This window comes from Aethina tumida, chromosome 6, assembly GCF_024364675.1.
Source record: "Aethina tumida isolate Nest 87 chromosome 6, icAetTumi1.1, whole genome shotgun sequence".
In the NCBI taxonomy this organism is placed as follows: domain Eukaryota; kingdom Metazoa; phylum Arthropoda; class Insecta; order Coleoptera; family Nitidulidae; genus Aethina; species Aethina tumida.
This window is the reverse complement of record NC_065440.1, coordinates 10,223,205-10,686,938: the sequence shown is the minus strand read 5'-3', so window position 1 is coordinate 10,686,938 and position 463,734 is coordinate 10,223,205. Positions and strand designations below refer to the sequence as shown.

General features: G+C 28.0%; 25 protein-coding genes, 5 long non-coding RNA genes and 1 pseudogene across 51 annotated transcripts; 15 read left to right on the top strand and 16 right to left on the bottom strand.

Annotated features, from left to right (window-relative positions):
• Positions 1-3,366: 3,366 nt before the first annotated feature.
• Positions 3,367-84,834, top strand: LOC109605639 (calsyntenin-1). The gene is made up of 9 exons (XM_049968346.1): positions 3,367-3,577; positions 44,546-44,822; positions 70,561-70,787; positions 76,195-76,779; positions 79,534-80,206; positions 80,261-80,463; positions 80,525-80,712; positions 82,266-82,610; positions 82,667-84,834. Exons 1-9 carry the CDS (start codon positions 3,499-3,501, stop codon positions 82,880-82,882), a joined length of 2,793 nt encoding a protein of 930 aa, XP_049824303.1. The 5' UTR covers positions 3,367-3,498; the 3' UTR covers positions 82,883-84,834.
• Positions 84,835-85,161: 327 nt separating this feature from the next.
• On the top strand, positions 85,162-86,119 carry LOC109605637 (uncharacterized protein F58A4.6). The gene is made up of 3 exons (XM_020022229.2): positions 85,162-85,249; positions 85,314-85,642; positions 85,698-86,119. Exons 2-3 carry the CDS (start codon positions 85,353-85,355, stop codon positions 86,110-86,112), a joined length of 705 nt encoding a protein of 234 aa, XP_019877788.2. The 5' UTR covers positions 85,162-85,249; positions 85,314-85,352; the 3' UTR covers positions 86,113-86,119.
• A 2,664-nt stretch (positions 86,120-88,783) lies between these two features.
• LOC109605641 (bicaudal D-related protein homolog) lies at positions 88,784-148,189 on the top strand. 2 transcript variants are annotated; one of them, XM_049968493.1, is made up of 7 exons: positions 88,784-88,941; positions 95,875-96,153; positions 145,924-146,080; positions 146,140-146,529; positions 146,867-147,089; positions 147,203-147,557; positions 147,616-148,189. In XM_049968493.1, the coding sequence occupies exons 2-7, from the start codon at positions 95,926-95,928 to the stop codon at positions 147,742-147,744; spliced, it is 1,482 nt and encodes a 493-aa protein (XP_049824450.1). In that variant the 5' UTR covers positions 88,784-88,941; positions 95,875-95,925; the 3' UTR covers positions 147,745-148,189. The 2 variants fall into 2 exon arrangements, with proteins under 2 accessions (XP_049824450.1, XP_049824449.1); XM_049968492.1 differs by having other exon boundaries at positions 146,840-147,089.
• LOC109606880 (uncharacterized) lies at positions 105,152-108,099 on the bottom strand. The gene is made up of 4 exons (XM_049968494.1): positions 107,850-108,099; positions 107,565-107,793; positions 107,325-107,508; positions 105,152-105,307 (listed from the first exon to the last, which is right to left on the bottom strand). Exons 1-4 carry the CDS (start codon positions 108,055-108,057, stop codon positions 105,200-105,202), a joined length of 729 nt encoding a protein of 242 aa, XP_049824451.1. The 5' UTR covers positions 108,058-108,099; the 3' UTR covers positions 105,152-105,199.
• A 2,050-nt stretch (positions 148,190-150,239) lies between the features above and the next one.
• Positions 150,240-182,978, bottom strand: LOC109605642 (probable ATP-dependent RNA helicase spindle-E). Its single transcript, XM_049968702.1, has 18 exons — positions 182,633-182,978; positions 182,455-182,577; positions 182,058-182,279; positions 179,333-179,886; positions 179,112-179,272; positions 174,152-174,318; positions 173,482-173,815; positions 173,304-173,431; positions 173,035-173,247; positions 166,182-166,408; positions 165,964-166,125; positions 165,772-165,913; positions 165,491-165,715; positions 153,140-153,756; positions 152,812-153,082; positions 152,620-152,747; positions 151,371-151,589; positions 150,240-151,314 (listed from the first exon to the last, which is right to left on the bottom strand). Exons 1-18 carry the CDS (start codon positions 182,834-182,836, stop codon positions 151,155-151,157), a joined length of 4,257 nt encoding a protein of 1,418 aa, XP_049824659.1. The 5' UTR covers positions 182,837-182,978; the 3' UTR covers positions 150,240-151,154.
• A 1,352-nt stretch (positions 182,979-184,330) lies between these two features.
• On the bottom strand, positions 184,331-197,641 carry LOC126265840 (m7GpppN-mRNA hydrolase-like). Of its 2 annotated transcripts, none has more exons than XM_049968671.1 (4): positions 197,488-197,641; positions 197,278-197,431; positions 189,613-190,391; positions 184,331-185,232 (listed from the first exon to the last, which is right to left on the bottom strand). In XM_049968671.1, exons 1-3 carry the CDS (start codon positions 197,562-197,564, stop codon positions 189,783-189,785), a joined length of 840 nt encoding a protein of 279 aa, XP_049824628.1. In that variant the 5' UTR covers positions 197,565-197,641; the 3' UTR covers positions 184,331-185,232; positions 189,613-189,782. The 2 variants fall into 2 exon arrangements, with proteins under 2 accessions (XP_049824628.1, XP_049824627.1); XM_049968670.1 differs by lacking the exon at positions 184,331-185,232 and adding an exon at positions 188,484-189,426.
• Positions 185,226-189,007, top strand: LOC126265841 (uncharacterized). Of its 2 annotated transcripts, none has more exons than XR_007548295.1 (2): positions 185,226-185,858; positions 188,658-189,007. It is a non-coding gene; the product is annotated as an uncharacterized LOC126265841 (long non-coding RNA). The 2 variants fall into 2 exon arrangements; XR_007548294.1 differs by lacking the exon at positions 185,226-185,858 and adding an exon at positions 186,765-187,257.
• A 7,310-nt stretch (positions 197,642-204,951) lies between the features above and the next one.
• On the top strand, positions 204,952-229,070 carry LOC126265793 (uncharacterized). Its single transcript, XR_007548261.1, has 4 exons — positions 204,952-205,112; positions 207,585-207,716; positions 208,256-208,376; positions 228,322-229,070. It is a non-coding gene; the product is annotated as an uncharacterized LOC126265793 (long non-coding RNA).
• On the top strand, positions 222,006-228,171 carry LOC109605284 (uncharacterized). Of its 3 annotated transcripts, none has more exons than XR_002191949.2 (4): positions 222,006-223,756; positions 226,151-226,203; positions 227,417-227,548; positions 228,024-228,171. It is a non-coding gene; the product is annotated as an uncharacterized LOC109605284 (long non-coding RNA). The 3 variants fall into 3 exon arrangements; XR_007548260.1 differs by having other exon boundaries at positions 226,097-226,203; XR_007548259.1 differs by having other exon boundaries at positions 222,006-223,929.
• Positions 229,071-233,516: 4,446 nt separating the features above from the next.
• LOC109605282 (uncharacterized) lies at positions 233,517-241,993 on the bottom strand. The gene is made up of 5 exons (XM_049968451.1): positions 241,468-241,993; positions 241,158-241,378; positions 237,559-237,624; positions 235,061-235,123; positions 233,517-234,990 (listed from the first exon to the last, which is right to left on the bottom strand). The coding sequence occupies exons 1-5, from the start codon at positions 241,563-241,565 to the stop codon at positions 233,777-233,779; spliced, it is 1,662 nt and encodes a 553-aa protein (XP_049824408.1). The 5' UTR covers positions 241,566-241,993; the 3' UTR covers positions 233,517-233,776.
• A 5,337-nt stretch (positions 241,994-247,330) lies between these two features.
• On the top strand, positions 247,331-264,788 carry LOC109605281 (uncharacterized). Its single transcript, XM_020021850.2, has 9 exons — positions 247,331-247,343; positions 251,130-251,380; positions 254,654-254,804; positions 254,858-255,593; positions 263,269-263,386; positions 263,447-263,586; positions 263,645-263,833; positions 263,889-264,395; positions 264,536-264,788. The coding sequence occupies exons 2-9, from the start codon at positions 251,130-251,132 to the stop codon at positions 264,664-264,666; spliced, it is 2,223 nt and encodes a 740-aa protein (XP_019877409.2). The 5' UTR covers positions 247,331-247,343; the 3' UTR covers positions 264,667-264,788.
• A 5,899-nt stretch (positions 264,789-270,687) lies between these two features.
• On the top strand, positions 270,688-319,259 carry LOC109605279 (uncharacterized). Of its 11 annotated transcripts, none has more exons than XM_049968688.1 (42): positions 270,688-270,993; positions 271,053-271,319; positions 271,373-271,510; positions 271,711-271,808; positions 279,031-279,114; positions 295,870-295,920; positions 296,948-296,983; positions 297,039-297,074; positions 300,987-301,022; positions 301,077-301,121; positions 301,181-301,240; positions 301,289-301,348; positions 301,438-301,488; positions 301,540-301,581; positions 301,693-301,707; positions 301,760-301,795; positions 302,406-302,435; positions 304,180-304,197; positions 304,697-304,720; positions 305,747-305,770; positions 306,713-306,730; positions 306,790-306,813; positions 308,140-308,157; positions 308,264-308,281; positions 308,511-308,525; positions 308,602-308,622; positions 308,681-308,695; positions 308,789-308,815; positions 312,973-312,999; positions 313,120-313,164; positions 313,277-313,465; positions 313,691-313,741; positions 314,064-314,114; positions 314,438-314,497; positions 314,548-314,568; positions 314,690-314,749; positions 314,812-314,850; positions 314,945-314,968; positions 315,664-315,729; positions 315,815-315,940; positions 318,861-318,953; positions 319,049-319,259. In XM_049968688.1, exons 1-42 carry the CDS (start codon positions 270,722-270,724, stop codon positions 319,138-319,140), a joined length of 2,523 nt encoding a protein of 840 aa, XP_049824645.1. In that variant the 5' UTR covers positions 270,688-270,721; the 3' UTR covers positions 319,141-319,259. The 11 variants fall into 11 exon arrangements, 10 of the variants coding, with proteins under 10 accessions (XP_049824645.1, XP_049824641.1, XP_049824642.1 ...); XM_049968684.1 differs by having other exon boundaries at positions 301,178-301,240; XM_049968685.1 differs by having other exon boundaries at positions 301,074-301,121.
• LOC109606644 (uncharacterized) lies at positions 279,582-295,803 on the top strand. Its single transcript, XM_049968694.1, has 4 exons — positions 279,582-279,627; positions 294,912-294,941; positions 294,999-295,477; positions 295,534-295,803. The coding sequence occupies exons 3-4, from the start codon at positions 295,067-295,069 to the stop codon at positions 295,657-295,659; spliced, it is 537 nt and encodes a 178-aa protein (XP_049824651.1). The 5' UTR covers positions 279,582-279,627; positions 294,912-294,941; positions 294,999-295,066; the 3' UTR covers positions 295,660-295,803.
• Positions 319,260-319,400: 141 nt separating the features above from the next.
• On the top strand, positions 319,401-320,895 carry LOC126265842 (uncharacterized). The gene is made up of 10 exons (XM_049968695.1): positions 319,401-319,452; positions 319,512-319,578; positions 319,643-319,711; positions 319,962-320,015; positions 320,076-320,132; positions 320,193-320,240; positions 320,386-320,463; positions 320,555-320,653; positions 320,726-320,743; positions 320,803-320,895. Exons 2-9 carry the CDS (start codon positions 319,554-319,556, stop codon positions 320,740-320,742), a joined length of 447 nt encoding a protein of 148 aa, XP_049824652.1. The 5' UTR covers positions 319,401-319,452; positions 319,512-319,553; the 3' UTR covers position 320,743; positions 320,803-320,895.
• Positions 320,896-321,697: 802 nt separating this feature from the next.
• Positions 321,698-322,363, bottom strand: LOC109606663 (histone H1-II-like). Its single transcript, XM_020023194.2, has one exon. It carries the CDS (start codon positions 322,361-322,363, stop codon positions 321,698-321,700), a length of 666 nt encoding a protein of 221 aa, XP_019878753.2.
• A 9,518-nt stretch (positions 322,364-331,881) lies between these two features.
• LOC109606662 (zinc finger protein Gfi-1b-like) lies at positions 331,882-333,130 on the top strand. Its single transcript, XM_049969109.1, has 2 exons — positions 331,882-332,915; positions 332,983-333,130. Exons 1-2 carry the CDS (start codon positions 331,882-331,884, stop codon positions 333,128-333,130), a joined length of 1,182 nt encoding a protein of 393 aa, XP_049825066.1.
• Positions 333,131-337,909: 4,779 nt separating this feature from the next.
• LOC126265807 (uncharacterized) lies at positions 337,910-340,959 on the top strand. Its single transcript, XR_007548269.1, has 3 exons — positions 337,910-337,971; positions 338,779-338,863; positions 340,877-340,959. It is a non-coding gene; the product is annotated as an uncharacterized LOC126265807 (long non-coding RNA).
• Positions 340,960-344,822: 3,863 nt separating this feature from the next.
• LOC109606717 (uncharacterized) lies at positions 344,823-361,898 on the top strand. Its single transcript, XR_007548268.1, has 8 exons — positions 344,823-344,899; positions 345,154-345,390; positions 347,719-347,801; positions 354,729-354,784; positions 356,725-356,809; positions 358,819-358,905; positions 360,512-360,575; positions 361,773-361,898. It is a non-coding gene; the product is annotated as an uncharacterized LOC109606717 (long non-coding RNA).
• A 6,438-nt stretch (positions 361,899-368,336) lies between these two features.
• Positions 368,337-379,391, bottom strand: LOC126265992 (uncharacterized). Its single transcript, XM_049969108.1, has 3 exons — positions 379,268-379,391; positions 378,136-379,053; positions 368,337-368,777 (listed from the first exon to the last, which is right to left on the bottom strand). Exons 1-2 carry the CDS (start codon positions 379,389-379,391, stop codon positions 378,254-378,256), a joined length of 924 nt encoding a protein of 307 aa, XP_049825065.1. The 3' UTR covers positions 368,337-368,777; positions 378,136-378,253.
• A 3,062-nt stretch (positions 379,392-382,453) lies between these two features.
• LOC109607209 (uncharacterized) lies at positions 382,454-391,434 on the bottom strand. Of its 4 annotated transcripts, XM_049968796.1 has the most exons (6): positions 391,358-391,434; positions 390,781-391,298; positions 388,372-388,534; positions 388,157-388,315; positions 383,134-383,259; positions 382,454-383,069 (listed from the first exon to the last, which is right to left on the bottom strand). In XM_049968796.1, exons 1-6 carry the CDS (start codon positions 391,415-391,417, stop codon positions 382,560-382,562), a joined length of 1,536 nt encoding a protein of 511 aa, XP_049824753.1. In that variant the 5' UTR covers positions 391,418-391,434; the 3' UTR covers positions 382,454-382,559. The 4 variants fall into 4 exon arrangements, with proteins under 4 accessions (XP_049824753.1, XP_049824754.1, XP_049824752.1 ...); XM_049968797.1 differs by lacking the exon at positions 388,157-388,315 and having other exon boundaries at positions 383,134-383,418; XM_049968795.1 differs by lacking the exons at positions 388,157-388,315; positions 388,372-388,534 and adding an exon at positions 383,478-383,640 and having other exon boundaries at positions 383,134-383,418.
• Positions 391,435-399,309: 7,875 nt separating this feature from the next.
• Positions 399,310-404,292, bottom strand: LOC109607886 (trypsin-like). The gene is made up of 4 exons (XM_049968538.1): positions 404,176-404,292; positions 403,897-404,126; positions 403,632-403,843; positions 399,310-399,729 (listed from the first exon to the last, which is right to left on the bottom strand). The coding sequence occupies exons 1-4, from the start codon at positions 404,227-404,229 to the stop codon at positions 399,398-399,400; spliced, it is 828 nt and encodes a 275-aa protein (XP_049824495.1). The 5' UTR covers positions 404,230-404,292; the 3' UTR covers positions 399,310-399,397.
• A 4,292-nt stretch (positions 404,293-408,584) lies between these two features.
• LOC109606651 (chymotrypsin BI-like) lies at positions 408,585-410,597 on the bottom strand. The gene is made up of 2 exons (XM_049969107.1): positions 410,418-410,597; positions 408,585-408,928 (listed from the first exon to the last, which is right to left on the bottom strand). The coding sequence occupies exons 1-2, from the start codon at positions 410,593-410,595 to the stop codon at positions 408,585-408,587; spliced, it is 522 nt and encodes a 173-aa protein (XP_049825064.1). The 5' UTR covers positions 410,596-410,597.
• An 862-nt stretch (positions 410,598-411,459) lies between these two features.
• LOC109607933 (brachyurin-like) lies at positions 411,460-415,738 on the bottom strand (annotated as a pseudogene).
• Positions 415,739-418,700: 2,962 nt separating this feature from the next.
• LOC109607934 (brachyurin-like) lies at positions 418,701-420,158 on the bottom strand. 2 transcript variants are annotated; one of them, XM_020024389.2, is made up of 4 exons: positions 420,054-420,158; positions 419,529-419,749; positions 419,250-419,473; positions 418,701-419,190 (listed from the first exon to the last, which is right to left on the bottom strand). In XM_020024389.2, exons 1-4 carry the CDS (start codon positions 420,105-420,107, stop codon positions 418,871-418,873), a joined length of 819 nt encoding a protein of 272 aa, XP_019879948.2. In that variant the 5' UTR covers positions 420,108-420,158; the 3' UTR covers positions 418,701-418,870. The 2 variants fall into 2 exon arrangements, with proteins under 2 accessions (XP_019879948.2, XP_049825219.1); XM_049969262.1 differs by lacking the exon at positions 420,054-420,158 and adding an exon at positions 419,841-420,047.
• Positions 420,159-425,327: 5,169 nt separating this feature from the next.
• LOC126265991 (chymotrypsin BI-like) lies at positions 425,328-426,671 on the bottom strand. Its single transcript, XM_049969106.1, has 5 exons — positions 426,656-426,671; positions 426,371-426,545; positions 426,090-426,196; positions 425,742-426,034; positions 425,328-425,336 (listed from the first exon to the last, which is right to left on the bottom strand). The coding sequence occupies exons 1-5, from the start codon at positions 426,669-426,671 to the stop codon at positions 425,328-425,330; spliced, it is 600 nt and encodes a 199-aa protein (XP_049825063.1).
• Positions 426,672-427,136: 465 nt separating this feature from the next.
• Positions 427,137-428,413, bottom strand: LOC109608226 (brachyurin-like). The gene is made up of 4 exons (XM_049969264.1): positions 428,359-428,413; positions 427,949-428,169; positions 427,667-427,890; positions 427,137-427,607 (listed from the first exon to the last, which is right to left on the bottom strand). Exons 1-4 carry the CDS (start codon positions 428,407-428,409, stop codon positions 427,264-427,266), a joined length of 840 nt encoding a protein of 279 aa, XP_049825221.1. The 5' UTR covers positions 428,410-428,413; the 3' UTR covers positions 427,137-427,263.
• Positions 428,414-433,512: 5,099 nt separating this feature from the next.
• Positions 433,513-434,755, top strand: LOC109608090 (chymotrypsin BI-like; the record flags this gene model as incomplete). Its single annotated transcript, XM_049969105.1, has 3 exons — positions 433,513-433,709; positions 433,768-433,971; positions 434,050-434,755. Coding segments are annotated over 3 exons (741 nt in total), but the record flags the coding sequence as incomplete, so codon positions are not given.
• An 8,203-nt stretch (positions 434,756-442,958) lies between these two features.
• LOC126266016 (brachyurin-like) lies at positions 442,959-450,511 on the bottom strand. 3 transcript variants are annotated; one of them, XM_049969268.1, is made up of 4 exons: positions 450,447-450,511; positions 449,936-450,156; positions 449,671-449,882; positions 442,959-443,476 (listed from the first exon to the last, which is right to left on the bottom strand). In XM_049969268.1, exons 1-4 carry the CDS (start codon positions 450,495-450,497, stop codon positions 443,133-443,135), a joined length of 828 nt encoding a protein of 275 aa, XP_049825225.1. In that variant the 5' UTR covers positions 450,498-450,511; the 3' UTR covers positions 442,959-443,132. The 3 variants fall into 3 exon arrangements, with proteins under 3 accessions (XP_049825225.1, XP_049825224.1, XP_049825226.1); XM_049969267.1 differs by lacking the exon at positions 442,959-443,476 and adding an exon at positions 446,729-447,246; XM_049969269.1 differs by lacking the exon at positions 442,959-443,476 and adding an exon at positions 449,156-449,614.
• A 1,483-nt stretch (positions 450,512-451,994) lies between these two features.
• On the bottom strand, positions 451,995-453,173 carry LOC126266014 (brachyurin-like). Its single transcript, XM_049969265.1, has 4 exons — positions 453,036-453,173; positions 452,718-452,935; positions 452,444-452,661; positions 451,995-452,385 (listed from the first exon to the last, which is right to left on the bottom strand). Exons 1-4 carry the CDS (start codon positions 453,102-453,104, stop codon positions 452,051-452,053), a joined length of 840 nt encoding a protein of 279 aa, XP_049825222.1. The 5' UTR covers positions 453,105-453,173; the 3' UTR covers positions 451,995-452,050.
• A 1,599-nt stretch (positions 453,174-454,772) lies between these two features.
• On the top strand, positions 454,773-455,895 carry LOC126266015 (brachyurin-like). The gene is made up of 4 exons (XM_049969266.1): positions 454,773-454,856; positions 454,957-455,174; positions 455,231-455,448; positions 455,507-455,895. Exons 1-4 carry the CDS (start codon positions 454,788-454,790, stop codon positions 455,839-455,841), a joined length of 840 nt encoding a protein of 279 aa, XP_049825223.1. The 5' UTR covers positions 454,773-454,787; the 3' UTR covers positions 455,842-455,895.
• A 983-nt stretch (positions 455,896-456,878) lies between these two features.
• On the bottom strand, positions 456,879-458,038 carry LOC109606484 (brachyurin). Its single transcript, XM_020023030.2, has 4 exons — positions 457,958-458,038; positions 457,640-457,857; positions 457,366-457,583; positions 456,879-457,307 (listed from the first exon to the last, which is right to left on the bottom strand). The coding sequence occupies exons 1-4, from the start codon at positions 458,024-458,026 to the stop codon at positions 456,973-456,975; spliced, it is 840 nt and encodes a 279-aa protein (XP_019878589.2). The 5' UTR covers positions 458,027-458,038; the 3' UTR covers positions 456,879-456,972.
• Positions 458,039-463,734: the final 5,696 nt, after the last annotated feature.

The following is a 463,734-nucleotide window of genomic DNA, read 5'->3' as shown; positions in this document are numbered from 1 at the left end:
TATTATTTTTTTTAACATTTTATGAGCATATATTTTAATAATTAAATCAATTTTAAAGTAATGAGAGAATAATATAACAACTTAAATTTTTAATTTAAACTAAATAAAATTAATATCATAATTATAAATAACTACATAAAATTAATTGAATAAAAATAAGTTAATTTAAGATATAAATAATTATATAATATTTAAATTAAAATTATTAATCTGTTTTTATTATTATTTATTAATAATTATTATTATTTCTTTTTTTAACATGGTATGTCCATAATAATAATTTGATGAGAGTATACTTTAATTTAAATCAATTTTAAAGTTATTAGAGAATATTTTAATAATTTATAATTTAAACTAAATAAAATTAATATTTTATTTATAAATACCTATATAAAATTAATAGAATAAGAGTAAGTTGATTTAAGATATAAATAATATTTAAATTAAAATTATTATTAATTTCTTTTTATTAATATTTATTAATAATAATTATTATTATTATTTCTTTTTTTTAACATGGTATACATGGTAACATAATGATAATTTAATGAGAATATATTTTAATATTTAAATCAATTTTAAAGTAATTAAAGAATATTTGAACAACTTATAATTTATAATGTAAACTAAATAAAATTACTATTTTAATTACAAATAACTACATAAAATTAATAGAATAAGAATAAATTGATTTAAGATATAAATAATTATATAATATTTAAATTAAAATTAATATTAATTTGTTTTTATTATTTGTTAATAATAAACAACTAAAATAAAAAATAAATTAATGTATGTTTGTTAACTTCAAATTTTCAGTTAATTTTATACATTTTAATTAATTTTAATAATAAACGACCAATATTAATTAATAAGTTGTCCGTTTTAATTAAAAACAATTTTGAAAATATACATATAAAAAAAGAATTTTAAATGTGTGCGGTGTGGATTATGCAACTCAGTTTGCACGTATACAATGAGCAATTTATTTAATACCTATTGCTGTAATAAAACCAGTCAACATAAACAACAAAATTTATTCATATTAACATTAACAAAACAATTAATAAATTTACTTTGTATTTGCTTATATAATTATGTCATTACTATTATAATAATGTAATATTTATTTTACAATGTTGAAAAGAATATAGAAGAAAGAAATATATTTAAATTAGTATACATTTTATATAATTTGTTATTCGAAATTCTTTAAGGAATCGTCATTATAACAAAAAAAAAACCTAATAACAGTTGATTGCGTGCGTTTGAACAATATTAAAATATAAAATACTTATTTGAACATGTTAATAATAAAATAAAATATTTTTGAAATTTCGAAAATCAATAATTCTAAAAATTTAAATATAATAATTAATAAAATTTTGTATATAGGTGGGTTGCATTTGTAAAATTTAATCTTGAACAAAAATAAGGAACAAATTAACTTTTTATTACTTACATTGTACCATTTTTATTTATTAATTAGTTTGTAATAATTCAAAAAATGTTGTAGAGTATTTACGGTGATGAGTACATTTGAATTCAAATTTTAGACGGTCATTATATACAGTAGGAAAAGCGTTTGACCCGTCTGAATTTAGAAAGAGACATTATGCGTGACTGAGACAGAAGTCTGTCCAATATGGGGAGACTTTCTGTCATTATTGTTCATGTTGTCTCTTTCAGGATTCAGATGGATCAAAGTTTTTTTCGTATTGTATGTAACTTTGGTACTTATTTATGACTTAAAGGAACTATAAAGGTAAATATTATTTTTACATAAATAAATATACCGATTGGAAAGCTTTTGATCCTTTTGAATTTTAAGAGAGACATCATGTATGACGGAGACTGTCTTTAGCACAAATCTAACATTAAAACATTTCATAACATATTTCAAAGAAGAACATTATTAAAATTTTGTCCAATATTATAACATTAAAAACATTGTATGACATATTTCAAAGAAGAATATTATTAAAATTTTGTCCAGTTAGTATAATAAATATTTTATTGGTACTTTGTTATACCGAACAAAATATTAATATTTTAGTGTAAATTGTTTATATTGTTAATATTTTGATTCCATTTAATTAAAGGTGTGAATTTCCTAATTATCAATCAGCATCTTTTGAGGTTTCAGTTTAGGCAAATTATACAATATTTTATTTTTATTTAGCACTAATTAACAACATACAATTCAAATGATCAGTGCTTTTGTTATGTAAATTTAGCCTGCAAGACAGATTTTTTAAATTATAAAAGCCCCTTTTATACCAGACTTCTTCACTACCCTTTGAATATAAAAGACATGGCCAAGAAAATAATTTATTCATTACTGTGCTTTCCCTTAGCCAATTAAATTTAGTTTAGTTTGCTGTTTTTTGTCCCGAATTTGTTAAAGTATTCAAATAGGAATTTAATTCTTTAGCAACAAACATTTTGTTAAAGTAATTTAAAGAAGAAATACACATTTATTTAATTAAAAAACCACTACGTCAACGGTATTTCTTATACTTGTGTTATTACTGATTAATACCATAACATAATAAAAAATTTGGAGTTATATCATTGGCTAGAGGCACGCCTCACCTTCCTATCATTGAAACAATAGATCTACCTTAAAGCTACCAAGATTTACTTACGAAACGAATTGATTCATTGAAATTTAATGTAATATTGTTATAGCTTGATAAATGTACTTTTTACAACATATTACCCTTCTATCTCTGTTTAAATATCATGTAATAATTTATTTTAAAGAATAGAAACATAAGAAATGTATTTTTTTATATTAATGTTATATCAATAATTTATTTTCATAGGTGAGGCACTGTCTCACTTGCCTCATCTGTGTAGCTGTCACTGTTATCAATAAGTAATCTGTACTATTTCTCTTATTTTCAATATTTAAGGGAAATTTTATAATTAAGTAAGTAAATAATAATATAAAATAAATTTTAAAATGTTGCGATGCGGTATATGCAACCAAGTACGCACTGTATAGGTGTAATATACAGTGCGTATTTAGGAACCAATTTCGCATATATACAGTGCCGACTTAATAAATTATTGTCAAAAAAAAAACATTTCGAATTTAAAACTGTCAAAGTGCAAAAAATTTGACATTTCATTATCCGGCCAACAATCATCCAGAGCCTACTGTCACAACGAAACAAGTGATTTCCAAACATTAACGCCAAGAAAAACAAAATTTTTGAGATTTTATTGAAAAATATGTGGAAATAAGGGCTTTATTCCAGACTTCCATCGAAACCGTACCCGAGTCCGTCCCTGGCGCGCGGCGCCGCCCTGAACTAACCACGGACCGTCGCTCAGTTTTCCAAAAACCGCCGAGGCGTACGCACCTACGTCCGCATTATGTTTTAATCCAGATATTGTCCCCAAACAAACCGCATACAAATCGCAAGTAAAAACGCTGAAACGCCAAGTAAAAAAACGCGACGCGCATCCCGACCATCCCAACCAGGAACAATGATTAAGTGGCTGGTTTGTTGTGCCCTGCTGATCGGATACGCACGAGCCATCGACGATGGATACGACGACTTGCCTGGTGAGTTCTGGGCGCCTCCGACGCCCATTTGTCACGGACCGAAATCCACGGCCTACTTGCCCACGAAATACGGGGAAGCGGTCCGGAAAACATAACGCGTGCGAACGGTGCAGGTATATCGTTCTTGTACAGGTGCAACACACAAAATGGCGACAGTTTTTCGGGGGCCGTTTCGGCCTCTCGCTCACGTCGCGGCCGTGCTGTCGCCCCACGGTCTGGTTCAGGGGGTCCCCGATGACGGCACCGCGTCCATTTGGTACGGGTTATCGGCGGAATGGGGGGCAAAAATATCGATCGGTGGTGCTATTGATCGCCCGCCGCGATTTTTTCGACGCGTCAGGTTGATATTTTACTAGTTTGTTGTGATTGTTGTTGCTGTTTTTGTTCCCGACGTTCGGGTTTTCGTCGCGTTAATAACACCGACTTATTGTTATTTGTTGGGTGGTTTTTGAATTTTTTTACTTTGGTTTTTATTTTAACAGATCAAATTGCCATTGAAATAAAAATAAAAACGGAACAAATGAATTTCGACATTTTGTACAATGGGAATTTTGAGTTATGGTGATTTGCTTCAATTTTGACAGTTTTTTGTCATTTTTGACTTTTTAGTTAGATTTTAAATAATTCAATTATTTTGATTTTCTTTTTTCCAGATAAATTAATGCTATTACTATATTTTTATTTTATACAAAGAAATTAAATATTAATATTGTTGTACCTAAAGTAGGTCTTGGACAGTTTATTAAAGGATTTTTGACAGTTTTTGCTTCTTTTGAGGTTGTTGACTTGATTTTCTAGAAATAATTTTGTAATAATTCAAATATTTTACAAATTTCATCGCGAAGAAACACTAAACCTTCTTGTTTTTTACTTAATATTGTCCATATTTAGTAATATAAATGTATAATTTTAAACAAAGAAATTTAATTCAATTATTTTTAAGACTAAAAGAAAATTTGACAATTTTTGCTACTGAAGTATTTTTTAAATAATTAAATTAAATTAAATCTAATCACCCAGAAATTTTAAACCTCTTGTTTTTTTAAGCAGAGTTAATTTAATAGTTTATGTATCTAAGAGGACTTTTGGCAGTAATTCTAATTTTTGATGGTTTTTAGTTAGATTTTCAAGAAGTAATTTTTAAATAATTAAATTAAATTACAAATCTGATCACCAAGAAATTTTAAACCTCTTGTTTATTAAGCAGAGTTAATTTAACAATTTTTGTATCTAAGAGGACTTTTGACAGTAATTCTAATTTTTGAAGTTTTTGATTGTATTTTCAAGCAGTAACTTTTAAATAATTACATTAAATTACAAATCTGATCACCGAGGAATTTTAATCTTTCTTGTTTTTAGGTGCAATTAATATTGTCAATATTTATAAATGTATAATTTTAAACAAAGAAATTAATTTAATTGTATTTAAATCTAAAAGAATATTTGACAATTTTTGCTGCTTTTGAGAATTTTGGTTAGATTTTCAAGAAGTAATTTTTAAATAATTAAATTAAATTACAAATCTGATCACCAAGAAATTTTAAACCTCTTATTTATTAAGCAGAGTTAATTTAATAATTTTAATATCTAAGAGGACTTTTCACAGTAATTCTAATTTTTGAAGGTTTTTGGAAAGATTTTCAAGAAATAATTTTTAAATAATTAAATTACAAATCTAATCATCAAGAAATTTTAAACCTCTTATTTTATAAACAGAGTTAATTTAATAATTTTTGTATCTAAGAGAACTTTTGACAGTAATTCTAATTTTTGAAGTTTTTGATTGTATTTTCAAGCAGTAACTTTTAAATAATTACATTAAATTACAAATCTGATCACCGAGGAATTTTAATCTTTCTTGTTTTTAGGTGCAATTAATATTGTCAATATTTATAAATGTATAATTTTAAACAAAGAAATTAATTTAATTGTATTTAAATCTAAAAGAATATTTGACAATTTTTGCTGCTTTTGAGAATTTTGGTTAGATTTTCAAGAAGTAATTTTTAAATAATTAAATTAAATTACGAATCTGATCACCAAGAAATTTTAAACCTCTTATTTATTAAGCAGAGTTAATTTAATAATTTTAATATCTAAGGGGACTTTTCACAGTAATTCTAATTTTTGAAGGTTTTTGGAAAGATTTTCAAGAAATAATTTTTAAATAATTAAATTACAAATCTAATCATCAAGAAATTTTAAACCTCTTATTTTATAAACAGAGTTAATTTAATAATTTTTGTATCTAAGAGGACTTTTGACAGTAATTCTAATTTTTGAAGTTTTTGATTGTATTTTCAAGCAGTAACTTTTAAATAATTACATTAAATTACAAATCTGATCACCGAGGAATTTTAATCTTTCTTGTTTTTAAGTGCAATTAATATTGTCAGTATTTATAAATGTATAATTTTAAACAAAGAAATTATTTTAATTGCATTTAAATCTAAAAGAATATTTGACAATTTTTGCTGCTTTTGAGAATTTTGGTTAGATTTTCAAGAAGTAATTTTTAAATAATTAAATTAAATTACAAATCTGATCACCAAGAAATTTTAAACCTCTTATTTTATAAACAGAGTTTATTTAATAATTTTAGTATCTAAGAGGATTGTTGGAAGTAATTCTAATTTTTGAAGGTTTTTGGAAAGTTTTTCAAGAAATAATTTTTAAATAATTAAATTACAAATCTGATCACCAAGAAATTTTAAACCTCTTGTTTTATTAAGAAGAGTTAATTTAATAATTTTAGTATCTAAGAGGACTTTTGGCAGTAATTCTAATTTTTGAAGTTTTTGATTGTATTTTCAAGCAGTAACTTTTAAATAATTACATTAAATTACAAATCTGATCACCGAGGTTTTTGGTTAGATTTTCAAGAAAGCGAATTTGATCGCTGAGAAATTTTATTTATTTTTTGTTTTTTAGGTACAATTGATATTATCAATATTTATATAATATAAAGGTATAATTTCAAACAAAGAATATTAATATAATTAAATTAAAAATTTAAAAGAATATTTGACAATTTTTGTTGCCTTTGAGACTTTTGATTAGATTTTCTAGAAGTAATTTTTCAATAATTAAATTAAATTACAAATTTGTACTCCAAGAAATTTTAAACCTCTAGTTTTTTCAAGGTGATTTAATGTAATAGTTTTAGTATCTAAGAGGACTTTAGACAGTTTTTACTACATTTGGTGTTTTCAATTAGTAATTTTTTAATAAATAAATAAAATTACTAACGAATACCATGTTTTCCGGTCACAATTAATATGTTTGATATATTTTATAATGTCTACCTTTGAACTGATTTTGTGTCAAAAATAGTTCAATTAATAATATTTTAAACGTTTCATAATTGAGTAATCTATTTCAAGAAACATAAATGTGTGTTCTTTCCACGTATTACATTTCATGGAAAACTTAATTTTGTTTATCGTAACATAAATAAATATCCAAGCATTAATTGAGACATATTTCAAGTGTATTTTATAATAGTTTGTTGAAAATAACTGTTCAGTTAATTTTTTGATTATTATTATTAAAATAAATTAAAAAAAAGTGTATATATTGCAGACTGTACATAGAAATCTTAAATTACACTCATTAATTTTTGAGGTATATATATATATATATATATACATATATATATATATATATATATATATATTTCTCGTTTTTTCATTTCACCATCGAATACATTATATCAACTAAAGGAAAATTTAGAAATTAAATTAACTGGTTAAAATTTTCTAATATTTAATTATTTTCCTAATGTCATTAATTTTTTTCTTATTCAATGAATATTTATAGATTTACCTTAAAACTGTATCCTTATGTTTTAGGCAGAGGCAGAGAAATTTGTTCAAAACTGGGAAAGTTGGTTTTCTTGAATGGAAAGGTTTTTAGCATATATGCTGATTTGAACCATATAAGTAGTTTATTGAAATTTGTAAATATAAAGTGACACATAGATATTCTAGTACTCTGTAGTCTTCCTCTGTTCTGAAGCAGTGAATTAATTCCACATAGCATTGAAAAATTTAAATTATTGATGTCTTCTTGCGAAATGCTCTGGCTCATTCATCTTGAATTGCTACAATTAGCTTCTGAGGAGTAATTGTCAGAAGATGATAATGGGTCGAACCCCCTCTTTGATTAAGACACTCGCTGACTCGTGGTGGCATCAATCTTATGGGATTATCGACTTTTTTTTGTGATATTTCATCCTAGATGAACTGAATCTGATGACTTAGTTGATTAAGAGTCGGTGGAGGGCTCTGTAAATTCTTTAAGCGTCGCCCCTTCATGTCCCACACATTTTCGATTGGAGAAAGGTCTGAAGATTTGGGTGGTCAAGACAGTAAATTCACATGGGAGGCTTCCAGGAAGTTTACTGTATTCCAGAACAATATGTGGATGGGCATTATCTTGCTGAAAAATTAGTCCTAGGCCTTTTCTTATGTAGGAAAGAAAATAAGACTCCAGAATGTAATCCATTCATCGATGGGACGTCATATTGCCACTAATGAAAACTGATGGAGTCCTGCTACCATAAGCAATAGTACTCCAAATCATTGAACCCATAGTGTTATGAATATGACTCTTCATGACAAAGTGAGAATCACCTCTTTCTTCACGTCGTTGTCTTACTAAGACGTGACATCGTGCATGCTTAAGTAAAAACGTGATTCATCACTAAACACAATGTCATTTTATTCCTTATCCCACTTTGACGTTTCATACTCCGGTCACTACGTTGGCGCCTATGGTCTACTGGTAGAAGTATGTCCATAAAAGGACGATAAATCCGTAGGCTGAAAAACTTTATACGGAGGTAAACAGGTCGAATACCAACTGGCCTACTTTCATTGGCAAAAAAATCATCCGCGTTGAACTCATCATGGATCTATGGTAGCTCTCTTCTCTACATCTTCTGCCCTTTTCACTCCATGGCTGTCAACATCGTATTACAGTACTCACAGTACGAAAATTTTGTTTCATCCAGGCTCACTATTCTGTATCCATCAAACTCGCTTAATTGGGAAAAATTATTTTCTCTTATTACAAAAATTTTGACAAATGGTCTAACTAAAATGTCTATATAGACACCAATTTTGAAGCTGAAAAGTAAATTTTTGGCTTACACGTTAACCGAGGATCATCTTATAAATAGCCATTATTAGTACCTTCAAATTTTATACAGGGTGTTCGTTATTTCGGTTTAATTTTGTGCAACTTGGAAGATTAATTACTTTGTTATTTTCAATGGAATACTTTGTATAGTAAGTAAAGTAAAAAAGTAAATTTTTGGCATACACGTTAACCAAGGATCATCTTATAAAGAGTCATTATTAGTACCTTCAAATTTTATACAGGCTGTTCGTTATTTCGGTTTAATTTTGTGCAACTTGAAAGATTAATTACTTTGTTATTTTCAATGGAATACTTTGTATATTTTTAGATTTTCGGATTCTACATGTAATTGCGAATAAAATAACTATACCATATACTATACCTAAATCAACTAAATGTTGTATTAATGTTTTCCCAAAAATCAACTAACTTATTTATTAGAAGTTTATAGGGGATATTTTTTTATTGATTTGAAACTTGTATATCAATTATAACTTAACTTGATCTACCTTATTAATTTATTTTGAACAAAATTCCATTTCCGGTTTTCCCGGAAGTGATATCAACTTTGTTATTTTCAATGGAAAACCCTGTATATTTTTGGGTTTTGGAATCCTACATGTAATTGCAAATAAAATGGATAAACCATGTGCTATACCTAAATCCAATAGTTTATTTATTATTTAAGTTATTAATATATTCCATAAATTTTCAGAGATAGTCTAACTAAAATTTCTGTAAAGACACCAATTTTGATGCCGAAAAGTAAATTTTTGGCATACACGTTAATCAAGGATCATCTTATAAAGAACCATTATTAGTACCTCCAAATTATATACAGGGTGTTCGTTATTTCGGTTTAATTTTGTGCAACTTGAAAGATTAATTAGTTTGTTATTTTCAATGGAATACTTTGTATATTTTTAGATTTTCGGATTCTACATGTAATTGCGAATAAAATAACTATACCATATACTATACCTAAATCAACTAAATGTTGTATTAATGTTTTCCCAAAAATCAACTAACTTATTTATTAGAAGTTTATGGGGGATATTTTTTTATTGATTTGAAACTTGTATAGCAATTATAACTTAACTTGATCTACCTTACTAATTTATTTTGAACAAAATTCCATTTCCTGTTTTCCCGGAAATGATATCAACTTTGATATTTTCAATGGAAAACCCTGTATATCTTTGGATTTTGGAATCCTACATGTAATTGCAAATAAAATGGATAAACCATGTGCTATACCTAAATCCAATAGTTTATTTATTATTTAAGTTATTAATATATTCCAAAAATTTTCAGAGATAGTCTAACTAAAATTTCTGTAAAGACACCAATTTTGATGCTGAAAAGTAAATTTTTGGCATACACGTTAATCAAGGATCATCTTATAAAGAACCATTATTAGTACCTCCAAATTATATACAGGGTGTTCGTTATTTCGGTTTAATTTTGTGCAACTTGAAAGATTAATTACTTTGTTATTTTCAATGGAATACTTTGTATATTTTTAGATTTTCGGATTCTACATGTAATTGCGAATAAAATAACTATACCATATACTATACCTAAATCAACTAAATGTTGTATTAATGTTTTCCCAAAAATCAACTAACTTATTTATTAGAAGTTTATGGGGGATATTTTTTTATTGATTTGAAACTTGTATAGCAATTATAACTTAACTTGATCTACCTTATTAATTTATTTTGAACAAAATTCCATTTCCGGTTTTCCCGGAAGTGATATCAACTTTGTTATTTTCAATGGAAAACCCTGTATATTTTTGGGTTTTGGAATCCTACATGTAATTGCAAATAAAATGGATAAACCATATGCTATACCTAAATCCAATAGTTTATTTATTATTTAAGTTATTAATATATTCCATAAATTTTCAGAGATAGTCTAACTAAAATTTCTGTAAAGACACCAATTTTGATGCCGAAAAGTAAATTTTTGGCATACACGTTAATCAAGGATCATCTTATAAAGAACCATTATTAGTACCTCCAAATTATATACAGGGTGTTCGTTATTTCGGTTTAATTTTGTGCAACTTGAAAGATTAATTACTTTGTTATTTTCAATGGAATACTTTGTATATTTTTAGATTTTCGGATTCTACATGTAATTGCGAATAAAATAACTATACCATATACTATACCTAAATCAACTAAATGTTGTATTAATGTTTTCCCAAAAATCAACTAACTTATTTATTAGAAGTTTATGGGGGATATTTTTTTATTGATTTGAAACTTGTATAGCAATTATAACTTAACTTGATCTACCTTACTAATTTATTTTGAACAAAATTCCATTTCCTGTTTTCCCGGAAATGATATCAACTTTGATATTTTCAATGGAAAACCCTGTATATCTTTGGATTGGAATCCTACATGTAATTGCAAATAAAATGGATAAACCATGTGCTATACCTAAATCCAATAGTTTATTTATTATTTAAGTTATTAATATATTCCAAAAATTTTCAGAGATAGTCTAACTAAAATTTCTGTAAAGACACCAATTTTGATGCTGAAAAGTAAATTTTTGGCATACACGTTAATCAAGGATCATCTTATAAAGAACCATTATTAGTACCTCCAAATTATATACAGGGTGTTCGTTATTTCGGTTTAATTTTGTGCAACTTGAAAGATTAATTACTTTGTTATTTTCAATGGAATACTTTGTATATTTTTAGATTTTCGGATTCTACATGTAATTGCGAATAAAATAACTATACCATATACTATACCTAAATCAACTAAATGTTGTATTAATGTTTTCCCAAAAATCAACTAACTTATTTATTAGAAGTTTATGGGGGATATTTTTTTATTGATTTGAAACTTGTATAGCAATTATAACTTAACTTGATCTACCTTACTAATTTATTTTGAACAAAATTCCATTTCCTGTTTTCCCGGAAATGATATCAACTTTGATATTTTCAATGGAAAACCCTGTATATCTTTGGATTTTGGAATCCTACATGTAATTGCAAATAAAATGGATAAACCATGTGCTATACCTAAATCCAATAGTTTATTGTTTAAGTAATTAATATATTCCAAAAATTTTCACAGATAGTCTAACTAAAATTTCTGTAAAGACACCAATTTTGATGGTGAAAAGTAAATTTTTGGCATACACGTTAACCAAGGATCATCTTATAAAGTGCCATTATTAGACCTCCAAATTTTATACAGGGTGTTCGTTATTTCGGTTTAATTTTGTGCAACTTGGAAGATTAATTACTTTGTTATTTTCAATGAAATACTTTGTATATTTTTAGATTTTTGGATTCTACATGTAATTGCGAATAAAATGACTATACCATGTACTATACCTAAATCAACTAAATGTTGTGTTATTAATGTTTTCCCAAAAATCAACTCACTTATTTATTAGAAGTTTATGGGGGATATTTTTTCATTGATTTGAAACTTGTATATCAATTATAACTTAACTTGATCTACCTTACTAATTTATTTTGAACAAAATTTCATTTCCGGTTTTCCCGGAAGTGACATCAACTTTGTTATTTTCAATGGAAAACCCTGTATATTTTTGGATTTTGGAATCCTACATGTAATTGCAAATAAAATGGATAAACCATGTGCTATACCTATATCCAATAGTTTATTGTTTAAGTAATTAATATATTCCAAAAATTTTCACAGATAGTCTAACTAAAATTTCTGTAAAGACACCAATTTTGATGCTGAAAAGTAAATTTTTGGCATACACGTTAACCAAGGATCATCTTATAAAGAGCCATTATTAGTACCTCCAAATTTTATACAGGGTGTTCGTTATTTCGGTTTAATTTTGTGCAACTTGGAAAATTAATTACTTTGTTATTTTCAATGGAATACTTTGTATATTTTTAGATTTTTGGATTTTAGATGTAGATGTTTAGATTGCGGATAAAATGACTATACCATGTACTATATCAAATCAACTAGATCTTGTGTTATTAATTTTTTCCCAAAAATCAATTAACTTACGTAATAGAAATTTATGGGGGATGGAAAAATGTAATGATTGGAAAATTTTATGGCAATTATAACTTAAGTTTGTTATTTTCAATGAAACACCCTGTATATTTTTGCAGTTAATATATATGGTAATACACTAAAAAGCAAATTTCGGCAGTTTTAAAATGAAACACAATAAAAAATAAACAAGACAACGCAACACAGAAGGGAAAATACAAAACGGTCGACGTCTTTATTTACGGGTCAGCATAAATTCGGCGACGTCGAAATTTTATTAGCTTCCTTCCCGTTTCCCCGATTTTACAAAAGGGAAAAAATAAAAATAATAAAAAAAAAATAAAACAACAAGAGAGAACGTATCGATGGCCCGACGTTTTTATTGACCTTTCAATATTTCCGTTACGAACTGCCATCAGGCAATCGCGAGTGGCGGTGGAGCGGAGGGCGGGCGCCCGTTTTCGACACGGTATCCATGTCAAACGTGCAAAAAGTGCGAAGACGACGGCGAAGACGCCGCGAATCGATACCGTCGGACCGGTTCGATGCGAGACCCTACCCCCGAAGCGAATACGCGGGGTCATTAGTTCCCCACGCTCCCCGTTCCGGGATTGATTGTTTGTTCGGCGGGGCCGCCGCCCGCCCGGCGGATTTCGGCGTACGCCGTTGCGGCCGGTAATTTGTTGTTAAAAAAAAAAAATATGGAAAAATGGAAATGGAAAAACTGGTGGTACACGTAACGTTTTGCGGATTTATTGCGCGGTTATTAAAACTGGGCCGGTTTGATTTATTCGACGGTTGGGGCGTTCGAATTTCGAACGGTTGCCGTTTGTTATTGTTAATCGCCCGGCTTTCGTGTTTTGGGAACGTTTTGCGTATGAAGTACGTAAATATGTTTCGTTTGTTGTTTTTAAACTACGTGTTTTTGTCGTCGGGACAAAACTAATAAATCGGTTACATAATTAATTTTAAAATCATTATCTGTTATATATAAAAGGTGATTCACCTAATTAATGAAGAACAAAAAAAGTATTGATTTGAAATTTTTGTCAATTATTATTTAACTTGAACTATCTTACTAATTTATTTTGAAAAAATTCCATTTCTGGTTTTCCTATTTTCAATGGAACCCTGTATATTTTTGTATTTTGAAATTCTGTATGTAATTCCCAATAAAATGAGTATACCGTGAGCTATACCTAAATCCAATAGTTTTTGAGTAATTAATATTTTCCTAAAAATTTTGACAGATGATGTAACTAATATGTCTGTAAAGACACCAATTTTGATGCTGAAAAGTTGATTTTTGAACTAAACTTTAACCAGGAACTATCTTACTAATTTATTTTGAAAAAATTCCATTTCCGGTTTTCCCGGAAGTGATATCAACTTTATTATTTTCAATGGAACACCCTGTATATTTTTGTATTTTCAAATTCTATATGTAATTGCAAATAAAATGAGTATACCGTGAGCTATACCTAAATCCAATAGTTTTTGAGTAATTAATATTTTCCTAAAAATTTTGACAGATGATGTAACTAATATGTCTGTAAAGACACCAATTTTGATGCTGAAAAGTTGATTTTTGAACTAAACGTTAACCAGGAACTATCTTACTAATTTATATTGAAAAAAATTCCATTTCCGGTTTTCCCGGAAGTGATATCAACTTTATTATTTTCAATGGAACACCCTGTATATTTTTGTATTTTGAAATTCTATATGTAATTATAAATAAAATGAGTATACCGTGTGCTATACTTAAATCCAATAGTTTTTGAGTAATTAATATTTTCCTAAAAATTTTGACTGATGGTGTAACTAATATGTCTGTAAAGACACCAATTTTGATGCTGAAAAGTTGATTTTTGAACTAAACTTTAACCAGGAACTATCTTACTAATTTATTTTGAAAAAATTCCATTTCTGGTTTTCCCTGAAGTGATATCAACTTTACTATTTTCAATGGAACACCCTGTATATTTTTGTATTTTGAAATTCTATATGTAATTGCAAATAAAATGAGTATACCGTGAGCTATACCTAAATCTAATAGTTTTTGAGTAATTAATATTTTCATAAAAATTTTGACAGATGGTGTAACTAATATGTCTGTAAAGACACCAATTTTGATGCTGAAAAGTTGATTTTTGAACTAAACGTTAACCAGGAACTATCTTACTAATTTATTTTGAAAAAATTCCGTTTCCGGTTTTCCCGGAAGTGATATCAACTTTATTATTTTCAATGGAACACCTTGTATATTTTTGTATTTTGAAATTCTGTATGTAATTCCCAATAAAATGAGTATACCGTGAGCTATACCTAAATCCAATAGTTTTTGAGTAATTAATATTTTCCTAAAAATTTTGACTGATGGTGTAACTAATATGTCTGTAAAGACACCAATTTTGATGCTGAAAAGTTGATTTTTGAACTAAACGTTAACCAGGAACTATCTTACTAATTTATATTGAAAAAATTCCATTTCCGGTTTTCCCGGAAGTGATATCAACTTTATTATTTTCAATGGAACACCCTGTATATTTTTGTATTTTCAAATTCTATATTAAATCCAATAGTTTTTGAGTAATTAATATTTTCTTAAAAATTTTGACAGATGGTGTAACTAATATGTCTGTAAAGACACCAATTTTGATGCTGAAAAGTTGATTTTTGAACTAAACTTTAAGCAGGAATTATCTTACTAATTTATTTTGAAAAAATTCCATTTCTGGTTTTCCCTGAAGTGATATCAACTTTACTATTTTCAATGGAACACCCTGTATATTTTTGTATTTTGAAATTCTATATGTAATTGCAAATAAAATGAGTATACCGTGTGCTATACTTAAATCCAATAGTTTTTGAGTAATTAATATTTTCTTAAAAATTTTGACAGATGGTGTAACTAATATGTTTGTAAAGACACCAATTTTGATGCTGAAAAGTTGATGTTTGAACTAAATGTTAACCAGGAACTATCTTACTAATTTATATTGAAAAAATTCCATTTCCGGTTTTCCGGGAAGTGATATCAACTTTATTATTTTCAATGGAACACCCTGTATATTTTTGTATTTTGAAATTCTATATGTAATTGCAAATAAAATGAGTATACCGTGTGCTATACTTAAATCCAATAGTTTTTGAGTAATTAATATTTTCCTAAAAATTTTGACTGATGGTGTAACTAATATGTCTGTAAAGACACCAATTTTGATGCTGAAAAGTTGATTTTTGAACTAAACTTTAACCAGGAACTATCTTACTAATTTATTTTGAAAAAAATTCCATTTCCGGTTTTCCCGGAAGTGATATCAACTTTATTATTTTCAATGGAACACCCTGTATATTTTTGTATTTTGAAATTCTATATGTAATTATAAATAAAATGAGTATACCGTGTGCTATACTTAAATCCAATAGTTTTTGAGTAATTAATATTTTCCTAAAAATTTTGACTGATGGTGTAACTAATATGTCTGTAAAGACACCAATTTTGATGCTGAAAAGTTGATTTTTGAACTAAACTTTAACCAGGAACTATCTTACTAATTTATTTTGAAAAAATTCCATTTCTGGTTTTCCCTGAAGTGATATCAACTTTACTATTTTCAATGGAACACCCTGTATATTTTTGTATTTTGAAATTCTATATGTAATTGCAAATAAAATGAGTATACCGTGAGCTATACCTAAATCTAATAGTTTTTGAGTAATTAATATTTTCATAAAAATTTTGACAGATGGTGTAACTAATATGTCTGTAAAGACACCAATTTTGATGCTGAAAAGTTGATTTTTGAACTAAACGTTAACCAGGAACTATCTTACTAATTTATTTTGAAAAAATTCCGTTTCCGGTTTTCCCGGAAGTGATATCAACTTTATTATTTTCAATGGAACACCTTGTATATTTTTGTATTTTGAAATTCTGTATGTAATTCCCAATAAAATGAGTATACCGTGAGCTATACCTAAATCCAATAGTTTTTGAGTAATTAATATTTTCCTAAAAATTTTGACTGATGGTGTAACTAATATGTCTGTAAAGACACCAATTTTGATGCTGAAAAGTTGATTTTTGAACTAAACGTTAACCAGGAACTATCTTACTAATTTATATTGAAAAAATTCCATTTCCGGTTTTCCCGGAAGTGATATCAACTTTATTATTTTCAATGGAACACCCTGTATATTTTTGTATTTTCAAATTCTATATGTAATTGCAAATAAAATGAGTATACCGTGTGCTATACTTAAATCCAATAGTTTTTGAGTAATTAATATTTTCTTAAAAATTTTGACAGATGGTGTAACTAATATGTCTGTAAAGACACCAATTTTGATGCTGAAAAGTTGATTTTTGAACTAAACTTTAAGCAGGAATTATCTTACTAATTTATTTTGAAAAAATTCCATTTCTGGTTTTCCCTGAAGTGATATCAACTTTACTATTTTCAATGGAACACCCTGTATATTTTTGTATTTTGAAATTCTATATGTAATTGCAAATAAAATGAGTATACCGTGTGCTATACTTAAATCCAATAGTTTTTGAGTAATTAATATTTTCTTAAAAATTTTGACAGATGGTGTAACTAATATGTTTGTAAAGACACCAATTTTGATGCTGAAAAGTTGATGTTTGAACTAAATGTTAACCAGGAACTATCTTACTAATTTATTTTGAAAAAATTCCATTTCCGGTTTTCCCGGAAGTGATATCAACTTTATTATTTTCAATGGAACACCCTGTATATTTTTGTATTTTGAAATTCTATATGTAATTGCAAATAAAATGAGTATACCGTGTGCTATACTTAAATCCAATAGTTTTTGAGTAATTAATATTTTCTTAAAAATTTTGACAGATGGTGTAACTAATATGTCTGTAAAGACACCAATTTTGATGCTGAAAAGTTGATTTTTGAACTAAACTTTAAGCAGGAATTATCTTACTAATTTATTTTGAAAAAATTCCATTTCTGGTTTTCCCTGAAGTGATATCAACTTTACTATTTTCAATGGAACACCCTGTATATTTTTGTATTTTGAAATTCTATATGTAATTGCAAATAAAATGAGTATACCGTGTGCTATACTTAAATCCAATAGTTTTTGAGTAATTAATATTTTCTTAAAAATTTTGACAGATGGTGTAACTAATATGTTTGTAAAGACACCAATTTTGATGCTGAAAAGTTGATGTTTGAACTAAATGTTAACCAGGAACTATCTTACTAATTTATTTTGAAAAAATTCCATTTCTGGTTTTCCCGGAAGTGATATCAACTTTATTATTTTCAATGGAACACCCTGTATATTTTTGTATTTTGAAATTCTATATGTAATTGCAAATAAAATGAGTATACCGTGTGCTATACTTAAATCCAATAGTTTTTGAGTAATTAATATTTTCTTAAAAATTTTGACAGATGGTGTAACTAATATGTTTGTAAAGACACCAATTTTGATGCTGAAAAGTTGATGTTTGAACTAAATGTTAACCAGGAACTATCTTACTAATTTATTTTGAAAAAATTCCCTTTCCGGTTTTCCCGGAAGTGATTATTATTTTCAATGGAACACCCTGTATATTTTTGTATTTTGAAATTCTATATGTAATTGCAAATAAAATGAGTATACCGTGTGCTATACTTAAATCCAATAGTTTTTGAGTAATTAATATTTTCTTAAAAATTTTGACAGATGGTGTAACTAATATGTTTGTAAAGACACCAATTTTGATGTTGAAAAGTTGATGTTTGAACTAAATGTTAACCAGGAACTATCTTACTAATTTATTTTGAAAAAATTCCCTTTCCGGTTTTCCCGGAAGTGATATCAACTTTATTATTTTCAATGGAACACCCTGTAAAATGAGTATACCGTGTGTTATACCTAAATCAAATAGTTTTTGAGTAATTCATTTTTTCCCAAAAATTTTGACAGATGGTCTAACTAATATGTCTGTAAAGACATCAATTTTGATGGTGAAAAGTTGATTTTTGAAATAAACGTTAACCAGGAACTATCTTACTAATTTATTTTGAAAATATTCCATTTCCGGTTTCCCCGGAAGTGATCAATTTTACTATTTTCAACGGAACACCCCGTATATTTTTGTATTTTAAAATTCTATATGTAATTGCAAATAAAATGAGTATACCGTGTGTTATACCTAAATCAAATAGTTTTTGAGTAATTCATTTTTTCCCAAAAATTTTGACAGATGGTCTAACTAATATGTCTGTAAAGACAGCAATTTTGATGCTGAAAAGTTGATTTTTGAAATAAACGTTAACCAGGAACTATCTTACTAATTTATTTTGAATATATTCCATTTCCGGTTTCCCCGGAAGTGATCAATTTTACTATTTTCAACGGAACACCCCGTATATTTTTGTATTTTAAAATTCTATATGTAATTGCAAATAAAATGAGTATACCGTGTGTTATACCTGAATTCAATAGTTTTTGAGTAATACATTTTCTCTCAAAAATTTTGACAGATGGTGTATCTAAAATGTCTGTAAAGACACCAATTTTGATGCTGGAAACTTTATTTTTGGTATACACGTTAACTAAGGACTATCCTACAAAGAATTCATTATTAGATCATATTAGATTTCTATATTTTTATTAAGAGACTTTATTTAAAGGTTTCCAAAATATTTTTTTGTCAATTTTTCCCTATACATTTTCTTGTTAACTACTAAAAATTATATTTAGAGACTTTTGTGGTGTTTGACAAAGTCCTATCAATAGTTTTATTGAACAAATTAGAAATAAATTGTAAATTGCAATATTTTGAAAATTCTTAAAAATTATTTATAACAAATTTTAATTAACTTTGATTATTAGACATAAAAGAATATTTTTTTATCGAGAAGCTTTAAAAATAATTTCTACTTAAAACTTTCCTTGACAAAGTTCTATCAATTTTTTTTGTGAAAAAATTGCAAAATATATTGTAAAAATGTCAAACTTTGGGACTATTTTGAAAATTTCTTCGTTTATATTAATAATTGTGACTGTGAAAGGCATAAAATAAAATTATATTTTTATTTGAAGTTTTTAAAAATATTTTTGTCTAAATCTCTCATGATAGATTTTCAGGTTTAACTATTAAAAAGTATATTTATGGTCCTTTGAGACTCTTGTCAAAGTTTTATGCATTGTGACATTGAACGAAATCAGAAATAAATTGTAAAATGGTAAAATATTGTGATTTATTTCAAAACTTTTCGTTGCATATTTTAAACAATTGCGATTGTTAGACGTAAAAAAAAATTATTTTAAATAAGATAAGACTTTAAAAATAATTTATGTCTAAAACACTCAATATAAATATAAAGTTTATCCGATAAAAGTTCATGTTCAAGATTTTTATGGTGCTCGACAAAGTTCTTCGATTTTATCGGGTTTCACAGATAAACAGCACATTTCGTGATATTCATGACGTCCTCCAATTCGGGCACACACACGTTTGAACCATCGATTCTCGTCGATCAATCAGCCCGACCCAATGCAAATCCGGACGGATGAATAAACCGTGCAGAAAAAAGCATTCGGAATCATTTTCGGTGACTCATTTTTCTTGCAGGATGTGCAACATTAAAAATTCATCGGGACTCGTAGAAGGCGAAGCGGAATCGCTCCCCGCGGCTTCCCATATTAATTGGGCCCGTTTCGCTTCGCTCTCGCATAAACTTTATCTTTCGTTCTATTATTCGGCGACATCAATCTTGTTCCACTTTTTTTCTCCGTTTTGGTAAAGACGTCGCGTTTGTTCGGCGTTTGAACGATGAAAAATGTGCTGTCGGACTTTTGTGACGTCCGGCAACGTTTATTTTTAACTGCTAACAAAAAATTACAAGTTGTAAAAATTGTAAAAACCACAGTACATTAAAAACGTCAAATACTTAGAAAAGTATTTTAGTCCGGTGATTTTTTAAAATTTAATAAATTCCATTATTTATTTGTTAATGATTAGAAGATTATTTGGAATATCATTCATTTGTTTATTCTATATATGTGATATTTTACATATAAATTTGTCAAAATTGTTCAATAAAGCATTAGAAAAATTCTCAAATATATTTTTTAATAATTAAACCTGAAAATCTATCATGAAAGTTTCTCGAACATATTTCTTCAACCTTCCAAATAGAATTTTATTTTATGTTTTGACAATCATAATTATTATTAAATAAAGTTAAGATATTTTCAAAAAATCCAAAATTTGGCTATTTTACAATATATTTTTATTTTTATTCATTAAAAACCGTTGATAGAACGTTGTAGAGCACTACAAAAATCCTCAAATAGACTTTTTTTTATAGTTAAACATGAAAATCTATTATGAAAGGTTCTCAAACATATTTTTTCAACCTTACAAATAGAAAAATAAATTTTATTTTATGTTTTAACAATAATAATTATTAAATAAAGTTAGTTAAACATATTAAAAAAAAACAAAATTGGGCTATTTTACAATATAATTTTAATTTTATTACTTTTTTATGGTTAAACATGAAAATCTATCATGAACGATTCTCAAACATATTTCTTCAACCTTACAAATAGAAAAATAAATTTTATTTTATGTTTTGACAATCATAATTATTATTAAATAAAGTTAAGATATTTTCAAAAAATCCAAAATTTGGCTATTTTACAATATATTTTTAATTTTATTCATTAAAAACCGTTGATAGAATAGAAAAATAAATTTTATTTTATACTTTAACAATCATAATTATTAAATGAAGTTAAGATATTTTTAGAAAAATTCAAAATTTGGCTATTTTACAATATATTTTTAATTTTATTCATTAAAGACCAATTGAGAGAACGTTGTTGAGCACTACAAAAGTCCTCAAACAGACTTTTTATTATAGTTAAACATGAAAATCTATAATGAAAGATTCTCAAACCTATTTGTTCAACCTTATAAATAGAAAAATAAATTTTATTTTATACTTTATCAATCATAAATATTAAATGAAGTTAAGATATTTTTAGAAAAATCCAAAATTTGGCTATTTTACAATATATTTTTAATTTTATTCATTAAAGACTAATTGATAGAACGTTGTTGAGCACTAAAAAAGTCCTCAAATAGACTTTTTTATAGTTAAACATGAAAATCTATGATGAAAGATTCTCAAATATATTTTTTCAACCTTATAAATAGAAAAATAAATTTTATTTTATGTTTTAACAATCATAATTATTAAATAAAGTTAAAATATTTTCAAAAAACCCAAAATTTGGCTATTTTACAATATATTTTTAGTTTTATTCATTAAAGACCAATTGATAGAAAGTTGTTGAGTACTACAAAAGTCCTCAAATAGACTTTTTTTATAGTTAAACATGAAAATATATCATGAAAGATTCTCAAACATATTTTTTCAACCTTACAAATGGAAAAATAAATTTTATTTTATGCTTTAACAATCATAATTATTAAATGAAGTTAAGATATTTTTAGAAAAATCCAAAATTTGGCTATTTTACAATATATTTTTAATTTTATTCATTAATGACCAATTGATAGAAAGTTGTTGAGTACTACAAAAGTCCTCAAATAGACTTTTTTTATAGTTAAACATGAAAATATATCATGAAAGATTCTCAAACATATTTTTTCAACCTTACAAATGGAAAAATAAATTTTATTTTATGCTTTAACAATCATAATTATTAAATGAAGTTAAGATATTTTTAGAAAAATCCAAAATTTGGCTATTTTACAATATATTTTTAATTTTATTCATTAAAGACCAATTGATAGAACGATGTTGAGCACTAAAAAAGTCCTCAAATAGACTTTTTTATAGTTAAACATGAAAATCTATGATGAAAGATTCTCAAATATATTTTTTCAACCTTATAAATAGAAAAATAAATTTTATTTTATGTTTTAACAATCATAATTATTAAATAAAGTTAAAATATTTTCAAAAAACCCAAAATTTGGCTATTTTACAATATATTTTTAGTTTTATTCATTAAAGACCAATTGATAGAAAGTTGTTGAGTACTACAAAAGTCCTCAAATAGACTTTTTTTTATAGTTAAACTTGAAAATCTATCATGAAAGATTCTCAAACATATTTTTTCAACCTTACAAATAGAAAAATAAATTTTACTTTATGTTTGAACAATCGTAATTATTAAATTAAGATATTTTCAAAAAAAATCCAAAATTTGGCTATTTTACAATATATTTTTAGTTTTATTCATTAAAGACGAATTGATAGAAAGTTGTTGAGTACTACAAAAGTCCTCAAATAGACTTTTTTTATAGTTAAACATGAAAATATATCATGAAAGATTCTCAAACATATTTTTTCAACCTTACAAATGGAAAAATAAATTTTATTTTATGCTTTAACAATCATAATTATTAAATGAAGTTAAGATATTTTTAGAAAAATCCAAAATTTGGCTATTTTACAATATATTTTTAATTTTATTCATTAATGACCAATTGATAGAAAGTTGTTGAGTACTACAAAAGTCCTCAAATAGACTTTTTTTATAGTTAAACATGAAAATATATCATGAAAGATTCTCAAACATATTTTTTCAACCTTACAAATGGAAAAATAAATTTTATTTTATGCTTTAACAATCATAATTATTAAATGAAGTTAAGATATTTTTAGAAAAATCCAAAATTTGGCTATTTTACAATATATTTTTAATTTTATTCATTAAAGACCAATTGATAGAAAGTTGTTGAGTACTACAAAAGTCCTCAAATAGACTTTTTTTATAGTTAAACATGAAAATATATCATGAAAGATTCTCAAACATATTTTTTCAACCTTACAAATGGAAAAATAAATTTTATTTTATGCTTTAACAATCATAATTATTAAATGAAGTTAAGATATTTTTAGAAAAATCCAAAATTTGGCTATTTTACAATATATTTTTAGTTTTATTCATTAAAGACCAATTGACAGAACGTTGTTGAGTACTACAAAAGTCCTCAAATAGACTTTTTTTATAGTTAAACATGAAAATATATCATGAAAGATTCTCAAACATATTTTTTCAACCTTACAAATGGAAAAATAAATTTTATTTTATGCTTTAACAATCATAATTATTAAATGAAGTTAAGATATTTTTAGAAAAATCCAAAATTTGGCTATTTTACAATATATTTTTAATTTTATTCATTAAAGACCAATTGATAGAACGATGTTGAGCACTACAAAAGTCCTCAAATAGACTTTTTTTATAGTTAAACATGAAAATCTATGATGAAAGATTCTCAAACATATTTTTTCAACCTTATAAATAGAAAAATAAATTTTATTTTATGTTTTAACAATCATAATTATTAAATAAAGTTAAAATATTTTCAAAAAACCCAAAATTTGGCTTTTTTACAATATATTTTTAATTTCATTCATTAAAGACCAATTGATAGAACGTTACTGAGCACTACAAAAGTCCTCAAATAGACTTTTTTTATAGTTAAACATGAAAATCTATGATGAAAGATTCTCAAATATATTTTTTCAACCTTATAAATAGAAAAATAAATTTTATTTTATGTTTTGACAATCATAATTATTAAATAAAGTTAAGATATTTTCAAAAAACCCAAAATTTGGCTATTTTACAATATATTTTTAATTTTATTCATTAAAGACCAATTGATAGAAAGTTGTTGAGTACTACAAAAGTCCTCAAATAGACTTTTTTTATAGTTAAACATGAAAATATATCATGAAAGATTCTCAAACATATTTTTTCAACCTTACAAATGGAAAAATAAATTTTATTTTATGCTTTAACAATCATAATTATTAAATGAAGTTAAGATATTTTTAGAAAAATCCAAAATTTGGCTATTTTACAATATATTTTTAGTTTTATTCATTAAAGACCAATTGATAGAACGTTGTTGAGTACTACAAAAGTCCTCAAATAGACTTTTATTATAGTTAAACATGAAAATCTATCATGAAAGATTCTCAAATATATTTTTTCAACCGTACAAATAGAAAAATAAATTTTATTTTATGTTTTAACAATCATAATTATTAAATGAAGTTAAAATATTTTCAAAAAACCCAAAATTTGGCTATTTTACAATATATTTTTAATTTCATTCATTAAAAACCGTTGATAGAACGTTGTAGAGCACTACAAAAGTCCTCAAATATACTTTTTTTTATAGTTAAACATGAAAATCTATAATGAAAGATTCTCAAATATATTTTTTCAACCTTATAAATAGAAAAATAAATTTTATTTTTTGTTTTGACAATCATAATTATTAAATAAAGTTAAGATATTTTCAAAAAACCCAAAATTTGGCTATTTTACAATATATTTTTAATATTATTCATTAAAGATCAATTGATAGAAAGTTTGTTGAGTACTACAAAAGTCCTCAAATAGACTTTTTTATAGTTAAACATGAAAATATATCATGAAAGATTCTCAAACATATTTTTTCAACCTTACAAATGGAAAAATAAATTTTATTTTATGCTTTAACAATCATAATTATTAAATGAAGTTAAGATATTTTTAGAAAAATCCAAAATTTGGCTATTTTACAATATATTTTTAGTTTTATTCATTAAAGACCAATTGATAGAACGTTGTTGAGTACTACAAAAGTCCTCAAATAGACTTTTTTTATAGTTAAACATGAAAATCTATCATGAAAGATTCTCAAATATATTTTTTCAACCGTACAAATAGAAAAATAAATTTTATTTTATGTTTTAACAATCATAATTATTAAATGAAGTTAAAATATTTTCAAAAAACCCAAAATTTGGCTATTTTACAATATATTTTTAATTTCATTCATTAAAAACCGTTGATAGAACGTTGTAGAGCACTACAAAAGTCCTCAAATATACTTTTTTTATAGTTAAACATGAAAATCTATAATGAAAGATTCTCAAATATATTTTTTCAACCTTATAAATAGAAAAATAAATTTTATTTTATGTTTTAACAATCATAATTATTAAATAAAGTTAAGATATTTTCAAAAAACCCAAAATTTGGCTATTTTACAATATATTTTTAATATTATTCATTAAAGATCAATTGATAGAAAGTTTGTTGAGTACTACAAAAGTCCTCAAATAGACTTTTTTTATAGTTAAACATGAAAATCTATAATGAAAGATTCTCAAACATATTTTTTCAACCTTACAAACGGAAAAATAAATTTTATTTTATGCTTTAACAATCATAATTATTAAATGAAGTTAAGATATTTTTAGAAAAATCCAAAATTTGGCTATTTTACAATATATTTTTAATTTTATTCATTAAAGACCAATTGATAGAACGATGTTGAGCACTAAAAAAGTCCTCAAATAGACTTTTTTTATAGTTAAACATGAAAATATATCATGAAAGATTCTCAAACATATTTTTTCAACCTTACAAATGGAAAAATAAATTTTATTTTATGCTTTAACAATCATAATTATTAAATGAAGTTAAGATATTTTTAGAAAAATCCAAAATTTGGCTATTTTACAATATATTTTTAGTTTTATTCATTAAAGACCAATTGATAGAACGATGTTGAGCACTACAAAAGTCCTCAAATAGACTTTTTTTATAGTTAAACATGAAAATCTATGATGAAAGATTCTCAAACATATTTTTTCAATCTTACAAATAGAAAAATAAATTTTATTTTATGCTTTGACAATCATAATTATTAAATAAAGTTAACATATTTTCAAAAACCCAAAATTTGGCTATTTTACAATATATTTTTAATTTTATTCATTAAAAACCGTCGATAGAACGTTGTAGAGCACTACAAAAGTCCTCAAATTTACTTTTTTTATAGTTAAACATGAAAATCTATCATGAAAGATTCTCAAACATATTTTTTCAACCTTACAAATAGAAAAATAAATTTTACTTTATGTTTGAACGAACAATCGTAATTATTAAATTAAGATATTTTCAAAAAAAATCCAAAATTTGGCTATTTTACAATATATTTTTAGTTTTATTCATTAAAGACCAATTGATAGAACGTTGTTGAGTACTACAAAAGTCCTCAAATAGACTTTTTTTTATAGTTAAACATGAAAATCTATCATGAAAGATTCTCAAATATATTTTTTCAACCGTACAAATAGAAAAATAAATTTTATTTTATGTTTTAACAATCATAATTATTAAATAAAGTTAAAATAATTTCAAAAAACCCAAAATTTGGCTTTTTTACAATATATTTTTAATTTCATTCATTAAAGACCAATTGATAGAACGTTACTGAGCACTACAAAAGTCCTCAAATAGACTTTTTTTATAGTTAAACATGAAAATCTATGATGAAAGATTCTCAAATATATTTTTTCAACCTTATAAATAGAAAAATAAATTTTATTTTATGTTTTGACAATCATAATTATTAAATAAAGTTAAGATATTTTCAAAAAACCCAAAATTTGGCTATTTTACAATATATTTTTAATTTTATTCATTAAAGACCAATTGATAGAAAGTTGTTGAGTACTACAAAAGTCCTCAAATAGACTTTTTTTATAGTTAAACATGAAAATATATCATGAAAGATTCTCAAACATATTTTTTCAACCTTACAAATGGAAAAATAAATTTTATTTTATGCTTTAACAATCATAATTATTAAATGAAGTTAAGATATTTTTAGAAAAATCCAAAATTTGGCTATTTTACAATATATTTTTAATTTTATTCATTAAAGACCAATTGATAGAACGATGTTGAGCACTACAAAAGTCCTCAAATAGACTTTTTTTATAGTTAAACATGAAAATCTATGATGAAAGATTCTCAAACATATTTTTTCAATCTTACAAATAGAAAAATAAATTTTATTTTATGCTTTGACAATCATAATTATTAAATAAAGTTAACATATTTTCAAAAACCCAAAATTTGGCTATTTTACAATATATTTTTAATTTTATTCATTAAAAACCGTCGATAGAACGTTGTAGAGCACTACAAAAGTCCTCAAATTTACTTTTTTTATAGTTAAACATGAAAATCTATCATGAAAGATTCTCAAACATATTTTTTCAACCTTACAAATAGAAAAATAAATTTTACTTTATGTTTGAACGAACAATCGTAATTATTAAATTAAGATATTTTCAAAAAAAATCAAAATTTGGCTATTTTACAATGTATTTTTAGTTTTATTCATTAAAGACCAATTGATAGAACGTTGTTGAGTACTACAAAAGTCCTCAAATAGACTTTTTTTTATAGTTAAACATGAAAATCTATCATGAAAGATTCTCAAATATATTTTTTCAACCGTACAAATAGAAAAATAAATTTTATTTTATGTTTTAACAATCATAATTATTAAATGAAGTTAAAATATTTTCAAAAAACCCAAAATTTGGCTATTTTACAATATATTTTTAATTTCATTCATTAAAAACCGTTGATAGAACGTTGTAGAGCACTACAAAAGTCCTCAAATATACTTTTTTTTATAGTTAAACATGAAAATCTATAATGAAAGATTCTCAAATATATTTTTTCAACCTTATAAATAGAAAAATAAATTTTATTTTATGTTTTGACAATCATAATTATTAAATAAAGTTAAGATATTTTCAAAAAACCCAAAATTTGGCTATTTTACAATATATTTTTAATATTATTCATTAAAGATCAATTGATAGAAAGTTTGTTGAGTACTACAAAAGTCCTCAAATAGACTTTTTTTATAGTTAAACATGAAAATATATCATGAAAGATTCTCAAACATATTTTTTCAACCTTACAAATGGAAAAATAAATTTTATTTTATGCTTTAACAATCATAATTATTAAATGAAGTTAAGATATTTTTAGAAAAATCCAAAATTTGGCTATTTTACAATATATTTTTAGTTTTATTCATTAAAGACCAATTGATAGAACGTTGTTGAGTACTACAAAAGTCCTCAAATAGACTTTTTTTATAGTTAAACATGAAAATCTATCATGAAAGATTCTCAAATATATTTTTTCAACCGTACAAATAGAAAAATAAATTTTATTTTATGTTTTAACAATCATAATTATTAAATGAAGTTAAAATATTTTCAAAAAACCCAAAATTTGGCTATTTTACAATATATTTTTAATTTCATTCATTAAAAACCGTTGATAGAACGTTGTAGAGCACTACAAAAGTCCTCAAATATACTTTTTTTATAGTTAAACATGAAAATCTATAATGAAAGATTCTCAAATATATTTTTTCAACCTTATAAATAGAAAAATAAATTTTATTTTATGTTTTAACAATCATAATTATTAAATAAAGTTAAGATATTTTCAAAAAACCCAAAATTTGGCTATTTTACAATATATTTTTAATATTATTCATTAAAGATCAATTGATAGAAAGTTTGTTGAGTACTACAAAAGTCCTCAAATAGACTTTTTTTATAGTTAAACATGAAAATCTATAATGAAAGATTCTCAAACATATTTTTTCAACCTTACAAACGGAAAAATAAATTTTATTTTATGCTTTAACAATCATAATTATTAAATGAAGTTAAGATATTTTTAGAAAAATCCAAAATTTGGCTATTTTACAATATATTTTTAATTTTATTCATTAAAGACCAATTGATAGAACGATGTTGAGCACTACAAAAGTCCTCAAATAGACTTTTTTTATAGTTAAACATGAAAATATATCATGAAAGATTCTCAAACATATTTTTTCAACCTTACAAATGGAAAAATAAATTTTATTTTATGCTTTAACAATCATAATTATTAAATGAAGTTAAGATATTTTTAGAAAAATCCAAAATTTGGCTATTTTACAATATATTTTTAGTTTTATTCATTAAAGACCAATTGATAGAACGATGTTGAGCACTACAAAAGTCCTCAAATAGACTTTTTTTATAGTTAAACATGAAAATCTATGATGAAAGATTCTCAAACATATTTTTTCAATCTTACAAATAGAAAAATAAATTTTATTTTATGCTTTGACAATCATAATTATTAAATAAAGTTAACATATTTTCAAAAACCCAAAATTTGGCTATTTTACAATATATTTTTAATTTTATTCATTAAAAACCGTCGATAGAACGTTGTAGAGCACTACAAAAGTCCTCAAATTTACTTTTTTTATAGTTAAACATGAAAATCTATCATGAAAGATTCTCAAACATATTTTTTCAACCTTACAAATAGAAAAATAAATTTTACTTTATGTTTGAACGAACAATCGTAATTATTAAATTAAGATATTTTCAAAAAAAATCCAAAATTTGGCTATTTTACAATATATTTTTAGTTTTATTCATTAAAGACCAATTGATAGAACGTTGTTGAGTACTACAAAAGTCCTCAAATAGACTTTTTTTTATAGTTAAACATGAAAATCTATCATGAAAGATTCTCAAATATATTTTTTCAACCGTACAAATAGAAAAATAAATTTTATTTTATGTTTTAACAATCATAATTATTAAATAAAGTTAAAATAATTTCAAAAAACCCAAAATTTGGCTTTTTTACAATATATTTTTAATTTCATTCATTAAAGACCAATTGATAGAACGTTACTGAGCACTACAAAAGTCCTCAAATAGACTTTTTTTATAGTTAAACATGAAAATCTATGATGAAAGATTCTCAAATATATTTTTTCAACCTTATAAATAGAAAAATAAATTTTATTTTATGTTTTGACAATCATAATTATTAAATAAAGTTAAGATATTTTCAAAAAACCCAAAATTTGGCTATTTTACAATATATTTTTAATTTTATTCATTAAAGACCAATTGATAGAAAGTTGTTGAGTACTACAAAAGTCCTCAAATAGACTTTTTTTATAGTTAAACATGAAAATATATCATGAAAGATTCTCAAACATATTTTTTCAACCTTACAAATGGAAAAATAAATTTTATTTTATGCTTTAACAATCATAATTATTAAATGAAGTTAAGATATTTTTAGAAAAATCCAAAATTTGGCTATTTTACAATATATTTTTAATTTTATTCATTAAAGACCAATTGATAGAACGATGTTGAGCACTACAAAAGTCCTCAAATAGACTTTTTTTATAGTTAAACATGAAAATCTATGATGAAAGATTCTCAAACATATTTTTTCAATCTTACAAATAGAAAAATAAATTTTATTTTATGCTTTGACAATCATAATTATTAAATAAAGTTAACATATTTTCAAAAACCCAAAATTTGGCTATTTTACAATATATTTTTAATTTTATTCATTAAAAACCGTCGATAGAACGTTGTAGAGCACTACAAAAGTCCTCAAATTTACTTTTTTTATAGTTAAACATGAAAATCTATCATGAAAGATTCTCAAACATATTTTTTCAACCTTACAAATAGAAAAATAAATTTTACTTTATGTTTGAACGAACAATCGTAATTATTAAATTAAGATATTTTCAAAAAAAATCAAAATTTGGCTATTTTACAATATATTTTTAGTTTTATTCATTAAAGACCAATTGATAGAACGTTGTTGAGTACTACAAAAGTCCTCAAATAGACTTTTTTTTATAGTTAAACATGAAAATCTATCATGAAAGATTCTCAAATATATTTTTTCAACCGTACAAATAGAAAAATAAATTTTATTTTATGTTTTAACAATCATAATTATTAAATAAAGTTAAAATATTTTCAAAAAACCCAAAATTTGGCTATTTTACAATATATTTTTAATTTCATTCATTAAAAACCGTTGATAGAACGTTGTAGAGCACTACAAAAGTCCTAAAATATACTTTTTTTTATAGATAAACATGAAAATCTATAATGAAAGATTCTCAAATATATTTTTTCAACCTTACAAATGGAAAAATAAATTTTATTTTATGCTTTAACAATCATAATTATTAAATAAAGTTAAGATATTTTCAAAAAACCCAAAATTTGGCTATTTTACAATATATTTTTAATATTATTCATTAAAGATCAATTGATAGAAAGTTTGTTGAGTACTACAAAAGTCCTCAAATAGACTTTTTTTATAGTTAAACATGAAAATCTATAATGAAAGATTCTCAAACATATTTTTTCAACCTTACAAACGGAAAAATAAATTTTATTTTATGCTTTAACAATCATAATTATTAAATGAAGTTAAGATATTTTTAGAAAAATCCAAAATTTGGCTATTTTACAATATATTTTTAATTTTATTCATTAAAGACCAATTGATAGAAAGTTGTTGAGTACTACAAAAGTCCCCAAATACACTTTTTTATAGTTAAACATGAAAATATATCATGAAAGATTCTCAAACATATTTTTTCAACCTTACAAATGGAAAAATAAATTTTATTTTATGCTTTAACAATCATAATTATTAAATGAAGTTAAGATATTTTTAGAAAAATCCAAAATTTGGCTATTTTACAATATATTTTTAATTTTATTCATTAAAGATCAATTGATAGAAAGTTTGTTGAGTACTACAAAAGTCCTCAAATAGACTTTTTTTATAGTTAAACATGAAAATCTATAATGAAAGATTCTCAAATATATTTTTTCAACCTTACAAATAGAAAAATAAATTTTATTTTATGTTTTAACAATCATAATTATTAAATAAAGTTAAGTATTTTCAAAAAATCCAAAATTTGGGCTATTTTACAATATATTTTTAATTTTATTTACTAAAGACCAGTTGATAGAATTTCGTCGAGCACTACAAAAGTCCCCAAATTTATTTTTTGATAATTAAACATGAAAATCAAGGTGAGAAAAGTTGCATCACGTTACAATGTTTTTAATTTTATTCATTAAATACCTTTATTCATTTTTAAATATTCTACATTAAAAAATTGACCGAAATATAACAGAAAACTTGTTCCTACCCAAGTCAAAATGGAAACAACTTTCACCACTCGACTTCATTTAATTCAATCCACGAAAACAATAGTAAAAAAATCTCTCCAACACCCTCGTTATTCTTTTAATCGAATAAAAAATACAACGCAGTTTATTTGCAACACGATCCCTTTGTTTCCCCCCCATTCACGTTTATTCGTATTCCTGTCTCTAAAGTGTAACGTTTCGAAAACTGATTACCGCGCTCGGCGCAAACTTTGCACGTTTTTTGTTTGTTTTTTTTTTATCCGGCACGGTCAGCGGAAAAACGAGGAAAGTTTCCACGTGAATTTGCGATAAACATCCTGCATATAAAAACAACGGGAACGATTCGTTCTGTTACGACAACTACGGTGCCAAAATCAATAACTAACTTCGTCCAGTTTTAAATGCGTTATACGTTAAAAAAAATGAACGAAACTGGGTGAAACACAATCGTGAATTTTGTTTTTTTTTTTTGGAACAATTTTGTGTATAACTTTTGGTAGGTGGGATTTGTGTGTGGATGTGTAGATCCCAGTCTGGATTAGTGTGGCGTTTTAGTTACGTTTTGTCCATTGTTTTATTCAGCTGAATTACAAGAGAACTGGAAAAATATGTAGTTGGAGGATTTTATGAAAGAGTGTTTAAATATGTTACATATACGAAATTTTTAACAAAAAGAAAAACAAAATTAAGTTAATCCATATATAAAAAAAGTTAAATATATTAGTTAAAATTTCATTTTTATAACTTCATTCACTTAAACTTTTTCCCCAGAGTCTACAATGCTTAATGGAAATGGAAACTTGATTGTTGACAGAAGAAATATTCTGATATCAATTGGTGGAAATTGAATTTTTTTTACTTTTTTAACATGTCCAAATTCGTCTCTGGATAATTTGATACATTTTCCCTGGATTCTACAATATTTAATGGAAATTAATGGAATCTTCAGTGTTAACAGAAGAAATATTGAGGAAGCAATTGGTGGAAACTGAATTTTTGCAACTTTTGTAGTTTGTCTGAAATAAGTAATGAAAGTTGACATCAATATTTATTTGGGAAAAAATTTGTCATTTGTAGTTTCTCCCTAGATTCTACAATATTTAATATAAATTAATGGAATCTTCAGGGTTAATGGAAGAAACATTGAAGAATCGATTGGTGGAAATTATATTTTTTCAACTTTTGTAGTTTGTCTGAAATGAGTAATCAAAGTTGACACTAACGTTTATTTGGAAAAAATGTCATTTGTACTTTCTCTCTAGATTCCACAATATTTAATAGAAATTAATGGGGTCTTCAGGGTTAACTGAAGAAACATTGAGGAATCGATTGGTGGAAACTGAATTTTTCCAACTTTTGTGGTTTGTCTGAAATAAGTAATGAAAGTTGACATCAACATTTATTTGGGGAAAAATTTGTCATTTGTACTTTCTCCCTAGATTCTACAATATTTAATAAAAATTAATGGAATCTTCAGGGTTAACGGAAGAAACATTGAGGAATCGATTGGTGGAAATTAAATTCTTCCAACTTTTGTAGTTTGTCTGAAATAAGTAATCAAAGTTGACACTAACGTTTATTTGTAAAAAGTGTCATTTTTACTTTCTCTCTAGATTCTACAATATTTGATGGAAATCAATAGAATCTTCAGTGTTAATATAAGAAATATTGAGGAATCTATTGGTAGAAATTGAATTTTTCCAACTGTTGTGATTTGTCCGAAATAAGTAATCAAATTTGACACTAACATTTATTTGGGAAAAATGTCATTTGTACTTTCTCTCTAGATTCCACAATATTTAATAGAAATTAATGGAGTCTTCAGGGTTAACTGAAGAAACATTGAGGAATCGATTGGTGGAAACTGAATTTTTCCAACTTTTGTGATTTGTCTGAATTAAGTAATGAAAATTGACACCAACATTTATTTGTGGAAAAATTTGTCATTTGTACTTTCTCCCTAGATTCTACAATATTTAATAAAAATTAATGGAATCTTCAGGGTTAACGGAAGAAACATTGAGGAATCGATTGGTGGAAATTAAATTCTTCCAACTTTTGTAGTTTGTCTGAAATAAGTAATCAAAGTTGACACTAACGTTTATTTGTAAAAAGTGTCATTTTTACTTTCTCTCTAGATTCTACAATATTTGATGGAAATCAATAGAATCTTCAGTGTTAATATAAGAAATATTGAGGAATCTATTGGTGGAAATTGAATTTTTCCAACTGTTGTGATTTGTCCGAAATAAGTAATCAAATTTGACACTAACGTTTATTTGGGTAAAATGTCATTTGTACTTTCTCTCTAGATTCCACAATATTTAATAGAAATTAATGGAGTCTTCAGGGTTAACTGAAGAAACATTGAGGAATCGATTGGTGGAAACTGAATTTTTCCAACTTTTGTGGTTTGTCTGAAATAAGTAATGAAAGTTGACATCAACATTTATTTGGGGAAAATTTTGTCATTTGTACTTTCTCCCTAGATTCTACAATATTTAATAAAAATTAATGGAATCTTCAGGGTTAACGGAAGAAACATTGAGGAATCGATTAGTGGAAATTAAATTTTTCCAACTTTTGTAGTTTGTCTGAAATAAGTAATCAAAGTTGACACTAACGTTTATTTGTAAAAAGTGTCATTTTTACTTTCTCTCTAGATTCTACAATATTTGATGGAAATCAATGGAATCTTCAGTGTTCATATAAGAAATATTGAGGAATCTATTGGTGGAAATTGAATTTTTCCAACTGTTGTGATTTGTCCGAAATAAGTAATCAAATTTGACACTAACGTTTATTTGGGTAAAATGTCATTTGTACTTTCTCTCTAGATTCCACAATATTTAATAGAAATTAATGGAGTCTTCAGGGTTAACTGAAGAAACATTGAGGAATCGATTGGTGGAAACTGAATTTTTCCAACTTTTGTGGTTTGTCTGAAATAAGTAATGAAAGTTGACATCAACATTTATTTGGGGAAAAATTTGTCATTTGTACTTTCTCCCTAGATTCTACAATATTTAATAAAAATTAATGGAATCTTCAGAGTTAACGGAAGAAACATTGAGGAATCGATTAGTGGAAATTAAATTTTTCCAACTTTTGTAGTTTGTCTGAAATAAGTAATCAAAGTTGACACTAACGTTTATTTGTAAAAAATGTCATTTTTACTTTCTCTCTAGATTCTACAATCTTTGATGGAAATTAATGGAATCTTCAGTGTTAATATAAGAAATATTGAGAAATCTATTGGTGGAAATTGAATTTTTCCAACTGTTGTGATTTGTCCGAAATAAGTAATCAAATTTGACACTAACGTTTATTTGGGAAAAATGTCATTTGTACTTTCTCTCTAGATTCCACAATATTTAATAGAAATTAATGGAGTCTTCAGGGTTAACAGAAGAAACATTGAGGAATCGTTTGGTGGAAATTAAATTTTTTCAACTTTTATAGTTTGTCTGAAATAAGTAATCAAAGTTGACACTAACGTTTATTTGGAAAAATGTCATTTTTACTTCCTCTCTAGATTCTACAATATTTGATGGAAATCAATAGAATCTTCAGTGTTAATGGAAGAAATATTGAGGAATCGATTGGTGGAAACTGAGTTTTTTCAACTGTTGTGATTTGTTCGAAATAAGTAATCAAATTTGACACTAACGTTTATTTGGGGAAAATGTCATTTGAACTTTGTCTCTAGATTCCACAATATTTAATAGAAATTAATGGAATCTTCAGGGTTAACTGAAGAAACATTGAGGAATCGATTGGTGGAAACTGATTTTTTCCCATTTTTGTAGTTTGTCCGAAATTAATAATTAAAGTTGGAAAAAATGTCATTTGAATCTGCAGTGTTAACAGAAGAAACATTGAGGAATATAATAAATAATTAAATTTGACAATAACGTTTATGTAAGGAAAGAGTATATTGTTAAGGCACAATTTAACTCAATACAACAATTTAACAATAAATCAGCCTTAAGAATCACAATTATTAATAGAATTCGAATATTTTGTAAACTTATAATTTAATTTTAATTATTTTTAATAAAAAAAAATAATCGAGACGCAAATAAGCAAAACGTCGCATATTTCGTTCCGTTAAAATAATTAACGAGACAGCCGAAAGAGTTTTTTTCCCCCCGTTATGTTCGAGGATCAAACGAAACAAAGTCGAGTGGCGAAAATTTTTCCATTTTCTCCATCTCAAAAAAAGCCCACTTGACCGAATTCAGGTGGTTAAACCGTCCCGGTTTTAATCGTCGCCTCTTTCACTTCCGCACTTTTCAACCCTCGACCGCAACAAAAAAAAACACACACAAACGTCCCGTCGTCGCGGTGTTTTCGCATTAATTTTAATTGCGTGGCGGCCGATAAATCTGCCGCGACCGACATCTGTTCGCTCCGACCCGAAAATTATTGTCCCACCAAAACCACCCCCGACCGCCCACGCCGGACCGTGCGGCCGGTCGGAAACGGTGCGAGATTCCCCCACGGCGAAATAAAAAACGAAATGGAACGGCAAAACGGCCCGACACACAATAAACAGATTACGACTGTGGGGGACTTTATTAATGCGCACCGGAACATTGTTTTTTTATTATTTTTGTATTATCGTTCCGCGTATTCGGCGTTAAATCGTCTCCGGAGGACGCGGAACGGGCGGTTTTTCGGCGATGCGACGGGGCGGCGCGTTTCGCGGGCCGCGGATCGATCGGGCGCGCGTCCGGAGTGAACCACCCTCGTCCACCCGCCGGTCGACCGGCTCGGCGCCGCTGAGAAAATAATCGATCGCCGGTCAATTTTACACTGGTAATTATCCGGGGGGGAACCGTGGGGAATGGACGGTTGTGGTTTACTCGGGTTGTTTCTGTTATACTGTTTTCTTTTAATAAGGCACTGAAATATGCTTTTCTTCAGTAATAAACGTTAGTGCCAACTTCGATGATTTATTTTAGATAACCTAAAAAAGAGGGAAAAATGAATTTTTCATGAATCAATTCGGCAATATTTTCTCTATTGACACTTAAGTTTTCATTAATTTTTATTAAAAACCATGGAATGTACAAAGAAACTACTAAAATAGCCTTTTTATTTAATTAAACGTTAGAAACTACTTTGAGATTTCATGTCAGACAAACTGAAAAATTGGAAAAATATAGTTTTTATGAGTGGATTCGTTTTTGGCTTTTCTATTGGAACAGACGTTCTCATTAATATATTTCTAAGATAGTAAAATCTAAAAAGAATTTAGAAAAAACTTATCTTCCTATATAAACGTCAATGACTATTTTGACTATTTATTTTAGACAAACCAGAGAAGTTATAGAAATGCAGTTTACACCAATCATTTTGAGAATATTTTTTCTATTAATACAGAGGTTTTTAACAAATTTTATCTATAAATATAGAATCCACACGGTAAATGTTAAAAACAGGCCTTCTATTGATTGATGATGATTCATTTCAGGTAAACTAAAAATGCTGGAAAAATGAATTTTTCATTAATTAATTCGACAATATTTCCTCTATTGACAATTAAGTTTTCATTAATTTTTATTAAAAACCATGGAATGTACAAAGAATCTACTAAAATAGCTTTTTTACTTAAATAAACGTTAGTAACTACTTTGAGATTTCATGTCAGACAAACTGAAAAATTGGAAAAATATAGTTTTTATGAGTGGATTCGTTTTTGGCTTTTCTATTGGAACAGTCGTTCTCTTTAATTTGTTTTTAAGACAGTAAAATCTAAAAAGAACTTAGAAAAAACTTATCTTCCTTTATAAACGTCAGTGACTATTTTGACTATTTATTTTAGACAAACTAGAGAAGTTATAGAAATGCAGTTTACACCAATCATTTTGACAATATTTTTTCTATTAATACAGAGGTTTTTAATAAATGTTATCTATAAATGTAGAATCCACACGGTAAATGTTAAAAACAAGCTTTCTACTTAAAATAACGTTAGTGCATACTTTGATGATTCATTTCAGGTAAACTAAAAATGCTGGAAAAATGAATTTTTCATTAATTAATTCGACAATATTTCTTCTATTGACAATTAAGTTTTCATTAATTTTTATTAAAAACCATGGAATGTACAAAGAAGCTACTAAAATAGCTTTTTTACTTAAATAAACGTTAGTAACTACTTTGAGATTTCATGTCAGACAAACTGAAAAATTGGAAAAATATAGTTTTTATGAGTGGATTCGTTTTTGGCTTTTCTATTGGAACAGACGTTCTCATTAATATGTTTCTAAGATAGAAAAATCTAAAAAGAATTTAGAAAAAAACTTATCTTCCTATATAAACGTCAGTGACTATTTTGACTATTTATTTTAGACAAACTAGAGAAGTTATAGAAATGCAGTTTACACCAATCATTTTGACAATATTTTTTCTATTAATACAGAGGTTATTAATAAATTTTATCTATAAATATAGAATCCACACGGTAAATGTTAAAAACAGGCCTTCTACTTAAAATAACGTTAGTGCATACTTCGATGATTCATTACAGGTAAACTAAAAATGCTGGAAACATGAATTTTTCATTAATTAATTCGACAATATTTCCTCTATCGACAATTAAGTTTTCATTAATGTTTATTAAAAACTATGGAATGTACAAAGAAACTACTAAAATAGTTTTTTTACTTAAATAAACGTTAGAAACTACTTTGAGATTTCATGTCAGACAAACTAAAAAATTGGAAAAATATAGTTTTTATGAGTGGATTCGTTTTTGGCTTTTCTATTGGAACAGACGTTCTCATTAATATGTTTCTAAGATAGAAAAATCTAAAAAGAATTTAGAAAAAAACTTATCTTCCTATATAAACGTCAGTGACTATTTTGACTATTTATTTTAGACAAACTAGAGAAGTTCTAGAAGTGCAGTTTACACCAATCATTTTGACAATATTTTTTCTATTAATACAGAGGTTTTTAATAAATTTTATCTATAAATATAGAATCCACACGGTAAATGTTAAAAACAGGCCTTCCACTTAAAATAACGTTAGTGCCTACTTCGATGATTCATTACAGGTAAACTAAAAATGCTGGAAAAATGAATTTTTCATTAATTAATTCGACAATATTTCCTCTATCGACAATTAAGTTTTCATTAATGTTTATTAAAAACTATGGAATGTACAAAGAAACTACTAAAATAGCTTTTTTACTTAAAAAAGCGTTAGAAACTACTTTAAGATTTCATGTCAGACAAACTGAAATATTGGAAAAACATAGTTTTTATGAGTGGATTCGTTTTTGGCTTTTCTATTGGAACAGACGTTCTCATTAATATGTTTCTAAGATAGAAAAATCTAAAAAGAATTTAGAAAAAAACTTATCTTCCTATATAAACGTCAGTGACTATTTTGACTATTTATTTTAGACAAACTAGAGAAGTTATAGAAATGCAGTTTACACCAATCATTTTGACAATATTTTTTCTATTAATACAGAGGTTTTTAATAAATTTTATCTATAAATATAGAATCCACACGGTAAATGTTAAAAACAGGCATTCCATTTAAAATAACGTTAGTGCCTACTTCGATGATTCATTTCAGGTAAACTAAAAATGCTGGAAAAATGAATTTTTCATTAATTAATTCGACAATATTTCTTCTATCGACAATTAAGTTTTCATTAATGTTTATTAAAAACTATGGAATGTACAAAGAAACTACTAAAATAGCTTTTTTACTTAAATAAACGTTAGAAACTACTTTGAGATTTCATGTCAGACAAACTAAAAAATTGGAAAAATGTAGTTTTTATGAGTGGATTCGTTTTTGGCTTTTCTATTGGAACAGACGTTCTCATTAATTAGTTTCTAAGATAGTAAAATCTAAAAAGAATTTAGAAAAAAACTTATCTTCCTATATAAACGTCAGTGACTATTTTGACTATTTATTTTAGACAAACCAGAGAAGTTATAGAAATGCAGTTTACACCAATCATTTTGACAATGTTTCTTCTATTAATACAGAGGTTTTTAATAAATTTTATCAATAAATATGGAATCCTCACGGTAAATGTTAAAACAGGCTTTCTACTTAAAATAACGTTAGTGCTTACTTCGATGATTCATTTCAGGTAAACTAAAAAAGCTAAACAAACGAATTTTTCATGATTCAATTCGACAATATTTCCTCTATTGACAATTAAGTTTTCATTAATTTTTATTAAAATCCATGGAATGTACAAAGAAACTACTAAAATAGCTTTTTTACTTAAATAAACGTTAGAAACTACTTTGAGATTTCATGACAGACAAACTAAAAAATTGGAAAAATATAGTTTTTATGAGTGGATTCGTTTTTGGCTTTTCTATTGAAACAGTCGTTCTCTTTAATTTGTTTTTAAGACAGTAAAATCTAAAAAGAATTTAGAAAAAAACTTATCTTCCTATATAAACTTTAGTGACTATTTTGACTATTTATTTTGGACAAACCAGAGAAGTTATAGAAATGCAGTTTGCACCAATCATTTTGACAATATTTTTTCTATTAATACAGAGATTTTTAATAAATTTTATCTATAAATATAGAATCCACACGGTAAATGTTAAAAACAGGCCTTCTACTTAAAATAACGTTAGTGCATACTTCGATGATTCATTACAGGTAAACTAAAAATGCTGGAAACATGAATTTTTCATTAATTAATTCGACAATATTTCCTCTATCGACAATTAAGTTTTCATTAATGTTTATTAAAAACTATGGAATGTACAAAGAAACTACTAAAATAGTTGTTTTACTTAAATAAACGTTAGAAACTACTTTGAGATTTCATGTCAGACAAACTAAAAAATTGGAAAAATATAGCTTTTATGAGTGGATTCGTTTTTGGCTTTTCTATTGGAACAGACGTTCTCATTAATATGTTTCTAAGATAGAAAAATCTAAAAAGAATTTAGAAAAAAACTTATCTTCCTATATAAACCTCAGTGACTATTTTGACTATTTATTTTAGACAAACTAAAGAAGTTCTAGAAGTGCAGTTTACACCAATCATTTTGACAATATTTTTTCTATTAATACAGAGGTTTTTAATAAATTTTATCTATAAATATAGAATCCACACGGTAAATGTTAAAAACAGGCCTTCTACTTAAAATAACGTTAGTGCATACTTCGATGATTCATTACAGGTAAACTAAAAATGCTGGAAACATGAATTTTTCATTAATTAATTCGACAATATTTCCTCTATCGACAATTAAGTTTTCATTAATGTTTATTAAAAACTATGGAATGTACAAAGAAACTACTAAAATAGTTTTTTTACTTAAATAAACGTTAGAAACTACTTTGAGATTTCATGTCAGACAAACTAAAAAATTGGAAAAATATAGTTTTTATGAGTGGATTCGTTTTTGGCTTTTCTATTGGAACAGACGTTCTCATTAATATGTTTCTAAGATAGAAAAATCTAAAAAGAATTTAGAAAAAAACTTATCTTCCTATATAAACGTCAGTGACTATTTTGACTATTTATTTTAGACAAACTAGAGAAGTTATAGAAATGCAGTTTACACCAATCATTTTGACAATATTTTTTCTATTAATACAGAGGTTTTTAATAAATTTTATCTATAAATATAGAATCCACACGGTAAATGTTAAAAACAGGCCTTCTACTTAACATAACGTTAGTGCATACTTCGATGATTCATTACAGGTAAACTAAAAATGCTGGAAACATGAATTTTTCATTAATCAATTCGACAATATTTCCTCTATTGACAATTAAGTTTTCATTAATGTTTATTAAAAACTATGGAATGTACAAAGAAACTACTAAAATAGCTTTTTTACTTAAATAAACGTTAGAAACTACTTTGAGATTTCATGTCAGACAAACTAAAAAATTGGAAAAATATAGTTTTTATGAGTGGATTCGTTTTTGGCTTTTCTATTGGAACAGACGTTCTCATTAATATGTTTCTAAGATAGAAAAATCTAAAAAGAATTTAGAAAAAAACTTATCTTCCTATATAAACGTCAGTGACTATTTTGACTATTTATTTTGGACAAACTAGAGAAGTTCTAGAAGTGCAGTTTACACCAATCATTTTGACAATATTTTTTCTATTAATACAGAGGTTTTTAATAAATTTTATTTATAAATATAGAATCCACACGGTAAATGTTAAAAACAGGCCTTCTACTTAAAATAACGTTAGTGCATACTTCGATGATTCATTACAGGTAAACTAAAAATGCTAGAAAAATGAATTTTTCATTAATTAATTCGACAATATTTCTTCTATCGACAATTAAGTTTTCATTAATTTTTAATAAAAACCATGGAATGTACAAAAAAACTATTAAAATAGATTTTTTTACTTAAATAAACGTTAGTAACTACTTTGAGATTTCATGACAGACAAACTAAAAAATTGGAAAAATATAGCTTTTATGAGTGGATTCGTTTTTGGCTTTTCTATTGGAACAGACGTTCTCATTAATTTGTTTCTAAGACAGTAAAATCTAAAAAGAATTTAGAAAAAAACTTATCTTCCTATATAAACGTCAGTGACTATTTTGACTATTTATTTTAGACAAACCAGAGAAGTTATAGAAATGCAGTTTACACCAATCATTTTGACAATATTTTTTTCTATTAATTACAGAGGTTTTTAATAAATTTTATTAATAAATATGGAATCCATACGGTAAATGTTACAAACAGGCTTTCTACTTAAAATAACGTTAGTGCTTACTTCGATGATTCATTTCAGGTAAACTAAAAATGCTGGAAAAATGAATTTTTCATTAATTAATTCGACAATATTTCCTCTATTGACAATTAAGTTTTCATTAATTTTTATTAAAAACCATGGAATGTACAAAGAAACTACTAAAATAGCTTTTTTACTTAAATAAACGTTAGTAACTACTTTGAGATTTCATGACAGACAAACTAAAAAATTGGAAAAATATAGTTTTTATGAGTGGATTCGTTTTTGGCTTTTCTATTGGAACAGACGTTCTCATTAATTTGTTTCTAAGACAGTAAAATCTAAAAAGAATTTAGAAAAAACTTATCTTTCTAAATAAACGTTAGTGACTATTTTGACTATTTATTTCAGACAAACCAGAGAAGTTAGAGAAATGCAGTTTACACCAATCATTTTGACAATATGTTTTCTATTAATACAGAGGTTTTTAGTAATTTCTATATATAACTATGTAATCAGCAGGGGAAGTTAAAAAATAGCTTTTCTACTGAAATTAACGTTTGTGCCGAACTTCGAAGACTTATTTCAGGTAAAAGTTAATAATTACTTTGAGGTTTTATGTTAATTAAAGAATTAAAATAATTTGGTTTTAACCAATCGATTTGTTGTTTTTTTTTTCTATCGGTATAGATATGTTCATTAATTTCTATTATATTTAAAACTTTGAAATCTAAATAGAATAAACAAAAAGCTTATCTTTCTACAATATATAACCAATGATTTAATTTTGACAAATTAGAAAAGCCAATTCATCACTGTTTTTGCCATAGCAAAGTTTCAAATATATTTTTTTAAAAACTGAAATTTTAAAATAGCTACAGGATTATAACTTTTACTACTAATAAACGTTAGTGTCAGTTTTCATGATGTGTTACGAACAAATTAGGAGAGACATAAAAATGCCTTTTTCACCGAATGATCCGTTATTTTTCCCACAAACTTTATTAACACCACCTAAATAATGTTGATTTAACAACTCTTAAAACTCTTAAAACGACAATCTTCATTAGTAAACTTTGACATAAACAATTTATCCAAACAACGACGAACAAATAATTTTATGATGACTGCACAAACAACCAATAAACAATAAACAATTATTTTGCAGCGCCGAAATTGAACATTGACCTCGACAACGGCTACCACGGCATCGTCAAAGAGAACGAGACAATCGTCGAGGTGACGCCGCCGATCCGGGCGTCCGGCGACGTCTGCAAGTTCCGCATTGTCAACAAGCATCATGGTGAGGCGCCGTTCGACGTCGTCCTCAAGGACGACGGCTACGCCGAACTCCGGGCCAAGAGGGTGCTCAACTGCGAGAAACGCAAGAACTACAAGTTCGACATCGCAGCTGTCGGCTGCAGCGGAGGAAAGCAATCCGAAAGGTATGTTTTATTTGTTAATCGATTTCATTGTTTGTGATGTTTTATGTGGAGACTAGGAAAGTACATACAGATTAGATAAAACAAGGATTGTTTGTCTAAACATGTATCAAATCATAAGTCAACAATAAAATGCCTATTAATAGAATGAAGTGCAATTTTGGTTGTTATGGGAGTGTTGTTGCCTAAGGTCAAACAAAGAATGATGGCGCCATCTGTTGTATATAAATGAGATTTTTAATAGATTTTTCAATAGCTGCGGTTTGTTCGTTTACTAAAATCTAAAGACTATACAGAGCATTAACTTTAAAGTTATAATTAAATTTTATTAAAAGTTGTAGAATTTTCACCAGATATTCTATAAAGTTTTGTCTATTAATTTTAAACATTTCATTAGTTTTTAATAAAAATTGTGGAATTTACAGGAGAAGTACAAAAATGGTTCTCCTTCCTCTGTCACCCTTATTCCCAACTTCTCTGAATTATTTCATTTAAACTAGAAAAGTTTGAAAATTCCTATTGTTATCCATCGATTCAGTGAAGTGTTTTCTTAGGACGTTGAAATTTTTATTAATGGTCAGTAAAAATTATAGATTCTACAGAGAAACTACAAAATATTGATTCTCCCTAAGTAATTGTTTGTACAATTTTGATAATTTATTTTAGACAAACTTGAAACGTTGAAATATTGAGATTTTTACCAGATATTCGATGAAGTTTTGTCTATTAATTTTGAGTTCTTTAGTTTTTAATAAAAATTGTAGAATTGACTGGGAAAGTACAAAAATGGTTCTCTTTCCTTTGTCACCCTTAGTCCCAACTTCTCTGAATTATTTCATTTAAACTAGAAAAGTTTGAAAATTCCAATTGTTAACTATCGATTCAATGAAGTTTTTTCTTAAGACGTTGAAATTTTTATTAATGTTCAGTAAAAATTGTAGATTCTACAGAGAAACTACAAAAATAGTGATTCTTCCTAAGTAATCGTTTGTACAATTTTGATAATTTATTTCAGACAAACTTGAAACGTTGAAATATTGAGGTTTTCACCAGAAATTCGATGAAATTTTGAGGGATTCTTTAGTTTTTAATAAAAATTGTGGAATTGACTGGGAAATTACAAAAATGGTTCTCCTTCCTCTGTCACCCTTAGTCTTAACTTCTCTGAATTATTTCATTTAAACTAGAAAAGTTTGAAAATTCCAATTATTATCTATCGATTCAATGAAGTTTTTTCTTAGGACGTTGAAATTTTTATTAATGTTAGTAAAAATTGTAAATTCTACAGAGAAACTACAAAAATAGTGATTCTTCCTAAGTAATCGTTTGTACAATTTTGTTAATTTATTTCAGTCAAACTTGAAACGTTGAAATATTGAGATTTTCACCAGATATTCGATGAAGTTTTGCCTATTAACTTTGAGGAGTTCTTTAGTTTTTAATAAAAATTGTAGAATTTACTGGGGAAGTACAAAAATGGTTCTCCTTCCTCTGTCACCCTTATTCCCAATTTCTCTGAATTATATCATTTAAACTAGAAAAGTTTGAAAATTCCAATTGTTATCTATCGATTCAATGAAGTTTGTTCTTACGACGTTGAAATTTTTATTAAAGTTCAGTAAAAATTGTAGATTCTACAGAGAAACCTCAAAAATAGTGACTCTTTCTAAGTAATTCTTTGTACAATTTTGTTAATTTATTTCAGGCAAACTTGAAACGTTGAAATATTGAGATTTTCACCAGATATTCGATGAAGTTTTGCCTATTAACTTTGAGGAGTTCTTTAGTTTTTAATAAAAATTGTAGAATTTACTAGAGAAGTACAAAAATAGTTCTCCTTCCTCGGTCACCCTTAGTCCCAACTTCTCTGAATTATTTCATTTAAACTAGAAAAGTTTGAAAATTCCAATTGTTAACTATCGATTCAATGAAGTTTTTTCTTAAGACGTTGAAATTTTTATTAATGTTCAGTAAAAATTGTAGATTCTACAGAGAAACTACAAAAATAGTGATTCTTCCTAAGTAATCGTTTGTACAATTTTGATAATTTATTTCAGACAAACTTCAAACGTTGAAATGTTGAGATTTTCACCAGACATTCGATGAAGTTTTGTCTATTAATTTGGAGTATTTCTTTAGTTTTTAATAAAAATTGTGGAATTTACAGAGGAAGTACAAAATGGTTCTTCTTCCTATGTCACCCTTAGTCCCAACTTCTGTGAATTATTCCATTTAAACTAGAAAAGTTTGAAAATTCCAATTGTTATCTATCGATTCAATGAAGTTTTTTCTTAAGACGTTGAAATTTTTATTAATGTTCAGTAAAAATTGTAGATTCTACAGAGAAACTACAAAAATAGTGATTCTTCCTAAGTAATCGTTTGTACAATTTTGATAATTTATTTCAGACAAACTTCAAACGTTGAAATGTTGAGATTTTCACCAGACATTCGATGAAGTTTTGTCTATTAATTTGGAGTATTTCTTTAGTTTTTAATAAAAATTGTGGAATTTACAGAGGAAGTACAAAATGGTTCTTCTTCCTATGTCACCCTTAGTCCCAACTTCTGTGAATTATTCCATTTAAACTAGAAAAGTTTGAAAATTCCAATTGTTATCTATCGATTCAATGAAGTTTTTTCTTAAGACGTTAAAATTTCTATTAATATTCAGTAAAAATTGTAGATTCTACAGAGAAACTACAAAAATAGTGATTCTTCCTAAGTAATCGTTTGTACAATTTTGTTAATTTATTTCAGGCAAACTTGAAACGTTGAAATATTGAGATTTTCACCAGATATTCGATGAAGTTTTGCCTATTAACTTTGAGGAGTTCTTTAGTTTTTAATAAAAATTGTAGAATTTACTGGGGAAGTACAAAAAAGGTTCTCCTTCCTCTGTCACCCTTATTCCCAATTTCTCTGAATTATTTCATTTAAACTAGAAAAATTTGAAAATTCCTATTGTTATCTATCGATTCAGTGAAGTGTTTTCTTAGGACGTTGAAATTTTTATTAATGTTCAGTAAAAATTATAGATTCTACAGAGAAACTACAAAAATAGTGATTCTCCCTAAGTAATTGTATGTACAATTTAGATAATTTATTTTAGACAAACTTGAAACGTTGAAATATTGAGATTTTTACCAGATATTCGATGAAGTTTTGTCTATTAATTTTGAGGAGTTCTTTAGTTTTTAATAAAAATTGTGGTATTTACAGGGGGAGTATAAAAATGGTTCTTCATTCTTTGCCACCCTTAGTCCCAACTTCTCTGAATTATTCCATTTAAATTAGAAAAATTTGAAAATTCCAATTGTTATCTATCGATTCAACGAAGTTTTTTCTATGGACGTTGAAAATTTTTATTAATGTTCAGTAAAAATTGTATATTCTACAGAGAAACCACAAAAATAGTGATTCTCCTTAAGTAATTGTTTGTACACATTTGATAATTTATTTCAGACAAACTTGAAAGGTCGAAATATTGAGATTTTCACCAGATATTTGATGAAGTTTTGTCTATTAGTTTTGAGGAGTTCTTTAGTTTTTAATAAAAATTGTAGAATTGACTGGGAAATTACAAAAATGGTTCTCCTTCCTCTGTCACCCTTAGTCCCAACTTCTCTGAATTATTTCATTTAAACTAGGAAAGTTTGAAAATTCCAATTGTTATCTATCGATTCAATGAAGTGTTTTCATTGGACGTTGAAATTTTTATTAATGTTCAGTAAAAATTTTAGATCCTACAGAGAAAGTACAAAAATATTGATTCTCCCTAAGTAATTGTTTGTACAATTTTGATAATTTATTTTAGACAAACTTGAAACGTTGAAATATTGAGATTTTTACCAGATATTCAATGAAGTTTTGCCTATTAACTTTGAGGAGTTCTTTAGTTTTTAATAAAAATTGTGGAATTTACAGAGGAAGTACAAAATGGTTCTTCTTCCTATGTCACCCTTAGTCCCAACTTCTGTGAATTATTCCATTTAAACTAGAAAAGTTTGAAAATTCCAATTGTTATCTATCGATTCAATGAAGTTTGTTCTTACGACGTTGAAATTTTTATTAAAGTTCAGTAAAAATTGTAGATTCTACAGAGAAACCTCAAAAATAGTGATTCTTCCTAAGTAATCGTTTGTACAATTTTGATAATTTATTTCAGACAAACTTCAAACGTTGAAATGTTGAGATTTTCACCAGACATTCGATGAAGTTTTGTCTATTAATTTTGAGAATTTCTTTAGTTTTTAATAAAAATTGTGGAATTTACAGACGAAGTACAAAATGGTTCTTTTTCCTATGTCACCCTTAGTCCCAACTTCTGTAAATTATTCCATTTAAACTAGAAATGTTTGAAAATTCCAATTGTTATCTATCGATTCAATGAAGTTTTTTCTTTGGACGTTGAAATTTTTATTAATGTTCAGCAAAAATTGTAGATTCTACAGAGAAACTACAAAAATAGTGATTCTTCCTAAGTAATTGTTTGTACAATTTTGATAATTTATTTCAGACAAACTTGAAACTTTGGAATATTGAGATTTTTACCAGACATTCGATGAAGTTAATTAAATAATTTTGAGGATTTATTTATTTTTAATAAATATTGTAGAATTCACAGGGAAAGTTCAAAAATTGTTCTTCCTTTGTTAAAACTGAAATTCAGGTCCTGAGGTGCGCCTAGATAAATAAATAGGGCCTTGAAATCGATTCGTGTAAATGAAAATAAACCGGTGAGACGAGATTACGAACTGTGTCACTGGTCCAAAATCAAAACGTTGAATCACCGCTCTTATTTTCATTTTTAGTCGTCGCAACAAATAAACCATATGGTCGTCCAAAACTGATTCCATCAAACAAATCCCGCACTCACATCGTTCCAAACAGTCCCGAGTCGAGACTAATGTGGACAAATCGAATTTGAACGGTGAGAGCGGAGACAAGTTTCAAGGCCGGGTCCGAAAATCTTGAATAATTCAATCCGATGGTGAGATCGATAGCTCGGACACTTTCACCCGAAACGACCGGCACAATGCACACCGTCGTCGTCTTTGCTGGAAAACCACTCGAAAACCGAAACCCGGGGACTTCAATTAAGAGAACTCTCGGCCGCGAGTTTCGCACTCGAGATCCGAAACTTTGCGGAAAGACGAACAAAGTCAATAATCCCACTTCGTGCGGGGGTTTTTCTTTTGCCGAGTGGCTTTCGATAATTACGCGGCGAGTTGCAACTTTTCGAGGGTCCCGTCAAGAATGGAAAAACCGCAGCTATTACGAAATCCACTAAGGGACTTCGTTTCGTATAACAGATGGCGCCATTGTTCTTCGCTTAAGGATAGGCAACGCAACTAACGTAACAAGCTAAGTGTGCAATTCTACAATTTTTATTGGAAATTAATGGAAACTTCATTGTCAATTGGGGTTGAATCGACTGATAAAAATTACAATATTTCAGCGTTTTCAGTTTGCCTGTAACGTATTAATTTTATATAATAATATATTAATATTCTAGTTTACGAAAATATACAAAATTTTCAAAGTTAATAGAGAAAACTTTATCAAATGTCTTAAAAAAATTTCCATTTTATATGAAATAAATTATAGAAATTGGTACTATGTTAACATTTACTTAGAAAGAATAGGTATTTTTGTAATTGTGTGGAACCTAAAATTTTTATTGATCATTAATAAAAATTTCAATGTCCATAGAAAAAACCCTTGTCGAATCGATAGGTGAATATTGGAATTTTTACCAGTTCATTTATTGATGTTTCCACTGTCGTTGTCCTTTATTAATTATCATTAAAAAGTGTAAGATGTGCAGTAAAAAGAAGAAACTTTAACCTATATTCCTAAATAAACGATAGTGGAACCTTCGAAGCTTACTTTGGACAAGGACAAAATAAAAAAATAGTTGCTTTCCTTCTTAAATAAACGTTAGTGTCATTTTTCATTTTTTATTCTGGAGATACCAGAATAGTTGAAAAATTGCATTTTTCACCAGTTCATTTATTGATATTTCTACCATAGACAGTGTCGTTTTCATTAATTATCATTAAAAAATGAAATATGTACAGTAAAAAATACAAACTTTAACCTATATTCCTAAATAAACGTTAGTGGAACTTTCGAAGCTTACTTTGGACAAGTGAGAGAAGTTGGAAAAATATAGTTTCTCTATTGAAGGAGAAGTTTTTATAAAATTTTATTAAAATATGTAGAATTTACAGAGAAAAATAAAAAAATAGTTGCTTTCCTTCTTAAATAAACGTTAGTGACATTTTTCATTTTTTATTCTGGACATACCAGAACAGTTGAAAAATTGCATTTTTCACCAGTTCATTTATTGATATTTCTACTACAGACAGTGTCGTTTTCATTAATTATCATTAAAAAATGTAATATGTACAGTAAAAACTACAAACTTTAACCTATATTTCTAAATAAACGTTAGTGGATCCTTCGAAGCTTACTTTGGACAAGTGAGAGAAGTTGGAAAAATGTAGTTTCTCCATTGAAACAGAAGTTTTTATAAAATTTTATTAAAATATGCAGAATTTACAGAGAAAAATAAAAAAATAGTTGCTTTCCTTCTTAAATAAACGTTAGTGTCATTTTTCATTTTTTATTCTGGACATACCAGAACAGTTGAAAAATTGCATTTTTCACCCGTTCATTTATTGATAGTTCTACTATAGGCAGTGTCGTTTTCATTAATTATCATTAAAAAATGAAATATGTACAGTAAAAACTACAAACTTTAACCTATATTCCTAAATAAACGTTAGTGGAACTTTCGAAGCTTACTTTGGACAAGTGAGAGAAGTTGGAAAAATTATTGAAGGAGAAGTTTTTATAAAATTTTATTAAAATATGTAGAATTTACAGAGAAAAATAAAAAAATAGTTGCTTTCCTTCTTAAATAAACGTTAGTGTCATCTTTAATTTTTTATTCTAGACATACCAGAACAGTTGAAAAATTGCATTTTTCACCAGTTCATTTATTGATAGTTCTACTATAGACAGTGTCGTTTTCATTAATTATCATTAAAAAATGTAATATGTACAGTAAAAACTACAATTTTTAACCGGTATTCCTAAATAAACGTTAGTGGAACTTTCGAAGCTTACTTTGGACAAGTGAGAGAAGTTGGAAAAATATAGTTTCTCCATTAAAGCAGAAGTTTTTAAAAAATTTTATTAAAATATATAGAATTTACAGAGAAAAATAAAAAATAGTTGCTTTCCTTCTTAAATAAAAAATATAAAAAAATATTATTAGTGTCATTTTTCATTTTTTATTCTGGACATACCAGAACAGTTGAAAAATTGCATTTTTCACCAGTTCATTTATTGATATTTCTACTACAGACTATCGTTTTCATTAATTATAATTAAAAAATGTAATATGTATAGTAAAAACTACAAACTTTAACCTATATTTCTAAATAAACGTTAGTGGAACCTTCGAAGCTTACTTTGGACAAGTGAGAGAAGTTGGAAAAATGTAGTTTCTCCATTGAAACAGAAGTTTTTATAAAATTTTATTAAAATATGCAGAATTTACAGAGAAAAATAAAAAAATAGTTGCTTTCCTTCTTAAATAAACGTTAGTGTCATTTTTCATTTTTTATTCTGGACATACCAGAACAGTTGAAAAATTGCATTTTTCACCCGTTCATTTATTGATATCTCTACTATAGGCAGTGTCGTTTTCATTAATTATCATTAAAAAATGAAATATGCACAGTAAAAACTACAAACTTTAACCTATATTCCTAAATAAACGTTAGTGGAACTTTCGAAGCTTACTTTGGACAAGTGAGAGAAGTTGGAAAAATATAGTTTCTCCATTAAAGCAGAAGTTTTTAAAAAATTTTATTAAAATATATAGAATTTACAGAGAAAAATAAAAAATAGTTGCTTTCCTTCTTAAATAAACGTTAGTGACATTTTTCATTTTTTATTCTGGACATACCAGAACAGTTGAAAAATTGCATTTTTCACCAGTTCATTTATTGATATTTCTACTACAGACAGTGTCGTTTTCATTAATTATCATTAAAAAATGTAATATGTACAGTAAAAACTACAAACTTTAACCTATATTCCTAAATAAACGTTAGTTGAACCTTCGAAGCTTACTTTGGACAAGTGAGAGAAGTTGGAAAAATGTAGTTTCTCCATTGAAACAGATGTTTTTATAAAATTTTATTAAAATATGTAGAATTTACAGAGAAAAATAAAAAAATTGTTGCTTTCCTTCTTAAATAAACGTTAGTGTCATTTTTCATTTTTTATTCTGGACATACCAGAACAGTTGAAAAATTGCATTTTTCACCAGTTCATTTATTGATATTTCTACTACAGACTATCGTTTTCATTAATTATAATTAAAAAATGTAATATGTACAGTAAAAACTACAAACTTTAACCTATATTTCTAAATAAACGTTAGCGGATCCTTCGAAGCTTACTTTGGACAAGTGAGAGAAGTTGGAAAAGTATAGTTTCTCTATTGAAGGAGAAGTTTTTATAACATTTTATTAAAATATGTAGAATTTACAGAGAAAAATAAAGAAATAGTTGCTTTCCTTCTTAAATAAACGTTAGTGTCATTTTTCATTTTTTATTCTGGACATACCAGAACAGTTGAAAAATTGCATTTTTCACCCGTTCATTTATTGATATCTCTACTATAGGCAGTGTCGTTTTCATTAATTATCATTAAAAAATGAAATATGTACAGTAAAAAATACAAACTTTAACCTATATTTCTAAATAAACGTTAGTGGATCCTTCGAAGCTTACTTTGGACAAGTGAGAGAAGTTGAAAAAATATAGCTTCTCCATTGAAGCAGAAGTTTTTATAACATTTTATTAAAATATGTAGAATTTACAGAGAAAAATAAAAAAATAATTGCTTTCCTTCTTAAATAAACGTTAGTGACATTTTTCATTTTTTATTCTGGACATACCAGAACAGTTGAAAAATTGCATTTTTCACCCGTTCATTTATTGATATCTCTACTATAGGCAGTGTCGTTTTCATTAATTATCATTAAAAAATGAAATATGTACAGTAAAAACTACAAACTTTAACCTATATTCCTAAATAAACGTTAGTGGAACTTTCGAAGCTTACTTTGGACAAGTGAGAGAAGTTGGAAAAATATAGTTTCTCCATTAAAGCAGAAGTTTTTAAAAAATTTTATTAAAATATATAGAATTTACAGAGAAAAATAAAAAATAGTTGCTTTCCTTCTTAAATAAACGTTAGTGACATTTTTCATTTTTTATTCTGGACATACCAGAACAGTTGAAAAATTGCATTTTTCACCAGTTCATTTATTGATATTTCTACTACAGACTATCGTTTTCATTAATTATAATTAAAAAATGTAATATGTACAGTAAAAACTACAATTTTTAACCGGTATTCCTAAATAAACGTTATTGGAACCTTCGAAGCTTACTTTGGACAAGTGAGAGAAGTTGAAAAAATATAGTTTCTCTATTGAAGCAGAATTTTTTATAAAATTTTATTAAAATATATAGAATTTTCAGAGAAAAATAAAAAAATAGATGCTTTTCTTCCTAAATAAACGTTAGTGACATTTTTCATTTTTTATTCTGGACATACCAGAAGAGTTGAAAAATTGCATTTTTCACCAGTTCATTTATTGATATTTCTACCACAGACTATCGTTTTCATTAATTATAATTAAAAAATGTAATATGTACAGTAAAAACTACAAACTTTAACCTATATTCCTAAATAAACGTTAATGGAACCTTCGATGCTTACTTAAGACAAGTGAGAGAAGTTTGAAAAATATAGTTTCTCCATTGAAGCAGAAGCTTTTATAAAATTTTATTAAAATATGTAGAATTTACAGAGAAAAATAAAAAAATAGTTGCTTTCCTTCTTAAATAAAAAATATAAAAAAATATTATTAGTGTCATTTTTCATTTTTTATTCTGGACATACCAGAACAGTTGAAAAATTGCATTTTTCACCAGTTCATTTATTGATATTTCTACTACAGACTATCGTTTTCATTAATTATAATTAAAAAATGTAATATGTATAGTAAAAACTACAAACTTTAACCTATATTTCTAAATAAACGTTAGTGGAACCTTCGAAGCTTACTTTGGACAAGTGAGAGAAGTTGGAAAAATGTAGTTTCTCCATTGAAACAGAAGTTTTTATAAAATTTTATTAAAATATGCAGAATTTACAGAGAAAAATAAAAAAATAGTTGCTTTCCTTCTTAAATAAACGTTAGTGTCATTTTTCATTTTTTATTCTGGACATACCAGAACAGTTGAAAAATTGCATTTTTCACCCGTTCATTTATTGATATCTCTACTATAGGCAGTGTCGTTTTCATTAATTATCATTAAAAAATGAAATATGCACAGTAAAAACTACAAACTTTAACCTATATTCCTAAATAAACGTTAGTGGAACTTTCGAAGCTTACTTTGGACAAGTGAGAGAAGTTGGAAAAATATAGTTTCTCCATTAAAGCAGAAGTTTTTAAAAAATTTTATTAAAATATATAGAATTTACAGAGAAAAATAAAAAATAGTTGCTTTCCTTCTTAAATAAACGTTAGTGTCATTTTTCATTTTTTATTCTGGACATACCAGAACAGTTGAAAAATTGCATTTTTCACCAGTTCATTTATTGATATTTCTACTATAGACAGTATCGTTTTCATTAATTATCATTAAAAAATGTAATATGTGCAGTAAAAACTACAAACTTTAACCTATATTCCTAAATAAACGTTAATGGAACCTTCGAAGCTTACTTTGGACAAGTGAGAGAAGTTGGAAAAATATAGTTTCTCCATTAAAGCAGAAGTTTTTAAAAATTTTTATTAAAATATGTAGAATTTACAGAGAAAAATAAATAAATAGTTGCTTTCCTTCTTAAATAAACGTTAGTGACATTTTTCATTTTTTATTCTGGACATACCAGAACAGTTGAAAAATTGCATTTTTCTCCAGTTCATTTATTGATATCTCTACTGTAGGCAGTGTCTTTTTTATTAATTATCATTAAAAAATGTAATATGTACAGTAAAAACTACAAACTTTAACCTATATTCCTAAATAAACGTTAGTGGAACCTTCGAAGCTTACTTTGGACAAGTGAGAGAAGTTGGAAAAATGTAGTTTCTCCATTGAAACAGAAGTTTTTATAAAATTTTATTAAAATATGCAGAATTTACAGAGAAAAATAAAAAAATAGTTGCTTTCCTTCTTAAATAAACGTTAGTGTCATTTTTCATTTTTTATTCTGGACATACCAGAACAGTTGAAAAATTGCATTTTTCACCCATTCATTTATTGATATCTCTACTATAGGCAGTGTCGTTTTCATTAATTATCATTAAAAAATGAAATATGTACAGTAAAAAATACAAACTTTAACCTATATTCCTAAATAAACGTTAGTGGAACTTTCGAAGCTTACTTTGGACAAGTGAGAGAAGTTGGAAAAATATAGTTTCTCTATTGAAGGAGAAGTTTTTATAAAATTTTATTAAAATATGTAGAATTTACAGAGAAAAATAAAAAAATTGTTGCTTTCCTTCTTAAATAAACGTTAGTGACTTTTTCATTTTTTATTCTGGACATACCAGAACAGATGAAAAATTGCATTTTTCACCAGTCATTTATTGATATTTTTACTATAGACACTGTCGTTTTCATTAATTATCTTTAAAAAATGTAATATGTACAGTAAAAACTACAAACTTTAACCTATATTTCTAAATAAACGTTAGTGGATCCTTCGAAGCTTACTTTGGACAAGTGAGAGAAGTTGAAAAAATATAGCTTCTCCATTGAAGCAGAAGTTTTTATAACATTTTATTAAAATATGTAGAATTTACAGAGAAAAATAAAAAAATAGTTGCTTTCCTTCTTAAATAAACGTTAGTGACATTTTTCATTTTTTATTATGGACATACCAGAACAGTTGAAAAATTGCATTTTTCACCAGTTCATTTATTGATATTTCTACTACAGACAGTGTCGTTTTCATTAATTATCATTAAAAAATGTAATATGTACAGTAAAAACTACAAACTTTAACCTATATTTCTAAATAAACGTTAGTGGATCCTTCGAAGCTTACTTTGGACAAGTGAGAGAAGTTGGAAAAATATAGTTTCTCTATTGAAGGAGAAGTTTTTAAAAAATTTTATTAAAATATGCAGAATTTACAGAGAAAAATAAAAAAATAGTTGCTTTCCTTCTTAAATAAACGTTAGTGTCATTTTTCATTTTTTATTCTGGACATACCAGAACAGTTGAAAAATTGCATTTTTCACCAGTTCATTTATTGATAGTTCTACTATAGACAGTGTCGTTTTCATTAATTATCATTAAAAAATGTAATATGTACAGTAAAAACTACAATTTTTAACCGGTATTCCTAAATAAACGTTAGTGGAACTTTCGAAGCTTACTTTGGACAAATGAGAGAAGTTGAAAAAATATAGTTTCTTTATTGAAGCAGAAGTTTTTATAAAATTTTATTAAAATATATAGAATTTTCAGAGAAAAATAAAAAAATAGATATTTTTCTTCCTAAATAAACGTTAGTGACATTTTTCATTTTTTATTCTGGACATACCAGAAGAGTTGAAAAATTGCATTTTTCACCAGTTCATTTATTGATATCTCTACTATAGGCAGTGTCGTTTTCATTAATTATCATTAAAAAATGTAATATGTACAGTAAAAACTACAAACTTTAACCTATATTCCTAAATAAACGTTAGTGGAACTTTCGAAGCTTACTTTGAACAAGTGAGAGAAGTTGGAAAAATATAGTTTCTCCATTAAAGCAGAAGTTTTTAAAAAATTTTATTAAAATATATAGAATTTTCAGAGAAAAATAAAAAAATAGATGCTTTTCTTCCTAAATAAACGTTAGTGACATTTTTCATTTTTTATTCTGGACATACCAGAAGAGTTGAAAAATTGCATTTTTCACCAGTTCATTTATTGATATTTCTACCACAGACTATCGTTTTCATTAATTATAATTAAAAAATGTAATATGTACAGTAAAAACTACAAACTTTAACCTATATTCCTAAATAAACGTTAATGGAACCTTCGATGCTTACTTAAGACAAGTGAGAGAAGTTGGAAAAATATAGTTTCTCCATTGAAGCAGAAGCTTTTATAAAATTTTATTAAAATATGTAGAATTTACAGAGAAAAATAAAAAAATAGTTGCTTTCCTTCTTAAATAAAAAATATAAAAAAATATTATTAGTGTCATTTTTCATTTTTTATTCTGGACATACCAGAAGAGTTGAAAAATTGCATTTTTCATCAGTTCATTTATTGATATTTCTACTACAGACTATCGTTTTCATTAATTATAATTAAAAAATGTAACATGTACAGTAAAAACTACAAACTTTAACCTATATTTCTAAATAAACGTTAGTGGAACCTTCGAAGCTTACTTTGGACAAGTGAGAGAAGTTGGAAAAATATAGTTTCTCCATTGAAGCAGAAGTTTTTATAAAATTTTATTAAAATATGTAGAATTTACAGAGAAAAATAAAGAAATAGTTGTTTTCCTTCTTAAATAAACGTTAGTGACATTTTTCATTTTTTATTCTGGACATACCAGAACAGATGAAAAATTGTATTTTTCACCAGTTCATTTATTGTTATTTCTACTATAGACAGTGTCGTTTTCATTAATTATCATTAAAAAATGTAATATGTTCAGTAAAAACTACAAACTTTAACCTATTTCCTCAATAAACGTTAGTTTGAAGCTTTTGTTAAATTTTATTAAGACACTGGCGTTTTCATCAATTTTCCTTAAAGAATGTAATATATACAGTAAAAACTACAAACTTTAACCTATATTCCTAAATAAATGTTAGTGGAACTTTCGAAGCTTACTTTAGACAAGTGAGAGATGTTGGAAAAATATAGTTTCTCTATTGAAGGAGAAGTTTTTATAAAATTTTATTAAAATATGCAGAATTTACAGAGAAAAATAAAAAAATAGTTACTTTCCTTCTTAAATAAACGTTAGTGTCATTTTTCATTTTTTATTCTGGACATATCAGAATAGTTGAAAAATTGCATTTTTCACCAGTTCATTTATTGATATTTCTACTATAGACAGTGTCGTTTTCATTAATTATCATTAAAAAATGTAATATGTTCAGTAAAAACTACAAACTTTAACCTATTTCCTCAATAAACGTTAGTTTGAAGCTTTTGTTAAATTTTATTAAGATACTGGCGTTTTCATCAATTTTCCTTAAAAAATGTAATATATACAGTAAAAACTACAAACTTTAACCTATTTCCTCAATAAACGTTAGTTTGAAGCTTTTGTTAAATTTTATTAAGATACTGGCGTTTTCATCAATTTTCCTTAAAAAATGTAATATATACAGTAAAAACTACAAACTTTAACCTATTTCCTCAATAAACGTTAGTTTGAAGCTTTTGTTAAATTTTATTAAGATACTGGCGTTTTCATCAATTTTTCTTAAAAAATTTAAGATGTACGAACTTTAACGTATCTTCCTAAATAAACGTTTATACAGCTTTGACATTATATTTCAGACAAACTGAATATGTTGAAAATCTGTAGTTTCTCTATTAATACCGAAGATCTTATTATTTTCTAATTAAAAAGTGTAGACTTTACAGTTAAAGTGCTAGAATAGTTTTTTTTTCCTTAAATAAACGTAAGTGCCAACTTCAATAATACATTCCTGACAAACTAGAAAAGTTAGATAATTGCAATTTTCACCGGTAAATTCGTCGATGTTCTCTCTATTGACACTCGAGCCTTCATTAATCGATATCAAGGCTCTGTTTACTTATCTGGGGCACACTTTAGTACCTCCATCCACCTGATTTCCAGCCTCGAACAAAAGATTCTATTTATACGTGTGCAATAACTATTTACTCACACACACAGGCGAGAGAAATAATCAGTCGTCGGGCTGCGACGCGATTAGAATAAATATGCGATTATGTAAATGAGTGCCGCTCGTTAGAACCATTTTGGGAGCGACATTTTCATATACACATATTTTTTTCCACCATCGCCTTGATCTCTCGAACAGGCACCGTTCCCAAACTTCGGAATTCCGAAATAACTTCCGTGCATCTCGTGCGGCCGTAGGTGTCCCGGGCCCATTTATTTTTATACCGTCAAAAGTCAGTGACATCGCGGCTAATTGGTCGCGATCCTCCGGTGCACCTTTTTTAGCAGCGACACGAAAAAATAGAATGCGGCGTCCGGTGTGCGTGTCTCGGCGTCTGCGGCGGAGACGACGCCCGAACGCGTCCGGAATTTTCGGCATCTCCAATATCGCCCCGTTATGCGATTATTAAGAGGCGGTTGTCTAGGTTAGTAATGAACATTTTCGTGGACGATTGATTCGACCTTCGTGTGCGAAATTGTGACTCAGTGCACTTCCACTCCGGACGCGTTTTAAAACGATTAACTCGCATAGTTGGGACGTGCCAAAAGATTACTGTTACAACAAACACTGAAATCATCGGCGGTATTCTATTTTGAAACATCAGCCGCGTAGATAATGATTGTATTATGTACTCGGGCTTGTTAAAAAGACTTTCAATTTCGTTTATTGTTTGTTTGCAAGTCATGGCCATAATTTTTCTTCCTTAGTAAACGTTGGGGTCAATTTTAATAATTTATTGGGGACTAACCAGAAAAAACTTCTTTATTGACTTCTTCTATTTTTTTTTTTATTTAATAAACAATAGAAAAAATTAGAAAAGTTGTAAGAATACATATTGTACTAGTTAATTTTTCATTAATTTTTCTCTTGCCACTGAAGATTTTATTCACTTTTATTGAAAATTGTTGAAATTTTGACAATTGATAAAAAATTGTTTTTCTTCCTAAATAAATGTTAGGTCCAATTTGATGAATCTTTACAAAATAACTAGAAGAGTTGTATAAATTCAAATTTTACTAATCGATTTCTTATTATTTTTTCTCTAAACACAGAAAATTTCGTTCATTTATATTGAACAGTGTAGAATCTACAAATTTTATTAAAATAGTTTTTCTTACTAAATAAATGTTAGTGTCAGTTTTGACAAATTTTTGGTAGAAAATAAAAAGTGTAGAGTGAAAACAAATTTTTTAAAAAAAATTCTCACTGCTTTTACTTTTATCACTGAAAATTTTGTTCTTTTCTATGGAACATTGTAGAATCTAGAGAAAAAGTACATAAAATAGTCTTTCTTTCTAAATAAACGTTAGTCCTAATTTTGATAAATTTTAGTGAGAAAACTGAAAGAGTTTAGTGGAAACAAATTTTGCTAATAAATTTCACATTACTTGTTCTCTTGTCTTTGAAAATCTCTTACATTTTAATTGATCACTACAGAATCTATATAGAAAGAAAAAAAGAATAGTTTGTCTTCCTAATTAAACGATAGTGTCAGTTTTGACAAATTTTTGATAGAAAATTAGAAGTGTAGAGTGAAATCATAATTTTCTAATAAATCCCTCATTACTTTTACTTTAGTCACTGAAAATTTTATCCTTCTTTATGGAACAATGTAGAATCTAGAGAAAAAGTACTTTCTAAATAAACGTTAGTACCAATTTTGATAAATTTTAGTGAGAAAACTGAAAGAGTTTAGTGAAAACAAATTTTACTAATAAATTTCACATTACTTGTTCTCTTGTCACTGAAAATCTTTTACATTTTAATTGATCACTGCAGAATCTATATAGAAAGAAAAAAAGAATAGTTTGTCTTCCTAATTAAACGATAGTGTTCGTTTTGACAAATTTTTGATAGAAAATTAGAAGTGTAGAGTGAAAACAAAATTTTCTAATAAATTCCTCATTACTTTTACTTTAGTCACTGAAAATTTTATTCTTTTTTATGGAACGTTGTAGAATCTAGAGAAAAAGGACTTTCTAAATAAACGTTAGTCCCAATTTTGATAAATTTTAGTGAGAAAGCTGAAAGAGTTTAGTGGAAACAAATATTACTAATAAATTTCACATTACTTGTTCTCTTGTCACTGAAAATCTCTTACATTTTAATTGATCACTGCATAATCTATATAGGAAGAAAAATGAATAGTTTGTCTTCCTAAGTAAACAAACAACAAATTTTTTATAGAAAATTAGAAGTATAGAGTGAAAACATAATTTTCTAATAAATCCCTCATTACTTTTATTTTAGTCACTGAAAATTTTATCCTTTTTTATGGAACAATGTAGAATCTAGAGAAAAAGTACTTTCTAAATAAACGTTAGTATCAATTTTGATAAATTTTAATGAGAAAACGGAAAGAGTTTAGTGAAAACAAATTTTACTAATAAATTTCACATTACTTGTTCTCTTGTCACAGAAAATCTTTTACATTTTAATTGATCAGTGCAGAATCTATATAGAAAGAAAAAAAGAATAGTTTATCTTCCTAATTAAACGATAGTGTCAGTTTTGACAAATTTTTGATAGAAAATTAGAAGTGTAGAGTGAAAACAAAATTTTCTAATAAATTCCTCATTATTTTTACTTTAGTCACTGAAAATTTTATCCTTTTTTATGGAACAATGTAGAATCTAGAGAAAAAGTACTTTCTAAATAAACGTTAGTCCCAATTTTGATAAATTTTAGTGAGAAAACTGAAAGAGTTTAGTGGAAACAAATTTTACTAATAAATTTCACATTACTTGTTCTCTTGTCACTGAAAATCTCTTACATTTTAATTGATCACTGCTGAATCTATATAGAAAGAAAAAAAGAATAGTTTGTCTTCCTAATTAAACGATAGTGTCAGTTTTGACAAATTTTTGATAGAAAATTATAAGTGTAGAGTGAAAACAAAATTTACTAATAAATTCCTCATTATTTTTACTTTAGTCACTGAAAATTTTATTCTTTTTTATGGAACAATGTAGAATCTAGAGAGAAAGTACAGAAAATAGTCTTTCTTTCTAATTAAACGTTAGTCTCAATTTTGATAAATTTTAGTAATAAAACTGAAAGAGTTTAGTGGAAACAAATTTTACTAATAAATTTCACATTACTTGTTCTCTTGTCACTGAAAATCTCTTACATTTTAATTGATCACTGCATAATCTATATAGGAAGAAAAATGAATAGTTTGTCTTCCTAAGTAAACGATAGTGTCAGTTTTGACAAATTTTCTGATAGAAAATTAGAAGTGTAGAGTGAAAACAAAATTTTCTAATAAATTCCTCATTACTTTTACTTTAGTCACTGAAAATTTTATTCTTTTCTATGGAACGTTGTAGAATCTAGAGAAAAAGTACTTTCTAAATAAACGTTAGTCCCAATTTTGATAAATTTTAGTGAGAAAACTGAAAGAATTTAGTAGAAACAAATTTTGCTAATAAATTTCACATTACTTGTTCTCTTGTCATTGAAAATCTCTTACATTTTAATTGATCACTACAGAATCTATGTAGAAAGAAAAAAAGAATAGTTTGTCTTCCTAATTAAACGATAGTGTCAGTTTTGACAAATTTTTGATAGAAAATTAGAAGTGTAGAGTGAAAACAAAATTTTCTAATAAATTCCTCATTATTTTTACTTTAGTCACTGAAAATTTTATCCTTTTTTATGGAACAATGTAGAATCTAGAGAAAAAGTACTTTCTAAATAAACGTTAGTCCCAATTTTGATAAATTTTAGTGAGAAAACTGAAAGAGTTTAGTGGAAACAAATTTTACTAATAAATTTCACATTACTTGTTCTCTTGTCACTGAAAATCTCTTACATTTTAATTGATCACTGCTGAATCTATATAGAAAGAAAAAAAGAATAGTTTGTCTTCCTAATTAAACGATAGTGTCAGTTTTGACAAATTTTTGATAGAAAATTATAAGTGTAGAGTGAAAACACACTTTTCTAATAAATTCTTCATTATAATTACGTTTGTCATAGAAAATATTATTCTTTATCATAGAACACTGGAGAATCTAGAGGAAAGTACATAAAATAGTCTTTCTTTCTAAATAAACCTTAGTCCCAGTTTTGATAAATTTTTAAAAGAAAGAAAACTGGTGGAGTTGTGAAAACAAATTTTACTAATAAATTATAATGAGCACTGTAGAATCTGCAGAGATATTAAATAAAATAGAAGTGATGTTTGATACTGAAGTTTTCATTAATTTTTATACAAAACAGTGATATCTACAGAGATAGAGAAAAATAATCTTTCTTCTTAACTAAAACTTAGTGTCAAGTATTATGATTTCTTCTAGATAATCTAAAACTGAAATTTTCAGTAATCTTAACCAAAAATTGGTGTTAACTTTAATTATTTATATTATAGTTTCCATTATTTTTTATAAAAAACTATAGTATCTACAGAGATGTGGAGAGTTTCCATTAATTTTTATTAAAAACTGAATAACCCACATGGAAGGTACCAAAAATAACTTTACGGACCGACTAGAAAATAGGAAAACGCACCTTTCATCATCGCCGATTCTATTTCGAACCATCAATAGATTGCATTATGCATTCAAGCCAGTTAAGAAACTTTCAATTTTGCCCGTTGTTCAAGTTCCCCACAAAACAATCTCCGCCGTTCAACAAAACCACCCAGCAACACATCCGTTACATTTCACCGAAAAGACAATGGGGGTTTGTGTGCAAACCCTTTTGTCGAACGTTATCGCAGTATCGATTCGGGGCTGCATTCAAAACTGTAATCTGGGTTGTCTATTTCGGCCCGTGTGCGGTGCCGCACTCTATTTTTCCCTTACGCGAACTAACCCGAATTAATCGCGTTTAATAATTTATAAATCCGTCGGGTTGGCTAAACGATGAAACGGGCACTGGGGGATTAATCGAATTAGTGCGACGCCGAGGGTTAATTCGTGCCCGTATTTACGTTTAATCAATTTGCAATTAAATTATGCATTTAACCTTTGGTTGTCGGCCCTCCTTTGGCCGAGTTTCATGTTTTTATCTCGCCGTTTGTGTGTTTGTTTTCTGGGAAAAATAACAATTCAAATATTTGCCGCGGCATGTGAAACCCGTGCACAAACACGGACGAGTCAACAAATCGTCGGGACACAATAAAAACAATCCCGGACTTATCGTTGGTGACTCACCGATGTTTAAACAATTTTTGAAACAATTTCACGGCGGATTGAACGTCTTGATGCCGCGGCAATTCCGTCGAACGACGAGTCTGCGAATTGGGATCGGCAATAAAACTAATTGGGGGAGGTGGCACGACGCCCCGGGACTTCCTCCAATTTAATAATTGTGTCGTTGCACGAAAAAATCGATTAATTAACACAAACAACGTCGGTTCTAGTTTTATGTCTGGAGAGTGTGTTTTTTTTTTTAGTCTCAATTAAAAGTAATCGGGCCGGGTAACATTTAATTAGGCCGAGGGCCCCGTGAAATTGATAGCGAACGGTGCCCCCGTAATTCACCCGACACAATGGACAATTATTTTCCAATTAGCCGTGAAGATAATGGAGGCCGTGCAATCGATTCAAAACCCGAAAACCGCTTGCACCGGCGGAATATTGTGATTTAGGGCCCTGAAGTAATTTCGGTGGGGTGGTCGGTCGTTCTATTGTCTATTAATATTTTTTTAATTGGGAAATTTGCGCACGATTTCGGTGGAGTTTTTTTGTTAATGGGTTCCTGACATATTTGAGTATTTAGTCTTTAAAATTTAACGGTAATATGACGTTATGCTTGAACAATTTAGTTTAAATGGGATTCTAATTTTCTTGTATTTTAGATTGTTAATTGTTAAAAGTAATTTTAATTTTCTACTTACGTATCTAATTCATTGGTGTTCTTTCGAATAACTGGTACATCTTAAGAATACATTGATAAAACAATAGTAGACTAAAAATTTAATTTCTTCTTATGATTAAGGCTTTCTTGAAAATTTCCTTTTCCAAAAGATAACATTAAAATAACGTTAGACTTATTAAACGTTTAGTTTATAATAAGAAATTAAAGAAAATAGATAAGACTGTAGAAAGTTTGGTTGATTTTGTGTGTTAAATTATCATTGTTACACTCATTGTTTAACATTTTTAAGTCTTATCATTTAAAAATATGTAGAATGTTTCAAAACATGAAAATAAAATAATGTTAGTTTGTGAAAACATTTTTACTGTTAAGTCTCCACTATAAAAATAAGTAGAATCTTTCAAAAGTTATCACCTAAAATATAAAAATATAATATATGAAATATGAAATATGAAATATGAAATATGAAATATGAAATATGAAATATGAAATATGAAATATGAAATATGAAATATGAAATATGAAATATGAAATATGAAATATGAAATATGAAATATGAAATATGAAATATGAAATATGAAATATGAAATATGAAATATGAAATATGAAATATGAAATATGAAATATGAAATATGAAATATGAAATATGAAATATGAAATATGAAATATGAAATATGAAATATGAAATATGAAATATGAAATATGAAATATAAAATATGAAATATTAAATATGAGATATGCAATATTAAATATTAAATATGAAATATGCAAATGAAATATAAAATATATGAAATATACGAAATATATAAAATATGAAATATATGAAATATATGAAATATATGAAATATATGAAATATATGAAATATATGAAATATGTGAAATATGAAAGAGAAATGAGATATAAAATATTAAATATGAAATATATGAAATATATGAAACATATGAAATATATGAAATATACGAAATATATAAAATATGAACTGTGAAAAATGAAATTGAAATGTATGACATATGAAATATGAAATATATAAAATATGTGAAGTATATGAAATATATGAAATATATGAAATATACGAAATATATAAAATATGAACTGTGAAAAATGAAATTGAAATATATGACATATGAAATATGAAATATATAAAATATGTGAAGTATATGAAATATATGAAATATATGAAATATATGAAATATATGAAATATATGAAACATATGAAGTATATGAAATATATGAAATTTATGAAATATATGAAATATATGAAATATAAGAAATATATGAAATATATGAAATATATGAAATACATGAAATATATGAAATTTATGAAATATATGAAATATATGAAATATATGAAATATATGAAACATATGAAGTATATGAAATTTATGAAATATATGAAGTATATGAAATAATGAAATATATGAAATTTATGAAATTTATGAAATATATGAAATATATGAAATATGAAATGTTGGGAAATGAAATATGAAATATCTGAAATATATAATATATGAAATGTGGAATATGAAATATATGAAATATAAGAAATATAAGAGATATATGAAATATATGAAATATATGAAATATATGAAATATATGAAATATATGAAATATATGAAATATATGAAATTTATGAAATATAAGAAATATATGAAACATGAAATATATGAAATATGAAATATATAAAATATATGAAATATATGAAATATATGAAATATATGAAATATATGAATTTTATGAAATATATGAAATATAAGAAATATATGAAATATAAGAAATATATGAAATATATGAGACATATGAAATATATGAAATATATGAAATATATGAAATTTATGAAATATAAGAAATATATGAAACATGAAATATATGAAATATGAAATATATAAAATATATGAAATATATGAAATATATGAAATATATGAAACATATGAAATATATGAAATGTATGAAATTTATAAAATATATGAAATATATGAAATTTATGAAATATATGAAATATATGAAATATATGAAATATATGAAATATATGAAATATAAGAAATATATGAAATATATGAAATATATGAAATACATGAAATATATGAAATTTATGAAATATATGAAATATATGAAATATATGAAATATATGAAACATATGAAGTATATGAAATATATGAAATTTATGAAATATATGAAATTTATGAAATTTATGAAATATATGAAATATATGAAATATGAAATGTTGGGAAATGAAATATGAAATATCTGAAATATATAATATATGAAATGTGGAATATGAAATATATGAAATATAAGAAATATAAGAGATATATGAAATATATGAAATATATGAAATATATGAAATATATGAAATATATGAAATATATGAAATATATGAAATATATGAAATATATGAAATATATGAAATTTATGAAATATATGAAATATAAGAAATATATGAAACATATGAAATATATGAAATATGAAATGTTGGAAAATGAAATATGAAATATGAAATATCTGAAATATATAATATATGAAATGTGGAATATGAAATATATGAAATATATGAAACATGAAATATATGAAATGTGAAAAATGAAATATGAAATATAAAATATAAAATATGAAATATGAAATATGAAATATGAAATATGAAATATGAAATATGAAATATGAAATATGAAATATGAAATATGAAATATGAAATATGAAATATTAAATATGAGATATGCAATATTAAATATTAAATATGAAATATGCAAATGAAATATAAAATATATGAAATATACGAAATATATAAAATATGAAATATATGAAATATATGAAATATGTGAAATATGAAAGAGAAATGAGATATAAAATATTAAATATGAAATATATGAAATATATGAAACATATGAAATATATGAAATATACGAAATATATAAAATATGAACTGTGAAAAATGAAATTGAAATATATGACATATGAAATATGAAATATATAAAATATGTGAAGTATATGAAATATATGAAATATATGAAATATACGAAATATATAAAATATGAACTGTGAAAAATGAAATTGAAATATATGACATATGAAATATGAAATATATAAAATATGTGAAGTATATGAAATATATGAAATATATGAAATATATGAAATATATGAAATATATGAAATATATGAAATATATGAAATATATGAATTTTATGAAATATATGAATTTTATGAAATATATGAAATATAAGAAATATATGAAATATATGAGACATATGAAATATATGAAATATATGAAATTTATGAAATATAAGAAATATATGAAACATGAAATATATGAAATATATAAAATATATGAAATATATGAAATATATGAAACATATGAAATATATGAAATGTATGAAATTTATAAAATATATGAAATATATGAAATTTATGAAATATATGAAATATATGAAATATATGAAATATATGAAATATATGAAATATATGAAATATATGAAATATATGAAATATATGAAATATAAGAAATATATGAAATATATGAAATATATGAAATACATGAAATATATGAAATTTATGAAATATATGAAATATATGAAATATATGAAACATATGAAGTATATGAAATATATGAAATTTATGAAATATATGAAGTATATGAAATAATGAAATATATGAAATTTATGAAATTTATGAAATATATGAAATATATGAAATATGAAATGTTGGGAAATGAAATATGAAATATCTGAAATATATAATATATGAAATGTGGAATATGAAATATATGAAATATAAGAAATATAAGAGATATATGAAATATATGAAATATATGAAATATATGAAATATATGAAATATTTGAAATATATGAAATATATGAAATATATGAAATATATGAAATATATGAAATATATGAAATATATGAAATATATGAAATATATGAAATATATGAAATATATGAAATATATGAAATTTATGAAATATATGAAATATAAGAAATATATGAAACATATGAAATATATGAAATATGAAATGTTGGAAAATGAAATATGAAATATGAAATATCTGAAATATATAATATATGAAATGTGGAATATGAAATATATGAAATATATGAAACATATGAAATATATGAAACATATGAAATATATGAAAAGTGAAAAATGAAATATGAAATATGAAATATAAAATATAAAATATGATAAAGTATAAAATATAAAATGTAAAAATTAAATTAAAATTTTAAAATTTAAATTTTCACAATTTAATATTTTAAAATTTAAAATTAATAAATTTAAAATTATAAATACTTTGCTAAAACAGTGATAAACTTAAAAATTATTATTATATTAAAGAATTTAAATTGTTTGGCTAATGTTTTCTTGAAAATTTAGAACCTTTTAACTGTAAGGATAATAAATAAGTTTGTAAATAAATGCATGGATAAACCAGTAGTAGATTTAATAACAATTTAGTTTGAAATCATAATCTTGTTTAGATGAAGCATTTCTCCCTTCAATTAAAATTTAGCCAAGTATTCATTTCATCTTTAAAAAACATGAAGAATTTTTCAAAATTTGACAATAAAATACAGTTGTTAAACGTTTAATTTGTAAATTTGAATCTATCTTCAGATAAAAATTTAAATTCATTTGGCTAACGTCTTGAAAATCTAGACCTTTACATTTTTAGTTTAAAAAAAGGGTATAATTTTATAAAATACATAAAAGAATTTTGTTTCATCGTTAAAAAATAAGTAGAATTTCGAAATGATTTCATATCATTTAATACAATGATTTTGTAGCCTGTTATCTCTGTTTATTTATTTATTTTATCACCCAAATATGATTTTTAAAGGATTAATTAACCAGTTTTAACTTGTTGCCTCCTATAAATATTTTAAGTTCTCTATAATAATTGTTCTTTTTGATTTTAGTGCAACGGTCCACATAACAGTGTCCGACGTGAACGAGTATGCACCCACATTCTCAGAACCAAGCTACGTTCGTCAAGTGGACGAGGGTCGTCTTTACAAGGAGATCGTCCGTGTGGAAGCCACCGACAGGGATTGCACCCCCAAATTCGGCGACGTATGCAAATATGAGATCCTGACGTCCGATCAACCTTTCGTCATCGACATGGACGGCGTCATCAAGAACACCGGTATTAATAAACCTCCTTTGTCTCTTTTATAATTGACTATTAATTATTAAGTGTTCCAATTTGAACTTGTTGTCAATATTGTTTTAGGTTTGTAGGTTTTTATTTATTATACAATGGTGGTCAAAGGAATAGTACATTTTACTATTTTATATTATATTGAAGAATATTCTTTCACAATTATTCCATTTGTGTCCAATAAAAATATTTTAGAGGTCCATGTATGAAACAGAGGTGATTAAATATGATAAAGGAACATTGGTTACTCCCTATCTCCAACAGAATGTGATTGTGTGATCATTCATAGTCGACAGGTTCTGGGAACAATATAAGTTTAATGAGAAACGTTATTGACATATTGAAATTGATCTGTAATCTTGATATTTCATTCAAATAAAAATTTTACTTAATCTTATCATTTATAAATAATTTTTAAGTTGTTTATTACAGTACTAATTGTTCCTATTGATAAAAAATTTAAATAATTATATAATTTTATATAGATAATAATAAAATTGTATCTGCTGCAATATTTTTTATGGAAACACTTCTTACAGTTACGTTGCAGGCCCAAGTATGAAATAATGTTCATAAAAAGGTGATTAAATATGAAAAAGGACTAATATCAAGGTGACTCAATGAGTGTCTGGTTCATTGTGAAAATCCACACAAATAAAAAATGATGCTGATCAATACATATATACAGAACACATTAATTTTACAGCAAATCGATACCAATAAAAATAATATGGTTCCTTGATTCACTAAGTATTAAACCATGTGAAAATTGTCGCCCATAAATTCTTGAACGTCCACTTGTTGAACGTACTTAAAGATTAATATTTGATTTTTATGGACCGAGGAGCGAGTCCAATAATTTTCACTTTACGGTCGCAGGATAACCAATGTTCCTTTTTCATATTTTATCACCTTGTTATCGACTTTATTTCATACGTCGACTCCATAACTTAACTAGTACATGTGTTGGTGTCAGACGTAACACAATTTAGAAATTTCCTGTGTTTTGCAGTGACCTAGAAAATACAACACACGGGTCCAGTGGTCAAATTCGGACGAAAATAACATTTAATATATTTAAAAATATAAATAAGCGACGACCTATTTAAATAATGGTCACCAATAGTTCAAGCTATCATTATATTGATTTTTAAACTAATTGATTGGCATTAATTTAATTAGGTGATTTCGTTTCGAGGTGCCTCATTCTATACATACCACTTCTACTTGACGCTGAAGCTCCGCCAAAGGCTTTGGAAGGAGAACTGAATTTCAGTCATTCTCTGTGTATATCAATATTTCCTTTTAAACTATATAAAGAGTTTCGATTCGAACTTTCTTCTCATATAAGGAAACTTACACATCTTTCTTCTATTCAGTCATGCTTTGGTGGAAGCTTTCACCTTTTAAATAAACTATTTACTAAATATGTGAAACTTCTAATATTGTTGAAAAATCTATTGAAAACCTAAAAATATCTAAAAACATGACATTTAACTTTTTATCAGTTGTAACTTATTATACAAACTTTTCTTTTTCTTATCAAAAAATGTTCAGTTTTGATCCTATCTTGCCTTGTTAGTTATAAAATAATTGAAATAAACTATATATTCAAAATGTCAAACTTCTAATATTGTTGAAAAATCTATTGAAAACCTAAAAATATCTAAAAACATGACATTTAACTTTTTATCAGTTGTAACTTACTTACTATACAAACTTTTTCTTTTTCTTATAATAAAATATTCAATTTTGATCTTATCTTGCCTTGCTAGTAGTAAAATAATTGAAATAAACTATTTATTTAAAATGTCAAACTTCTAATATTGTCCAAAAATCTATAGAAAACCCAAAAATATCTAAAAACATGAAATTTAACTTTTTATCAGTTGTAACTTGCTTATTATGCAAACTTTTTCTTTTTCTTATAATAAAATATTCAATTTTGATCTTATCTTGCCTTGCTAGTAGTAAAATAATTGAAATAAACTATTTATTAAAAATGAAAAACTTCTGATATTGTTGAAAAAATTACTGAAAACTCAAAAATTTAACTTTTTATCAGTTGTAACTTACTTAGTATACAAAGTTTTTCTTTTTCTTATCATAAAATATTCAATTTTAATCCCATTTTGCCTTGTTACATGTAAAATAATTGAAATAAACTATTACTATCTTATTTAAAATGTCAAACTTCTAATATTGTTGAAACAATTCTTGATACCCCAAAAATATCTAAAAACATAAAATTTTATTTTTTATCTGTTGTAACTTACTACACAAATTTTTTCTTTTTCTTATCATAAAATTAATTAAATAATTATAATAATTAAATTAATATTAGTTCTAAAATAATTGAAATAAACTATTTAATAAAAATGTAAAACTTTTATATTATTGAAATCACAAAGATATCTAAATCATCAAATTTGATTTTAAATCACTTGTAATTTAGCTATTTTTGGTCTGAACGAAAATAATTGTGTACCATTTGATATGAAATTATCTCAATTGGGATTTAGATAAAATATATAAATAAAAATATGTTTTCTCTGTTCACCACACCCAAATTGGTGGCATAAAAGAATGTAGGGGAAAGTGTCTATGCTTTTTTTTTTTTGTAAATATAAATATATGGGAAATGATTATATTATCTAAAAATTGTATTACAAGCAACTGATAACAAGTTTTTATTAATAGGGATAATCAGAAATTTTTAAAATAATATAAAAATATTTATATATGATAAGATAATTAATATAATATAATATTATTTAATAATATGATATCATAAAAATGAATTAATAATTTTTCTCATTAAAATTACTTGTTCCCCAGAACATTCGGACTGTGAAAGATAATACCATCATGATACGATAATCGACGTTAATTTTTTATATTTTATCATTTTATCGATGGAAGAAATGATTTTATTATTATCCAGGTAGAATTATTTAATTCATTATATAACATTTCATTACAAATATAACTAATATTTTTTATTAACTAACATAATGATACTTTTGTAAACAATGTAAGTAAAACTGTTTACAAGTGTTAGATTATGTAGGAATTTTAATTACAGATTAGTTCGAATATTCTAATAATTTTTCTCATTTAATTATTTTGTTTCTATAACGAGTTTATGGAAGAAGATACAACAATTATATAATTTAATTAAAAGTTTTTATTAAAATTTTCTTATTAATAGGATCAGTTAATACTATAATAAATATTATAATAACTGTGTACAAATGATAAGATTCTGTATGATTTTTAATTCAATGAAATATCTATTTTAATAATTGTCCCCATTAATTTATTTTGTCTCATAACTATTTCCACTATAAAATTGTATATCATTTTTAATTTAATGAAGAATCGTATTACAACTGAATTCGAGAATACTCTAATATTTTTTTCATTAATTTATTATTATTTACATAGAATTATGTATGTATGTATTATAAATTACTTAAACAACTTGAAATCGGGTAAATAATTGATTTACAATGAGAATCTTGTTATTTGGAATATTTCATCTTCATTTTCTTAAGGTTGGCTTAAAAATGATGTTCATTTTGCTGAATTATTAATATTGTGTCCCTTTTTTCACTTTTATGTTTCTATTTTAAAAACCAACTAAATTTTTTTAAAATAAATTATCTAGTCAACTTGAAATTGGGTAAATAATTGATTTACAATGAGAATCTTGTTAATGAGGAATATTTCCTTGTCCACTTCTTAAGGTTTTCATAAAAATTAATTAATAATTGATAATTGTTGAATTTGCCGAATTATTAATATTTTATCCCTATTTTCACTTTTATGTTTGTATTTTAAAAACCAAGTGAAGTTTTTAAAAATAAATTCGTTAAACAACTTGAAATTGGCTAAATAATTGATTTATATTGACGATCTTGTTAATGAGGAATATTTCCTCTTCCTTTTCTTAAGATTTTCTTAAAAATCTTGTTTATTTTGCTGAATTATTAATATTTTATCCTTATTTTCACTTTTATTAAATTAATTAATCACTTGAAATTGAGTAAATTATTGATTTACAATGAGAATATTTTCTTAAGGTTTTATTAATCCTATTTTACTGAATTATTAATATTTTATCCCTATTTTCACTTTTATGTTTCTATTTTAAAAACCAAATGAAAATTTTAAAAATAAATTGGTTAAACAACTTGAAATTGGGTAAATAATTGATTTACAATGAGCATCTTGTTAATGAGGAATATTTACTCTTCCATTTCTTAAGATTTTCTTAAAAATATTGTTGGATTTGCTGAATTATTAATATTTTATCCCTATTTACACTTTTATGTTTCTATTTTAAAAACCAAGTGAAATTTTTAAAAATAAATTGGTTAAACAACTTGAAATTGAGTAAATAATTGATTTACAATGAGCATCTTGTTAATGAGGAATATTTCCTTTTCCATTTCTTAAGGTTTACATAAAAATATTGTTGGATTTACTGAATTATTAATATTTTATCCCTATTTACACTTTTATGTTTCTATTTTAAAAACCACGTGAAGTTTATAAAAATAAATTCGTTAAACAACTTGAAATTGGGTAAATAATTGATTTACAATGAGAATCTTGTTAATGAGAAATATTTCCTCTTTAATTTATTATATGTCTTGAACATCTAGTTTATGTAAGAACGCAGTACAAGAATATTATATATATTAGATTATATTATATTATTATATTAAATATGATTATTATTTACTTAGAATTATATAATTTAATTATAAAATGTTTTATTAAAAATTTATATTAAATATTTTCATTTTAATAAAATCAGTTTAATATAATAAATAATGTAAAAACTGTTTCCAAATTATAAAATTATGTATCATTTTTAATTACATGAAATATCTTATTACAAATGAATTCGAATATTCTAATAAATTTTTTCATTAATTTATTATATTTCTTGAACATCGAGTTTATGGAAGCTCACGCAAACACATCCTGTTGGTGATCATAGGATAACTAATGTCCTTTTTCATATTTTATAACTATTTCTATAACTATGTGGTACTACAACCTCTAACATAACTAAAACGTGTTTCTGTCAAATATATAATATTAGAAATGTTTTTATTATTATTTATATATTATTCAATTATAAACTATTTGATACACAACCTTCAACATGACTAAAACATGAGTTTCTATCAAGATTAATGTATGGGAAGTGATTATTTTATTATCTAAATGATATATCACAGATTATTATTAATTATTTCCTTATTAGTAGAAACAATATTATTGTAATAAATAAGACAAAAAAAAATGTTTACAAATGATAAGATTATATACGATTTTATTGTAATAAATTGAAATGATTTATGAATTTCCTTTCCAGAGCCCCTGGACTATGAGAGATCCCACAACCACATCCTGTCGGTGATCGCCTACGACTGCGGCATGCGCCAGTCGTTCCCCGCCCTGGTCACCATCAAAGTCAACCGCGTGTGCCGCCTAGGATGGCGCGGCCTGCCCGAACGCGTCGACTACGCCCCCATGACCGGCAAGCAGGAACTGTTCCCGTCCGCCGCCCTCGAGCTGTGCGACGTGCCGTGCAACGTGCGCGAGCTGCGCACGCGCGTCGACCTGGCCACCAGACACATAGGCAAGGGCTGCGACCGCGACACCTACTCGGTGCAGTCGCAGCGCAAGCTGTGCGGGGCGTCGCCCTCCGCCATCGACCTGCTGCCCAGTCCCGGCGTCGGGGCGGAATGGACCAAGCCGCTGATCTCCGACGAGGGACACGAGTCGGATCAGATGTTCGAGTTCGACGGCAGCAGCACGGCCGTTTCCATCCCCAACGCGGTGCTGGACCACAATTTGCCCGCCACCTTCACGATAGCCACGTGGATGAGACACGGCAATCATGCCGGACAGGATAAGCATCTCAAGGAGCATATTTTGTGCTCGGCCGATGATCACAGTAAGTTTTGGGGGCGTGTACACTTTTGATTGTTTTATTATGTAAATTAGAAGATGTTTCTTACGCTCTTGTTGTTTGCAGAAACCGTTCATACTTTCGGTAAGACTGACTGCGTGTGATCAAAAATCAATAAAACTTTAAATTTTTGTACTGACATTAATTAAATAACTTTAAACTTGTTGAAAATTGAATTAGAATTGGGATGACAATTTCCTCTTCTTTTAATTAAAATTTCGTTGTTTTATTTGGTACCTTTAAATAACTAGAATTTAAAAATATATATTTCTGTAATCAAATTAGATATGATAAGAACTTTTTGACTAAATTTGATTTGAAGTATGAAATTATACCCTAAAGTTGTCTTAAAACAATGAATGAACTTTTTATAAAATACAATCAAGTCAAGTAGTTTTTTTAATAAATTGATTAAACAACAAAGAGGAATATTTACTCTTGTTTCTATTTCAAAAACCAAGTGGAATTATTTAAAATAAATAAGTTAAACAACTGGAAATTGGGTAAATAATTGTTTTGCAATGAGAATCTTGGTAATAAGGAATATTTCCTCTTCAATTTCTTAAGGTTTACTTAAACATATTGCTGGATTTGTTAAATTAATAATATTTTATCCCTATTTTCACTCTTGTGTTTCTATTTTAAAAACCAATTCGAATTTTTAAAATTAATTTTGTTAAATAACTTGAAATTGAGTAAATAATTAATTTACAATGAGAATCTTGTTAATAAGGAATATTACCTCTTCCTTTTCTTAAGGTTTGCTTAAAAATATTGTTGATTTTACTGAATTATTATTATTTTATCCCTATTTTCACTTTTATGTTTCTAGTTTAAAAACCAAATGGAATTTTTAAGAATATATTAGTTAAACAACTTGAAATTGAATAAATAATTGATTTACAATAAGAATCTTGTTAATGAGGAGTATTTCCTCTTCTATGTCTTAAGATTTACTTAAAAATATTGTCGGATTTGCTGAATTATTAATATTTTATCTCTATTTTCATTTTTACGTTTCTAGTTTAAAAGCCAAATGGAATTTTTAAGAATAAATTAGTTAAACAACTAGAAATTGAATAAATAATTGATTTACATTGAGAATCTTATTAATGAGGAGTATTTCCTCTTCCATGTCAAGATTTACTTAAAAATATTGTTGGAGTTTCTGAATTATTAATTTTTATCCTTATTTTCACTTTTAAGTTTCTAATTATAAAACCAAATGGAAATTTTAAGAATAACTTAGTTAAACAACTTGACATTGAATAAATAATTGATTTACAATGAGAATCTTGTTAATGAGGAGTATTTCCTCTTCCATGTCAAGATTTACTAAAAAATATTTTTGGATTTGCTGAATTATTAATTTTTATCCTTATTTTCACTTTTAAGTTTCTAGTTTAAAAACCAAATGGAATTTTTAAGATTAATTTAGTTAAACAACTCGACATTGAATAAATAATTGATTTACAATGAGAGTTTTGTTAATGCGAAGTATTTCCTCTTCCATGTCTTAAGATTTACTTAAAAATATTGTTGGATTTGCTGAATTATTAATATTTTATCCTTATTTCCACTTTTAAGTTTCTAGTTTAAAATCCAAATGAAATTTTTAAGAATAAATTAGTTAAACAACTTGAAAATGAATAAATAATTGATTTACAATGAGAATCTTGTTAATGAGGAGTATTTCCTCTTCCATGTCAAGATTTACTAAAAAATATTTTTGGATTTGCAGAATTATTAATTTTTATCCTTATTCTCACTTTTAAGTTTCTAGTTTAAAAACCAAATGGAATTTTTAAGAATAATTTAGTTAAACAACTTGACATTGAATAAATAATTGATTTACAATGAGAGTTTTGTTAATGCGAAGTATTTCCTCTTCCATGTCTTAAGATTTGCTTAAAAATATTGTTGGATTTGCTGAATTATTAATATTATATCCCTATTTTCACTTTTATGTTTCTAGTTTAAAACTGAAATGGAATTTTTAAGAATAAATTAGTTAAACAACTTGAAATTGAGTAAATAATTGATTTACAATGAAAATCTTGTTAATGAGGATTATTTCCTCTTCCATGTCTTAAGATTTGCTTAAAAATATTATTTATTTTGCTGAATTATTAATATTTTATCCACATTTTCTGTTTTATGTTTCTATTTTAAAAACCAAGTGAAATTTTTAAAATTAAATTGGTTAAACTATTTCAAATTGGGTAAATAATTGACTTACAATGAGAATCTTGTTAATGAGGAGTATTTCCTCTTCCATATCTTAAGATTTACTTAAAAAAATTGTTGGATTTACTGAATTATTAATATTTTATCCTTATTTCCACTTTTAAGTTTCTAGTTTAAAAATCAAATGAAATTTTTAAGAATAAATTAGTTAGACAACTTGAAAATGAATAAATAATTGATTTACAATGAGAATCTTGTTAAAGAGGAATATTTCCTCTTCCATTTCTTAAGATTTTCTTAAGAAAAGCAATAGGAATTATTAATTAAACAACTTTAATTAGATAAATTATTAATTTACGATGGGAATCTTGTTAACGAATTATAAATCTTGCTAATTGTTCATCTCTATTTGTTATTTTTACAAAATTTTTATTACTTGACCCTAATAAAGCTTTCGTTTGCCATTAACGTACTTAATTTGTTGTACTGACATAAATAATCTCCATAAAAAGGTGCAGCAAACATAGTTAAATTCCAATTGTCGTTTTACAGAAATGAACCGTCACCACTACGCCCTCTTCGTCCGCAACTGCCGTTTGATCCTCCTCCTGCGCCGCGACTTCTCCGAAGGCGACCTGAACATCTTCCGACCGGCCGAATGGCGCTGGAAGATACCGCAAGTGTGCGACGACCAGTGGCATCACTACGCCGTCAACGTGCGCTTCCCCGACGTCGAGCTCTACATCGACGGCCAGATGTTCAGGGGCGAGAAGAAGAACCCGGAGGTGATCGACGACTGGCCGCTCCACCCCACCAAGGGCATAAACACGACGCTCACCGTTGGCGCCTGCTGGCAGGGATCCGACAACAAAATGAAGCACCACCTGAAGGGCTACTTGGCCGGCCTGAGCGTGTTGGTGAGGGAGAACGAGAAGCCGGAGGTGCTGAGCTGTTTGCACCAGTGCAAGGAGAGTCTGCAAGTGCCGGCGATGGAACTGCTCCAACCGGGCATGGAACTGCTCACCAACTCCGACTTGACCGAGGTGACGGTAGAGGGCGACAACAGGACCAATCTAGAAACGCTGGTCAGGAAGATCGGCTATGCCAACACCCGAGAGTTCCCGACGCCTGGTCGCAGGAACCTGAGACTGACCACCACCGTCACCTGCGACACGGGCAAGACCGTCAAGGTTCCCGACGCGCAGACCTACGTCATGGTACTCAGGTGCGTATTTTAATTAAAACTTAAATTGGGGGAGCATTAATTGTTGTGTTTTAGGCCCCAAACTCCCAGCATTAACCTGAATGGTACCGGCAATATGGCGAGGAAGTACGAGGACTTCAGGATGGGCGTTAGAGTGTTAGCCGACATTCACATAACTGGTGAACAAAAATTAGACAAGTGCAGTCTCACTATTTACCCCAACTTGAACCCTGACCACGAGAATCTGAGCGTGCCTGAAGAAATGGTCAAAAGACTAGGTAAGAAAAATCATCTAAATTAATGAATTGATTGAACATTTATAATTGTTTATTGTTTTAGGAATGGCCGCAAGGGTTTCTAAAGATGGAGTCACAATCACTGGTTCAGACATGGTCTACAATTACCAACAAGTACTGAGGCAAATCGTTTATACCAACCGAAAACCAGCATATTATCTTAATAGAGTCTTCAAACTCACCTGCTCCGAACTCAACGGAAGATTTACATCTAATGAATACGTCCAAACTGTAAGTTATTATTACTTTTATTAATATTTTACTTATAATACAGTACTTATGTTTTAATTTTACTGATTTTGATAGTAAAACAAAGAATATTCTAAGGGTGTCACTGAAGATCTGCAGTAAATACTATCTATAGTTTTTGAAAAAAAAAGAGTAAAAGGAAGAATATTATCAGAATGCGAACTAAAACCTGTATTAAATCATGTCTTGTTTAAAAAAATACATATAGTTTAACTAATTTTTCTGATTTTTGGGACCATAATAATATTCTCAGGATGTAAACGAAGTTATGTAGTAAATACTGTACATAGTTCTTGATTAAAAACATGGTTTAATATATTTCACTGATTTTAAGAGGAAAAGAAAAATATTATCAGAATGTGTACTAAAATCTGTATTAAATCATGTCTTGTTTAAAAAAATACATATAGTTTAACTAATTTTACTAATTTTTGAGACTAAAACAATATTCTCAGGGTGTAAATGAAAATATGTAGTAAATACTGTACATAGTTCTTGATTAAAAACATGGTTTAATATATTTCACTGATTTTAAGAATAAAAGAAAGAATATTATCAGAATGTGAACTAAAATCTGTATTAAATCATGTCTTGTTTAAAAAAATACATATAGTTTAACTAATTTTCCTGATTATCAGAATGTGAACAAAGAGCTGTATTAAATCATGTCTTGTTTAAAAAATATATATATAGTTTAACTAATTTTTCTGATTTTTGGGACTATAACAATATTCTCAAAGTGTAAACCAAGATATGTAGTAAATTCTATTATATATATATATATATATATATATATATATATATATATATATTTAAGAGGAAAAGAAAGAATATTATCAGAATGTGAACAAAGATCTGTATTAAATCAAGTCTTGTTTAAAAAAATACATATTGTTTAACTAATTTTACTGATTTTTGGGACTAAAACAATATTATCAGGGTGTCAACGAAGATCTGTAGTAAATTCTATATAGTTCTTGATTAAAATCATGATTTAATTTATTTTACTGGCATTAAGAGGAAAAGAATATTATCAGAATGTGAACAATAATCTATTACATCTTGTTTAAAGGTTCTAATTTTACTGAATTTTGGGGAAAAAATGTATTCTCAGGATGTCAACAAAGATTTGCAAGATATACTGTATTTAATTCTTGATTATAAACATAGTTTAATTTATTTTACAAATAATAATATCAGAATGTGAATAAAGATATGTATTAAATCATGTCTTATTTAAAATTTTAAATTTTTGATATTCGTAGATTATTAACTGTATCTGTAGTTTTTGATTATAAAATAGTTTAATCTATTTAAAGAGGATTTGTATTAAATATTAATTTGTTTGAAAAACATTTTTTTTATTTAAAAACATATAAATTGTAACTAATCGTACTGATTGATTTTTATTATCAAGACCGAAATTAATCACATATATTTTTTTGTAAACATTCTAAAGTATATTTTTAAATGTAATATATATTATATTAGAATCCTTGTCAGAAAAACAAATTTATTAACGTTTTATTTTATAGTTGACAGTCATCCATCCACAACCGAAGGACCCAATCGTGGCCCACAACCAGGTGAACAGACACAGCGTCGAGGTGCGTCCCGCCTCCGTCATCTCGCACGACTTCTCGCCAGCCGCCAACACGATGCCGGGCGGTGAACGTCTGATGTCCGCCGGCGGCTCGCACGCCGTCACCGTCATCGTCGTCGTCTGCGTCGGCTTCCTCCTGTTCATGATCGTGCTCGGCGTCGTGCGGATACGCGCCGCCCACTCCAGGGGCGGTGCCGGCGCCGCCGGCGACGACGCCCACGACGGCGAGATGACCTGGGACGACTCCGCGCTCACCATCACCGTCAATCCCATGGAGGTACGTCACAATTAAATTAAACGTTCTCGCGTTGTCTAAATCACGTTCCGTTCCAGAGTGCCGAACGTAAGCTGGAGGGCCAGCCGGCCGACTACACAGACAGCGACCAGTCGGAATCCGAAACGTCATCGGACGACGAGAACATGGACGGGCCGTGTCGCGTGGCCGACAGCTCGGACGAGGACGACGACGAGCCGCCGCAACCAAGGGCGCAGCGCAAACGCGACTATCAGAACGTCAGCCAGCTGGAGTGGGACAACTCGACCATGTAAAACGGGGGTCGTGGGGGGAAACTGTGCAAAAGGTTTCGGCAGTGCCATAGGGAGCACGTCGCGCGAGGCCCGCACCGCAACACTGCGCATGCTCACCGCCGTCTGTGAGCGGGCGAGTGGGCGTGGTGTTGCCGTCGGTCAACCCGCACAGGATATCATTGTAATCGTCCATATATTGTTAGAGATATATATACAAAAAAAAAACAGATTAATGAACGGGCCGTGGGAGGCTTTCGGAGGCTCCCTAGGCTTGTCGCAAGTTATAATTCTCACGTCTTAGCTAGGATAAAGTATATATTATATAGCCTATCCCAGACACCCTCGCTGCTTCACGCCTATTTTATTATTATTATTATTAATATCATTATTATTATTATTATTTGATAGTATTATTTTGTTTTTCTATTGGGCTGACTGTTGTTTTCTAATTTACACAATAACTATCGTTATAATTTCCTAGGATTAAGCTAATCATTAACACACACACCCCCCAAAAAATGAGAACAAAAATCAACTGGGGCCTACTTTGTCGCATCCCCCAAAAACTAAACGTATTTATCGTGGCTTTTTGTACTTACCCTAGACGTTACGTTTAATAAAAAAAATAAGTCATATCAAATTTTTTAAATGGTGTGCAATCAACTTTAGGCTGTTCCAAATTGAAACGGTTCAAGGCCCCGCACACATCCCCCATTTCGAATCTTACTAGCTTTCGGGTGCGAAGCGTGCGGAGGCTGACGCAATTTTTTTTACCGTGTAAATTTTCTACTCGTACTGTAGGTCGGTGTTGTTTGTTTACCCCCTTGACTCCTACCCCCCAAATCCCCACACTCACACACTACACTACACTTTTCGCACAAGTTTTTCGCTGAGGTGCAGGCCGTAACTTGCACCGTCTGTGTTTTCGTTCGTTCTTATAGTAAGGCAACTATTTACTAAAAAAATGATGATATTGGTGAATTTTAAACGTTCTAAGAAGATGTATATATAATACAGTGTTTTGCAGCTGAATAGTATTTTTTTGTAAGTAGATTATACAAGTTTATGGGTACTTAAAAATCGATTATATAACAAAAAAGCAAAACGGATAAATGAAATGGTTTGATTTCGGTTGGTTCGCAATATATAACGTATATAGATTCGGCACGCAAGAAACACACGTCCCTTGTTTACACAGGGGGGCGACGTTTATTGCCTGTAATTATCAGAAATTCGCAATATTAAGTGTTTATATAAAATATAATATTATAATAAATGTGAGCCATTTTGTTTATTGCGTGTAAACCTAGAGTAGTAGCTGTGATGTCAAAAAAATAAATAAATAATAAATTGTTTAGTTTAGATGAGAAACAAAGAGCACTAAACACATTTCTAATAGTCGGACTCAGTTTGGCGTCCCGACGCGTTGCCCGCTTGTTGTCACTTAAATTTTTAATATATTTTTGTATATACGCGACGGAATATTGTAGATATTGTTGGTTGAGTTTTTGAAAGTATTTAAAGTATGTTTTCTCGATGTTTTCGAATTTGGTTTGCGGATGTTCTAACGGCGGGAACACGCCCGGACGCGACGCCGAGTCCTTAGGCAGATGAAAAAGATATTTTTGACAAAATACGTAAACTAACATAAAAAAAACTAATAATTGCATACATTCCATTTTTTCGACGTGCGTTGGTTATTATACAAAATGATAATATATATTGTAAACGGACCTTGTGACGAACAATTATGAGATCCCGTGGTTTTTTCAGTACGCTTTTTTGTGTGTTGAAACATTTGAAAAACTGTTTTTTGTTGTTTCATTAAGTAATTTGATTGAAAAACGATGGTGACTCATTATCGAAAATCAAATAATCTGAAAAATGTTTAGGTGTGTCTACGGTACCACTTACAATAATTATGTAATACATAAATGTATAATATTAAAATAATAAATATATCCAAATAAAAATGATGTTTTATTTATTATTTATATTCTTAATATTATTACAATTTCTTTTAATAACACAAAATAAACTGTTTTTGGAATAAATAGAAGTACCCAATTCATAACGCGTTTAGGGGAAGTCCCTATGTAACTACTGGTTTTTGTCATTCACCCTAACGAGGTGTACTATTCAGATAAATGAATGCATTTATTTATTTAAGTAAAAATTATTTTGATTTATGTACCGAATGAATAATGGAAGAAGGAGTATTAGAATTATTTTAAATAAATTATAAATTAGAAGTGAATTAAATTAAATTACATAAGCTTCGTGCAGTCTTGGTTGCATACGTCTACAATGACATTAATTTTTGGTTAATATGAGTGTGTACAATTAATTTAAAATAGTTTGTCATGCATTTTGTTTATTATTCATAAGGTATTACAACAGTATTATATATTTTGCGCGACCCACAACATACATTTGAACCGTTTCAACTAAGTTGCAGCTTGACGTTCTACTTAACCTCAAAAACATAGAAATGTATCCAAATCAAAAACGAACAAAAAACACCACTTCAAACCCATTTTGCGTTGTTATTACGGACGGCCAATATTACTACGGGTTTTACCAATTAAAAAAACGCCGAATCAAACAGTGTCCTTACGTACAACCAGCAAGAACAACGTTAGTTCTAGATTGTGTTTTTGTGCACTATTTGATGAAAGAATTGGGACTAAGTGAAGTGTTTAGAGTTAGTTTTATCGTTCACAACGAACCCCTAATACTTAAATTGGGACCAACGCAAACCGATCAAATTGACCGCAACTGGTAGTACAAAAAAAATATAATATCATCATGTGATGTTAATACGTTTGATTTGCAGGAACGAACGTGTTAGTTATATGGTCAGAGAACACTGCGAGTTGGAACACGCTTTGTCCTGGCTGTCGACGCTGGGCGGTGCGTTTTCCGCTTACGGTGATTATTTTACCAATTGCGCCGAAATTGCCGGCAAAATATCCTATCACCAGCTGAAAATAGCCTTAAGACTTGGCGACCCCAACGTGGCGGCCAGGTGTAGATTATACTTTGCCTTAAGTCTCATACAGCAGACAAGATTCAAGCTGGCAAGGTGGATTATAAGTCATGAGTATGAGAGAGCAAACAAACAGGTTGTAAAAGATGTTCGGTTGCTGAAGATGTGCAAGGGGATTTGGTCCAAGCTGCAGCATGAGTTTGATTTGTACAGGAAAAGGAATTTAGCTCAAAAAACTGTTAATAAATTAGTTAAGTTTTAAAACTTAATTAAGGTTGTTTTATTTCTCTATTCCTTCCTTTTTTAATTATATATTTTATTGTGCATGTTGTATTTTACCTTAACTCATACAACAGACGAAATTCAATCTGGCAAGGTGGATTTTAAGTCACGAGTATGAGGAAGTGGACAAACAGGTTGTAAAGGATTTTCAGTTGCTGAATATGTACAAGGGGATTTGGTCCAAGCTGCAACAGTTTGATTTGAACAGGAACAGGAATTTAGCTTAGTAATAATGTTGTTTTATTTTTATATATTCCTCCTTATTAAAATAAGGTATTGGAACAATTATTGATATTTATATAATATTCAATTACTTAATTTAAGTATACATGTAAAAACATATACACAACTAAATGTGAGATTTGTTTGTTGAAGATGTAGAAGGAAGTTTGTCCTAAGCTGCATGATCAATTTTAATTGTATAGCAAAACTAATTTGGCCGAGAAGACTGCCAATAAATTAGGCACGTTTTGAGACTTGATTAATGTTTTATTTCACCATAATTTTTAATTCCTCTTTAATTAAATAATCTATTGAACATGTTTGTTTTTTATTAAAAGGAGGTATAGAATAATTACTGATATTTTATATAATATTGTTACATAACTTAAGTATACATATAAAAATATGTACCCAAGTAAATGTCAGTTTTGTTTGTTTAATTAAATCAGGACTATAGGAGGGCTACCAGTCAAGTTGTAAGAGTTGTTTGGGTGGTGAAGATGTACAAGGAAGTTGTCCCAAGCTGCAAGACCAATTTTAATTGTATAGCAAAAGTAATTTGGCTGAGAAAACTGCCAATAAATTAGGCACATTTTGAGACTTAATTAATGTTTTATTTCACACTAATTTTTAATTCCTTTTTAATTAAATAACATATTGAACATGTTTGTTCTTTATTAAAAGGAGGTATAGAATAATTATTGATATTTTATATAATATTGTTACATAACTTAAGTATACATATAAAAATATGTACCCAAGTAAATGTCAGATTTGTTTGTTTAATTAAATCAGAACTATAGGAGGGCTACCAGTCAAGTTGTAAGAGTTGTTTGGGTGGTGAAGATGTACAAGGAAGTTGTCCCAAGCTGCAGAATCAATTTCAATTGTATAGCAAAAGTTATTTGGCTGAGAAGACTGCCAATAAATTAGGCATGTTTTGAGACTTAATTAATGTTTTATTTCACCCTAATTTTTAATTCCTTTTTAATTAAATAACTTATTGAACATGTATGCTTGTTATTAAAAGGGGGTATTAAAAAAATTATTGATATTTTATATAATATTGTTTCATAATTTAAGTATACATATAAAAATATGTACCCAAGTAAATGTTAGATTTGTTTGTTTAATTGAGTCAGGACTATAGGAGGGCTACCAGACAAGTTGTAAGAGTTGTTTGTGTGGTGAAGATGTACAAGGAAGTTGTCCCAAGCTGCAAGACCAATTTTAATTGTATAGCAAAAGTAATTTGGCAGAGAAGACTGCCAAATTATGCACGTTTTGAGACCTAATTAATGTTTTATTTCACCCTAATTTTTAATTCCTTTTTAATTAAATAACTTATTGAACATTAAAAGAATGTATTAGAATAATTATTTATAATTTATATAATATTGTTACATAATTTAAGTATACATATAAAAATATGTACCCAAGTAAATGTCAGATTTGTTTGTTTAATTAAATTAGGACAATAGGAAGGCTACCAGTCAAGTTGTAAGAGTTGTTTGGATGGTGAAGATGTACAAGGAAGTTGTCACAAGCTGCAAGACCAATTTTAATTGTATAGCAAAAGTAATTTGGCTGAGAAAACTGCCAATAAATTAGGCACGTTTTGAGACCTAATTAATGTTTTATTTTAACCTAATTTTTAATTATTTTTTAAATAAATTACTTATTGAACATTATTATTTGCTTTTAAATTGAGGTATTAGAATTATTATTTATAATTTATTATAAAATTCAATAACATAAGCTGCAACACCGTTTCCTTTGTATTGTAAAAAAGGGACTGATAAAAATGTCAATAAACTAGAAACGTTTTGAAATCTAATTAATGCTTTGTTTTACCCACAGTGTTAATTCCTTTTTAATTCAATAGGCATTATAGATCAAGTTGTAAGAGATCGTCAGCCAGAAAAGTTGTACCTGGCTATAAAAGGAAATTATCTGAGAAAACTGATAATAAATTGGTCAAGGTTTGAGACTCAATTAACATATTGTTGTTATATTTACCTCATTTTTAACGGTTTTTATTTAAATATTTTATTGCTCACGTTTGTTCACTTTGACACTGTGATATTGGAACTATTTTTTAACCTGTATTAAAACACTCAAACACCCATTTGTTTCATTTGATCCAAATTATATGGATACTTAAAATTAAAAAAAAAAAATACGTTAGGCAAATAATAAAATAATAAAAAAATACACATAAATATTAAATAGCTCAGTGAACAAATTTTAATAAATATGGGTTTATGAGTACCTGAACAAAGCATAAACTTAAGGGCACCATAATTAGTCCCAACAACCATCCGCAGACAATTCAAACACGCTCAAGACGTGCCGCGCATGCGCCAAGGTGTTGCTCAGGAGACCGCGATGAAAACAAAACGGTATTTATTCAGTTTGCGTCCGACCGCCCGAGTGCGAGGTGTTTTTTTCATTTTCGGTAACTTCGTGCGCTTTTTTTTTGTGTTATTTTTGTTTTCGCAATACGCGACCGAACGGGACGGACAATTGATTGTGTCGCTTGAAGACGCAGGATCATTGCGATTTGGGATTAACTGGCGATATTCAGGTGAGGGTTAGACGGACGATTGTTGAAACTCCTGCGGACTGGTTCCAAGAAATGTCAAGGTGATCAGTAAACACAAGACAATGAAAAACTGCTTGTGTTTTGTGATTTTTTGTTCCTTTTAACATTTCGACACGTTATCTTAAGTTAACTGATTTAAATGTCGTGGAAGGAACTGAACAATGTCACACAAGTTATTATTGTTATTGTTCGTTGTAGTCTAAATAAATTGATTGGAAAAAAACTATTTAGTATTCACAACAGATCGATTCGAAAAACGAAAATATCGAATGACATCATAATCGGTTTAGTTGCAGGTGAATCGATTGCAATAAAGTTGACGTTCCAACAAATATTTGCTGATCTTATTTGAATAAAAACGATAAGGCTGAACAAATATGATTATATGAAGCACTTGAAATGATTATTTTCTACTGTTTACTGTGGTGTATCCCTCACTGTTGATTAAAACGTGGCTGTTACTATTCAAAATGTAATTTATTAACCCATAGTTTACAAATAAATATCGTTTATACACCGTCTATGACGGTTTGTGTCCGGTGAATCCCCCGTAAAGCTTATTGAATCTGGAGGAGTTAGATAAATGATTATTTTCTACCGTTTCATGTGCTACTTCAGTGACTGTTCATTATTACGGATTATTGCTAATTAAAACGTATTTATTGCCCCATTATTTGCAAATAAATATTGATTTTGTGGGAAAAATGGTGTTCGTGATGGATTGCGTCCGGTAATTCTCTCGCGAAGCTTGTTAAAACCAGAAGTCTTGGAAAATTTATTATTAGTTAATAACATGTGGTTTTATTAATAAAAATATATTTTATTAACTCAGAAATATACAAATAAATTGTTTATGAAAAAATGGCGTCTGCGAAGCTTATTAAAACTAGAGAAGCTAGAAAATAGATAATTTTTTACAGTTTCTTGTGTTATTTCGGTCACTGTTGAGTAATACGAGTTGTTACTAATCAAAACATATTTTATTAACCCACAATTATGTAAATAAAAATGATTTGTGAAAAAAAAATGGCGTCTGTGATGGATGGTGTTCAGTAACTCACCTGAAAAGCATATTAAAACAAGAAAAGCTGTAAAATAGTTAAGTTTGTTGTGTTATTTAGGTGACTGATGAGTAATATGAGTTGTTACTAATCAAAACATAGTTTATTAACCCACAAATATATAAATAAATATTGTTTGTGAAAAAAAAAATGGCGTCTATGATAGATTGTGTCCAGTAAATTCCCTGAGAAGCTTATTAAAGCTAGAGAAGCTAGAAAATAGATAATTTTTTACAGTTTGTTGTGTTATTTCGGTCACTGTTGAGTAACACGAGTTGTTACTAATCAAAACATATTTTATTAACCCACAATTATATAAATAAAAATGATTTGTGAAAAAAAAAATGGCGTCTGTGATGGATGGTGTTCAGTAACTCTCCTGAAAAGCATATTAAAACAAGAAAAGCTATAAAATAGATAAGTTTGTTGTGTTATTTAGGTGACTGATGAGTAATATGAGTTGTTACTAATCAAAACATAGTTTATTAACCCACAAATATATAAATAAATATTGTTTGTGAAAAAAAAAATGGCGTCTATGATAGATTGTGTCCAGTAAATTCCCTGCGAAGCTTATTAAAGCTAGAGAAGTTAGAAAATAGATAATATTTTACAGTTTGTTGTGTTATTTCGGTCACTGTTGAGTAACACGAGTTGTTACTAATCAAAACATATTTTATTAACCCACAATTATATAAATAAAAATGATTTGTGAAAAAAAATGGCGTCTGTGATGGATGGTGTTCAGTAAATCCCCTGAAAAGTATATTAAAACAAGAAAAGCTATAAAATAGATAATTTTCTACAGTTTGTTGTGTTATTTCGGTCACTGATGAGTGATACAAGTTGTTACTAATAAAAACATAGTTTATTAACCCACAAATATATAAATAAATATTATTTGTGAAAAAAAATGGCGTCTATGATAGATTGTGTCCATTAAATTCCCTGCGAAGCTTATTAAAGCTAGAGAAGTTAGAAAATAGATAATATTTTACAGTTTGTTGTGTTATTTCGGTCACTGTGAGTAATACGAGTTGTTACTAATCAAAACATAGTTTATTAACCCACAAATATATAAATAAATATTGTTTGTGAAAAAAAAATGGCGTCTATGATAGATTGTGTCCATTAAATTCCCTGCGAAGCTTATTAAATCTAGAGAATCTAGAAAATAGATATTTTTTTACAGTTTGTTGTGTAATTTGAGTCACTGTTGAGTAATACGAGTTGTTACTAATCAAAACATATTTTATTAACACACAATTATATAAATAAATATTATTTGTAAAAAAAATGGCGTCTGTGATGGATGGTGTTCAGTAAATCCCCTGAAAAGCATATTAAAACAAGAAAAGCTATAAAATAGATAATATTTTACAGTTTGTTGTGTTATTTCGGTCACTGTTGAGTAATACGAGTTGTTACTAATCAAAGCATAGTTTATTAACCCACAAATATATAAATAAATATTGTTTGTGAAAAAAAAATGGCGTCTCTGATCGATTGTGTCCAGTAAATTCCCTGCGAAGCTTATTAAAGCTGGAGAAGCTAGAAAATAGATAATATTTTACAGTTTGTTGTGTTATTTGGGTCACTGGGAGTAATACGAGTTGTTACTAATCAAAACATAGTTTATTAACCCACAAATATATAAATAAATATTGTTTGTGAAAAAAAAATGGCGTCTATTATATATTGTGTCCAGTAAATTCCCTGCGAAGCTTATTAAAGCTAGAGAAGCTAGAAAATAGATAATTTTTTACAGATTGTTGAGTTATTTCGGTCACTGTTGAGTAATACGAGTTGTTACTAATAAAAACATATTTTATTAACCCACAATTATATAAATAAATATTATTTGTAAAAAAATGGCGTATGTGATGGATGGTGTTCAGTAAATCCGCTGAAAAGCATATTAAAACAAGAAAAGCTATAAATAAGATAATTTTCTACAGTTTGTTGTGTCACTTCGGTCACTGATGAGTAATACGAATTGTTGCAATCAAAACGTAGTTTATTAACTCACAAATATATAAATAAATATTGTCTTTGAAAAAAAATGGCGTCTATGATAGATTGTGTCCAGTAAATTCCCTACGAAGCTTATTAAGGCTAGAGAAGCTAGAAAATAGATAATTTTCTACTTTTTGTTGTGTTAATTCGATCACTGATGAGTAATACGAGTTGATACTAATCATAACATAGTTTATTAATCCACAAATATATAAATAAATATTGTTTATGAAAAAAAAATAGCGTCTATGGTAGACTGTGTCCAATAAATTCCTTGTGAAGCTTATTAAAGATAGAGAAGCTAGAAAATAGATAATTTCTTACAGTTTGTTGTGTTATTTGATTCACTGTTGAGTAATACGAGTTGTTACTAATCAAAACATATTTTATTAACCCACAATTATATAAATAAATATTATTTGTGAAAAAAAATGTCGTCTATGATGAATTGTGTTCAGTAAATCCCCTATGAAGTTTTTTAAAACTAGGAAAGCTAGAAAATAGATTATTTTTTATGTTTTCTGTATTATTTCGGTCACTGTTGAGTAATACGAGTAGTAACTAATCAAAATATAATTTATTCACAAATATACAAATAAATATAGTTTTTGAAAAAAATGGCGTCTATGATGAATGGTGTCCAGTAAATCCCCTGCGAAGTTTTTAAAACTAGAGAAGCTAGAAAACAGACAATTTTCTAATGCTTTCTGTGTTATTTCGGTCACTGTTGAGTAATACAAGTAGTACCTAATCATAACATAATTTATTAGTCCATAAATAAACAAGTAAATATAGTTTGTGAAAAAAAAATGGCGTCAACGATGGATTGTGTTCAGTAAATCCCGAAGCTTATTAAAACTAGAGAAGCTAGAAAATATATTATTTTGCTGTGTTATTACGATAATTGTCAACTAACAGGAGTTATTACTAATTAAAGCATATTTTATTATCCCACAAATACAGAATGATTCATCTAATTTATTCATTAGAAGTTTATAGAGAATTAAAAAAGGCATTGATATGAAATTTTTATTGCCATTATAACTTAACTTGAACTACTTTTCTAATTTCTTTTGAACGGCTTCGCCGGAAGTGACATTAACTTTGTTATTTTCAGTGGAACACCCTGTATGTTTTTACAATTTTAAATTGTACATGTAATTGTAAATAAAATGGGTATAACATGTCCTATACCTAAACCCAATAGTTTTTATGTTATTAATTTGTTTCCAAATATTTTGACAGATTGATGGGCTCACTAAAATGTCTGCAAAATCACCACTAATGATGCTAGAAAGTTATTATTTGGCATACACTTTAACTAAGGATCATACTATTAGAAATCATTACAATTTTATACAGGGTATTCGTAAATTATGTTTAATTTTGTGTATCTTAACATAAAACATCAATAACTAACACTTATAACTTATTTTCAATGGAATATCATGTAGATTTTTGCATAATTAAATAGAAAATTAAAAAACATTTTAATTGGTATAGGCTTTTTCTATATATAAAATGAAAATTAACAGATTTTACCGAAAATGTACTAACGTGTTCACAAATACCACTCATGCCACACGTCATTCTATATATAGGGAATGTTTATATATACTAATCGAAAAGTTTTTTGATATTCAATTTAAATAAGCAGACAGACGTGGTGTTTAACTCAAAATAACAAAATTATTTTTAATATGCACGAAATTAAAAGTAAATAATGCACACCCTGTATAAGATTTGCCACATACAAATAATGGCTTCCTATAATATGGTCCTTTTGTTAATATGTATACCAAAAAATGAACTGTCCAGCATCAAAACATTTTAGTTAGGTTAGGTTAGGATAGGTTAGGTTACGTTAGGTTAGGTTATTTTGTCAAAATTTATAGAAAAAAATTAATAACTCAAAAACTGTTGGGTATGGGTATAGGACATGGTATAGCTATTTTATTTACATTTACATATATAATTTAAAAACCCAAATGTACAGAGTGTTCCATCCAAGATTGAAAGACATAAAAATTTTGTTCTAGCTATATAGAATAACCTAAAATTTTATTAAAAATTGTTTAAATTATCTAAAACTGCTCAAAAAGTATATAAAAAACAGACTTTAAAGTTATGTTACATTTTATCAAAATTTATTATAAATATTATTCTACAATTTAATATTATTTAACACATTTATTAAACTAAATGGAACATTAAAATTCTGGTGAAGATGGACAAAATTACCTAAAAACAGTTTAAATTATGTGAAATTCTTTTAAAACATATGTAATAAATAGTCAAACTTTTGTAAAGATTGTAATACATTAAAAGTCTGTTCAAACTGTATAAAATTATCTAAAACTTCTGGTGAAAATGGACAAAATGACCTAAAAACTGTTTAAATTATCTAAAATTCTTTAAAATATATGTAAAAAACAGACAAACATTAAAATTATGCCCAATCTTAGTAAAATTTCTTATAAATACTGTTCAAATAGTATTAAAATTCTGTTTAAATTGTGTAAAATTACTTAAAACTTTGTTAAAAACTGTTTATCTAATCGACAAGTTTTTTGATATTCAATTTAATTAAGCTGACATATGTAGTGTTAAATTCAAAATAACAAAGTTATAGATGTTTTAAGATGCACGAAATTAAAAGTAAATAATGAACACCCTGTATGAGATTTGGCAGTACAAATAATGGCTTCTTATAATATGGTACTTTTGTTAATATGTATACCAAAAATGAACTTTCCAGCATCAAGACATTTTAGTTAGGTTAGGTTAGGTTCATCTGTCAAAATTTATAGAAAAAAATTAATATCTCAAAAACTATTGGGTATGGGTATAGCACATGGTATAGCTATTTTATTTGCATTTATATGTAAAACGTAAAAACCCAAATATACAGGGTGTTCCCTCTAAGATTGAAAGACATAAAAATTGAAAAGATGCACGAAATTAAAAGTAAATAATGAACACCCTGTATAAGATTTGGCAGTACAAATAATGGCTTCTAATAATATGATTCTTATGTTAATATGTATATCAAAAATGAACTTTCCAGCATCAAAACATTTTAGTTAGGTTAGGTGAGGTTAGGTTAGGTTAGGTTCATCTGTCAAAATTTATAGAAAAAAATTAATAACTTAAAAACTATTGGGTATGGGTATAGCACATGGTATAGCTATTTTATTTGCATTTATATGTAAAATGAAAAAACCCAAATATACAGGGTGTTCCCTCTAAGATTGAAAGACATAAAAATTGAAAAGATGTACGAAATTAAAAGTAAATAATGAACGCCCTGTATAAGATTTGGCAGTACAAATAATGGCTTCTTATAATATGGTTCTTTTGTTAATATATATATATCAAAAATGAACTTTCCAGCATCAAAACATTTTAGTTAGGTTAGGTTAGTTTCATCTGTCAAAATTTATAGAAAAAAATTAATAACTCAAAAACTATTGGGTATGGGTATAGGACATGGTATAGTTATTTTATTTGTATTTACATGTATAATTTAAAAACCCAAAAATATACAGGGTGTTCCATTCAAAATAACAAAGTTGAAGTTACTTCCGGTGAAACCGGAAATGAAATTATGTGTAAAATAAATTATAAAAGTAGTAATTACTATAAAAATTTCAAATTAATACATTTTAGTGTTTTCTGTGAACTTATCAGTGAGTTAGGTGAATCACCCTGTACACAAATAAATATCATTTAAACATAACATAAATAAATATTATTTAAACACAAACAAAATTCCATTATTTTACCAACCAAAACGTATTTTAGAACCCCACAATTAACAAATAAACATAATTTGTAGAGGAAAAATGGCGTCTATGATGGATTGCGTCCGGTAAATCCCCCGCGAAGCATGTTAAAACTGGAGGAGCTAGAAAATTATGTAGTAGAAATGGAGAACCGTAGCCCGCTCAACCCCAACCAATCCCAAAACATCAACGAGGACCTCTGGACCCAGCTGCAGCAGAAGGAAAACGACCTCGTCCTGGCCGCCGAACTGGGCAAAGCCCTACTCGAAAAGAACGAGGAACTGAAGAAGCAACAGGACGCCATCATCGACGAGTACTCGAAAAAATTGGAGGTGAGTGCGTTTCTTTTGTGTCCCGCAGGTCACTCAACTCGAATCGAAAATAGACCGACGTAATTCGCTCAAAGTTAAAAAAAAAAATAACACACCGAGAACCACATGGCCGTTTTCTGTTTCAGTTATGTCATAATGTGTTTCTTAATTTGCTGCTTTTTTTAACGACTTCCATCGTTATGTATAGGGAACATTTCCGCTACAAAACACGGTCAATTAGTTCGGACGATGTTGGTCAAGAAGTAATTTACTGTTGCCTCAATATTAGAACAACAGAAAGTTTATATTTTTTTTATAAGATGTTCGCGTTTTTAATTGCTGCTTTCGTTTGTGGAATTTAAAGAGACGATTTATCAATGCAATTAAACGAGTGCACGTAAGGCGTTAGGAAATCGTTTGGGTTTCTTCGGCCGTTGTTGCTGTCAAGGTTTTAGAAAATATTACCGTTTTGTTTACCTGTGTTTTGTGCAAGTTTTAATAAATAATTTTTTGCGGTAATTCCATCGGTACTGTCTAATTAATGTTAAATGTAAAATTCTATGTGTTTAAATAAATATGGATGTTTGCAAAGAGTGTGAATCATTGTTGCTCAAACAAAAATAGAAAAATGACACAATAATTAATACGTGAATTTCCAAGAGTTTTGCAACCGGTTTAGTTTATGACTCGTATTTCAGAAATTATTTTTCTTGTTGCATTTTCTTATTGTTATGAGACAATAAAATGACAGGCCTGCCTTAAATGGTATGTTTTTGTACTTTATTAAAATTACATAATTAGTTTACTGTTCATTGAGTAAAATGATCGTCATTAAAAAATTGTTTAATGATCTAAAATTATGGTAATATTTTAAAATGTAAAAAATTACCTAAAACCTTTTTAAAAAACTGTTTAAATAATCTGAAATTCTTTGAAATATATGTGGGAAAAAAGACAGATTCAATTATATCTAAATTTTTTATAATTTATTTAACTTCCTCAATTTAAAATTATTTAAAACATTTATTATAAACAATCACTCATCAAAATTCTGGGAAAAAATGGTCAAAATTATCTAAAACTATTAAAAACTGTTTAAATCATCTTTTAAAATTTAAAAAACTTCTTCAATTTATAATTATTTAAAACATTTATTATGGACATTAAAATTGTGGTTAAAATTATCCAAATTACCACAAACTGTTTAAATTGTCTGGAATTCTTTTCAACATTAAAATTCTGTTCAAGGTATACATAATTTCCTAAAATTTTATTAAAGACTGTTTAAATGATCTAAAACTCTTTAAAATATTCGTAAAAAACAGACTTTCAAGTTATATCTTATTTTATTAAAATTTCTTATAGATACTATTCAAACAATTTCTATAATTTAATATTATTATTTATTTATTTTTAAACTAAATTATTTGAAATTTTTTTAAAACATATGTAATAAACAGTCAAACATTTATAAAGATTGAAAGACAAAAGTCCATTCAAACTGTATAAAATTACCTAAAACTTTGATTAAAATTGCTTAAATTATCCAAAATTCTTTAAAATATACATATGAAAAAATAGACAGACTTTAAAGTTGTGTCTATTCTTATTAAAATTTATGATATATATTTTGTTCAGTTATTACATTAAAATTCTGTTTAAATTGTGTAAAATTACCTAAAACTTTGTTAACAACAGTTTAAGATATCTAAAATTCTTTAAATATATTTAAAAAACAAAGACTTTAAAGGTATGTCAAATCTTTTTAAAATACTTATAAATACTGTGCAAATAATATTAAAATTCTGCTTAAATTGTGTAAAATTACCTAAAACTTTGTTAAAAATTGTTTAAAATATGTAAAATTCTTTAAAATACATTTAAAAAACAAATAGATTTTAAAATTATGCCCAATCTTAATAAAATTTCTTATAAATAATGTTCAAATAATATTAAAATTCTGTTTAAATTGTGTAAAATTACTTAAAACTTTGTTAAAAACTGTTTAAATTATTTAAAAATCTTTGAAATACATGTAAAAAAATAGACAGATTTTAAAGTTGTGCCTAATATTATTAAAATTTCTGATAAATACTTTTCAAATAACATTAAAATTCTGTTTAAATTGTATAAAATTACTTAAAATTTTGTTAAAAACTGTTTAAATTATCTAAAATTCTTTAAAATACATGTAAAAAACAGACAGACCTTAAAGTTGTGTTCAATCTTATTCAAATTTTTTATAAATACTATTCAAATAACATTAAAATTCTTTAAAATATATATAAAAAACAGACAGATTATAAAGTTGTGTCCAATATTAATAAAATTTCTGATAAATATTGTTCAAATAACATTAAAATTTTGTTTAAATTGTATAAAATTATCTAAATCTTTGTTAAAAACTGTTTAAATTATCTAAAATATTTTAAAATATATGTAAAAAATAGACAGAGCTTAAAGTCATGTTCAATCTTATTCAAATTTCTTATAAATACTATTCAAATAACATTAAAATTCTGTTTAAATTATGTAAAATTACGAGAAATTGTTAATAACTGTTTAAATTATTTAAAATTCTTTAAAATATATATAAAAACAGACAGATTATAAAGTTGTGTCCAATATTATTAAAATTTCTGATAAATACTGTTCAAATAACATTAAAATTTTGTTTAAATTGTATAAAATTATCTAAATCTTTGTTAAAAACTGTTTAAATTATCTAAAATACTTTAAAATATATGTAAAAAATAGACAGAGCTTAAAGTCATGTTCAATCTTATTCAAATTTCTTATAAATACTATTCAAATAACATTAAAATTCTGTTTAAATTATGTAAAATTACGAGAAATTGTTAATAACTGTTTAAATTATTTAAAATTCTTTAAAATATATATAAAAACAGACAGATTATAAAGTTTTGTCCAATATTATTAAAATTTCTGATAAATACTGTTCAAATAACATTAAAATTTTGTTTAAATTGTATAAAATTATCTAAATCTTTGTTAAAAACTGTTTAAATTATCTAAAATACTTTAAAATATATGTAAAAAATAGACAGAGCTTAAAGTTATGTTCAATCTTATTCAAATTTCTTATAAATACTACTCAAATAACATTAAAATTCTGTTTAAATTATGTAAAATTACGAGAAACTGTTAAAAACTGTTTAAATTATTTAAAATTCTTTAAAATATATATAAAAACAGACAAATTATAAAGTTGTGTCCAATATTATTAAAATTTCTGATAAATACTGTTCAAATAACATTAAAATTTTGTTTAAAATGTATAAAATTATCTAAATCTTTGTTAAAAACTGTTTAAATTATCTAAAATACTTTAAAATATATGTAAAAAATAGACAGAGCTTAAAGTCATGTTCAATCTTATTCAAATTTCTTATAAATACTATTCAAATAACATTAAAATTCTGTTTAAATTGTGTAAAATTACTTAAAACTTTGTCAAAAACTGTTTAAATTATCTAAAATTCTTTAAAAAATATATAAAAAACAGACTGTCTTTAAGTTATGTCCAATCTTATTCAAATTTCTTATAAATATTGTTCAAATAATATTAAAATTCTGTTTAAATTATGTAAAATTACGAAAAACTGTTAAAAACTGTTTAAATTATTTAAAATTCTTTAAAATATATATAAAAAAAAGACAGATTTTAAAGTTATGCCTAATATTATTAAAATTTCTGATAAATATTGTTCAAATAACATTAAAATTCTGTTTATAATGTATAAAATTATCTAAATATTTGTTAAAAACTGTTTAAATTATGTAAAATTCTTTAAAATATATGTAAAAAACAGACAGACTTTAAAGATATGTCCAATCTTATTCAAATTTCTTATAAATACTATTCAAATAACATTAAAATTGTGTAAAATTGTCAAAAACATTTGTAAAAACTGTTTAAATTATTTAAAATTCTTTAATATCTTATAAATATTGTTTAAATATTATTAAAATTCTGTTTAAATTGTATAAAATTATTATTATTTTATAAAAAACAATAAAATTTACTTTAAACTGCAGATTATTACTTAAAAACTTTTGTAAGAAACAGTCTGGCTTTAAGTTCTGCTTAAACTTAAAAATCTTTAAAACTATTTATAACTTTTTTAACATTTAAAATCTATTTAATTTATTTAAAATGTCAAATTTTGTTTATCTAAACATCTATAAATAAACATTCGGACTTTAAAACTATGATTAAACTATTCGGAATTATGTAAAAGTTTTTGTTAACTAATTACAACAAAAAATTGTTTATATTATATAAAATTCTATTGCATTACAACATTTGTAAGAAACTGTCAGATTTTAAATTTTAAGTATAAACTATTTATTTGGTTTGTTAAGTTTAGTGACGTTAAAAAACTGTTTAAGTTATCTAAAGTTATTCAACAATTTAAAAAAATCCTATACAAAACGAATAAAATAAAAAAATAATATATAAGTTATAAAATGACGCAATAGTTCATATTGTTTGGGAACAGGTTTTGTTTATAATTTGGTATTCCAGAAACTGACTTTCTCTTTGTTGTTTAAAAGACAATAATGAGTTTTAAAAAAACCATTTAAACAGTCTAAAAATCTTTAAAACATAATAGAAAACTCATAAAATGACTCAATAATTTATAATTGTTTTGAAACTGGTTTATGTGTGTGTTCAGTAAATTCAGACTTTTCATGTTGCGTTTTCTCTTTGTTGTTCGAAAGACAATAATAAAATTAATTAATCGTACGCACTTTAGTTTAATTAACGGTCGTTTGTTATTCACCAAACCTAATTAGTTAACCATCCTTGAACCACTAAAGTAAATCTATGTATCATAGATTATATTAATTATTGTTTAAATTCAAGAAAAACAAAAAAACACAGATAAAACAGGGCGAAAATATGTTTATTTTTCGAAAATTATATATTATATTTATTTGTCACCGTAATAATGACGGTGCGTCGACCCAAAGTTTTGCAATTGAACACGACGGTACGTTTTTTGAACTGGTATTTACAGTAAACACGACAATGCGTGTGAGAAACAATTAAATAAACACACACAATTATCGTTTATCCATAACGCCGTCCAGTTCCGTCGACGCAGATCACTTAATTACGTAACTCCGCTCCGCATATTATATGTACAATGATCCAATTCCGGATATTCAGATCGATCACTTTCTAATCGGCCTTTTGTCCACGTCAGTTTTGACCGAGACGCGAAAGTCTCACGTAACACGCCGATTCGGTCAATGAATCGAAGCAAAAATGGGCCACGGTTTGCTTGTAAGTCATCCAGGGGATCGATAAATCGTGCCACGCAACGCCGTGTCGCCGCCGACAAGGAAAAAACCGAGGCCGAAGTGAAAGGGAAACTTAAAGTGGCCGCCACGCCGTCCCGATCCGAGTCCGGCGCACGATCCGAAGGTTTCGCCGTTCGACGTCTCTTACGGTCGTCGGTGAGTCATTTTTCGCCACGGAGACTGGAACGAAGACAATGGGGTTTTCTATTTTGCGCACACAGTTTTGTGACCGACATGTGCAGGAAACGACGCATTTTCTGCACGCCGTTCACGCTTTTTAATCCCCTGATCCCCGAATTGTTTGTTTCGATCGTACGTGAATTGAATGTGTTCTTTGAGTTTTGCGCAACTTTTTGTTTGTTTGTTTAATTTTGAGGCGCATATTTATTACAACAATATATTTGTTTATAAATGGTTCCGATCATTAATTAGTACTTTATTAAAAACTGTTTAAATTATCTTGTTTCTTTAAAACGTTTGTATTGTATTGTCTTATGTTTAAGCTTTTTAAAATTTCCTAAAAATATAAGAAAATCTTTAAAATGTTTATAAAAAACAGTAATATTTGTATTAAAACCATCATACATTAAAATTCTGTTTAAACTGTATGAAATTATATAAAACTTTGATTTGATATATTTTTAAACTACCTTCAAATAACTGTTTAAATTACATGAACTTATTCAAAATATTTAATTTTTAAATATTGTTTAAAAACTACCTGAAACGTTGTTGATAACTGTTTAAACATTTAATATATTTATTTTTTTTAAATATCTTAAAAACACTGTTGAAAAAACTGTTTAAATTAACTAAAATTATTTATGGTTAAATTTTTACAAAAATTGCCAAACATTAAAATTCTGTTTAAACCGTTCAAAATTACCTAAAACATTGTTAAGAACTGTTTAAATTGTCTGAATTTATTTAACAATTCAACAATAATTCAACAATTATAAATTGTGGGACATTTATTAAAAATAGTCATACACTAAAATAATTTTTAAATTGAACAAAATTACCTAAATTTCATTGTAAACCGTTTAAACTATCTATCTAAAATTTTTAAAATTTGAAAAAATATTGTTGAAAAAACTGTTTAAATTATCTAAAATTTTTTCAATATACTGTTTAAATTGTGTAAAATTCTTTTAAAATAATTGTAAAAAATTGTCAAAATTTTATAAAAACTTTCGGGTATTAAAATTCTGTTTAAATCGCTCAAAATTACCTAAAACATTGTTAAAAACTGTTTAAATTATCTAAATTTATTCAAAATGTTTGTAAGAAACAGACAAGGGAATATATATTTATTATTATTTTTTTAGTTTCTCATAAATATTGTTAAAAATAGCTTTGACAATCTATAATTGTTTATTTATTAGAAACAGTACATTATATATTAAAATACTGTTTAAATTGTACCAAATTACCTAAAACTTTATTGAAATCTGTGTAAACATCTGTTCATTTAAAACAATTCATATTTATGTTTAAAATTTATAAATTTCAAAAAATATTGTTGAAAAATTGTTTACATTAACTAAAATTCTTTTAAATTATTTGTAAAAAATTGTCAAATTTCTATAAAAAAAACTGTCTGACATTAAAATTCTGTTTAAAATTCAAAATTACCTAAAACATTGTTAAAAACTTTTTAAATTATTTGAATTTATTCAAAATGTTTGTAAGAAATAGACAATGGTTTATTATTTTTTTTTTCTCATAAATATTGTTAAAAAGACTACTTCAACATTCTATAATTGTTTAAAACGTTTATTAAAAACAGTCATACATTAAAATACTGTTTAAATTATTGAAATCTGTGTTGAAAAAATTGTTCTCTGAAATTTTTTTGAAACCGTTCAAAATTAATTAAAACATTGTTAAAAACTGTTTAAATTATCTGAAATTATTCAAAATGTTTGTAAGAAACAGACAAAGGAAAGTTATGTTTATTATTATTTTTTTTTTTTAATTTCTAAAAATCAATCTAAAATTATTTAAAACATTTATTAAAAACAGTCATACATTTAAATACTGTTTAAATTGAACACAATTACCTAAAATTTTATTGAAAACTGTTTAAATTATATAAAATTTTTGTAAAATGTTATTAAATTTCTATAAAAATTGCTTCAACAATCTATAATAGTTTAAAACAGTTATTTTAAAAACATTAAATACTATTTAAATTGAATTACCTAAAACTTTATTGAAAACTTTATAAAAAAACAATTCATATTTGTTTAAAATTTTTAATATTTCAAAAAATATTGTTGAAAAAACTTTTTAAATTGTTTAAAATTATTTTTAATTAATTGTAAAAAACTGCCAGACATTAAAATTCTGTCTTAACTAAAACCTTGTTAAAAACTGTTTAAACTATCTAAATTTATTCAATATATTTCTAAAAAACAGACACACTGTAAAATTATGTTCCAAAGATTTAAAATTTCTCATAATATTGTTTAAAAAATTGCTTTAATAATCTATAATTATTCAAAACATTAAAAAAGAGTCAGAAGTTTAAAATTCTGTTTAAATTGAACAAATTTCCTAATTTTATTAAAATCTACTTAAATTCCTTAAGTTTATTTTAAAATAATTTAAATTTATATTTAAATTAAAAAAAAAAAAATTATTAAAACTGTTATAAAATAATAAAATTCTATTAAATACTTCTTAAAATCTGTTAGATTTCTATAAAAACTGACAGACATTAAAATTCTGTTTAAATTATACCAAATTATCTAAAACTTTATTGAAAACTGTTTAAATTTTCTATGTTTATTTAAAGCATTTTAAATTTATATTTATTTTATTTTTAGAAATCTGTCAGGCATTAAAATTTAGTTTAAAATAAACAAAATTACCTACAACGTTTGTAAAATTCTGTTTAAATTGAACAAATTAGGAAATTTTAAAGTTTTAGATGTTAAGTTTTAAGTTAAACACGAAGAACTGTTTAAATTAGATAAAATTATACTAAATACTTATAATAAATAATAATCAGACATTAAAACTTATCTAAAATTCTTTAAAGTTTATGTAAAAAAAGACTTTAAAGTTGTAATTAAACAATTTTGTTTAAATATTTTTCAAAAGACTGTTTCAATAAACATTTATTAAAAACAGACAAAAATTAAAATTCTTGTTAAATTGTACAAATTTATCAAAAACTTTACTGGAAACTGTTCAAATCACCAGTTTGTTTAAATAATTTGTAATAAACATTGTTAGAAAAACTGTTTAAAACTCTTTTGAAACACAAACAAAAGACAGTTTTAAATTTCTTTCTGATATTGATAAAAAACAGTCGGTAGTTAAAATTCAGTACAAAAATCATAGTTTTTGAGAAAGTCGGCTTTTGATTTACAGCTTTACCTTTTAAATTATAATTGAAATACGCTAAAACCAAAAGAGATTGTTCCTGTCGAAATTTATGAATATGCATGATCAAGAAATTGTTCCGATCGACCGGTCTATTGTGTAATTCCCCTGCAACAGTTTACAATTAATTTGCCAACTGCAGAATTGATAATCCGTTGTGCGCAGTTTTCACTGTTGGGCAAACATTTAATAAACGTATCGTTGCATCTCGTGCGGTTTCTCCGTTCAAAAACGTTGCGCAAACTATGCTAAATCTTTCGGAAATAACGAGATCGTTGGATAAAAACTTGGAGGATGACTAAAAACAATTGTTTTATTGTAGTGCATCGTTTTAAAGGGTTATTTAACATTCTCGTTGTGGCTTTTTCTTGTCTTTCGGCGGTTCCAGTGTCGGTTTTCTGTTCTGGTCCATTTCGATCAGTTTCGTTAGAATTTGATTGGGTGGGACAGCCTAAAACAATCATTGAAGCAGTCAATAATTAGTTGATACCGTTTATTCTGTCTAAAATTCTCTATAATTATTAGTATAAATAAATAAATAGTCAAAGATATTTAAAAAGAAAAACTAGTTAAAAAGTTGTTCAAATTTATTGAATTACTTTAAAATATCTAAATAGATTAAACTTTAAAAACTGTTTAAATTCTCTCCAGTTCTTTCAAACATTTATAAAAAGTAATCTTAAAATATTTAAATTGTTTAAGATATCTGTATAAAGTAATATCAAACTTTCAATGAGTCAGTTTCAATTTAACTTCTTTAAAACTGTTTAAATTGTATACTGTTTAAAACATTAAAAGAAACAGTCACGACTGATAAAATGTTATTTAAATTGTTTAAAGTTCTTAAAAATATATAAACAGATGCAGTAAATTTTAAGAAACTAATTGAAATGTTAAAAGTTGTCTAAAACATTGATTGAAGAACAATGAATTTAATGTCTTTAAAATCTGTTTAAATTCTCTACAGTTCTTTAATACATTTACAAAAATAGAAAAACCTTAAAATATTCAAATTGTTTAAGGTCTTTAAAATATTTGTTGAAGTAATATCTGGCTTTCAAACAGTTAGTCAATTTAACTTCTTTAAAACTGTTTAAATTGTATACTGTTTTTGAAATATTAAAATAAACCATCAAGTCTGATAAAATGTTATTCAAATTGTTTAAAGTTCTTGAAAATATCTAAATAGATGGAGAAAACTTTAAGAAATTAATTGAAATGTTAAAAGTTGTCTAAAACATTGATTGAAGAACAATGAATTTAATGTCTTTAAAATCTGTTTAAATTCTCTACAGTTCTTTAATACATTTACAAAAATAGACAAACCTTAAAATATTTAAATTGTTTAAAGTTCTTTAAAATATCTGTATAAAGTAATACCAGATTTTCAATCAGTCAGTTAATTTAACTTCTTTAAAACTGTTTAAATTGTGTACTGTTTTTAAAACATTAAAAGAAACAGTCAAGACTGATAAAATGTTATTCAAATTGTTTAACGGTCTTGAACATATCTAAACAGATGGAGTAAACTTTAAGAAATTAATTAAAATGTTAAATGTTGTCTAAAACATTGATTGAAGAACAATGAATTTAATGTCTTTAAAAACTGTTTAAATTCTCTACAGTTCTTTAATACATTTACAAAAATAGACAAACCTTAAAATATTTAAATTGTTTAAGGTCTTTAAAATATCTGTTAAAGTAATATCTGGCTTTCAATCAGTCAGTTAATTTAACTTCTTTAAAACTGTTTAAATTGTATACTGTTTTTAAAACATTAAAAGAAACAGTCAAGACTGATAAAATGTTAATCAAATTGTTTAACGGTCTTGAACATATCTAAACAGATGGAGTAAACTTTAAGAAACTAATTGAAATGTTAAAAGTTGTCTAAAACATTGATTGAAAAACAATGAATTAAATGTCTTTAAAAACTGTTTAAATTCTCTACAGTTCTTTAATACATTTACAAAAAATAGACAAACCTTAAAATATTTAAATTGTTTAAAGGTCTTTAAAATATCTGTATAAAGTAATTCTGGGTTTCAATCAGTCAGTCAATTTAACTTCTTTAAAACTGTTTAAATTGTACACTGTTTTTAAAACATTAAAAGAAACAGTTATATGATGAAACAGTCAAGACTGATAAAATGTTATTCAAATTGTTTAAAATTCTTGAAAATATCTAAACAGATGGAGTAAAGTAAAATAAAAACCTAATTACAATGTCAAAGGTTGTCTAAAGTTTGATCAAAAAACAATAAATTTAAATTAAGAATATTACTGATAAATTGTTTAAATTTTCTACAGTTCTTTAAATAATTACAAAAAACACAGTAATGCTTTAAAATATTCCATAAACTTCCTTTTTTGTAAAACCTTTTTAAGAAATTATTCCAACTGTATATAATTCTTAATTAACTCAAAACATCAACTATTTAAATTAATGAACCAACAAAGTTTCTTACTCGTTTGAAATCTGCAAAAATATTCTTGGATTCGAGCAATTCCTTGCTCAGCTTCAACTGACTTGGAATCTCCTCCAAACGTACCGGACCACTTTTGTTCTTGTACAGCGTCTTCGGGAAGCAGATCTTCACCTCCTTCGCCACGTTCAAGTACTTCTTGTAAAACGGATGCAGTCTTTTGTCGCTACGAAACGAAACAACAAATACATTCATCGTTAATCAATTACACAACAATAGTACTTGAGTTCCAACAGCCTCAGCTCGGCGCTCCTGAACTCCGGTATCGGATCCTCGTAGTTCTTCAGGTCGGGCGGCGCCTCGATCTTGCGCAGCGCCGCGTCCTCCTCGCCGTTCAGCTTCGGCGCCAGCGGAAAGTTGGGCTTTTGCACGACGAACGCCGAGCCGCACGTTCGGTACACCTCGCCGCCCAAGTGCGACAGGTCCGGGTCCCGCTTCCTCAGGTCCTCGTCTGGAAACCACCGTTTTACTTAAGTTGATTTCGTTGATTCGGGAAAAGGGACTCACGGTACTGCTTGCGACAGACCAGCTCCTCTTTGTCTGTTGTTTTCTCGCTCAGGTCCTTGGTCTCGTACTTCCTGCTTTTGAAGAACTTGAACAGGCCGCCCGGGCGTTTGCCGCAGTCCCTCGGTGGACACTCCTTTTCTTTCGGGGGTGGAGGCTTTTTTTTGCTGAATAGTCCCATGGACCGCACCAGGAGCCGTTGCATCTGCATCTTGTTACTGGGAATTTTGACGTTTGACTGACTGAAGGGGGTTGTCAAAAATGTCGATTAAAAATAGACAATTTCATGCGTTCATATTTTTATATTGTCAAAAAATTTTTATGTAAAAATGTTAATACAAAGTATTTATTATATTTTAACCATATATTATTTATTTTTCATTATCTTTAATCAACATTTACAAAAAAAATAACAATCTAATTTTAATTTCTTTAAAAACAGATAAAATTATCTACAATTGTTTCAAACGTGTACTAAAAACACAAAACAATTCTGCTTAAATTGAGGTTCTTAAAAATATTTATCATATAAATATTATCAGCCATTTAAAATACTGTTCAAAATGTTAAAGATTTTCGAAAATATTGATTCAGAAAGTCAATTTAATGTTTAAATTAAAAAAAATTAAGTGTAAGAAACATATACTTTTAAATCCTGTTTAAATTGTCCAAAATTGATTGGCATTAAAACTGTTCATATGGTCTATTTGATTAAATATTTTATAGAAACCAAAGTCTGTTTAAATTGTTCTTTAAAATAGATGGAAAAGTGGCAACTTAAAAATTCAGATTTTAAAATACTGTTTAAATTGTTCTTATTTAAAATCAGTCAATATAATGTTTTAAAAACTGTTTAAATTGTCCAGAGTTTTTTAAAACTGATGAAAAAGTCTCAATTTGAATATATGTTAACTGTTTTAATATGTTGTAATTTATTGCAGTATTGTAAAATACTGTTTAAATTGACAAAATGTCTCGAAAGTACTGATTTAAAACAGATGGAAATCTGTCAATTTGAAAATAATAAAAACTGTTTAAATAATCTACAATTCATTAGTATTTTTATTAAAAAACAGTTAGACTTTAAAATACTGTTTAAACTGATAAAATATCTCGAAAGTCGTAATTTAAAAATAGTCAATTTAGTGTTTTAAAAACTGTTAAAATTGTTCAGAATTCTTTAAAACTGATGGAAAATTGTATTTCAAAAAATCTTCCCAATTACTGTTTAAATTGTCCAAAGTTTTTTTTTAACTGATGGAAAAATCTTAATTTAAAAATATCTTAACTGTTTTAATATAATATAATTTGTTGGAGTATTTGTAAAAAACAGTTAATTTTTAAAATACTGTTTAAATTGACAAAATAACTCGAAAGTACTGATTTAAAACAGATGGAAAACTGTCAATTTGAAAATAATAAAAACAGTTTAAATAATTTGCAATTCATTAATATATTTATTAAAAAAACAGTTAGACTCTAAAATACTGTTTAAACAGACAGAATATCTCGAAAGTCGCGATTTAAAAATAGTCAATTTAGTGTTTTAAAAACTGTTGAAATTGTTCAGAATTCTTTAAAACTGATGGAAAATTGTATTTCAAAAAATCTTCCCAATTACTGTTTAAATTGTCCAAAGTTTTTTTTTAACTGATGGAAAAATCTTAATTTAAAAATATATTAACTGTTTTAATATATTATAATTTGTTGGAGTATTTGTAAAAAACAGTTAATTTTTAAAATACTGTTTAAATTGACAAAATAACTCGTAAGTACTGATTTAAAACAGATGGAAAACTGTCAATTTGAAAATAATAAAAACTGTTTAAATAATCTACAATTCATTAATATATTTATTAAAAAACAGTTAGACTCTAAAATACTGTTTAAATAGACAGAATATCTCGAAAGTCGCAATTTAAAAATAGTCAATTTAGTGTTTTAAAAACTGTTAAAATTGTTCAGAATTCTTTAAAACTGATGGAAAATTGTATTTCAAAAAATCTTCCCAATTACTGTTTAAATTGTCCAAAGTTTTTTTTAACTGATGGAAAAATCTTAATTTAAAAATATATTAACTGTTTTAATATAATATAATTTGTTGGAGTATTTGTAAAAAACAGTTAATTTTTAAAATACTGTTTAAATTGACAAAATAACTCGAAAGTACTGATTTAAAACAGATAGAAAACTGTCAATTTGAAAATAATAAAAACTGTTTAAATAATCTACAATTCATTAATATATTTATTAAAAAAACAGTTAGACTCTAAAATACTGTTTAAACAGACAGAATATCTCGAAAGTCGCAATTTAAAAATAGTCAATTTAGTGTTTTAAAAACTGTTAAAATTGTTCAGAATTCTTTAAAACTGATGGAAAATTGTATTTCAAAAAATCTTCCCAATTACTGTTTAAATTGTCCAAAGTTTTTTTTTAACTGATGGAAAAATCTTAATTTAAAAATATCTTAACTGTTTTAATATAATATAATTTGTTGGAGTATTTGTAAAAAACAGTTAATTTTTAAAATACTGTTTAAATTGACAAAATAACTCGAAAGTACTGATTTAAAACAGATGGAAAACTGTCAATTTGAAAATAATAAAAACAGTTTAAATAATTTGCAATTCATTAATATATTTATTAAAAAAACAGTTAGACTCTAAAATACTGTTTAAACAGACAGAATATCTCGAAAGTCGCGATTTAAAAATAGTCAATTTAGTGTTTTAAAAACTGTTGAAATTGTTCAGAATTCTTTAAAACTGATGGAAAATTGTATTTCAAAAAATCTTCCCAATTACTGTTTAAATTGTTCAAAGTTTTTTTTTAACTGATGGAAAAATCTTAATTTAAAAATATATTAACTGTTTTAATATATTATAATTTGTTGGAGTATTTGTAAAAAACAGTTAATTTTTAAAATACTGTTTAAATTGACAAAATAACTCGAAAGTACTGATTTAAAACAGATGGAAAACTGTCAATTTGAAAATAATAAAAACAGTTTAAATAATCTGCAATTCATTAGTATATTTATTAAAAAGCAGTTAGTCTTTAAAATACTGTTTAAACTGACAAAATATCTCGAAAGTCGTAATTTAAAAATCAATTTAATGTTTTAAAAACTATTTAAATTGATCAGAATTCTTTAAAACTGAAAATTGTTAATATAAAAATTTTAATAACTTTTAATAGTCTACAATTTATTGAAGTATTTATAAAAAACAGTCACACTCTAAAATACTCTTTATATTAAAAACATATTTTGAAAATAGTCAATTTAATGTTTTAAAAATTGTTTAATTTGTCATTTATTTTTTAAGACATTTACAAAAACTTTCCAAATACTGTTTAAATTGTTCAAATTTCTTTAAAACAGATGGAAATCTATCAATTTGTAAATGATAAAAACTGTTTTATTAGTCTACAATACACTCTGGAGTATTTAAGGAAAATATTTAGATTCTAAAATACTGTTTAAATTGTCAACAAAATTTCGAAATTTCTGTTTAAATTGTCTAATGTTTAAGATATTTCTAAAAATCTTTCCAATTATTGTTTAAATTATCCAAAGTTTTTTAAAACTGATGGAAAATTTTCAATTTAAAAATATATTTTAATAATTTATAATTTATTTATAAAAAACAGTTAGTCTCTAAATTACTGTTTAAATTATCGAAATCTTTAGAAAGTACTGATTTAAAAATTGTCAATGTAATGTTTTAAAAACTGTTTAAATTGTCCAATGTTCTTTAAGATATTTCCAAAAATCCCAATTACTGTTTAAATTGTTCAAAGATTTTTTAAAACTGATGGAAAAATCTCAGTTTTTTTTAAGATATTTATTTACAAAATATTTTTAAATATTATTTAAATTGTTCAAAGTTTTTTAAAATTGATTGAAAATCGTCAATTTAAAAACTATAAAAACTTTTAATATAATACAATTCAATGGACTATTTCTGAAAAACAGTCAGATTTTAAATACTGTGTTAATTGTTGAAATACCTCGAAAGTATCGTTTTAAAAACAGTCAATTTAATGTTTTTAAAACTGTTTAAATTGTTCATGATTTTTAAGATATTTATTCACAAAATATTTTCTAAATATTATTTAAATTGTTCAAACTTCTTTAAAATTGGTTGAAAATCGTCAATTTAAAAATTATAAAAACTGTTTTAATAGTCTATAATTCATCGGAGTATTCATAAAAAAACAGTCAGGCTCTAAAATACTGTTTAAATTGTCTAAATATCTTGAAATTACTGATCTAAAAAACAGTTAATTTATAGTTTTTAAATGTTTACAGTGTTCAATGTTTTCTAAGATATTTATTTGCAAAAAACTTCAGTTTTATGAAAAACAGACTTACTAAAATACTGTTTAAATTATTTAAAATATGTTAATTATTTAAACAAAGAGTTTAGACTTCACAATTAGTTCACATTGTGAAAATTCTCGAAAGTATCGATCTAAAAACAGTCAAAAATTTTCCAAAGCCATTCAACACAAGTTCTTTAAATGATTGACGGGAAATCCGTCAATTAATGTCGTGTAAGACCGTTTAAACGAATTAAATTTCTCTAAGCCTAATAGACATTTGGAACAACTGTTGCATCTGCATCTCGACACTTCGAATTTCGACGTCCGTCTGCCGGAAAAGAACCGCTCGTTGCGTTAATTGATTGGCAAAAATTGCGGGGTTGCAACACACGGCGCCAATCGGGCCGGAAAATTCGGATTAGACCGCAACTGTTTCGCACCGAAACCAGATGATTCCGTCCGGCATGGCGTACTTACGGTTAGATCAATTAAATTCGACCCGACGCGAGAACGAGAACAACAGGAATGCGATCGATTTTGTGGGTGCGATAAATAAACATTGCCCGGACACGGTGACATTCAACCCCAAAAATAAACGGGCGACCTTGTTTAAGGTGCGTCCTTTCGATAAAACGGACCTTGACAATTATTACTCACGTGGGTGATCGATATGTTTGTCGAAATTATCCACGTAAAGGTGAGGACATACAAATTATGCATTTTGTAAGATATTTTCTAAATTTTGATAGAAGTTTAAAATAAACAGTTCCACGTTGAAGTATTTTTCTAAGACTCCCTCTTTCTTTATCTGTTTCAGTCAGGATAGACTGTTTAAACTAATTTAAGAGTGACTTTATTAACTTACAAGTTATATCTTCAAATTTAACTTTAACAAATTCCATATTCCAAGACTCTTTCTTTATTTATTCATTTGAGAAAAGACCACCCAGGTTAATTTAAGCATATTTTTATTAATTTACAAGTTATTTCATAAAATTTAACTTGAACAAAGTTTCTATCAAAGATTAAGATAAACAGTTGCAAGTTGAAGTATTTTTCTAAGTGTCTCTCTTTCTTTATTTGGTTCAGAACAGGCTGTTTAAATTAATTTAAGCGTGTCTTTAGTAACTTACAAGTTATATCTTAAAATTTAACTTTAACAAATTTTCTATCGAAGTTTAATATAAACAGTATCAAATATAAGTATATTCCAAGACTCTTTCTTTATTTATTCGTTTGAGAAAAGACTACCCAGGTTAATTTAAGCATACTTTTATTAATTTACAAGTTATTTCATAAAATTTAACTTGAACAAATTTTCTATCAAAGATTAAGATAAACAGTTGCAAGTTGAAGTATTTTTCTAAGTGTCTCTCTTTCTTTATTTGGTTCAGAACAGGCTGTTTAAATTAATTTAAGCGTGTCTTTAGTAACTTACAAGTTATATCTTAAAATTTAACTTTAACAAATTTTCTATCGAAGTTTAATATAAACAGTATCAAATATAAGTATATTCCAAGACTCTTTCTTTATTTATTCATTTAAGAAAAGATTACCCAGGTTAATTTAAGTATATTTTTATTAATTTACAAGTTATTTCATAAAATTTAACTTGAACAAGTTTTCTATAAAAGTTTAAGATAAACAGTTGCAAGTTGAAGTATTTTTTAAGACTCCCTTTCTTTATTTGGTTCAGAACAGGCTGTTTAAATTAATTTAAGCGTGTCTTTAGTAACTTACAAGTTATATCTTAAAATTTAACTTTAACAAATTTTCTATCGAAGTTTAATATAAACAGTATCAAATATAAGTATATTCCAAGACTCTTTCTTTATTTATTCGTTTGAGAAAAGACTACCCAGGTTAATTTAAGCATATTTTTATTAATTTACAAGTTATTTCATAAAATTTATCTTGAACAAATTTTTTATCAAAGTTTAAGATAAACAGTAGCAAGTTGAAATATTTTTCTAAGACTCCCTCTTTCTTTATTTGTTTCAGAAAAGACTGTTTAAACTAATTTAAGGGTGTCCTTATTAATTTACAAGTTATATCTTGAAATTTAACTTTAACAAATTTTCTATCGAAGTTTAATATAAACAGTATCAAATATAAGTATATTCCAAGACTCTTTCTTTATTTATTCATTTTAGAAAAGACTACCCAGGTTAATTTAAGCATATTTTTATTAATTTACAAGTTATTTCATAAAATTTAACTTGAACAAATTTTCTATCAAAGATTAAGATAAACAGTTGCAAGTTGAAGTATTTTTCTAAGACTCCCTCTTTCTTTATTTGTTTCAGAACAGGCTGTTTAAATTAATTTAAGCGTGTCTTTAGTAACTTACAAGTTATATCTTAAAATTTAACTTTAACAAATTTTCTATCGAAGTTTAATATAAACAGTATCAAATATAAGTATATTCCAAGACTCTTTCTTTATTTATTCGTTTGAGAAAAGACTACCCAGGTTAATTTAAGCATATTTTTATTAATTTACAAGTTATTTCATAAAATTTATCTTGAACAAATTTTTTATCAAAGTTTAAGATAAACAGTAGCAAGTTGAAATATTTTTCTAAGACTCCCTCTTTCTTTATTTGTTTCAGAAAAGACTGTTTAAACTAATTTAAGGGTGTCCTTATTAATTTACAAGTTATATCTTGAAATTTAACTTTAACAAATTTTCTATCGAAGTTTAATATAAACAGTATCAAATATAAGTATATTCCAAGACTCTTTCTTTATTTATTCATTTTAGAAAAGACTACCCAGGTTAATTTAAGCATATTTTTATTAATTTACAAGTTATTTCATAAAATTTAACTTGAACAAATTTTCTATCAAAGATTAAGATAAACAGTTGCAAGTTGAAGTATTTTTCTAAGACTCCCTCTTTCTTTATTTGTTTCAGAACAGACTGTTTAAACTAATTTAAGCGTGTCCCTATTAACTTACAAGTTATATCTTCAAATTTAACTTTAACAAATTTTCTATCGAAGTTTAATATAAACAGTATCAAATATAAGTATATTCCAAGACTCTTTCTTTATTTATTCGTTTGAGAAAAGACTACCCAGGTTAATTTAAGCATATTTTTATTAATTTACAAGTTATTTCATAAAATTTAACTTGAACAAATTTTTAATCAAAGTTTAAGATAAACAGTAGCAAGTTGAAATATTTTTCTAAGACTCCCTCTTTCTTTATTTGTTTCAGAAGAGACTGTTTAAACTAATTTAAGGGTGTCCTTATTAATTTACAAGTTATATCTTGAAATTTAACTTTAACAAATTTTCTATCGAAGTGTAATATAAACAGTATCAAATATTAGTATATTCCAAGACTCTTTCTTTATTTATTCATTTGAGAAAAGACCACCCAGGTTAATTTAAGCATATCTTTATTAATTTACAAGTTATTTCATAAAATTTAACTTGAACAAATTTTCTATCAAAGTTTAAGATAAACAGTTACAAGTTGAAGTATTTATCTAAAATTCCCTCTTTCTTTATCTGTTTCAGAACAGACTGTTTAAATTAATTTAAGGGTGTCTTTATTAACTTACAAGTTATATCTTCAAATTCAACTTTAACAAATTTTCCATCGAAGTTTAATATAAACAGTATCAAATATAAGTAAATTCCAAGACTCTTTCTTTATTTATTCATTTGAGAAAAGACTACCCAGGTTAATTTAAGCATATTTTTATTAATTTACAAGTTATTTCATAAAATTTAACTTGAACAAATTTTCTATCAAAGATTAAGATAAACAGTTGCAAGTTGAAGTATTTTTATAAGACTCCCTCTTTCTTTATTTGTTTCAGAACAGACTGTTTAAACAAATTTAAGCGTGTCCCTATTAACTTACAAGTTATATCTTCAAATTTAACTTTATTTTTTAATTTTCTATCGAAATTTAATATAAACAGTATCAAATATAAGTATATTCCAAGACTCTTTTTTTCTTTATTAATTTCAGAAAAGACTACTCAAGTTAATTTAAGCATATCATTATTAGTTTACAAGTTATTTCTTAAAATTTAACTTTAACAAATTTTCTATCAAAGTTTAAGATAAACAGTTTCAAGTTGAAGTATTTTTCTAAGACTCCCTCTTTCTTTATTTGTTTCAGAACAAACTGTTTCTTAACTTACAAGTTATTTCTTCAAATTTAACAAATTTTCTATCAAAATTTAAAATAAACAATCTTAAGTTAAAGTAAGATTCCTTTTTTATTTATTTATTTCAGAACAGTTAATGTTTTATTTCTGTGAGCAGCCAGAACTAATAACTAATTTAACTAGAAATTATTTTGATTCAGTTATAAAATGAACAATTGTAGAAATAGATAAAAGAATAAAATAATGTGTGCCACTTGTGTGGCCACCTCTGCGTATGTATTTTTTCCATATTCACTATAGTGAAATTCGTAAGATTTGAAGATTAGAAATGATCATTGTTTAGGATATAATTACCCTAGTTTTGTGTGCATGGAGGAAGGTCAAGTAAAAATTCGTCTGCAAGACAATGAATATGGATGGTATGAAGTAAATTTGTTGTTTGGAGGATTTACAGTTTAGAAACTGACGCATTAACAATGCAATCTTTTCTATACCACTTGAATAATCATAATGATGAAGTTTTATTGTTACGTATTTGTGATTGCCGGATTTTAGAAAGCTGTACGTCCAATCACAAGGATTAATTGATTAACATATATCCGTGTTTTATTATAATATAATATTCTTTTTTAAAATTTACTTTTCCGCAAACAAATAAGGAAATTTATACATATATTAACGTAAATCCATTAATATGGAAATGTCATCTGTTTCTGTCTAATTAACCATTAAATTTACTTCCCCCGTATGTTGGCAATTTGCTGTAAAACACAAATGGCGATTTCTAAAGTGCAATTTCAATAGAAACGGAAAGCGTTGAAATAATCCCAAAACGATTTCGTTTCAAATGCACGAACTTGACTGGCTTATCGCATTTTATCGTAAACGTCCTTTTTTCAATGAGCCTTCTTATCTCACCTTCAAAAAACGAATGCCAATATTAAAAACAAAGGTAAATTTAGTCGAACGAATTATGGTTAACCGATTGTAGAAAATTTCTATTGTTTTAATAATTTAAGTCGTAACTTTGATAAAATTAATGTTATGTTAACAACGACATTGCAACCAATAATTAAGGAAAGATTTGTAGGAAAATGCTTAAACTTGAAACTGTTTCTCTTAAACTTTAATAGAAAATTGTACAAAGATAAATTTTAACAAATTACATTGTAAATTAATAAAGATACAATGTGTTCTGAAGTAAATATATAAAGAAAGGCTCTTATGAAAATACTTAAATTTAAAGCTGTTTATCTTAAACTTTGATAGGAAATTGTATAGTTAAATTTGAAGAAATAACTTGTAAATTAATAAAGATATGTATAAATTTACTTGAACAACCTGTTCTGAAGTAAATATATAAAGAAAGGCTCTTATGAAAATACTTAAACTTGAAACTGTTTCTCTTAAACTTTGGTAGAAAATTGTACAAAGTTAAATTTTAAGAAATTACTTGTAAATTAATAAAGATACTCTTAAATTGACTTGATCAATCTGTTCTAAAATGAATATATAAAGAAAAGTTCTTATGAAAATATTTAAATTAAAAGCTGTTTATCTTAAACTTTGATAGGAAATTGTATAAAGTTAAACTTGAAGAAATAACTTATAAATTAACAAAGATATGTGTAAATTAACTTGAACAACCTGTTCTGAAGTAAATATATAAAGAAAGGCTCTTATGAAAATACTTAAACTTGAAACTGTTTCTCTTAAACTTTGATAGAAAATTGTACAAAGTTAAATTTTATGAAATTACTTGTAAATTAATAAAGATGCTCTAAAATTGACTTGATCAATCTGTTCTAAAATGAATATATAAACAAAAGCTGTTATGAAAATACTTAAATTTAAAACTGTTTATCTTAAACTTTGATAGGAAATTGTGTAAAGTTAAATTTGAAGAAATAACTTGTAAATTAATAAAGATATGTATAAATTTACTTGAACAACCTGTTCTGAAGTAAATATATAAAGAAATGCTCTTATGAAAATACTTAAACTTGAAACTGTTTCTCTTAAACTTTGATAGAAAATTGTACAAAGTTAAATTTTAAGAAATTACTTCTAAATTAATAAAGATACTCTTAAATTGACTTGATCAATCTCTTTTGAAATAAATAAATAAAGAAAGGCTCTTATGAAAATACTTAAACTTGAAACTGTTTATCTTAAACTTTAATAGGGAATTGTACAAAGTTAAATTTGAAGAAATAACTTATAAATTAACAAAGATATGTGTAAATTAACTTGAACAACCTGTTCTGAAGTAAATATATAAAGAAAGGCTCTTATGAAAATACTTAAACTCGAAACTGTTTCTCTTAAACTTTGATAGAAAATTGTACAAAGTTAATTTTTATGAAATTACTTGTAAATTAATAAAGATGCTCTAAAATTGACTTGATCAATCTAATCGAAAATGAATATATAAACAAAAGCTCTTATTAAAATACTTAAATTTAAAACTGTTTATCTTAAACTTTGATAGGAAATTGTGTAAAGTTAAATTTGAAGAAATAACTTGTAAATTAATAAAGATATGTATAAATTTACTTGAACAATCTGTTCTGAAGTAAATATATAAAGAAAGGCTCTTATGAAAATACATAAACTTGAAACTGTTTCTCTTAAACTTTGATAGAAAATTGTACAATGTTAAATTTTAAGAAATTACTTCTAAATTAATAAAGATACTCTTAAATTGACTTGATCAATCTCTTTTGAAATAAATAAATAAAGAGAGGCTCTTATGAAAATACTTAGACTTGAAACTGTTTATCTTAAACTTTAATAGGGAATTGTATAAAGTTAAATTTGAAGAAATAACTTATAAATTAACAAAGATATGTGTAAATTAACTTGAACAACCTGTTCTGAAGTAAATATATAAAGAAAGGCTCTTATGAAAATACTTAAACTTGAAACTGTTTCTCTTAAACTTTGATAGAAAATTGTACAAAGTTAAATTTTAAGAAATTACTTGTAAATTAATAAAGATACTCTTAAATTGATTTGATCAATCTGTTCTAAAATGAATATATAAACAAAAGCTGTTATGAAAATACTTAAATTTAAAACTGTTTATCTTAAACTTTGATAGGAAATTGTGTAAAGTTAAATTTGAAGAAATAACTTGTAAATTAATAAAGATATGTATAAATTTACTTGAACAATCTGTTCTGAAGTAAATATATAAAGAAAGGCTCTTATGAAAATACTGAAACTTGAAACTGTTTCTCTTAAACTTTGATAGACAATTGTACAAAGTTAAATTTTAAGAAATTATTTCTAAATTAATAAAGATACTCTTAAATTGACTTGATCAATCTTTACTAAAATAAATAAATAAAGAAAGTACCTAAACAACTTGATACTTTTTATCTTAAACTTATGATAGATAATTGTAAACTAAGAATAATATCAAGTGAATTAAGCAAATTACGTTTTTTTTTTTTTTAAATAAATATAAATGTCATTGTTCCAGCCTTAATCTTACTCCCACCAACAACATCAAACACAAACAAACATTGAGAAACCGAATAAACAATAACAAAAGTAATTTAAATCCGAAACCGAAGTAGAGTATGACTGGGTTTATTTCGGCGTGGCGGATAACTTTTCGTGGCACAATAATTTGTTTAATTCAATTACAAGTGGAGCGACGCACTCATAATTACAATTAAACGGTTGCGCAACCGTGAACGATGATGCACCGTTCGGAAACGTAAAAAAAGTTAGAAAATGTTACGTGACTATATTTTAATTAGACAGAAAAAGAAACCTAAAAATTTTATTAATGTAGGTCATTGTAATTAATATTTTAATAATAACTTTGTTATTTTGTAATGCTGCGTTAAAATTAACATAAAAATCGATTTTGCAAAGAGAAATAAATAAGAAAATGCAAGTGTTTAAAATAAATTATTGGCACAACTCTTTATTTCATGATTTTTTTACCTTAATTCGTGATGGAGTTTCGTAAGATAGAAATAAACACAGAAAGGCAATTTTTTGAGTCTAATACGAAGATATTTTGAAATTGGTTTCACCTCGAATTATGTTACAATTGGAAAAAATTTACATGTAATCACCAAAAATTGATTTTGTAAGAAAGACATATACAAAAATAGTTTGATCTTTGAGTTTGATATGAAATTATTAACTAACAACATTTCAAGAATGGTTTCACCTTAAACTGTACCATAATTGGATAAATTTCAACTGTGATCACCAAAAATTGATTTTGTAAGAAAGAAATATACAAAAAAAGATTGGTCTTTCGAGTTTGATATGAAAATATTAACTTAACACAACATTTCAAGAATGGTTTCACCTTAAACTGTATCATAATTGGATAAATTTCAACTGTGATCACCAAAAATTGAGTTTGTAAGAAAAAAATATGCAGGGAAAGGATGTTTTTACGAGTCTAATATGACATTATTAATTTAATACAACACTTCAATAATAGTTTCACCCTGAATAATTGGAAAAAATTGACATGTAATCACCAAAAATTGATTTTGTAAGAAAGAAAAATACAAAAACTGTTTGATCTTTGAATCTGATAAGAAATTATTAACTTAACACAACATTTCAAGAATGGTTTCATTTAGATCTGTGTCACAATTGGCACAGTTCAGCTGTAATCACCAAAAATTGATTTTGTAAGAAAAAATATGCAAGGAAAAGCTGTTCTTTCGAGTCTTATATGAAATTATTAACTTAACACAACACTTCAAGAAGAGTTTCAACCTGAATAATTGGAAAAAATTGAGCTGTAATCACCAAAAATTGATTTTGTAAGAAAGAAATATACAGACACAGTTTGATCTGTGAGTCTGATAGGAAATTATTAACTAAACACCACATTTCAAGAATGGTTTCATTTAGATCTGTGTCACAATGGGAACAATTCAGCTGTGGTCACCAAAAATTGATTTTGTAAGAAAGAAATATACAAAAAAAAGTTGATCTTTCCAGTCTGATATGAAATTATTAACTTAATACGACATTTCAAGAATTGTTTGTTCTTAAACTGTACCATAATTGGAAAAATGTCTGCTGTGGTCACCAAAAATTGGTTTTGTAAGAAAAAAATATACAGACACAGTATGATCTTTGAGTCTGATAGAAAATTATTAACTAAACACAACATTTCAAGAATGGTTTCATTTAGATCTGTGTCACAATTGGAATAATTCAGCTGTGGTCACCAAAAATTGATTTTGTAAGAAAGAAATATACACAAAAAGCTTGGTCTTTCGAGTCTGATATAAAATTATTAACTTAATACAACATTTCAAGAATTGTTTCTCCTTAAACTGTACCATAATTGGAAAAATTTCAGCTGTGGTCACCAAAAATTGGTTTTGTAAGAAAGGAATATGCAAGGAAAGGTTGTTCTTTCGAGTCTAATATGAAATTATTAACTTAACACAACACTTCAAGAAGAGTTTCACCCTGAATAATTGGAAAAATTGAGCTGTAATCACCAAAAATTGATTTTGTAAGAATGAAATATACAGACACAGTTTGATCTTTGAGTCTGATAGGAAATTATTAACTAAACATAATATTTCAAGAATGGTTTCATTTAGATCTGTGTCACAATTGGAATAATTTAGCTGTGGTCACCAAAAATTGATTTTGTAAGAAAGAAATATGAAGGGAAAGGATGTTTTTACGAGTCTAATATGAAATTATTAACTTAACACAACACTTCAAGAATAGTTTCACCCTGAATAATTGGAAAAAATTGAGCTGTAATCACCAAAAATTGATTTTGTAAGAAAGAAATATACAGACGCAGTTTGATCTTTGAGTCTGATAGGAAATTATTAACTAAACACAACATTTCAAGAATGGTTTCATTTAGATCTGTGTCACAATTGGAATAATTCAGCTGTGGTCACCAAAAATTGATTTTGTAAGACAGAAATATACAAAAAAAGGTTGGTCTTTCGAGTCTTATATGAAATTATTAACTTAATACAACATTTCAAGAATTGTTTCACCTTATACAGTACCATAATTGCAAAAATTTCAGCTGTGATCACCAAAAATTGGTTTTGTAAGAAAGAAATATGAAGGGAAAGGATGTTTTTACGAGTCTAATATGAAATTATTAACTTAACACAACACTTCAAGAATAGTTTCACCCTGAATAATTGGAAAAAATTGAGCTGTAATCACCAAAATTTAATTTTGTAAGAAAGAAATATACAGACACAGTTTAATCTTTGAATTTGATAAGAAATTATTAACTTAATACATTTCAAGAATGGTTTCATTTAGATCTGTGTCAGAATTGGATAAATTTAGCTGTAATCACCAAAAATTGATTTTGTAAGAAAGAAATTTACAAAAAAAGGTTGTTCTTTCGAGTCTGATTTGAAATTATAAACGTAACACAACATTTCAAGAATTGTTTCACCTTAAACTGTACCATAATTGGATAAATTTCAACTGTGATCACCAAAAATTGATTTTGTAAGAAAGAAATATGCAAGAAAAGGATGTTCTTTCGAGTTTAATATGAAATTATTAACTTAACACAACACTTCAAGAAGAGTTCCACCCTGAATAATTGGAAAAATTGAGCTGTAATCACCAAAAATTGATTTTGTAAGAATGAAATATACAGACACAGTTTGATCTTTGAGTCTGATAGGAAATTATTAACTAAACACAACATATCAAGAATGGTTTCATTTAGATCTGTGTCACAATTGGAATAATTCAGCTGTGGTCACCAAAAATTGATTTTGTAAGAAAGAAATATACACAAAAAGGTTGGTCTTTCGAGTCTGATATGAAATTATTAACTTAATACAACATTTCAAGAATTGTTTCTCCTTAAACTGTACCATAATTGGATAAATTTCAACTGTGATCACCAAAAATTGGTTTTGTAAGAAAGAAATATGCAAGAAAAGGTTGTTCTTTCGAGTCTAATATGAAATTATTAACTTAACACAATACTTCAAGAAGAGTTTCACCCTGAATAATTGGAAAAAATTGAGCTGTAATCACCAAAAATTGATTTTGTAAGAAAGAAATATACAGACGCAGTTTGATCTTTGAGTCTGATAGGAAATTATTAACCAAACACAATATTTCAAGAATGGTTTCATTTAGATCTGTGTCACAATTGGAATAATTCAGCTGTGGTCACCAAAAATTGATTTTGTAAGAAAGAAATATACACAAAAAGGATGGTCTTTCGAGTCTGATATGAAATTATTAACTTAATACAACATTTCAAGAATTGTTTCTCCTTAAACTGTACCATAATTGGATAAATTTCAACTGTGATCACCAAAAATTGGTTTTGTAAGAAAGAAATATGCAAGAAAAGGTTGTTCTTTCGAGTCTAATATGAAATTATTAACTTAACACAATACTTCAAGAAGAGTTTCACCCTGAATAATTGGAAAATATTGAGCTGTAATCACCAAAAATTGATTTTGTAAGAAAGAAATATACAGACGCAGTTTGATCTTTGAGTCTGATAGGAAATTATTAACCAAACACAATATTTCAAGAATGGTGTCATTTAGATCTGTGTCACAATTGGAATAATTCAGCTGTGGTCACCAAAAATTCATTTTGTAGGAAAGAAATATACAAAAAAAGGTTGGTCTTTTTGAGTCTGATATGAAATTATTAACTTAATACAACATTTCAAGAATTGTTTCTCCTTAAACTGTACCATAATTGGAAAAATTTCAGCTGTGGTCACCAAAAATTGGTTTTGTAAGAAAGGAATATGCAAGGAAAGGTTGTTCTTTCGAGTCTAATATGAAATTATTAACTTAACACAACACTTCAAGAAGAGTTCCACCCTGAATAATTGGAAAAATTGAGCTGTAATCACCAAAAATTGATTTTGTAAGAAAGAAATATACAGACACAGTTTGATCTTTGAGTCTGATAGGAAATTATTAACTAAACACAACATTTCAAGAATGGTTTCATTTAGATCTGTGTCACAATTGGAATAATTCAGCTGTGGTCACCAAAAATTGATTTTGTAAGAAAGAAATATACAAAAAAAGGTTGGTCTTTTTGAGTCTGATATGAAATTATTAACTTAATACAACATTTCAAGAATTGTTTCTCCTTAAACTGTACCATAATTGGAAAAATTTCAGCTGTGGTCACCAAAAATTGGTTTTGTAAGAAAGGAATATGCAAGGAAAGGTTGTTCTTTCGAGTCTAATATGAAATTATTAACTTAACACAACACTTCAAGAAGAGTTCCACCCTGAATAATTGGAAAAATTGAGCTGTAATCACCAAAAATTGATTTTGTAAGAAAGAAATATACAGACACAGTTTGATCTTTGAGTCTGATAGGAAATTATTAACTAAACACAACATTTCAAGAATGGTTTCATTTAGATCTGTGTCACAATTGGAATAATTCAGCTGTGGTCACCAAAAATTGATTTTGTAAGAAAGAAATATACAAAAAAAGGTTGGTCTTTTTGAGTCTGATATGAAATTATTAACTTAATACAACATTTCAAGAATTGTTTCTCCTTAAACTGTACCATAATTGGAAAAATTTCAGCTGTGGTCACCAAAAATTGGTTTTGTAAGAAAGGAATATGCAAGGAAAGGTTGTTCTTTCGAGTCTAATATGAAATTATTAACTTAACACAACACTTCAAGAAGAGTTCCACCCTGAATAATTGGAAAAATTGAGCTGTAATCACCAAAAATTGATTTTGTAAGAAAGAAATATACAGACACAGTTTGATCTTTGAGTTTGATAGGAAATTATTAACTAAACACAACATTTCAAGAATGGTTTCATTTAGATCTGTGTCACAATTGGAATAATTCAGCTGTGGTCACCAAAAATTGATTTTGTAAGAAAGAAATACACAAAAAAAGGTTGGTCTTTCGAGTCTGATATAAAATTATTAACTAAACACAACATTTCAAGAATGGTTTCATTTAGATCTGTGTCACAATTGGAATAATTCAGCTGTAGTCACCAAAAATTGATTTTGTAAGAAAGAAATATGCAAGGAAAAGTTGTTTTTTCGAGTCCTATATGAAATTATTAACTTAACACAACATTTCAAGAATGGTTTCATTTATATCTGTGCCACAATTGGAAAAATTCAGCTGTAATCACCCAATATTGATTTTGTAAGAAAGAAATATACAAAAAAAAGGTTGTTTTTTCAGGTCTAGTATGAAATTATTAACTTAACACAACATTTCAAAAATGGTTTCACCTTACACTGAACCATATTTGGATAAATTTCAACTGTGATCACCAAAAATTGATTTTGTAAGAAATAAATATGCCAAGAAAGGTTGATCTTTTGAGTCCAATATGATATTATTAACTTAACACAACACTTCAAGAATAGTTTTACCTTCAATAATTGGAAAAAAAATGAGCTGTAATCACCAAAAATTGATTTTGTAAGAAAGAAATATACAAAAACAATTTGATCTTTGAGTCTTATAAGAAATTATTAAATTAACACAACATTTCAAGAATGGTTTCATTTATATTTGTACCACAATTGGAAAAATTCAGCTGTAATCACCCAATATGGATTTTGTAAGAAAGAAATATACAAAAAAAGGTTGTTTTTTCAGGTTTAGTATGAAATTATTAACTTAACACAACATTTCAAAAATGGTTTCACCTTAAACTGAACCATATTTGGATAAATTTCAACTGTGATCACCAAAAATTGATTTTGTAAGAAATAAATATGCCAAGAAAGGTTGTTCTTTTGAGTCCAATATGATATTATTAACTTAACACAACACTTCAAGAATAGTTTTACCTTCAATAATTGGAAAAAAAATAAGCTGTAATCACCAAAAATTGATTTTGTAAGAAAGAAATAAACAAAAACATTTTGATCTTTGAGTCTTATAAGAAATTATTAAATTAACACAACATTTCAAGAATGGTTTCATTTATATTTGTGCCACAATTGGAAAAATTCAGCTGTAATCACCCAATATTGATTTTGTAAGAAAGAAATATACAAAAAAAGGTTGTTTTTTCAGGTCTAGTATGAAATTATTAACTTAACACAACATTTCAAAAATGGTTTCACCTTAAACTGAACCATATTTGGATAAATTTCAACTGTGATCACCAAAAATTGATTTTGTAAGAAATAAATATGCCAAGAAAGGTTGTTCTTTCGAGTCCAACATGAAATTATTAACTTAACACAACACTTCAAGAATAGTTTTACCTTGAATAATTGGAAAAAATTGAGCTGTGATCACCAAAAATTGATTTTGTAAGAAAGAAATATACAAAAACAATTTGATATTTGAGTCTTATAAGAAATTATTAAGTTAACACAACATTTCAAGAATGGTGTCATTTATATCTGTGCCACAATTGGAATAATTCAGCTGTAATCATCAAAAATTGATTTTGTAAGAAATAAATATACAAAAAAAGGTTGTTTTTTCAGGTCTAATATGAAATTATTAACTTAACACAACATTTCAAAAATGGTTTCACCTTAAACTGAACCATATTTGGATAAATTTCAACTGTGATCACCAAAAATTGATTTTGTAAGAAATAAATATGCCAAGAAAGGTTGTTCTTTTGAGTCCAATATGATATTATTAACTTAACACAACACTTCAAGAATAGTTTTACCTTGAATAATTGGGAAAAAAAATGAGCTGTGATCACCAAAAATTGATTTTGTAAGAAAGAAATATACAAAAACAATTTGATCTTTGAGTCTTATAAGAAATTATTAAGTTAACACAACATTTCAAGAATGGTGTCATTTATATCTGTGCCACAATTGGAAAAATTCAGCTGTAATCACCCAAAATTGATTTTGTAAGAAAGAAGTATACAAAAAAAGGTTGTTTTTTCAGGTCTAGTATGAAATTATTAACTTAACACAACATTTCAAAAATGGTTTCACCTTACACTGAACCATATTTGGATAAATTTCAACTGTGATCACCAAAAATTGATTTTGTAAGAAATAAATATGCCAAGAAAGGTTGATCTTTTGAGTCCAATATGATATTATTAACTTAACACAACACTTCAAGAATAGTTTTACCTTCAATAATTGGAAAAAAAATGAGCTGTAATCACCAAAAATTGATTTTGTAAGAAAGAAATATACAAAAACAATTTGATCTTTGAGTCTTATAAGAAATTATTAAATTAACACAACATTTCAAGAATGGTTTCATTTATATTTGTACCACAATTGGAAAAATTCAGCTGTAATCACCCAATATGGATTTTGTAAGAAAGAAATATACAAAAAAAGGTTGTTTTTTCAGGTTTAGTATGAAATTATTAACTTAACACAACATTTCAAAAATGGTTTCACCTTAAACTGAACCATATTTGGATAAATTTCAACTGTGATCACCAAAAATTGATTTTGTAAGAAATAAATATGCCAAGAAAGGTTGTTCTTTTGAGTCCAATATGATATTATTAACTTAACACAACACTTCAAGAATAGTTTTACCTTCAATAATTGGAAAAAAAATGAGCTGTAATCACCAAAAATTGATTTTGTAAGAAAGAAATATACAAAAACAATTTGATCTTTGAGTCTTATAAGAAATTATTAAATTAACACAACATTTCAAGAATGGTTTCATTTATATTTGTACCACAATTGGAAAAATTCAGCTGTAATCACCCAATATGGATTTTGTAAGAAAGAAATATACAAAAAAAGGTTGTTTTTTCAGGTTTAGTATGAAATTATTAACTTAACACAACATTTCAAAAATGGTTTCACCTTAAACTGAACCATATTTGGATAAATTTCAACTGTGATCACCAAAAATTGATTTTGTAAGAAATAAATATGCCAAGAAAGGTTGTTCTTTTGAGTCCAATATGATATTATTAACTTAACACAACACTTCAAGAATAGTTTTACCTTCAATAATTGGAAAAAAAATAAGCTGTAATCACCAAAAATTGATTTTGTAAGAAAGAAATAAACAAAAACATTTTGATCTTTGAGTCTTATAAGAAATTATTAAATTAACACAACATTTCAAGAATGGTTTCATTTATATTTGTGCCACAATTGGAAAAATTCAGCTGTAATCACCCAATATTGATTTTGTAAGAAAGAAATATACAAAAAAAGGTTGTTTTTTCAGGTCTAGTATGAAATTATTAACTTAACACAACATTTCAAAAATGGTTTCACCTTAAACTGAACCATATTTGGATAAATTTCAACTGTGATCACCAAAAATTGATTTTGTAAGAAATAAATATGCCAAGAAAGGTTGTTCTTTCGAGTCCAACATGAAATTATTAACTTAACACAACACTTCAAGAATAGTTTTACCTTGAATAATTGGAAAAAATTGAGCTGTGATCACCAAAAATTGATTTTGTAAGAAAGAAATATACAAAAACAATTTGATATTTGAGTCTTATAAGAAATTATTAAGTTAACACAACATTTCAAGAATGGTGTCATTTATATCTGTGCCACAATTGGAATAATTCAGCTGTAATCATCAAAAATTGATTTTGTAAGAAATAAATATACAAAAAAAGGTTGTTTTTTCAGGTCTAATATGAAATTATTAACTTAACACAACATTTCAAAAATGGTTTCACCTTAAACTGAACCATATTTGGATAAATTTCAACTGTGATCACCAAAAATTGATTTTGTAAGAAATAAATATGCCAAGAAAGGTTGTTCTTTTGAGTCCAATATGATATTATTAACTTAACACAACACTTCAAGAATAGTTTTACCTTGAATAATTGGGAAAAAAAATGAGCTGTGATCACCAAAAATTGATTTTGTAAGAAAGAAATATACAAAAACAATTTGATCTTTGAGTCTTATAAGAAATTATTAAGTTAACACAACATTTCAAGAATGGTGTCATTTATATCTGTGCCACAATTGGAAAAATTCAGCTGTAATCACCCAAAATTGATTTTGTAAGAAAGAAGTATACAAAAAAAGGTTGTTTTTTCAGGTCTAATATGAAATTATTAACTTAACACAACATTTCAAGAATGGTTTCACCTTAAACAGTACCTTAATTGGAATTATTTCAACTGTGATCACCAAAAATTGATTTTGAAAGAAATAAATAGACTAAGAAAAGTTGTTCTTTCGAGTTTGACATGAAACTATGAATTGTGCCACAATTAAATAAAAATCAGCTCTATCACCAAAGATGTTGTAAGAAAGAAATGTGTAAGTAAAGACCAGCTCTTCAGCCTTACACGAAATAATCGACCTAACTCAACAATTTCACGAGTTTTTTCACCTTGAATCGTGATACAACTGGAAAAAATTCAATTGTTAACATTGTATGAAAGATCTAACCCACTTTACATTGTTCCGCTGTGAAACTCTTTCTCGGTCGTTCTGATGCAACCGCGATTAATCGCCGATTGTCTTACAAAAAACTTATTAAACATCGCTGCGCCTCGTTTTCCCATCTTCCTGTGGGAATTCAGGAAGTGAAACCGCCGACCGTGGCCCGGCACGCTTCCTCGTTGGGTCCGTTCTAAGCACTTTCGAAATATTAATCGCAAATCACCGAAAAATCGGCTCATTCCGTTCCTTCCTCGTTTGCGGACGCTTTCAAATCAAATATTGGTACACGGATTCATAAAAAATGCAAATTTCAACCTCTCCAGGAACGAAAACAGGTATGTGAGGTCATAGTTTGTGAGTCAGACTCGATTAACATTCGCAAAAGACGCTGTGCGAATTTCTAAAGCGGATTTGGATGTTTATGGTGTGCACGACTATTTTTTATTTTATTTGTCGGTGTGGGTTGCACGGGAGGTTGTTAATCTTTTATTTTTATTTGTTGATTATCTCATTGTAAGTCACGAATTAAAACTACCTGTGATGCGTCGTATTATGGTAATTTTGATGGTTTAATGGTTACGTCGATGGTGTGCTCAATGAACTCAAGCCGGTGCTTAAAGTTGTTGGGTACCTGTGACTTGTAATTACTTTAAGGTGCACTTCAAAGTACTTTTATTAGTTTCGTCTAGACATTACCGGGCAACAGTCCAACCTTAAACCTTAATTATAATATTTATTGTAAAATAAAATCCATTCAGTAAAATTAAGAGCATGACAAACTGGTTAGAAATTACACATTGTGTTGTATTACAAAAGTTTTGTAACATTTTGCTCAGCAATTGTGAATAAATTAATGCGTTGCCTATTTGCGCAACTATAGTTTTAAATTTGTCTTTGGATTGTTATCTAATTGTCTGTCAGTGTTTCAAAAATGTGTAAAACAACTTAGATTTACTTAATTGTGCAGTTCGTTGGGTAATTTCTCTCAGGCCAACATTAATTGACCTGAAACGACTAAATCAATTAAAAAAATTAATTGAAGATTGAAGAGTCACTTAATAAAATTTTAAATGTCAGTTCAATATTTTTTTTTCACATTTTTAAAATGTCAAATTTAACGATTTTAATCGTTGTTTGTTAATTATAACTTTATTATTATAAAATTTGGCACAATTTTAAATTTCTCTCTTTCTTTAACATAGTTATTAATATTTGAAATTATTAATTCAAAATTTATATAAAAGTTTAATTACTTTTGATTATTTTTTTGCCTTGAAGTAAATTTTTCAGGTTATATTTCAGGTTGTTACTCTGTTGAGTGTTTTATTCCATATTTCTTTGTTATAAAATCATTTATTTACGTTAATTTTAACATTATGTATTTTATTAATTTTCAAGTTATTAATTAATATTTTACTTCTTACATTTTTTTTTAAGATTTGTGTCAGAACTGTTTCTAGTTTAAGTATTTTCTTTCTTTTTTGTTGTTTCTTTGTCATAAATTAATTTTTTCAAGTTATATTTATGGTAACTTCATAAATTAATTAATAAACTATTATTTAAAATTGTACTTCATCCATTTTTGTGTTTAGATAGGACAAAACAGTTTTCAATTTAAATATTTTTTAGTGTTTTATTCCATATTTCGTTATTATAAAATAGTTTCATTACGTCAATTTTAACATCATATATTTTATTAATTAATATTTAACTTCTTACAATTTTTTCAAGATTTGTATCAGAACTGTTTCCAGTTTAAACATTTTCTTTCTATTTTGTTGTTTCTTTGTCATAAATTAAATTGTTCAGATTATATTTGAGGTAACTTCATTAATTAATTAATTAATAAACTATTATTTAAAATTGTACTTTATCCAATTTTGTATCAAAGTTTAGATGGAACAAAAGAGTTTTCAATTTAAGTATATTTTAATGTTTTATTCAATATTTCATTATTATAAAGTAATTTCATTACGTCAATTTTAACATCATATATTTTATTAATTAATATTTAACTTCTTACAATGTTTTTCAAGATTTGTATCAGAACTGTTTCCAGTTTAAACATTTTTTTCCTTTTTTGTTGTTTCTTTGTCATAAATTAAATTGTTCAGATTATATTTGAGGTAACTTCATTAATTAATTAATAAATTATTATTTAATATTGTACTTATTCTAATTTTGTATCAAAGATTAGATATGACAAAACAGTTTTCAATTTAAGTATTTTTTAGTGTTTTATTTCATATTTCATTATTATAAAATAATTTCATTACATCAATTTTAACACCATCTATTTTATTAATTTTCAAGTTATTAATTAATATTTTACTTCTTACATTTTTTTTCAAGATTTGTATCAGAACTGTTTCCAGTTTAAGTATTTTCTTTCTTTTTTGTTGTTTCTTTGTCATAAATTAAATTGTTCAGGTTATATTTGAGGTAATTTCATTAATTAATTAATAAACTATTATTTAAAATTGTACTTTATCCAATTTTGTATCAAAGTTTAGATGGAACAAAACAGTTTTCAATTTAAGTATATTTTAATGTTTTATTCAATATTTCATTATTATAAAGTAATTTCATTACGTTAATTTTAACATCATCTATTTTATTAATTTTCAAGTTATTAATTAATATTTTACTTCTTACATTTTTTTTCATGATTTGTGTCAGAAGTGTTTCCATTTTAAGCATTTTCTTTCTTTTTTGTTGTTTCTTTGTCATAAATTAAATTGTTCAGATTATATTTGAGGTAACTTCATTAATTAATTAATAAACTATTATTTAAAATTGTACTTTATCCAATTTTGTATCAAAGTTTAGATGGAACAAAACAGTTTTCAATTTAAGTATATTTTAATGTTTTATTTAATATTTCATTATTATAAAGTAATTTCATTACTTTAATTTTAACATCATATATTTTATTAATTAATATTTAACTTCTTACAATTTTATTCATGATTTGTATCAGAACTGTTTCCAGTTTAAACATTTTTTTCTTTCTTGTTGTTTCTTTGTCATAAATTAAATTGTTCAGATTATATTTGAGGTAACTTCATTAATTAATTAATAAACTATTATTTAAAATTGTACTTCATCCAATTTTGTATCAAAGTTTAGATGGAACAAAAGAGTTTTCAATTTAAGTATATTTTAATGTTTTATTCAATATTTCATTATTATAAAGTAATTTCATTACGTTAATTTTAACATCATATATTTTATTAATTAATATTTAACTTCTTACAATTTTTTTCAAGATTTGTATCAGAACTGTTTCCAGTTTAAGTATTTTCTTTCTTTTTTGTTGTTTCTTTGTCATAAATTAAATTTTTTAGGTTATATTTATGGTAACTTCATTAATTAATTAATAAACTATTATTTAAAATTGTACTTCATCTAATTTTGTATCAAAGTTTAGATATGACAAAACAATTTTCAATTTAAGCATTTTTTAGTGTTTTATATCATATTTCATTATTATAAAATAATTTCATTACGTCAATTTTAACATAATGTATTTTATTAATTTTCAAGTTATTAATTAGTATTTTACTTCTTACATTTATTTTTTCAAGATTTGTGTCAGAATTGTTTCCAGTTTAAGTATTTTCTTATTTTGTTATTTCTTTGTCACACATTAAATTTATTTGGTTAATTTTAAATTAAAATTGTACTTTCATAATACAATTTTGTATCAAAGTTTTGGTATACCAAACAGTTTTCAATTTAAGTATTTTTCATTGTTTTATTCATTTGTTAAAAAGTCATTTTATCAAAGTTTTAATATTTAGTATTTTATTAATTTTCAAGTTATTAACAATTAAATATTTTCCTGATTCTTTTGTTAATCCTTAATCACAAAATCAGTTTTTTACATTAAATTTAAAGTAAGTTAATTAACTATTAAATATTTTTTTTCAAATTTAATTTAATTTATACATCTATTAAATTAAAGTTAGTGTAAAGTGTATTTTGGAATATCTCTTCTTATTTTTGTAGTAATATCATTTTTTACACCAATCTCATTTCAAAGTTTATGTCAAAATTGTTTCAAATTTAACTAATTTTTGGCTCCTTTACTATGTCTACTTTTTTATAAAATCAATTTTCTACATTTCTAAATTTAAAATAACTTTATTAATTAAGAAGTAGTTAGAAAGTTATTATTAAATTGTCTCAGATTTTGACATTTTTTGGAGTTGCTCTCCTGATTTTCATTCAAGTTATATAGATCTATTAATTAGATTTTATAAGATTAAGATTAAGATTTCTAATATTTCTTTTAGTATTTTATTTTTCACATTAATTTTGACATAACTGTAATAATTTGTAATTTATTTTTAAATTGTTACTAATTTAGATATTTTTATAAGTTGCTTTTGTTATTTTTTTATTGGAATTATGTTTTATTTACGTTAATTATTATATATAATTTTAATAATTGATAAAATTAATTAATACTAAGGCACTAAATTATGTAAAACTAAATTTAAAGACATAATTTGTCAGTAAAAGTGAGGAAAAATAAACATCCATAAATTTGAATAATCATTCATTAAAGTCAAAAGTATAATAAGAAATTAATTAAAATCCTAAAAGTATAAAATATAATTAACTAGGTAAAACAAATATATAAATAGTAATTAAGAGAAAATCACTTAAGGAAACGAAAAACGCAAATTAAACAAGCCTGTTGCAAATTTAATTTAATTTATACATCTATTAAATTAAAGTTAGTGTAAAGTGTATTTTGGAATATCTCTTCTTATTTTTGTAGTAATATCATTTTTTACACCAATCTCATTTCAAAGTTTATGTCAAAATTGTTTCAAATTTAACTAATTTTTGGCTCCTTTACTATGTCTACTTTTTTATAAAATCAATTTTCTACATTTCTAAATTTAAAATAACTTTATTAATTAAGAAGTAGTTAGAAAGTTATTATTAAATTGTCTCAGATTTTGACATTTTTTGGAGTTGCTCTCCTGATTTTCATTCAAGTTATATAGATCTATTAATTAGATTTTATAAGATTAAGATTAAGATTTCTAATATTTCTTTTAGTATTTTATTTTTCACATTAATTTTGACATAACTGTAATAATTTGTAATTTATTTTTAAATTGTTACTAATTTAGATATTTTTATAAGTTGCTTTTGTTATTTTTTTATTGGAATTATGTTTTATTTACGTTAATTATTATATATAATTTTAATAATTGATAAAATTAATTAATACTAAGGCACTAAATTATGTAAAACTAAATTTAAAGACATAATTTGTCAGTAAAAGTGAGGAAAAATAAACATCCATAAATTTGAATAATCATTCATTAAAGTCAAAAGTATAATAAGAAATTAATTAAAATCCTAAAAGTATAAAATATAATTAACTAGGTAAAACAAATATATAAATAGTAATTAAGAGAAAATCACTTAAGGAAACGAAAAACGCAAATTAAACAAGCCTGTTGCAAATTGACCGTTTTCTATTGTAACAAACAAGTTTTCTAATTATTATGATAAATAAGTCTCAACATTAAATTCCTATTTTAATCGATTTCATACGGTTTTTAAGAGATTATGTAAAACACTATTTATTTATTGTATAACTCAATTTCCGCACTTCTATTATTAAATACGGTTCTATTTTAATCTAGAGAAACTTAGCAGCAACAAATGGCTTATTAACAAACTTTGTGTGTGTTTGATTTATTGGGTTGTTTTCGGTAACATTTAAAAATGTTAAGTTAATGGATAAAACCTGATCAACGACCTAGAAACAATTATTCAGCCGCCGTGATTCATTCGTGGGCGACCAGAAAGCCAAACCGCCTTTTGCAATTCGAAGAAGTCAAGGCGAGTTTCGCAAATCGAGAAAGAAAATCGCCACGTGATCGACGGCACAGCAAGGCCGTAACGTTCTTCGTCCGCCGTCCTCAGGACTGGACGAAAACCGGCGGCCGAAACTAATGGCCATGCTTCCTGTTCCTCCGATGAGTTCACCAAGGTCGCGGATGGTGTAAATCAGCTCTTCGGCCGACGCCGCACCGACACGTTATCGCATCGGCAACGAACGCAAACATTTCTGCAAATCGCATCGGTACGATTTCCTGCCGCCTCGTACGTGATCCGTTGGGTAAACAAGATGCATTCAAATCGCCTTTCTGCGCGAACGTTGCCTCCACGGCAGGAAAACCGAAAGTAGAACGGTGGATTTGCGAAAAAAAATATGGGCGATTACGCCATCGCCTCTTCGCCTTGAGGTGCGTGATTCATCGGTGATCTGCGTTAAGTTTACGTTCCTCTTTGCATTGGTAACCTTAGAATTCATAAAGTGACTGTGACAAATTATTAAATCATCAATTATTTTACGTTAAAGAAACTAAAATCTTGTAATAGTTTTAGCAACATGTTGAAGTTATGTTGAAATTAACGTAGAAAAAGGTTTTGTAAATAAAAATCCCCAAAACAACTCTCAAATGTATCTAAATTTGGAAGATACTAATAATAACATATAAATTGTTACTATTACGTTGAAAGTAATGTGAAATACAAGTTTTACCACAAAAAATACTGAAAGAAACACTTGAAAGTACTTAAAATTTTAACCAATTTTACTAAAGCCATTAAACCTGTATAGTCCAATTAACAACTCTAAAATAAATAAAGTTAGGTGGAAATTAACGTAGAAAATGGTTATACTACAAATAATAATAATAATAATAATAATCATTTGTAAATTGTTACATTTACTTTGAAAGTAATGTTTTACGACAAAGAAATACTGATAGAAACCTTTGAAAGTACTTAAAATTTTAATGATTATTTATTTTAGCCATTAAACCTATAAAATCCAATTAATAACTGTAAAATAAATAAGGTTAGGTAGAAATTAACATATAAAAGGGTTCACCTTAATAATAACTCATAAATTGTTACAATTCAGTTGAAAATAATGTGAAATACAAGTTTTAAGACAAAGAAATACTGAAGGAAATACTTGAGAGTACATAAAATATTAACTATTCCTACTTAAGCCATTAAACCTGTAAAATCCCATTAATAACTCTAAAATAAATGAAGTATTGTTGAAACTAACGTAGAAAAGAGTTTTACAACAAAATAATCCGAAGACAACTCTCAAATGTACATAAATTTGAAATAGATTAATATTAACTTGTAACTTGTTACAATTAAGTTGAAAATAAGGTGAAATACAAGTTTTATAATAAGGAAATACTGAAGGAAACACTTGAAAGTACTTAAAATTTTAACCTTTTTACTTAAGCCATTAAATCTGTAAAATCCCATTAATAACTCTAGAATAAATGAAGTACTGTTGAAACTAATGTAGAAAAGAGTTTTACAACAAAAAAATCCAATGACAACTCTTAAATGTATCTAAATTTGAAATAGATTAATAATAACTTATAACTTGTTATAATTAAGTTGAAAATAATGTGAAATACAAGTTTTATGATAAGGAAGTACTGAAGGAAACACTTGAGAGTACTTAAAATTTTAACCATTCTTACTTAAGCCATTAAATCTGTAAATGTAATTTAAAATAAATGAAGTACTGTTGAAACTAATGTAGAAAAGAGTTTTACAACAAAAAAATCCGATGACAACTCTCAAATTTGAAATAGAATAATAGTAACTTATAACTTGTTACAATTAAGTTGAAAATAATGTGAAATACAAGTTTTATGATAAGGAAGTACTGTAGGAAACACTTGAGAGTATTTAAAATTTTAACCATTCTTACTTAGGTCATTAAATCTGTAAAATCCCATTAATAACTCTAAAATAAATGATGTACTGTTGAAACTAATGTAGAAAATAGTTTTACAATAAAAAAATCCAATGACAACTCTTAAATGTGTCTAAATGTGAAATAGATTAATAATAACTTATAACTTGTTATAATTAAGTTGAAAATAATGTGAAATACAAGTTTTATGATAAGGAAGTACTGAAGGAAACACTTGAGAGTACTTAAAATTTTAACCATTCTTACTTAAGCCATTAAACCTATAAAATTCTATTAATAACTCTAAAATAAATGAAGTACTGTTGAAACTGACGTAGAAAAGAGTTTTACAACAAAAAAATCCAATGACAACTCTTAAATGTATCTAAATTTGAAATAGATTAATAATAACTTATAACTTGTTACAATTAAGTTGAAAATAATGTGAAATACAAGTTTTATGATATGGAAGTACTGAAGGAAACACTTGGGAGTACTTAAAATTTTAACCATTCTTACTTAAGCCATTAAATCTGTAAAATCCCATAAATAAATCTAAAATAAATAATGTACTGTTGAAACTAACGTAGAAAAGAGTTTTACAACAAAAAAATCCGATGACAACTCTCAACTGTATCTAAATTTGAAATAGATTAATAATAACTTATAACTTGTTATAATTAAGTTGAAAATAATGTGAAATACAAGTTTTATGATAAGGAAGTACTGAAGGAAACACTTGAGAGTACTTAAAATTTTAACCATTCTTACTTAAGCCATTAAATCTGTAAATGTAATTTAAAATAAATGAAGTACTGTTGAAACTAATGTAGAAAAGAGTTTTACAACAAAAAAATCCGATGACAACTCTCAAATTTGAAATAGAATAATAGTAACTTATAACTTGTTACAATTAAGTTGAAAATAATGTGAAATACAAGTTTTATGATAAGGAAGTACTGTAGGAAACACTTGAGAGTATTTAAAATTTTAACCATTCTTACTTAGGTCATTAAATCTGTAAAATCCCATTAATAACTCTAAAATAAATGATGTACTGTTGAAACTAATGTAGAAAATAGTTTTACAATAAAAAAATCCAATGACAACTCTTAAATGTGTCTAAATGTGAAATAGATTAATAATAACTTATAACTTGTTATAATTAAGTTGAAAATAATGTGAAATACAAGTTTTATGATAAGGAAGTACTGAAGGAAACACTTGAGAGTACTTAAAATTTTAACCATTCTTACTTAAGCCATTAAACCTATAAAATTCTATTAATAACTCTAAAATAAATGAAGTACTGTTGAAACTGACGTAGAAAAGAGTTTTACAACAAAAAAATCCAATGACAACTCTTAAATGTATCTAAATTTGAAATAGATTAATAATAACTTATAACTTGTTACAATTAAGTTGAAAATAATGTGAAATACAAGTTTTATGATAAGGAAGTACTGAAGGAAACACTTGGGAGTACTTAAAATTTTAACCATTCTTACTTAAGCCATTAAATCTGTAAAATCCCATAAATAAATCTAAAATAAATAATGTACTGTTGAAACTAACGTAGAAAAGAGTTTTATAACAAAAAAATCCGATGACAACTCTCAACTGTATCTAAATTTGAAATAGATTAATAATAACTTATAACTTGTTATAATTAAGTTGAAAATAATGTGAAATACAAGTTTTATGATAAGGAAGTACTGAAGGAAACACTTGAGAGTACTTAAAATTTTAACCATTCTTACTTAAGCCATTAAATCTGTAAATGTAATTTAAAATAAATGAAGTACTGTTGAAACTAATGTAGAAAAGAGTTTTACAACAAAAAAATCCGATGACAACTCTCAAATTTGAAATAGAATAATAGTAACTTATAACTTGTTACAATTAAGTTGAAAATAATGTGAAATACAAGTTTTATGATAAGGAAGTACTGTAGGAAACACTTGAGAGTATTTAAAATTTTAACCATTCTTACTTAGGTCATTAAATCTGTAAAATCCCATTAATAACTCTAAAATAAATGATGTACTGTTGAAACTAATGTAGAAAATAGTTTTACAATAAAAAAATCCAATGACAACTCTTAAATGTGTCTAAATGTGAAATAGATTAATAATAACTTATAACTTGTTATAATTAAGTTGAAAATAATGTGAAATACAAGTTTTATGATAAGGAAGTACTGAAGGAAACACTTGAGAATACTTAAAATTTTAACCATTCTTACTTAAGCCATTAAACCTATAAAATTCTATTAATAACTCTAAAATAAATGAAGTACTGTTGAAACTGACGTAGAAAAGAGTTTTACAACAAAAAAATCCAATGACAACTCTTAAATGTATCTAAATTTGAAATAGATTAATAATAACTTATAACTTGTTACAATTAAGTTGAAAATAATGTGAAATACAAGTTTTATGAAGGAAACACTTGAGAATACTTTAAATTTTAGCCATTCTTACTTAAGCCATTAAATCTGTAAAATCCCATTAATAACTCTAAAATAAATGAAGTACTGTTGACCCTAACGTAGAAAAAAGTTTTACAACAAAAAAATCTGATGACAACTCTCAAATGTATCTGAATTTGAAATAGATTAATAATTACTTATAATTTGTTACAATTAAGTTGAAAGTAATGTGAAATACAAGTTTTATGATAAGGAAGTACTGAAGGAAACACTTGGGAATACTTTAAATTTTAGCCATTCTTACTTAAGCCATTAAACCTGTAAAATCCCATTAATAACTCTAAAATAAATGAAGTACTGTTGAAACTAACGTAGAAAAAAGTTTTACAACAAAAAAATCTGATGACAACTCTCAAATGTATCTGAATTTGAAATAGATTAATAATTACTTATAATTTGTTACAATTAAGTTGAAAATAATGTGAAATTCAAGTTTTAGGATAAGAAAATACTGAAGGAAACATTTAAAAGTACTTAAAATTTTAACCACTTAAGCTGTTAAACTTGCTTTCATTAATGACTCTAAAATAAAGTTTGACAAGATTATAAACGTATGTGATTGATTAAATACTCAAGCTTTATAAAACAAAAGTCAGAAGATTAACAAGTTTTAGTAAATTAATAACATAACATAACATTTTCAAAATATATGTAATTAATGAAACACTCATGTTTTATAAAATTGACAAGATTCAGTGAATTACATGATTTAAAACTTTCACAAGACTTATATTCTTTACAAAATTAACAAGATTTACTAAATTAACAATAAGTTTGACAGACGTTACAAAATGTATGGGATTAATGAAATATTTATGCTTTAAAGAATTGAAAGTTCAAAAGATTTACATGACAAAGCTTTACATCTAATTTTACAATCTACAAAAGTCAAAGACGAAAATGTCGAGTAAAAGATTATTGATTATATTTGCGATATTCCTTCTTTATTAGTTCATATTAATATCTATATTAATGTTGTAAATTTTGAAAATTTGTTATTGTAATGATATTTTTTAACCTTATTCACGTTGTAAATATTAAGAATTTTGAAAATCTTATTTATAATGAAGTTTTTTGAAAGGGAGTTTTGTAACAAAAAAAAATTTGGAGACACACCTTAAATGTGTCTAAATTTGAAAGGATTAATAATAACTTGTTGTAATTCTGTTTGAAAGCAATGTGACAAAAGTTTTACGACAAAGAAACACTTGAAAGTACTTCAACTTGAAGTTCTTTCGAATTGATTAATTTTTGTGTGTTTTTCTATACTTTTGTTTGTCGTAAAACTGAGGACTGTTCAGATCATCTATTGTCAAATCTAGACAAGATCTGAAGGTTTTTTCTTCACGCCATAAACCATTTAAATTCATATCAAGGCAACCTTGAAAACAATAGACATTTTTTTACTGTTGTCATACAATTTAGCACACCTTTATCAATTTTTCATAGCCACAGTTCAAGGACTCATTAATAGAAACTTGCCTCGTACCAAAACATTCTTCGCAGTCCTCGTGCGGAATACCAATCAACGTCGGTCGGTTCGCACAATAAACCGCCTCGCTGATTAAAACATTATCGCATTGGATTTCCATACAAAACCTCTTAATTGTTTCGAAACTAATTGCGCAGATAATCGTGCAACTTGGTGCGCACACAACCTCGTTAATCCGGCCGACGGATTTTCATCCCGCACGCGGCGTTCGGTGTGGGAACGGGACCTCCACTTCCGTACCGGAAGAGCACGGCCCGATTTTCGAACACCTGTCCCGAATATCCAACTGTCCGCCAGCACGTGTCTTCGATCTAAATATACGCCCGCACACCATTCGCCTGTTTCCTGTGTTTTGTACGAGCCCCTACTTTTTTTTTTTCTGTTGCTTTTTTCACTGTCGGAACAGATTGTTTCGGTTTGCGTTTATTGTCCGGGAGTGGATCGGATAGATGGTATAAAAAACTTTTGGAGTCCTGGTTTAATAAATTACGGAATCCAATTTGGCTGTATCGACAGTCGGAATCAGGAGGATATTAATGAGAAGGAATAAATTTTCGTTTTGGGGATGTTTTCAGTATATTAATATCGGTGGGTTTCTTTCGCTCTTTGTTTTTAAAACATTTTCCTTGTAACTTTCATAACACTTTGAAAGTTTGAAAGCTTGAATCAATTATTACTAGTTTAGGTACGTTCCTTTCAGCATTTCCTTGAAGTTTCTCATAAATTTAGACGTAATTGTAACAATTTACCTTAATTTCAGCACAATTTTATTAATTTCAGAGTTATGAATTAAATTTTGACATTTTAAATTTTAAGTTAAAATCGTCACAAGTTTAAGTACGTAAGTTTTAAGTCTTTCAGTTTTGTCTTGTTCTAAAATTCAACACTTTATTTTAACTATTTAATATATGAAAGTTTAGGCAGATCAAGACAGTTTTCAATTTAAATATTTTCGAGTGTTATTATAAGATCAATTTTCTACATTAAATTTAAAGAAATTTTATTAATTACAAGTTATTAATTAAAATTGAACTTTATAGACTTTTAATCATAATTTAGGGCACATAGTTTTGTTTAAATAATTTTCAGTGTCTCTTTCAACGTTCCTGTGTAGTAAAATTATTTTTACACGTTAATGTTCATGTAATTTTATTATTTGGTAAATTATTAATTAAAATTTAACTATATACCATTTTATTTCAAAGTTTATGCCAAAATTGTTTCAGGTTTAAGTTTATTCGTTCTCTCTTGTTAATTCTTTATTATAAAATCAATTTTCTACATTAAATTTAAACAAATTTAAAACAAGTTATTAATTAAAATTAAACTTTGTACACTTTTAATCAAAGTTTAGGGCACATAGTTTCAGGTTTAAATAATTTTCAGTGTTTCTTTCAACGTTCTTGTGTAGTAAAATTATTTTTACACGTTAATTTTGATGTAATTTTATTATTTGTTAAAATATTAATAAAAATTTAACTATATACAGTTTTATTTCAAAGTTTATGCCAAATTTGTTTCAGGTTTAAGTTCATTCGTTCTCTCTTGTTAATTCTTTATTATAAGATCAATTTTCTACATTAAATTTAAAGAAATTTTATTAATAACAAGTTATTAATTAAAATTAAACTTTATAGACTTTTAATCAAAGTTTAGGGCACATAGTTTCAGGTTTAAATAATTTTCAGTGTTTCTTTCAACGTTTTTGTGTAGTAAAATCATTTTTACACGATAATTTTGATGTAATTTTATTATTTGTCAAATTATTAATTAAAATTTAACTATATACAGTTTTATTTCAAAGTTTGTGCCAAAATTGTTTTAGGTTTAAGTTTATTCGTTCTCTCTTGTTAAATCTCTATTATAAGATCAATTTTCTACATTAAATTTAAAGAAATTTTATTAATTACAAGTTTTTAATTAAAACTGAACTTTATAGACTTTTAATCAAAATTTAGGGCACACAGTTTCAAGTTTAAATAATTTTCAGTGTTTCTTTCAACGTTTTTGAGTAGTAAAATCATTTTTATACGATAATTTTGACGTAATTTTATTATTTGTTAAATTATTAATTAAAATTTAACTATATACAGTTTTATTTCAAAGTTTATGCCAAATTTGTTTCAGGTTTAAGTTCATTCGTTCTCTCTTGTTAATTCTTTATTATAAGATCAATTTTCTACATTAAATTTAAAGAAATTTTATTAATAACAAGTTTATTAATTAAAATTAAACTTTATGAACTTTTAATCAAAGTTTAGGGCATATAGTTTCAAGTTTAAATAATTTTCAGTGTTTCTTTCAACGTTTTTGTGTAGTAAAATCATTTTTACACGATAATTTTGATGTAATTTTATTATTTGTTAAATTATTAATTAAAATTTAACTATATACAGTTTTATTTCAAAGTTTATGCCAAATTTGTTTCAGGTTTAAGTTCATTCGTTCTCTCTTGTTAATTCTTTATTATAAGATCAATTTTCTACATTAAATTTAAAGAACTTTTATTAATAACAAGTTTATTAATTAAAATTAAACTTTATAAACTTTTAATCAAAGTTTAGGGCATATAGTTTCAAGTTTAAATAATTTTCAGTGTTTCTTTCAACGTTTTTGTGTAGTAAAATCATTTTTACACGATAATTTTGATGTAATTTTATTATTTGTCAAATTATTAATTAAAATTTAAATATATACAGTTTTATTTCAAAGTTTATGCCAAAATTGTTTCAGGTTTAAGTTTATTCGTTCTCTCTTGTTAATTCTTCATTATAAGATCAATTTTCTACATTAAATTTAAAGAAATTTTATTAATAACAAGTTATTAATTAAAACTGAACTTTATAGACTTTTAATCAAAATTTAGGGCACACAGTTTCAAGTTTAAATAATTTTCAGTGTTTCTTTCAACGATTTTGTGTAGTAAAATTATTTTTACACGATAATTTTGATGTAATTTTATTATTTGTTAAATTATTAATTAAAATTTAACTATATACAATTTTATTTCAAAGATTATGCCAAAATTGTTTCAGGTTTAAGTTTATTCATTTTCTCTTGTTAATTCTTTATTATAAAATCAATTTTTTACATTAAATTTAAACAAATTTAGAACAAGTTATTAATTAAAATTAAACTTTGTAGACTTTTAATCAAAGTTTAGGGTACATAGTTTCAGGTTTAAATAATTTTCAGTGTTTCTTTCAACGTTTTTGAGTAGTAAAATCATTTTTATACGATAATTTTGATGTAATTTTATTATTTGTTAAATTATTAATTAAAATTTAACTATGTACAGTTTTATTTCAAAGTTTATGCCAAATTTGTTTCTGGTTTAAATTCATTCGTTCTCTCTTGTTAACTCTTTATTAAAAGATCAATTTTCTACATTAAATTTAAAGAAATTTTATTAATAACAAGTTATTAATTAAAATTAAACTTTATAAACTTTTAATCAAAGTTTAGGGCACATAGTTTCAGGTTTAAATAATTTTCAGTGTTTCTTTCAACGTTTTTGTGTAGTAAAATCATTTTTACACGATAATTTTGATGTAATTTTATTATTTGTCAAATTATTAATTAAAATTTAACTATATACAGTTTTATTTCAAAGTTTATGCCAAAATTGTTTTAGGTTTAAGTTTATTCGTTCTCTCTTGTTAAATCTCTATTATAAGATCAATTTTCTACATTAAATTTAAAGAAATTTTATTAATTACAAGTTTTTAATTAAAACTGAACTTTATAGACGTTTAATCAAAATTTAGGGCACACAGTTTCAAGTTTAAATAATTTTCAGTTCATTAAAATTTAACTATATACAGTTTTATTTCAAATTTTATGCCAAAATTGTTTCAGGTTTAAGTTTATTATTATAAGACCAATTTTCTACATTAAATTTAAAGAAATTTTTACATAATTTTATTAATTTGTGTGTTATTAATTATAATTTAAAGGTTTATTAACTTAATTATTATTAGTTTTAGTACTTTCAAGGGTATCTCAGTTCTTTTAAATAAATTTATTTTTAAACTTATTTTCAACGAATCTGATCATAAGTTATAATTAAATTGTTTAAATTTGGATATTTTGTGACTTGCTTTCATAATTTTTTATTGAAATATTTAATTTTAGTATAAATTATATTTTAAAAGATTAATAGTTTAAGTAATAATTGACACAGGTTTAAGTACTTTTATAATTGTTGTTTTCTTTGTGTTAAATTCGACAAAACATTAATTAAACAAGGAGTCAATCTTTATCTAAGAATCGTCACAAATTTAAATATTTCATGCATTTTCTCAGTTTCATGTCGTTTTCAACATAGTTTTATTAATTTCAATGTCAATATTTAAATTTATAAGTTTCCTTATATTTATAAAATTTTTCCATTATTTTACTTATATATATTTTTATGTAAATGGCCAAAGCTATTTATAAATCATATAAACCAATCAACCAGCCTCGTAAATAAGATTCTAATCATCAATTTTTTTTCCTTCCAGGCAGTCGAACAGGACAGGCACGTGCTCAGACGGAAATTGACCAGCAAGGAATCAGAACTAGACGCCAGACTAATCGAATTACAGAACGACATCACCGAACTAACAAACAAATTAGCCTCCAAAGATAATCTCTTAAAACAATGGGAACGTGAAAAAGGTAAATCAACAATTTAAGGTGATCAAGCAATATACTGTATTAATAATTTGTTTGTGCAGCAACGCTGGTCGGCGAACTGACTGCGCAGAACGCCCGCCTGACCGCCCAGCTAAAAGAGGCGGCCGCCGCCGAGACGCAGCTGCGCCAACAGTTGGACGGCCTGAAGGAGCAGTGCGCGATGGGCAAGAGCAACTTGCAGGAGCACATGAGCAGCGTCGACGGTCTGCGTGACGAGCTCGAGATACTGGCCGAGAAGAACAAGGAGCTGGAACGTAGGCTGCACATGGCGGCCGCCGACCGCGACGGCATGGCGAACGCGCTGGAGGAGGCGTCCGATCGCATACTGTTGCTGGAGCGGCACGCGAGGGAGCAGGAGATGCGCTACCAGCAGAGCGTCAAGGACTACTCGCTGCCGCAGGAGAAGCTGAGCATCGAGGAGCGGATTGCCGGTAAGGCGGGCTGCGTCTCGCGACCATCTCACGAAACGTCGTTTGCCCGAAGTATCCTTTAATAGCCCGTTCCTAGAGCTAATTCCTTTGTGCGCATGCGCACTAGCTAACGCGGCGCACCGACTCGGATGCGCCCGGCTCTCTCCGTCGATAATTCGGGCATTCGACGAGCACTATCATATACTCCGTGCATGACACGCACATATTCGTTTTAAAACAATGTTCTAACACCCCCCTGATATAAAAAACGGTTGACTAACACCTAACAAAATAATTTTTGTACATGCGAATGGATTGTCCGGATGATTAGTGAATGACCAGCGATCTCTATTGTCAGAAATGGACATATCGGAGCCGACACTGAGCCAGGAGTGCATGTCGGTTTACAGGCAGCTCAGGTCGCTGGTGCACCAGCTGAAGTCGCACAGCGATGACGACAGCGGGTTACATTCGGACTGTTCCACTGTCTCGATGGAGGACAGCTCCAGATTCACGCCCGGCTTGCTCAGCGAGGTGGCCCAGGAGCTGGTCGGATTGGTTTTGGACACCGACGTGGTCAGGTACGAGATTTTTGGCCTTTTTTCATTAATTTCTGTTTTGGAGGATACAAATTGTTTTAATTATTAAGAAATTACACATGTATGTCAATAAAAAAGTCAAATTTGTTGATTAGATTGTTGGAGAGACTGGAGCAGGCGAGACGCGAGATCCAGGAACGCGACGAAGAGCTGACCAGACGTTCCGAACGCATAATGGAGCTGAGCAGCAAAGCGTCGGTGTGCGAGGTCGAGCTGCAAGCGGCACTGGAGGACAGGGACAGGGCTAGGGTGGACGCGTCCAACACGTCCATGAACCAGGACGAGATTGTGTCGAAGGCACGTGAAGACCGTGACCAGGCGGTGCAGAGACGGACGAAGGCGGAGGTGGAACTGGCGAAGACGCGCGTCGAATTGATGCAGGCCAACAGCCAGCTGCTGGAGAGTATACAGCAGAAGGTTGAGTTGAGCCAGCAGCTCGAGCAGTGGCAGGTAAGGGTTTTGTGAATAGCTTCAAGTGTGGGTCGGTGTTAATTAAGTGGAATTGCAGATGGACATGCAGGAACTGCTCGACGAACAGCTGAGGAACAAGCTGAGCTCGCAGGAGGTGAAGATGAGGGCCGGGGACGCGCCGGTGGTTCCGCCGAGACGAAGACTTTTGAGCTTCTTCATCCGATAGCAAGAGGCCTTAGATAATTTTGTACATTTGATTAGGTGCCGCGTTCGCGTGGACGTGCAGCTGCAGATTTTGATATTCGTCATGTTCTGGTGTGCGGTCATCGTCTTCTTGGTCGTTTACAAGGTTCTGGTCGTGCTGTACGTCCTGCCGGTTTGCGTTGTCGGCGCGTCGTGCAATAAGATTGACCGTCGCGGCTGTAGGATGTTAAAATAGTAAATTAAAATCTGTGATTTAATTTATGTTCTGTTAATCGATTAATTAATAGTGTTACCATTTCTAACGTTTCGTGTTTTTATGTCTCGACATTTGATTTTTGTTTGTATTCGTGTACGAATAAAATTGTGAATGTAATCTAATCCGTCCAAAAATTTTAACAGTTGTAACTAAAGAATCAAAATTAATGCTTTTATCATTCAATAAATAAATTATTTTATTAGTACTAAAATGAAGTTTTTCTTTCCTATCCAACACGCGGTGAACCTTTTTGACTAACATTTTTTTTGAATAATCGGTCTGTGTACATAACAATGTTTATAAAATATATTGTTATTGAAATAAGTTTTTTACTTTTCGCAACCAATTTATTCTAATTCGGATGTTTTCTTTTTAACATTGTTGAAAAATATTGATTTAGAAATGTTCGATTGTTTAAATGAAAATGTGGTAGAACCTAAATCTTTTAAAGCATCTACTGAAGAATTCCTGGTGAATGTCTTTTTCTTCGTCTCTATTTTAATGCTTACTGGGTTGCCTGGATCTTTAATATGTCCACATGGTTGCCTAGTATTAAAAGGAATCCTGGTTGCCTAACTCTGTGAGTCATTGTTAACGTATCAGCTTGCATTATAAACGGAATCTGCAATGACTGAAACAATGGTTCTCCTTACTGAAGATAGATATCACTGTAGTTATAAAAGAAACCTGCAATAAACTTTATGAGAAGTCGGTCTACTAACGATAGATGTCATGTGTGTACCCCGTGAACGTAGTATTCAGAAGCAGAAATTTATATATTTTGCTTAATTTTAATTTTAAAATAATATAAATAATATAATATTACTATATTATTAATAAATTATATAATGAATTAACATTTATTGGAAGTTCTTTATTTTATATGAACATTATAGAAATTTACATTTATTTACGTTATTAAAAATAAAAATGTTACTGTTAGTCACATGTCAACAAATTCTACGTTTCTGTATCAGGATCACAGAAATACGAGAAGATGTTTTCGCGCCATTTTGGTATCAGGAGTCTTCCCGCAATTTTTTGAATCAGTAGATTTCCCGCCATTTTTGTATTAGGAGCTACACACCTCCTCGCATTTCTGCTATCCTGTTACAAATCTTAAAATCTTAGTTTTCTCACTCGTTGTTTATCAACTCACCTTTGAAATTTGATAAATTCACCGGTTCGTATCAGGATCACAGAAATGCGAGGAGATGTTTTCGCGCCTTTTGGTATCAGGAGTCTTCCCGCCAATTTTTGAATCAATAGATTTCCCGCCATTTTTGTATTAGGAGCTACACACTTCCTCACACTTCTGCTTTCCTGTTACAAATCTTAAAATCTTAGTTTCTCGCTCGTTGTTTATCAACTCACCTTTGAAATTTGTCAAATTTACCAGTTTGTATCAGGATCACAGAAATACGAGGAGATGTTTTCGCGCCATTTTGGTATCAGGAGTCTTCCCGCCATTTTTTGAATCCGTAGATTTCCCGCCATTTTTGTATTAGGAGCTACACACCTCCTCACATTTCTGCTATCCTGTTACAAATCTTAAAATCTTAGTTTTCTCACTCGTTGTTTATCAACTCACCTTTAAAATTTGACAAATTTACCGGTTTGTATCAGGATCACAGAAATGCGAGGAGATGTTTTCGCGCCGTTTTGGTATCAGGATTTTTCCCGCCATTTTTTGAATCGATATATTTCTCGCCATTTTTGTATTAGGAGCACACACCTTCTCGCACTTCTGCTATCCTGTTACAAATCTTAAAATCTTAGTTTTCTCACTCGTTGTTTATCAACTCACCTTTGAAATTTGACAAATTTACCGGTTTGTATCAGGATCACAGAAATGCGAGGAGATGTTTTCGCGCCGTTTTGGTATCAGGAGTTTTCCCGCCATTTTTTGAATCGTCAGATTTCCCGCCAGTTTTGTATTAGGAGCTACACACCTCCTCACATTTCTGCCATCCTGTTACAAATCTTAAAATGTTAATTTTCTCACTCGTTGTTTATCAACTCACCTTTGAAATTTGACAAATTTACCGGTTTGTATGAGGATCACAGAAATACGAGGAGATGTCTTCGCGCCTTTTTGGTATCAGGAGTTTTCCCGCCATTTTTTGAATCGGCAGTTTTCCCGCCATTTTTGTATTAGGAGCTACACACCTCCTCACATTTCTGCTATCCTGTTACAAATCTTAAAATCTCAATTTTCTTTCTTTCTTGGGGGTTGGGGAGTAGGTCAAATAAACACAGAATCCAAATATACACCAAATACTTTATTAACAAATACTGACAATAGGAAATAAACAATTACATAATCTAACTTACGCTAAGGGCCATCTTTAAAGACGGGGATGACACTAACCCCTACATGATTGCACTCCACATTCTATCTCATTATTCTTTTCTCTCTTCTTCAACTAGTCAACTGTTTTACATTTATACTTTTAATTAATTAAACAATACATTAATGTTTACTAAAATATTAAATATTTTATTTAATATGATTTGTTAAAATAATATTAATTTACCATTATTGTTTTATATAAAATTGTACATATATTTCTGATTTGATGTGGAGTTATTTTAACTTTGAAGTCTTATTATTAATGATTAAATCCATGTTGTTTAATTTAACATTAACCCTTTGTATAATAATCTTGTTTTATACTTTTCCTTCAAATAATTTTTGTCCTGTTTAATATGTTCAAAAAATATACATCAAGAACTAACTTTAAATTTAACCATTACACATTTATTGTGACTAATTTATAAATAAGTAAAACAAATTAGTTTTATCAAAAATAAAATTTATTCAATTTTGTTGAAAAACAAATAATTACAAAATTAGACAAGAACAAATATAAAACCAATTAATTTTAATTCTAATTAAAATAAAATTGACTAATTCAAATTAGTTTTTGTTACTTATAAATGTTTTACAGTAGTCAGCTTCTTGCTAATTTAAATAACGTTTTCAGATTATTAAGAATCAGATATGATCCTTTTTATTAATTCTAATAACACTTTATCAAAAACAAGTTTCAATTAAAAGTTAAAATAAATGTAATACGTCAAATAAAAATATTAGACAAGGACCAACATGAAAACTAGATAGTGTGGTTAAATATTAAAAACTTCAGAATTGAAAGCTGTATCAATTCTGTTAGTTAATTTAAACCTTCACAGGCTTGCCAATTCCGCAGACTTTCATCAAACTTCCTTTTGTTAGCAATATGTCCGCTTGAAACAATATGATTTCGCACATCGTACGCATCAATCAGTCTTTCGTTGCACAGTAAACACATGACGGACTTCGGGGGTCCCTCGCTAAAACATAACAATTAGATTTTGTAATCGTTGATGTGTTCCTCACAGTTACCTACCTTCTTGCTATTTCGAATAATTCGTCCAGATTGTTGAGGATTAGGTCGGCTCCTTCGGGCAAGGTCTTCAGTTCCAAAAACTTCAGAAGCGGCCAAATATCCTCCGGGTCTTGGACCATGTTCGTTTCGAGGACGCAGGCATCTACTTCGGATTTATTCCACTCCGATGCGTATTTTGCGTACACTTTTTCCATGGATTTGCGTTTGTGGTAAAGGCATCTAAAACGCAGAAAATTTGATTGAAACTCTAATTGGGAGGCATTTATACAAGAAAACAACTGTCAATAATTCAAATGTGACAATTAAGACGTATTTTCTCTAAGACATATGGATTTGTTTCCAAGAAATCAATGTGTTACATATATAACACATCATAGACTAACTTTCCTGAAAAATTGAATCAAATCGAAGTTCAGAGAAAAAAGTTACAGCCATCTAAATTTTTTTGAAAAATCGATTGGTCTTGGATGGCCGTATCATGACAAACTCGAGACAATTAATAAAAAAATAGGCATATATCAATAAAATACACCTAAACAAAAATATCAGCAGTTATTTAACACTATACTTTGGAAGCTGTAGATTTGAGAGTATTCTGAAAACAGGTAAAATTTTGTTAATGCAGATGATTTGTTGGAAGCTTCCAGCTAAGCCGGAAATTAGTTTAACCATAATATATATTTTTGCCTTGAAAGTATATAGTTTACAGAGAAGAATGTCGTTTAAACGGAATCTTTAAGTTATATAGAAGCTGAGATACAAATTTTTGAAAATGACTAAAAAATTGCCTTTTTTCAAATTTCAAAAAATTCTCCACTGGTTGGATTTGATCGAATCGAGCTCAAATTTTCAGGATCATCTTTATTTTTTATGAACTTTCAAGGAAAAAATCGGCGTCGAAATCGGTTACCCACGTGAGCACACTTTCGTCGCAAAGTAAAGTCCATATACAGTAAGAGAGGCGTCTGACTCGTCTGAATTTGAGAGAGACATTATGCATGACAGAGACAGCAGACGTCTGCTCTATAGTGGGGGACTTACTGTCTCTATTGTACATAATATCTCTTTCAGGATTCAGATGGATCAAACTCTTTTCGTATTGTATTAACATATCCAGTATTGCCAAAAAGTAGAACAGAGTTTCTACATTACCATTTATAAATTTTTGAAGTTATTCTACTTTCTAATATAATTTGTACCAATTATGTACATTATAATATACATATCAAGTATATAGTAATTACAGTACCTGAACAATGCATCTATGATTTTTTTCTGGTTGTCAAAAAGGAGCTGTTTATTGGAATTATCTTCGCCAAAATAATTACTGTCCATCACTTTGATACAATAATTCATCAAGTATCGCACGTTGTTAATCTGCAACAGTAAAAGCCACGTATTAATTTTGTTAAAAATTCATCAAAGGACTCCAAAAAATTACCAAATCGATTTCCTCTGCTAATAGAACTGTGTCCAATTGGATGACCATATCGTGAGCTGGATGCATGGGCACATGGTCCGGTTCCCTGCATCCCATACCGCACAAAATCGACGCCACTCGAGTACCGTCCGAGGTCAGCTTCGGCTCCATCTGCGGACAGAAGAGCATCGCCATCAGCGCCGGCAGTCCGGGTATGCGAGGCATGAGCGTGGACTCGCGCAGGCGCAGTCCCCCATTGGCCGACTGCATCACCTTGTTGGCCACCAACAAGCTGAAAACAAAACAATTCAGGCCCAATCACAACAAACACGCGACAAGACTAGTTTACATCGAATGAGGATCGTCCGCCTCCGAGTCTAAGAGCACGGCGTTGACCGACTGGCCCTCCATGTCGACGCGTTGGGCGCGTGCCCCCACCAAGGTGCTGCCAACCCTCATCTCCAGCGGGCTGAACGGACCCTTCAAGTCTATGGTCCTCTCGTAGCGGCGCAGGTCGGCCGGCGCCTCCACCTCCGGTCGCTTCTTCATCCTCTCGATCTGCAGGAACGGTGCCGGATCGTTGGACGCCTTGACCGCCTGCCGCATTTTGTGGTCCTCCTGGGACAGGTAGGACTCCTTCACCTCGATGCCGTAGCCCATTTCGATCAGCTCGCGGTTCAGACAGGCCCCGCGGTCGGTCCTGCCGTAGTAGACGTTGAGATGGACGACGTCGTCGACGACCGAGTACACCTCGCCGTACAGCACCACGTTGCTGGTCTTCTTGAAGACGTACTGGTTGGCCTCGTTGCTCCATTTGCCGTTCTGCGAATGGTTGGGGCACGGCTTGACGCCGGCGAGTACGCATTCCAACATCAGCGGCGGGGTGTTAACTAAGGGGATGGCGGGCAGGTTGTAAATTTCCGACAGTAACACATCTTGTGTGTTGCCAAAGTCTATGAATAGAACCTGTAAAAATGTAAAAAATATTTAATAAAGCAAATTCAAATATTTATTATTTTAAAGTTAAATAAACTGGTAAAAGTAAATAACCTTCGTTTCACCAATTTTTGTTGAGAGTATATGCCATATCCTAACGACAAAACTATACAAATCGAAAGCTTTCGAAAGCTTCAATTGCATTTTGTAAATTTCAAAGGTTCAACTTAAGTTTACACATTTTTGAAAGAAATTGCCCTTCAGTTATATGAAAAACAAATAAAACAAGAAAATTGTTAGTTGTCTTGTAAATTTCTTGTCAGAAAGTAGAATTAATAAAAATATTCTAACAAAATACCATTTTAAAACATTAAGTCGAATATGTTAAATTCAAATATTTCGAAAATTTCTGCTTGGACTGATATTTATGAGGTACACCGTAAGATTGGAAGAAAAATATTTTTATTAAAAATTAAGATGTACCAAAATTAAAAAATACCATTATTTTAATGTAAAATAGATTTTTAAACAATATAATGATGAAAATCTAATTTCCGAAGTAGAAAACCTTCTTTTTACCAATTTTTGTTGAAAGTATATCCCATATCCTCACGACAAACCTATACAAATCGAAAGCTTTCGAAAGCTTCAATTTCATTTTGTAAATTTCAAAGGTTCAACTTAAGTTTACATATTTGTGAAAGAAAATGTCCTTCAGTTATGTGAAAAACAAATAAAGCAAGAAAATTGTTAGTTGTCTAGTAAATTTCTTGTCAAAAAGTCGAATTAATAAAAATATTCTAACGAAATATCATTTTAAAACATCAAGTCAAATATTTTAAATACAAATATTTCGAAAATTGTTGCTTGTTCTGATATTCATAAGGTACACCATTTTTCCAGTGGCAAGATTGGACGAAAAATATTTTTATTAAAAATTAAGGTGTACCAAAAATAAAAGAATACAATTATTTTAATGTAAAATAGACTCTTAAACAATATAATGATGAAAATCTAATTTCCGAAGTAGAGAACCTTCTTTTCACCAATTTTTATTCAGAGTATATGCCATATCCTCAGGACAAACCTATACAAATCGAAAGCTTTCGAAAGCTTCAATTGCATTTTGTAAATTTTAAAGGTTCAACTTAAGTTTACACATTTGTAAAAGAAATTGCCCTTCATTTATGTGAAAAACAAATAAGGCAAGAAAATTATTAGTTGTCTAGAAAATTTCTTGTCAGAAAGTCGAATTAATAAAAATATTCTAACAAAATATCATTTTAAAACAACAAGTCAAACATTTTAAAAACAAATATTTTAAAAATTCTTGCTTGGACTGATATTTATGAGATACCCCATTTTTCCACTGGTAAGATTGGACAAAATATATTTTTATTAAAAATTAAGATGTACCAAAAATAAAAATATACAATTATTTTAATGTAAAATAGATTCTTAAACAATATAATGATGAAAATCTAATTTCCGAAGTAGAAAACCTTCTTTTTAACAATTTTGGTTGAAAGTATATCCCATATCCTCAGGACAAACCTATACAAATCGAAAGCTTTCGAAAGCTTCAATTGCATTTTGTAGATTTTAAAGGTTCAACTTAAGTTTACACATTTGTAAAAGAAATTGCCCTTCATTTATGTGAAAAACAAATAAGGCAAGAAAATTATTAGTTGTCTAGTAAATTTCTTGTCAGAAAGTCGAATTAATAAAAATATTCTAACAAAATATCATTTTAAAACAACAAGTCAAACATTATAAAAACAAATATTTTAAAAATTCTTGCTTGGACTGATATTTATGAGATGCCCCATTTTTCCACTAGTAAGATTGGACAAAATATATTTTTATTAAAAATTAAGATGTACCAAAAATAAAAATATACAATTATTTTAATGTAAAATAGATTCTTAAACAATATAATGATGAAAATCTAATTTCCGAAGTAGAAAACCTTCTTTTTACCAATTTTTGTTGAAAGTATATCACATATCCTCAGGACAAACCTATACAAATCGAAAGCTTTCGAAAGCTTCAATTGCATTTTGTAGATTTTAAAGGTTCAACTTAAGTTTACACATTTGTAAAAGAAATTGCCCTTCATTTATGTGAAAAACAAATAAGGCAAGAAAATTATTAGTTGTCTAGTAAATTTCTTGTCAGAAAGTCGAATTAATAAAATTTTCTAACAAAATATCATTTTAAAACAACAAGTCAAACATTATAAAAACAAATATTTTAAAAATTCTTGCTTGGACTGATATTTATGAGATACCCCATTTTTCCACTGGTAAGATTGGACAAAATATATTTTTATTAAAAATTAAGATGTACCAAAAATAAAAATATACAATTATTTTAATGTAAAATAGATTCTTAAACAATATAATGATGAAAATCTAATTTCAGAAGTAGAAAACCTTCTTTTTACCAATTTTTGTTGAAAGTATATCCCATATCCTCGGGACAAACCTATACAAATCGAAAGCTTTCGAAAGCTTCAATTGCATTTTGTAGATTTTAAAGGTTCAACTTAAGTTTACACATTTGTAAAAGAAATTGCCCTTCATTTATGTGAAAAACAAATAAGGCAAGAAAATTATTAGTTGTCTAGTAAATTTCTTGTCAGAAAGTCGAATTAATAAAAATATTCTAACAAAATATCATTTTAAAACAACAAGTCAAACATTATAAAAACAAATATTTTAAAAATTCTTGCTTGGACTGATATTTATGAGATGCCCCATTTTTCCACTAGTAAGATTGGACAAAATATATTTTTATTAAAAATTAAGATGTACCAAAAATAAAAATATACAATTATTTTAATGTAAAATTGATTCTTAAACAATATAATGATGAAAATCTAATTTCCGAAGTAGAAAACCTTCTTTTTACCAATTTTTGTTGAAAGTATATCCCATATCCTCAGGACAAACCTATACAAATCGAAAGCTTTCGAAAGCTTCAATTGCATTTTGTAGATTTTAAAGGTTCAACTTAAGTTTACACATTTGTAAAAGAAATTGCCCTTCATTTATGTGAAAAACAAATAAGGCAAGAAAATTATTAGTTGTCTAGTAAATTTCTTGTCAGAAAGTCGAATTAATAAAAATATTCTAACAAAATATCATTTTAAAACAACAAGTCAAACATTATAAAAACAAATATTTTAAAAATTCTTGCTTGGACTGATATTTATGAGATGCCCCATTTTTCCACTAGTAAGATTGGACAAAATATATTTTTATTAAAAATTAAGATGTACCAAAAATAAAAATATACAATTATTTTAATGTAAAATAGATTCTTAAACAATATAATGATGAAAATCTAATTTCCGAAGTAGAAAACCTTCTTTTTACCAATTTTTGTTGAAAGTATATCACATATCCTCAGGACAAACCTATACAAATCGAAAGCTTTCGAAAGCTTCAATTGCATTTTGTAGATTTTAAAGGTTCAACTTAAGTTTACACATTTGTAAAAGAAATTGCCCTTCATTTATGTGAAAAACAAATAAGGCAAGAAAATTATTAGTTGTCTAGTAAATTTCTTGTCAGAAAGTCGAATTAATAAAATTTTCTAACAAAATATCATTTTAAAACAACAAGTCAAACATTATAAAAACAAATATTTTAAAAATTCTTGCTTGGACTGATATTTATGAGATACCCCATTTTTCCACTGGTAAGATTGGACAAAATATATTTTTATTAAAAATTAAGATGTACCAAAAATAAAAATATACAATTATTTTAATGTAAAATAGATTCTTAAACAATATAATGATGAAAATCTAATTTCAGAAGTAGAAAACCTTCTTTTTACCAATTTTTGTTGAAAGTATATCCCATATCCTCGGGACAAACCTATACAAATCGAAAGCTTTCGAAAGCTTCAATTGCATTTTGTAGATTTTAAAGGTTCAACTTAAGTTTACACATTTGTAAAAGAAATTGCCCTTCATTTATGTGAAAAACAAATAAGGCAAGAAAATTATTAGTTGTCTAGTAAATTTCTTGTCAGAAAGTCGAATTAATAAAAATATTCTAACAAAATATCATTTTAAAACAACAAGTCAAACATTATAAAAACAAATATTTTAAAAATTCTTGCTTGGACTGATATTTATGAGATACCCCATTTTTCCACTGGTAAGATTGGACAAAATATATTTTTATTAAAAATTAAGATGTACCAAAAATAAAAATATACAATTATTTTAATGTAAAATAGATTCTTAAACAATATAATGATGAAAATCTAATTTCAGAAGTAGAAAACCTTCTTTTTACCAATTTTTGTTGAAAGTATATCCCATATCCTCGGGACAAACCTATACAAATCGAAAGCTTTCGAAAGCTTCAATTGCATTTTGTAGATTTTAAAGGTTCAACTTAAGTTTACACATTTGTAAAAGAAATTGCCCTTCATTTATGTGAAAAACAAATAAGGCAAGAAAATTATTAGTTGTCTAGTAAATTTCTTGTCAGAAAGTCGAATTAATAAAAATATTCTAACAAAATATCATTTTAAAACAACAAGTCAAACATTATAAAAACAAATATTTTAAAAATTCTTGCTTGGACTGATATTTATGAGATGCCCCATTTTTCCACTAGTAAGATTGGACAAAATATATTTTTATTAAAAATTAAGATGTACCAAAAATAAAAATATACAATTATTTTAATGTAAAATTGATTCTTAAACAATATAATGATGAAAATCTAATTTCCGAAGTAGAAAACCTTCTTTTTACCAATTTTTGTTGAAAGTATATCCCATATCCTCAGGACAAACCTATACAAATCGAAAGCTTTCGAAAGCTTCAATTGCATTTTGTAGATTTTAAAGGTTCAACTTAAGTTTACACATTTGTAAAAGAAATTGCCCTTCATTTATGTGAAAAACAAATAAGGCAAGAAAATTATTAGTTGTCTAGTAAATTTCTTGTCAGAAAGTCGAATTAATAAAAATATTCTAACAAAATATCATTTTAAAACAACAAGTCAAACATTATAAAAACAAATATTTTAAAAATTCTTGCTTGGACTGATATTTATGAGATGCCCCATTTTTCCACTAGTAAGATTGGACAAAATATATTTTTATTAAAAATTAAGATGTACCAAAAATAAAAATATACAATTATTTTAATGTAAAATAGATTCTTAAACAATATAATGATGAAAATCTAATTTCCGAAGTAGAAAACCTTCTTTTTACCAATTTTTGTTGAAAGTATATCACATATCCTCAGGACAAACCTATACAAATCGAAAGCTTTCGAAAGCTTCAATTGCATTTTGTAGATTTTAAAGGTTCAACTTAAGTTTACACATTTGTAAAAGAAATTGCCCTTCATTTATGTGAAAAACAAATAAGGCAAGAAAATTATTAGTTGTCTAGTAAATTTCTTGTCAGAAAGTCGAATTAATAAAATTTTCTAACAAAATATCATTTTAAAACAACAAGTCAAACATTATAAAAACAAATATTTTAAAAATTCTTGCTTGGACTGATATTTATGAGATACCCCATTTTTCCACTGGTAAGATTGGACAAAATATATTTTTATTAAAAATTAAGATGTACCAAAAATAAAAATATACAATTATTTTAATGTAAAATAGATTCTTAAACAATATAATGATGAAAATCTAATTTCAGAAGTAGAAAACCTTCTTTTTACCAATTTTTGTTGAAAGTATATCCCATATCCTCGGGACAAACCTATACAAATCGAAAGCTTTCGAAAGCTTCAATTGCATTTTGTAGATTTTAAAGGTTCAACTTAAGTTTACACATTTGTAAAAGAAATTGCCCTTCATTTATGTGAAAAACAAATAAGGCAAGAAAATTATTAGTTGTCTAGTAAATTTCTTGTCAGAAAGTCGAATTAATAAAAATATTCTAACAAAATATCATTTTAAAACAACAAGTCAAACATTATAAAAACAAATATTTTAAAAATTCTTGCTTGGACTGATATTTATGAGATGCCCCATTTTTCCACTAGTAAGATTGGACAAAATATATTTTTATTAAAAATTAAGATGTACCAAAAATAAAAATATACAATTATTTTAATGTAAAATTGATTCTTAAACAATATAATGATGAAAATCTAATTTCCGAAGTAGAAAACCTTCTTTTTACCAATTTTTGTTGAAAGTATATCCCATATCCTCAGGACAAACCTATACAAATCGAAAGCTTTCGAAAGCTTCAATTGCATTTTGTAGATTTTAAAGGTTCAACTTAAGTTTACACATTTGTAATAGAAATTGCCCTTCATTTATGTGAAAAACAAATAAGGCAAGAAAATTATTAGTTGTCTAGTAAATTTCTTGTCAGAAAGTCAAATTAATAAAAATATTCTAACAAAATATCATTTTAAAACAACAAGTCAAACATTATAAAAACAAATATTTTAAAAATTCTTGCTTGGACTGATATTTATGAGATACCCCATTTTTCCACTGGTAAGATTGGACAAAATATATTTTTATTAAAAATTAAGATGTACCAAAAATAAAAATATACAATTATTTTAATGTAAAATAGATTCTTAAACAATATAATGATGAAAATCTAATTTCAGAAGTAGAAAACCTTCTTTTTACCAATTTTTGTTGAAAGTATATCCCATATCCTCGGGACAAACCTATACAAATCGAAAGCTTTCGAAAGCTTCAATTGCATTTTGTAGATTTTAAAGGTTCAACTTAAGTTTACACATTTGTAAAAGAAATTGCCCTTCATTTATGTGAAAAACAAATAAGGCAAGAAAATTATTAGTTGTCTAGTAAATTTCTTGTCAGAAAGTCGAATTAATAAAAATATTCTAACAAAATATCATTTTAAAACAACAAGTCAAACATTATAAAAACAAATATTTTAAAAATTCTTGCTTGGACTGATATTTATGAGATGCCCCATTTTTCCACTAGTAAGATTGGACAAAATATATTTTTATTAAAAATTAAGATGTACCAAAAATAAAAATATACAATTATTTTAATGTAAAATTGATTCTTAAACAATATAATGATGAAAATCTAATTTCCGAAGTAGAAAACCTTCTTTTTACCAATTTTTGTTGAAAGTATATCCCATATCCTCAGGACAAACCTATACAAATCGAAAGCTTTCGAAAGCTTCAATTGCATTTTGTAGATTTTAAAGGTTCAACTTAAGTTTACACATTTGTAATAGAAATTGCCCTTCATTTATGTGAAAAACAAATAAGGCAAGAAAATTATTAGTTGTCTAGTAAATTTCTTGTCAGAAAGTCAAATTAATAAAAATATTCTAACAAAATATCATTTTAAAACAACAAGTCAAACATTATAAAAACAAATATTTTAAAAATTCTTGCTTGGACTGATATTTATGAGATACCCCATTTTTCCACTGGTAAGATTGGACAAAATATATTTTTATTAAAAATTAAGATGTACCAAAAATAAAAATATACAATTATTTTAATGTAAAATAGATTCTTAAACAATATAATGATGAAAATCTAATTTCCGAAGCAGAAAACCTTCTTTTTACCAATTTTTGTTGAAAGTATATCCCATATCCTCAGGACAAACCTATACAAATCGAAAGCTTTCGAAAGCTTCTATTGCATTTTGTAGATTTTAAAGGTTCAACTTAAGTTTACACATTTGTAAAAGAAATTGCCCTTCATTTATGTGAAAAACAAATAAGGCAAGAAAATTATTAGTTGTCTAGAAAATTTCTTGTCAGAAAGTCGAATTAATAAAAATATTCTAACAAAATATCATTTTAAAACAACAAGTCAAACATTTTAAAAACAAATATTTTAAAAATTCTTGCTTGGACTGATATTTATGAGATACCCCATTTTTCCACTGGTAAGATTGGACAAAATATATTTTTATTAAAAATTAAGATGTACCAAAAATAAAAATATACAATTATTTTAATGTAAAATAGATTCTTAAACAATATAATGATGAAAATCTAATTTCCGAAGTAGAAAACCTTCTTTTTACCAATTTTTGTTGAAAGTATATCCCATATCCTCAGGACAACCCTATACAAATCGAAAGCTTTCGAAAGCTTCAATTGCATTTTGTAGATTTTAAAGGTTCAACTTAAGTTTACACATTTGTAAAAGAAATTGCCCTTCATTTATGTCAAAAACAAATAAGGCAAGAAAATTATTAGTTGTCTAGTGAATTTCTTGTCAGAAAGCTGAATTAATAAAAATATTTTAACAAAATACCATTCTAAAACATCAAGTCAAATATTTAAAATACATATATTTCGAAAATTGTCACTTGGACTGATATTTATTAATTATTTTTATTAAAAATTATGATGTACCAAAAATAAAAAATACTATTATTTTAATGTAAAATATATTCTTAAACAATATAATGATGAAAATCAAATTTCCGAAGTGGAAATCCTTCTTTTTACCAATTTTTGTTGAGAGTATATGTCATATTTTCTCGACAAAACTATACAAATCGAAAGCTTTCGAAAGCTTCAATTACATTTGGTAGATTTCAAAGGTTCAACTTAAGTTTACACATTTGTAAAAGAAATTGCACTTCAGTTATGTGAAAAACAAATAAAACAAGACAATTGTTAGTTGTCTAGTAAATTTCTTGTCAGAAAACAGAATTAATAAAAATATTCTGGCACTGGCAAGATTGGATGAAAAATATTTTTATTAAAAATTAAGATGTACCAAAAATAAAATATTACAATTATTTTAATGTAAAATATATTCTTAAACAATATAATGATGAAAATCAAATTTCCGAAGTAGAAACCATTCTTTTTACCAATTTTTGTTGAGAGTATATGTCATATTTTCTCGACAAAACTATACAAATCGAAAGCTTTCGAAAGCTTTAATTGCATTTTGTAGATTTCTAAGGTTCAACTTAAGTTTACACATTTGTGAAAGAAATTGCCCTTTAGTTATGTGAAAAACAAATAAAGCAAGACAATTGTTAGTTGTCTAGTAAATTTCTTGTCAGAAAACAGAATTAATAAAAATATTCTAACAAAATACCATTTTAAAACATCAAGTCAAATATACTAAATACAAATATTTCAAAAATTGTGCCTTGGACTGATATTTATGAGGTACACCATTTTTCCACTGGCAAGATTGGACAAAAAATATTTTTATTAAAAATTAAGATATACCAAAAATAAAAAAATACAATTATTTTAATGTAAAATAGATTCTTAAACAATATAATGATCAAAATTTAATTTCCGAAGTAGAAAACCTTCTTTTTATCAATTTTTGTTGAAAGTATATACCATATCCTCACGACAAAACTATACAAATCGAAAGCTTTCGAGAGCTTCAATTGCATTTTGTAAATTTCAAAGGTCCAACTTAAGTTTACACATTTTTAAAAGAAATTGCCCTTCAGTTATGTGAAAAACAAATAAAGCAAGAAAATTGTTAGTGTCTAGTAAATTTCTTATCAGAGAGCCGAATTAATAAAAATCTTCTAACAAAATACCATTTTAAAACAACAAGTCAAACATTTTAAAAACAAATATTTTGAAAATTGTCGTTTGGACTGATATTTATGAGGTACGCCATTTTTCCACTGGCAAGATTGGACGAAAAATATTTTTATTAAAAATTAATATGTACTAAAAATAAAAAATAAAATTATTTTAATGTAAAATAGATTCTTAAACAATATAATGATGAAAATCAAATTTCCGAAGTAGAAAACCTTCTTTTCACCAATTTTTGTTGAGAGTATATGCCATATCTTCACGACAAAACTATACAAATCGAAAGCTTTCGAGAGCTTCAATTGCATTTTGTAAATTTCAAAGGTCCAACTTAAGTTTACACATTTTTAAAAGAAATTGCCCTTCAGTTATGTGAAAAACAAATAAAGCAAGAAAATTGTTAGTGTCTAGTAAATTTCTTATCAGAGAGCCGAATTAATAAAAATCTTCTAACAAAATACCATTTTAAAACAACAAGTCAAACATTTTAAAAACAAATATTTTGAAAATTGTCGCTTGGACTGATATTTATGAGATACCCCATTTTTCCACTGGTAAGATTGGACAAAATATATTTTTATTAAAAATTAAGATGTACCAAAAATAAACAAATACAATTATTTTAATGTAAAATAGATTCTTAAACCATATAATGATGAAAATCTAATTTCCGAAGTAGAAAACCTTCTTTTTACCAATTTTTGTTGAAAGTATATCCCATATCCTCACAACAAACCTATACAAATCGAAAGCTTTTGAAAGCTTCAATTGCATTTTGTAGATTTCAAAGGTTCAACTTAAGTTTACACATTTGTAAAAGAAATTGCCCTTCAGTTATGTGAAAAACAAAGCAAGAAAATTGCTAGTTCTCCAGTAAATTTCTTGTCAGAAAACCGAATTAATAAACATATTGAAACAAAATAACATTTTGAAACATCAAGTCAAATATTTTAAATACAAAAATTTCGAAAATTGTTGCTTGGACTGATATATATGAGGTTCACCATTTTCCACTGACAAGATTGGACAAAAAATATTTTTATTAAAAATTAAAATGTACTAAAAATAAAATAATACAATTATTTTAATGTAAAATAGATTCTTAAACAATATAATGATGAAAATCAAATTTTCGAAGTAGAAAACCTTCTATTCACCAATTTTTGTTGAGAGTACATAACATATCTTCCCGACAAAACTATACAAATCGAAAGCTTTCGAAAGCTTCAATTGCATTTTGTAAATTTCAAAGGTACAACTAAAAGTTTCACATTTGTGAAAGAAATAACCCCTCAGTTATGTGAAAAACAAATAAGGCAAGAAAATTGTGAGTTGTCTAGTAAATTTCTTGTCAGAAAGTCGAATTAATAAAAATATTCTAATAAAATACCATTTTAAAACATCTAGTTATTAAATACTTTAAATACAAATACTTAAAAAATTGTCGTTTGGACTGATATTTATGAGGTTCACCATTTTTCTACTGGCAAGATTGGACGAAAAATATTTTTATTAAACATTAAGATGTACCAAAAATAAAAAAATATAATTATTTTAATGTAAAATAGATTCTTAAACAATATAATGATGAAAATCTAATTTCCGAAGTAGAAAACCTTCTTTTCAACAATTTTTGTTGAGAATACATGCCATATCCTCATGACAAAAGTATACAAATCGAAAGTTTTCGAAAGCTTCAATTGCATTTTGCAAATTTCGAAGGATCACCTTAAGTTTACATATTTATAAAAGAAATTACCCTCTAGTTATGTTGGATGGTTGGACGAAAAATATAAAGTAAAGTAAAATAATGATCAAAGTCTAATTTCTGAAGTAAGAAACAATCTTTTGACTAAATTTCTCCAAGAATATATACCGTATGTCTTCCACAAAAGCACTCAAATTGAAAGCTTTCAAAAGCCTAAATAAATTTCTAAAAGAAATTACTCTTCAGTTATTTGCGAAACAAATAAAATAAGAAAATTATCAACTAGTAAATTGTAACACATTTACACTGGACGTCTTTTGAAGTGGATAATTTTAATTTCCTAGATTAAATAGATTAAATTTATGTAGGAGATTAGTTTGTATATTAAAAGTTATGTTGATTAAGTACTTGTCATAATATAATACCATTAGTATACTAACTTTTGATAGAGTTTAAAAAGTACACTACAAAAGACATACAGCATATTATATTTAAAAATCTTACTCGTGCATGTTTTCCAAGGACGGTCGCAACTTTGCACCTATAAAACTTGTTGTCCACATTCCACCTCGCTGCATACACATCATCAAACTTAAATTTTTTGGGGTCCCTCAGAGTATCAATAGCCGGATGCAATACATGACTGTTCAATTCCCTTTCAATGGCCGCCGAAAGCCGTTGCGTTTCATCGTCAGTGAGCTGGACAAAAAAATGACCAGCATCATTTCCCTAAAAAAATATTACATCATTCCCAGTTGTTGTCGATTTTCTTCGGTAAGCCTTACGTAAGTTATGGTAAACTGAATCATTTCCACGTCCAGAGTGGGTATTGGATCGTACGTAAGATTGGGATTTGAAGTCGGCACTTCAACATTCATCGATGAGTTCAGGCAGAACTTTTCGGCGAACTCTAAAGCATCTGAAAGTCTTCACAAAACATTACTTCACAGTCGTAACATTTCCTGTACTATACTTACGAATACAGATGCAACTTGAAGGGATACTTCAGCTGCCTCTTTCTGATGCACTCGTACATTTCTATGGGAATCTTGCTCACAAGATCGGTGACGGTTTTGCGACCGTTCAAGTCCAGTGTCACTTGATCGGTGGTTTTACGTTTAAATTCAACGTAGATTTTGCTTGAAAAATACATAGATATCGTACGGATTGACTTGTTTATTGGTTAAAAACTTACTAACTGTTATCGAATATAACGTTTATGGATTGCTGCATCTGATCGTTGGGTGAGAACCATTTTTTGATTTGCTTCACGTATAACTGGCCGGGTTGTCTGTTGTCGAAGCCTTGAAAATAAACAGTCCTAGTTGGGTCCTTACCACACACGGCACGAACGGCTTCCCTCTCATCAAGCATCTCCTTTTTGAGGAAATAATTAGGATAAAATGCGCCGCACATTATCACCTGAAAAACGTACATCGTTTAATCATGGTGGCTCCCCATGAAATAAGAAAGTTATTGGCATTTGAAGTGGTTAAGAAGTAAAGGTAAATACTGAACACGCTACATATCTCTGTAAGTATCAATTATGGCTATAGTGTAGGTTATAATATATCAATAGACAAGAAATTTCTGCATCGAGTAGAGTGAAAATTTTATGGTGGTTCCATATAAAATAAGAAAGTTATTGGCATTTAAAGTGGTAAAGAAGTATATATATATACTGAACACTCTTGAATCTCTGTAAATATTAATTGTAGCTATAATGTGTACTATAATATATCTATAGAGAAGAAATTTCTGCAGTAAATAGTATGAAAATTTTATGGTGGTTCCGTATGAAATAAGAAAGTTATTGGCATTTGAAGTGGTAAAGAAGTATAGATATATACTGAACACTCTTGAATCTCTGTAAATATTAATTGTAGCTATAGTATATGCTACAATATATCTATACAGAAGGAATTTCTGCCTCGAATAGTGAGAAAATTTTATGGTGGCTCCCCATGATATAAGAAAGTTGTTGGCATTTGAAGTGGTAAATAAATAAAGATATATACTGAATACCCTTGAATCTCTGTAAATACTAATTGTAGCAATAGTGTATACTACAATATATTTATAGAGAAGAAATTTCTGCATCGAATAGTGTGAAAATTTTATGGTGGTTCCGTATAAAATAAGAATGTTATTGGCATTTGAAGTGATAAAGAAGTATAGATATATACTGAACACTCTTGAATCTCTGTAAATATTAATTGTAGCTATAGTATATGCTACAATATATCTATACAGAAGGAATTTCTGCCCCGAATAGTGAGTAAATTTCATGGTGGCTCCCCATGAAATAAGAAAGTTGTTGGCATTTGAAGTGGTAAATAAATAAAGATATATACTGAATACCCTTGAATCTCTATAAATATTAATTGAAGCTATAGTGTGTACTACAATATATCTATAGAGAAGAAATTTCTGCATAGAATAGTATGACAATTTTATTTTTATCCATATGAAATAATATAGTTATTGACATTTGAAGTGGTAAAAAATATAGATGTATACTGAACGCCCTTGAATCTCTGTAAATATTAATTGTAGCTATAGTGTATACTACAATATATCTATAGAGAAGAAATTTCTGCCTCAAATAGTGAGAAAATTTTATGGTGGCTCCTCATAATATAAGAAAGTTATTGGCATTTGAAATGGTAAATAAATAAAGATATATACTGAATACCCTTGAATCTCTGTAAATATTAATTGAAGCTATAGTGTATACTACAATATAACTATAGAGAAAAAATTTCTGCATTGAATAGTATGACAATTTTATGGTCCACATGAAATAATAAAGTTATTGACATTTGAAGTGGTAAAAAATATAGATATATACTGAACACTCTTGAATCTCTGTAAATATTAATTGTAGCTATAGTATATGCTACAATATATCTATACAGAAGGAATTTCTGCCCCGAATAGTGAGTAAATTTCATGGTGGCTCCCCATGAAATAAGAAAGTTGTTGGCATTTGAAGTGGTAAATAAATAAAGATATATACTGAATACCCTTGAATCTTTGTAAATATTAATTGAAGCTATAGTGTGTACTACAATATATCTATAGAGAAGAAATTTCTGCATCGAATAGTATGACAATTTTATGGTTCCATATGAAATAATATAGTTATTGACATTTGAAGTGGTAAAAAATATAGATGTATACTGAACGCCCTTGAATCTCTGTAAATATTAATTGTAGCTATAGTGTATACTACAATATATCTATAGAGAAGAAATTTCTGCCTCAAATAGTGAGAAAATTTTATGGTGGCTCCCCATGATATAAGAAAGTTATTGGCATTTGAAATGGTAAATAAATAAAGATATATACTGAATACCCTTGAATCTCTGTAAATATTAATTGTAGCTATAGTGTATACTAAAATATACCTATAGAGAAGAAATTTCTGCCTCGAATAGTATGACAATTTTATGGTTCCATATGAAATAATAAAGTTATTGACATTTGAAGTGGTAAATAAATAAAGATATATACTGAATACCCTCGAATCTCTGTAAATATTAATTTTAGCTATAGTGTATACTACAATATATCTATAGAGAAGAAATTTCTGCCTGGAATAGTATGACAATTTTATGGTCCACATGAAATAATAAAGTTATTGACATTTGAAGTGGTAAAAAATATAGATATATACTGAACACCCTTGAATCTCTGTAAATTTTAATTGTAGCTATAGTATATGCTACAATATATCTATAGAGAAGGAATTTCTGCCCCTAATAGTGAGTAAATTCCATGGTGGCTCCACATGATATAAGAAAGTTATTGGCATTTGAAGTGGTAAATAAATAAAGATATATACTGAATACCCTTGAATCTCTGTAAATATTAATTGTAGCTATAGTGTATACTACAATATAACTATAGAGAAAAAATTTCTGCCTCGAATAGTATGACAATTCTATGGTTCCATATGAAATAATAAAGTTATTGACATTTGAAGTGGTAAAAAATATAGATATATACTGAACACCCTTGAATCTCTGTAAATTTTAATTGTAGCTATAGTATATGCTACAATATATCTATACAGAAGGAATTTCTGCCCCGAATAGTGAGTAAATTTCATGGTGGCTCCCCATGAAATAAGAAAGTTGTTGGCATTTGAAATGGTAAATAAATAAAGATATATACTGAATACCCTTGAATCTCTGTAAATATTAATTGTAGACATAATGTGTACAATAATATATCTATAGAGAAGGAATTTCTGCCCCTAATAGTGAGTAAATTTCATGGTGGCCCCCATGATATAAGAAAGTTATTGGCATTTGAAATGGTAAATAAATAAAGATATATACTGAATACCCTTGAATCTATGTAAATATTAATTGTAGCTATAGTGTATACTAAAATATATCTATAGAGAAGAAATTTCTGCCTCGAATAGTGAGAAAATTTTATAGTGGCTCTCCATGATATAAGAAAGTTGTTGGCATTTGAAGTGGTAAATAAATAAAGATATATACTGAATACCCTTGAATCTCTGTAAATATTAATTGTAGCTATAGTGTATACTACAATATATCTATAGAGAAGAAATTTCTGCCTCAAATAGTGAGAAAATTTTATGGTGGCTCCCCATGATATAAGAAAGTTATTGGCATTTGAAATGGTAAATAAATAAAGATATATACTGAATACCCTTGAATCTCTGTAAATATTAATTGTAGCTATAGTGTATACTACAATATAACTATAGAGAAAAAATTTCTGCATCGAATAGTATGACAATTTTATGGTTCCATATGAAATAATATAGTTTTTGGCATTTGAAGTGGTAAATAAATAAAGATATATACTGAATACCTTTGATTCTCTGTAAATATTAATTGTAGCTATAGTGTATACTAAAATATACCTATAGAGAAGAAATTTCTGCCTCGAATAGTATGACAATTTTATGGTTCCATATGAAATAATAAAGTTATTGACATTTGAAGTGGTAAATAAATAAAGATATATACTGAATACCCTTGAATCTCTGTAAATATTAATTTTAGCTATAGTGTATACTACAATATATCTATAGAGAAGAAATTTCTGCCTGGAATAGTATGACAATTTTATGGTCCACATGAAATAATAAAGTTATTGACATTTGAAGTGGTAAAAAATATAGATATATACTGAACACCCTTGAATCTCTGTAAATTTTAATTGTAGCTATAGTATATGCTACAATATATCTATAGAGAAGGAATTTCTGCCCCTAATAGTGAGTAAATTCCATGGTGGCTCCACATGATATAAGAAAGTTATTGGCATTTGAAGTGGTAAATAAATAAAGATATATACTGAATACCCTTGAATCTCTGTAAATATTAATTGTAGCTATAGTGTATACTACAATATAACAAAAAAAAAAAAATTTCTGCCTCGAATAGTATGACAATTCTATGGTTCCATATGAAATAATAAAGTTATTGACATTTGAAGTGGTAAAAAATATAGATATATACTGAACACCCTTGACTCTCTGTAAATATTAATTGTAGCTATAGTATATGCTACAAAGTATCTATAGAGAAGGAATTTCTGCCCCTAATAGTGAATAAATTTCATGGTGGCTCCCCATAAAATAAGAAAGTTGTTGGCATTTGAAGTGGTAAATAAATAGATATATACTGAATACCCTTGAATCTCTGTAAATATTAATTGTAGCCATAATGTGTACAATAATATATCTATAGAGAAGAAATTTCTGCATTAAATAGTGTGAAAATTTTACGGTGGTTCCGTATGAAATAAGAAAGTTATTGGCATTTGAAGTGGTAAAGAAGTATAGATATATACTGAACACTCTTGAATCTCTGTAAATATTAATTGTAGTATAGTATATGCTACAATATATCTATACAGAAGGAATTTCTGCCCCGAATAGTGAGTAAATTTCATGGTGGCTCCCCATGAAATAAGAAAGTTGTTGGCATTTGAAATGGTAAATAAATAAAGATATATACTGAATACCCTTGAATCTCTGTAAATATTAATTGTAGACATAATGTGTACAATAATATATCTACAGAGAAGGAATTTCTGCCCCTAATAGTGAGTAAATTTCATGGTGGCCCCCATGATATAAGAAAGTTATTGGCATTTGAAATGGTAAATAAATAAAGATATATACTGAATACCCTTGAATCTCTGTAAATATTAATTGTAGCTATAGTGTATACTAAAATATATCTATAGAGAAGAAATTTCTGCCTCGAATAGTGAGAAAATTTTATAGTGGCTCTCCATGATATAAGAAAGTTGTTGGCATTTGAAGTGGTAAATAAATAAAGATATATACTGAATACCCTTGAATCTCTGTAAATATTAATTGTAGCTATAGTGTATACTACAATATATCTATAGAGAAGAAATTTCTGCCTCAAATAGTGAGAAAATTTTATGGTGGCTCCCCATGATATAAGAAAGTTATTGGCATTTGAAATGGTAAATAAATAAAGATATATACTGAATACCCTTGAATCTCTGTAAATATTAATTGTAGCTATAGTGTATACTACAATATAACTATAGAGAAAAAATTTCTGCATAGAATAGTATGACAATTTTATGGTTCCATATGAAATAATATAGTTTTTGGCATTTGAAGTGGTAAATAAATAAAGATATATACTGAATACCTTTGATTCTCTGTAAATATTAATTGTAGCTATAGTGTATACTAAAATATACCTATAGAGAAGAAATTTCTGCCTCGAATAGTATGACAATTTTATGGTTCCATATGAAATAATAAAGTTATTGACATTTGAAGTGGTAAATAAATAAAGATATATACTGAATACCCTTGAATCTCTGTAAATATTAATTTTAGCTATAGTGTATACTACAATATATCTATAGAGAAGAAATTTCTGCCTGGAATAGTATGACAATTTTATGGTCCACATGAAATAATAAAGTTATTGACATTTGAAGTGGTAAATAAATAAAGATATATACTGAATACCCTTGAATCTCTGTAAATATTAATTGTAGCTATAGTGTATACTACAATATAACTATAGAGAAAAAATTTCTGCCTCGAATAGTATGACAATTCTATGGTTCCATATGAAATAATAAAGTTATTGACATTTGAAGTGGTAAAAAATATAGATATATACTGAACACCCTTGACTCTCTGTAAATATTAATTGTAGCTATAGTATATGCTACAATGTATCTATAGAGAAGGAATTTCTGCCCCTAATAGTGAATAAATTTCATGGTGGCTCCCCATAAAATAAGAAAGTTGTTGGCATTTGAAGTGGTAAATAAATAAAGATATATACTGAATACCCTTGAATCTCTGTAAATATTAATTGTATACATAATGTGTACAATAATATATCTATAGAGAAGGAATTTCTGCCCCTAATAGTGAGTAAATTTCATGGTGGCTCCCCATGAAATAAGAAAGTTTTTGGCATTTGAAGTGGTAAATAAATAAAGATATATACTGAATACCTTTGAATCTCTTTAAATATTAATTGTAGCTATAGTGTATACTAAAATATATCTATAGAGAAGAAATTTCTGCCTCGAATAGTATGACAATTTTATGGTTCCATATGAAATAATAAAGTTATCGACATTTGAAGTGGTAAATAAATAAAGATATATACTGAATACCCTTGAATCTCTGTAAATATTAATTGAAGCTATAGTGTGTACTACAATATATCTATAGAGAAGCAATTTCTGCATCGAATAGTGTGAAAATTTTATGGTGGTTCCGTATGAAATAAGAAAGTTATTGGCATTTGAAGTGGTAAAGAAATATAGATATATACTGAACACTCTTAAATCGCTGTAAATATTAATTGTAGCTATAGTGTATACTAAAATATATCTATAGTGAGAAAATTTTAAGTGGTTAAGAAGAAAAGGTAAATAGTGAACACCTATCACATCTTTGTAAATAGTAATTTTAGTTCTATGCTACGACATATCAGTAGAGAGTAAAATTCTGCATCGAATAATGAAGAATTCCAAAATCTTACCTTAAGTATGGTCGGTTTTTCCAAAGCTCCTAATTCCACCCTATACTTGCCGTGACTTTCACGAATATGATACTGGCCAAGACGTATTTTGATTTCGGATATCAACGTCGTCCATTCCTTCATACCTTTAAAGCTGACGAAGTTATGTCTGCACCACGCGGCTTCCTCACGTACAGTTTTAAATCTCTTCTCCCGTTTCATCGTCGACCACACCTGTCCACCGACGAATTAATAAAATTGACTGGAAACAATCCAGTGACATAACTTACATTGTGCAGATTCAACAGGGTGACCTGATCGCTGTTGCAGCCGTCGGACCACATCAACAGTTTCTGGTAAAACAGGAAACGGTCCTGGAACGGTATGACGAAGATGTTGGGGATGGAGAGGCCGGCAGCTGGAACGAACAACCTGTAAACACGTCAGTGACCACGAAGAAGTGCATACCGATGATGATGGCCTCTTCCAAGCAGCTAAACATGTGGCCCAACAGAATGAGCTTCGACAGGTGTACGTCCAAAGGAAGACCGGCCATCACGGATCCCATGAAGGTCAAATCGCCGTCTGCGTTCGTCCTGACGCCCCGGCAGGTCTGAAGTAGTCCGCCCACTTCCTTTAAATTCCAAATGGTGTTTTCGATGTTCCGCAAGTTAGGCGGGTTCATAGCCAACGCCAGGATTTGGCTTGGAGTGTCGTGCATGTCCAGTTCCTTCGCCTTGAGGACTATGTTCTCGAGGGGGGCACGTAATATTTCCGGCGTAGGTGTGGCCGGCATATATCTCTGAAACATTCATTACTGGTTTACACATTTTGGCAGGATTTTATCCTTCTTTTTTGGGGTAATTTGTAGTGTGATAGAACTGCCCATTAAGTCTACCACCACAATATACAGACAGCTTCGTTCCTAATGAAGAAGCAGAACGTCCTAACATTTTCAAGTTGAGTCGGAACATACCCAGAGGAGACCTAATTTACCTGACACTTCGACATAATGATTTAAAATGTTTATCTCTATTTTCTTCACAATTTAAAAAGACCAGAAAGAAGTCAAAGGACAACATATTTAAAAATTCTCAATTAATTTAGTCCAATTTGTTACTAATACTATGTATTTTACCTCGTAAAATTCCCGACTGACCAATCTGTAAATCCTGCCATTGCTAACCCTACCAACTCTGCCAGCTCTTTGTTCGCAGTTCACATGAGAAGCCCATTCTAGTTGTAAGCTGGAGAACTTCGACATAGGATCCACCACCAAGTTTTTCGTCAAACAAAAATCAATAACTGTAACAAACAAATAAATAATGTTTGATATGTAATTTAAATCCAGAACATTCATTAAATGTTTTGAAAATTTATGGCTGATAAAATTATGATTGTTCCAATTAATTGTTTTGCATTTAAAAATACAAGAATATTAAATTTTGACCTCCCTTTATTTAATTTAGATCTAAAATAAATGAGTTTTTTTTAACATTTTGTTGAAATTTTGAACTTAGTATATGTTATTTATAAATTATATTATTAATTTATTAATTTACGGCTTCCAATATATTTAATTTATATTTATCAAACGAATAGAGTTTTCATTACTTTTTATTTACAGACACTTTGTATATTGCTTGTTGTTGTAAGTAGTTGAATTATTCAAATTTAGTAATTTACATATTTTTATAAACTTGTTCTGATAATTTTGAAATATTAAAATTTTAGAATATAAAATTAAATTTGAATAATATTAATTTATTTTGAATTCTAATAATTATTATATTTATCAAAAATTCGAAATGTTTAAATATTCGTTTTCAAAAATTTTAAAATTTGTTTGTATTATTATAATTATATAATATATAAATAATATAAATAATGTAGACGTATTCAATGTCACATAACAATTTTTTTGTCTTCTTTATTTTCAGTATTAACAGTATTTTCAATTATTTCCGGACACTTTGTATATCGCCTTCAGTTTCAAATCTAGTAATTTCAATTTTTTAGAAATTTGTTTTTGTTCTGATAATTTTAAAATATTAGAGTACAAATTATAATTAAAGAACCGACAATGGACTCTGAATTTTGTTTTATTTTAAAATTTCTTAATTATATGTAGTATTTATTATTATATAGTCATTTTTATTATTTGTTATTTTTTGTTTCAGTATAAGGTAAAAAGTTTTATTACGAATAAATTTATTTTTGGAAATTTTTATAAAATATAATTAATATATAAGTAATCTTGAATTTAGATTTGAAACATTTCAAAAAACTTAAAATTCTATTATTCTTTAAAATATTAGAATAGATTATTTATTTTAATATGGATTATTAATTATTATATATCTATTATAGTTTTTTTATTCATATGATTTATTTATTAAATTATTTATACTTTATGTTGTTGTTGTTTTTTATATTCTTAATATTTTTTATATTGTTTATAATTTCATATTCGTTATATTGTTTATATTTATAATTTAAACTTTTTATATTAATAATATTTTTATAACTTTTAACAATTTTTATAATTTTATCTTTTATGTTTTTATATTTTTTATATTTATTTTTTACATTTTTATATTTTTAATATTCTTAACATCTTTAATATTTACTAATATTTGGAATATTTTTGATATTTTTAATAATTTTAATATTTTTAATATTATTAACATTTTTAAAATTTGTAATATCTTTAATATTTATTTTTATATTTTCAATATTCTTAATATTTTTAATATTTTATTTCATATTCGTTATATTGTTTATATTTATTTTTTAAATTTTTTATATTTATAATATTATACAAATATTTTTAACAATTTTTATAATTTTATCTTTTATGTTTTATTATTTTTTATATTTATTTTTTACATTTTTAAATTTTTTATACTTTTTATATTTTTAATATTCTTAATATTTTTATTATTCTTAAATCTTTAATATTTTTAACATTTTTAATATTTTTGATATTTTTAATCTTTAATATTTTTAATATTATTAACATTTTTAATATTTTAATAATTTAATATATTAATATTTTAATAATTTAAAATTTTAATACTTTAATATTTTAATATTTTGATATTTTAATATTTTAATAAATATTTTAATATTTTAATATTTTAATATTTTAATATTTTAATATTTTAATATTTTAATATTTTAATATTTTAATATTTTAATATTTTAATATTTTAATATTTTAATATTTTAATATTTTAATATTTTAATATTTTAATATTTTAATATTTTAATATTTTAATATTTTAATATTTTAATATTTTAATATTTTAATATTTTAATATTTTAATATTTTAATATTTTAATATATTAATATTTTAATATTTTAATATTTTAATATTTTAATATTTTAATATTTTAATATTTTAATATTTTAATATTTTAATATTTTAATATTTTAATATTTTAATATTTTAATATTTTAATATTTTAATATTTTAATATTTTAATATTTTAATATTTATATATTCTTAATATTTTTTATATTGTGTATAATTTCATATTCGTTATATTGTTTATATTTATATTTTAAATTTTTTATATTAATAATATTTTTATAACTTTTAACAATTTTTATAATTTTATCTTTTTATATTTATTTTTTACATTTTTAAATTTCTTATACTTTTTATATTTTTAATATTCTTAACATCTTTAATATTTACTAATATTTTGAATATTTTTAATATTTCCAACATTTTTAAAATTTTTAATATTTTTGATATTTTTAATAATTTTAATATTTTTAATATTATTAACATTTTTAAAATTTGTAATATCTTTAATATTTTTTTTTATATTTTCAATATTCTTAATATTTTTAATATTTTATTTCATATTCGTTATATTGTTTATATTTATTTTTTAAATTATTTATATTTATAATATTATACAAATATTTTTAACAATTTTTATAATTTTATCTTTTATGTTTTATTATTTTTTATATTTATTTTTTACATTTTTAAATTTTTTATACTTTTTATATTTTTAATATTCTTAATATTTTTATTATTCTTAAATCTTTAATATTTTTAACATTTTTAATATTTTTGATATTTTTAATCTTTAATATTTTTAATATTATTAACATTTTTAATATTTTAATAATTTAATATATTAATATTTTAATAATTTAAAATTTTAATACTTTAATATTTTAATATTTTGATATTTTAATATTTTAATATTTTAATATTTTAATATTTTAATATTTTAATATTTTAATATTTTAATATTTTAATATTTTAATATTTTAATATTTTAATATTTTAATATTTTAATATTTTAATATTTTAATATTTTAATATTTTAATATTTTAATATTTTAATATTTTAATATTTTAATATTTTAATATTTTAATATTTTAATATTTTAATATATTAATATTTTAATATTTTAATATTTTAATATTTTAATATTTTAATATTTTAATATTTTAATATTTATATATTCTTAATATTTTTTATATTGTGTATAATTTCATATTCGTTATATTGTTTATATTTATATTTTAAATTTTTTATATTAATAATATTTTTATAACTTTTAACAATTTTTATAATTTTATCTTTTTATATTTATTTTTTACATTTTTAAATTTCTTATACTTTTTATATTTTTAATATTCTTAACATCTTTAATATTTACTAATATTTTGAATATTTTTAATATTTCCAACATTTTTAAAATTTTTAATATTTTTGATATTTTTAATAATTTTAATATTTTTAATATTATTAACATTTTTAAAATTTGTAATATCTTTAATATTTTTTTTTATATTTTCAATATTCTTAATATTTTTAATATTTTATTTCATATTCGTTATATTGTTTATATTTATTTTTTAAATTATTTATATTTATAATATTATACAAATATTTTTAACAATTTTTATAATTTTATCTTTTATGTTTTATTATTTTTTATATTTATTTTTTACATTTTTAAATTTTTTATACTTTTTATATTTTTAATATTCTTAATATTTTTATTATTCTTAAATCTTTAATATTTTTAACATTTTTAATATTTTTGATATTTTTAATCTTTAATATTTTTAATATTATTAACATTTTTAATATTTTAATAATTTAATATATTAATATTTTAATAATTTAAAATTTTAATACTTTAATATTTTAATATTTTGATATTTTAATATTTTAATATTTTAATATTTTAATATTTTAATATTTTAATATTTTAATATTTTAATATTTTAATATTTTAATATTTTAATATTTTAATATTTTAATATTTTAATATTTTAATATTTTAATATTTTAATATTTTAATATTTTAATATTTTAATATTTTAATATTTTAATATTTTAATATTTTAATATTTTAATATTTTAATATTTTAATATTTTAATATTTTAATATTTTAATATTTTAATATTTTAATATTTTAATATTTTAATATTTTAATATTTTAATATTTTAATATTTTAATATTTTAATATTTTAATATTTTAATATTTTAATATTTTAATATTTTAATATTTTAATATTTTAATATTTTAATATTTTAATATTTTAATATTTTAATATTTTAATATTTTAATATTTTAATATTTTAATATTTTAATATTTTAATATTTTAATATTTTACTATTTTAATATTTTAACATTTCAATATTTCAATATTTTTAATATTTTTAATATTTTTAATATTTTTAATATTTTTAATATTTTTAATATTTTTAATATTTTTAATATTTTTAATATTTTTAATATTTTCAACATTTTTAATATTCTTAATAGTTTTAATAGTTTTAAAATATTTAAAATTTTTAATATTTTAAAAATTTTTAATGTTTTTAATAATTTTAATACATTTAATATTCTTAATAATTTTATGAACTTTAGATAGTTTTTAATTTACACATTCAAATAAATATTATCTACTCAATTTTGACCAAACTGTCATCTTCTAAATTGTCTAAATCTCTATTCAATATTATTTTGCAGGATAAGGAACTTCAATGATCGTCAAGAAAGGAAACCTCCTTATATATAATTATCGTAAAAATTGTCACTTGTCACTTACCAAACTTAATATCGGAAACTGTGATAGAACTCTCAGCAATGTTTGTTGACAGGATTACCTTCCTGTGGTGCGGCTTTGGTGTTTTGAACACCTTCGCCTGTTCATCGTTCGGAAGAGACGAATGAAGGGGTATCGCTTCCCATTTGACGGCTTCTGTGCTTCTATCATTAACAGATCAAACGAAATTATAATTGACGCATAAAAATCTCATCAATACGCACCGATCCACCTGCGACATACGCCTCATGGCCTCCTCGATTTCGTTCAAACCGGGCAGGAACACCAACACGTTTCCCACATCCCTGTCGTTCGGATCGTCGTCCAGTTTGTCGAAGGCCGTCAGCAAGAACGTGAACATGTTCCACATCTCGTTTATTTCCGGCTTGTCTATGTCGAATTGATGAACCTTTTTGACAATCGCGATTTGATCCACGTAGAATATCTGTTTGGTGAACTCGCTCTTTTTGGTGATGTTGACGACGGGGGCGAAGCCGTCCCGGTTCAGGTTGCTGTTGAAGGCGAAGTAGCGGGTGAAGTGTTCGGCCTCTATGGTCGCCGACATTAGTATGACCTTCGTGTGCGGCGAGTTGGTGAACAGGAACTTTCTGACCACGATCAACAGCAAATCCAACTCTTCGGTCCTCTCGTGGATCTCGTCGATTATGATGTGGGTGTAGGAGTGCAGGTTTTTGGTTTTGATCAGCTTTTGCAGCAGCACGCCGGTCGTCATGTATGTCACGAGGGTGTTGGCGTTCACCATTTTTTCCAATCCGACCTGAAATGTTTTATAACCGATTGTTAACAGTAATTCTGATGTTATGTGATAACTACAACTATCAATCAATTATAGGAAAACAAAGCGACATGATTATTTGTCTATAATGACTTTGGCTTAATGGTTTCTACATTTTTACATCACTCCTTTAGATCCTGATCACCTACAAGGATACGACGTCAATTCCTTCGGAGGAAGATCATGTCCCGGTCCCCCAGGTCCTGAGGAAGGTGTTAAAGAGGATGTCCACGTTGGGGACGACTCATTTACGACCACTGTCAATTTTTTTTAATATTTATATGCCTTTATTCTTGTTTTTAAAACATTTTTGGGGTAGTAATTCATTCATTACATCTTTTTACTCTTGACGTACATTTTCACAACTTAACTTTTAATTAATTCACGGAATTTTTTACGATGTTAATATTTTTAATGTTTTTATTGGTTTATATAATTTTTTTAAATAATTTTTCGGTATAATTTTTCCAACTTTATTTAATATTTTTAATTAGTTTTTATCATTTCATGATTTCTACATTTTATTCTGTAAGAATTCTTGATCTTTTACAAGTCTACATGTTGTTCTTATGAGAACTGATGAAATTACTTGATTTTCCAATATTTTTGACCTTTTTTCATGCTTTTAATAATCTTTTACATTTTTCATTCTTGAAAGATTTCTTGATGTATTTTTTATTAAATTCTATTCTTGATCCACAATTTTAAATTGTGTATTATTATTTTTTTAAGAAACAGGAATTTGAATTTTGTTATTCACTTAATATTTTATTCAATTTAAACCCCAATATTTATTTTAAAATCTCACATACTTCTAACATTCTACCTTAATTATCAAGAACTACGTTAAAAGTTTAAGAATATATAAATTAAAAAATCTATATAGTAAATTTGTTGTTTGAAAATACATATAAAATAAATAATACTGAAGAAAAATGTTTTTATTCTTATTAAATATATTTATTAACTTTTTTTTCTGTTTTTAATTTATAATTATTGATCCACAATTTTAAATTGTATATTATTTTTTTAAGAAATTGGAAAATAAATTTTTCTTTTTTGAATTTTGTTATTCACTTAATATTTTATTCATTTAAAACCCTAATATTTATTTTAAAATCTCACATACTTCTAACTTTCTACCTAAATTATCAGGAGCTATGTTAAATGTCTAAAAATATATAAATTAAAAAATCTATGCAGTAAATTTATTGTTTGAAAATACATATAAAATAAATAATACTGAAGAAAAGCGTTATTATTCTTATTAAATATATTTATTAAAAGTTTTTTAAGTATTATTTTTTTAAGAAATTGAAAATTAAATTTTTATTTTTTGATTTTTTTTTTATTGAATTAATATTTTATTCATTTTAAACACTACTGTTTGTTTTAAAACCTCACATACTTTTAACTTTTTACCTTAATTATCAGGACCTATGTTAAATCTCCAAAGTAATATAAATAAATTAATAAATTTACACAGTAAATTTGTTGTTTACGAATACATATTAAATAAATAATATTGAAGAAAAATTTTATTAGCCTTTTTAAATATATTTCTTAACAATTTCTTTTTTTATTAATTTCTAAATATTGACCAATTGTGTATTATTATCTTTTTAAGAAATTGGAAAATAGTTTGTTTTTTCCTGAATTTGGTTATTCACTTAATATTTTATTCATTTTAAACACCACTATTTATTTTAAAACTTCACATACTTCTAACTTTCTATCTGAATTATCAGGACCTATGTTAAATGACCAAAAAATATATGATTTTAAAAATTTATACAGTAAATTTATTGTTTGAAAATACATATAAAATAAATAATACTAAAATAAATATATTATTCTTGTTAAATATATTTCTTAACAATTTCTAATTCTTGTTCTACAATTTTAAATTATGTATTATCACTTTTTTGAGATACTCGAAAATAAAATTTTAATTTTTGAATTTTATTATTCACTTTAAACCCCATTATTTATTTTAAAACCTTATTTTAATAAGTTGCTATAATTATGGTCACCATAGACTATTTACAGTATGTCATTTAAAATTAAATGATTCAATTTGAGGCATTTTAAAATAATTGTAATTAACTTATTTATAGTTCCCAAATTCACAGCCATCACTGCCTTTAAGTTACCTGGTAACCAACAACAGAACCGAGTGGCCAACCCCTTTCTTCAGAAACCCTCTGTGCAATATTAATGGCTGCAATTTTCCTGGGCTGCGTTACGGCAATGTTGCACCATTGGTCGTTTTCTTTGGCATCATCCAGGATAAATTGTGGCACTTGGGTCGTTTTGCCGCAGCCAGTGTCACCACGAATAATCACAACATCTGAACTTTCGACTGTGTTGATTATCTAAAATAAATGTCACCTTTTAATAATTTCTTTTATTAATAATTATAAAAAAATAATACTTGTCAAAGTTAGTACCAAGTCTAATGTCTTTCAGATTAAAATTAGTAATAAGTTATTAATTAATTTAAATAAATAAAAAATCTGTATAATCATTAAAAAAAAGATAAAATCTAACCTTTTCCTTAAAGAAATCAATTGGCAAGGAGTTTGTCCTAAACTTGTAATTATGCTGATAATAAGTATCGTTGGCACTTTGCTGTGCTGTCCCTATTGAATCGACAATAGACAGTCTATCATTCTGGAATAAATTGAACCATTAGAAAACCATCAAAATTCATGTTCCTCACTCTCACCTCATTCATCGGCATGGCCTGATAATTGGCATACTTTTTCATTTCATTTCTAACATAATCCTGTTCGTAAACATTGGTGTCCCTCCCCCTGTCACTATCAGAGGGTCCAAATTTGATCTGCTCAACGGGACCTACGTTCAGCCGTCCATCCACGAGTGGCTCAGGCATAAACATATTTTCGCATTCTTTAAAAAGCTTATCCATGTCTGTGGAGCAGATTCACGAAAATTATGTTATACTTTTTTCACGTTAACGTGACATTGACAAAAACAGTGATTTTTCGTTGTGCTCTTATTTTTTGTAACTACTTATTTCATATCACCTTGAAAAACGCAGCTAATACAAAAAGAGCAACAAGTGTTTGCGGCGATCGATAATAAACAAGTACATAACCTAAATTAATATCATTTAAGGTCGATTTCTACGTTCAGTTTTGAGCGTTGCTTTTCCGCAAACTGTTTTTGGTTACTTTCCGGTTCTATTCCGAAACTGATGTTGGTTATTTTATTTTATATTTATTAATTTGGACAAGCAATGGTGTTAATTAAATACAAAAAATGTTTTATTACTAATATGTATATATAATGGATACCTACCTTAATTTTGTTTATTTATTTTTATGTAGGAAAAGAATATTAAAATTAATCTAATTATATGTAAGGTATGTGGTTTAAGCAAAAAAGTCCTCTTCCTTGTAAGTTTTTTAGTATTAAAATAAAGTTTTAAAATATTTTTAAATTCTAATAGTACACGGGGGATTCACCTAACCTCTTGTTTGGAAGTTTATGGAAAACGGAAAAAGGTAATGTGTTGAACTTTTTATGTTAATGATAAATTGTCTTAAACTACTTTTTTATCTTATTTCGGTTTCGGCGGAAGTGATATTAACTTCCTTAAATTCTACTTTAATTGCATATAAATGGTTACATCATGTCCAATATACAAAACATTTACGATAAAATACCTCAAGCACAAATATAATAATATATATAAAAATTTATAAATTACAACATTTGAATAGGTGTATTAAAATATAATAAAAATGTTTTCTTTTTTTATTTTGTACATATTAAAATTGACACAATTTATTATAACATTAATGTAATACATTTTAAAAAATTGTTAATCATTAACAAATGAAACATTCACTAACATTACAAATATTTGCGACAATACACAGTTTTGTGAGCCTTACAAATTGTTAGTTTGGTTTTGGTACCAGTTTCTATTGGTTCTCCTTTCTCTGTTAATTAATGATTAACTTATAATAAAAATTGTCTGAGATTTTTTTATTCTATAATGCTAAAAATGACATAATTTATCATAACATCAATATAAAATTAAAATTTCAATTAATAAAACGTTAGATAATAATCAAAAAATAAAATTATTGAAACTTAATTAAAATTTCATATTTCTTAGTTAAAATTATGTCAATAATTTAAAAAATAAATATATATAAATTATTTAAAATTTGCAAATAAATAAATTAAACAACTGGAATTACCAGTTTGTGAGCTTACTTAGCTTGTTTAAACTAATTACACACAAGTACACTCAATATAATAAAATAAAATACAATTAAGTTATACATATTAAAATTATTTGTTAATTTATACCTTTCACCCTTTTTCAATTTTAAGTAGTTTGTTACAACAGCAAATAATTCAAAAATAGATGGTTTATTTAATTGTAAAATCCTAGCCAAGTTACATTTTATTTGTAAAACAAAATTCTGGTACAATATACAATACATTTACAATAAAATACCTCAAGCACAAATATGAGAATGTATATAAAAATTTACAAATTACAACACTTGAATAGGTGTACTAAATTATAATAAAAATGTGTGTGTTTTTTTATTCTGTACATACTAAAATTGACACAATTTATTATAACATTAACGTCTTAAAAAATTGTTAATAATTAACAAATGAAACATTCACTAACGTTACAAATATTTGCGACAATACACAGTTTTATGAGCCTTACAAATTGTTAGTTTGGTTTTGGTACCAATTTCTGTTGGTTCTCCTTTCTCTGTTAATTAATGATTAACTTACAATAAAAAATGTCTCAGATTTTTTTGTTCTACACATGCTAAAAATGACATAATTTATCATAACATCAATATAAAATTAAAATTCCAATTAATAAAACGTAGGATAATAATTCAAACATAAAATTATTGAAAATTAACTAAAATTTCATATTTCTTAGTTAAAATTGTGTCAATAATTTAAAAAAGTAATATATAAATTATTTAAAATTTACAAATAAATAAATTAAATAACTGGAATTACCAGTTTACAAGCTTACTTAGCTAGTTTATACTAATTACACACAAGTGCACTCAATATAATAAAATAACATACAATTAAGTTATGCATATTAAAACATTGTTAATAATCAACAATTGTAACATTCACTAACGATATAAATACATAGTTTTACCAGCTCTGTATATTGTTAGTTTGTTTTTGGATTAATTTAGTTTGGCCCTTCTTTATCTTCATTAATTAATGATTTAATTATAACAAAAAATGTCTGAGTTTTTTTTATTTTATAGGTCATAAAATTGACATAATTCATCATAACTTCAATATAAAATTAGACTGAACTCAATTAACAATCATTGAAATTTACCTAAAATTTCAAATTATTTATTTAATTATTAATTAATTAATTTCAAATTTAAATTCATGTTTCGTTGGCATCAAATTTGTTATTTTCAATGGAGAATCCCATATATTATTGTATTTTTAAATTCTATATGTAATTGAAAATAAAATGACTATATCATGTCCTATATCTAAACTCAGTAGTTTTGAGTTATGGAGTAATTAAAATTATCGTAATTCCTCCAATTTTGATGAACCATAGTTTATTTTTGGCACACACGTTAATCAAGGATCATCCTATAATGAACCAATATTAGTACTAACAAATTTTATTCAGGGTGTTCGTTATTTACGTTTATTTGTCAATTTATACCTTTCACCCTTTTTTAATTTTAAGTAGTTTGTTACAACAACAAATAATTCAAAAATTGGATGTAGAACGTTTTTAATAGATGGTTTATTTAATTGTAAAATCCTAGCCAAGTTACATTTTATTTGTAAAACAAAATTCTGGTACAATATACAATACATTTACAATAAAATACCTCAAGCACAAATATGAGAATGTATATAAAAATTTACAAATTACAACACTTGAATAGGTGTACTCAATTATAATAAAAATGTGTGTGTTTTTTTATTCTGTACGTACTAAAATTGACACAATTTATTATAACATTAACGTTTTAAAAAATTGTTAATAATTAACAAATGAAACATTCACTAACGTTACAAATATTTGCGACAATACACAGTTTTATGAGCCTTACAAATTGTTAGTTTGGTTTTGGTACCAATTTCTGTTGGTTCTCCTTTCTCTGTTAATTAATGATTAACTTACAATAAAAAATGTCTCAGATTTTTTTGTTCTATACATGCTAAAAATGACATAATTTATCATAACATCAATATTAAATTAAAATTCCAATTAATAAAACGTAGGATAATAATTCAAACATAAAATTATTGAAACTTAACTAAAATTTCATATTTCTTAGTTAAAATTGTGTGAATAATTTAAAAAAGTAATATATAAATTATTTAAAATTTACAAATAAATAAATTAAATAACTGGAATTACCAGTTTACAAGCTTACTTAGCTAGTTTATACTAATTACACACAAGTACACTCAATATAATAAAATAAAATACAATTAAGTTATGCATATTAAAACATTGTTAATAATCAACAATTGTAACATTCACTAACGATATAAATACACAGTTTTACCAGCTCTGTATATTGTTACTTTGTTTTTGAATTAGTTTACTTTGTCTCCTCTTTGTCTTTATTAATTAATGATTTAATTATAACAGAAAATGTCTGAGTTTTTTTTTTATTTTATAGGTGTTAAAATTGACATAATTCATAATAACTTCAATATAAAACTAGACTGAACTCAATTAACAATCATTGAAATTTACCTAAAATTTCAAATTATTTATTTAATTATTAATTAATTAATTTCAAATTTAAATTCATGTTTCGTTGGCATCAAATTTGTTATTTTCAATAGAGAATCCCATATATTATTGTATTTTTAAATTCTATATGTAATTGAAACTAAAATGACTATATCATGTCCTATATCTAAACTCAATAGTTTTGAGTTATGGAGTAATTAAAATTATCGTAATTCCTTCAATTTTGATGAACCATAGTTTATTTTTGGCATACACGTTAATCAAGGATCATCCTATAATGAACCAATATTAGTACTAACAAATTTTATATAGGGTGTTCGTTATTTACGTTTATTTGTCAATTTATACCTTTCACCCTTTTTCAATTTTAAGTAGTTTGTTACAACAAGAAATAATTCAAAAATTGGATGTAAAACGTTTTTAATAGATGGTTTATTTAATTGTAAAATCCTAGCCAAGTTACATTTTATTTGTAAAACAAAATTCTGGTACAATATACAATACATTTACAATAAAATACCTCAAGCAAAAATATGAGAATGTATATAAAAATTTACAAATTAACACATGAATAGGTGTACTAAATTATAATAAAAATGTGTGTGTTTTTTTATTCTGTACATAATAAAATTGTCACAATTTATTATAACAATAACGTTTTAAAAAATTGTTAATAATTAACAAATGAAACATTCACTAACGTTACAAATATTTGCGACAATACACAGTTTTATGAGCCTTACAAATTGTTAGTTTGGTTTTGGTACCAATTTCTGCTGGTCCTCCTTTCTCTGCTCATTAATGATTAACTTACAATAAAAAATGTCTCAGATTTTTTTGTTCTACACATGCTAAAAATGACATAATTTATCATAACATCAATATAAAATGAAAATTTCAATTAATAAAACGTAGGATAATAATTCAAACATAAAATTATTGAAACTTAACTAAAATTTCATATTTCTTAGTTAAAATTGTGTGAATAATTTAAAAAAGTAATATATAAATTATTTAAAATTTACAAATAAATAAATTAAATAACTGGAATTACCAGTTTACAAGCTTACTTAGCTAGTTTATACTAATTACACACAAGTATACTCAATATAATAAAATAAAATACAATTAAGTTATGCATATTAAAACATTGTTAATAATCAACAATTGTAACATTCACTAACGATATAAATACACAGTTTTACCAGCTCTGTATATTGTTAGTTTGTTTTTGAAATAGTTTACTTTGTCTCCTCTTTGCCTTTATTAATTAATGATTTAATTATAACAGAAAATGTCTGAGTTTTTTTTTATTTTATAGGTGTTAAAATTGACATAATTCATAATAACTTCAATATAAAACTAGACTGAACTCAATTAACAATCATTGAAATTTACCTAAAATTTCAAATTATTTATTTAATTATTAATTAATTAATTTCAAATTTAAATTCATGTTTCGTTGGCATCAAATTTGTTATTTTCAATGGAGAATCCCGTATATTATTGTATTTTTAAATTCTATATGTAATTGAAAATAAAATGACTATATCATGTCCTATATCTAAACTCAATAGTTTTGAGTTATGGAGTAATTAAAATTATTGTAATTCCTCCAATTTTGATAAATCATAGTTTATTTTTGGCACACACGTTAATCAAGGATCATCCTATAATGAACCAATATTAGTACTAACAAATTTTATTTAGGGTGTTCGTTATTTACGTTTATTTGTCAATTTATACCTTTCACCCTTTTTTAATTTTAAGTAGTTTGTTACAACAACAAATAATTCAAAAATTGGATGTAAAACGTTTTTAATAGATGGTTTATTTAATTGTAAAATCCTAGCCAAGTTACATTTTATTTGTAAAACAAAATTCTGGTACAATATACAATACATTTACAATAAAATACCTCAAGCACAAATATGAGAATGTATAGAAAAATTTACAAATTACAACACTTGAATAGGTGTACTAAATTATAATAAAAATGTGTGTGTTTTTTTATTCTGTACATACTAAAATTGACACAATTTATTATAACATTAACGTTTTAAAAAATTGTTAATAATTAACAAATGAAACATTCACTAACGTTACAAATATTTGCGACAATACACAGTTTTATGAGCCTTACAAATTGTTAGTTTGGTTTTGGTACCAATTTCTGTTGGTCCTCCTTTCTCTGTTAATTAATGATTAACTTACAATAAAAAATGTCTCAGATTTTTTTGTTCTATACATGCTAAAAATGACATAATTTATCATAACATCAATATAAAATTAAAATTCCAATTAATAAAACGTAGGATAATAATTCAAACATAAAATTATTGAAACAACTAAAATTTCATATTTCTTAGTTAAAATTGTGTCAATAATTTAAAAAAGTAATATATAAATTATTTAAAATTTACAAATAAATAAATTAAATAACTGAAATTACCAGTTTACAAGCTTACTTAGCTAGTTTATACTAATTACACACAAGTACACTCAATATAATAAAATAAAATACAATTAAGTTATACATATTAAAACATTGTTAATAATCAACAATTGTAACATTCACTAACGATATAAATACATAGTTTTACCAGCTCTGTATATTGTTAGTTTGTTTTTGAATTAATTTACTTTGGCCCTCTTTGCCTTCATTAATTAATGATTTAATTATAACAAAAAATGTCTGAGTTTTTTTATTTTATAGGTCATAAAATTGACATAATTCATCATAACTTCAATATAAAATTAGACTGAACTCAATTAATAATCATTGAAATTTATCTAAAATTTCAAAATTTTTAGTTAATACTTGGTCAAAAATTTTAAAAATAATATATAAATATAAATAAATATATTATATCAAAAAATGTCTGAGTTTTTTATTTTATAGGTCATAAAATTGACATAATTCATCATACCTTCAATATAAAATTAGACTGAACTCAATTAATAATCATTGAAATTTACCTAAAATTTCAAAATTTTTAGTTAATACTTGGTCAAAAATTTTAAAAATAATATATAAATATAAATAAAACATTAAAAAATTGTTAATTATTAACAATTGAAACATACACGAACATCCACATCAATGTGCAGGTTTACGTGCCTGCACATTGTTACTTCTGTTTTGGTTCTGGCTCCCTCTGCCCCTGTTCCTGTTCCTCTTACTCTTGGGCACCGTAAAACAGAGCTCCTTGATCCTCTTGACGAACGGCAACACCAAAAAGAACGATTGCGGCGTCACGCCCAGGTGGCGCACCCTATCGAAACGTTCGGTGTCGTTGTCGTCTTCGGGCAGCTCGTCGATCGGGAACCACCTGCACGCGCCGATCTCCTTCCGCGTCTTCGTCTCGAAGTCGGTCGTCATCGGCACGTGCTTCACGATGTAGAGACGCGCCACCGATTTGGTGAGCGTCGCCTCCAAATACGAGTCGGGATCGATCAGCTTCGACACGTCCAGGCCGATCTCCTCCATCACCTCGCGGACGGCGCACTTGACCGGCTCCTCGTTCTCGTTCACCTTTCCCTTGGGGAAGCTCCATTTCTTGCCCGTGTAGCCTTGCACCAGCAGCACGTGGTCGAGGTGCTCCGACAGGATGATGGCGCCGTACGTTGGCACCCTTATTTTGTACTGGAACCACGCGTCGACGAGGAATTTCACCCTGTATTTGTACTTCTTTAGGCAAGGCGTGTTCTAAAAATTAACATCATTAATAAAATGCGTAAAATATTCATTTGGTTGTCTACAATGTCTTAGGTACGACTAGCCTCAAAAGATAATTTTAGGGATCCGGAAAGTACGATTTTGATTGTGTAGCATAGTGCCTGTTGCTTTATTTGTAGATGTTCTTCATGGATATTTAAGAGCTTCACTGGATGGTATCAAATTTTTATAAATTATATTGTGTATTTTTATAATTAAATTTCTATATTTTCAGGAATCATTTCTTAAGAGACGAAATTGTGGAAGTTAAGTGTTCTTACAAGATTTTGAAATCTGAATATTCATTAAAACAGGCGATTATAAAAAACAAATACCCTATTTGGCAATGGAAGACAATAATATAGAACTTAGGAAAATATTATTGGAGCAAATCTATTCTATATTATTGTATATTCAGGGCCAAATATTAAACTTCACGTTCATAATTCATAAAGATGATAACTTTTGGGTCAACAAAATGATTTCAAAATTAGAAAAATTCTATTTTAATTATCTGAGACCCGAGATAATATTATGTTATAACATTAAAAAGAAGATAATTTAATCAAACATTATTTTTTAAAATACTTCACTACATAGAATTCCTTCTTTAAATTACCCATTCAAATTACCAAGTTTACGCAGTAGCTTTTAATTTTGGAGAAGTTATAAAATTAAAAGATTGGACATCTTGTGACAATATAGTTAAAACAATTTTAAGAAAGAAATTTATTTCTACAGAAGCCACAAAGTATGGGAAAATTAATGAACCGGTACAAATAAATTTTTTAATGAAGAATATAATAAAATTGTAAAGCCTGCTGGATTATTTATAGATGTACTTCATGGATATTTAAGAGCTTCACCTGATGGTATCAAATTTTTATAAATTATATTGTGTATTTTTATAATTAAATTTCTATATTTTCAGGAATCATTTCTTAAGAGACGAAATTGTGGAAGTTAAGTGTTCTTACAAGATTTTGAAATCTGAATATTCATTAAAACAGGCGATTATAAAAAACAAATACCCTATTTGGCAATGGAAGACAATAATATAGAACTTAGGAAAATATTATTGGAGCAAATCTATTCTATATTATTGTATATTCAGGGCCAAATATTAAACTTCACGTTCATAATTCATAAAGATGATAACTTTTGGGTCAACAAAATGATTTCAAAATTAGAAAAATTCTATTTTAATTATCTGAGACCCGAGATAATATTATGTTATAACATTAAAAAGAAGATAATTTAATCAAACATTATTTTTTAAAATACTTCACTACATAGAATTCCTTCTTTAAATTACCCATTCAAATTACCAAGTTTACGCAGTAGCTTTTAATTTTGGAGAAGTTATAAAATTAAAAGATTGGACATCTTGTGACAATATAGTTAAAACAATTTTAAGAAAGAAATTTATTTCTACAGAAGCCACAAAGTATGGGAAAATTAATGAACCGGTACAAATAAATTTTTTAATGAAGAATATAATAAAATTGTAAAGCCTGCTGGATTATTTATAGATGTACTTCATGGATATTTAAGAGCTTCACCTGATGGTGTCAAATTTTTATAAATTATATTGTGTATTTTTATAATTAAATTTCTATATTTTCAGGAATTATTTCTCAAGAGATGAAATTGTGGAAGTTAAGTGTTCTTACAAGTTTTTCAAATTTGAATATTCATTAAAACAGGCTATTTAAAAAAAACAAATACAAAGATTCTATTTTAATTGTCTGAGACCCGAGATAATATTATGTTATAACATTAGAAAGAATTTAACTTAATAAAACATTAATTTTTAAAATATTTCACCACGTAGAATTCCTTCTCTAAAATACCCATTCAAATTACCAAGTTTACGTAGTAGCTTTTAATTTTGGAGAAGTTATAAAATTAAAACATTGGACATCTTGTGACAATATAGTTAAAACAATTTTAAGAAGAAAATATATTTCTACAGAAGCTACGAAGTACGGAAAAATTAATGAACCAGTAGAAATAAATTTTTTAATGAAGAAAATAATAAAATTGTAAAGCTTGCTGGTTTATTTGTAGATGTACTTCATGGATATTTAAGAGCTTCACCTGATGGTATTAAATTTTTATAAATTATATTGTGTATTTTTATAATTAAATTTATATATTTTCAGGAATTATTTCTCAAGAGATGAAATTGTGGAAGTTAAGTGTTCTTACAAGATTTTCAAATCTGAATATTCATTAAAACAGGCGATTATAAAAAACAAATACCCTATTTGGCAATGGAAGACAATAATATAGAACTTAGGAAAAATATTACTGGAGCAAATCTATTCTATTTTATTGTATATTCAGGGCCAAAAATTAAACTTCACCTTCATAATTCATAAAGATGATAACTTTTGGGTTACCAAAATGATTTCAAAATTAGAAAGATTCTATTTTAATTGTCTGAGATCCGAGATAATATTATGTTATAACATTAAAAAGAAGATAATTTAATCAAACATTGTTTATTAAAATATTTCACTACGTAGAATTCCTTCTTTAAATTACCCATTCAAGTTACCAAGTTTACGCAGTAGCTTTTAATTTTGGAGAAGTTATAAAATTAAAAGATTGGACATCTTGTGACAATATAGTTAAAACAATTTTAAGAAAGAAATTTATTTCTACAGAAGCCACAAAGTATGGGAAAATTAATGAACCGGTACAAATAATTTTTTTAATGAAGAATATAATAAAATTGTAAAGCCTGCTGGATTATTTATAGATGTACTTCATGGATATTTAAGAGCTTCACCTGATGGTATCAAATTTTTATAAATTATATTGTGTATTTTTATAATTAAATTTCTATATTTTCAGGAATCATTTCTTAAGAGACGAAATTGTGGAAGTTAAGTGTTCTTACAAGATTTTGAAATCTGAATATTCATTAAAACAGGCGATTATAAAAAACAAATACCCTATTTGGCAATGGAAGACAATAATATAGAACTTAGGAAAATATTATTGGAGCAAATCTATTCTATATTATTGTATATTCAGGGCCAAATATTAAACTTCACGTTCATAATTCATAAAGATGATAACTTTTGGGTCAACAAAATGATTTCAAAATTAGAAAAATTCTATTTTAATTATCTGAGACCCGAGATAATATTATGTTATAACATTAAAAAGAAGATAATTTAATCAAACATTATTTTTTAAAATATTTCACTACATAGAATTCCTTCTTTAAATTACCCATTCAAATTACCAAGTTTACGCAATAGCTTTTAATTTTGGAGAAGTTATAAAATTAAAAGATTGGACATCTTGTGACAATATAGTTAAAACAATTTTAAGAAAGAAATTTATTTCTACAGAAGCCACAAAGTATGGGAAAATTAATGAACCGGTACAAATAAATTTTTTAATGAAGAATATAATAAAATTGTAAAGCCTGCTGGATTATTTATAGATGTACTTCATGGATATTTAAGAGCTTCACCTGATGGTATCAAATTTTTATAAATTATATTGTGTATTTTTATAATTAAATTTCTATATTTTCAGGAATCATTTCTTAAGAGACGAAATTGTGGAAGTTAAGTGTTCTTACAAGATTTCAAATCTGAATATTCATTAAAACAGGCAATTATAAAAAACAAATACCCTATTTGGCAATGGAAGACAGTAATATAGAACTTGGGAAAAATATTATTGGAGCAAATCTATTCTATTTGATTTTATATTCAGGGCCAAAAATTAAACTTTACCTTCATAATTCATAAAGATGATAACTTTTCGGTCACCAAAATGATTTCAAAATTAGAAAGATTCTATTTTAATTGTCGGAGACCCGAGATAATATTATGTTATAACATTAAAAAGAAGATAATTTAATAAAACCTTATTTTTTAAAATATTTCACCACGTAGAATTCCTTCTATAGTTACCCATTCAAATTACCAAGTTTACGTAGTAGTTTTTAATTTTAGAGAAGTTATAAAATTAAAAGATTGGACATCTTGTGACAATATAGTTAAAACAATTTTAAGAAGAAAATATATTTCTACAGAAGCTACAAAGTAAGGGAAAATTAATGAACCGGTACAAATAAACATTTTAATGAAGAATATAATAAAATTGTAAAGCCTGCTGGTTTATTTGTAGATGTACTTCATGGATATTTAAGAGCTTCACCTGATGGTGTCAAATTTTTATAAATTATATTGTGTATTTTTATAATTAAATTTCTATATTTTCAGGAATTATTTCTCAAGAGATGAAATTGTGGAAGTTAAGTGTTCTTACAAGTTTTTCAAATTTGAATATTCATTAAAACAGGCGATTATAAAAAACAAATACCCTATTTGGCAATGGAAGACAATAATATAGAACTTAGGAAAAATATTATTGGAGCAAATCTATTCCATTTTATTGTATATTCAGGGCCAAAAATTAAACTTCACCTTTATAATTCATAAAGATGATAACTTTTGGGTTACCAAAATGATTTCAAAATTAGAAAGATTCTATTTTAATTGTCTGAGACCCGAGATAATATTATGTTATAACATTAAAAAGAAGATAATTTAATCAAACATTATTTTTTAAAATATTTCACTACATAGAATTCCTTCTTTAAATTACCCATTCAAATTACCAAGTTTACGCAGTAGCTTTTAATTTTGGAGAAGTTATAAAATTAAAAGATTGGACATCTTGTGACAATATAGTTAAAACAATTTTAAGAAAGAAATTTATTTCTACAGAAGCCACAAAGTATGGGAAAATTAATGAACCGGTACAAATAAATTTTTTAATGAAGAATATAATAAAATTGTAAAGCCTGCTGGATTATTTATAGATGTACTTCATGGATATTTAAGAGCTTCACCTGATGGTATCAAATTTTTATAAATTATATTGTGTATTTTTATAATTAAATTTCTATATTTTCAGGAATCATTTCTTAAGAGACGAAATTGTGGAAGTTAAGTGTTCTTACAAGATTTCAAATCTGAATATTCATTAAAACAGGCAATTATAAAAAACAAATACCCTATTTGGCAATGGAAGACAGTAATATAGAACTTGGGAAAAATATTATTGGAGCAAATCTATTCTATTTGATTGTATATTCAGGGCCAAAAATTAAACTTTACCTTCATAATTCATAAAGATGATAACTTTTCGGTCACCAAAATGATTTCAAAATTAGAAAGATTCTATTTTAATTGTCGGAGACCCGAGATAATATTATGTTATAACATTAAAAAGAAGATAATTTAATAAAACCTTATTTTTTAAAATATTTCACCACGTAGAATTCCTTCTATAGTTACCCATTCAAATTACCAAGTTTACGTAGTAGTTTTTAATTTTAGAGAAGTTATAAAATTAAAAGATTGGACATCTTGTGACAATATAGTTAAAACAATTTTAAGAAGAAAATATATTTCTACAGAAGCTACAAAGTAAGGGAAAATTAATGAACCGGTACAAATAAACTTTTTAATGAAGTATATAATAAAATTGTAAAGCCTGCTGGTTTATTTGTAGATGTACTTCATGGATATTTAAGAGCTTCACCTGATGGTGTCAAATTTTTATAAATTTTATTGTGTATTTTTATAATTAAATTTCTATATTTTCAGGAATTATTTCTCAAGAGATGAAATTGTGGAAGTTAAGTGTTCTTACAAGTTTTTCAAATTTGAATATTCATTAAAACAGGCGATTATAAAAAACAAATACCCTATTTGGCAATGGAAGACAATAATATAGAACTTAGGAAAAATATTATTGGAGCAAATCTATTCCATTTTATTGTATATTCAGGGCCAAAAATTAAACTTCACCTTTATAATTCATAAAGATGATAACTTTTGGGTTACCAAAATGATTTCAAAATTAGAAAGATTCTATTTTAATTGTCTGAGACCCGAGATAATATTATGTTATAATATTAAAAAGAAGATAATTCAATAAAACGTTAATTTTTAAAATATTTCACTACGTAGAATTCCTTCTATAATTTACCCATTCAATTTACCATGTTTACGCAGTATGTCGAAAGTATTTTGATTTTAATTTAATGAAAATTATATTGTATTATATTTAATTGTATTGAATTCTACTAAATTTCTCTTTAGATTTCAAGGTAAAAATTGTATTAGTTAAATAATTTGGAATGAGATAAAACAATGTGATTATTCAAATTATTTTGTACTTCTAAAATTAGTGGTATAATTTGTAAATGTACAAATTTTCCTAAATACGTCCAATCAATAGGCCACCTATGAATGATGAGCCACAATCACTTATACCTACAGATTTCTATGATTATTCCGTCTACGTACGAAATTTTATTATTTTGCTAATTTGGACCAAATCTAAAAAACTCAATATTTTTATCGAAAAAATTGTTACTGTACAATTTTGTCTTGACATGACATATTTTAGTTATTAAAATATTTTTTATTTTTTGAGTTATTTGCTGTACAAACATGGTAAAAATGGCGCAATTTTGACAATTAATTTCTTAGTTATTAGACAATATTACGACTTCAAAACTATGTCATGTCAAAGATCAAACATCAATTTATCCACATCCAAAAAGTGGAGTCGTTGATGGCGTTTGTATAGGGAATTTAATACGACAAGAGACTATAGACAACCATTACTTGTATACTTCTACTTCTGTGTCAAATTACCATACTTATTATTTGTTGCAGTATAATACCATTGACACATCAAGAGACATACAGTATATTAGACAAATACAATGTGAGCAAAAAACTTATTTCACATATTCCAAATTGTAGATGACACCAAAATCACTCTGAACTCAAAGACTTTTTGCCCCGTCACCGTATTTATTTGTTACCTTGAATATTAAGCTAACGAAGAAGGTAAACGGGAACCGTTTCCTGTTGTCTTCCGCATAATAATCCAGATAGAACCAATGGGCCAACTCGACTTGGAACAGCAAGCGGTTCATATCGGACACGGCACCCGCCGGCACGAACACAATGAACCTTCTGCAAGAGACAATTTCAACTAGCGGTTAAGCTTCCAAAAGAACAAACCAGCTTACACGATGAGATCGTACAAGGTCTCCAAAGGTATCAGTGGCTCCTCAATGATGCAACGGGTGCGGGTGATGGTGGCCATTTTTGGGATTTTTGGCTTATGTGGTCTGCGACGAGGGCTGTCGCACACTACGACCGGTGCACGGTCAGCAAATTTTTTCATTCGTCTTCGTCCGGGTTAAAGTGAACGACAAAATGAAGGAAATAGTTGAATTTAATAAATAAACCACATCGAAACCATGAAATTTCAAGTAATTATTTTGGCATTTTGTCGGTCCAGTGTACCGAAATTGTTGGTGCCCTTTTGACTGGTTACTTGCGACGTTGTTTAGAATTTCGGCGTAATTTTTGTTCGACATTATATTGGAGCACTTTTTTATAAATTGTTGTCGCATTCAAATATACAATTCCCGTTTTTTTTTGAACTATTTTTATGACTTTTATGAAAAATTTTGCTCTCGATAACACTGATTTTTCCAATTTATCTGTCAATAAAGCTTTTTAAACCATTTTCAGGAAGTTTCTAGTGATGTCAGCAGTGTAAGGATCTTGATGTCGCATGTTTATTATTATTTTCCCTCTCTCTGGAGAGCAATGTTTTTTCTTCTCAGTCAAAGTGTTTAGGGAACACCTAAGTATTTTTAAATTATTGCAATAAACCCAAAAAAAAAAAAAAAATAGAGAAGAGAATGCTGAGCACGTTTGGTAATCATGAATTTAATTAAAAATAGGTATTTAAATTGTAACTAAGTGTAACGTAAATATGAAGATATTATAATTTCATTGTTTAAAAATTTATTGTTTAAATTCAAATATCTAAAAAATAATTTTATTTTCAAATTCAACTTACAATATAATTCCACTTTTCCTATAATGGGGGACTTACTGCCTCTATTGTACATGATGTCTCTTTCAGGATTTAGATGAATAAAACTCTTTCAAAAGTTTATACCCCCAACAAAAGTGTGTAAACTGAAAATTAACCTTTCCTAACAAATAATAGATTTAATGTATTTTTAGAAGTGAAAACTTCTTTAGATAAATTTGAATCAAACATTTTCATTTCTTACTTTAGTTATCATAAGCCTATTGTATCTTTTTTAGAACCAAATGAAATAATTTAAGGTACAAGAAGTTTACGTATTGTTGAAATTAATGATGACAATGTTATAGTAATAGTATGTTTTTATATTCATTTTTTAAATAACGTTAAAAGTTTGTCAAATTTATAATGTTTTTATAAAATTTATCATGATTCAACCCTTTAAAGACCCATAAAATATTAATTTTGTTTATTGTATACTTTAATTTGCTTGAAAATGTTTTAAGTTTCTTTTTATTTAATTATCATTTTAAATTTCAGAAAATTTTTGAAAATATTTCTATTGATAAAAATCAAAACTATTGAGTGTAAGGGTAAGAAGATTTTATCTTAAACCTAAATATTTTTATTCAATAATTAATTATGTTTATTTTTCATTAGTTTAGTTAAATTTAATGGGTAAACAAGTCAAATGTTTATTAATAATTAACGTGAGCAATTGTTGTAAATTAATGTTAAAATAATATATTTCCTAGGCGTTTCAATTTGTGTACCTGTCATAATAATGAGGTTTGCGCAATCCTCCCCAAAGCCACCCCAAAATATTGATTGCTCAGTCTGTTCAGTCTTATGTCATCCACGAGTCGATTGAGTAGTTTGTGTTTTCCATTGTTATAGGTCAGGAAAATTGATGATCTTACTAGGTTCGTAATGTTTACTATTTATTTGCTACATAGTATGTATTTTATCATATGTTTCACTCTCATATAATAATTATTTCACGTTACATGTTGGACTATATGACTTCAAATTTTATGATTAAAAAAATTGGTGGTTTAAAAGTGTTGTCCATTGAACTCAATTTATTTGTATCAAAAAATGCCACTTTTAAAAATGCTTAAAGCTTCATAATTAAAATTTTAAACAGATTATTTTTGATAAAGTATTGAATATTCCAAAGTGGTTGATTCCAGCTGATATTATTAATATTACTTATAGACCAGATAAAGAAAAACTGATTAAATATCCAGAGTTCAATTTGTTTAAATAATGAGTGGATGTTTCAAATTTCCTTTTAATGTTTCTGACTGTGTCTCAAATATCGGTGTAAATTTAAAACTGAAAGACTGAAATTTAGTAATAATTTGTGAGTAATAGAAAATAGGTCAGAAAATTTTAACAGTAAATAGGTGGTGGAAACCAAACAATATTCTTCGGGAACCCCTTATCAATCATTAAAGAGATCAGTAATTTTATTTAATAACAATGTTATAGTAATAGTATGTTTTTATATTCAAATTTTAAATAACGTTAAAAGTGGGCCAAATTTATAATGTTTTTATAAAATTTACCATGATTCAATCCTTTAAAGACCCATAAAATATTGATTTTGTTTATTGTATACTTTAATTTGCTTGAAAATGTTTTAAGTTTCTTTTTATTTAATTATCATTTTAAATTTCAGAAAATTTTTGAAAATATTTCTATTGATAAAAATTAAAACTATTGAGATTAAGGGTAAGAAGATTTTATCTTAAACCTAAATATTTTTATTCAATAATTAATTATGTTTAGTTAAATTTATTGGGTAACAAGTCAAATGTTTATTAATAATTAACGTGAGCAATTGCTGCAAATTATTGTTAAAATAATATATTTTCTAGGCGTTTCAATTTGCGTACCTGTCATAATAATGAGGTTTGCGCAATCCTCCCCAAAGCCACCCCAAAATATTGATTGCTCAGTCTGTTCAGTCTTATATCATCCACGAGTCGATTGAGTAGTTTGAGTTTTATCCATTGTGGTAGGTCAGGAAAATTGATGAAAAATGCAACTTTTAAAAATTCTTAAAGCTTCATAATTAAAGTTTTAAACAGCATATTTTTGATAAAGTATTGAATATTCCAATTTGGTTGATTCCAGCTGATAATATTAAAATTACTTATAGACCACATAAAGACAAACTGATTAAATATCCAGAGTTCAATTTGTTTAAATAATGAGTGGATGCTTCAAATTGCTTTTTAATGTTTCTGACTGTGTCTGAAATATCGGTAAAAATTTAAAACTTATTAGAAATTTAGAAATAATTTGTGAGTAATAGAAAATAGGTCATAAAATTTTAACAATAAACAGGTGGTGGAAACCAAACGATATTCTTCAGGAACTCATTGTCAATCATTAAAGAGATCAGTAATTTTATTTAATAACAATGTTATAGTAATAGTATGTTTTTATATTCAAATTTTAAATAACGTTAAAAGTGGGCCAAATTTATAATGTTTTTATAAAATTTACCATGATTCAATTCTTTAAAGACCCATAAAATAGTGATTTTGTTTATTGTATACTTTAATTTGCTTGAAAATGTTTTAAGTTTCTTTTTATTCAATTATCAATTAAAATTTCAGAAAATTTTTGAAAATATTTATATTGATAAAAATCAAAACTATTGAGAATAAAGGTAAGAAGATTTTATATTAAAGCTAAATATTTTTATTTAACAATTAATTATATTTATTTTTCATTCGTTTAGTTAAATTTAATGGGTAAACAAGTCAAATGTTTATTAATAATTAACGTGAGCAATTGTTTTAAATTAATGTTAAAATAATATAATTCCTAGGCGTTTCAATTTGCGTACCTGTCATAATAAATAGGTTTGCGCAATCCTCCCCAAAGCCACCCCAAAATATTGATTGCCCAGTCTGTTCAGTCTTATGTCATCCACGAGTCGATTGAGTAGTTTGGGTTTTATCCGTTGTTGTAGGTCAGGAAAATTGATAATCTTACTAGGTTCGTAATGTTTACTATTTATTTACTACATAGTATGTATTTTATCATATGTTTCACTCTCATATAATAATTATTTCACGTTACATGTTGGACTATATGACTTCAAATTTTATGATTAAAAAAATTGGTGGTTTAAAAGTGTTGTCCATTGAACTCAATTTATTTGTATCAAAAAATGCCACTTTTAAAAATGCTTAAAGCTTTATAATTAAAGTTTCAAACAGCTTATTTTTGATAAAGTATTGAATATTCCAAATTGGTTGATTCCAGCTGATATTATTAAAATTACTTATAGACCAGATAAAGAAAAACTGATTAAATATCCAGAGTTCAATTTGTTTAAATAATGAGTGGATGTTTCAAATTTCCTTTTAATGTTTCTGACTAAATCTGAAATATCGGTAAAAATTTAAAACTGATAGGCTTAGAAATTTAGTAATAATTTGTGGGTAATAGAAAATAGGTTAGAAAACTTTAACAATAAACAGATGGTGAAAACCAAACGATATTCTTCGAGAAATCATTATCAATAATTAAAGAGTTCAGTAATTTTATTTAATAACAATGTTATAGTAATAGTATGTTTTTATATTCAATTTTTAAATAACGTTAAAAGTTTGCCAAATTTATTATGTTTTTTTAAAATTTATCATGATTCAATCTTTTAAAAACCCATAAAATATTGATTTTATTTATTGTACACTTTAGTTTGCTGGAAAATGTTTTAAGTTTCTTTTTATTCAATTATCATTTTAAATTTCAGAAAATTTTTGAAAATATTTCTGTTGATAAAAATCAAAACCTTTGAGAGTAAGGGTAAGAAGATGTTATCTTAAAGCTAAATATTTTTATTTAATAATTAACTATGTTTATTTTTCATTCGTTTGGTTAAATTTAATGGGTAAACAAGTCAAATGTTTATGAATAATTAACGTGCAATTATTGTAAATTAATGTTAAAATAATATATTTTATATAATATATAATAGTATGTTTTTATATTTATTAAATAACGTTAAAAGTTTGCCAAATTTTATAAATTATCATGATTCAATCCTTTAAAGACCCATAAAATATTGATTTTATTTATTGTATACTTTAATTTGATTGAAAATGCTTTAAGTTTTTTTTTATTCAATTATCATTTTAAATCTGAACTATTGAGAGTAAGGGTAAGAAGATTTTATCTTAAAGCTAAACATTTCTATTTAATAGTTATTTATGTTTATTTTTCATAGGTTTAGTTAAATTTATTGGGTAAACAAGTCAAATGTTTATTAATAATTAACGTGAGCAATTGTTGTAAATTAATGATAAAATAATATATTTCCTAGGCGTTTCAATTTGAGTACCTGTCATAATAAATAGGTTTGCGCAATCCTCCCCAAAGCCACCCCAAAATATTGATTGCCCAGTCTGTTCAGTCTTATGTCATCCACGAGTCGATTGAGTAGTTTGGGTTTTATCCGTTGTTGTAGGTCAGGAAAATTGATGATCTTACTAGGTTCGTAATATTTACTATTTACTTGCTACATAATATTTATTTTATCACATGTTTCACTCTCATATAATAATCATTTCATGTTACAAGTTGAAGGATTGCACGACTTGAAATTTTATGATTAAATAAATTAGTGGTTTAAAAGTGTTTTCCGTTGAACTCAATTTATTTGTATCAAAAAATGCAACTTTTAAAAATTCTTAAAGCTTCATAATTAAAATTTTAAACAGATTATTTTTGATAAAGTATTGAATATTCCAAAGTGGTTGATTCCAGCTGATATTATTAATATTACTTATAGACCAGATAAAGAAAAACTGATTAAATATCCAGAGGTCAATTTGTTTAAATAACGAGTGGATGTTTCAAATTTCCTTTTAATGTTTCTGACTGTGTCTCAAATATCGGTATAAATTTAAAACTGAAAGACTGAAATTTAGTAATAATTTGTGAGTAATAGAAAATAGGTCAGAAAATTTTAACAGTAAATAGGTGGTGGAAACCAAACAATATTCTTCGGGAACTCCTTATCAATCATTAAAGGGCTCAGTAATTTTATTTAATAACAATGTCATAGTAATAGTATGTTTTATATTCAATTTTTAAATAACGTTAAAAGTTTGCCAAATTTATAATGTTTTTATAAAATTTATCATGATTCAATCCTTTAAAAACCCATAAAATATTGATTTTGTTTATTGTATACTTTAATTTGCTTGAAAATGTTTTAAGTTTCATTTAATTCAATTATCATTTTAAATTTCAGAAAATATTTGAAATTATTTCTATTGATAAAAATCAAAACCATTGAGATTAAGGGTAAGAAGATTTTATCTTAAAGCTAAATATTTTTATTTAATAATTAATTATGTTTAGTTTTCATTGGTTTAGTTAAATTTATTGGGTAACAAGTCAAATGTTTATTAATAATTAACGTGAGCAATTGTTGTAAATTAATGTTAAAATAATATATTTCCTAGGCGTTTCAATTTGTGTACCTGTCATAATAATGAGGTTTGCGCAATCCTCCCCAAAGCCACCCCAAAATATTGATTGCTCAGTCTGTTCAGTCTTATGTCATCCACGAGTCGATTGAGTAGTTTGTGTTTTCCATTGTTATAGGTCAGGAAAATTGATGATCTTACTGGTTCGTAATGTTTACTATTTATTTGCTACATAGTATGTATTTTATCATATGTTTCACTCTTATATAATAATTATTTCACGTTACATGTTGGACTATATGACTTCAAATTTTATGATTAAAAAAATTGGTGGTATAAAAGTGTTGTCCATTGAACTCAATTTATTTGTATCAAAAAATGCCACTTTTAAAAATGCTTAAAGCTTTATAATTAAAGTTTCAAACAGCTTATTTTTGATAAAGTATTAAATATTCCAAATTGGTTGATTCCAGCTGATATTATTAAAATTACTTACAGACCAGATAAAAAAACTGATTAAATAGCCAGAGTTCAATTTGTTTAAATAATGAGTGGATGCTTCAAATTGTCTTTTAATTGTCTGACTGTGTCTGAAATATCGGTAAAAATTTAAAACTGATAGACTTAGAAATTTAGTAATAATTTGTGAGTAATAGAAAATATATCACAATATTTTAACAATAAACAGGTGGTGGAAAACAAACGATATACTTCAGGAACTCATTAGAAATCATTAAAGAGCTCAGTAATTTTATTTAATAACAATGTTATAGTAGTAGTATGTTTTTATATTCAATTTTTAAATAACGTTAAAAGTTTGCCAAATTTATAATGTTTTTATAAAATTTATCATGATTCAATCCTTTAAAGACCCATAAAATATTCATTTTATTTATTGTATACTTTAATTTGCTTGAAAATGTTTTAAGTTTCTTTTTATTCAATTATCATTTTAAATATCAGAAAATTTTTGAAAATATTTCTATTGATAAAAATCAAAACTATTGAGAATAAAGGTAAGAAGATTTTATATTAAAGCTAAATATTTTTATTTAACAATTAATTATATTTATTTTTCATTCGTTTAGTTAAATTTAATGGGTAAACAAGTCAAATGTTTATAAATAATTAACGTGAGCAATTGTTGTAAATTAATGATAAAATAATATATTTCCTAGGCATTTCAATTGGCGTACCTGTCATAATAATGAGGTTTGCGCAATCTTCCCCAAAGCCACCCCAAAATATTGATTGCTCAGTCTGTTCAGTCTTATGTCATCCACGAGTCGAATGAGTAGTTTGAGTTTTATCCATTGTTGTAGGTCAGGAAAATTGATGATCTTACTAGGTTCGTAATGTTTACTATTTATTTGCTATATAATATGTATTTTATCACATGTTTCACTCTCATATAATAATCATTTCATGTTACAAGTTGAAGGACTGCTTCATTTAAAATTTTATTACTAAAAAAATTGGTGATTTAAGAGTATTTTTCAATGAACTCAATTTATTTAGATCAAATATGTGAAATGTTTATTAATAATTACTGTGAGCAAGTGTTGTAAATTAATGTTTAAATAATATATTTCCCTGTGACGTTTCATCTTGCGTAACAGTCGTTAATTAATGTTTGTGCAATCCACCCAAAAGCCACCCCAATATATTGATCGGGCAATCAGTTCAACAATTTCCGTTCAGTTTTATGTCTTCTACGACTCTATTGAGTAGTTTGAGTTCTATCCATTGTTGAAGTTCATAAAAACTGAGGCAATTATTAGGTTCGTAATGTTTACCATACATAATATGTATTTTGTCACTTGTGTTACTTTCATATACACTTTCATAACTATCGTTCATATGCAAAACAACTTTAGAAATTTTCGTTTGACTTGATAAAAGTGTACGTTTAAATATTCATATTATTGTCATATTGTTATATAATATGTTTGATAACAACAATAGGATAATATAATTGTTTATTAGTAGGTTTAGTTAAGCGTATAGTATTGGTAAAAAGTAGAGCAACTTTTTTAAAATTCAAACAATTTTTGTCCATGTTATAATGTTTAAAAAAATATATATTGAAAATTAATTTCCCTTTATAAATTTAACAATTACATACTTAAAAAAATTAAATGGCAGTTATAGAGACTGCTGATAGAAGATAAAACTTAGAACTTTTAGTATTAAAATTTGTAATTTCATAAAGTTTGAATTAAATTTATCAACATCAATTTGGTTTTCACATCTATTGACACTCCGAGCCACAATTTTATGCATGTTTATATATTTTTTTATTATTTAATACAATACAATTGAAATAACAATTAATTTTACAACCATATTATTTATAGATAGTATTTGTATTTACTTAAATTTCAATGATTTTTAACATTATTTTAATTGTTTGCAACATTGTCATCATTAATTTCAACAATACTTTCAATTATTTCATTTTGTTCTAAAAAAGATACAATAGGTTTATGGTAAATAAAGTAAGAAATGAAAATGTTTGTTTCAAATTTATCTAAGTATCCCGTAAAAGCGGCATCGATTGTCGTTTTATGTTTTGTAGTGTGAGTTTTCGATCATTGGACATATTTAAATAAATTTTTCACTAAATCCATTCAATATCACTTATAAGATATACACAGCACTATACGTCAACTGTATAGCTACAGTTATACTGGTATAAGCATGTCGGTGACGCGAACGCACGAGATTTCACCCATTCAAAAAGTATCTAAGGCGCACAGCACACTGCGCGTGCGCCACTCATGAGCATGTAAGTGACGCGACACATAATATTTCGCTACCAAAAAGTGTCCAACGGGGCTAAAGAAGATTCCACTTCTTTAGCCCCGTTCACACTTCCACAAAAAATACATTAAATCTATTATTATTTGTTAGGAAAAGCTAATTTTCAGTTTACACACTTTTATTGACGGTATAAAAAACAAGAATGTTTTACTTTTGCTTAATAAACATCCCTCCTTCGATTTTAATTGAAACCAAAATATGTACAACCGGTTACTTCATTTCAATTCAAAAATTTACCCTCGAAACATACCCTCTTGCTTCGAGTCATTATCTTGTTGAAAATAATGTATCATTGGTATATTTTTATCTTGATATGGTACCATGTTGTTCCTCAATATTTCTTTATACATAAAACGATCCATAATAGCCTCTATTCAAAAGAGAGGACTAATTCTAAATCCCGAAAAGCAATTCCATACCATTACCGACCAATCGCCTTTTCCTTTTTATGAAAAGGTCGCCTTACAAATAAAATCTCATCACTGCTAACCAAATTAAACTTGATTTCATCGCTCCAGATCTCTCGTTTCCAATCATTTAATTAATGTACAATTATTTTTCCTTTATTTAGTACTTAATGGTTGGGCTGAAAAGTTCGTAGGCTAACATAGAAAAAATCTTTTTTTCAATAGTATCAGATGATTATATTGAAAAGTTACTGAAATCGATAAAAAAAGTATATTTAGAATTTATTAAAAATAAAGATAAAGATTTTTAATTAATAATTAACTATATAACTTAAATCCTTTGTTTATTTTTCATTTATTTAGTTAAATCTTTTAAGTAAACAGGTCAAATGTTTATTAATCAAAAAGTAACTTGATGAGTTTATGTCTTCTACGAAAGGAAAATCTTTGTTTTTTATAAAAACTACTTTACATTTCTAATTTTTTATTATAAGCAAAGAAACAAAATAAATATACAATAGATAAATACACAGTTGTCTATGGACAATTTAATTTTTTATAATTTTTATACTGATTTGATGTAATTTTAGTTACAGAAAATGAAACCACAGGTTATGCCATATATAATGAGTGGAGAAACAAAGAAGATTACTAAAGGACAAATGAGTGATCAAGATGACAAAACTTGAAGCTGACATGAACCAGGAACCAACTTGTGAAAGGTTAGTGGAACAGTTACTTTAAGTTTATTTGATCCAAAAATAATTGACGCATTATTAGAGTGCCTTATTAATTTATTTTTTTAACAGTTTTATTGGTTCTTCGTGTTATATAAGTTAACAATTCACAAAGTAATTTGTACTTAATAAATGTTTTAACTATGTAAAAATTGTATTCTTATTTCTTGCTAAATAATAATAAAGTATAAAAAAATAATAATAAATATCGTCTGAAATATGTAAATAATAATAAAACTTTTAAGGTACGTAATTTAATTAAGTGAAGACAAGATGCACAATCAGTTTTTTAAGAGATAAATAAGGGTTTTTGTTACAGTTTCCATGTAATTCTTTTACGTGTAATAAATATTTATACTTTCTTCTATTTCTATAACTTAACTGAAACATTAATTTTATAAGTTTGATAAGACTTTTAAATTCATTAGTAATCTAGAGAAAATTTTTAAACTAAGAGAGAAACTAATTATTCTAATTTATCTTGTTTTATAGTTTCTGTCAATAATTTCTATATTTGTTTTTAGCTATCGACGATGGAGTGAAGGAGATTCCTTTGATTTAGTAGATTCTTGAAGCTAAATAATTCCACAAGTTAACCTGAATAAAAATAGAACCTGAAATAAACAAGGAACGAAACTTTTAGAGGTAAATTACTTTATTCACTGAATTCTTTAATTGATATCAGAATTTCATCAAAAAAGAAAAGATTTTACTACTATCTCAGCACAACTTTGACCATTTCATTATCCATTTTTTTATAAAACTTTTTGTTTCAGGTATTAACGTTTTGCTCCAAAAAAAGGACTAATTATGACAGATCACCACAGTCATTATCATACGAAGATTAACCTGATTCTTTTTGAAAAACTTAAAAAAAAAGCAAGTTAAAAAGGAATGGAATTGAGTCTCAACAGCTGTAACTAAAACTATACACGTTGAACGTGTTGATAATTGTAATAATTACTTAAAATAAGTAATATTTTAAGTAACATTAAGATTCCTGAGGTGTGTAATGATGTACTATACTATACCATTGTCAAATAATAAGGTTTATTACCTGATGCCCCATAAATGTTGGGGTATGTTAATTTGACAATTATTGACTTGTTCATTATTTATACCAATATATCTAAACTGTAGGTGAATTATTAGTGGTTCATCTCTTCTTAAGTCATTGTCTTGTCGAAATTTTTTACAATATTTAATAATTATAATACGATTCTTATGGCAACGTTCCTTTAACACTTAAGTCATTTTCTCGTTTCTGATGAGTATTAAATACATGTCTCATCAACTGTTGTACAACCTATTTTCCTGCTTCAATCCCCGTAAATTCTCTTCTTGGGTAAACTAGTAATTTTAATGTATTTTCTTTTGTTTGTCTTGAGGATTAGCTTTAAATTATTCGATTGCTGCTAAAAGTTCCTTTGCTAATTTGGCAATTATTGTGGATTAGTTGATGTGTCCGACCATCTGAGGAAATTTACCAGTTACAACAACACATCTGAAGGCAAGTCGTACATATGAAAGAATTCAAACATAATGAAGAATTTTTCTATAATCCGGCAGCATTTGATGAAGATTATAATCGGTGTTTTGTTCGTTCAATTTTGAAGCAGTATGAATTTCATGTCGGCCATGTTCTTTAATCTCTATATCCACTTGGGTACTGGTTACTCCTCATATTTGACTTTATCGATTTGCTGGTTCAGTTTAAGGACGACAAGATTGAGCAACAATGAACATTAAATATTAAAAATAACCATCGAAGAGGTTAATACTTTTTCCAACGAAGATATATAACATTTTCATGGTATGCTTGTGTTAGACTGTGTCTAGGCCCAAACTGCAAGGACAACGTTTGAAAATTCAAAGAATATCTTTGAATTTAGCACTCTTAGAATATCGAAGAATTATAGTATTGTCCACATTATCCGATCTTCCTTCATTGCCAAAGATACATTGCCTTTTGTGAGAACAGGTAACTGCACTTAAATTGTCCTGCAACAGTTCAATGAAAATTAATCCTGAAAATGTTAACAAAGAAAAATAAACAAACTCTTGTACATTGATGAATTTTTCCGTAAATTCCCCTTCTCCAGAGCAGACGATGGTGGTGCAGATCAGACGTTCTATTTATTCGATTCAGATGAAACAGTCGGGGAAATAATAATTCAAACACAAAATAAATTTCTTCGGCATCAATTCTGCTCCTTATTCATTATGTTAACAGAAATAAGATTATTTCCAAGTGTAGTTTTACTTGTTAACATCGGTTCTGGTGTATTAAGCTTAACTTTCCATTGGGGAAAACTGGAGTTATGTTTAATTCAGACACGCTTGAAACTATTTTAAAGAAATCAAAATACAAAACCTCCTTTACACTGCCGAGTTTTTAAAAATGTCTCAGTCTTCGTTCATTTTTTGTGTCAGGACGACATTGAAGAATGCTTTCTTGATGTGTGGAGATCGTCATTGTTAAATATATTGTATTTAGATGAAACAGTCGGGGAAATACTAATTCAAACTCTGAAATAAATTTCTTTGGCACCAATTCTCCTACTTATTCACAAGTTTACAGATGAAGCACAAATAAGAATATTTCCAAGTGGAGTTTTATTTGCTGACATTGGCTCTGATATTTGATATTGTACGAAGCTTAACTTTCCAACTTAATCCGGCCATTGGGGAAAATTGGGACCCATAGAGGGGTTTTGTCTAATCCAGAACCGCTTAAAACTATTTTAACGAAATCAAAATGCAAGAACTCTTCTACACCGCCGAGTTTTTAAATATTTCTCACTCTTCGTTCATTTTTTGTGTCAGGACGACATTGAAGAATGGTTTCTTGATGTGTGGAGATCGTCAATGTTAGATATATTGCATTCAGATGAAACAGTCGGGGAAATACTAATTCAAACTCTGAAATAAATTTCTTTGGCACCAATTCTCCTACTTATTCACCAAGTTTACAGATGCAGCACAAATAAGAATATTTCCAAGTGGAGTTTTATTTGTTGACATCGGCTCTGATATTCGATATTGTACGAAGCTTAACTTTCCAACTTAATCCGGCCATTGGGGAAAATTGGGACCCATAGAGGGGTTTTGTCTAATCCAGAACCGTTTAAAACTATTTTAACGAAATCAAAATGTAAGAACTCTTCTACACTGCCGAGTTTTTCCATAAATTACACTCGTTGTGGAGCATTCTTTGTGACAGGCTGACGTTGATGAATGCTTTCCTTATGTGTGGTGCAGGTCAGTGTTAGATATATTGGATTCAGATGAAACAGTTGGGGAAATACTAATTCAAACCACAAATGAGTTCTTTATACAACAATTTCGGCACCAATCCTCTTGTGGGCTTTAATTTTATAAACCTTATATAAAAACAATTTCAGTATCAAAATTGTGGTCTTCATTTTCCATCAATTATTACAGAGTAATCGCCATTGGATAACACTCTTTAGCTTCCTTTATGATATGCATCCAATGACAATCAGGACTCAATAAAATATTGATTTCTGCGTCTTTAACAACCTTATCTTCTTTGGAATCAGTCCTCTTTGTGACTAGTTGGCAGTGTGAATGTCATAGACAAAAGGAAGCTCAGTAACTCAATATCTTCTCGATATGCATGACCAACTAATCAAGTAGTCGTTAAATATTAATTTATCGATTCGTCGGCTCTCATCTCTAAACACGAGATAAACCCTATGTCTATATATATTGTAAAATTGATTGACAATAGGCCCCTAATAAAAGATTCGATTTTGAATCTTGAACATTAGCCAGTCTTTCTGTGTATCCACCAGATTTAGAGACAGAGGCTGTGCTAGTGATAAATATTTAAGTAGAACTTCTTCTTTAACGTGCTGTGGTAGAAAATTTAAATAAAAATATATTTTTGTGGATATATAATATCTAAAATATTCATTCATTGCTGAATCTTTGAGTCCAATGTGGGTAATCCACCTCAATTGGGTTTATATTTACAACGAACAATATGTATTGATTTATTAATTCAAAAAAATTGTCGTCGAATTATAATATAGAAATTGAAGTATATAAAAAATAAATATACACTGATTTATCTGAGTGTTGCATTTTGTGAGTACAAAAAATTCTTGTGCATTGGTCATTTTTCCATATATACTCCCCCTCTAGAATCCTCTCTGTGTCAGGCAGATAGTGGTGACTGATTTCCTTATATGCACTAAGGGTGAGTCGTTAGATTTATTGGATTCAGATGAAACAATCAAGGAAATAATAGTTGAAATTCGAAATGAATTTCTTAGGCAAACAGGTGTGGCCCCATGATAGTGTTTTGTTGGTGTAACCTAAAGGCAAACATTCTTGGTACGGCTTTACCTTTTCTATGTGTCTCTTAATCCTTCAACTGATTGACACTGGATTGGAACTTTTACGTGAGAAATATCTATTCGGAGCCAGATAATGAACAATTTATCTTTTACGGTCTGTTTGCACACGATGTGAGAATCAATTCCTAGAAACTTCTAAAAATGGATTCCAAACAATGAGAATTATATTTTTTAATTAATTAGATCGCTTAAGGACTTTTGAAGAAAAATCATTGACTTCAGGTCTATTACAGTACAAGAAAATCTTTTGAGAATTTAAAGTAAATCTTTGATTTAAAATGGAGCAACAATTTCGACCATTCTCGTGAATGGCAACTAAATGGAAAATACGTTTTCGAAAGAAGAGATCAAACATCTTCTTATGCTTCTATGATCAGTTTCTCGCTAGCTATCACATGGAAAACTATAGGGGAACATTTCACCACTTTGTTTTGTGCCATCTGAATTTCATGCTTCAATCTTCATCAACTCGTCTACACATACTTAAAAACTTTATCTTCATATACAGTAAAATTTACTGTTTTCGTACAATCATTCAAGTACCATCGATTAATAAGCCTTATTTAATCGAGAACGATATTATTTTGAGAAGTCGCCAGTTTAGGAATGAAGTAATATCTCCCAAACTAGTTGGATTAATACAATATTAAAATTGTATGCTAATTATTCCCGAGTCGGTACTCATCAGGTATAGATTCAGTCAATCTTGTCCGGTACCATGTCACTGAGGATGATACCTTGTCCTTTTGTGTGTAGCTTGTTGTTCATCTTCCGGTGGTATTGACCTCAGTAACGGTAGTACTGTCGTTGATGAGCTGAACCTCGTTGGAGTTTGAGATGGATTTTCTTTAACTGGTTGTTTAGAGGTGATCGTCTTGGTGATGGATTTAGTTGGTGTAGTGGAGTTGCCACCCAACAGAAATTTGAGTCCATTGTCAAGGAAGCACACCAAGTCAAGTCTGAAGTTTCACGACGTAAGAAGAACAATACCGCTGTACTAGATAGTGGTTACTAACAGTGAGAGGGCAAGAACTGCTAACAGCGGAGAAGGTTCCATCGAGGATATAATTCTTCTCATATTTGACTTTATCGATTTGTTGGTTCAGTCTAAGGACGACAAGAACATTAAATATTAAAAATAACCATCGAAGAGGTTAATACTTTATCCAACAAAGATATGAAACATTTTCTTGGTATGCTTGTGTAAGACTGTCTCTAGGCCCAAACTGCAAGGACAACGTTCGAAAATTCAAAGTATATCTTTGAATTTAGCACTCTTAGAATATCGAAGACTTATAGTATTGTCCACATTATCCGATCTTCCTTCATTGCCAAAGATACATTGCCATTTGTGAGAACAGGTAACTGCACTTAAATTGTTCTGCAACAGTTCAATGAAAATTAATCTTGAAAATGTTAACAAAGAAAAATGAAAAAACTCTTGACATTGATGAATTTTTCCGTAAATTCTCCTTCTCCAGAGCAGACGATGGTGGTGCAGATCAGACGTTCTATTTATTCGATTCAGATGAAACAGTCGGGGAAATAATAATTCAAACACAAAATAAATTTCTTCGGCATCAATTCTGCTCCTTATTCATTATGTTAACAGAAATAAGATTATTTCCAAGTGTAGTTTTACTTGTTAACATCGGTTCTGGTGTATTAAGCTTGACTTTCCATTGGGGAAAACTGGAGTTATGTTTAATTCAGACACGCTTGAAACTATTTTAAAGAAATCAAAATACAAAACCTCCTTTACACTGCCGAGTTTTTAAAAATGTCTCAGTCTTCGTTCATTTTTTGTGTCAGGACGACGTTGAAGAATGCTTTCTTGATGTTTGGAGATCGTCAATGTTAAATATATTGTATTCAGATGAAACAGTCGGGGAAATACTAATTCAAACTCTGAAATAAATTTCTTTGGCACCAATTCTCCTACTTATTCACAAGTTTACAGATGCAGCACAAATAAGAATATTTCCAAGTGGAGTTTTATTTGTTGACATCGGCTCTGATATTCGATATTGTACGAAGCTTAACTTTCCAACTTAATCCGACCATAGGGGAAAATTGGGACCCATAGAGGGGTTTTGTCTAATCCAGAACCGTTTAAAACTATTTTAACGAAATCAAAATGTAAGAACTCTTCTACACTGCCGAGTTTTTCCATAAATTACACTCGTTGTGGAGCATTCTTTGTGACAGGCTGACGTTGATGAATGCTTTCCTTATGTGTGGTGCAGGTCAGTGTTAGATATATTGGATTCAGATGAAACAGTTGGGGAAATACTAATTCAAACCACAAATGAGTTCTTTATACAACAATTTCGGCACCAATCCTCTTGTGGGCTTTAATTTTATAAACCTTATATAAAAACAATTTCAGTATCAAAATTGTGGTCTTCATTTTCCATCAATTATTACAGAGTAATCGCCATTGGATAACACTCTTTAGCTTCCTTTATGATATGCATCCATTGACAATCAGGACTCAATAAAATATTGATTTCTGCGTCTTTAACAACCTTTTCTACTTTGGAATCAGTCCTCTTTGTGACTAGTTGGCAGTGTGAATGTCATAGACAAAAGGAAGCTCAGTAACTCAATATCTTCTCGATATGCATGACCAACTAATCAAGTAGTCGTTAAATATTAATTTATCGATTCGTCGGCTCTCATCTCTAAACACGAGATAAACCCTATGTCTATATATATTGTAAAATTGATGGACAATAGGCCCCTAATAAAAGATTCGATTTTGAATCTTGAACATTAGCCAGTCTTTCTGTGTATCCACCAGATTTAGAGACAGAGGCTGTGCTAGTGATAAATATTTAAGTAGAACTTCTTCTTTAACGTGCTGTGGTAGAAAATTTAAATAAAAATATATTTTTGTGGATATATAATATCTAAAATATTCATTCATTGTTGAATCTTTGAGTCCAATGTGGGTAATCCACCTCAATTGGGTTTATATTTACAACGAACAATATGTATTGATTTATTAATTCAAAAAAATTGTCGTCGAATTATAATATAGAAATTGAAGTATATAAAAAATAAATATACACTGATTTATCTGAGTGTTGCATTTTGTGAGTACAAAAAATTCTTGTGCATTGGTCATTTTTCCATATATACTCCCCCTCTAGAATCCTCTCTGTGTCAGGCAGATAGTGGTGACTGATTTCCTTATATGCACTAAGGGTGAGTCGTTAGATTTATTGGATTCAGATGAAACAATCAAGGAAATAATAGTTGAAATTCGAAATGAATTTCTTAGGCAAACAGGTGTGGCCCCATGATAGTGTTTTGTTGGTGTAACCTAAAGGCAAACATTCTTGGTACGGCTTTACCTTTTCTATGTGTCTCTTAATCCTTCAACTGATTGACACTGGATTGGAACTTTTACGTGAGAAATATCTATTCGGAGCCAGATAATGACCATTTTATCTTTTACGGTCTGTTTGCACACGATGTGAGAATCAATTCCTAGAAACTTCTAAAAATGTATTCCAAACAATGAGAATTATATTTTTTAATTAATTAGATCGCTTAAGGACTTTTGAAGAAAAATCATTGACTTCAGATCTATTACAGTACAAGAAAATCTTTTGAGAATTTAAAGTAAATCTTTGATTTAAAATGGAGCAACAATTTCGACCATTCTCGTGAATGGCAACTAAATGGAAAATACGTTTTCGAAAGAAGAGATCAAACATCTTCTTATGCTTCTATGATCAGTTTCTCGCCAGCTATCACATGGAAAAATATAGGGGAATATTTCACCACTTTGTTTTTTGCCATCCGAATTTCATGCTTCAATCTTCATCAACTCGTCTACACATACTTAAAAACTTTATCTTCATATACAGTAAAATTTACTGTTTTCGTACAATCATTCAAGTACCATCGATTAATAAGCCTTATTTAATCGAGAACGATATTATTTTGAGAAGTCGCCAGTTTAGGAATGAAGTAATATCTCCCAAACTAGTTGCATTAATACAATATTAAAATTGCACGCTAATTATTCCCGAGCGGTACTCATCAGGTATAGATTCAGTCAATCTTGTCCGGTACCATGTCACTGAGGATGATACCTTGTCCTTTTTTGTGTAGCTTGTTGTTCATCTTCCGGTGGTATTGACCTCAGTAACGGTAGTACTGTCGTTGATGAGCTGAACCTCGTTGGAGTTTGAGATGGATTTTCTTTAACTGGTTGTTTAGAGGTGATCGTCTTGGTGATGGATTTAGTTGGTGTAGTGGAGTTGCCACCCAACAGAAATTTGAGTCCATTGTCAAGGAAGCACACCAAGTCAAGTCTGAAGTTTTGCGACTTAAGAAGAACAATACCGCTGTACTAGATAGTGGTTACTAACAGTGAGAGGGCAAGAACTGCTAACAGCGGAGAAGGTTCCATCGAGGATATAATTCTTCTCATATTTGACTTTATCGATTTGTTGGTTCAGTCTCTCTTTAACACTTGTGCCATTTTCTCCTTTTAGATGGGTATTAAATACATGTCTCATCAATTGTTATACAACCTTTTTTCTTGCTAATCCTCGTAAATTCCCTTTTTGGGTAAACTTGGAATTTTAATATCTTTTCTTTTGTTTGTCTTGAGGAACAGCTTTAAATTATTCAATTGCTGAGTTCCTTTGCTAATTTGGCAATTATTGTGGATTTGTAGATGTGTCCGACCATTTGAGGTAATTTATCAGTTACAACAAACATCCGAAGGCAAGTGGAACATATGAAAGAATTCAAACCTAATATGGAATTTTTCTACAATCCGGCAGAATTTGATGAAGATTATAATCGGTGTTTTGTTTGTTCAGTTTTGAAGCAGTATGAAGTTCATGTCAGACATGTTCTTTGTTTCACAGTCTCTAACATAATGTAGTTGTCCTTTCAGCACGTTACGTAAATAACTTTTGGTATGCACTTTACCTTCTCTGTGCGTTAAAAAATTTTTTATCCATAAATTGATTGACATTGATTGGATATTCTTACATGGGAAATGTCTCACAAATTCTCACTGTCATGAAACTAATCAAATGATCATTCAATATTAAAAATAACCATCGACTTTTGTAAATTCCATTCATCGATATTGGGCCCAAACAATAAATTATTGTCCTTATCTCCAAATCAATCAAATTGATATAACACATATAGGAATTTGTGGATTTTGTTTAATTGATAAGGTTCAATAATATTACTGAAGGAGTGAACCATATTGGATATTCAGGTGGAAAATAAAATGTTGTTCTTTTTAACTTTGGGCTTTGTTCTTGTGTAGCTTGTTGTTCATCTTCCGGTGATATTGGCCTCAATAATGGTAGTACTTTCGTGGATGAGCTGAACCTCGTTGGAGTTGAGATGGTATGCTTGTGTTAGACTGTCTCTAGACCCAAACTGCAAGGACAACGTTCGAAATTTCAAAGTATATCTTTGAATTTAGCACTCTTAGAATATCGAAGAATTATAGTATTGTCCACATTATCCGATCTTCCTTCACTGCCAAAGATATATTGGCTTTTGTGAGAACAGGTAACTGCACTTAAATTGTCCTGCAACAGTTCAATGAAAATTAATCCTGAAAATGTTAACAAAGAAAAATAAACAAACTCTTGTACATTGATGAATTTTTCCGTAAATTCCCCTTCTCCAGAGCAGACGATGGTGGTGCAGATCAGACGTTCTATTTATTCGAATCAGATGAAACTGTCGGGGAAATAATAATTCAAACACAAAATAAATTTCTTCGGCATCAATTCTGCTCCTTATTCATTATGTTAACAGAAATAAGATTATTTCCAAGTGTAGTTTTACTTGTTAACATCGGTTCTGGTGTATTAAGCTTGACTTTCCATTGGGGAAAACTGGAGTTATGTTTAATTCAGACACGCTTGAAACTATTTTAAAGAAATCAAAATACAAAACCTCCTTTACACTGCCGAGTTTTTAAAAATGTCTCAGTCTTCGTTCATTTTTTATGTCAGGACGACGTTGAAGAATGCTTTCTTGATGTGTGGAGATCGTCAATGTTAAATATATTGTATTCAGATGAAACAGTCGGGGAAATACTAATTCAAACTCTGAAATAAATTTCTTTGGCACCAATTCTCCTACTTATTCACCAAGTTTACAGATGAAGCACAAATAAGAATATTTCCAAGTGGAGTTTTATTTGTTGACATCGGCTCTGATATTTGATATTGTACGAAGCTTAACTTTCCAACTTAATCCGGCCATTGGGAAAAATTGGGACCCATAGAGGGGTTTTGTTTAATCCAGAACCACTTAAAACTATTTTAAAGAAACCAAAATGCAAAACCTCTTCTACACTGCCGAGTTTCTCCATACATTACGTTCGTTGTAGAGCATTCTTTGTGATAGGCCGACGTTGATGAATGCTTTCCTTATGTCTGGTGCAGGTCAGTGTTAGATATGTTGGATTCAGATGAAACAGTTGGGAAAATAATAATTCAAAACACAAACGAATTCTTTATACAACAATTTCGGCATCAATCCTCTCGTGGGCTTTAATTTTGGTTTGTCAACACTTCTTTGTGTACTTGCCAAACCTTATCCTCATATATTTTACAGAATTTACGGTCCTTTACGACTATCGTTATGGTCAAGTGTCATTTTGTCTTCAAGGATGCTACTTTGCTTTTTGTTAGCACAACAGACATTTGGTACTATTTTAATACTATTTTAAAGAACACAATATGATAAAATTTTGGGCAACAGGCATGTTTCCACATATTATCTTTCTTTAGAGTCTCCTTTCTTTAAGGCAACTTCCTTATGTGTGATGTGACTTCATCCACAAGTAAGTTTAAATTATTCTCTAACTTCACTTAAATTGTCATGCAAACGTTCATTGAAAATTTGAACTTGATTTAAAAACAGAATAACATTGTGTCGGTCTACAGATCTGTTTTACAGCAATCTCATACTATATGGATTTAACCTCATCAACATAAAAAAAATTAACAACAAAATTGAGGTCTTCATACTTTGTCAACTGTGGTTGTCACCTTTTTTTTTGAGAACTAATAATATTTTTTCCTGTAAGATTATGTTGAAAAAATCAACGTGAAACAAATCTTGTGCATTGTTGAGTCTTGTCATGTTGTTTCCTCTAGAGACTTCTTTGTTATAGACCGACGTGATAAAAAGAGTTTTATAACCAAGTGGAGTTTTATTATATTGAATTTACTGATTTTATTGACTTTCCAACTCGATTCGACCATTCGCAAAAATTGGCTGGCACTGAGGAATCCAAAACCTTGAGACAATCTTAAGAAACCTCCCGTCTAGATAGAATGTCTTAGACCAGCCTTAGCCAACTAATGCCAAAAATATCCACTAATATTTGCGAAGCGGGCATTCAGTATAAATTGTTTTGAAATTTGTAACTGGTCCAATTAAGAACATGGAACCATGGAGCTACAACACTTCGGTCAATCCATATCCAAATAAAAGTTCCATTTAAATTTTCTCTAACTGTAAATACCAAGTCATCCAAAAGTTGAATGGAAGATATACTTGATTCAAAAATATTCTAAAAACTGAACTGTATGTGTTAATCTATTAATTCAAAGAAACATCATTAAATGTTCAGAGCATTGGATAAAGCTATCGTCGAACCAGTTGACATGTAACAAGTTTAAGGAAATTAAATAACCCTACACTTCATCATTTCGACATGTATTGTTTAGAACCAAGAACCAAATTTTAAGACTAATTTGTTTGTTGGAACGATTATTAAAGATAACCACCGACTTTAGGTCTGCTCCAAAAAAAAAAAAAGAACCATGGATTCATCCATGGAATTTGTAAATTCTTCCCAGCAAAGAGATTACATGCTCGGTATCCTTGTATTAGTCGCTTCTCCAGCTAATGATTGTATGGTTCCGACTCACTATATTTTAAAATATCTCTTCGGAGCTTTATAATGAACGAATGTTTTCCAAAGGAGGGATTAAATATCTTCTTATACTTGTTCATTTCGTCGTGCATGGCCATCTGCTTCTTCTGTCGAAAAGGTCACGAAAGCGATGTCTTTCGTCTTCTGTTTTTGCTGAACATAACATCAGATGTGATGTAGTGAAGCCCCGAAACAATTGTGGTTCAGGGATTCATTCAAGGAACATATAAGTTCGTTCCAACGAAAAGATTACATTTTAGTGTTCTAAGTAACTACATTTTAAAATATCTCTTCGGAGCCCTATAGAGAAGAATATTCATCCATTGCATCCTATATGGGAAACAATCCTCAGAAATTCTTTAGAAACCACCATCATCAGTGACTTCAATTCTACTGCAGTGCAAGGAATGGCTTTTAAATCGAATAAACGTTTTCCATAGGAAGGATTAAACATCTTATGCTTGCTTGAGATGTTCCTCGCTAGTCAGCACATGAAAAATTACAGGGGAACTTTTCACCATTTCTGCTGTGTGTGCTGAATCTCATTAGCATTTACTTCTTTTATCACTTTCATTCATTGACCATCAATCAATAAGTATTATATGATTGTAAGTCTTACCCGGTACCACTTCACCAATGTGGTACCCTGTCTTGTTATATAAGAAACATTTGGCAAAATAAAACTATTTTAAAGAAATCCAAATGCAAAAATTCTTAAACATAGCTGAGTACTTCTTCACATTCTCCTCCTACCTTATGTGTGACTTCGTCCAAAAGTAGCCTTTAAATTTCCTCTAAATGCACTCACTAAATTGCCATGCAAGTGTTCAATGGAAATTAAACTTGATGAAAACATCCTTTTTGTCGTAGTAATATCCAAAATTGTTATGGAGGTACTTTTTTATAACATTGTGATGACAGCATTAAACTGAAAGTTTATTGGCGTCATTATGGGCTGTAGTGTCACTCGTTTGGACCTGCATCACTCCATTGCTCACATCATTCTAGAGTTGTAACCTTGCCAGGCGAAGGAAACGATTAACTGAGTATTTAAAATTCTAAAGCCTGACTTTATTCACCCTTTTGTTTAAGGTGGCATTAGTTTTCTAATTCTAGGAGGACGAAACTTATGGCGGCATCATATTAGACGACATCATATGCTTTGGTTGCGATTGCGTAAAGTCCTTCAAGTTATAGAAGAACATGAGTGTGTGTGACATTATTAAGGGCTAAAGTGATACATGTTTAGAGCTGCAACTGGGTATTACACAAGCTTGAAATTTTGTTGTGATATTCGAGCATTCCAAACTTGTAACCTACTTTTCTTCTTTTCAGGAAATGATACGAATAATTGGGTATTTAAAATTTTAGTCATTTTTCATTACTATCTACTGGAATTTCTTGATTCGTTGAAGAATTTATCCTTGGTAGGGAGTTGGCTTGGGAAATTCTGGTCCCGTAGATTCGTAGTCCATTTCATCAAAAGTTGTTGGGGTACGTTTTTGTAACGTTGCAGTAATGGTTCTAAACAGATAATTTATTGTATAGTACACTTATTTGATTGAATCGTTTCAACTACTGTCAGATTCTTTGTGAATTACCGTCGGAAATTAGTAATGTAAACGTTGATCCAATAGAGATGGAAGTCTATTTTATTGTTGAAGTTTAAACTAGGAACACATTTTTGTATAACTGTACTGATGGTATTAACCCGAAAGTTTATTATACAGTACACTTATTTTTCAACTGGTAATGTCAAATTCTTTGTGGATTGAAGTGGAAAAGTAATCACTGATCCAGTAGACTTGAAAGTTCACTTCGTCATAGAAATATTCCTTAAAACATCCCGTGCATGGTCATCTTTTTCTTCTGTCGAAAAGGTCACGAAAGTGATGCCTTTCCTCTTCTGTTTTTGCTGAACATAACACCAGATGTGATGTAATGTAGCCACCGAAACAATTGTGGTTCAGGGATTCATTCAAGGAACACATAAGTTCGTTCCAACGAAGAGTTCACATGTTAGGGTTCTAAGTTACTACATTTTAAAATATCACTTCTGAGAAGAAGAATATACATCCATTGCATCCTATGTGGGAAACAATTCTCAGAAATTCTTTAGAAACCATCAGTGACTTCAATTCTCCTGCAGTGCAAGGAATGGCTTTTAAATCGAATAAACGTTTTCCATAGGAAGGATTAAACATCGTATGATTGTTTGAGATGTTCCTTGCTAGTCAGCACATGAAAAATTACAGGGGAACTTTTCACCATTTCTGCTGTGTGTGCTGAATCTCATTAGCATTTACTTCTTTTATCACTTTCATTCATTGACCATCAATCAATAAGTATTATATGATTGTAAGTCTTACCCGGTACCACTTCACCAATGTGGTACCCTGTCTTGTTATATAAGAAACATTTGGCAAAATAAAACTATTTTAAAGAAATCCAAATGCAAAAATTCTTAAACATAGCTGAGTACTTCTTCACATTCTCCTCCTACCTTATGTGTGACTTCGTCCAAAAGTAGCCTTTAAATTTCCTCTAAATGCACTCACTAAATTGCCATGCAAGTGTTCAATGGAAATTAAACTTGATGAAAACATCCTTTTTGTCGTAGTAATATCCAAAATTGTTATGGAGGTACTTTTTTATAACATTGTGATGACAGCATTAAACTGAAAGTTTATTGGCGTCATTATGGGCTGTAGTGTCACACGTTTGGACCTGCATCACTCCATTGCACACATCATTCTAGAGTGGTAATCTTGCTTGGAAAGGACACGAATAATTTAGTATTCAAAATTCTGAAGCCTGACTATATTCACCACTTTGCTTAAGGTGGCGTTTTCTCATTTTTGGAGGACGAAACTTATGGCGGCATCATATTAGACGACATCATATGCTTTGGTTGCGATTGCGTAAAGTCCTTCAAGCTATAGAAGAACATCAAGCTATTCGTAATATATCATGATTGTATCCCCAAAATAGTGACATTATTAAGGGCTAAAGTGATACATGTTTAGAGCTGCAAATGTGCATTGCATTGGAGGCACAGATGTCCATTGCACAACACGTAATATTGTTGAGGAATTTAAGTCGTCTGGTTAATAGTCTGTCCTCTTTCTTACAGAGCATACGTACAATTGCCTATTTTCTATTTTATACCCAAGCATAGCTTTTTGGCCACATTAGCTAGTTCTTGAGTGGAAAAGAAGCAAAAGAAATAAAAGCACCTTTACTCCGACCGTGTTTCCTTAACAGTCTCACAGACGTAATAGTTCCGAATCCTTTTGAACAACTTCTCGTTAATTATGCGGCCCAAATTTTAACCTTAAGGTGAATCCAGTGGACATTTTTAGTCAGAATTAATGAAGTCACAGAATGTCGGGTTAGTTTCCGTAGTTTTGCTAGTTTTACAGATTGTTACCGTTTTGATGGTACCGCATTCGGTGAAGAGTTGATCCTTGGTGATGTTTTGGTTGGTTGGTTGGTTTTGGCGTAGAAGTATCCGAAGATGTTTATATGCAACTCCTAATACTATTTACACGCATAGTCTCTTGAATATTTTAAAAATTAAGACTGACTGTACAGATTGGTTTCTAATACAAAACACGCATAATTCTTCCAGATTTATCACGTTCATCCTTGGGGATAATATGTTTTAATCAAAACAACTTTGTCCAGCTGAAGTAAGTGGATATGTTTAAATGAATATTTTGTGAGTTTTAATAATTTGTGAGTAATGGTAAATAGTTGATAGAATTTTGCCAATTAACATGTGGTGCAAACCAAATATATCTTTTGGAATCCAACCCCCAATCATTTAAAGGTCCAATAATTTTGATAGATTACAATATTAATTGTAAGTTTTGATATTTTACTTTCAAATTAGGCGTGAAATCTACTGCTGCTAAATTTAGTTTTATTTATATTTTGTCAAGACTCAATATTTTAAAAACCTATAAAAATAGTTTATACATATTTAATAGTGCAAAAATATCAAATACTTAAAAAACGTTTTAATAAATCATTTAAAACATATCACAAGAATTGTTCAATTTTTGATGGATTTTTGTTAAATATTGATTTTAATTACTGTTTAATTTTAGATGTTTTGAGGTGATTTATATTCATTAATAGTTTTAAACGTCTGAAAATTTGTAAAATATATATTTTTATCAATAAAAATCAAAACCATTAAAATGTTTTATAATAGCGTATCACTCATAAAATTGATGTTTGCGCAGTCGTCCCCAAAGCCACCCCAAAATATAGATCAGGCAGTTTTTTAACAATTTCTATTCAGTCTGACTTCTACAACTAGATTGAGTAGTTTGAGTTCTGTCCATTGTTATACTTTATGAAAATTGATGTGTTTATTAGGTACGTAATGTCTGTTGTCATTTATTTGCTACATAATATGTATTTTACCACTTGTTTCACTCTCATTCACTTATTGTAGAATGTAAATCAGTACATCAATTATAATTAAAAGTATTTTCTGAGTTACTTTTGGTCATGTTTTATTTGAAAAATAATTTTTACTGTTTATTTTCAAGTAAAATGTTTTACTTTATATATATTTAACAATCTGAATTATTTCCTGAATTATTTTAAAGTGACAGTCATTAAAAAAGTTTCAAACCAACGGTTAAAGCTTTTGGGATAGAATCACAAATCGAATTATTAAAAGTTAGTGAACATTTATTTATTTCTTTTTTGGTTTATAAATAAAAAATCATTTATTTTAGACAAAACGTGCCAATATTAATAATTTTGATTAGCCTTAGTTCATCAATAGTATGTACTTTAATTTTAAATCTAGTATATATTTTATTTTAATTTAATAATATATTTAAAATAAAAACAACCTTTCCATATGACATGTTAAAAGACTGCATAAACTAAACGGTTTATTTTTGACGACGTACAGGATGTCTCAAATTGGTAGATTTTGATTGTTATTGAGTTAAGTTTATTTACAGACTGGGTAAAGAAAAATTAAAATACTTCAAATTTGTATTTATTTTCAAGTACACTAAACAACACTAAAATATTACTTGCTGTTTGAAAATATTTAATATTAGGTTCAAACAAATGATATGCAAGATGTTATTGCAAAGAAAGTTCTGTAAATAAAAGGCATACATGTATTTCCAGAAATTCTTTTGTTTTTAATGTTTATTAAAAAAGTATATATTATATATTACCTGTCTATTATCTACAGCTATCAAACTATTAATGTAATTCATTTTAAGTTCTCAGAAGATTACAATATCTGGTTGTCTATGAATAGTTAGTATACAATGAAAAACCTTTAATTTTGCTACCACTTTTTACTGGAATCAACTCACTTCTTGAGATTAGACCTACATCTTTCTGTAAATGTTTCTTCCTTGCTTTTCAATATTTAAATTTAAACTCCTTTTCCTGTAATAAATATTATTTAATTAATTTCACACATATGTAACTAACTAGTAATTATAATCAACTATTCAACAACTTATTAGAATTGTTTGTTTTGAATATGGAATATTTTTAGGTTAAGCGTTAATCGTTGGTCTGATGACACCGCGTAGATCAAACATACGAATTAAAATATACAGAGTAGGCCGTAGAACTCCCAGAGTAGGTATTAATGATCAGTGACATTACAAATTTTAATTTCAAAACTATGTATACATAGTATTTTAATTTAATAATAGATTTTATTTAAAATTAAAACAAGTTTTTTATATTACATATTACAAGTATATAGGTGATACAATTTTAACAATAAACATTAAGTGGTAAAGTAATGTTTATCTTGAAGATAAACATTTTTAATTCTAATAATTCATTGGTTAAATTCTAAAGGTAAACAAGTGAAATGTTTGTTAATAATTAACGTGGGCAGGTGTTCTAAATTTATGTGAAAATAATTTATTTTCCTATCTTGCGTACCAGTCATAAAATTAATGTTTGCGCAATCCTCCCCAAAGCCACCCCAAAATATTGATCGGGCAGCCTGTTCAACAATTTCTTTTCAGTCTTATATCTTTTACGAGCCGATTGAGTAGTTTGAGTTCTACCCTCTGTTGTAGTTGGTTGGAAACGTTTAAAACTTTCGAAGCAGTCACAAATGGGGTTATTAAAGGTTAGTGAACATTTATTTATTTATCTGTTTATGAATGAAAAATCATTTGTTTGTTAATATGCTGTTTTACAGAATTTTTTCTTTCTAAACAAAGGAGCAAAGTACCTAAAATTAATCACTTAATTCAGTTTAATTGTTTATATTACATTAATTGTATTTAATAAATACGTTTATTCAGTACAGTGATATTTGTTCATTACAAACTTCACTTAAAAACTACGTATATTTTGTATTTCCATTTAATAATAGTTTTCATATCAAATTCAAATACATTTTTCATCTTACATGTTACAATACTGCATAAACACAATTTATTTGTAAAAAATGTAAATTTCAGTAATGTTTAATGTTTCATAATTAATGTTCTAAATTATTTATGATAAAGTAAAGGATGTTCAATATTGGTTAATTCTGATTGATATTATTAAGACCATTTGCAAGGATATTCTTTTGGAACTCATTAAAGGGTTCACTAATTTTGATTAATTAAAATATTAATTGTCGGTTTCGTTATTCTACTTTTAGATTAAACTTTAAATATGTTGCAATTTTTTTTTTAGTTTTTATATAAAATTTATCAGGATTCAATCCTTTAAAGATCCTAAAAAATAATTTATATGTATTTAATATAGACAAAACAGAAAAAGAATGTAAACCTTTAAAAAAATTTTAATTTTTTATTGACTGTTTTATGATTTTAATTAGTGTACACTTTAATTTATTTGAAAATGAATTCAGTTAATAAAAATCAAAGCCATTAAAAATGTTTTAAAATAAATAAGCTAAGAGAAAAACATTTTTAATTAATAATTAATCATATAACTTAAATCCTTTATTTTTGTGGTGATTGATTTAGTTAAATCCTTTGAATACACAAATCACATATTTATTAATAAATAATTAACGTGATGAAGTGTTGTAAGTGTATATGAAAATAACATATTTAGTTGTGTCGTTTTATCTTGTGTACCAGTCGTAAAATTGAGGTTTACACAATCCTCCTCAAAGACAAGACAAAATATTGAATATTGAAATATTTTACTTGTATGTCTTCTGCGAAAGGAAAATCTTTACTTTTTATAAAAAGACTAATACATTTCTTATTTTTTATTCTAATCAAAGAAATAAAATAAATGAAATATAGATAAATAAACAGTTGTCTATGGAAAATTTAATAGTTTATAATTTCTATACTGATTTAATGCAATTTTAGGTACAGACGATGAAACCACAGGTTATACCACATATAATGTGTGAAGAAACAAAGAAGATTTCTAAAGAACAACTGAATGATCAAGGTGACAAAACTTGAAGCTGACATGAACTAGGAACCAACTTGTTTAAGGTTAGTGGAACAGTTACTTTAAGTTTATTTGATCCAAAAATAATTGATGCATTCTTAGAGTGCCTTGTTAATTTATTTTTATAACAGTTTTATTGGTTCCTCGAATTATATAAGTTATCAATTGTAAAAATTGTATTATTATTTTTTATTAAATAATAATAAAATATAAAAAAATAATAATAAGTATTGTCTGAAATATTTAAATAATAATAAAAATTTTAAGATACGTAATTTATTTAAGTGAAAATAAAATGTATAATCAGTTTTTTATGAGATAAATAAAACCTTTTGTTACACTTTTCATAATCATTGTTTTACGTGTATATAAATATCTATGCTTTCTTTAATTTCTACAACTTAACTGAAACATTAATTTTATAAGTTTGATAAGATTTTTTACTTTTATCAGTAACATCTAGAGAAAATATTTAATCTAAGAAAGAAACTAATTATTCTAATTTAATTTGTTTTCTAGTTTCTGGCAATAATTCCTACGTTTGATTTTACCTAACGACGATGGAGTAAAGGAGATTCCTGTGATTTTGAAGAATCTTGAAGACAAATAATTGCACAAGTTAACCTGAATAAAAATAGAATCTGAAATAAGCAAGGAACGAAACTTTTAGAGGCAAGTTACTTCGACTTAAATCTTTATTCACTGAATTATTTAGTTCATATCACAATTTCAGTTAAAGAGAAAAGTTTTTATTATTATCTTAGCACGACTTTCACCTTTTCATTGTCTATTTTTTTATGAAACTTTTTTGTTTCAGGTATTAACGTTTTGTTCAAAAAAAGGACTAATTATGACAGTTTACCACAGCCATTTTCATACGAAGATTAACCTGATTCTTTTTGAGAAACAAGATAAAAAGGAATGGAATTGAATCTCAACAACTGCTATACTATACACGTTGAATGTGTTGATAATTGTAATAATTACTTAAAATAGGTAATATTTTAAGTAACATTAAGATTCCTGAGATGTGTAATGATGTATTATACTATACCATTGTCAAATAATAAGGTTTATTACCTGCTGCCCTTTGAATGTTGGGGTATATTAATTTGACAATTAATTACTTATTCATTGGTGCTGTTGTTTCTAACGTCACCACTTAAAATCGATTATTTATACCAATATATATGAACTGTAGGTGGATTGTTAGAGGTTCATCTTTACCTAAGTCATTCTCTTGTCCAAATTTTTTGGATATGTAATAATTGTAAGACGATTCTTATGGCAACGTTTCTTTAACACTTGTGTCATTTTCTCGTTTTGATGGGTATTAAACACATATCTCATCAACTGTTGTACGTACAACCTTCTTTCCTGCTTCAATCCTCGTAAATTCCCTTCTTAGGTAAACTTGGAATTTTAATGTCTTTTCTTTTGTTTGTCTTGAGGAACATCTTTAAATTATTCAATTGCTGCTAAAAGTTCCTTTACCAATTTGGCAATTATTGTGAATTTGTAGATGAGTCCGACCATTTGAGGTAATTTAACAGTTACAACAAACATCTGAACATCTGAAGGCAAGTGGAACATATGAAAGAATTCAAACATAATATAGAACTTTTCTATAATCTGGAAGCATTTGATGAAGATTATAATCGGTGTTTTGTTCGTTCAATTTTAGCAGTATGAAGTTCATGTCAGACATGTTCTTTGTTCCATAGTCTCTAACATAATGTAGTTGTCCTTTCGTTTGTGACAGCACGTTATGTAAATAACTTTTGGTATGCGTTTTCTGTGCGTTAAAAATCTTTTTATACATAAATTGATTGACATTGATTGGATATTCTTACATGGGGAGTGGTGTCTCACAAATTCTCACTGTCATGAAACTAATCAAATGATCATTCAATATTAAAAATAACCATCGACTTTTGTAAATTCCATTCATCGATATTGGGCCCAAATAATAAATTATTGTCATTATCTCCAAATCAATCAAATTGATATAATACATATAGGAATTTGTGGATTTTGTTTAATTGGTAAGGTTCAATAATATTACTGAAGGAGTGAACCTTATTGGATGTTCAGGTGGAACATAAAATGTTGTTCTTTTTAACTTTGGGCTTTGTTCTTGTGTAGCTTGTTGTTCATCTTCCGGTGATATTGGCCTCAATAATGGTAGTACTTTTGGGGATGAGTTGAACCTCGTTGGAGTTGAGATGGATTTTCCTTTACAGGTTGTTTAAGGGTGATTGTCTTGTGATGGATTTAGTTGGCGTAGTGGAGTTGCCACCCAACAAAAATTTGAGTCCATGGTCAAGGAAGTACACCCAGTCAAGTCTGAAGTTTCGCGACTTAAGAAGAACAATACCGCTGTACTAGATACTGGTTACTAACAGTGAGATGGCAAGAACTGTTAACAGTGGAGAAGGTTCCATCGAGGATACAATTCTTCTCATATTTGACTTTATCGATTTGTTGGTTCAGTCTAAGGACAACAAGATTGAACAACAATGAACAATTAAATATTAAAAATAACCATCAAAGAGGTTAATACTTTTTCCAACGAAGATATAAAACATTTTCTTGGTATGCTTGTGTTAGACTGTCTCTAGGCCCAAATTGCAAGGACAACGTTCGAAAATTCAAAGTATATCTTTGAATTTAGCACTCTTAGAATATCGAAGAATTATAGTATTGTCCACATTATCCGATCTCCCTTCACTGCCAAAGATACATTGCCTTTTGTAAGAACAGGTAACTGCACTTAAATTGTCCTGCAACAGTTCAATGAAAATTAATCTTGAAAATGTTAACAAAGAAAAATGAAAACATTCTTGTACATTGATGAATTTTTCCGTAAATTCTCCTTCTCCAGAGCAGACGATGGTGGTGCAAATCAGACGTTCTATTTATTCCATTCAGATGAAACAGTCGGGGAAATAATAATTCATACCCAAAATAAATTTCTTCGGCACCAATTCTGCTCCTTATTCATTATGTTAACAGAAATAAGATTATTTCTAAGTGTAGTTTTATTAGTTAACATGGGTTCTGGTGGTCAATGATGTATGAAGCTTAACTGTCCAACTTAATCCGGCCATTGGGGAAAATTGCAACTCAATATACAAAAATTTTGAACAACAGGCATGTTTCCGCATATTCTCTTTCTGTAGAGCCTCTTTTCTTCAAGGCAATAAAATATTGACGTCAAAGAAAACCGTAATAATCTTTTCTTCTCCGGAATCAGTCCTGTTAGATAGAGAAATTCAAACTCAATAACTCAACCATAAATTATATAAAGTTGGACCAAACTAAGAGTTTCATGATCAAACAGATACAATATGTATCAATTTGTTAATTCAAAGAAACATGACTAATCATTAAATATTAAAGTCATTTCACAAATATGTCGGCAAACCAGTTTGCATAGAAGAATTAATATTTTACATTTACCTTTAGAAGATATTAATCGAAATTTTGAAACTAATTTGTTTGTTGGGAGGTTTCGTTATGTGTGGTGCAGATCGACTTGCTGGTTTTTACTACTGAGGTGAATCTAAGAATTTGATGCATCACATCCTCTAGTTCGTTTTTAATGTCGACTGAAGTACCAATGAGGTTCACCACTCACCAATTTGCTGGAGGTTTTTCTAGGTCTACCCCTGTTAGGAGGACTAAATACAGATCCATGTTTTCTCCTCTTTCTAAAGGAGATCATATTGCTTCTAAATAAACAAGAATACTAATAAAATGATTATGAGATGATGAAATTTCAACGTGGTGGACAAATTGCACCAGTCAAGGCTCGTACTACCCCTTCCTATTACCAACTTGAACAAAAGGTTAGAAGTTCTTATGCTTGCGTGAGGAGTTTCTCATGTACACTAATTCTTATTGAGTTGTTATTGAATCTAGTTTGGCTAGGAGGATATTTCCACACATTCTCCTTCTCCAGACTCTCCTTTGTGGCAGCCTAACTTCCTTATGTGTGATTGACTTCATTCAAAAGTAGCTACTTGTAGTCTACATTCCTTCCTTTCAACAAAATCATGCCTATTTTCATACATGTCGTTGAAGAGTTGATCCTTGTGGTAGTTTGGCTTGAGAAATTGGTCAAGTTTATTATATGGTATACAACAGCCTATTTTCTGTCTTAAAACCACGCATGGCTTTTTCGCAATTGATGAACGCATATAGTCTAGCATTATGTTCTATCGGTTTGAAAATTCTGACTTTCTTTATGGTTCCAGATTCGTTAAAGTGTAAATTTTTGATAGTAAATCGGCTTGGGAAATTGGTCATGCAAACACTGGTTATTATTTTCAAAGAATGTAATCTCAGTGATAATTTAATTACTTTCGTAATTAATAAACACTGCAATACCTTAATTTTTAATAATTTAATCACTAAATTATTAAAAGTATAGAAATATTGAAAGTATTAGAAGCATTTGGCTGGAGAAATATATATTCTTCAACAATTGCCTGTAAAAAAATGTAAAAATAAAATGTTAAGATATAAAAATAATTTTATAAATAAATTAAATCGAATAAAATATATATTGTTATTGTTTACACTTCCCCTAATAAATAAAAAAGTAATTAGTTTAGTATAGATGGACAAAACTGACATCTTGATTCCAACGTCTTACATAGATAGCACCATTACCTATACCGCCATTGCCTGGAGCGAGGCAACCAACAGTGCAAGAAAAGAAGATTAGCCATTAAGTGTTTAATGTAAATATTCAGACAAATGCATTACAATATAATTGATTGTTAGACAGAAGGATATTACACAAGATTAGACTTACTTATCAACCATTTTCATTTATGTATCAATTAAAATTACAAATGTAAACATTTCTATTTTGGTTAGTATGTCGAAATCTAAAAATCATAAAGAGTATATTCGTCAGAAATCTGAATTTATTTTTAAAAAATGTAATCACAGAGATAATTAAATTACTTTCAAAATTAATAAACACTGTAATACTATAATTTTTAATTATTTAATTAATAAATTATTAAAAGTATAAGAGCATTTGGATGGAGGAATATACATTCTTCAACAATTGACTGTAAAAAAAAGTTAAAATAAAATTAATGTTAAGAAATTAAAATAATTAATTTTATATATAAATTAAATCGATAAAATAAATATTGATATTGTTTATACTTCTCCTAATAAATCAAAAAGTAATGAGTTTAGTATAGATGGACAATCTTAATTTCAATGTCGTACATAGATGGCATCGTCACCTATGGCATAACTGCCTGTAGCGTGTCAACCAACAGTGCAAGAAAAGAAGATTAACCATTAAGTGTGAAATGTAATGTAAAATAGGTGTAATGTGGAAAAAATTATACACCTAAGAATAAAACAATGAAGGCAAATATAATTTATTTAATAAAAAGTATAAAATATAATTCTTATCAACCATTTTTATTTATGTATCAATTAAAATTACAAATGTAATCATTTTCTTTTTGGTTAGTGTGTCGATATCTAAAAATCATATAGTCAGAAAATTGAATTTATTTTTAAAAAATGTAATCACAGTGATAATTTAATTATTTTCAAAATTAATAGAGACTGTAATACCATAATTTTTAATTATTTAATTAATAAATTATTAAAAATATAGGAGCATTTGGCTGGAGGAATGTACATTCTTCAATAATTGACAGTAAAAAATGTAAAAATAAAATTAATGTTGAGAAATAAATATAATTAATTTTATAAATAAATTAAGTCGACAAAATATATATTGATATTGTTTATACTTCCCCAAATAATTCAAAAAGTAATGAGCTTAGAATAGATGGACGAAATTGACATCTTAATTTCAATGTCGTACATAGATGGCATCGCCACCTATGGCGTAATTCCCTGTAGTGAGGCAACCAACAGTGCAAGAAAAGAAAATTAACTATTAAGTGTGAAATGTAATGTAAAAAGTGTGTAAATGTGGAAAAAATTATACACCTAAGAATAAAACAATGAAGACAAATATATTTTATTTAATAAAAAGTATAAAAATAATTCAATAGTGAGCGGTCCATCCAAGATACAACAATGTCCTATAAATTTTGTATTTATACAAATACTTGAAATGTTTGTAGACTTTTGTTTACTCTTCCTAAAATCACCAGAACATTCCTCACATTTCTTCATTCAACTGCTAATTATTTTGATCAGCCTCTTCAATTTTATTTAATCACCTCTAATATTTTACTAATATTGAACACATCCAGGTCATCTCATCCGTACATCGACACATCCAAATTGGGCCTAAGAGCTGTCAGCTTCGACAAAGTATTGTCTATCTTTAAACTTTTAAATTTATGCCGTCCAAAATGGAACGGTTCTAAAGAAGCTTTAACCTCACAAATTGTTAAGGGTGAGTACGTGAAGTAGGACAAGCTGGCTGAGTTAGTGAGTTCGAGAGTCTTCCCTATGGCATTCATGGTCTGATACCCGATGTCCTTTTTGACGTCTGCAAGATAGTTCTTCAGGTTATCACTCAGTGGACACGAAGCCTCTATAAAGTTGATGCTCTCCTCGAACAGCTTGACGGTCTGTGCCAAACCCACCCGTTGGTCCAACTTGTTCAGGGTCACAATTAGGCCGGTGCAGCTGTGACGTATCAGGTCCAGTTCCATCTGGGTGTTGTCACATGACCAGATCTCCTTCAGGTGCCTAATGTTGGGAATGAAGTCCGACAGTTCGTGCACCAACTTTTTCATGGTACCGAAATATTCGGAATAGAAACAGGCAGATTCCATCCACGAACTTGGCTTGTGGTATTCGAAGTGGGGTAACTTTTTGAGGGTTTGGGTGTGCATTAGTTGATTTTCGTAGGTCAAAAGTAGCCGATTAGTTTCCAACACCAACGTGGTCACATTCACGAAATTCTCCAAGAAGTAGGCACAGATATCTTGTATAGTTTGCTCCAAACATTTCAAATGTATCATGTTGGGGTAGGTGTTCCTCAATATCGTCCCCGCCTTTTCCATGTTTGCCGACCCTGACGTGATCAACAGGGACACCCTTTGATGTTTGGTTATTTGATCTGAACAGATGTGATTCAGTGATTTATCGACAATTTGTGCTATATCAATCGCAGTGGTTTCTGACACTAATTTGGAATCAATAAGGTGACATTTTCCAGGAAGTTGTGAATCCAAACAACCAGCCATAATGTTGACCACCTTGTACCCATCTTGGGATACTGCGTCAGCAATACTCACCCACAGTTTCTTCTCGTTGTTCAAGTCGTTTTTAATGTTCATCAAATAATTTTCTTTGGCACTTTTTATGTATCTAGGCTGTAAAATGTCGCTTGTAATGGTTCGTTGGCAGTATTTCGTAAGGAACTTTTGTAGAACGGGGTTGTTCAGCTTTTCCAGTGCGATGTCCGCCGATAGGAATGCCTCTAATAACTCCAAAATGAACACATCATCTTCGCTTGTCACTACAAACATTTTTATTATAAAATGAATTCAAGATATTAATAAATGTCTTCGGTTTATATTTATATTTACCTTCTTGGTCTTTGGGTATTTTGTTTTGTTTAGAACATTCCTGTTCCATAAAGTCTTCTAATGCTGAAACAAAATAAATTTATTAAGAATAAGATAGATATTAATAATTTAAAAGTTGCTTTGAAATAAACGCAAAATGAGTTCCACATACAAAATTTAATATGAAGGTTTTGGATAATAAATAGTGATTTCTTGATTAAAACCTATTAAAAAATAGAATTTTTGCTATACACATTTGTATAAAAATTTGAAAATGATTGTGATTAATAAATAACAATCTTTATTATTCTTTATATCTTACTTTTACTGATTTTTTGATAAAAACTCATAATGGTGAAATAAATTGAATTTTTACCACACACATTAATAAAAAATTGGAATTTATTGGGTAAAGTGGTCAATAAATCACAATCTTTGTTATTCTTCTCTTTTACTAATTTTTTGATAAAAACTAATAATGCTAAAATAAATTGAATTTTTATACCTTACTCTTACTGATTTTTTGAGAAGAAATCATTATTTATTAAAATAAATAGAATTTCTACTATACATATTAATAAAAAAATTGGAAATTATTGGGTAAATAAAGTAAGATTTCTCCACAAAAACTAATCGCTTATTAAAATTAAATAAAAATTTTACCATAAAACATTAGTTACAAAATTTGGAAATTATTGGATTAATGATCAAGAATTCTTTATTATTCTTTATACCTTCTTTTATTGATTTATTGATAAAACCCATCGTTCCTTAAAAATAAATAAAATTTTTACTATACACATTTGTATAAAATTTTGAAAGTATTGGATAAGTGATCAATAAATGACTATCTTTATTATTTTTTATACCTTACTTTTACTGATTTTTTTGATAAAAACTGATAATTACAAAATAAATTGAATTTCTACCATATACATTAATAAAAAATTCGATATTATTGGGTAAGTTATCAACAAATTATCTTTATTATTATTTATATCTTACTTTTATTGATTTTTTGATAAAAACTCATAATGATAAAATAAATTGAATTTCTACCATACACATTAATAATAAAATTTAAAATTATTGGGTAAGTGGTCAATAAATGATAATCTATATTACCCTTCATACTGATTTTATACTGATTTTACTGATTTTTTTTTTATAAAGACTCATCATTTATTAAATAGAATTTCTACCATACACATTAATAAAAAAATTGGAAATTATTGGGCAAGCTATCAATAAATAACAATCTATTATTCTTTATAATATAAAAACTCGTAATGATAAAATAAATTGAATTTCTACTAGACACATTCATAAAAAATTGGAAACTATTGGGCAAGTGGTTAATAAATGACAATTTTTATTATTCTTTATACCTCACTTTTATTGATTTTTTGTTAAAAACTCTTCATTTATTAACATAAATAGAATTTCTACTATATACATTAATAAAAAATTGGAAATTATTAGATAAGTGGTCAATCTTTGTACCTTCTTTTATTGGTTTCTTTTTAAAAACCCTTCGTTTATTAAAAATAAATAAAAGTTCTACCAATTTACATTCTTTTATTGTCCCTCCGCTTATTAAAAATGAATAGAATTTCTATCAATTCACATTAATAAAAAAAATATAAATTATTGGGTAAGTGGTCAATAATATCTTTATTTTTCCCTAAATCATAATTATTAGTAATTTTTTGATAAAAACCTATTGCTTATTAAAAATAAATAAAATTTCTACCATACATATTAATAAAATAAATCTAAATTAATTTATACAATTCACAATATAAAAAATGAAAGTTATTCGGTAAGTAAATAACATTGTTTATAATTTTCTATGCCGTAATTGTTTATGATTTTTAGTTAAAACCAAAAAAAAATTTATTAAAACTAAATAGAATTACGGCCATATGTATTAATATTTGAAAATTATTGGGTAAGTGATCCATAAGTGACAGTCTTTATTATTTTCTGTAACTTAATTGTTGTTCTCTGTTTCTCATTTTTTATTAAAAATAAATAGAATTTCTACCATGCATATTAATATAAAAATGAGAAGTTATTGGGTAAGTGTCCGTAAATGATAATTTCTTTTATTTTCTGAACAATTGTTCCACCGTTTATAAAATATTAACGAAATTTCGACTATACGATTAATATTTAAAAATTATCGGGTAGTGATCGTTTATTAAAAATAAATAGAATTTGAACCGTACACAAAACCATAAAAATTTTAAAATATTGGCAAATGGTTTTCATTAAGTTTTACATAAAGATATATTAGAATAGAGAGAATAGAGAATTATAGGATCAGCATTATTTAATTCTTTTTACCTTAATTGGGTTATACTCAAAGTTTAGTAAAAATAAATAGAATTTATATGATATCCAATATTAGCATTTAAAATTATTGGGTAAGTGGTTAGTAACTTATTTTATATAATATAATTGTCAGTGACTTCTTAATAAAACTAATCTTTTACTAAAAATATTATTAATATTACCTAGTACAGCTTCAGCAAATGCTACAGTGGTTGAATCATCATGATAGTTCATCAATGTCGATGGTCCTGAAACAATATAGAATTTTTCAAATAACACAAGTCAGAAACTTTATGTATATTTAAAAATTATGAACATAAGTATCATAGAATGAACTCCCCGGAAATCTAGGAGTGTCTAGTTGGCGAAATAATTTTCATATAGATTTTGGCTTTTCAATAGTTTTTATACCTATTATTACTTGATATTTTATTGTTGATTTAATTTCTTTGTATCTTCCATTTCTTTAATAAAAACTTCAATTATATAGTTTATTAGAAGTAATAATATTATTTATTTGCTATTTTTGATTGACCATAGAAATAAAATTCATAAAAATGAGCAATTAAATTTATCTATTTTATATTTAATAATAAAAGATTTAATTAGTTTCTTAATGTTAATAAAAGGGAACAAATATATACTGGACAGACAAATATTAATAGTTCCAATTTTAATAAAAATTTTTATCAGAAACTAAGTTTCTAAATGTAATAATAATTTTAATTATTTATATAAAAAATAAATTAATTCAAAGGTAAATGTCGAATGGGAAAATCCATTAATAATTAATTTTAACAAAATTATTAATGTTGATTAATTATAAACTCAAAAATGAATAAAACAAATATATTTGCATTTAAGAATATAAATTTTTTATAATTATCAAAATATTACAATTTTAATAAAAGTAAGTTAAATCAATGTTTTTTATCACATTTTAAAATAAATTAATATGAAATTTAACGTCGAATTTGAAAAATTTATTAATAATTTTAAAATTAAGACAATGTTATCAAAATTTTTAATTAATTCGTTTCATAATATTATAATTTTAATAAAAATAAGTTAAGTTAATATATTTTAATAAAAGTATGATAATTCAATACGTTTTTATCAAATTTCAAATTAAATTAATGTAAAGGTAGATGTAGAATTTGAAAAATGCATTATATTAATTTTGTGTTAACTAGAGACATAAAATACATAATAATAAAATGAAATTAAATATATTTATATTATATATTATAAGTCTTTTTAAATTTTAAAATAAATTAAGACAAAAGTTTATATGGAATTTGAAAAATCCATTAATAATTTTAGAATTAGAATCATTTTATCAGAATTAATATTTTTTACTAATCATAGAAATAAAATTTATAAAAATAAAATGAAATTAGTTTTATTTATATTATAAAATACATTATTTAATTAGTTTTATAATATTATTGCATAAGTTGATATCGAATTTGAAAACTTAAGACATAAAATACATAAAAGTAAATTGAAATTAAACGTATTTATATTTAATAAATTATAAAATTTTTAATTAAATTCATAATTTTATAATTTTAATAAAAATAAGTTAAATCAATATGATTTTTATCAAATTTTAAAATAAATTAATATAAAAATTGTTGTCGAAATACATTAATAATTTTAAAATAAAGACCAAAATCATCATTTTTGATTAACCAGACATAAAATTTATAAAAATAAATTGAAATTAAATATATTTATATTTAATAACATACAATTTTTAATTAGTTTCATAATTTTATAATTTTAATAAAAATTAGTTAAATTAATACATTTTTTATTAAATTTTAAAATAAATTACTGCAATAGTTGATATCAAATTTGAAAAATCCATTAATAATTTTAAAATTATTAAAATTATTGTTTTTTATAATTTGTGTACATAAAATTCATAAAAATATATTGAAATTAAATGTATTTATATTTAATAATATAAAAGCTTTTAATTAATATTATGTTTTAAAATAGAAAAATATTGATGGTTTTTATCAAATTTTAAATTGATGTCGAATTCGAAAAATGCATTAATAATTAAAAAAAGAAACGTTACTATATCAAAATTATTATTATTTTTTTGAATAAACAGAGACATAAAACACATAAAAATAAATAAAAATAAAATTTTTATTTGGTTTCATAATTTTAATAAAAAATACATAAAAGTAAATTGAAATTAAATATATTTATATTTAATAAAATAAAATTTTTAATTAGTTTAATAATATTATAATTTTAATAAAAATAAGTTAACTACATATGTTTTTTTCTCAAATTTTAAAATAAATTATATCGAATTTGAAAAATTTATTAATAATTAATTTTGAAATAATGGTTATTAAAATTATTATTTCTGATTAATTACAGACATAAAATTAATAAAAATAATTTGAAATTAAATTTATTTATATTTAAAAATAAAATATTTAATGAGTTTTCTAATATTATAGTTTTAATAAAAAGGAGTAAAATTAATATATTTTTTATAAAATAGAAATTATATATATTTATTTTTAATAATAAATTGTTTAATTAGTTTTTGTAACATTATAATTTTAAGAAAAATCAGTTTTAACTCAAAATAAATTTTTAAATAAAATTTTTAATAAAAATAATAATAAAAATTGAACAAAACAAAATTAAGTTAGATTTATACAATTTCTATTAAATTTTTAAATTAATTGGCATTCAAAAATATATTAATAATTTAAAAATTGCGATCAACTTATCAGATTATATCACTTTTGATTAAACATACAAAAAAAGTATTAAATAAATATATTGGAATAAAATTTATTTAAATTTGATAATAGTTTCTTAATGTCAAAATTTTAATAAAACAAAGTTTTATTTTAAAATAAGTTTTTTATTAATTTATTTTATTTATAATACAAATATTAAACAAATATATATAATTAAATTAATAAAAATAATTTGAAATTAAATTTATTTATATTTAATAATAAAATGTTTAATGAGTTTCTTAATATTATAGTTTTAATAAAAAGTAGTTAAATTAATAATAATAAAATATTTAATTAGCTTTTGTAATATTATTATACAATTTGAATAAAAATCAGTTACAACTTAAAATCAGTAATTTTTAAATGTAATAAAAAATTTATTATTAATTTGTAAATTGAACAAAATAAAATTAAGTTATATTTATACATTTCCTGTTAAATTTTTAAATTAATTGACGTTCAAAAATATATTAATAATTTAAAAGTTGGAGCCAACTTATGAGATCATATCATTTTTGATAAATAAAATTTATGTAAAATTGATAATAGTTTCTTAAAGTTAAAATTTTAACAAAACCAAGTTTTATTTTAAAATCAGAAAGTGATTTTTTAAATCTAATGATAATTTTATTTTTGTTAATAATAATTATTAATAAAATATATAATTAGCTTTTAGTTTTTAAAATTTTATTTTAAAATTATAAAATCAGAAAATTTTTTATTTTAATTTTAGTTTTTTTATTAATTTTTTTTATTTATATTACAAATTAATATTATTATACAAATGAAAATTTGAATGAAATTTACGTAATTCAATTAAAATAAAATAAAAATAATTTAATATATATATAGAAATAATTTAATATTGATTTTGAAAAGTACAATATTAATGTTAAAGTTGGGATTCATTTATCAATACCATGATGAGAACATTTGTTATATAATGTGAATTAATTACAGTTACTGCTTTAAAAAATTTATTATTAACTTTTCTAACGTACCTGGTATATTGACTGGAGACTGTGCATTGTCTTCTTTGTCTTCTTCTTTGGCAAACAACGTGGGAAAAGCCATTGAAACGAGTCTCCTTCTTTTGGGCGTTTTCGTCGGCTTGCTGAACATATAATCCTCGAAGTGTGCCCCACATATGGTGGTACTACTCAAATTCCTGTTGCCAGTCAGGAGATCGTCTCGTCCACACAAACGTGCCCAATAAACCGCCCTGTAAACCAACGCATCTCTCCCAATAACAATTAACACACCGACACACGAATACACGTACACGTTGTCGGGTTAACAACAATTAATTACCTCTCTTTATCTTTTGGGAACTTGAAGAAGCCACCGTTGTAATTGGACGAGTTGTTCGAGCACTGTCTCACGCCACATCGCGAATTGATGTCGGACATTTCGTTACTACTTTGAACACTTAGCGGAAAACAATGGGGAAATAGTTGAAAATTGATTGAACAAAAGTCAGGAATGCTGCAACAACAACATAAAACAGCTGTCAGTTGTCGCCATTCAATCCTGCACACACACAGGGACGTACTAGAAAGTAAAATGCACTTTCACCGACGATTACGATCTCGCACAAGCGCTGGTGGTATTTACAGTACTTCATAGTTGGCTGAGCCAATTTGTGACTAAGTAAGTCGGAATGCAATGTTTGTTTCGATTTAATAATCACTCTATAAACTTATCTAAAGCAGTAAAACAGTTCGTTGAAGAACTATTTTATCCTCATTTGAAGGAACTTGAGAATGTTGAATGAAATTATTTTTATAAAATTTATTTATTAAAAATTTAAATAACTAAATTTTCGTACAAATTTCGATTTGATTTACTAGTTTAAACCTAAAATATTTCTAAAATTGTTTTAAATTTATAATGATGTACACACATTTTATACTTTTACTATACTAATCAGTTTTATAACACATTTACCCCAAGAATTAAAATTTGACATAGTAAATTTTAGTTTTTTTTTTTGTATTTCTTTATAATGTCATAATTACATAAAATTTAAAACTTTAATAAAACTAATGAAGAAATATCAATTAGGAAATTTATCAAGTAAAATTATAATAAAATATAAAAATTAATTGAAATTATTATTTTTTTAATTTAATTAAAAAAAAAAATTATTTAGTTTTTTTAATTGTAGTATAATTTTAATTAATTTTTTACTTTAATTTTACTTTATTTTGATTATAATATAAACATTAAATTTATATATTTTTTATTAAATTTTGAAATAAATTGATGTAAAATTGATATCAGACTTGGAAAATCCATTAATAATTAGGAATTAATATATCAAAATAATTGATATCAATGACTTGTAGAATAAATAAATTTAAATTGTTTTTGTTAATTTAATAATAAAAAAATATTTGGTTTCTTAATATTATAATTTAAATACATGTTTATTTTATTTTTAAATCAATAAATTTTTACATATAATAATTTTAGAATGTTGTATCAATTTATTATATTTATAATACAAACATAAAATTTATATTTTTTATTTAATTTGAAATAAATGATAAAACAATTGATGTCAAATTAGAAAAATCCATCCAATAATTTTAAAATTAGAACTAGTTTATCAAAACGTTAAGTTTGATTAATAATATAAATAAAATTCATAAAAACAAATTGAAATTATTATTAAATTGTTTTTGTTAAAATAATAATAAAAAATAAATTAGCTTCTTAATATTATAATTATAATACATTTATGCTCTATTTTTAAACGAAAAAATAAATTTTTACATATAATAATTTTAGATTTTTGTATTTTTAAATCAGTAAATATTTACATATAATAATTTTAGAATGTTGTATTAATTTATTTTATTTATAATATAAACATAAAATTTATATTTTTTATTTAATTTGACATAAATGATAAAACAATTGATGTCAAATTAGAAAAATCCATCCAATAATTTTAAAATTAGAACTAGTTTATCAAAATATTGAAGTTTGATTAATAATAAAAATAAATTGAAATTATTATTAAATTGTTTTTGTTAAAATAATAATAAAAAAATAAATTAGCTTCTTAATATTATAATTTTAATACATTTATGCTCTATTTTTAAACAAAAAAATAAATTTTTACATATAATAATTTTAGATTTTTGTATTATTTTACTTTATTTTCATTTATATCTTTTTTATTTAATTTAAAATAAATGACAAAACAATTGATATCAAATTAAAAAAATCTATTCAATAATTTTAAAATTAGACTAGTTTATCAAAATGTTAAAATTTGATTAATAATATTTTTATTTATTTATTTTATATTATTTTCTTAATTTAATAATTAAAATTTTAATTAGTTTCTTAATATTATAATATTAATATACTATAACACATTTTAAATTTAAATGCAAAATGGACAAAAAAATAGTTGTTCAAAATTGGACTTATTTATAATAAAAAGACATTAAATTTATATATTTATATGTATTTTATTAAATTTTGAAGTAAATTGATGTAAAATTGATATTAGATTTGAAAAATCTATTAATAATCGTATAATAGAAATCAATATATGAAAATAATTGACATAAATTAATTGTAGAACAATTTAAATTTTAGATTTTTGTATTAATTTTTTGTATTTTTAATAACATTATCAAAATGTTGAAGTTTGATTAATAATATAAATAAAATTCATAAAAATAAATTGAAATTATTATTTTTTCTTCTTAATTTAATAATTAAAATTTTAATTGGGTTTTTAATGTTATAATTTTAATATACAATAATACATTTTAAAATTAAAAATTTTTAAATGTAATAATAAAATAATGATTTTTTTAAAAATTTATTTACTTCCCATAATAAGTTAAATAACTAAGTTTTCAAATTAAAAAAAAAACACACACAGATGGTCAAAATTGGAACAAGTACAAAAAACTTCATAAGAACTCTATATTAATTAAAAATTAGATATTTAATTTATTTCTGGTAGAAAAATTTGATTAGAAAACTCGATTAAATTGTTTTAAATGTATAATGATATTTTACAGCATATTAATTTTATAATTTTAATATAATATCAGTTTCTTAAGAACTTTACCCCAGAAATTAAAATTTTAAATTTAATTTTTTTTTGTATTTTTTTATAATCATAATATTACCTAAAATTTAAAAGTTTAAAAAACTGATGAAGAAATATCAATTTAGAAAGTAATCAAGTAAAATTATTAGAATTAATTTTAAATTTTGTATAAATTTATTTTGTTTATAATACAGAAATAAAATCTTTAATTTTAAAAATCAAATCATTTTATCAGAATAATTAAGTCTGATGAACTATAGATATAAAATTTATAAAAATATATTGAAAAAATACATATTTTTTTAATTTTATAATAAAAATTTTAGTACTTCAATTTAATAAAATATTGTTTTATTTTAGAATCAGAAAGTATGTTTTAAAATAAATAACTTTAGTATATAATTTATTTTATTTATAATATAAACATTAGATTTATATATTTATGTATATTTTATTAAATTTTGAAATAAAATTTATAAAATTAAAATGAAATTATTATTATTATTATTTTAATTAAATAATAAAAATTTACTTATTTACTTACCTTACTTACCAGAATTAAGTTTTATTTTAAAATTAGGAAATAAATATTTAAATATAATAATAAATTTAGTTTTTTGTTATTAACTTTATTTATAATACAAAAATAAAATTTTTATATTTGTATATTTTTTTATCAAATTTGGAAATAAATTGATATGCAAAAATCCATTAATTACTTTAAAATTAATTAATTAAAAAATAAATAAATTGATTTTATTTATTAATTTAATAATTAAATTTTTAATTGGTTTCTATATTTATTTTAAACTTTATTTAAAATTATTTAGAATATTCAAATTTTGATAATAAATTAAAATTTATTAATAATTTTAAAATTAAAAGTTTAAATTGATATATATATATATATATATATATATATATATATATATATATATATATATATATTTTAATTTAGTAAATTATTTAATTTGTTTCGTAATATTTTGATTTTGTTTAGCTTACAATTAAAAACTAAATTTACTTTTAGTATAATAATAATAATTTGATTATTAATTTTAAATTAATTTGTTTATTTATCCAAGACAAAATTAAAAAAATGAAACTTGTCACTAATGATAAAATAAAGTGTTTGTGTTGATGTGGTTGTCTATAATTGTAATTATAATTTAGTGTATTTGTGGAAAATATGGAATAAAATGAAGTGAACCATAATAAGATTCTCAGGTCCATTATACCATAATAATTATTTCATCACACTAATTAATTATATCACTTAAATATTATTTTTGTTCCTTTCAAATTAAAATTATATATATTAGATCAAGTTTAATTCATATTATTATAATTATTAATTATATTAATTAATTAAATATTTCATTTTAATTTATTCATAACATTCAGAGCGTCTATTCGTTCACATAAAAATAAACAAATAACAGAATAATTAACAGAATATATTGATTTTTATTTTATAATTAATATTAAAAATGTGTGTCAAAATTATTATAATTTTTGAAATATATTTGAAATTATTTCATTGCAGTAATTAATTTTATCATCATATCAATTATATCTATCGTTTAGATTAATTAATAATTATATCAATAAAAAATACTGTTGTTTTTCCAGATCAGAATTGTTTTTAGATCAAATTATATTATATATTATTATAATAATTAATTATATTAATGAATTAAATATATATATATATATATATATATATATATATATATATATATATATATATATATATATATATATATATATATATATATATATAATTTCACTTTATTCATAAAATTTAGAGCCTGGAATATGTTAATTTTTATTTAATAATTCAATTAGAGGTAGTTTATTGAATAATAATGCTGATTTTAAAATTTATATGAAAATATTTCATCACACTAATTAATTATATCATAATTATATCAACAAAAATATTTTTTCTTTTCAAATTAAAATTATACTATATATTATTAATCAAAACTGAAACAATTGATTAAAAAAAGGATTATTAGAAAATTTAATTCAAATTTATTTGAAATCATGTTATCAAAAAATTAATAATTAATAATGTTAATTAAATATTTAATTTTAATTTATTCAAATGAAAATTGTTCTTAGATTTAATTAATTACTCGAAACATTAAGCGAATTTGATTTTGAATTTAACTTTAACTAACAACAGCCATAAAAAAATAATTAACTGAATATGTTAATTTTTATTTTATAATTAGAGGTAGTTTTTTGAAGAAAAAATAATTAAACTTTAAGAAAAAAAAATGCTAACTTTAAAAGTATTATAATTTTTATTATTTATTTGAAATTATTTCATTACACAAATTATGTTTTCTGAAATTTAACTGAAATTATATCATTACATTAATTTATTATCATATATTATATATATATATATATATATATATATATATATATATATATATATATATATATAAAATATGTAATAAACTTGTCACCATCTTAATTAATTATTCCATAATTTTATCAATAAATGTGCAAGTTTGATTAAAATCTTTATTAAAAATTTTTATATTTCACTCAGTATTTAATTATAGTAAACCTACTTTTCGTAAATATCTTACTTATCCCAATAAATAAATAAAAAGATAAGAATTATAAATTACTTATCTGTTACTAGAAGATTCGTTACACTTTATTACAAATAATCGAAGTTATCTGTGAGTCAGAATTTTCTACTTATTTCTTCTTGTAATTCCACTTTAGATCTACGTATAATAATTGATAAGATATTTAAAATAATTTGAATAATATTTGCAATTAAAATCAGTTAAATTATAATATTTCAAAATCATTTAGAATACCTATACTGTAAAATGAAAACATTAATCAGTTAAAATTCGATACAAATGTGTCTAAGACATAAATTGTTTATAAAAGGTGACTAAGTTTATTTAAATTAGGACACTGATGTATAATCATTAAATTATAAATTACAAAAAAGTATCCCGAAATGTTTAATACCGTATTTGTAACCATACAAATATTTGTCTGATAAGATAAAATAGATACGAACGTTGATGATAATAATTATTAATGTGTCCCGTGAAACAGGTGTGTAAAGGTAAGTTCTGACTTAAAATATTACTATTTGTTACTGTTTAAATCTTTAATTCAAGTGTAGTTTTAAAATTGTTTATAATTGTATAATGCAACTGTTGCAATGTAAGTGTGTTATTATTATTTTAATACTTATGTTACATTTGAAATAACATCGTGGCATCATTTCTTCTTATCAGGACGCTCCTAAATTGAGTAATTGTATTAATAAAATGTTTCAATACATTCAAATGTATGTTAGTTTGTCAGGGTTTATTTTATCTATTAGTTAAGGGTAAATTTGTTATAAACTTTAAACTTATTATATGTAATAAAATATAGTTAATTTATGTATCACTTTGGAAAAACTGATATCTAATTAAATAGGTCAGCATTACATTGGCACACAATCTCGTTTTGAATTTTGTGTTTATCTAGAATTGTTTGGTTTAACAAACACTGTGTGTATGGTTAATTTATCTCTTTCACCTGTGTTAAACTACATCAAATTTTGTTACTTATTAAAATATATTAATATCGTCCCTAATTTGGTTATCTAGGCCATTCTAAATTGTTATTGTAAGAATTAATAAACAACTTAGATTAAAAACAAATTGTACAGGGTGTTCCAATTGATTGATTTTAGTATTTCCGGACATAAGACATAGAAGAGATATTAAATTATTATTTCCAAAATCGTTTCTTTTTCTTATATTTCTGTAACTTTTCATTCAATAGTGTTTAAATTTGTTACATATTGTCCTAAAATACATACCTACAATTCAATGTAATATATGTACATTAAGGTGGGCCAAAAAAATCGACTATTTTTTTCTATTATTTTAATAGAAAGGTCCTCCTCATCTCAGTTTTCCATTTTTCTGTCAGTTCGATCTGGCAAAATCCATATCTCGTCATTACTTGATTGTACAGAAAATTTCTATTCATATTTCTTGTAGGAAATTGAACGCTCTACGAAAAAGGTATAGTACAATTTTTTCATAACTTTTACCGTTTAGAAGATATATGAGGTCAAAGTTTTAAGAATTTAACAAAAATTTCTTTTTTATTTCTAGATTTTATAAGATGAAAATAAGTAACATGCTTTAAAAATTGTTAACTTGACAACCAATTTTATGTAATTATTACTCATTTTTCTTGAATGTCTATTATTTTAATAGAAAGGTCGTCCTCATTTCAGTTTTCCATTTTCCTGTCAGTTCGATCTGGCAAAATCCATATCTCGTCATTACTTGATTGTACAGAAAATTTTTATTCACGTTTCTCGTAAGAAATTAAACGCTCTACAAAAAAGGTATAGTACAATTTTTTCATACTTTTTACCGTTTAGAAGATATAACAGGTCAAAGTTTTAAGAATTTTACAAAAATTTCTTTTTTATTTGTAGATTTTATAAGATGAAAATAAGTAACATGCTTTAAAAATTGTTAACTTGACAACCAATTTTATGTAATTATTACTCATTTTTCTTGAATGTCTTATCTAAAAGTAAAATTATTTAATAATATAATATATAATAATACCACAAAAAATATATGAATATATATGTGGGTTATTAATGTTTAATTGAATTTGTGATTATCTATTAGAAATAATATGAAAAAAATGAAAATTATAATAATTTTTGAAATTTTTTTGAAATAATGTTGTCACATTAATTAACTTATTAATTAATAATTATATCAATAATATAACTCTTTCTTTTTCTCAAATCAAAGTTTTTTTTATGTCAAATTTAATTATAATTATTAAAATGATTCATTACATCAATTGATTAAATATTTAATTTTAATTTATTCATAACATTCAGAGCGTCGATTTGATAATGGAATTTAAAGATTTTTAATTTAACTTTAATTAAACATTGACGTTAAAAAGTAATTAACAGAATATGTTGATATTTAATTTATAATTGAATTAGTGACAAATAGTTTTTATATAATTTAATGTTATTAAACCTTTTTGTTGGTTTCACATTAAATCGATTAAATTCACTATGCTCAGGAATAAAAAAGTGAAAAAAAAAAATGGATTAGAGAAACTTTTTAGACTTTTTTGACACTGATTTTAAGAATTTTTGTTTTCCTGAAAATTAAAATAAGTAATTAGTATCAAATAAATAGTGTACTAAATATTTTATTTGAATTATTAAGTTTGTATTCAATTCAATAGTTAATAATAAATATTTAAATTAAAGCCTAGAAACAAACTGAAAAATACTGAAATGAAATAATGTGTTTGCTATTAAAGAGAACATTTCAGTTAAATTTATATTAAGCTGAATGTATTCATCAACCAGTTTTTATGAAAAAATAATATTTTAGAAAATAAATGTAATTTTGATTTTTTCGTTTATTACCATTTTTTGGAAAATATAATACGAAATATATATTATTAATTAATATTTTCATCCTGAAAACATATAAATCTAAAAAAAATCTGTAATTCTGTAAGTTAAAGTATGTTTGTTTTCAAATATATATTTTCTTTTATCTGTTTAAAGTTAGAAATTTAATTAATTTTTACTCATTTTTCTTGAATGTCTTATCTAAAAGTAAAATTATTTAATAATATAATATTTTATAATACCATATAAGGAAATGTGTATGAATAATTCAGAAAAAATATATGACTATATATGTGGGTTATTAATGTTTAATTGATTTTGTGATTATCTATTAGAAATAATATAAAAAAAAAAATTAAAATTATAATAATTTTTGAAATTCATTTGAAATAATTAATCACATTAATTAACTTATTAATTAATAAATATATCAATAATATAATACTGTTTTTTTCTAAATCAGAGTTTTTTATGTCAAATTTAATTATAATTATTAAAATGATTCATTATATCAATTGATTAAGATTAAATTCACTATGCTCAGGCAAAAAAAAAAAAATGGAAAAAATAAACTTTTTAGACTTTTTTAACACTGACTTTCAGAATTGATAATTAAAATAAGGAATTAATATTGTACTAAATATTTTATTTGAATTAGTAAGTTTATAATTCATTCAATAATTAATAAACATTTAAATTAAAGCCTAGAAACAAATTGAACAATACTGAAAGGAATAATATATTTAATATTAAAGAGACTATTTTACTTTATACCATTCTTGGTATTTTCTCCTATTTTTAAATATAAAACTCCAACTAAAAATATCCTTTTACCTGATTGAAAGCTAAGAAATTAATTAATTAATACTAACTTTTCTTGGATTCCTTATCTAAAAATAAAAACAATTAATAATATAAGAAAATGTGTATAAATAAATTTAGAAAAAAATATAAAATAAAATTTAGAAAGATATTTCTAACATAGGTGGTCAAAGTTAGAACAACTCCAATAATGAAGAAACATTTTTTTAGTCCTAAAAAAATATAGCTCCACAAATATGTTTTACAAAAATTCTTTTTTTTCCTCATATTTCCGTAACCTTTCAATTCAGTCAGTCAGTCTCTTTTTATCTCCATATTTTTTACGTCACTGAATATTTTTTTAAATATTAAGCTTTTTATGTTATTGCTCAATTTTGAAGGACAAAGGTTCTCCTGAATGATTTCCATTATCTCAGCAGTTCTTGAGATATTTCAATTTAAAAGTTTGAAGAAACTTGATGTGATTTTCATCCAATACAAAATCAAATAGTTAAACAACAAAATTGTGTACAGTTTTCCTGGAACGCAGCATCAGCATAATTATCTTATCTAACCTATCTACTAATTGTGTTCCCGTGTAATTTATTTGCGTCCATTATAATATTTATCATGTTTTTTTAGATGAGGCTCACCTATTTCATATTGCTATTGATACACCTTCACCTTGGACTATGTCGTACCAACACGACGTCAAAACAAATCGCATCACATCTCTGGGATTGCTACAATGACACAGCCATTCCGGGAATCACCTCCCCATTAAACCGATCTCCAGCCACGTTGAATTTCTTCCTGGACCTGCTCAGACAATTGGAGGACATTAATATTTTTAATAAAGACGCTTATTCGTTGTCGGAAGCATTGATTCGAACGTGAGTGGTCTCTTTTATAGTATTTAAGTATATTTTTCAACTTTCTGTTCTTGTTTTCTTATTTGTCTTGTCATTTGCGGTGATTTCTTACTGGTTATTTCCTTTGATTTCGTATCTACCCTTTCCTTCTCCTTTTTTTCTCCACTTCCTATTCTGTCCTTCTTCTTCCTTTTTTATACTGTCCAAGTAATTCCATCACATTCTTGTTTTCCTATTTGTCTTGTCATTTGCTTTGATTTCTTGTTTTGTTTTCGTATTTACTCTTACTTTTCCTTCTGTTTCTGCTCTTTCATCTTCCTCTCCTTCTCTTTTTCTACTCCACTTCATATTCTGTTCTTCTTCTTCCTTTTTATGCTCCACAACTAATTACATCGCCATTCTTGTTTTGTTCTTTGTCTTGCCATTTGTTCCGACTTCTTATTGAATCTTTCTTTGGTTTTGTATTTACCCTTTCTTTTCCTTCTGTTTCTTCTTTTCCATCTTCCTCTTCTTCTCCTTTTCTACCCCACTTTATATTCTGTTACTTACATCACATTCTTGTTTACTTATTTGTCTTGTCATTTGCTTTGATTTCTTATTGATTCTTTCTTCTCCTTTCGTATTTACCCTTTGTTTCCCCTGTTTCATCTTTTTTATCTTCCTCTCCTTCTCATTTTCTACTTCACTTCCTATTCTGTTTTTCTTCTTTCTTTTTTATACTCCCCAAGTAATTCCATAACCATTCTTGTTTCTTATTTGTTTTGTCATTTGCTCTGATTTACTATTGGATTTTTCTTTCGCTTTCGTATTTACCATTTCTTTTTCTTCTGTTTCTACTTTTCATCTTCCTCTACTTTTCCTTTTCTACTCCACTTCATATTCTATTTTTCTTCTTCCTTTTTTATACTCTCCATCTCATTCTTGTTTTCTCATTTGTCTTGTTATTTGCTCTGATTTATTATTGGTTTTTTCTTTTGCCTTCGTATTTACCTTTTCTTTTCTTTCTGTTTCTTCTTTTTCATCTTCCTCTCCTTCTCCTTTTCTACTCCACTTCCTATTCTGTTCTTCTTCTTTCATCTTCATACTCTCCAAGTAATTCCGTCATATTCTTGTTTTCTTATTTGTCTTGTCATTTGTTTTCGTCCTCTACTTTTCCTTTTCTGCTCCACTTCATATTCTATTTTTCTTCTTCCTTTTTTATACTCTCCAAGTAATTCCATCTCATTCTTGTTTTCTCATTTGTCTTGTTATTTGCTCTGATTTATTATTGGTTCTTTCTTTTGCCTTCGTATTTACCTTTTCTTTTCTTTCTGTTTCTTCTTTTTCATCTTCCTTTCCTTCTCCTTTTCTACTCCACTTCCTATTCTGTTCTTCTTCTTTCATCTTCATACTTTCCAAGTAATTCCATCATATTCTTGTTTTCTTATTTGTCTTGTCATTTGTTTTAATTTCTTATTGATTCTTTCTTCTGCTTTCATATTTACCCTTTCTTTTCTTTCTATTTCTTATTTTTCATCTTCCTCTCCTTCTCCTTTTCTACTCCACTTCCTATTCTGTATTTCTTCTTTCTTTTTCATACTCTCCAAGTAATTCCATTACATTTTTGTTTACTTATTTGTCTTGTCATTTGCTTTCATTTCTTATTGATTCTTTCTTCTGCTTTCGTATTACCCTTTCTTTTCCTTCTATTTCTTATTGTTCATCTTCCTCTCCTTCTCCTTTTCTACTCCACTTCCTATTCTGTATTTCTTCTTTCTTTTTCATACTCTCCAAGTAATTCTATCACATTCTTGTTTACTTATTTGTCTTGTCATTTGCTTTCATATCTTATTGATTCTTTCTTCTGCTTTCGTATTTACCCTTTCCTCTCTTCCTGTTTCTTCTTTTTCAACTTCCTCCTCTTCTCCTTTTTTACTCCACTTCCTATTCTGTTCTTCTTCTTCCCTCTTCATACTCTCCAAGTAATTCCATCACATTCTTGTTTCCTTATTTGTCTTGTCATTTGTTTTAATTTCTTATTGATTCTTTCTTCTGCTTTCGTATTTACCCTTTCTTTTCCTTCTATTTCTTATTGTTCATCTTCATCTCCTTCTCCTTTTCTACTCCACTTCCTATTCTGTATTTCTTCTTTCTTTTTCATACTCTCCAAGCTATTCCATCACATTCTTGTTTACTTATTTGTCTTGTAATTTTTTTTAATTTCTTATTGATTCTTTCTTCTGCTTTCGTATTTACCCTTTCTTCTCTTCCTGTTTCTTCTTTTTCATCTTCCTCCTCTTCTCCTTTTTTACTCCACTTCCTATTCTGTTCTTCTTCTTCCCTCTTCATACTCTCCAAGTAATTCCATCACATTCTTGTTTCCTTATTTGTCTTGTCATTTGTTTTAATTTCTTATTGATTCTTTCTTCTGCTTTCGTATTTACCCTTTCTTTTCCTTCTATTTCTTATTGTTTATCTTCATCTCCTTCTCCTTTTCTACTCCACTTCCTATTCTGTATTTCTTCTTTCTTTCTCATACTCTCCAAGTAATTCCATCACATTCTTGTTTTCTTATTTGTCTTGTCATTTATTTTAATTTCTTATTGATTCTTTCTTCTGCTTTAGTATTTACCCTTTCCTTTCCTTCTATTTCTTATTTTTCATCTTCCTCTTCTTCTCTTTTTCTACTGCACTTCCTATTCTGTTCTTCTTTTTCCCTTTCCATACTCTCCATGTAATTCCAACACATTCTTGTTTTCTTATTTGTCTTGTCATTTGCTTTGATTTCTTATTGGTTTTTCCTTTTGCTTTCGTATTTCCCTTTCATTTCTTTCTGTTTCTTCTTTTTCATCTTCCTCTTCTTCTCTTTTTTTACTGCATTCCCTTTTCTGTTCTTCTTCTTCCCTTTTCATACTCTCCAAGTAATTCCATCACATTCTTGTTTTCTTATTCCTCATTTACTTTGATTTCTTATTGATTCTTGCTTCTGCTTTCGTATTAACTCTTTCTTTTCTTTCTGTTTCTTCTTTTTCATCTTCCTCTTCTTCTCATTTTAAACTCCAATTCCTATTCTGTTCTTCTTCTTTCTTTTTTATACCCCTAAAGTAATTGGGCTCTTATTTCTTTTGCTTCCTTATTTGTTCTTTCTCTTCTTCCTCTTTCTTTAAAATGTTTCTTCTTTTTGAACTTTATCTGATTCACAATTTTCTTCTTCACCTTCTTCTACTTAATTTTTTAATCTATTCCTCATATCCACAAATAAGTTTATTTATTCAGACCATAGAATTAACTTTAACAAGCTCAAAATTATTACAGATTTCGACAAGATGGTATAGTCTACAAATATACAAGTGTCGGCCTTCCATACACAGCCTTTTACAATGACAAAAATGCCATACTCCAGCACAAGACGTTAACAACAAACGAGAACGAGCTTGAACTCACTGGTTTCACAAAACGTCAACAAGTAATACCGTTTAGTTATTTCCATCGCCAAACAATTGACACCTTTCATTTTAGTGTGCAGTTCACTTCTTCATATCCTCAGGTTCGAACGGAACGGTCAGAGGTGACGAGGGCCAAAGGTGCACGCCCAGATACATGATGAGACTGAGGCGAAGACGTGAATCAGAAATTGACGTGTTGACATCCAGTTCCGAAGTCAGCACATGCCCAACACAATCCGGGGTTGTCAGTAATAAGTGGGGTGAAATAGAAATAGGAAACGTCATATCGGGCATAGCTGCAGGTCTAAAACCCCAACAAACATCGGTGGGTGATTCGTTGTACATCAACACGATAGCTGGCGTTATTGCCAACTCGTACCTCTACACGATCCGGTACGACCGTAAACCGTTCACCAGCTCTCAAGAAAACTTGGACAACAGCCTAAGTCCCAAGATCCTTTATAACAGCGGTTCGAACGAATTCGCCCTGAGTATGTCGACCGTTCGTGGGGCGTTGGACGGTTTCTTTTTGGGACAGAACGTCGAAGCTTGGACGAGACAGTACAGCGAGTTAAGGATATCACAGATAATTGACATGTATTATTCACCAAGGGGCGTGTTCAACAATTCAATAAAGGCATGCAACAGGAAGACTTTACAACCAAATGCCCTTACGGAGTCCGCTTTGGTTAACGAGACTGGCACATTTATGTACCATCTCAATAATAAAATTGCAGTATCAAGTATGAGCCTTGAAAATGCCTACGATGAAGCCCAGAAACTGGTTAAGGAATATATTAGTTATTTAGGTAAGTGTGTCACTGTTATTTTAGAAAATAGTAAATTTTTGAGCATGTCTTAATTTTAACGTAAAATATTATAATTAATGCTTTTTAATAATATTCTTTTAAATTTTATTGTTGGATTTTTGGTTCCAATTTCACTGGTCATTGATATTCTTTGGATCAGATATTGCACTTTCTTTGTTTTCAAAGTGAATGGCCATCCTAGATGGATGCTTTTTTGGTATTGTTCTTCAAAGTGAATGGCCATCCTAGGTAGATGCTTTTTAATAATAAATAACATTTTGAATTTTGTCTGACTTCTTGGTTCTAATTTTGCTGGTCATTACTATACAAGGATTTGTTTTTTATCTTCTTTGTAAAGTTTCATCTAATATCTTCATACAAACTCCTCTTCTTGTTCTGTTTCACTTTCTTCTTCAACTTTATTCTATACAAAATTTTCTTCTTGTATTTTAACCTTTTTAGATCACACTTTGCACTTTCTTTGTTCTTCAAAGTGTATGGCCATCCTAGGTGGATGCTTTTTAATAATAAATAACATTTTGAATTTTGTCTCTGGATTCTTGGTTCCAATTTTGCTGGTCATTACTATACAAGGTTTTTCTCTTTGTTTTTTTATCTTCTTTGTTAAGTTTCATCTTATATCTTCATACAAACTTCTCTTCCTGTTCTGTTTCACTCTCTTCTTCAACTTTATCGTATACAAAATTTTCTTCTTGTATTTTAACCTTTTTAGATCACGCTTTGCACTTTGTTCGTTCTTCAAAGTGAATGGCCATCCTAGGTGGATGCTTTTTAATAATAAATAACATTTTGAATTTTGTCTCTGGAATCTTGGTTCCAATTTTGCTGTTCATTACTATACAAGGTTTTTCTCTTTGTTTTTTATTCTCTTTGTAAAGTTTCATGTAATATCTTCATACAACCTTCTCTTCTTGTTCTGTTTCACTTTCTTCTTCAACTTTATTCTATACAAAATTTTTTTCTTGTATTTTAACCTTTTTGGATCACTATTTGTACTTTCTTTGTTCTTCGAAGTGAATGGCCATCCTAGGTGGATGTTTTTTAATAGTAAATAACATTTTGAATTTTGTCTCTGGATTCTTGGTTTCAATTTTGCTGGTCATTACTATACAATGATTTCTCTTTGTTTTTTTTATCTTCTTTGTAAAATTTCATCTTATATCTTCATACAAACTTCTCTTCTTGTTCTGTTTCACTTTCTTCTTCAACTTTATTCTATACAAAATTTTCTTCTTGTATTTTAACCTTTTTGGATCACTATTTGTACTTTCTTTGTTCTTCGAAGTGAATGGCCATCCTAGGTGGATGTTTTTTAATAGTAAATAACATTTTGAATTTTGTCTCTGGATTCTTGGTTCCAATTTTGCTGGTCATTACTATACAAGCTTTTTTTCTTTGTTTTTTTATTTTCTTTATAAAGTTTCATCTAATAACTTCAAACACACTTCTCTTCTTGTTCTGTTTCACTTTCTTCTTCAACTTTATCCTATACAAAATTTTCTTCTTGTATTTTAACCTTTGTAGATCACTATTTGTACTTTCTTTGTTCTTCGAAGTGAATGGCCATCCTAGGTGGATGTTTTTTAATAGTAAATAACATTTTGAATTTTGTCTCTGGATTCTTGGTTCCAATTTTGCTGGTCATTACTATACAAGCTTTTTTTCTTTGTTTTTTTATTTTCTTTATAAAGTTTCATCTAATAACTTCAAACACACTTCTCTTCTTGTTCTGTTTCACTTTCTTCTTCAACTTTATCCTATACAAAATTTTCTTCTTGTATTTTAACCTTTGTAGATCACTATTTGTACTTTCTTTGTTCTTCGAAGTGAATGGCCATCCTAGGTGGATGTTTTTTAATAGTAAATAACATTTTGAATTTTGTCTCTGGATTCTTGGTTCCAATTTTGCTGGTCATTACTATACAAGGTTTTTCTCTTTGTTTTTTTTTATCTTCTTTATAAAGTTTCATCTAATAACTTCAAACACACTTCTCTTCTTGTTCTGTTTCACTTTCTTCTTCAACTTTATCCTATACAAAATTTTCTTCTTGTATTTTAACCTTTGTAGATCACTCTTTGCACTTTGTTTGTTCTTCGAAGTGAATGGCCATCCTAGGTGGATGCTTTTTAAAAATAAATAACATTTTGAATTTTGTTTCTGGATTCTTGGTTCCAATTTTGCTGGTCATTACTATACAAGGTTTTTCTCTTTGTTTTTTTTATCTTCTTTATAAAGTTTCATCTAATATCTTCAAACAAACTTCTCTTCTTGTTCTGTTTCATTTTTTTCTTCAACTTTATCCTATACAAAATTTTCTTCTTATGTTTTAACCTTTTTAGATCACTCTTTGCACTTTGTTTGTTCTTCAAAGTAAATGGCCATCCTAGGTGGATGCTTTTTAATAATAAATAACATTTTGAATTTTGTCTCTGGATTCTTGGTTCCAATTTTGCTGGTCATTACTATACAAGGATTTTCTCTTTGTTTTTTAACTTCTTTGTAAAGTTTCACCTAATATCTTCATACAAACTTCTCTTTTTGTTCTGTTTCACTTTCTTCTTCAATTTTATCCCACACAAAATTTTCTTCTGGTATTTTAACCTTTGTAGATCACTCTTTGCACTTTCTTTTTTCTTCAAGTGAATGGTCATCCTAGGTGGATGCTTATTAATAATAAATAACGTTTTGAATTTTGTTTCTGGATTCTTGGTTTCAATTTTGCTGGTCATTACTATACAAGGTTTTTCTCTTTGTTTTTTATCTTCTTTATAAAGTTTCATCTAATATCTTCAAACAAACTTCTCTTCTTGTTCTGTTTCATTTTTTTCTTCAACTTTATTCTATATAAAATTTTCTTCTTGTATTTTAACCTTTTTAGATCACTCTTTACACTTTGTTTGTTCTTCGAAGTGTATGGCCATTCTAGGTGGATGCTTTTTAATAATAAATAACATTTTGAATTTTGTCTCTGGATTCTTTGTTCCAATTTTGGTGGTCATTACTATACAAAGTTTTTCTCTTTGTTTTTTATCTCCTTTGTAAAGTTTCATCTTATATTCTCATACAAACTTCTCTTCTTGTTCTGATTCACTTTCTTCTTCAACTTTATCCTATACAAAATTTTCTTCTTGTATTTTAACCTTTGTAGATCACTGTTTGCACTTTGTTTGTTCTTCGAAGTGAATGGCCATCCTAGGTGGATGCTTTTAAATAATAAATAACATTTTGAATTTTGTCTCTGTATTCTTGGTTCCAATTTTGCTGGTCATTACTGTACAAGGTTTTTATCTTCTTTATAAAGTTTCATCTAATATTTTCATACAAACTTCTCTTTTTGTTCTGTTTTACTTTCTTCTTCAACTTTATCCTATACAAAATTTTCTTCTCGTATTTTAACCTTATAAGATTACTCATTACACTTTCTTTTTTCATCAAGTGAATGGCCATCCTAGGTGGATGCTTTTTAATAATAAATAACATTTTGAATTTTGTCTCTGGATTCTTGGTTTCAATTTTGCTGGTCATTACTATACAAGGATTTTCTCTTTGTTTTTTATCTTTTTTGTAAAGTTTCACTTAATATCTTCATACAAACTTCTCTTCTTGTTCTGTTTCACTTTCTTCTTCAACTTTATGCTATACAAAATTTTCTTCTTGTATTTTAACCTTATAAGAATACTCATTGCACTTTCTTTGTTCTTCAAGTGAATGGCCATCCTAGGTGGATGCTTTTTAATAATAAATAACATTTTGAATTTTGTCTCTGGATTCTTGGTTCCAATTTTGCTGGTCATTACTATACAAAGTTTTTCTCTTTGTTTTTTTATCTTCTTTGGAAAGTTTCATCTTATATCTTCATACAAACTTCTCTTCTTGTTCTGTTTCACTTTCTTCTTCAACTTTATCCTATACAAAATTTTCTTCTTGTATTTTAACCTTTTTGGATCACTATTTGTACTTTCTTTGTTGTTCAAAGTGAATGGCCATCCTAGGTGGATGTTTTTTAATAATAAATAACATTTTGAATTTTGTCTCTAGATTCTTGGTTCCAATTTTGCTGATCATTACTGTATAAGGTTTTTCTCTTTGTCTTTTATCTACTTTGTAAAGTTTCATCTAATATTTTCATACAAACTTCTCTTTTTGTTCTGTTTTACTTTCTTCTTCAACTTTATCTTATACAAAATTTTCTTCTCCTATTTTAACCTTATAAGATTACTCATTACACTTTCTTTTTTCATCAAGTGAATGGCCATCCTACGTGGATGCTTTTTAATAATAAATAACATTTTGAATTTTGTCTCTGGATTCTTGGTTCCAATTTTGCTGGTCATTACTATACAAGGTTTTTCTCTTTGTTTTTTATCTTCTTTGTAAAGTTTTATCTTATATCTTCACACAAACTCCTCTTCTTGTTCTGTTTCACTTTCTTCTTCAACTTTATTCTATACAAAATTTTCTTCTTGTATTTTAACCTTTTTAGGTCACTATTTGTACTTTCTTTGTTCTTCAAAGTGAATGACCATCCTAGGTGGATGCTTTTTAATAATAAATAACATTTTGAATTTTGTCTCTGGATTCTTGGTCCAATTTTGCTGGTCATTACTATACAAGGTTTTTCTATTTGTTTTTTATCTTCTTTGTAAAGTTTCATCTTATATCTTCACACAAACTTCTCTTCTTGTTCTGTTTCATTTTCTTCTTCAACTTTATCCTATACAAAATTTTCTTCTTGTATTTTAACCTTTTTAAATCACTCTTTGCACTTTGTTTGTTCTTCAAAGTAAATGGCCATCTTAGGTGGATTCTTTTTAATAATAAATAACATTTTGAATTTTGTCTCTGGATTCTTGGTTCCAATTTTGCTGGTCATTACTATACAAGGTTCTTCTCTTTGTTTTTTTATCTTCTTTGTAAAGTTTCATCTAATATTTTCATACAAACTTCTCTTTTTGTTCTGTTTCAGTTTCTTCTTCAACTTTATCCTATACAAAATTTTCTTCTTGTATTTTAACCTTTTTAGATCACTATTTGTACTTTCTTTGTTCTTCAAAGTGAATGACAATCCTAGGTGGATGCTTTTTAATAATGAATAACATTTTGAATTTTGTCTCTGAATTCTTGGTTTCAATTTTGCTGGTCATTACTATACAAGGATTTTCTCTTTGTTTTTTTATCTTCTTTGTGAAGTTCTATCTTATATCTTCATACAAACTTCTCTTTTTGTTCTGTTTTACTTTCTTCTTCAACTTTATCCTATACAAAATTTTCTTCTCGTATTTTAACCTTATAAGATTACTCATTACATTTTCTTTTTTCATCAAGTGAATGGCCATCCTAGGTGGATGCTTTTTAATAATAAATAACATTTTGAATTTTGATTCTTGGTTCCAATTTTGCTGGTCATTACTATACAAGGTCTTCTCTTTGTTTTTTTATCTTGTTTGTAAAGTTTCATCTAATATCTTCATACAAACTTCTCTTCTTGTTCTGTTTCACTTTCTTCATCAACTTTATGCTATACAAAATTTTCTTCTTGTATTTTAACCTTTTTAGATCACTCTTTGCACTTTGTTTGTCCTTCAAAGTGAATGGTCATCCTAGGTGGATGCTTTTTAATAATAAATAACATTTTGAATTTTGTCTCTGGATTTTTGGTTCCAATTTTGCTGGTCATTACTATTCAAGGTTTTTCTCTTTGTTTTGTGTATCTTCTTTGTAAAGTTTCATCTAATATCTTCATACAAACTTCCCGTCTTGTTCTGTTTCACTTTCTTCTTCAACTTTATGCTATACAAAATTTTCTTCTTGTACTTTAACTTTATAAGATTACTCATTGCACCTTCTTGGTTCTTCATGTAAATCGCCATCCTAGGTGGATGTTTTTTAATATTAAATAACATTTTGAATTTTGTCTCTGGATTCTTGGTTCCAATTTTGCTGGTCATTACTATATAAGGTTTTTCTCTTTGTTTTTTATCAACTTTGTAAAGTTTTATCTAATATTTTCATACAAACTTCTCTTTTTGTTCTGTTTCACTTTCTTCTTCAACTTTATCCTATATAAAATTTTCTTCTTGTATTTTAACCTTATAAGATTACTCATTGCACTTTCATTTTTCTTCAAGTGAATGGCCATCCTAGGTGGATGCTTTTTAATAATAAATAATATTTTGAATTTTGTCTCTAACTTCTTGATTCCAATTTTGCTGGTCATTACTATACAAGGATTTTCTCTTTGTTTTTTATCTTCTTTGTAAAGTTTTATCTAATATCTTCATACAAACTTCTCTTCTTGTTCTGTTTCACTTTCTTCTTCAACTTTATCCCATACAAAATTTTCTTCTTGTATTTTAACCTTTGTAGATCACTCTTTGCACTTTGTTCTTCGAAGAGAATGGCCATCCTAGGTGGATGCTTTTTAATAATAAATAACATTTTGAATTTTGTCTCTGTATTCTTGGTTCCAATTTTGCTGGTCATTACTATACTATATACTCTTTGTTTTTTATCTTCTTTGTAAAGTTTCATTTAATATCTTCATACAAATTTCTCTTCTTGTCCTGTTTCACTTTCTTCTTCAACTTTATCCTATACAAAATTTTCTTCTTGTATTTTAATCTCTTTAGATCACTCTTTACACTTTGTTTGTTCTTCAAAGTGAATGGCCATCTCAGGTTTTTTAATAATAAATAACATTTTGAATTTTGTCTCTGTCTTCTTGGTTCCAATTTTGCTGATCATTACTGTATAAGGTTTTTCTCTTTGTTTTTTATCTACTTTGTAAAGTTTCATCTAATATTTTCATACAAACTTCTCTTTTTGTTCTGTTTCACTTTCTTCTTCAACTTTATCCTATACAAAATTTTCTTCTTGTATTTTAATCTTATAAGATTACTCATTGCACTTTCTTTGTTCTTCAAGTGAATGGCCATCCTAGGTGGATGTTTTTTAATAATAAATAACATTTTGAATTTTGTTTCTGGATTTTTGGTTCCAATTTTACTGGTCATTACTATACAAGGTTTTTATCTTTGTTTTTTTATCTTCTTTGTAAAGTTTCATCTTACATCTTCATACAAACTTCTCTTCTTGTTCTGTTTCACTCTCTTCTTCAACTTTATCCTATACAAAATTTTCATCTTGTATTTTAATCTTTTTAGATCACTCTTTGCACTTTCTTTGTTTTTCAAAGTGAATGACCATCCTAGGTGGATGCTTTTTTAATAATAAATAACATTCTGAATTTTGTCACAGGATTTTTGGCTCTAATTTCAATGGTTATTGCGTCATAATCTTTCTCCCTGTTTTTTGACATTTTTATATCTTCTTTGTAAAGTTTTATCCTATTTTTTCATACAAACTTCACTTCGTGTTCTGTTTTACTTTCTTCTTCATCTTTATCATCTACAAAATTTCATCCTTGTATTTTGATTTTATAACCCCATTGCATATTTACTAAAATCTTTTATTTTGTAAATAATCTGCGTTCCTGTTCTTCTTATTAGTTCTTATTCTTATTGTTGTTTCTTCTTATTCTTCTTCCTTTTGCTTTCGTTATTTGATCTTACCCTTCCTTCACTTTCTTCCTCTTAGTTACCACTAACATGTTTATAATAATAATATCTAAGTTAATCACGACTACTTTTTTAGGTTCATCAAATGATCTTGGTTGTGACGAGACCATTAATTATATTGAAAGAAATGCAGCCAATATAATTGTCATAATTGATACATCCATATCTTACGAAGTAATGGAAAGAGCTGTGGCGTAAGTATTTGTATTTTATAACCAAGCGTTTTTAAAACAATTTGTATATCCATGTTTCAGGTACATCTTAGATAACATAGATGTGAACAAGTACGAAACAAGTTACACTTTGATAAATGGAAACACCGGAAAGTCTTTAATAAATTCAACTTATCGTTTAAGCGATTTGGTTGAATTTTATAACTCTTCGTATCATTCAAGTAATAAACACTCATAAAAGGCAATAACTTCAGTCAGCTAATGTGTAAATGATTGCAGGTACTGCACAGACTTTCAACTACATCGATTCTATGGGCTTTGTGGAAGACATATATTCCCAACAAATTTTAAATAGGAGTGCTGACGGAAGAACTCCGGTGGTTCTGTTTATAACCAAGAGCATACCTAGCGAAACCGAAAAGGAGTTCCTCAGGCAGAGGAAGCAATTTATAAATTCAGTACTACCGGGTACTATCATCAGTAATAAATATCAAAATAGCTTATAGATTATTAAATGTTTTAGATGTGTTGTACCTCGTCTTGGGTGCCGGTGAGGCAAACGACTACAGTACCATACTAACAAACCCGACCCAACACTTCAGTAAACTGGACGAATCGACCAGTGGCAACAACTTAAAAATATCAGTCGACAACATCATCAACCGTATAACTGCTTCACCCAGACAAATAGTCAACACCGACTGCAGAGAGACCACCGACACCATCACGTACAGTACCACCTACTACGTGGAAAACAGGGGAATCGTACGCTACAGACTGTCACCGTACTATTTCTATTTCGGGGGCGACAATAAAAAGATAAAAATCCAGGAGATGTCGACAGGTGTACTGCAGGTTTGTTCGTCAAGAACCAACGAGGCACCCGATGAAAACGGTGCCGGTACTTGCGTCACCCTCAAGGCCAACGAAACCTCAATTGAATTGACCACTGGGGACAGTTACGGTGAAACTGATCCGCTTTATTTGTCGGTGCAAGGAGTCAATTACACATCAGCATCAATCTGTGACAGTATGTTGAGAAGCTTTTCTAATTTAATCACTTATTTGTAAATTAATGTTTGGTGATTACTTATCATAGATAAAACATATTAATCAATCCTTGATTTATTTTTAGTATATATGTAACATTCTTTTATTTTTTTTTTTCAGAATGCCGCTTCCCTGACAGTATTAAATTTAAAGTAACTTTGGAGGATGTGAGATGTGGATCCAGTTCAGTTAGAATTATTGCCAACACATTTGTTGTTATGTTCATAATTATGTTTAAGTTGTACTTTTAGCTTTTGTTAGTTTAATTTTTTATACATATCTATTGTTATTTATATAAATAAAAGTTTGTGTTTTAATGTATTGATAAAATAGAATAAGTCTGTAATAAAATAAAAAGGAACCGTCTATAAAATTTTATTAAGTTTAATCCTCATATAAAATTGTCTTCATTTAATAAATTGGCTATTAAACTTAGATATACAATGTGTTTCTAAAATAGGTGGTCAAATTTTGATACCAGGTATAATTATTATCTAAATGTCACAGTCTTAGCGGGAATTCTCTCAGAAATCCAAAAATGTAAAAATATATAGGTTATTCCATTTAAAAATTCGAAAATCAGTTCTCATTTTGATATATCGAGTGTCCTAAAAGTTATGCCTCGCCTAATGGATTCATTGACACCCGGTATATAATTTTATATACATATATACCACCCAATATATAATTTTTTTCAAAAGTTTCTCCTGAAGAAAATACAGCCCTTCAAGTTTAATCTTCATATAAAATTGTTTTCATTTAATAAATTTGTTATAAACTTAGATATACACTGTGTTTCCAAAATATGTGGTCAAGTCTTGATACCAGGTATAATTATTAACTAAATGTCACAGTCTTATCGAGAATTCCCTCAGAAATTCAAAAATGTAAAAATATATAGGTTATTCCATTTAAAAATTCGAAAACCAGTTCTCATTTTGATATATCGAGTGTCCTAAAAGTTATGCCTTCTCTAATGGATTCATTGACACCCGGTATATAATTTTATATACATATATACCTATATATAATTTTTATCAAAAGATTCTCCTGAAGAAAACACAGCCCCTCAAGTTTAATCTTCATATAAAATTGTTTTCATTTAATAAATTTGTTATAAAACTTAGATATACCTTGTGTTTCCAAAATATGTGGTCAAATCTTGATACCAGGTACAATTATTATCTAAATGTCACAGTTTTAACGGGAATTATCTCAGAAATCCAAAAATGTAAAAATATATGTTATTTCATTTAAAAATTTAATAACCAGTTCTCTTTTTGATATATCGAGTGTCCTAGAAGTTATGCATTGTCTAATGGATTCATTGATACCCGGTATATAAGTTTATATACAGATATACCTATACATACCTCCCTATGTATAATCTTTTTCAAAAGTTTCTCCGGAAGAAAATACGGTCATCCTAGAAATTATGCCTTGTCTAATGAATTCATTGACACCCGGTATATAATTTTACATACATATATACCTCCCTATATATTTTTTTTTTCAAAAGTTTCTCCTGAAGAAAATACAGCCTCTCAAGTTTAATCTTCATATAAAATTGTTTTCATTTAATAAATTTGTTATAAAACTTGGATATACAATGTGTTTCCAAAATATGTGGTCAAATCTTGATACCAGGTGTAATTATTATCTAAATGTCACAGTCTTAACGGGAATTATCTCAGAAATCCAAAAATGTAAAAATATATAGGTTTTTCCATTTAAAAATTCGAAAACCAGTTCTCATTTTGATATATCGAGTGTCCTAAAAACTATGCCTTGTCTAATGGATTCATTGACACCCGGTATACAATTTTATATACATATATACCTATACATACCCTATGTATAATATTTTTTAAAAGTTTCTCCGGATGAAAATACAGTTTCTCAAGATTAATATTCATATAAAATTGTTTTCATTTAATAAATGTGTTACAAAACTTTGATATACAATGTGTTTCTGAAATAGGTAGTCAAATCTTGATACCATGTATATATACTATATTATCTAAATATCGCAGTATTATCGAGAATTGCGTCAGAAATTCAAAAATGTAAAAATTCAAAAATGTAAAAATTCGAAAACCAGTTCTTATTTTGATATACCGTTCATCCTAGAAATTATGCCTTGTCTAATGAATGCATTGACACCCGGTATATAATTTTATATTCATATATAGCTCGCTATATATAATTTTTTTCAAAAGTTTCTCCTGAAGAAAATACAGCCTCTAAAGTTTAATCTTCATATAAAATTGTTTTCAATTAATAAGTTTGTTATAAAACTTAGATATACAATGTGTTTCTAAAATATATGGTCAAATCTTGATACCAGATGTAATTATTATCTAAATGTCACCGTCTTATCGTGAATTATCTCAGAAATCCAAAAATGTAAAAATATATAAGTTATTCCATTTAAAAATTCGAAAACCAGTTCTCATTTTGATATATTGAGTGTCCTAAAAGTTATGCCTTCTCTAATGGATTCATTGACACCCGGTATATAATTTTATATACATATATACCTATACATACCCTATGTATAATATTTTTTAAAAGTTTCTCCGAAAGAAAATACAGCTTCTCAAGTTTAATATTCATATAAAATTGTTTTCATTTAATAAATGTGTTACAAAACTTTGATATACAATGTGTTTCTGAAATAGGTAATCAAATCTTGATACCATGTATATATACTATATTATCTAAATATCGCAGTATTATCGAGAATTGCTTCAGAAATTCAAAAATGTAGAAATATGTAGGGTATTCCATTTAAAAATTCGAAAACCAGTTCTTATTTTGATATACCGGTCGTCCTAGAAATTATGCCTTATCTAATGAATGCATTGACACCCGGTATATAATTTTATATTCATATATAGCTCCCTATATATAATTTTTTTCAAAAGTTTCTCCTGAAGAAAATACAGCCTCTCAAGTTTAATCTTCATATAAAATTGTTTTCATTTAATAAATTTGTTATAAAACTTGGATATACAATGTGTTTCCAAAATATGTGGTCAAATCTTGATACCAGGTGTAATTATTATCTAAATGTCACAGTCTTAACGGGAATTATCTCAGAAATCCCAAAATGTAAAAATATATAGGTTTTTCCATTTAAAAATTCGAAAACCAGTTCTCATTTTGATATATCGAGTGTCCTAAAAACTATGCCTTGTCTAATGGATTCATTGACACCCGGTATATAATTTTATATACATATATACCTATACATACTCTATGTATAATATTTTTTAAAAGTTTCTCCGAAAGAAAATACAGCTTCTCAAGTTTAATATTCATATAAAATTGTTTCCATTTAATAAATGTGTTACAAAACTTTGATATACAATGTGTTTCTGAAATAGGTAATCAAATCTTGATACCATGTATATATACTATATTATCTAAATATCGCAGTATTATCGAGAATTGCTTCAGAAATTCAAAAATGTAGAAATATGTAGGGTATTCCATTTAAAAATTCGAAAACCAGTTCTTATTTTGATATACCGGTCGTCCTAGAAATTATGCCTTATCTAATGAATGCATTGACACCCGGTATATAATTTTATATTCATATATAGCTCCCTATATATAATTTTATCAAAAGTTTCTCCTGAAGAAAATACAGCCTCTCAAGTTTAATCTTCATATAAAATTGTTTTCATTTAATAAATTTGTTATAAAACTTGGATATACAATGTGTTTCCAAAATATGTGGTCAAATCTTGATACCAGGTGTAATTATTATCTAAATGTCACAGTCTTAACGGGAATTATCTCAGAAATCCAAAAATGTAAAAATATATAGGTTTTTCCATTTAAAAATTCGAAAACCAGTTCTCATTTTGATATATCGAGTGTCCTAAAAGTTATGCCTTCTCTAATGGATTCATTGACACCCGGTATATAATTTTATATACATATATACCTATACATACTCTATGTATAATATTTTTTAAAAGTTTCTCCGAAAGAAAATACAGCTTCTCAAGTTTAATATTCATATAAAATTGTTTTCATTTAATAAATGTGTTACAAAACTTTGATATACAATGTGTTTCTGAAATAGGTAATCAAATCTTGATACCATGTATATATACTATATTATCTAAATATCGCAGTATTATCGAGAATTGCTTCAGAAATTCAAAAATGTAGAAATATGTAGGGTATTCCATTTAAAAATTCGAAAACCAGTTCTTATTTTGATATACCGGTCGTCCTAGAAATTATGCCTTATCTAATAAATGCATTGACACCCGGTATATAATTTTATATTCATGTATAGCTCCCTATATATAATTTTATCAAAAGTTTCTCCTGAAGAAAATACAGCCTCTCAAGTTTAATCTTCATATAAAATTGTTTTCATTTAATAAATTTGTTATAAAACTTGGATATACAATGTGTTTCCAAAATATGTGGTCAAATCTTGATACCAGGTGTAATTATTATCTAAATGTCACAGTCTTAACGGGAATTATCTCAGAAATCCAAAAATGTAAAAATATATAGGTTTTTCCATTTAAAAATTCGAAAACCAGTTCTCATTTTGATATATCGAGTGTCCTAAAAACTATGCCTTGTCTAATGGATTCATTGACACCCGGTATACAATTTTATATACATATATACCTATACATACTCTATGTATAATATTTTTTAAAAGTTTCTCCGGATGAAAATACAGTTTCTCAAGATTAATATTCATATAAAATTGTTTTTATTTAATAAATGTGTTACAAACCTTTGATATACAATGTGTTTCTGAAATAGGTAGTCAAATCTTGATACCATGTATATATACTATATTATCTAAATATCGCAGTATTATCGAGAATTGCTTCAGAAATTCAAAAATGTAGAAATACGTAGGGTATTCCATTTAAAAATTCGAAAACCAGTTCTTATTTTGATATACCGGTCATCCTAGAAATTATGCCTTGTCTAATGAATGCATTGACACCCGGTATATAATTTTATATTCATATATAGCTCCCTATATATAATTTTTTTCAAAAGTTTCTCCTGAAGAAAATACAGCCTCTCAAGTTTAATCTTCATATAATATTGTTTTCATTTAATAAATTTGTTATAAAACTTGGATATACAATGTGTTTCCAAAATATGTGGTCAAATCTTAATACCAGGTATAATTATTATCTAAATGTCACAGTCTTATCGGGAATTGCGTCAGAAATTCAAAAATGTAGAATTATGCAGTATTTCCATTTAAAAATTTGAAAACCAGTTTTCATTTTGATATATCAAGTGTCCTAAAAGTTATACCTTTTCTAATGGATTCATTGACACCCGATATATAATTGTATGTATATATACAGTAGGGAAATCATCTGAATTTAGAGAGAGACATCATGCATGACAGCGACAATAGAAGTCTGTCCCACAGTGGGAGACTTACTGTCTCTATTGCACATGATGTCTCTTTCTGGATTCAGATGGATCAAACCCTTTTTTATACCTCCCTATATATAAATATAAAAAAAATATGCTTGAGACGCCAATTATTAAAATTTTCAGCTCCTTCATTTTTGTTAATAATTTCCACATAGCCAATTTTTGAAACTCAAGTTTAAACAATTTCCTAACAATATTTACAATAGAAAATATAACAAGGCAACGAAGAAAAATTAATGAATAAAAATTTAAAAATAAAAATTAAGACAAATTATTATCACTTGAAATTTACCATTATTAATAAAAATATGATAAAGGGAAAGAAAAGATAGAAAGAAAATTAGACGGCTGATATCATTTCAATGATATTAACGAATGAAAGACTGATCTATAAGACTCAAGAACACAACATGAAAAATGTATAGAACAATGTGGTGAAAGTCTCGGATAAAAATCTCTGAAAAAATTACTGAAAACAACCTTTTTTTCACTTTTGAAATCAATGGCGAAATGAGTTGGTGATGACTTATGGTTTTGGAAGATGGTCACCTAACTCAAAATTATTTGAACCCTTTAACTCTGACTTTTTGGTTTTACACAACATTGTTGCCAAATTGTTTTGAACATTTCCCTTGTTCATCCTGCTCTAATATGATCGTAATTGGTGTCTTATTGTTTATAAACAAATGTACAATATAATAATAAATAACACACCTGACTTTTTACCTCTGTGCCCTGTTAATTGATATTAATTTTTTTGAAAAACGTTGAGATTTGATTTGTTGTCTCTGTCAAATAATACGTCGTTTTTTGACTTTTAAAAAAAATCAAACATGTAAAATTTGTAGTACGTTTAATAAAATGGTAAATCTGAACGTAAAGACCAAGCATATATGGGTATGGGAGAACCGCAACCCCATAAACTGCGCTGGTGTATGGGTCCGTCCCAGGGAGCTCCGGACCATGGATCTACTGTGCGAATACGTTCAACAGAAACTTAAATTAAACAAAGCCGTTTACGGACTGATAAACCTCCAGACCAAAGAGAAAGTGAAAACGATTGAGGACATAGAAGACGACGGCCGATACATCGCCTCCGATACGAGAGATTTAAACGTGATTTTGGACATCAAGTACCAAACACAGTTGGTGTTGGTGTAGCTGTTACTGAAGGAAATCTATGTGTTTCCAGGTACCTAACCATGGAAGAGATAGCCAAACTAAGACAACCGAAGGCTTGTTACTTGTACGAACAGGGCGACTCGGACTACAAAGCCCACAAGTTCCTCAACGAGACGAAGCGTTTGCAGAAGACGATCATTTTCGTCTTCCTCAACGGCCACGAGAAGCAACGCGGCCAAAAGATCGTGCTGACCAGGGAGGACCTGGATGGGAGGTGGCAGATCATTTTGAACTACGTGTCGCATTTGTTGGGCGTCTATCCGTGCGACATTGAGGCGTAAATTCAAACTTTCCCCTCTATAAGTTGGTTGTTGTAAACCTGTTTTGTAGGTTGTACACCGTTGATGGGAAGAAGGTTTGTGGTGCTTACGATCTGCAACATGGGTCGGCGTACGTTGCTGTTAGGTGCCAGGAGAAGTTTCAGAAACTGAATTATATTGAGATATATGACACGTATTTTCCAAAAATGTGAGTACGTTGATAAACAGTGATTTAGCAAATTCACCTCATTATTTGAAATAATTTGGCTTTGGCTGTTCTAATAATATTGAGGTGTTGCTTACACAAATTAATGTTCAAAAGTTAGTAACACTCTTTTTGAAATAGAGAAGTTACTAACTTATCAAAAAACAATATTTTTGTAAATACAAAAGAATTACAATTTTTAGGTCTAGCTTTGAAGTTGGAATAAAAGCTGTGAGTTCTCCAGCAAATTTGTTAGTCCGTAAAAGGCCTTCCTTCCTTTGTAAAAGAAAATGTATTGTGGGTAAGTCAATATTTATTTGTTCTTCATATCAACTACTCACAATGAAATATGAATATATACTTAACTCTTTATTTAATAAATATACTCAAATGAAATTTTGATGATTTATAAAAAATTCATTTAGATATATTTTTTAAATAAAAAGTTACAAACACTTTTTGAAGTCATACCTATTTCATTGCGACTAGTTTATTAGGACCTTGAATAAGTCTTCGCTGTTTCTTGAAATATGGCAGTAGCACTTCTCAGTGCACGTAATTTCGAATGGTTACGCACTTACAAGGAGGTACTGTATATAACCTTAAATTTCAATGAATGCTAATTCACTTGAGTGTTAACAAAGTAATTTTTTATTGGTGTTGAAAATGTCTATTTTTGTGCTAAATAAGGAGTATTTACTGGGAATTTTATTACACTATTTTATTCAAGAGAAATCTGCAGCTAAAGTACACAGAATCCTTGAGGTGACTATACTTTGTCAGATACGACATGCACAAACTGGTTTCGATGCTTTAAAAATAATGATTTTGAACTGGAGGTATGACTTGATTAAGATCTACGTCTGACGCTAGCAGAACTTGAAAAACATTACAAGTAGATGGGTCAACAGTTTCAAAACATTTAAAAGGATTAGGAATGATTCAGAAGCAAGGACATTGATTGTCGGTTGATTTGAAGCTGAGAGACGTCGAACGGTATTTTCCCACTTGTAAACTGCAGCTTCAACGACAGAAAAGAAAGGTTTTTTTTTGCACCGTATCGTGAATGGCGATGAAAAGTGGATGCATTACGATAATCCAAAGTGTAGAAAGGTGGGATAATCCCGGACATCGATCAACGTCTTTCACAAAACCAAATATTGTTTCATTCGAAGATTCTTCTCAGCCTTTGGAAGGATCTGCAGGTGTAAATTATTATGAGCTGCTCAAACTGAATGTGAACTATTGATGCGTCTGAGTCGAGCCCCAAAAGAAAAAGGGTCTCTATATGAATAGAGTCACATATTGCTAAACCAATGAAAACCTACCTGGAAACGCTTTAGTGAGAAGTTCTACTCCACATGCTGTATTCTCCTGACTTAGCCTCTTCAGATCTTCACACATTCCGTTTGATGGTACGTGACCTGGCTGACCAGCCCTTCCTTTCTTACGAAGATACTAAAGAAAGGATACATCCTTAGAAAGCCTCAAAAGACATATGTTTTTCTAAAGAGGAATTTAAATGCTGCCACAAAGGTAAAAGAAAGTAGTACTGGATTATTCGGTGGCAACTCTATAATCTCTCAATTATGGTCTTCAAAGAAATTTGAACAACTCTGGCAGTGGGTGGTCTTGCATTATCTTGTTGTAAAGTGAAATTTGATACATTCTGATTCATGAAATTTAACACGATAGGTTCCAGAATTTCATTAATGTATGGCCTGGCCGTCAGGAAACCGTTCGCCAAGACGTGAAAGACTGTATGTCGGTTTGAAGTTATACTGCCCCATACCATTACAGATCCTCCTCCAAAAGCTCTTCTTTCAGCCACAGTTGTATTCAAATATCGTTATCCTCGACGTCTATAGACTCTTTGTCGTGTGTCATTTGATCTTAAACAAAGCCTGGATTCATCTGTAAAGAGAACCAGACTCCATTGGTTCATGTTCCAGTTAATGTGTTCATTGTCGAAGTTTTATCTTATTCTCCTGTGTGTTCTAGTTAATTCAGGAACAACAATTGCACGTCTTGAATGGAAATTAGCTTTATGAAGCCTGTCACGTACGATTTGAATAGATAAATGTGTCCCTGTGGCTGATACCAATTTCTCTGCACTGATTCCACAATCTGTAAATAACCCGCTGACACTTTTTGAAGTGATACCTATTTCATTGTGACTAGTTTATTTCATTGTGACTAGTTTATTAGAACCTTGAATAAGTTCTCGCTGTTTCTTCAAATATGGCAGTAGCACTACTCAGTGCACGTAATTTCAAATGGTTACGCACTTACAAGGAAGTACTGTATATAACCTTAAATTTCAGTGAATACTAGTTCACTTGAGTGTAAACAAAGTAATTTTTTATTGGTGTTGAAAATGTCTATTTTTGTGCTAAATAAGGTGTATTTACTGGGAATTTTATTACACTATTTTATTCAAGAGAAATCTGCAGCTAAAGTACACAGAGTCCTTGAGGTGACAATACTTTGTCAGATACGACATGCACAAACTGGTTTCGATGCTTTAAAAATAATGATTTTGAACTGGAGGTATGACTTGATTAAGATCTACGTCTGACGCTAGCAGAACTTGAAAAACATTACAAGTAGATGGGTCAACAGTTTCAAAGCATTTAAAAGTATTAGGAATGATCCAGAAGCAAGGACATTGATTGTCGGTTGATTTGAAGCTGAGAGACGTCGAACGGTATTTTCCCACTTGTAAACTGCAGCTTCAACGACAGAAAAGAAAGGTTTTTTTTGCACCGTATCGTGAATGGCGATGAAAAGTGGATGCACTACGATAATCCAAAGTGTAGAATGGTGGGATAATCCCGGACATCGATCAACGTCTTTCACAAAACCAAATATTCTTTCATTCGAAAATTCGTCTCAGCCTTTGGAAGGATCTGCAGGTGTAAATTATTATGAGCTGCTCAAACTGAATGTGAACTATTGATGCGTCTGAGTTGAGCCCTAAAAGAAAAATGGTCTCTATATGAATAGAGACACACGTTACTAAACCTGTGAAAACCTACCTGGAAACGCTTTAGCGAGAAGTTCTACTCCACATGCTGTATTCTCCTGACTTAGCCTCTTTAGATCTTCACACATTCCGTTTGATGGTACATGACCTGGCTGAGCAGCCCTTCCTTTCTTACGAAGATACTAAAGAAAGGATAGATCCTTGGAAAACCTCAAACATATGGTTTTTCTAACGAGGAATTTAAATGCTGCCACAAAGGTGGAAGAAAGTAATACTGAATTATTCGTTGGCAACTCTATAATCTCCCAATTATGCTCTTCAAAGAAATTTGAACAACTCTGGCAATGGGTGGTCTTGCATTATCTTGTTGTAAAGTGAAATTTGATCCATTCTGATTCATGAAATGTAACACGATAGGTTCCAGAATTTCATTGATGTATGGCCTGGCCGTCAGGAAACCGTTCGCCAAGACGTAAAAGACTGTATGTCGGTTTGAAGTTATACTGCTCCATACCATTACAGATCCTCCTCCAAAAGCTCTTCTTTCAGCCACAGTTGTATTCAAATATCGTTATCCTCGACGTCTGTAGACTCTTTGTCGTGTGTCATTTGATCTTAAACAAAGCCTGGATTCATCTGCAAAGAGAACCTGACTCCATTGGTTCATATTCCAGTTAATGTGTTCACTGGCGAAGTTTCATCTCATTCTCCTGTGTGTTCTAGTTAATTCAGGAACAACAACTGCACGTCTTGAATGTAAATTAGCTTTATGAAATCTGTCACGTACGATTTGAATAGATATATGTGTTCCTGTGGCTGACACAAATTTCTCTGCACCGATTCCACAATCTGTAAATAACCTGCTGACACTTTTTGAAGTGATACCTATTTCATTGTGACTAGTTTATTAGAACCTTGAATAAGTTCTCGCTGTTTCTTCAAATATGGCAGTAGCACTACTCAGTGTACTGTACTGTATATAACCTTAAATTTCAGTGAATGCTAGTTCACTTGAGAGTGTAAACAAAGTAATTTTTTATTGGTGTTGAAAATGTCTATTTTTGTGCTAAATAAGGAGTATTTACTGGGAATTTTATTACACTATTTTATTCAAGAGAAATCTGCAGCTAAAGTACACAGAATCCTTGAGGTGACTATACTTTGTCAGATACGACATGCATAAACTGGTTTCGATGCTTTAAAAATAATGATTTTGAACTGGAGGTATGACTTGATTAAGATCTACGTCTGACGCTAGCAGAACTTGAAAAACATTACAAGTAGATGGGTCAACAGTTTCAAAGCATTTAAAAGTATTAGGAATGATCCAGAAGCAAGGACATTGCTTGTCGGTTGATTTGAAGCTGAGAGACGTCGAACGGTATTTTCCCACATGTAAACTGCAGCTTCAACGACAGAAAAGAAAGGTTTTTTTTGCACCGTATCGTAAATGGCGATGAAAAGTGGATGCATTACGATAATCCAAAGTGTAGAAAGGTGGGATAATCCCGGACATCGATCAACGTCTTTCACAAAACCAAATATTGTTTCATTCGAAGATTCTTCTCAGCCTTTGGAAGGATCTGCAGGTGTAAATTATTATGAGCTGCTCAAACTGAATGTGAACTATTGATGCGTCTGAGTCGAGCCCCAAAAGAAAAAGGGTCTCTATATGAATAGAGTCACATATTGCTAAACCAATGAAAACCTACCTGGAAACGCTTTAGTGAGAAGTTCTACTCCACATGCTGTATTCTCCTGACTTAGCCTCTTCAGATCTTCACACATTCCGTTTGATGGTACGTGACCTGGCTGACCAGCCCTTCCTTTCTTACGAAGATACTAAAGAAAGGATACATCCTTAGAAAGCCTCAAAAGACATATGTTTTTCTAAAGAGGAATTTAAATGCTGCCACAAAGGTAAAAGAAAGTAGTACTGGATTATTCGGTGGCAACTCTATAATCTCCCAATTATGGTCTTCAAAGAAATTTGAACAACTCTGGCAGTGGGTGGTCTTGCATTATCTTGTTGTAAAGTGAAATTTGATACATTCTGATTCATGAAATTTAACACGATAGGTTCCAGAATTTCATTAATGTATGGCCTGGCCGTCAGGAAACCGTTCGCCAAGACGTGAAAGACTGTATGTCGGTTTGAAGTTATACTGCCCCATACCATTACAGATTCTCCTCCAAAAGCTCTTCTTTCAGCCACAGTTGTATTCAAATATCGTTATCCTCGACGTCTATAGACTCTTTGTCGTGTGTCATTTGATCTTAAACAAAGCCTGGATTCATCTGTAAAGAGAACCAGACTCCATTGGTTCATGTTCCAGTTAATGTGTTCATTGTCGAAGTTTTATCTTATTCTCCTGTGTGTTCTAGTTAATTCAGGAACAACAATTGCACGTCTTGAATGGAAATTAGCTTTATGAAGCCTGTCACGTACGATTTGAATAGATAAATGTGTCCCTGTGGCTGATACCAATTTCTCTGCACTGATTCCACAATCTGTAAATAACCCGCTGACACTTTTTGAAGTGATACCTATTTCATTGTGACTAGTTTATTTCATTGTGACTAGTTTATTAGAACCTTGAATAAGTTCTCGCTGTTTCTTCAAATATGGCAGTAGCACTACTCAGTGCACGTAATTTCAAATGGTTACGCACTTACAAGGAAGTACTGTATATAACCTTAAATTTCAGTGAATGCTAATTCACTTGAGTGTTAACAAAGTAATTTTTTATTGGTGTTGAAAATGTCTATTTTTGTGCTAAATAAGGAGTATTTACTGGGAATTTTATTACACTATTTTATTCAAGAGAAATCTGCAGCTAAAGTACGCAGAATACTTGAAGTGACAATACTCTGTCAGATACGACATGCACAAACTGGTTTCGATGCTTTAAAAATAATGATTTTGAACTGGAGGTATGACTTGATTAAAATCTACGTCAGACGCTAGCAGAACTTGAAAAACATTACAAGTAGATGGGTCAACAGTTTCAAAGCATTTAAAAGGATTAGGAATGATCCAGAAGCAAGGACATTGGTTGTCGGTTGATTTGAAGCTGAGAGACGTCCAACGGTATTTTCCCACTTGTAAACTGCAGCTTCAACGACAGAAAAGAAAGGTTTTTTTTTGCACCGTATCGTGAATGGCTATGATAAGTGGATGCATTACGATAATCCAAAGTGTAAAATGGTGGGATAATCCCGGACATCGATCAACGTCTTTCACAAAACCAAATATTCTTTCATTCGAAGATTCTTCTCAGCCTTTGGAAGGATCTGCAGGTGTAAATTATTATGAGCTGCTCAAACTGAATGTGAACTATTGATGCGTCTGAGTTGAGCCCTAAAAGGAAAATGGTCTCTATATGAATAGAGACACACGTTACTAAACCTATGAAAACCTACCTGGAAACGCTTTAGTGAGAAGTTCTACTCCACATGCTGTATTCTCCTGACTTAGCCTCTTCAGATCTTCACACATTCCGTTTGATGGTGCATGGCCTGGCTGACCAGCCCTTCCTTTCTTACGAAGATACTAAAGAAAGGATAGATCCTTGGAAAGCCTCAAAAGACATATGGTTTTTCTAAAGAGGAATTTAAATGCTGCCACAAAGGTAGAAGAAAGTTGTACTGGATTATTCGGTGGCAACTTTATAATCTCCCATTTATGCTCTTCAAAGAAATTCTGATTCATGAAATGTAACACGATAGGTTCCACAATTTCATCAATGTGTGGCCTGGCCGTCAGGGAACCGTTCGCCAAGACGTGAAAGACTGTATGTCGGTTTGAAGTTATACTGCCCCATACCATTACAGATCCTCCTCCAAAAGCTCTTCTTTCAGCCACAGTTGTACTCAAATATCGTTATCCTCGACGTCTATAGACTCTTTGTCGTGTGTCATTTCATCTTAAACAAAGCCTGGATTCATCTGTAAAGAGAACCTGACTCCATTGGTTGGTTCATGATCCTGTTAATGTGTTCTTCGGCGAAATTTCTTCTCATTCTCCTGTGTGTTCTAGTTAATTCAGGAACAACAGCTTCACGTCTTGAAGGAAAATTGACTTTATGAAATCTGTTACGTACGGTTTAAACAGATAAATATGTCTCTGTGGTCATAAAGTGAATGTTTCCTAACTGCTGAGCTGTTAAAGTGGTTCGCCCTTAAAGTGACATTTGAACTAAATGTTGATTTTTTCGAGAAGTTCTACTCCACATGCTATATTCACCTGAAATAGCCCCTTCAGATTTTTACATATTCCGTTTGATGGCACATGGCCTGGCTGAGCAGCCCTTCCTTTCTGGAGATACTAAAGAAAGGATCGAGTCTTGGAAAGCCTCAAGAGACATATGGTTTTTCCAACGAGGAATTTATAATGATGGTCAATATTTTGAGTGAAACATTTTAAACAAAACTTTTATTTTGTAAAAGAAACAGCGAGAATTTATTCAAGGTCCTAACATATTGTACAAAATGATACGTCAATAAATTATTATATTACCAAATATTGTTGTTTTAGGCCACAAGAGACGAGTGAATCCATCCACTGAGAAAAATGGATGCCATTTTAATCCAAAGAGAAAATCAACCATTTCTAAAACAGGTAAAAATTAATAATTTTGATTGTTTATATATCCCCCTGATAACTAACATTTTTAGTCTTAGTTTTTAACATAAAATTGTACTTTTTACACAAAATTGACCCAATATTTATAAACTTCATAGATGTAGAAGTTATCAGGAGGACTTTTTAGAATGTTACTGCATTATAACATAAGAGAGTGTCAAAATATTTCATATTTAAATTAATGTCAAATGTTACTTTAGTTTAATATTTGTCACCTATCTATAAAACACTCTCTTATTATATAAACTATATTAAATAGTTTACAATATTTAATTTATTTTCATATTGAAAATATTTAAATAAAAGTTTTGCTATTTAATATTTTTGACTGGTTTTGAGTCAATTTATATAACACATTAATAGATACATAGATAATATTTTTAAAAGGCCTTGTATACTTTAGATTAGGTAGAATGTTTCCTTTTTTTTTAAGATCAAGTATACTCAACTTCAGGATTAGGCGAAGAAAAATCAACAAGTACATATAATGTCGGTAAATAAATGCTTATATTCTTTTACATATATATAATTTATGTTTTTATTTAATTTTTTTATTGAAAAAATGTAATCAATCATCATGTTTTGGCATACAAATCAACAAAAATTCGAAGTAATTTTTCGATGAGAAATTAATTAGGTCAAAATTAAAACATTATTTTATTTTATCCATTCATTTTTCTGTTTAATCTGACTATTATCAATAATTGTCAAAATAAAAGAAGTAATGCGTATTGAAGTAATATTTCTTATTTTATGAACCTGTTGAGGAATTGATATTTTTATGACAAATGGTTGTTTGTTACATGAATTATTTTCTTGCTATATAAATTTTAATTTTATACATGAATAATTTTAGGGTGCAAAATCCAAAATAGCACTTAAATTTTGCCAATCTGACTCAGTTATTGGTAGACTTAACGTTTTATTTATTAACTATTGTACTTTTTACGTATTATTATTTCTATTTTCTTCGACTAGTATTTATTTTAAAAGTTATTTTTTATACAGTAATAGACATTATTATAACAGATTTTAGCCACAACTTCTATAATCTTATCTTATAAAATATTACATTCATATTTTTTAATTGAGCTGGACATAAATACAGCAACTTTATTTATTGAATGGATTTTTATTGATTAAATCTGTGTATTTTAATTTAACTTAACATTTTGTATAATATCCTTATAGTAATACAATTCTGACCCATCTCTAAGGACATAGACATTCTATTTCCGAATAATTAAGTCTGTATTCCTTCAGTCTTCTTAAATTACTGTGACGTGTTCATTTAAATTTGTTTGTTCCTGTAGGATGTTCAATATAAGTAGAACTACAAATTAAATTTAGAGTTGACGCTCGTCCCCACTTTTCTGTCCTTTTCAAACAAATTTCCATCCGGTAACCACCCCCTCACAGTCCTTGAACTAATCTCAGCATTTTCTCCAGACTGACTTTAATTTCAGTCAACGGTAACATTCAAGTCATCGAACTTAATTTTCTTATCAATTATGCTATACAGTAGGAAAAGCGTTTGACCCGTCTGAATCTAGAGAGAGACATCATGCCCGACAGAGAGAGCAGAAGTGGGAGACTTAGTGTCTCTATCGTATGTCTTTCTCACGATTCAGATGGACCAAACTCTTTTGGTACTGTATATACAAGTATTACGAGAAAACTATGAAAAACCTTTTCGAATTGATTTATTATCAATAAATTTATCAGCAGAAACAAATTTCATCCCCTTTTTTCTTTGTTTTTATATAAAAAAAAATTGAAATTTAGAAAAGAATATTCGAGGTATCATCAATTGGGTGTAATATGATTATTTATAGTATCAATTGGACAACTATAAATTGCCAATTGATCATTTCCTTATATTTTTTAAACCAGTAATATAATGAACAATTAAAAGTATGAATAAAGGAGTAAGAGCATTCTTACTGGTTTTACTTAGATACGCATGTATAAAATTTGGCTTAGATAAAATTACTTCGAATTTCTTTGTCGTCGTTTTGACATATAATTTAAATCTTGTTAAAAAACGTTGTTTCCATTTTAATATTCATATTCATGTTCATATTTAATTCAGTCATTGCCACGAAACATTATATACAGGGTGGAAACTTTAACTGGAATAAATTCCTTACCAGGAAACTGAATAATTTTTCGAAAAATTCCCGAAATACGTCAACATTTAAATCTGTTTGTTTAAAATTTTTCCTTTCGAGGAGGACGGAAACCACCCCCCAACTTTTTTCCAAATGTAACCCTATGAATTTTTAATTAATATTTTTATGAAGGTTATTGTAAAATTTAATTACTTTTAAGAGTAACAATTTTGATGTTATGCAACCCTCAACCTCCTTAAAATTATTAAATGCAATTAGTTGGTTGAATTCGTCTTTTTGACACCTTTTCAATGAGGGGTCACACACCATAAGGTTGCATTTGAAAAGACTAGTTGGGGGTGGATGCCAACACTTCTTGGCCACCCAAGTGGACACCCAACATGGAAACATCAACATCCTTTTATTTACAAACTGATTATAATCAGTATATAAGATGGAAAGCAATTTTCATTGCTTATTTTTCATATTCAAACGTTGACATTGGCAGCAAATTTGTTCCAGTTAAAGTCACCATCCTGTGTACCATATATGCAAGATGGTTCTTAAATAGGTGTTCAAAATTTGGAAACAGGTAGAACAGGTCCAATAATGAAGAAAATTTAGAACCTCCCAAACTCCCACCTTTAGAAACAAAATGTATTTTGATTTTCTTCATTATTGGACATGTCCTTTGATGGTATTATTTGACCACCTACTATATTTTTATGACGTCAACATATGTATTAATTATGTGTCAAAACGATTTTATAAGATCCAAAATTGGTAAAACTCAAAATTTTTCAATTAAATATTAAGTTGTCAAGAAAATTATTGCGTTTTTAACCACAAAAACAAAATTCACAAATCTCAGCTTAAACAATTATCATTATATATACATATCTATAGTCGTTCGTATTTATTGGTTATCTTCAGAGGCAGGTCTGATTTGGTTCGTGTCACTTGACAACTGATGTTCTCTTCGTTGGCCTTAACAATTTTGGTGTTTTTGAGCACTGGAGTCCATATTTCATCAAGCTTCAATGCTTCTTCTTTTCTGTTGAAGTTATTTCCCAGTTTATCGATTTCAATTGCTTCCCTAATCATTCTATTGTCATATTCAGTTGTTGAGGCAAGAAATCGTGTATCTTGGAATTTTTTCTTATGATTCCCATCTAACAGTGCATGTTCAGCTACAGCAGACTTGTCTGATTGTCCTAGTTTACAATTTCGTTTGTGTTCCTTAATCCTAGTCCCTATTGAACATTTTGTAGTACTGATGTATACTTTCCCACAAGAGTATGGTATGTGGTACACCCCAGAAGCTATTTGATTGTCTCTCCTATCTTTGGCAGATCTGAGCCTGTGTTGAGTCTTCCTTGTTGGTATAAAAACTGTATGGATGTTATGTTTTAATAAGATTTTTCCAAATCTATCGATAACTTTACATATGTATGGAAGAAAATCTTTACCAATCATGGGCTCACCAGGTGGATCTTTATTATTAGTATGAGGTCTCATTGTGTGTCTTATTTCTGAGGTTTTGTATCCATTGGCCTGTAGTGTCATGTCTAAGTGTTCTTGTTCTTCAGCGAGGTGGTGTGTGGCACATATCCTTTTGAGTCCTTCGGTTAGTGTTTTGATGACTCCTTGTTTTTAGCTAGGATGGTGGTTAGATAGTTTGTGTAGGTTTTCTGTATACTGTATGGTCTAAATGTTCACCCACTCTTTTTACTAGGACATCCAAAAGGGTGTTTGGTTCTCCTTCTCCAATTCCATTGTGAATTTGATATTGCTATGTTGAGAGTTTAAATATTTTAGAAACTGATCGAGTTTTTCCTGTCCATATTTCCATATCACAAAAGAATCATCCACGTAACGATATCAAACAGAAGGTTTGTGTTTGGAAGTCTCAATTGGTTTTTGTTAAATCTTTTTCATAAAGGAATTGGATCACTGGACTAAAAGGACTCATCATTGCTAATCCTTCAGTTTGTTCGTAGAATTTGTTGTTCCAAACGAAATAGCTTTCAGTAAAACACTTACGAAAAAGATCCACTATATCTGGAGAGAATATTTCTGATGTCATGTTTAAGGACTCAGTGAAAGGTGACACCACGCGATCTTCTATATCAAGATGTTAGTTATCCTTTCAATATCTCAACAAACATTAAAACTTTATTAATCAAAATACAGTGAACACTTTATATAAGAAAAGTTGCTTATAGGGAAAAAAGCAGTATAAAAATACTTACCGTCTGGAAATTACTTTTACTTATTTCTTTTACTAACTAAGCTGTGTAGAATAAATAAATTTAGTTTTATTTTGCAAAAGAACACACTTTATTATTATTATCTTATAAGTGTAGTTATTAATTATATTTAAAAAAAAATAAACCATCAAATTTTAATAAATCTTTGGTTTAGTACAGCACTAATTATCTAAAAAAACAAAAACAATTAAATATATTTGTTCATGATAGCTTTTACTCTTATTATTTGTAACAAAAGAACCTCATTGCAGGGTAAGTCATTTTCTTTTGCCAATTCTATCACCAAATTAAAAGAATTTATAACATCATTGATGTTTTTATTGGTGTCACGACATTTTTTCATTTTCTTCAACAGGAGTAGTTTCACTTTCTACTTCAGAATTTTCTTCAAACTTAAATGGATGATTTGCCTCGTTTGTTCCATTTGGCCACTCCATAATTTCAGTATCTGTTAAATTACATTAAATATCGAATTTTACAATCTTACCAAGGGAATATCATCTTCTTCTGAAAAGTGATCAGAAGGAATGTTGTATTGAATTTCATCACTTGACGAAAAAAGATGTTTAAATGAATTTTGTATAACTGACACGGGAATTTCTTTCCATGTTTTCACCACTAAATAAACAACATCTTTCAAATTTATATTTTTCAGTGCTGAAACTATTCCATCTTCTGCACCTAAGGCTGCAAGACATGCAATTAGATGTTTGGGATGGCGTTGTTTTAGTGATTTATCACAGTTTGACCTAGTGGTTGTAATAATGGTGTGTTATTAGGGGGGAGAACATAACTTGGAAATTCGGGTTACCAGAAAAATTATTCTCAGACCCATGGCAAGTCGCATTATGTACTAAGAGAAGGTCTTTTACGGGAAGGTTTTTGGATTCCAAATGTCGAGTTACTGGAGGTATAAATATATCATTACACCAGTCGCTAAAAAGTGTATAAGTTTGCCAAGCATTTTTGGACGATTTGTAATATATTGGCAAATCCATATTTTTGAAGCAACGAGGAGATTTCGATTTCCCTATCATCATCAAATCTAATTTATGCGTACCTGTAGCTTTTACCCATGGCATAATTGTTACTCGTTCCTTTGTTGCCTTTCTTCCAGCAGCGGATTTTTCAAAATTTGTAACGTTAGTTTTATTGGGAAAGCTTTTATAGAAGAGACCAGTTTCGTTGCAATTATATATTTGTTCAGGTAAAAAGCCATTTTCAGCAATATAATTTTTAAATTTATTTTTAAATGAATTAGCTAGCTCCACATTGGAAGACATTCTCTCTCCACAAACAGACAAAATCCGTATAGCACGGTGTTTTTTAAATTTCGTTAACCATCCATCACTTGCTACAAATGTTTCAGGTCCATTACTTAATCTAATTACTTCGAGTGTTTTTAATTTTATCATTTCATTTGGAACTAAATTGTTGAATTGTCGCCGCTCCAAGAACCAAGAAAACACTGTATCGTCGATTTCACCATATTTTATTGTCTTCATTCGATTAATCTTACTCTGAGTTACATACGTTTTGAATGCATATTTTTCTAAATTTTCTTTATTTTTTTACTCTACTTATTGTAGATTTAGCAACTTTATATTCGTTACAAATGTTCTTTGTTTTCTCACCATTTTCACTGTCCTTTGAAATGGATAGTTTAGGTTTTAACGAAATTGAACGTCTTTTTTTCTTCTGATTCATATTTTATAGTTGAATTTAAGGCTCAAAAATATTAATTAATTTATTTATTAATTAACAGAAACTAACAGAATTCATGTAACTATTCTATTCAACAGAAATTCACTTCAATATTGTCAGCACAAATCACAAACATATTCCAATAATAGAATTTTTCACAATTTGTTATTGTGTTGTGAGCATCTGATTTTACTTCTGAATTGGCCTAAATTTAACTCAGATATTAAACTTTAAAAAAATAAGTTGCTTATATAGAACAATTTATTATTATTATCATATAAGTGTAGTTATTAATTATATAAAAAAAATTAAACAATCAAATTTTAATAAATTTGGTTTAGTACAGCATTAATTGCCTAAACAAACAAAAACAGTTAAATATATTTGTTTATGATAGCTTTTTTTCTTATTCTTTGTAACAAAAGAACCTTATTGCAGAGTAAGTCATTTTCTTTTACCCATTCTATCACCAAATTAAATTTCATTCCATGTCTGCACCACTAAATAAACAACATCTTTCAAATTTATATTTTTCAGTGCTGAAACTATTCCATCTTCTGTACCTAAGGCTGCAAGACATGCAATTAGATGTTTGGGATGGCGTTGTTTTAGTGATTTATCACAGTTTGATCTAGTGGTTGCAATAATGGCGTGTTATTAGGGGGAAAAACATAACTTTCAAATTCGGTTTATCAGTAAAATTATTCTCAGACCCATGGCAAGTCGCATTATGTACTAAGAGAAGGTCTTTTACGGGAAGGTTTTTGGATTCCAAATGTCGAGTTACTGGAGGTATAAATATATCATTATACCAGTCGCTAAAAAGTGTATAAGTTTGCCAAGCATTTTTGGATGATTTGTAATATATTGGCAAATCCATATTTTTGAAGCAACGAGGAGATTTCGATTTCCCTATCATCATCAAATCTAATTTATGCGTACCTTTAGCGTTTACCCATGGCATAATTGTTACTCGTTTCTTCGTTGCTTTTCTTCCAGCAGCGGATTTTTCAAAATTTGTAACGTTAGTTTTATTGGGCAAGCTTTTATAGACGAGACCAGTTTCGTCGCAATTATATATTCGTTCAGGCAAAAAGTCATTTTCAGCAATATAATTTTTAAATTTATTTTTAAATGAATTAGCTAGCTCCACATTGGAAGACATACTCTCTCCACAAACAGACAAAATCCGTACACCACGGTGTTTTTTAAATTTCGTTAACCATCCATCACTTGCTACAAATGTTTCAGGTCCATTACTTAATCTAATTACTTCTAGTGCTTTTAATTTTATCATTTCATTTGGAACTAAATTGTTGAATTGTCGCCGCTCCAAGAACCAAGAAAACACTGTATCGTCGATTTCATCATATTTTATTGTCTTCATTCGATTAATCTTACTCTGAGTTACATACGTTTTGAATGCATATTTTTCTAAATTTTCTTTATTTTTTTACTCTACTTATTGTAGATTTAGCAACTTTATATTCGTTACAAATGTTCTTTGTTTTCTCACCATTTTCACTGTCCTTTGAAATGGATAGTTTAGGTTTTAACGAAATTGAACGTCTTTTTTTCTTCTGATTCATATTTTATAGTTGAATTTAAGGCTCAAAAATATTAATTAATTTATTTATTAATTAACAGAAACTAACAGAATTCATGTAACTATTCTATTCAACAGAAATTCACTTCAATATTGGCAGCACAAATCACAAACATATTCCAATAATAGAATTTTTCACAATTTGTTATTGTGTTGTGAGCATCTGATTTTACTTCTGAATTGGCCTAAATTTAACTCGGATATTAAACTTTAAAAAAATAAGTTGCTTATATAGAACAGTTTATTATTATTATCATATAAGTGTAGTTATTAATTATATAAAAAAATTAAACAATCAAATTTTAATAAATTTGGTTTAGTACAGCATTAATTGCCTAAACAAACAAAAACAGTTAAATATATTTGTTTATGATAGCTTTTTTTCTTATTCTTTGTAACAAAAGAACCTTATTGCAGAGTAAGTCATTTTCTTTTGCCCATTCTATCACCAAATTAAATTTCATTCCATGTCTGCACCACTAAATAAACAACATCTTTCAAATTTATATTTTTCAGTGCTGAAACTATTCCATCTTCTGTACCTAAGGCTGCAAGACATGCAATTAGATGTTTGGGATGGCGTTGTTTTAGTGATTTATCACAGTTTGATCTAGTGGTTGCAATAATGGCGTGTTATTAGGGGGAAAAACATAACTTTCAAATTCGGTTTATCAGTAAAATTATTCTCAGACCCATGGCAAGTCGCATTATGTACTAAGAGAAGGTCTTTTACGGGAAGGTTTTTGGATTCCAAGTGTCGAGTTACTGGAGGTATAAATATATCATTATACCAGTCGCTAAAAAGTGTATAAGTTTGCCAAGTATTTTTGGATGATTTGTAATATACTGGCAAATCCATATTTTTGAAGCAACGAGGAGATTTCGATTTCCCTATCATCATCAAATCTAATTTATGCGTACCTGTAGCATTTACACATGGCATAATTGTTACTCGTTCCTTCGTTGCTTTTCTTCCAGCAGCAGATTCTTCAAAATTTGTAACGTTAGTTTTATTGGGCAAGCTTTTATAGAAGAGACCAGTTTCGTTGCAATTATATATTTGTTCAGGTAAAAAGCCATTTTCAGCAATACAATTTTTAAATTTATTTTTAAATGAATTAGCTAGCTCCACATTGGAACACATACTCTCTCCACAAACAGACAAAATCCGTATAGCACGGTGTTTTTTAAATTTCGTTAACCATCCATCACTTGCTACAAATGTTTCAGGTCCATTACTTAATCTAATTACTTCGAGTGTTTTTAATTTTATCATTTCATTTGGAACTAAATTGTTGAATTGTCGCCGCTCCAAGAACCAAGAAAACACTGTATCGTCGATTTCACCATATTTTATTGTCTTCATTCGATTAATCTTACTCTGAGTTACATACGTTTTGAATGCATATTTTTCTAAATTTTCTTTATTTTTTTACTCTACTTATTGTAGATTTAGCAACTTTATATTCGTTACAAATGTTCTTTGTTTTCTCACCTTTTTCACTGTCCTTTGAAATGGATAGTTTATCTTTTAACGAAATTGAACGTCATTTTTTCTTCTGATTCATATTTTATGGTTGAATTTAAAGCAGAAAAATATTAATTAATTTATTTATTAATTAACAGAAACTAACAGAATGCAAGTAACTATTCTATTTAACAGAAATTCACTTCAATATTGTCAGCACAAATCACAAACATATTCCAATAATAGAATTTTTCACAATTTGTTATTGTGTTGTGAGCATCTGATTTTACTTCTGAATTGGCCTAAATTTAACTCAGATATTAAACTTTAAAAAAATAAGTTGCTTATATAGAACAGTTTATTATTATTATCATATAAGTGTAGTATTAATTATATAAAAAAAATTAAACAATCAAATTTTAATAAATTTGGTTTAATACAGCATTAATTGCCTAAACAAACAAAAACAGTTAAATATATTTGTTTATGATAGCTTTTTTTCTTATTCTTTGTAACAAAAGAACCTTATTGCAGAGTAAGTCATTTTAATTTGCCCATTCTATCACCAAATTAAATTTCATTCCATGTCTGCACCACTAAATAAACAACATCTTTCAAATTTATATTTTTCAGTGCTGAAACTATTCCATCTTCTGTACCTAAGGCTGCAAGACATGCAATTAGATGTTTGGAATGGCGTTGTTTTAGTGATTTATCACAGTTTGACCTAGTGGTTGTAATAATGGTGTGTTATTAGGGGGGAGAACATAACTTGGAAATTCGGGTTACCAGAAAAATTATTCTCAGACCCATGGCAAGTCGCATTATGTACTAAGAGAAGGTCTTTTACGGGAAGGTTTTTGGATTCCAAATGTCGAGTTACTGGAGGTATAAATATATCATTATACCAGTCGCTAAAAAGTGTATAAGTTTACCAAGCATTTTTGGACGATTTGTAATATATTGGCAAATCCATATTTTTGAAGCAACGAGGAGATTTCGATTTCCCTATCATCATCAAATCTAATTTATGCGTACCTGTAGCGTTTACCCATGGCATAATTGTTACTCGTTCCTTCATTACTTTTCTTCCAGCAACGGATTTTTCAAAATTTGTAACGTTAGTTTTATGGGCAAGCTTTTATAGACGAGACCAGTTTCGTCGCATTTATATATTCGTTCAGGCAAAAAGCCATTTTCAGCAATGTAATTTTTAAATTTATTTTTAAATGAATTAGCTAGCTCCACATTGGAAGACATTCTTTCTCCACAAACAGACAAAATCTGTATACCATGGTGTTTTTTAAATTTCGTTAACCATCCATCACTTGCTACAAATGTTTCAGGTCCATTACTTAATCTAATTACTTCGAGTGCCTTTAATTTTATCATTTCATTTGGAACTAAATTGTTGAATTGTCGCCGCTCCAAGAACCAAGAAAACACTGTATCGTCGATTTCACCATATTTTATTGTCTTCATTCGATTAATCTTACTCTGAGTTACATACGTTTTGAATGCATATTTTTCTAAATTTTCTTTATTTTTTTACTCTACTTATTGTAGATTTAGCAACTTTATATTCGTTACATATGTCCTTTGTTTTCTCACCATTTTCACTGTCCTTTGAAATGGATAGTTTATCTTTTAACGAAATTGAACGTCATTTTTTCTTCTGATTCATATTTTATGGTTGAATTTAAAGCAGAAAAATATTAATTAATTTATTTATTAATTAACAGAAACTAACAGAATGCAAGTAACTATTCTATTTAACAGAAATTCACTTCAATATTGGCAGCACAAAACACAAATATATTCCAATAATAGAATTTTTCACAATTTGTTATTGTGTTGTGAGCAGCTGATTTTACTTCTGAATTGGCCTAAACTTAACTCAAATATTAAACTTTAAACAAATAAGTTGCTTATATAGAACAGTTTATTATTATTATCATATAAGTGTAGTTACTAATTATATAAAAAAAAATTAAACAATCAAATTTTAATTAATTTGGTTTAGTACAGCACTAATTGCCTAAACAAACAAAAACAGTTAAATATATTTGTTTATGATAGCTTTTTTTCTTATTCTTTGTAACAAATGAACCTTATTGCAGAGTAAGTCATTTTCTTTTGCCCATTCTATCACCAAATTAAATTTCATTCCATGTCTGCACCACTAAATAAACAACATCTTTCAAATTTATATTTTTCAGTGCTGAAACTATTCCAACTTCAGCACCTAAGGCTGCAAGACATGTAATTAGATGTTTGGGATGGCGTTGTTTTAGTGATTTATCACAGTTTGATCTAGTGGTTGCAAGAATGGTGTGTTATTAGGGGGAAAACATAACTTTGAAATTCAGGTTACCAGTAAAATTATTCTCAGATCCATGGCAAGTTACATTATGTGCTAAGAGAAGGGCTTTTACGGGAAGGTTTTTGGATTCCAAGTATCGAGTTACTGGAGGTATGAATACATCATTATACCAGTCGCTAAAAATTGTATAAGTTGGCCAAGTATTTTTGGATGATTTGTAATATACTGGTAAATCCATATTTTTGAAGCAACGAGATTTCGATTCCCCCATCATCATCAAATCTAATTTATGCGTACCTGTAGCGTTTACCCATGGCATAATTGTTACTCGTTCCTTCGTTGTTTTTCTTCCAGCAGCGGCTTTTTCAAAATTTGTAACGTTAGTTTTATTGGGCAAGCTTTTATAGACGAGACCAGTTTCGTCGCAATTATATATTCGTTCAGGCAAAAAGCCATTTTCAGCAATGTAATTTTATATTTATTTTTAAATAAATTAGCTATCTCCACATTGGAAGACATTCTCTCTCCACAAACAGACAAAATCCGTACACCACGGTGTTTTTTAAATTTCGTTAACCATCCATCACTTGCTACAAATGTTTCAGGTCTATTACTTAATCTAATTACTTCGAGTACTTTTAATTTTATCATTTCACTTGGAACTAAATTGTTTAATTGTCGCCGCTCCAAGTACAGCACTAATTGCCTAAACAAACAAAAACAGTTAAATATATTTGTTTATGATAGCTTTTTTTCTTATTCTTTGTAACAAAAGAACCTTATTGCAGAGTAAGTCATTTTCCTTTGCCCATTCTATCACCAAATTAAATTTCATTCCATGTCTGCACCACTAAATAAACAACATCTTTCAAATTTATATTTTTCAGTGCTGAAACTATTCCAAGTTCAGCAGGCTGCAAGACATGCAATTAGATGTTTGGGATGGCGTTGTTTTAGTGATTTATCACAGTTTGATCTAGTGGTTACAAGAATGGTGTGTTATTAGGGGGAAAAACATAACTTTGAAATTCAGGTTACCAGTAAAATTATTCTCACACCCATGGCAAGTTACATTATGTGCTAAGAGAAGGGCTTTTACGGGAAGGTTTTTGGATTCCAAAAATCTAGTTACTGGAGGTATGAATATATCATTATACCAGTCGCTAAAAAGTGTATAAGTTTGCCAAGTATTTTTGGATGATTTGTAATAAACTGGCAAATCCATATTTTTGAAGCAACGAGGACATTTCGATTTCCCTATCATCATCAAATCTAATTTATACGTACCTGTAGCTTTTACCCATGGCATAATTGTTACTCGTTCCTTCATTACTTTTCTTCCAGCAACGGATTTTTCAAAATTTGTAACGTTAGTTTTATTGGGCAAGCTTTTATAGACGAGACCAGTTTCGTCGCAATTATATATTCGTTCAGGCAAAAAGTCATTTTCAGCAATATAATTTTTAAATTTATTTTTAAATGAATTAGCTAGCTCCACATTGGAAGACATACTCTCTCCACAAACAGACAAAATCCGTACACCACGGTGTTTTTTAAATTTCGTTAACCATCCATCACTTGCTACAAATGTTTCAGGTCCATTACTTAATCTAATTACTTCTAGTGCTTTTAATTTTATCATTTCATTTGGAACTAAATTGTTGAATTGTCGCCGCTCCAAGAACCAAGAAAACACTGTATCGTCGATTTCATCATATTTTATTGTCTTCATTCGATTAATCTTACTCTGAGTTACATACGTTTTGAATGCATATTTTTCTAAATTTTCTTTATTTTTTTACTCTACTTATTGTAGATTTAGCAACTTTATATTCGTTACAAATGTTCTTTGTTTTCTCACCATTTTCACTGTCCTTTGAAATGGATAGTTTAGGTTTTAACGAAATTGAACGTCTTTTTTTCTTCTGATTCATATTTTATAGTTGAATTTAAGGCTCAAAAATATTAATTAATTTATTTATTAATTAACAGAAACTAACAGAATTCATGTAACTATTCTATTCAACAGAAATTCACTTCAATATTGGCAGCACAAATCACAAACATATTCCAATAATAGAATTTTTCACAATTTGTTATTGTGTTGTGAGCATCTGATTTTACTTCTGAATTGGCCTAAATTTAACTCGGATATTAAACTTTAAAAAAATAAGTTGCTTATATAGAACAGTTTATTATTATTATCATATAAGTGTAGTTATTAATTATATAAAAAAATTAAACAATCAAATTTTAATAAATTTGGTTTAGTACAGCATTAATTGCCTAAACAAACAAAAACAGTTAAATATATTTGTTTATGATAGCTTTTTTTCTTATTCTTTGTAACAAAAGAACCTTATTGCAGAGTAAGTCATTTTCTTTTGCCCATTCTATCACCAAATTAAATTTCATTCCATGTCTGCACCACTAAATAAACAACATCTTTCAAATTTATATTTTTCAGTGCTGAAACTATTCCATCTTCTGTACCTAAGGCTGCAAGACATGCAATTAGATGTTTGGGATGGCGTTGTTTTAGTGATTTATCACAGTTTGATCTAGTGGTTGCAATAATGGCGTGTTATTAGGGGGAAAAACATAACTTTCAAATTCGGTTTATCAGTAAAATTATTCTCAGACCCATGGCAAGTCGCATTATGTACTAAGAGAAGGTCTTTTACGGGAAGGTTTTTGGATTCCAAGTGTCGAGTTACTGGAGGTATAAATATATCATTATACCAGTCGCTAAAAAGTGTATAAGTTTGCCAAGTATTTTTGGATGATTTGTAATATACTGGCAAATCCATATTTTTGAAGCAACGAGGAGATTTCGATTTCCCTATCATCATCAAATCTAATTTATGCGTACCTGTAGCATTTACACATGGCATAATTGTTACTCGTTCCTTCGTTGCTTTTCTTCCAGCAGCAGATTCTTCAAAATTTGTAACGTTAGTTTTATTGGGCAAGCTTTTATAGAAGAGACCAGTTTCGTTGCAATTATATATTTGTTCAGGTAAAAAGCCATTTTCAGCAATACAATTTTTAAATTTATTTTTAAATGAATTAGCTAGCTCCACATTGGAACACATACTCTCTCCACAAACAGACAAAATCCGTATAGCACGGTGTTTTTTAAATTTCGTTAACCATCTATCACTTGCTACAAATGTTTCAGGTCCATTACTTAATCTAATTACTTCGAGTGTTTTTAATTTTATCATTTCATTTGGAACTAAATTGTTGAATTGTCGCCGCTCCAAGAACCAAAAAAACACTGTATCGTCGATTTCACCATATTTTATTGTCTTCATTCGATTAATCTTACTCTGAGTTACATACGTTTTGAATGCATATTTTTCTAAATTTTCTTTATTTTTTTACTCTACTTATTGTAGATTTAGCAACTTTATATTCGTTACAAATGTTCTTTGTTTTCTCACCTTTTTCATTGTCCTTTGAAATGGATAGTTTAGGTTTTAACGAAATTGAACGTCTTTTTTTCTTCTGATTCATATTTTATAGTTGAATTTAAAGCACAAAAATATTAATTAATTTATTTATTAATTAACAGAAACTAACAGAATTCATGTAACTATTCTATTTAACAGAAATTCACTTCAATATTGGCAGTACAAAACACAAACATATTCCAATAACAGTAATAATAATATTCACAATTTGATGTTATATTGTTGTGAACAGCTGATTTTACTTCTGAATTGGCTTAAACTTAATTTAAATATTTAACTTAAAAAAAAAGTTGCTTATACAGAACAGTCTAACTAAAAAAAGTTGATTGTATAGAGGTTGTTTATATAGAGGTTGCTTATATAGAGCGTTCTCTGTAACAACCAATTGAATCAATACATTTTTACCCACAAGAAACAATCTTATTTACACCTATGTAATCGAACCTTCATGCTGAGCATTTGTTAGTGGTTCCTGGACCAAACTCATCGTTGATATGGTGAACAGATTAGGTCTCTTTTGGGTCTTGTTTGAAGAGGTACAAGAAAATTGTACGAATTTGCTTCCTATCCATACTTTAATCAAAGGCCAAATGATTTTATTTGGGGAACATGTACTTTAAAACTGTATATCATCTCACTTCAACACATTAATAATTAGTCCAAACCATATAAAGAAGATGCAATAACTTTCTTGACAATCTAATACAAATCAAAAGGTGTTCAAGGATAATCTAGGATTGTAAAAAAAGTGGAAATCACCTTTGGTCTTCGCCAATCGTAATTAGGAGATGGCAGTAATCCGATGTAATTTTCAGCCCAAGGCTGTGCATCCGGCTCCGTCAAAAGTAAGTTTAGTTAAGCACCGTTTTAATAAGAAAAATCCATTTCATTAACGTTTCCAGAGGCGCACAAAACTAACGAGAAACTAGAACAGGAAATATCGAACTGGGTGAATTACATATCGAAAGGAATGGAGGACGGAGAGTTGGACAGATTTTTCGAAAAGTTCCCCCTGGACGGCGACTGGAAAACGATGAACCCGCCGACGATAAACGAGGAATTCGCCGACATATCGGGCGTCGACCGAGAGGTGGACGAGGGCTTCCGAAAGCTGCAAAAGCAACTGGCCACCGTGCTGCGTGTGCTGAGCGAACCGCTGAGCGCCACGCTGGGCTACTCGAGCGCCAACCTGAGCTCGCAGATCACGCCCCAGATCGTGGAGGCGACGAAGAACATTTGCGACGTGATCCACTCCCTGTCGGTTTACAGACAGGGTTTGATCGAACCGCAGTTGCACGAGGGCATTTTGGTCAGGATACTGCCGGAGAAGGGGTCGGCTGTCGGGGAGACGTTGTTCAGGCTTGCCCGTAACGTGGCTGAGGTAATTTACTTCTTAACAACAATTAATTTGCGTTAATTAACGTGTACCAATTGCAGCAACACGAGGGAAAGGAAGCTCCGAGTGTTGACACTCCCAAAACTCCTGAAAACCATTCGGAAACTACTGAAGGAAATGTGATAAACTATGATGATTATACCAGTATAAATGAGACAAAAAGCTAAATATAATTATTCTTTAAAAGTCTCAACCATTGTCGAAGCCATTATTTTTTAATTTTAAATTTAATAATTTCTAAAATTGTGTAAAGAAAAAATGTTTTTATGTACAAGGCCTTTTAAAACCAATTAAACAATGTTTTAAAATTGGATGCGTTTAAACAAATTTAAGTGATATTAATCATTTAAAAATAATTATAAATAAAACAAAAACAGTTTCAGGTCCAAGAAGGACACGATCAGAACTAACTGCCAATCAGGTTAATGGTAAGATATTTTCTTGTAAATATACTCAGTGACAAAGAAATTGCACCACCAAGAAGAAAGTGTCCAAATTTAATAATGTTTTGGTAAAAATTTGGGAACAAAATATAAAACATTTTATAATTTTTTGAATAATTTAGTTTGTCCAACGAGGTTATCTAAACTCATCACATTCCAAACATGTTCTATGGGTGAAAGGTCGGGGGATCTGGGTAGTCATGCCCACAGGTTCACATGAGTCTCTTCTAAAAAGTCTAAACTAACCCTGACAACATGGGACAGATCATTATATTGCTGAATTATTGGATCTCTGGGTTGATTAAGCTAAGGAAGAACATACGGCTCCATTACTTCCTGAAGATAACGTTGTGTTGTCACGTTGGCTCTAATAAAAGCTAAAGGTGATCTACTTCCATGAGCAATAGAACCCCATACCAAAACGCCCTTTGTCCAGTGTACAAGTCGCTTAACATCAAACTGAGGTTGACGTGATTCTCCCCGATGACGTTTAACCCTTTTTGGCCCGTCATGTCCACCCAAGCAGACTCAGGATTCATCAGAGAAGACGACTTGATGCCATTCCATATTCCAGTGTTGTCGTTCTCTTCACCACTGTAGTCATTGTCTTGATGCTCAGCGGTCAGAGGTAGCAGAAGATTGGGCTGATAAGGCTGAAGTACAAATGACTTTATACGGCGGTGAACCCTTTGGGGACTTACAACATGCCCTTGTACTCCTAACCACTCATCAGCCAAAGAACTAGTTGTCGAAAATTAGTCTCTGAAGGCCATAAGTCTAAGACGTCGATTCTAAACTACATATGTGCCTCTTCGACCTCCGGTGGCAACTCTTCTCCGATTTTGGACACTAGTTAACCACACTTGACAACATTTCAACTCCAGTTTGTAAGAGGCCCTTAACTCTCAATAAATTTCATGTACTCATGGAAACCCCCTTCTTGGTGTTGCAATTTCTTTGTCAGTGAGTATACGTTGATCAATAGTTATTATAAATCTTTTTAATGCTTCAGAACCTCCAAAGCAGGTTGCATCTGAACCATCTAAAGGTAGGCAACATTTGTTAAATAAAAACAATTCCAATACTTATATACCTTGCTCCAGATCGTAAACTTGTTCGTGAAGGATCAACAAACAAAAGTAAGTTAACAAAATTTAAATATTATTTAGGATGTAAGAACTTTTTTCTAATTTTTCTAATATTTTTAATTTTTCTAATTTTTCTAATTTTTCTAATTTTTCTAATTTTTCTAATTTTTCTAATTTTTCTAATTTTTTCTATTTTTTTTCTATTTTTTTCTAATTTTTTATAATTTTTTATAATTTTTTTTATTTTCCTAATTTTTCTAATTTTTCTAATTTTTTCTATTTTTTTCTAATTTATTATAATTTTTTATAATTTTTATAATTTTTATAATTTTTATAATTTTTATAATTTTTATAATTTTTATAATTTTTATAATTTTTATAATTTTTATAATTTTTATAATTTTTATAATTTTTATAATTTCTATAATTTTTATAATTTTTTATAATTTTTATAATTTTCATAATTTTTTAAAATTTTTTATAATTTTTTATAATTTTTTATAATTTTTTATAATTTCTTATAATTTTTTATAATTTTCCTAATTTTTCTAATTTTTCTAATTTTTCTAATTTTTCTAATTTTTCTAATTTTTCTAATTTTTCTAATTTTTCTAATTTTTCTAATTTTTCTAATTTTTCTAATTTTTCTAATTTTTCTAATTTTTCTAATTTTTTCTATTTTTTTCTAATTTTCTATAATTTATTATAATTTCTTATAATTTTTTATAATTTTTATAATTTTTATAATTTATATAATTTTTATAATTTTTATAATTTTTATAATTTTTTATAATTTTTATAATTTTTATAATTTTCATAATTTTTTAAAATTTCTTATAATTTTTTATAATTTTTTATAATTTCTTATAATTTTCCTAATTTTTCTAATTTTTCTAATTTTTTCTATTTTTTCTAATTTTTTTTTAATTTCTTATAATTTTTTATAATTTTTATAATTTTTATGATTTTTATAATTTTTATAATTTTTATAATTTTTATAATTTTTATAATTTTTATAATTTTTATAATTTTTATAATTTTTATAATTTTTATAATTTTTATAATTTTTATAATTTTTATAATTTTTATAATTTTTATAATTTTTATAATTTTTATATATATTTGCTCTATCTCTAACTTTTCAAACAGCTGCACAATAAATTTTTAAAATGGGTGACGCTATTGTGAGTGTGCACTAAGTTACTGACGTCATCAGTGCCCATCAATGATTATGACTGAGCACTCGATTTATGAGTATAATACTTGATTTACTTCACTAACAAAATACTGTGTTCCAAAGAAGTTACAGAAAAACTGAATTTTATAAATATTAGTTTGGCCAGAAAGTAATGATTGATTGTTATTTGGACATATTAATAAATTAATAAGTTGCTTAAGAACGACGTCTCCCTGTGTTAAATTCTATTTACAAGCAAAACTCAAAAACTATGCAATCAATCTATTTCAAATTTTGGGTGAGCACTTATAAATGTTTGATCTTTGACCTCTCATAGTTTTGAAGTCGTTATATTCTTTAATAATTAAGAAATTAATTGTTAAATTTAGGTCTTTTTTACTATGAATTATTTCAACGTGAAGCTTAGTTTTTGGCCCAGAATAAAATAACATAGATTTGCTTCAATAATATTTTTCCTAAGTTCTAAATTATTGTCTTTCATTGCCAAATAGAGTATTTGTATTTTTTTAAATCGCCGGTTTTAATAAAAAATTAGATATGAAAATCTTAAGAACACTTAACATCCACAATTTCGTCTTAAGAAATTATTCCTAAAAATATAGAAATTTAATTAGAAAAATACACAATATAATTTATAAAAATTTGATACCATCAGGTGAAGCTCCTAAATATCCATAAAGTACATATGACATATTATCTCTGTAGTGCAGACCAGTTTCAGATATTTATTAATAATTAAAGAATATATTTAAAAATGTGAAAAACTTAAAAAGATATAAGCTGACGATGTGGGGATCCTTTTATTTTTTAAAAATAGTTAAAGTTGAATATTGTTGTTAAGCTTAGTTAGAACGATAGAGGAACGTATAAAGAAGACTCGCACCAAATTTCAAGTAAATCGGTTCAATCTTGAGAAATTGAGAAATTATGGCAACAATTAAAAAAAAAATAGTTTTGAAAAAAAAGTGTTTAAAGTTTTATTTTCTAAGTCACAAAGCGATATTTTATACTTACATTTATTCAATCTTCCATTCCTGTTTCATACATTTCGATTTCGAAAAAAGCAGTGGAATTTACGTGTTCGATTTGTTGGGGATGATCCCACGCCACTAAAATATCTTTATCTCCGAAAATAATTTGAATTTTAAAAAATCCTCATTTTATTACATAATTTTGAAATCTAAGATAAGTTGTTACAACAAATATAATGTAAAAACTATTTTGAACAATTAAAAAAAAAGTATTAAGACAAAACTGTTTAGGGATGAAATTTAACTATTTGGGTAATTGCTCTAAGAAGAGTGTTTTTGAATGTTATTTTATTAAGTGTAGACAAAATTAATTAAAAATAAATGTTGTGACTAACGTCAAATTTGACTTTTATACATCAATTTTAAGAAACAACACTTACTCCTCCACCTAAATCAAAAATTAAGTGTTAGAAATGGAAAAATGAACATACTTTTTTCCTTTTTCACAATTATGAATCACACGGAACAATACCACAGTAAGATGCACTGAAGACGTCAGCAGAAACAGGAACCCGGCCTAACACTGTATGAAAGCTTAATTAATTTATAACTCCATAATCCAATTCCGTTGCAATAAAATACACTCAATGACAAAGAAATTGCAACACCAAATTTAATATTATTTTGGTAAAACATTGATATTATAAAAAATTAAAATTTGGTTGAATCCAATGTCGATGTTTAGTAATGTTAATCGTACTAACAAAAATCCAATCATATACTCACTGACAAATTGCACCAAGAAAGGGGTGTTTACAAGTACAGTTAAGGGTCTTTTAGTGCCCAAAATCGGAGAAGAGAAGGCACCGGACGCCGAAGAGGCTCTGATGTAGTTCAGGATCGACATCTAAGACTTATGGTCTTCTGAGACTGATTTTCGATAACTAAATCTTTGGCTGATGAGTGGTTAGGAGACCAAGGGCATGTTGTAAGTGTCCAAAGGGTTTACCGCCGTATAAGGTCATTTGGACTGAAACATTATCGGTCCAATCTTTTGCTACCTCACACTGCTGAGCATCAAGACAATGACTATAGTGGTGAAGAGATCGACAACATTAGAATGTGGATTGACATCCAGTCATCTTCTCTGATGAATCCTGACTCTGATTGGGTGGACATGACGGGCCAAAAAGGGTCTGACGTCGTCGGGGAGAAACACATCAACCTCAGTTTGATGTTGAGCAACATGTACATTGAACAACAGGCGTAATGTTATGGGATGCTATTGTTCATGGAAGTAGGTCATCCTTAGTCTTTATTAGGGGCAACATGACAACGCCACGTTATCTTCAGGAAGTAGTGGAACCGAATGCTCTTCCTTACCCTAATTGGCCCAGGGATCCAATATTTCAGCAGTATAATGCCTGTTCCATGTTGCCAGGGTTAGTTTAGACTTTTTTGAAGAGACCCACGTAAATCTGATGCCATGAATAGCCACATCTCCCGACCTTGGAACCTTTTGGAGGTTCCAAGACATGAAATACAGATAACTTGGGATGGTACACCTCAAGAAGTAATAGACCACCTCATTGAGTTAATGTCAGTACCTGTTAGGGAGTATTTAGATATCATCGATAGACAAACACATTATTAACAAAATTATTAAAAATAATATAACATCTATGTATTACCAACAAATTTGAATACCTCCTCTTTGGTGTTGCAATTTCTTAGACACAGAGTATATAAATGCCATTCAATATTTAACCTAATTGTTTTTTATTTTTATTATAGAAAGACCTTTGGCTACAGCCTCTGATCAACCTCAAGGTAAGTAAAAACATTATGGCTGGACACAAACATTCGATTATTTTTCTCAAGAAGGCGTACCTACTAAGGAAGCAAGTATGGGAACCGAAACGGTAATTGGTATTAACTAACATTTTACATTATTTTAATTATTTATTAACTTATAATATATTTAGCAGGGAAAGTTAAAAAACCAAAAAGTGCTAAGAAAAATGTTCCTCCTACTGCTGAAACTAAAGGTGAGCCAATTATTATTTAGTTTCTAATAATTATATTCTTTGTTTTAGTTGTCCCAGCAAAAGTGGATGAAAGCACAATTACAACAAATAAATGTTTGTTATACGATGGTAAGGAAAATCGATGGGCACCAATTCATTGTTTATATTTATTTGAGACACTATAATATAAGTAATATAAATTATTTAATGTGTTTTAGAAACAATTAATGAAAGAGGCGTAATAAGTAGCAAACATTTAGAATATAAAGGTAATTCTTTAATATTTTATATTTAAATTATGCAATTGTTTAATGTTTTAGAACTTTCTTCGGGAGAAACCTGCGAGTGCAAAGATGAACAAGGTAATGTAAAAAACATGTTACTGAGTTTCTTATTTATAAACAATAAATTAGAATATATTAAGTAACATTTAATTTCATATAATTTTGTTAATTAATTTTTTTACATTTCAGAAAGAAAGAAAGCTGGTTGATGAACTATAGTTTTAATGAGAATTTTATTTAAACGTGTGTGTTTTAGAGTTAGAACAAGGAGGAAGTACTGAAAGAAAAACTGGTAAGAAAATTATATTTTATTATTTAAATAATGTTTTATACAAAATTTTGATGTGTTGTTACTAAATCGATGAAAAATACGAATTTTTCAACATAAGCATTTATTTCTTCAAGTAGTTTTCTAATAACAGGTGGGCTGAAAAGTAACCGCCTTGACCACCAAAATGCGTTGCTATCGCGAAAAAGATTATGGTACCTTATAGCCCATTCATATTTAGGTCGACATGTCAAATTTCAGCGCGATACAGGCCTTAGTTTTGTTTTGACAGCTGATTTTCGATTACGTGTTTGGCATCATGATTTTCGTTCTCTCATAAAACATTATTTTTTGAGAGGCAAAACGGCGAAGGAAACAAAAGAAAAGTTGGATAAATATTATGGGGCTAATGCTCCTTCAGATTATACCGTGGAATATTGGTTTCGAGAATTTCATGGTGCTTCCCCATCCACATTATTCGTCAGATTTAGCTCCATCTGACCATTATCTCGTCACAAACAAAAATTCAGCTTCAGCTTTAGTCACATCACTTTTTATGGTCTCCCTATATATATACTGAAAACTAGTGCAATTTTTTTAATAACTGTGTTCTATTTAAACATTTATATTTTAGATAATACACAAACAGAGGAGGACGATAGTGGTAAGAAAATAATAATTTTTATTCATTTATATAAATAATAATATACAAAGTGTTTATCAAACAGTTAATCAAAATTTGTGATCAAGTAAAACATATCCAATGACGAAGAAAATCTATTTTTTAAAAAGTTTCTTCATTACTGGAGATGTTTTAAATTTCCAAATTGGTTGGACAAAATTCAAGTAGTCCAATAATTAAGAAAATCTAAAGTTTCTCCTGAGAAAATTGTAGCCTCACAAATTTATATCACAGAATTTTTTTCACATAACGGTTGGTCCAATCGTATTTAAATTTGGTGTGTATTATCCTAAAATATTCATTCATAATATACTTTTTCTATAATAATACAGTAGTGTACATTTGGGATTTCCCCTTTTTCCCGACCTATTTTTTATGGCACTGAATATTTTTAAAGCTGTCTTTTTTGTATTCTTTATACAATTAATATGAAAAAAATCATTGTTAATATTTTTTCACAGTCGTAGTTGATATATTTAATCATTTACAATATTGGCAAAAAGTAGAGCATTTTTTTTAAAATTCAAATAATTTTTGTCCTAGTCATTATGTTTAAAAAAAATATATATTGAAACTTCCACTTCTCTTTATAAATTTAATAATTACATAGTTAAACAAAAAAAATAGAGTTTAATTTTACTGAATATATATTTTTGCCTTAAAAGTATAGAGTTTACAGAGAAGAATGTGGTTTAAATGAAATCTTTAAGTTATATAGAAGCTGAGATACAAATTTTTGAATATGACTAAGAAATTGACATTTTTCAAATTTCAAAAAATTCTCCTCTGGTCGGATTTGATCGAATAGAGCTCAAATTTTCAGGATTATCTTTATTTCTTATGAACTTTCAAGGAAAAAATCGGCGTCGAATTCGCTACCCACGTGTGCACACTTTCGTCGAAATGTAAAGCCCATATACAGTAGGAGAAGCGACTGGCCAGTCTAAATTTGAGAAAGACATCATGCATGACAGAGACAGAGACGTCTGTCCCATAGTGGGACTTTCTGTCTCTATTTTGTCTTTTTGTCTTGGTCATTATATTTAAAAATATATATATTGAAAAATAAAGTTTGATCCATCTGAATCCTGAAAGAGATATAATCTACGATAGATGTCGTGTATGATGTCTCTCTCTCTCTCTCTCTCTATATATATATATATATATATATATATAGAGACAACATTTTACCTGTTTTCAAAACAACTGCTGATATTTTTGTGGGGGTGTATTCTATTTATATCTGCCCATATTTCCTTAATTTTTTTTTTAATAAAATATACAAAATTATTGTCAGTGATTTTTCTTAAGTATTTGGAAAATTTTTGTTTATAAATGTAGATGAACTTCGAATGAAATCACTCTCATATCAATCAACTCAAATATCTCAAAAACGGATGTAAAATTCAAAAATGAAAGTACTTTCTTTCATCCAAATTGTGGAAAAAACGTTTTAAAACATATTCTGTGAGTTATAAAGTAGGGAGAGGAATGACTGACTATACTGAATTAAAGGTATGCCTTTTAGGATAATACTGGAGGCTGTTCTTTTATCAGGACTTTAGAAAAAAAAATATTTTCTTCATTGTTGGAGATGTTCTAACGGTTTCCAAATTTTGACCACCTATTTTAAAAACACCTTTTATAATAATTAATTAACTGAAATATTTTTTCCGATTTTATTTATATACATTTTCTTATACTATTAATTATTTTTCATTTTTAGATCTAAAATCCAAGAAAAGTGAGTATTAATTAATTTCTTAACTAAAAGGAATATTTTTATTTGAAGTTAAATACGCTTTAACTTTACTATATAAGTAAAATTACAAAATTTTATGTATTAATCAGTGGGGGACTTCTGAGGGTTGAGCCTGATGAGGCACTTTATACATAGTACAAAAACAATATTCTATTGGTGTTTGAATTCGAATGATCAGTGTTTTTTTTTGCTGTAAATTTAGTCTGCGAAAATAAATTTTTGAAATCATAAAAACACTTTTTATACCCAACATCTTCACTACCCTTAATAACACTATACTTCTATCTTCGATTAAATATTCTATTTTAAAGAATAAAACAAACAAATGTATTTCTTTAATTTTAACTTTATTTTAATGAAATTATTTTCAAAGATATTAATATGACTTTAGGATGAAAATATGAATTTAATATTCACATTCTATAGTTACACAAAATTATATTATATACACACATTATATATTTTATATTATATTTTCCAGAAAAAGGTGAGAAAGGAGAAAAGGGTAACTACATCCATTTTTCTAAAATATTATTTGTTTTCATATAAACTGGTTGATAAAGGAACATTCTAGAACAATATAAGTTTAAATACAATCATATTTTTAATAGCAGACACGTTTTTCCATTTAACTATTTTTCAATTTATTTCTATACTTTAATTTGAATATTTATAACTGTTGAATTGAGTACAAACTTAATAATTCAAATAAAATATTTAGTACAATATTTATTTCATTTTAATTATCAAGAAAACAAATATTTTTAATGGCAGAGTGAGAGGCTCTAGAAGGTTCCTTCAATCAACTTTTTTATGCCTGTAAGTATAACCAACAAAAAGGTGTAATAACATTTAATTATCTAAAAACTGGTTGTCAAAGAAACAAAGTTAACAAGTTTCAAATCAATGTTATTTGGTTTCATTAACAACCAGTACATACCTATATACAGGGTTGCAGACTATATATTAATTATAATGATTTAATTTTGAATCTATTTTTGGGTTCAAATTATACAATAGTATAAGTGTGGTGTTCTGTTCAATACTTTGCAATATATGTAGTTTGTTATCCATTATATAGACCCGCCAAATAAATTTATAATGATTCCGTGGTACATTAAAAAAATGTACGTAGTCGAACATGGAACCCTGTATATTTGTGTATACAGGTGTTTTTTAAGGTGTCCTAACACAATGAATTATTAAAACATTGAGGACACTTTAGAATTCCCGTTTATGAGACGTTTTCAAATAATTGGAAACACTTCAGGGTTCCATGTTGAAAGTAAGGCCGGGTTCCACTTTTTATATAAGAGTAAGAATAAATTCCACGTTCCTGATCATAAGACGAGTCAATTCTGTGAGGCATGCAAATTAGGTAAGGATCGATAAAAAATCATGGTGTCAAATTTATATATTTTATTCAATCAATCAGCCACCAAATTTTAAATTAAAGAACCACCTCTCTTAGCTACATTTAGACCAATTGTCTTCAACGCCTTTTTACCATATTAATTCCGTATTTTTTCAGCTAAAGAAGAAGAGAAGAAAGCAAGTAAGTATTTGTTATGCAGTACGAAAAGAGTTTGATCCATATGAATCCTGAAAGAGACAACATGTACAATAGAGACAGTAAGTCCCCCACTATGAGAAAGACGTCTACTGTCTCTGTCATGCATGATGTCTCTCTCAAATTCAGACGGGTCAGTCACTTTTCCTACTGTATATGGGCTTTACTTTTCGACGAAAGTGTGCACACGTGGGTAACCAATTTCGACGCCGATTTTTTCCTTGAAAGTTCATAAGAAATAAAGATGATCCTGAAAATTTAAGCTCGATTCGATCAAATCCGTCCAGTGGAGAATTTTTTGAAATTTGAAAAAACTCAATTTTTTAAGACATTTTCAAAAATTTGTATCTCAGCTTCTATATAACTTAAAGATTCCGTTTAAACGACATTCTTTTCTGTAAACTCTATACTTTCAAGGCAAAAATAGATATTCAGTAAAATTAAACTCTATTTTTTTGTTTAACTATGTAATTATCAAATTTATAAAGGGAAGTAAAATTTTCAATATATATTTTTTTAAACATAATAACCAGGACAAAAATTATTTGAATTTTAAAAAGGTTGCTCTACTTTTTGCCAATACTGTATATGTATATACAGTACGAAAAGAGTTTGATCCATCTGAATCCTGAAAGAGACATCATGTACAATAGAGACAGTAAGTCTCCCATTAAGGGGCAGACGTCTCTGTTTCTGTCATGCATGATGTCTCTCTCAAATTCAGACAGGTCAGACGCTTTTCCTACTGTATACACTAAGAACAAGTTGTCAAGAAAGTTATTGCGTTCTCCAACCTTAAAAATAAAGTGTACAATTCTCAGTTTAAACGAATAATATTAATAAATAATAATAATTAACTGAAATAATAACACAATTGATGTGATTACCTAAAAAAAATAAATAATCATATTGAATTAACTTTTTCAGAGTCCAAAAGCAAGAAAAGTAAGTATGAAACATTAACAGTGTTATTGAGTTAATAATTTAATCAAATTTTATTTTAGAAAAAGGTGGAAAATCTGGTTCAAGTAAGTATATTTTATACAGTGGTGGGACACATTACTATTTAATGTTATTAAGAAATAACCACAAATTAAAATCAATTAAAATATTATAATATATTTCATCTAAAACATTACCATGATTCATTTTGTATCTAAATCAAAGTAATTTATACACTGCATCGCAAAATTATGGAATACTTTTAAAAATTAACAAAAATGAAATAAATCTAATACTATACTTATATTATTTTTTAAAAATAAATTAAGGATACTGTTTTAAGGAAAATCTATGAATATTTATTGAAAAAGAAAAAAATACAATGCTATTTTAGAAATAATTGAATATAACACAATTTTAACATTTTTTAAGTTTAGTTTATTTACCCTAATATGGTGTATCTTCACCACGTTCGTTAATGACCTTTTGACAATGTCGCCTCATATTTAAAATTAATGTGTTAATTAATTTAAAGTGTTTGGTGATGGTTGAAATATTATTGTGTCCTCCCATATGATCCCATAGATGTTCAATAGAATTTAAGTCCGGATTTCCAGTTGGTCAATTCATCAGCTGAATATTTACCTCGTCAAGGTAGTCCCTGACAGTTCTCACAATGTGAGGTTTACCATTGTCTGTCATACATAAATATTAACTTTTCACCAATAAATGGGTTCTAGAATTTTCCTTATATATTTATCAGCTGTTAAACTTCCATCAGCAATGACAATCTTCTCTCACTAAACAATATATGACAACACTCAGCTTCTTCCCAGTGAAGTCACTCCCAAATGAAATTCAGTCGATTCCTACGATGTGTTGCAGTTAATAAGAGACCTGTTACAGCATGATACGGGACTATATTGTCTTCATTTAGTCTTCTCCTTATGGTGTCCTACCTTATTGTTACATTATAACTCAATAAAAACTATTACAGCAGTTAAGTACTGGTTACAAACCTTACATTACATCTCATGATATTTGTATACGTGATAACAAGGACCATTATGATACCATTAATTACCTGCAATGGTGCTACATCATGCCAAGAAAAGGAACTCGAAACCATATCACCTCCTCCACCATATTTAAAAGTTTCTGTAGTGTACCTCCTCCACCATATTTAAAAGTTTCTGTAGTGTACCTCCTCCACCATATTTAAAAGTTTCTGTAGTGTACCTCCTCCACCATATTTAAAAGTTTCTGTAGTGTACCTCCTCCACCATATTTAAAAGTTTCTGTAGTGTACCTAAGGTTCAAAATGTTTATTTGTGCTATTCTTCCGTCCACCACTGTATTTATAAAATGTGGCTGTGTATATTTCTATCAATATTTACAATTTATTTTTCTAGAAAAGCGATCTAAGTCAGGTAAGTTACCATTATTTTATACTAACACATTTTAACTGACACATATAGATTTACATAGCCTTTCAGTCAATAATATTTATTTACCAAAAATATGAATTTTTTACAGGAAAGAGTACTAAAAGTAGTAAGTACTATTTTAAAAAGTATTTTGTGGGCTTATGCCCTTACATTTTGTTTTCAACGTGGGCCAATATACTCCAAGAATAATTACCTATTTTTTATTATTTTTACTAGAACTTTTAATAAAAAATGTAAAGGAGTAAGTAATAAAAAACATGGCAATAAAATTTTTGAATATGATTTTACAAATTTTATGTTTCAGTTTTATGTTACTATGTTTGTTTTATTTTCAGAAAAGGGGAAATCAGGTAAAGTGGTCAATTAGTTATTATAACCTTGGACGTTGTTATTTATATATTATATACTTATTTTTTATGTTCACAGGCAAAAAAACGAAAGGAAAAAGTAAGTAATTGTTTGTCCGAAGATTTTGATAAAATTATTTATCACCATTTTTTTTCAGAAAAGACAGGAAAAGGTAATTTCCTCTTTTTCTTCCTCATTACTGTGAATTCTTTTTAATTTACAAACAATATTTAAAAATTATGTTTAATACCAATTTTTTTTTTAGATGATGACAAAGAAAAAGCATCTTCAGGTGAGGTTTTAATCTGAAATAGTTACTGGGACACAATTAAATTAACTGACTTCTACTGAATTTGTAAGAAATAGGTCAGTAAGATAAAACATTCCCTTTAAATTGTGGTTAAAGAATGAGCTTTTTATTCTATTGTAATTAATTCTTACTTTTCACCTTCACACAAAATTTGCCACTTCAAAAAATTCAATAATAACATAAGCAACATCCATATTAGTGCTACTTTTCGACTGGTTTGGTTACAGTAGCCAAATTTGCCATTATATTAACTGCTGAAAGTTGGAATATATACTTCTTCAGAATGCTGCACAGACATTATTGCTGAATCTTGATGGGGATATGTCCATTTGTGTCTATTGTCTTTGATATTTACGAGGGAAAGTAGTAGTTACTACCAAATTTTAGGCACATTAACATAATATTTTTCTCATGGTCTACTGTTGTAAATGTTGTAAAAACATTGAAGAATTGTTAAATTGTTAAATCTTCTTCAGACATTATTATTTTCTTCGTCGGATGTTGATGTTTCTGTACCATATTCCAGCAAGGCAGAAAGACTATTGAAGTTTGAAGTGTAGATACTTCTTCAGAATGCTATACAGATCTTATTGTTGAATCTCGATTGTGATATGTCCATTTGTGTCTATTGTTTCTATTAATACCTTTGATATTTACAAGACAAAAACAGGAGTCTCTGTGATGGTTTCATGGCTTCCTCCAAACTACTGGTACTCCAAAATTTAGCAAAATGATGAAATGATTATGAAATATAAATTTATGATTTATCCAGAACTACCAAATGAACGCCAAAATCTGCTATATAAATCTTTTCCAGAAAGTCAAAAATAGGTTTATTATTTTCGTTCAAAGTTTATTAATTACAAACATAATAAAAAAAAACTTTTGAATAATCTACATAAGATAAAAGCTCAGGTGTACTCACGTACATAAGACAGAGTTATATAAGAGGTAATATAGTCCTGATGGGAAGGCTGGTCAAATCAGGGGCAATTCCAGATATATCAGTCTAAGCAATTTCCATAACATGATAGAATCTCTCTCTTAAAATGTAATGTTGGATCCTAGATGGAATACATTCTCTTCCTTTAACATGGTTTCAAGTAGTTCAGCAAACAACTTTGAGAGGTCCAAAAGTCTTATGTTATGGTTCAGTTTTTACTGATCAAAACATTGAGGAATTGTTAAATCTGCTTCAGTTTATGTTGTTTTGTTTATTGGAGGTTGATGCTTCTGTACCATCTTCTAGTAACGCGAGAAGACTGTTGAAGGCTGAAGTAACATAGACCCTTCTTCAGAATCCTGTAGAGACCTTAATGCTGAATCTTGATTGGAATGTGTCCGTTTGTGTCTATTGTTTCTACTAATACCTTTGATATTTACGAGACACAAACAGGAGTCATTGTGATGGTTTTATAGTTTCCTCCAAATTGCTGAATCTTGATTGGGATATGTCCATTTGTGTCTATTGTTTCTATTAATACCTTTGATATTTACAAGACAAAAACAGGAGTCTCTGTGATGGTTTCATGGCTTCCTCCAAACTACTGGTACTCCAAAATTTAGCAAAATGATGAAATAATTATGAAATATAAATTTATGATTTATCCAGGACTACCAAATGAACGCCAAAATCTGCTATATAAATCCTTTCCAGAAAGTCAAAAATAGGTTTATTATTTTCGTTCAAAGTTTATTCATTACAAACATAATAAAAAAACTTTTGAATAATCTACATAAGATAAGAGCTCAGGTGTACTCACGTACATAAGACAGAGGTATATGCGAGGTAATATGGTCCTGATGGGAAGGTTGGTCAAATCAGGGGCAATTCCAGATACATCAGTCTAAACAATTTCCATAACTTGATAGAATCTTTCTCTTAAAATTTAATGTTTGTTCCTAGATGGAATACATTCTTTTCCTTTAACATGGTTTCAAGTAGTTCAGCAAACAACTTTGAGAGGTCCAAAAGTCTTATGTTACAGTTCAGTTTTTACTGATCAAAACATTAAGGAATTGTTAAATCTGCTTCAGTTTATGGTGTTTTGTTTATTGGAGATTGATGCTTCTGTACCATCTTCTAGTAACGCGAGAAGACAGTTGAAGGCTGAAGTAACATAGTTCCTTCTTCAGAATCCTGTGGAGACCTTAATGCTGAATCTTGATTGGAATGTGTCCGTTTGTGTCTATTGTTTCTACTAATACCTTTGATATTTACGAGACACAAACAGGAGTCATTGTGATGGTTTTATAGTTTCCTCCAAATTGCTGAATCTTGATTGGGATATGTCCATTTGTGTCTATTGTTTCTATTAATACCTTTGATATTTACAAGACAAAAACAGGAGTCTCTGTGATGGTTTCATGGCTTCCTCCAAACTACTGGTACTCCAAAATTTAGCAAAATGATGAAATGATTATGAAATATAAATTTATGATTTATCCAGAACTACCAAATGAACGCCAAAATCTGCTATATAGATCCTTTCAAGAAAGTCAAAAATAGGTTTATTATTTTCGTTCAAAGTTTATTCATTACAAACATAATAAAAAAAACTTTTGAATAATCTACATAAGATAAAAGCTCAGGTGTACTCACGTACATAAGACAGAGTTATATAAGAGGTAATATAGTCCTGATGGGAAGGCTGGTCAAATCATGGGCAATTCCAGATATATCAGTCTAAGCAATTTCCATAACATGATAGAATCATTCTCTTAAAATGTAATGTTGGATCCTAGATGAAATACATTCTCTTCCTTTAACATGGTTTCAAGCAGTTCAGCAAACAACTTTGAGAGGTCCAAAAGTCTTGTGTTATGGTTCAGTTTTTACTGATCAAAACATTGAGGAATTGTTAAATCTGCTTCAGTTTATGTTGTTTTGTTTATTGGAGGTTGATGCTTCTGTACCATCTTCTAGTAACGCGAGAAGACTGTTGAATGCTGAAGTAACATATATCCTTCTTCAGAATCCTGTAGAGACCTTAATGCTGAATCTTGATTGGAATGTGTCCGTTTGTGTCTATTGTTTCTACTAATACCTTTGATATTTACGAGACACAAACAGGAGTCATTGTGATGGTTTTATAGTTTCCTCCAAATTGCTGAATCTTGTTTGGGATACGTCCATTTGTGTCTATTGTTTCTATTAATACCTTTGATATTTACAAAACAAAAACAGGAGTCTCTGTTATGGTTCCATGGCTTCCTCCAAACTACTGGTACCCCCAAAATTTAGCAAAATGATGAAATGATTATGAAATATAAATTTATGATTTATCCAGAACTACCAAATGAACGCCAAAATCTGCTATATAAATCCTTTCAAGAAAGTCAAAAATAGGTTTATTATTTTCGTTCAAAGTTTATTCATTACAAACATAATAAAAAAAACTTTTGAATAATCTACATAAGATAAAAGCTCAGGTGTACTCACGTACATAAGACAGAGTTATATAGGAGGTAATATAGTCCTGATGGGAAGGCTGGTCAAATCATGGGCAATTCCAGATATATCAGTCTAAGCAATTTCCATAACATGATAGAATCCTTTTCTTAAAATGTAATGTTGGATCCTAGATGGAATACATTCTCTTCCTTTAACATGGTTTCAAGTAGTTCAGCAAACAACTTTGAGAGGTCCAAAAGTCTTGTGTTATGGTTCAGTTTTTACTGATCAAAACATTGAGGAATTGTTAAATCTGCTTCAGTTTATGTTGTTTTGTTTATTGGAGGTTGATGCTTCTGTGCCATCTTCTAGTAACGCGAGAAGACTGTTGAAGGCTGAAGTAACATAGATCCTTCTTCAGAATCCTGTAGAGACCTTAATGCTGAATCTTGATTGGAATGTGTCCGTTTGTGTCTATTGTTTCTACTAATACCTTTGATATTTACGAGACACAAACAGGAGTCATTGTGATGGTTTCATGGTTTCCTCCAAATTACTGATACTCCAAATTTTACGTACCTTAGTATCTTTCTCATGATCCATTGTTGTAAATGTTCATCGTATGTTTTTCATATGGAATGACACCTTTGGAAACAACACATTAAAAATATCCTAAATGAGTCTTTGTTTTCTGTAATAATAATTCTCTAATAATAATTTATAATATGTTTTAATATTATTTAAGGTGTTGACACCGAAAAAGATTCCGGAGGTAAGTTTTTCATTACATTACATTACATTACATTATATCATTAATTTGTTAACATGACTTTATATAATACAACCTAATAAATAATAATAACATGAATAATAAGTAAGTATAAACTTTTAGGAAAATTTAAAGATGTTGGTCAGTCACCTGATATTTGTGAAGCAGGTAAGAATATAATATTACATTATTTTAAAATTGAAATTCCTGATATTTTGAAGAGACAACATACTTTTCTCTTATATTAATTAGTTTTAATAATAAATATAACTTCTTTTAGAATGCAGCACAAATCTGCCACTTTGTCCTGCCAGCATACCAGTGCCGCCTTGTCCGGCCAGCATGCCAGTTTCACCGTGTCCTCACACCATGCCCCTTCCACGTTGTCCTGTCACAATGCCAGTACCACCTTGTCCTGCCAACATTCCAGATAAACCTTGTCCTTCAGCCATTGTGCCATACATTCCACGTAAGTTAAGTTTATTCATCAAGATTTTGTTGTTACTTCTGAAAATATTATTTTCAGTCAACCATTTTTGATCTCACTTTATACACATGACAACCTCAGATTTAGTTTGAGCTAACAAATTTAAAATGTTTAATTATCAATTACGTCCATTATCTTTTGAATAATTGAAGGAAAAATATACTTCAATAATACAGCCAAATGCAATGAGGATTTTTTTTTCTTCAGAAACCTCTATGGATTCCAAAATCTGTCCCCGACGTTTCCAACCTAATGAAGGTAATTTAAAAATGAATAACTATCACAAAAACCATTATTGTACATCAGTGAGGTGGTAAAATGAGGTATCACAAGACCATCCTTTTCATTAAAAAAAATTGTGTATGGTACTTGGCAATATTTAGTTAAATTAGCACCACTTTTTCATAATTTTCATATCTCGTTCCTTTCAAAAGTTAAAATATATAATTAAGTGAATAATTTGTCAATTAAATCTATGAATTTTTGAATAATAAAAGCAAAAGTGTACTGAAAATATTTGAGGTATTTCAATAGTAATATCTACATCTAAATGCAATGAGGAATATTTTCTTTCCTTCAGAAACTTCTATGGATGCCAACGCCTGTCCTCGACGTAATCAACCTGTCGAAGGTAATTTAATTAATTACTAACCATTAAATAATTAATTTAATTAATAATTTTTCCAAAAACAAAATTAGTATACAGAAGTGAGGTGGTAAAAGGTTTCCCACTGATATATATGAGTATATCAGTCCATCCTTTCTATTAAAAAGAAATTGTTAATGTTTCTGGGCCAAATTTAGTTAAATTAACATTTTTCCTTACTTTTATTCGACCTTTTCCATTGAAAAGTTATCAGAGGAGGATACTTTTTATGACCTCAAAGTATAAATATACAATGTATTTAATTAACAATTTAATTTAGTCTTTACTATGTACATGTATGGTTTTAGTTTCAATGTTTAACGCATCTAATGCACCCTGTAAAGGCAAAACAGCCCCCTCTACTTCACGTAAGTTGTTTTTTGGGTATTATTAATAATTTGATAATTATTTGTTATAGGACAGCCAGAAAGTATTGGTGGTATGTTACTCATAAAATAATCATTTCTAAATATTTATTTTACAAAAGCTTAATAATAATTTGTGAAAGATTATGAATTTAAAAATGGGAAGCAAAAACTAAAAATGTGTATATTTTAAAGGTTGCATGTTTTCAAAAAACTCCATCATCATTAGGATCCACTCAGTAGGGCCAACTCAACGTACGTACAATTAGAATTATGTAATATGTACAATAATTGGAACAATTTAATGTTTATTCCAGAGAGTCCAGTTCATAATACTAACGATGTGTGTGTGGGACGTAAGTTATATGATAGTTTGCTGTAAATTAGTTTAAATCATAGTTTCCTTTAAGTTCCAATTTCATATTATAAAAAAATAAATTTTTCTTACAGGTGAGGAAGACAAGAACGTTATAAGTATGTATGCTTATGTAACTATTAAAATAGTCATTTACTCGAACCTGGTCCAAAATAATCAAATTCAAATCGTTTGGACTTCTTACTACCAAATTACCTCGAAAAAATTAAGGGGGTATTGTGGTCTAGAGACATGAATTTTAAGAACTATAAACAATATTTTTACTATCCATTATTTTACAAGATATTTACTAATATTTAAAGAATACATTAAAGGAAAGTGGAAAAACTAAAAATTGACGTAATGGGGAGTCTGTCACAATTGTACCCCTCCTAATAATCTGAAATTAGCTATCGTATTAAGTGAAAATATGTTGAAACAAATTCTTTTTTCCCAAAATTACGGTTGCCTGTAAAAATGATAAATTTTTATACCATTTTTTTACATTTCCTTTTTTTTTTTAATAGTGAAAATTGAAAATTGGTGTTAAACTTGAGTTAGTCCTATGGAGGAATGTAAGAAGAAGTCTCACATCAAATTACAAGAAAATCAGTAGAAATTATGACAAAAATTTATTTCTTTATATATAATTTGAGTTTTGAAAAATCCTCCTGAGGACATATTCTTAAATGGTTAATATAATTTCTAGACTAGAATACCCCCTTAAAATATAAAGTTTTCATAATAAATTGATATTGGGAGATTAATTATATAGACAATCAATTTGTTCATCACATATTTATATTTTTTTAAGGAGAACTTTTGGAAAAATTAATTGGCAATATTGCAAATGGAAATATCAAAAAAGTCGAAAATGCAGGTAAATTTTGATATATTTCTTCAAGATTTTTATTTTAATTATTCATTTATTGATTAAATAAATCATCTTGTAAGAAAATTTTTAGATGATTCCAGAAGTCCATGTCAAACACCAACGCCATGTACATGTGTGAGACCGGAACCAACTCTCAGAATATGTCCGTTTTCTTTAGGATATCCGAACCAACCTACGACGACAGGTATTAAAAAAGGTTAGAATATTTTCAACATTTTTTAAATCTGTTATTAAATCATTTAATAATTATAATAATATTAAATATTTAAATGTTATAAATTCTCGTTATATAACTTTGTTTATTTGTGTTTATTTACATCTATCTACTATTTTACAAGATAGAATCTTCGGTCAGGATGAAGATTCATTAGTTTGAATGACTCAATATCAGTGGATCTATTCTTATCTTTATTTGTTTTATCCACACAATATATGTTCCATATTAAATTTGTAGATTCTCTCCCATATTAAATTTCTAGATTTCCTACACCGTTTGAGATGTATCTTTTGATTCTTTTGGTCCAGATACTTCTTTTGATTTAAAGACTTCTTTTGGTTTAGATGATTCTTTGTGTTTAGATGCTTCTCCTTTGGGTTTAGAGACTTCTTTGGATTTAGATGCTTCTTCTTTGGGTTTAGATGCTTCTTCTTTGGGTTTAGATGCTTCTTCTTTAGGTTTAGAGACTTCTTTTGGTTTATATGCTACTTTTTTAGGTTTAGAGACTTTATTTACATACATACAACATTGAAATAATAATAATTATCCGTAGATACTTCTTTTTGGTGGAGGCATCTCATCATGATCCATTTTTCTTTTCTTGTTGTTTACTTTCTCCTTTACATTTTTTGATGATTTCTCTCTCGAATTGTGAGCTGATAAATTTCCTGCACACAAAGCTGCTTCGAAGCTAAATGTGTCGGTAACACCGTTTAAGATGTATCTTTTGACTCTTTTGGTCCAGATACTTCTTTTGATTTAAAGACTTCTTTTGGTTTAGATGATTCTTTGTGTTTAGATGCTTCTTCTTTGGGTTTAGAGACTTCTTTTGGTTTAGATGCTTCTTTTTTAGGTTTAGAGACTTTATTTACATACATACAACATTGAAATAATAATAATTATCCATAGATACTTCTTTTTGGCGGAGGAATCCCATCATGATCCATTTTCCTTTTCTTATTGTTTACTTTCTCCTTTACATTCTTTAATGATTTCTCTCTCGAATTGTGAGCTGATAAATCTCCTGCACACAAAGCTGCTTCGAAGCTGTGTCGGTAACACCTGTTGAGATAATGTCGTGTTTAAATATATCTTTTGACTCTTTTGGTCTACAGACTTCTTTTGGTCTACAAACTTCTTTTGGTTTATTTGCTTCTTTTGGTTTATTTGCGTCTTTTGGTTTATTTGCTTCTTTTGGTTTATTTGCTTCTTTTGGTTTAGATGCCTCTTTTGGTTTAGATGCCTCTTTTGGTTTAGACGCCTCTTTTGGTTTATATGCCTCTTTTGGTGTAGATGCCTCTTCTTTGGGTTTACAATATACGTTCAGTTTTAACTTCTCTTCCATGATAACTTTGTATAATTCCTTCATAGGAATAAATTTTTTGTTGACTGGTTTTGAGGGAACCAAACAACTGTATCCCGAAACTGGACGAATCTTCGGTTTGCATGATTCTTATTTTTATCTTCATTTGTTTTATCTTCATTTATTTTATCCACACAATATGTTTCATATTAAATTTGTAGATTCTCTCCCATATTAAATTTCTAGATTTCTTACAAAGGAATACAATTTTTTTGATTAATAATAATTTGGTTTGAAAGTAATAAATTTATTTATTTGCATTTATTTACATACATACAACATTGAAATAGTAATAATTATCCATAGATACTTCTTTTTGGTGGAGGCATCCCATCATGATCCATTTTTCTTTTCTTGTTGTTTACTTTCTCTTTTACATCCTTTGATGATTTCTCTCTCGAATTGTGAGCTGATAAATCTCTTGCGCACAAAGCTGCTTCGAAGCTAAATGTATCTTTTGGCTCTTCTGGTCTAGATGCTTCTTTTGGTTTAGATGCTTCTTTTGGTTTAGATGCTTCTTTTGGTTTAGATGCTTCTTTTGGTTTAGATGCTTCTTTTGGTTTAGATGCTTCTTTTGGTTTAGATGCTTCTTTTGGTTTAGATGCTTCTTTTGGTTTAGATGCTTCTTTTGGTTTAGATGCTTCTTTTGGTTTAGATGCTTCTTTTGGTTTAGATGCTTCTTTTGGTTTAGATGCTTCTTTTGGTTTAGATGCTTCTTTTGGTTTAGACACTTCTTTTGGTTTAAATGTATCATTTGGCTCTTCTGGTCTAGAGACTTCTTTTGGTTTAGATGCTTCTTTTGGTTTAGATGCTTCTTTTGGTTTAGATGCTTCTTTTGGTTTAGATGCTTCTTTTGGTTTAGATGCTTCTTTTGGTTTAGATGCTTCTTTTGGTTTAGATGCTTCTTTTGGTTTAGATGCTTCTTTTGGTTTAGATGCTTCTTTTGGTTTAGATGCTTCTTTTGGTTTAGATGCTTCTTTTGGTTTAGATGCTTCTTTTGGTTTAGATGCTTCTTTTGGTTTAGATGCTTCTTTTGGCTCTTCTGGTCTAGAGACTTCTTTTGGTCTAGATACTTCTTTTGATTTAGATGCTTCTTCTTTTGATTTAGATGCTTCTTCTTTTGATTTAGATGCTTCTTCTTTTGATTTAGATGCTTCTTCTTTTGATTTAGATGCTTCTTCTTTTGGTTTACAATATATGTTTAGTTTTGACTTCTCTTCCATAATAACTTTGTATAATTCCTTCATAGGAATAAATTTTTTGTTGACTGGTTCTGAAGGAACCAAACAACTGTATCCCGAGACTGGACGAATCTTCATTTTGTAACCACAGGAATTCATTTTGTATACTGTTCAGTAATGCGTTTTGTTTTTATCTTGTTAGAAAAGATGAATGTGTGCACTATTTAAATTAAATTGTGAATTAACTACCTGTCTACAGGTACCTGGGGATTAATGACACCTTAAATCTTCATAATGCAAAAAATTAAATGAGATTATAATTAATTTAAAATTAATTATTGCACATAATTTTCAGGAGAAACATGTACACCACAACCTGTCAAATTGGGTGAACCAAGTACTTCCGGTTACCCCAACAGTAATACGGTTGGATGTAATACAATAGAAGGTAAATATTGTTTGCCCATAGTACAATTCCTGCGATGAATCAAATTAAGCAGCGTCTTCGCATTTTTCCAATAAATAAATGTACGTGTTTTGTAGGGGAACTTAAAAAGGCTCTCAGTGAAACTGTGCAGACTGCACTAACATTGGTCTTGGCAACGAGAAATAGAGGAAAATGCGTAAAAAACTAAGTTTCGTAACCAGATATGCCGAAATCAAGAACTAAGGCCATGTAATAAATAAAATATTTATACAATTTACGTGTGAAATATTGTGAAAAATAATATAATAAAATCTTTAATAAAAACAATTGATTTTTATTCAAAATATATGTTTTTTTTTTAATAAAATGCATCTTTCTCTATTTAGTTGCTTAAATTAATAAAAATTTAATACTTTAAAACATAATATTATTAACAAATTGTAAAAAAATATGGTTTGTTACAGAGCCCACTTTCAGCGAATTTGAATTCGTTTATGAGAAAACAAGTCAATCTGATAAGGTAACATAAAATATGATTTATTGCTATACATTGTTTATTAACCTTCATTATTGTTTTAGAATTTAAAGAAAGCTTCATTTAAAGATGGTCCAGTTGATAGAATGTCCCGTACTTCCATTTGCTTACGTACGAAACACCAATTATATATCTTTTCGGTGTTTGTGAATGCAATTTCAATTTTAATTTTTAGCTTGCCACTTAACAAATTGTGTCTGCGTTGGATGTGAAGAACCGTCTGGCATTGAAAAGGGCACCTTAGGTATAATGCACATATACGTTTTTTCCCACTTATCATTTTTCAAAATAAATATTTTGTTTGTGAAGTAAATGCAGTGTTGTACATGAATGTTTTATACAGTTCTCATAAATTTTAATGTGTACTCAGCCATACTCGTTTCAATAGGAAGATGAGCACAGATGACGTCAGTAGCTTAGTGCACACTTATGATGCCGTCTCCCAATTATTTTAAGTGATTTATTTCACCTGTAATTGTATTTCTATATTTCAGACCCGGAATGTGTTCAGACATACGAACTTGTTTGTGCTGAATGTGGAAATCAAGGTAAAAAAAATGAATGTTTTAAAACATTAAATAAAACGTTTAATATCATTATAATTTTAGTTTTTACACATATTAAAAATATTCCTGGCCATAGATTACTTGGGAATTATATTCACTGTAAGTATCCACTTATTTTAACATGGTTATTAATTAATACATAATTTAATTAATTTTCAGCTCATCCTCCTGATGATAATTCAAAATGTCACGGTTGTATGCTTGAAGGTAATTTAAATTAATTGATACAATATATTATACTCTAACCTAATATCTAGAGAAGTAAACACTTATAAAACATGTGTTACAAATTTTAGAGATAAAACATCAAAAACTTATTTATTCTTATAATATATATTTTTTTTTGTTTTAGATTCACTTGAAAGCTTCAACTATAAAGAAATATTTAATGTTTCACTAACCGATTTATCAAACCCGGCACAGGAAAAAGGTAAGGAAAAAAACAACCAAATACTATTTATTTATACAATATCCATTTTTTATTTCAACATTTAAGTAATGTATAAATGTATTATTTTTAGAAATAAATAATGTCAACATTAATATGACCCCTGAAGAAGTTAGAAAAGAAATTGAACAACATTTGGGCTGCTTCTTATGTCACTCAATTATAATGAGAAGTAAGAGCTTCTATATTACTTATCATTAAAATTATATATAATGTTACATTACTAATTAAAAATATTTTTCAGCACATGAAGACAATTAAAGTAAGTATATGTTATTTTTTAATAAATATATTGTGTTTATAATCACAATTTGTTTTTAGATACATTTATTTTATAAGTTAGTAGAAACTGGATGTTTTTAAAGTAATGAATATGTTATTATTAACCAATAAAACTATTTGTTTACTTATTTATATCTTAATTATTTTAATTAATACTTATTATAAAATATACAATATAATAAATGCAGTGTTGTACATATATGATTTATACAGTTCTCATAAATTTTACTGTGTACTCAACCATACTTGTTTCAATAGGAAGATGAGCACAGATGACATCAGTAGCTTAGTGCACACTTATGATGGCGTCTCCTATTATCTATTTTAGTACTTTAACCAGAAATTATTTTAAATAAATAATAATAAATATATGAAATTATTTTAAATGATTAATTTCACCTGTATTCGTATATTTAAGACTCAGAATGTGTAAAAAAGAAGAATGTTTTAAATTTTTAAATAAAACGTTTAATATCAATTATAATTTTAGTTTTTACACATATTTAATATTCCTGGTCATTGTCGTGACTAAATTCTAAATCTAATGGGAACTGAATCAATATGTTATTACTGACTGTTTGTTTCGATGTAATATTTTTACAGTAATATGAAATTCGAAAATGAATTACATAGATAATTTGACACTTGTTTATTATATAGTTGGATGGATGGAATATTTTTGAAATAGCTATTATAAATTAAATATATAGTCAATTCTCTAGTCAATATATTATTACTGACTATTTGTTTCGAGATAATATTTTTACAGTAATATGAAATTCGAAAATGAATTACATATATTTCTTAGTTGTTTATTATAAATTTGGATGGGTGGAATATTTTTGAAAAATTATAAATTAAATGAATAGTCAATACTCGTTAATTTGTTTATTTGCGTTTATTTATATCTGTATTCACAACAATCTAACAATATTTAACCATATATACTTCTTTTTGGCGGAGGTATTCCGTCATGATCCATTTTCCTTTTCTTGTTGTTTACTTTCTCCTTTACATCCTTTGATGATTTCTCTCTCGAATTGTGAGCTGAGAAATTTCCTGCACACAAAGCTGCTTCGAAGCTAAATGTGTCGGTAACACCATTTGAGATAGTGTTGTCCTGTTTAGATGTATCTTTTGGTTTAGATGCTTCTTTTGGTTTAGATGCTTCTTTTGGTTTAGATGCTTCTTTTGGTTTAGATGCTTCTTTTGGTTTAGATGCTTCTTTTGGTTTAGATGCTTCTTTTGGTTTAGATGCTTCTTTTGGTTTAGATGCTTCTTTTGGTTTAGATGCTTCTTTTGGTTTAGATGCTTCTTTTGGTTTAGATGCTTCTTTTGGTTTAGATGCTTCTTTTGGTTTAGATGCTTCTTTTGGTTTAGATGCTTCTTTTGGTTTAGATGCTTCTTTTGGTTTAGATGCTTCTTTTGGTTTAGATGCTTCTTTTGGTTTAGATGCTTCTTCTTTGGATTTACAATATACGTTCAGTTTTGACTTCTCTTCCTTGATAACTTTGTATAATTCCTTCATAGGAATAAATTTTTTGTTGGCTGGTTTTGAGGGAACCAAACAACTGTATCCCGAAACTGGACGAATCTTCATTTTGTAACCACAGGAATTCATTTTATATACTGTTCAGTAATACGTTTTGTTTTAATCTTGTTAGAAAAGATGAATGTGTGTACTTTTTAAATGAAATTGTGAATTTACTACCTGTGTATAGGTACCTGGGAATTAATGACACCTTAAACATTCATAATGCAAAAAATTAAATGAGATGTCAAATTGGATGAACCAAGTACTTCCGGTTACCCCAACAGTAATACCGTTGGAGTAAATGCATACATGATTTATACAGTTCTCATAAATTTTAATGTGTACTCAGCCATACTCGCTTCAATAGGAAAAGGAGCACAGATGACGTCAGTAGCTTAGTCCACACTTATGATGGCGTCTCCCATTTTTATTTTAATTCTTCTTTAACCATATATATTATAATTATTTTAAATGATTAATTTCACCTGTAATTGTTTTTCTATATTTCAGACCCGGAATGTGTTCAGACATACGAACTTGTTTGTGCTGAATGTGGAAATCAAGGTAAAAAAAAGGAATGTTTTAAAACATTAGATAAAACGTTTAATATCATTATAATTTTAGTTTTTACACATATTGAAAATATTCCTGGCCATAGATTACTTGGGAATTATATTCACTGTAAGTACCCACTTATTTTAACATAGTTATTAATTAATACATAATTTAATTAATTTTCAGCTCATCCTCCTGATGATAATTCAAAATGTCACGGTTGTATGCTTGAAGGTAATTTAAATTAATTGATACAATATATTATACTTTAACCTAATATCTTGAGAAGTAAAAACTTATAAAACAAGTGTTACAAATTTTAGAGATAAAACATCAAAAACTTATTTATTCTTATAATATAGACTAGACGCTTCAACTATAAAGAAATATTTAATATTTCACTAACCGATTTATCAAACCCGGCACAGGAAAAAGGTAAGGAAAAAAACAACCAAATACTATTTATTTATACAATATCCATTTTTTATTTCAACATTTAAGTGATGTATAAATGTATTATTTTTAGAAATAAATAATGTCAACATTAATATGACCCCTGAAGAAGTTCAGTTTTGACTTCTCTTCCATGATAACTTTGTATAATTCCTTCATAGGAATAAATTTTTTGTTGACTGGTTTTGAGGGAACCAAACAACTGTATCCCGAAACTGGACGAATCTTCATTTTGTAACCACAGGAATTCATTTTATATACTGTTCAATAATACGTTTTGTTTTAATCTTGTTAGAAAAGATGAATGTGTGTACTATTTAAATGAAATTGTGAAACAAGTCAATCTCATAAGGTAACATAAAATATGATTTATTGCTATACATTGTTTATTAACCTTCATTATTGTTTTAGTATTTAAAGAAAGCTTCATTTAAAGATGGCCCAGTTGACAGAAAGTCCCATACTTCTATTTGTTTACGTACGAAACACCAATTATATATCTTTTTGGTGTTTGTATATATAATAATACTATTATACTATAATAATATAATAAAACTATCTGTTTACTTTTTATAGCTTAATTTAATACTTATTATACAATACACAATATAATAAATGCAGTTTTGTACATATATGTTTAGACAGTTCTCATAAATTTTACTATGTACTCAACCATAATTGTTTCAGTATGAAGATGAGCACGTCAGTAGCTTAGTGCACACTTATGATGGCGTCTCCCGTTTTCTAATTTAGAAATTCTTTAATCGGAAATTAATTTAAATAAATAATAAAAATACAAAATTATTTTAAATGATTAATTTCACCTGAAATCGTATATTTCAGACCCAGAATGTGTAAAAAGAGGAATGTTTTTAAGCGTTTAATATTAATAATTTTAGTTTTTAGACATATTAAATATTCCTGACCATTGTTGTGACCACATTGTGGACACTAGATGAATGAATATGTTATTCTGTTTCGAGGTAATATTCTCACAATATGAAATTGGAGAATTAATTACATAGATGTTTAATTTGGCACTTTAAGAAATTTATTCTTAGTTGTCTATTATATATTTGAATGGGTGGAATATTTTGGAAAAAGCTTGAAATTATAAATAAAATGGATAGTCAATTCTCGTCAATTCGTTTATTTGGATTTATTTATATCTGTATTTACAACAATCTAATAATATTTAACCATAGATACTTCTTTTTGGCGGAGGCATCCCATCATGATCCATCTTCCTTTTCTTGTTGTTTACTTTCTCCTTTACATCCTTTGATGATTTGTCTCTCGATTTGTGAACTGATAAATCTCCTGCACTCAAAGCTGCTTCGAAGCTAAATCCATCGGTCATACCAACCGATGAGGTATTGTCCGATTTCCGGTCATGTTCCCGTGATTTAGATGTATACTTAGACCGAGATGTCGCATCTTTTGTTTTAGAGAGTTCCTTCGATTTGTTCTTATCGGAATAATATATGTTCAGTTTTGACTTCTCTTCCATACTAACTTTGTGTAATTCCTTCAAAGGAATAAATTTCTTGTTGACTGGTTTTGAGGGAACCAAACAACTGTATCCCGAAACTGGACGAATCTTCATTTTGTAACCACAGGAATTCATTTTAGGTGCTGTTTAGTAATGAGTTATGTTGAGTGTTATTAAAAATGTTTAATGTGTGCACTATTTAAATTAAATTGCGAATTAACTACCTGTATATTGATACCTGTTAATTGATGGCACCTTAATCCTTCAAAATGCAAAAAATTAAATGAGATTATAATGTTTAACAATTTTTTGTAACACACCAGTTGATTTGGGTGTATCCTTTGTTTTCCTTTCATCTTCTTTGCTTTGCATTCAATTGAATCGAATCGTTATCAACAATCTTTCGCCATCTAGTGTGCAAATTGTCAATCCCGGACCGATAATTAATTGGTGTTTAAGTAACATATCTCGAGATGGCATTTTGGATGTCATCCTCATCACTGGATGAGACAGTACTTCATTAATTTGTGGTCTTTTTGAAAGACTCGTTACAACAGGTTAAAGGGAGCAATTTATTTTACATAAGATATCGATGATATTAAACTATACAATTTTCATTCAACAATTAATTTCAATATCACTAACTATTGGTTTCGTTGAACACAAATGTACTTAATTTATAATTATTTCTTAAAAGTAAAAAGGAAAGCAGTAAAAATGTAACAAAATATTTTCAATTAAGATAAGACAAGAAGATCAGTGGAGATATGAAAGATAAATCAAATCAAACTATCAATGAATGGTTGATGGGAGAAGTATTATTTTTTTATAATTTCTATAGACACAAATGATAAAAACATTTAAAATTATTATTTTTATAAGTAATAAAAATCTGTAAGTAAATTAAAAATTTAAAAAACAAATAAATTTAAATTTAAAAAACATGAAACATTTCTTCAAAAATTTTCAAAATCACATTTTTTTGGAATAATTTCAACAAATAAAGTTAACTTTAATAGTAGTGAAAATATAAAAATCAAAAAGTCATTAATAATAATTTTATAAAAAAATTTCAAAATTGAAATGTTTAAAGACATCTTTAAAATTTATAAAATCTGTAAGAAAACTGAAAATCTCAAAAGATTATATTTTTAAAACAAATTAAAACATTTTTTGGAATAATTTTGACAGAACAACAAAGAAAAACATTTTAAATTAAACATTTCTTTCAAAATTTGACACGTTTGTTAAAATTATCTTTAAAATTAATTTTAATATCTGTGAAAATATGAAAATCTGTAGATAAATTGGAAATTACGAAGGTTTTATTTCTTTAAAATTCATCAAAAAGTCAATGTTATACTTTTTAAACAAATATCACATTTTTTGGAATAATTTCGAGAAACAAAATTATTTATAACAATTATATAACATTTTATAACAAAATTTCAAGGTTGAAATGTTTAAAATTTAACATTTATATAGAAAAGCATTTTTAAATTTCATTAAAAATATTTGTGAAATCTGAAAGTAAATTGTTAATTTCAAGTTATATATTTTTATAATTAAATTGGAATTGAAATAATTTCAACAAATAAAAACGTTTTAAATCAAACATTTCTTTCAAAATTGAACTGTTTGTTAAGAACAGAAAGAAATTAACTTCTGTAAAAATATAAATATATGTAAGTAAATTAAAAATTGCGAAAGTTTTACATCTTTAAAAAAGTCAGTGATAATATTTTTAAACAATATATTTTTTGAAATAATTTCGACAGACGCTACAGACAAAATTACTCATAATTAGCCATTATATAAAAAGTTTTTAAAATGTCAAATTTTCATTTTTAAATAATTTTAACTGCACACAAAAATCTTTTAAAATTAAACATTTTTTGAAATTTTTCAAAATTTGGCAATTTTAAACGTCTCTAAAATTCATAAAAAATATACACAAAATAAATAAAAATCTGTATGGAAATTGAAAATATTAATCTTATCTTTAATATTCTTCAAAATGTCAGTTTTTAACGGTAAAAAATAAAAATTTGTAATCTTATTAATTTTGAGAAAAATTCTGTGAAAATATGAAAATTTGTAAGTAAATTGAAAATTACGAAGGTTTCACTTGTTTAAAATTCATCAAAAAGTCTAATTGTTATACTTTTTAAACAAAATTATTTATGATTAGAAATAGGAAATTTTATAATAAAATTTCAAAATTGAAATGTTTAAAAACATCTTTAAAATTTGACACACTTGACCATCTTTAGAATTCATCAAAAATATACAGGTCTGTAAGAAAATTGAAAGTCTCAAAAGATTTAGGCATAACTAAATATTAGAAAAAACAACTATCTACATAACTAACTAAATAAAATAACCTATAAATAATTTATCAATTTCAATGTAAATCTGAATATTGAACACAAATTTACTTAATTTATAATTATTTATAATTATATCTTAAATGTAAAAAGGAAAGCAGTACAAATGTAACAAAATATTTTCAATTAAGATAAGACAAGAATATCAGTGGAAATATGAAAGATGAATGAATAGTTGGTGGGAGAAGTGGTGGGAGGCGCCCGACGTGACGGCCCATTGTAGGCATGCGCGTAAGCTGCGCATAGTACTGAACAGTACTTGGACATTGCAATATTACTTTATTTTTCTAAAATAAAAGAATTTTTTTTAAATAAAAGTAGCCTAAGTTACTCCTTATTACATCAGCTACCTGTCAATAAAAGTCCCGTCAAAATCGGTCCAGCCGTTCCAGAGATTAGCTGGAACAAACAGACACACAGACAGAGAGACAAAAATTGCAAAAAATGTTATTGACACTCCAATTTTATTTATATGTATAGACGAGATATCGATGATGTTAGACTACACAATTTTCATTCAACAATTAATTTCAATGTCACTAAACTTTGTTTTCGTTGAACAGATCTTTTTCAACTAATGTGATGTATTACACTCAATACTCAGACACTCCAATTTTTTTTATATGTATAGATGTATAGATGTATAGATAAGAAAAACAAAAAAATAAATAAAAATATGGAAATTGAATGATTTAAAATTATCTTAAACACAGCAAAAAGGTCGGTGTTGACACTTGAAAAATTCGGGTAAATCTAGCAAAATAAATGAAATAAATGAGTTTTGATAAACTCGGATTCCAGGAAGGGGGTGAAGTAGGTGGTGACTTAAGCCCCTGAAGAATCAGAATGTCCCCTACAACAATCCTACTTCAACCAATCAGATGAACTAAAGAAATGTTCCTTTTCTAAACATTGTTGCCAAACTAATTTAAGAATTTTTCTATAAACAACCCTAATCTAAATAATAATGTACTTGGCCTAAAAACTTTATTGCAATTCAAAATACAGTACAATAAATTATTTCAAATCAATTACAATACCGATATTGTTTGTATAAGAAAAAACCATTGTACTTTAAAATATTTTCAATAATGTAAAAATCAATTCATTAACTAAATTTATCAATGTTGTAAAAACATGAATAAAAAGAACAGGCTCACAATTCTCTAAGATTTCACATAGGAGTAACTTATTGAATTTTTTAATTAATTAATTTAATTTAATAAATGTTTTCTAGCTTTGTTACACGCTTGACTCAGTTGTCCACAATAAAAGTCTGCATACTCCACTAAACACACAGAAACGCCTTTATGGTGATTCATTTAGAGAGAGCCACTGCCTTTTATGTTTTAGATTATCATATAGGTCGAGTGTGGATTTAAGTTTTATAAGGTTGTAATAAACATGAGGCTTCACACAATGACGCACCGTAAAAGTTTAACAAAGGAGTTATGATTTAGGGTTGTACGACGACCACAGGATTAGGGTCCTTTGAATTTATTAATGGCAGTGTGAACGCAGTAAAATATCAAGTACTGCAATATAGATGCTAATAAGTATGTTGTCAAAAATTCTATTTTTCAACAGGTGTGTCACATAAAATTGGCTTGGTGGTTACCCATTGGTAGCTTCTTAGTTTGTTTATTATTAATTTTAATCCTAATTTTTGAAAATGTTATTAATTGATACATAATTAATTTTGCTTCTGTAGAACATTTTTATCAATATCAAAAATTAAATATTATTTTATTAAACAACATATAATTTTCATGAAGAACATCTACAACACAACCTGTTAAATTAGGTGAACCAAGTACTTCCGGTTACCTCAACAGTAATATCGTTGGATGTAACAAAATGAAAAATTGACATTTTTTTGGACATTTTGGAAAAAAATTATAATCCTGAATATTCTTGTTTTATGTTTTTATTTATATTATTTAGTGATATTTTGATATTTGCTAAAAATGGAAAACTAACATTTTGGAGAATTTTAAAGATATAAGTCTTTTGACACTTTCAATTTTCTTACAGAATTGTATTGTATCAAATTTTGAAAAATAAAAAAAAATCTAGTGCATATGCAACCTTTAATTTTGCTTGTACAGTTTTCTATCTGTACCAATTTTAAAAATTAATTATTATTTTTGTTAAACAGCATTTAATTTTCATGAGGAACATCTACAACACAATCTGTTAAATTAGGTGAATTAGGTACTTCCGGTTTCCGGTTATCTCAACAGTAATATCGTTGGATATAACAAAAAGAAAAATTGACATTTTTAAGACGTTTAAAAAAAACTTTTTGGAAAAAATTATAATCTTGAATATTCTTATTTTAAGTATTTATTTATAAAAACGTTAAATGATGAAAATTTTCAAAAAGCTGATTAATTCTAAATGTTTTATCGTGTTTACTTGTAGAAATTATAAAAAAGTAATATTTTGATGATATTTGTTAAAAAATGGAAGTAACATTTGGAAGAATTTTAAAAATATAATATTTTGAGACTTTTGAAACAATTTTCTTACAGACTTTCATTTTTTATGAATTTTATAGGTGTCTCTAAACATTTCAATATTGAAATTTTGTTATAAAACGTCTAATTATAAATATTTTTTTCTTTTGTATACCTCGAAAATATTCCAAAAATGTGATATTTATTTATAAAAGTTGTCTTTTTCATGAAGTTTAAAAAAGTAAAACTTTCGTAATTTTCAATTTACTTACTTTTCACTGATATTAAAATTAATTTTAAAGATGTTTTTAACAAACATGTCAAATTTGGAAGAATAACATTGATTTTTCTATGAAATTTTTAATTTACTTACAAATTTTTATTTTTTACTTATAAAAATAACGATTTTAAATGTTTTTATCCTTTGTTTCTATAGAAATTATAAAGAAAATAATACTTTGATGATATTTGCTTAAAAATTAAAAACTGGCATTTTAAAAGATAAATTTTTTGAGATTTTCAATCTTCAATCTTCATACAGATTTTGTATTTATTTTATGTATATTTTTCATGAATTTTAAAAACGTTTAAAATGTCAAATTTTGAAAAATTTCGAAAAAATGTTTAATTTTAAATGCTTTTTGTTTGGTGTTAAAATTATTTAAAAATTAAAATTTTGACATTTTAAAAATTTTTATAGAATGGCTAATTATAAATAATTTTGTCTATAGTTTCTGTCGAAATTATTCCAAAAATTGTGATATTTGTTTAAAAATATTATCATTAACTTTTTGAGAATTTTGATGAATTCTAAATGTCAAATTTTGAACATTTAAAAAAACGTTCCAGATTTCCAATTTTCTTACAAACATTCATTTTTTGTGAATTTTAAAGATGTCTTTAAACATTTCAATTTTGAAATTTTGTTATAAAATGTCTAATTATAAATAATTTTGTCTTTTGTGGCTCTCGAAATTGTTCCAAAAATGTGATATGTTTAAATTATTTAAAAAATGTGGTATTTCGTTATATACATATATTTTGATGATATTTACAAAATAAACTTTTGAGACTTTCAATTTTCTTACAGACCTGTATATTTTTGATGAATTCTAAAGGCGTTTAAAAATGTCAAATTTTGAAAATTTAAAAAAATGTTCCAGATTCCCAATTTTCTTACAAACATTCATTTTTTATGAATTTTAAAGATGTCTTTAAACATTTCAGTTTTCAATAAATAATTTTGTTATAAAATGTCTAATTATAAATAATTTTGTCTTTTGTGTCTCTCGAAATTATTCCAAAAAATGTGATATTTGTTTAAAAATATTAACATTGTTTTTCATTTTTTCACATATATTGAAGTTAAATTTAAAGATGTTTGTTGAAAACAAAACTTTCGTAATTTCAATTTACTTACAGATTTTCATACTTTCACAGATATTAAAGTTAATTTTAAATATGTTTTTAACAAACATGTCAAATTTTGAAAGAAATGTTTAATTTAAAATGTTTTTATTTGTTTAAATTATTCCAATAAATCTGATATTTGTTTAAAAATATTAACATTGTTTTTGATGAATTTTAAAGAAATAAATTTACTTACAAATTTTTAAATTTTCATAAATATTAAAACTAATTTTAATTTTTTTTTCTAAATATGTCAAATTTTGAAAATTTCTGAAGAATATTTTTTCGAACTTGTGTCTGTCGAAATTATTCTAAAATAATGTGAAATTTGTTTAAAAATATTAACATGTTTGCTGTATTTGTCACACTTGTGATATTTTCATGATATTTGCTTAAAAATGAAAAATTAAGCCAGACTGGCAAAAAGTTGTCCATTTATACTAACCTACCTCAAATGGCTGTACTTTTTATCAAACACTATATCTATTACGTCTTCTAATTAACTGAAACCAATGAGGCGAATAAAATTTTCACACCCCTCTTTGGTTGCCAAATAAAGATACACAGGATTAGTCTTTTGAAATTATCAAAATTTCCTCAGCCATCCCTTGTTGTTAATCGTAGGTAGGTCAAGTAATTTAATTAAATATTTAATTTTATACTTGTGAATTAATATAAATCTAATCTGAAATTAGTAATATAATAAAATATTTTCACTAAATTCAGGTAACATTAACACTGTATAAAAATTGCAAATCAAAATCTTATCCTCACTAACAACCTCACCAAGCATATTATCAAGACTAAATATCTGACATGGAAAGTAAGATGAATTTTTATGATTTTCTGTCAAATCAGTGCGATGATTTGAACACTGTTCCAACAACCCTTAACAGAGGACCGAGATCTGCCCCCATCACCGTTAATTTTTGTCAACTGGCCGAAGACGTTGGTGTAGATCAAACGGATATAGACCAACAAGCTGCTTTAAGGCAACAAGCTTCTTTGGAGTTAGAGGCAGTTATAAATCAACAAGCGGCCATATATCAACAAGTTACTTCAGAGCAACAAGGTTTTCAACAGGAACATCTTTCATATACTCCTCCTCAAGTGGAGTCACAGTTGTATACTCCTCCTCAAGAGGAGTCACAGTTATATACTCCTCCTCAAGAGGAGTCACAGTTATATACTCCTCCTCAAGAGGAGTCACAGTTATATACTCCTCCTCAAGAGGAGTCACAGTTATATACTCCTCCTCAAGAGGAGTCACAGTTATATACTCCTCCTCAAGAGGAGTCCCAAACATATACATCTCCTCAAGATGAGATGCTACACACAGTTCTTTATCAAGAACAACAGCCAAGTGTGGCTCTTCCTCCACATCAAGTACCACTGGCGTACTGGCAGCATCAGCCAGGTTATACCATCCCAATTCAGGTGCGCGTACTCCCGATAGACGAGAGCGAAAATAGTGTGAAACAAGTGACTATACAACAAAAGAAGTTCTCGTGTCAATTCTGCGGCAAACGTTTTGATAGAATGTGCCACAGAACTCAACACATCAACGCCATGCACGACGAAACAAGGATATTTAGGTGCAATTTGTGTGGCAAGAGGTTCAACAACCAAGAAAAGTTGGACAACCATGTCATGAAGCACACCAGCGTCAAGCCACACCAGTGTAATTTGTGCTCCAAGTCGTACACTGTCAAGTGCGACTTGAACAAGCATATCATTTCTGTGCACAATCACCAATTCCCTTCGAGGTGTGATTTTTGTCATAAAGGGTTCGTGAGGAAGGATCACTTGGCAAAGCATCTCGAGGGGTGCAAATTAAGGCCTCATTCACCACCTTTCAGCGAGTAATTACGATGGATTGTGACGCAATTCGGGCAATAGCACCTCGGATGGTGTTACCGATGCGTTTAGCTTCGAAGCAGCTTTGTGTCCAGGAGTTTTATCAGCCCACAATTCGAGAGAGGAAACATCAAAGGGTATAAAGGAGAAAGTAAGCTACAAGAAGGGAAATTGGATCATTATGGGATGTCTCCTGGCAAAACGAAGTATCTGCGGTTAAATATTATTAGATTGTTAATACATTGGCTTACATAAATAAACAAATTGACTTACACTTAATTATTAAATTTATTTATAATTGTTGAACAATATATTCAACCCATCCAATTTTATATGTTATATATAAAGCCATTTTGGGGTAAGTTAAGGCTTAAAAATATGAAAGGACAACTTCATATTTAAGTAAATATCAGATTTTACAAATACAGACAAATACAACAAATTTTTAAAAATAAACATTCAAAATTTCACAAAAATAGCTTTACTGACTAAAAAATTGAAAATAAGTTAAGTAACTTTAGAAGTTTTACTTTTTTAAAATTCGTCAATATTAAAAATATATTACATTTTTTGGAATAATTTTTATTTTTAAATAATTTTAACAACAAACAAAGAGCATTTAAAATTTTATATTTTTTCGAAATTTTTCAAAATTTGAAAATCGAAAATGTCAAATACCGAAATCATCAAATATCGTCAAAGTATTATTTTTTTATAATTTCTGTAGATACGAATGATAAAAACATTTAAAATTATTATTTTTATAAGTCATAAAAATCTGTAAGTAAATTAAAAATTTAAAAAACAAATAAATTTAAATAACATTTTTCCAAAAATTTTCAAGATTTGACATTTTTAAAAATAAAACCTTTAAAATGAGTTTTAATACCTATGAAAATATGAAAATTGGTAAATTGTAAATTTAGTTTTACTTCTTTAAAATCAATGTTAATATTTTTAAACAAATATCACATTCTTCTTTAACTTAAGTTTAATAGTTGTGAAAATATAAAAATCTTTACAATTCATCAAAAAGTCATTAATAATAATAATTTTAAACAAAAGACAAAATTATTTATAATTAGGCATTTTATAAAAAAATTTCAAAATTGAAATATTTAAGGACATCTTTAAAATTCATAAAATTATACATAAAATAAATAAAAATCTGTAAGAAAATTGAAAATCTCAAAAGATTACATTTTTAAAACAAATATCACATTTTTTTGGAATAATTTCGACAGAACAACAAAGGAAAACATTTTAAATTAAACATTTCTTTCAAAATTTGACATGTTTGTTAAAATCATCTTTAAAATTAACTTTAATATCTGTGAAAATATGAAAATCTGTAAATAAATTGGAAATTACGAAGGTTTTACTTCTTTAAAACTCATCAAAAAGTCAATGTTATACTTTTTAAACAAATATCACATTTTTTGGAATAATTTCGAGAAACAAAATTCTTTATAACAATTATATGACATTTCATAACAAAATTTCCAAGTTGAAATGTTTAAAATTTGACATTTTTCTAGAAAAGCATTTTTAAATTTCGTTAAAAATATTTGTCAAATATGAAAATCTGAAAGTAAATTGTTAATTTCAAGTTATATATTTTTATAATTCATTAAATTGGAATTGGAATAATTTCAACAAATAAAAACAGATTAAATCAAACATTTCTTTCAAAATTTGAAATGTTTGTTAAGAACATATTTAAAATTAAATTTAATATCTGTAAAAATATAAATATATAATATAAGTTTTACATTTTTAAAAAAGTCAATGATAATATTTTTAAACAAATATCATCATTTTTTCCAATAATTTCGACAGACACTACAGACAAAATTATTTGTCTATATTCTATAAAAAGTTTTTAAAATGTCAAATTTTCATTTTTAAATAATTTTAACAGCAAACAAGAATCATTTAAGATAAACATTCCTTCGAAATTTTTCAAGATATGACAATATTAAACGTCTCTAAAATTCATAAAGAATATACAAAAAATAAATAAAAATCTGTATGAAAATTGAAAATCTGAAAATATTTATATCTTTAATATTCTTCAAAATGTCAGTTTTTAAGGATAAAAACATTTAAAACTTTTACAAGTAAAAAATGAAAATCTGTAAGTAAATTAAAAATTACGAAGGTTTCACTTCTTTAAAATTCATCAAAAAGTCTCAGTTTTTAAACAAATATCACATTTTTTGGAATAATTTCGGAAGACACAAAAAACAAAATTATTTATAATTAGAAATTAAACATTTTATAATAAAATTTCAAAATTAAAATGTTCATCATCTTTAAAATTCATAAAAAATGGAGTCTGTAAGAAAATTAGAAATCTCTAAAAGTCTATAGAATTCATCAAAAATATACAGGTCTGTAAGAAAATTGAAAGTCTTAAAAGATTTAAAATTCTTCAAAATGTTACTTTTCCATTTTTTTACAAATATCATCACTTTTTTATAATTTGTACAAGAAAACACGATAAAAATATTTAGAATTAATTGGATTTTGAAAAATTTAACATTTTTATGAATAAACACTTAAATAAGAATATTCAAGATTATAACTTTTCCAATAAGTATTCTTTAAAAGTCTTAAAAATGTCAATTTTATATTTTGTTACGTCCAATGATATTACTGTTGGGGTAACTGGGATTAATTGATTCACCTAATTTAACAGGTTTTGCTGAAAATTATATGCTGTTTAATAAAATAATAATTAATTTTTGAAATTGACACATATGTTAAACAGTAAACTGTAATTTACACAAGCAAAATTAAAGGTTGCATCTGCACCAGAAGACGATGAAAGGAAAACGAAGAATACACCCAAAACAATTGGTGTTACAGAAAAACTGTATTGTTGAAAATAATTTTCATACAATTTTTTGCATTATGAAGGATTAAGGTGACATTAATTCACAGGTACATGTACAGGTAGTTAATTCACAATCTCATTTAAATAGTGGACACATTCAACATTTTTAGCAATATTAAAACAAAACGCATTACTGAAAAATATATAAAATGAACTCCTGCGGTTACAAAATGAAGATTCGTCCAGTTTCTGGATACAGTTGTTTGGTTCCCTCAAAGCCAGTCAACAAAAAATTTATTCCTATGAAGGAATTCTACAAAGTTAGTATGGAAGAGAAGTCAAAACTGAACTTATATTGTACGGATAGGAACAAATCGAATGACGAATTCAGATCAACTAAATCATCCAACCCGAAGGAATTCACTAAACCAAAAGAGGCGACGTTTCGGTCAAAGGATTCATCTAAATCAAGGGAACATGACAGGAAACTGGACAACGCCACCTCGAATGGTGTTGCTGCATTTAGTTTTGAAGCAGCTTTGAGTGTAGGAGATTTATCAGCTCACAAATTGAGAGAGAAATCATCAAAGGATGTAAAGGAGAAAGTAAAAAACAAGAAAAGGAAAATGGATCATGATGGGATGCCTCCGCCAAAAAGAACTATCTATGGTTAAATATTATTAGATTGTTATAATTAAATAAATACAAATAAACGAATTAACGAGAATTGACCGTATTCTAAAAATAATAGCAAAAGCATAACTTACGTCCTCCAAACACATATTATTGTGAACTGGACTTTCTGCTGGAATAAACAGTAAAATGTACTAGTTAATTTACTTATTACACAATGTTAATTAGATGGACGATAAGTTCGTCCAACAGAATGAATCCTAATAATTATTGACGTTTTTCGAAAACCTTTAGTTTTTACTTGCTATTTTTAAATTTATAAGTACCACCACTGTTTTCTCACTGACCTGTTTTGCCTTTACAGGGTGGGGGTGTATTAGATGTATTTGGGTATTAGAAAAATATTCTATAATATATACCTTCTATTCAGTATAATAATCTGAATTAGATATAATCAATGTAGTAGAACATTTAGAAATAATAGTACTAAAAGTATATTCGAGAAATTTGCTATTTTAACATAGACAACCCAGTGTACACAGCGCAAAATGCGGAATTCGTTGGTAACACAAATTGTGTCAGGTTTTCTATGCATTGTGTGCCGCGCAGTCTTCAAATTCAAACATTTTGCACACAACCTTAAAAACTGGCACACAAGTAGCGTCGTCCAGAAGTTACTCGACGTTTGTTTTACATTATTGTTTTAATTAATGATGATATACTCTACTCTGCTATTGAGGTTTGTAATTTATTTATTTCATTAATGTTTCAATGAATGATTTAATCAATTCAATAATTAATTGTCCATTAACTGTGAACGAATTTCTTGAGTTAATTAAACAAAAATAATTTTATTCGTATATTCATTATAAGAAATACGAATTATAACAATTCATTTCATATTGTTGTTATATCCTCTATTTTTGAATATTTCCACCTAATTATTTATGAACATGTATACTCTAAAATTGTAAAATGTTTAAAATTAACCATACTAATTGTTTCCATACGTTGTATATCTGCTTTTTCATATACGTCTTTATTTCTTTTCTTATTTTTTAGTCAACTGATGAACGTGAGCAATCCCTGTAATCCAATTTGTGGAACTTTATTTCATCTAGAAAAAATAATTGATGATTCTTGGTGAGTATCTTTATTTATATTTTATTTAAATTAAATGATATTAGTTATTATTAATCCTTCCTTTTTTTATTAATTATTTTCTTAACTATAATTTAATAGCATTTAATCCAGATTTTTAAAATTCATTTGACCAATTGTTTGATGTGTTTCAGAGACCATTTAATAATATTAATTTTAATGTTATTTGAAATATGATGCAGAGGGTTCAGTTTATTTCAGTATCAACTTTAATATTTTCTGAGATTAACAGTAATGAATGTGGTAAAGTCATTTATTCGTAATATACAAAATATATTAACACAAATACTCGTTAAAATTTTATATTACTTAAATATCAAGAATACACTTTAGATTTTATTTATTTTCTTATATTTTAGGCAATGGTTGAACATGAAATCCAGTTTCAGAAATTTATATCAATTGCAAAAAATAATTGACGATTATTGGTAAGTATGTTTATTTATATTTTATTTAAATTAAATTAAATTATTTATTATCAATCATTACTTTTTTATCAAAATTAATTTCATTTAACTAGAATTTGATGTTATTCAATCTAGATTGTTTAAATTCATTCAGTTAATCATTAATGTTTTTGAGGGGGCATTGAATAAGATTAATTTTGAAGTAATATAAAATATATTGCAGACGGTTTCATTTAATTCAGTATCAACTTTATAAATTTCTGGAATTTTCATGAGTAAACTAATACATAATAGATTAATACAAATTCTGGTTAAAATTACAAATAACTTCTTAATAATGTGCTTTTGATTTTATTTCATTTTTTATTTTTTAAACAATGCTTGAACACCTAAGAGTCTTCAGAGACTGTAACACAATTTGTAAAAATTTATATCAATTGAAAAAATTAATTGACAATTATTGGTGAGAATTATGTATTTATATTTTATTTGAATTAAGTGAAATTATTATTATTATTTTTTCTTTTTTCATCAATTCATTTAACCAGAATTCTATATCTGATTAATCTAAAATATTTGAATTCATTTGACTTATGCGTTTGAGGAAACATGGAATAATATTAATTTTAATGTAGTATAAAATATGTTGCAGGCGGTTTTATTTAAATCAGTATCAACTTTAATAATTTCTGGAATTAACTGTAATGACTAAACTCGTTTATTCGTAATATATGTAATAGACCCTTCTAATAATTCTAGTTAAAATTACAAATGACTTAATATATCTAATAATACGCTTTTGATTTTAATTTTTTTCTTATTTTTTAGACAATTGTTGAACACCGACGAATCTTTGGAGACTGTAATCCAGTTTGTAGAAATTTTTATCAAATGGAGAAAATAATAGACTGTGGTGAGTATGTTTATTTATATTGTATTGAATAAACTCATCTATTCGTAATATACAAAATATACTAACACAAATGCTGGTTAAATTTATAAATTAAATTTAATAGATATAATTAAATAACTGATTTCATTTAACAAGAATTTGATACCCATTATGGACTCAAATTCGGGATCAATTAATAAAGATTTATCTAATAACAAAACTTTCGTATGGTTGTGGGAAATGTTACATAAAAAAATATTTGAAATATGCAGTTCTCTTTAATTGAAAGGGACGTAATTGATTAATAATTATTGAATATAGAGTATCTAAATTAAGTGCAATTAATTAACTTTAATATCCAGGTTTTGACTGAAACTAATATGCATTGAGAAATATTCTTTAAAATAATTTAAGCAAAATATCACATAACTTACGTTCCCCACAGACACATCGTTAGTATTGTGAACTGGACTATCTGGAATAAACATTAAAATGTACTAGTTAATTTACTTATTACACAATGATAACTAATGATGATTGTGTTTTTCGAAAATCTTTAACTTTTACTTACTATTTTTAAATTTATAAGTCATAAATTATTATTTTTTAAGTAGCACATAAAGCTTTTGTAAAATAAATATGCTTTTTTAATGAGCAACGTACCTCCATTACTTTCTAGCTGACCTGTTTTGCGTTTACTGGGTGGGGTACATTAAATGCTCTAAACTGAAACGATATTGTTCATACTTTATAAAGTTTATATGTCAGATGAAAATCGTAAGATAAAATTTTCGTAGATTCTGGAGGGTTATCATCTTTTCTTCGCCTTCGCCATCTTTTAAACTTTTTCCATACTGATACCACCAGAAAATGTCTCATTGGGTCGATGATACGACGCGTCAATGAACGACTTAATCAAAAACGGGATCCGACCTATTATTAGCTACTGACACTTTATGCTTTAAGAATTTTGTTTAATTTGTTAATCAATTATTATTTTGTAATAGGTTAATATTTTTCCAAAAAATAATTGGAATAAAGCAATTATATCTAGGTGGAAATACATTTGAATGTGGTATTTCTTTGGCCAACCAAATTAGTCTCTTATACAGTAAGAAAAGAGTATTTTCCATCTCAATGCTGAAGGGGCCCCATCATGCACGTCTCCATAGTGGGAGACTTACTGTCTCTATCATAGATGATGTCTCCTTCAGGATTGAGATGGATCAAACATTTTTTGTACTGTATGTGTTTAAAGTAATATCTCCCGTGTTTATAACAACATCTTAGTGTTGCAAAAAAGAAAAAATAAAATATAAAATATTGAAATACATTTTTATATTGACTGTGCAAAATTTGAATTATTAATTTTATGAAATATCTTACAAAATTTTTGATTTTAAATTTTGTGCTATTTTTTTTGACCATCACTATTAATATTAAGTTTAAATTATTTATCTGAATTTATTTAAATTAAGTAAATATGACTGGCCCTGAAAAAAATTTCAATTCATTTCTTTTTTTAATTTTTAATGAAAACAAAAACTTAACATTGAAATAAATAATTTCATCGGATCCACAACAGTGTTTTCTAAATATTTTTAGTTCTTTTACATTGCTGATAAAAATTCAAATTAAATTAATACAAATAAGAAAATTATTTACAATAATATTATTGTGTATAAATAAATACTGAAAGTATATTCGAGGAATTTGCTATTTTAACATAGACAACCCAGTGTACACAGCGCAAAATGCGAAATTCGTTGGTTACGCACGTTGTGCGCCGCGCAGTGTTCAAATTCAAACATTTTGCACACAACCTTAAAAACTGGCACACAAGTAGCGTCGTCCTGAAGTTACTCGACGGTTGTTTTACGTTATTATTTTAATTAATAATGATCTTCTCTATTCTACTATTGAGGTTTGTAATTTATTTATTTCATTAATGTTTCAATGAATGATTTAATCTTTCAATAATCTTTTAATTGTCCATTGACTGTTAATGTTTTAATTTCTTTTCTTATATTTTAGTCAACTTATGAACGCCTTCGGTGACTGTCATTCAATTTGTAGAAATTTATATAAACTAGGAAAAATAATTGATGATTTTTGGTGAGTATGTTTATTTATATTTTATTTAAATTAAATGTTTTTGATGGGGCATTGAATAATATTAATTTTAATGTAATATAAAATATATCGCAGACGGTTTCGTTTAATTCAGTATCAATAATTTCTGAAATTAATTGTCATGACTAAACTCATTTATTCATAATGTACTTAATAGATTAATAAAAATTCTGGTTAAAATTACAAATAACTTGATATATCTAATAATATGCTTTTGATCCTCTTTCATTTTTGAGGTGAAAACTTCTGAAGCCGCGTTAGGCACTTTTTGGTAGGGGAAAATCTTATAGGTTCGCGTCACCGACGTACTCGTCCTTTTGTCTGAATTTAGTTAGTTACTAAATTCAGACAAAAGAAAAAGTTGTTGATTTGGTTGGTAACCTCTGTTACTTGACAAACAAACTATGTGTCTGTCGGCGTTTCAAGAGGTATCCGAAAACTAGAACTTAAGAATAAAATCTCGGCATTAGGGGGTGAGTTACAGTTACAGTACTACAAAATATAAAACTACAATCGATGCCATTTTTACGCGATAGATAAATTTGAATCAAACATTTTCATTTCTTACTTTAGTTACCATAAGCCACTACCATTGTATCTACTTTAGAACAAACTGAAATAATTGAAAGTAATGAATGCTGACTATGATGCAAACAATTAAAATGTTAAATATCAAGTACAGTAAGACCCCGCTTAACGCGTATGATACGTTCCATCAAAGTAAAGCGTAATGCGAAACAGCGCTAAACGAAGCTATCTTAACATGTAAATAATGGGGTTAGAGGAAGATGGATCAAAAATTTGTTAGGTATTAAATTTAATAATTATGTGTTTTTTTTTTAATAAAAATAAAACCAATCATTTATTTCTTACAAAAATAAAAACAATATAAACGAATATATTTATAAAAACAAATAAAATTCTAACCCAATTAGATCATTCAGTCTATTCTATTTCCAATTTTTTGGCTTTTTGTCGAGAAGACATCTAATGTAGCTTGCGTTTTCCTTTTGCGTTCTGTTAAAAGTCGTTGATAAGTAGATAAAGCATCTATAACCCCGTCTTGCTTTTGAATTCCTGTCAAAATTTGGATCATTTTCAACATATTGGTCCATAATTTCGGTTATAGTGGTCAAACTCCTTTTTACAAACGCCATCGAAGGTTCTTTTTGTTCTTTTTCGAAATCACTATTATCAATATTTGTGTTTCCTTCTTACTCAGTTAATTCCTTGAGCTCATCATTAGAAAGACTAGCTGTTGTTTCTTGAACTATTTCCTCGACGTCTTCCACATTTACTTTATCTAAACCAAATGTTTTTCTATACTCCTTTCAAAGATCTTTCTGTTATCTCATTCCAAGGAAAGTTTATATTTGTTATAGCATTCATGATATTGTAGTTTTTCCAAAATTCTCTTATTGATTGCTTCTTTTCTTCTTTTGTTTTTTCAAACATCTGCTTAAATGTTCGTAGCAAGTAATAAACCTTAAAATTGTATATAACTCCTTGGTCCATTGGCTGAATTCATTTGACCAATCACTTATGCGTTTGAGGGAACATAGAATAATATTAATTTTAATGTAGTATAAAATAAGTTGCAGGCGGTTTTATTTAAATTAGTATCAACTTTAATAATTTCTGACGTTAACAGTAATGACTAAACTCGTTTATTCGTAATATATGAAATAAATTAATACAAATTCTAGTTAAAATTACAAATGACTTAATATATCTAATAATACCCTTTGTATTTTAATTTATTTCTTATTTTTTAGACAATGGTTGAACACCAACGAATCTTTGGAGACTGTAATCCATATTGTAGAAATTTTTATCAACTGGAAAAAATAGTAAACTATGAGTGAGTATGTTTATTTATATTTTGTGAATAAACTCATTTATTCATAATATGCAAAATGTATAAATTAAATATAATATATAATCAAATAATTGATTTATGGGCTCAAATTCTGGATAAATTAATGAAGACTTATCTAAGGTTGCCGGAAATGTTACATATAAAAATAATTGAAATACGCAATTCTCTTTAATTGAAAGGGACGTAATTGATTAATAATTATTAATATAGAGTATTTAAATTAAATGAAATCAATTAATTTTAATATTCAGCTTTTTTATTAATTATCAATGAACCAAAATTTGAAAGCACTTTTCTTACATTTAATATTTATAAGCTTTGGACTGACAGTAATATGTATTATTATATAAATAGCATTAGAAACTAAAACGATAGTGTCCATACTTTATCAAGTTTATATGTTAGATGGAAATCATAAGATAAAATTTCAAGATACACAATTGCTTGCCTCAATAGGTGGACATCCGAACAAATTAATTAATCCACACTTTTCTTAGATTTTTTATCTAAAAATAAAATTAAATTATAATATAAAAAAAGTATATAAATAAATTCGGAAAAAAATATTTCTATTAATTAATTATTGTTATACAAGGTGTTTCTACAACAGGAGGTACAAATTTTGGAAACAGCTAGAACACCTCCAATTAATGAAGTCCTGAGAAAACTACAGCCCCCAGTATTATCCTAAACTATATACCTTCTATTCAGTATAATAAGCTTTTTCTATAATGATATAGTGGCGTAGATTCTGGAGGGTTATCATCTTTTTTTCGCCTTATTTTATACGCCACTAAATATCTTAAACTTTTTCCATGATGCTACAAGAGAATGTCTCATTAGGTAAATGATAGGACGCCTCAATGAGGCGTCTTAATCAAAAAGGGGGTCCGACCTATTATTAGCTAGTGACCTTTGCTTTAATATTTTTCCTAAAAATAATTTGAATAAAGCAATTATATCTAGGTGTGAATACATTTGAATGTGGTATTTCTTTGGCCAACCAAATTAGTCTCTTATACAGTAAAAAATAGTATGATCCATCTGAATGTTGAAGGGGACATCATGCACGATAGAGACAGTAGATGTGCCCCATAATGGAAGACTTACTGTCTCTATCATAGATGATGTCTTCTTCAGGACTGAGATGGATCAAACTCTTTTTGTACTGTATGTGTTTAAATTAATATACCCTGTGTTTATAACAACATTTTAGTGTTGCAAAAAAGAAAAAATAAAATATGAAATATTGAAATACATTTTTTTGTTGACTGAATAAAATTTGAATAATTAATTTTATGAAATATCTTACAAAATGTTTGATTTTAAATTTTGTGCTATTTTTTTGGCCATCATTAATATTAATACAATATTAAGCTCAAATTAAGCCCTGAAAAAAATTTCAATTCATTTCTTTTTTCAATTTTTAATGAAAAGAAAAACTTAATATTAAAATAAATAATTTCATCTGATCCACCACAGTGTTTTCTAAATTAAATTAATAAAAATAAGAAAACAATACTTAAATAATTTACAATAATATTATTTGTGTATAAATCTGAGTTAGATATAATTAATGATCAAATCAATGTGATAAACCATTTAGAAATAATAACATTCAAAGTGTCTTCAAGTGATTTGCTGTTTTAACATAGGCAACCCAGTGTACACAGCGCAATATGCGAAATTCGTTGGTTACACACATGCGCCGCGCAGTGTTCAAATTCAAACGTTTTGCACACAACCTTAAAAACTGGCACACAAGTAGCGTCGTCCAGAAGTTACTCGACATTTGTTTTACGTTATTGTTTCAATTAATTATGATCTATTCTACTCTACTATTGAGGTTTGTAATTTATTTATTTCATTAATGTTTCAATGAATGATTTAATATTTCAATAATCTTTTAATTGTCCATTGACTGTTAATGTTTTAATTTCTTTTCTTATATTTTAGTCAACTGATGAACATGAGCAAGCCTTCGGTGACTGTCATCCAATTTGTAAAAATTTATACCAACTAGGAAAAATAATTGATGATTCTTGGTGAGTATGTTTATTTATATTTTATTTAAATTAAATGTTTTTGATGGAGCATTGAATAATATTAATTTTAGTGTAATATAAAATAAATCGCAGACAGTTTCATTTAATTCAATATCAATAATTTATGAAATTAATTGTCATGACTAAACTCATTTATTCATAATGTACTTAATAGATTAATAAAAATTCTGGTTAAAATTACAAATAACTTGATATATTTAATAATATGCTTTTGAACTTCTTTCATTTTTTAGGTGAAAACTTCTGAAGCCGCGTTGGGCATTTTTTGGTAGGGGAAATTCTTATAGGTTCGCGTCACCGACGTGCTCGTTCTTTTGTCTGAATTTAGTTAGTTACTAAATTCAGACAAAAGAAAAAGTTGTTGATTTAGTTGGTAACCTCTGTTACTAGACAAACAAACTATGTGTCTGTCGGCGTTTCAAGAGGTATCCGAAAACTAGAACTTAAGAATAAAATCTCGGCACTAGGGGGTGAGTAACAATTACAGTACTATAAAATTAAAACGACAATCGATGCCATTTTTACGCAATACTTAGATAAATTTGAATCAAACATTTTCATTTCTTACTTTAGTTACCCTAAGCCTATTGTATCTACCTTAGAACAAAATGAAATAAATGAATGTAATGAATGCTGAGTATGATGCAAATAATTAAAATGTTAAAAACCAAGTACAGTAAGACCCTGCTTAACGCATAGGTTACGTTCCATCAAAGTAGAGCGTAATGCGAAACAGCGCTAAACGAAGCTATCTTAACATGTAAATAATGAGGTTAGGGGAAGATTGATAGAAAATTGGTTAGGTATTAAATTTAATAATTGTTTTTTTTTTTTAATAAAAATAAAAGCAAGCATTTATTTCTTACGAAAATAAAATCAATATAGACGAATATACTTATTAAAATAAATAAAATTCTAACCCAATCAGATCATTCAGTCTATTCTGTGTTTCTAATTTGTGGCTTTTTGTCAAGAAGACATCTAATGTAGTTTACGTTTTCCTTTTGCGTTCTGTTAAAAGTCGTTGATAAATGGATAAAGCATCTATAACCCCGTCTTGCTTTTGAACTCTTGTCAAAATTTGGATCATTTTCAACAAATTGATCCATAATTTCAGTTATATTGGCCAAACTCCTTTTTACAAACGCCATTGAAAGTTCTTTTTGCTCTTCTTCGAAATTACTATTATCAAATCAAATTTTTGTTTCCTTCTTGCTCAGTTAATTCCTTGAGCTCATCATAAGAAGACCAGCTGCTGTTTCTTCAACGTCTTCCACATTTACCTCCCGCTAATTCCGTTATTTCTTCCAGTATGTCATCCATATGGACAGAGTGTCCAATGTCTTCGTTCTTACTTAAATCTGTGTAAATGTTCTTCCATACTCCTTTCAAAAACCTTTCTGTTATCTCATTCCGAAAAAGGTTTATATTTGCTAAAGCATTCATGATATTGTAGTTTTTCCAAAATTCTCTTATTGTTTGCTTCTCTTCTCCGTCTGCTTTTTCAGACATCTGCTTAAATGTTCACCGCAAGTAATAAGCCTTAAAATTGTATTAACTAATACAGTTTGTAGAAATTTATATCAATGGTAAAAAATAATTGACGATTATTGGTGAGAATTTAGTATAAATATATTTTATTTAAATTAAGTGAAATTATTTACTATTATGTTCTTCTTTTTTCATCAATTGTCAATTTATTTAACCAGAATTTTATATCTGATTAACTGTACTCGCGACTTGGTCCGATAGGGTGTTGAATACAATCGTTTTCTAGACGGTGATCTAGAGATTCCAAAGATTCTTGAGCCCTTAACATTGAATGACGCGTTTTATCTAATTGTAATAGTTCATTCCTCTCAGAACTACTCTCATTCGACCTAGACATGGGCATCCGTAATCTACAATTTGTAAGACGACTTTCCCTATCTTGTTCAGATTCATTTTCACGTTGCAATCTTTGGCATTTGGCCTTTCTCATGTTTCTAGAAAGATATGACTTTCTTTTAGGCATAAATAAATATTAGAAAAAAACAACTATCTACGTTACTAACTAAATAATATAACCTATAAATAATTTATAATTATTTATAATTATTACTTAAAGGTAAAAAGCAGTAAAATATTTCGAATTAAGATACTATAAGATAAGAAGAAGGGATCGGTGGAATTATAAAAATACCTATCAATCAAATCAAACTATCAATCAATCGATGGTGGAAGAAGTGGTGGGAGGCGCCCGACGTAACGACCCAGTGGTGGCATGCGTGTGAGATGCGTGTGGTACCGGACAGTACTTGGCCATTGCAACATTACTTTATTTTTCTAAAATAAAAATAACTTAAGTTACTCCTTATTACATCAGCTACCTGCCAATAAAAGTCCCGTCAAAATCAGTCCAGCCATTTCAGAGATTAACCGGAACAAACAGACAGACAGAAAGAGAGACAAAAATTGTAAAAAACGTTATTTTGGTGTATGTACCATATTTATATTCATATGCATGTAGTAAAAACGTTAAACACTCCAATTTTATTTATATGTATAGATTAATCTAAAATATTTGAATTCATTTGTCCAATCACTTATGCTTTTGAGGGAACATAGAATAATATTAATTTCAATGTAGTATAATATGTGATGCAGACCGATTTATTTAAATCAGTATCAACCTTAATAATTTCTGAAATTAACTTAAATTTTAACTGATTAATTCAAATTCTAGTTAATATTACAAATGATTTAATATATCTACTAATAATACGCTTTTGATTTTAATTTTTTTTCTTATTTTTTAGGCAATGGTTTGAACACCAACGAATCTTTGGAGACTGTAATCTAGTTTGTAGAAAATTTTATCAACCGGAGAAAAATAACTGTGGTGAGTATGTTTATTTATATTTTTTGAATAAATTCATTTATTCGTAATATACAAAATGTGCAAATTAAATATAATATATAATTAAACAATTGATTTCATTTGACAAGAATTTGATATCAATTATGGGGTCAAATTCTGGATACATTAATGAAGACTTATCTAAGGTTGCAGTAAATGTTACATATAAAAATATTTGAAATACGCAATTCTCTTTAATTTAAAAGTACGTAATTGATTAATAATTATTGAGTATAGAGTATCTAAACTAAATTAAGTAATTTTAATATTTAGCTTTTTTTATTAATTATCAATGAACTAAAATTTGAAATATTATTATTATGCTTTAAACTGAAACGATAGTGTCCATACTTTATCAAGTTTATATGTTAGATGGAAATCATAAGATAAAATTTCAAGATACACAATTGCTTTCCTCAATAGGTGGATATCAGAACAAATTAATTAATCTTTCTTAGATTTTTTATCTAAAAAGAAAATTAATTTATAATATAAAAGAGGGTATATAAATAAATTCGGAAAAAAATTTCTATTAATTATTGTTAAAAAAAAAGTGTATAAATAAATTCGGAAAAAAATATTTCTATTAATTAATTATTGTTATACAACGTGTTTCTATAACAGGTGGTCAAATTTTGGAAACAGTTAAGCTGAGAAAACTACAGCCCCCAGTGTTATCCTAAATTATATACCTTCTATTCGGTATATTAAACTTTTTCCATAATACAGTGGCATAGATTCTGGAGGGTTATCATCATTTCTCCGCCTTATTTTATACGCCACTGAATATCTTTTAAACTTTTCCCATGATACCAAGCGACGCGTTAATGAGAGTCTTATTGAAAAAGGAGGTCCGACCTTAATATTATAAATTAGCTAATAATTTAGCTAATTTATAATATAAAAAAATGTATATAAATTCAGAAAAAAAAAATTCTATTAAATGTAAAATATGTGAATAAAATTTGAATTATTAATTTTATGAAATATCTTACAAAATGTTTGATTTTAAATTTTGTGCAATTTTTTTTGACCATCATTAATATTAATACTGCTCTGAAAAAAATTTCAATTTATTTCTGTTTCAATTTTTAACGAAAAGAAAAACTTAATATTAAAATAAATATTTTCATCTGATCCACCACAGTGTTTTCTAAATAATATTAGTTCTTTTACATTGATGATAAAAATTCAAATTAAATTAATAAAAATAAGAAAATAATACTTAAATAATTTACAATAATATTATTTGTGTATAAATATGAGTTAGATATAATTAATAATCAAATCAATGTAATAAACCATTTAGAAATAGTGATTGGCTATTTTAACATAGGCAACCCATTGTACGCAGCGCAAAATGCGGAATTCCTTGGTAACACACATGCGCCGTGCACTGTTCAAATTTAAACATTTTGCACACAACCTTAAAAACTGTCACACAAGTAGCGTCGTCTGTTACGGGCTCAAATTCTGGATAAAATAATGAAGACTTATCTATCTAAGGTTGCAGTATCTAAATTAAATGAAATTGATTAATTTTAATATTCAGCTTTTTTATTAATTATCAATGAACTAAAATTTGAAAGAACTCTTCTTACACTTAATATTTATAAGCTTTGGACTGAAACTAATATGTATTATTATATATTAGCATTAGAAACTGAAACGATAGTGTTCATCAAGTTTATAGGTTAGATGGAAGTCATAAGATAAAATTTCAAGATACTCAATTGTTTGCCTCAATAGGTGGATATCAGAACAAATTAATTAATCCTCACTATTTTTAGATTATTTTATCTAAAAATAAAAATAATTTATAATACAAAAAAAGTATATAAATAAATTCGGAAAAAAATATTTCTATTAATTAATTATTGTTAAAAAAAGTATATAAATAAAATCGGAAAAATATTTCTATAAATTAACTATCACATCTGGAAACAGTTAGAAAACCTCCAATAATGAAGTCCTGAGAAAACTACAGCCTGCAGTATTAGCCTAAACTATATATCTTCAATTCAGTATAATAAACTTTTTCCATAATGATACAGTGGCGTAGATTCTGGAAGGTTATCATCAATTCTTCGCCTTATTTTATACGCCACTGAATATCATTTAAACTTTGTCCATGATACCACAAGAGAATGTCTAATTAGGTAAATGATACGACGCCTCAATGAGCGTCTTAATCAAAAAGGGGGTCGGTTTGACCTATTATTAGCTACTGACACTTTATGTTTTAAGAATTTTGTTTAATTTGTTAATCAATTATTAATTTGTAATAGGTTAATATTTTTCCAAAAAATAATTGGAATAAAGCAATTATATCTAGGTGTGAATATATTTGAATGTGGTATTTCTTTGACCAACCAAATCAGTTTCTTATACAGTAAGAAAAGAGTATTATCCATCACAATGCTGAAGGGTGACATCACGCATGGTAGAGACAATAGAAGTGCCCCATACTGGGAGACTTACTGTCTCTATCATAGATGATGTCTCCTTCAGGATTGAGATGGATCAAACTCTTTTTGTACTGTTTGAGTGTCTTTAGAGTAATATCTCCTGTGTTTATAACATCTTAGTGTTGCAAAAAAGAAAAAATTAAATATAAAATATTGAAATACATTTTTATAATGACTGAATAAAATTTGAATATTATTAATTTTATGAAATATCTTACAAAATGTTTGATTTTAAATTTGTGCTATTTTTTTTGGCCATCATTAATATTAATACAATATTAAGCTCAAATTAAGCCCTGAAAAAAATTTCAAATCATTTCTCTTTTCACTTTTTAATGAAAAGAAAAACTTAATATTAAAATAAATAATTTCATCTGATCCACCATAGTGTTTTCTAAATATTTTTAGTTCTTTTACATTGCTGATAAAAATTCAAATTAAATTAATAAAAATAAGAAAATAATACTTAAGTAATTTACAATAATATTATTGTGTATAAATCTGAGTTAGATATAATTAATGATCAAATCAATGTAATAAACCATTTAGAAATAATAATACTGATTCGTATATTCGTGATTGGCTATTTTAACATAGGCATCCCAGTGTACGCAGCGCAAATACGGAATACGTTGGTAACACGCATGCGCCGTGCAGTGTTAAAAAATTCAAACATTTTGCCCACAACCTAACCTAACCTAAAAAATTGGTACACAAGTAGCGTCGTCCAGAAGTTACTCGACGTTTGTTTTACGTTATTGTTTTAATTAATTATGATCTACTCTACCCTACTATTGAGGTTTGTAATTTATTTATTTCATTAATGTTTCAATGAATGATTTAATCTTTCAATAATCTTTTAATTGTCCATTGACTGTTAATGTTTTAATTTCTTTTCTTATATTTTAGTCAACTGACGAACATGAGCAAGCCTTCAGTGACTGCAATCCAATTTGTAGAAATTGGTGAGTATGTTTATTTATATTTTATTTAAATTAAATGTTTTTGATGGAGCATTGAATAATATTAATTTTAATGTAATATAAAATATATCGCAGACGGTTTCATTTAATTCAGTATCAATAATTTTTGAAATTAATTGTCATGACTAAACTCATTTATTCATAATGTACTTAATAGATTAATAAAAATTTTGGTTAAAATTACAAATAACTTGATATATCTAATAATATGCTTTTGATCTTTCATTTTTGAGGTGAAAACTTCTGAAGCCGCGTTCGGCACTTTTTGGTAGGGGAAAATCTTATAGGTTCGCGTCACCGACGTACTCGTCCTTTTGTCTGAATTTAGTTAGTTACTAAATTCAGACAAAAGAAAAAGTTGTTGATTTGGTTGGCAACCTCTGTTACTAGACAAACAAACTATGTGTCTGTCGGCGTTTCAAGAGGTATCTGAAAGCTAGAACTTAACGAATAAAATTTCGGCACTAGGGGGTGAGTAACAATTACAGTACTATAAAATATAAAACGACAATCGATGCCATTTTTACGCAATACTTAGATAAATTTGAATCAAACATTTTCATTTCTTACTTTAGTTACCATAAGCCTATTGTATCTACTTTAGACTGAAATAATTGAAAGTAATGAATGCTGAGTATGATGCAAACAATTAAAATGTTAAAAAATAAGTACAGTAAGACCCCGCTTAACGCGTAGGTTACGTTCCATCAAAGTAGAACGTAATGTGAAACAACGCTAAACGAAGCTATCTTAACATGTAATTAATGAGGTTAGGCGTAATGTGAAACAGCGCTAAACGAAGCTATCTTAACATGTAAATAATGAGGTTAGGGGAAGATGGATAGAAAATTGGTTAGGTATTAAATTTAATAATTGTTTTTTTTTTAATAAAAATAAAAGCAAGCGTTTATTTCTTACAAAAATAAAAACAATATAAACGAATATACTTATTAAAATAAATAAAATTCTAACCCAATCAGATCATTCAGTCTAATCTGTGTTTCCAATTTGTGGCTTTTTGTCAAGAAGACATCTAATGTAGTTTAAGTTTTCCTTTTGCGTTCTGTTAAAAGTCGTTGATAAATGGATAAAGCATCTATAACTCCGTCTTGCTTTTGAACTCTTGTCAAAATTTGGATCATTTTCAACAAATTGATCCATAATTTCAGTTATATTGGTCAAACTCCTTTTTACAAACGCCATCGAAAGTTCTTTTTGCTCTTCTTCGAAATTACTATTATCAAATCAAATTTTTGTTTCCTTCTTGCTCAGTTAATTCCTTGAGCTCATCATAAGAAGACTAGCTGCTGTTTCTTCAACGTCTTCCACATTTACCTTCCGCTAATTCCGTTATTTCTTCCAGTATGTCATCCATATGGACAGAGTGTCCAATGTCTACCGGAGAAAATAATAGACTGTTGTGAGTATGTTTATTTATATTTTATGAATAAACTCATTTATTTGTAATACACAAAATATATAAATTAAATATAATGTATAATTAAATAATAGATTTCATTTGACAAGAATTTGATATCTGTTACGGGCTCAAATTCTGGATAAAATAATGAAGACTTATCTATCTAAGGTTGCAGTATCTAAATTAAATGAAATTGATTAATTTTAATATTCAGCTTTTTTATTAATTATCAATGAACTAAAATTTGAAAGAACTCTTCTTACACTTAATATTTATAAGCTTTGGACTGAAACTAATATGTATTATTATATATTAGCATTAGAAACTGAAACGATAGTGTTCATCAAGTTTATAGGTTAGATGGAAGTCATAAGATAAAATTTCAAGATACTCAATTGTTTGCCTCAATAGGTGGATATCAGAACAAATTAATTAATCCTCACTATTTTTAGATTATTTTATCTAAAAATAAAAATAATTTATAATACAAAAAAAGTATATAAATAAATTCGGAAAAAAATATTTCTATTAATTAATTATTGTTAAAAAAAGTATATAAATAAAATCGGAAAAATATTTCTATAAATTAACTATCACATCTGGAAACAGTTAGAAAACCTCCAATAATGAAGTCCTGAGAAAACTACAGCCTGCAGTATTAGCCTAAACTATATATCTTCAATTCAGTATAATAAACTTTTTCCATAATGATACAGTGGCGTAGATTCTGGAAGGTTATCATCAATTCTTCGCCTTATTTTATACGCCACTGAATATCATTTAAACTTTGTCCATGATACCACAAGAGAATGTCTAATTAGGTAAATGATACGACGCCTCAATGAGCGTCTTAATCAAAAAGGGGGTCGGTTTGACCTATTATTAGCTACTGACACTTTATGTTTTAAGAATTTTGTTTAATTTGTTAATCAATTATTAATTTGTAATAGGTTAATATTTTTCCAAAAAATAATTGGAATAAAGCAATTATATCTAGGTGTGAATATATTTGAATGTGGTATTTCTTTGACCAACCAAATTAGTTTCTTATACAGTAAGAAAAGAGTATTATCCATCACAATGCTGAAGGGTGACATCACGCATGGTAGAGACAATAGAAGTGCCCCATACTGGGAGACTTACTGTCTCTATCATAGATGATGTCTCCTTCAGGATTAAGATGGATCAAACTCTTTTTGTACTGTTTGAGTGTCTTTAGAGTAATATCTCCTGTGTTTATAACATCTTAGTGTTGCAAAAAAGAAAAAATTAAATATAAAATATTGAAATACATTTTTATAATGACTGAATAAAATTTGAATATTATTAATTTTATGAAATATCTTACAAAATGTTTGATTTTAAATTTGTGCTATTTTTTTGGCCATCATTAATATTAATACAATATTAAGCTCAAATTAAGCCCTGAAAAAAATTTCAAATCATTTCTCTTTTCACTTTTTAATGAAAAGAAAAACTTAATATTAAAATAAATAATTTCATCTGATCCACCATAGTGTTTTCTAAATATTTTTAGTTCTTTTACATTGCTGATAAAAATTCAAATTAAATTAATAAAAATAAGAAAATAATACCTAAGTAATTTACAATAATATTATTGTGTATAAATCTGAGTTAGATATAATTAATGATCAAATCAATGTAATAAACCATTTAGAAATAATAATACTGATTCGTATATTCGTGATTGGCTATTTTAACATAGGCATCCCAGTGTACGCAGCGCAAATACGGAATACGTTGGTAACACGCATGCGCCGTGCAGTGTTAAAAAATTCAAACATTTTGCCCACAACCTAACCTAACCTAAAAAATTGGCACACAAGTAGCGTCGTCCAGAAGTTACTCGACGTTTGTTTTACGTTATTGTTTTAATTAATTATGATCTACTCGACACTGCTACTGAGGTTTGTAATTTATTTATTTCATTAATGTTTCAATGAATGATTTAATCTTTCAATAATCTTTTAATTGTCCATTGACTGTTAATGTTTTAATTTCTTTTCTTATATTTTAGTCAACTGATGAACATGAGCAAGCCTTCGGTGACTGTAATCCAATTTGTATAAATTGGTGAGTATGTTTATTTATATTTTATTTAAATTAAATGTTTTTGATGGAGCATTGAATAATATTAATTTTAATGTAATATAAAATATATCGCAGACGGTTTCATTTAATACAGTATCAACTTTAATAATTTCTGAAATTAATTGTCATGAATAACTCATTTATTCATAATATACATAATAGATTAATACAAATTCTGGTTAAAATTACAAATAACTTGATATATCTAATAATAAAACTTCTGTAGCGGCGTTGAGCACTTTTTGTAGGGGAAAATCTTATAGGTTCGCGTCACCGACGTACTCGTCCTTTTGTCTGAATTTAGTTAGTTACTAAATTCAGACAAAAGAAAAAGTTGTTGATTTGGTTGGTAACCTCTGTTACTAGACAAACAAACTATGTGTCTGTCGACGTTTCAAGAGGTATCCGAAAACTAGAACTTAAGAATAAAATCTCGGCACTAGGGGGTGAGTTACAGTTACAGTACTATAAAATATAAAACGACAATCGATGCCATTGTTACACGATACTTAGATAAATTTGAATCAAACATTTTCATTTCTTACTTTAGTTATCATAAGCCTATTGTATCTACTTTAGAACAAAATGAAATAATTGAAAGTAATGAATGCTGAGTATGATGCATAAAATTAAAATGTTAAAAACCAAGTACAGTAAGACCCCCCTTAACGCATAGGTTACGTTCCATCAAAGTAGAGCGTAATGCGAAACAGCCCTAAACGAAGCTATCTTAACATGTAAATAATGAGGTTAGGGGAAGATGGATAGAAAATTGGTTAGGTATTAAATTTAATAATTGTTTATTTTTAATAAAAATAAAACCAAGCATTTATTTCTTACGAAAATAAAAACAATATAAACGAATATACTTATTAAAATAAATAAAATTCTAACCCAATCAGATCATTCAGTCTAATCTGTGTTTCCAATTTGTGGCTTTTTGTCAAGAAGACATCTAATGTAGTTTAAGTTTTCCTTTTGCGTTCTGTTAAAAGTCGTTGATAAATGGATAAAGCATCTATAACCCCGTCTTGCTTTTGAACTCTTGTCAAAATTTGGATCATTTTCAACAAATTGATCCATAATTTCAGTTATATTGGTCAAACTCCTTTTTACAAACGCCATCGAAAGTTCTTTTTGCTCTTCTTCGAAATTACTATTATCAAATCAAATTTTTGTTTCCTTCTTGCTCAGTTAATTCCTTGAGATCATCATAAGAAGACTAGCTGCTGTTTCTTCAACGTCTTCCACATTTACCTCCCGCTAATTCCGTTATTTCTTCCAGTATGTCATGCATATGGACAGAGTGTCCAATGTCTTCGTTCTTACTTAAATCTGTGTAAATGTTCTTCCATACTCCTTTCAAAAACCTATCTGTTATCTCATTCCGAAAAAGGTTTATATTTGCTAAAGCATTCATGATATTGTAGTTTTTCCAAAATTCTCTTATTGTTTGCTTCTCTTCTCCGTCTGCTTTTTCAGACATCTGCTTAAATGTTCACCGCAAGTAATAAGCCTTAAAATTGTATTAACTAATACAGTTTGTAGAAATTTATATCAATGGTAAAAAATAATTGACGATTATTGGTGAGAATTTATGTATAAATATATTTTATTTAAATTAAGTGAAATTATTTATTGTTATGTTTTTCTTTTTTCATCAATTGTCAATTTATTTAACCAGAACTTTATATCTGATTAATCTAAAATATTTGAATTTATTTGACCAATCATTTATGCTTTTGAGGGAGCATAAAATAATATTAATCTTAATGTAGTATAAAATATGTGGTAGACGGTTTTATTTAAATCAGTATCAACTTTAATAATTTATGAAATTAATACAAATCCAGTTAAAATTACAAATGATTTAATATATCTAATAATACGCTTTTGATTTTAATTTTTTTCTTATTTTTCAGTCAATGGTTGAACACCAACGAATTTTTGGAGACTGTAATTTAGTTTGAAGAATTTTTTATCTACCGGAGAAAATAATAGACTGTTGTGAGTATGTTTATTTATATTTTATGAACAAACTCATTTAATCGTAATACACAAAATATATAAATTAAATATAATGTATAATTAAATAATAGATTTCATTTGACAAGAATTTGCGGGCATTTTACGGGCTCCAATTCTGGATAAAATAATGAAGACTTATCTAAGGTTGCAGTATCTAAATTAAATGAAATTAATTAATTTTAATATTCAGCTTTTTTATTAATTATCAATGAACTAAAATTTGAAAGAACTTTTCCTACACTTAATATTTATAAGCTTTGGATTGAAACAAATATGTATTATTATATAATAGCATTAGAAACTGAAACGATAGTGTTCATCAAGTTTATAGGTTAGATGGAAGTCATAAGATAAAATTTCAAGATACTCAATTGCTTGCCTCAATAGGTGGATATCAGAACAAATTAATTAATCCTCACTATTTTTAGATTAGTTTATCTAAAAATAAAAATAATTTATAATACAAAAAAAGTATATAAATAAATTCGGAAAAAAATATTTCTTTTAATTAATTATTGTTAAAAAAAGTATATAAATAAAATCGGAAAAATATTTCTATAAATTAACTATCACAACTGGAAACAGTTAGAAAACCTCCAATAATGAAGTCCTGAGAAAACTACAGCTCGCAGTATTATCCTAAACTATATACCTTCTATTCAGTATAATAAACTTTTTCCATAATGATACAGTGGCGTAGATTCTGGAGAGTTATCATCAATTCTTCGCCTTATTTTATACGCCACTGAATATCATTTAAACTTTGTCCATGATACCACAAGAGAATGTCTAATTAGGTAAATGATACGACGCCTCAATGAGCGTCTTAATCAAAAAGGAGGTCGGTTTGACCTATTATTAGCTACTGACACTTTATGCTTTAAGAATTTTGTTTAATTTGTTAATCAATTATTATTTTGTAATAGGTTAATATTTTTCCAAAAAATAATTGGAATAAAACAATTATATTAATTATTATTATATTTGAATGTGGTATTTCTTTGGCCAACCAAATCAGTCTCTTATACAGTAAGAAAAGAGTATTATCCATCTCAATGCTGAAGGGCCACATCATGCTCGTTTCCATAGTGGGAGACTTACTGTCTCTATCATAGAGGACGTCTCCTTCAGGATTGAGATGGATCAAACTCTTTTTGTACTGTATGTGTTTAGAGTAATATGTTCTGTGTTTATAACATCTTAGTGTTGCCAAAAAGAAAAAAGAAAATATAAAATATTGAAATACATTTTTATATTGACTGAATAAAATTTGAATATTCTTAATTTTATGAAATATCTTACAAAATGTTTGATTTTAAATTTTGTGCTATTTTTTTGACCATCATTAATGTTAATATAATATTAAGCTCAAAATAAGCTCCGAAAAAATTTTCAATTCATTTCTTTTTTCAATTTTTAATGAAAAGAAAAACTTAATATTAAAATAAATAATTTCATCTCATCCACCACAGTGTTTTCTAAATATTTTTAGTTCTTTTACATTGCTGATAAAAATTCAAATTAAATTCATAAAAATAAGAAAATAATATTTAAATAATTTACAATAATATTATTGTGTATAAATCTGAGTTAGATATAATTAATGATCAAATCAATGTAATAAACCACTTAGAAATAATAATACTGAAAGTATATTCGTGATTGGCTATTTTAACATAGGCAACCAAGTGTACGCAGCGCAAAATGCGGAATTCGTTGGTAACACACATGCGCCGTGCAGTGTGCAAATTCACACATGTTGCACACAACCTAACCTAACCTAAAAAACTAGCACACAAGTAGCGTCGTCCAGAAGTTACTCGACGTTTGTTTTACGTTGTTGTATTTAATAATGATCTACTCTACTCTACTATTGAGGTTTGTAATTTATTTATATCATTAATGTTTCAATGAATGATTTAATCTTTCAATAATCTTTTAATTGTCCATTGACTGTTAATGTTTTAATTTCTTTTCTTATATTTTAGTCAACTGAGCAACATGAGCAAGCCTTCGGTGACTGTCATCCAATATGTAAATTTATATCAACTAGGAAAAATAATTGATGATTCTTGGTGAGTATGTTTATTTATATTTTATTTAAATTAAATGTTTTTGATGGAGCATTGAATAATATTAATTTTAATGTAATATAAAATATATCGCAGACGGTTTCATTTAATTCAGTATCAATAATTTTTGAAATTAATTGTCATGACTAAACTCATTTATTCATAATATACATAATAGATTAATACAAATTTTGGTTAAAATTACAAATAACTTGATATATCTAATAATATGCTTTTGATCTTATTTCATTTTTGAAGTGAAAACTTCTGTAGTCGCATTGGACACTTTTTGGTAGGGGAAAATCTTATAGGTTCGCGTTACCGACGTACTCGTCCTTTTATCTGAATTTAGTTAGTTACTAAATTTAGACAAAAGAAAAAGTTGTCGATTTGGTTGGTAACCTCTGTTACTAGACCAACAAACTATGTGTCTGTCGGCGTTTCAAGAGGTACCCGAAAACTAGAAATTAAGAATAAAATCTCGGAACTAGGGGGTGAGTTACAGTTACAGTACTATAAAATATAAAACGACAATCGATGCCATTTTTACGCGATACTTAGATAAATTCGAATCAAACATTTTCATTTCTTACTTTGTTACCATAAGCCTATTGTATCTACTTTAGAACAAAATGAATTAAATGAAAGTAATGAATGCTGAGTATGATGCAAACAATTAAAATGTTAAAAATCAAGTACAGTCAGACTCCGATTAACGCGTAGGATACTTTCCATCAAAGTAGAGCGTAATGTGAAACGAAGCTATCTTAACATGTAATTAATGAGGTTAGGGGAAGATAGATAGAAAATTAGTTATGTATTAAATTTAATAATTGTTTTTTTTTACTAAGAATAAAACCAAGCATTTAGTTCTTATGAAAATGAAAACAATATAAACGAATATACTTAAAAAATAAATAAAATTCTAACCCAATCAGATCATTCAGTCTGTTCTCTGTTTTCAATTTTTTGGCTTTTTGTCAAGAAGACATCTAATGTAGTTTGCGTTTTCCTTTTGCGTTCTGTTAAAAGTCGTTGATAAGTGGATAAAGCATCTATAACCCCGTCTTGCTTTTGAACTCCTGTCAAAATTTGGATCATTTTCAATAAATTGGTCCATAATTTCAGTTTTAATGGTCAAACTCCTTTTACAAACGCCATCGAAAGTTTTTTTTGCTCTTCTTCGAAATCATTACCATCAATATTTGTGTTTCCTTCTTGCTCAGTTAATTCCTTGAGCTCATCATTAGAAAGACTAGCTGCTGTTTCTTAAACTATTTCTTCAACGTCTCTCACATTTACCTTATCTAAACCAAATGTTCTTCCATACCCCTTTCAAAGATCTTTCTGTTACCTCATATCAAGAAAATATCCTTTTAAGGGAACATAGAAAAATATTAATTTTAATATAGAATAAAATAGCTGACGGTTTTATTCAAATCAGTATCATCTTTAATAATTTCTGAAATTAACTGTAATGACTAAACTCGTTTATTCGTATTATATGTAATAGATTAATACAAATTCTAGTTAAAATTACAAATTGATTGAATTGATTGAATATATCTAATAATACACTTTTGATTTTAATTTTTTTCTTATTTTTTAGACGATGGTTGAACTCCAACTAACTGAAATTTTTATTCACTGGAAAAAATTACTGACGATTATTGGTGAGTATGTTTATTTATATTTTATGAATAAACTCATTTATTCGCAATATACAATTTGTACTAATACAAATGCTGGTTAAATTTATAAATTATATATATTATTTATATTTAATTAAATTAAATTTAATGTCAATTATGTGCTACAAATTCTGGATAAATTAATGATGACTTATCTAATAATAAACTTTCAAATGGTTATGATGATTGTTACATATAAATATTTTTGAAATATGCAATTTACTTTAATTGAAATCTGAATTAAATGAAATTATTAGTCAATATTTTTTATTAATTAATATATTAATGAATCAAAATTTGAAAGCATTTCTCAGACACTTCATATTTAAACTTTTGACTGAAACTAATATGTTTTATTACATTTTGTATCTTCAATTGTAAAATAGATTTAACATAGATTCATCATTCTATTTATACATGATTTTTAGATTTGTTGATGGGAGAAGAAATTTTGGAAAATTCTCAGATGGTTGAAGTTTTCTTTGGTTAAATTTCTAATTAAATTAATGAGTTCAAAACAGTTGTGCATTAACTTTAAATTTATTTGAGACTTTATTTTGTTTTAAGAATTATAGATCTTTATTTTTATAGAATTTTATGAGACCGATATTACAACTTAAGTTTAATTTATTCTTAAATGTAAACAAATAATGTATGTACAGTTTTAAATGTATAAATGCACAATTCTAAAAAGTTTAGATAGTAACAGGTACATAATAAACACTTCTTTGGATTTGATAAAAATCTATGTTGGTTCAAATTTGATTTTTTTATTTTGGATATTTAGTATCTATATTTTATTGGTATTTTATTCAACACTTATGAATATTGGACCAATTTAAATTTACATATTTTTTAAAATATTAACTTTTTGTTAGGCGTTTTGAGTAACAGTGAGAAGTGCTTTTAACTAATTATTTACTTATTGATTGCAATGTTGTTTGGGTATCTTCTATGGTAAGTTTCTTAGTAATTCTCTGAAATATTCAATATCTCTTTCATAAATATTTTTACAAAATCTCCGTTTTTTAATCTTTAAATTTCTTTCAAAATATTCACTTTTTATCTAACTTTTGAAGCAGTATTCGTTAAAAGTGTTTTTTACCAATTTACTTGAGTTAAGGAAATAATTATGTCATAATTATAGTATGTTGATTTTTATATTTTTTATTATTTCAGGTATCAGGATCACTTGTTAAGAAATATTGGGGCTTATTGCAGCCACTGTCACAACAGGATGAAGCCAGACTGAATCTGTATTAAATATTAACTACTTAAAATAGGTAATATTTTAAGTAAAAACTGTTGTTGACCTTTATTTAATTTTAATTTAGGTGAATCTTGTTCATCAGATACATAATTTCAACATAAGGTTTATAACCTGTTACTCTAAAAACATTTGAGTACATAAGTGACAATTAAGTATCTGACCAGAGCAAGATGCATCACGCGATGGAAATTCTGTTCCAATGCATTGTGGATTACTCAAACGTTCATCTGAACATCCAAACTGAAAGTGTACCGAAGTGTCCTTTATCCCCATGATTCTTATTTTGTTTTGCAAAATACTTCTTTTTGATATTTAAAGTATTTTCATCACTTGGTCACAGTTGTCGAATTTATTTGTTTGACAAACAATCCATCTCATCATTTGTTCGTACGGATTGTCTCGTGATTTAACTATATTCCTTTTCATCCATGTGGACGCGGATCCATGGAGCCGAGGCGGCCGGTCACGGAGTCGCGTGTCGTGGTCTTCTTGGTCTTTGATGTCGTCCATAAGAACCGCAACTCCTGGAATTGCCGTTAGTAGGGTGTCCATGATCCTTTGAAGGATGCTTGGTGCTACATTGATGCCGAACTGGACCCAGCGAACTGCGAATAGGCCCAGGATGGTGTTAATTGTTTGCAGTTGTGCTCTGGTGTCGTCCACGAGTAACTGGATGAACCCTGAAACTTTAACTAGCGTTTCGTCGATAGTGGGTAACGGATATTTGTCTGGAATGAAAGCCTAGTTAATGGTCGATTTGTAATTTAGGCAGATCCGAATTGTTCCATCTTTCTTTGGGACGATGATGACAGGGTAGCCCATTTGGAGAATCGCGTAGGTCTTAATGCACTTGCCGCTTGTAGATCAAGCTTCCAAGGTACTTAAGGGCAAGTTAAGACATTTGAGATATTCAAAGACATGCATTTATTTTTATGGTGTTTTTCCTACATTTCGAGCATTTTCCGGAAGTATTTCCGCGTCTCCACCCCAACTGACGCCAGCACGTTTGGGGCTGACCACATATGATGACAATAAGTTGCTTATCAACAGGCAATTGATGGGTATTATAAGGTTTTTCTTCACGAGAAGTTTAATAATTGCACGATGGTCCTGAACACGTTCAGGGATGATCCGAACACCCAGGGAGGTGTTTTTGGCTTGCCGGTAGCCTCGCTCTAAGAGTTGGAGGAACGGTACCTGGGAGACTGACAGCCGCCGGGGTACCAGTCGGAGGTTGGCCAGCGATGGCATTCTTCACCGATTGCAGCTCAGCGAAGAGCGATTGAATTTGAGTATTTTGGGCCACTATTTTGGCCTCTAGGGCCGTAATAGTTTCCCTTTGAGCACTAATTATATCCTTTTTCTTGGGCATGATGCGGCAGCCCCACCAGAAATCCTAAAGTAGTGGCTTCCCAATTTGAGTATCTAGTGGGTTAAGAGAAAGGACGTTCAAGAAATTAGGGTCGATCCATTCTAAAGTACGTCTCTTAATTTTCGTATATTTTTTATCAGTCTGTTTCGATCATTGGAGCCATTCAATCGATTTGAATACGGCGAGGCTGTTTTCAGATTATCAAGAGTGATAATGTTTAAAAACATGCGATCTGCTTGGCCAAGTGATCTTTCCTGAAGAACCCTTTGTGACAGAAATCGCACCTCGATATAAAATGGTGATTGTTAAACGAAATAATTTGCTTGTTCAAGTGGCTCTTCACCGTGTCCGACTTGGAGCTTTATTGCTGCAAAAGTTGCTCATCGTAAGTTATATTTCGGATGCTCCTGTTTGACCAATTGTTGCTGATGATGAAAAGCCATTCTTGGCGCGTTCTTGATGAAGCGCTATTTGTGGTATATGATACATTCGTGGCTGATGATGCTCTTGTTGAAAATGCATTCGTGCCAACTCCTCCTGCTGAAGAGCCACATGTGGCCGTTGCTCTTGTTGAAACAGCACCTAGTCTTGTTGATGAAGTGTATATGGTATCTGATCCCATTGAAGATACATTCTCGGCTGTTCCTGCTCTTGAAGGGTTATTGTTGGATGTTCCTTTTCTTGAAGATCCATTTTTGGTTGTTCCTGTTGTTGTTGAAATAGGATACTTGCCAACTTCTGTCGACGTTGATCATATAATTGAGACTCATCTTCATGAGAACTGCACGTTTGGGGCTCATCTTGAGGAGAATTGTATGATTGAGCCTCCTCTTGAGGAGAAATATATGATTGAGACTCCTCCTGAAGAGGACAAAATGAATGGTGATCCAGCTGTAAACATTGCTGGTTGGAAGGTTTTGATTTTAATCCCAGAGCAGCCTGTTGCCTTAAAACTGCCTGTGGGTTTATAAGTGCTTGTTGGTATTTAATTGCTTATTGGTCTATCGCAGTTTGTTGGTTTGTGGCAGTTTGTTGATTTATAACAGCTTGTTGATTTATAACAGCTTGTTTATTTACGGCAGCTTGAAGGTCTGTAGCAGCCTGTTTTCCTAATACTACTAGTTGTCCTAAATCAACTTTCACCCAAACCAGTGTGTATGACCTACAGTCTCCAGGAACCCTGATTGCGGCAAAATTGCTACCCTGTGAAAGATGATCTCTCTCACTGCGATGAGGACTCCACCGCCCCCATTCTGGGCTGCCCTTAATCTTAAATACGTAATACAGCCCTGGAGAGTCACTTGTTGGTTTTGCCTAGCCTACCAGCAGTAATTTGGGTGTTCTTTTGCTAGTGTTTCAAGCTCGTTTATGCGGCCATTTAGTCCGTTAGCACTTTACACTAAGGGCAAGCATTTTACTATTATTCGATATTTTGTTGCTGAAGTGCCGTCGAATTTGTGGTCGTTCTTGCGATTTGTTATTTGTCACTTTAGACTTATTAGGGTTTCTCGGGGATATTGGGCAGTGAAAATGAATGGAATTTCTGCTCTTTGAGTCTCAGGAATCTTATTTTTGTGCTCTGAGTTTTCAGCTGTTTAGTCAGACTCTTGCGTTTGTCTTCTTTCTCGATGGTCGGCTCGTCATTTTTTGTTTGAATTTTGGTCTCATTTGTGCCGTTCTGGGTGCTCCTGTACGTTTCCGTAGACCAACAAGTTGTTATATACCAACTAGCTGCTATAGACCAACAATCTGCTATAAACCAAGAAGCTGCTATGGACCTTCAAGTTGCTATAAGTCAACAACCTGCTATAGATCAACAAGCTGCTATAGACGAACAAGCTGTTATAGATCACCAAGCTGCTGTAGACCGACAAGCTATTATAAACCAACAACCAGTTATAAATTGACAAGTAGCAGTAGAGCAACAAGCTGCTTTGGAATTAAAATCAAAGCTTTCCAAGCAACAATGTTTCCAACGGGAACAACATTTATATAGTCCTCTTCAGGCGAAGTCTCAATCATATATTTCTCCTCAAGAGGAGCCCCAATCATATAATTCTCCTCAAGATGAGTCCCAAACATACAGTTCTCATCAAGATGAGTCTCAATAATATAACCAACTCCGACAGGAGTTGGCAAGTATCCTATTTGAACAATAACAGGAACAGCCAAGAATAGCTCCTGCAGAACAGGAACAGCCAAGAATGACCCTTCAAGAGCAGGAACAGCCAAGAATGTGTTTTCAACGGGAGCAGACGCCATATACATTACATCAACAAGACCAGTTGTTGTTTCAACAAAAGCAACGGCGACATACGATTCTTCAGCAGGAGCAGTTGGCAGGAATGCATTTTCAACAAGCGCATCAGCCACAAATGTCATGTTACAAAGCACATCACCAAAATCTTTTTGACATTTGAGATATTCAAAGACATGCATTTTCCGAGGGTATTTCCGCGTCTCCAACACAACTGACTCCAGCACGTCTGGGGCTGACTTGGGCTCCGGGGTGTCTTGCGTGAGCCAACCTCTTCTGCTGTTGAAGGCCAACAAAAGTTCCGAACATTCTAGAGTCTAAGGAAATGGCTGACTTAAGCACACTGTCGCTGTCCGAAGGAGTGCCGCACATCACCACGGACACTCTGACCAACAGACGAAGATTTGTTTTTTAGGCCACATAACTAAGCAATCTGGATATTTTTTCAAACCTGGTGACCAAAATATAGGTCCGTCTCAACAATCAGCGACATCTAAACACTATCTAATATCTAACTTTTATTTTATAGATTTATAAGTTTTGCTCTATTGTCTACATTAAAGGCCTCATCCCAACAAGTTAGTTGGACGAGACGGTTACGAAAAGAGTTTATGCACGGTGAAAATCCCGACGGACTCTATGACTGTCGTTTCCCAATTTGAGTATCAAGTGGGTTAAGAGGAAATGCGTTCAAGAAATTAGGGTCGATGCATTCTAAAGTACGTCTCTTAATTTTCATATATTTTTGATCAGTCTGTTTCGATCACTGTAGCCACTCAATCGATTTGAATACGGTGAGGCTGTTTTCAGATTATCAAGAGTGATAATGTTTATAAACTCTGTGATTATAAATAGTTGTAATGTTATTTTTTCCAAAATCTTAAACCTTAGCCTACGGGTTCGAAAAAAAAACTTAAACTATTAGAAGTAATCACATAATGAGTTCTTTGAGAAACGCATTACATTGATGCGGCTTGACGCTGTTATGCTCCATAATACGACTGTCCAACTTATCTTTATTATTGAACCTCTTGCCGTATAAATTACATCTAAATATCCTCGTTTCATCGTGGACGCCGTTGATGTGTTGAGTTCTATGGCACATTCTGTCGAAGCGTTTGCCGCAGAATTGACAAGAGAATTTCATTTGTGGAAGAGTCACTTGTTGATCGTTTTCGGCCTCATTTAGCGGAAGTACACGCACTTGAATTGGGATTGTCGAGCTTGGCTGATGCTGCCAGATGATTGATGTTTAAAATCAGGTACAGAAATTCATTAATATTATAAAATGCATGTTTTGAAGTAAATCTTTGGTGCGTTTTTTGAATTGTTCAAAATGCCAACTTTTCATAGTTACAGGTAATTTATTATAGAACTTTGGAGCATAATACATAGTGGAGGTGCATGACTTATTTAGACGAATATTTGGTAGACATATTTGGTTCTTATGGCGAGTATCATAGATGTGAATGCTGCAGTGGATTTTGTATGTGGTTTCGTTTAATTTGGCATATCATAAACAGTTGAATATGTAAATTGAAGACAGCGTTAAAATCAATAAATGCTTGTTTAGCATCTGCCCTATAATGTAATCCTACTAGTATTCTTAATGTCCTTCCCTAAAGAGAAAACAGTTGGTCTGCATGACTTGAGTGACCCCAGACAAGAATGCCAAACGCAATATTGAAGTGTATAATCGAGAAATATGCAAGCAATTATACCTTCAGATCTATATTGCATTTAAGTTGATGTACTTGTTGCAGTGAGAACTATGGTTATTGCTGCAGAAGTTGCTCATCGTAAGTTATAACAACCGGATGCTCCTGTTTGGCCATTTGTTGCTGATGATGAAAAGCCATTCTTGGCTGGTGGTCTTGATAAAGCGCTATTTGTGGCATATGAGACATTCGTGGTTGATTCTCTTGTTGAAAAGGCATTCGTGCCAACTGCTCTTGTTGAAGAACCATATGTGGCCATTGCTCTTGTTGAAACAGCACCTAGTCTTGTTGATGAAGTGTGTATGGCATCTGCTCCCATTGAAGATATATTCTTGGCTGTTCCTGCTCTTGAAGGGTCATTCTTGGATGTTCCTGTTCTTGAAGAGCCATTTTTGGCTGTTCCAGTTCTTGTTGAAATAGGATACTTGCGAACTTCTGTCGACGTTGATCATATAATTGAGACTCATCTTCATGAGAACTGCACGTTTGGGGCTCATCTTGAGGAGAATTGTATGATTGAGCCCCCTCTTGAGGAGAAATATATGATTGAGACTCCGCCTGAAGAGGACAAAATGAATGGTGATCCAGCTGTAAACATTGCTGGTTGGAAGGTTTTGATTTTAATCCCAGAGCAGCCTGTTGCCTTAAAACTGCCTGTGGGTTTATAAGTGCTTGTTGGTATTTAATTGCTTATTGGTCTATCGCAGTTTGTTGGTTTGTGGCAGTTTGTTAATTTATAACAGCTTGTTGATTTATAACAGCTTGTTTATTTACGGCAGCTTGAAGGTCTGTAGCAGCCTGTTTTCCTAATGCTACTAGTTGTCCTAAATCAACTTTCACACAAACCAGTGTGTATGACCTACATTCTCCAGGAACCCTGATTGCGGCAAAATTGCTACCCTGTGAAAGATGATCTCTCTCACTGCGATGAGGACTCCACCGCCCCCATTCTGGGGTGCCCTTAATCTTAAATACGTAATACAGCCCTGGAGAGTCACTTGTTGGTTTTGCCTAGCCTATCAGCAGTAATTTGGGTGTTCTTTTGCTAGTGTTTCAAGCTCGTTTATGCGGCCATTTAGTCCTAAGGGCAAGCATTTTACTATTGTTCGATATTTTGTTGCTGAAGGGCCGTCGAATTTGTGGTCATTCTTGCGATTTGTTATTTGTCACTTTAGACTTATTAGGGTTTCTCGGGGATATTGGGCAGTGGGTATGAATGGAATTCCTTCTCTTTGTCTCTCAGTAATCCTGTTATACCTCTGAAGTCTTTCTCTTTTCTTCTTATTTCTACTGAGTTTCAACTGCCTTTCTTATTTTTGTGCTCTGAATTTTCAGCTGTTTTGTCAGACTCTTGCGTTTGTCTTCTTTCTCGATGGTCGGCTCGTCATTTTTTGTTTGAATTTTGGCCTCATTTGTGCCGTTCTGGGTGTTCCATTTGTTATCCAAGTTGAGTATACAGTACCCATTCGTTCCTGCTCCTGTCGTTTTCGTAGAACAACAAGTTATTATATACCAACAAGCTGCTATAGACCAACAATCTGCTATAAACCAACAAGCTGCTATGGACCTTCAAGCTGCTATAAATCAACAATCTGCTATAGATCAACAAGCTGCTATAGTCCAACAAGCTGTGCTAGATCACCAAGCTGCTGTAGACCGACAAAATATTATAAACCAACAACCAGTTATAAATTAACAAGTAGCTGGAGAGCAACAAGCTGCTTTGGAATTAAAATCAAAGCTTTCCAAGCAACAATGTTTCCAACGGGAACAACATTTATATAGTCCTCTTCAGGCGGAGTCTCAATCATATATTTCTCCTCAAGAGGAGTCTCGATCATATAATTCTCCTCAAGATGAGTCCCAAACATACAGTTCTCATCAAGATGAGTCTCAATTATATAACCAACTCCGACAGGAGTTGGCAAGTATCCTATTTGAACAATAACAGGAACAGCCAAGAATGGCTCTTCCAAAACAGGAACAGCTAAGAATGACCCTTCAAGAGCAGGAACAGCCAAGAATGTGTTATCAACGGGAGTAGACGCCATATACACTACATTAACAAGACCAGTTGTTGTTTCAACAAAAGCAACGGCGACATACGACTTACGACTCTTCAGCAGGAGCAGTTGGCAGGAATGCATTTTCAACAAGCGCATCAGCCACGAATGACATGTTACGAAGCACACCACCAAAATCTTTTTGACATTTGAGATATTCAAAGACATGCATGCATTTATAGCATCGACAATATTCCCCAAATCCTCCATTATTTGCGCATGGTATTTTCCCTACATTTCGAGCATTTTCCGAAGGTATTTCCGCGTCTCCACCACAACTGACTCCAGCACGTCTGGGGCTGACCTGGACTCCGGGGTGTCTTGCGTGAGCCAACCTCTTCCGCTGCTGAAGGCCAACAAAAGTTCCGAACATTTTAGAGTTTAAGGAAACGGCTAACTTAAGCACACTGTCGCTGTCCGATATCGTGCCGGACATCACCACGGACACTGACCAACTTCGTGAACAGACAAAGGTTTGTTTTTTAGGCCACATAACTAATCAATCTGGATATTTTTTCAAACCTGGTGACCAAAACATAGGTCCGTCTCAACAGTCAGTGACATCTAAAAACTATCTAACTTTAATTTTATAGAATTATAAGGTTTGCTCTATTGTTGTCTACATTAAAGGCCTCATCCCCACTAATTTGTTGGATGAAACGGTTGCGAAAAGAGTCTATGCACGGTGAAAATCCCGACGGACACTATGACTGTCGTTTCCCAATTTGAGTATTTAATGGGTTAAGAGGAAGGACGTTCAAGAAATTAGGGTCGATCCATTCTAAAATACGTTTCCTAATTTTCGTATATTATTGATCAGTCTGTTTCGATTACTGGAGCCATTCAATCGATTTGAATACGGTGAGGCTGTTTTCAAATTATCAAGAGTTTTCCAAAATCCTAAACCTTAACCTACGTGTTCGAAAAAACACTTAAACTATTAGAAGTAATCACATCATAAGAGTTCTTAGAGCAGCCTCGCCGCATCTTATAGTTTTCATTCGTTCTTTGAGTAACGCAAACAACTCTGTTACTTTTAACACACTTTTCTATTTATGACCAAAAATCATAATTATTTGATTATAAATAAAATTTGCAAAGAAGCCCAATAATTAAATCCACGTTCAAAGATTAAATATATACGTCTACAGTAAATATGTATTTAATCTTAGTCTCGATATTATTTTTGACACCTTGCACAACAACATGTAACGTGTTTAACAATTCGGACTCCAGCTTCTTTGCGTCACGATCCAGCGTAATTACTCGCTGAAGGACGTACTTGCTGGTGAATGCGATCTTAGTTTGCACCCCTCAAGATGCTTGGCCAAGTGATCTTTCCTGACGAAATCTTTGTGACAGAAATCGAACCTCGAAGTAATTGATGATTGTGAACCGAAATAATGTGCTTGTTCTAGTCGTACTTCACCGTGTCCGACTTGGAGCACAAATTACATTGATGCGGCTTGACGCTGTTGGGCGTCATAACATGACTGTCCAACTTATCTTGTTTATTGAAACTCTTGCCGCACAAATTACACCTAAATATCGTCGTTTCATCGTGGACGCCGTTGATGTGCTGAGTTCTATGGCACATTCTGTCGAAGCGTTTGCCGCAGAATTGACAAGAGAATAATTTCATTTGTGGAGGAGTCACTTGTTGATCGTTTTCGGTCTCATCTAGCGGAAGTACGCGCACTTGAATTGGGATTGTCGAGTTTGGCTGATACTGGATATTTATAGATTTATAGATTGGATATTATAAGAGATGAATTATAGATGGTAAATCTTGTGCGTTTATTGAATTGTTCAAAATGCCGACTTCACAGTTACAGATAATTTATTATAGAACTTTGGAGCATAATACATAGTGGAGGGGCATGACTTGTTTAGACGAATATTTGGTAGACGTATTTGGTTCTTATGGCGAGTATCATAGATGTGAATGCTACGGTTGATTTTGTATGTGGTTTTGTTTAATTTAGCATATAATAAACATTTGAATATGTAAACTGAAGGCAGCGATAAAATTTTAAGATCAATAAATGCTTGTTTAGCATCTGCCCTATAATGTAATCCTGCTAGTATTCTTAATGCCCTTCCCTGAAGAGAAAACAGTCGGTCTGCATGACTTGAGTGACCCCAGACAAGTATGTCAAACGCAATATTGAAGTATATAAACGAGAAATATGCAAGCAATTGTACCTTCAGATCTACATTGCATTTAAGTTGATGTACTTGTTGCAGTCAGAAATGTGGTTATTGCTGCAACAGTTGCACATCGTAAGTTATAACTACTGGTTGCTCCTGTTTGACCCATTGTTGCTGATGATGAAAAGCCATTCTTGGCGGTTGTTCTTGATGAAGCGTTATTTGTGACATATGAGACATTCGTGCCTGATGCTCTTGTTGAAAATGCATTCGTGCCAACTCCTCCTGCTGAAGAGCCATATGTGGCCGTTGCTCTTGTTGAAACAGCACCTAGTCTTGTTGACGAAGTGTATATGGTATCTGCTCCCATTGAAGATACATTCTTGGCTGTTCCTGCTCTTGAAGGGTCATTCTTGGATGTTCCTTTTCTTGAAGATCCATTTTTGGCTGTTCCTGTTCCTGTTGAAATAGGATACTTGCCAACTTCTGTCGACGTTGGTCATATAATTGAGAGTCATATTAATGAGAACTGTACGTTTCGGGCTCATCTTGAGGAGAATTATATGATTGAGCCCCCTCTTGAGGAGAAATATATGATTGAAACTCCGCCTGAAGAGGACAAAATGAATGGTGATCCAGCTGTAAACATTGCTGGTTGGAAGGTTTTGATTTTAATCCCAGAGCAGCCTGTTGCCTTAAAACTGCCTGTGGGTTTATAAGTGCTTGTTGGTATTTAATTGCTTATTGGTATATCGCAGTTTGTTGGTTTGTGGCAGCTTGTTGATTTATAACAGCTTGTTTATTTACGGCAGCTTGAAGGTCTGTAGCAGCCTGTTTTCCTAATGCTACTAGTTGTCCTAAATCAACTTTCACCCAAACCAGTGTGTATGACCTACAGTCTCCAGGAACCCTGATTGCGGCAAAATTGCTACTCTGTGAAAGATGATCTCTCTCACTGCGATGAGGACTCCACCGCACCCATTCTGGGCTGCCCTTAATCTTAAATACGTAATACAGCCCTGGAGAGTCACTTGTTGGTTTTGCCTAGCCTACCAGCAGTAATTTGGGTGTTCTTTTGCTAGTGTTTCAAGCTCGTTTATGCGGCCATTTAGTCCGTTAGCACTTTACACTAAGGGCAAGCATTTTACTATTGTTCGATATTTTGTTGCTGAAGGGCCGTCGAATTTGTGGTCGTTCTTGCGATTTGTTATTTGTCACTTTAGACTTATTAGGGTTTCTCGGGGATATTGGGCAGTGGGTATGAATGGAATTCCTTCTCTTTGTCTCTCAGTAATCCTATTATACCTCTGAAGTCTTTCTCTTTTCTTCTTATTTCTACTGAGTTTCAACTGCCTTTCTTATTTTTGTGCTCTGAATTTTCAGCTGTTTTGTCAGACTCTTGCGTTTGTCTTCTTTCTCGATGGTCGGCTCGTCATTTTTTGTTTGAATTTTGGTCTCATTTGTGGCGTTCTGGGTATTCCATTTGTTATCCAAGTTGAGTATACAGTACCCATTCGTTCCTGCTGCTGTCGTTTCCGTAGAACAACAAATTATTATATACCAACAAGCTGCTATAGACCAACAATCTGCTATAGACCAACAATCTGCTATAAACCAACAAGCTCCTATGGACCTTCAAGCTGCTATAAATCAACAACCTGCTATAGATAAACAAGCTGCTATAGACCAACAAGCTGTTCTAGATCACCAAGCTGCTGTAGACCGACAAACTATTATAAACCAACAACCAGTTATAAATTAACAAGTAGCTGGAGAGCAACAAGCTGCTTTGGAATTAAAATCAAAGCTTTCCAAGCAACAATGTTTCCAACGGGAACAACATTTATATAGTCCTCTTCAGGCGGAGTCTCAGTCATATATTTCTCCTCAAGAGGAGTCTCAATCATATATTTCTCGTCAAGATGAGTCCGAAACATACAGTTCTTATCAAGATGAGTCTCAGTTATATAACCAACTCCGACAGGAGTTGGCAAGTATCCTATTTGAACAATAACAGGAACAGCCAAGAATGGCTCTTCCAGAACAGGAACAGCCAAGAATGACCCTTCAAGAGCAGGAACAGCTAAAAATGTGTTTTCAACGGGACCAGACGCCATATACACTACATCAACAAGACCAGTTGTTGTTTAAACAAAAGCAACGGTCCCATACGGCTCTTCAGTAGAAGCAGTTGGCACGAATCCATTTTCAACAAGAGCATCAGCCACGAATGTCATGTTACGAAGCACACCAGCGCCAAGTCGCATCAATGCAATCTGTGCTCCAAGTTGGACTCGGTAAAGTACGACTTGAACAAGCACATTATTTCGGTTCACAGTCATCAATTACTTTGAGGTTCGATTTCTGTCACAAAGAGTTCGTCAGGAAAGATCACTTGGTCAAGCATGTTGAAGGGTGCAAACTAAGGTGGCATTCAGCATCAGGTACGTCCTTCAGGGAGTAATTACGATAGATCGTGACGCAAAGAAGCCGGAGTCCGTATTGTTAGGTACAATATATATTGTATTGCAAGGTGTCAAAAACAATATCAAAGAAAAGATTAAATATATATTTTTTGTAGACGTATATTTTTAATCTTTAATCGTGGATTTAAATATAGAGCTTTTGATGATGGTGTTTGTTTCTCGAAGAACGATTGAAAACCATCAGATGCTTCGATGCTTCTCTAGGAACTCTTGCGATGTGCTACTTCCAATAGTTTCAAGTTACCGAGGTTACAGTAAAGTCACTTTATAATTATTTGAAAAATAGAAAAGAGCGAGTTTCGTGTGTTGATAAAACATTGTTTTTAATGGGTAAAAACATCGTAGAAGCCCAGCAATGGCTTGAAATACAATACCCGGACTCCTCTCCATCTAAACCAACGATTTGTCGGTGGTATGCTGAGTTTAAACGTGGTCGTACGGACACAAAAGATGCGGAACGTTCGGGTAGGCCATTGGAGACCGTTACACCGGAAAATATGAGTGAAGTGTTAAAAATCGTAATGAATAATCGCAAAGTGAAGGTCCGTGAGATTGCAGAAATGACACAGATATCATCTGGAAGCGTATTTACAATCCTTCATGAAAAAGTGAGCATGGATACATCATTTCACTCCGGAGTCGAATCGGCAATCATTTGAGTGGTGCATGGCTGGCGAAAACCACCCTCAAAGTGTCCAAAAACGCAGCAGTCTGCTGGCAAAGTCATGGCGTCTGTTTTTGGGATACGCATGACGTAATTTTCATTAACTACCTGGAAAAAGGTAAATCGATCTACAGTGATTATTATATTGACTTGTTGGTACGTTTGAAGGAGGTGATCGCAGCAAAAAGACCGCACATGAAGAAGAAAAAAATCCTTTTTCACCAAGACAATGCATCATGCCACAAGTCCATGAAAACCATGGCAAAATTGAACGAATTGGGCTTTGATTTGCCTCAATAAAAAAGAAAATAGTTACTATTTATTTATATAAATTCAAAACTTTACGGATATTAAATTTTCCCAATTAAATATCAAGAAGCTTCCCAGGTATTTTAGGGCAAGCTAAGACAAAAATAAAATCCTTTTGACATTTGGGATATTCAAAGATATGCATTTATTTATAGCATCGACAATATTCCCCAAATCCTCCATTATCTGTGCATGGTGTTTTTCCTACTTTTCGAGCATTTTCCGAAGGTATTTCCGCGTCTCCACTACAACTGACTCCAGCACGTCTGGGGCTGACATGGGCTCCGGGGTGTCTTGCGTGAGCAACCTCTTCTGCTGTTGAAGGCAAACAAAAGTTCCGAACATTCTAGAGTCTAAGGAAATGGCCAACTTAAGGACACTGTCGCTGTCCAATATCGTGCCGGACATCACCACGGACACTCTGACCATCTGTTACTTTTAACACACTTTTCTATTTATGACCAAAGATCATCATAATTATTTGATTATAAATAAAATTTGCAAAAAAGCCCAGTAATTAAATCGACGATCAAAGAAATACAGAAAATATATATTTAATCTTTGTCTCGATATTATTTTTGACACCTCGCACAACAACATGTAATGTGTTTAACAATTCGGACTCCAGCTTCTTTGCGTCACGATCCAGTGTAATTACTCGCTGAAGGACGCACTTGCTGGTGAATGCGATCTTAGTTTGCACCCCTCAAGATGCTTGGCCAAGTGATCCTTCCTGACGAAGACTTTGAGTCAGAAATCGCACCCCGAAGTAAAATGGTAATTGTTAAACGAAATAATTTACTTGTTCAAGTCGTTCTTCACCGTGTCCGACTTGGAGCACAAATTACATTGATGCGGCTTGACGCCGTTGGGCGTCATAACATGACTGTCCAACTTATCTTGATTATTGAAACTCTTGCCGCACAAAATACACCTAAATGTCCTCGTTTCATCGTGGACGCCGTTGATGTGCTGAGTTCTATGGCACATTCTGTCGAAGCGTTTGCCGCAGAATTGACAAGAGAATAATTTCATTTGTGGAGGAGTCACTTGTTGATCGTTTTCCGTCTCATCTAGCGGAAGTACGCACACATGAATTGGGATTGTCGAGCTTGGCTGAAACTGCCAGTACGTCAATTGTTGAGTATAATAGGTAGATAGATAGACAGATTTATTGATGTTAAAATCAGGTACAATTTTTTCACAAGTCAAAGAAAAGAAAAAGATAACTGATTGGATATTATAAGAGATGAATTATAGATGGTAAATCTTGTGCGTTTTTTGAATTGTTCAAAATGCCGACCTCACAGTTACAGATAATTTATTATAGAACTTTGGAGCATAATACGTAGTGGAGGTGCATGACTTATTTAGACGAATATTTGGTAGACATATTTGGTTCTTATGGCGAGTATCATAGATGTGAATGTTACGGTTGATTTTGTATGTGGTTTCGTTTAATTTGGCATATAATAAACATTCGAGTATGTAAATTGAAGGCAGTGTTAAAATTTTAAGATCGATAAATGCTTGTTTAGCATCTGCCCTATAATGTAATCCTGCTAGTATTCTTAATGCCCTTCCCTGAAGAGAAAACTGTCGGTCTGCATGACTTGAGTGACCCCAGACAAGTATGCCAAACGCATTATTGGAGTATATAAACGAGAAATATGCAAGCAATTGTACCCTCAGATATACATTGCAGTTTAGTGGATGTACTTGTTGCAGTGAAAACTGTCCTTATTGCTGCAAAAGTTGCTCATCGTAAGTTATAACTACCGGATGCTCCTGTTTGGCCAATTGTTGCTGATGATGAAAAGCCATTCTTGGCTGGTGGTCTTGATGAAGCGCTGTTTGTGGCATATGAGACATTCGTGATTGATGCTCTTGTTGAAATTGTCTTCGTGCCAACTGCTCCTGCTGAAGAGCCATATGTGGCCGTTGGTCTTGTTGAAACAGCACCTAGTCTTGTTGATGAAGTGTATATGGTATCTGCTCCCATTGAAGATACATTCTTGGCTGCTCCTGCTCTTGAAGGGTCATTCTTGGATGTTCTTTTTCTTGAAGATCCATTTTTGGCTGTTCCTGTTGACATAGGATACTTACCAACTTCTGTCGACGTTGGTCATATAATTGAGACTCATCTTAATGAGAACTGTACGTTTCGGGCTCATCTTGAGGAGAATTATATGATTGAGGCCTCTATTGAGGAGAAATATATGATTGAGACTCCGCCTGAAGAGGACAAAATGAATGGTGATCCAGCTGTAAACATTGCTGGTTTGAAGGTTTTGATTTTAATCCCAGAGCAGCTTGTTGCCTTAACATTGCCTGTGGATTTATAAGTGCTTGTTGGTATATAACTGCTTATTGGTCTATAGCAGTTTGTGGGTTTGTGGTAGCTTCTTAATTTATAGCAGCTTGTTGATTTATAACAGCTTGTTTATTTACGGCAGCTTGAAGGTCTGTAGCAGCCTGTTTTCCTAATGCTACTAGTTGTCCTAAATCAACTCTCACCCAAACCAGTGTGTATGACCTACCGTCCCCAGGAACCCTGATTGCGGCAAAATTGCTGCCCTGTGAAAGATGATCTCTCTCACTGCATGAGGACTCCACCGCTCCCATTCTGGGCTGCCCTTAATCTTAAATACCTGCAATAGCCCTGGAGAGTCGCTTATTGGTTTTGCCTAGCTTACAAGTAGTAATCTGGGTGTTCTGCTGTTCGGTGTGTTTTAAGCTCGTTTATGCGGCCATTTAGTCCGTTAGCACTTTACACTAAGGGCAAGCATTTTACTATTGTTCGATATTTTGTTGCTGAAGGGCCTTCGAATTTGTGGTCGTTCATGCGTTTTGTTATTTGTCACTTTAGACTTATGAGGGGATATTGGGCAGTGGGTATGAATGGAATTCCTCCTCATTGTCTCTCAGGAATCCTGTTATACCTTTGAAGTCTTCCTCTTTTCTTCTTATTTCTACTGAGATTCTACTGCCTTTCTTATTTTTGTGCTCTGAATTTTCAGCTGTTTTGTCAGACTCTTGCGTTTGTCTTCTTTCTCGATGGTCGGCTCGTCATTTTTTGTTTGAATTTTGGCCTCATTTGTGCCGTTCTGGGTATTCCATTTGTTATCCAAGTTGAGTATACAGTACCCATTCGTTCCTGCTCCTGTCGTTTCCGTAGAACAACAAGTTATTATATACCAACAAGCTGCTGTAGACCAACAATCTGCTATAAACCAACAAGCTGCTATGGACCTTCAAGCTGCTATAAATCAACAACCTGCTATAGATCAACAAGCTGCTATAGTCCAACAAGCTGTTCTAGATCACCAAGCTGCTGTAGACCGACAAAATATTATAAACCAACAACCAGTTATAAATTAACAAGTAGCTGGAGAGCAACAAGCTGCTTTGGAATTAAAATCAAAGCTTTCCAAGCAACAATGTTTCCAACGGGAACAACATTTATATAGTCCTCTTCAGGCGGAGTCTCAATCATATATTTCTCCTCAAGAGGAGTCTCAATCATATAATTCTCCTCAAGATGAGTCCCAAACATACAGTTCTCATCAAGATGAGTCTCAATTATATAACCAACTCCGACAGGAGTTGGCAAGTATCCTATTTGAACAATAACAGGAACAGCCAAGAATGGCTCTTCCAGAACAGGAACAGCCAAGAATGACCCTTCAAGAGCAGGAACAGCCAAGAATGTGTTCTCAACGGAAGCAGACGCCATATACACTACATCAACAAGACCAGTTGTTGTTTCAACAAAAACAACGACCACATACGGCTCTTTAGCAGGAGCAGTTGGTACGAATGCATTTCCAACAAGAGCATCAGCCACGAATGTCTCATATGCCACATACAGCGCTTCATCAATAACACTAGCCAAGAATGGCCTTATATCATCAGCAACAAATGGCTGAACATCAGCGTCCGGTACTAATAACTTGCGATGAGGAACTTCTGCTACAACATCCACAGTTGTCACAGCAACAAGTACATACTCAACAACAATTGACGTCCTGACAGCATCAGTCAATTCGGACAGTCTCAATTCAAGTGCACGTACTTCCGCTAGATGAGACCGAAAACGGTAAACAAGTGACTGTTCAACAAAAGAAATTCTCTTGTCATCTCTGAGGCAAACATTTCGACAAAATGTGCCTTAGAACATGGCACATCTTCGCCGTCCACGATGAAACGAGGATATTTAAATGTAATTTGTGCGCAAGGGGTTCAACAGTCAAGATAAGTTGGACATTCATTTTATGAAGCACACCAGCGTCAAGCTGTATCAATGCAATCTGTGCTCCAAGTTGGACACGGTGAAGTACAACTTGAATAAGTACATTATTTCGGTTCACAATCACCAATTTACTTCGAGATGCGATTTCTGTCACAAAGTGTTCGTCAGGAAAGATGGTTAAGCATCTTGAGGGGTGCAAACTAGGACCGCATTCCGCATCAGGTACGTCCTTCAGGGAGTAATGACGATAGATCATGACGCAAAGAAGCTGGAGTCCGTATTGTTATGTACAATACATATTGTTTTGCAAGGTGACAAAAACAATATCAAGGCAAAGATTAAATATATATTTTATGTAGACGTATATTTTTAATCTTTAATCGTGGATTTAAATATAGAGCTTCTGATGATGGTGTGTTTATAAACTTAAACATCATCACGCTTTGATTGTAAATATGATTACAATTGAATTATTATTATATTGCTCTTTTGTCAGAAGAAATATGTTGAAAGAATTTGTACTCAATTGTTTATGTGAAACTTGTGAATTTTGAATATTTTTACTTTTTAATTGTATTTATTATGTATTTTTATTGACTTAATAAAATTAATTATATGCTCTTACATGTTTGTTTTATTCATAATTGTCTCTATTAAAGATATTGAAAAGGTGTATTTTACTTCAATGTGAGTATTTTTTAATACACTTTTTGTTGAATTTTAAAGAAGTAAAACTTCTAAACTAGATTTTTATTTTTTACTTATAAAAATTTAAAATTTTACAAATATTTAATTCAAATTTTCTTCAAATAAATATTAAAAATATTATTATTAGATAAAACTTTAAAGACAATAATAATAATAATATATTTTAACAAAAAAAAAAAACATATTTTTAATATTAATTTGTAACTTTACATACCAATAGAAAAGCGTTTGGTCCAACTGTAATTTGAGAGAGACATCAAGGACGACAGAGACAGTAAGTGTGCAGGTTTGCAGTATTTTTTGAATTACAAATTGAAGGGTAAGTAAATAAATATTAATATTTGTGAATATATTTGTAAAATAAAAATTTAGAATGAAGGAATGAAGAAAATATTTTCTAAAGAAATATTAAATTTAAGTATTTAAGCTCAAATGGATAAACAAATAAATTAAAGTAAATATTATAAATATAATTATTATTAAAAAATAAGAAACAACAAAAAATTATTTACTACATTTTTACTAAAAAACACATTTTTCAATATAAGATTAAAACTTTATACATATATAGATTCTATATTTTAATTAAAGATAAAATGTAATTTTCAATAAAAATAAAAATTTTTACAGTGATTTTAAAATAAATGAATGATGAATAAATAAATAATTGTAAATATTAAAAATATAATTATTACATTAAAATTAAAAAACAATAAAAAAGAATATATTTATTATTTGTTAACATAAGAAAACATATTTTTTAATATAAATTTAAAACTTTACATATATTAACTTTTCTCAAATACGTTTTGAGACACAAATTGGAGAATAAATAAATTAATAACAATATTTATAAACATATTTGTAAAATAAAAATTTAGAAAAATGAAAAATGTTTTTTATATTTTATTTAAAGAAAAAATATTTAATTCAAATAACTATTAATTTTTAAGCCCAAATGGATGAATAAGAAAATAAATGTGAATATTAAAAATACCATTATTAAATAAAATTTAGAAAGAAAGAATGAGGGAAATATTTTCTATTAAAATATAAAATTTTAAAGAGATATTAAATTCAAGACTTTCTTCAAATAAATATTAGTTTTTAAACTCAACTGGATAAACAAATATATTAAAGTAAATATTATAAATATTATTATATTAATATAATATTATAAATATAATATATAATTATTTATTTATTTTAAAATAAATGTTAGTTACGCATAAATGGATAAATAAATAAATAAATGTAAATATTAAAAATATAATTATTAAATAAAAATTAAAAAACAATAAAAAAGCCAATAGTTATTATTTATTAACATAAAAAAACATATTTTTCAATACAAATTTAAAACTATTGATATTAAATTTTTCCAAATAATACACAAATTGAATAATAAACAAATAAATATTAATATTTATAAATATATTTGAAAGAATCTAGAAAGAAGGAAAGAAGAAAATATTTATTATATTTTAATTAAAAAAAATAGAAATTTTTTAAAAAATTTAAAATTTTGTAAATATTTAATTCAAGATTTTGAAATTTCTTCAAATAAATATTAATTTTTAAGCACAAATGGATGAATAATAAATAAATGTAAATATTGAAAATATAATTATTAAATAAAAAATAAAAAAGAAATTATTTACTATATTTTAACATAAGAAAATATGTTTTCCAATATAAATTCAAAAGATTGCACATATATTAACTTTTCTCAAATAATTTTTAAAACACAAATTGGAGAATAGAAAAAAGGAAAGAAAAGGAAAAAATATATTTTAATTAAAGATAAAGTGGACGTTTTTTTATATAAAAAAAAGAAAAAAATATTTTCTAAACAAATATAAAATTTTACAGAGATATTAAATTCAAGATTTTAAAATTTCTTCAAATAAATATTAGTTTTTAAGCTCAAATGGATAAACAAATAAATTAACATAAATATATAAACATTACATAATTATTAAATAAAAAATAAGAAACAACAACAAAATATTTACACATTTTAACAAAAAAAACATATTTTTCAATATAAATTTAAAACTTTATAGATATTGAATTTTCTCAAATATATATATATATATATATATATATATATATATATATATATATATATATTAATTAAAGAAAAAATGGAATTTTCTATAAAAATATAAAATTTTACAGACATATTAAATTCAGGTTTTTAAAATTTTGTCAAATAAATCTTATAAATTATTAATTATTAAATAAAAATTAAGAAACAATAAAATAATAAAATATGTTTTAACAAAAAATATATTTTTCAAAATAAATTTAAAGATTTACAGATAAATTTTCCCAAGTAATTTTTAAAACACAAACTGAATAATAAATAAATAAATATTAATATATATTTATAAATAAAACTGTAAAATAAGAATTGAGAAACAGTGAAGAAAATATTTACTATATTTTAATTAAAGAAAAAGTGTAATTTTCTATAAACATAAAATTGTACATATCTAATTAAAGGTTTATATTTAATTAATTTTGTTTAGTGCGTTGCTCATTGTTTTCATTAATTTTTAGTAAGCAAAATTAAAAGAAAAAACATATATTACAATAAATAAAATGTGAATTAAGCATGTATTTTTATTTGTATTTGAAAAGGGTATCAAAGTTAGAGAGCAATAAAACAACTTTTATAATGAATAAAAAAATTAGACACAAAAATATTTATTTATTGCATATTTAAAAACATTTCTCGTGCCTTCCTCCTAAGAAATTTGTTAGACGGAGTCTTCGGTATGCTCTTAACCAACTTTATGCCACCCCTCAATTTCTGACGATCCGCCACCCTGGCGTTGTAAAACTCGTGCAGCTCGTCCACCGTGGCGGAAGAACCCTCTTTCAGCACGACACAAGCTGCTGGATGATCACCGTCGATGTCGTGCGGAATGCCAAAGACAACCGATTCTTGAATATCCGGATGTTCCATCAGGATTTGCTCCAGAAAAGTGGGCACGATGTGCCACGATTGATATTTAAACATCTCCTTTATACGATCCACCACGTAGATGCACTCGTCGTCGTCATAGTAGCCTACGTCACCCGTTTTGTAGTACCCTTCTTCGTCTATGTTGTCGGTTATGTCTTGGTTGTAGTACCCAGCACACAAATATGGGGTCTTTATACAAATTTCTCCACGTTTGTTTGGAGGCAACAACTTCCTTGTTTCTATGTCCACTATCTTAATAAAACAGAATAAGTTCAGTACCACAAGAACATTAATTAATAAATGATTAGTTAGTTACCTTTATATCCGTGTCCGGTGTAGTTTTACCCGAAGAACCATCTTTCATTAAATACAGGTCACCATCTTTAAAATCGAAACATGTGGCGTACCCCTGAATTTCCGTCATTCCATAACACAGTTGCACCTTTGTGTCTTTAAAGAACTTCCTTATTCTTTGCATGTGTTCGAGTATTAACGGCGTACCACCCAAACACAACGAATACAGAGATGAAAGGTCGTACTTATCATTCGGCACCGAATCCAATTTCAGTGCGAATATCGGAGCCATAAACGAAAATGTTACCTATCAAATTATATCGAAAATAATTATTAAATATTCTTGTTTGGTGGTTTGGTACTTACGCCGTATCTTTCGAAAATTTGCAGTGCCCTTTCGGGGGTTCCGTCTGTGGTAAGTACTCTACAGCCACCCTTGATGAATGTCATTATAAGGCAAATCGCCGCTGATATCCAATAGAGGGAGGTGAAGTGGAACACAACGTCAGCATTGACGAAGTCCAGATCTCTGGAATTATAATTAATTTAATTTTTATTTAAATATTATTATAATATTTATATTTGTTCGGGTTTATGTTTGCCAGCATCTTCTGGACACTTATAACATCCAAATGGAAGGCAAGTCATCGATAAGCATCTTGTTTAAATGATCTACCCAAAATAGTAAGGATAATGTACCATTTCGACCGATAGTTAGTACTCCTGGGTCACCAAAATTTAACTTAGTTAAGTTTCTTACCAGATTGCTTCAACCTCATGTTGGAAACACCCCAATCTTTATCAAAGATTCCAATCATTTTGTTGAGATATTGAAAGGATTACATCTTGATGTAGATGATAGACAGGTCAGTTTCGACGTAATGTCACTTTTCACTAAAGTCCCTGTTAATGAAACTTAAACATGATATCAGAAATATTTCCTCCAGATATAGTGGATCTTTTCTGTACGTGCCTTACTGAAAGATATTTCGTTTGGAACAACAAATTCTACGAACAGAATGAAGGATTAGCAATGGGCAGTCCTCTCAGTCCAATGATACCCAATTTATTTACGGAAAAGTTTGAATAAAAAGCGATTGAGACTTCCAAACACAAACCTTCTGTTTGGTATCGTTACGTGGATGATACTTTCGTGATATGGAAACATTGACAAGAAAAACTAGATCAGTTTCTAAAACACCTAAACTCTCAACATAACAATATCAAATTCATTCGTTCCAGCAAAATGACAGGAAATAATTTCAAAATCGTCGACCAGTAAACCTGAACAACTATAGAAATGATTATTAATTTAATTATATATAGTGAAGATATTAATTTGATTCATTTAATACGTAATGTGATTGTTCATAGAGTACAAGATGTACAATTGATAAATCATATTTATCATGTTTATAATTTATTTATTTGATTTGATTGTGATAGAAGCAAAATTATGAAATAAATTATTGCTAAAAAATTGATAATTAGAAGGAAATACATTCTGTAACCAAATATGAAACATAACTTAGAAATTTTTATGAATATTTTCAAAATTCATGACTTAAGTGGATAAATTTAAAATATGTTGAGAAAATTATTAAAATCAGGGATTCGAATGCGAATATCTTCTAAATGTTTCAAGCAATCGATTAATCACAACAGACCTTTCTTGTAGAGCGTTTAATTTCCTACAAAAATATATGTTGCATATTTTATATTATTTATATATTTACGAGTTACAAAATTTATAAGTAAAAAAGTAATTTTTATTAAATTCTCCAAATTTTGACCTTCGATATCTTTTAAATGATAAGAGTTATGAAAAAAATGTAAGATACCTTTTTTGTAGACAGTCCAATTTCCTTCAAGAAATGCAAATAGAAATTTTTTGTACGAGATATGGATTTTGCCATATGGAACCGAACAAAAAAATGGAAAACTGAGATGAACAAAATCTTCCTATTAAAATTAAAAGCTTATCTTTGAAGAGTATTTTTTTCTTCAAATATTGAGACCAGAAGACAATTGGCTTCAGTATTCGATAGAGTATTTACATGGCGATGAACAATAACTAAATCCATTTAATTAGTTATAAATAATTATTATTGTAAAACTCATTATATTGATAATCGTAGTCGCAGTAAGACCATTTACATATATTTTGAACAAATTCGGATGTGATAATACCAAAGATATAAATAAATCGCATTTGTTAATTTTATTTGTTTATTATTTTTGACCTTCCTTGATTATTCAATTCTTCGCACTCAGAATTGAGTTACTCTTTTTATTACAATTTCTTAATTATTTTCGTATCACTCTCAACGGGGGTTCCTAATTATTTAAAGTGGTCACGTGACCATTTTTTTTGTTCTTATGTAATTTCTGATGATACGTGGGTTGGTACCATTTCAACTGTTACTATTGTCAAATGAAAAAAATAAAAATATTACGTTATTTAGGCAAAGTATTATAAAAAATTTAAACGGAGTTCCAAATTGTTGATTTTGATGATTACAAGCATCTTCAAATCAAATATAGAAATGTTTCCAGTACTCAAGATTTTTAAGTGAACTGTATAATATAATTTGACACACTTTAATCTAAAAATTATTGAAATAAAAACAACTTATTATTTAAATCTTAATAATTTTCCGTAGTTATTTAACAATATTAAGTGTTTTCTTGATATCAACACGAATAAATATATGAGTTAACAGAATTTATGTTTAAAAACATTGTACCAAATTTGAATTTTACATAAACATCAATATTAATTGATAAGCTGATGCAATATTTTTAAATTATTATATAAATATATATTTAAAAACTGTTTGTGATCACAAAAAAGAAAAAATCTAGAATGACATACTACAAAATTTTGGTGGTACTTACAGGACTGTTTTCTGCTTTAAATACAACCCTTCGTGAGTGCAGCAAATTCCTTTAGGCATACCAGTGGTACCACTGCTGAAGTAAATGATCGCCGTGTCTTTCACATCCACATCCACAGGCCTGAAGGTAGTTTCCTCTTCAGTGGGATGAAGGAAACTCTCCAGCGTAGCATGTTCAAAAGACTGTCCCAACACAATAATCTCCGCCCCGTTTCCGGTTTCCTTCAAACTCTTCTCCACCATATAAACACTCTCGTCCTGCACGAAAGCCACAGTGGGCGGCACGATTTTGATGCAATGCTGACAATCCAGGGGCGACAAACTGGGATCAATCGACGCTACTTTTGCGCCCAAATAGAGGGCGGCGATGAACGGTACGATATTGTTCAGATTGTTGTTCGAACAAATCATCACGATGTCCCCCTGTTTTATCCCCCGCTTCCTAAGGGCGAGGGCCGTGCGTATCGCCCTTGTTTTCAGACTCGCGTACGTCTCTTTCACGTCGAAGTTGGCGTCGATCTGGAAACGCAATTCGATTAACACCCCACGGATGGTTCCGTGAACCGCCAAGGCCCTACCGTGCATATGCGATCGGCGAATTCGTCGGCTTTTTCGAAGAAAAACCGACCCAGTCCCACCTCACATTTCTCATTAGTTTTGGCACCTTTCAATACCCGTGCCATTTTGGAAAGTACTAGCCTAGATGGATGCGTGGTCTCGCCTTAAATAATCTCAGCGATAGTGCGTCATATCGATAGATTTGTTGTAGTTCATCTACAACTTTTTGTTACGAAATATTTCGTGCAATCACGAAGGTCAAGAACTGATTGCGGGGAAGCAGTGACTTGGCGTATTATTTACTAATTATCTTCTATTGGCAATAATAACAATGATTTATTATTTAATAGTAGATCTATAAACATCTTCAATTTTATTCTAGTATTTACATACAGTGGTGGGAAAAAGTGTGGAATATTTTTAAAAATTGAGTTTTGATCACCTGGGATTTTTCATATCTGTAGTAATGGTCTTAAACAAATCCGCTAGTTTGTGTTTACCATCCTTCGTCCCTCCTTTTTATTTAGAATTTTTTATCGAATACGTTACGAATACGTTGAATTATTTGAATTTTAAAAGTAGTCTATATAACTGTTGGGCTGAAATGTTCGTAGGCTAGCATAGAAAAATCTTTTTTTTTATAGAATTTGATTTTATTATTCAATAGAGTTACCTTTGTGGGCGTTCTTTCAGATCGATACACTTATTCAAAAGATTTTTCAACCTTTAGTAAGCAAAAAACATATATTAGAATAAATAAAATGTGAATTAAGCATGTATTTTATTTTATCCCAATATAGAGTTACTCGTATTTGAAAATAGTATCAAAGTTAGAGAGTAATAAAACAACTTTGATGATGAATAAAAAAACTAGGCACAAAAATATTTGTTTATTGCATATTTAAAAACATATCTCGTGCTTTCCTCCTAACAAATTTGTTAGACGGAGTCTTCGGTATGCTCTTAACCAACTTTATGCCACCCCTCAATTTCTGACGATCCGCCACTCTGGCGTTGTAAAACTCGTGCAGTTCATCCACTGTGGCGGAAGAACCCTCCTTCAGCACGACACAAGCTGCCGGATGATCACCGTCGATATCGTGCGGGATGCCAAAGATAACTGATTCTCGAATATCCGGATGTTCCATCAGGATTTGCTCCAGAAAAGTGGGCACGATGTGCCACGATTGGTATTTAAACATTTCCTTTATACGATCAACCACGTAGATGCACTCGTCGTCGTCGTAATAGCCTACGTCACCCGTTTTGTAGTACCCTTCTTCGTCTATGTTGTCGGTGATGTCTTGGTTATAGTATCCGGCACACAAGTATGGGGTCTTTATACAAATTTCTCCACGTTTGTTTGGAGGCAACAACTCTCTTGTTTCTATGTCTACTATCTTAATAAAACAGAATATGTTCAGTACCACAAGAACATTAATTAATAAATGATTAGTTAGTTACCTTTATATCTGTATCCGGTGTAGTTTTACCCGAAGAACCATCTTTCATTAAATACAGGTCACCATCTTTAAAATTGAAACATGTGGCGAACCCTTGAAGTTCCGTCATTCCATAACACAATTGCACCTTTGTGTCTTTAAAGAACTTTCTTATTCTTTGCATGTGTTCAAGTCTTAACGGCGTACCACTCAAACACAACGAATACAGAGATGAAAGGTCGTACTTATCATTCGGCACCGAATCCAATTTCAGTGCAAATATCGGAGCCATAAACGAAAATGTTACCTATCAAATTATATCGAAAATAATTATTAAATATTGTTTGGTGGTTTGGTACTTACGCCGTATCTTTCGAAAATTTGCAGTGCCCCCTCGGGGGTTCCGTCTGTGGTAAGTACTCTACAGCCACCCTTGATGAATGTCATTATAAGGCAAATGGCAGCTGATATCCAATAGAGGGAGGTGAAGTGGAACACAACGTCAGCATTGACGTAGTCCAGATCTCTGGAATTATAATTAATTTAATTTTTATTTAAATATTATTATAATATTTATATTTGTTCGGGTTTATGTTTGCCAGCATCTTCTGGACACTTATAACATCCAAATGGAAGGCAAGTCATCGATAAGCATCTTGTTTAAATGATCTACCCAAAATAGTAAGGATAATGTACCATTTCGACCCATAGTTAGTACTCCTGGGTCACCAAAATTTAACTTAGTTAAATTTCTTACCAGATTGCTTCAACCTCATGTTGGAAACACCACAATCTTTATCAAAGATTCCAATCATTTTGTTGAGATATTGAAAGGATTACATCTTGATGTAGATGATAGACAGGTCAGTTTCGACGTAATGTCACTTTTCACTAAAGTCCCTGTTAATGAAACTTAAACATGATATCAGAAATATTTACTCCAAATAAAGTGGATTTTTTTTGTACGTGTCTTACTGAAAGCTATTTCGTTTGGAACAACAAATTCTCCGAACAGACTGAAGGATGCAATGATCCTCTTAGTCCAATGATAGCCAATTTATTTATGGAAAAGTTTGAACAAAAAGCGATTGAGACTTTCAAACTAAAACCTTCTGTTTGGTATCATTATGTGGATGATACTTTCGTGATATGGAGCCATGGACAAGAACAACTAGATCAGTTTCCAAAACTCCTAAACTCTCAACATAACAATATCAAATTCAGTCGTCCCCGCAAAATGTCAGGAAATAATTCCAAAATCGTCGACCAATAAACCTGAACAACTATAGAAATGATTATTAATTTAATTATATTTAGTGAAGATATCAATTTAATTCATTCAATACGTAATGTGATGGTTCGTGGGGTCCCTTGAGACGTCATCAGTGCTCAATGTGCCTTTTAATAGCATTTTTTTACAAGATGTACAATTGATAAATCATATTTGTCATGTCATGAATCAGGGATTCAAATGCGAATATCTTCTAAATGTTTCAAGCAATAGATTAATCACAACAGACCTTTCTTGTAGAGCGTTTAATTTCCTACAAAGATATATGTTGCACATTTTATAATATTTATATATTTACGAGTTATAAAATTTATAAGTAAAAAAGAAATTTTTATTAAATTCTTCAAACTTTGACTTCCGATATCTTCTAAATGGTAAGAGTTATATATATATTATAAAATGTGACATACCTTTTTCGTAATGCGTCCAATTTCCTTCAAGAAATGTAAATAGAAATTTTTTGTACGAGATATGGATTTTGCCATATGGAACTGAACAAAAAAAAAATGGAAAACTGAGACGAACAAAATCTTCCTATTAAAATTAAAAGCTTATCTTTGAAGAGCATTTTTTTCTTCAAATATTGAGAATTGGCTTCAGTATTCGATAGAGTATTTACATGACGATGAACAATAACTAAATCCATTTAACTTAATTAATTATAAATAATTATTATTGCAAGACTCATTAATTTGATAATTATAGTGCCAGTAAGACCATTTATATATTTTTGCGTAAATTCGGATGTGATAATAGCAAAGATATAATTAAATCGTATTTGTTAATTTTATTTGTTTGTTATTTGTGGCCTTCCTTGATTACTCAATTCTTTGCACTCAGAATTGAGTTACTATTTTTATTACAATTTCATAATTATTTTCGTATCATATTCAACGGGGGTTCCTAATTATTTAAGGTGGTCACGTGACCATTTTTTCGTTCTTATGTAATTTCTAATGATACATGGGTTGGTACCATTTTAACTATTACAATTATCAAATGAAATAATAATAATAATAATTCGTTTTTAATTGATTTTTTCAACGATTTTAGGCAAAGTATTATAAAAAGTATACACAGTGTTCCAAATTGTTGATTTTGATGATTACAAGCATCTCCAAATCAAATATAGAAATGTTTCCAGTACTCAGGATTTGTGAAGTGAACTATATAATTTAATTTAACACATTTTAATCTAAAAATGATTGAAATAAAAACAATTTACTATATAAATCTTAATAATTTTCTGAAGTTATTTAACAATATCAAGTGTTTTCTTCATATTAAAAAATACATGAGTCAACAGAATTTATGTTTAAAAACATTGTACCAAATTTGAAGTTTACATAAATATCAATATTAATTAATAAGCTGATGCAATATTTTTAAATTATTATATAAATATATATTTAAAGACTGTTTGTGATCACAAAAAAGAAAAAATCTAGAATGAGGTACTACAAAATTTTGGTGGTACTTACAGGACTGTTTTCTGCTTTAAATACAACCCTTCGTGAGTGCAGCAAATTCCTTTAGGCATACCAGTGGTACCACTGCTGAAGTAAATGATCGCCGTGTCTTTCACATCCACATCCACAGGCCTGAAGGTCGTTTCCTCCTCCGTGGGCTGAAGGAAACTCTCCAGCGTAGCATATTCAAAAGACTGTCCCAACACAATAATCTCCGCCCCGTTTTCGGTTTCCTTCAAACTCTTCTCCACCATATAAACACTCTCGTCCTGCACGAAAGCCACACTGGGGGGCACGATTTTGATACAATGCTGACAATCCAGGGGCGACAGACTGGGATCAATCGACGCCACTTTGGCACCCAAATAGAGGGCGGCTATGAACGGTACTATATTGTTCAGATTGTTGTTCGAACAAATCATCACGATGTCCCCCTGTTTTATCCCCCGCCTCCTGAGGGCGAGTGCCGTGCGTATCGCCCTTGTTTTCAGACTCGCGTACGTCTCTTTCACGTCGAAGTTGGCGTCGATCTGCAAACGCAATCAGATTAACACCCCACGGATGATTCCGTGAACCGCCAAGGCCCTACCGTGCATATACGATCGGCGAATTCGTCGGCTTTTTCGAAGAAAAACCGACCCAGTCCCATCTCACATTTCTCATTACTTTTGGTACCTTTCAGTACCCGTGCCATTTTGGAAAGTACTGACCCAGATGGATGTGCGGTCTCGGGTTAAATAATCTCGGCGATAGTGCGTCATATCGATGGATTTGTTGTAGTTCATCTACAACTTTTTGTTATGAAATATTTCGTGCAATCACGAAGGTCAAGAACTGATTGCGGGGAAGCAGTGACTTGGCGTATTATTTATTAATTATCTTCTATTGACGATAATAACAATGTTTTATTATTTAAAACATCTTCAATTTTATTCTAGTATTTATATACAGTGGTGAGAAAAAGTATGGGATATTCTTAAAAATTGGATTTTATCACCTGAGATTTTTTATATCTGTAGTAATGGCCTTAAACAAATTCGCTAGTTTGTGTTTACCGCCCTTCGCTGCTCGTTTTTTATTTAGGTTTTTTTATCGAATACGTTGAATTATTTGAATTTTAAAAGTACTCTATATAATAGTTGGGCTGAAAAGTTCGTAGGCTAGCATAGAAAACACCTTTTTTTGATAAAAGTATAGTATAAATATACATATATTCTATACTAGCCTACAAACTGTTACCTTTGGGTAATATTAGATAAGTACTAGGCCTTCGCATCTGACTAAAAAATATCAAAAGCAAACAAGAACCAGGAGCAGTGGCAACAAATTCCTGTTGACACACTGCAGAGACTGGTAGATCTAGATGTTTAGATTTTTTAGATTTTTTAGATTCTTTAGATTCTTTAGATTCTTTAGATTCTTTAGATTCTTTAGATTCTTTAGATTCTTTAGATTCTTTAGATTCTTTAGATTCTTTAGATTCTTTAGATTCTTTAGATTCTTTAGATTCTTTAGATTCTTTAGATTCTTTAGATTCTTTAGATTCTTTAGATTCTTTAGATTCTTTAGATTCTTTAGATTCTTTAGATTCTTTAGATTCTTTAGATTCTTTAGATTCTTTAGATTCTTTAGATTCTTTAGATTCTTTAGATTTTTTAGATTCTTTAGATTCTTTAGATTCTTTAGATTCTTTAGATTCTTTAGATTCTTTAGATTCTTTAGATTCTTTAGATTCTTTAGATTCTTTAGATTCTTTAGATTCTTTAGATTCTTTAGATTCTTTAGATTCTTTAGATTCTTTAGATTCTTTAGATTCTTTAGATTCTTTAGATTCTTTAGATTCTTTAGATTCTTTAGATTCTTTAGATTCTTTAGATTCTTTAGATTCTTTAGATTCTTTAGATTCTTTAGATTCTTTAGATTCTTTAGATTCTTTAGATTCTTTAGATTCTTTAGATTCTTTAGATTCTTTAGATTCTTTAGATTCTTTAGATTCTTTAGATTCTTTAGATTCTTTAGATTCTTTAGATTCTTTAGATTCTTTAGATTCTTTAGATTCTTTAGATTCTTTAGATTCTTTAGATTCTTTAGATTCTTTAGATTCTTTAGATTCTTTAGATTCTTTAGATTCTTTAGATTCTTTAGATTCTTTAGATTCTTTAGATTCTTTAGAGTCTTTAGATTCTTTAGTTTCTTTAGATTCTTTAGATTCTTTAGATTCTTTAGATTCTTTAGATTCTTTAGATTCTTTAGATTCTTTTCTTTAGATTCTTTAGATTCTTTAGATTAGTTGAATTATAAAATAAAATATTCACAATAAAATGGGTGTTAGAAAAATGTTCGTAACTTTTTATTTTATGTATATATCGAAGTGAAATTTTGATCATCTATAGGTAACACCCGCATAAAAACAACTGGAGAATAAATTTTACGAAATTTAATCAGAGTAGAGAAGGGCGTAACAAAAATGAAAATATGCGTTAACTTTCTAATTAATGTAACATCATAAAACGTCGAAAAATTAAAGATATCCCTCCCTATATTTAATAGTGAGTAAGTCTGCCTCTACTTCAGTCATTGATTGTATCAACCGACGGATATTTAACACAGTTTTCCTCTCTATGACACAGTTTTCGACTCATGACAGTCGAAGTGCACAAATCTGGTAAAACTTCAAAATTGCTTTTAAAAATTGTTTATCAATTATGATCACGAGTCGTAATTACAATCTGCCATTTGCGAATTTAATTGTACTTGTGGCTTTTTATTTAACCTTGACTTTAATAGTGATCATTATTCTTAACATGTTCACAGTAAAAGATAATTACTACTTTAGAAAAAACATCGTACGTTCATAACAATTGTGTGTTGAATTGGATTGATTATAAATAATAATACTTTAAAGCAAAACAACTTGTCTAACATGTCTTAAATTAAGTAATGTACTTATTTCCTCCTTATCAATGTTTGTTATGTTTGTTATATAACTCAGATGAGTTAGGTCGATATGCTACAAAATAAATGCTAATCAAAATAATGTTATGTTATACAAAAATAGTAGAAATATTTTATAAATATAATATTAATATTTATTTATATTTTTATTAGTTTTTCAGTTCAATGTCATTCGACACTTTGTAAACTGAGCAAATCAACACAAATCATTTTAAAAACTATATTAATTGAAGTATTAAATTAAAATTATTGTTCCTTTTAAGATGAACTGATAAATTTATACTATCTAATTGGCTGAGTGTTTAATAATATTATTAAGTAAGACAAAGTGTATTAAGTAAGATGGTAATTTCACCAATTTCCTTGTTTTTTCGTTTCATTTCACTTGATACTTCCTAAACATTTTTGCATGTGAAACAGCAAGAAAATATTTGCAAAATTAACCAAAAATAATTTACTATATTTGTTTTTTGATAAATTTTGTTTTATAGCTGGTGTGACTTCAAAATGCGTAAGTTATATCATGTGGCTTTACTCAATATCAACAATGTCAGTATGCTATTTAAAAATTGCTTTAAATACTTAATATTTTTAACAGATCATCTTGTTAATATTGTTGCTTTAAATCTATGGTTAAGCAACATCTATTTAATTTTAAATTAAGTTTGATTTATAAAAATTTTTTTAATTGTTAAAAATTTTGAGTGGTATTGAAGTTACATTTATTTAATTTTTCTTAACAAATAGTTTTAAATTCTTGCCTTGAATCTACAGTTAAGCATTGTTTCTTAGAATTTGTTTTACAGTTAATGATTTGTAAAAAAATAGTTTTGATTATAATTATAAAGAAAATATCAGAAATAAAATAAGGAAAATAAATAAAAGAAATTACTTGGAAATAGATGAAAGTAAAAAAAAAATAATAAATCGACATAATTTTAGAAATTAATTTAAAACAAATAAATGTAAATAAAAATTAAATTAAAATTTTAAATATTTAATAATTATTTAATATTATTAATTTATTTATAATTATAAAAAAATAAGAGAATTAAAAATAAAAATAAATAATAAAAAATAAAAGAAATTAACTAGATTGAAAATAGATAACAGTAAGACAAAAAAATTACAATTATAACGAATATAATAGAAATAAAAAAATACGAAGTATGAACAAAATTTTAGAAATTAATTAATTTAAAAATAAATAAAAATGAACAAATAAATACAATTAAAGTTTTGAATAAAGAAATAAAATTAATAAAATAACAAAAGAAAAGAAATTAATTAGATGTTGACATAACTTTAGAAATTAATTAACTATCAAATACATTGATAAAACAGACGAAATTTTAAAATTATTTTTTATAAAGAACTAGCAGAAATTAATCTACAAAATAAACGAAATGAGATACAACATAATTTTAGAAATTAATTAATTTAAAATTAAAGTTTCTTTGACAAATAGTCTTAAATTGTTACCTTAAATGTATGGTACATTAAAGTTTTGTTTCTTAGAATTTATATAACTGTAATGATTTGTAAAAAATATACACTTTATGTTTATAACAAAAAAATATTGAGTAGTATTGAAGTTACAATTTATTTAACTTTTTTTGACATATAGTCTTAAATTGTTGCCTTCAATCTACATTTAAGAATTACATCTTAGAATTTGCTTTACGACAAAAATTTGTAATAATAAGTTAATTGATAATTGTAACATAAACATTTTAAGTAGTGATGAAGTTACAATTTATTTAACTTTTTTGTTGAATCGTCTTAAATTGTTACCTTGAATCTGCAGTTAAGCTTTATTTTTTTGAATTTATTTTACGACAATGATTTGTAAAAAAATAAGTTTATTGATATTTATAACATAAAAATATTGAGTAATGTTGAAGTTGCAATTGATTTACCTTTTTGAAAGGATCGTCTTAAAATATTGTCTTAAATCTACAGATCGATACGCCTCATTTATTTAGAATTTAGATTATAGGATTTATGTTAAAAATAAGTTAATCGATAACTGTACCATACAAATTTTGAGTACTGTTGAAGTTACAATTTATTTAACTTTTTTGTCAAATCGTCTTAAATTGTTACCTTGAATCTACAGTTAAACATTGTTTCTTAGAATTTTGCTTTAAGAGTATGATATGTAATGAAAATAAGTCCTTTATATTTATAACTAAAAAAATTTGAGTAGTATTGAAGTTACAATTTATTTAACTTTTTTTGTCATATAGTCTTAAATTGTTGCCTTGAATCTACATTTAAGAATTACATCTTAGAATTTGCTCTACGACAAAAATTTGTAATAATAAGTTAATTGATAATTGTAACATAAACATTTTAAGTAGTGTTGAAGGTACCATTTTATTAAATTTTTATTCGAATCGTCTTACATTGTTACCTTGAATCTTCAGTTAAGCATTATTTCTTTGAATTTGTTTTACGACATTGATTTGTAAAAAAATAAGTTTATTGATATTTATAACATAAAAATATTGATTAATGTTAAAGTTGCAATTGATTTACCTATTTGGAAGGATCGTCTTAAATTATTGTCTTGAATCTACAGATCGATACGCCTTATTTACTTAGAATTTAGATTACAGGATTTAAGATAAAAATAAGTTAATCGACAACTGTACCATAAAAATTTTGAGTACTGTTGAAGTTACAATTTATTTAACTTTTTTGTCAAATCGTCTTAAATTGTTACTTTGAATCTACAGTTAAACATTGTTTCTTAGAATTTTGCTTTAAGAGTATGATATGTAATGAAAATAATTCCTTTATATTTATAACTAAAAAAATTTGAGTAGTATTGAAGTTACAATTTATTTAACTTTTTTTGACATATAGTCTTAAATTGTTGCCTTGAATCTACATTTAAGAATTACATCTTAGAATTTGCTCTACGACAAAAATTTGTAATAATAAGTTAATTGATAATTGTAACATAAACATTTTAAGTAGTGTTGAAGGTACCATTTTATTAAATTTTTATTCGAATCGTCTTACATTGTTACCTTGAATCTTCAGTTAAGCATTATTTCTTTGAATTTGTTTTACGACATTGATTTGTAAAAAAATAAGTTTATTGATATTTATAACATAAAAATATTGATTAATGTTAAAGTTGCAATTGATTTACCTTTTTGGAAGGATCGTCTTAAATTATTGTCTTGAATCTACAGATCGATACGCCTTATTTACTTAGAATTTAGATTACAGGATTTAAGATAAAAATAAGTTAATCGACAACTGTACCATAAAAATTTTGAGTACTGTTGAAGTTACAATTTATTTAACTTTTTTGTCAAATCGTCTTAAATTGTTACTTTGAATCTACAGTTAAACATTGTTTCTTAGAATTTTGCTTTAAGAGTATGATATGTAATGAAAATAATTCCTTTATATTTATAACTAAAAAAATTTGAGTAGTATTGAAGTTACAATTTATTTAACTTTTTTTGACATATAGTCTTAAATTGTTGCCTTGAATCTACATTTAAGAATTACATCTTAGAATTTGCTCTACGACAAAAATTTGTAATAATAAGTTAATTGATAATTGTAACATAAACATTTTAAGTAGTGTTGAAGGTACCATTTTATTAAATTTTTATTCGAATCGTCTTACATTGTTACCTTGAATCTTCAGTTAAGCATTATTTCTTTGAATTTGTTTTACGACATTGATTTGTAAAAAAATAAGTTTATTGATATTTATAACATAAAAATATTGATTAATGTTAAAGTTGCAATTGATTTACCTATTTGGAAGGATCGTCTTAAATTATTGTCTTGAATCTACAGATCGATACGCCTTATTTACTTAGAATTTAGATTACAGGATTTAAGATAAAAATAAGTTAATCGACAACTGTACCATAAAAATTTTGAGTACTGTTGAAGTTACAATTTATTTAACTTTTTTGTCAAATCGTCTTAAATTGTTACTTTGAATCTACAGTTAAACATTGTTTCTTAGAATTTTGCTTTAAGAGTATGATATGTAATGAAAATAATTCCTTTATATTTATAACTAAAAAAATTTGAGTAGTATTGAAGCTACAATTTATTTAACTTTTTTTGACATATAGTCTTAAATTGTTGCCTTGAATCTACATTTAAGAATTACATCTTAGAATTTGCTCTACGACAAAAATTTGTAATAATAAGTTAATTGATAATTGTAACATAAACATTTTAAGTAGTGTTGAAGGTACCATTTTATTAAATTTTTATTCGAATCGTCTTACATTGTTACCTTGAATCTTCAGTTAAGCATTATTTCTTTGAATTTGTTTTACGACATTGATTTGTAAAAAAATAAGTTTATTGATATTTATAACATAAAAATATTGATTAATGTTAAAGTTGCAATTGATTTACCTATTTGGAAGGATCGTCTTAAATTATTGTCTTGAATCTACAGATCGATACGCCTTATTTACTTAGAATTTAGATTACAGGATTTAAGATAAAAATAAGTTAATCGACAACTGTACCAAAAAAATTTTGAGTACTGTTGAAGTTACAATTTATTTAACTTTTTTGTCAAATCGTCTTAAATTGTTACCTTGAATCTACAGTTAAACATTGTTTCTTAGAATTTTGCTTTAAGAGTATGATATGTAATGAAAATAAGTTCCTTTATATTTATAATAAAAAAAATTTGAATAGTATTGAAGTTACAATTTATTTAACTTTTTTTGACATATAGTCTTAAATTGTTGCCTTGAATCTACATTTAAGAATTACATCTTAGAATTTGCTTTACGACAAACATTTGTAATAATAAGTTAATTGATAATTGTAACATAAACATTTTAAGTAGTGTTGAAGGTACCATTTTATTAAATTTTTATTCGAATCGTCTTACATTGTTACCTTGAATCTTCAGTTAAGCATTATTTCTTTGAATTTGTTTTACGACTTTGATTTGTAAAAAAAATAAGTTTATTGATATTTATAACATAAAAATATTGATTAATGTTAAAGTTGCAATTGATTTACCTATTTGGAAGGATCGTCTTAAATTATTGTCTTGAATCTACAGATCGGTACGCCTTATTTACTTAGAATTTAGATTATAGGATTTATGATAAAAATAAGTTAATCGATAATTGTACCAAAAAAAATTTGAGTAGTGTTGAAGTTACAATTTATTTAACTTTTTTGTCGAATCGTTTTAAATTGTTACCTTGAATCTACAGTTAAACATTGTTTCTTAGAATTTTGCTTTAAGAGTTAAGGGTACTAAAAATAAGTTCCCTGATACTTATAACATAAAAATTTTGAGTAGTATTGAAGTTACAATTTATTTAATTTTTTTTTTTTGACAAATAATCTTAAATTGTTAGCTTGAATCTACATTTAAGAATTATATCTACAGCAAAATTTTAAAATAAAAATAAGTTATTTCATATTTGTAACAAAAAAATTTTAAGTAGTGTTGAAGTGACAGTTTTTTAAGTTTTTTGACGAATCGTCTTAAATTATTGTCTTCACAATTAAGCGTTGGTTGTAAAGAATTTTTAGAAATTAAGTGTTTAGAGACTAAATAAACACTTTAACGATCAACATGAATTTTTATTAAATTATTTTACTTTACACATTCATTATGAAGTATACAATAAGTCCCCAAAACTACCATGAATTACAAATCCGAATTAGATTTTATCCAACTGATGTACTTTGAAACTCTAGTATAGACAGTCGGCGATCGGTCCGTACACGTGTGGGACCTGAAGGAGACGATGCCGACCTGAATGCCAGCGACAATCAACGGACCTCCGGACTCCACAAAGCAACCACCCTTTTTCACGTTTCCAGTGGTACAAATGTTAGTCGATTTGATGAGTGATTTGTAAGTTTCGTATGATGCGCACATGGAGTTAGGTATTGTCGCCAAAAAGACTTTTTCTAGGACCAACGACGTCGTTTTCAAATCACGATCACGGCCCCATCCCGATAACACGGCGAGTTGGTCTGGAACATCAAAATTTTTAAATAAATAAATAATTTATTCGTCCAACAAGGAAACCCCCACAGGGCACTTATATAATAAGTAGATTCCTTAAAAAAATTCTGATAAAAGTCCAATAGAAAACGAGATAAAAAATGTTAAATTTTGTATGAAAAACCTTGTACATAATATAAATAGTAAATATGTATGTGTAATATATAATAAACAGTCTATCAGCTTCTTAACAAATATTTCCTGTGTTGTACGAAGCTTAGAGATGAATGAAGGTGCCTAACTCTTTAAAAGTGTCGTCTTTTCTGACACTCACACTTCCTGTAGTGTAATTCCCAGTAACAAAATGAGTATTTCTGGTGAAGGACATATAATAACACTCATCAATACTCAGTCCCAATTTGTTGACTTTACACCAATTTGCAATACGCACAAGATTATGCTGAAGTAAATCACTGTCACAGGAACCCTTGGTACTATTTTTAATTTTGACATCATCACCATAGGCCAGTTCAGGACAATTTAACTTAGACCATTGATAAAAAGGTTAAAAAGAGAAGGACCCATGTTAGATCCTTGTGATTCTCCAGAATACATATCGCACTTTGAGGAAAGAAAGTTTTTTCTTCTTCTGAGATAGAATTCCAAGAGTGTAATGAGAGGTGTAAGAATGAAAGAATGAATTGTGCTTTTACAACAATAAGTTATGGTTAATTTTATCAAAAGCCTTCCAGAAATTAGTGTAAATTCGTCTCTCAAGGGCTTCACTTATGTATTAAGAAAAAGAAGCAAGATTTGTGGAGCGATCCGGCATAAAACCATGTTGACTTTTCGGGATCTATTGTTCAGAATGAAAGTAAATCTGAATATATACAATACTTGTTTAATAACCTTCTAAAAGTTTGATAGTAAAGAAATTGGGTGAAAATTAGCCCATAATGTGCTGCCACTAATTTCAGTTCTAAAATGTTCGTTCATAAAATTAATTATATTATATACATATTGATTATATATATATAATGTATAATGTATAATGTACAATGCATAATGTATAATGCATAATGCGTAATGCATAATGCATAATGTGTAATGCATAATGTGTAATGTGTAATGCATAATGTGTAATGCATAATGTGTAATGCATAATGTGTAATGCATAATGTGTAATGCACAATGTGTAATGCATAATGTGTAATGCATAATGTGTAATTCATAATGTGTAATGCATAATGCGTAATGCATAATGCCTAATGTGTAATGCATAATGTGTAATGCATAATGTGTAATGCATAATGTGTAATGCATAATGTGTAATGCATAATGTGTAATGTATAATGTGTAATTCATAATGTGTAATGCATAATGCGTAATGCATAATGCCTAATGTGTAATGCATAATGTGTAATGCATAATGTGTAATGCATAATGTGTAATGCATAATGTGTAATGCATAATGTGTAATGCATAATGTGTAATGCATAATGTGTAATGCATAATGTGTAATGCATAATGTGTAATGCATAATGTGTAATGCATAATGTGTAATGCATAATGTGTAATGCATAATGTGTAATGCATAATGTGTAATGCATAATGTGTAATGCATAATGTGTAATGCATAATGTGTAATGCATAATGTGTAATGCATAATGTGTAATGCATAATGTGTAATGCATAATGTGTAATGCATAATGTGTAATGCATAATGTGTAATGCATAATGTGTAATGCATAATGTGTAATGCATAATGTGTAATGCATAATGTGTAATGCATAATGTGTAATGCATAATGTGTAATGCATAATGTGTAATGCATAATGTGTAATGCATAATGTGTAATGCATAATGTGTAATGCATAATGTGTAATGTATAATGTATAATGTATAATGTATAATGTATAATGTATAATGTATAATGTATAATGTATAATGTATAATGTATAATGTATAATGTATAATGTATAATGTATAATGTATAATGTATAATGTATAATGTATAATGTATAATGTATAATGTATAATGTATAATGTATAATGTATAATGTATAATGTATAATGTATAATGTATAATGTATAATGTATAATGTATAATGTATAATGTATAATGTATAATGTATAATGTATAATGTATAATGTATAATGTATAATGTATAATGTATAATGTATAATGTATAATGTATAATGTATAATGTATAATGTATAATGTATAATGTATAATGTATAATGTATAATGTATAATGTATAATGTATGTACGAAATTGTGGAAGTTAAGTGTTATTGCAAGATTTTCAAATCTGAATATTCATCAAAACAGACGTTTTAAAAAAACAAATACCATTTGACAATGAAAACAATAATATATTATATATTATTGTAGCAAATCTGTGCTAATTTACTGTATATTAAGGGCCAAAAAATAAACTTCACCATGAAATAATTCATAAAAATGATGACTTTTAGATCACCAAAATGCTTTTGAAATTAAAATAGAAATTTTAATTGTCTGGGACTACAGATAATATCATATTATAATATTAAAAAAACTGAAAATTTAATAAAATATTATTTTTTAAATTATTTCACTACGTAGCATTTCTTATATAATAACTGTTATACAAATTTTCTTAAATACGTCCAATCAATAAGCCATCTATGAATAATGAGTGAAACACATGACGTACTCCCCATCCTATGCCACAGTCATTTATAATTACAGATTTCTATGATTATTCCGTCTGTGTATGAAATTTTATTGTTTTGCAGTATTTTTATAGGAAAATTATTACTGTACAATCTTGTTAAATATCTAAGCTTTGATATGACATTTGTTTTACCAATATATTCTTTATTTCTTGAGTTATTTGCTGTACAAACATGGTAAAAAATGATCCATTTTGACAATTAATTTCTTAGTTATTAAAGAATCTTATGACTTCAAACTATGTCATGTCAAAGACTAAACATTTATTAATCCTCACTCGAAATTAGAAATACATAATTTAATTTTAATTTAATTTAATTTCTAAAAGAATCTAAACTAAATGTTAAACATGTCTAGAGTAAAAAAAGAAATAATTTTAGCCAATTAAGCAAGTTAGATAGAGGTAAATAGTGGACCTGCATGAAGCAGGAATGTCCCTTCAAAAAAATAGCCCGGCATTTGAACAGAAATGTGAGTATTGATGCAATCATGGAGTGAAGAGTTAGATCAAGAGGTTCCACAAGACCCAAAGTTACCACAGAGTCACAAGATCGTTATTTGTCAATTGGTATTCTATCTTTTTACTTCCGTATAATGTCTTTTGGATTATGGATTTATCGCCCTTTTTGGAGTTATCTCTGACAGTAAACCACTGTCTCTTTGCTCTGAAGAGTCATGTTAGGAAACTATTGCTTGCAGATCACCTTTAGTTTACATTAGTAGCAATATGACGTCCCAGCGATATGTGGATGACGTTTTGGAGCCTTATTTTCTTACCTACATAAAAAGATATCTCGGACTAATTTTTCAGCAGGATGATGCCCCTCCACGTATTGCCAGGAGTACATTAAACACCCTAGAAGCCTCCCATGTGAATTACTGCCTTGGCCACCCTGATATTCAGACTTGTCCCTAATCGAATATGATGAACGAACTCTTAATGAACTCAGACGTCAGATTCAGTTCGTTTGGACAAGAAAATGTCGATAATCTCCTTAGATCGATGCTACAATGCATCAATGAGTGTTTTAATCAAAGAGGTGGTCCCACCAGGTACTAACACGTTATGGTTTAAAATTTTTGTTTAATTGTTTAATCAATTATTATTATTATGTAATTTCCTGTCTTCCTATTGGCTGTGTAAAATTGAATAAAAGAGTTCCAAAGTAGTGTTTGATTATCAAAAAATGACGATGGTTAAAAATTACGTACAGTTCCAATTGTTGTTCCCATACGTGGCGAGAGGAACTGTTTGAACGTTGGCGTTGAGTACTGCAGGCGTCGACAGTTCCACTAGTCCAATATCGTTCTCGTAAGTTGAGGAGAAATCCGGATGTGTTATGACCTTACTGCTCCTAATGTACTGTTGGGAGTGTTCTTCGGATTGCCAGTCGTGAGCCCCCAAGACAACAATAATGCTTTTGCTGCGACGAAAATAACTAACTCAACAGTCAAATTAAAGGAAAATTATATTTACTCGTCACTAAATTGGGTACATTGAGCTGCAGTGAGCACGTAACTTTCTGTGATAAGTGATCCACCACAAAATATGGTGTCATTTATGATAAGTGCAGCTTGCCATGGAAACGAATGTTTTAGAGCTTCACCGTTTATTTTTCCACTCTTGATTGCCCTAAATTGTCCTTTGCTGTTTACGTATATACCCTTACGCTGAACTTTAAACCATTCAATGATGTCACCATCTTGCTACAAATTTAACTATATTAACAATTAATTAACAACTTGAATATATTACCTTTGAAATAATGACTGACAAAAGCAGAATCAAATTTATCAATAACAATTTCATCTTGCAGCTAGAAACCCGTTATACTACACTATAGTAATTTCATCATTGCAAAATACTTGTGACTATGTTCTATTACATTTAAATATTTAAACAATGATGAGATTTCATTGTTACATTTTTTGTTTTATTATTATAATAAATAATTTTTGTCATTGTTTTATCCAAACGTATATTCATTACTTATATTATTAAGATAATAAATTAAAAAATGGTTAATAATTATTTATTTAGTGTCTGTATTAAATATAATTATGTTAGGGTGTGTTTAAAGTAATGTTTTTGAACAAAAAAACCTAACCTACGACATTCAAGTTACTTAAGTCATTTATATTTTTTGTTACCTTTTTTATAAAATTAAACTCAGTGACAAATAAATTGCAACTTTAAGAAGGGGATGTTCAAATTTAATATAGTTTTGGAAACAAAATATAAAAAGATTTTAGACTTTTTGAAGTGAAAACTTCTTTAGGCACTTCGTTGGGCATTTTTTGGTAGGGGAAAATCTTATGGGTTCGCGTCACCGACATGCTCATCCTTTTTTGTTAATAAATTCAGACAAAAGACAAAAGTTGTTCATTTGACTGGTAACCTCGGTTACTAGACCAACAAACTCTGTGTCTGTCGGCGTTTCAAGAGGTACCCGAAAACTAGACCTTAAGAATAAAATCCCGGAACTAGAGGGTGAATTACAGCTGTACATTTGAGAGCATTTTGAAGTCAGGCAAAATTTTACTAATGCAGTGGTTTAGTTAAAAGCCTCCAGTTAAGCTGGAAATGAGTTTGACGCTAATATCTATTACTGTTTTGAAAGTAGAGGGTTCATAGTGAAGAATGCCGTCTGAAAGGAATCTCTATATAGAAATATTCTAAAATTTTCAGGATCATCTTTATTTCTGATGAATTTACAAGGAAAAAATCAGCGCTTTTTTCCTTATTTATATCGAAAAATACTGTGAAAGTTACAGCTATTAATATTAATATTAAGAGGTGCCGCATCGTAAATTTTAATTTCCCGTTTAAATAACACAAGAACGGTGTTCTCTTGGATTTCGAATTTTTTTAACTCTCGTTAGAGATAATATTTCAAAATGATCAAAACAGATTTTTATAGAAAATTTAACGCTCTACAAAAAATGTCTCTTACAGTTTTTTGATATATTCATTTTTTCAAAAGTTATTTAACATTAAAGTTGGATTGATTTAAAATTTTAACATTTTTCTCATTTTCTGACGCAACCATCAACTTTATGGGAAAATTTTATAAGACATTTTTCGTAGAGAATTCAATTTCCTATATGTTCGAAAAAATTTTTGATATTTTTTACAGATCATAAATTATCTGCAGAAAACTAAAATATATTATTAAATAAATGTTATTTTACTGCTTAAAATTAAGCATTTTATTTAAATAAATAGATTTTTACTAAAAAAATTGGTTGTTTATTATAATCTAAGTAGTATATATTGTTACACTAACACTTTTACTACAATTTGGCAATTTTTTTCTGTATTCACTTATAACTAGCAATAAGTATTGTAATTGCTCTTCATTTTTCGTGAAACACTTACTGCTAGTTATAAATGAATACAGAAAAAAATTGCCAAATTGTAGTAAAAGTCTGTTAATATAACGATATATACTACTTTGATTATAATAAACAATCAATTTTTTTAGTAAAAATCTATTTATTTAAATAAAATGCTTAATATTAAGCAGTAAAATAACATTTATTTAATAAAATTTTATAGTTTTCTGTAGATAACTTATGATCTGTAAAAAATATGAAAACTTTTCCGGAGACAAATTATAGGAAATTGAATTCTCTACAAAAAATGTCATATAAAATTTTCCCATAAAGTTGATGGTTGCGTCAGAAAATGAGAAAAATGTTAAAATTTTAAATCAATCCAACTTTAATGTTAAATAATTTTTGAAAAAATGAATATATCAAAAAACTGTAAGAGACATTTTTTGTAGAGCGTTAAATTTTCTATAAAAATCTGTTTCGATCATTTTGAAATATTATCTCTAACGAGAGTTAAAAAATTTCAAAATCCAAGAGAACACCGTTCCCGTGTTATTTAAACGGGAAATTAAAATTTACGATGCGGCACCTCTTAATATTAATATTAATAGCTGTAACTTTCACAACATTTTTTTTAACATTTCCAACAAGATTTTCGATATAAATAAGAAAAAAAAAAATTGCGAAATATTATGCGTTCGCGTCATTGACATGCTCATGATTGGCGCACGCGCAGTGTGCTGTGCGCCTTAGACACTTTTTGGATGGGTGAAATCTCGTGCGTTCGCGTCACCGACATGCTTATACCAATATATCTGTAGCTATACAGTTGACGTACAGTGCTGTGTACATCTTATAAGTGAAATTGAATGGATTTAGTGAAAAAATTATTTAAATATGTCCAATTATCGAATACTCAGTACTACAAAACATAAAACGACAATCGAGGCCATTTTTAGGCGATAATTAGATAAATTTGAATCAAACATTTTTATTTTTTACTTTAGTTACCGTAAGTCTATTGTATCTTTTTAAGAACAAAATGAAATAATTGACAGTACAAAAAGTCTAAGTATTGTTGAAATTAATGATGACAATGATGCAAACAATTAAAATAAAGTTAATAATAAAGTACATTGAAATTTAAGTAAATACAAATACTATCCATAAATAATATGATTGTATATTAGTTGTTATTTCAATTGAATTGTATTTATATTTTGATCATGATCTTGTACAGCCCGTAATATATTTGAATAATAAAAAACCATATAAATATGCATATAATTGTTGTTCGAATTGTCAATAGATGTGAAAACCAGAATAATGTTTTTGTGACTTCTTCACTTCCACATAATTGAATATTAAAGTTGTTTTACAATTTGGGGTAAAATGGACCGTCAAATACCAGAATGAATTGGGGTGGAAGGCACTACCTCATTCACTATACTCACCCGATTTGCACCCTCAGATTTCCGATTATTTCGGTCCCTACAACATATCGTTGATAACGAGGATAATTATATTATTGATTAAAAATAAAGACTTATTAAAAATTCATTCTTTTGAATTTAGTGTAAGAAAACATTACATTCCGACCCCCTTAATATTTTCTCAAAATTTAAGTGCTATTTAAATATTAACGTACTTGTAAACAAATATAATGATGCTATAGTCAAATATTCATCCAGATATAAATGTGCATTGTTAATTTTTATTGTTTATTTACGAAAGTATACTTGCGTGGGTAACCGAATTGGACGCATATTTTTTCCTTGAAACTACATCACAATTTGGAGAATTTTTTGAAATTTGAAGTCATTTTCAAAAATTTGTACCTCAGCTTCTATATAACTTAGAGATTTCGTTCAAACGACATTCTTCTTTGTGAACCCTCTACTTTTAAAACAAAAATAGAGATTAGCGTTAAACTCATTTCCGGCTTAGTTGGAAGCTTCCAACTAAACAACTGCATTAGCACAATTTTATCTGTTTTCAAAATGCTCTCAAATTTACAGCTTCCAAATTATAGAGTTAAACATCTGTGATATTTTTTGTGGGGGGTGTATTCGGTTGAAATCTGCCCATTTTTCCCTTAATTGTCTCGATTTCGTTATTATACGGCCATCCAAAGCCTTTTTTCACTGAACTTCGATTTGTTTCAAATTTTCAGGCAATTTCGACTGTTATGTTCCCAATAAGCCCTGAAAATTTCAATTATGGTACTAATTCATGTGTGCTGATTTAATATTATTTTATAAAAATGTCTATTGAATGTTGTTATTAAATAATGTCATTCCAATTCATTTATTATGGCACTTGAGGCACGTTTCTTGTGATTTATCCAAATTTTCCTTATTCAAAAATGGTGTAATAAAGGATTTAAAGGTCAAATTTAAAATTCATTATTTCACTTTGGATGTTGTTGAAAAACAAATGGACACTTATATTTACAGTAACACAAAAATATCGTCAAATATTTATACAGATATAATTGTTGTTTTTCCTTATTTAGTTCGTATAATGTTGAGATGTATAATACGTAATAAAACAATATTTTTACTAAAATTAGTTGCATTGTTTGACGTCATTCTCATAAATCTATCAAGTTGACTGAACGAAAAGACGATTATATCCAAATATAAATATACATAATAATAATTAAAACTGTAAGGTTATATCTGTGTTTTGATTTTGAGATAGTTTTGTGAAAACTGTGGATATTGCTGTCTCACTTTACTATTTTAAACACAGCAGAATCCCCTGCAAATATGAATCGATCTAAGTTGTCTGAATGATTATGTAACATATGTATAGTAATTATAAAAACTATAAGGAAACATCTGTGTTTTGAGCAATCCAAGTTTGATATTGAGATACTCTCGTAAAAACTGAAGGCATTCCTCTCTCACATTCAGACCCTCCAAATGAAACGATACCAATTTGAACGCCATTGCTAATTAAAGCACCACCAGAATACCCATTGCAGCCCCCTTTTGTACCACGTCCAGATGTACAGATATTGGTATTTCTAATGATTGCTTTTAATCTGAGAACTTGAATCTGGCAAATCATATTTCCTATTGTAGTCAAGTTAACTCTCATAAGAACTGGCGATAGGTACCATGAGTCATCTGCTGTTCTGCTCCATCCTGATAAGGTAGCGGCGACGTCTTTGATAAAATAGTCTACATTATGATTTTACACAAACAAAAGTTATGGGAATAATTACTATTGAAGTTCCCACTTCTACTGTTGGCAAGCTGAACAACCTGGACCTAAGAGTTGAGTATGGTAGGAGTTGACATCTGAACGACTCCAACATCATTTACGGGACCTTTTAATGTGTTACGATAATTTTGGTGCGTGGTAATTGAGGCACTCCAGATTAGTTGTTTGGTGGACTCCATTTCTTCAATGTTATGAGCTCCCAATATTACTAGAATTGATTCAGCTCTAAAATCAAGTACCTGTTAATTAACATTCAATACTCAAAGACACTGGGAAGCATTACTCTGACGTGCAGTGACCTGCAGTAAGCACATAATTTTTAGAAATAAGCGAACCACCACGAAAGCCTTGGCTGTCGATAATAAGGGCAGCTTGCCACGGAGAAGAGTGTTTCGATGCTTCTGTTCCACCAATGATTCTAGTTTGTTGGAATTTTTTAAACGATTCGGTTATATTTTCAGAAATTCGCCTTTGATCAAGTTGGGATCACTTAACATCGTCTTGCCACAAATTCTTGGATGAAAATAATTGGATATTTAGGTATTCATCACATATCTTGGTTTAATATTGCATTTGAGATACATATTTATTGTGAGTTATGTAAATTTATCTACATCTTAGATGTGGTCAATTAAGGGTACAGTTTTTAATAGGTTTAATTCATTTAAACATTAAATGATGTGAATACTGACTTTTGTAATAACAGCTAGTGCCAGGAGTACTAAATTTTTCAATGAAGGTTTTATTTTGGATGGTGTTAAAAAACAAATGGACTCTTATATTTATACTAATATAGTGCCATCGTCAAATATTTATGCAGATATAACAGTGCATTGTTATTTTCCATTATTTATTTTCATTCTTATAATTTCGAAATTCTTAATACATAATAAAACAATATTTTCCCTAAAATTAGTTGCATTTATTGATGTTACTGCTGCAAACATAAATCGACCAAAATTGTTTGAACGATTAAAATTACTTTTCGATTATATTAAAATAAACAAATGTATAGTAATCATAAAAATTATAAAGAAACATCTGTGTTTTGAGCAATCCAAGTTTAAAATTGAGATACTCTTGTAAAAACTAAAGGCATTTTTCTCTCACATTCAGACCCTCCAAATGAAACGATACCAATTTTTAACGCCATTACTGATTAAAGCACCACTAGAATCTCCATTGCAGTCCCCTTTTGTACCACGTGCAGATGTACAGATATTCGTATTTCTAATGATTGCTTTTAATCTGAGAACTTGAATCTGGCAAATCATATTTCCCATTGTAGTCAAGTTAACTCTCAGAAGAACTGGCGATAGGTACCATGCGTCATCTGTTGTTCTACCCCATCTTGACAAGGTAGCGGCGACGTCTTTAATAAAATATTTCTCATTAGGATTTTATACAAACAAAGGTTATGTGAATAATTACTGTTGAAGTTCCCACTTCTACTGTTGGCAAGAGGAACAACCTTAACATAAGGGTTGAGTATGGCTGGAGTTGACAACTGAACGACTCCAACATCATTCACGGGACCATTTAATGTGTTACGATAATTTGGGTGCGTGGTAATTGAGGCACTCCAGATTAGTTGTTTGGTAGACTCCATTTCTTCAATGTTACGATCTCCTAATATTTCTAGAATTAATTCAGCTCTAAAATTAAGTACTAGTTAACAATATTCAATTCTCAAAAGTATTGGAAAGAATTACTGTGACATGGAGTGACCAACAATAAGCACATAATTTTTAGAAGTAAGTGAACCACCACAAAAGCCTTGGTTGTCGATAACAAGGGCAGCTTGCCACGGAGAAGAGTGTTTCGGTGCTTCTGTGCCACCAATGATTCTACTTTGTTGGAATGTTTTAAACGATTCGGTTATATTTTCTGAGATTCGCCTTAGATCAAGTTGTGATCACTTAACATGGTCTTGCTACAAATTCTTGGATGAAAATAATTGGATATTTAGGTATTCATAACACATTCTGGTTTAATACTGCATTTGAGGTACATATTTATTGTGAATTATGTAAATTTACCTTATTCAAAAATTTAATAATAAACATGTTGGTGTCCAAATTTAAAATTTATTTTCGAATTTAACAATTATTATTACAACCAAACTATTTGTCAATATTGGATATATTTGCAATATTTTTGAGCCATAAATAAAAAATTTATCCATAACTTCTTAGATGTGGTCAATTAAAGTACAGTTTTTAATAGGTTTAATTCATTTAAACATTAAATGATGTGAATACTGACTTTTGTAATAACAGCATGTGCCAGGAGTACTACATTTTTCAATAAACATTTCATTTTGAATAGTGTTAAAAGACAAATGGACTCTTATATTTATACTAATATAATGCCATCGTCAAATATTTATGCAGATATAACAGTGCATTGTTATTTTCCCTTATTTATTTTCATTCTTATAATTTCGAAATTCTTAATACATAATAAAACAATATTTTCCCTAAAATTAGTTGCATTTATTGATGTTACTGCTGCAAACATAAATCGACCAAAATTGTTTGAACGATTAAAATTACTTTTCGATTATATTAAAATAAACAAATGTATAGTAATCATAAAAATTATAAAGAAACATCTGTGTTTTGAGCAATCCAAGTTTGAAATTGAGATACTCTTGTAAAAACTGAAGGCATTCCTCTCTCACATTCAATCCCTCCAAATGAGACGATACCAATTTGTACGCCATTACTAATTAAACACCACCAGAATCTCCATTGCAGCCCCCTTTTGTACCACGTCCAGATGTACATATATGGGTATTTCTAATGATTGTCCATAATCTGAAAACTTGAATTTGGCAAACTGGCGATAGGTACCATGTGTCACCTGTTGTTGTGCTCCATTTTGCCAAGATAGTACTTTTGAAAAACAGCTATAACTAGAAGAACTAAATTATTCAAGAGCACATAAATTGGCAGTGGGGAAACATCTTTTTTGAGACGATGCCGAATTTGGTTTGAGGAGTGACGGACGGCGTCTGAGAGTTTGGAGGGAACCAGAACGTACCGCACGACTGGTTTTTCCCAGAGAACTAATCTCATTTCAGGAAGGGACGGGAATATTTAGGGACGGTATTATTTATGGTCGAAGGACAAATGAACCAATATTTCACGAGAAGATATCAATAATTTAATTCTTTCTATGCTACATTAATTCACTGCTTCAGAATGGAGGAAGACACACAGAGTATTAGAGTATCAATAATATTAATAATTACAGACTTAATCCTGTTTTACTCATTTGTTCAAAGATCTTCGAAAATTTTTATTGGGACATACTTTGAATTTCCCTGATAGAAATAATGTTTGTTGATGCTAATGTTATTGAGGCTTTTGAAAACAAAATCTATTACTATGCTTCATTTTTGGGTATAAGTAAGGCCTTTGATTGCGATATCGTTGCGTAAATTATTTTATTATATGATGAATAAGTATTAATATATTTAGTTTTATACATTGTAATCTAAATTTTATTCTATTATCATTCTTTCTACATTTTGAACATATAAACCTAATTTTATATTATATTAAAATAAAGATGTATGTGACGCATTAAAACTGGTATCAAATATCTGTATTATAATAAATCCAATCTTCATATTCAGATACTCTTGTGAAAATCGAAGGCATCGCTAGAGCACAAATCCCTCCAGATGAAAAGATACCAATTTGAACGCCATTACTAATTAAAGCACCACTAGAATTTCCATTGCAGCCCCCTTTTGTACCACGTCCAGATGTACAGATATTGGTATTTCTAATGATTGCTTTTAATCTGAGAACTTGAATCTGGCAAATCATATTTCCCATTGTAGTCAAGTTAACTCTCATAAGAACTGGCGATAGGTACCATCAGTCATCTGTTGTTCTGCTCCATCCTGATAAGGTAGCGGTGACGTCTTTGATAAAATAGTCTACATTAGGATTTTATACAAACAAAGGTTATGTGAATAATTGCTATTGAAGTTCCCACTTCTACTGTTGGCAAGAGGAACAACCTTAACCTAAGAGTTGAGTACGGCTGGAGTTGACAACTTAACGACTCCAACATCATTCACGGGACCACTTAATGTGTTACGATAATTTTGGTGCTTGGTAATTAAGGCACTCCAGATTAGTTGTTTGGTGGACTCCATTTCTTCAACGTTATGAGCTCCCAATATTACTAGAATTGATTCAGCTTTAAAATCAAGTACCCGTTAATTAACATTCAATACTCAAAGATACTGGAAAGCATTACTCTGACGTGCAGTTACCTGCAGTAAGCACATAATTTTTAGAAATAAGCGAACCACCACAAAAGCCTTCGTTGTCGATAACAAGGGCAGTTTGCCACGGAGAAGAGTGTTTCGATGCTTCTGTTCCACCAATGATTCTAGTTTATTGGAATTTTTTAAACGATTCAGTTATATTTTCAGAAATTCGCCTTTGATCAAGTTGTGATCACTTAACATTGCCTTGTCACAAATTCTTGGATGAAAATAATTGGATATTTAGGTATTCATAACACATCCTGGTTTAATACTGCATTTGAGGTACATATTTATTGTGAGTTATGTAAATTTATCTTATTCAAAAATTTAATAATAAACAAGTTGTTGTCCAAATTTAAAATTTATTTTCGAATTTAACAAATGGTTCTTATTACAACCAATCTATATGTCAATATTGGGTACATTTGCAATATTTTTGAGCGATAAATAAAAAATTTATCCATAACATCTTAGATGTGGTCAATTAAGGTACAGTTTTTAATAGGTTTAATTCATTTAAACATTAAATGATGTGAATACTGACTTGTAATAACAGCTAGTGCCAGGAGTACTAAATTTTTCAATAAACATTTCATTTTGAATAGTGTTAAAAGACAAATGGACTCTTATATTTATACTAATATAATGCCATCGTCAAATATTTATGCAGATATAACAGTGCATTGTTATTTTCCCTTATTTATTTTCATTCTTATAATTTCGAAATTCTTAATACATAATAAAACAATATTTTCCCTAAAATTAATTGCATTTATTGATGTTACTGCTGCAAACATAAATCGACCAAAATTGTTTGAACCATTAAAATTACTTTTCGATTATATTAAAATAAACAAATGTATAGTAATCATAAAAACTTTAAAGAAACATCTGTGTTTTGAGCAATCCAAGTTTGAAATTGAGATACTCTTGTAAAAACTGAAGGCATTCCTCTCTCACATTCAGACCCTCCAAATGAAACGATATCAATTTGAAGGCCATTACTGATTAAAGCACCACCAGAATCTCCATTGCAGCCCCCTTTTGTACCACGTCCAGATGTCCAGATATTGGTATTTCTATTGATTGCTTTTAATCTGAGAACTTGAATCTGGCAAATCATATTTCCTATTGTAGTCAAGTTAACTCTCATAAGAACTGGCGATAGGTACCATGAGTCACCTGTTGTTCTGCTCCATCCTGATAAGGTAGCGGCGACGTCTTTGATAAAATAGTCTACATTATGATTTTACACAAACAAAAGTTATGGGAATAATTACTGTTGAAGTTCCCACTTCTACTGTTGGCAAGCTGAACAACCTGGACATAAGATTTGAGAATGGTAAGAGTTGACATCTGAACGACTCCAACATCATTCACGGGACCACTTAATGTGTTACGATAATTTGGGTGCGTGGTAATTGAGGCACTCCATATTAGTTATTTGGTAGACTTCATTTCTTCAATGTTATGAGCTCCCAATATTACTAGAATTGATTCAACTCTAAAATTAAATAATAGTTAACAATACTCTATACTCAAAAATATTGGACAAAATTACTGTGACGTGCAGTGACCTGCAGTAAGGACGTAATTTTTAGAAATAAGCGATCCACCACAAAAGCCTTGGTTGTCGATAACAAGGGTAGCTTGTCATGGAGAAGAGTGTTTTGGTGCTTCTGTTCCATCAATGATTTTACTTTGTTGGAATTTTTTAAACGATTCGATTATATTTTCAGAGATTCGCCTTTGATCAAATTGTGATCACTTAACATCGTCTAGCTACAAATTCTTGGATGAAAATAATTGGACATTTAGGTATTCATAACACATTCTGGTTTAATACTGCATTTGAGATACATATTTATTGTGAGTTATGTAAATTTACCTTATTCAAAAATTTAATAATAAACATGTTGGTGTCCAAATTTAAAATTTATTTTCGAATTTAACAAATGGTTCTTATTACAACCAATCTATATGTCAATATTGGATACATTTGCAATATTTTTGAGCCATAAATAAAAAAATTATCCACAACATCTTAGATGTGGTCAATTAAGGTACAGTTTTTAATAGGTTTAATTCATTTAAACATTAAATGACGTGAATAATGATTTTTGTAATAACAGCTAGTGCCAGGAGTACTAAATTTTTCAATAAACATTTCATTTTGAATAGTGTTAAAAGACAAATGGACTCGTATATTTATACTAATATAATGAGATACTCTTGTAAAAACTGAAGGCATTCCTCTCTCACATTCAATCCCTACAAATGAGACGATACTAATTTGAAGGCCATTACTGATTAAAGCACCACCAGAATCTCCATTGCAGCCCCCTTTTGTACCACATCCAGATGTACAGATATGGGTATTTCTAATGATTGTCCATAATCTGAAAACTTGAATTTGGCAAACTGGCGATATGTACCATGTGTCATCGTTGTTCTGCTCCATTTTGCCAAGATAGTACTTTTGAAAAACAGCTATAACTAGAAGAACTAAATTATTCAAGAGCACATAAATTGGCAGTGGGGAAACATCTTTTTTGAGACGATGCCGAATTTGGTTTGAGGAGTGACGGACGGCGTCTGAGAGTTTGGAGGGAACCAGAACGTACCGCACGACTGGTTTTTCCCAGAGAACTAACCTCATTTCAGGAAGGGACGGGAATATTTAGGGACGGTAACATTTATGGTCGAAGGACAAATGAGCCAATATTTCACAAGAAGGTATCAATAATTTAATTCTTTCTATGCCACATTAATTCACTGCTTCAGAATGGAGGAAGACACACAGAGTATTAGAGTATCAATAATATTAATAATTACAGACTTAATCCTGTTTTACTCATTTGTTCAAAGATCTTCGAAAATTTTTGTTGGGACATACTTTGAATTTCCCTGATAGAAATAATGTTTGTTGATGCTAATGTTATTGAGGCTTTTGAAAACAAAATCTATTACTATGCTTCATTTTTGGGTATAAGTAAGGCCTTTGATTGCGATATCGTTGCGTAAATTATTTTATTATATGATGAATAAGTATTAATATATTTAGTTTTATACATTGTAATCTAAATTTTATTCTATTATCATTCTTTCTACATTTTGAACATATAAACCTACTTTTATATTATATTAAAATAAAGATGTATGTGACGCATTAAAACTGGTATCAAATATCTGTATTATAATAAATCCAATCTTCATATTCAGATACTCTTGTGAAAATCGAAGGCATCGCTAGAGCACAAATCCCTCCAGATGAAAAGATACCAATATGAACGCCATTACTAATTAAAGCACCACTAGAATTTCCATTGCAGCCCCCTTTTGTACCACGTCCAGATGTACAGATATTGGTATTTCTAATGATTGCTTTTAATCTGAGAACTTGAATCTGGCAAATCATATTTCCCATTGTAGTCAAGTTAACTCTCATAAGAACTGGCGATAGGTACCATCAGTCATCTGTTGTTCTGCTCCATCCTGATAAGGTGGCGGTGACGTCTTTGATAAAATAGTCTACATTAGGATTTTATACAAACAAAGGTTATGTGAATAATTGCTATTGAAGTTCCCACTTCTACTGTTGGCAAGAGGAACAACCTTAACATAAGAGTTGAGTACGGCTGGAGTTGACAACTGAACGACTCCAACATCATTCACGGGACCATTTAATGTGTTACGATAATTTTGGTGCGTGGTAATTGAGGCACTCCAGATTAGTTGTTTGGTGGACTCCATTTCTTCAATGTTATGAGCTCCCAATATTACTAGAATTGATTCAGCTCTAAAATCAAGTACCTGTTAATTAACATTCAATACTCAAAGATACTGGGAAGCATTACTCTGACGTGCAGTGACCTGCAGTAAGCACATAATTTTTAGAAATAAGCGAACCACCACGAAAGCCTTGGCTGTTGATAATAAGGGCAGCTTGCCACGGAGAAGAGTGTTTCGATGCTTCTGTTCCACCAATGATTCTAGTTTGTTGGAATTTTTTAAACGATTCGGTTATATTTTCAGAAACTCGCCTTTGATCAAGTTGGGATCACTTAACATCGTCTTGCCACAAATTCTTGGATGAAAATAATTGGATATTTAGGTATTCATAACATATCTTGGTTTAATATTGCATTTGAGATACATATTTATTGTGAGTTATGTAAATTTATCTACATCTTAGATGTGGTCAATTAAGGGTACAGTTTTTAATAGGTTTAATTCATTTAAACATTAAATGATGTGAATACTGACTTTTGTAATAACAGCTAGTGCCAGGAGTACTAAATTTTTCAATGAACGTTTTATTTTGGATGGTGTTAAAAAACAAATGGACTCTTATATTTATACTAATATAGTGGCATCGTCAAATATTTATGCAGATATAACAGTGCATTGTTATTTTCCCTTATTTATTTTCATTCTTATAATTTCGAAATTCTTAATACATAATAAAACAATATTTTCCCTAAAATTAGTTGCATTTATTGATGTTACTGCTGCAAACATAAATCGACCAAAATTGTTTGAACGATTAAAATTACTTTTCGATTATATTAAAATAAACAAATGTATAGTAATCATAAAAATTATAAAGAAACATCTGTGTTTTGAGCAATCCAAGTTTGAAATTGAGATACTCTTGTAAAAACTGAAGGCATTCCTCTCTCACATTCAATCCCTACAAATGAGACGATACTAATTTGAAGGCCATTACTGATTAAAGCACCACCAGAATCTCCATTGCAGCCCCCTTTTGTACCACGTCCAGATGTACAGATATGGGTATTTCTAATGATTGTCCATAATCTGAAAACTTGAATTTGGCAAACTGGCGATATGTACCATGTGTCACCGTTGTTCTGCTCTATTTTGCCAAGATAGTACTTTTGAAAAACAGCTAGAACTAGAAGAACTAAATTATTCAAGAGCACATAAATTGGCAGTGCGGAAACATCTTTTTTGAGACGATGCCGAATTTGGTTTGAGGAGTGACGGACGGCGTCTGAGAGTTTAGGGGAACCAGAACGTATCGCACGACTGATTTTTCCCAGAGAACTAATCTCATTTCAGGAAGGGACGGGAATATTTAGGGACGGTATTATTTATGGTCGAATGACAAATGAGCCAATATTTCACAAGAAAATATCAATAATTTAATTCTTTCTGTGCCACATTAATTCACTGCTTCAGAATGGACGAAGACATACAGAGTATTAGAGTATCAATAATATTAATAATTACAGACTTAATCCTGTTTTACCCATTTGTTCAAGAAATTTTTGTTGGGACAAACTTTAAATTTCCTTGATAGAAATAATGTTTGTTGATGCTAATGTTATTGAGGCTTTTGAAAACAAAGTCTATTACTATGCTTCATTTTTGGGTACAAGTAAGGTCTTTGATTGCGATTTCGTTTCGTAAATTATTTTATTATTTGATGAATAAGTATTAAGATATTTAGTTTTATACATTGTAATCTAAATTTTATTCTATTATCATTCTTTCTACATTTTGAACATATAAACCTACTTTTATATTATATTAAAATAAAGATGTATGTGACGCATTAAAACTAGTATCAAATATCTGTGTTATAATAAATCCAATCTTCATATTCAGATACTCTTGTGAAAATCGAAGGCATCGCTAGAGCACAAATCCCTCCAGATGAAAAGATACCAATTTGAACGCCATTACTAATTAAAGCACCACCCGTATCTCCAGCCCACCCTCCACAACCATAAGTACAGATATTTGTGCTTCTAATAATGGTAAAATCGGCAAGAATCTGGCAAATTATATTTCTCGTTGTAGTCAATTTAACTGTCCTTAAAGCTGAAGATATTCTGCTTGAAAAATACGATGTTGCACCCCATCCTGACAAAGTAGCAGAAACACCTTTAATAAAATAGTCCACGTTAGAGTTTTTTACAGTAAAATTTAAAGTGAATAGTTACTGTTAAAGCTCCCACTTCTACTGTTGGCAAGAGGAACGACCCGGACATAAGAATTGAGTGTGGCTGGAGTCGACAACAAGACGACTCCAATATCATTCACGCGACCGGTGAAGGAGTCACGATAATCTGGATGGGTGGTGACTGAGGCACTCCAGATTTTTTGTGTGGTGTATTCCGCTTGATCAATGTAATGGGCTCCCAATATTACTAACATTTTTTTAGCTCTACAATTAAATTGCAGTTAACAATCAGTAATCAGAAGATATTGAGTAACGTAACTGTGATGTGCAAGAACCTGCGGTCAGCACATAATATTCAGAAATAAGAGAACCGCCACAAAGCAATATGCGGTCAACAACGAGGGCAGCCTGCCACGGATAAGAGTGTTTCGGTGCTTCTGTTCCACCCATGATTCTACTTTGACGGAATGTTTTAAACGATTCGGTTGTGTTTTCAGAGGTTCCCCTTTGATCGAGTTGTAATGGCTTAACATCGTCTTGCTACAAATTATTGGATAAATGAACATTGATGAACAAGGAATTCCATAACAAATCTTGTATACTGTCTTTATTGTGATCTATGTAAATTTACCTTATTCAAAAATTTAATAATATATAAGTTAGTGTCCAAATTTACAATTTTATCTTTGATTTTAACAAAGTGTTTTGACCAATCAATCTTTTTCATGTAATATTTTCGAGTCATAAATACAAAATTTAACTATAACTTCTTAGTTATGGTCAATTAAGGTACTGTTCTTAATAGTTTTCGTTCATTTAAATTTTTAATGATTTAAATACTTACTTTTGTAACAAGAGCTAGTGCCAGGAGAACTAAATTTCGTAATACGCACTTCATTTTGGATACTACTGAAAAACGAATGGACTTTACATTTATACAACTATAATAATATCGTCAAATATTTATGCAGATATAACTGTGCATTGTTATTTTTTGTTGTCTATTTATAAGTTCTTATAATCCCCAAATACTTACTACATAATAAAAATTATTTTCCCAAATGTTAGTTGCATTTCCTGACGTCATTGTCATAAATATATCAAGTTGACTGGACAAAAAAGACTGCTTTCCGATTATATCCAAATATAAATACGCATAGTAATCGTTAAAGCCCTAAGGATACGTCTGTGTTTTGATACTAAGATAGTTTTGTGAAATCTGTAGGTAGTCCTGTAGCACCTTACTACTTAAAACAAAAACAGAATCCCTATTTGTTCGAGAAGTAAATACAGACCCTCAAATTTAAATTTAAAAATTAATTAATAAGTTACATTTACAGTTAGATTCTTTAGATTCTTTAGATTCTTTAGATTCTTTAGATTCTTTAGATTCTTTAGATTCTTTAGATTCTTTAGATTCTTTAGATTCTTTAGATTCTTTAGATTCTTTAGATTCTTTAGATTCTTTAGATTCTTTAGATTCTTTAGATTCTTTAGATTCTTTAGATTCTTTAGATTCTTTAGATTCTTTAGATTCTTTAGATTCTTTAGATTCTTTAGATTCTTTAGATTCTTTAGATTCTTTAGATTCTTTAGATTCTTTAGTTTCTTTAGATTCTTTAGATTCTTTAGATTCTTTAGATTCTTTAGATTCTTTAGATTCTTTAGATTCTTTAGATTCTTTAGATTCTTTAGATTCTTTAGATTCTTTAGATTCTTTAGATTCTTTAGATTCTTTAGATTCTTTAGATTCTTTAGATTCTTTAGATTCTTTAGATTCTTTAGATTCTTTAGATTCTTTAGATTCTTTAGATTCTTTAGATTCTTTAGATTCTTTAGATTCTTTAGATTCTTTAGATTCTTTAGATTCTTTAGATTCTTTAGTTTCTTTAGATTCTTTAGATTCTTTAGATTCTTTAGATTCTTTAGATTCTTTAGATTCTTTAGATTCTTTAGATTCTTTAGATTCTTTAGATTCTTTAGATTCTTTAGATTCTTTAGATTCTTTAGGTTCTTTAGCTTCTTTAGCTTCTTTAGATTCTTTAGATTCTTTAGATTCTTTAGATTCTTTAGATTCTTTAGATTCTTTGGAATCTTTAGATTCTTTAGATTCTTTGGATTCTTTAGATTCTTTAGATTCTTTAGATTCTTTAGATTCTTTAGATTCTTTAGATTCTTTAGATTCTTTAGATTCTTTAGATTCTTTAGATTCTTTAGATTCTTTAGATTCTTTAGATTCTTTAGATTCTTTAGATTCTTTAGATTCTTTAGATTCTTTAGATTCTTTAGATTCTTTAGATTCTTTAGATTCTTTAGATTCTTTAGATTCTTTAGATTCTTTAGATTCTTTAGATTCTTTAGATTCTTTAGATTCTTTAGATTCTTTAGATTCTTTAGATTCTTTAGATTCTTTAGATTCTTTAGATTCTTTAGATTCTTTAGATTCTTTAGATTCTTTAGATTCTTTAGATTCTTTAGATTCTTTAGATTCTTTAGATTCTTTAGATTCTTTAGATTCTTTAGATTCTTTAGATTCTTTAGATTCTTTAGATTCTTTAGATTCTTTAGATTCTTTAGATTCTTTAGATTCTTTAGATTCTTTAGATTCTTTAGATTCTTTAGATTCTTTAGATTCTTTAGATTCTTTAGATTCTTTAGATTCTTTAGATTCTTTAGATTCTTTAGATTCTTTAGATTCTTTAGATTCTTTAGATTCTTTAGATTCTTTAGATTCTTTAGATTCTTTAGATTCTTTAGATTCTTTAGATTCTTTAGATTCTTTAGATTCTTTAGATTCTTTAGATTCTTTAGATTCTTTAGATTCTTTAGATTCTTTAGATTCTTTAGATTCTTTAGATTCTTTAGATTCTTTAGATTCTTTAGATTCTTTAGATTCTTTAGATTCTTTAGATTCTTTAGATTCTTTAGATTCTTTAGATCCTTTAGATTCTTTAGATCCTTTAGATTCTTTAGATCCTTTAGATTCTTTAGATTCTTTAGATTCTTTAGATCCTTTAGATTCTTTAGATTCTTTAGATTCTTTAGATTCTTTAGATTCTTTAGATTCTTTAGATTCTTTAGATTCTTTAGATTCTTTAGATTCTTTAGATTCTTTAGATTCTTTAGATTCTTTAGATTCTTTAGATTCTTTAGATTCTTTAGATTCTTTAGATTCTTTAGATTCTTTAGATTCTTTAGATTCTTTAGATTCTTTAGATTCTTTAGATCCTTTAGATTCTTTAGATCCTTTAGATTCTTTAGATTTTTAGATTCTTTAGATTCTTTAGATTCTTTAGATTCTTTAGATTCTTTAGATTCTTTAGATTCTTTAGATTCTTTAGATTCTTTAGATTCTTTAGATTCTTTAGATTCTTTAGATTCTTTAGATTCTTTAGATTCTTTAGATTCTTTAGATTCTTTAGATTCTTTAGATTCTTTAGATTCTTTAGATTCTTTAGATTCTTTAGATTCTTTAGATTCTTTAGATTCTTTAGATTCTTTAGATTCTTTAGATTCTTTAGATTCTTTAGATTCTTTAGATTCTTTAGATTCTTTAGATCCTTTAGATTCTTTAGATCCTTTAGATTCTTTAGATTTTTAGATTCTTTAGATTCTTTAGATTCTTTAGATTCTTTAGATTCTTTAGATCCTTTAGATTCTTTAGATTTTTAGATTCTTTAGATTCTTTAGATTCTTTAGATTCTTTAGATTCTTTAGATTCTTTAGATTCTTTAGATTCTTTAGATTCTTTAGATTCTTTAGATTCTTTAGATTCTTTAGATTCTTTAGATTCTTTAGATTCTTTAGATTCTTTAGATTCTTTAGATTCTTTAGATTCTTTAGATTCTTTAGATTCTTTAGATTCTTTAGATTCTTTAGATTCTTTAGATTCTTTAGATTCTTTAGATTCTTTAGATTCTTTAGATTCTTTAGATTCTTTAGATTCTTTAGATTCTTTAGATTCTTTAGATTCTTTAGATTCTTTAGATTCTTTAGATTCTTTAGATTCTTTAGATTCTTTAGATTCTTTAGATTCTTTAGATTCTTTAGATTCTTTAGATTCTTTAGATTCTTTAGATTCTTTAGATTCTTTAGATTCTTTAGATTCTTTAGATTCTTTAGATTCTTTAGATTCTTTAGTTTCTTTAGATTCTTTAGATTCTTTAGATTCTTTAGATTCTTTAGATTCTTTAGATTCTTTAGATTCTTTAGATTCTTTAGATTCTTTAGATTCTTTAGATTCTTTAGATTCTTTAGATTCTTTAGATTCTTTAGATTCTTTAGATTCTTTAGATTCTTTAGATTCTTTAGATTCTTTAGATTCTTTAGATTCTTTAGATTCTTTAGATTCTTTAGATTCTTTAGATTCTTTAGATTCTTTAGATTCTTTAGATTCTTTAGATTCTTTAGATTCTTTAGTTTCTTTAGATTCTTTAGATTCTTTAGATTCTTTAGATTCTTTAGATTCTTTAGATTCTTTAGATTCTTTAGATTCTTTAGATTCTTTAGATTCTTTAGATTCTTTAGATTCTTTAGATTCTTTAGGTTCTTTAGCTTCTTTAGCTTCTTTAGATTCTTTAGATTCTTTAGATTCTTTAGATTCTTTAGATTCTTTGGAATCTTTAGATTCTTTAGATTCTTTGGATTCTTTAGATTCTTTAGATTCTTTAGATTCTTTAGATTCTTTAGATTCTTTAGATTCTTTAGATTCTTTAGATTCTTTAGATTCTTTAGATTCTTTAGATTCTTTAGATTCTTTAGATTCTTTAGATTCTTTAGATTCTTTAGATTCTTTAGATTCTTTAGATTCTTTAGATTCTTTAGATTCTTTAGATTCTTTAGATTCTTTAGATTCTTTAGATTCTTTAGATTCTTTAGATTCTTTAGATTCTTTAGATTCTTTAGATTCTTTAGATTCTTTAGATTCTTTAGATTCTTTAGATTCTTTAGATTCTTTAGATTCTTTAGATTCTTTAGATTCTTTAGATTCTTTAGATTCTTTAGATTCTTTAGATTCTTTAGATTCTTTAGATTCTTTAGATTCTTTAGATTCTTTAGATTCTTTAGATTCTTTAGATTCTTTAGATTCTTTAGATTCTTTAGATTCTTTAGATTCTTTAGATTCTTTAGATTCTTTAGATTCTTTAGATTCTTTAGATTCTTTAGATTCTTTAGATTCTTTAGATTCTTTAGATTCTTTAGATTCTTTAGATTCTTTAGATTCTTTAGATTCTTTAGATTCTTTAGATTCTTTAGATTCTTTAGATTCTTTAGATTCTTTAGATTCTTTAGATTCTTTAGATTCTTTAGATTCTTTAGATTCTTTAGATTCTTTAGATTCTTTAGATTCTTTAGATTCTTTAGATTCTTTAGATTCTTTAGATTCTTTAGATTCTTTAGATTCTTTAGATTCTTTAGATTCTTTAGATTCTTTAGATTCTTTAGATTCTTTAGATTCTTTAGATTCTTTAGATCCTTTAGATTCTTTAGATCCTTTAGATTCTTTAGATCCTTTAGATTCTTTAGATTCTTTAGATTCTTTAGATCCTTTAGATTCTTTAGATTCTTTAGATTCTTTAGATTCTTTAGATTCTTTAGATTCTTTAGATTCTTTAGATTCTTTAGATTCTTTAGATTCTTTAGATTCTTTAGATTCTTTAGATTCTTTAGATTCTTTAGATTCTTTAGATTCTTTAGATTCTTTAGATTCTTTAGATTCTTTAGATTCTTTAGATTCTTTAGATCCTTTAGATTCTTTAGATCCTTTAGATTCTTTAGATTTTTAGATTCTTTAGATTCTTTAGATTCTTTAGATTCTTTAGATTCTTTAGATTCTTTAGATTCTTTAGATTCTTTAGATTCTTTAGATTCTTTAGATTCTTTAGATTCTTTAGATTCTTTAGATTCTTTAGATTCTTTAGATTCTTTAGATTCTTTAGATTCTTTAGATTCTTTAGATTCTTTAGATTCTTTAGATTCTTTAGATTCTTTAGATTCTTTAGATTCTTTAGATTCTTTAGATTCTTTAGATTCTTTAGATTCTTTAGATTCTTTAGATTCTTTAGATTCTATGGTGAAGTTAATATTTTGACCAAAATATCAACTTAACCATACATGTTTATTCCTCCTGTATACCGTGATTATTTGTGAATAAAAACGTAATACAATAAAACCTTAGACAAAAACAAGGAGGCATCAAGAGTTTCAGTCTATTCCAGAATTAATAACCAATTTTTATCGTCCCTTTTTAAAATCATACAGAGAAGTCTTTCTGAAATTTCGTTCACCAAAAACAAGGCAATTTGTCCCTGAAAACTAATACCTTCCCATCTATATGGAAAACTGCCAATATTACTCCAGTATTCAAAAAATGTGATAAGTCCAATTTTAATAATGCAAACATAAATCAATCAAAATTGTCTGAACGATTAAAATTACTTTTCAATTATATTAAAATAAACATATGTGTAGTAATTATAAAAACTATAAAGAAACATCTCTTTTGAGCAATCCAAGTTTGATATTGAGATACTCTTATGAAAACTGAAGGCGTTCCTCTCCGACACTCAGTCCCTCCAAATGAAACGATACCAATATGAACGTCATAACTAATTAAAGCACCACTAGAATCTCCATTGCAGCCCCCTTTTGTACCACATCCAGTTGTGCAGATATTGGTATTTCTAATGACTGCTTTTAATCTGAGAACTTGAATCTGGCAAATCATATTTTCTATTGTGGTCAAGTTAACTCTCATAAGAACTGGCGATAGGTACCATGAGTCATCTGTTGTTCTGCCCCATCCTGATACGGTAGCGAAGACGTCTTTAATAAAATAGTCCACATTAGGATTTTATACAAAGGTTATGTGAATAATTACTGTTGAATTTCCCACTTCTACTGTTGGCAAGAGGAACAACCTGGACATAAGAGTTGACTATGGCTAGAGCTGATAATCGAACGACTCCAACATCATTCACGGGATCACTTAATGTGTTACGATAATTTGGGTGCGTGGTAATTGAGGCATTCCAGATTAGTTGTTTGGTAGACTCCATTTCTTCAATGTTATGAGCTCACAATGTTACCAGAATTGATTCAACTCTAAAATTAAGTACTAGTTAACAATACTCAATTCTCAAAAATATTAGAAAAAATTACTGTGACGTGCAGTGACCAGCAGTAAGCACATAATTTTTAAAAGTAAGTGAACCACCACAAAAGCCTTGATTGTCGATAACAAAGGCAGTTTGCCACGGAGAAGAGTGTTTCGGTGCTTCTGTGCCACCAGTGATTCTACTTTGTTGGAATGTTTTAAACGATTCGGTTATATTTTCTGAGATTCGCCTTAGATCAAGTTGTGATCACTTAACATGGTCTTGCTACAAATTCTTGGATGAAAATAATTGGATATTTAGGTATTCATAACACATTCTGGTTTAATACTGCATTTGAGGTACATATTTATTGTGAGTTATGTAAATTTTTCTTATTCAAAAATGTAATAATAAACAAGTTAGTGTCCAAATTTAAAATTTATTTTCGAATTTAACAAACGGTTCATATTACAACCAATCTATATGTCAATATTGGATACATTTGCAATGTTTTTGAGCCATAAGTAAAAAATTTATCCACAACATCTTAGATGTGATCAATTAAGATACAGTTTTTAATAGGTTTAATTCATTTAAACATTAAATGATGTGAATAATGACTTTTGTAATAACAGCTAGTGCCAGGAGTACTACATTTTTCAAAGAACATTTCATTTTGGATAGTGTTAAGGAACAAATGGACTCTTATATTTATACTAATATAATGTTATCATCAAGTATTTATGCAGATATAACAATGCATTGTTATTTTCCCTTAATATATTTACATTCTTATAATTTCGAAATACTTAATTCCTAATAAAACAATATTTTCCTTAAAATTAGTTGCATTTATTGATGTTACTGCTGCAAACATAAATCGATTAATATTGTTTGAACGATTAAAATTACTTTTCGATTATATTAAAATAAACAAATGTATAGTAATCATAAAAACTATAATGAAACATCTGTGTTTTGAGCAATCCAAGTTTGAAATTGAGATACTCTTGTAAAAACTGAAGGCATTCCTCTCTCACATTTAGACCCTCCAAATGAAACGATACCAATTTGAACGCCATTGCTAATTAAAGCACCACCAGAATCTCCATTGCAGCTCCCTTTTGTACCACGTCCAGATGTACAGATATTAGTATTTCTAATGATTGCCTTGATTTTGAAAACTTGAATCTGGCACATTATATTTCTCATTGTGGTCAAGTCAACTCTCATAAGAACTGGCGATATGTTCGATGAGTCATCTGTTGTTCTGCCCCATCCTGACAAAGTAGCGGCAACGTCTTTAATAAAATAGTCCACATTAGAATTTTACACAAACAAAGGTTATGTGAATAATTACTGTTGAAGTTCCCACTTCTACTGTTGGCAAGAGGAACAACCTTAACATAAGAGTTGAGTACGGCTGAAGTTGACAACTGAACGACTCCAATATCATTCACGGGACCACTTAATGCTTTACGATAATTTGGGTGCGTGGTTATAGAGGCACTCCAAATTAGTTGTTTGGTAGACTCCTTTTCTTCAATGTTATGAGCTCCCAATATTACTAGAATTGATTCAGCTCTAAAATCAAATAACTGTTAACTAACATTCAATACACAAAGATACTGGGAAACATTACTCCGACGTGCAGTGACCTGCAGTAAGCACATAATTTTTAGAAATAAGTGAACCACCACAAAAGCTTTTGCTGTCGATAATAAGGGCAGCTTGCCATGGAGAAGAGTGTTTCGGTGCTTCTGTTCCTCCAATGATTCTACTTTGTTGGAATGTTTTAAAATATTCAGTTATATTTTCAGAAATTCGCCTTTGATCAAGTTGTGACCACTTAACGTCGTCTTGCTACAAATTATTTAATAAATGAGGGTGACATACAAATCCTAATTAAGTGCTCAAATAATTTTTATTTCAGTCAATGTTATTGATTAATTTTTGATTAAATCACATCGTAACTACAAAATTTAATTATAACTCCTTTCTAATTGTGGTTAATTAAAATTTCTTTAAATTTTGAATGATTTAAATACTTACTTTTGAAATAGCAACTAGAGCCACAAGAACCAAACTCAATACACACTTCATTTTGAATATTACTGAAAAACAAATGGGGTTTTCAATTTATACCAGTGTATTGTTATTATCAAATATTTATTTAGATAAAAATGAGCATTGTTATTTTTTGTTGTTTATTTACATATTTCTGAAGCTTTGAAATACGTAATATTTAATAAAATTTAAAAATTCAAGGGTAGAAGTAGAGTTTCTCTTTGACATACCAATCTTTATATCTAAATACTACTTAAATATCACCATTTACAGAATATAATGGCAGTAAGTAAAATTTATGTTCCTGGATTTCTCATACAAAATACATTTGACTCAGTAGTTCCCTTAAGTTAGTTTCTCTATGTATAAATATAACACATACTAATTTTAATTAGAGAGTATTAAAACATTTTCTTACATATTTTTAGATATCTGACTGTTTTTATTATAAATGGTTTCATGATTTATATGTCCAAAATGTGGTAAGATTAGTTTCAGCAATATCAATTTTACTGTTTCCATGTAGATATAGTAGTAGTGAAACGAATTTACTTATTTTTGCCAATTTTACTCAGAAAATTCAGAGAAGAAGAATTATTGCTCTGTCAGAATTTTATCAAATGATTTCCATCTAACAGTGCATGTTCAGCTACAGCAGACATGTCTTGATTGTCCTAGGATGCTTTGTACTTGACTCGAATCTAACAAAACGACGAAATAGTCTGAAGGATTATGCTTTATTCAATTTTTGAAGAATAGAGCTTGTCACGCAGGAATAAATCGTAGTTCTTACGAAACAATGTTTGGCTGTAAAGCTAAAATTGGATTAAATAGTCTTCCCAAAGATGCGCTTGTTGGATTTTCAACTGAAGAAGAGCTAGAAGCTATATTACATGAAGGCGTAAACCAGTTGTATGAAGAGAAGTAACCGGAAACGAATATAAGCGATATTGTGAATAATGAAAAAGAAATAATAGAAACAGAAACCACAAATATAAACACTGCTTCGCAGCATAAAAATCCAGATAGCCTAATGGGAAAACCTGATAAAAAAACCCAAAAACGTGAAGATTCTTCGTTATTAAGAAACAGTTATTGCTCTCGATAAAAAAAAAGAAGGCTTTAGAAAAAGCAGAAACTCAATTAGACAATCTCTAAAAAGTCAAACCAATAAAATTTTAGCCTTATCTTCGGTAAAATATTCCGCAGCTCATACTGGTGATAATGTAGTGGTAAAAATTCCTGATGTAGACCGTGCCAAAGCTGATGATAGAAACACAATAGCTATTATAATATCTCAGGAGACAGAGGGAATGTATAAGTTAAGATTTAAGCAGGGGATTCTAAATCGACTTTACTCTAAGAATCAGTTCACTGTCTAGAATGAAACATTTATTACACTCGATATAGTTCCTCAAAAAGAAGTTTCCATCCGAGAATGTGCAAAAAAAGAGTCACACCCTGGCTGCCAAGGATTTCAGCAACTGTACTGCCGAATGTGTTTCTAAAAGATGCAAATGTAAGCAGTTAAACCTCTTGTGTAACTCAAAATGTCACAAAAACCTAACTTGTAAGAATAAATATAGTCAGAATGTAAGAATAGTTTCATTGAAATAAAAATTTATAAACTTCACCTATACTTGTTTTATTACATTATCCAAGTCTTCCAAGATATTATATAAAATATTTGGTTAATGTGATTAATTCTATGCCATTTATCACTTTGACTAAATTGAGTAGATATTATAGATAACGACTGGATAGTATACATTAGACTGTTACAAAAAAATCGACAATTTTTTTTTCTTTTTTATATCGAAAATCTTGTTGGAAATGGTAAAAAAAATACTGTGAAAGTTACAGCTCTTAATATTAATATTAAGAGGTGCCGCATCGTAAATTTTAATTTCCCGTTTAAATAACACGGGAACGGTGTTCTCTTGGATTTTGAAATTTTTTAACTCTCGGTACAGATTATATTTCAAAATGATCAAAACAGATTTTTATAGAAAATTTAATGCTCTACAAAAAAATGTCTTTTACAGTTTTTTGATATATTCATTTTTTCAAAAGTTATTTAACATTAAAGTTGGTGATTTAAAATTTTGACATTTTTCTTATTTTCTGACGCAACCATCAACTTTATGGGAAACTTTTATATGACATTTTTTGTAGACAATTCAATTTCCTATAATTTATCTTCGAAGTTTTTGATGTTTTATACAGATCATAAGTTACTTACTGAAAACTAAAAATTTTATTAAATAAATGTTATTAAAATAAATTTAAAATTAAGCATTTTATTTAAATAAATAGATTTTTACTAAAAAATTGATTGTTTATTATAATCATAATAGTATATATCGTTATTCTAACAGACTTTTACTACAATTTGGCAATTTTTTTCTGTATTCACTTATAACTAGCAATAAGTATTGTAATTGCTCTTCATTTTTCGTGAAACACTTTATTGCTAGTTATAAGTGAATACAGAAAAAAATTGTCAAATTGTAGTAAAAGTCTGTTAGTGTATCGATATATACTACTTAGATTATAATAAACAATCAATTTTTTTATTAAAAATCTATTTATTTAAATAAAATGCTTAATTTTAAGCAGTAAAATAACATTTTTTTAATAAAACTTTTAGTTTTTTGGAGATAACTTATGATCTGTGAAAAATATCAAAAACTTTTTCGGAAATAAATTACAGGAAATTGAATTCTCTACAAAAAATGTCATATATAATTTTCCCATAAAGTTAATGGTTGCGTCAGAAAATGAGAAAAATATCAAAAATTTAAATCAAACCAACTTTAATGTTAAATAACTTTGGAAAAAATGAATATATCAAAAAACTATAAGAAACATTTTTTGTAGAGCATTAAAGTTTCTGTAAAAATCTCTTATGATCATTTTGAAATATTATCTTTAACGAGAGTTAAAAAATTTCGAAATTCAAGAGAACACCGTTCCGGTGTTATTTAAAAGGAAATTAAAATTTACGATGCGGCACCTCTTAATATTAATATTAAGAGCTATAACTTTCACAGTATTTTTTTTTACCATTTCCAACAAGATTTTCGATATAAAAAAGAAAAAAAAATTGTCGATTTTTTTGTAACAGTCTGATGTATACTATCCAGTCGTTATCTATAATATCTACTCAATTTAGTCAAAGTGATAAATGACATAGAATTAATCACATTAAGCAAATATTTTATATAATATCTTGGAAGACTTGGATAAAGTAATAAAACTAGTATAGATGAAGTTTATAAATTTTTATTTCAATGGAACTATTCTTACATTCTGACTATATTTATTCTTACAAGTTAGGTTTTTGTGACATTTTGAGTTACACAAGAGGTTTAACTTCTTACATTTGCATCTTTTAGAAACACATTCGGCAGTACAGTTGTTGAAATCCTTGGCAGTCAAGATGTGACTCTTTTTTTGCACATTCTCGGATGGAAACTTCTTTTTGAGGAACTATATCGAGTGTAATAAATGTCTCATTCTAGACAGTGAACTGATTCCTAGAGTAAAGTCGATTTAGAATCCCATGCTTAATCCTTAACTTATACATTCCCTCTGTCTCCTGAGATATTATAATAGCTATTGTGTTTCTATCATCATCTTTGGCACGGTCTACATCAGGAATTTTTACCACTACATTATCACCAGTATGAGCAGCGGAATATTTTACCGAAGATAAAGCTAAAATTTTATTGGTTTGACATTTTAGAGATTGTCTAACTGAGTTTCTGCTTTTTCCAAAGCCTTTTTTTTTTATCGAGAGCAATAACTGTTTCTTAATAACGAAGAATCTTCATGTTTTTGGGTTTTTTTATCAGGTTTTCCCATTAGGCTATCTGGATTTTCATGCTGCGAAGCTGTGTTTAAATTTGTGGTTTCTGTTTCTATTCTCTCTTTTTCATTATTCTCAGTATCGGTTATATTCGTTTCCGGTTCCTTCTCTTCATACAACTGGTTTACGTCTTCTTGTAATATAGCTTCTAGCTCTTCTTCAGTTAAAAATCCAACAAGCGCATCTTTGGGAAGACTATTTAATCCAATTTTAGCTTTACAGCCAAACATTGCTTCGTAAGAACTACGATTTATTCCTGCGTGACACGCTCTATTCTTCAAAAATTGAATAAAGCATAATCCTTCAGACCATTTCGTCGTTTTGTTAGATTCGCGTCAAGTACAAAGCATCCTTGGACAATCAAGACATGTCTGCTGTAGCTGAACATGCACTGTTAGATGGAAATCATATGATAAAATTCTGACAGAGCAATAATTCTTCTTCTCTGAACTTTCTGAATAAAATTGGCAAAAATAAATAAATTCGTTTCACTACCACTATATCTACATGGAAACAGTAAAATTGACATTACTGAAACAAATCTTACCACATTTTGGACATGTAAATCATGAAACCATTTATAAGAAAAACAGTCAGATATCTAAAGATATGCAAGAAAATGTTTTAATACTCTCTAATTCAAATTAGTATGTGTTATATTTTTACATTTATTCATACATAGAAAAACTAGCTTAAGGGAATTACTGAGTCAAATGTATTTTGTATGAGAAATCCAGGAACATAAATTTTACTTACTGCCATTATATTCTGTAAATGCGATATTTAAGTAGTACTTAGATATAAAGATTGATATGTCAAAGAGAAGCTCTACTTCTACCCTTGAATTTTTAAATTTTATTAAATATTACGTATCTCAAAGCTTCAGAAATATGTAAATAAACAACAAAAAATAACAATGCTCATTTTTATCAAAATAAATATTTGATAATAACAATACACTGGTATAAATTAAAAAGCCCATTTGTTTTTCAGTAATATTCAAAATGAAGTGTGTATTGAGTTTAGTTCTTGTGGCACTAGTTGCTATTTCAAAAGTAAGTATTTAAATCATTCAAAATTTAAAGGAACTTAAATTAACCACAATTAGAAAGGTGTTATAATTAAATTTTGTAGTTACGGTATGATTTAATCAAAAATTAATCAATAACATTCACTGAAATAAAAATTATTTGAGCACTTAATTAGGATTTGTATGTCACCCTCATTTATTAAATAATTTGTAGCAAGACGACGTTAAGTGGTCATAACTCGATCAACGGCGAATATCTGAAAATATAACTGAATATTTTAAAACATTCCAACAAAGTAGAATCATTGGAGGAACAGAAGCACCGAAACACTCTTCTCCATGGCAAGCTGCCCTTATTATCGACAGCCAAGGCTTTTGTGGTGGTTCGCTTATTTCTAAAAATTATGTGCTTACTGCAGGTCACTGCACGTCAGAGTAATGCTTCCCAGTATCTTCGAGTATTGAATGTTAATTAACAGGTACTTGATTTTAGAGCTGAATCAATTCTAGTAATATTGGGAGCTCATAACGTTGAAGAAATGGAGTCTACCAAACAACTAATCTGGAGTGCCTCAATAACCACCCACTCAAATTATCGTAACACATTAAGTGGTCCCGTGAATGATATTGGAGTGGTTCAGTTGTCAACTCCAGCCGTACTCAACTCTTATGTTAAGGTTGTTCCTCTTGCCAAACAGTAAAAGTGGGAACTTCAATAGTAATTATTCACATAACCTTTGTTTGTGTAAAATCCTAATGTGGACTATTTTATTAGAGACGTCGCCGCTACCTTATCAGGATGGGGCAGAACAACAGATGACTCATGGTACCTATCGCCAGTTCTTATGAGAGTTAACTTGACTACAATAGGAAATATGATTTGCCAGTTCCAAGTTCTCAGATTAAAAGCAATCATTAGAAATACCTGTACATCTGGACGTGGTACAAAAGGGGGCTGCAATGGAGATTCTGGTGGTGCTTTAATCAGTAATGACGTTCAAATTGGTATCGTTTCATTTGGAGGGTCTGAATGTGAGAGAGGAATGCCTTCAGTTTTTACAAGAGTATCACAATATGAAACTTGGATTGCTCAAAACACAGATGTTTCTTTATAGTTTTTATGATTACTATACATTTGTTTATTTTAATATAATCGAAAAGTAATTTTAATCGTTCAAACAATTTTGGTCGATTTATGTTTGCAGCAGTAACATCAATAAACGCAAGTAATTTTAGGGAAAACATTGTTTTATTATGTATTAAGAATTTCGAAATTATAAGAATGAAAATAAATAAGGGAAAATAACAATGCACTGTTATATCTGCATAAATATTTGACGATGGCATTATATTAGTATAAATATAAGAGTCCATTTGTCTTTTAACACTATTCAAAATGAAATGTTCATTGAAAAATTTAGTACTCCTGGCACTAGCTGTTATTACAAAAGTCAGTATTCACATCATTTAATGTTTAAATGAATTAAACCCATTAAAAACTGGACAACATTCCCGAGTTATTTAAACGGGAAATTAAAATTTACGAATATAAATATTGAGAGCTGTAACTTTCACAGTATTTTTTTTTATAATTTCCAACAAGGTTTTCGATATAAATAAGAAAAAAAATTGTCGATTTTTTTGAAACAGTCTAATACACATAATATCCGAATTTATTACATTGGCTGTAACATAGATACCGATCGGTGTGTGTAAGTTTTCGTTAAATTGTATGGTCTAAATGTTCATCCACTTCTTTTATTAGGACATCATCTGCTTCTCCAATTCTATTGTGAATTTGATATTGTTAGGTTGAGAGTTTAGGTATTTTAGAAACTGATCTAATTTTTCTTGACTATGTTACCATATCACAAAGTATCATCCACGTAAGTATACCAAACAGAAAGTTTGTGTTGAAAGTCTTAATCGCTTTTTATTCAAACTTTTGCATAAAGAAATTGACGGTCACTGTACTAATTGGACTGCCCTTTACTAATCCTTTAGTCTGTTCATAGAATTTGTTGTTCCAAACGAAGTAGCTTCCAGTAAGGCACGTACGGATTATATCTGGAGGAATATTTCAGATATTGCTTCTTAAGAACTACGATTTATTCCTGCGTGATACGCTCTATTCTTCATAAATTGAATAAAGCATAATCCTTCAGACCATTTCGTTGTTTTGTTAGATTCGAGTCAAGTACAAAGCATCTTGGGACAATCAAGACATGTCTGCTGTAGCTGAACATGCACTGTTAGATGGAAATCATATGATAAAATTCTGACAGAGCAATAATTCTTTTTCTCTGAATTTTCTGAATAAAATTGGCAAAAATAAGTAAATTCGTTTTACTACTACTATATCTACATGGAAACAGTAAAATTGACATTGCTGAAACAAATCTTACCACATTTTGGACATGTAAATCATGAAACCATTTATAAGAAAAACAGTCAGATATCTAAAGATCTGCAAGAAAATGTTTTAATACTCTCTAATTAAAATTAGTATGGTGTTATATTTATACATTTATTCATACATAGAAAAACTAACTTAAGGGAATTACTGAGTCAAATGTATTTTGTATGAGAAATCCGTACGAACTATATCTGGAGGAATATTTCAGATATCATGTTTAAGAAATCATTGACAGGAACTTTAGTCAAAAGTGGCTACAAGTAATTTATTATACACCTCTCACTAAATTTTGCACAAAAACATTCGTTTTTAGTTTAAATCATCCATGTTATGTATGACATCATTTAATACATTGAATTTTTCATATTTAATTTAATTTAACCAATTTTTTGATTGCAATAAGAAACCAGTTGTATTGTATATTGTTATATTAATTATTATCACAAAATATTATTATGTAAATGTGAGACATAAACGATTGAATGAATAAAATCTTTGATTAAATTCAAACATACATATGCAAAGTAATCATTTAAGCTAGAAGAAAACATCCGTGTTTTGAGCAATCCAAGTCAGATATTCGGATACTCTTGTGAAAACTGTGGGCATTCCTTTTTCACATCGATCTACTCCAAATGAAGCGATACCAGTTTGAATGCCTTTTCTAATTAAAGCACTGCCAGAATCCCCTTTTATACCATTTCCAGATGTACATATATTGTTATTTCTAATAATTACATTAGATTTGAGACATTTAATGTAACAAATTATATTTGGCATTGTAGTTAAATTAACTCTCATTAAAACAAACGATATGTCCCTTGATTCAATGTTTGTTCTACCCCATCCTGACAAGGTAGCAGCAACATCTATCAAAATAATCCACATTAAGATATTTAGTAAAAAAGATTAAATAAATAGTTACAGTTAAATTTTCCGCTTCTTCTATTGGCAAGAAGAACGACCTGGTCATAAGAATTGAAGCGAACTGGAGTCGACAGTGAACGACTCCAATTTTATTGAATATTTTATGATAATTTGAGCACTCCAGATTCTTTGTTGTGAGGGCTCAAATTCACTAATGTTATGAGCTCCCAATATCAGTAATAGTAATAGTAATGGCAATGGTAATTGTAATGGTAATGGTAATGGTAATGGTAATGGTAATGGTAATGGTAATGGTAATGGTAATGGTAATGGTAATGGTAATGGTAATGGTTATGGTAATGGTAATGGTAATGGTAATGGTAATGGAAATAGTAATAGGAACAGTTAATAGCAATAGTTAATAGTAATAGTAATAGTTAGTAATAGTAATAGTAATAGTAATAGTAATAGTAATAGTAATAGTAATAGTAATAGTAATAGTAATAGTAATAGTAATAGTAATAGTAATAGTAATAGTAATAGTAATAGTAATAGTAATAGTAATAGTAATAGTAATAGTAATAGTAATAGTAATAGTAATAGTAATAGTAATAGTAATAGTAATAGTAATAGTAATAGTAATAGTAATAGTAATAGTAATAGTAATAGTAATAGTAATAGTAATAGTAATAGTAATAGTAATAGTAATAGTAATAGTAATAGTAATAGTAATAGTAATAGTAATAGTAATAGTAATAGTAATAGTAATAGTAATAGTAATAGTAATAGTAATAGTAATAGTAATAGTAATAGTAATAGTAATAGTAATAGTAATAGTAATAGTAATAGTAATAGTAATAGTAATAGTAATAGTAATAGTAATAGTAATAGTAATAGTAATAGTAATAGTAATAGTAATAGTAATAGTAATAGTAATAGTAATAGTAATAGTAATAGTAATAGTAATAGTAATAGTAATAGTAATAGTAATAGTAATAGTAATAGTAATAGTAATAGTAATAGTAATAGTAATAGTAATAGTAATAGTAATAGTAATAGTAATAGTAATAGTAATAGTAATAGTAATAGTAATAGTAATAGTAATAGTAATAGTAATAGTAATAGTAATAGTAATAGTAATAGTAATAGTAATAGTAATAGTAATAGTAATAGTAATAGTAATAGTAATAGTAATAGTAATAGTAATAGTAATAGTAATAGTAATAGTAATAGTAATAGTAATAGTAATAGTAATAGTAATAGTAATAGTAATAGTAATAGTAATAGTAATAGTAATAGTAATAGTAATAGTAATAGTAATAGTAATAGTAATAGTAATAGTAATAGTAATAGTAATAGTAATAGTAATAGTAATAGTAATAGTAATAGTAATAGTAATAGTAATAGTAATAGTAATAGTAATAGTAATAGTAATAGTAATAGTAATAGTAATAGTAATAGTAATAGTAATAGTAATAGTAATAGTAATAGTAATAGTAATAGTACTAGTAATAGTAATAGTAATAGTAATAGTAATAGTAATAGTAATAGTAATAGTAATAGTAATAGTAATAGTAATAGTAATAGTAATAGTAATAGTAATAGTAATAGTAATAGTAATAGTAATAGTAATAGTAATAGTAATAGTAATAGTAATAGTAATAGTAATAGTAATAGTAATAGTAATAGTAATAGTAATAGTAATAGTAATAGTAATAGTAATAGTAATAGTAATAGTAATAGTAATAGTAATAGTAATAGTAATAGTAATAGTAATAGTAATAGTAATAGTAATAGTAATAGTAATAGTAATAGTAATAGTAATAGTAATAGTAATAGTAATAGTAATAGTAATAGTAATAGTAATAGTAATAGTAATAGTAATAGTAATAGTAATAGTAATAGTAATAGTAATAGTAATAGTAATAGTAATAGTAATAGTAATAGTAATAGTAATAGTAATAGTAATAGTAATAGTAATAGTAATAGTAATAGTAATAGTAATAGTAATAGTAATAGTAATAGTAATAGTAATAGTAATAGTAATAGTAATAGTAATAGTAATAGTAATAGTAATAGTAATAGTAATAGTAATAGTAATAGTAATAGTAATAGTAATAGTAATAGTAATAGTAATAGTAATAGTAATAGTAATAGTAATAGTAATAGTAATAGTAATAGTAATAGTAATAGTAATAGTAATAGTAATAGTAATAGTAATAGTAATAGTAATAGTAATAGTAATAGTAATAGTAATAGTAATAGTAATAGTAATAGTAATAGTAATAGTAATAGTAATAGTAATAGTAATAGTAATAGTAATAGTAATAGTAATAGTAATAGTAATAGTAATAGTAATAGTAATAGTAATAGTAATAGTAATAGTAATAGTAATAGTAATAGTAATAGTAATAGTAATAGTAATAGTAATAGTAATAGTAATAGTAATAGTAATAGTAATAGTAATAGTAATAGTAATAGTAATAGTAATAGTAATAGTAATAGTAATAGTAATAGTAATAGTAATAGTAATAGTAATAGTAATAGTAATAGTAATTGCTTTATTGTTCCAATAAATTACATAAATTAGAATTAATTCCATACATTGAAATATACAAAATACAAAAAGTTTAACATTTGTTCTAATTTTACACAAACCTAGTTTCAATTTCCCAAAAATAATAAAAATAATAAAAAGGTAAGCAAAAACACTGTATGTTAAGATATAGTTAATTAACATAATATGCATAATAAACTAAGATACACTTCCTTAAACTTACATTTCCCTAAACTAAATACATGTATAAAATTGCAAACAATAAAAAGATTTATAAGAATAAAATATTTTCATTCACTTAACTCTTACCTAGACTGAATCAACATACAGGTAAGTAACTCCAGATACAGGTAAGTAATTAATAACCATACAAATTTTAAAAAACTACATAAAAAAAGATAACTATCAATGTATTCATACTATAATACAATTGCCACTAAGTCTCAAGACTTATCAGTGGCTAAATAGATATATTATTTAAGTAGGATGTAATACTAATAAAATCAAAATTAAATTATTATATTTTCTTCGATCAAAAGTTTGTGCAGTTCTGATTTAATATCATTTGTTTTAGTACAGTTTCTAATATTTTCTGGCAGCTTGTTATAATTTTTATTCACTATGACATACAATAGTAATAGTAGATTTGCTGGATTTAGTTTTTCACTCAAGATTTCCCTCAGTTTATTCTGATTAACTTTTTTAATGTATACTTGATCTTCTTTAGTTATGTCAGTCGTTTTTGCTTGGTTAATTGATAAACCTATTGAATAGTGATCAGAAATCTTGGTTTTAATCACACTTCCCACACTTGAGCATTTCTGAATACGAACGAAAATATGGTCAATACAGCTTTTTACCCAGATGTTATTTCTAGACTCTTCCCTAGTAGGCTTCTCAATCTTTTGAATAAATCCATATCCATTCAACATGCTCAAGTATTTGGCGTTTACCAAAATATCGCTCGTTGTGTCTATATTCATGTCTCCCATGATGACAAGATTTTTTGATTATTCAGACTGAATATACGGCTCTAACTCCTTTACAAAGTCTTCAGCATTTTTATCAGGAGGTCTATATATAAATAATAAATTAAAGTTAATAACATTGTTATACACACATACAAGTAAATGTTCAGCGGTATTAAAATTACTTTTAACAATATCTGTTGACAAAATATCTTTGATATATATTAATAAGCCTCCACCCTTTCTATTGTTTCTACATTTATAAAATAAATTAAATCCCTCAATTTTGTAGATACTATTCACTTGCACAAATTCACTTTCACATACGTTTATTTCACTTAGTAAAATAACGTCTACAGTATTTAAACACTTACTTAACGCACACACAAACTGATCAAAATGTTTTCTTAATGAGCGGATATTCATGTGGATAATGTTAATGTTTGTATCACTTTTTGTCAAATCATTATTGCTCCAATCATCATAAGTGTCAAAGCACAAACACTCTATTTCATTAATATTGTCTATTACAAATTGGTCCATTTTTATTAAATAAACCTCAGGTGTTAACACTATACAGTAAAAAATAACACTTTTATAAGATTTTTCCAAATCGCTTTCTTTTAGAATAGAAATGACTCTTGATCCTTCTGTTTTCCTGCATTTGACTTGATTTTGGCCAAACCAGCAGAATTTCCATTTCTTCTCAATGACACGTTGTTTGGTGGCAAATAGAAGATTCCTATAATATGGTGTCAGCATATCATATCCACGAATATATTGGTTTGACCCATTCTCTATGATGTCAGCGCTTTTAACGTTGGCTTTTTTAAGCAGTGAAGAGAATAAATCTCTTTTAGTTCTGCTTCTAAATTTAAGAGCTATAGGCTGTATAAAGCCGACTTCATTGTTGGCTTTACCAGTGCTGATCCTGCTCTTTATGCGGTATGCGCTTTCTATGTCTTCTAAATTCATTTCAAGATTAATTTTGTTTGAGATTTTACATATGATTTGAGATAAATTTTCATCTCTATTTTCTGGAACCTGCCTTAATATAATTTCTCTATTTCTTTGTTCTTGTTCTACAGCATTTAATCTAAGTTTTAGCTCTTCAATTTTTTTATCCTTTTCTTTATTAATTCTATCTTGTTCTTGCTGGAATTTTCCGATATTAGTCAATTTCTCCGTTACTTCAATCAATTTTTTCATAGCCTCATCATATTGGTTGGAAATGAATTCTTGACTTTTTATTATTTCATCCAGCTTCTTGTCAAATTTGTCGACGGATTCCTGTTTTTTTAAGTAGCTGGTCCACCTTATTCTCCAACTTTTCAACAGATTTTTGCAATAGGCTTATTTTTGACCCATTTCTGCAGCTGTCACATCTCCATTCATCCTTTTTCGATTTGCTCATGGCGTTGTACGTCTTCATCGACACTGTTGGGCACTCAAAATGTAGGGACCCACTGCATCCTTTACAATTTACATGGTTACCATCGTCAGGCAATTCTTGACGGCACTTAACACAAGTGTCCCTGATTTAAGTGTTGTTGGTAAATATAAAATTAAATAAATTATTTGGAACACCCGGTATATGATTTTAAATTAAATGATTTGAACACCCAGTATATGAAATTTTGTTGTTGTTACTGTCTATGGTACATAACCTATATACGCTTTTAATTTAAGTAATTAATTTTACCGAAAATTATGTCTTTTTGCACTATTACGACTATTTAATGGTATTTTACACTGATAGGTTTGGTTTCCTATTATTAAAACACTTTTCCTGCAATGTTTGTTTACACTCAAAAGTCAACCACAAAAACGGATTAATTAATTGTTTATTTAGCTATTAAGCTTTAAACAATAATGTCACAAACTTAAAAAAGGCTATAGAATACACTGATATGAAACTTTTAATTTAATTCTCACTAGAAACACTAATTATACACACTTTAAATCAGAGCACAACCGTTGCAACTCACGACTTAATAATAATAGTAATAGTATAGTAATAGTAATAATAATAGTAATAGTAATGGTAATGGTAATGGTAATGGTAATGGTAATGGTAATGGTAGTGGTAATGGTAATGGTAGTGGTAATGGTAATGGTAATGGTAATGGTAATGGTAATGGTAATGATAATGGTAATGGTAATGGTAATGGTAATGGTAATGGTAATGGTAATGGTAATGGTAATGGTAATGGTAATGGTAATGGTAATGATAATGGTAATGGTAATGGTAATGGTAATGGTAATGGTAATGGTAATGGTAATGGTAATGGAAATGGTAATGGTAATGGTAATGGTAATGGTAATGGTAATGGTAATGGTAATGGTAATGGTAATGGTAATGGTAATAGTAATAGTAATAGTAATAGTAATAGTAAACAGTAACAGTAATAGAAAGAGTAATAGTCATAGTAATAATAGTTTTGGCACGTTAAATAAAAATTATCCTTTTTTTAGTTTATAACAATAATTAAAAAGTAAGTTAAATATTATTATAGTTCTTCTTTTGAAGTTTTATATAAAAACAATCTACAAAAATAATAAAAATTACGTTGTAAATTTCTAAAATGAATTAAATTTTATGTAGAAAAAATGACATTTAATAAATATTATCAACATATGGAATCATTTAAGAAGAAGTGGATCTGATAACTTTTTCTTTTTATATATCAATTTTTATAGTCTAAATATGGTTGAGGTATTAACAACTATTGCAAAAGTTATTTATTTTCTCAGCAAATTTTGCATTAAAACGTCAGTTTTAGGTTGAGGTCATAATTCGGTAGTTACTTGATATTCAATAAATTAATTATTTCATATTTAATTAATACAATTTCTTGATTGAAATGAGAAACCAGTTAAATTGTTTATTGTTATATTCAATTATTATCATAAAATATTATTTTATTATATATAATTTATTATGTAAATAAGTGATATAGTTGATTTTCTCAAAACTGTCATTGTTGTAAATAGACAATCATAATTGTTTGAACAATTAAAATTAATCTTTAATTAAATAATCATTAAAACTAGAAGGAAACATCCGTGTTTTGAGCAATCCAAGTTTGGTATTTGGATACTCTTGTAAAAGCTGAGTGCATTTCTGTCTCACATAGTTTTGGTCCAAATGAAACGATACCAATTTGAATGCCTCTTGTAATTAAAGGACTACCAAAATCCCCTTTGCAGAAACCTTTTTTGCCATATCCAGATGTACAGATATTGGTATTTTTAATATCTGCGTCATATTTGCGATATTTAATGTTACAAATTATATTTGGTATTGTAGTCAAATTAACTCTCATTAAAACAAACGATTTGTCCTCTGAATCATATTTTGTTCTATCCCATGCTGACAAGGTAGCAGCAACATCTATCAAAATAATCCACATTAAGATATTTGGTAAAAAATATTAAATAAATAGTTACAGTTAAAATTTCCGCTTCTTCTATTGGCAAGAGGAACGACCTGGTCATAAGAATTGAAGCGAGCTGGAGTCGACAGTGAACGACTCCAATTTTATTGAATATTTTATGATAATTTGAGTGCATGGTAATTGAGGCACTCCAGATTCTTTGTTGTGAGGGCTCAAATTCACTAATGTTATGAGCTCCCAATATCAGTAATAGTAATGGTAATGGTAATGGTAATGGTAATAGTAATGGTAATGGTAATAGTAATGGTAATGGTAATAGTAATGGTAATGGTAATAGTAATGGTAATGATAATAGTAATGGTAATGGTAATAGTAATGGTAATGGTAATGGTAATCGTAATGGTAATGGTAATAGTAATGGTAATGGTAATAGTAATGGTAATGGTAATAGTAATGGTAATGGTAATAGTAATGGTAATGGTAATAGTAATGGTAATGGTAATAGTAATGGTAATGGTAATAGTAATGGTAATGGTAATAGTAATGGTAATGGTAATAGTAATGGTAATGGTAATAGTAATGGTAATGGTAATCGTAATGGTAATGGTAATCGTAATGGTAATAGTAATGGTAATGGTAATGGTAATGGTAATGGTAATGGTAATGGTAATGGTAATGGTAATGGTAATGGTAATGGTAATGGTAATGGTAATGGTAATGGTAATGGTAATGGTAATGGTAATGGTAATGGTAATGGTAATGGTAATGGTAATGGTAATGGTAATGGTAATGGTAATGGTAATGGTAATGGTAATTGTAATGGTAATGGTAATGGTAATGGTAACGGTAATGGTAATGGTAATAGTTAATAGTTAATAGCAATAGTTAATAGTAATGGTAATAGTAATAGTAATGGTAATAGTAATAGTAATGGTAATAGTAATAGTAATGGTAATAGTAATAGTAATGGTAATAGTAATAGTAATGGTAATAGTAATAGTAATGGTAATAGTAATAGTAATGGTAATAGTAATAGTAATGGTAATAGTAATAGTAATGGTAATGGTAATGGTAATAGTAATGGTAATAGTAATAGTAATGGTAATAGTAATGGTAATGGTAATAGTAATAGTAATGGTAATAGTAATAGTAATGGTAATGGTAATGGTAATAGTAATGGTAATGGTAATAGTAATGGTAATGGTAATAGTAATGGTAATGGTAATAGTAATGGTAATGGTAATAGTAATGGTAATGGTAATAGTAATGGTAATGGTAATAGTAATGGTAATGGTAATAGTAATAGTAATAGTAATGGTAATAGTAATGGTAATAGTAATGGTAATGGTAATAGTAATAGTAATGGTAATAGTAATAGTAATAGTAATGGTAATACTAATAGTAATGGTAATAGTAATAGTAATGGTAATAGTAATGGTAATGGTAATAGTAATGGTAATGGTAATGGTAATCGTAATGGTAATGGTAATAGTAATGGTAATGGTAATAGTAATGGTAATGGTAATAGTAATGGTAATGGTAATAGTAATGGTAATGGTAATAGTAATGGTAATGGTAATAGTAATGGTAATGGTAATAGTAATGGTAATGGTAATAGTAATAGTAATAGTAATGGTAATACTAATAGTAATGGTAATAGTAATAGTAATGGTAATAGTAATGGTAATGGTAATAGTAATGGTAATGGTAATGGTAATCGTAATGGTAATGGTAATAGTAATGGTAATGGTAATAGTAATGGTAATGGTAATAGTAATGGTAATGGTAATAGTAATGGTAATGGTAATAGTAATGGTAATGGTAATAGTAATGGTAATGGTAATAGTAATGGTAATGGTAATAGTAATGGTAATGGTAATAGTAATGGTAATGGTAATAGTAATGGTAATGGTAATAGTAATGGTAATGGTAATAGTAATGGTAATGGTAATAGTAATGGTAATGGGAATAGTAATGGTAATGGTAATAGTAATGGTAATGGTAATAGTAATGGTAATGGTAATAGTAATGGTAATGGTAATAGTAATGGTAATGGTAATAGTAATGGTAATGGTAATAGTAATGGTAATGGTAATAGTAATGGTAATGGTAATAGTAATGGTAATGGTAATAGTAATGGTAATGGTAATAGTAATGGTAATGGTAATAGTAATGGTAATGGTAATAGTAATGGTAATGGTAATAGTAATGGTAATGGTAATAGTAATGGTAATGGTAATAGTAATGGTAATGGTAATAGTAATGGTAATGGTAATAGTAATGGTAATGGTAATAGTAATGGTAATGGTAATAGTAATGGTAATGGTAATAGTAATGGTAATGGTAATAGTAATGGTAATGGTAATAGTAATGGTAATGGTAATAGTAATGGTAATAGTAATAGTAATGGTAATAGTAATAGTAATGGTAATAGTAATAGTAATAGTAATAGTAATAGTAATAGTAATAGTAATAGTAATAGTAATAGTAATAGTATTAGTAATAGTAATAGTGATAGTGATAGTAATAGTAATAGTAATAGTTATAGTAATAGTAATAGTAATAGTAATAGTAAAAGAAATAGTAATAGTAATTGTAATGGTAATAGTAATGGTAATAGTAATAGTGATAGTGATAGTAATAGTAATAGTTATAGTAATAGTAATAGTAATAGTAATAGTAATAGTAAAAGAAATAGTAATAGTAATTGTAATGGTAATAGTAATGGTAATGGTAATGGTAATAGTGTAAACAGTAACAGTAGCAGTAATAGAAAGAGTAATAGTCATAGTAATAATAGTTTTGGCACGTTAAATAAAAATTATCCCTTTTTTAGTTTATAGCAATAATTAAAAATTAAGTTAAATATTATTATAGTTCTTATTTTGAAGTTTTATATAAAAACAATCTACAAAAATAATAAAGATTACGTTGTAAATTTCTAAAATGAATTAAATTTTATGTAAAAAAAAATGACATTTAATAAATATTATCAACATATGGAATCATTTAAGAAGAAGTGGATCTGATAACTTTTTCTTTTTATACATATATGTATATCAACTTTTATAGTCTAAATATGGTTGAGGTATTAACAACTATTGCAAAAGTTATTTATTTTCTCAGCAAATTTTGCATTAAAACGTCAGTTTTAGGTTGAGGTCATAATTCGGTAGTTACTTGATATTCAATAAATTAATTATTTCATATTTAATTAATACAATTTCTTGATTGAAATGAGAAACCAGTTAAATTGTTTATTGTTATATTCAATTATTATCATAAAATATTATTTTATTATATATAATTTATTATGTAAATAAGTGATATAGTTGATTTTCTCAAAACTGTCATTGTTGTAAATAGACAATCATAATTGTTTGAACAATTAAAATTAATCTTTAATTAAATAATCATTAAAACTAGAAGGAAACATCCGTGTTTTGAGCAATCCAAGTTTGGTATTTGGATACTCTTGTAAAAGCTGAGGGCATTTCTGTCTCACATAGTTTTGGTCCAAATGAAACGATACCAATTTGAATGCCTCTTGTAATTAAAGGACTACCAAAATCCCCTTTGCAGAAACCTTTTTTGCCATATCCAGATGTACAGATATTGGTATTTTTAATATCTGCGTCATATTTGCGATATTTAATGTTACAAATTATATTTGGTATTGTAGTCAAATTAACTCTCATTAAAACAAACGATTTGTCCTCTGAATCATATTTTGTTCTATCCCATGCTGACAAGGTAGCAGCAACATCTATCAAAATAATCCACATTAAGATATTTGGTAAAAAATATTAAATAAATAGTTACAGTTAAAATTTCCGCTTCTTCTATTGGCAAGAGGAACGACCTGGTCATAAGAATTGAAGCGAGCTGGAGTCGACAGTGAACGACTCCAATTTTATTGAATATTTTATGATAATTTGAGTGCATGGTAATTGAGGCACTCCAGATTCTTTGTTGTGAGGGCTCAAATTCACTAATGTTATGAGCTCCCAATATCAGTAATAGTAATGGTAATGGTAACGGTAATGGTAATAGTAATGGTAATGGTAATAGTAATGGTAATGGTAATAGTAATGGTAATGGTAATAGTAATGGTAATGGTAATAGTAATGGTAATGATAATAGTAATGGTAATGGTAATAGTAATGGTAATGGTAATAGTAATGGTAATGGTAATAGTAATGGTAATGATAATAGTAATGGTAATGGTAATAGTAGTGGCAATGGTAATGGTAATCGTAATGGTAATGGTAATAGTAATGGTAATGGTAATAGTAATGGTAATGGTAATAGTAATGGTAATGGTAATAGTAATGGTAATGGTAATAGTAATAGTAATGGTAATAGTAATAGTACTAGTAATGGTAATACTAATAGTAATGGTAATAGTAATAGTAATGGTAATAGTAATGGTAATGGTAATAGTAATGGTAATGGTAATAGTAATGGTAATGGTAATAGTAATGGTAATGGTAATAGTAATGGTAATGGTAATAGTAATGGTAATGGTAATAGTAATGGTAATGGTAATAGTAATGGTAATGGTAATAGTAATGGTAATGGTAATCGTAATGGTAATGGTAATCGTAATGGTAATGGTAATCGTAATGGTAATGGTAATCGTAATGGTAATGGTAATCGTAATGGTAATGGTAATCGTAATGGTAATGGTAATCGTAATGGTAATGGTAATCGTAATGGTAATGGTAATAGTAATGGTAATGGTAATAGTAATGGTAATGGTAATAGTAACAGTAATGGTAATAGTAACAGTAATGGTAATAGTAACAGTAATGGTAATAGTAACAGTAATGGTAATAGTAACAGTAATGGTAATAGTAATAGTAATAGTAATAGTAATAGTAATAGTAATAGTAATAGTAATAGTAATAGTAATAGTAATAGTAATAGTAATAGTAATAGTAATAGTAATAGTAATAGTAATAGTAATAGTAATAGTAATAGTAATAGTAATAGTAATAGTGATAGTGATAGTAATAGTAATAGTTATAGTAATAGTAATAGTAATAGTAATAGTAAAAGAAATAGTAATAGTAATTGTAATAGTAATAGTAATGGTAATGGTAATGGTAATAGTGTAAACAGTAAAAGTAGCAGTAATAGAAAGAGTAATAGTCATAGTAATAATAGTTTTGGCACGTTAAATAAAAATTATCCTTTTTTAGTTTATAACAATAATTAGTAGTAAGTTAAATATTAAGTTAAATATTATTATAGTTCTTCTTTTGAAGTTTTATATAAAAACAATCTACAAAAATAATAAAAATTACGTTGTAAATTTCTAAAATGAATTAAATTTTATGTAGAAAAAATGACATTTAATAAATATTATCAACATATGGAATCATTTAAGAAGAAGTGGATCTGATAACTTTTTCTTTTTATATATCAACTTTTATAGTCTAAATATGGTTGAGGTATTAACAACTATTGCAAAAGTTATTTATTTTCTCAGCAAATTTTGCATTAAAACGTCAGTTTTAGGTTGAGGTCATAATTCGGTAGTTACTTGATATTCAATAAATTAATTATTTCATATTTAATTAATACAATTTCTTGATTGAAATGAGAAACCAGTTAAATTGTTTATTGTTATATTCAATTATTATCATAAAATATTATTTTATTATATATAATTTATTATGTAAATAACTGATATAGTTGATTTTTTCAAAACTGTCATTGTTGTAAATAGACAATCATAATTGTTTGAACAATTAAAATTAATCTTTAATTAAATAATCATTAAAACTAGAAGGAAACATCCGTGTTTTGAGCAATCCACGTTTGGAATTTAGATACTCTTGTAAAAACTGAGGGCATTTCTGTCTCACATAGTGTTGGTCCAAATGAAACGATACCAATTTGAATGCCTCTTGTAATTAAAGGACTACCAGAATCCCCATTGCAGGTCCCTTTTATACCATATCCAGATGTACAGATATCGGTATTTTTAATAACTCCTTTATATTTGCGATATTTAATGTTACAAATTATATTTGGCATTGTAATCAAATTAACTCTCATTAAAACCTGCGATATGTTCTTTGATTCATCATTTGTTCTACCCCATCCTGACAAGGTAGCAGCAACATCTATCAAAATAATCCACATTAAGATATTTAATAAAAAAGATTAAATAAATAGTTACAGTTAAATTTTCCGCTTCTTCTATTGGCAAGAGGAACGACCTGGACATAAGAATTGAGGCGAGCTGGAGTCGACAGCTGAACGACTCCAATATCATTGAATGTTTTATGATAATTTGGGTGCGTGGTAATTGAGGCACTCCAGATTCTTTGTTGTGAGGACTCAAATTCACTAAGGTTATGAGCTCCCAATATCACTAAGACTTTTTCAGCACTACAATTAAATCATAATTAATATTCAATTTTCAAAGATATTAAAAAAGTTACATTGAAGTGCAGTGACCTGCAGTAAGCACAAATTTTTTAGAAACAAGCGAACCACCACAAAGGTATTTATTGTTGATACGAAGGGCAGCTTGCCATGGAGATGAGTGTTTCGGCGCTTCTGTTCCACCAATGATTCTACTTTGTTGAAATAACTTCGTATATTCAGTTACATTTTCAGAGACTCGCCTTTGATCGAGTTGTAACCATTTAACATCGTCTTGCTGAAAATTATTGAATAAAAAATATTGCCATACACATCCTAAAGAAATATTTTATTTGTGTCAAAAATATGTTTTGATTTATAAAACTTTATATTATTCAAAATTTAATAATAACCAAGATACAAGTCGATTAAGTTTTATTCCAATCAATGTTATTGATCAATTTTTTGATTAAGTCGCAATAATTTTAAACCATGAATACAAAATTTAATTATAATTTCTTAATTGTGGTTAATTAATGTTCAAAATGGTTTTTATATCTTTAAATTTTCAATGATTTAAATACTTACTTTCGTAAGAGCAACTAGTGACAGGAGAAGTAAATTCAATACGCACTTCATTTTGAATGATGTTGGAAAACAAATAGTCTTAAATTTATACCAATGTATTGTTATTATCTAATATTTATACAGACATAAATGGGAATTGTTATTTTTTGTTGTTTATTTACATATTTATATAACTTTGAAATACGTAACATTTAATAAAATTTAAAAATTCAAGGGTAGAAGTTGAGCTCCTTTTTGACATAGCAATCTTTATATCTAAATACTACTTAAATATCACCAACTACAGAATACAATGGCAGTGAGGAAAATTTATGTTTCACACATTTGACTCACTAATTCCCTTAAGTTAGTTTTTCTATGTAGATTAATGGGTAATTTATTAAAATTTATGATATTTATATAATTCAATGCAGATATCAACAGGAACATCACCACAAAAAATATCAGCAGTTATTTAGCCCTCTATTTTGGGAGCTGTAGATTTGAGAGCATTTTGAAAATATGTAAAATTTGGCTTAGACAGTTCTTTAGTTGAAAACTTTCAGCTAAACCGGAAATAAGTTTGATGCTAATATCTATTTTTGTTTTGAAAGTAAAGGATTCTCAAAGAAGAATACCGTTTATATATATAATATCGGTTTAAAGAGTTTAACAAAAGTTTCTGTTTTATTTATAAATTGTATAACTCATAGATAAATAAATATTATAAAATATGCAATATATATCTTTGTAGGATATTGAATGCTCTACAAAAAATATATTTTACATTTTTTTCATAACTCTTACCGTTTAAAAGATATTTGAATTTGAAATTTTAAAATTTAAAATTTTGATACTTGATATTTTTAACTAGTTAGTCAAAATTTGTGTGGATAAGGTAGACCATGTCTGATAATTAATGAATTTAAATTTATAAAATGGTTTTTTTCCAATATTTCCGTAATCTTTGGTCTAATCGGTTCTAAATGGTTTTCCTTTTTTGTTGTACTTTTCATATTATTTTCACTATTTAAAAAAAGGTGCTCATGATTAATTTTTCTTATATTAATTTTCTTCACACCTCAAAAATTTGATTATTATTGCTGTTCCTGAGATATTTCAGTTTTAGTGTTTGAAGGAAGTTTTAATTTCCATTCAACACAAAATCAAATATGTATGATGTGTAGAAATAATTTCAAATTATGTTTGTTTTTGTCATTTGTATATGTATTTTTACCACTGAAATATGATGACTTTAAATTATGAGGAGGTGTATTTTACTTCATGAAAATCTATAGAACTTTTATTTAAGATCATTTTACATTTGCCAAATTTAATTATTGAAAACTATTCTTATAAATGGTTTCACAAGACATATATACCCAAAATACTATGACCATTTAAATTTGTATGGACAAATTCAATATTACAAGAAACAAGCATAGCGAGTATTATTGTAAAAATCAATTAATACTAAGTCCTTTTTAATTCGATCCAATATATTGATGTGGACTTTTGAGAATTATTTTAATGGTAATATAATTGGGCTATTATCAATGATACATGGGAAATTTTTCATTGTTTTATTAAAATAATCTAAACTCGACAATAATTAAACAATCAGTTTAGAAGGAGACATCAGAGTTGGCGGCGATCCAGCTTTGGTATTCGGACACTCTGGTGAACACGGTCGGCCTTCCTGAAGCACAAGTGCTGGATCCAAACGACACGATACCGACTTGGGTACCGCTAACGGTCAAAGGACCGCCAGAGTCTCCGTTGCAACCACCCTTTGGTCCGGATCCGGATGTGCAGATGTTGGTGCTTCTGACGCTCGATCCGAAGGTGGATTGACACACGCTGTTGGTGATCGTGGTGAGGCCAACCCTCATGAGGACCGACGAGATGGAGGATGATGAGTCGCTGGTTCTGCCCCATCCAGACAAGACGGAAGCTTGGTCTGTGATGAAACGGTCAATTAATTAATAATTTTTGGGAAATGGTGCGATAAAACTTACTGGCCCAGGTACCGCTGCCGCTCTTGGCAAGAGGAACGGTCTGAACGGCGGAGTTAAGTGTGGCTGGAGTCGACAACTTGATGAGGGCAATATCGTTGGAGATGGTGGAGGCGGAGTAGCCTGAGTGAGTGATGATTTTGCCACTGTTAATGCGCTGTTGGGTGGACTCGGTTTGTTGGATGTTGTGGGCACCCAAGATTACCAAGATAGACCTCGCCCTGTAATTAAAAATTAGTTACTAATGTAATAGTTGAGGGGTTTTTATAAAATATACCCAGATGTGCAGTGAGCTGCGGTGAGGACGTAGTTCCTGGAGATCAGTGAGCCACCACAGAAACTGCTTCCGTCAATGATGAGACCTGCCTGCCATGGGATGGAATTTCTGGCAGCTTCGGTGCCTCCAATAACTCTGCTTTCATGTTTCACTTCTCCATTGTCATCGATGTAAATGTCTTTGGATACGATTTTGCTCCAGTCGATGTCGATGTTTTCCTAATAAAGCAAAAGCAATATTGAAACAAACAATACTTCGACGAGTTGCAGACACAATTGTTGTAAATTGATCTACTTTTAAATATAATATATTGATTACCTGTGGAGGAACTTGAGGGAAGGCCACAGCTGCTCCGAGAACAGCTACAAAACACAGAGCGAATTTCATGTTTCACGATTTGGAGACAGTTTGACGAGAATGTGTCGGGTTACCTCTATATATACTCCTCACATTTTTTTTTGATAGTTTATTATTTAATCTGCAGCATATTAATAGGTTTAAGTTACTAATCGTTTAATCCAAATTGACATATGTAAGTTTGTTAATCTTGTAATAATGATCTAGTTTAAATTTAAAGGTATTTTACAATTTTATGATTATAAATAATATTCCAATTTATTGTTTCTCTTTTTTTTTGTAATCTGTTGTATAAAAAATAATTAAAATAAGAATGTTACGGTAATTTAAACTTTAAATAACATATAACGAAATTAATAATATAACTTTACGAAAATGGAAAAATAATTTGAACAGTTATTCTATATATATTATTATTATTCGAACTTGAAATATAAGTATGTGTATATTGAGAGTTAATTAAAAGTATAATCCTTAAGTAAATTAATAGAGATCTGAAATGATGCAATTATTTATCATATTACAATAGTTCTCAAGTGAGGAGTTATCAGCCACAATGACACTTGAAAATTTTCAAATTAACTCCATATACATAAAAATTATTAATATTTAACTGTTTTAGATACATGGAACATTTGAAGTTATCAAATAATAAATAAAACATTTATATTATTTGTTTAATTTTTGACAAACCAACATCCTTTTAAGTTGGAGGGACGGTGATTCTCCATATGGAACTAACCTGATGGGATTAGCCACTAAACCTGAGGGCACATTGCTTCTCACTACTTCTAAATCTTTGCATACAAATTCCAGAATGACATCAATCAAAAGCAGAAAAGAAAAAATGTGTTTCACTGCAGTTGCTGCAGAAGATCTTCTGCTTCTCCTTCTCCGGCTTTTATAGTTCTCAATTACTTCAAGCTTAATTAATTAGGAGACCTTTGTTACGTTAATTGACTTATTGGTATGTATTATTCGAATGTATAATCCCATAAAGGGTTAGATAACATACTTTCCCAATATATGGGCCATACTATGTCCATTTAAATTTGTACGAACGAATTCAGTTTGAAAATAAACAAGTCTTGTATCAAAAATAACTCCAACATTATTTGGTCCATTCTAGTTTCTTATTATAAACCCATATCAACATGGTTTATAGAGTGAATGAAAATGTCATCCTGACACACGAAGAACAAGTTTGGAAAGCTTCTGGACATATAGGTCGTCTGCAAACGCGACAAGAAAGTTATAGCTATTGAGGTGGTACAGTAATGCTGTGGGATAGAACTGATCTTGTTCCATTTCAAGAATTATTAAGAACAATTTCTTTCTTTACTCTAATATTTCAATCAGCATGTCAATGTTTCTCCATAGTAAGGTAACATGGGCTGAAGATGTAGGACTGTTATTACTGTATTTAAAGAAGATTTTTATGTTTACTTTAATAGAATTGATTAATTTACATTTCCTATATCTGTGTATAAGATAAAAACAAGAAAAAGTAGACTAATATGGTTCACATAAGATAAAAATTAGAAAAAACAATAGTTAAGGAATAATATTTTAGTCTGTTCTATTTATAGCATCACTAGATTTTATTGATGTTCATGCAATGATACATAAAATATCAAACTATCTAAACATCTTGTGGGGTATATATAGGACAACTGAATGAATTCGCATCAAGTTGTCTCCAAATTGCGAAACATGAAATTCGCTCTGTGTTTTGTGGCTGTTCTCGGGGCAGCTGTAGCCTTCCCTCAAGTTCCTCCACAGGTAATCAATATATTATATTTTAAAGTGGATCAATTTACAACAATTGTGTCTGCAACTCGTCGAAGTATTGTTTGTTTCAATATTGCTTTTGCTTAATTAGGAAAACATCGACATCGACTGGAGCAAAATCGTATCCAAAGACATATACATCGATGACAATGGAGAGGTAAAACATGAGAGCAGAGTTATTGGAGGCACCGAAGCTGCCAGAAATTCCATCCCATGGCAGGCAGGTCTCATCATTGACGGAAGCGGTTTCTGTGGTGGCTCACTGATCTCCAGGAACTACGTCCTCACCGCAGCTCACTGCACATCCGGGTAAATTTTATAAAACCCCCTCGACTATTACATTAGTAACTAATTTTTAATTACAGGGCGAGGTCTATCTTGGTAATCTTGGGTGCCCACAACATCCAACAAACCGAGTCCACCCAACAGCGTATTAACAGTGGCAAAATCATCACTCACTCGGGCTACTCAGCGTCCACCATCGCCAACGACATTGCCCTCATCAAGTTGTCGACTCCAGCCACACTTAACTCCGCCGTTCAGACCGTTCCTCTTGCCAAGAGCGGCAGCGGTACCTGGGCCAGTAAGTTTTATCACACCATTTCCCAAAAACCATTAATTAATTAACCGTTTCATCACAGACCAAGCTTCCGTCTTGTCTGGATGGGGCAGAACCAGCGACTCATCATCCTCCATCTCGTCGGTCCTCATGAGGGTTGGCCTCACCACAATCACCAACAGCGTGTGTCAAGCCACCTTCGGATCGAGCGTCAGAAGCACCAACATCTGCACATCCGGATCCGGACCAAAGGGAGCTTGCAACGGAGACTCCGGCGGTCCTTTGACCGTTAGCGGAACCCAAGTCGGTATCGTGTCGTTCGGATCCAGTACTTGTGCTGCAGGAAGACCGACCGTGTTCACCAGGGTGTCCGAATACCAAAGCTGGATCGCCTCCAACTCTGATGTCTCCTTCTAATTTGAACGTCTCATAAATGTCGAATTTTGAAATTTTAATAAAATAATAAACATATTATAACAATGTATTATTAATACTAGCTCAATTATACACGTTGTATATATTGTACATTTTATTCTGTAAGAATAAATAAATAAATAAATCTTTATGAATTTACGAGAGTACCATTGAAATTATTTAAATATATCTATGTCTTTTTTTCTTAGTTTTAATAATTTTTTGGTTAATAATTTTTATATTTTTTGATCTTATAAGAAAGAAATCTTAACGCTTTACATTTTTAATTTTTTTTATGAATTGAGGACGAAACTGAAATTCTTTAAATGTTAATATTTTTAACGTTTTTAATTTAATTAAACGAACTTGAACGAAAAATGAAATAATAAATATATTTAATTGAACAGTGGATTGATGGAAGTAAATAAAATTCGGATATTAAGAGTATTAGTATAAATATAATATTTGAATGTTGTTGAAAAATAAGATAAATTGTGGTATTTATGACAGTTTATCCATAGAATACTATTAAAAAATAAATTAATGCTCTGACAGTTAATATAATAACAGAACAATTACAAATAATTGAAAATTCTTTTAGTGACCCCCAAAATCTATGCTACAGTAACATTATGAAAAAGTTTGTTAGATTAAATTGTAGATATGTATTTTAGGATAATACATACCAAATTTGAAGACTATTGAGCCAAACGGCCTCGAAATATAAAGAAAAAACTATTTTTGAACTTAAACTTTTTAAGAGCTGTATTTACTTCAAGAACTTTTTTTTTCTTTATGAGTGTTTACATTTGTCAAATTTAATTATTGGAAATTAAAAAGGTTTTTTCCAAATTTTTAAATATCTGATGTTCTATGCTTGTAAATAGTTTGACAAAACAGTTTCACAAATATTTGCATTAACGACTTCAACTTTAGAAGAAACAAGTATAGGAATAATCTTGTAAAACTCATTTAGCACTGAGTTCTTTTCGATCCATTCAGATATGTACTTAACGTGGACTTTAATTATTAAGAATCAATTTAGTAGTATTAATTAGTATTAATGATACTTTGTTATAATGTGTTTATTATTTTATTACAATTTCAAAATTCAACATTAATGAGGCTTTCAGATTAGAAAGAGACATCAGAGTTGGCGGCGATCCAGCTTTGGTATTCGGACACTCTGGTGAACACGGTCGGTCTTCCTGAAGCACAAGTACTGGATCCGAATGACACGATACCGACTTGGGTACCGCTAACGGTCAAAGGACCGCCAGAGTCTCCGTTGCAACCACCCTTTGGTCCGGATCCGGATGTGCAGATGTTGGTGCTTCTGACGCTCGATCCGAAGGTGGCTTGACATACGCTGTTGGTGATTGTGGTGAGGCCAACCCTCATGAGGACCGACGAGATGGAAGATGATGAGTCGCTGGTTCTGCCCCATCCAGACAAGACGGAAGCTTGGTCTGTGATGAAACGGTCAATTAATTAATAATTTTTGGGAAATGGTGCGATAAAACTTACTGGCCCAGGTACCGCTGCCGCTCTTGGCAAGAGGAACGGTCTTAACGACGGAGTTAAGTGTGGCTGGAGTCGACAACTTGATGAGGGCAATATCGTTGGCGATGGTGGACGCGGAGTAGCCTGAGTGAGTGATGATTTTGCCACTGTTAATGCGCTGTTGGGTGGACTCGGTTTGTTGGATGTTGTGGGCACCCAAGATTACCAAGATAGACCTCGCTCTGTAATTAAAAATTAGTTACTAATGTAATAGTCGAGGGGTTTTTATAAAATATACCCAGATGTGCAGTGAGCTGCGGTGAGGACGTAGTTCCTGGAGATCAGTGAGCCACCACAGAAACTGCTTCCGTCAATGATGAGACCTGCCTGCCATGGGATGGAATTTCTGGCAGCTTCGGTGCCTCCAATAACTCTGCTCTCATGTTTCACTTCTCCATTGTCATCGATGTAAATGTCTTTGGATACGATTTTGCTCCAGTCGATGTCGATGTTTTCCTAATAAAGCAAAAGCAATATTGAAACAAACAATATTTCGACGAGTTGCAGATACAATTGTTGTAAATTGATCTACTTCAAAATATAATATATTGATTACCTGTGGAGGAACTTGAGGGAAGGCTACAGCTGCCCCGAGAACAGCCACAAAACACAGAGCGAATTTCATGTTTCACAATTTGGAGACAAATTGATGAGATTGCATTTGGTTGTCCTATATATACCCCACACGATATTTAGATAGTTTGATATTTTATCATTGCATGCACATCAATAAAATCTAGGAACACTATAAATAGAACAGACTAAAATATTATTTTTTAACCTTTGCTTTTTCCAATTTTTATCTTATGTGAACCATATTAGTCTGCTTTTCCTTGTTTTTATTTTATACATAGATATAGAAAATGTAAATTAAGCAATTTCATTATAGTAAACATAAAAATCTTCTTTAAATACAGTAATAACAGTCCTACATCTTCAGCCCATGTTACCCTACTATGGAGAAGCATTGTCCTGCTGGTTGAAATATTAGATTAAAGATTTCTTTTTTTAATAATTAATATTAATTCTTGAAATAGAACGAGATCAATTCTATACCACAGCATTACTATGCCACCCCAATATCTATAAATTTCCTGTGGCGTTTGCAGATGAACTATGTGTCCAAAAGCTTTCCAAACTTGTTCTTCGTGTGTCAGGATGTAATTCTGGTTCACTCCATAAACCATGTTGATATGGGTATATAATGAGGAACTGGACTAGACCAAACAATTTTGGAGTTATTCTTGGTACAAAACATGTTTATTTTCAAACTGAATTCATTCATGCAAATTTAAATAGGCATAGTATGTCCCATATATTGGGAAAACATGTTATCAAACCTTTTATAAAATTATACACTCAAATATCAAAATTCATAAAAATTTATTTATTTATTCTTATAGAATAAAATGTACAAATCGTGAAAAACAATTAAAAACGTTAAAGATATTAACATTTAAAAAATTCAATCATTTCCTGAGTTCATAAAAATGTAGAATTCATTACATCGAAAAATTATTAAAAATTAAAAAAAAAAAAAAAATTGGAAAAGCAAAAGGGAAATAATGAATTCTCTCACAAATTTAGAAAAATAAGATGTAGACAGGTAAATTATTAAGAGTCCTTATAGAATAAAATGTAGAAATCATAAAAAACAATTAATAACGTTAAAAATATTAACTTTTAAATGTTCAGTTACTTCCTGAATTCATAAAAATGTTTATTATAAAAATAAATAACGTGAAAATTTCTTACAAGATGAAAAATTATAAAAATCATTACTCTGAGGAGATATTAAAAACAAGAAAAAAAGTTAAATATTAATATAAAGTAATTTCATGACATGTATTACAATTGAATTAGCTTCCTTAATTTATGTAAAACCAAATTTTAAAAATGCTGCTTTTAAATGAGCCACAATGCATTTTATAAAACTGTTTATAAGAATAAATTGTCAGATATTTGAAACATGAAAACTTCTTCATTTTTAATAATTAAATTTGGCTAATATAAAGGACTCATAAATTTTGATATTAATTAAATTAATTGTTTTAATAATTATTTCTCAGTTTCTGATATTTGTGTGCAAGTAAACTGGAAGGAACCATTATACCTCACAACAATAATAATAAAAAAATAATTATAATAATTGCTTTTTTTATATATATATATATATATATATATATATATATATATATATATATATTCGAGTGAATATGAAATTGTTTCGATTATTCAATTTCATTAATTTATTATTATCTTGAGTGCCAATAATATTGATATTATTAAAGTGAAGTTGAATATACTTAGTACCAAATAAATATTTATTATTTGTTAAGAATATCTACACATTATACTATATAATATATATTCTATATACTAATTAAAAATCGACAAATAATAAAAGAAATATTCAATATCATCCAATCTATGTTTAATTATAGCTCACAATTTAAAAGGGGATTTTTTTTTGTAATAAATAACCAGTATGTTGATAATTTTTTATTGAGCAAGGTATTAAAGGATTGTCTTATAATATCCACGTTATCTATAAACTACTACTTGACATATGCTATTTTTACTCATAGTTTAGTTTAGCTAATCCGTCTAAATTACTATGTTATTCCTTACAACATACAATTTTAATAGATAATTATAGGATGTGTTAGATAGATTATTTATTTACTGTGCGTATAAACAAAGTATTATACGCACTGGATTAGAAAGTATTTATCCAGTTATCAATAATAGATTTAAATATTACATATATTTTTTTGTGATTAGTCATCAAAAAATATTTTTTTGTGGTAGTTTTCAAAATTTTTTTAAACATAATGAAGTAAATTATCCTTGTGTATTTTAAAACTGGAGACTAGTCCACGTTGGTAATAAATATTCTTGATAAAATTAATTATTTTTTACATTTTATGGGCAGATATAATTTAGGACATATCTTTTTAAATTCTCGTTATCACCCAAAATGCATGTTCATATATTTAAATATTAAATTGTTCATTTGCTTATCAGGATGTGTGAATACCACTTTCCCAGTGATTATTTATTTTACTCTAGAATATGGTAATGCACTTTTATACGTTATGATGCATTGGAAAATTACTAATACTTAACTGATTTATTGATAATATATTCAAGATTCAATACCAGACAGAGATATTCAGATAATGTCAATTGAACTGTAGATACAATCATAATCATCTAGAATAGTCAAGAACACTCATTAAGTACATTTTAATATTATCTACCTCTCAAAAAATAATTTAAAATGGTTTTAACAGCACAGTATTGTTCCTATTTCTTAGTTATAAACTTTCAATTTTTTGCACAATTTCCAGAATATACTAATACATATAAAAATATAAGTTTTGATAGGTTGAATTCTTCAATTCAATTTAATATTTCCAATTCCTTCTGTAGATAAAGAAACTTCTTCAGAAGTATCAAGATTAGGAACAGATGAAAGACCATGAGTATTATTTATTAGTCATGATTTTTTATGAGATCATTTATTTCACAACAATTTTAACCACATACTGTTACATAAGAAATCAATTAAAAATAATGATTTAAATTGGCAGTTATAGAGACTGTCGATATAAGTGAAAACTTAGAACTTTTGGTATTAAAATTTGAAAACTTAAATGGTTTTTTATTATTCAAATATATTACTGTACAAGATCATGACAAAATATAAATACAATTCAGTTGAAATATCAATTAATATTTATTTAAATTTCAATGTACTTGTTTTTTAACATTATTTTAATTGTTTGCATTATTGTCGTCATTAATTTCACTCGTCATTTTTGTACTTCCAATTATTTCATTTTGTACTAAAAAGGATACAACAGCATAACACACTGCGCATGCGCCAGTCATGGTCATGTCGGTGACGCGAACCCATAAGATTTTCCCCTCCCAAAAAACTAAAGATGTTTTCACTTAAAAAAAATTGTAATAGAGCAAAAGGAAATAAGATAAATAATAATTCCATCCATCTATAAAAGCTGTTTGAAATTATTCCCATTGATTTGAATTTTTGACCATATACTCACTGTTACATGAGTAGTCGATCTATCATATTTTTTTAAATGAACTATGTGGTTAAACTTTTTCGGATAAGTTGTGAAACACCTTATGTATAACATTTACATTTAAAAAAATATATGATAAATCGACTACTTATGTAACACTGAGTATGTGGTTAGAGTGAGGTTTGTCGTCACTGCCACCAATGATTAATTTCCACATTAGAATATCTGTTGTTTTTAAAATTGTTGGTTTCTTCCTGTATGCGAAATGTATTCTGGGACTAAAATACTTTACACTAGTTATAAATATATTTATGTGAAGCAGAAGCAAATACCACAATTAATTTGATGTTGTACCTTTTATGTTGGTCTATAATTGAATGGAAACTACAGAGTAATCTTAATTGTAGTCGTATAAGATAATATTATTAAGATAAGAAATAAAATTTTATGTATTGTATATGTGTATATTTTATGTAATTAAAACAATGCGAATAAATTAAGTAAATATTTTTAATGTGCACAACCAAACTTTATGGAATAGTAATTACGAGAAACGGTGTTTCATTGGGAAAAGATTGAATGAAGACCAATCTGAAAATAACTCATTTCGTCAATCCTCAATTCTCCAGTTACTTATTTGTAAATATATAAAGAGAAGTTGTAACAGGAATCAAAGCTTAGAATGTCAGTAGAACTAAATAATACTGATAGGACATACTGAACTGAAGGAGGTTTAACCTTTGGTCATTTGGACAAGAGGAAATGCAAACATGTGGAGATAAGTGGATATATGAGATTTATATAAGAGGCCCAAACCTTTACATAGGAATTAGGACCATCTAAACAAAGGATCACTAATATAGAAGGATAAGTAATTATCCTGATAAAACAAACTCTGGAAATGCTGAGCTGGGGTTTTAAAAACATTTTCCTATTAAAAATAATGTAACCCCAAACTATGGAAAAACTTCTGACAATAGATAATATGCTAAAAATATGATTACAAAAGTAAACAAGTGGTTCCCCTTATAGGGAGAGATTGTACTTATCTATAAATATATCAAGAGAAGTTGTAACAAGAATCATAGCTTAGAATGTCAGTAGAACTAAATAATACTGATAGAACATACTGAACTGAAGGAGGTTAAATCTTTGGTCATTTGGACAAGAGGAAATGCAAACATGTGGAGATAAGTGGATATATGAGATTTATATAAGAGGCCCAAACCTTTACATAGGAATTAGGACCATCTAAACAAAGGACCACTAATATAGAAGGATAAGTAATTATCCTGATAAAACAAACTCTGGAAATGCTGAGCTGGGGTTTTAAAAACATTTTTCTATTAAATATAATGTAACCCCAAACTATGGAAAAACTTCTGACAATAGATAATATGCTAAAAATATGATTACAAAAGTAAACAAGTGGTTCCCCTTATAGGGAGAGATTATACTTATTTATAAATATATCAAGAGAAGTTGTAACAAGAATCATAGCTTAGAATGTCAGTAGAACTAAACAATACTGATAGGACATACTGAACTGAAGGTGGTTTAATCTTTGGTCATTTGGGCAAGAGGAAATGCAAACTTGTGGAGATAAGTGGATATATGAGACTTGTATAAGAGGCCCAAACCTTTACATAGGAATTAGGACCATCTAAACAAAGGATCACTAATATAGAAGGATAAGTAATTATCCTGATAAAACAAACTTTGGAAATGCTGAGCTGGGGTTTTAAAATCATTTTTCTATTAAAAATAATGTAACCCCAAACTATGGAAAAACTTCTGACAATAGATAATATGCTAAAAATATGATTACAAAAGTAAACAAGTGGTTCCCCTTATAGGGAGAGATTATACTTATTTATAAATATATCAAGAGAAGTTGTAACAAGAATCATAGCTTAGAATGTCAGTAGAACTAAACAATACTGATAGGACATACTGAACTGAAGGTGGTTTAATCTTTGGTCATTTGAGCAAGAGAAAATGCAAACATGTGGAGATAAGTGGATATATGAGACTTGTATAAGAGGCCCAAACCTTTACCTAAGAATTAGGACTATCTAAACAAAGAATCTCTTATATAAAAGCATAAGTAATTACCCTGATAAAACAAACTTTGGAAATGCTGAGCTGGGGTTTTAAAAACATTTTTCTATTAAAAATAATGTAACCCCAAACTATGAAAAAACTTCTGACAATAGATAATATGCTAAAAATATGATTACAAAAGTAAACAAGTGGTTCCCCTTATAGGGAGAGATTATAC

Bases quoted from the DNA above. Each gene is read 5' to 3' on its own strand.
- LOC109605639 (XM_049968346.1), top strand. From the start codon at position 3,499: ATGATTAAGTGGCTGGTTTGTTGTGCCCTGCTGATCGGATACGCACGA. The intron at 76,780-79,533 runs GTAAGTTTTGGG...GTCGTTTTACAG, and splicing joins GTGCTCGGCCGATGATCACA to AAATGAACCGTCACCACTAC. The intron at 80,713-82,265 runs GTAAGTTATTAT...TTTATTTTATAG, and splicing joins CTAATGAATACGTCCAAACT to TTGACAGTCATCCATCCACA.
- LOC109605637 (XM_020022229.2), top strand. From the start codon at position 85,353: ATGTATCCAAATCAAAAACGAACAAAAAACACCACTTCAAACCCATTT. The intron at 85,643-85,697 runs GTAGTACAAAAA...TTTGATTTGCAG, and splicing joins GATCAAATTGACCGCAACTG to GAACGAACGTGTTAGTTATA.
- LOC109605641 (XM_049968492.1), top strand. From the start codon at position 95,926: ATGTTAAAACTGGAGGAGCTAGAAAATTATGTAGTAGAAATGGAGAAC. The intron at 96,154-145,923 runs GTGAGTGCGTTT...TTTTCCTTCCAG, and splicing joins AGTACTCGAAAAAATTGGAG to GCAGTCGAACAGGACAGGCA. The intron at 147,090-147,202 runs GTACGAGATTTT...TTTGTTGATTAG, and splicing joins TTGGACACCGACGTGGTCAG to ATTGTTGGAGAGACTGGAGC.
- LOC109606880 (XM_049968494.1), bottom strand. From the start codon at position 108,057: ATGCAGATGCAACGGCTCCTGGTGCGGTCCATGGGACTATTCAGCAAA. The intron at 107,794-107,849 runs GTGAGTCCCTTT...GGTGGTTTCCAG, and splicing joins GGTCTGTCGCAAGCAGTACC to ACGAGGACCTGAGGAAGCGG. The intron at 105,308-107,324 runs GTAAGAAACTTT...TGATTGTTTTAG, and splicing joins TTTTTGCAGATTTCAAACGA to GCTGTCCCACCCAATCAAAT.
- LOC109605642 (XM_049968702.1), bottom strand. From the start codon at position 182,836: ATGGATAAGCTTTTTAAAGAATGCGAAAATATGTTTATGCCTGAGCCA. The intron at 179,887-182,057 runs GTAACTTAAAGG...AAAACATTTCAG, and splicing joins GTTCTGTTGTTGGTTACCAG to GTCGGATTGGAAAAAATGGT. The intron at 165,914-165,963 runs GTAAGTATAGTA...TGTTTTGTGAAG, and splicing joins TTCAAGTTGCATCTGTATTC to ACTTTCAGATGCTTTAGAGT.
- LOC126265840 (XM_049968671.1), bottom strand. From the start codon at position 197,564: ATGGCCACCATCACCCGCACCCGTTGCATCATTGAGGAGCCACTGATA. The intron at 197,432-197,487 runs GTAAGCTGGTTT...TGTCTCTTGCAG, and splicing joins ACCTTGTACGATCTCATCGT to AAGGTTCATTGTGTTCGTGC. The intron at 190,392-197,277 runs GTAACAAATAAA...GTTAATTTTTAG, and splicing joins TCGTTAGCTTAATATTCAAG to AACACGCCTTGCCTAAAGAA.
- LOC109605282 (XM_049968451.1), bottom strand. From the start codon at position 241,565: ATGTCCGACATCAATTCGCGATGTGGCGTGAGACAGTGCTCGAACAAC. The intron at 237,625-241,157 runs GTACGTTAGAAA...ATATTGTTTCAG, and splicing joins GTCTCCAGTCAATATACCAG to GACCATCGACATTGATGAAC. The intron at 234,991-235,060 runs GTAAATATAAAT...AAATGTTTGTAG, and splicing joins AATACCCAAAGACCAAGAAG to TGACAAGCGAAGATGATGTG.
- LOC109605281 (XM_020021850.2), top strand. From the start codon at position 251,130: ATGAGGCTCACCTATTTCATATTGCTATTGATACACCTTCACCTTGGA. The intron at 255,594-263,268 runs GTAAGTGTGTCA...CTACTTTTTTAG, and splicing joins GGAATATATTAGTTATTTAG to GTTCATCAAATGATCTTGGT. The intron at 263,387-263,446 runs GTAAGTATTTGT...TCCATGTTTCAG, and splicing joins GTAATGGAAAGAGCTGTGGC to GTACATCTTAGATAACATAG.
- LOC109605279 (XM_049968683.1), top strand. From the start codon at position 270,722: ATGGTAAATCTGAACGTAAAGACCAAGCATATATGGGTATGGGAGAAC. The intron at 301,241-301,288 runs GTGAGCCAATTA...TCTTTGTTTTAG, and splicing joins TCCTACTGCTGAAACTAAAG to TTGTCCCAGCAAAAGTGGAT. The intron at 313,466-313,690 runs GTAAGTTAAGTT...TTTTTTCTTCAG, and splicing joins CATTGTGCCATACATTCCAC to AAACCTCTATGGATTCCAAA.
- LOC109606644 (XM_049968694.1), top strand. From the start codon at position 295,067: ATGGAGGACGGAGAGTTGGACAGATTTTTCGAAAAGTTCCCCCTGGAC. The intron at 295,478-295,533 runs GTAATTTACTTC...TACCAATTGCAG, and splicing joins TTGCCCGTAACGTGGCTGAG to CAACACGAGGGAAAGGAAGC.
- LOC126265842 (XM_049968695.1), top strand. From the start codon at position 319,554: ATGTCCCGTACTTCCATTTGCTTAC. The intron at 319,579-319,642 runs GTACGAAACACC...TTTAATTTTTAG, and splicing joins CCGTACTTCCATTTGCTTAC to CTTGCCACTTAACAAATTGT. The intron at 320,464-320,554 runs GTAAGGAAAAAA...TATTATTTTTAG, and splicing joins AAACCCGGCACAGGAAAAAG to AAATAAATAATGTCAACATT.
- LOC109606663 (XM_020023194.2), bottom strand. From the start codon at position 322,363: ATGAAGATTCGTCCAGTTTCGGGATACAGTTGTTTGGTTCCCTCAAAA.
- LOC109606662 (XM_049969109.1), top strand. From the start codon at position 331,882: ATGAATTTTTATGATTTTCTGTCAAATCAGTGCGATGATTTGAACACT. The intron at 332,916-332,982 runs GTAATTACGATG...CGATGCGTTTAG, and splicing joins CATTCACCACCTTTCAGCGA to CTTCGAAGCAGCTTTGTGTC.
- LOC126265992 (XM_049969108.1), bottom strand. From the start codon at position 379,391: ATGATCTATCGTCATTACTCCCTGAAGGACGTACCTGATGCGGAATGC. The intron at 379,054-379,267 runs GTAAATTGGTGA...CCATGTTCTAAG, and splicing joins GACAGAAATCGCATCTCGAA to GCACATTTTGTCGAAATGTT.
- LOC109607209 (XM_049968796.1), bottom strand. From the start codon at position 391,417: ATGGGACTGGGTCGGTTTTTCTTCGAAAAAGCCGACGAATTCGCCGAT. The intron at 383,260-388,156 runs GTGCAATTGTGT...AAAGACACAAAG, and splicing joins AGTTCTTTAAAGACACAAAG to GTGCAACTGTGTTATGGAAT. The intron at 383,070-383,133 runs GTAACTAACTAA...TGTTTTATTAAG, and splicing joins CACCGGACACGGATATAAAG to ATAGTGGACATAGAAACAAG.
- LOC109607886 (XM_049968538.1), bottom strand. From the start codon at position 404,229: ATGAAATTGTTATTGATAAATTTGATTCTGCTTTTGTCAGTCATTATT. The intron at 403,844-403,896 runs GTAAATATAATT...TTTTCGTCGCAG, and splicing joins TGTACCCAATTTAGTGACGA to CAAAAGCATTATTGTTGTCT. The intron at 399,730-403,631 runs GTACGTAATTTT...TTGATGTTCCAG, and splicing joins TGGGAACAACAATTGGAACT to ACCAACTCGCCGTGTTATCG.
- LOC109606651 (XM_049969107.1), bottom strand. From the start codon at position 410,595: ATGGAGTCTACCAAACAACTAATCTGGAGTGCCTCAATTACCACGCAC. The intron at 408,929-410,417 runs GTAATTATTCAC...ATTTTATCAAAG, and splicing joins TAGAAGTGGGAACTTCAACA to ACGTCGCCGCTACCTTATCA.
- LOC109607934 (XM_049969262.1), bottom strand. From the start codon at position 419,954: ATGACTCGAAAATATTACATGAAAAAGATTGATTGGTCAAAACACTTT. The intron at 419,474-419,528 runs GTTACGTTACTC...ATTTAATTGTAG, and splicing joins GCAGGTTCTTGCACATCACA to AGCTAAAAAAATGTTAGTAA. The intron at 419,191-419,249 runs GTAACTATTCAC...ATTTTATTAAAG, and splicing joins TAGAAGTGGGAGCTTTAACA to GTGTTTCTGCTACTTTGTCA.
- LOC126265991 (XM_049969106.1), bottom strand. The intron at 426,197-426,370 runs GTAATTTTTTCT...TAACACATTAAG, and splicing joins GCTGGTCACTGCACGTCACA to TGATCCCGTGAATGATGTTG. The intron at 426,035-426,089 runs GTAATTATTCAC...ATTTTATTAAAG, and splicing joins TAGAAGTGGGAAATTCAACA to ACGTCTTCGCTACCGTATCA.
- LOC109608226 (XM_049969264.1), bottom strand. From the start codon at position 428,409: ATGAAGTGTGTATTGAGTTTGGTTCTTGTGGCTCTAGTTGCTATTTCA. The intron at 428,170-428,358 runs GTAAGTATTTAA...AATAATTTGTAG, and splicing joins CTCTAGTTGCTATTTCAAAA to CAAGACGACGTTAAGTGGTC. The intron at 427,891-427,948 runs GTAATGTTTCCC...ATTTGATTTTAG, and splicing joins GCAGGTCACTGCACGTCGGA to AGCTGAATCAATTCTAGTAA.
- LOC126266016 (XM_049969268.1), bottom strand. From the start codon at position 450,497: ATGAAGTGCGTATTGAATTTACTTCTCCTGTCACTAGTTGCTCTTACG. The intron at 450,157-450,446 runs GTAAGTATTTAA...AATAATTTTCAG, and splicing joins CACTAGTTGCTCTTACGAAA to CAAGACGATGTTAAATGGTT. The intron at 443,477-449,670 runs GTAACTATTTAT...TTATTTTGATAG, and splicing joins AAGAAGCGGAAAATTTAACT to ATGTTGCTGCTACCTTGTCA.
- LOC126266014 (XM_049969265.1), bottom strand. From the start codon at position 453,104: ATGAAATTCGCTCTGTGTTTTGTAGCTGTTCTCGGAGCAGCTGTGGCC. The intron at 452,936-453,035 runs GTAATCAATATA...TTGCTTTATTAG, and splicing joins TCCCTCAAGTTCCTCCACAG to GAAAACATCGACATCGACTG. The intron at 452,386-452,443 runs GTAAGTTTTATC...GTTTCATCACAG, and splicing joins CGGCAGCGGTACCTGGGCCA to ACCAAGCTTCCGTCTTGTCT.
- LOC126266015 (XM_049969266.1), top strand. From the start codon at position 454,788: ATGAAATTCGCTCTGTGTTTTGTGGCTGTTCTCGGGGCAGCTGTAGCC. The intron at 454,857-454,956 runs GTAATCAATATA...TTGCTTAATTAG, and splicing joins TCCCTCAAGTTCCTCCACAG to GAAAACATCGACATCGACTG. The intron at 455,449-455,506 runs GTAAGTTTTATC...GTTTCATCACAG, and splicing joins CGGCAGCGGTACCTGGGCCA to ACCAAGCTTCCGTCTTGTCT.
- LOC109606484 (XM_020023030.2), bottom strand. From the start codon at position 458,026: ATGAAATTCGCTCTGTGTTTTGTGGCTGTTCTCGGGGCAGCTGTAGCC. The intron at 457,584-457,639 runs GTATATTTTATA...TTTTAATTACAG, and splicing joins GCAGCTCACTGCACATCTGG to AGCGAGGTCTATCTTGGTAA. The intron at 457,308-457,365 runs GTAAGTTTTATC...GTTTCATCACAG, and splicing joins CGGCAGCGGTACCTGGGCCA to ACCAAGCTTCCGTCTTGTCT.